Source organism: Denticeps clupeoides, chromosome 19 (genome assembly GCF_900700375.1).
Source record: "Denticeps clupeoides chromosome 19, fDenClu1.1, whole genome shotgun sequence".
Classification (NCBI taxonomy): Eukaryota; Metazoa; Chordata; class Actinopteri; order Clupeiformes; family Denticipitidae; genus Denticeps; species Denticeps clupeoides.
In genome coordinates this window covers 13,408,994-13,859,011 of record NC_041725.1, presented here as the reverse complement: position 1 = coordinate 13,859,011, position 450,018 = coordinate 13,408,994, and the positions used below count along the sequence as shown (strand labels likewise).

The 450,018-nt window shown below is 44.5% G+C and overlaps 11 protein-coding genes across 53 annotated transcripts; 3 read left to right on the top strand and 8 right to left on the bottom strand.

The window, feature by feature from the left end:
- The first annotated feature begins 3,173 nt into the window (after positions 1–3,173).
- LOC114769588 (neurobeachin) lies at positions 3,174–209,274 on the top strand. 22 transcript variants are annotated; one of them, XM_028962751.1, is made up of 59 exons: positions 3,174–3,811; positions 56,061–56,292; positions 59,906–60,006; positions 60,759–60,854; positions 61,391–61,512; positions 64,164–64,290; positions 67,858–67,977; positions 68,947–69,093; positions 73,615–73,812; positions 74,028–74,161; positions 75,389–75,497; positions 77,023–77,175; positions 78,896–79,064; positions 86,145–86,224; positions 86,558–86,620; positions 86,936–87,033; positions 87,484–87,576; positions 88,865–88,973; positions 89,064–89,145; positions 89,718–89,841; positions 90,616–90,808; positions 91,086–92,105; positions 96,237–96,454; positions 96,682–96,835; positions 97,233–97,241; positions 98,206–98,404; positions 99,816–99,940; positions 100,447–100,554; positions 100,804–100,972; positions 102,988–103,435; positions 108,021–108,175; positions 109,251–109,374; positions 110,689–110,769; positions 111,815–111,948; positions 116,322–116,383; positions 120,983–121,047; positions 122,475–122,583; positions 125,164–125,330; positions 136,951–137,075; positions 144,347–144,493; positions 148,904–149,040; positions 170,039–170,156; positions 170,248–170,350; positions 171,342–171,457; positions 173,698–173,810; positions 183,492–183,632; positions 184,972–185,091; positions 188,048–188,200; positions 192,219–192,386; positions 198,064–198,153; positions 200,281–200,458; positions 201,165–201,236; positions 201,342–201,497; positions 202,204–202,374; positions 204,841–204,942; positions 205,472–205,668; positions 205,897–206,048; positions 206,834–206,917; positions 208,511–209,274. In XM_028962751.1, the coding sequence occupies exons 1-59, from the start codon at positions 3,545–3,547 to the stop codon at positions 208,554–208,556; spliced, it is 8,853 nt and encodes a 2,950-aa protein (XP_028818584.1). In that variant the 5' UTR covers positions 3,174–3,544; the 3' UTR covers positions 208,557–209,274. The 22 variants fall into 22 exon arrangements, with proteins under 22 accessions (XP_028818584.1, XP_028818585.1, XP_028818582.1 ...); XM_028962752.1 differs by having other exon boundaries at positions 3,175–3,811; positions 98,224–98,404; positions 200,266–200,458; XM_028962749.1 differs by having other exon boundaries at positions 3,175–3,811; positions 111,815–111,942; positions 200,266–200,458.
- Positions 149,649–152,026, bottom strand: mab21l1 (mab-21-like 1). The gene has a single exon (XM_028962772.1). It carries the CDS (start codon positions 151,772–151,774, stop codon positions 150,695–150,697), a length of 1,080 nt encoding a protein of 359 aa, XP_028818605.1. The 5' UTR covers positions 151,775–152,026; the 3' UTR covers positions 149,649–150,694.
- Positions 209,275–209,423: 149 nt separating the features above from the next.
- dclk1b (doublecortin-like kinase 1b) lies at positions 209,424–247,963 on the bottom strand. 4 transcript variants are annotated; one of them, XM_028961701.1, is made up of 17 exons: positions 247,822–247,963; positions 247,244–247,625; positions 246,537–246,883; positions 233,419–233,518; positions 229,585–229,701; positions 219,898–219,992; positions 217,710–217,797; positions 217,452–217,621; positions 217,255–217,374; positions 216,991–217,137; positions 215,918–216,051; positions 215,683–215,760; positions 215,378–215,474; positions 214,917–214,997; positions 214,657–214,770; positions 212,792–212,865; positions 211,739–211,936 (listed from the first exon to the last, which is right to left on the bottom strand). In XM_028961701.1, exons 2-17 carry the CDS (start codon positions 247,599–247,601, stop codon positions 211,879–211,881), a joined length of 2,178 nt encoding a protein of 725 aa, XP_028817534.1. In that variant the 5' UTR covers positions 247,602–247,625; positions 247,822–247,963; the 3' UTR covers positions 211,739–211,878. The 4 variants fall into 4 exon arrangements, with proteins under 4 accessions (XP_028817533.1, XP_028817535.1, XP_028817536.1 ...); XM_028961700.1 differs by lacking the exon at positions 212,792–212,865 and having other exon boundaries at positions 209,424–211,936; XM_028961702.1 differs by lacking the exons at positions 212,792–212,865; positions 246,537–246,883; positions 247,244–247,625; positions 247,822–247,963 and adding an exon at positions 245,001–245,033 and having other exon boundaries at positions 209,424–211,936.
- A 2,287-nt stretch (positions 247,964–250,250) lies between these two features.
- spartb (spartin b) lies at positions 250,251–260,225 on the bottom strand. Of its 5 annotated transcripts, XM_028962692.1 has the most exons (9): positions 260,068–260,225; positions 258,561–259,384; positions 256,246–256,443; positions 255,951–255,992; positions 253,346–253,493; positions 252,823–253,017; positions 252,546–252,704; positions 252,280–252,370; positions 250,251–251,610 (listed from the first exon to the last, which is right to left on the bottom strand). In XM_028962692.1, exons 2-9 carry the CDS (start codon positions 259,380–259,382, stop codon positions 251,406–251,408), a joined length of 1,860 nt encoding a protein of 619 aa, XP_028818525.1. In that variant the 5' UTR covers positions 259,383–259,384; positions 260,068–260,225; the 3' UTR covers positions 250,251–251,405. The 5 variants fall into 5 exon arrangements, with proteins under 5 accessions (XP_028818525.1, XP_028818524.1, XP_028818526.1 ...); XM_028962691.1 differs by lacking the exon at positions 255,951–255,992 and having other exon boundaries at positions 256,177–256,443; XM_028962693.1 differs by lacking the exon at positions 255,951–255,992.
- Positions 260,226–283,004: 22,779 nt separating this feature from the next.
- On the bottom strand, positions 283,005–293,884 carry postnb (periostin, osteoblast specific factor b). Its single transcript, XM_028962607.1, has 21 exons — positions 293,714–293,884; positions 293,299–293,397; positions 290,248–290,312; positions 289,917–290,074; positions 289,642–289,806; positions 289,417–289,563; positions 289,112–289,253; positions 288,221–288,433; positions 287,656–287,790; positions 287,144–287,292; positions 286,850–286,986; positions 286,436–286,566; positions 286,225–286,355; positions 285,415–285,517; positions 285,253–285,320; positions 284,959–285,004; positions 284,802–284,828; positions 284,122–284,430; positions 283,830–283,847; positions 283,660–283,701; positions 283,005–283,542 (listed from the first exon to the last, which is right to left on the bottom strand). Exons 1-21 carry the CDS (start codon positions 293,830–293,832, stop codon positions 283,487–283,489), a joined length of 2,460 nt encoding a protein of 819 aa, XP_028818440.1. The 5' UTR covers positions 293,833–293,884; the 3' UTR covers positions 283,005–283,486.
- Positions 293,885–296,869: 2,985 nt separating this feature from the next.
- trpc4b (transient receptor potential cation channel, subfamily C, member 4b) lies at positions 296,870–310,859 on the bottom strand. 4 transcript variants are annotated; one of them, XM_028962115.1, is made up of 12 exons: positions 310,717–310,859; positions 310,337–310,408; positions 309,711–310,248; positions 306,006–306,524; positions 301,531–301,867; positions 300,719–300,858; positions 300,033–300,346; positions 299,571–299,766; positions 299,218–299,409; positions 298,872–298,913; positions 298,705–298,794; positions 296,870–298,393 (listed from the first exon to the last, which is right to left on the bottom strand). In XM_028962115.1, exons 3-12 carry the CDS (start codon positions 310,086–310,088, stop codon positions 297,737–297,739), a joined length of 2,865 nt encoding a protein of 954 aa, XP_028817948.1. In that variant the 5' UTR covers positions 310,089–310,248; positions 310,337–310,408; positions 310,717–310,859; the 3' UTR covers positions 296,870–297,736. The 4 variants fall into 4 exon arrangements, with proteins under 4 accessions (XP_028817948.1, XP_028817949.1, XP_028817951.1 ...); XM_028962116.1 differs by having other exon boundaries at positions 309,711–310,107; XM_028962118.1 differs by lacking the exon at positions 310,717–310,859 and having other exon boundaries at positions 309,711–310,110; positions 310,337–310,355.
- Positions 310,860–333,779: 22,920 nt separating this feature from the next.
- Positions 333,780–397,650, top strand: frem2b (FRAS1 related extracellular matrix 2b). Its single transcript, XM_028962828.1, has 24 exons — positions 333,780–338,787; positions 339,646–339,735; positions 362,940–363,086; positions 365,488–365,718; positions 370,463–370,588; positions 371,204–371,455; positions 384,588–384,737; positions 385,616–385,825; positions 385,978–386,175; positions 386,297–386,461; positions 386,649–386,831; positions 387,083–387,213; positions 387,597–387,752; positions 388,112–388,415; positions 389,363–389,494; positions 389,692–390,023; positions 393,383–393,575; positions 393,869–393,973; positions 394,296–394,423; positions 394,501–394,635; positions 394,736–394,862; positions 394,972–395,159; positions 395,256–395,402; positions 395,982–397,650. The coding sequence occupies exons 1-24, from the start codon at positions 333,780–333,782 to the stop codon at positions 396,498–396,500; spliced, it is 9,357 nt and encodes a 3,118-aa protein (XP_028818661.1). The 3' UTR covers positions 396,501–397,650.
- A 641-nt stretch (positions 397,651–398,291) lies between these two features.
- Positions 398,292–410,843, top strand: c4 (complement component 4). The gene is made up of 41 exons (XM_028962114.1): positions 398,292–398,535; positions 398,690–398,879; positions 398,973–399,144; positions 399,226–399,296; positions 399,376–399,461; positions 399,540–399,622; positions 399,742–399,829; positions 399,910–400,015; positions 400,135–400,261; positions 400,335–400,450; positions 400,567–400,746; positions 400,834–401,016; positions 401,183–401,377; positions 401,465–401,611; positions 402,403–402,532; positions 402,637–402,702; positions 402,808–403,008; positions 403,085–403,205; positions 404,601–404,671; positions 404,752–404,891; positions 405,055–405,258; positions 405,338–405,389; positions 405,461–405,541; positions 405,705–405,908; positions 405,987–406,062; positions 406,242–406,398; positions 406,531–406,635; positions 406,717–406,900; positions 407,045–407,247; positions 407,314–407,469; positions 407,561–407,620; positions 407,718–407,811; positions 408,193–408,379; positions 408,488–408,575; positions 408,655–408,729; positions 408,805–408,907; positions 409,244–409,333; positions 409,575–409,667; positions 409,762–409,845; positions 409,919–410,063; positions 410,150–410,843. Exons 1-41 carry the CDS (start codon positions 398,480–398,482, stop codon positions 410,289–410,291), a joined length of 5,112 nt encoding a protein of 1,703 aa, XP_028817947.1. The 5' UTR covers positions 398,292–398,479; the 3' UTR covers positions 410,292–410,843.
- LOC114769259 (tripartite motif-containing protein 3-like) lies at positions 410,368–431,193 on the bottom strand. Of its 2 annotated transcripts, none has more exons than XM_028962120.1 (13): positions 431,028–431,193; positions 418,790–418,972; positions 417,576–417,816; positions 417,175–417,326; positions 416,818–416,998; positions 415,004–415,739; positions 414,522–414,625; positions 414,205–414,372; positions 413,928–414,096; positions 413,656–413,715; positions 413,157–413,227; positions 412,841–412,981; positions 410,368–412,729 (listed from the first exon to the last, which is right to left on the bottom strand). In XM_028962120.1, exons 2-13 carry the CDS (start codon positions 418,933–418,935, stop codon positions 412,577–412,579), a joined length of 2,322 nt encoding a protein of 773 aa, XP_028817953.1. In that variant the 5' UTR covers positions 418,936–418,972; positions 431,028–431,193; the 3' UTR covers positions 410,368–412,576. The 2 variants fall into 2 exon arrangements, with proteins under 2 accessions (XP_028817953.1, XP_028817954.1); XM_028962121.1 differs by lacking the exon at positions 431,028–431,193 and adding an exon at positions 421,541–421,919.
- Positions 431,194–431,960: 767 nt separating this feature from the next.
- Positions 431,961–438,928, bottom strand: fhdc4 (FH2 domain containing 4). 3 transcript variants are annotated; one of them, XM_028962356.1, is made up of 13 exons: positions 438,603–438,928; positions 437,876–438,336; positions 436,629–436,690; positions 436,436–436,482; positions 436,001–436,098; positions 435,564–435,649; positions 435,253–435,353; positions 435,029–435,099; positions 434,842–434,949; positions 434,677–434,747; positions 434,443–434,560; positions 434,193–434,357; positions 431,961–434,017 (listed from the first exon to the last, which is right to left on the bottom strand). In XM_028962356.1, exons 2-13 carry the CDS (start codon positions 438,215–438,217, stop codon positions 432,857–432,859), a joined length of 2,430 nt encoding a protein of 809 aa, XP_028818189.1. In that variant the 5' UTR covers positions 438,218–438,336; positions 438,603–438,928; the 3' UTR covers positions 431,961–432,856. The 3 variants fall into 3 exon arrangements, with proteins under 3 accessions (XP_028818189.1, XP_028818188.1, XP_028818191.1); XM_028962355.1 differs by having other exon boundaries at positions 437,876–438,231; XM_028962358.1 differs by lacking the exon at positions 436,436–436,482 and having other exon boundaries at positions 435,996–436,098; positions 437,876–438,231.
- Positions 438,929–439,285: 357 nt separating this feature from the next.
- Positions 439,286–446,917, bottom strand: arfip2a (ADP-ribosylation factor interacting protein 2a). Of its 9 annotated transcripts, XM_028962958.1 has the most exons (11): positions 446,690–446,917; positions 445,326–445,433; positions 445,135–445,167; positions 443,948–444,056; positions 443,395–443,457; positions 442,865–442,945; positions 442,518–442,630; positions 442,088–442,309; positions 441,553–441,710; positions 441,228–441,402; positions 439,286–441,120 (listed from the first exon to the last, which is right to left on the bottom strand). In XM_028962958.1, exons 2-11 carry the CDS (start codon positions 445,422–445,424, stop codon positions 440,965–440,967), a joined length of 1,209 nt encoding a protein of 402 aa, XP_028818791.1. In that variant the 5' UTR covers positions 445,425–445,433; positions 446,690–446,917; the 3' UTR covers positions 439,286–440,964. The 9 variants fall into 9 exon arrangements, with proteins under 9 accessions (XP_028818791.1, XP_028818794.1, XP_028818792.1 ...); XM_028962961.1 differs by lacking the exon at positions 443,395–443,457; XM_028962959.1 differs by lacking the exon at positions 445,135–445,167.
- Between the last annotated feature and the right edge of the window lie 3,101 nt (positions 446,918–450,018).

The following is a 450,018-nucleotide window of genomic DNA, read 5'->3' as shown; positions in this document are numbered from 1 at the left end:
AGTACATAATGACACTCTACACCAAAATACAAAGGGTCAGAGGGCCTATGTTTCTATTGAATTCCCACACCGCCCCTCTGCTACGTTCCCTCCACCGGCTCCCAGTAGCTGCACGCATCAGATTCAAAATACTGATGCTGGCCTACAAAGCCAAACATGGAGTAGCACCATCCTACCTCACAGCCCTTATTACACCTCGCACTGCACCTCGTATACTCCGAGCCTCCAGTACTGCTCCATCTCTGAAGGTAAAAGGAAGACACTCATCTAGACTCTTCTCTGTCTTGGCCCCTCGGTGGTGGAATGAACTTCCCCTCGAGGTCAGAACAGCTCAGTCACTGAGCACTTTCAAACGACAGCTGAAGACCTTCCTCTTTAGAGAATATTTAGATTAAATTGTAACCTTCTTATTGTCTGACTTCTGTACAGAAACTACAACATAGTGAACCAGAATCGATCACTTCATCGATGGTAACTTGGAAGCACGTTGTAAGTCGCTCTGGATAGGGGCGTCTGCCATATTCCGTAAATGTAAATGTAAATTAATTTTGTGCCATTGATGGCATGCGGTGTGTTTTCCTTTTCCGACTGGACTTCAGGAATTCTGTGAAGCAACCAGTAAAATTGAAATGCTTTGAAATTCCACATTTATGTTGTCCTAGTGGCCCTGCCCCCCCCCCCCAAATAAAACCACATCTCAGTTACACAGCTAATACAGCCATTCCACCGTGCTGCAGCGTATCTGCAATCTTTTCACGGCACTATGTGCCATTTATTTATTTGTTTATTTATTAATTCATTTGTTTATAATTGCTGCTGTCCTCCAAGCCACAAATCAGATTTTCCTCCAGGATAATGAAGTTTCACGTCAATTAAGTAGACAGATGATGACCGCGAGGTCTGGGCCAGAATTACCATCCCTCAGATGCATTGCACCACCGCACACAGACACACACACACACACACACACACAAACTCACACTCCGGGCCAATGCCTAATGGACGTTATCAGAGAAATCGGAGCGATTGGTATGAATTAAATATGACTGCGTGGCATGCAGTGTGTCGTGTGTCAGACCGAATGCGCTTCCGCGCCTCGCCTCTGTCTGCGGTGTGTGTTTGAAGAGTGATGCGAGTAATAATTTATCAGTCGGCGTGCTGGCATCTTCCATATAAAGGAGCGTGCGACTGGCGAAAAAGGTGGAGTTCGAGTCCGGGTAGGGGCCCACAGCGATGACAGGACCAACAGGGCTCATAATCAGTCAAGTAATACGTTCATATCTGAGCTAAAAGTGTGAGGGGCGGGTCCAAAAGTCTGAGACTATACCGCATATAAACAGTGGAACTTGTCATACTTCTTGTTTTTTATCATTCTCTACTGTACAAACTTCTAGTGGTTATTAGATGCACAGGTCAATTTAAAGCACACTTTCACTAGTAATAGCGGTGTGTTAACCTCATTTACACCCATTACGTTGTTGAGCAAAGAATTTTGTTTCCGGCCGCGCAGAGTATTGTTTAGCTCAGTAGCCGGTTATTTAGGTCTATTTTAAGATAATGAATGTTCTTGTTCAACCCCGCACATCAAATAACCTGGACGGTGGTTAAACAGCGGTCCCACAAATAACCAACCCATTTCAGAGGATTAAAAAAAGAAAAGACCTGCTTCTCCATGCCCGAAATATCTGTCACTCAGCAAATGTCCCGGCTTTTAAAGGTTATGGTAGATATTTGACCGACTGTGACACATCTACACCTAGGTGATGTGTGTTCTTTAACAACGTGTCAAAAGCATGGCATTACAGAGAAGCTATGATTGTGTTGAAGCGGTTCTTTTATCTAATACCTCTGCGGCTTGTGGCTGAAGTGCAGGGTTGGAATGGCTTTGGGAATCCTGGCGTCACAGGCCACAGGAGAGTCACACAAGTTTTTTTATCAGTGCTGCTTGAACAGACAATTAAGTTGCGAATGCAATCTATGTCCGTGTGTGTGTGTGTGCGTTCATCATCAGAAGGCATGAAATTATTGTTGTAATTAAAGAGGGATTCGTTTTTCCCCTCCCATACCAATTACGAGCAATAATAAAAACACATCAAGATATAATTTTAAGCTGAACATGTGATCAGTCTGATGAGCAATGTTGGTCAAATGTGAGTGCCGCAAGAAAATGATGGTAAAACAAGGCCATCATCTTTATCAAATAAAGGAATAGAAAAGCCTGAAATGAGGGAAGCACAATGGAAAGTATATTGGTGGCAGGTGCTCCAACTGTCCATGTGACTGCAGTCATAAATAGCCAATTAACAGCCTTTCACAACCGAGCAAACAGAACTCAGTTTTTCTACTGCCATGTTGAGAAATGATATTCAGGAGAACAATTTGAGGCCAGCTTTCCCTTTAATACGATGTGATCTCCCCAATGTCACTCGGTGGAGCACAACAGGCATGCGACACCGGGGATCAGTGCGGTGGGGCTTGCAGTGGAATGGTGCTAAAGTGTAAATCCTAAAGAGGAGCGCACTGTGGAATTGAGCGGTACACGGTGTCACAACACGTCCGACCACAATTCTGCGAGATTTGTTGCGGTTCAACACATCTCGGATTGTTGACAGCCCATCTTTTTTTTACACATTACACATTAACCAACTACATGCCATTTGTTGCCACATGTACTCAGCACAGTCTTCAAGTTAAAAGAAATTCATACACGAGTGCGTCTCCACTCATGCTATATCATGCAAGATAGCGTTAAACAGCTATTCAGTTGCAACTTTCACAAGCCTTGTAACGTTTCATTGTAACTGGAATGCTTTAAGTTATATGCATACTCTCTGGCTCCGCCCACCGGACTGGGCAGGTTCATTTCTGACGTCACAGTGCCAGTTTATTGGACTATTGAAAAGTTTTCTTTCACCATTTCGCTGCATCATCATCATAATAACAATACTGAGGGACAGTTTCTTCCTTCACACGAGGAACGGGGAAGAAATTAAAAGAGTATTATATTACGATATTATCACGAGATAAAAGCTTTATTTATAACTCAGTCGTACCGTGGACCCTTACACACACACGTACGCAGGGAAGTGTGTGTGTGTGTGTGTGTGTGTGTGTGTGTGTGTGTGTGTGTGTGGATGGGCCGGTTCGTGAGGTCCACCTGTCCCCCGCCGCCGCGCAGGCGTGGCGCTGAGCGCCGCTGCAGGTAGGGGGCGGCAACATGGCGGCGAGCTGGATGCTGCTGCTGCTGCTGCTGGCGCGGGGCGGCTCTGCTGAGATCACCGCCGCTAGCACGGCCGCTCGGCGAGCGTTCTGACCGGACGGGCGCCCCTCTGCTCCGCACAACCCGTGGATCTAAGCCGGAGGGAAGGAGGAACCCCTGCGCGTCCCCGTCGCCTCTTCTTCTTCTTCTTCTTCTTCTTTCTTCTCCCATCTTGTCGCGCGAGGCTGTTCCAGAAATTTCCCTGGTTTTTTTTTTTTCTCCCCCCCGCCGTCCTTGATGCTCCTGCACACCGACTAGGAGCAGGTGCGACCGCGGCCGCCGGAGATGTCGAGCGTGAAGCCGGTGCCCGTGCCGGGCTCTACGACGCTCGTGGACCGGGACGTGGCCCCGGCTCCCGGGCACAAGGGAGCTCCGGGCTCCTCCGCCGGCGAGATGATGGTGTCGGGCTCGGGCTCCATGGTGCTGCCGGCCGGGGTGATCAACCCGGCGGTGCCGATCCGGAATATCAAGATGAAATTCGCCGTGCTGATCGGGCTGATCCAGGTCGGCGAGGTCAGCAACCGGGACATCGTGGAGACGGTGCTGAACCTGGTGAGCAGCGTGCGGCCGCGGCCGCAGCATCCGGCGCAGATGTGCAGCATCGCGGACGGTCCGGCGCGCCGCGTCCCCCGATATTTAGGGACGCGGTCTCCATATTTACGTCCATATTTCTATGTGTGTGTATATATATATATATATATAGTGGTTTTTCACGTTTTTGCGGCGGTAATGTTGACGTGATGCTTTCACCGCCCCCCCTCCTGACATCATTGTTAGCGGGGATATCGAGGCCCGACGCCGCTACCGCAGCGGCTAACGACGTGACGCCGTCGGCCTTTCATTAACACGGGGTGGGGGGATCGCGGCGTTATATCTCCGTGCGCCCGGGTCGGACGGACGGATCGCGCTGCGCGGGCGACGTGGATGCCCGTTCGCGGTGGCGCCTGCCCCGCCACCGTCGCCATTGTTTGTTATTATGAATATTAAAGTCCGCTGCGCCGTTCTTCTGGATTCTTCTGCTAATAGACGTTTCCCTACAAAGCATTTATATACAAAACATAACACATATTCTCATATAGCTCATTTATATATATATATATATATATATATATATATATATAATGCTCTCATCTATCTATCTATCTATCTATCTATCTATCTATCTATCTATCTATCTATCTATCTATCTATCGCAAGATCAGAGAATTAAATTGATCTCAGGGGGGATGGGAGCAAACAGTTAAAATGTATTTTAAAATTTATATATATATATGTATGTATGTATATGTATATATACACACACACACACACACACGCATGCATACACACACAAACACACAGTGTATATAAAAGTATAGATGCACAGAAATGGTGTTGCTGTCACGTGCAGGGACGGGCCGCGTTGTATGTACGCGTGTGTGACACGGTACTGGCGCGCTGTGGTTCACCTTCTCTCGGTGACACCCAGGTACGTGTCTCCAGATGCTTGGCTGGGCTTCGTATGCGCCCACAACCCCCCCCCAAAAAAACAAAAAAAACTGGGGATGGTGAATCGTGGACTTTTAAGCAGTCGTATGCTGCTGTGGCAATGCGAGCGTGTGTGTGGGGGGGGTCAAGCGTCGCAGCATCGGGCCGTGGAGTGGCGGGCACGTCTGCCTCATTGTTGGGAGTAGAGATAAGCGCTGCACGGCCAGATGGCGTACACACTGTGTGTGTTTCTGGGAGTTTTTTTTTTTTTTACAGGGGTGGGGTGAGAGAGGATGATACTGCAAAAAAAAAAAAAAAAAAAAATGTCCTGACAGGCACAACACACACCGCTGGTCCGTGTTTTAGCCTATAGCGCAGCACTCAGGAAAGGTCACTCTGGGTTATTTATCACCGGAGACGTATTCAGTACAAGGACCTGCATCCATGGCGTTCTTTCTTTTTTTCTCCTTCACCGTTGCCCCTCCTGGATTTCGCACGTTTGCCGCGGCCTAAAAGTATATATTTTATAAAAGAAAAAAATTTATGGTCTATTTAAAAAAAAAAAAAAAAAAAAAAAACGAAGGCTGCAGCCTTGTCTGAACGTACGCCGGCGGGGAGAATTGAGTTCGGCGTACTGTCGTCTTTTTCATCGTGACGCGTGAAGAATTAACAGGGGGTTAAACATTGATGCAAGACGCTCCTAATTTGTAACCTCTTACATTCTGTACGGATTACCTGTTAGCAGCGCTACGGCGTGAATGTGTAACTAAACCGACGCGGCGGCCACGTCGGGCCCGATCCTGCCAGCTCGTCGGTGACCCTTCAGCGCCGGGGGGTCGGCGGCCCTTTTTTTTTTTTTTTTTTTTTTTTTTGCAGCGTCATTGTTCCTTCAGCGGAGGCTCATTAATGCTGACTCCATCGCAGCGGGACGCGGAGCGGGAACGCGCCGGCCCCGGCGCATGTTCAGGCAGGAAGTGGCCCGACTCCCGGAGACGCTTTCCACCCCTCAGCATCGCTGGGGCTATTTCCATGGCAACGGTGCAGTGGGACCGAAACGTAGGCTCACGCCGGAGCCTTCTCGAGGCTGAAGGAGGCCGAGGCTCAGAGGTTCTCCACGTGGCCCGCCGTGGACTCGCGCGTTAATTACGTTTCTGCGATTCATTATTAATGCGGAAAATGGCTGGCCGCTGCGTAACCGTTTTTGTTATATACGTTACGTCGTGTCTCGGTTCTGGGCCCGATGGTCCGTCCTCGGCCAAGTCTCCGCCGCAGCTTTGATGTCTTCAGAAGCGGGCGGCTGATAAATCGATGAGGACGATGCATCTCGGATGTAAAATGAAATGGATCTCGCGCGGTTCTAATTCGGCCTCGCCGATTCATTCTAATGTGCAGGACCGCACGGGGGGAGGGACTGGAACCCGGGCGGCGTAATCGCGCCGTTTTCCGCTGCTGTGGGTGGCGTGAGTGGCCGGAGGCTTAGAGAGCTGGGCGGAAAACCGGACCGCTTCAGTGGCCTTTCAGGGTTCCTTTTAGAACCCCAACGGGGAGGGGCGGCGCCTTATTTTTTAAAAAATACTTTAATGGCCCTAAAGTAGGGTGGTAGTAGCCTAGCGGGTAAGACACTCGCCTATGAACCAGAAGACCCAGGTTCAAATCCCACGTACTACCATTGTGTCCCTGAGCAAGACACTTAACCCTAAATTGCTCCAGGGGGACTGTCCCTGTAACTACTGATTGTAAGTCGCTCTGGATAAGGGTGTCTGATAAATGCTGTAAATGTTAATGTAAGTCGGACATGTTATTGTGTATTGTACTAAACTTGTCTCATGGGGTCTTTTAGCTGAAGCTACAAAATCAATTTCGGCATCCTAGTTAAGCAATGGGGCGGATCTTGGAAATTAGGGCTGGGCGATATGCCCTGAAACAGAATGTCACCGCATTCTCGTTTTTTTTTTTTTTTTCTTTTGAATTTTGGATCAAATGACCGGCATTAGGAAAAATCGAATCCAACCTCCAACATTTTTACATTCGCAAAGCTTTTCCAAATTAAAGTTGCATCCTATAATCTACTCTATTACTGCCAAATTAGAGCCCGACATTGGGAGTTGAGGGACTGTACCGAGGTGACCATAAACCAGGATCACAGCCTGGTTTTTTTAATCACCGTATTTGAGAGATGAAGGACGCCTGGAGCTCATTAATGCCAGTGGTTTCGGGAGCCGACGGGTTACGAATGTTTGAAAGCCATCGTTAACAATTTCCGCTCAAAATAAATGCACCTTGAATTCCATAAAAAAAAAAAAGTCTGTACAGACGCTCTGAACTTGCCGGTGGCACCGAGCAGGGATAACGTGGCTGCTGTGCTGAATCCGGAGCCGCTTGCTCCTGCGGATAGGTGATCAGGACCGGAGAAGATACTTTTAGCGCTGTAGCCTCGAGGATTCAGATATAACAGGTGTATGGAGTTGCACTGCCCGCTCTGCGTCTTCACGGGCCAAGTTGAGGGAATATGTCACCCCCTCTTCGTAATCCGAAGGTGAGAGGAGTGGAAGGAACATTTTTGCATTGCTAATTGGACCGTAAGATTGCAAGAATGCAGAGAAGCGCATTAGAAACAGGAGCGGATAGCTGAGCACCTGATTGCGGAACAATGGAAATGCCTTCAGGAATTATGGTGCCTGTACCGGAAAAAAAAAAAGCTGGAATTTCCCTTTTGTTTCTGTGGTGACAAATGCTAAAAAACCAAACCAAAAAAAAACCCAGACAGGAACAGGCGGAGATTTGAGGGCGATAAAACGATAAAAGCGCACGAGGCCGGACGGGCTACTCAGATGCCTTTGATCAATGTTCTCCTCTCACGCCGAAGCCACTGGAGTCTGAAACATCTCTCTATCTCAGAGGGGGAATATTGCCAGTCTAAGGAAGGAGGAGGTCTGACCTGCACTATTGTTGCCGTTCTTATTAGGCCTATAGCGCGCCTTCAACACCCTCACGTGGTTCTCAGTGCGAGTTCAGAAGCCAGCCTGAGGCTCATGGAAATGTCGAGTACATATTATTTTCATCATCTCGCTGGGCCATGTTTAAGGCCACGTTGGATGGTATTTCGATTTGTGATGCCGATGTACCTGGGGGTCTCCGTGTTCTTCTTGGAGTGGGTTTCCACTGGTATCCTCTGGCATCATGCAAATTCGTGACCTTCCAGAATGCAGATTCTGAGAAAGTATTGTGAATGATTTTTTTCTTCCAGCGATCAGTGGAAGGCAACAAACAGTCTGAATAAATTCAATTTTCAGTTTACATGTGCATGTACACTGAACGTATGGTATTCAGCAAATTGGTTATTTTATTTCGAATGAAATGATTGGTGGCTTTAGTAGACTGTGAAACTGTGAAAATGACCACCTGATTTGTAAGGCAGGCTTGGTTCTGAGGTTTCTGAGACTTGAAAACTATGAATGAACACGTGTGGAGTTATGTACTTAACAAAAACGGTGAAATAACTGAAAACATGTTTTATATTCTAGTTTCTTTGCTCTGATTACTGCTTTACACACTCTTGGCATTCTCTCGATGAGCTTCAGGAGGTCGTCACCTGAAATGCTTTTCCAACAGTTTTGAAGGAGTTCCCAGAGGTGTTTAGCACTTGTTGGCCCCTTTGCCGTCACTCTGTGGTCCAGCTCAACCCAAACCATCTGGATTGGGTTCAGGTCCGGTGACTGTGGAGACCAGGTCTCCACTTTTTGTTAAGTTCAGAACTCCACATGTGTTCATTCAAAGTTTTGATGCCTTCAGTGAGAATCTACCAACGTAAATGGTCATGAAAATAAAGAAAACACAAGAAAACTGTTTGGCCTGTACTGTACATTTAAATGATATTTTCATATATTCCCAAGGATTTTCATGGTGGGCTAGACAATGCAGGTCAGTTATCTGAGCACAGAACATTCTAGCTTGGTCACCAGTGAAACCAGTATCCTAAAAGCAGCTCATCATCTGTTCACCAGTGCTTGGTGTCCATAGCTACACAAGGATGAAACAACAATTAGATAAACATGACATTTGTATTGTAAATAGCTTTACAGATCCATCACAATACAACACGCTGTCAAGTGTGATTGATTATTGAAAGTGTTGTTTTTGTAACTAATTGTATTCTCACAGGACCACACAGTGTTGTTATGGGACCCAAAAATTCAGGCTGTACAGCATGGAGGTCACCAAAGAATATTGTACAATCAGGATATTTTCTGTGAACGTATTGGTCCAACCCCATCAGAGGCCACAGTACAGCCCTTGAACGAACAATGCCAGCAATTCTAGCAGCATTTTTATGCCTGAAAAAATATGAAAAAGAGTAATGTATCAAGTTCAATGAATTAGAAGTGGTGCATGTATCAAGTAAATGCGCGCTCTGATTTACAGTATTTACCAGACGCCGTTATCCAGAGCGACTTACAACCAGTAGTTACAGGGACAGTCCCCCCCTGGAGCAACTTAGGGTTAAGTGTCTTGCTCAGGGACACAATGGTAGTAAGTGGGATTTGAACCTGGGTCTTCTGGTTCATAGGCCCGCTAGGGAGTGGAACTTGAAGGTGCTCTGGAAGTTCTTACGTGGAGGGGGAAATCTGAGATGTTCCTCAGCCACCACCACAGAGCTGCACCATGCTACCGGCACTTACTGGCGCTAATAAAGGGGGGGTGGGCGTCGTTAATCTTTCCCGGCTAACAAGTCGGCAACGAGGGCTATAATTTAGATAAGGTGACGGGATAACAGACACGCTTTCCCTTTAAGGTGGATTTAATTCTATCAGGAAATAATTGTCTGGTGAGGTTAGTTTGTTTGAAGGCGGCGTGATGCTGTAATACAATCACAGGCTTTTTTTTGGTTGTTTTGATTGATTCAGCTCGTGACATTTTTTAATCTCCGCCCTGAGCGTGTATTCGATTTCCAAAGTCATGATCGTTGCAAATGCATTTGGGCGATCGCCGCCATTTATCCCTCTGGAACAATTTAGGATTGGCGTAGGATCCCATCACGCGAATGAGGGGTCGTTCCGCTCCCTCTTCTGCTCGTACGTTCTCATTACATTTGATTGTTTAAGGAACGGTCGACTTTTTTCTTCTTCCCCCCAACGAGTCGCGAAGCTCTCGGCTGCGCGAGCTGCGTTTTGCCATATTAATCTCCGAAGTGTGGAGATAAGACCACATTGTGACCTTATTAATCGTTCGGACCGAGGCGCAACACGTGTGAGCGCTCAATCGAGGCCCGCTCATTCCGGATGCGGCGTGCCGGCTCCTCTCCCGCCAGTAAAGGCTGCTCGGTGTCGTCCGGCGTTATAAACGTGTCACATGCGGCAGTTTTTGATGCTGCGCTCGCGCCTAAAGGTTAATCAATTTTTGACCACGATGCGTGCCACGAGACGAACGAAGTGCGGATTCCTGCAGCTTACGGCAGGAAACGACGTATTACGTTTTATATTCGTCCCCTTCATCCAGGATTTGCCGTAACAGAGTTGTGATTTTTCCCAAAGTAGTTTTCTTTTTCTTTATGCCACAACTGCGGTGTTTTGGTTTCCTCTCCATTTTAAAAAAAAAAGAACTTAACTATAAAGGATGTTGTCACGCTCAGGGCGGGGCAACCATGTCTTTGACAAATTGGTGGATGAATCTGGGGGCAGTCGAGGCGCAATGTCCATACTTTTTATTTTGATTTTGACAAATTTTGTATGATGAATGTTGTGTTGTTTAATTTAATCCAGCTGGATTTTTATTTGAGTAACTTTTTGAAAAAAAACAGCACAGACGCGGAATGAAAAATGGCAGATGCGACCGTGTTAAAACCAGGAAAGACTATAGAACCCCGGTATTGCACATAGACCCTTTTAACGTAAATGTTTCCTGAAGGTAGATCAGTATACGTTTTCTGTAGCGGAAGGAATCAGTATCGTTGTTTATTTAATATACCAACGCGCACACATCTGAGTGGATATGAATACTGGATACTTAGGGCCATGTGACATTTCAGTTTTTCTTTGTTAATAAATCTGCAAAAATGTCATCAATTCTGTGTTTTAATGTCAAGATGGGGTGCTGTGTGTACAATAACGAGGAAAAAAAATTACTTAAATGATTTAAGCAAATGGTGGCAATATAATAGTGAAACGTTTTAGGGGGTCTGAATGCTTTTGTACTTTTGTAAATTTTTGGATGACTTCTTTTTACTTGTACTGGACTATTAGGATTGTGGAGTAACGTTACTCGTAAACCAACATTTTATTTTGCTTTTTGGGCCTTGTGGGAAATTTGGGGGTTAAGAAAACATTTGGAATTTAATTTTATTACCCAGCCTGCCTCTGCTAGTCGTCACTGCTCATGCACCGCTGTGTTTTAATGCCTCATGCGGCGCATGTCGAGTGTGTGGTTCAGGCGGGGGTCAGTGTGTAGTGCAGGACGTTAGGCAGCATGCCGGAGCTTTGATCTTCCTGTGATAGGGTGTGTTTGCCTTGGCTTGTCTGCCTGATGAACTGTCTGTGGCAGAAGTCCTGTGTCCCTGTCCTCATTAGTCCTTTATAAACCCCCCACCGCTCTCACTGCAGTACCTCTGGTGAGACGGGGTCACGTGCCTGGGACAAACTAAATATAATGTACTAGAGGTATATTCTGCACGGTTCTGCGCTCAAGGCGTAGATTCTTACAACAGTCGAGTAAAGAATGTTGTTACTGCTTCTCTCTTGTTATGGACAAATTATTAATACCCAGGGCTCTAGGACTAACTTTTTGCACGTGTTGCAATGGCGAGCACTGATTTTTGATGTCATCACATTGAACAATGCAGTTTTACAACTGCATTGTTAACATAACATCCTCGTTAACATAATGTTCTTTATTTGAAGTTTAATTCTACAAGAACGGAAACTAGATTAAAAGTGGAAATGTTTTAAGGGCTCGAACCTGATCTGTTTGCTGCTGCCTGTTGCCGAACGGCAGTGGGGAGAGGGGACACTGGGCCAGTACATTTATCTCTGCATTTGCTGTGTTTTATAGATGCATTATGAGTTTAATTTCTATTATTTTACTCAGGATTGTGCGGTAAACGAGTGGTCAAGCGATGCATTTGGAGTAGCACGATTTGATGTTTAGGCGGTGAAACAGAGTTTAGCCGATTACATTCTGGTTGCAGTGGAAAGGTGTCTAACGTGTTTAAATTGCATTTAAATATTAATAAAAGCATGTAGCCACCACAGTAATTTTGGATTCGGGCTTTTAAATAGCTGTACTTGTGGGGCTCGGGGAAACTTTCAAGGCCTGGTAAAAGCTCTATTCCGGGAGCTACAGGAACTCTGTGTATCTGACAGGTCCAGGCTACTCACCTCTCTTTCTGTCCGACTGCAGCACGCGCACTTTCAAACTGGACCACAGCCAATCAGAGACCAGCCCCGCCATTCACGATCTCTGATTGGTTTAGAATTCGAAATGTTCCTAATATGTCTCTGTTGCTTGAACCACAGGGAGATTACGAGACTTTTCCACCCCGAATGGCTGGTCGCAGCGGGGCGACCTCAGATTCTTCCACTTTGGGAGACCCCAACCCCCATATTTTAGATAATGTAGTGATCGCTGGACGCACTTGTTTTGTCTGCTGAGACGGTTTCTCTGCCTTTGTTACACTGGACGTGAAACGATTGTTAAAGCCACGCGACACGGTTTCTGCAGTCACTGGGTGGGGGGGCGGGGCTCCGCTCTGTAGACTCACTGCAGTTCTTGATTCAGATTACCGATATTGACCACAGCTCTAACGTTTCAGAGGTTTCCATGAAGAGCAATCTTCTCCCCTCAATAGCACCCCGCTGGAAGTCTTTCTCTGCAGACGCGTTGTCTTGCTTTTTTCTCTCTCGCCGTTTTGTACGTTTTCGCCCTTGCATTCTGCAGAGTAGACGAACGAGCGGGCAGACGGCTTCGCTTTGATCCCCCTTCTACATTTTCAGTTCGTTTCAGCCCCCTTTTCATGGGCCATGCGGCTAAATGGCACTGAAACGGGTGAACGTGGCAGGACAGCAGCTCTCTGACAATCGGGCAGTTGGAGCGTGCCAGTGTCACGGGCGTCTGGCAGAAGCCGCAGCGGGAGATTGGGGGGGCCAACGTGCCTTTCTTCTCTCCATATCTCAGCTGAAGTCTGAGGATTTGGGGGGCTGATGAAAAGCTGACATATTTGGAACAAGCTGGGATGTTCTCGGCCCTTTGTTTACGCCGCGTTGCAGTAGTTGAATGGCTCTAAGGGGGAAATTGCCGCGTATCAGGCACTTGCAACGTTTATTTACCCGTGAGGAAGAGCTGAATGGCGATCGGTGACAATGGCTTGGGGGGGAGATGTGCTCTTCCTGCTTTTCTGCACCGCGGGAGGCATTTCAGATTCACCCTTGCCCTTCTTTAAGCAGCGCCTGCCACCAGAGGCCTGCTTTGAAAGTGACATTGTGCCACACTCTGCGGGAGAATGAAATGTTTACTGATTTAGCACTTGTTGTACTTTAAAGACCTTTCAGAGTTGGCCGTTTTTGCATTACAATGAAGTCAGCCTGCTTTTTGTAAAGTGGGGTTTTTGCCTTAAGTCCTGGATTCAGTGGGACTCGTGCCTTGGGCCCTGTCCCAGTGGCCTTACTTATCGGTTCATTCTTGTCCATCATTGCAGTTCCAGGGCCAGTTTGGAATCTGTGCCTCATCAACAGGAAGAAAGGGGTGGTAGTAGCCTAGTGGGCAACACACTCGCCTATGAACCAGAAGACCCGGGTTCAAACCCCACTTACTACCATTGTGCCCCTGAGCAAGACACTTAACCCTACGTTGCTCCAGGGGGGGACTGTCCCTGTAACTACTCATTGTAAATCGCTCTGGATAAGGGCGTCTGATAAATGCTGTAAATGTAAATGTAAAGAAAACCTCCAGAGGAACCAGCACTGGATTACAATGACGTACATCCAGAAAATGATGATGGCATATGAAGGTTATTGCAGTCCACTTGTGTATAATGAAGTAGCAGCCAGGTAGTGTGTTAGGTAGGGGTCAGCAGAAGGCCAAGTAGGACAGTCCATGGAGGTCGGCCATGTCAGGTGATCGCTACGAACCAGGAAACTCCCCAGGCACGATATAGTGCCGTGGATGGTGAAAAGAGAAGAGTGAGTTAGTGATGAGATTGCAACAAATGACAGTAACTGAACAGAGAACTGGACATTTCACTAGCTACTGCAGCGTTACTAATGGTGAGGGTAGTGTTGTTAAAGGCTAGACTGTATAAGTAGGTTTTTAGCCTGGATTTAAATACTGATACTGTGTCTGAATCCCTCGTTCCTCAGTACATTCCTCAGAAGATTTGGGGCTCTGTAAGCAAATGCCCTGTTTCCAGCAGTAAGCCTTCTCCCACAGAACGAAGCGAGTGTGGTGGGTTAATGAAGGACTAGTCCTTTAGTAAGATAAATGGGAGCAAGACCATACAAAGCTTTAAAGGTGATAAGCAGATTCTTGAAGTCAGTGGCAGGGAAAACTGGATCGCCTAATTTGGTATGGTAATTGAAAAATATGTGCCGATTCTAGTATTTAATGATATGACACTCTAGTCCTATAAATAGCAGAAGTAGAACCAGCTTTTTGCTTGTGGAAGAGGGGTAAGTGGTATAGTAATTGTGTATTTAAAAGGTTGCAAGCCCACCAAACGCTTTTAAAAACTATATAAGAACTCCCATTGGCCTTTTATGAAGAACTACCTGCATGTATTGTCTTAGGGAATTTTCACCTGAAGCCTACCTTGCAGGAAGTGTCATGTTCAGAGGTCCACCGCTTATTCTCCAACTGTAATTTTTGGACAGACCTTATTCACCAAAGATCAAAAAGCACAGAACAAAAATTTCTCCAGACGGAGGTTGCCATGTTTTTTTCAGTGTCCCAGTGGTCTGAAAGAGCAGCTTTCATCTTTGCTGAGATTAGCTTTGTGTCTCCTCTTTTGAACCGTATGATCAAGTCAACCATGACTGCTGATGCCTAATGATTGACACTGGCGTTGTCTCCTGTCTGTTTAACGGAGTGGATTTGGAGTTTATCTTGACCTTTTCGGATATTGCTGCATTAAGTATCTGGATTATCAATAATATCTAGTTGGAATGGACTTGTCTCAACACATCATGGTCGGTTTATTAGATGTGTACAGTTACGGGCGTGGTGAATGGTCATCAGTGGTCGGCCTCTGATCTAGGGACCATGTGCAAGCACAAAAAAAAAAATTGTGTGTTTTTCACTCCACATTTGTTGTCACTTGGTTGAAATATTTCATGGTCCCGAGCAAAATGAGCTTCTGAGTTTATGTGGTATTTTGGGCGCAAACACATAAACGCAATCTAATTTTGAACACGCAGTGTTCTAATTTACTCCAAACTTCACCAAAGCAACATAATCGCTATAAGGACCACAAAGACAGAAGGCAGGCAATGCAGCCGACAATACTAAAACGTGTAACATTACCGGTGTGTATGCAAAAAAGCGAAAACCATCGCTATTGTGATATACGGTGACGCAACAAAAGGTGTACTCTGCTCTTAACTCGTCACCCTTGATGAGCAGTGGGCAGCCATGAAGGCCGCCCGGGGAGCAGTGTGTGGGGACGGTGCCTTGGCGGTTCGGGATCGAAACCTTCCAATTACGAGACCGCCTCCTTACCCGCTAGGCCACCTCTGCCCCGCATTCAGAAGAGCGAACATGGGTGAGGTAGCGACAATAAAGCAATGAATTGAAAAGTATTGTTAAGTATTATTAAACTCGTAATGCCACTTGCTGCCTGACAACTGAAAGCGCCTTTTCAAGGTTCCCACAGTCTCAGGAACGTCCATTCTGCAGGTCCGGCATCTTCAATCACTTTTACCCAGCGTTTGGTGCAAAGGATGAGTAAATACCAGGTCAAAGCTATAATTAATTCTGAATCGAGGTCACAACTCCCTCTTTTTTTCACCTGACTACTCCGCGAAATCTTTTTTTTTTTTTTTGTCGTAGTTTGACATTTTCAGGCGTTGATCCCAGTCAGAAGCGGGAAGAAGGAATTTTGTGCGAAACGTCAACCTCAGTTGTGGCGCTCGTCACGCGCTGAGCAGCACAGCGTTCGATGTCTGGGAAAATTGAACTGTTATTACCATAAAAAAAACGCAAAAGTGGCATCTCGTTTCTGTGCCTTTTTTCATCGTTCCGTATCGAGAGCGCGTCCTTTGTCTCCGCTGCGTTTTTGGGTTTTTAATCTTCCTCCGCAGCTAATATTCTCCCTCTATTCTCGCGAAGCCTGGAAAAGCTCACAGAAGATAAAAGTTGTCTGTTGTCTGTTTTTCCGTGCACTATATCCCTGCCTCGCTTCCTTCTGCTCCCCCTCCCCATCCCTCTCTTCCCCCATCCCCCCTCATGCATGTTAGCTGATGGGGCGTTATTCGGCGGATGCCTGCATTAGCATCGGCGCTCTCCTGCACCAACAGCTCAGCAGGTGATGCAGACCGCATTTGGATGCATGGTAGATAGTGAAGGACACACACATAGACGTATTCTTTCGCACTCGCCCCGTTTCTGCAGCTCTGTTAGACAGAAAGCAGTGTCAGTAATGGAATGTTCTTCGTATCATGGAGGTGCCGAGGCCCCGCCCATCATGTTCGTGCCACACCTTAGCAACATTCTGCCAGTTCGTTTTCTCTCGGCATGCTGGGAAATTAAACTGGCACGACAGACCATGACTCAGTTTTTTTTTTTTTTTTTTACAGTCTCAAGGCATTCAGCCAAACTGCTTAATATTGCGTTCAGAAACGCAGTTCATTTATTCTCGAGCTCTGCCCGGAGGTTCTGTTTTTTTATTTTTTTAAGTGTTTTGACCCCTTAAAAGCTCCTCTTAATTTGGCTCTGCACCTCGCCGTTGTCTGCGGTCGTGAGCAGCCGCGGGGTTGCTGTCAAGAAACCAAATTCCGTGAGTCCAGGCCGTTTGATACGGAAACCCGTGCAGCTCGGCTCCATTCTAAGAAGACATTTCCACTGTAACTAAAATGGGTCGATGCGTGTGGACACAGAATTCAATTCCCGCTGTTCGGAATGTGAGCTCATTCGCCCAGACCCCTTAATCCATAGCCCGGGCGAGGCCTCTGACCACCGGATACGCCGTCTGCTTGTTTGCGGCAGAAGAAATATGAGCCGGGGCAGATGTAAACACCGATAGCCCGATTGATTCCCGCCGTCCGCCGTACCCACTTCCCTCCACCGCCTCGACCGGCAGCCACATCAGACCCCTCGTTGCAGCCGGAGATTTCCATGACAACGGTAATCATGACTTCCGTTGCCATGGGCTAGATTAAATGCCCATGCCTGTACATTTTATCAGCCGTGCACTTTAGACGTACTTATGACTCACGCTCAGATTTGAATGGGCTGCTCAGCACGTATCTTTGTTAGTCACAGTCATGTTCCTGTCGCTCGTTTAACTGGAAATATGAGCATTTGGGATCATGGTGTTAAAGGATTTCGCATGGCTGGGAGTAGGTTCATCACAGTTAAGGACACTGGTTGGCGATGAAGAACCTTGGGGTGACAAATGGTGGCTGAGGGTCTTATCATCTTCATACTGGGCCAGTGGTGGCCTAGTGGGTTAGGAAACTGACCCGTGTTCGGAAGGTTCCAAGGTGCCACTGAACATAGCACCATCCCCACACTGCTCCCCGGGCGCCTGTCATGGCTGCCCACTGCTCACCAAGGGTGATGGTTAAAAGCGGAGGACACGTTTCCTTGTGCGCACAATGTCTCACAATGACAATCACTTCACTTTCATACTGATTAAGCCTTCAGTGGTGCTCATATCCTGTAGATGGGGCATCACCACTCCCATCAGGATAGAAAGGGTCCATTATACGATGAAGGTGATCACATTGCATTGATTTGAAGTGACCCTTGAATCGAAACGGACAAGAGGACCCAAACCACGTCAGCAATATGTCCAACAAATGAGTTTCTCAGCACCTTTATTGTGCATTTTAGTCCTGTGCTGCTGCAGGACTGTTGCAGTGGTACCATGCACCGTGCTTTGATGCTCCGGGGTAATTCAAACAGAAATATTCATCCCTTTCTCCCTGCTCAACTCTCTTTTTCGATCCCATTCTGTTTCCCTCCCCCAGTCTCTTTCAATAACCCCCCTCCCTCGCTCTCATTCCCTCTTTCTCCACCTCCCCCAGCACCTCCCCCTTCTCCTTTCTCTCTTTTTAAACTCCCGTCTCAACCCTTTTGTTTTCGCTCCCCTCATCACGGCTCCCCACGCCGACGTGCCCACAGCAATCATCTTGCCGCTCGTGTCTCGGGGTCCGACAGCAGCGAGCAGCCGGCGAGTTGGGAAGCGCCTCTGCATCCGTAATGTTCCGCTCGGCTCTAATCGCTGGCCACATTTGCCCCATAATCATTCTTCCCGTCAATTTCATAACCGCTGACGTCATTGAACTGGGCTCTGGGTCTTTAGTCTGGATTTGTCAAGTGTCAACATGAGCAAAATAGGAAATGTATTTACATTTTGTTGACGTATATACATTATTCTGATTTGCTATCGGGTCCAAAAAAAAATCTGAAAATTACTTCATATTTTATCGAAGTTGCATAATTGTAACAAAACTACCCCAAAAGTGTTGATCGTGGGCACAAGGAATGCAATATTCTCCCTCATTTAGACCTATGTAGACCTTGGATGGCGTGGTAGGAGATGGCTGTATCACCTGAAGGAAATTCTATTGCAGTGATTTGACCTACATTAATTTAAAGGTGGTAGTAGCCTAGTGGGTAAGACACTCGTCTATGAACCAGAAGACCCGAGTTCGAATCCCACTTACTACCATTGTGTCCCTGAGCAAGACACTTAACCCTAAATTGCTCCAGGACTGTCCCTGTAACTACCATTGTGTCCCTGTAAGTCGCTCTGGATAAGGGCGTCTGATAAATGCTGTAAATGTAAATGTAAATTTAGATCTGCAGATCCACAGAAATGTAGAATTATGACTATGGAATAAAATGCAAAAAAACCCCAAAAACTGATGTCTGACAGTACAGCCTGTGTAAATGGGAATAGGTTATGGCGAGGTTATTGAGCTAAATCTCCAGCAGCTACGTGAAAGCACCTCAGAGGGCCGGCAGTGTGGAAGAGGATAAGCCTGGCGGCGCGCTGCAGTGTTATATAAGCCGAGGCTCCGGAGGGCCGCTTCGGTTCAGATCTCCCCCGGAACGGCGGCGATTTCCTGTGAATGCGCGGACCTGCTTGGTGTGATGGTATTCCAAGTATGAAGGATTGACCGCTTTCTCTCTCTTTAAGCTTGTTTTTTTTTTTTTTTTTTTTTCTTGGGCCCCCCGAGGGAGGTTCCGGGGGGCGTAATCTAAAAACCGCGCAGAGGCGAGATGAGCCCTGCGCTTGTGTACCCCTTTGTATCTGGCGCATGCCGCTGACGCAACGCTCCCTGTGAGAACGATGCCATTGTCCCCTCTGTCCTGGAATGGACCCTCCCCTCCGTTCCCCTCGGAGAAGAGCCACGCGCCTGGAGGAGGGCCAGATATCCCATATCGCCGCATGAGGGTGATTCATCCAGAGGCCCTTTCGCACTCAGACTTCTTTATCCTAATGAATTAAAGCCGGGGCGGGCGCTTCGATCCGCGCGGGCGTCCATTAGGCCGGTGGCGGAATTACGTAGCGGGCATTTATTACAAGGTTGTTGTTTTCCTGGAAGGCATTATGGGATTGGATTCACAGTATTCCATCCAGTTGGTTACCTGCACTGCAGCTGCGATTTAATACTAATTTCGTTTTTATCGCGTTCGTGGGATTAACACGGCCGAAGGGAGTCGCCAGTCACGTTCTGTAAACCGTCCTCGCCGACTGGACGGGAAATGAGCCCTGGAGGCCTTGGGCTGATCTGAGCAGAATCGGCGCGAAGGTTTTGCCCCCCTTTAAGGCTCGCCTTTGTTAAAGGTTAATGTAATCCATCCCTCAGATGGTTATGTTTATTGCGGCAATACAGCGAGAATTCTGCAGCTCGGAAGAGCTGGCGAGATCGCAACCTAACGCAAACAAATTGACAGGAATGACGCGAGAGCCACAGCGTTGGGCGCTCCGGCGAGGTCACGGGACGAGTGACGATGACACGGCTATTCGTGGATCGTTATGCCAATAATTTCATCATTAATGCGCCAAAAATGTGCTCACCCATGCGTCTGATCGAGTTGAGGGGGGAAAACGGAACGGTTACAGTTGGGCGACTACAGCAGTAAATATGCACCGGGCCATCGACTGATCGCGGTGACAAACAAACGGTAATGCGCGAGTTCGAAAATACGCTTTTTATTTCGTTTCCCCGGTTTATTAATCACGCAAGGCCGCCCTGCCGCCGTATTTTCGACGGTGTATTTATGCGAGATTAATGGGCACGGCCACGCATTCTATTTACATAAGTTTAATTAAAGGAACGTCAAGCAGGCGGCCAGGCAATGGAGGAGATGCTGGGCCTTTTATTGGCCCATTGTTTCGACATTTCAAGCCTGGCTGCAGTCGCTGCTGAGGCCTCCATTACCGAGCAGGAAGATAACGTTTCGTTATTTAGAGGAACACACGGACGGGTGACTGATTAAAGGCAAAGAAATGCGCAAAATACATACATATTTCTGTAAATCAGCCATGGCAGCCTGGTTATAGCTTCTGCAGTTATGCCTGGGACGGAGACAAGAGATGGTGTTTGGTGTTCTGACAGATCAAATTATGTTATGATACCATCATAACATGTTGCTTAAGATTAAATTACCATGCTGTGTTTAATATTCTGCATAAATGGACTATATGTAGAAAATCACCTTTAACGACAACTTGATTAAATGCAAAGCAGAATTTCATAAATTCACAAACAGTACAAAGGTATAATAAAAAAACGTCAGTACCTTATTTTGATACATCAATACTGGATGCCAAGGTATTGATTTTCTTTGGGATCAATAAAGTATCTGTCCGTTTGTCAATCTTTTTATGTATCAATCGATGTGCACAATATATTTTTTCATTGATTTATTGACCAACCACTTATGGACACAATGTCCAAGATCAATATATCCATGGATGTTCAGATCACTTTCATCACAATATGGCCGCCATAAATGTTTCAGTGCATCTACACGGAGGCTGAAAGATGTCTCCCGAATTGTTCCGGCTTCGTGTCCTTTAGCGGTTTTCTTTTTCGTCCCCTTCACGCTCACACTCCCTGCCAGTGGCTGTTTGGGTGCGCTCCGGAAGCAACATCTGGCTGGACGTGGCCCCTGGCAGGCAGGAGGATGTGGGGGGGATTACTTTTGTGGCGTCTGGTCGGTGCCAGAGCGGAGGGGATTGTGCCGGCATTAGCCGGCCTCGGGTACGCGGGCGAGGGACAGCCCGACAACACGTTCCCCAGGTCTTAATGAGAGCGTCATGATGTAAGGCTGACAGAAGGCGGTGTAATCGGCCAAGATTTCCAACCTCCATGACAGGCATGGTACAAGGCTTCAGCTCACGTCGTGCCAAAAATCCGCCCAAAACGGTGAAAGAACCGGATTTAGTGGAGACGGATTTTGTTTTTTTTTTCTGGGCTCGTGTTCCCGCTGTGGGAAGGGGGGGGTTGTTTGCCTGTCGGCAATTACAGCTCTCTCTGATGAACCCCCGCAGGCCAGCGCCGCCGATACGACCGGATTTATAGCCGGGGAAAAACGGTGACACACCTCGCTTTAAAACATCTGTGGTCAAAGCCCCGGCGGGACTCTCTCTGCCCCCCTGAGTGCTCTCCGGGGAGGGGCTTGTATAAATCTTATCCAACGCGGCCCTCGGGATCGGATATGGATCGAGATTCAGCCCTCGCGGCGGGGGAGGCTTCCGCCGGGTTCCGTCACCCTTCAGTACGTTTCTGCCGCGGGGTCTGTCTGAAGCGCCTGGTTCTGCCGCGCGTCCGCTGCCGGTGACCTTGGTTCTTAATGACACCGCCAGCCGGTCCGCGCTCGCATCTTCACCCGTACATATCTGGCGCGTTCGGTTTCCTCCACGCACGCCCTGCCTGGGATTGCGAGTGGGCATTTTTTGAAAAAAGCAGATGACCCATAATGCTTTGCGTTAGTCGCTGTTTTCTCCAATATCGACTGATTTCGCTCAGTTTCGTGTCAGGTCATTTTCATGAATAATTTAGGGCCGTCAATCGGAATTTTTTATTTTTTTTGCAGTGTGCATTTAAATCATTTCATGCGGTCATGACTGAAGAATAGTGTTTGCGTCATCTGAATCGATCATTTCCATTTTCATTCAGGGATTGTCTCTGGCTGGGAACGATCTCGCATCCATGACACTGGTCAGATCCCACATAGGAAGTAAACGGAATGCGTTAAATATTTTTTTAAATGAACTTTTACAGCCAATGTCGCGAAAATGTTGTTTTTGGGGGCATATTGCCCCCCTTTGTCCCAGGATCTTGGCATGGAATCTCATTGCCGTTGAGTGGGAACGTGCCGCATTGGAAGGAGATCACGCCCCTCCTCTGAATGTCTCTCATGCAGTTGTTTTCAATGCGGGGTCGATCTCGGGTGATGGCATCGAAACTGGGAACGTTCAGCGTCACAGATTATGGGAAAGCACACCCGCTCTCCGTGGCCGCTCCGAGGCGTCGCCGTTATCCCTCACCGCCGTGGGATGCTGCGTTCGGGGCGTAAAACCAAAGAAAGCTGCAGGCTGATCTATTTTCACTTTTCGTTCTTTGTTCCCGGTGACTAATGTACCTGGCACACACTGCCATCGGAGATGCGCTACCTGCGCCACCTTCGCCGCGGCCCTTCTGCCAGATTAGCCCGGGCGCTGAAGTCTGTTAGCTGCACATTCCCGCAGATCAGATCGAGCCGAGCTGGTAATTCATCAAACCGCAGCGTTCAGCGCTGCAGTAACACGATTACCTTAATCATAAATGTCCTGGTCTGAGCTCGCTTACTCTAATTCTCTTAAAATGCATGTACCTGAATAGGCCGTCTTAGATGTGATTCTTCATGAAATGCTTTTTCAAATGACTGGATTTAACTGGAATCAATTTGAACTGGATTTAACTGAATAATTACGTACGACAGCATAACCATATACTGTAAATTGCCAATTTCATCAAACTTTACGTTTAACTTGTGCGTTATACTCTGTCTGTTGCTTTGAATAAAAGCATCTGCTAAATGAGCATCATGTAATGTACAGTAATGCACTTTCCATTTTGTACGCTTTTTTTCCAAAAATAATAATAACATCCTTTCTTTTACAGCCAATAATATATCAAGAAAGCCAATAATATATGAAGAAAAATCATTTTTGTATCCAAAAGCTTTAATTATGTCTCATGCCTTCCCTGACTGAACTGAGACGGGAGTCTAGACTTTTTTTTTTTTTTTTTTTGATGTCTTCAAAGAGAAACGCAGACTGTTTTTTTTTTTTGCTGTTGTTCCGTCTCCCGCTGTGCCGAATGGTTTGATTTCATTTGGAGGTGTATCTGCGTGGCAAGTGTGTGTTTTCTGACCGTTGAAAAAGGCGTGCCGTTCACCAAACAGGCCCGGACGGTGATCTCGAACACGCCGATGTTAGACTTTTTCTGCCGGGCCAGAAACAGAATTCTGAATTGAGTGTCATTCCACCAGCATATCGTTGTGTGTGTGTGTGTGTGTGTGTGTGTGTGTGTGTGTGAGTGTTTGGGTATGGCTTTCTGCTGTACCCCCCCCTCGAAAGCCGCTCTCCTGGCCCGACCCTGTGCGGTTATCACACTCAGCAGTGGTCGGGCAGCGGCTGATGTGCTCAGAAATCCTTTGTTTGTCTTCCCCTTTGTCTGTGTCTTTGTGCTGCCGTGAAAAGCTCCGGCGTCTCTGGGCACCGGCGCATGCGGAGTTGTGAAAAGCGGCTCCAGCCGCGGCAGCCAACAGCAAGGCGGCGCGCCGCAAAGGGCCTTAAACGGCCAGCCTGGACCCTGCCAAAGGGTGCGCTGAGGAGCCGAGAAGGGCTTCTGTTCCTCAGAGGGTCTTACGAACTGAACAGGCACCAGAGTAGCGCTGGGCAGTGAAACGTCTCTGTAGGACAGTCCGTCCTCGTCCTCTTTCCGTGGGCCATCGTGGCACCATATCACAAAATAACACATTGCACTGTGTTATTCCCGACCTAAGGTGTCAAGTCATAACACTCAGATACCTGGTGATTTTGGGATTTGTCCTCTCAAACTGCCTCGGAAGCAAATCTGCAGAAGCAGAGCAGCACGTTTCCACAACGTTGCCCAGGTGTTGCCCTCTACATCCTGTAGCGTGCACCTTACACGAAATATGAGTTGTACCAAATTCGCGAAGGTGCCAAACATTCATATCCTAAAATGGCTTTCTGCCCAAAGCATGCTCGGTGTAACTGGGTGAGGGAAGATCTAAGGGTGAGTGTGACCACGAAGTCCTTCAGCAGACGCTCACATCGCATCAAGGTCTTGTAAGTGCTGTGGGCTGGAGCCCAGATGTAGACCAGTAGGACTCTCCTGGTGGAAATGCTCGTAGGCTGTGAAGAACTGAAACACTCTTTATGTTGGTGTCCGGATAATCATATTAAAATCCAATTTTGATTTATGTTAATGGTGTCTGGCATAGTTAAGATGTAAAGCTATTTCTACTACTCCAGAAATACCCTAAAAAAGTAAATATTCATTATAATGATCCATGTGTATTAAACTAACATGGTAGTACAATTATTATTCTCAATAGAGAATAAATAACAATAGTTGTAGAGCATATTATAGGTTTGGATAAAAGCATCTGCTAAAGGAACTTAATGATCATTTATCACTTTATCAATGTTTGTTGTAATTACCAAGCCATACAATTGCTACTTCCAATGAAGATTCTGATGTCTGCTTAGAACATCGATGCGGTCTTCATTTCTTCCGCTGGGCTCCTGTGGTACCTCGGTGGCAGTTGTGTGCCGGCGCACGTTTGAGATTGAGTGAGACCTGCTGTGTGGCGCCTGCCCTGACCCTGTCACTCTCAAAACAGAAGGGAGGGACAGGGAGGGCAGGGAAATTGGCAGCGGGGGAAGCAGTCACTTTATTTCAGAAGGGAAGAAAAAGCAAGGGAGGTAAAAAAAAAACAAAAAAAAAAACAGTCTGATAGTGTTTGGAATTAAGGTTTTCACCGCCTCCCCCCACCCATCAGCCTTACTCCTATGATTCTGGACCATTGAACACAGTCGAACAGACGGTCTAAATGCATAATCTAAATGAAAAGTCCTTCATCCCATCGACGCGACAGCCAGGATTTGATGTCACATGTTGTTTCGTATTGTTTCAAATGTTGTACAGATGCTGAGGATTTGCAGGTTTGCCGAGGGCCACTTGATACACATCATTTTATACCTGTGAATTCATCAGGAGACATTTTATATTGCTACTAATGGAGATCTGGGGTTCAAAGGATCAAGTCATGATGTAGGACAAAGGGCTAGAAACTGTGTAACAGGATAAAGCCTGTTGAAACTGTTTACAATGGGATTGTAAAAACCCGCCACACCAAATATCAACCAAACATTGTGCTAATCCGGCCAGGGACTTCCAGCCACTTAACGTTCAACCCCTGCGTTGGAACGAAGGGTTGTAAGTGTTTAATTCGTGGATGTACAGTACAGGCCAAATGTTTGGACACACCTTCTCATTCAACGTGTTTTCTTTATTTTCATGACCATTTACGTTGGTAGATTTTCACTGAAGGCATCAAAACTATGAATGAACACATGTGGAGTTATGTACTTAACAAAATAAGGTGAAATAAGTGAAAACATGTTTTATATTCTAGTTTCTTTGCTCTGATTACTTGGCATTCTCTCGATGAGCTTCAAGAGGTCGTCACCTGAAATGGTTTTCCAACAGCATCGATCAGATTATTATGAAGCATAAACCTCTGTGAGATGTGTAAAACATGCAAGGTCAGATATCATACGTGAGGCGGCAAGTTCACGTCGTCGTGAAAAGCTCATGCTGAGACATTGGCTAGTTAGAGTTAGCACCACCACTGTTAACAGAATTTTATTTGTGCATTGAGCAAAAAACAAAAAAATGGGTTTTATCTGAAGTAAATGTACTTGTAACAGTAAAAAAATATATTTAACAAGCAGCTTTCAGTGTGGGTGTGTGAGAAGAAGGAACTAAGCTCTTGTAAGAGCAGGTTTTGCTTTTGTTAGAGCACTTCAGCTCTTGTTAGAGGGAGTTAGCTTGCTTTAGAACAACCTGTAATGTTTTTTAAAAAGTGGATTAGCTTGTGTTAGAGTAGGTTTTGATTTTTGTTCGAGTAGATTAGCTTGTGTTAGAATATGCTTGTTTTAATAGCTCAGATACCAATACCAATAGCTGGTGTACCTGTCTGATGGTTGTATTTAATAAATGAAACTCCAGATGAATAAAATATCATTAGCAATGATAATTAGCAACAAACCTTTTCTTGCATGCATTAATTTACCATAAACAAGACGCAAACTATTTGGTTGTATTATGTATGGTTGGTAATTCATGCAAGAAAATACAATACATTTTAGCTGTGATGTAATTAATCTACAGGGTGGGCCATTTATATGGATACACCTTAATAAAATGGGAATGGTTGGTGACATTGAACAGATTTTATAAGTGGTCAGAAACTTGTAAATAACTCATGAAAGAATAAAGTTACATTAAAACCAATTGTTTTTCTTGTGAAATTACCAATAAATTTGATGTGTCACATGACCCTCTTCCTATTGAAAAAACAAAAGTTGGATCCAAGATGGCCACTTCAAAATGGCCACTATGGTCACCACCCATCTTATACTATGGCCCCCTCACATATACTAATGTTGTCACGTCCATGCGGGCATGACGCGGCGGGTGAACGGAGAGGAGGACGAGGAGTGACGAGGAATGACGAGGAATGAAGGACGCTTTCACCTGCCGCGTCATGCCCGCATGGACGTGACAGAAAGACCTGACCGCGAACAGAAACGAACAGGGCAGCTTTATACAATTAAACACAGGTGAAAACGATTAGGGAACATTACACAGGACAACAATTAAACTCCGGTCCGGATCCTGATCCTGACCCGGACCGGAGTAACCCCCATTTCGGACCGGATCCTGACAAATGTGCCACAAACAGGACATTAATATCACCAACCATTCCCATTTTTTAAAGGTGTATCAATATAAATGGCCCACCCTGTACACACCCACCACTTGTTCCATGATAATTAATTAGATTCAAAAATAAGGTCTATACAACTATCAGGATTTACTAAACTTTATAATGTAAGAGTTACTATAATACTTAGTTTTAAATCTGTAAGTATACTAATATAATTTTGTTGGTTATCGAATATTATTGATTATGCATGCTGTAAACCCGATCCTTTAGTATTGGTGTTTGTGTGAGTGTGTGACTGGAAACTGTGTATAAGGATAGGTCTGATGAGACAAGCAGCACACATTGCCTGCAACACAACAGCACATTAAAAAAAGGCTGCCAGAGAGTGAGGAATCCTCTGATGTGAAAGGGGAACATCTTGAGTGGCAGCCTCTTCAGGCTCGTGCTACTGGACCAATCAGCTGCACAAAGCTTTACTGACTGTGTGTGTGTGACTAGTGATCTTGAGCACACTGCCGCCCCATTCAGTAAATCAGCCCATCTGGCTGTAACATCTTGCTGTGTTGAAAGTGTTGAAAATGGCCACACTCTATCATTTGCCCATTGCATTTGCCCATTTCTCTTCTTACAATTCTGCCCATAATTATGTTATGTCCTTGTTAATGATAGCTGGAAATTTATAACCCTTATAACATAAAACTTGTTTTTAGAAAACCACAAAATGAATGTCATCTTCAGTGTAATCTCCTGACCTCATGTACTTCTGTCACTGAAGGCACCCCAAGTTGTCAAAGGCGCTCTCTCTGAGCCAATGACAGTGATTGAGAAAGGCAGGACAGCGAAGGACACTGGCAGAACGTGTGCTCCTTTGTTAGCTCTGTCAGATTTCTGGGCTGTTCCGTCCCCATCTGTCATCCTTCTGTATGCCAGCCTGTGGTTCACACTTAGCCCAGCTCATTTGGTTTTGGGGTGCCCGAGACGTGGCCTTGTCCACATGTGGTATGGAGTTGTGGAATGACTTGTTCATAATGAGGCTTGTTGCAGAAGTCTTGCAGAAAATAATATTATTAAAAAAATAGTAATTATACACAACCAGTCAAAAATTTGGATGCATCTACTCTTTGGAGCGATGGATGCCATTTTGTAGATTCCAGTGCAAGAAACAAATTTACAATTTTTTTGTTGCAGGAGAAAGTGAAGTATGTTTGAATCTCTTTTTAGAGATTCTTTTAACCTTCATGACTGCCAATTCACTTAGTGTGTATGTTTTGGCGGGAGGAAACCGGATAGCCCACACCAACACGGGGAGAGCAAACCCCGGTCCAAGCCGGTATTTGAGATCACAACCTTGGAGGTTTGAGGCCATGTCACTAACCGCTGTTTTTATATAAATAATAAGTAAAGGGTTGGCAGTTTCAGTGTTAGTGATATCAATACATACACATTTTATTTTTTCTTTGTCTGCATTTTTATTAGGGAATTATGGACCACATGCAGATTGAATTGATAGAGCAGGTTGCAGTGGGTGCCTGCTGCTATATTGCATTACGATCTACATCCCAGGGCACTTATCACAGGTCGTGTCCATGGTTACACGACAGTCATCTGGGAGAGAGCCCGTTTGCGTGGCAGTCTCATGCAGTTAGTGAGATTAAGACTGACAGGCCGTGTTGATGCAAATAATTACAGTGCAGACCAAGAGACTAATGGAGCTGTCAGTCATGTGGTAGTTTTGGCAGAGTATGATGTACAGTAGATATATATTGTTTGTGTGTGTATACAATAGGACTTTCACTCTGTAATGTTTGTGTGATGGTAGCAGGTACTGACAAGATGTGGCGAAAGCAAAGTTCTGGTCCTTGGACCGTATTATGCAGAAATGTCATGGGTGGGCTGGACATGGCGATGAAGGAGGACGCATTCGCACGATCTCACACGACAGGGGTTTAATACAAACTTCACAAGACAAGGGAACATGAACACGCACAATGACCCGATGGTGAACAGACACGAACAGGATAGTTTTATACAACTATATAAATATACACCAGGTGAACACGAGCAGGGAACATTACACGAGACGAACATGAAACTCTGGTCCGAACTCCAGATCCGGAGTAACCCCTGCCCTATGGGCTGTTTTATTTTTTCCTAAATTCCTTTTTTTCTCATTTTATTTCTTCTGAATTCCATGTTTTCCATTATAAACATATTTATTCACCTAAAAACTATGTGATTTTGGAATTGGGAGAAAATAACCTGTAATATGACAAATAATATTTAATCACTGTTCAACAAAGTTGTTGGGCATTTACTCTTTGCTTTTGTAAACCATTTACATGTAAATAATATGTGCATTTCATGCAAAGAACTATTTCACACTATTACACATTCTTCCCTCTGTAAAATGAAAGTGCTTCACGTTTGAACTGCATAATGAACAGGAACCATAATAATAAATTTACGCTTTTGAACAGCTGACCGTGCGTTTACATTGCGTTGGTGTGCGCGAACGTCCCGCATCAATAAGAAATGTGCGTGGTGGGCTGTTGCGGCCAGAAACACCAATTATACACAATTCCGGGGTTTATAGCGGACTTTGTTTTATTTGTTGGATTCCGTGATTCCGTCCACATTTTCCACATCACAGAAATCAAGTGTGTGGCTCCAAGTTCTCTGCTACCTATATGAGCTTGCTTCAGAAATGAGTTGATGGAACAATGCTCTGCTGAAATAGCTGTTTGTAGCTTAGTGTTTATTTAAAGGTGCAACAAGGACATGTAATAATGCTTGCAATGACTGAAAGACAAGCCTCTGCACAATACCTTGCTGCGACGATATACCAGGGATTTCTGTGAGGCTATGGGGGTTGCGAAACCTCAGAGTGACCCGATTAGCGTTTCACGAGTTATGTAATGACTTATGGTGACAAGGGAGCCAGTTGCAAATGAAATGAGTTGCCTTTTTGGAAATATTACAGTTTAACAGGCTCTGGTGCAGATCACATCTTCTTCTGTGGTCCCAGAACAGTAGACATCATAGGACCAGGAGGTGCACGTGCGGACATGTCTGAGCAGGGAGAAGAAGCAGGAGGACAAGGAGCAGCAGGACAGAGGCGTTTAGTGAAGTGCAGCACAGCTCACGGTGACACAACAAAATGTGTCCTCTGCTTTTAACCCATCACCCTTGGTGAGCAGTGGGCAGCTATGACAGCCGCCCGGGGACCAGTGTATGGGGACGGTGCTTTGCTCAGTGGCACCTCAGTGGCACCTTGGCAGTTCAGGCTTCGACTGTAGAATGGACAGTTGGCAACATCAATGGAGGATAGGTTCATGGACGAGGCTAAAGAATGACTGTGGGGCAAGCAGTGTGTTGGCAACATTGAGGTTTCGAACGCGACACAGGCAAGAGCAATCCAAGAGAATGGTCAAAGATGAAGGCAGTCGTTTTGGGAAAAGGTCAATCAGGAATAAGGCTAGCAGCAAAGAAAGGGTAAACAACGAGTGCACAGTGATCAAGATGGCGCCCCCCTACCCCTGTGAAAACAAGAAACATTATAGAGGTCACATGCTCCTTACTGTTAATGTTCTGTTCAAAACCGAAAGGAAAATACAAGCGGAGCTCAGTCCCAGCGAGGCACATAACTAAAGCAGATCACACAAACGCGTGCTGAAAGCTCCGCCACATAACACAGTTTGCCTTAAAGGTGCATTTCACATCTGTTACAAACCATAGTAAGATGACAACTGTCTATCAAAAATGCTTTTGCACAGACCTGCCATCACACTGAAGATAAACACAAGAAAATAAACTGCGCATTGTTCTCTTCACACACAATCATGTGCCGAAAATGAACCGTTGCACCCTTAGCCATGACTTCCTCAGTATACCGTACTCATTTTCTAAATTGTTCATGTTAAAGGAAGTCCAGCTACAGAGACGGTGAGGCCATTTTTGGCCATTGTGTCATAGTTTAGACCTTGCCCCTCTCTAGTAAAACCCCTTTCCCAACAGCTTCTCCGGCCGACTCGCATGTTGCCAATTGGGGGCAGGCCTAGGGGAGACTGGTTTGAGTTCATATCACGCCCGTGAGGGAGCGATGACCCTGGCTGCCGAATGTGAATTATTCATCTCTCGTTCATCCATCCCCCTTTGTGAACATGACTGCAGGTTGATGACTGAGTGGGGCGATATGGGCTGGATCTTCCTTTTCTTTTCCTGATGGCCTTGCTAAATTGCACTCCTTTTTCATTTAGATGGGCCCTCTTCCACAAAGCAATGGCCGATTTTTGGGATTCAGGTCGTCTTCGCGGATGATTGTGTCTTCGAAGCTACCCAGTTTTGTCTGCACTCAGGAGAATAGGCAGAAATCATTAGCCTCCTGTCCTCCGTGCAATGATGGCTATTAAAACTCTGCCCTGATAAGGCTCCGATCCGGGAATATGAAAAGGATATTGGACCATTTACCCGGTGCTACCCTAGTCCACCGATTCAGGCTTTTCCTGACAGGCTTTTAGAGAGCTATTTTCCTATGTAGATGTAATATTAACAACTTTCACATTTCACAAGTCTTTCTATTTTAGTTCTGCTATCACAATTGCATGCTACACAATTTTTATATCTGTTATTACACGTATACAACCACAAGCCATCTGTCACTCAAAACCCATAAACACATAAGCATATAGGGGATGACGCCAAAGAAAAATGGAGGAGAGCAGCGTCTGTCACAGGAAATGGTGCTGAGGCGGTACGAAGGCGAGGACCAAGGTCATGCCAAAACAACCAGTCAGAGAGACGTGTGTGTCTGTGTGTGCGAGATGGGGCCAGATCGAGAGAGAACGAGACAATTTGTGCCTCGCTCTGGGAGAAAGACGGACCGCGTGTCTGAGCCCAGCCCTTTGTCTTTGGGTAATGAGCGCGAAGTGTGCGTGGTGACAGGCCAGCAGGTGGGGCATGTGTACTGGGACAGAGGCGGGAGCGGGGGATGGGCCGAAGCTGTCCTGAGGGGTCCTGCGGGCCAGAAGGCCGGCAGGGAGGACAGCCTGTCTGCTGGCAGCACGGCGCAAGATGCTTAACACTGGCTTAATTGGGAGAGGAGGTCTGGAGGAAGAGGAGGTTTAGAGGGCAGCTTGTCTTAACATGAAGGCTGCCGTGATGTGGTGGGAATTGTCTTTTTTTTGTCTTTGTGGGATGAATGAAGATGCTATCTATATTTAGGAAGCCCCTGCTTCGTCAGCTGTCCCTTTATTATACTCCGTGCCATAAATACCACGTTAAAGCAGCAGCAGCAGGCTGAAATGTTTGCTTTTATGTCTTACGTCTACTTTAAATAGTGCATAAGAATTGGATTAATTGAGACGTACTCAGTGTTCGGAGCATAAATTGCGCATCTGCCAAACATGACCGGAGGGAAACAGAAGGAAAAAGAGAGTCCAGTAAATTAATATTTTGTGTGAGCATGCCCTAGTGAGTCAAGGAGTGAAAAATATTAAAGCATGGAAGCCCTGACCTCCTAAAAGGCCTGCATGCACAGTGTTTTAGTTAGGAAATTCCACAGGTTATTGCCCCAGAGCAATTCACTAATTCACTAAAACAGTGAAATAGGAAATTGGTGATGTGTTTCAGTTTTTCTTGTCTGCATCATGCTCACGCTGTGACTACGAAACTGCTACTGGAGGAAAATGTCACCCTCGTCCGTCTGACAAAACCAGCTTTCTGCTTCCTAAACGAAACGCTCCTGGCAGCTCCCATTCCGCTGGCGTTCCCCGAGCCGGCAGGGCCCCACTGACACTGCCGGGAGGATCAGAGGATCTGCTCTGCTCTGGCATTGCGTGGTTGGCCAACACAAAGTAGAACAATTCTCCAGTAGAAATCGGTGCTTGTTTTTCAAGGGCAGAATCGGGAAGCATGATTCCACTCGTGCTGCTGGCACAGACGTGTAATTGGAGTTCATGGCAGCAGGGACGTTTCCACTGTTGTGGTGGGATTGAGCTTTGTTGTAATAGCCTGCCCTTTGACATAGGCCTTACGTTGCTAGCTGCTACGGAAATGTCCGTCTTTCTGGGAAATATTGACTCGTTGGGCCAGAGTTGAGAAAGCATTTATTCTTGTACGAGGAGACATTTTTTTTTTATACAGTAGATATTAGAAGGCAGTACTACAACAGGGACTTTCTTCAAGGTGTTAGTGTTTGTCAGCAAGCTCAGTTGTGTCTTCGAGTTCAGACAGACCCAGATACAGTTCATGTGACTCTCATATATGAAATATGGTTAAATATGATTACATGCTGGTTAAAGTGATATAGTTGGATACAGTGGAATGAAACGAGTAAAGGACAACAATAAATGAATAACCAGTTAAAAAGAAAGAGTTAATAATGGGTGACATAAAATGGAATTCCCTAACACAGGCCAAGATGGCTGCCGAGAGGTGAGACTTGCCTCTAGGGACATAAAACACACACCCTGGCACTCTGTTTACCCCACTTTGATCTGATTTAGAGACCGGAGAGATGACAGACTAATTAACATGGCGTGGTCTGGTGACCTGTTTATGTGAACCCCTAAAACATGTCCGATGAGGACACTTAGATTAAAAATACCAGTGTAACATGAACAAAGCAGAGGGGAAGAGTGTGGGGAAGGTGCATTACATTCAGCTCTCTGTATGTCTGTCGTCTTATTATTTCATGCATCTAGAATCACCGGGGCCAGCTAGTTGGCCGGCTGCAGATATTCATAAGAAGCTCATTTGGCTCCTCCTCCTCACAGCGACCCTCACAATTACCTCGCGTCTTGCTTTAGTTGTTTTTTCGTCCAGCCAGTCTCCTCTGATTGGCTCTGGCGCGAATTTGAGCCCGCACCATTTCCTGGCCATTGAATGCGTTAAAGGGCTGCACCCCGAGCAGCGCTGGCAGCATGTGTGGCCTCTGCTGCTGATCATATCATGCGCTGGGTTGAATAAATAAGCACCGAGCCCTGCTTTCTTCTTTCCGAAAGGGGAGGCGCTTTGCTCGGTTCGCCAATCGAGGTCCGTTTCCTTACCCACTAGGCCATTACTGCCCCATTATTAGACTATTAGAATTAGACTAGGGTTCACCTAAGTCTTGCTCTTTTTACGTTAAGAGTGTAATATGAGTGTAATATGGGGCTGTATTAGCCTAGTGGGAAACAAGAAGACACTTTAGTTCTCATACGATAACCTCTGGCCATTATATCCCTGTTTAGAATAGTTTGGCTGTGTTAAATCAACGTGTTACTAATGCATTCTATATAAGTTATATATGCAATAATAGAGTCCATGCACTATTGTAAACAATACCAAATATCTGTGATTAGACAGAATCATATAATATCTGTGGCAATCTGTATAGGATACAATCTGTATAGGATACATATCATAGCTGCCACTGCCCAACACAATCTTTGCGTGTTAGTCAGTTCTGCTCTTGATTAATGAGTTTTAATGGCTGAAATATTATCCAAATTTAAGTTTAATTTAGACTCCCTGCAGAATGCTGGATTTTAGAACATTATACATTTACCCATAACATATTATTATGTAAAGGCCAGCTATGAATGTATGGGAGTTATAATATTCATGCATAAATCAATATATACATTGTCAGTATAACTGTACGCACGTGTGTACAGTTTATGTACAAATACTAATTCAGATTTAATTTAATATTTAAAAGATGACCTTTTTTCCGGAGCTGTGAAGTGCATATTTAGCAGGTATTTACATAGCATTGTTCAGGTAGTCAGACCTCAGCATGAATATAATAGTTTTCTTCTGTAAATGAATGTAATGTAGTTTGAGGTCAGGCCACCCACCGGGAGCTGGTGAGTGCTGGACGCCGTTGTGGTGTCGAATTCTCACATGTTCTCAGAGGGCCACTCTTCATTAAGGCGGGATTTCCTTTTCAGCAGCGCTGGATTCTGCTCTGACGCCTCCTCCTCTTTCACCTTTTCAGATTTGTCCATCTCCATTTAGTTTTATCGATTGGGCAATCTGTGTGTTAGTTATGATCCAGCGCCGGGAGTTATTAAAAGCCTCTTCTCTCCTTCTACAGGCAACAAACGACGACGTTGGCCAACACAGTGATGAGGAATTGGCGGGTGCAGGAGCGCTGCTTATAATAGGTCAATACTACACATGAGGGCCGTGACATAAAAACCCAATATGGTGTTTCCTCATGGGAGCTGGCCTCCGCACTAATGGGCTGGCTGTGGATGGATTATCGTTACAGGCGGAGTTGGGAGAATTCATTTTTCGCTTGTAATGTGCTCTAAATCTGAATAAGGTGCTGATGCTGTTGTCATGAAAGGCTCTTCAGAAGTCAGTGTCTTTCGCTCTGTTATGCTCTGTATTGGCGGCTGCAGTATATTACTACTCAAGTATAGGAAGTGGGGACGACCCGTCTGTCTGATCTCCTTTACGTACCCAGCAGCCCTGACCTGGATAAGAAAAGGGGCATCTGGACAAATGGGAAGTATGGATTCTGGTTGATTGTGTAAGGGTCAGGTGTCAGGTTGTTTCAGCGTAGGTGTGTTAGTGAACCCCCGAACACACACACAGATATGAATGAGATCTAAGCTTTTGAGAGCCTCCACTTGGGTATAATGACTTCTGACAGCACGTCTTTGGAGTTTATTGTAGCAGAATGTAGTAGAGTGTGTATCCGTTTGTGTGCGTCGGTTTAAGGAGAATGAATGCAGTGCAGAGTGTGTGTTTGTCTACGTTGAAGTGTTTTTTTTCTGTCGGTTTGCTTGTGTCATTTGTGTATTCTTGTCAGTATGAATGTGTAGAATGAGTGGAACAGCGTGTTTGTGTAGGTGTGTGAGTGTATTTTTAGAAGCACTCACTCGCGTGTGCGTGTTACAGCACATGGTGTTTAATGTGTGGGGTTTTTTTGTGGTAATTTATCACGCGTGTGTATTTCTTGTCGGTTCTGTGTATGCTGGGCAGCGTGGAACACGTCCACACCGAAGCGTGTTGCTTAATTTGTGCTTGTATGGATGTGTGTGTTAACAGGCACGACATGCCACGCTACTCTCTCCACTCCGATGGCCGTGTGACCCGCATACTAATCCATATTCATACCTGAGGAACAGAGCGTCCCAGCAGCTCTGCCACACACACACACACACACACACACACACACTGACACACACAGAATGATTTTACTGGTCTGCAGAGGACAGATACTCTCCTCGCTTTGCTGTCTCTCCCCCCCCACCCTCCTCTCTGGTTCCCCCCGTGTCTCCTCCTCTCTGATGTTCCTTCTGCATTGCAGTGCTGTGCGTTCTCTGCCTGTTTTTTTCTCCACCACTCTGCCTACAGCTGTGCGGAGCCCTGGGACCCCCACCCCAAATCACCCTCCCCTTCCCTGCCCGGTGGGAGAGAGAGGGATGATAAGGGCTAGCCGGGCCGATAACGCCGATAACAACCATCATGCGTGGGCCACCACTGCGCTAATCTACTGATTTACGAGACGCAACCCCCGAACGTTCCGCACGCGCAACACATACTCCCAGCTCCACCTCAGTCCTGAGCGGGGTGTTTACTCTCCTGGTGTGAAATTGGAGCTGAATGTCAAGGTTAATGAGGTTAATACCTGACGACAACTGTTCTTACGTTACTGAGGTGTTCAATTAGCCTCCGAGAAATTGGTTGAGGGGCCGCCCTGTGCCCGTACGCGTGCCTGTACACCATGAACGTGGTCAAACGTCGAATTTTGTGCAATGTTTACCTTTGCTCATTGTGACGCATTGACGCGCGCCCAGTAGACAAACCATTGAAACGGGCGCTCAAACCGATATAGAGAAGTGGTTGATTATAGCAGCGATTATAAGCAATTTGTGTAGCAATTTAATTCAACCGTCTGATCTCGAACCACAAGGAAAGACACGAATGCGTCAGAAGAGTTTTGCGGATGTGCGAGGGGGAGGAGTCGTCTGGCGAACCGCGATAGTCAAGTACATGCTGTATATTAAACAATAACGTTAGGATTTATGCTCGATGGTCACAATGGAACATACGTTGTATGCATAAGTTGTATTTACGTGTTGCTGAAGACCGAAAGTGCATTGAGGTTAGGTTTAGTTCCCTGTTTAGGTCACTTACTGTCAGATGCAGATGCCGGAATCAGACATTCATGAAGAGAGGGGCAAATGAAACAGAAAAAACAAAGCACAGACAGTGACCATTAGTGTCCATTAGCTTGGTGGCAGGGCTGACATTTCTGATTTTTACTCAGTTTAATTCATTACTGAAGAAAAGGTGACTATTGTAATTAATATGTGTTGCCCATGTATTCACAGATGCAGTGTAGAAATAAATCAAATAACTTTATTTAATGAAATGTTTTATTCTGTGTATATATGCCCTTGCCCTATTCCAATTACAGTAGGTCCTCAAAAAGTGTGCGTTTGTGAGTGTGCAAATGCAATCTAGTGCAGAAAGCTTCTCAAGGTGATGGGGTTGACTACTGTATTTATTTTTCGTCTGTATTTTTCACATGTCCCATGGAAATTCACTTATTAATGTCCAAATGAAATTGATTTCTTCTACTCTTTATGTCTCAGCATGATTCTGACTGATGTGGTCAAAAGGCATCACATTCTGCTGCTTATATTTCTCTGTTTCTCTCTCTCTCACACACACACACACACACACACACAGAAAAACCAGTTGGTTCAGCCATGGCAGCTTCTCTGAACCTATATGCCAGTGTCTGGATCTCTGCTCTCACATCACTCAAACTGGCCACTGTCCTGCACCATGTCCTGCACCATGGCCTTCATCTCCTGTGCATCACGCAAGCCCTTAGGCCCTTTACCCTGATCTCACTTCCCAAGGCCAGTGTGGGAGGGAGAGTGGGAGACAGCACGTGGGTGAAGAGATGAAGAGTCAAAGTGACGAATAGTCTAATGGGAGATTTTAGATTAGAAAAATAGGAACAGTTTTATGTAAATGGACATTTTGCCTGAGTTGAACGACTCGGTTACCGATAGTTGTCCCATTGTTGTCCAATGGTGCCTTGCTCTGTGCTCATTGTGTTCAGCGGTACGACCCCGAGCAGCAACTACAGCAGCATCTCTGTTATTAATCTTCTGTAATGACAGAGTACGAGTTAGCATATGCAACACTGCTGCCAGATTTACAGAAATGAAGTGCCGAAAGTCCCCAGTTTTACTGGTTGGTTAAAACCTGTATCTAGCACTAACAGTAAAGCTCCCTGTCGCCTTTGTAATGTGCAAATGAAATGCTGGGCTGTTCAGTGCAGGGACTCCACACAGGTAGAGGCACTGGTCTGCCCAGAGGTGGTTTTTACAATGTTCTGTAGGTAAAAGTTGCATTATACACTATAATATGTTTATGTCTGTGATGATACGTGTTACTGAAACGTCAATGTCAGAATGGAAATTGGGTGTTTACGATCATTTTAAGTTGCTGGTACGATACCTCAACATTTAGGATCTGGCAACACTGCTGCAGATCAATGGTGTCTGTAACAGGGCACAGGCTTTGCTGTAAGTCTGGTGAGTGTGAAAACGATGCTTGTCACATGATATGATTTCAACATCTTCCAGATTCTGCCACCAACGGCAAAAAAACCATGTTTTTCTTCACATTTTCAAACTGAACAAGGTAATTTAAGCTTACATTACAATCGAACGATGTTGACCTGCCCCGGGTGCTTCTGTGAGGGAATAATGGCAGGATATCTCTAATCCTCCATCCATGAAGCCCCTATCACGTCCACCACACCATCCTGAAAAGCCTGACCCGAGGATCTCCTAGGCCCTCTATTCATGTAACGACCCCCCCGTCCCGTCAGAAAGCAATCTGAACACGGCCATCTGTCACGTGAAACAGAGCGGGGGTGACCCCCGCACCTGCTCCCTGGCCCCCATTTACATCCACCTTGCTCACACGCCAGAGCCAATCACAGACCACCGCCTTCGCTCCCAATGAAGGACAAATGCAGCCTGCGCTGAACCCCTCAGGGCCAGCTTCCATAGCAACGCCATGGCCATGCCACTTGTTTGTCATACACGCTGTCCACATGATGTCCACAATCCGCCCCGTCTTTTATCTGCACTCATAAGCACCAGTGGTCGGACTTGCGGCCAATAACCTCTTTTCTGTCTGTTTGTGAGAACACTAAATGAGATAAGGTGAGGGTTGAGACAGTTATTCACTTTTTTAATATTACACAACTCCACATTTGTTCTGAACAAAGCCATTTTATGGATTGAATAAATGCATCCAGTTATTGCACAGAAATGTCTATAGTAGGTAGAGTAATCCAGACAGGCTTGCATATATGGCATTGGTGGCCACTGGTAGCACCGTCCCCACACACTGCTCCCCGGGTGCCTGTCATGGCTGCCCACTGCTCACCAAGGGTCATGGTTAAAAGCAGAGGTCACCTTTCGTTGTGTCACCGTGTGCTGTGCTGTTTATATGTCCCACCTACACTGTCCAGAATTGACATTCTCGTGTTCAGATATTCATTCCTTGTTTTGATGCAGAACGTGATGCAAAAGTTAGCTATTTCAGCATCTTGTTCTTACTTGTACATCCATAGTAAACCCTATTATGTTGTCACACCCTCCCCTCCCTGTCCTTGCATCTTTCCTCGGAATCTGAGCAGGGCATGATGGGAAGGCAAACCAGCGCGCTGCAGGGCTGGCAGCCTCCCCTTGCTGCGCCGGCCCCGGCGAATTCTGGCAACCTTATTGCGCCTCGGAGCCTCACACAAACAGGCGCTCTCAGGGAGCGCTTGGCCCCGCTTTGTAGCAGCCCATGCCGGGAAAGGTGGGCTTAATTGGAGGCCTCAAACAAAAGTGAAGTGCTCTCCCCCTCCTCCCGAAAAGTGACCTTTCCGAGCGTGCGGGTCGTGCCACTTTGATCGTCATTTATCAGAAGCAGCAGGTCTGTCTTTGTGGAGCTGGAGGGCTTTAAAGACGCACCCCTGAAAGAGATGAAAGGTGCAGGTCTGTGAGCAGCCAGCGGCTATCCGGCTCGACGTCGGGCAGGAAGATGTGTGCGTGAGTGTGTTTCTGTGTGTCGTCTTTGTTCTGTAATGACCAATGTCTCCCCCGTATTAACCGAATCGCGCTCGTGCCACTATGTAAGCAGCCTTCGGCTGTTTTTCCCATAAATATTTGTGAACGCCCGAGTCACAGGACCATGATACTGTGCGTGTGTGTGAAACGCTGCAGTGACTAAGGCATGAATTATTGTGAAGTCTAGTAATTTATAGATGTTTCTTGCCACTGCATCATTTCTGCGTGTGTGTGTGAGAGAGAGAGAGAGAGAGAGAGAGAGAGAGAATGCAGTATCGACTCTGTGTGTGTTTACTGATCTCACACTGCATGCACACTGCATTTTTATGCACGCTGGTGTTCGTGTAAGTGTAGTGTCGCTTGTGTTATATTTAAGGTTTTTGTGTAAGTTAATAGTTTAAACTGTCTGCTTGTGAGTATGTTTAGTGTTCTTTTAGTCCAGTTGTTTATTGAATAAGCTCCATTTGTCCGAATGTTGGCTGTATGTAGCTTTTCTGTTGGTTGTGTGTGTGTGTGTGTGTGTGTGTGTTTTCACATTCTCCTTTACTTGCACATTGAATTTTACTTAATATAAAAAAAGTACTTCAGTTTAGTTTAGTCTTAACGTAATGTTTAGAAAGCACCCTGTTTTATCAGACCACTACACTATAGTCAACGTGTGTTGCCGTTCGGAACCAGAGGACAACGATCCAACAGGCTCCTCTCAATCTGCAGCACTGTCTGCCATCACTGCATGGAATAACAAACTGCATTGGGCAGTGGTGGCCTAGCAGTTAAGGAAGCGGCCCCGTATTCAGAACTTTGCCGGTTCGGATCCCGATCCGCCAAGGTGCCACTGAGGTGCCACCGAGCAAAGCACCGTCCCCACACACTGCTCCCCGGGCGCCTGTCATGGCTGCCCACTGCTCACCAAGGGTGATGGATAAGAGCAGAGGACACATTTCGTTGTGTCACCGTGTGCTGTGCCGCAGTGTTTCACAATCACTTCACTTTCAGTTCACTTTCACTAATAGCTGCCATATAACTGACTAGCAGAACCTCGCCAACTACAGCGCGTGTTTCCCCACACACCTGCAATGGTGGATTATCTGTGAATCAGACCTGCCACAGATGAACGTTACCTGAACGTTACCTGAACGTTACGTCCACTGCAGAGGCAGGTGGCAGAGAAAACCAACGATGTTATTGCGATGTAGGTTTAGGGGTAGGTTTAGGGGCAGGGCCATGCTGGCGGCCAAGCAGTCGTTATGAAGGTGCTTAGAAAATCATGTAATTAACAATTTTAATACGTTTTTTAATCTGTGACCGTGGTGACCAGAGAGACGAGTCTGTACGCCACGCGAGCGTGCGTTCTTTTGGCTTTCCGGTGAGCTCACGTGAAAGCGGTGGTGAATGGAAATGAGCTGTCCGTGGTGCTGAAGCCCACACCGCCTCTCAGCCAACAACCCCCCCCCAGCACAGGGACGCTCTCTCTCTCCAATTTACACCGTCTCCCCGACTCGCTCGTCGCCACCTGCCAGCTATGCAGCCGCCCGCCCCGTCTTGTTTTTTTTTTTTATTCCTTCATCCGTTCTTTATCTGCTTTTTGCTCGTGCCGAACCTCAGATGCCGGATCTGTTGGACTGCTTTCCGCGGCGCTGCTGTCATATTCTCCTGCACAACTGTGCGTGTCAGCACTTCCAGCAGCGGGCATCGCGCCCGACCTGACAGTAATGGAGAGAGAGAGAGAGAGAGAGAGAGAGAGAAAAGGTGTTCTGTGGGCTCGTGAATGAGAACGGATGCGCTTGGCCATCGACTTGACTGGAACGCAACCTTCAGCGTAGAACCGTTCTCCTCTGTGAACGCCGCCAGTGTCCGATTGTTCCTCTTTAATCGTATCGTCATTCGGACGTCGGGCCGCCGCGCCGCGCCTCTCCACACGTTTGATCTTCGGCTCAGCGGTCAACTCTGCGTGCGCTTTGAGTCTGGTGGGCCACCAAGCCGTCATTAGACCACGGCAGGCCGGAGCCACCCTCATTAGTAGCCGTCACCACGTGCTGCAGGTGCATCTTGAAAGCAGCCTCTTCCTCCTCGAGCTGCCTCTGGCTCCGTGCGTCTTCGCCGCCCCTCTCCGCCGTGGCCGAATTGCTATTCCGAGCAGGCGGGCTTGCTGCAAAAAGTCGACCTGTTCCGTTCCCCTCGAACGGAGCAGAGGCAGCGCTGCATCCTCCACCAAAAGAGGGGTCGGCCGATTCGATCGAATTTTCCGTCTGATACGGAGTAATTGCGTCATGGGAATCAGCCTTCCGGCGCGTTCCGGGAGCGTGGTGGGCGGAGCCGTTAAAGCAGACACGCGCGGAGCGGTACGCGATGATGGAAGGGCGAATGCGCGAAGACTGCCTCGTCTCGCAATGCGGACACAGACCACCGAAGAACCGGTGGGGTCAGAGGTCACGGTCGAGGCTGCCGCTGTCCTCCCCGCTGGAGCGGCTTGTGGCCGAGAGTGAAGACCGCTGAGCACGCGGACGCCGGGCCATCCCGGGCGGGGCAGACGCTGCGTCTGCAGCTTCCGCCGTGTGCTGACTCGCCCCACGCTGCACAGACGACAGCGGGACCGTGGCTTCCTGAACAGACTGTGGCTTTCTACATGGCTTATTAGGGCGGGGCAGAGACCGCCCACAACACAGCTACTCATTAATCCCCCCCCCCCCAAACAATCTGCACCCTCAGCAATTCAGCACAGAAACATTCATAATAATCACAACTATAACAGCAACGCCCACCGGGGTCCAACAGCCATACATGGAAGTGTATTAATATTCCGCTGCACCTGTTCATTCCCAAACTTGTACTGATCTGTGTGAACGCACGAGTGTTGGCGTCGTTGGCGTGCCACGCTGACCCGGCCGCTGTGATGGGAGGGCCGGCATTCGTGGCCGAACACGTTTCGCGGCAGTTTTCCTTTTAAAAGCGCTCACACGGTTAATGCTGGCCGTCGGGCGTCAGGCGAAAGCTGCGATTGGCCTGAGATTTGAGCCCTGAAAACACCGAGACCAACGCAAGCACACAAACATGAGGAGACGTGTTCCGATGTTCACGTGATCTTCCAGGGGTGGTAGTAGCCTAGTGGGTAACACACTCGCCTATGAACCAGAAGACCCAGGTTCAAATCCCACTTACTTCCATTGTGTCCCTGAGCAAGACACTTAACCCTAAGTTGCTCCAGGGGGGGACTGTCCCTGTAACTACTGATTGTAAGTCGCTCTGGATAAGGGCGTCTGGTAAATGCTGTAAATGTAAATGTTCCAGATGTTCTTCTGTTTACGTGAGGTATCCGGTCACAATGTCACTTTTTTAAAGATGCAGTTTGAATGTCCCTTGATGTCTCAAATTAGAAATAATTGATGCCAGTATTTTCAATTGAATATTGCAATGGATTGCATTGATATTTGGTAATGTGAAGAGAGCAGGCTGGACTTGTAAGTGAAGCGGCAGGTTGGTTCTGTCCAGAACCGTGACACAAGCTTTTTGCATTTTGCATTTGTGCCTAATGGTGAAAATCAATATATAAATGTATGAATATAATATATAATATTATAATATTCAAAACAATATATAAATATAAAGGTGCAGTATTCGTTGCTCCTCTGTCTGTCTTTGTCGTTCTTTTTGATGAGGTGAGATATGCTGTAACAGAGAACAGTGATGTTGTCGCTTTTTTCTCATATTCTGATTCTCTCTCTCTCACTTTTTCCTGTAATGCGAGCTTTGCAGTGACAGAAGAACAGTAATATTGCCGCGGTAAAGGTGCTGTTAAAATCTCCCTCTTGCTCTTTCTTTGACTTGACCTTTACTGCTGTGACATTTTGACAATTTTGGAGCAGCCTGCAGGAGGGGGAAAGTGGCCCTCGAGTTCAAATCGCCCGTGCCACCTTAATTCTGCCTCTCCGGAGAGGATGTGACACGGTAGCTCTGCAGCCGAGATGGAAATAGAGACAGAATTTTTATATATTTATTTTCTGATATGGACTGCGTTCATAGCCGGCGGAGATTACAGTCTGATTGGACCATATGGCTCTGTCTGCGGCTGCCCACTGCGGCTGACCCGAGCTTCCCTCCCGAGTGCCCGATCCAGCGCCAACGCGTTCAGAAACAATTCGCATGGGCCTCGGATAAACTCTATTCTGTAACATCCTCCCCAGTTTCGTGGAACAGAAGCTCACGTCTTTCTTGGACTGTAATGCTCGGCATAAACTGCAATTTTTCCAGTCATTTGGCAAGCCACTCCCAGCGTGTCAAAACTGATGCTTTGCCATGGCTGATCCCGGAGCGTCTGGTACCGACCGGGAGTGAGAATGTGTTGGGTAAACACCCAACTCAGATCCTATGACTGAATTGCATGCGACGAAAATGCATGTGACCGATGAACACGCCAGAAGCTGAGGAAGAACCCTCATCAGTAGCGAAACGTGCTGCTTTGGCCATTTCTGCAATATTTTTTGCGTGGAAAAAAATCCAAAAAATGCTGCGGCGTGTATGGCTACTCTTTAGAGTTCGTCTGATTTATCACCATAAATATCTTCCTGTTGTTCCGGTCATGGTAAGTGGGCGAAGCCACATGAGAAAGGCATACATGTGTTGCCGAGCCTCCGTGTGCCACTGTGCCTTGTACGTCGGTTCTGTGTGAGGACAAACCTCACGACGGGGGACAAATTTCAATCAGGTTTGATATTCTCACGACCGGCCGATTGCCGGTTGTGGCATCGGTGCTTCTACATCATGTACGCTATATAACGCTGTACACGAGGACCTTCCACTTGTGTTGTGGCATTTTAGGTCTGCCGTACAGGTGCTGTTAGGGTCCCCATTTATTATTCAGAAGACTTTGAAGGTATAAAATCCTTTTTTTTCCCCCCTGTTGCGTTCCCTCTCTTTTATTCATTCTGAAGTAATGGAGTGCCACGCTGCCCCCGATGGCTCCCCGGAGGGACCTGAAGGCCGGTGTTTCTCCGCTGGCTGTCCGCTCTGGTAAATAGGACATCAGTTCTATTTATTTTTCACCCAGTTTAGTGGCCACTGAAGACTCGCCTCCGAAGCCACTACAGCCGGAGCCGCGATGCCCGTCGCCATGGCGACAGCAAGTCTCCGGCACCCGGCTGCTGGCGGGAGGGAGGTGCGGGGAGGGGCTGTGGTTTCAGTGAGGAGACTCACATGTGACAGGGATTCTACACAGCCTATAGTGATAAATGCAGATTTGATTTAGCAGCCAACCATATGCCACAAATTAATTTTTCTCTCCTAATAAACCAGAAATGCTCTCGTTACCCAGAAATGTGCTGGATAATAAATAGAGACATCCTTCACAATGCCCAGTACGACCTTCATGAAGGTTAGACATACAATCAATAAAGTAAATGATGACATATTTCAGCTTATTCCATGGGTATTGCAAAGTTCCACACCCTTTCAGAATATTTATATCTGAAAATAAAACCCACAAATAATAATTTGTTGGCTTACTCTGTATTCTCTATTTACAACACAATGGTATCGTTTAACAGCTCTGAAAATTAATGGGGAAAAAAAACAGACTTGATATTTTGATCACATTCCGAATTGGTAATACTTTGTGGAATTGCCTTTGTCTTCAATTACAGCATTGGGCTGTAACATGGAGTAATATTTTCCCACTTGACATATTGATATATTGCAATCTTCAAGTCATTGTCAATGGGGTTCATTACAGAGACATTCTGTAATCCCGGGATAAGGAGGCCTGGGCGATGGATCACTTTATTTTACACAAACGCAAATAGGCAAACACAAAAAGTACTCTACAAACAAGCAACTATGGCAGGGCAGCGTCATGTTACATTTCATGTACATTGACAGGCAAGGGTTCAAAGAGCGGACACCCCCCGATGGCGATCAGGGATGCTGGGTGAAGGGGGTGTGGCATGTGTTAATTCAATGATCAGGGCGTGTAGCTGCAGGGTCAATGCAGGGCGTCCTCCAGCCAATCAGAGTACTGTGATTCAACTAATAACAGTCTTAATAACTGATCATGGGAGGTCTTTAGTCGGTTGGCTGACTTCATAAATGCTGCTCTTGTCTTTGGGAGTTAAAAGAGGCTTATATTTGAGACTGTACATATAGGTTAGCTGCGACTCACGTTCTCCGAGGCCATGAAACATCGCCATCACCTACACACACCAAATGCTCATGAACATTTATGGGGAGTCACACACTCTGTGTTACTTCACTGTTTCACTCGCTTCGCCAGCAGAAGAGTGAAAAATATTTTTCCGTGTCCCCCTTCAGCTCCTCCGAGTGCCCTGGATACGCCGCCTCTGCTCAAGAGCCTCTCCACATGTGGCTCTGTGAGCAGGAATGGCTTATTAACCTCTGATGAGCTTTTAAGTAGTGCCAGGCGCGGCTGGATCCGTTGTGACATCATGTTGTCACCTTGCCAGCGCCGGACACACCGCTCGCCGCCACGCCATTCTCTCAAGGTAGCGATGGCTGGCTCATAACTAATGTGCCATTGTCTGGCTGTAGACGAGGAAGGCTGTTTAATACATCCAATTTCCTGTGAATGGAGATGGTGCTGCTTTGCACTTCTCCTCTCGGTCTTGGAGCTGTCCGTGAAGGATGATGGAAGGATATGCAATGCACTCAAGGACGGGCTTCACCTTGAGTGATATTTAGCGAGGAAATTGGGGGTGTGTACTGCAAGGATTTCACGATATGATATGTGTCGTGATACACAGGTCACGATACGATTATATCTTGATATATTGTGATACTGTACATATTGTGATATTCTATAGCTCACTGAAAATTTGAAAACAGAGCTGAAATGCAAGATGCTGTGATCAGTCTGTCATATTTTACGCGTTCGCTCTGCCCGAAATGACAAGCAGTAATTCAAAGTACCCAGCTCTAATGTGTAAACAAAAATATTAATATTTGGTGTCCCTGTATCGATACCACCACGTAAAAATATTTTCTAACACCCCTAGAGGAGAGTGGCTATTGCGTCCTAATGAGGGTTTCAATCTGGTTCAATCTGGGCACAACATGGGTCTGCTGTTTTTGGATAAATCCATGTGTTTATCATGGAAATGCATTTTCATTTTTCATTTTTCATTATTCAGTAGGATTGTGGACACACTGAGATTTCTTTGTTTTAAAAGTTCATTTTGTTCCTGAAGATTGTGATCAGAATGCAATTTTTTATTCTAGTGATCATAACCTGATGTTTACTGTTATTAATAAGAATAACCTGATCCCATCTGATCATATGCATTTGAGGAAGCAAGTCTGCTTTAATCTGAATACATCCCCCTTGTAAACAAATGGATTTATGAGAATGAAGTAGACTTTGCATGTAAACTGGTCAATGGTAATCTTTAATAGGAATGAGTCCAGTGGGATTAGATCAAAATCTCCCCATAACCACTGCCACTGTGTTTGTTCTTGGCCTTGGCTTCACGTTTCTGTTGCTGTTTGCTCTTGTTCTCACTGCCCCAGGCCATGCAGATAAAGGCTCATCTGATCCCTTTTACAGGGCTGAGCAATCTGACCCACTCGGCATTGGAAAGGATTGTGAGTCGAGGTTTATAACCACAGGAAGTGTTTACAATGTCCTATTGTCCTTTTCTCCATGAATCAGTTGTATTTTCATCAGTATTTCAGAATGTTGTGAATGAAAATGGAAGTCACTGCCATGCTATGCAAATGTGTTATACCTGCAAATCATTAAACCTTTCACTGGATAATAAAAAAAATTCTGTAATTATCACCTGTCATAGAATAGAGGGCTATGACTGCCCAAATTAAATAGGTTAATACATAAGTAATTAAATAACTAAATGTGTCATGATTTATTTAAAATAGGAAATTAAAACATCATTCATTAATTCAATACAAGATGAATTTTGAAAATGGAAATTAAATTCATTTGCGATACGATTAATTCATTAAATGTCATACTGTGTGACACATTCAGCGCATCATGAATTACTTCTATCTGTCAATCTGCTGTTGTTTTTGAATGTGCTCTATAAATAAACTGACTTGATTGAAGTGAGTGGGCGGGGCTAACCCTGATCTTAGACAGTTGATTGGTTTGGTCTGAAGCTGTGTCCTTTCCAACATGGCGCTGACATTCATTGGTGATTTTCCAGTATAGCTGGTAAGAGTCGTTGTAGGATTAGTAGACTACATTAAAGAAGGGGATGCTGTAGCGCCCGTGAATGGCGGCACCATGTTAGAAAGAACACAGGCTACTACTTACTTAGTCATTCATGATGTGCTTAATGTGGCCAAATAAAAACATTTAGGAATATTTCAATATGGCACATTTCATTAAGTAATCAAGTTTTACCAGTTTTGTCAAGTCATTTTTACACGGATACTGATTTTTCTGTAATTTACTGTGACCAGTGTGGTATGTAGCTATTATTCTGCTATTTTAGTTGCAATGTTAGTCTCATTTTGTCCTTGCACTCTTGCTCTTTTTATGTCTGGGTTCTTAAGATTGGAAAATGATCCAAAGCCCCCTATAATGGCGGAATTCCAAACAGGCTGTAAAACCGCTGATAAGATGAAAGGGACGTGGACGCAGGGACGGATTTTTTATTCAGCTGCGCTGGACAAAGCTGATTGGTTTGACATTGCCACTGTGGGCTGATGAAAGCCATTGTCCTGCAGTGTTGTTGAAACTCCATGATAGCCACCTGCCACTTGGAGACTTATTTCAAATGTGTTGAAATGTCCATATCTCCGTACAGGTAAATTCAGCGTTTTAAGAGGACAAAAAAATGCCTTGTTGGGTTGTGGTGTTACGTGAGTTGTGTTTTTGGTGATGTAGGAACACTGACATTTTTATTCAGATGTTGACATGTAGAGGTTTTTCTCTGTGTGTGTGTTCCATATAAAAGTTCGGCAAACGTTCTATTGCTTTGGAATACGAGCGTGTATTTCCGAACGTGGCACAGTGTGGAATTACCATTTCACCCTGGCAAGCGCATGCAAATTTGATAGGTGACAGGAGCCAGTCTCTCCCACCGAGGGCTCCTCCGCAGTCAAGGAATGGGTGACTCCAGCCCCTTCTCTATATATTGTTTGACGCCCATCGCCGAACACCGCGTTTGATAGCGGCGAACGTTCCCTCCCGCCCAGTGCTTTTCTGGGAATGACATGCCCGTTGTGCTCTCCTGCACTGTGTGTTCCCTGGGAGATAGGGAGCTTGAGTAATTTCTGTTTGCCTCACTCAGGCCCGGAATTGACTGGTGTGGTCGGTGATTTATCCCAGGCCTCCCCGCAGAATGCCAATACCGTTCGCACGGGGTCCATCTGTATCTCGCCGCGGCAGCCTTGGGACTCGCCGCGGTGGGTGTATTTGTATGCCACAGCCTGACTTCAGTAACAGGCGGTGAAAGCCGAGGTGCATGTGGCCATGTTTACTAAGGAAGGCGACGCAAATGGAAGTTATGCATTTGGGCCTTGAGGAAAGTGGGCTGTGACCCATGTGCAAATTCAAGGAGGCGTAATTGAAATGGCGAACGCTGCTTTCTCGTCCTTCTGAATTTACTTAGCGTGCTTGCATCCCAGTGTTGGGTCTGTTAATATGAAAAATTCGGCATCCTACATGGCCTGCGTCAATATGTCATAAGAATGAAAATGATGTGTGTTGTACGCCATGGGTGTCTGTCAGCAGAACCAACTCAGCAATTAAGACATTTTCTAAAAATAATTTCGGTCCCTCCAGTGCAGTGAAGGGTGTTTTTCCTATTTTCCGATTTGCTTTCATATCACTTTATACTTTGGTTGCAGGTTCTGGTTGCCTGGTGGCTGGTGGTCATCAACATGATTACCAAGTCATTTTTCCAAGTCTATTAGTATAATTTTTTTAAAATCCAAATCATAACATAAAGATAAAAAGTGCACTTTTACAGTGGTTGGCCAATATAATCCAAATCTCTCATCTTGGCCAAATTTAAATCGCATTCCGTTCATACCACACAATACCTGGTGGTAGTAGCCTAGTAAGTAACACACTTACCTATGAACCAGAAGAAAAATCACAGGTTTAAACCCCACTTACTACCATTGTGTCCCTGAGCAGGACACCTAGTCCTGAGTGTGTCCAGGGGGGACTGTCCCTGTAACTACTGATTATAAATGGCTCTGGATAAGGGATTTTGATAAATGCCATGTATGCAAATGCTTATGTTGAAATGTTTGAAATGTTGAAACCTTTAATCTGAGCAGAAAGACATTGAGAGGAACGGAAGGAGAGGAATTTCCACCAGACAGCAGTGATGTTTAAACAGTTTTTTTATAGTTTCTATAAATGAAGTGATTCATGATTGACTTATTATCATGCTCAACAGAGGGATATTGTATTGTTTTGTGTTCAAGTATTCAATTCAAGTATTCAAGAGTTGAAATTGTTTATTGTCATATGTACAGTACAAATTAGCTGCCCACACAATGCCAAATAAAATAAAAATAATAAGTAGAAAAACATGTGCAAAAGAGCTTAATGTCCAAGAATGGCAGTATGGGGTAGGTGATGATGTCCATTGGTCATTGTTTAAAGTTCAAATCAGTTGAATAACCTTCCTGTTCTTAAGCACATTGGTGACACTAATCGTATGCCTGGTGGACATCACAGCAGAGAACTGAAGTGTCAGAAGAAGGCCTCCCAACATCACAAACCATCTGCAAACCTCACCTGTTCTGTTGTTCTCCCCCAATTTGTCACCTGTTTGCATGTCAATAAATGTGACCCGGGTGTTGTAGGCAAAGGAGCACTTGGCTGGACACTTGAATGAATCGTTCTTTTATCTCTGTTCAGCGTTTATTAGCACAAGTCAAAGGTCCTTAATTAACATGGGTTTTGGCAGCGTTCAGGTGATCATAATGAATTGCTGTGCTTTTTGACTTAATTAGCCCCCGTTTTTGGGAGCGTTACCAGTTGTGTGTACACTAGCCTCGCGCCCGAGTGAATGAGCTTCAATAAGCGTCTGCCGCCAATTCTGAAGCAAAATTATGCAGCATTTTACACAAAAAAAGCCCTCCAATCAATTAGGGCCTTTTATGCTTCTCCTGAAAGTGGTGTTACTTAAGTAGAAACCCATCAGACACGACACTAAATTATAAATGGGAGGGCTTGTTGTCTAATTAGCGCTTTTTTCCATACCCCACCAACACATTGTTTTGGGAGTAGGGAGTAGCGTGGGACTGGGACGTGATTTGAGATGGTGTGGATCTCAGGCCGCGGTCAAAAAGTGAGGAGGGGCTGAGTGAGACCGTGAGCCCTGTGTCAATCTTACGGATTTAAAGAATTAAACAGATTTAAAGAAAGGGCTGCTTGCTAGGTATTGCTATCGTAGGAGGCTGGTAGTTGGTAGTTCCTCCTCTGTCACCCCCAAAGGTGAAGTTGATGCTGCTGCAGCTATTCTTCACAATAAAGCCAGAATGCAGATATACTATCAGCACTTTTATTTAAGAATTCTGATTGGTTGTTTCTTTCTTTCTTGATGATTTAAAATTTATGTTATGATGAAAAACCATGAAAAATGTAAGTCACACACCAAAATATATGTATACATGTGTAAGTGAGAAATTTTGAAAGAATGTTGTTGTATAGAGTTGCACATTTAAAACACAAGTTACATGTAAGTTATGTTTTACACTAGTCAAAATCAAGAAGTATGTGATTGTATTTTGGTGAGATTTTTCTGAGTACTTATTTGCAGAAGAAAAAAAATCTTCATGTGCGCTCACACATAGTTAATTACATGGTTATTATACATTTGTTACATGGTGTTGGAGCTGGCCTTAACTATAACCATGTTGAGTGTTTATCTTCAAGACTTTTAAGACTTTTTATGGGTTTATAAGTGAGAGGTTGTGTCTGGGTGAGTGGCTCTCCAGCTCCGTGGTAGAACCAGAATTGTTAGATGGCGTCTCTCTCCACTATCGACCTGATTGTGCGGCGGCGGTGTGCGAGAATTTCTGGAGATGAATCCCGCCATAGCGGGAATCCCTCGCACAGCTCTCATTTCGGCGCGTCTGGATTTCTCCCCAGGCAATATTTGCGTGCTCCCTGTATCTCACCTCCCCCCAGCGTCTCTTGTTCCTCGCGCTCCAGCGTGATTTTCTTCCGTTATATAAAACACACTCAGTCATTCGCGCGGCGCGGCCGCAGGTGGATCGCGCTGCCGTCTGAGAGCGCTGGTCTCATTTAGGTGCTTAAGTTGGCATCCATAATACGAGTGGAAAGTGATTAACTCTGCCGCAGTGATGGCCGCGGGCCTGCGGAACGTCTCGCTCCGTGATGAGAGTAATCTGCTGTCTCAGGTCTTCATTTTACCTTTCTGGAGCACAATAGGTGCAAATTACTGGAGACGGCAATTAAAGCTCCTCTGCGGAGATTGGGTGGCGAAGGTCTGCTCGTGTGAAAGGAGTGATTAATGAGGCGGCGTGGAAGAATGGCCGCGCCGAAGCGTTCTGACCAAACCCAGTTCTCACCATTCCGCCCTCCTGCTCCTTTCCCGCCACCTCGCCGTTGTTCTCCAGCAACCAGCCAATCAAAAGTTGTGCTCCTGCAATGCTTCGCAAAAAGGCAGGCTTTTCGGCCTTTGGCCTCGGGCGGAACTTTAAAGGACTGAATGTGCCATGTGGGAAGTTGCGGACTTGCTGTTTCGTTTTAATGGCTTTCACGCCGAAGAGCAGCGCGTGATTGAAATAATAAGCCTCCCGTTTACACCTCGTTCTTTTATGTGAATTTCGAGTGTGTTCACCCCACCACGCAAACACACACTCCTGATGTGCGCGTGGGGGTGAATATTTATACACACCGTGAGGCCTGTTCTGCCGGAGGATCGTACCATCTCCCCTCCAATCTGATTCCGGTTCCGGCTCCTGACGCCCGCTGGCTGGATTACATGTTAAAGTAGCGTGATTGATACAGAAAGCTCATGCGGGTTATCAGACGTAGACCCCGTCTGTACTGTACCGAACGCTGACTACTGTGTGGAGTGTGATGTTTCTAATCCCCTGCATGCAGCGCACATTCTCGCTGCATTAAGTAGAAGCAGTGATAGGCCGTCCTTGCAGGGAAGGGAAAATTAATTGAAAAAGCTATATTTCTCTGTTGTTATTATCTCCAGAGCCCAGAGGAAGTGATTCAATATTGTTTCCTTCTGCAACTTGGACACAGTGATTAAAAGCATAAGCGCGTCCGCATTCTTTTTCTAATAAGCCAGAAAGGCACTTTATATTTTGCCTTTTTGGCTTGGATGCAAGGCATGCAGGGCTGTGAGAGTTTACTGCTGGAGTTCCACATCTCCACGTCTTATGATTTATTAACAATTTGAATAGCGGAAAAATAAACCAGGATAAATAGCTTGGAAATGGGCATCGGTTTCATTTTTAATTTTTTTTTATGTGTAATTAATATTTTAGGTGGGCAAATAAACACAAATTCAGTATTTCTGCATGTGCTGGACCATCAGTTTTCTAAAGCCATTTAGGCATCAGCCTGTCCCATCAGCCATTACCATTTACCCAATCTCCAGAGTCTTTGAAACATTTTTTAAAAACATATTTTTTTAAAATGATCACCCTGCAAATAAACAGTAACCAAAAATCGACCACTGAAGTGCACTCGGCTAACAGTGTGAGCATACCGCAGAACCCCCCCACACACATTGGGACCAATTTAGGTCCTGACATTATACCTGCCCTGCAGCTAGGTCCCCCTTTTTTTCAGGATGACCCTGGAGGCGTCCATCACATTTTATCATATTTTAGCACTCATGAGCTTGTGATAAATAATGGCATTAAGGAGCAGTTCTGAATGATCTGAACACTTAACGGTGGATGAAATGTATAACATATTAACCTCAAGCAGGGTGGTGTTGTGGTTTAGTGTTGACGAGTGTATTAGAAGGTGTAATGTTTACTATGGTCCTGTCAGAATGATTGTACTGCATTTTAATCATCTTATTAATTATGTAAGATGATGAAACACTAGTGCTCTGCAAGTGAACCGCAAGCCAATCTATCACATGCAGTTTCTTTAGACATTTACATTTACATTTATAGCATTTATCAGACGCCCTTATCCAGAGCGTCTACAATCAGTAGTGGAGCAACTTAGGGTTAAGTGTCTTGCTTAGGGGTAGTAGGTGGGATTTGAACCTGGGTTTCTGGTTCATAGGCGAGTGTGTTACCCACTAGGCTACTACCACCCATAGACCATAGAGTAGATGGTCTGTGGGTTATGGTCTGCGGTGCATAACAGTGTGGTAACTACATGACACATTTAGTCACAGTTTATGTTAACTGGGGTATAACCTATGGCATTTGTCATTTAAATGTATGGCATTTATAAACATGACTAACACGTGTTTCAGTGTTAACAATTCACATTATTATGTGTATCTAATATTTATATTTGTATGGAATAATCAAACAATTTAAAGTAGTAGTTTGTACTTGAAATGAGAAGCATAATAATAATTAGCATTGTTACACATTATAATAATTTCACCTTAGTTCATATTAAGCCTAATTTGCATTTGTTGTGGCAGTCCAGATATTTCCAGATATTTGCGTGTTGTTGAATGTCTTCTCAACTGATCATGGATGTTAGATGTGGTGTAGCGAAGAGCACATGAGATCTGCCATTCTGCATTCAAAATACGGCATTTCGTATTCTAGATGTGAGCCTTGCTGTAGGAAGCGTACATTACAGCGAATACAGGGCAGCAGGGGATATATATATATATTCTGTTTGCACAACGGTAAACTCAGAGCTGTGTTTGGGGGGGAATTGGAAGAATAGCTCCTCGTAGACTTCTGTTCTGCCAAGGGTCAAAAGTGGACCCTAAACAACTTTTCCCGGCCGTCTGATTGAATTCTGCGCCCTTGTAAAAGTGCCTCTAAGGCCAAGCTTTTCACATTTATAAGTGAGGTTACCTCAGGGGTAACCTCGCAGCCCAGGCCCCCGTCTTCCACCCCGCCGCCGCCGCCGCCGCACCTGATTAGATGCACCGCGTCCAGCCCGTCACAATCATTCATTCCGCCGCGTAGCGCCATTGTTTGTTTGACAAACACACGTGCGGCGGCCTGATTGTGCGTGCGCGGGGGCCGGAGGCGAGTTATGCCTGGCTGATGGCGTGCGGAGGCCGGTTGAGCTGCGGAGCCTGGCGCAGCCGCCTCGGTAATAGTGCGGCCTATCAGCATGCTGCTCAGAGGCATGATGGGAATCCATAAGCCAAGTTATTTATGTCGCCTTCATGCTTCACGGGCCCTCAGACCTCCCCGTTCATCGCCTGGATGACAGGCTGCTTCCTGTCGCTTATCTCCCTCTCTTTCTATCTGTGGAACACACAGTCACAGACACATACACTCCAGTCGTGTCATCCCACCCCCCCTCATCTCTTTGTAACGTTTGGTTCGAAGACACGGTTTCACCCCCCCAATGCAAATCGGTCGAGATGACTGGGCGGTCGTCATGGCGCCTGTCGGTCGCTACCGCGCCAGCATCGAGCGTCGCGGCCGCTGAACTCGCCGCTGAATGACCCGACCTCACCTGTCCGACCCTCGGCTGCATACGCCGCTGGCAATTTATTCCATCGCTTAGCGCAACGACGGACGACTTTTGGACTGGCGCGGCTCCGCCGGGCTGTCAGCCCGTTGTCAGTCAGGGGAGCGTTACCGTGAGGCACCTGGGCCCTGTTTTCTGCATGCCTGCCTCGGCCCTCCGAGAGAAGGGCGCTTCGGGTGTGCTCTCCTCGAGCAGCAGGCATCGCTGGAGGTGGTCAATTTCATGCTTGTTGGCCCTCAAGAATAAAATCATTGATTGTTGTTTACTGGCTTCTTAATCATCGTTGTTGTGTGTGACGGGAAAGGCCAATTGGTTGGGAGCTTTTCCTGCTCCTTTTTCTTTCAACTCCGAGCTTCCCACCTAATGTGAAATGTTTAGACTTGATTTTTTTTGCAAATTTTTGTGCGTTGTGGGTGGAACGGGGATCTCATTCCCTCTTTTCCTCTCTCCTCAGTTGGTGGGTGGAGAGTTTGACCTGGAGATGAACTTCATCATCCAGGACGCGGAGAGCATCGGCTGCATGGTGGAGCTGCTGGAACACTGTCAGGTCACCTGCCAGGCCGAGATCTGGAGCATGTTCACTGCCATCCTGCGCAAGAGCGTCCGCAACCTGCAGACCAGTACCGAGGTGGGACTCATCCAGCAGGTGCTGCTGAAGATGAGCTCCGTGGACGACATGATTGCGGGTACGTCTTCATCAATCCGTCAGTCTGTCTTCACTCCCCAGGTTCTGGCATCAGTGGAGTGATAAAACGGCCGGGGCAACCGAATATGTCCAGAAATGCACTTAATAAATGCTGTCAGTTGGATATGAATAATTTATGCTTTTGTGTTTTTTGGTCATGTGATATGGCAGCAGGGGTAGTGGTGTCCTAGCGGATATGGAAGCGCTCTCATAACTGAAGGGTTGTGTGTTCAAATCCCAAACCACTAATGTTCAAAATGCTCTCAACTAACTGATTAAACTTTTTTTCTTAGGTGCACCAGCACAAACGATAGGTTCACAAATGTTTTGATCGAATCGCATTTAACATCGCAGCTTTACGGGTTCACTCTTTACTTTCTTTTCAAATCACTGTCAATATAGGCAATATTGACTTGTAAATTATTATCTAACAACCTGGTTAACATAAAGTTCTCTATTTGAAGCAAAATTCTACAAGAAAGGTAACTTACTAAAAATGTTTTGGTGCTTAAAGTGCTTCACTGAGCTGAAATTAAAAGAAGATAAATTAAATAAAAAGAAAATCTAATTTGAAAGTGCAAATGTTTTAAGGGGTTGAACCTGATTATCATTTGTGCCTGTTGCATTTAATGTGTTTTATAGATGCATTATGCATTATGCAGCATTTAATTTGTATCACTTTACTCGGGCTTGCGCAGTAAATGAGCGGTCAGTTGATGCATTTTGATTATCATGAAAGTGGATGCTGTGGTTAATAGCCAATGCTGATTACTTTCTGGTTGCACTTGAAATGAAAGCAATGAAAGTCTGAGAAGTCGGAAAAAACATTTATGAAGAATGACGTCAAAAAATGTATAAAAGACTTGAGCCAGCATCCACCACCACAATAGTATTAGGTTTGGACTTTTAAATAGCTGTAATTGTCGGGCTCAGTGTGGGGCAGTGGTGGCCTAGCGGTTAAGGAAGCGGCCCCGTAATCAGAAGGTTGCCGGTTCGAATCCTGACCCGCCAAGGTGCCACTGAGGTGCCACTGTGCAAAGCACCGTCCCCACACACCGCTCCCCGGGTGCCTGTCATGGCTGCCCACTGCTCACTAAGGGTGATGGGTTAAATGCAGAGGACACATTTCACTGTGTTCACCGTGTGCTGTGCTGCTGTGTAGCACAATGACAATCACTTCTCTTTGTCAGTGTAACTTTTAAGGCCTGTATCTGACGGGTCCAGGCTACTCACCTCTCTCTCGGTGCAGCACGCGAACTTTCAAACGTCGAGTAATATCTGGACCATGGCCAATCAGAGACCAGCCCCGCCCTTCACGATCTCTGATTGGTTTAGAATTCAATATGTTCCTGATATGTCTCTGTTCCTTGAACCACCGGGAGTTTATAAGACTTTTTTCCCCCGAACGGCTGATCGCACAGGTTCACACAGAGACGCGTAAAAGAGAAAATATATCAGAAAATGCTCGTTCTGGGACTTGGTCTTTCATTGTGGTTTCCGTGTGGATGCAAGGCCAGATTGGACAGAAATTTTACCGTTTCAGAGAAAGACGTGTGGATGGGGCCTTCGAGTGATGGGTTAAATACAGAGGGCACATTTCATTGTGCCGACGTGTACTGTGCTGCAGTGTATCACAATGACAAAAACAATCACTTTAACTTTCAATGGCCGCAGTCATGTGGAGCGTGATGGGACCAGATTGTTTTTCTTTCCTAAGCAATGAATTTTGCACAAGAACTTTTACAAGCACTATTAAAATTTCCTGAACCAAAAAAATGTTTTTCGTGGAGCAGGGCAGGTCAGATTGGTCTGATTAACCTCTTCTCAAGAGGCGGTCAGCCCATAACGTCACCGCTGGACCAGGCCCAGCACCATTTTGAATGAATTCCTATGCAGAAAAATATGGGTTGTTTTTCTTATTTGCGTTGATAAAGATACATTAATTCCAAAAGGGCTTAGGGAGGGTTTAAGCGGAGCGGCACACAACAAATGCAGGGATTTCTCGTGAACTTTCACCAGGTTTTGCAGACCCCACGCTGCGCAGCAATTAAGCGCACATTTTTTGCCAGATTAATGCTGCCTCGAGAACATCCCTTCACCCCCCACCATGTGTTCAGCCACTTCAGTTGATCTCGCTGCAGAGGCGGATTTGACCACAGGTCTCTCCTGCGGCCGCGGGGCCTGAGAAATGTAATCCAAGGTTTTATGGTCACATGGTATTAAAGAGGATATGTTGCTTTTTCTGGCTTATTCGCGCTTCCACTGCACTGCAGAGGTCAAAGATTACATTCTGCAGTCCCCTGAGAACAGCAGGTATGGGTGAAGAACACCAGAAGGGTCCTGTGTCCCAACTTCAGGAATGGAACGCATGTGGATTAAGTTGATATCTTTGCTGTGGTGAAATCCATCGGCTTAGGGAAGAGGAGATTGAGGAAGAAATCTCATTAGTTACAGTCTGTTTCGTAATGAGATTGAATGGCAGCTTAGAGGAATATTAAATTTTTTTGCTTTAAGAATGATGTTCAAGAACGATATTTTAGTTTGGCATTCATCTCAAATTAACCCACCCAACCCCCCATTTTTTTAATTTGTAGGCACTTTGTTGCATCAGCATTTCTTTAGATTGTAGTTTGTCTGACATATGCCACGCTACGCAAGGCTCCGATCACATATATCACCCTCATCGCTGGTGATGAAGCATTAAATGAAGACATTACCCGGTGCTGATAGACTGCTGGAGCCTTACTTAATGCTCCTCAGTTTATCACTGCCAGTGAACAGCCCCGAAGTTACGATGGGTATTGCTGGAGTAGCAACTACTGAAAAAGCATCCCTGTGCACGTTAATATTTGCAGACTTGGTGCTTATGGGGATATCGTACATTGGTGCAGTTTAGCATGAAGACATTTAATGGCCGTGCGTAATTGTTATTGTATTAATCTGTTTTTAATCTAGATCTTCCTTCTTGCACAAATCTCGCCTTTGAATATTTAAAGACCTGGTCTCCCATCTTTGTCTTTTTCTTTCATTTTAGTGAACATGTTTAATGAAACCAGGCAAAGTGGATGTAATATATGACATTTTATAGACATGTATTGTAAACCTTTGACTTTGTAATGGTAGCCATCCTGTAATCATGGTCAGTTTAACAAATTAATCCAAACTCTAAATAAAATGTCATATTTTATAATGAGGAACATTAACCCGATATGGAGTTTAATATGTGTTAATCAATTGAAATTTGAAAGCATTTTTGTATGCACTGGTATCATTGCACTGGTATCATTAGCATTTGCTACTAAGGTCAATAGAGAAATGATGTTGAATTCTGTCCCACTGGTTTTAGAGAGTCTTGTTGGAAGCTGTGAGAACAATTAACATAACACAGCTGCATTAATTACTGATAAAACATGTTCAGCTAATTACTGATTAATGGTGAACACATGACAAGCGCTGAAATGTTCCCCTGCAAATTTGATGTTAAAAGTGTACCAACAAGCATATTTATGAACATTTACAGAGGATGATGCAGGTCATCGAAAGTATCGGGTCAGTCGTGTCTTCTTTACGTTAGCGGTTCTTCTTTTTATGATGTTCTGTCTCTGTTTCCTCAGACCTGCTAGTGGACATGCTGGGGGTCCTGGCCAGCTACAGCATCACCGTCAAAGAACTGAAGCTTCTCTTCAGCATGCTGAGGGGAGATGGAGGCCTGTGGGTGAGTGACAGGACTCGGGTCACAGGAGAACAGCTCAGGGCAGGGCTGGGATAAAAATTCCTTTCAGATATTTGAATATTTACACACACACACACACACACACACACACAGACATATATAGGAACATTGGAACGTGAAAAAAATTGTACCAAATACAACAATCATCTGACCATTATGCTGCTCAAACTTGTTCAAGTGTATGTAATATTTTATGTGGATATGTTGGAAACATGTGGATATGTTGGTAATTATTGGCTCAGTTTGTTGAGATTATTAGAGGGGCAGGGGTGGACTAGCTGGTAAGGAAGGTTGCCTGTTCGTATCCCGATCCGCCAAGGTGCCACTGAGGTGGCACTGAGCAAAGCACCGTCCCCACACACTGCTCCCTGAGCACCTGTCATGGCTGCCCACTGCTCACCAAGGGTGATGGTTAAAAGCAGAGGACACATTTCGTTGTGTCACCGCATTCTGTGCTGCAGTGTATCACAATCACTTCACGATCATTACGTGTTTTTTTGATATCGGTTTTTGTCTGTATTGCTTTGTTGCTGTGCCACAGTGTCACAGTCTCTGCCTGAGTTGAGCTCAGACTGATGCTCTCAGACTCAGTATTGACTGTTTGCTGTGGACCAGACTGTAATTGACGGGCCACTGACTCGTGGTGGTTTCCCTGTGGTGGAAAGAGTTAGACACTTTTAGGTCTCTTTTAAAGAAAGTCCCTGACCTCTCATCCTCTCTTCCTCCCTCTGTAGCCAAAACATGCGATCAAGCTCCTGTCGGTTCTCAACCAGATGCCGCAAAGGCACGGGCCGGATACCTTCTTCAATTTCCCGGGACGCAGTGCTGCAGTAAGTCTCAACCCGCTCTGACTCAACAGGAAGTGTAACCAACTGAAGATTTAATTGTCTTTTTCTGTTCGACTTATTCATTTTTTGTTTTCAATACCCTGGGTTCAGAAAACCTGGTTGTTTTTACTTCGGTCCAACTCACATTGGAGATAAATGTGGGGATCAGTGCTTTTGATCATGGTAACAGGAAATGGCGGTTAATGAATGGAATATTCTGCAGAGCGTCCCGTTGTTGGCAGCAATTAGTTGCTTTGTTCCCTTTAAAGTCAGTCACTTTAAAAGGCTCATTGATTATTAGAAATCCCTGTTGCAGCTGAAAACAATAAAACCGGCCCAATTCAGACTGGTTAAGTATTTGGTGCATCAGCAAATGTGGGTTCGATTACAGAGTTATGTCACTTTTTTGGTTGGAAAATGACGTAACGTAATTGTTCAAGAGGCAGTGTACTGTTATTTGCGGTGTACTTTCAGCATTTAAATCATTTGTATGTGCTTTAGTCTGAGGTGTTCCTAACACATCGACCGTTTGTTCCCAGGCAATTGCTTTACCACCTATTGCTAAGTGGCCTTATCAGAATGGCTTCAGCCTGAACACTTGGTTCCGGATGGACCCCCTGAATAATATCAACGTTGACAAAGACAAGCCCTATCTGTACTGGTAAGTACGTTTCATTGAATTAGTGGATTTTCTGGCTAACGATGCTGACGGGCCGAAATCTGAGGAAATCAGGTCGTGTGGATTATCATGGAGGGTTTTGTCTTGCCGCTGCTTAAAGTTCCCCGCTAAACTTGCTAAACACATTTATGTTTGGTCCCGGGTGATTATGCCGAAGAGAGGGAACCGGGTCAGGTTTTTGTTCCTGATTAAACCAGATCCAGTGTGAACCGCGGTCGCCGGTTCAGGGCGGAATCAGAGGAGGAGAGCGCGGAGGGGGGGGCGCACCGTGGAAACGAGTATTCATTTGGTTTTTTAATGTCTGCTGAACAGAAGGAGCGTCTTGTGTAGAGACGTTGTGGGTAATTAGCACAGAGATCAATAGCCCGGAAGCCCGCTGTTTATCGTCTGCTATCAGAACCATCGGGGTGCGCGGCCTACAGGGAAGAGGCGGAGGAGCCGGGGGAGGGCGCGTGGAAGGAAAAAAGAAGCAGAACAAAGAGAAGTGGTGAGGGAAAGAAAACATGGAAGATGAAGAGGGGGGTAAGGAGAAGATGAAAGGGATGGGGATGCGCGACAAGTGCGTCTGTTTTTCCTGTCGCTCCTGTCTCACCCGCATTCCCGGACTCCAGTGGTTGTTACTGGAGTGGAGGAACGTAATGGTCTACAAACTCAGCTGTGGACCGCTGGTGAATCCCTGGTGATCTTGATTTGCATCCCGTTTCATCTGAATTGAGAACATGGTACAAATTGGGGACATTTACAACAAGCAAATAGAATACATTTAAACGGAATGTCAGGCTCCTGTCTAGGGCAGGATGGGACACTGCTGCATTCAAATGAAAAAAGGAAGAGAAGGTGAGCTCCAGCTCCCAAAGCGGCCACAGACATAACGGTCAGCAGGACACGCAATGGTCAATCATGCACCAAGAAACAATATTTTAAACATTATGAATGTGACAGATGAATTAGAAATGACTCATTCCTCTATCAGCGGACATCACTGTCTCTGTTAAATCTGTTTACAGACCAATTCAATTCAATTCAAACATTTATAGGAAACATTTTAGGAAAAGGAAACTGAGGCCCCTTTTATTCTGGCTGCCCACTGCAGGAACTTGCAGGCTTCCTGCAAACACAGAACAGAAACACACCAAAAAACCAGGACGTAACAATCGTTGACATATTAAAGAGTCTGGGGTAATTATTGCATTACGCTTATTCTGGATAGTGGTGTCAGATAAGAAGGCCAGTTTTCTTTATCATTATGGGATCCACCAGATCCGGACGATTGGTATTCTGGCTCCATTGGCCTGCTGGCAACTCCTTGGTAAAACAGGACGCGGAAGTGTGTTGATGTCCTTTGCTAATCCTGTTTATGCCTTTGGCTGCTGGTGGACGGCAGCCCAGCGCCATTATGCGAAAAGCAGCATCGCTTCTCTGCGCCACTCATGCTAATGCAGGAATCTAATCAACAGCAGGCAGCCTCTCTCCCTCCGTTGCCGCCCCGTGAACTGACTCAGGATCAGCCCTTCCTGCTCGGGCTCAGCATGTACCCCCGGATGTCCACAGATCCCAGATCAGCCTTAATCGCCTTGCCTTATCAGCTTAGCCAGTCTACGGATCGCTGGTCTCAGCGGAGTCTTGGAGGAGGAAGGGGAAGGACGGCCCGTCGCATGGAGGTCATTACTGCTGGCCACTGCCGACTCTGAGACCCTGCGGGCGGGCGAGGTGACTGCTGAATGGCGGGATGGCTCTGCTCAGCTGGCGGGGGGTTTCAGATGAAGGGCATCCCGTCAGCAGGGTAGGCAGATAGAGGGAGAGAGTGTGGAGGGAGCCAACTCAGCCAAATCATTCATCAGCCAATCTGAAGAGAGTGAGATGGCAAAACTCGCATGTTTTGTCACCGGTGTTCCCCAATGCCAAACATTCATCAGCAGATCTTCCCCCTGGAAAAGGAAGTTGATTTACTGACGTGTTTTCGGGTGGCAATTACGAGCGTATTCTCTTTTAAAAAAACGGAACAGGAGTGGATAATGTCATCCACATTGGCATCCGTCATGGTGGTCTGCCAACAGTTATGGCTCCAGGCCCTTACCCCATAATTTATCAATTTATTTATATATAGATTTTCCTTTCATCACACAAAACTTTGGAGCATTTCCCCAATCGACCTTGACTTTGTAGTTAGCTGTTTAATTATCCTATTTTCTGTTGGCAGTGGCAGCAAAAAATTACAATGACAATTCATATTAATTCCAATTCCAATTCAAGATTGATTCAGAAATTTCAACATTTTATTCAGGTCTTTCAGTTACAAACGAAACCGCTTTTTTTTCTGTAATTGGTGAAGTACTTTATTACATAGTAATGTGATTTTGACTTGTGCTGTCTATTAACCCTAACACTCTGGTTACGTTGTCACATGACATGGTCTAAAATACACTTACAGTATAGTCATTTGGGACAACGAAGAGAATTTGGAACCAAATCATGTTGTTTTTGAAATCCTCATGATTTTATTAGTTAATAAATGGTTTATTTTCCCTGGTGTCTTTGGTTTCAGACTGGCCGTATCAGAGAAAATTGGGATAAAAATCTAAGTGTTACAGTTCTACTGTTCATATGCGATTTTAATCTCTGTGTCCTTGCAGCTTTCGCACAAGCAAAGGAGTTGGGTATTCGGCACACTTTGTTGGCAATTGTCTGATTGTGACCTCACTGAAGTCAAAAGGCAAGGGATTCCAGCACTGTGTGAAATACGACTTCCAGCCTCGCAAGGTGAGTGCTGTTTTCACCCAATTTTCACTTCTGACCCATGTCTTTAATGCAATCCCCTCTCATACAAATCCTCCTGCTACTAATGAGCTTGAGCCTATGTTCGTACCAGGGGGTCTGAATGAGTAATTAGTGAATTGAAATAAATGACAATAAATGACATTATTAATGGTTTATATTATACTACAGAAGGATTTGCAGCATGACTCAGTCTTTTTAAAAATGTGTCATTTTTAGTTAATCTTTCACATTCTTTTAATGTTAATGTTTAAAATATTATGTGTGCGTTTTTCATATTTCATAACAATAGAAAGCACTTTCAGGAAATTACTGGAAGCTTAAAGCCTGCTATTTTTTTCTCTGCCTTACTAGGAGTTTTTCCTTGCACGAAATATGAGACATCAGCTGTGGCTGACCGACATCTGTCCAAACCTAATCTATTGCCCCCAAGGGATATTTCATATTTTAGTGTAACAGGCACAAATGCTAATAACAGATGCCTGTAACTGCTGATGTGGGCCGGGTTGATTGAAGCAGTTAAAAAGCTCTTAGCTGTAATCCCTGCCTCTGCACTGCTGACAGGGTCTGCAACCTCTCCTCAGCCCGCCCGTTTCCTCACATAGCCAGCGCACACTAATTCCGCTGTTTCCATGATCATATGCACCGGTAGCCTATTCCTGGAATTAATAAAAAAAGAGGGCAGAAAAATAAAATAAAAAACAGCCCATTTCTAGGTAAATATCTGTTCTTTTTGCTCAGTGCACTTGCAGAGTCATTAACAAACCGTGATTTTTTTTTTACTGTACTATATAGAAAGTCAGTGACCCTCAGCAGTAGAATGGCTACTGTAGTGAATAGCAAATGTAGCGTACATACTTTGCCCATTGAATCTGAGTGAAATGAAATGTCATTTATTGACATTAATATATGTTGGATGATGGATACTCTGCCTCTTGCCTTCTACTCCATGCGACAAATGCAGACGAAAGTGACATGAGAAGCAAATATTACATTTATGGTATTTATCAGAAGCCCTTATCCAGTGCCACTTACAATCAGTAGTGACAGGGACAAGTCCCCCCTGGAGACACTCAGGGTTAAGAGTCTTGCTCAGGGACACGTAGTGTAGTAAGTGGGATTTGAAGCTGTGACTTTATGGGCATGTTACCCACTACCTACTTACCTACTACCAAATACGAACTTTAACATGTAGAGGGACATAAAATATGTTTGACATCACTTTACTCTACATTTCATGAATACCAGAGTATTTATTTTAAGTTTCTTCAGATTAGCTTTTTTTTTTTAGGAATCGAATATGAATTCTGAACTGATTAAACATAAACATAGCCATTGGAGTAGTGGCTAATCTGTGGATGGATAATTTGTCCTGGATAATCAGACTGAGTGACATAAATCTAAATGAATGGAAGCAAGACCTTTGGTATGCTGTGCAGTGGCATTTTTTACTGTATGCTGTGACAGTTTGACTGCCTGGTTCCTTTTTCTCTTGCTTCCTCGAGCAGACGTTAGGAAAAGCAAAGGGCTGATGCAGAGAGGGAGGGAAGACAAATCACAGTTTGCTTTAGTACTCCTTTGTCTTTGTTTTTTGCACTGTGGTGTCCTGGTTGGTAAAGTGGCAATTAAAGTGACGCTGCGAACACACTTCTGAACAAACAACAGTTTCGAACGATAAAAAATGTGTGTTCGTGGATTGTGTACAGCAGAGCCTGGTCTCGTTCTAAGATTGGATGCTGCTTGCTTTCTTACATTTGTCTGTGTAACAACTATTTCTTTACCGCATGCATGCTGAACAGAATTTCAGTATCAGTCACTGGATAAGGATGTGGCAACAGCAAAGAACAGCAAAATGTATGCCATTTAAATGTATGTCATTGGTATGTGGAGAGAAAAATGCTTGGATCCGTAATTAAGAGTTAGGGAACTGAAAACTTTATACATCGGTACAGAAATTATGACGATAACCAGGTGACTTAAGCATTTACACAGATTTCTAAATGATTTGATCCATAAAAACGACCCTGTCAATCATTTAATGTGGGGGGAATGCTGTTCAACTCTTAAAGCTTAAAGCAATAATGGGCTTTCCTGGTTTAATTGCGTTGATTAAATGAGATTTTTTAAAAGGTTATGGCCCCTTTAAATTCATCTGCATTCATCAGATTTTATTTCCTGTGCACATGTAAATGAAGTGTTTAATTCCTTTTGATCTGCAGTGGTTCAACACGGCAGATTTCCTGCTTCAAGGACTTAACCGATCCTTGTCTGAGTAGGTGAATTGGTTAACATTTCTTTTTTTTTTTCACCAGCTGCAGTCGCGTGAAGTTATAATCCAGACAGGTCATTGTCTACAGCATACAAAGCATTTCTTTTTTTCAGTTTTTGTCCGAGTATTTTGCTTTTTCTTTTTCCATCGCATCTGCAATACAAAAGTCCTTCAGACTGGAGTCTCCTCCTCCTTGTGTCGCGTAGACATTTTATATCATTCTTCAAGGCATCTTCAATCAACAGGCTGTTTTTTTTTTATTCACTTGAGGCATGTTTTACTCTTAATGTTTATGTGCTAAAAATGTATATATTGAGCCTTCTTGCTTCATAGGGGAACCTGTTGCTGTGGGAAGGTGATGTTAAAAACGTCTTTGAAAATTGAGATCGTTCATCCTTCCGTTAACATGGATTATGTTTCTTCCTTACAGCTTTACATTTAATTACAGGTCAGACTCTGGATCAGCTCATTTATGAATACATTTTCCACATCCTGGACATTGGAGTGAACCACAGGATCATTTGATATCTGCACGCTGTGACCGGTTTATGCATTTTTCAGGAGCAGCTCTGAGAGGAAATGAGCACAAGCAATCCCGCTTCTTTCATTTTTTGATTCTTCATATGCATTTTGCAGGATGGAGCTTAAGGCAGATTTGAGATGCTTGTACTGCACCATAGCTTGTGTTTGAAGACATTTCAGCAGTTTCTGCCCGCAGTCTGTCTGGGCATTTCTTCCTCTGCCGTAGTTCCCTCTGCAGAGAACAGCCCGTCACCAAAGCTACAAAATTACAATAGAATATCACAGAAATATCACAGCTCTTGATGCCATAATGACTTGCAAACACACGCATCCAGTTAGCTAAGTCTGGTAGAATGGCAGAAAACAACAGCATATTTAATTTTATTTCTACCACTGTACAGACACACAAGAACATACACGCTGTGTCACATTTCCAGAGCAGAATGCCTTAGTCCTTCTGCCCATGCTCTGATCTATAATTAATATCCCAATGCAAATTTTTGCACATTAGGTTCTGAGCCCTGTGGCTTTGCTTAGTTTTGGAAATTTGTACTTCTTAAAGAAAGGGAAACGGATGCCAGAATGTGTCCTCCTCTCTTTTAATAAGTCTGATTTTTTATAGAACTTTAAGTGGGACGGTGAGCTTTTGCCCTCAAATAACCCAGGTGCTAGGAACCATCCTGAACCTTGACCCCTGAAAATGGCAGGAAGGATGCTGGTGGCCCCGGGGTAATTTTTTATGTTTTTTTTTTTTTCTGCAGTGGTACATGATCAGCATTGTACACATCTACAACCGCTGGAGGAACAGCGAGATCCGCTGCTACGTCAACGGTCAGCTTGTCTCCTATGGCGACATGGCATGGCACGTCAACACCAACGATGTAAGGCACCCTGCCTCGTTTTCTTCTGCTTTTTCTTTCTCCCACCCCCTTCCTCCCACACCGGGTCTGGCTTCTTTGCATTGTTTGTTTGGGATGTGCGTTTGCCCCCAGGCGCCACTCAAAGCGTGGTGTTTGATCCTAATGTGCGGTGTGAAATTCTGAAACGAAAGATACGTAAATCCCCAGCAGAGCTGCAGAAATGTCAGAAATGTGTGGTTAACATTTTGGCAGAGCATTCGTACTGATCTTCACACTGAATATCCATTTGTCACCGAGGTACCGGGTACAGAGAAAGAGGACAGGAATAGAAAGATTGAATATAAAAAAAACCCCAGAAAGGATCCGTTGGCAAACAGAAGAGAAAATGTCTGGCTTGAGGCGAGGCTTGGAGTAAACACGAAGTAAAACAGAAGAGTTTTGATGGTGAGCTAATTATTCTGCTGAGCATAAATTCACACTTACCTCAGTGCTATTCCTCACCAAATCTCGCTGAAGGGCATTTAGATCTCCACTGCGGCTCCAGAGTGGGCGGCGTCCAATCATTTGTACGATAATGAATAGGAACCAGTTGGACCACCCCCCCTTCACCGAGTTCACCTTACAGTAAGAAGGGATCTGAACAGCCCCCCCGCCTTGGTGTAAAGCCTGCTGTCGTTGTGATGCTTTGTAATTATCGAGATAATTCACATGCACCTATAATTGCTTTGCAACTCCAGCTCTCATGCAATGTTCATGCAAAAAAAAAAAAAAAAACGTGTCCAGCCTTAGGGCCAGATTTGCTAATAGCTCCAGCTTGTACTTTTATTTGGTCTCTTCCTTTTTTCAACCAAATCGATACCTTATTTTCCTAAGCAGTTGCTGTCTTATTTGTTGGACAATAGCTGACAGGCTTTAGAGACCATTAGACATCTGATTATTATAGGAAGTGCTACAGAAGTTGAGAAACCATTACATGAATCCCCGTTGCAGAGCTACGACAAATGTTTCCTGGGATCATCTGAGACGGCGGATGCTAACAGAGTGTTCTGCGGGCAGCTTGGGGCCATCTACGTGTTCAGCGAGGCGCTCAATCCCGCTCAGATATTTGCAATTCATCAGCTGGGACCCGGTTATAAGGTACGTACGGCTGTATCAGCCTTTGAAATCAATGCATCCTCGCGGCTGGCTCTGCAGTCTGAGAGGTGCGCAGACATTGGGCCTTCGAGTGTATACTTTAATTAACACATACGCCATACAAGATCATACCTCTTGGTGTTATTTCATTTTTTTCTTGATGGACCTGTAGACAAACTATTTCTGTGATGTGAAAATCACCTCATCGCTCACTGTTGATAAAATACGTACAGATGGGAACGAATTTGAGTTATGAAAGAAGAAATGCACCTACCACCTCTCATAAGAAATGCATTTTAATGCATCATATATTACTGCTCATTAATGTGTGTGTGCTGTAAGGTTGCCAATTCGTTTTCTATAAATCACTGCAGCCTGTGTCTTCCCTTAAAAACCAGGCAGTCAAGGGCTGCTTAAAATATCTAGAATATTGATAATATCTAATTAGGTGAGAGCTTACTTGGCAAAACACACGCTTGTGGCAAAGAATGTTTGATATTAATTATCATAAATTGCTTATCTTACTTTTGAAGGTAACAGCCTTGAAGCATGGCATCGGGAGACGTATTACTGCATGCAAATAATGTGTGTAAATAACAAATATATTGATAATAAATGATCAAAAACCCTTAAATAATCCAACATTATTGAATGGGTTGGTATTTGAGATTTCTTTGTTTTTTTGTTTTTTTTCTGGTCTTCAGTTAACAATAAGGGGGCAGCTACTCCTTCATTAGGTGGCATTATTCTTAATTTAGTCTTGTTTTGTACCTTTATTGCATTCAGCCTTGCCGAGGACAGACAGAGAGTGCTTTAAGGACTCGATGGCTTGGTTAATTCCTGGTCTTTTATCTGGGGTCTTGACAAATGGACTCAGTTGCACCTGTCGGAGGTGACATGGGTTGGGTATTTAATGGATTTTGTGTGGAAGGAACTGGAACCTAGGCTGTGCCAGAGATGGGCTGGCGTTCTATATGCGCGGATGACTCAGAAATCCCTGGAGAAATTCCTTTGGCGGTTTCTTTCTAATCGGTGCCGACTTGCCGTTTCCCTTATTAATTGTGGTTCCAGACCCTCCATTACTGTGTTCACACACACAAACACACACACACACATACAACGTGACCAGGTTTTAATGAAGTTGAAGGCTATTACGCACTGTGACAGGGTTATGAATAGGGTCTTCTCGGGCCAAGAGCCTGCCATGGGAGTGAGGCATTCTGGGTAGAATGACAGACAGTCCGTCTGTCAATGTCTGTCAACGTCTGTCATCGCTAGGTTAGTTGAACAGAATCCCACAGGTGCACCAGCACCTACCTGTCCTCACACCAACACTCTCACACACACAACGCACACTCACTAGCATTCTGTGGCTTTTTCACTCCTCTCTCAAACACTCATTCATTCACTGACTCACACACACACACACACACACACACATCTGGTAAGTTCACAGCTGTTCCAACCTCAACACATCCAAGCAGTGAGACAGTAGCAGGACCCATCTGCCACCAATTTTCATTAAAATAAGCTCCACTCATTCATCCCCCATGTCCTCCCTCTCAAGCTCCTGCATATCCCAACGGTGACTTTTAACAATTTAAAGCTATACTGCTAATCTAACGTCCGCCTGTGTTTGCTGTCTAGACACGCTGATGGCCCTGTCATCACGAGATGTGACAACAAGTGATTAAACCCACCGGGCCTCTGGGCTCAGAACTGCTGCGCTGGCTTGGCCTAGGTGCTGAGCGCTCCCTTTTGTCTCAGTGCTGGACCGAGTGGCTCCGGACACAGTGACGGTGGCGCTCCAGTGACGGGATGTGTGCGGACAAGGCCTGTAGGGGATATCCTGCCTGTTGGCCCGAACGGGCGCTGCAATTTGCGTGATTGCGTTTGCGTGGGTGTGATTGGCGTGACTCACAGGCACCAGGTGGTGATGTAAGAGGCTGGCTGCTTATTGCATGGAGAGAGAGCGGCAGGGTTTTGCAGCATTTTTTATTTTATAAAGCTGACACCATTGTTAATAATTTCACCTTTTTTTCCTAATAATTCTTCCCAGAACTCATGAAGATGCTGCTGTGAAAGTCATGAAACGCAGTAGAAAATTGCATATCAGCTTCCAGCATGAAGCTGTGGACTCTTAGCAAGGCTTTGTCGGTCCAGCTCCCTGCAACCGTGTGTTCTTCAGAGGGATTGTGCTGGGCTCTCGGGGGTCCCTGCACTCGTTCGCTGCCTGTCACCAAAGACAAATGTTGTGTCGCCGTGGGGGTCGTGCTACAGTAAAAGGCTAAATCTGATAAGCAGCGTTGCGTCACCATCAGGACTCTGTCATGGCGTGGTGAACCTGGGGGAGGGGGGCTAGGCTTGACAACCACCACAGCAGAAAATGCTGCTTCCTACACTTTTAGTAAAAAAAAAAAAAAAAAAAAAGGGCAAAATTGTGTTTTTGCAATAACGCTCTTGTTTATTATGTTTTTATTGCAGTTTGCTCTGAACAGTTTCTGTTCCCGTCCTTCTTCTCCTGTTTATACCCTGTTAGAAGGAAATTGGAATATGCAACATTTTCATTTAGGATCTAATACAACACTATAGGTAATTGAAATAAAAAAAAAAATGCTAAAATAAACAACGGTGGTGTAATTTTTCAGTTTATAAAATCACACTGTATTGTAATAGAATGTCCATACAATGAAAGATGTTACATTTTAAGAGTCATTGGGCTGAATACTCACTGGCTCAGTAGCCATCGCTCCTTATTCAGGACTCACACAGTATTTGCTCTCACATTCACCCCTACAGACAATTTAGAAGCGAGTGTTCAGCTAGTGTGCATGCCTTCGGCTGGTGGGAGGAAACCGGAAAACCTGGACAAAACCTGCACCGATACGGGGAGAGCATGCAAACGTCACCCATGGCTAATTACATTTACGACAATTACTTGTAGTATGCTCTCCCAGTATACTTCACAATTTGTAGTAATGCATTTGAATATGGCTTGTCCAAATCCATTTAGAATGCATTGCATAATTGGCACAGCTAATTGTCCCACTGAAACAGCAGAATTATATTCTGGAACAATATAATAGTGTTAATAATGGCTTAATCTCTTAGTGTAATGTGTTTTTTTTTTCCAGAAGTGCTGCATGTTCGACTGTTTGATAGAAAACATTCTATTTTCGGCTTTCCTTTTTTCTTTCGCCACGCCGTTTCGAGCTCCACGCCCATGTAAATTGTGTCTCTCAAGGCCTCTCCGCGCTGCTGTTCATTTGAAATGTTTCGCAGGGCTCTGCAGCAGGAGCCCCGACTGCATCTGCAGCCTTTTGAATGGGCTGATGTCACCGGCGCTACGCACCGTGGGCGACTGGAGTGGTTTCTGCAGCAGGTAGCACTTAAGCTGTCGATCCGGCAGCCGCGTGCGCTGCTGCGCCAGTCCGAAAGATGCGCCAGCGTTTTCTAAAGTGTTTCTCTTGGTCGATTACATTATCTGACAGGTTTGTTCAGGGCAACAGTTGTGTAGTTCATGAACAGGGTTAATCTGTGTTATTTGTAATTGCCTGTGCGAAGAGAATTGTTTTAGACCATGCTATCGACCAAGAACGCGAAACAGACGTTACACAGGCAAATAGCCGACATAACAGCCACACTCGTCAGGCATTTTTACTCCATCTCCAGGTGATCTCATATGCGAGAGCCAGAAAAGTCTTGTGAGGCGCTAAAACAGAAAAAAAAAAAAAACACACCAAGGAGGGCCAAACCAAAGACCTAGACCCCCTGAGTCTCTTCTTTCTTGCTAAACACACTCTCATCCTTTGTCTGATATTTCCGCTGGCCTCTCTGGGCTCATTTGCAAAGTAAAACCCCGACCTGTGTCATTATATTCCCACTGGGTTGAAGTGAGTGTAGTCAGGGAATACAGCGTGTATTGTGTTGTCCACAAGGCTGTAGGCTATTCCGTTTTCAAGCTTTTATGAAGCCCACAGCTGTCTTGAAAACAAGTCTTTGACCTGTGGAACATGATAATAAAATTAGCCGATGTATCCGATATAGCATAGGTGTGATGATGAAAAAAAACGTATATGCGTTTGTCATTAAACCCAGTCTGATGGTTTTCGTACAGAGCGGATGCCACAGTTGGAAAAATATGAACCTCTTTTTAGCCCGATAAAGTGTTTGGCTTCAATGCAGGGGAACAACACCACAAATTAGTATTTAAAAAGCTAATTGCCACCATCTCCCCCTCTCCTGACGGGAGTCATCATTACGTGTGCGTGAGTGTCTGCAAAGCCTCGTTGCACTTCACACATTTTGTTCAAATGTTGAACTTCCTCCAGCTGACTGTGTGTGAATTTGGCTACGGCAGAGCACATGTGACTCTTGATGTGTTGCTGCTTTAGGAGGCCGTGTTTTCTTAGCTCGGGATGAAGAACATTCTGACAAAGAAAGAAAGAAAGAACGGATTGAGAGGTGTCAGTGATGTTTCATTCTGTAAATGCATTGCTCTCTCTCTCTCCCTACCGTCTGCAGAGCACCTTTAAGTTTAAGTCGGAGAGCGACATCCACCTCGCCGAGCACCACAAGCAGGTGTTGTACGACGGAAAGCTCGCCAGCAGCATTTCCTTCACGTACAACGCCAAGGCCACCGACGCCCAGCTGTGCCTGGAGTCCTCGCCCCGGGAGAATGCCTCCATCTTTGTGCACTCCCCCCACGCCCTCATGCTGCAGGTGGGGGTCGCATGTGATCTGTCACCAGCTGCCTCAGTAAAGTGGCACGTAGCTGAATATCACCTGCAGATTATTTCCATGTAGAACTTATGGAAGCTCTGCAGGGTTGACTGCTGCTGTGTTACAGTATGGCTCATTTAATAGCACAGCAGTGTAATTTTGTGTATTAGGGGTGTATTTGTTTGCTAATGGTCTATTTTTGCTCCACCCCGTAGGATGTGAAGGCGATTGTGACCCACTCCATCCACAGTGCCATACACTCCATTGGGGGCATCCAGGTCCTCTTCCCCCTCTTTGCCCAGCTGGACTACCACCAACACAACGACAGCCAGGTGGAGACCACAGTCTGGTGAGTGAGGTCATCTCTACCAGCCAGATGCAGCTCAGGGCGAGTCTGGCTGACCCAGTGGCGCCGGGCCCTTGCTGGGGTCTGGAGGTTGCAGCTCTCTCGTCCCAGCTTCTTGCTGGAGCTCTGGCCACTTGGCACATACAGAGTCCCCTGTAAAGGGCTTTCTCCCTCTGCCATAAATAAAGGCCACTTTCTTTGTGGGGTGGTTTGCAACCCCACATTACAGTGAAATAACATGAAAAATTTGTGTATTAGTCAATCAATCAAGTCTCATTAATTTGGTTAATAGTTTTGATTTATTTTTTTTTGTCCTCTACGGTGTGTTATCCCCCTTCGTGTTTGACATAGATTTTTTCGGTGCACAGATGCCTGTAGTAGATGACTGTCATGCTGTGCTAAATAAATGGAAATCTTTTAATGGGAAAAATGCTGTGGTGCTTTAATGGTTCGTTTGGGCTTTGATCAGATCAAATGCAAACGTGGCAGGCTTGTTCAAATTCAAACATCAATTTAACTTTAATATATTGAATTTTCACTTTAGAGGTGAAAATGCTTTGCTTAGATTGCTAATATAGTCCCCCAAAATAATCCCCAGACTCATTTAGTACAGCTCAGTTTTTGTTAGGGGCAGTGGTGGCCTAGCAGTTAAAGAAGCGGCCCTGTAATCAGAAGGTTGCCGGTTCTAATCCCGAGCCGCCAAGGTGCCACTGAGGTGCCACTGAGCAAAGCAGTGTACCCACACACTGCTCCCTGGGCGCCTGTCATGGCTTCCCATATTATGTTGTGTGCACCGTGTTCTGTGCTGCAGTTTATCACAATGACAATCACTTTACTTTCACTGTCCTAAATGAGTTTTGGGGGGGCACATTTGTGGTAAGCTTCATGTTGTTACATATTTTGTGTGACTCAAAGGTTATTCACAAGGCATCATAATTCAAATAGTTAATTCATACTGCAGTGAAACAATCAGGTCAGTCAATCATTCAATCAGTCAATCAGCATGATCTATAATTTTGAGTGGTTGTAATACGATGCACCAAAATACAGCAATATCACAGTCAAACATCTAAAAAATAATCTTCAATACTAATGAATGTTCCATTACATAATATAACTCACTACAAGGCTACAGTTGCCTGGAAGCAAAACAGCAACAAACTGTGTGCTGTGAATTTGTATTCTCAGTCCATCGTTTTAGTCTGGTTTCTTATTTGTGTGAATATGCAGTGCGACACTTCTGGCTTTCCTGGTGGAGCTTCTGAAGAGTTCTGTGGCCATGCAGGAGCAGATGCTTGGAGGGAAGGGCTTCCTGGTCATTGGTTATCTGCTGGAGAAGGTAGGTCCCAGTCGACCGCCTCCTTCCCGCCTCACAGATGGTTCCATGTTAGCATGAAGGGAGGGGCGCCACTCTGATCACTCTGATGATGAATGAAGACCAGTGTGAACCGCCACTGTCAGTCAAAGCCTTATTTCTCCTAGTCGTGGGCATGACAGCTCACTGTTCAGTGCAAACCACTGCCCTGATGAGCATAAAAAAAACACCCAGATCATCCCCATCCCTTTTGCTGGAAGCCCTTGTCTCTTTTTATCTCTCCCTCCATCACTCTCCCATCACCCCACTCTCTTGCTCTTCCTTGCCTCCTGCTTTCTTACAGCCCTCTGGCCTTTATCCAGCAGCTCAGAGACTTTTTTTCCTGTTTTGACTTTGAGAAACAACCCCACTTTGTCACTCAGCGTCTGCCAGGGCCGTGCCGGAGTGCTTTTTTGGAGACTGCACCTGAAAAAGCATGCTGGCACATTCGTGGCACAGCCCCCGCTGCCAGGCTGGGCTTTAACGCATATCCCGCCATCTGTTTTGGGCGTACGCACTCCGCACCTCCCCCTTGCCGTACACCTGGGTGCACCACAGGTGCCAGACAGGAACGATGGCATATTACTGCAAAGTTTGAAACTCCTCACTCCGCCTGCAAAGTCAAATGCAGCCCAGTGGGCAGCAGGCCATGTGATGACCACTAGTAGCAGTGTTATTACACTTGGCACAGATCTTTGCTCGCATCGCTTTGATCACTGTTGAGTTTTGCCGGGCTAATGGAAAGTTTTTTTAAAATAATATATGCATTAACCCCATAATAATTCTAGGGCTTTTTGGTGGGACCAGAGACCCATTCCATACATTTAATGTGAATTTGCCAAATAATAAATCTCGAATCTGAATGTTGAACAGGGTGGCTGGGAAGTAGCCTAGTGGGTAACACACTTGCCTATGAACCAGAAGACCCAGGTTCAAATTCCACTTACTACCATTGTGTCCCGAGCTAGACACTTAACCCTGAGGGTCTCCAGGAGGGGACTGTGCCTGAAACAACTGATTTGAAGTTGCTCTGGATAAGGGCGTCTGATAAATGCCATAAATGTTAATGTAAATGTAAATTTAAATGAACAGTAAAGAGGAGCTGTCTGTGGTGCTGATGGCTTATGTCAATATTCATTCATACAGTGCATAGATTTCACCTTAATCACATATACATGTTATTCTGCTCGATTTCCAGATTTTGATTCAGCAAGAGTTCCACCATTCATCCTTTTGCATTTTATAATCACTCGTATTCATACGCTCCTTCCTGAATTCCCAAATTCCCAAATTTAGGTTCCTTCCACGAAATATCAGTTCATCCTGCTGCAATATTCCAAAGAGCAGAATAATAAACCACTTTTGTGCCTTTTTGCTTAATCTTCCCATTTACTTCCATTTATTTAATACCTTAAATTTCAACCACATCACATAAGATGCTGCTTTGAATGAACTTGAATGAATGAAAAACAAGTATGAGTATTTTTAACAAACTCTCTCTGTGTGTCAGTCATCACGGGTCCATATCACCAGGGCTGTACTAGAACAGTTCCTGTCCTTCGCCAAGTACCTGGATGGCCTTGCCCATGGAGCGCCGCTGCTCAAACAGCTGTGTGACCACATCCTTTTTAATGCAGCCATATGGATCCACACTCCAGCCAAGGTAAAACACACACACACACCAATGAAACACTGACCTGCACACGCCTTCAAACACAACACACTTTTTTAACTCCTCTCTGCTTGCATCTCTAAGATGTTAAGAAAAAAACATTTGCTCTCTTGCCTCTGTGCTTTTTCTAAGCCGGTTAAGATTTCAGGGTTCTGACGTTAATGGATATTTCTCTTTTTTCTGTATTAAAGCTTTTATTGAACTTCAAGGATTTATTACTCTCACACACGCACACACACTGAGCACATGAAGAGAGGGGATGTTTTTTGAAATGCATAAAAAAGTGAAATTTGGTTCCTTTCCGATAATGACCCATGAAGAAGCGCGTGAGGCGGAAGAGTCTGGCCTGTGTGGAAAATACGTTTGCTGCAGAGACTGTGCTAGTGGGCCACCTCATGAATAAATAAGAGTGGGGGCTGCAGATGGAAATAAATACAGAGACGTGTAGAGAAGAGAAGGAGATACGTGTGTATGTGTGTCTCCAGAGGGCCCTCATCCTCAGAAGTAGAGCAGATAGAGGGAGCAGGAGAGAGAGAAAGAGAGAGCGCAAGATACAGACTGAGGGAAGGATGGAGCAAGAAAGAGAGACAGAGCAGCAGTAATGAAATGGGTTAGAGCGCCGTGTTTTTTTTTTTAAATAGAACATCCATTCCCTCCCTCCTGCGCCCTGGGACTGAAGCCCGAACCGCTGCCTCCCTTGAGGCTGCGGACCTGGCCCCTTCCCTCGCCTTCAGGCATCGGCAGATGGAGACCACCAGCTCTGTTTGCTGAGCCGGGCTGTAATTGGACCAGGCGTCTCACCCTGTCCCCGCCTGGGCCAGCTCCACTGAGACTCTATCAGCGTCATTATCTCCACACCGGCGCTCTACCCCACAGCACATATCAGTTAGTCCGATTCTACAATGACCTTTTTTTTGTGGCCAGAATGTGAATGTATGTTTGCTGGGATCCATGTGATCAGGGGAACAGGCTTAATTACAACAGGGCATACTAACCGAGCATGCGGCTGGGTGTGTGATGCGTAGTGTAATGCAGGGTCAGTGGGTTTGTGTCTTCTGCTAGCCAGCGTGACTGTGCTACTGCGGGGAACGTGGACGCTACCGGAGAATCTAAAATCGGTGCTGTAATTACGTTCAGATTAAAGGAGCCTAAATCAGTGTTTATTAAACAGAGCCCTGCTGGGACACGGCTGCACCTTAGCAGGTGTACCGGCTCCAGCATTTTTATGTCCAGTAATTGGTTTTATCAAAAGTGAAGCCATTTTCCCCAATCACTCTGACAGGTGCCACATACGTTAATATAAAGTTCACATCCGCCATCAGTATGACCCTCTGGACACCCTGCTGATAAAACTAATGAAAATTATAAATGAACACCGGGAAGCTGGCTAATTAACCAAAGCAAAACCCTTATAGATGTAAAATAATTAAATATTTAATAATCAAAGGATGTCAATTAATCAATCATTAAGAGATATGAGGTGAACAGGGCTATTAAATCATATAATATTTTTTAATTAATTTGGGTTCCTTTGATTGGCATTTTGTGTTCAGTTTTCAGCATGAAAATTAATCTGAAATCTGAATGTTAGTGTATGTTAATGTGAATCTGCAACAAAAATCAATGGATCCAAAAGGATGACCTCCAGCCATGTTTGAGAATTACATACACACTTTTAACAGCATTATTTCTTTGTTGGGACTCCCCCCAGGTGCAGCTGTCCCTGTACACTTACCTGTCGGCTGAATTCATTGGCACGGCAACCATCTACAGCACCATACGGCGTGTAGGCACTGTTCTGCAGCTCATGCACACGCTGAAGTACTACTACTGGGCCATCAACCCCGCCCACAGCAGCGGAATCACCCCTAAAGGCCTTGGTGAGTTCATGCACACACACACTCACACACACAGACACAATAATACACACTGTTTCATAAAGAGTATTCATACATATATGGTTCTTTATTTAAACAATAGATGTTTCTTAGCTTTATTATGATGTGAAAACACAAAAACACACATACACAAGCATACACAGTATGTGCTTAAACGTCTGTAACCTCATACTAAAACAGGAGTGTTAGTGGATCACGTGGCGTTTTAATGAAACCTTTCTCCCTACCGCTGGCCTCACCCACCTCAGACTTGCATCAGTGAGGGCAGAGAGTGTGTGTTCTCTTGTCACACATCTGTCTGCTTGTGAGTTTATGTATGAGTGTATGCATGTATGTAAAATACATGTGTGTGTGTGTCTGTATATGTGTGTTAGAGAGAGAGTTTGCTGAAGGTCTGCTGAAGGTCTGTTTTGTGCATCAGACTCTGAGTGCCCTTGAACGCTCATTTCCTCTCGGCTACACCTTGTCTCATTTCCGCTGCTGAAAGCCTGAGGAGCTTGGCGTTCTGTGCAGCTTTCTCCACCGGCCCTCGGTGGGAGGGACCATGCCTCACTCATGTGTCTCCCTGCGTTAATGTTTAATGATTGGTGGGCTTTCTCATTGTTACAGTGCTCTTAATTTAGCGAACAGCTTTGTGTTAATGCATTTCATTTGCATAATCTGAACAGACACAGTAATAACAGTATAATTATGGAGTAATTACATATATGTTGCACCATGTTTCCCCTTGCAGCAATGCATTTATCACGATCCCTAGCTAACGAATGCAGTATTCAGATTATTATGCTAAATCCGGCCAAACTCTGTCTGTATAAAACATTTGCAAGTGGGTGGCCAAATTAATTGTGTCTCTAATGAATTGGTCCCCTAACGACTCATCTTTCGCTGTGTGTATACCACTAATGATTTCCCATAAACCGAGTCAAACAGAGGGGTGGAACACAGTTAGCGCTGATCGCTCGTAACCTCTGACCAGCCAAGCTTTGCAGCCTCTGTCGTTTTCTGCTGTTTATATTTTAACCTTGCCAGAGCAACATAATATCACAGTAAAGCACCTTAGCTCTGCTTAATGATGAGGAAGGGCGAGGCTGCAGCTACACCAATTATGTTTGGTTGAGGTCTACTGCCTGCATGCAGCCTGGCAGCCATGAATTTTTACATTTTGACATTTCTTCGTCTTGCAGATTTTGTCCTCCTCAGCACCTAATACACAGTAATTAGAGGTGCAGCACACATGTAGTGGTTAATTTAAACCAGAACAAATATGCTGAACAGAACAGAATAGGGAGGGTTTTGTGTGAGGATTGTCCAGGTATATACAAACAAAATAATTATTTCAAATATGCACTGCACTGTTGTTATGATTTTAATCTGATTGATTTTGTAGCCCCGTTCTTCCATTTTTTTTAAAAGCCATTGACAGAGTGTCTGTATCACATACTGCTTATCTGATTCTGGATCCATATACAGTACAGGCCAAGTTTGGACACGCCTTCTCATTCAATGTGTTTTCTTTATTTTCATGACCATTTAGATTCTCACTGAAGGCATCAAAACTATGAATGAGCACATGTGGAGTTATCGCTCGGCCTGTACTGGCCTGTACTGTATGACATGCAATATTATGGGTTTATGTTAAGTATTTTCATTGTTGTTAGTTGGGGCACATAGTCTCAAGGTATTCATAAAAAAAATCTAGTAAATAAGTAAAAGGAACTTAATCAACAAGCTGCAGTTGCCTAATAACCTATTAGTAAGTGCATACTAAAAGCCTCATATAATTTAATTGTATTATAATTTGCCCCAAAATCCATTAAATGAAATACAATTATAAGTGTAAGGTTGTTGTAGTTTTTAATCTGATGCGCCTGTGCATTTGTCAGGTATTGCAAGGATAAATCTTACCAAATAGACAATGCCGAGGCCCGTCGGGCTCAACTCTTGATGTTGCTGGTTATAGTTTTTATGACCACTAGACCACCGCCCTCAGAGGCTCACCTGTAATCCATTTTCATTCCTGTCTTTAGGCCAAGATACAGGCCTGCGCATGAATTAGTAACAGATGAAATCTTGTTCTGGTGTGTGCTTGTGAAGCCCAGCTAGTCCGAGTTATATTTAGCCTGGCGCTCCACTTCTGCCGCCCTCCCCACATCGATTTTCCACGAGATACCGAGTGCTCAGTGGATCTTATTTCAGGTTTTTTTATTCAGTCTAAATAATTCATGGAGTTTAGGAAAATGTAAAAAATGTTAACTTTAGATTTTTGGTTTTAAAACGAGATTGACTAAACTCAAGTGAAATTCATATATTACTACTAATAATAGTAATAATAATCAGTTGATGTTACTTTTGATAAATGTTGTCATCAGGCATAATATTGTCAAGTAGGCAAACATTCTTGAACTCACTGCTCACTAAGAGAGGTGACCCTGACAACAGCCTTCCTCCCTAATGTGTTATTTTTCTGCCCTGTGGGCTGCTAGCCTCTGGGTTGACTTTCCACTGTTGTAATGGTTTTCATCTGATTGATGCTGTAGCGTCGTTCTTCAGAAGCCACTGACACAGACTGTGAAAAACTAAAATCCATCCACAGACTGGCTGTATCACATACTGCTTATCTGATTCCGGATTCTGGATCCATATATGACCCGTAATATTATGGATTTATGATCTATTATTTGGGTTGGTTTTTACTGCGATACACAGTATTAGCCTAGTGGGTAACACACTTGCTTATAAACCAGAATATCACAAAGGTATCACAGGTTCAAACCCTACTTAATTGTGTCCCTAAAAAAAACACTTAACCATGAGTGTCTCCATTGGACTGTCCCTGTAACTACTGATTGTACAGTAAGTAGACCTGGATAAGGGTGTCTGCTAAATTCCATAATTGGAAATTACACCAACACATTGATATGCACACAAGGTATTAAACATTGGGAGGAGCTCCAGTTGTGGATGCCGCATACTGGCGAATACTTTTAGTGTCCTAATTCCAAGACACATACACACTGCATCTGTAATGTGTTAATGGTGTGCAACATGTAATCTGACAGAAAAAGGACAAAAATAAGTCTCGGTTGTTAGGGAATGAGGCGCAGAAGAGGGAAGTCATTATGACGGTCCCGCAGAACCTCTCCCATGGGCGGCACGCCAGCGTACCCCACTGACGCAGCTATCGCAACCAAGGGTGCTGCTCTTTCTCACTTCTACTCTGCTTATTTGGCTCTGTGCGCATCTTGGTTTGGCTGCAACATTCTGTCAAGTCTCTGGGTTGGTTAGGGAATGAGGCGCAAAAGAGGGAAGTCATTATGACAAAAACGGCACAAGGGCCAAAAAGAACAGAAAAGGTGAGAACACAACCCCGTAGGCGGAACAGAAACGAACACACGTGTTACGTCCTGTCCACATCAATGCTGCAGCGTCCTCTCGCTGCTACCTCTTCCTTTTACGGGGGTCTAATCGCGGATGCCTACTCAGCGGCAGCGAGCCTGCTGATTGGTGCAGGCTTGGGGGAATCTTGCAAATCACATTGCAAAGACTTAACTTAAAAGTCCCTTTTGAAGGCTGCTTTACAGATATGTATATTTTTTCCAATGAAATGCTGCATTTCACTGACTTTCATTTAATGATTTGGTCTACACAACCTGGCCTAAAAAACGCTATTGTGCATTTGCTTTTAAAATGTGTTACATACCAAACAGGCCCTTGTGCCAATTTGTAGATGTCCCTCCCAACTATTCAAGCTCATCACATTGGGCAGTGGTGGGCTAATTACGGACCAGTAATCATTTACATTTACATTTACAGCATTTATCAGACGCCCTTATCCAGAGTGACTTACAATCAGTAGTTACAGGGACAGTCCCCCCCGGAGACACTCAGGGTTAAGTGTCTTGCTCAGGGACACAATGGTAGTAAGTGGGATTTGAACCTGGGTCTTCTGGTTCATAGGCGAGTGTTACCCGCTAGGCTACTACCGCCCTTCAGAAGGTTGACGGTTGGAATCCTGAGCCGCCAACTGAGCCGCCAGCTGCCACTGAGCAAAGCACCGTCCCCACACACTGCTCCCTGGGCGCCTGTCATGGCTGACCACCGCTCACTAAGGGTGATAGTTAAATGCAGAGGACACAATTTGTTGTGTAACCGTGTGCTGTGCTTGCTGTGCTTCACAATGACAATCACTTTGATAACCGTTCTCCATAAGAGACATATTGAATTTTGATTGGTTTAGTGGCATGTTGTTGAAAATTACCTTGTGATTTGTATGTGGCGATAGCAAGCAGAAATAGCTTGAACAAATTGAGGAAAAAATATGTCTGCATTTGTGATTTTTTTCCATCTTAAAGAAACACATTCACATTTAAGTTAATCCACCCACATGGCAGCTTAGTGGCATTTTATTTTATTTATTTATTTTTGCTTCTGGAACATTTTTGTGTGTGTTGGGAATAGATCAGTTTGCCAGATCAGTAATTCTGCATTGAGGCTCTCCCACATTGATTTAGCCTTAATTTGTCATACTGTGCATTCTCCCTTTTGTAAGGAATGACTAAACAAAGAGATAGACAATGAACAAGGAGCAGGAAAGATAATGAAGTGTTCAATTTAAAGAACAAAGAAGGAGGACGAAGGCAGTGGGGAGGCTTCAGGTGGCCACTTTGTCTTGGGAAGTGCCTGAGCTTGTTCACAGGGTGACAGCAAATGGAGAGCACTCCCAAATTAAAGCCATGTATCACTTTCTCCGGGTGCATCACTGCAGGCTCACAGGCACAATCACACACACTCACACACACACACACACACACACACACATATGCAGTTCTACACCTTCTCCTTCATTGTATCTATTTACCAGGTCATATTAGACCACTTGCACACACACACACACACACACACACACACAGGTAAATGAGAGCTAAATGTAGCCTCACTTATTACGTGTACTGCATCATTGTGAAAAACTGTAAGATAAATGATGAAGGTCAGCGTGTAGAAGAACACAGAGGACAAAAGAAAGACAGGAATTGGTGCTCTTGTTTTTAGAAAATACATAAATGAGAATTAAAGGAAATTAGCACAGAATTGCCCTGGACAGCGTTGAGACAGGTCTCTCCCTGTAACCTGATGCTCTGGTAAGCTGGGCTCCAAGACGAACTCTAATCACCTTCTTAGTCTTGTCATGTCACCACAAATATTTAAACAGAAAATTGTCATTTTACAGTATTAGAGAAAAAATAATTTTAGGATATATTATATTTATTACTAATTACTCAGTTTGGAACTCAGCAGCATAGTGTTTGCTCCAATGTTTTTGGAAGTATTTTTTGTTATGTATTTTGCACATTTCACTTTGAAAATTATTTGTAAAATACAGTCAATACTGTGTTGGTTAATGTAAAAAAATTAAACCCTTTTTGGTTTAAAATATGCTTTTAAAGTTACATTTTTTGCTTTTTGGTGCTACAGGGTCACCTTGCCTTTCTCCAGCTGTTAACAGTCCTGCCAGTCTTCACAGGAGGGTGCAAATCCACTCTTGACATGAATAATGGAACCCAATTCTTTGACAAATCCGACCGAGTCAAACTCTGTACACAGACGCAGTGTAGATTGTGCCTTGTGTTAAACCAGCGAGTCCTGAATGCTGAAATTGCCTTGTGCTGCGATCATATCATATCCATAACTCTGGCTGCTATTTTTTTTCTTTTCCAATTTTACACAAAGAACAGATCAATTTTGATAAGAGACCTGGCAAATATTGGTGTGTTTGTACAGAAGAGCTCCTGCCCTTTGGTTATTTAGACTGATAAAGGGTGGGCTGTGACAATTAACTTTTTTTTTTTACCTTCAAGCATTTTTTACCTTCAAGCATCCATGGTATGACCTTGCAGATAATTTTAAAAGTCTCTTCTGTGCTGTGAACTGTAATGTGAGACAACATTAGTTTGTAAGTAATTAAATAAATAAATATATGAGGCACACCGATGATGGTAAGGATAGGCAGATCTCAGATCAGTCCAATTGGGATATGCTGTACTTACAAGCAGCCGGCTTTTGTTTGCTGTGCTGCTCTATTTTGGGTGACCCACTTACAGCACCTGTAGTGACTCTAGGAAGCATGGAGAACATGTGGAACTGGTTCAGACAATGTGTTACAGCACCAGCTGAGAGTAAAATAAATGTGTGGTGGGTGTGTGAATAGTAGGTGGGATCGGTCCAGACTTCAGATCTGAACAGAATCATTCCACTGCTGGGCGCCCATAGTACCTTTACCAAACTGGAAGAGCGCTTTAATATGCTGTTTGCTTCTTAAGACCCCCCTCGTGGCACCATTAATGAACCCATTCCTCTCAATTTCTCATGCACTGTTAGCTGGAGAAAGAGAGAACACAACATACAGCACAAAAACAAAGTTAATGCTTTTAGACAGGCTTGAAATGAGCGAACCCCGAAGGCCAAACTTTTCTGTCATGGTGCATGGCTGTGTGAAAGGTCTCCTCATCTTACCCACATCATCTCGGCATCACGCTTGTGTGGTTTTATATATGATGGAGGCATGGCAGAGAGGATTTTTGATGGAGAACTTTTTGATGGATGTCCTGTATGACTTGGCCCTGGTTCACTGGGCACCCCAGGCGGATTCCTGGCGATCTCGGCTGGGCTTTCGATGAGCACCTTGGCAGTGTGGCTGACCTGCTGGCCTGGGCTTGTGGGTGACATACTGATCAGACGAGACTCCTGCTGGCTCTTGATAGCTGGCTAATGGAGTTTCTCAACCACACCGGGCTTATCGGTCCTCCAGGGTCAGCTACTCAGCAGGGCTGTATGATTCTGGACGGAATTCTGTCACAATTTTTCGGGATCGAGATTTTGCCGCTTTATTCTGTGTACTCCCCTGGCACGCCTGTGGTCCTGGCTCAAGCTGGTTTATTGTGGTCCGTGTGGCTCCATGTGGTTTAATGTGTTGGACACCTTACTGCAGACTAATGACCTAAGACTAATGCCTACCCTCAGAGAAGTTAAAGGCCTTCAGTCTAACACGCTTCTTTGTGTTTGCAGATGGTCCTCGGCCGACTCAGAAAGAGATCATCTCTTTACGGGCTTTCATGCTACTTTTCCTGAAGCAGCTCATCCTCAAGGTGCGTCTTCTGTTGCTAACCCAGGATGAGAACATGTCATTTATCTCTCTAAATGACCACACTCAACTCATTAGGTCCTGAGTTTTCAGCCTCATCATCGCAAAAAACTCATGCAGCAGCTCTCATGGCTGCTTTAGTGCTGCCTGAGTTACTGGCTATATCTCAGCAAGGAATCATGCAAAGTCAAACAAATGATTAAAACAGGACTGGCTTTTGGTGCTTGCTGATTGTTGTCATCACCTGACTGGTTTTACTGCCTTACAAGGAGCGGAGTTGTTAATGATGTGTTCCTGTATGGCCGTGCCGATCGAGTGGTATCTTTCTCTCCCTCAGGACCGCGGTGTGAAGGAGGACGAGCTGCAGAGCATCTTGAACTACCTGCTCACGATGAACGAGGTGAACCAACCTCACGTGGTCCACTTTATTGAGATTAGAAGGCTGAATGCGCATGTGTTCGTGTGTCAGTGTGTGAATGATGCTTGGCAGGCCGTTGCCAGCATTGCCAAATGTGAGATATCACATCTTTTAATCTCCCGTGAAGACCCTTGAGTCTATCGATTGTGCGTTCGTGTTGACCTGTTCGGTAATGGAGTCTGTGCTTGTGTGCGAGCCTGCTTGGTTAGTCCCTCTGCATGCGTTTGTGTGTGTGTGTGTGTGTGTGTGTGTGTGTGTGTGTGTGTGTGTCTGACCTTTTATTCCCCCTCTACACAGGATGAGAACATCCATGACGTTTTGCAGCTTCTTGTGGCCCTCATGTCTGAGCACCCCGCTTCCATGATCCCTGCCTTCGACCAGAGGAACGGGATACGGTGAGCCCCGAGGGACCAGATAATAATGGCTGGACAGGATTTACAGCAGATATCACACGCACCATTGTTCTGCGAGGTGTACTTATAAAATAATCCAATAATTAACAAATAAAACTTGCATCTACAATTTCCTATTGGCTGACTGCGATCAAACATCTAGCACGATGTGTCCCTGGTGATCTATAAAATATAAATGGACCTCGCCAAGTTATTCTCCTGGTGAAATGGGAGAGGCTAGCGAGCAGCTGCAGCCCCTTTGATGAGGAAACTTATTTCATGGTAGCCCGAGTTTACAATGAAGTAGGAAATCCTATTCATTTCATCAGGCCCCATTCCCAGCTCCATTTTATGGTGCGGTCACAGTACGACATTCACATCCTGGTGGGAAATATACTGGGAAGTATATTGTCGGCCTCTAATGATCTTCCCTCCTTTTCATCTTTCTCGCAGGGTCATTTACAAACTCCTGGCCTCGAAGAGCGAAGGCATACGAGTGCAAGCGCTCAAGGTTCTGGGGTACTTTCTGAAACATCTGGGTCACAAGTGAGTGACTGCCTGCTGGCAGCAATCTGTCTTCTATTTGATATAAATAAAAAGAATGTCTAGATGATAACATTTTGATTAGAAGTTAATTGCTCTGTGTATTCGGTGTATTCTGACTGTGCAGTATTATATCGAGAATATAGCTCATGAAATGCGCACACACTGCTGTCAGCATGGTGCTGCTTCACATTCAAATTGCTATTGAATGTTATTGCTGGTGTGCAGGTAGCGACCTACAGAAGATGCTTAATATAGTCAGTTTGAGCTTTGCAGGCCTTTGTGAATGTAACAGCGTAGCATAATAAGTTTATAATAAAAAAAGGCATGGGGTGGGGCATGAGATGCAGGGAGTGAGCAAAAGATGCCTCATGGCATCACTGGGATTTTGGGCTCATCATGCATTGCACCATTACTAAGGGCTCTCTCTGCTGGGGAGGATGGTAGATCACACAAATGCAAGACTCCCTTCTCTTGGGAAGCCTGAGCTCACTTGAAAAAGGCATTTTTTTTTACATTAAAGGCTTATCGGACTATGACATTAAAGCCTCCTCTGACAGCAAGTGCAGCCATATGGTGTGTATCTGAAAGGGTTCTTCCATAGAGTGCAATGACGTATGCTTCACACGAAGACACACCATAAGACTTTCTGAAGTCTAATCACATTCCTTCTCAGCCCCCCCAACTTTTAAAATTGTTCTGTTACATGTAATATTGCTTGTATTGGTAAAGGCCATTCTAATGAGAATTATCCCAAAATAAATCATTAATCATGATCATTTAACCATGATAACCATGGATCGTAAATGTGTTTAATGCTCATAGGCCATCATTTTACCAGCTTGCAAACGTATCCCGAAGCCATCTGGCCCGACTCCGTATTCAAGGTTGAGTTTGTAACTGCACTTTTCCCACAGTGTCCAATTTAGCAGCCTTGGCGAACTCTGGCAGGAGATGTCCCAGCATGTCTTGAGGCACGTTGGAGCGCAGCGAGGTTCATCTGGGGGCTTGTTGTGACAGGCAGACAGCATGCCGTGTATAGGGGGAGAGTTTGTCACAGGGAGAGTCCCCCGCTTGAGTTTTATAACCGCACCCCCCTACCCCACTGTGTGTTCCATATATGATGGGCTTGTTAGCATGTTTATGGCCGACATGGTGATGCCATGTGACAAAGGCCGCTGCTTCCTGACATGCTGTCACGTCCTCATGACAGTTGAAGCTCTAACGGCAGATCTGTGTGTGTGTGTGTGTGTGTGTGTGTGTGTGTGTGTGTGTGCGTACGGTTTTTCAGGAGGAAGGTTGAGATCATGCACACCCACAGTCTCTTCACGCTGCTGGGTGAGAGGCTGATGTTGCACACAAACACTGTGACTGTGACCACCTACAACACACTGTATGAGGTACGCACAGCGAGGCAGTTCCTCTCTTGCTTTTTTATATGTTTGCTGAATTTTCATCTGACTGACCTTGTAATTTTGTTGCTCTGTTAGATTTTGACAGAGCAGGTGTGCACGCAGGTTGTACACAAACCGCACCCTGACCCGGACTCTACGGTGAAGATTCAGAACCCAAGTACGTCATATCTTGAGATCTTAGTGAGCTAGAAGGGTTGGTTGGGTCTGTCCGGGGAAAAACTCCATCTTATACATTATTAGATTTTCATACCTCCTTTTTTGTCTCCAAGACATGACATTTGAGAGCTTGTCACCTTGCAGTGTAGCTTGCGCCTACCCTGTCCGTACCTGACAAATGTGGGATAAAAGACCCTATTGCTGTAAAGACTTGTACCAGATTTCATCTTTGAGATCATTGGTGTAAATGCTATTATGCCTTGTCATAATGCTTAATTACTTGAGTGTGATTTTAATGAAACAAATTCACCTTATAATTTCTCTACTGGACTAAATATATTTTGAAAGAAAGCTAGATATTTAAAGTTAAAAGTAGTTTTTTACACATGTTATTGAGCAAGATTGAAAAGACGTATTTTAATACATTTTTGCTGTATTTTTTCTCAGTATAAGCTTGGTCAGCTTATTAAATAATAAGACAAGTGTCTTGTATGTTATGCTTTTTTATGACACCTGCTATTTCAGTAGGCATTTGAATGGCATTTTTTTGTGAATCTCTCTCCGTTCTCTTAGTGATCCTTAAGGTGGTGGCCACTCTGTTGAAGAACTCCACCCCCAGCGCCGAGCTGATGGAGGTGCGGCGTCTCTTCCTGTCCGACATGATCAAGCTCTTTAGCAACAGCCGCGAGAACAGACGGTGAGGCCTACTTCCTCTCCCTGCATCTCGTTGTCACCTCGGGAGACGATTATCGCTATGATTAATGTGTCAAGGAAGAGATGAACATGGAAAAGAGAGGAATAAAGGAACCATTGTTCCCCCTCGTTGTTGACTGTTTAATGGAGTCACGTCAATACTAAATCATACTTTAATTCATGGCATGTTCCATAAGAGCAGCTGTTTCAGTGACACACGCTAACTTATGCAAATGTGCGCACGCGCACAGAACAACCAATCAGATTGTCAAATACACACACAAATACACAGACAAAAAAAGGTGCCTGGCTCATTTGCAGCCCTTTGACAGGCATGCTGGGAAGGCTTCAGGCCGTGGTTGGTGGGCTCTTAGTCATCAGCTCTGTCATGTGTCCATCAATCACACAGAGCCATGATGACTTAAGTACCTGCTATTACGACTCTTCATCATGGCTATAATTGGGGCATAGTGGGTAGGCAGGACTAGCCGTCTTTTCTTCTAATGCTAATCTCTACCTCCGTTGGTAGAAGTGTAATATTACAATACAGCACTATGAAAGACTATGCAATATATGTGCATCACACATATATAAATGTGGCCATTGTTGGCAATATTAGGTTAAATGAACTGTAACAACAAATAAAGGGTACATATAAAAATATGAATTGGTTGACTATTTAGTGGTTGTGAAACTAAATCTGTGAAACGAGATCTTTTTAACGGGCAATGCCCTCTTATTTTGTTTTTATTCATCTGGAATTTGTTCATTTTGCCAGGTGTCTGCTCCAGTGCTCCGTCTGGCAGGACTGGATGTTCTCGCTGGGCTACATCAACCCCAAGAACTCAGAGGAGCAGAAGATCACGGAGATGGTGTACAATATCTTCCGTATCCTCCTGTACCACGCCATCAAGTACGAGTGGGGTGGCTGGCGTGTGTGGGTGGACACACTTTCCATCGCACATTCTAAGGTAAAAGGCCACAGGCAGCAACAGAGAAACAGCACCCTCTTCTGCTCAGGACGGGTATTACACTTGAAGCGTTTTTTTCTGATGGCATCATGACCTGTGGTCTTCAGCAGCATGAGTAAGATGTCTTTAGGAGAGTTGATGCTGTAGTACTGATGTTAAGGATTGGCTTGGATGAACCTGGGATGAAAACCGCAGCTGAGATTGATTTACAAAAATGCAGGATGACAGTACAATCTGTTTTAGTAGCAGTGAATAAGACATAACCTTTGTGTCACAGGTGACATATGAGGCACATAAAGAGTACCTGGCCAAGATGTATGAGGAGTACCAGCGGCAGGAGGAGGAGAACATTAAAAAGGGCAGGAAAGGTCTGGTCAGCACCATCTCAGGTCTCTCGGCTCAGCCCTCCTCCATCAAGGGAGCGCTGGAACTGGACGACAACTCACAGACGCAGACGCCAGAGAGCGAGGCTGACTATCCAGAGAGTGCTGAGACCTCACGCAACCCCCTGGCTGAGGGCAAGGGCCACGAGGCGGGCGAGGAGGAAGAGGAGGCTGCCCGGGCTGGAGCCGAGGTGAGGGTGGAGGTCCACGACCTCTTGGTAGATATCAAGGCTGAGAAAGTAGAGGCTACCGAGGTGAAGCTGGAAGACATGGACCTTTCCCCAGAGAGCACTCCCGCAGCCTCAGAAAATGGTGCCCTCGTTGGAGTGGACACGCTGCTGGACAACGTCTACTCTGCTGCCGTTGAGAAGCTGGGCGAGGTTGGTGGCGTGCTGGTTCCTGAGGTGGGCACCAGTGCTAGGCAGGATGATGAGGAAGAGGATAAGAACACCGGCCCTCTCATCACTCTTGCCGACGAAAAAGACAGTTTGCCTAGCACCACCAGCAGCTTTTTATTCGGCAAAGTTGGCTCTGGTGCCAAACTGCTGCCCGATCTCACCTCGCCTACTCCGGCCTCCGCCAGTGAGCCACTTGTGCTGCCAAACCTGCAGGTTCACACTGGTGCCAGTGACGACCTGGGCCTTCTGGCACACATGACGAGTGGCTCGGACCTGGGCTCCACCCGTGGCATTCTGGAGGACGATGAGTTTAAGCTGCCGCCCGCTCTGAGTGAAGTGACTTCCGAAGCTGAAAATGCTGCGAAGAGCGCAGAGGGCGCTGAGGTGATGGGAGACGTGACGTCCGCTGCTGCCAAGGCTGCCGGAGACGTTGCCAGTACCGCCTCGGACACAGAGAGATCTGATGACGGCAAGGACAAAGAGATCAAAAAAATCCAGACAACAGCTACTACACAGGTATGACGCACCTTTACTCTTCAATATTTTGCAATACTTTAAATAAAAGCAAAAATGTACATTCCTTGTCATTTCTTTTTAATGTTCCTTTTAAACAAGGAAAAAGTTGCAGATAGAAACCTTTTCCACATATTGGACAATGACAAACCTACATTACTCCATTGTTTTGAAAGGTTATTCTGGGTAAATGTCTTATACTGAATTTATATTTGCATTCACTGACTACCATTTACTGAATAAAGGTATGGTATGAAATTCATTAAAGAGTTCACTCACTATTGCCTCTTCAGCTTTAAAGTGGTATTACATGGTGAGCAGGCTGAGCTGCTGCTAGAATGGCATGTTTCTGACACCATAAGTGTGCAGAATCTCTTTACCACATCCTGCTGGTGAATCTAGTTCATCTGTGAATGCTTTGCACATTGCATCTTTAAATCTACCACAATATTATTCAATAGTCATGTAAATTGATGTATTTCCCATGCTCAGAGACATGAAGTTAAACATGAACATAAAAGGGAATGCCTCGATGGTCTTTTGGTCTTGACTGAGCTTTTGAAACCAGCTGAAGGTGCTGACCTGCACTTTGACAGTGACCTTAATGTTTTGCCAACCCAAGCGGAGCAGATTGCAGCGAAACCAAGTCCGGAAAGATCAAACCAGCGCGAGTGTTTCAAAACGGGCAGCCATGTTCTCTACTCTTTGAGCACCCAGTAGGCCTTTGCTGCTCTCCCCTAGGCCAGTTATAGCAGCACCAGCCATTCGGGCGGGTCTCTACCGTATTTGGGTGCAGGGGGGGTTGGGAGAACAGAGGGCCGAGAGAAAAAAGCCAAATGGAGGGTTGTGTTATGTTTTTGTTCTGTGCCGTTAATTGGGGATTTTCTGGTTCACTCTCCCCATGTGCTGCTTTGTGTGAGGGGGTCTCTCAAGCTGTTTCTTTTGCTCTGAGAGGGCTGCTAATGGGGAGTGAGTGGGAAGCTGAAATCCCTATATTTGTCCCTAGCCATTGCATAATTTGCTCCTGTTCGATTCAGGTCCTTGGTATTGTAACCTAATTTCTGGCCCCACACACGTCAGGCCTGTGTGCTGCTTCCTGAATGTTTAATATAAAGTGGCAACTTGTATAAATTAGGGCTGCGCGGTATAAGTGGCAGAAACGGTATGCGATATAAATTTGGCCAACGGGAGAGATTTTGATCATACCAGAAATATCGTCTCCTTGCGAAAATGAAAACCTTCGTGGAACCACGACTATTTATCCTTAAATCTAGAGTTTAAAGGTTTTAAACTATCTGCATATCCACAAAATAAAAAAAAACAGGACTTCGGACTGTCAGTAATCTTACGGTCACTGCGCACTGCGTGACTACGTGTCACGTGTCAATCCATCCACAGCAGGTGCAGAAGTGATAGCAATTGAGTACTGACAGCCGGCATGGAAATGACCAGGAGCGGGTGTAGCCAGTTTGGTGGCCTGTGCATTTTAAAAGTCACAAATATAACATCTTGGAAACCTGGCGGTACCGCAATATAAAATATGAACGAGCATAGTGTTATTTAAATATTTATTTTCTGACAATATTTTTACCTGGTATTTCACTGTCCTTATGAGTGTGAAAGTCCACTTCTAGTAGAATTTCCCAGATATGGTATCTGTACTTATCAAATTATATACCGCAATATGTACCGCCTTCCGTCTATGGTTAAATTTATAACGCAATATGAATTTTATGCCATAGTCCCACAGCCCTAGTGTAAATGAAACCAAATACAGTCCCTGACAAAAGTCTTGCCGCTTGTGTACAAATTGACCTCAAGTGCCTCGTATACTCCGAGCCTCCCGTACTGCTCGCCTGGTCCCTCCATCTCTGAAGGTAAAAGGAAGACACTCATCTAGACTCTTTTCTGTCTTGGCCCCTCGGTGGTGGAATGAACTTCCCCTCGAGGTCAGAACAGCTCAGTCACTGAGCACCTTCAAACGACACCTCAAGACCTTCCTCTTTAAAGAATATTTAGATTAACGTGTAACTTTCTTATTCTCGAAACTGTGTACAGAATCTACAACAGAGTGAATAAAAAGATTGTATTCATAGTTGGGGGTCATAATGAACCAGAACTGATCACTTCATCGATGGTAGCTTGAAAGCACGTTGTAAGTCGCTCTGGATAAGGGCGTCTGCCAAATGCAGTAAATGTAAGTGCTGCTGAAAAATATTCTAATATTCAAAAAGTTTTCTAATATTGAAAGCTTGGTAAAGCCCATTGAGTCAATTTTTGCAAAGACATAAGTGTTGTCGCCTTCTCATATGAGCTTCACCTGTGACTAATAATGGATGAGTTAGGTCTCGGGTGTGTATAAAAAGAACCCTCACATAAACTGCAGCTAGACCTCTGCAAACATGCCTAAGATTCACCCTGAGAATAAAGTGTTCGTTATCAAGAGGCTGAAGACCAGATCCACTGCAGACACCTTCAATGTGTCTCAGCGTCCAGTACAGAGGATAAAAAAAAAAAGATTTGAAGATACTGGAGACGTTTTTGACAAGCCCAGGTCAGGCAGACCCCGCAAGACAACTGCTCGAGAGGACCGTTTGTTTTCTTGAAAGTACAAGGCCAGCCCATTTTCCACTGCAGCAGAGCTCCACGAGACGTGGTCATTTACATTTACAGCATTTATCAGACGCCCTTATCCAGAGCGACTTGCAATCAGTAGTTACAGGGACAGTCCCCCTGGAGACACTCAGGGTTAAGTGTCTTGCTCAGGGACACAATGGTTGTAAGTGGAATTTGAACCTGGCTCTTCTGGTTTATAGGCGAGTGTGTTACCCACTAGGCTACTACCACCCTACTGGTCACCTGAAGTCCCTGTGTCAACCAAAACAGTTTGTCAGATTCTGTCTCAAAATGGCCTCCATGGTCGAATCAGTGCCCAGAAGCCGGCACTAAACAAAAGACGATTGAAAAAACGGGTGGCATTTGCCAAGGCCCACAGCCTGCTAAAAGGATGGATGCTGGAAAAGTGGCAAAAGGTGGATTTTTCAGATGAATCTTCTGTTGAATTACACCACAGTTGCCGCAAAATTTGCAGTTCTCCACATCAAAGTTCCTCAAGGCGAAGAAGATCAAGATGCTCCAGGATTGGCCAGCCCAGTCACCAGACATGAACATCATTGAGCATGTGTGGGGTCGGATGAAAGAGGAAGCATGGAAGACGAAACCAAAGAATATTGATGAACTCTGGGAGGCATGCAAGACTGCTTTCTTTGCTATTCCTGATGACTTCATCAATAAATTGTATAAATCCTTGCCAAACCGCATGGATGCAGTCCCTCAAGCTCATGGAAGTCATACAAAATATTACATTTGGATCTCACAGCACCACTACTTCATTTGCTGACATATTTTTGTATTTGCTGTAAATTTGTTCAATTTCTGTATAGGCGACAAAACTTATGTCTTTCTGTCTTGATTTTCAGTGAAACTAATTCATTTCAATGCATTAAACATCATTAGCGTTTCATATGAGCTATTTTTAACACCAATTGATGAATTAAAAGTCAGGTGTTTCTTCAAAATAGATAAGTGACAAGACTTTTGTCAGGGACTGTAGACTAAATCAAAGATATTGCAATTGGTCTAGAACAAATACTTTGTAATACTTTATCTATGCTCCTTAAAAACAATTAATCAAGTCTTATAAATATAAAACATAAAAATAATACATCTGCTACATAAATTGTTACACCTCTGATACCATGTCATTTTGCTTTTGTGCATTATGTCATAATATACACATATATTGGGGCAGTAGTGGCCTAGCAGTTAAGGAAGTGGCCCCAGAATCAGAAGGTTGCTGGTTCAAATCCTGAACCGCCAAGGTGCCACTGAGGTGCCACTGAGCAAAGCACCGTCCCCAAACACTGCTCCCCGGACGCCTGTCATGGCTGCCCACTGCTCACCAAGGGTGATGGTTAAAAGCAGAGGACACCTTTCGTTGTGTCACCGTGTGCTGTGCTGTGTATCACAATGACAAACACTTCACTTTCACTTAACTTTCATTTCATTATAGATACATAACATATATGATATATCATGAGACATTTTTATATTTTGGATGTCTTTCTTTCTCAGACCATGCATGGCCGTTGTGCCTCTCAGCTGGAGAGAGACCTGCGTGTGGATCTCGGCTTTCGAGGGATGCCCATGACAGAAGAGCAGAGGAGACAGTTCAGCCCTGGACCGCGCACCACCATGTTTCGTATCCCAGAGTTCAAATGGTCACCCATGCACCAGCGCCTGCTGACTGACCTGCTGTTTGCCTTGGAGACAGACGTCCATGTCTGGAGAAGGTACCGCTGGCCTAGTCCCAGACGTTCTTATTAAATCTTCAATGCAACAGAGAATCCAATGAAGGAAAAGATGTTTCTTTTATTCAAGTTTAGATTTAACAAAGGATAGAAAATGGGTTTTTTTTTGGCCTCACAAAGGAAGGTTCAGAGTCTGTGACCTTTGTTGTCATTTGCTGTCTAATGTTGTAATGCAGTAAGTATAGATCCTGTTTTTATTTCCCCTAAAGCCACTCAACCAAATCGGTCATGGACTTTGTGAACAGCAACGAGAACATCATCTTTGTTCACAATACCATTCATCTCATCTCTCAAATGGTGGACAACATCATCATCGCGTGTGGAGGGATCCTACCTCTGCTGTCTGCTGCCACCTCCCCTTCTGTGAGTATGACAGCAGCAGCAGTGCCATCTTGTGGTGAGCCTTTGGCACTGCAGCATAATTTGGATTCTGCAGCAGGGCTGGGCAATTGAGGTCATGCAGTGTCCTGCAGGTATTCATGTCTCCACCCATCTTCAGTTACTGGGCGATTACAAGTTACCCACGTTTCCACGTGCTGAGAGTTTGTAAATCCTAGCTTACAAAAAACAAAACATAAAATACATGACCTGCCTTTAAGTCATAATGTTCTTTTGGATTTTTGCATATTATTATTATAATTGTTTTTTTTATTTATTTTATTTAAGTGCATTCATTTAATCAATCTTACTAAATACTAAATCTTCACTTTGGTTTTTTTCTGTGGTGTCTATTTCTGTTTCGTGTGTGTTGCTTGGCCAGAGTACCAAGGTCAGTATCTATGTTCTCTGTGCGTGTCCTATAGCAAACAGCTCAGCCACAAGCATTCAGCGGTTCATTTTTTCCACATCACTGTAGCCATTTGTCATCTCGCATTTTCCCCAGTTAAGACGATCTAAAGCTCAGTCAGCCTTTAGCGAACCGGTGAGACTGTCTTGAGTGCTCCGTGGCCAATGAGTTCATCTGCCTGTATATATATTTTTACTCTCCTTTTCTGCTGACAAGAAGCAGACGAAGGCTAGTGCCCAGAGAGTGGTAAAGACCAGTGTGGTTGGCCGCGTGTCTGAGCGAGTGGGCACAGTGGGTGAGGTGGGTATTGTGTGTGCCCCCACTGCCAGTATACCCTCTATCCATGGCCTGTCCATCAAAATTGTGCTTTATGCACGTGGAGATGAAGGACAAACCGATCCGTAGACTGCAGTCTCACGCGGTGAGAAGTGCAAGTTCGTTAGGTCGTGAAATCGTGCGAAAATTTGGAGCTGGCTCGGATAGAGGCACAAAGCCTGGTGGCTTTACACAAAGCCACCATCCCACTTAGATCACGTTCCCCTGCGTAATGTTCCACACTCTGCTACGCGCACTACACTGGATGTGTGTTGGTCCCTCACACCCTGTGAAAGTCTTTTCTGCCTTCAAATGAAGAGCAGGTCACACACACGGTCCTTCATTTGAGGTCAGTGCGAACGCTCCGGCAGATGGCCGCTCGCTCTTCCACTGCACCATTGTCATTGTTAGACCTGCTGTCTCGCGGGTGTCATCCTGCATGACTGACATGGAACCCATATGGTACGAATGCTTCCTGTTTGTCACTATTTCAGTATATCATATACAATAAGTATGATATATTGCAAATACGTGTCTTGATCATCTGTGTCAATGACGTCGGTGCTTCGACTGCTTTTGGAGGCCAGCTGAGGTTCAACCATATCTGTGCTGTGCTGTGTGTCACCGTCAGTCTGCCGTTCTGTCCCAGACGGAGCTGGAGAGCATGGAAGCCACTCAGGGCATGTCCCCGGAGACGGCCGTCACCTTCCTGACTCGCCTCATGTCCATGGTGGATGTGCTGGTGTTCGCCAGCTCCCTCAACTTCAGTGAGATCGAGGCTGAGAAGAACATGTCATCGGGTGGCCTCATGCGACAGTGCCTCCGGCTAGGTGAGTGTGTGTCCAGGATGGGTGCTTGTATATCTGGTTATTTGCTTTCAGTGGCTGGTTACTCACAAATTCCCACTTTGGCTGTGAATTGGAGGATATAAAACTGTTTTGTTGGTTTCCAGATGGTAGACCATTATTGATCCTCTATTGATACCCTCGCACCCTGTATCTACAGCATTAATTTGTTACTCTTAAAAAACATAATCTTGTAGGGTGCTGTCCTGCATGTGTCTGGTGATAAGTGACCTAGTTATAATAAAGCAACCACGAATTAGTGTGTGTTATCATGTTTAAATGCATATACATGTGAACTGTTGGATTAAGGACCTTTTGTGAGACCTTTTTTGATTCTTTTTGGGTTTTACATTGTTTACAGTCAACATCACATGTTCCACTTTGTGTTATTTATCACACTACACAGTTCTAAAGAGCCTCTTATGTCTGTGCGTCGTCATTCAACGAAAGCTGTCCCCACAGAACACATGAACTTTTGCGTGTCATGTTTATTTGTATTCTGACACTAGACCTTCACACCATAAATTTAAAGCTGGTTTAAATATTCCCACAGCAAAGTAACTCACACAGTGGCACAGCATCTGTGAAGGTATAGTTGTTAGCACTTTCATCGCCACAGACCGAGTTCCATACACGGTCAGGGAAAGGTTTCCCATTTATGGGGCAGTGGTGACCTAGCAGTTAAGGATCTGCCAAGGTGCCACTCAGGTGCCACTGAGCAATGCACCGTCCCCACACACTGCTCCCCGGGCGCCTGTCATGGCTGCCCGCTGCTCACCAAGGCTGATGGTTAAAAGTAGAGGACACAATTCGTTGTGTCACCGTGTCCTGTGCTGCAGTGTTTCACAATGACAATCGCCTCACTTTCACTTTCAGCAGTGTTTGGAAAAAATGCAGTTTAACGGTGTGTGTGGGCAAGGACAGTAGCTCAGTTAGAGATTCTGTGCCCTTAGCCATCATAAAACTCAGCATCCGTGGACACGACCTGCAGACAGAGTCCAGCTGCTCACCACAGCAGGGGCTGCCTTCATGTCAAAACACACAGCGGAGACTTTCTAATCGATGTGCACAAACATTTCAATGCGGAATCTTGTGTGTGCTACATCAGCCAAAATCTATCTTTTATTCTGTCTCTTTTATTGAGTCAAGACGCATATAATGAAAACATCAGCTTGTGGAGACTTTGTGGTGGCAGTTGAGATTTGAAATGTCATATCATATGACATTGCATTCAGTAATAAAGAGCTTTATCACTTTAATTAATACATTTACTTCTTCTCTCTTAGATAATGTGTCATAAATACACATAAATACACACATACTGTGATTGCTTTTATCATATTTTTACCCCCTTAGATTCTACAGAAATGATCAATTTTTCTCTTTCCTTCTTCAGTGTGCTGTGTGGCTGTGAGGAACTGCTTGGAGTGCAGACAGAGGCAGAGAGAGCGAAGTACCAAGACCGCCCTCCCCAGCAGCAAGACCCAGGAGAGCCTGCAGAGCGGAGTCGCTGCCAGCAAGGTACCACGGCAACCGCACTGCCCCGCCCCACCCGCTCCGTCCTGCTGCTCACTGCAGCCTCCCCGGGCGCTGACATCACACAGGCTACTCACTTTCCAAAGCCATTTACCATCATGCCAGCCTCACCACCTCACAGCGTAAATGTATATTTGAGAGGCTTGTTGTCGTTTTGCCTTGAATTATGGATGCTTTGATAAATTATAGATGAAACCTTTTTTTCAGTACGCCTGTTTTCTGATGCATAGAGTATAGAGTAAACTATGTTAATCTCCATTATAAACTGCACTATGTGCCCTAAATCACGCTACAGTGTTTTAGATCTTGTTACAGTGCGGCTTTTCCACCCATTTCATTTCACATCTGTGTTTCTACAAAGCCAAGCAGCTTTCACATTAAATTAAGTTAATTTTTGCATGAAAAACAGCTCTCATATGTAGTACACATTGCACTGAACTGAGGGAGGGTTTGAAAGTTGTCTGTACTGTTGTACTATTTTTCTGCTTTAGACTACCATAGAGAATATCCCCAGTAACCTTTCTCCCATCAAGGACCCAGACCGCCTCCTCCAGGACGTGGACATCAATCGTCTCCGTGCCGTAGTCTTCCGTGATGTGGTAAGGCCTTGCGTGCCTGCATGTTCTTGTCTGATGTAAGACAAAGCAAGTGCAGGGAGATTATGAGGTAACTTTTGAGTCTGGTGTGCTGTGGGTGCCTGCAGACACACAAATCCCTCTTGTGAAAAGCAAACATTAGAAAAGCTCAGATCGTTTTTCTTTCCCTTTCTGTATGTTTTAAAAACGGGAGTGATGGAATTTTCTGTGTGTGTGTGTGTGTGTGTGTGTGTGCGTGCATCTCTCCTGCAGGATGACAGTAAGCAGGCTCAGTTCCTGGCCCTCGCTGTGGTTTACTTTATCTCTGTCCTCATGGTGTCAAAATACCGGGACATCTTGGAGCCTCAACGGGAGACTGCCAGAGCAACCAGCCAATCAGGCAGGAGCATACGGCAGGAGATCAACTCACCGACCAGTACAGGTGTCTCCTCAAGATGTTTCTTTTTTAATACAGTAGAGATCAGTATTTTTTAAAATACTATAATTACATTATAAATTAAATGATTCAGGGGATCCCTAGTGAAGTGTAATAATAACAGCGTAACTATGTAATGAGGACATTTAACTGGTTCTAGTATTGCTGGGCAGATCATATTTAATCAGCATGATGGGAATAAATGCATGCAGCTGCATCCAGTGTAATAACGTGTTCAAATAAATAAGCCAATTCAAATTCAAATTTTATTTGTCACATACATAGTTATGATATGCAGTGAAATGCTGTAGCGACTGCTACAGACCACAGTATTGCAAATATTGCAAGTATAATAAAATAACGAATTAAAGAATGAATTAAGAATTAATTAAAGCAGTAAATAAATGATGTGATCCCTAAATATAAATAAGAAGTAACACAAAAATCTTACTTGATTAGTCATTTTTCTCCTTCAAACCGCGACGCGCACATGTGCCGTTAGCATTGGCATTAGGCTGGAGTAGCAGGAATGTCCTTGTGCTGCGCTGGAGGTCTGCTGTCAGCAGGAACGACGTTCATTGCCAGGAGAACTCCTCTGCACTGCTCTCCCATCATTAATTCATGGACTCCACTAATTGCCCTGCACCGGATTAAATGGAGAGACAGGGGCCAATCAGAGTTCATAAAGTCAGCCAGAAAGAGCTCTTTTCAATTATTTAAAAAGCAATATTGCAACCTTGAGGTATCAATCTTTAATCATTTCAAGAGTGTAACTTAAGGAGTGTAGGAGGACGACGGTGGACAAAGCCGGGGTGACCTGGAGGATGATGGACCTGCAGGACTGTGAGAGGCAGACAGAGATAGAGGAGTGATGCACGGCTCGGGCGATGCAGGGGCGAGTGGAACGTCGTTTTCGCCGTTTCCAGACCCATCTGTCACTGCCTATTAGGAAGGCAATTCACCAGAAGAGAATGGGATCATAGAGAGAGCAGTGAGAACCGGCAGTGATATAGAGAGAGAGACGGAGCCCTCATATATTTTGGGGGAAGAGGGTGGGATTTTTTTTTTTCACTCCCCTTACCGTAACCCGACAGCATGTGGCAGACAATTGTCTGGGCCCCGAGCCGGAACCCAGACGTCTTCTGCAGCTAAATCAGGCCCTGCTGACCTCGTTAGGTCTGCATGATGAATATTAATGTGGCCAGGGCTCGGCATCTGGAAAACAACTGGGTCAGAGAGAGAGAGAGAGAGAGAGAGAGAGAGAGAGAGAGAAAGATGGAGGCAGAGACGGAGAAGGGGGAGAGGTCAGCCCAGCAGCTGGAGCTCACTGGCTAACTGGCTAATGGCGCTCACCCCACCATCTCGCAAAATATCTGCCTCAGGTTCAGTCCCAGTCTGCTGGGGCTATATATGCTCTTCATTTGTCCAGCACTTACCATCATTCCTACATATTTTATATTTTCTGAACAGACAATATGACTTCTCTCCGTCGCAGTTTTCTTGTCAAATTCCAGTTGCACGTCCATAATTTATAGGCCTGCATCAATATTTTAATTCCCATAGTCTCCTACCAAAAAAAAACTCTTTGTGTTCCCCTAAACCTTATTTGTTCTTTGGTTCTTTGGAAGATTTCATGCTGAAGTACTGAGCTTACAGTGAATAATTGGGTCTCTTTCTTTTCTGCCTTGCTGGAATGTGTGAATGCGTTTTCCCATGATTCCAGAACAGCTTTAGACTAGCATTTAATGTAAACAGGACAGCATGTAGGAAATCGCTTTATCACAACCATAAATCATATCCTCTGTGTACGAAAAAGAACCTAGCAGTGGGATATTTTATTGTGCATTCAATCGAACATTTATGGATAAAGCTTTATTTTGCATAAAGTTTGCATAGGGTATTTGCAAACACTGACTGGGGAATTGAAAAGGTATGAATTATTTAGAAATGTATTCATACTGTGCATATTGAGGCACCTGTGATCCTGTGCTCATGTTTCTATTTATTTTGTGTTTGTGCAGAAAACCCGGTGGTGTTTCCAGACAGTAAGGAGACTCCCACCCCGGTGGAAGAGCTCCACCTGGAGGCTTCGCTCCCACACACCGATTCGGGCATCGGTGAGGAGCAGGTCTCAAATGTCCTGAACGGTGCTGAACTCGAGGGATCCGGCACGGGACCCCCACCCGATGCCATGAGCGAGCTGCTCTGCACCCTTTCCTCAGAGGTCAAGAGGTCACAAGAGAGTCTTGCAGAGTCGCCTAGTACTGTGGAGGTCCTGAAGCCCGCATCTTCCATTTCCAGCATCAGCCAGTCCAACAAAGGCATCAATGTGAAGGAGATCCTGAAGAGCCTGGTAGCTGCCCCAGTGGAGGGTGCAGAGGCTGGGCCTGAGCCGCCGCCCTACCCCGACCCTGCGGTCAAGAGGGAGGCTCATGCCATGCTGCCCATGCAGTTCCACTCCTTTGACAGGTATTGGGGATTTAGAGCAAGTAAAAAATTGGCTTATCTTTTTTTTTGCTTATTTTTTGATGCTGAAATACAAGATGACAGTGTGTCTATGACCACACTCCACAAGGCGTCCATCTGGTCAGCCCCACCTACTGTGCTTTATGCACAAAATATTTAAACCACAACACATTCTAATCTCATTCAATGCTGATATATCGAGCTAATTATTTATTAGTGTATCACAAGTGTTTAAATTTCACTCTTCAGGAATTTTTATTTTTATTTTCAATTAGTGTCATCTTGCCATGTCTCAGACAAAATTGAAGTACAACGATACACATTTGTATAATAAAAATTGCATACTAATCTTCCGCTTAATATCACTGTATGCAGAGTAAAAAGAGAGCCTTGGCTCTCTACCTGTGGATTATTTTTTAAATTCTTAGCTGCTGTAAATGCAGTGCAGTACAGTTAATATTCTTACTTACTGTGTTGACAGTATTGACAGTCGATGAAATTATATTCATATTAGGAATAAACTCACCTTTTGTACAAACTAGCTAAATATGCCAATGCCAAATGACTTTCATAATGGCAGTAAATATTTCCATGTGGTACTTTAACGTGTGAAAAATTTGGGAACCACTGCAATACAGACTTAGGAAGACATTCAGTGTACGTTTTTCATTTGGATTTTTGTGTGTGTGGCATTTCATGAATGAACTAGGCTTCTACTTTGTCAGCCACAGTGGGTTGCCCTCAGCAGTCCACCTCACTGCCTTGTGGGATTTCACTAATGATTTTCTGGTAGTCAGCAAACCATAACTCACCCCGGACTAATCCTGCGCCTCCTGCCGCCAAAAAATTCCTGTGTTTGAAAAGCACTCCAGCTCCAGGCCGGTCCTGTTTTGGATTATTTACATCTCGAGAGCAGATAGGACCTTGCTGTAATCAGTCTTCAGAGGATAAACAGCAGACTGACCCCAACAGGAGTCTTCCAGCGTTATTATACAGTACATATTAGTTATTTAAGGAGAAAAACAAAACCAGCCTACATGGACCTTAGCTGTAATTTAGATAATATAATGATGTGTGAGCTGTAAAATGTTGAGTCTTTAAATATGAATTGATATTTGGATCCCTCACTTTCCTTTTTCCTTTTCCAATCAAAGACTGTTTGAAGAAAGGCTTGTTAATCAAAAGCCAGGCTAAAGCCCTGCCATGCTCTGATTGGCAGCCGGCCTCGCACAAATAGAGAAGGGAACAATGGCCACTCGGTCTGGCTGTGACCTAGCGGGGTCCAGAGAGAAGCGCCCTTCCCGCTCCTCACAGATGAGCCGGGGGACAGAGTCGGGGGTCTCCTGGGCGTTGATGACAGATTAAACAGACGCGGCCCCCACGCCACGCGGCGCCCCCCGCCTGTCACCCTCACCCCTCACAGGCCTAATGGGAGCTGGCAGGCCCAAAATGAGTCGCCCTGCCCTTCAGAATTATTTTTGAAATGCTTTCACACAAACCGTCCGAGGCCCTCGCCTGCAACTTTGTTCTGCTGCTTTTAATGTCATCCGCAGGGGCCGCAAATTGCTGTGTCTAATTGTTTGCCACCTGCCAGCGAAATGAGCTGCCAGGCTCAGATGGGGCCCTTCGATTGTCTGTCAGACGCGCGATAGATTGAGGGTGACAACATCAAAAAGAACGGGGAGAAAAAAAAAAAAGAAATCCATCAAACACGCGAATGAGCCGACTCCCCCAGCTCCGCCTCTCGTTCCCTTTATTCCCCTCCCTCGCTCTCCAACTTTGCAAGAAGCAAATTTTCTCTATCGAATATTCAGCGTTTCATAGAGGAGCTAGAGATACTGCGAAATTCCCACTCTGCCTCATGCTCGCACTTGTGTCGGGGTGATTTTGGAGAAATCGTGTATTGACAGAGCTACTTTGTTGCAGTCCTAATTGAGTTAATGTCACATAATTTCATTTCTTTACTCTGTATCTTATCATAGCGTATCATCGCATTTGTGCTGAAATTGACTCTCTGAAAACATTCCAGAAAGGAGCGTACACACACTGGAGAGGCAGCCCTTCTGTAGTGCGCGAGCTCATCAATATTAATTTCCTGATTAATCCTGGCTTTATTCAAGGCAGCTCAATTAAGAAAAATCCTATTAATAAAGTATGCACTGGATAATCTATACATCATTCATGAACACTCCGCCGTTTAATTATTCATCGTGGAACGTTCATTTTTTTATCAGCTGCCTTTACATCTCTGCGTCGTTGTCTGGAGGCTCGATGAGGAGAGTGGCGGGTTGGTGGAGAGGCACCTTTCACCAGGGGGGGCCAGGCAGGCCAGAAGGTCGGAATTTGCCGGTGTGTTTCTGAGTCGGCGCAGACTTGCCTCTTCTCCAACTTCTCCGACGCAGAAGTAGAGAATGGCTCCTGGCGTAAGATGAATGGGCGAGAGGGTAATGTTTTCGCCGCGGCGCCTGGATCATTATCCTCCGGTGCCTGAGGGGATTTGAGGCTCACGACAGAGGACTTAACGTGTAGCGGGCCGGCCTGACCTGCACTTCATCACCCAGACGAGCACCTCCGCCGGCATCCCCGACCCGGCCTGCCGTCTGCACAAGGCGCGATAAGAGCGAGTCCTGCCCTCCGTTCAGTGTTGGGGAAGAGCCTGAAGCTGGCTGCCAGTGCCGAATCGGCCTGAACCAGCTGCCCCAAAGCTGGGAAAATTGGGACCGCTCACTCGTGACCCGCCGCCCCTCTTAAGCCCTTGTGTTCTCTTCCCTGTTTTTTTTTTAATGTGGAATTCCGCTGCCAGTCACAGCCATGTGATACGGAGCACAGCAACTATAAATAATTTGGGAAGACCGGAGGTTTTATTTTCGGGCCCGTCCTCGTAATGAGTTAATGTGCGCGGTGGCCATATTTAGAACTGCCGCTTCGAATTAGCGCGGCCTGCGCCGAGGCCGAGCTCCGCAGCCAGAACGGGGTACCTTATTTCCTGAGAAGCCCGGTGGAAATTGTCAGGTCACATGAGCGTCCCGGCGGCTGCTTTTCATGGTGCACACACGCAGTGTCGTTTCCAATATTGTTCAAGTTAGAAGGGAGGGGGATGGAAAGAGGACGAGAGAAGGTCGAAAGGAAAGAGAAGAAAAATTCAAAGACGGGAAGAACGTTTTTCACGGAGGGAGGAAGGAATGGCAGAAGAATCCGATTTGAGGTTCATGAGCTACATCGCTTGTAGGTACATGCGATGCGTCTCAGGTGTGTACGCGGCCGCTGTCAGGCCACGGGCCGCTGCGGAATGTTGCCTCCGTTCCTGCGGATGTTTGACAGTCCCCTCGGAGCGGAACGCTGAGCAGGAAGGAGTTGCCGCAGCCGCTGCCCCGACTGCGCGACGAGACGCTCGATAATCCCCGTGTTTATTTGCCCTGGCTTCACTTTCGGCCTTCAGTCACCGCGGCAGGATGTTTACTTTTCCGCAAGACCCGCTCGGCTTCACGTGGCCTTGCCTGGCCACTGTCACTCACCAAAAGGGCCTGTGGAAGACGTAACCAACCCACCCAAACACACATATATAAACACCACCATTCCGCCTCATTACAGGTGATTATGCCGCCGGTTGCCACTTCCGCTTATACACCGAGCGAGTGGCCAGTTTTACTCACATTAACCAGGACAGGATCCTTCTTTTGATGTCAGAGGTCTGAATCAACCGTAATCAGTGGAGCCGAAACCCAAGACGCCCGGCGTCACGATGTATAATACATTCAGCCGTATTGCAGCAGGTTAAGTCGGAAACCTGATGTCATCGATGCACTTGGCTTGTGCACTTTGAAGACACAGACCAGAACATTCTACAGGCAATGGAGCTGTGAGTCAAGCAGAGTTCTCATGGCTTCTAGGGACACTGGACAAACTCAGACCTGAGTGGCGGTAAAACTGGAGTTGCCATGACTGGATTCAATATTTAGCTAGTGGCCTAGGGTGGCCACCGGACTTCTTAAGACTTCATTGTCGCAAACGTAGCGGCCTGTTAGCAGTTCTCCGATGTCTGTTAACTCATGTCTGTCATTCTTAGTTTTATTAAACTAAGGGGCAGTGGTGACCTAGCGGTTAAGGAAGCGGCCCCGTAATCAGAAGGTTGCCGGTTCGAATCCCGATCCGCCAAGGTGCCACTGAGGTGCCACTGAGCAAAAGCACCGTCCCCACACACTGCTCCCCGGGCGCCTGTCATGGCTGCCCACTGCTCACTCAGGGTGATGGGTTAAATGCAGAGGACAAATTTCACTGTGTGCACCGTGTGCTGTGCTGCTGTGTATCACATGTGACAATCACTTCACTTTGTTTTGTTGTTGTTAAAACATTGCTGATTGTGGGCAGTAAAGTTTTCTTTTTTTTTTCCACTCACGTAGTCGCGAAACGTGTTAATTATCACTCTCAGAATCCTTTTTGCCGCCGTTGCTTGGTAACCTAAGTATCGTCATATTTGTAGAATATTTGTTCTGTGTTAGGAGCCACCGCTACCATGGAAGTCTATTTCTCTCTTTTCTCTGTAAAACACACCATTAAACCCAGTTTGACGCTGCGTCTCCCTGCTCAGGAGTGTGGTGGTGCCGGTGAAGAAGCCGCCGCCTGGCAGTTTGGCGGTGAACACGGTGGGCAGTTCCAGCTCGGGCGGTGCCCTGGCCACAGGAAGCACTCCCAACATCTTCACTGCCTCCTCGGCCACCCCAAAGAGCATGATCAACACCACAGGTAGGCCTGGCCTCACCGCTTGACCCCTTGATTTAAGCGAACTGTGCGGTATGGAGTTGATTAAATGCAAGCCTAGTCCTTTTTGGTTATTATTGTCACAATACGCTCTCTGTGGTTAATGCTGGCTAACTCACTTACTCTGGATAATTACATTCTCCTTCGAGGCCCTTCCTGGAATACATGACATGAATTATGATGAGAGGTGGCGCTGTGTGGCACTCCGGATCTGCCACTAGGTGGCTCTGTTCACTTCTCAATCCGGATGAATCCACGCGCCTGTGAGAGCGCACCGCGTTCCTTTCCAACATTTTTTTTTTCCATCGGAAAGGAATTTTAATTGAGATAATGACAGCCACCAGATTACTGTTAGTGCAGATGCGTCTGATGTAGTTATTAATTGTGCTGTAAATAGTGCAAAAGGCAAGGAGGTGAGACGGGGTTTTTTTTCTCTGGTGTTTGCCCTTAACTGGTCTCTGAGGCCCTGTAGAGTTCGACGATCACCCGAGGGCCACCGTGGGCAAGAGCTCTGAAAGGGGCCACTTAATACTGAGGCCATTTAGAACTCAAACACCTATTCCAGCGTGTGGCCGTTAAAAATACCAAACACCCGGCAGCAGGAATGTGAGACATGTGTCGGAGAATGAGCACGAGCCTTCAGCTCCCAGGGCTCATGAGCACGATGTGACCGGGTGAACTTATTTTCACCGTACAACGCACGGAATTTACAGTGCAACATGAAAACGTAACTAACTAATATTACAAATATTATTCTCATCAATAAATTAACAAAAAACAGAAGCATATGCAATATATGTATGATAAGATGATGAGTCATGAAAATGACAGTAATTAAGAATGTTGGAAAAATACATCAAAATACAACAAGATGTTAAATAAATTCATATAGAGCAAATAATATATTTTGTAATATATATTGTTCACACAAAGTCATTTGATCCTATTATTTATATTTTATTATATTCGGTGTCAAAAATATGAATCCTGTTTTTTCTATACAGAATCATATTTTTGTATCCTCGTGTAATTTTACCTGTTGTGTCTCTTCCTCTGTTAGGCGCTACAGACTCGGCTTCCTCCTCCTCCTCATCCTCCAGCTTTGTGAATGGAGCCACCAGTAAGAGCCTGCCGGCTGTGCAGACAATAGGGCCAATGCCTGAAGACACTATGGAGAACATGAGGTAGGTTCCACCATAGTATAAACATGCTTTCAGGGAGCAAATATTATCTGCATGTATATGTTAATGAAATGAAATTACAGAATTATTGTACAATAACACAGAGCGCTAAATAGTATTCTATGGTGCTTTCTCTCTATCTTTCTGCATAATAATATTTTTTTATTAATGAATTCAATATTTGCATAATTAATTGTACTCCTAATCTGAACATTCCACAACAGCTTCTTAAAAGCAACTATGACTATGACCGTTTGCCATGATAAATTATATCTTTTACATATAACTTATTTTGCTTATTAAATTATAAGTAATAATCCTGACAACAATAATAATCATTTAATCAGGGAGAACAGAGCGGAGGTTTTCACTCCAGAGCTGAGTAATTCAGAACTGTACACATGCGGCACCAGCAGAGGGTGCGTTGAACCCGAAGCGCAGCACCGACGGGCTTTAGTCTTCTATTGTTCCCATTTGCCTGCAAAAAAACGGGGTGAAAAAAAGAAAAAGAGCAGGTTTGATCCGGAAGTTGTTGTTAGACAGGACTCAGGCTGCAGGGATGTGCATTTTGACAGATATATTGCGTTCGTTCTGCAGCACACGCCTCCCTCTGTTTATGTAACACACCAGCTTTCCTGCCGGGGCGGTGCTGTGTGTTTACCGGCCTGTTTTGAGGCGCCGTGATGGAGTGTGTGTGTTTGCGGTGAGGGACAGCGGGGGCCCCGGCTGTCAGCTCTGCTGCGGGGCTGCTAATGCGGAGGAATCACAGTGTGCGTAGCTGTTAGGCCGTGTGTGGAGGCGGCGGTGACCTTGGGCCCCTTTCCTCACCTCCGGTAATGCTTAGTGACAGCCTACGTCACGGCCTCTCTCCCTCCCTCTTTCGCTCCCCGTCGCTTTCTCCTTCCCTTTCTCCCTTCCTCTCCCTTCTCCCGCCCGCTCAAGGAATCGCAAATCAGTTGCCATGGCAGCGGTAACCGACATCACTTACCGCCACCCCGAAGTCAATGATGAAACTGTCGGGCTGCGGCGCTGTGATGCCTAACCTGCATGTTGAGAGAGGAAGAAGGAGAGAGAGGGCTGTCTCCCCGTGAAGTTTTATAGCTGATAACAGCCCGGCTCTTGTCTCTCTTGCGCTTGATAAGCGCCGCGGTGCTTTATAGCTCGGAGGAAGCTGGGAAACGGGAGCCGGATCATGCCGAGGACACCGGAGACCTCAGATTAGCGGGCACAACACTCTTATGTGTGTATGTGTGTTTGAGTATGGGGTGTGGTGTGCATATGTGCATATCATGTGTGTGTGTGTGTGTTTTGTTGCAGCAGCTTGTGTGAGATGGACGTGTTGCCAGCAGAGTTCAGGTCCTTTAGCTCACTGGCAGGAAGCGCTGTGGAGTGCAAGAGGCAAGAACCTCCCCTCTCTTTCTCTGTCTCACTCTCTCTGTCTGAGCCTGTCTGACCCTGGCCTTGTGTTGTGGATGGGGGCAGTAGGCACTGCACTGTAGGCAGTAGTGCTTTTTTGGGGAGAGCTTCTTTCCTTTCTGCTTCCAGTCCCTTTGCTAGTCTTTTCTTTATATACATATATACATATATTTTATGCATATGAGAGTAAATAAACTAGTAATGTAAGCTTGCCTGAATTCCCACTTGTTATAAAGAGCTAGTTACACATTTTCACATTGATAATACATGTGATGCATATTCATTACTCACATTGTTGTAAAAGCGTAGGCTATATGTGTGTGTGTGTGTGTGTTTGTGTGTGTGTGTATCAGTTGAGTAGTTGCTTTGTGCAGTAGAGGGTAGATCTGTCTGCCTCAACGCTCGTCTCTCTTGTTGGAGATAAAAGCCTCGGCTCCAAACACAAACCCAGTGCCCTACCCACACACCATCGCACACACACACACTCCCCCGCTCAGCAGGAGCTATAGAATTAAACTGTTAAACCACATTCATGCTTTATAAGGTAATTAGAGCTCTGAATGTGCTCTGGAATGGGGCTTCTAAATAACATCCATCAGGGGGTGATCATTTGATGCAGTTTTACTGCGGTTATTACCTAAAGCAGGATACACAATGAGCCTGTAAAACTCAAAATAAATAAATTAAAACCAAAAAATGTAGGCTTGCATAATTATAATATACATTTTAATGTGGATATTTTTTCAAAATAATGGCAAAATATGTTTGTCTTCATTCACTGGGTGCATGCAGAGCTCATAACAAATTAAAATTGATTTGATTTAACCTTTCCCAACTAACCTTTTTTCCATCTCATGCATTAATATTTGTCTCTTGCATTAGCCCAGGCAAATAATACTCTACAATAGAACTAAATAAAATATATTTTTTAAACAAAACAATTAGCATTGCATGACAATAGACTAAATAAACAAGAAAAAAAATCATGAAAATAAAATAATGCTCTTCTCTTTGCTTCTTCCCTCAGCATTACCACTAAACTGGAGCGAGCTCTAGAGAAGGTGGCACCACTGCTAAGGGAGATCTTTGTGGACTTCGCCCCATTCCTCTCCCGCACGCTTCTCGGGAGCCACGGCCAGGAGCTGCTCATAGAAGGTACAGGTGCTGTATAGCGCTTTCCCTTTCTCTTCCCTCCACCCTCATCCCTCCTTCTGTGCGGAGTCCTTCGTCCACCCGCCCCCTCGTGTGTGTAACCCTGTCACTGGTGCGAGCAGAGCAGGTATGGCTGAGAGACTAGTTCTTTTCTTTACTTTTAATTGTGCGTTATTTATTTTGCACACAGTTTTGTGACTTTTTGTGACATTTTGTGGGTTTTCTCAATGAATAAGAAGAACAAAAAAATTATTAGCAAAATTTGAAGATAGAATTTTTTTTTAAGAAGTAGAGACAAAATACTCTTAGTTTTAGACACACAATTTAGAATGTACAGACATTTTTACTAAATATTTTTTATTTGTGCACTTGCTGGCATAGTTTTAGTATTTTGTCATTTGTGTACCTTATAAAGGCACTCAATGTCTATGTTCACATTTGTATGTAAATGTAAATGTAAATGTCATCAGTATGTGTGTGAGCGTGTATGTTTGTGTATAAGTAGCTGCAGACATGCCAGGCCGATGCCAGTTCGCCCCACACCAGCTCAATGCCAGTCTGTTCGGATAACACATTCATGTGTTTGATACCGGTGCCAGCTCCCTCCATTACATCACACACACACACACACACACACACACTTGCAAACAGAGCCGGCCGAGTGGCCAGGCTGACTGTCGGTTGACTGAAGAGACCTGTGGCGCTCTGGTGGGAACACACTGCCATTCTGTGTGCAGGCAGAGCCAGTGTTCTGCAAGTAACCCGTCCAGCAGCATCCCTCCTGTTAGGGCTTTACTACCAGCACTCCTGCACATGGCATTTTAATGGCTGCTCCCTGGTGAAGTGTCAGTTTCATTGGCTAATTAGTAAGACTAAAGTAGATGTGACACAGCTGATGTGATGGTTAAAAGCAGTGAAACTGGTGTAGTGACTTCCATATAATCCGTTAAGCTTGTTTTTTTTATACATTTCAAATGAAAATTTGGTTTAGTTTGTAGGGGACCGTAAAACAACGTTTATGTCTACAAGCATGCAAATGTTATTTTCGGACACAAGACGGGGGATTTGGCAGAAGTCATGTGAGCCTCAGCCTGGGCACATCTTACGCAGTAAACTTTTTTTCAGAAAATAATAGGAGAAGGAGCGAGGAACCCCCTGAAGTTTTTATGGGAATACCATATCATGGTGAAAGAAAAGCATCTGACCCCTCTTCTGTAGAGACACAAAACTAACATCCACTTATTATCACCATTGAGCTCTCTATTCCCAGCCATCTTTACTGCACCCGCTGGACCACTACTGACCACTACAGGCCGTGGGACAGTTCACTTTACTACCCATAGTTGATTAGCAATGGTGTTAAAATATTTTATGTGATTTTGAATTAAATCACTGTTCTAAATGGGTGGTAGTAGCCTAGTGGGTAACACACCCGCCTATGAACCAGGAGACCCAGGTTCAAATCCCGCTTGCTACCATTGTATCCCTGAACAAGACACTTAACCCTGAGTTCCTCCAGGGGGGACTGTCCCTGTAACTACTGATTGTAAGTCGCTCTGGATAAGGGCATCTGATAAATGCTGTAAATGTAAATGTAAATGCATAGATGCTCAGACTGGCCACAAAGGGGTGAAATTGTTTTCGTGATATACAGTAAGCACAACACAATAAAATGTGTCCTCAGCTTTCAACCCATCACCTTAGTGAGCAGTGGGCAGCCATGAAAGGTGCCCGGGGAGCAGCATGTGGGGACAGTACCTTGATCAAGGGAACCTCAGTGGCACCTTTATTGTTCAGGATTTGAACCCACAACCCTTCGGCCACAAGTCCGCTTCCTTACCCGCTAGGCCACCACTGCCCCTGTTTAACTTCGTAAATCCATCTAACCATGGCAGCAGATTTTTTTATGCAACTATCCAGTTTAAACAGTTTATTTTGGTCAGGGCCACAGGGCTCTTCAGACACAAGGCAGGACCCCGAGACGGAGTCCCAGTCCAGTATAGGGTAAATGCACACACACTTCACAGCGAATTTAGGGTCACACATTCCTTACTTAGTGGAACCATTTTAAAAAATGGTACTAAACAATTTACTTTTTGTTGGTGAAACATAACAATACTAAAATGAATAGTGGCCCCGTACTGCAGCCGCAGGCTGTTAATGTGATGGAATAATGTCTCCAGATTAAGTCAGAGCGCCTGAGCTGTGAGAGGAAGGGGCCATCGCTGTTTTTCCTCTCCCTGCTTTCCGATCGGCCCCCGCTCCGGGCCGTCAGCTGAAATACTGTGCCCCGGTGCAAAAGCGCTCCATTTACCAGTAATTACCAGTCATCCATCACCCCTCGGATTACCGGGGTCGAGCCCAGTCTGGCCTCCGCCGGCCTCTACCACCTCCCCCAAGTATGTGGTCACCACTGTAATTATACCGCAATGCACCCTGGGTCCCGCACTTGGAGTTGATGTTCCACCCCCCGTCCCCTACCCGGCAAACACTGTGCCCGTTGTCACACGAACCAACCCCCGCCCAGCCAGGCAGCTCAGCAGTGCCACAAACCGGCGCCGCGCCATCCCACAATGCCTCATTCACGCCCCCCAGTGCCACGCACAGGAAGCTGTTTAAATCAAGTGCTCACGGTTTGCATAGCAGCACAAGCCTGAGGTCATATGGACGCATGACTCCTGCACGTCAGGCACCAGTCACTTAGGGCATTCCCAACGAACGGAGAGGTCAGGGGTCGTGCTCTGTACAAGAGGGATCACATCCTCTCCCAGCATTTACAACAGCCATGCATAATAACTCAGTTACTCATGAATGAGGGCTTTTTGCAGCGGGGGGGGCATGAAGATGGACACAGGGCCGCGGCGGACTTCTTATGGCTGCCTGCGACTGCGTCCCCGCGCTTTGGTACTGAGAGGTTTCTGGAACACAGGATGTTTTTACTCACGCCGCTCTCTGGTATGCTGAACTGTGTCTGCACCCGGTCTTTAAGTTCATGCGCTGGCATGGCATAAAGGCAGCAGTGTGAGGGCGGAGGAGCCGGGGTGTAGATCATGCTACGCGTTGCCTGCGATTCATCTGCCTCACTCGGCGGCCCCCGACGTTAAGTCCCAGCAGCGCTTAAAATGAATGAGCTCGACAAAATGGCTTCATTAACAATACATTCATTTTGACCCTGGTGCATTGAAGTTGGAGCAGGCCAAACATAACACCAGTGCATATTTTATGGGGATTAAAACTCTTTTTTTTAAAATATTTTGGCTCATTTTGGACAGTATTCTTCAGATATTTTTACATATCTGGATATTCCCCTATACTAATTAGTGGATAATTAGATGGCAAAATGAACTCATTACTAAATAATTTGCAAAACGCTAAATGGACACACAAAAAAGTACCCCACTATGGTATAACTTCAGTCAAATATGATAAATTACAAATTCCACTTTGTCTAAAGTACGTCTATTTTTGCTGTAGGCCAGGGAGCTTTGCTGTCGCTCTGGCTCTCTTGTATGCAGTATGTAACTAAATACGACAAGTGTTCATAATTATTACTTTTATTTACCACTCCCTGTTTTTAAAAACTCACATAGAATATTCAGTTTCTGTGTGGACCCATGGCCATACCTCAAAAATGCAGTGTACCGAATCCAGCAGTGAGAGCAGGAGAGGGCTTTTTATTTTCTGAGGAGCGTGCGGTCTGGATCAGAGGCGTATTGATTACAGTCAGGCCGGCCAGCATTGACCTTCATCCACTCCAGATGCATTAACACAGCCTCAGAGGAAGGCGTTAGCTCTCCGACTCTGGACACACACACCGGAAAGTAACATGAAGTCAAATTACACAGTGAAAAAGCTTTAAAAAATTCAATATCTCCATTTTAGTGCTTTCTAAAGCCCCCTTCAGATTAAGGCTCTGATTTGTGCTGTAGATCTGTGACCTGATGATAGAGTCTGTAGTGTTTATGCGCCGATATTTTTAGGGATTGCGGACACTGTTCTCAAACTGGCATGGGGCTGGTTGGCCACTGTATTTATATAGATACAACAAGAAAGAAACACAATCTTTAACTGTCAATCCTCCCATTTTTCGTATAAAATCATCAATTCTGGGTGACGGAGGTAATTACACATCAACAAAAGGGGGAGGTAGTTTCTCTACTTCATGAAACATATAACTTTGAAGCGGTCCTTTCATATTTTTATGTGTTTATTTGAATCCTGAGTACACCTTTAACCACACTCTAGCAAACACATCTCATACTTGGCCCCAGTTTGAAAACAGTTCTCTGAGTGTTAAAAGATTTGGCAAAGTGAGTGCATTTTATGTGATCTTGTGTGTGTCTCCTTTTCTGACTGCTCTCTGGTCTGTTCTGCCCCTGCAGGTCTGGTGTGCATGAAGTCCAGCACCTCGGTGGTAGAGCTGGTCATGCTGCTCTGTTCTCAGGTAACCGATTCCCCTGCCGTTCTCTTCCTCCGCTTCCCTCCCCTCCACCCATCTCTGCCTCTGAACAAGTCTGGGTGCAACTAGCCGCTCAGCTAACAGCAGAGTGTTACAGTTACTGCATTACACAGCGGATTGGCAGCGCCGGTCATCGGCCACGCCTGTAGCTGCGCAACGCTTCGTTTGCCGCGCCTCTGTGGATGTCGGCCGTGCCGTGCACTGCAGTACGTCTGATATGCATTACAGCGATCCCACATTTCTGTCTGGTACCCTTGGAATTTTATTTGACAGTAGTGGTCGTAATTAGCATGAGACCGGAACACAGTAGGATAGGGTTAGTTCCACTTTGAAAACAGAATCTGATTTTCTCAACATTGCACAGTGTCCAGTGAGCGGGAATGCAACACAGTGAGCAAGCTTTAAATCTGTTCACTGTGAAATGTGAGGAGGTCTTTGGAAGGCTGCATATTCCGAATATTTAATAACAGTGCAACAATGCCAATGACCGTTCCGCTGCAAGACTGATATAAATTTTGATTTGTGCTGCAGTTTGTCCTGAAACATGATAAATGGCAACTCGCCCTTTCCCTGTATTCACTGTGACCAGTGACCTCAGACATTGTGTCACATGACCCTGAACGCGCTGTGGCATTCGAGCCTTCAGAGGGAATAATTTTCTATTAAGATGAATAAAAACTGGATCAACACAGTCAACAGTAACAGTAAAAAGCAGAGCTTTGTTTTTATTCATTTTTTTGTAGATTTATTTATGTATTTATTTATTTATTTTCTTCGTCTATTTCCGAGCATGTTCTTTTTCTGACAAGTTAGGCCTTATTTTAGTTTTGTAAACTCAAAATCTATAGAAATCGAACGAGAATTGCTGGTGTCTTCCTCTTGTAAGTCACTTTCGATAGAAGCGTCTGCTAAGTAAAGTAAAGTAAAGTAAAGTAAAGTAAGCTTCGTGGATTTCAAATATTACAAATAGAAAAGGACATTATGTTTTTAAATACAGGGGGACTATTAACAAGCATAGGGAAAACATTATCACTAATTATATCAAACTAAGCAGTTTTACCATAATTATATGCCCTTTACGAAAAAAATAAGCCAGAAGACTTTTTACCCAGCCATTCCCATGGTACTGCTCTCCTTCCAAAAAGCATAGTTGCAACTCACACTGAGAAACTTCACCCGCCATCCCAGACTGCCCTGACAGATTACAGCCCCGCTGACCTTCTCAATCTCGTGTTAATCCCCCCTTTCAAAGCAGGTTGGGGTCTCTGTGTTGTAGTTACAACAGGAGATATTTAACATACCTTCTGTCAGGCCATCACTCTGCTGTCGGGATCACCATGAGGAAGCCATTAGGGCAGCGCCTTTCTCTTTCGCTCTCTTCCTTTCTCTCTCTCTCTCTCTCTAAAATCAGTAGGGGGGAATGGCACCTCCAGAATCTGCCCCATGTCTCATTCGAGGCTCGCTCTGAGCTCACACGGCACCATTTGTAAGCGTAGGAGTTGACATTAAGTAGCGTATTCCTGCAGACTCACCCGTGGCCTCCTCCTCAGCAGTGAATCATGCTGCCTCGGCTCCCAGTCTTTTGAAGTCCCAGGCCCAGAACCTTTACCCCTGTCGTTGGGGGGCTTTCCTCCATTCTTTCTTCTATCCTGGGCCGTAGCAGTCCGGTGCCTGTCTTCCCGTCTTCTCTCGATTTATTGCAAAGAGGAGTCAGTCAGCAGGCTGTTAGGAGTCTGCATTCCCCCACCCCCACGATGATGGCCCCATCACCCAGATAGCATTACCAAAGCTCCTGCCATTAGAGGCGGTTGGGGCTGAAACCTGGCCTGATATATCGATCGTCCAGAGAGCCTGTGGAGCCAAAGCCCACGCCCTCCCCCTCAGCACATCATCACAGCTATGAAGGTCTCAAGTCAGGGCCATGAAGGGCCAGAAGGGAGTGGCTCAGCAATGGCGGTGCCAGTGCCAGCCCGGTATAAGTGCTGGTAGAGAAAATGTGACCTTATGCATGTGGCTTAGTTCAATTTCTGGCACCGAGCTTGAACCACAGCATGATTCTACTCTATAAAACACTCGTATATAAAAAGGAAAAAACAGCCACACTGTTTTGTGTACTGGATGCATTTTGGTTTTCTCTCTTCCATACTTCTTCTAGCCTCTATTAATTTAGGAAAATTATATTTCCATTCTTTTATGTTGGTTAAACTTCTTTCTGCTGATAGTTAATAAACTGTTTTTATTGTAGTAACGGTTGATATTAAGTTGGAATTGTTTGCACACTCTCAGTCTGCAAGGTTTCCGGCGCCTGTAGCTGTATGCTGATAGTAACTGTTAAATAGAGAGGTCAGACAGGTCTGTTTCATGTAACAGCTTAAACACCCTGCATGGATACAGAGCGGAGTCGTGGAGATTTGAGCATGGAAGCCATCCAGATGGGGGCTGTAAATGCAGTTCAGATGAAAGCCAAAACGCTCTCCCTCACCTACATGCACATTTGCACATGCCTGCACTGACAGGTCGGATTGAGACACTGTATTTTTATATAAAAAATTGTGTGTGCATCAGAGGTAGAGTGGGTCAGGTTAAAAACTGATGAAATTCTTGTTTTTCAATTTATGACAATAAATGGTAATAGTGATGTGACTTCTTTCCAAGATCGGCTGGACGATTGCATATATACATTCTGATTTCCTAAGCTTTCCAGTTTTAAATAGCCATTTTATTATGTAAGATTAAATAAAGCAGTAAAGACAGTTTCTTAAATAATCACTGGAAGAATCACTGTTATAAATATTTAGATATTATAAATATTTAGATGAAATAGACATATAGAATGAGTATTGTACTGTATGTAGTATGTTTAGGTAGTTAGGTAGAACTGCGGTAAAGTTTCTGCATTCTACACTTGAATTTTCTTCAGTACAGAGCAGCACCTCCTTCAAACGTGTTAAAATCGCACATTAACGGCCTGATATTATTGAGTGTGTCGACTTTTCGGCATCCCGACCGCTTATCTGAGCTTCTGAGCAAACTCCCACAGAACGTCCAAGACACTGGGCTGTAAGTATGTTCCAAATTTACATGAGGCGTCATGTTACCGGCCTTCCTGAGGTGGTTGACAGCGCTAATTCACTTCACATGGGCAAAGCAATCATACGGAGCTAAAATGGCCTGACTGCACCCCCCTCTCCTCTGGAACAGGAAAAAAAGCCTTAAAGCACCCCAGAATTTCAGCCTTAAAAGCCAAAGCTTCTGTCGGAGAGAATAAATTGTGTGAGCGCTTGTGAACTTCCTCTCTTCCCAGAGGCTGATGTCATTTTCATGGCAGGAATAGGGCTGGCCTTTATTTCCGTATTTGTTTTTGTCACGTGAGCAGCGGGGAGCATTGCAGCCCCCTCGGAGGGATGGAGCGGTCGCAAAGAGGGTTGAGAATCATCTGGGAACATTTGGAGGCCAGATGCTCCTGCGCTTGTGAGACGCGGTCTGCTCACCTTGTGGTGCCGCGTTGTGCGTTGCTTCCCAGCACGATCAACGCAATCACATCCATAATCACCCCTTCGGTCTCATTACCGTTTCAAGTTGAGGTCCATGCGGGCTGATTTTCCCCCCGAAAAGAGAAAGTCTGTGATGTGTTCCCAAACATCAGAGTTCTCTGGTTACCTTCAGAGCTCGATGAAGATGTATGAAGGCACATTAGCTCAGGATGTCTGCTGCAGGATCTCCTGGGCAACACAGGCAACAACAACACGTTTTTATTTCTGACAAAGCATAAATCCAGTGGCTCTGCTAAGCCAACAACCTTTTTTGGAGCACGTGGCCCTTGCGGTTGGTTTCCCTCAAGAGTCGAAAAACGGTTTCTTATGAAAAAAAAAAAAAAAAACGCCTCTACTCCGCCTCCCCTGAACTCCGGCCTCCCGTTTCCCTCGTGCTGTCGCGGCACCGAGAGGGAGCAGCAGAGTGCAGGTTCCCACAGTGCGATCCCGGCCTCTCCGAGCGGCTTTTTAATCATTTCCAGAGCACCAGTGTGTGAGTGAGAGTGAGGGTGCGCCCCATATCACGGTGCCCCAGGCCTCGTCAGCCCTTCAGTCCTGACCTCGCTCGGACCCGCGACCCAGCTCTGCATCAGTCTCAGTCCCAGTCATCTGTCACTGTAGCGCGGGAGGAAGAGGCCGAGCTGGGAGAGGATACGGTTTCATACGCCGATTACCTCCTCGCTGTGTTTACAGATGCCTCCTTTAAAGGAAGAAGGGACGGTCGCACGCAGCTCCTCGTAGCGGCCATATTCCATTACTCTCCTTCTCTTCCTCTCCCCCTCCTCCCGACCTCTGAGCTGTCATGCTCATTCTGATCAGATGCGACTGAACTTCGGCCTCTAGCTCGTGGCGTAGAGGCAGCGGCATTTTACCCTCAGATGCTCTTTGTTTTTTAAGCAGGAAAGCTCTGCTTTGCTATTTTCTGCCAATCAAAATGTTACTTGGATTTTTATTGGAGGTCTTTCTAGCTTGTCCTTCTGCCGAATAATGGAACTGAATAGAAATAAGAAACAAGAAACTGTTGTTGTAAATTGTGTTGTCTTTGTTCCAGGAATGGCAGAACTCCATTCAGAAGAATGCTGGTTTGGCCTTCATCGAGCTGATCAACGAGGGCAGGTGATGTATATTTTATGGCCTTTTTGTTTCTCCTTTCTGTGCTGATCTAGTGTCTAATCACACTGAAATGATGTCCTGCTTGTGATCAGAGGCTCAGGCCATCCCACACAGCACCTGGATTAGGGATAAGCCCCTTGCCCCTTTGGTGGGCTTTTTGGAGGGGGCGGGGTGCTAAATAAGGACCCAAAGTTCGCATATCTCTCTTGGTCTCCGTTTGGGTGTGGCAAACTCATGACGGCTCAGCCTTCTTTCCCATCTGCTGACCCATCTGTCTAGACACATCTCTCTCCCTGACACACACATACACACACACACACACACACACACACACACACACAGGCCTTCCCTCCCTCCCTCCCTCTCTTTCTGCTGCTGCTCTGGGGCAAGTAGAGTCCGCATCAGCAGAATCCCAGGCCGCTGTCCAGGGTGCTGGGAGATCCAGCATCTGCCCCCAGCCCAGCATCCTACTACCTATAAAAACGCAATGCCCGAGAGGAAGAAGATGCCCTACCAAATAAGTCACAACACACCAACATAGACCCAATCTCGCTACCCCGGTGTGTTACGTGCTGTTCAATCCCCAGGCGTGCTGTTGTGCTGTCTGTCATGGCGCCGGTGCAGAGGGCTATAAAGTGTATCCATCATCAGCTCCCCTGCTAATGAACTGGATTTGGTCTGCCAGTCATGTGTGGAAGGGCAGAGGCTGCCCCACTTTGCAGCAATAATGTGCTCCTGTAAGTGGATGGGGAGAGAGGAGCGATATTTAATTTCATCCCCGGAACACAATTCAGGGCCTGTCAGCATCTAAAGAGTGGTAAGCATGTGATGAATGCGGCGCCGCATTAAACCCTCACCCAGGGACACGCTGGAATCATTGGCTGCATTGCGCTCTGAGGCCCAAACGGAAGAAGCAAGTTTAATTAAAACAAAGCGGGCTTAACGACGTGTGTAATGGCATGTAATCTGCACACCCACACGCAATGGAAGGGTCCGCAGGCTTCCCTCATACTTTCTGTCTGCCTGTCTGTCTCCTCCCTGTCTCCTTTTCTGTCCGGATAAGTAGATGTGAATCTTGGTTAACAGAAAAGGGATTCTTTCTCAGATTAGCCATGCGTTTCCTGTGGACAGGCTCCAGCGGGCTAACGATGCCGGTTCACCCGTTTTATTCACGCGGAGCCTTGCAGCCAGTGCTCATCATGAATTTTAATGAAGGAGAAAAAAACGCAAAACGGGTGGATGGTTTTCACTGGATCAAGTGATTAAGTCTACGTTTTTTAATTGATCAAGTCTCTGAAAGTAAAATCCGAATCATTGTGAACTAATTTGCATCAATTGTTTTGTGTCATTCCCAAAGTGTCATTCCCAAAGTGACATGTGGGTAGGTGTGCGATGCTAATACATACCGTTCATGTAACCTGTATTTCCAGACTGTTGTGCCACGCTATGAAGGACCACATTGTGCGCGTTGCCAACGAGGCGGAGTTCATCCTGAACCGCCAGCGGGCTGAAGACGTCCACAAGCATGCGGAGTTCGAGGTGTGTAGTAGTAGTAGGGAGACACCAGTCATACACACTACATTTCTGTTCTTTGTTCCCATACTTCGGCTCCCATTAAGTGGTTTAGAATATTTTTGAATCTTTTGAGAAGCCACCAGAAGCTCCATTGAGAACATCTTGAAGAGTTCATGCAAAAAGATTGGTTCGTAAGAACTGGTCATCAGCATTTATTGCTTTCAATTGTTTGGTTCCCTTGCAATATCCCTCCAACTCTGGGAAACATTGTTATATATTAGATGTGTTGCCTTATTTTTGTTGCTATATTTCCCTGCAATCTAAAAAAACTCCTATTTAAGGTCCTACATCCAGACTCTAAAACAGGTCTTGATTTTCAGTGAACGATATAGGACATAGAACAGAAATACATAAATAAAACAAACAGACAAGAAAAGACTAGAATCTAATATAGAGCTGAAGAAATTGAGCCATTTGGCACAACATACCATATTCAACGTATCATAATTTTTAAAAAATTGTCCCTGACTCTTACTACCTGAATCCTTTTTTTTTATCATTTTATATATAAATGTGTAAATAAATATATTTAGCACAAGGAAACAATGATCAGACAAATGTGAAGAGGTTTATTGAAGCAAGGAAATAAAGACAGACTGGTCTTAATGGTTTTGTATCCCATCTCAGCAGCATGTGCGGCTTTTTTTTTTTTTTTTTTTGCTCCCAGGGCGACTGTGATCAGTGCGTGAAGGGAGTGCAGGAGTGCAGAGTGTGAATCCCGCCCTTGAAAGCGCTGCCGGGGAATTAGCTGTAATCCCGCTTCTCCTGAGGCCCAGCAGGGATTAGAGACCCAACGCAGAGAGCCAACCGGGCCCAGATTTAATGTGTTCTTGAGCTGATATACTGCTAATAATTTTTTGTCACTCTTATTGGCTTTAAGTCCCCCCCCCCCCCAAACTAATGAGTTAACCTCCTGAGATGCTATTTACCCGCCATCTTAAACCATTACCCCTTTCAGGCGAGTGGCTGAGCAAGAAGCGCTCTCATTAGACGGAATTAGAGGTCAGACTCTTTAAACCTTTTTGTTATGCCGTAGCGTAATTACATTGGGTGTGTAATGGGGACCGTAATGGTTTTGTAAAGGGAACACCGCCTTGCGGGAGAGCTGTTCGGCGTCCGACGGGATCCGGAGCTTCTGCCTTCAGTCACTAAGCGTCGTGTTTAGGGAGGAACAATCATTTACGAGTAGAGAAGGCTGCGTGATGGCAGGGCATCTGTCCTCAGAGGCAGGTAGAGAGTAGTCACACACACACACACACACACACACACACACACACATACACGCCGTTAGTAGCTCATATGTTGCAGGAGTGATGAGTTTCTTATCTTCGGGCGGCAGCCTCTGCACCGCCGCCGCGTGATGTACTGTTCTTGAGGATCCTTGACCCGCCCGATAAACCACAGGAGACGGCTCAGATAGGCGATGTCACCCGCGCGGGGGGACTCTACCTGGCGCTCATCCATCTGTCTGCCGGGGCCCAGACAGCCTACACTTGTCACGCCGCTCAGCCCCCCGTTTTTATTAGCGCACCGGCCAAGATTGAAGATCCGGGGGCCAGATAAGACATTTTTACTATTAAGTGTCAGAGCCGAAGCTCATATTTGCCCCCCCCCAACTTCTTCAGAAGTGATAAATAACGTTTGATATTTGTCAGTGTATGTGTGTCACATGGTAACGCAAGATGACACGCTGAGATTGAGTTATCCGGCCGGTTGAGGAATACGCCGCGCTACCGCATCTGACAGAATTCAAATATAAGGCAGGAAATTCAATTAGAGGCTAGCTTCTGTTAGCAAATTAGATTTTGAATATTAGCAGGAGATCTCCCTCGGGGTGGCACAGTAACGAAATCTTATTATTGCACGCGAGATAAAGTCTGGTGCCGCCCCCCCGCATTACCTTTTCAGTCTGCGGCACACTACACACTGCATCTCTCCTTTCATTTTCTCCCCCTTTTAAAGGCAGCCGTTCCTTCAAGACATCTTTTCTGCACTGAAGTAGTGTACATTACAGATAAAACGCTTCATTTCTCCAAGTAACTGTAATATCTGTACGGTGCGTGTAAGTATCAGTTAAACGAGGGTGGTTGAGATGCAGCTTTAAACATCCTGCAGCCGTTTTTCCCTCTTTATCTCGTTTTCTTTCCTCTGATATGATAATAGTACACGTTCATGTCTAATAGCATGTATCTCCACTCGGCCTGTGTAGAGTTTGAAACTATGAGCCGGCATTCTGTCCAACAGTCCAACAGTGAGAGTGACCCCTCCGCACATAAACAGTTGTGGTCAGCAGTGGCACTTTGGTCCGAATGCATGGGGTAATTGTTGAATTTACATATTTTGTGTAATAATGTAAGCTGAAGTCATGCACCGTAGGGTTTGGCCTGGAGATTTGTGGGTTTCGTGGATAAACAGACTTAGCTGTCAATGGCTAATTCAGGTTAGTGGTAAGTGAGCGTGAAACCAGAGTATTTGACCAATAAGATAAAGGTGCATCATTTTAATCTCTTTTTTTTTTACCCTGTTCTCTTCCCCGAACCACAGTCAAACTGTGCCCAGTATGCAGCAGACAGGAAGGAGGAGGAGAAGATGTGCGACCACCTGATCAGCGCGGCGAAGCACCGCGACCACGTCACAGCCAATCAGCTCAAGCAGAAGATCCTCAACATCCTCACCAACAAGCATGGGGCCTGGGGCGCGGTGGCACAGAGGTGAGGAGGCGTGGGAGTCCACACTTGGGCATCGTTGCTCTTATAGATGAGTTCCACCTTGGATGTGTTAAGGGGAGACATTTTTTTGAAGTTGCCGGAGTCCGTAATTACTATTCAGGCCTGGCATTATTGGCACAATGATGATAAATAAGTACAGTAAATGAAAGTGAAGTGATTTTCACTTACAGCACTCGGTGCACTCAGCAAAATGTGTCCTCTGCATTTAACCCATCACCCATAACATTTACATTTATATTTACAGCATTTATCAGACGCCCTTATCCAGAGAGACTTACAATCAGTAGTCCCTCCTGGAGCAAACCTTGATTAAGGGCACCTCAGTGGAACCTTAGCAGATCAGGTTTTGAACCTGCAACCTTACGATTATGGGTCCGCTTCCTTTTTTTAAAAAAAAAAAACATGCAAAAGTGAAGTGATTGTCACATGTGATACACAGCAGCACAGCACACAGTGAAATTTGTCCTCTGCATTTAACCCATCACCCTTAGTGAGCAGTGTGCAGCCATGACAGGCGCCCGGGGAGCAGTGTGTGGGGACGGTTCTTTGCTCAGTGACACCTCAGTGGCACCTTGGCAGATCGGGATTCGAACCGGCAACCTTCTGATTACGGGGCCGCTTCCTTAACCGCTGGGCCACCACTGCCCCAGTCCATCTCTTACCCGCCAGGCCATCTCTGCCAGTGTAGGACAGCAATTTACCATGAGGGACAATGCTGTGCTGAAATTACATTTAAAGGATGGAAGTTTACAATGTGCCAGAAAAACATATTTTTCCTTAAATCCTTTAAAACATGCATAAGACTGCAGAATCTAAACATAGTCTAAACGTAGAAGGCTGATTAATCAGGACATACTGGTGTAGCAGATAAGGCCCATCAGAATCAGTTAGGAAGAGGAATAGCACCATTAACGGTGCTAATAACAAGACCGTTTTAAACCGCAAAAAATATCCACAGAATAAATCAAGAAGGACAGAGGGGTTGCGTATGGAGGGATAAATGTGAGCGTCGGTGTGGGCGCAGGGGACTACTGATGCAACCAGAAGTCAGCGATGGCCTTGACTGCTGTTTGGAAATGTTTTCAAACCACCACAAGAGCAGCTTCTGGTTATAAATCAGGCTGCCATGCCATCTTAACAGAGCTGTCAGTTCGGGGAGTCTGAGAGAGTGCAGGAGCCTTCGGTGAGGTCCGTACCAAAGCCTCCGTCTCCGTCCCCCCCCACATCTTCCTCCCCTTCCTGCTGAACCGCGACGATTTGCCTTAGCATTTCCTTAACCTGCCGCAAACTCGGCTCCTATTTCTAAATGGATTTTTTTTAAAATGTGTTGCATGAGCAACCTGTTTAGCCTACACAGTCCACCAATAGCCGAAAAATGACAAAAGTTCTGCTTTTACTTAGTCTGATGTGACCTGTTTATTTTCGTCCTGGGCTACGTATTAGATCTGCAGCAGGAATTAGCATGTAAATTGCCACGTAGTTCAGTGCTATCGTTTTTCCTGCAGTTCCTTCTGATCTAAGATTTTCCAGTTATCATGTTCAGTTGTTCACCTAATTATCTGGAACATTTGGAAAATTTGTCCAAATGTGGATTTTAAAAAGTGTGGCGTGAGTCGTGCTGGATAACATTGCCTGGGTAAAAAACAGATCTGTGTCTGGGTTCTCTACGTCTAGCCTAGTTCATTTTAGAACCGTTTCAACAACCCTGTGTGAAGCTGTGATTGAGCCTTTTTAATTTCCAAAATTCATAATGATTAGAAATTATAATATATTTTTCTTTCTGTTTCATAATACTGCAGATTAATTCACATTGTCAACATTAAGCCTTTTTTTCTTCAGTAAATCGCTCTCTTCCATGTCTTAGTGAGCACGAAATAAAAATTTGTATGTTCTTTTCATAATCACAAGTTCCATTCCTTTTTGTTTTGTTCCTTACCTCCTTAACTACCTTTGGGGCAGTGGTGGCCTAGAGGTTGCCGGTTCGAATCCCGGTCTGCCAAAGTGCCACTGAGGTGCCACTGAGCAAAGCACCGTCCCCACACACTGCTCCCCGGGTGCCTGTCATGGCTGCCCACTGCTCACCAAGGGTGATGGTTCAAAGCGTTGTGTTGCCGTGTGCTGTGCCGTGTGCTGTATCACGATGACAATCACTTCAATTTCACTTCACTTCACTTTCATATGTGCAGGATAATATATGTTGAGAGGCAGATATGTATCATATATGATGCGCCTGCTTCTGCAACCGTTATCCATTCCGACTCCCTCAGGCCTTCAAGCTTCCACCTGAGTTTAAAAGACGTTTTCATCAGACCTTCAGAATGTCTCTCTCTTTTTCACACGCACACACACACACACACACACACACACACACACTACCACATCTACAAATATCAACAGCATAAAGCTGTTTCACAGCTACTTCCAAAATATATATATAATATTGGATTGAGCCTGGGCTAACACATTTACTTATTCAAATATTTATAGAAACCACCTTAACATTAGCATAACATTAGCATTGAAACAAAAGGTTATTGCGCCGGGGCGCATTGTAAATGATACCGCAAAACTTCCAGCAAATTCAAATTTAATGGTAACCTGCTGGAGAAGAAAAATGATGCAATATGCTCATGAGCTCCAGGCAGCGTGGCGGCGGCGGAACGGCTTAGTCTTATTCAATGCTACATTAACTTTTCCATTTATGCTGCCTGTGGAGAATATAAAGCCCTCAAGCGCCCCACGGAACCCGTCTATATTTTTTGGCATTTCTGCGTGTGCATGTGTGATTAGTGTATCTGTGTGTGAACGTGCACATGTGTCTATTTGTGAGGGTTTGTCGGAGCGTGAATACACACAAATTGCTTTCCTTTGTTGTAGCCCCGGGACAATAGATATTGATAAGTTGTGTAGTAAAAAAAATAACATACACCCACGCACACCCCTTGCAACAATGCACTTGTAGCTAATAAAAGCCTGCCCCCTCACGTTTCATATTTCAAATAAGATTTTAAAATGCTAGCGCGACCTTGCCGTTGATGGATGGCGCCGCTTTCCATGCGGGACCTGCGAACAGGCCGGAATCGGGAGTGGAGCGTGTTGTAAATGCCGGGTGAGCCGCCACATCTGCAGGTTATTAGCCGGGCCTTTGCCCCCCGCTTCCCGCCGAGCCTCGGCGAGAATTATGGCGAGGGGGATTGTGTTTCACTCGATGTCCCGCCACAACTTCTGAAAAACAATCGCAGCCCGCTGCCGCTCGAGCCGCGAGAGAGGATATCCAAATCTGGCCGCAGATGAGCGGATGCTGACAGGATTATACTTTCTCTCATTTATTTATTTTTTTTCCCGCCCTTCCCGATGATGAATGTCCCAGTTATCGAGTTGGCGTCCAAAAATCAATACGTCTCAAATTGAAACAGTATAGGGTTGTATTGATCTGGGCCTTTAAATCAAAACGTGAGGCCTTTGATACGTCTCCCTCAGACAGCTCTCAGCCCGGTAATGACACACTATCAATTTTAGCTTCATACTGATAAATCAAGTTGAAAATTGGATGTCAGATTTTTTTTTAATGCCCGGGGAGTGATTTTCCGCTGCCCTCTCATCCCCTTTCCTGTTGACCCCCGACCCTTCCTTTTGGATTATAAAGTTCAGCCTCGTCAGAGAGCGAAAGAGGTGTCAGGCCCAGGCAGGAGAATTGATTTGAGGATAATGCGTGGCACAGGGAATGGCAAAAACACTCCTGCAGCGTAAACGCTGGAGCTTTATTATCCAGACATCAGAAGGCACTTTTATGTCAACCGATGAAGAGCAGGTTATACGAAGAAACAATTAAATCATCCTGTTTGTTTTCACGTGCCATCATTTTATGCAAATGTGCTCTCTTTCATGTGTTTCATATGTAAATATTTATGAGCATGTTCTTATTAATCCAGTCCCTGCCTCTAAATACGTTTAGACTGGAGCAAAATGTTTCAGCGCTGGCGTTGAATAATGAAAGGCCGTGATCAGGCACACTCCTTGCTAACTAAAGGTCTATTTAAATGTAGATTTCTTCCAATATTGAATCACCAACAGAAAGGGCCTTATTGGGGCTTTGGGCCAGCGCAGACTAACAGGACAATTACATTCCTGCATAGATTCTGCCGGGGTGTTGTGATTAATTGTCTTTCAGTTCATGCCACACCTCAGTTGGAATCAGGATCAGTGGTGATTCCCCGAACAAGATCATATTACATGAAGGAAGCGGAAAGCCACGACCTGCAAAAAACGGTCACTGATTCACTGAAAAGGCTTTAGATTTTAAAGGCAAGGATGTTCAACCAAAGTAATAAGAAGCAGAAATTTAGAAAATGGTTCATAAATTATTATAAAAAAAAACATTGTCTAGGACTTGGCTTAATCCATGAATGGTAAACCTACCTGATAGGTTAAACCTCGGCGTCACTTAAAGGTACATACTGAGTGGTAATTATATTTAGCCCAGCAGTTATAGGGTTAAACTGTGTTTTTAACCTGTCCTATATGAGAATAATAATAATGATGTCTCTTTATATGGTTCTGAATTATTATTCTGGCCTTGCATGTTTTTATTCTACTGGAGAAATGGGTAGTGGTGTGGTTACCCCACCCGTGACCCTGACGGCATCTGTGTTTTTGGCTGGTCAGGCTGTTGTGCTGAGGGTCCTGTTGGGGTGTTTGTCCTCTGCCTGTTCAGATCATTGCTCTTGTGGGGCTCAGCCAGCGTAGCATGCAGAGCAGGTCTTGACCTGACACGTGTCCTTTTGCCGCTCTCTGTCTGCAGCAGAGACAGTGAGCTTCCGGCCTCCACAGACAACTTGAGGGGGCCATCGATTGTCAACATTTCTTCCATATAATTACTTTACTATAATTACCAGCAAGGAGGGGAAAAATTGGGCAAGAGACGGCAGTGACGTATTGATCTTCGTGGGGGAAGCACTGGAACGGCCATTTCCCTTGGCTAACGGTTAGCTTCGTCTCTGGCCGGTGATGAATTGTAACGGTGGGCTGCTGGGTAATAACCCACCGGTGTGATGAAGCCCTCAGTCACATGCGGCCTGGCTTAAGCAGGCCTCGCCACTCCTGGATGAAGGGGTTATCAATTCTAATGCAGGCTCATTGGGGGAACGTCTCCTTGAGCTGGCGCCTCGGCCCACTAGAGCTTAAAAATTTTGACCTCGCTGGAGTGTGTTTCTTACAGGGAGGGTGTGTGAAGAACCTTTACCTTCCTTCAGACCGAACAAAGGGTTGCTAAAACATAACTCCATTATACTAGATTGCTATTGAGCTGCTGTTCATGTGAATGCTTATTCCCTTGGTTTTTATCGAAGGCAGCTCGCACAATTAATACGTTTAGAACTTGAAATTCGTTACTTCTTTTTGTGCCCTCATTGTGTATGAGTCTGTAATCAGGCGGGTAACGTAGTTTGGCTAATTTCATCAGCATTGAACAGTTGCCAAGATACGTCCTTCCTTATTTCATGAAATGCAGTTATTCAGAACAAATTTTTTGCAGTTCGAGTAACCCAACCCAATATAATGTCTTTTAATATTTAATATTTGTGTTTGTTTTAGTGGAGCAAACAGTTGTGGAAAAACATGAACACACCAGTATCAGTCAAACAAAACTCACTCCCACTGTCTGTATTTTGGTGGTGAGTGCTGCAGACTCACAGTTTCCTGTACAGCTTCCCTAGATTCTCGTGCAACCAATAGTGTTTCATGAAGACACACCAACACAAATAAATTCACAATCCTTTGTTGTGAGGGTTTGATCCACTCCCTCGCTCCTGACTCTCATTTGTTCTTGACCTACTCAAGGCTCTTCCCTGGGGGCGTTCTTAACCTTGCAGCCTGCACTAATTATCTTTGGAAAGAGGCCCTTCACACAATCATCGGTTTCAGGGAGGAAGCAGAAATGGAGCTGGGTATCCCTGCCCTGTATCCCCCCGGTCCTGCTGAAAGATGGGGAGTCCTGCTGGGGACTGGAAAGCAGCGACGGATGACCCTCGGCGTGACCCCGTCCTTTTGTCAGCCATCCTCGCTGGTCCTCTTTGCTCACTCTGGGCTGCCATGTTCAGCCACAAAGCTCGTCTTTGTACCCCTGCCTCTCCTCCCTCCAAATGGTGTGGGATTTAGGAAGTCACCAGGTCAGACGAGGGCCCAGTTGTGACTCAACCCTTTAGTCAGCCCAAGGTCAATATGGAATTAAGGTTATTTTACCATATAAATGTCATTCATAGCACTGATCACTAAATTTTCCATTTTAACTTATTTAGAACAATAAAGCACCATTCAATTTTCTACCCATAATGTCAGTACACTACTTTTCAGTACTCCTTCATTTGGTGTGTTGGACACACTATCTGTGATGTTCAGTTCAGTTCAGAAGGTCATATCCTATGATTTATGCTTTTTTATGCCTGAATCATCTGGAGGCATATGTTTTACCATAGTATAAAGGTGATCAGTCACTTTCACTTTGTACTGATTTGCGGTGACCCTTCCCATTAAGAGGACAAATGGACCCAAACCCGAATGGACCCCACCCCCCAAAATTCTCTTTTCAACTGTTTAATGGTATCTTGTCATTTGTCACCTGTCTGTGTGCTAAGTGTAAAGGATTTAGGAGCTAAATGGCTTGGATTAGAATACATTTATACAGTTGATATGACACACTGTGCATAGTCAGTAATAACCCCATAGGTTTTAACTGGTTTCCATGTTCTATTTGATCTGTTGGTGAATTACTGACCGCCAACACTTCCTCTGGTCCTTTTTAAGACGTTTCTCTACTTTGTTTGACAGTTGACTTGTTTGTCATTAAAATGTCTACCTGGCTTCCAGAATGTGAGACAATCCTTAAACCTCATCAAGACTACTTGAGGCTACTCAATAGATCTGCTTCAGTTAAATGTCCATATTGGCAGCGTGATGGAGAGAGAAGGGGCATTTGTTCTCAGATTGAGTCAGTTTAAGAGGCCCAGCGTGTGTTTAGTGTCAAGGGCGCACGGAACATGTGGCAGGGCTCTACACGACATAACAGAGACTGTGTGGAGCTGACGCAAAGCAGCACGCTGCCCCATTAAATATAGCGGCCCCCCGATTACTGGCATTTATTATAATTACACCCGAGTTTTTGTCTGAAATGGAAGCGTTTACGGCAAATATAAGGCCATCCTATTGAATTGCGTCTCCCTTTTCCGATGTGTGCCGCCCTTCCCTTCAATAGCACTTTCTTTGTGGATAAAAAGCAAATACCAGACAACATCAATGTCGGCCCGAAAAATGCCAGATGACCTCAGAGGACTGACTTCCCCAAGGTTCCCGGCTCCTCATTAACTCCCGCATGTGAAGTAGAGATGTTTTTCATGATTTATTGCAATTAACGAGGTGGACGTGTGAAGCGCTGCTGCTGTTCTTGGCTGCGCCTCAACCCGGGCTGCCAAGCTCAGCATCTCTGGACCTCTGCTCTGTTATTGCATATAAATCACCAGACGGACAGTCTGAGCGACACAAACCTCACTCGCTAATGTCCGCAGCCCCGTGGATGTGTGGGAATAGATTTGGGCTTCTAATGCCCCGTGGCCATATGGGCCCTAAGGGCATAATGGTTAAGGCCTGGCAACTCAGCCTGGCCAGCATAATGCCAATACATCAGTTCAGAGCCATTCTGGAGGTAGCCCACTTTCTCCCAGCAAGGCCGTATTTTCGTAAGAAATTGTTGTGAATCCGTTTATTCCCCCACTTCGCCGATTTATTTTGAATCATGCCTGCCAGGCTTTTTACGGCCTTTTACCAACAAAGCACATTCTCTGCTGAGGGGAGGCGTTAAATCTTACCAGCTCTCACACTAGAAAGACGTTGCAGGAGGGGAAACCCCCCCCCCTTTTCACACTTTTATCGAGGTGCACTTAAAGAATCTAAAAGCAACCGTAAATAACGGCTGGTGTGTCTCCTAGCTGATAGTTTTGGTTATCAGTGTTGGAAAATTAGCTTTTAAAATGCAGTTTGAAGTCCATTTGGGTGATTGATGGCCGATGTGACTAATAAATTTGTGCCGCTTTCGAGGAGGCCGCGCCCTCCGCCATCCTTTACGCCTGTCACTGAGGCTCTCACTCGCTGGGGAAAAATGAGTCCCCGGCTAATTCTGCCTTCGGTGATTGCCGTAGAGATGAATACACTGTCAGCGGCCCAGGGGCCCGGAGATCTGATGCGGTGAGATCCGAAATGGCGTGTTTGCATGGATACACTTAACTTTCTCAGAATAATTATTCTCTTGTCTGATCTTACGGCTGTAGGACAAGCAGAGGACTCTCATTTTTGATAAATCAACCAAGAAATGGTCTGAATAATTGTTTTTACACCTTGAGTAGCAACCCCAGAGTTGCAAAATGACAAAAACCTTTCCTGTTTTACAGCTAACATTATGCTAGCAAGAAAATGCATATTTGTTTGACAGTTAAATAAATGTATGCGAAGAGTAACATCTCATCTGGTAGACACTGTATTTTTACATTACTGTGAATGAATGAAAGTAAACAGGCTAATTACATCAGCTTAATTTTCTACAAAGAAAGCTTGAAGCACAGCCTTGTCTTGCTTAATTATTTCTTGCATTCGTTACTGAATGCACCCATTAGGTTTTTTTCATTCGTGTTCCTGCAGCTCCAGCTAACTGTATGCCAGCCCCATTTTGAAAGCAAAAAAGGATTAGAAGTGACCCTGGTGAACACGCCTATTGAACCGATATGTGTTCATTGGCCTGATAAAATCCACCCCTAATTGACATAAGAGTTGTTTTGTTGTGTCTGTCAATTTAAGCAGGAGCCCAGGTACCTGTCATCTATTTAAAACCCCACCAAATATTTTATGTCTGCCTTCAGCATATTTATTTAGATGCCAAATCTGATTGGGCACACTGTATTTGACACTTGGCCAAATACAGAATATAAAAAATGCCCAGATAGTATAAAGGATGGTGTTTAAGTACTTGTCATCACTCTGAACTGGTACCCCTGCCATAAAAGACCACCGGCCTGGTATGGACCAAACGTATTTGAATGTCACCACTTCCCACAGAGTGCGTATACAGTCAAAACACATGCAGATCCGAGGATGAAAGACGTGAAAGATTAGTCAAAACACCCAGTTCCTCCTTTTAAGAACCCTCTTCATTTTGTGTTTTTGAATCGCTCTTTCGTGGTATTGAAATGAAGAGATCCGGTCAAATGGAATCCAGTGCATCTGTGTGAAGGAACCCTTCAAAATCCGCCCCCTCTGGCTACCACAGGCTGCTTGCTGCCAGCTTTGGAGGTTATAATCTTGAACGGTAATCTCCTCCGTTTGCAGTCAGTCGGATTTACATTTTTTTCACGGTGTAATCTCGCATTTACAATATCATTTACGTGGGTTTCGCTTTTCAGCACCCCTGACGTCTTTCTCTTTCGGCTGCGCTTTGGGGGAAGGAGATTGACAGGGGACAAGCTCCAGGCTCTCCACGTTGCTTTTCATAATGCGGCACATGATGAACTTTTGCCATTCACATCATGTATGCATGGACACACACGCACACATACACACACACACCCTTGATTGATGCTAAACTGCGGCTGAGCTCTCGTCGCTGTCAGAGCTAAATCTCCAGAGCCTCTTGATTTCTGACATTTGTGGATATTGTATTTGTGCAAGGGAGGCGGCAGGTTTTGTGATGTGATCCCTTTGTAACACTTTAATCTGTTTGGACGGCCGTGGTACAATATCAGAAAACAGCGAGGCCATACAATCAAATCCATAGCCGGGAGGTAAAGACCCCATTCGGCTTGCTGTGGCACATCTGTGTGCAGAATCTAGATATTTTTATAGCAGGTTCCTGATTTTGTCAAGAGAGCCAGCTGGCTGATAGGGCATTTTTTCTGCCTCTTCTGTCAAATGAGGTATGAATAGTTTAACAGGCGCAGTTGTAGGTGGGGAAAAGCTTGATTTTTTAACACTTAATCCAGAAATGTAAATTGAAGAAAGGGCAGAGCTGTAGCTGGCTTTGAGCCAATATTAGATTTCTTAGAATTGATCATGTGCCTTTTTAAAAGTCTTATACAGTCTACATATTCGGTGTGAATTGTGGTCTTTTTTTTATTCTTTCAGATAATACAGTGGTTTACAATGGCAGTATAATTAGCAGATTTTCTTGTCACTGATATCTGGCTAGTCCTTTCAGACACACACACACACACACACACACACACATACATATACATATATTTGATTTTAATATATCAATTATAAATATTTAATTCCTTAAAATTAATATCTGTTTTATTTACTATAAGAGTCTGCAGGGACTTTTATGTTTATGATCAGATTATCCCCCTTCACTCCACATCTGATCCTCTTTTCCATAATTTTCCATGGTTTAAAATATGCATTTTAGCACATTTTTGGTCTTAGTAATTATTCATGATTAATTAACTGCAACATCAAGTTTTGTCCCAGTAAAAACATAAAGTTAAACTTCAAAATCAAACTATCATCTCTGTATAGTGATAATTTCATGAAGAAATTGTTATTTTCTTCTCAACTGTTCTCTGTGCCAGTTATCCAGATTATGCCCTCTTCTTTGGCATGTCTGTAAAACGGGTTTTGAAGTAAATTAGTTGCAGTGTTGCTGTGTGTCCTCACTCTTTCAAGGAGACAAAGGCTTTGAAACACGTCCAGCGGCAGGCAAGCTCAAAAGGAGCTGCACTTAGTAACCTGATGCTGAGTCCACACTCTTAATGGTTTGCATTAGCTGCGAGCAATAAAATTATCCCATGTCCTCGCTAATGTTGGAATAATCATTTACAAAGATGGTTACCACATGCTGGAGACATTTTTCCCCTCTTTTCTTTTCCCGCCCCATTTTTTTACAACCCTAATTCACTGTTATTAATAATGAATAAAAATGCAATTTTCTTTGGGTTCCTTCAGGGGACTCAGGAATCATTTCAATGAATATTTCATCACATTATTTTAATCATTGCTCCACACAGAGAATGTGTGTGTGTATGTGTGTTGGGGGGTTTATAGGTCTGGGCTATAACCATGGCAGAACTCCCCTTCCCTCAATCATTAAACCCCATGCTGCCTGCATTGAGGGTCCTACATTTGATTTACAAACCTTGTTAAAAAACACAGTTAAAAACGATGGCAAGCCAGTCCATTTATGCTTGTAATTTGATCCTGGATTTGTTAATGGGAGGCGGGGTAATTTATGTGTGCGGGTACTGGAGCTGGAGAACGTGACCGAAGGACCCTTTAATACACGGGGGCTGACTAAAACCCTGCTCTCAAACAGGCTTTATTTTCATCATCTCAAGCGTTTTTAATTTCACTGGTCAAAAAACTGATCAGTTGGATAAAAGAGACTGTTCCTGACTCCTGGTTCTGGTACAAAAGTTTGACTATTTTATCATGCCGTAATTCTTTTCATTTTGTAATATGCTGTCCACCCAGTTTGGTCGGAAACAACACAGTGGCGGCATGCTAGATGTGGTCTTGTGGTAGATCAGATGAACACTAACCTTCAATCAAACCCTTTCTCCCACAGCCAACTTCACGACTTCTGGCGTCTGGACTACTGGGAGGACGACCTGCGCCGGAGGCGGAGATTTGTACGCAACGCCTTTGGCTCCACCCACTCAGATGCCACATGCAAAGCATTGGAGGACTACGGTCAGCCCCTGTCCACCACCTTGTTTCAGCTTTAACATCTCTACACTAAACACTAACCATCACTCTGCTGCACAACGACATCATGCCCTCCAGTATTGCACAGAAATATGCTCTTTTGCTCCAATTATTATGGGTTGTAGAGAGAAATTTTGTAACTTTAATAGGTGTAGTATTTATGAGCTTTGTCGATTGAACATGGCACGTCTGCTTTTTACGAGTCCCCCCCGACAAAATGGATTTGAGAGCAAATTGGCAATTTTCATTTTAGCCTTTTTTTCTGAAACTATCTCTTATTGAACCGTTTGATCTCAGTGGTGTTGCCCCACCGCACGCTGTCGATCCTCGCTCCCACGTCACGCTGCACTGCCTTTTAAAGGACACGGCTCGATACTATAAAACACTGACAGCTCCTTCCCTCGGGCTGTAGTTGGACAGGAGAAGCATGTGCAGTAAATGAGCAGGAGCACGTCTACCGATCGCCACTCTCCTAAGAGCGGCCTCCTGTGTGTGAGTTTACCACACAAATAGTTTCTTTTCCAGAATTACCTTCACTGCTCCACTGAGTGGGGATCAATAAGGTGCTGGGGTAGTTACTCCAAAAAGTAATCAATTACACATTACGTCCTCCTGAAAGTGTGCTAATTCTTACTAAAGAGTTGCTTAAAATATAGAATCCATAAAAGAAAAAAAATCTACAGTATTAAGTCACTACCATCAGTTGAGGCTTTTGTCTTTGGAATATTGTAGAAGTTTCCGAAAGTAGAGTTCTTTCACTACTATTGTGTAAGGATTCGTTACTTCACTAATAAACGACCCAGTTATTTGCATGATATAAAAATCTTTGTGATTCAAGACATAACCAGTACATATTTGAGACGAAAAATGGAAGAAGTCTGGCCTCTGGCTTTTTTTGCTTTGTCAGATGGCCGTGCTCTGGGTCATGTCAGTGCCAGCACAGCACATGAACAGCGTGACACACACACACACACAAAGAACGTATATCCACCATCTGGTCACTAAGCTGCAGGTGGCCCCTGTTCTCGTCGCAAGACCAGTAATTGCCGTGGAAGACAGTGTATTTTTTTTCACTTGGTTTAAACGCCATCTCTGAACTCCATATGCCGAGCTGAGAGTGCTATATTCTACATTAAAAAAGTTCCTCTGCGTCTGCACTGGATTTTCTGTACTGGGCCTCAGAGGGTCCGTCGCCGCTGGTGATTGAGGACGTGCTGGAGACGCTTTGCCTTTCTGTGCTTCTAATGAGAGGAATAATGCATAAGTTTGTCGTTTGAAAGGGACGGGGTTCAGTCAAGAGCTCTCCCAGTGAGGGACAGACGAGGGACATCTCTCTTTCAGTCTCAAACAGACACACTTCTCATCCTGAAGAGTGTGCAACAAACCTCACTGTTGAATTTTATGGAAATTTTATTTTTCTTTCCTCTCTGTCGTGACACTAATGGCTGTTTGAAGCCCTAAACTCCAGACAACAGCCATTTTTTCAGTCATCTAAAGAGGACGGAGTTCAGTGGGCCGGGAGGCTGCAGATTTATTAGTCACAAGAACTCGGAGAAGTAGAAAGTTGCCTGGATGGTAAATAACGATGAGATGGCAGATTGGGAGTCATTAGCTGGGCCTGGATCAGTCTCCTCCTGATGAGGAACACTGTCGAGATGCAGAATTTTACTTGTTGTCAGTTGCACGTTTGACGAGTCGGTGCGCTCATTAAAGCAAACAACAGTGCAGACGCAGTGTGAGGGGAGAAGGAGTGAACGTGCTCCTATTTCTTTTTCAGCTTGTTGGTATCACTTCCGGTTTCTGTGCAGAGATGACCACTAATTTGATTGAGAGTGAAAATGCCATATTATATTTTATTTACTCAAAAATAAATACAATTTTTCGGCACATATTATGTGCAGTAAAACTGTCACGACTCGGGGTTGATTAGGGAATGAGGCGCAGATGAAGGAAGTCACTGTGATAACAAGGGATTTATTAATTACACAAAAACAGCACGTGGGCAAAAAAGAACAGAAAAGGGGGGAGCACAAACAAACCCGTAGGCGTGTGACACTTGCCAGAACAGAAACCGACACACAGGTTACGTCCAGTCCACATCAATGCAGCAGCGTCTGTCCGCTGCCATCTTGTTCCTTATAACAAGGCCCTAATCATGAACACCTAATCCATGAATAGAGGCCTGCTGTCAGGCTGATTGGAGCCTTATATGCTCTTTATATTTACCTTATGACGATCTTATTAACTCATAAAAATTGAATTATAACATTTGAAAAGTTGAAAAGATTATATGCATTGAATATCGCTGTGCATCGTTATTGAATTGAAACGTGAAACAAGTGAAGAGTTACACTGCTAAGCATTAGCCTCTGCTATATCCAAGCTGTGATGGAATAATATCTAACTCTGTTTCTCAGCTAATAATAGGAGGTGGAGTCTATTATCCATTAGTACTGCATTGATTCTATAAACGACATAATAATGTACAATTGACAGCATCAGCGTCATCAACTCAGTATGCCTCTTGTTTCGATTTTTATGATAATTAAAGGGAATAAAACCAGTTGTCGAAGCCGAAGATGGTATTGATTGGAGTTAAAGTGTATTCTGGGCTCCAAATCCATCCAGGCAGCCTCAGAACTTTTAAATCACTGTTCTTCTTCACGTTCGTGGGGGGAGTGTAACCACAAAACTGTTTCCCTCTTCTACTAGCCACACTGGCATCCTAATGGATGCTGTGTGTGTGTGTGTGTGTGTGTGTGTGTGTGTGTGTGTATAATAACCTCTACTCCTAGTCAGAGGTGCCACACACAGTATATTGTTAGCTGATTGGAATTGGGCAAGCATGAAATGGAAGTCACGTTAATATTGATCCAAGTCTTTAACGGCCTGTTTTACCTCCGGGTGTCCTTGCCACTTCATCTCAGGTGAGAGCTTCCTTGTCTGACCTGCTGCCCTCTCGTGCCACGCCTGGACAGAGGCCCTTTATAGCTCATTATTTGAGGAGGGAGAGGGAGGGCAGGCCGGAAAGATGGCATTGGACAAGCAGCTTTGTTTAACACGCCATGGTTGTAGCTGCAGCTGCAGAAAATTGTGCATCCTGTAGCATTGTCCTCACTCAGCATTTCACTTTATTAATATCACTTTAATATTAATATTTCACTTTATTTCTTCTGCACACAACTTGACAGGCTTTGTTTACCCCCCCAGTAAAACCTAGAATAAGTTTTCCCTAAAGTTCATGCAGCATATTCACTAATGTCACATTTACTAGTTCACCAGTCAGAATTCTGCAAATGTAGTTTGGTTGTAGATTGTGGTCAAAAATGCCTGTGGTCAACGTCCGATGACGTTGTCATCGGGGTTTCAGAAACAGTGACGTCTTAGTCTGTTAGTATAAAAAACAACACCGCACATTCGTTACGTAAGCAACCAAGCTCACATTTTACATCTTATTCGTTTCCTGGAACAGTACATGAGAAATGTTAGACACGCCTCCTGATTCCTTTTTCAGCGGTCCCGGCTGCTATCGCGTTGCCCTGTGTACTGTCAGTGAAGAAGGCTGGTCCCACCGAGGGACTCGGCGAGGGGGGGGAGGGTTCAGGGAAATGGCTGCGCGAAACCTTCTCCGAGAAAGAACGGGGGGCGGGGGGAACGATACTGCAACTTCTAATTGCCCCGTATGGGCTTAACCTTCACAGAAAAATCGCTGCGCGCAGACATTACCATACCAAGTTGGAGGAAGGGGGTGGGGGGGGGCGGTCCCTCCAAGAGGGTAGCTGTCTGATGTGCCTGACAGAGCGGCGAGCTCTTGTCCGCTGGGAAACCCACGGCTCTGGTGCCTGTGAGGGGGAGCGAATGTAGTGGGGGTGGTAAAGAGTGCTCGGCCATTTCGGGCCGCACTACAGCCGACTCCACACATACACACACCCCGTTACTTAAGCCATGCATCTGTCTTCGATTTTCCTTGGCGAGGGAGCGTCTGCACAGCGGTGATGCACAGGCTGCAAAATGGTTGCCGGTATCCGGCTCAAATGAGATTGAAGCCCGGAGACGCTGTGGAGGGGTCATGTGACATCATTGCAGGCTGCACGCATCTGACTTCACGACTGCCTGTAAACCTGCAGGCTACAGCCAGTTTTAATGTTTCATGTGCGTTTCATTGATCCACTCAGTCACCCACCCGCTCCAAAACACACACCGCATTGCATCGTGGGCCAGTAAAACATCACGGCATAGTTCCTTTTGTTTCATTTTCAGCGAGTGAGTAGCGGGGGCTTTTCACTACTTATGGGAGTAAGAAAAAACACATGCTCCCTGACTGCAGCACAGCCATAAAAGTGCAAGGCCCATGGCACAGAAATACCCCAGGAGACCACTGACATAAAAACCAGGAGCAAGCCATGGGGATATCAGGGCTTGAGTAGAAGTTTGATCTTACCTGTTTCATAGTGCAACACAATGCATGTATAAAGAAAAAAAATTTTCATCTGTATTCAGTCTGAATACATCTAGTTTAAAAAGAAGAGAAGACATTTTGATTATGTCTGCAGATATATAAATGAAATCTGCTTTGCCAATACGAATGCATATTTTACATGATTAATATTCATGATTATACTTCATTCGTGGTGATGTGAACTGTCTCATTTATTGTATTTTGGCTAAAACGTTTAGTCCCATATGAGCCTTGTCTTGTTACGTTCCTCGACTGCTATCTCCCCGTTTCATTAGTCATGAAAGGGGTGTCACCAGTTGCAAGGGTGCCTTTCTACTGTCGATGAATATTAATTAAAATGATATATGTCTATAAAAAATTAAGTCAGGAAGTTATGAACGTACCAGACACAGTCAACTTAACCATCAACATGACTTAAAACATGGTTCATAAAAAGAAATGCGTGGAAAATAAAAAAGTTTGGGATGGATAGAGGTGGTGCTTTTGACTGTTAAGTCCATACGGTTGAAAACTAGACGTTATTTGGACAAGTTGATTTGTTGGGTGTTCCATCACACCAAAACACAAAGTGCGCACATACGCAGAGGCTTTTTTTATTTATTTTTTCGTTCTGTTCTGCAGGTGGAGAACGTCTGCTGGTGGATTGCAGTTTCCGTTTTGGCTATTTTGATGTCGACCGAGCCCTTGATTAGCTGTGTTCGTCCCCAGAAAATCGGCGAGAACCCCCGGTGTTGACAGAACTCATATTACAGGCCCGCGTTCCCTAATTCACTCTCATTTACAACAAGCCAGCAGCGGGCATCGGCCCATTTATTCCTATTAGGCAGAGGTACAGTAAGCAGATGCTTCTGGTCGGGTCATGCAGACTTTGGAGACAACCTTTTACCTTATTTTATTTTATTTTATTTAAAACTTAGTGTTTAGATTTTTTTTTTTTGATCTCCTCCGATTGCATTGAAAGGTTTAAGGTCTTCCTAATGAGGCCACTGCTTCACCTTAATGCTGAAAAATGGAGGGCTATTTCGCACGAATTGCTTTGATTTGAAATCGTCTTGGAGTCGAGGGGCCTATCCATCATGCCGCAACGACCGCCTTTGTCAGCACATTTCTGTGTCCATATCGTCTGATCATTTATAGCTTGCTTGTGTTCTCATGTTTTATTTTCCCTCCCGCCCACCGTCTATCTATCCCTCTCCCTCGTAATGGTGACACTATTGATTTGTAGGCAGGCGTCCCTCTGCCTGACGGCTCGTTTTTATCCTTATTGATGTCGGCCATTTTTGTGCTGGAAATCAGCGGGGTTTATTTTGTCTGCATGCGATGGCGAACCACGCGATCGTAGCCTAGCCTCGTTTAGGGCTTCCACAGCCTAATGATCGCACGCACAATTGCGAGTTTCTAGTCTGCTTTGATGTCGGCCGCCTCGTCTGCTTCGCAGCCCTTGTTCCAGAAGATCGTGGTCCACTGATGAAAGGGTCCGGAGATATGAGGCATAGCCTTTTTTCCCCTGGATGTTGATGGCACCCAGACCTGCAAACCTGTATCTTCCACGGGGAAGCACATGCAGTGCGGAAAGTAGACGACCGTAAAAGGAATTAAAAAAAAAAAAAAAAAAAACAGAGCCTCCCATTCCAAGCGTTCCCTTCATCTGGGATTTCTGTGGCTTTTATTTTCCTTTCGGGCGCCTGTGTGTAAATTTGACCTTAAGGAGGAAATATGCATGCATGCGCTGATGTGTAGCAGCAGTTGCGGGTAATTAGAGCTGACAAACGCTTTTCCCAGCTTCCTCCTCGTTGGGCATGGCGCTGGATCCGCCCTTTTTGAGTCACTCTTCATTTGGCCACGGCGCAGGCAAATGATAAGCTCTGGCGATGGATGCATTCGCCTAATTGTACTGTCTGTTCAATCTCATTCTCGTCCTCGGACGGAAAATGGCCCTGACTTTTGAGATGAGCACCCGCTCTCCGCCATTTGTTGTGGGCCCTTTGGAAGGAAGCGGAATGACGAGGGGTTTCTTGATAAATGCAAACGACGCTCTGTACTCGTCCGCTTTTATGGCGCGCGACTCAAGCGGCTACGGAATGAAAGTCCGTCGCCGTGACGGTGTGTTGAGGGCTCGTGTCAAAATACATAAATACGAGACGTCCTGCCGTCGCGCTGCGTGTAACTGAAAAGACTCTCAGATTAACATTTAAAGCCCTTCTGCCACAAAGCTTTTGTAAGCCTGTCATGATCGCGTGATTTACATACATCTGACATCTAAGGTCAATTCATAAAAATATCACTGGCTGCTGAAAAAGAAAAAAGGATTTTCTGTGGATTCCGGGAATAAGCAGCAATTCACAAGAACAATGTGGGGAGACAATGCAGACCAAACGTATGAAGAGCTTTATTGCAAAGCAATTTCATGAACGAGCTTGACGCATTTGTTCACATTGAACGACCCTACATTCACCAGCATATCCTACCAAAAGAAATGAAAGTGATTGTTTTTTGTCATTGGGACACACAGCACAGCACAGGGTGCACATAACGAAATGTTTCCTCACCCGTTAGGCCACCACTGCCCCAATGGGTTTATTTCAGTGGACGTTCACTGTTGCAGCAGCTCCTAGGATTGGGAAGTGTTGTTAATAATTCAAACTAGGAGTCGTGACTGTAATTTTGTCAATTGAACAAACTAATTCCACACTGCCTTGCACCCCTGATGCAATTCCTCAGATGTTCATTAAAGCGCGTTCTCTCGGCGCGTACTTTGACACCTGCCTGATCCCTGTTACCGTGTCCAACCGCGCAGGCACTGAGGAGGACGAGGTGGTGAAGTCGAAGCGGAGCTTCCGCAGCCAGGCCGTGGTCAGCCAGAACCCCGAGACGGAGCTGATGCTGGAGGGGGATGACGACGCCGTCAGCCTGCTGCAGGAGAAGGAGATTGACAACCTGGCAGGTGAGAGGGGGAGGGAGAGAGACAAGGAGCGAACGCCTCGGCCGCGACACTTTCATAAAAAAACCTAATACAGTCAGCAGAGTGTTTGCTATGTGCAGCATTTAGACACGTTTCGTGTGGTAAAATAGCCAAACAGTCCAAATTCTTTATGCATTGAACTTAAACTGTGTTGATATTGTACAGATGGGTTACAGATGAAAAGGAAAAGCCAACGTAAAGTTTCTGAGCGCCAAGATCGGCTTCAGTGCTTCCTGTCACAGACTCTCCAGTGTCTGGTTCTCACTTAGTTGGACTGACACAATTCTTCCAAAAGACATTTGATGATGCCGGAGACACCGTTGAAGACGCCGGTCAAAAAAAATGTCCAGCGGGAGCTGAGAGTTGGGTCGACGTCTGGTGATTGAAGGCCACATTACATGATTTATATCATGTTCATGCTCATCAACGCGCTCATGTCCCGCAGCGCCGCAGCCCTGCTGTAATAACGCTCACGGCGTGGCTGCCACTGGGCTTTTCTTGTCTGTCTGACAGTCTGATCATGTCCTGCTCAGTCACCTGACATACTGCACAAACGCGTCACATCTAAAAGCAGATGTCACCCTTCTGTAATAATGGCTCCTCTTGTGCCATCTTGAGTCAGAACCTAGATGTTTTCTTTTCATTTGTCACCCGTGCATGTGCTCATATAATCATGCAATGTGTGTTTAGGATTATTGCAGGCCGTTGCGGGCGACGTCAGCCCAGAGTTGGTAATATGTGTGTATTCGCTGCTGAAGTAGGTCTATTTTGGCAGCGTGGCTCATTTGCATGGGTCTGGACTGTGTTGCAACCTTCAGACCACTGCTGATGTTTATTTGCCTGCCTTCCGCTCGGTGTTCATTGTCTGTTTTGCATGTTTTATTTTAGCACATTTTCGTCCTCGAGTGTTTATCTCCAGAGGCAAGTGTATGTATAACTCAGGAGAGATCAATCTCCATGAAAACAAAAAAAAAAATCATCTCTGACATTATCAACACTGTCACTAACATAAAAATCGGATTGCTCTTCTACCAAATTCCTGCTGTTTCCACTAATATATATATAGAGAAAAAGGACATGAAACTGGGCCAGATTCTGATGCTGATTTTCTCCTCGTGGTGTAAATTAACAAAGGAATCATGCAATTTTTTCCCTCTCTCCAGTGCCTCATCGAGTGGGTAAATATAGCACCTAGAAGCTCACTGGCTTAAAATGTCTGAAGCAGAGATACGATAAATCACCATTATCTTAGATATTAATGCCTCATTCTCTGTTGGCTTTCGAGGTGCGTTAACTGGGCTTTGTCTCGCAGGGATGATCATCTTTCTTTGGCTCAGCTGCTCCCCCAGCACCCAGTTTTGTTGCTCTGAAAACCATGTTGTATGGGATGCTCACACGAACATAAATAATGTCCTCAAAAGTATGTAACGTTCTTCACTGACAGGGAAACACTACTGTACCAAAATGCATCAAGATCATTTGTTTATGAAGCCTATGGTTCATTTTCAAAAGAGTGGACTAGTTTTTGCATTGATTGTTTGAGGACAAAATGCACACACACACATACACACGTGTGTGTGTATATATATAGAGATTTTATTATTATTATTATTATTATTATTAATTTATTTATTTTAAATATATGATTCTGATTCTGGGAATTCATGACACACTAAATACTTTTTTTAATACATCAAATACCGGAAAATATGTTAGACTAATAAATAGAGATAATTTAGTTTAATATCTTATTTATTTAGAACAGTAAGGCTGGTCATATGGTGGCTGTCCTGCTCTAATTCCTCCTGCCTCTTCGTTCCAAACCAGGATCATGTGCATGTGTATCGTATAACTAGCAGGTAGCTTTATATGAAATTGCCCCAGTCACTGAGGACGGAGTTAGCCAGAGTTCAGCACTCCTGCCAGTGCAGATGATGGTACGATCCGCTGAATGGATCCGCTGCCTTGCCAATTGCACATAGCCTGGAACACACATACACTCTCTCTATCGCTCTCTCTCACCCCCCCCCCCCCCCCCCTCTCTCTCTCTCTCTCTCTCTCGCTCTCTCTCTCTCTCTATATATATATATATATATACACACACACACACACACATACACACACACACACACACACAGGGTTGATCAGAGTTGATTTTGAAATACAGTCAGGGATCCCTGGCAAGAAGTTTTAAATTCCTGGAATGTTCACCCGTGCTTCAATGGGAAAGGATTTTGAGGCAGGAGTGGTATTTTGCTGCTGTTCCGTCTTTGTTACTGTGAGAAACCTGCTATTGTTTCTTATTTCTTTCCCTCGCTGGGAGAAATTCCATTTTCCTCCCTGGACGGCCTCCAGTAAACAAAATAAACGATAAACTTAAGTGGCTTCCCTTGGGGATTAAACATGCATGAGAGCCTCGCAATTTCATGTCCTGCAGTGTACAGTGCTTAGAAAGAATTATCTATATTTTATATGCCAGTACTTTTTTTTCTTCTTAAATTGTAGTAATTCTTATAATGGAACTTTAATCGTGTTATCTGTAGCAGAGTTTCATCTTTCCAGCCCGCCGTGCTCAGTGTGGCTGCAGTGTTGTGCACAGCCCAGCTAATGCTAATCTTAGTGAGGGAACTGTGCCGAGATCCCTGTCAGCAACAGGCCTGTGGGGAGGGGAAGAATCAGCTGCCAGCAAGGGAGGCGTCGGCCACGCAGCCCCGAGGAACTGCGGATACAAACGCGTTGATTCGCTCGGCCACGCTTACACATGCCGAGGGCTCCTCCTCTGTCACCGACGGCGCGCAGCGACTCACTCGGCTCAAAGAGACGAGCGGAGGGCGGCGAGGAGGGGGTTAACGTCCGGTACTCAGCACCTTCGCCACTTCTGCTGTGGTGTGCTCAGCATACGCTGAGCATACACCATGCAAACAAATCTATCCTGTTCAGGAGCGGGGAATAATAATGATTTTAAAGCAATTTTCAAATTTTGCTTTTAATAGCAAAAATAATTATAAGAGTAATAATACTTATTGTTGTTGTCTTACTTATTTTATTATCATTAGTAGTAGGTCAGATGTGCTGCTTTGTTCATTGCAAACCACTTTAGTATTACTAGTATTTATATAGTATTATTATTATTTAGTATTTTATTGAACTGGATGATTGAACTGTAAAATATTGCATGACGATATATGTTACATATTCTCATTTAAAGAGACTGTAAAATGCGCAGTAGTTTCTGGCAGCGCGTCTTTTTTTAGTTTTAAACGTTGTTGTTTCTGGATTTTTGCGCTGATCTCTTGCACGTAAACGTGCCGCGGACCAGCGCTCTTTAAATTGCTGTCGTCGGCGCAGAGGCCACGCCTCCCGGCCGTTTAGCGTCTGACGTCACTGCGTCGTGGAGCAGAGGATTAACCTGAACACCTGTTTCAGTTTAGGACGCGACCTACAAAGTGCGTGTAGGGCCTAGTTCAGGCGAAAAATAAAAATATATATATATATTTACACAATATACAGCAGTAATCATAATAATAATTTCTTCGTTTTAGTATGTTAATTTTTAGATTAAGAAACAGAATGCATGCGTCTATTAAATGTATACATTACATTTAATAAAAAAAGGTCCCGTGGTTCATAGGATTACTTTATTATTATTATTTTGTATTACCCCATGTGTAAATATTTTATAGCTACACCCCAATTATGATAGGATCCCATAAGGGATTATAAACTAATCCGCTCCGTCAGTGCGGTGCGTTTAGGTAGATTAACGCTGTATTGTTGAGCTTTTGTTATGGTAGTTCGTACCCCACCCCCTGCAACACGATAGATGGATAGATATATAGATAGATAGATAGATAGATAGATAGATAGATAGATAGATAGATAGATAGATAGACACCCCCTCTCTACGTCCTGTGCCATGTCCTGCGGGTGGGGATGAAGCCCCCTCTACTGTTCCAGCATCTGATGGCCGCTTGTAATCTCCGCGCCGGGACCCGGCCGTAATTGGCCGAGGAGGAGCCCGGATTAGGACCGATGGGCCGCGCTTCGGGAGGAGGGGGATCGACAAATCTCGCGATATAATCCGGAGGCGCGGCGACAGTTTACTTAACAGCAACGCGCGTTTTTAAGTGATTAGTGAATATCCCATGTTATGTTTTGCAGTTATATGGGCCTATATATTTTACAGTTAAAAACGATGGAATGTAACGTGATATAAACAAAAACACGTCCTAAATATTTCCCACTCTGGACCATAAAGGGCTAACATTGTAATTACAATATATTTTTAACCTCTAATCAGCCCAATGAACATTAACGACGCCCACGAAATGTGAGATGCGGCCCCGGAGCTGCTGCTGTGTGTAAAACTCGGCGCTGCGCTGTGTGTTCCAGGCCCCGTGGTCCTCAGCACCCCGGCGCAGCTCGTGGCCCCGGTGATCGTGGCCCGCGGGACGCTGTCCATCACCACCACCGAGATTTACTTCGAAGTGGACGAGGACGACCCTGCCTTCAAGCGGATCGACCCCAAGGTAAGTCACGCGTTTATGCGGTGACGGGCGTGGCATTCACGCGCTTTTTCCTGCTGCGTCTGGGGCAGGTGACGTCACCCGTGGTCACACGTGATCACGGCGTAAAAAATATAATCCGAAAAGAAGTGGACACACTCACACACACAGCTGTTCTATACACTATACTCATATTAATACTGGAACATTGTCCTTCAGTATATATCTATATAATAATAATGAATAAACCCGACGACATATACGACTGGACGTGCATTATAATAATTTATGTTTAATGATTAATGCACACCTATATATGCATGTGTTATTATTACAGAACACATATGTAGAATATATTTTCTCCCTTTCTTTAAGTCTCACGTGGTATGGATAGTGTGAGGGGGTGCAGCGTGTAATTTTATACCCTGTTATAAACTCCCCTGCACGTGTAAAAACGTCGCGTAAAAAGGCAGTGCACTCGTTTTTTTACTGGCCTTTAGAATCAGATCTTGTGTGTGTGTTATAGATGCAGGTTTTTGCAGTCAGGTGTATTGGTGTGTGTGTGTGTGTGTGTGTGTGTGTGTGTGTGTGTGTGTGTGTGTTGAATATCGGCCGGTATATGACACTTATAATTGTGACACAGGTGACTTCGTTTTATTAACTTTTTTTTTAAATAATTCCAAGAGACAGAATAGAAATAGAAAAAAAACTCAAATCACAAAGACGTTTATATTCCAGTGTATTTCAAGTGCATTTTCTCAGGTATATTTATAGATTTATTTTCTTTCATCAGCGTTTATCGTGTAAGCAAAGTTTCTTTTAGAAAAAGATCGAATATAGTTTAAATAATAATTCAAGTATGCTTATGGAATGCTTGTTTTTTTTTTTTAAATGACAAATAGTACCATCACATGTAAACTTCAAAATCTCGAAACTTTCCATTGACAGAAAGAAAAAACTATATTCGATGCAAGTCTAAATTGTTCAATTCTGCTACTATGAAAAACAAACAAACAACAACAACAACAACAACAAAAAGAGCAAATGATGAGGCGCGTAATTAAACACGGGTAGAATTGAATTTCTATTTTTTTTACATGTTCACACAACAACATTCACAATTTCAGACCACTGGAATCACAATTTGTCGATGTAGGTATTTACAGTATAAAAATGTACAGTTATTATTATTTTTTTTTAAATCATCATCATCATTATTATTTTACCCAGGCTCGGGGATGTTATTGGAATGAGATAAGAGGGAAAATGACGTGATAATTGTTTTAATTGACACGGATAGCAGAAAAAAAAAATAATAACACTGACAGGTAACCGTCGCTTCTGAATTATTTTATATATATAGATCTTTTTTTTTTTTTCAAATCAATTTTCTACCCAAACAGTAACACCACGAGATAAGAGTATGAGGAACGCTAATAAAAAAGGATTTTTTTTTGCACACGATGAATCGCCTGATAAAATGTTGTCGTCGATGTTTAATTATCGTATATTGTTATTGTCCTTATTAAATAAAAAAAAAAAAGAAGATGAAAGCCGTGGACAGTAGTGGCCGGACTCCTCCAGGCCTGCGGGATTATCGTGGGAGTGGGGGGTCTAAACGTGGAATATATATATATATATATATATATGTTTTTTTTTTTGGCTTTGCTTTATTACCTCAGAGTTTCTCCAAGCTTTTAGGGTTGGTGAGAATCTCTCTCGCCAGTCGCCACGTCTGTTTGGCCGCGTTCTCCAGGGCGGAGTGGGGCTTCCCCTGGAAAAGGTCTAAGTTGGGCAGGAAGTAGTGCGGGCACCGCCGGCACTGCAGGCAGGAGATGAGCTGCAGTAAGATCCCGTTCAGCCGGTCGCCCAGGCAGTTCTCGTCCCAGTCCGACTCCCGCGGGTGCTTCTCGCACTCGTACGACACCAGGGTCTTCATGTGGTAGTTGTTGAGCGGCTGGCCGGGCAGCTCCAGGTGCCGGTCGCGCAGCGTCTTCAGCACCGACAGGCACTTCTTCCTGCAGCCGCCGAGGAGCAGCCGGTTCTCGGCCTCGGCGAACTGCAGCACCCAGGCGTCGCTCTCCGCGGAGCTCTGCTTGCCGTTCAGCGAGTAGCACTCCTTGGACAGGAGGTTGAAGCCCTCGGCCTTCACCTCGGCCACGCGGTTGGGCCCCGGCCACGGGATGTGGGGCAGCGGCCAGTGCGCCGCGCTGCGCGGCCAGATGCCCGTGCACTTGAAGGCGGGCGTGATCTGCACCACGTAGCGGTCGCGGATGCGCAGCTTCACCTCGCTGGTGTCCGCCACCATCTTGACCACGTCGCGGTAGCTGCACTTATCCACGGCCTGCGCCACCAGCGTCTGGAAACGCGAGCGGATCTTGCGGGCCGACAGGTAGCCCGAGGCGGTGATGAACTCCACCCACAGCGACATGCTGCGCTTGCGGCCGTCGCTGAGCTTCAGCACCGCGCAGCCGGGCAGCGAGCCGTCGTCCACGAAGTTGAAGACGCCCATCTGGTTGAGGTAGAGCACCACCTCGAACTCGGTGGGCGAGACCACCTCGAGCCCCTCGAAGCGGTTCTCCATCTCGTTGAGGGAGCTGATGAAGCGCGGCTCCTGCACCTCCACCTCCTTCAGCACGTCCGACACCACCTTGCACACCTCGCGGATGGTCTTGGAGATGGCCGCCTTGCGCGACTGGCACTTCTCGTTGTAGTACTTGTTGAGGTGGTAGACCAGCTTGGCCTGCGCGGCGATCATGTTGGGGCAGAGATCCGGGTTGTAGACCGGAGTCTCGCAGTAACCCGAGGGATCCAACGCGGCTGTTTGTACGGGAGCCAATTTTAGAGAAGAAGGTGGACGATTCAGAAGAAAAAAAAAGGAGAACCGTGACGCGTGGGGTGGGGGGTCCGCAGCGCGCGCGATCAGACCATCGGGCTTTAATATCGGGAATATTTCCGAAGTCAGAGAAAGGAACGAAGAAGCAAAAGTTGGAAAAAAAAAAAAAAAAAAAAAAAAGCCCCAAGTGCTCCTCCTCGCCGGTTACATTCCCTAATCAGCGCTCCCGGTTACGTCGTGCGTGCGTGCGTGCGAGCGTGCGTGCGTGCGTGCGCCGCGTGTGCGTGTTTCAGATGAACCCCGCCGCCGCCGCCGCCGCCGGTCTGGTGTGGCGTGGTGTGGCGGTGTGTGTGTGTTGGAGACCCGGACTACACTCCCGTGAAATTATAAAGGGAGGGACCCACGCGGAGACGCCCAATCGGCGCGCGCCGCGTCACGGACGGACGACAAGTTCATCCCCAGCTTTTATATACGAGGAAGCGTGAAGGTGGGAAAAAACACCTCCACATGGGAAGGAGAGGAGAAAACGGCCTGCCGTGGGATCTATTTCTGCTTTATTCTTTTTGGCGGCGCCATTCCGGAACATCATTATTAGTAGTATTATTACGTATGCAAATGTAATTGATTTAAATCGTGGCGTTATATATATATATTTTTTTTTACAAAATGTAATATTTTACTTTATTTAAAAATAATTCGGCAGTGCAACATTTATATATGGGATTAGTGTAACGTTTTATTATTGTTATAATTATTACGGGATCGTTAATATTAAATATTAAGATCGGCCCTGTGGGCTTTTTTTTTTTTTTTTTGCTTTGTTTGTTTACAGGAGATCGCGCCTTTTTATTATTGTGTTGTTGTCGTTTTCTCTTGTTCGACCGATGATCGTTTTTATCGTCCTTTTTATCCCGGTCTTCTCCCGTCCAGCGCGTCTCCGGTCTCACGTCGATATTTAGATTTTTAAAATTCGAATCGGGCGCGACGCGTGGACGGATAAGATCCGCGTTGAGGTTGACAGGTCAGACGTGGAGAGCGGTATAATAATGATGCATTATAAAAAATAAAAAAAAAGAGAGAGAGCGAGAGAGATAGACAGATAGATAGATAGATAGATAGATAGACAGATAGATAGATATAGAAAGACAGTTTTACACCCAGGCAGGCGGCGGGGAAAAAGGCCTTGATCCAGTTGAATAATTACCGCAGTTTTAATTAATACACTGAAGAGCTTGAAATAGAAATAGAAAGCGCGAAATTTCCTTTACTATAACGAATCCTTTTTTCCGGAACTTACTCTAGTTGTTTTATTTCTATATATAACAACTCGAGTGTATATATGTATAGAGTATAGATATATATGTGTGTGTGTGTGTGTGTGTGTGTGTGTGTGTGTATATATATATATAATTTTCTGGAATGTGCTGTAAAATCTTTTGTAGATATAATGTGATTTTTAAAAATCTATTCACTTTTAAATAAATAAACATAACTTACATCTGCTAAAAAATGATTTTTAATGCTATTCTGTCTATTTTATGAAGTAACCTCTCTTACATTTTTGAGCATGCAGTGTTGCAATTTAAGAATGTCACAGAAGTGACAGGGACATTATCATTTTAAGCCAGGTTTACATGTAAATACAGCGATTTTATAGGCTAATCATATGAACAATGAAAATATAACCTAAGGAACGTGGTTTTGGGGGAACGTGGACAGAATGTCTAACTTTTGCCAGCCATTTTTCCCTTCGTAATTAAACGTACTGTGATGATACTGATTCCTCCAGGGTCCCAACATCTAAGCCGAGTCACGGGTTCCTCTGAGCGTAATTCTGGTTCGGTGTTCATCAGCGGCCGATACTTTCAGGGAAGGGAAGCAAGAAGCATATCACGGGATAATCATGAAAGCGGCACAGTGTGTGTGTGTGTGTGCGCGTACGAAAACCTCGTAGTATGAAAGCGGAAGGCATGCTGGAACGGTTTGATTCGGTGCGGGGCAGACAAAACCCTGCATTCCTCCATCTCCCTCTCTCTCCCTCTCCTTTCTCTCTCTACGTCTGTCTCGCTCTTCCCCTGTATGTGTCTGACTGTCTCCGTATCTTTCTGTCCCGCTCGCTTTTCTTCTCATATCTCTCCTGGCACAGCAGGCACCTCTCGCCGTCTTTATTGGAAGCAGACTGGCTCGGCCCGCGTTCGGTGGGCGAGGGATACGCCGGGGCGCGTATGGATCATCGCATGCTGCTTACAGGACCGTGATTCCGGCCTGGGCGAAGGAACCTCATACCTCGTATACCATACATACCCATAACGGAATGCAGGCGATCGTTCCCGCATGGTCATTTTTATAGAACGATACTTAAAAGCTCTATCATTTCCGGAGCGGCTAGTTAGTCATTAATAACACATCTATTCTGAACTCTCAGAGATGGTTTCTTGTTCACGCAAATCGGTGCCTCAGAGCTCATCCCGCTCCTGCGTGAACATGTGACCCGGGAAACGCCGCTTCCTCCTTGAAGGCCCCTTTGTCTTCGGAAGTTTCCGCCTCTGCCGCTAACGATCCTTTCATTTTTTTTTTTTTTTTTCCCGCTCTCTTGTTTTGGAAGACTGATTCTCCTGTCAAAATGGCCTGGCGTGCTGTTAATAGTCCGTGTCACACAGCCGAAATTGGCACATGACACCATAGTTTGTCACAAGCAGGGGAAGCCCTGAGCAGCTCTGATGAAATGGACGCCGTAGACCATTCAGTGGTGCACGGTGGAAATGTATTTTATAATCAATCAAGTCGCCAGCATAAGAAATATATATATTTTTTTCTTCTGATAGCTCTGATATTTTAGTTGGGTTTGATCTGACGATTCCTCCAATACACATATAGGCTTTTGCTATTTATTTATTTTAAAAGAATCTTTGTTTCAGAGACGTCTGAACCGTGTTTCATTATTTTATCCAGATTCCTCTTAATTTTTCGACCCGGATCTGATTTTTGTGTGGCTGTATTAGGCCACAGCCTGCCGATTTGCCTCCTCAGGGTGTCTTACAGAGTGTCAACATCACATGACCAGCCGCCGTCCAATGACATTGTTGAGGAACAGTTAGATCAGAGGTGAACTATTTGATACAGGAGATAGAACAAAAGTCTCTCAATATGGTCCTTAATGGACTTTAAACCATAAAAAAAATGCATTTTGGCAACAAACATGAAGAAATATTGAAGGTTGGTATACAGCAGTGGTAAAATCAGTACAGTAACATGCTCAAAATTGTGCAGTAGATTCTGGCACCAATGTGTTGTTCTAATGAACTCGTGCCGGTATTTCACAGTATAACATAATCTGCATTATTGCATTATTGCTAGATTTCTTGAGTTATTACTCATTTTTTTCTAAACTGTATTTGTCATAAACGTAAACCCATAGAAAACAGTGCTTAAAAATATGTTTTGTAATCTGTGCACTTTTGAATCAGAATATCAGGGTAGAATGATGCGATTATGTTTTATCAAGAGGCTTTACTTCCAGCACAGTCCAGTAATTGAATAGTACAATAATAGTTTTTTTTTTTTTTTTTATAATCCTGTTATTATTCATTGAAAAAAAAAAAAAAAAAAAAAAAAAAGTCCCCTCAGTTGTACTGGCGTTATCAAATGGAGAACGGAGGACTCTTAATGAGCACAGCTTATCGGAATGAACGCACGAAGTGGCGCGCTCACATTTAAACCAGATTAACGGGGCTGCCATGTATTGCTACAGCGATTAGCGTTAGCCTCGCTGCTCAGAAAAGAAGTAAATACATAAAAAATCGACGTCCTTGGGGTCAGGACTTCTTCCGAAATCCCGCAGAATGGATTAAAAACAGGCGCCCTCGTTTTAACTGCGAATTTTTGTTTTTCTAGGCAATAAGGCCGCTCTGTAGGATACCGAGTTAATATTCTCGACCTCCTGCCTGTCAGCCCGCCCGTCTGCCCCCCCCATCCCGCTTTTTAGGGCTGGCATCCCTCCATTTGTTTTATCCTCCATGCTGTATTAGCGCCCTCCCTCCCATGAGCGCCCGGGACTGCGGACAAAACAGCCCGGGGCACTCGGAGACCTTGTACAGCTCAGCGGCGCGGGCAAAAGCCATATGTGGCTAAACCCGGAGCGTAAAAAAGAGAAAAGAACCTTTACTGCCGCGTAAAAGGGGGGAGTGGGAGAAAGCAAAAATTCATTAGCCAGGCCTCCTGCGTTTTCTTCATTTGCATGGATTAAAACGACGCTAATATCATCGAAACTGGTTTTGATGCAATGACGACGGTGGAAATGCCTCTTTAAAGGCCACGGTTAAACACCGTAATAGCCTGCCTACGACAGCCGGTTGCAGGAGCCCCGGTTACCTGTTTATTGTTTCCGTTCCCCGTGGCTTTTACTGTCAGACGAACGAATTACATCACCCCGTTCAGCTTTGCTTCATCTTCCCTCGCTTGTTTTGCGGGTTTTTTTTTTTTTTTTTTTTTTTGCCTGCTTTCGGCTCGTTCTCGCAGTTTACCGCCTCCCCGGCCTCCTGCAAAGGGGAAGCGTGAGAGCACCAGACACGCAGTGATTAATCTTCATGTGCGAGAGACGTCTCCCCGTCTAAAGGTTGAGCCTGTAATCATGCGCCCACTGACCCAACAGTACACAACCTGAGGGAGACTTAACATCCGCACAGGTGTCGAGGAAGAGGAGAGGCCATTATAAATTTCAAATTAATCCAGGAGTGGGTAGCCGAGACCCCGCAAACAAAAGAAATCTCCAGGTTGTGTTGGGGTGTAGGGGGGGGGGCTTGCCGTAACGAAATGCTATTGGTGAGATCTGTGATGAAATTAGGCCATGTAACCCAAATAAGGGATGAAGGCTTCATAATTGCTAGTCTTCCAGATCTGAGGTGCAGGGTGCCAACTGTCAGAGGAAAGCTAATGATGACAAATGTCTCTCTATGCAGATTGCGGCGGGAGCGAGCGAGCGTGAGAGAGAGAGAGAGAGGGATGCGCAGTAAAAGAGCGAGGTAGGGAGGGAGGAAATCTCGCGGTCACATAACATCAAGGCTCTAGGTGAACAAAATACTGTCAAGCTTAAACGTGGATGTAAAAAAAAATAATAAATATGTGCATTTATTATATTTAATGGACCCCGATCATCATGCAACCCTTTTTTTTACTGCTGCTACAAACTTCTTCGCTGTTTATAAATTCTGACGTACGTCACATTGCATGTGCGTTACATTGGAGCAGATAGTGCCTTAAAATTAAAGTATATACAGTGTAATTGAAAGCATCTATGGACAGCTGGGGGACGGTAGGATTGGGCCAAATATGAATCACATGTTGAACCATTGTACCGTGCATTGTATTCTAAAGGCTTATTTCCAGTCATAACTAGCACTTATTCGAACGCACAATTTTATGGAGAAGTAACATTTATGGCCCGGTGCCTTTTTTTGTTTTTTATTGAGTGGCTGAATCGGTGGGCGCATGTGTATGGCAACACCAGCTCGGAGGGTGTCTCCGCACAGCCGTGGCTGCCATTGTGGGAGAAAAAGCCCATAAATCTGATTTCACTTACTGTGACACAGGACCTCTGCACTAATAAAAAGAGCAAAAAGCCCGTGTGTGTTTGCAGGGCCAGATTTCCCCAATTTGTTGCATGAATGGGTCCTTGAAAAGGCTCCCGCACACAAAAGGAGCCCCTCGTTTTTTTTTTTTTTATTATTTGCCCCCTTCCATCTGTGTCATCTGGTGGTCTGTTGCCAAGCGCAGGGGGTGGGAGAGGTGGGCGGTATCCGGGGTACTCCCCCGGCGGCGGCGGCAGTTGTTTTATGGACTGGCGGGAGTTCATAAGCCCGCCGTGGCCATTGTTTGGCGTGGCCCCGGCCGACACGTGTGAATTGACTCCGGCGTATTGACAGATAATTTCCATTAATGAAGCGGACGAGCCCCCCCATTTATTCTCATCACTTCGTCGTCATGACAACTCGGCGTGGCAAATACCACGCCGTCGGGCGCGTTTATTAACGCGAAAATCAAAGTTCTGTCCGGCGCGGGTTCTGCCGTCCATTTGGCCCGGCGCCGCCTTTGTTTGACCAGCTGGGCGAGGGGGGGTGGAGCCGGCCGCTCGGTGTCTGTTCCGAGCGCTCGGTGCCGATGCCAGCTCCAACATGGAGGGCACATTCACGCTCCGATAAACTCCCGACCCTCACGGCCGCCCCCATCACCCCACCCCCTCCGTCCAGGCCCAACCGTTATATAGTCTTGTCAGAGGGGAGCGCGTCGGAAAGCGTCGTGGTGTTGAGGCAGAGCGCGAGCCGGGAGGAGAAGCGAAGGCGGGGTTATTTAGTCTTGAGTGATTAGTCACGGTTGCGACTCGGACCTCCTGCGCGTCTGGTCGTTACGCACCGGCTCAACAATGGGAGCCGAGCGGCGCGCTGACCCTCTCGACGGGACATATGGGCCGGGCCACCGCCGGCTTATTTTACACTCATTAACGTCCAGATAGACCAGCCGCAGTCAGATGGACCTCCACCTCCGCAGCTCGGGCTCGTCGTGGGTGCATGCGAGAGAAAGAGAGCGAATCAGAGCTTGCGTGTGTACGGGTGCGGAAGAGGGAAATTGAGTTAGTGTGTTTATGTGAAAGGGAGAGAGACTGGGTTTGTGTGTGTGTGTGTGTGTGTGAGCGGTGATGTGAATAATCGCCTGGCTGTAATGACGGTGTCGTGACAGCATCTCCTCAGCATAGCCTCTAAATCACCGTCCATCACCGTGTCTGCGGTGTGTCACGCAGCACAGTTACCTGCACTTCCTGGCCCTGCGCGTGTGTGTGTGTGTGTGTGTGTGTGTGTGTGTGTGTAGGGTGCTTTCTGGACCTTTGTCATCCTGTCACTCAGGCAAGAACTTTATAAATATTCTGTCTAGATTGCGTGTACTTTTTCGTCTCAGCCGGTCTTAGGGATGAGACCAGAGAACCGCTCTCGCCTCAGCCAATCAGAGCTCGGTTACGGTCGGCGCCCCTTATTCTAACGCTCGTAAACGAGTCGGTTAATGAATGTTCGGGCTTCGCTCTGCCGGCGCGGTCACGTGCGGCGCTCATTAGAGCCGGCGAGCCGGGCGGAGCGGATGAAAATGCGTCGGATGAGGCTGGGCACATTAAAAAGTGATGATGGCGGAGGGTGGAGGGCTCCTGCCCTCGGGCTCGGCGGCTGCTGCTGGAACTGCCCCCGGGCTAAACGCCTGCCAGGGCGGGGCCTCGGCAGCATTTCCAAAAGTGGCAGAAGCTCATCGCGCACCCACTAAAATCATTTCATAGGTCTTTTTAAATTTTTTTTTTTTTTGGGGTGGCGGCATTAGGCGTTTTACGGGTAACGCGGTGGGTCAAACGGAGGGGAGCAACGGGCTGATTGACAGCCGGAGCCGGAGCTGCCAGTCGCCGAGCCGGGGAGGCGCTGTGACGCCTGCCGCACCGATCACCGCGTCCCCTTGATCACGTTTCGCCGGCGCCTCGCTCCCTCTCATCTACGCCTCGGCTCTGCCAGGAGAAGAGGGGGCGCAGAAAAGCCGCTTTCCCTCTCATTTTGGGGCCTAATTTGCACATTTAAGGCATTTTTGTTTGCTTATTTTGCAAGTCTCTTTTTTGTCTGAAGAACCCCGTCTCTGGAACTCTCTCCTCTCGCTCCTGCCTTTCTTCCTCCGTCTGCCTTTAGGCGATGAACTAATTTGGGGCTCCGTAATTGCGGCTTGTCGTACACCTGTCTGCTATTAATACTCCCCTGTCCTTCATTCGCTCCCTCTTAATTAGATATGTGTGTAATTATTGCTATTATGGTGTTTTCCGTAATTAACGTGATTAATGGCGGTGTGGAGGGGCTGTTTATTTTGCCCTTTTTTTGGGGGGGGGTGATGGTTCACCGGGAGCCGGAGTCGAACCCGCGTTTGGCGGCCTGCCGGCTAAGTGAACCCAGGACTCGGACCCTGATGTTGGATTCGGCCGAGTTACAGTCTATGACAGTGTGACTCCGCGGCTGAGTCGTTGGACCTCAGGGCAGCTTTGTGTGACTTTTTGGGAGGCCAGGGGACACCCTCAAATCAAAAAACAAAAAGCACTTTGGGAAACCGAAATTCTTTCCCGAAATTCTCTCCCTCTCTTTCCCTTGGATCTCAAGGTACCCTTTTTTAAGGCCACAAGCTGCATATTCATATGTTTAATAGACAAATAAATGCCTTAAAGGATAATGTACCCCTAAGGGTAGAATAGACTACTTTCTTTTCTCAGAGCTGCACAATACACACCAGGCCCCAGTCGTAGCCCTGTGAAATTCGGACGTAGTAGGGAAGACGGGACATGAATTCGGTCCCTTTTTTTTTTTTTGCTCCAACTCTAAAGTTGTTCGAGTTTTTCTCTCTCTTTTTGCATTTGATCAGGACACAATGAGAGTGGAGATGTGCGCTGAATATTTTTTCTCCCCCTTCTCCTCTGTGCTGCTGGCAATCCAATTAAGACTTTAATAAGGGTCATATTAAAGGGGCTTCACGCTGGAGCTTCTGGCCAGCAGTGGAAAGCTATTGTGCCGGGCAGTGTGTGTTTCTGTGTGTTTGGGGGGGGGGGTTGACACAAAGCTGCCGTTCACCATGTGTTGGGGGCTGGTGGCCGGGGGAGTTGATGGGAGGGGAGGGTCTGCGCTCCACAGACGACCTGGCCCTTTGTGTGTAGATGTGGCTGTGGGCTGGTTGGTTGGGGGTAGTGGGTGTCTCTCTCTCTCTCTCTCTCCTCACCTGTGCCATCAGCGTTAATGAACAGAAGCCCCCATGAGAGCTTGTTATTTTCCTCCGCCCCTCTTCTCCCTGGACTCTCTTACATTCTTAATTGCGCCTCCATTAACCACGTTACCATTACCAGCCTTTATTTCCACCTCGTAAACCTGAGTAATGCGGCGAATTTTTACGAGTTTGTGCGGCCCAGGAACAAGTAGCATCAGCGTTCCTCATCTTTAACACCCATTAGCAGAAAATGAGCTGTGGTTCCGATTTACGACGAGCACGGGAACCACAGAGAGACGTTTAGAGTGTAGAGTTCATCTGCGTTAAAGTGACACATGAGATCTCTAATCTGCTGAGTTTTCTGTGTGTGTGTGTGTGTGTGTGTGTGTGTGTATTGTGTTGGGAAAGGCCTCGGCCCCGGCACATTTAAGGGCCGTTCTCAAGCGGAGAACCGCAGAGTGGCTGACAGGCGTTTAACTCCACACGACCTGCTTCTCAAGTGGCAGCGCTCAAGTGCTCTTCAATCCTGTTAGGAGCAACAATTCCCATTCACGCGCTCCCAGGCCCGGCTTTGAACCGTGAGCTGGAGCCGCTGAACCACGGCTACCATTCATGCCGGCACGGAAAGGAGCCCCGATGGACGTTCCGCAGACCCCCAACTTGACGCACAAAAAGCCAAACAAGCTTAACACTGGAATATGAATAGTAATATTCTCTAGGAACAATAAACTCAGAGCGGCGTCCGGATTGAAATTTTATTGAATAAATCCCGGCCGCTGATCTGGAATCGGCGAGATCCCGGCGCTGGTGTCTGGGGGGAAGGATTATACTTGTTGAGTGTTAGTTTTTCCAGAGGAAGAGTGTGTGTTTTACTTTGTTATTCATCGCAGTCATCATGTCTCCTCAAGCATGCAGACAATAACTCGTCCGTTCCCCCCTCATCTCCACTCCAAATTGATTGTGCGCCCCGGCGCATTCAGAGGCTTTCAGAGGGAAATCGGCAGAAGAAAGGGCTGAGCCGGGCGCCTAATAGGTGCTTTAGTAATTTCAGAGTTTTCATAGCTTAATCCGTTCTGAAAAGCCTGTGAGAAGAAAGACTGCAAATGGCCCTCAGCATTAATTTGATGTGACTCCTGTACAATAAGGCCAGCAGATCCCAGAAACAAATTTTTTACGACCCAGCCGCGCTTACCAACCCAAATGTTTTCACGGAATCTGGCCCACTGTGCCCTGCCCTGAGGCTGGTTTATGGGAACGGGTTTTATTCCGGGCCTCGTTTCCCATCCAAACTTCTTCACATTGTCACTGGCAACAGAGAAAACACCCGATCACAATGCAGACTGATGATCACAGCGGAGAAGCATGTCAAATCAGTGTAATATTACTTCATTAGTTAATCATTTGAGATGCTGGTAATGTGGACCTGTGGGGTATCTGACCCTGGATGGCGCTGAGACTTACCCACTTTAAACTTTAATGTGTGGAGTTAAAGGGTGGGGTTACACAATTCTTTAAGTTCTAAAGCATAGTAATATATAAAATATTATTTAATAAATAAACAATGAATCCTGCACAATTGGGTTAGGGTCATTTGCACACCTTCACCCTACCAGTCACTCATATTTTATGTTAAAGACGTAAAAGTGTAATATTTGGTTATGTTTGCAATATTTGCATATTGGTTCATTGTACACTTGCATCATTTGCAATACTGTGGTCTGCAAAAAGCATTTCACTGCATATCATACCGTGTATGTATGTGACAAATAAAAATTGAATTTGAATTTTAGGGTTACTATGCTTAAGAATTTGAAGAATTGTGTAACCCCACCCTTTAACTTCACCCTTTAAGTCTAAGCGCGATTATTGTTGCTTAACATAATACTACATGTTTGAATATGGCGACAGTGCTTCATTAATCAGGGTAGCGTTTCAGTGCGCTAGTCGAGGGATTTTTTTTTCCACAAAGATCTTGAGTGCTGTTCAGATATCAGCATTGGGGACGGACACCACGTACGAGGCATAAATCACTGTCCGCTCCTCGCACGGCTGGCCCGCTCCGCCGCGCTCTGATTTCAGCCATTTCCCCTCCATCCCCGAGCCGGGCAAGGCAGGATGGAGCGAGGTGCGGAAGAGAGGAATTCCTGTTATCAGAGAATCCCCCACGGACGCGTCTCGTGGAGACGGCGTGCCGTAGTCCTGAGCAAGGCCTGGCTCTGATATACACATTCCCTGATCGGCAGAGACAAAAAAAAAAAAAGGGGGGGGGGGCGGGGCAGGGAGCAACCTCTATTTTCATTGTCGGTGCAGACAGCCAGCGACGTGGCTCGGACAGCAGCCCTGGAGAAATCATCTTGCATTAATATGCTGTAATCCAGTGTAATTAGTCAAATTACGCCACGCCAAGCGGCTTGTCACTGGCTGTCAGCGCTGGCAGGCCTGCAAGATGGCCCGCGGTCCCACTGGACAGCAGACAGACCCCGAAGGCGGCTTGGAAGGGAAAAAGAAAGAAGAAAGAAACTCTCATCTCTACGCCCCCTTTTCCCTCGAACCCTCCCCATGCCTGAATCTCCAACTAAAGCCAAGTCACTTCCTGTCTGCACTCATACCTTTTACTTTCATTTGCTCCTCTTTGGTCTTAAATCCGCGGCTTGGTTTGGTGTGATAGGAAGTTCTGGGGGGGGTTGCGTGAAATAAATAAAGTCAAAATAATTACATCGGGACGGCTCTTCCCTCCCACCTTAACGGCTTCGGCGCTGGAGTGAGACGTCGGCATGGCGGCAGCGCCGGGCGCTTCCGCGTGGCGCCGGATTAGCCGGGGTAAAAAGATTTAAACTATATAATTACAAGGGGATCAAGTGCAAATTATCTCCTGCGCTCAACACCAGATTATCATCCTCCTTCCTCACGTCCCCGCGCTTAGACCCCCACAAAAGGCCCTCATTACCATAAATTTACACGCGCGCGCGTCCTGACGCGCCGATAAGAAGCTGATCTACCTTATTTTATATCTTCTTCCACCCTCCTCCCCTCGCGGTGGCTTATTACGCACTCGGCGGTGACAGATTAGTCCGGGTAATTCCACTCGCTGTCGACCAAATTTCTTCAAAATGATGCGGGAGATGCCGGAAGCCTCCCGGAAGGTGTCTCCTGCGATGATCCTCACAGAGCGTCCAGCGCTCTGCGTTTTCCGCGCGATATATTGTGAATGGCAGCGTGGGTTGTACACGGAGAGACAAATCTGTAACATATTATTAAGCAATTGGGGGCGTGAGTAGCTGGGACGGGGGTGGGGTGGGGCCAGAGGGGCTGAAAAGGTGGCGGCGGCGGCGGCGGCTCCGTTAAAACACAGGTAGAGAGGCAAGATTAATTGAGGATGGACCCGGCGCTCATTGCTCATCATGCCTCTGCCTCTCTTCGCTCTCTCTGTCACGCTGTCTCTCCCTCCTCTGTCCACGTTCGCGGCTCCCCCGCCCTCCTGCAGGGATGAATTGTGGGATATAAGGAGATCAACTCGACAGTCTCTCCTGTGGCATCCGGAGGAGGCTGTGGTCGCCGGGCCTGGGCCGATTTCGGCTGCTGCGGGGACGATGAGTCCCTGAAAGGAAGGGCTCCAGGAGCAGAGGTCCGTCTCACAAGCTTTTCAGCTCCCACTTCCTCATTTATTCGGGATTATGTGTGTGACGTGTCCTGAGCGGAGAGTGAAAACGTTAGCAGATAAGGCACTGGCAATTTGTTGAGCGGAACAAATAAAATTGATCCACCCGTCCATCCATCAGTTCCTTAAAGCCATTTATCCTCTTTAGGGATGCAAGGAAGCTGGAGAGTGTCCCTACAACCCCTGGACCCTATAGATAAATCACCGTACAAATATTCACATTACGGCCGTCCAACGATTTTTAAAATGTTCACTAATTAATGACTGCGATTAATCCCACACGGGAAGTAAACAGCACGCTGCTGCATTCATTCGTCTCTAAGATACTCATGGTTTGTGGTCTTTTTATTACAATTACAATTTTTATTAGAATTAAGACAAATGTAAGCAACTGGTTTTGACGTGTGATGTGTGCTGTATTATATGTTGGGGGCCAAAAAAAAAATAGGGTCGTCTTACCTTCTTTTTTACGAAAAAGAAAAAAGTTGCAGGCACTGCCCCCCACCATGCTAATGCGCGCGAAATGCGGCCTGGCGACGTAAACGTTATTGACAAACTCGGCCGGACATTCGAGGCAGTGATCCAGCGGGCGTGCATAATGCATATTCATCCGGTTATGGCGGCCGCCGCAGTGGGCGTGTGACATCCCTGCCACGCTCTGCCTACCAGCCCAAATGTATAGTGACACTGATTATGCAAATCTCCGTCCCCCTTCCGCGCTCCGGCTTTCTTTCCCTCCCCCAGCACCTGCATTAGCCAGGCTGCCACTTCCATGAGGAACGGAGGGGAACGGCGGGAACGTGTTACGGTCCCCTACCTCACCAGCCGGCTCGCGCGGCGCCACGCGCGTGCAGATCAGATGCAGCGCGCCCTTTTGATGTTGCATCACTCAGGATGTTAATCACGGTGAACTTGTCAGAAGTGTTTGCATGGTCTGACATGCAGCTCTTTCGGCTTTAAGGCTCCGCTCTTCTGTTCCGGAGATCACCATGCTTCGCACTGATTAATAATTTATTCATTTATTTAAAAAATTGCGTGCAATATACTAGACAGGCCAGAAGAACCTATGTAGTATAGGAAGAAGTGCTCGCCCTAATTTTTGTTGAAGAAAACATGCAGTTTTATTGCAAGAAATGCTTATAAATGACTTATTTACACCATTGTTTGTTGGCGAGGACACATCAAGTGTCTCTTTTGTGGAAAAGTGAAGTGATGCACACAGTGAAATTTGTCCTCTGCATTTAACCCATCACCCTTGGTGAGCAGTGGGCAGCCATGACAGGCTTCTGATTACGGGGCCGCTTCCTTAGCCGCTAGGCCACCCCTGGCCCTGTACAAGTGACACTCTTTCTGCCTGTTTGGAAAGGTGCTGTGATGGTTATTAATTAAATTCCTGAAAATTGAACAAAATATGCAATTAAACTTACACTTCAAAGCCATTCAGTTACATCTGTATTGGTTTTTGTGTTTTCGTGTAATATGTCATTTTGAGAGATTAACATCTGAATTCGTCCAACTTTTTGCCCCGGTTCTCTTCAACTGGCCTTGAAAGTGGGAGCGGAGCACGTTTCTTGTACCCCGTCCGCCTGCGAACCGCACAGGGAGAAGACAGGAGCGGGGAGGGGTGCGAACGCGGCCGCGTTCGTGACAGGGCCGGGCGCTCGGGGCGGGGCGCGCCAGTCGAACCTTGTCATCCGCCGCCGCAGGGCCGCTCCGGAGCTGCGCCGTAAACACTCCGCCGACGCCCCACCTGTTCACACATCACCCCTGTCAGCGGGAGGAGAGGTCTGCCCCCTGTCTCCTGCCGACCTTACACACCCATCAACACGGGCGCGCGATTAGCGCCAGCGCCTCGGCGCGGCCTTCTCCGGGCCCCGCCCAGCCGCCGTCGCGGGAGCGAATTAGAAGACGTCGCCGCTCCTCTGTCATCCTCTCAACCCGCCGGTCTCTCCGGCTCCCCCGACGCGGGGCTTTTTTTCGGCAGAAGCCTATTAGACAAATCTGAAGGGAGCGCGCCGCCGAGCTCCTATGATAGCAGGTTGTCACTGCATTCGGCTTTCACATATAAATACATCACTCACGCGGGCCGCGGGTCCCGGCGGAGCCGCTCCATTGCCCCATCCGAGCAGCGATTCGACATGGGGGGGGGCGGGGCTGCGGTTTAAATACACGTGCGCCTCTCGGATGCGTCAAACCCCAGAATTCTCATCCCCATCGCGGCACCATGCGTCCCATTAGCGGAGAGCCTCGCCCCCTTTTTCGTCCCGCCCGTCGCAGTGCGACCCCGCACACCGCGCCGAAGGGGTCGCGTTTGGAGAGAGTCGGCCCGGGCGAATGCAAAAAAGGAGGGGGCTTTTTATTTTAAAAATGAAGTTACCAGGATGAAAGGAAGACAATGGCGCCCGGACGTTTAAGCGTAGGCTCCGGTCCTGTCCTCGCCGCCCTCCCCTCCCCGGGCCGCGTGACAGACCGCGAGCGGCCCCGCTCTCCGGGCGCCGGGTCCCTTCCTGGTGGCGTGATTAGATTGGGGCCGAAGCCTCCAGCTGGCAGGGCTGTCTGGGACTGGAGGCGGCCCGTCCCCAACGCCCGTCACCGCCTGACACCCCTGACAGGCAGGGGACAGCTTCAGCAGACAGGTTCATTAAATGGCATTTTTACAGCTGGGCCTCCGATGTGAGGGAGAGAGAGAGAGAGAGAGAGAGAGTGGGAGAGGGAAAGAAAGGAGCCTACGGGGTCTACAGGGGCCCGTGCTTGTTGGTTTTTAAACCCCGAGCTTTTTGTTGTTCTGACAAATTTTTTTTTGATGTGGGTTGTTTGAAAACCGGCTTTTTGTCCCCCCTCTTCCTGCCTGGCCCTGTCTCTTTTGTTGCGGGGCGAGCCCTTCGGCCTGCACTTTGTCTCAGGCTGCCAGATCTGAGCAGACGCGGCTGAAGGGGACGACAGAGAGGAACAGTTGAGACTCTGAACAAACACAGATTTGCTGTCTGTGCCCGGCGCACATTACAGCCATGCGGCCAAACATTTGACCCCCCCTCTGTGGACCTGCCCCGTTCCATGTCGCTGTTCTGTAATCTGCATGGTTAGAGGTGAGCCGTTACGTATGCCGCGCGGAACCCAAGCTTGCAGCAATTCCAGAAGAGATGGAAATGAGGAGCCACACTCTGAAGAAAGCCTTTTGATCAGCACTGCACTCAGCAGCCCTCTGCTTCATGTAAAGGTTATTAGCCAGCCGCGCTCCGCCTGCTCTGTATTACAGGCCACGAACCCGACTGCATTCATAACCCATTTTAATGCTTTTTGCTAAAAGATGCAATTACATAGCTTCCATGAAATTGGCTTGTTGTTTTGTTCATTGTTCATTACATTCTTTGCTCAAATATAGGTACTTGTCCTAAAAAAAAGTATTGAGTCATCTTCTTTAGTCAAGTTAATGTGAAAAAGTTTGGGCTCTTAAACATACGGAAAGGACCATTACTGGGCAATGCTACGTGGACATGCGATTTTAATACCATGGTAATATCTGGTCAAGTGATGCACAAAGAAGAACAAACTTTCATTATACATAAACACATCATCCTGAAACAGGTACCGGTTTCCTCGTTATTTTACGTCTGATGTCTGGTTCTTCGCCTTGTGCAAAGGTGGATGCGCACTGAATAGCGCAATAATAGACATTTTTAACAATAAAATTGTGTTATACGTTTGTCAAAAGAAGTATTAAAGTAAAGATGGAGATTTCTTTGCTATCTCTTGCGGTTGACGGTAGGATTCCAGCAGTTGTGTGGAACTGCTTATTACAGGCGCCTTCAGCAGAGGAGCGGTTTGGCGCGCCCATTAGCTGCTTGTCTTGTCCGCGTCTGAGTAATGGAAGGTAATGAGGGCAGCGCGCGGCGCTCTGCTCCGAACTCGACGTCAGGAGGCTGCCGGTGCGCCGGCGCGAGGGGCGTGGCCACGGCTGCCGCGGGCTTGTTTGCTGTTAGCGCGCCGCGTTGTCATTCCTCTGGCCTCTGCTCCAGAGCCAGGCAGCCTTGGCCTTCATCTTCCAGCTGCACTCATCACCACTGCCCTCCAGCAGAGAGAGAGAGAGAGAGAGAGAGAGAGAGCGCGGGGTGGGAGGAGGGGTGAGAGGAGAGAGGAGAGAGGTGGATACGTCTCCCGGAGCACTGGGCCTCCTCCTCCTCTCCTCCTCCTCTTGGCTTCCTCTCTTCTCCTACCCTTCTTGTCTCTCTGCGCCTGAGGGTCTCTCCTCCTCTCCAGTCTCTATGACAACTGTTTGAGATGAAGGGGGGGCTGCAGAGGTTTTAGGGTAGAGAGGGGCGGGGCAATATAGTGGGGGGGGGTGATGCCACCATGCGTCAGGTGTAGAGAGACGGCACAGAGACGGGCGTAATCCAGTTTTAATTGAGCTCAAGAGACTGTGTGACGGTGGAGGTCGTGGTCAGGTGGGAGGGGCAGCGTGAGGGAGGTATTCCAGGGAGAAATTAGCGGCAGTCCCGGCCAGTCGCAACGCGAGTATTAGCACTGGGCCTGATGCCTCAGATGAGCCTCGCTCACATTTACTATGAATTGCGAACAGCCAGCTGCACTCACTGTACCCATATATACAACCATTCATAACAGAGATGCTTTATGAAGCCTACGAAAGATGGCCTAACAGACACGCCGTCTTTCGTACTTGGAATTCTAAATAAACCGAATTCTTCTGTCCATTCAGTTGAGAACGTGAACGTAAAGCCTTCTTCAGTAAATATCAAAAATTAAAAAAGAAAATAGCATATGTGAGAATTATCAATCATTGGCCCATCCCATTTTAAAATTTGATCATAAAATCGTCATTTTATGATCATGTTCTCTTTCCGGTTTGATCTACTTACATAACTATTCATGCTAGAATTTGCATTGCATAGCACCTGTGTGAAAATAGTGCCCTGTCACTTCATTATTTTTCGGAAACCCTCAAAGAAAATACTCCGGAGTCATGGGAGAATGTGTAACCACCAGCCAGGTATCAAAACAGAAAGGTTGCTGGTTCAAATCCTGAACCGCCGAGGTGCCACTGAGGTCCCCTTGATCCCCAAACACCTTTCATGGGTGCCCACTGCTCACTAAGGGTGTTGGGTTTAATGAAGAGTGTTTGCTGTGTGTAAAAGCCCTTAAACTGTATTAACGGCAGAGCCATTACACATGTACACTCAACATCTAAACAGTTGCACATATAAAGACAAAAAATCTCTCTGAGCAGCAGTCTTCACAACCGGAGAGCAGTCGAGACAAAGGAAGAGGGTGCTGAGAGATGGAGCAATGGAGGCAGCGTGGGCATCATTCTTACCTGTCGGACAGCATCTCTTGATCTCCCTCTCTGGCCCCGTTGTCTCTGGAGGGGTTGAGCTCTCTAATGACCCCTCCAAACCCTCTCCCCCACGGTTGGTATTGATTACTCACGCCTGTCTGACCACCGTTGGCACGGGGCCGCAACACCGCGTGCAATGTTATGGACCGCTGGGTGAAAAAAGGGAAGTGTCAAAAGTGCAGAGGAAAGGTGTGGAGAGCTGGTCATCTTCCACCTTAGGAGAGATCTCACCTTCCAGATGATTCGGAAGCCGTCAACCTTCGCTGTCAGACATGACTTCAGGCTAATGAATCCGCTTCTCCCCAACCTTTCGCGCTTTGGTTGAAATGTCCTGTAGTGTCTCGGCTGTCCTGTAACAGCTTATATAATGTCATATTTCTGTCTTTTCCCCCTCTGTTTTCTTCTCATGGTGCAGGTGTTGGCATATTCAGAGGGACTCCATGGGAAGTGGATGTTCAGTGAGATCCGGGCAGTCTTCTCCCGGCGTTACCTGCTGCAGAACACGGCTCTGGAGGTCTTCATGGCTAACAGAAGTAAGGCATTACACAATATTTTATTTCACTTTTGTTATTTTTGAAGCACTGCTTGGTGTCTCACTGTGTTTTGTGGTTTTATTTCATTCAGCGTCGGTCATGTTCAACTTCCCGGACCAGGCCACCGTGAAGAAGGTGGTCTACAGTTTACCCCGTGTTGGTGTTGGCACCAGCTATGGCCTGCCACAAGCCAGGTAGAGTAAAATAACGGAGAATGTTTTCATAGGCGCTGTATGTCGGAGCCACTAGTTTGCCAATCGAAAATAAAAAAAATCTCTACAGATACAGATGACATTTTATTTAATCTATTTACTTCTATAAATCCTGACATTAGTGCCCACTCCCCACACTATGTCTTAAGTAAAGCAATTAAAACAGTACAGCACATACAGTAGATCTACAGAAATCTTTGCTTATGGTCTGTTTTTAGAACATGTACCCAACTCTTCTGTCTTTCTCAGCAAAAGGCTTACAGTATAAATATATATTATGTGTGTGCATCTGTCCTCCTGCGCTCATGCGAGTCAGTTAGCCTGCAGCAACGGCACCATAAATCACGGCGCTGTGGCTGCTGCAGTGAGTGGACAGTGACCCTGTCTGAACTGACCCAATTCTGTTCTGGAGGGCTCTACAAAAGCCTGCCTCAGCTTTTATACCGGCCCCTGCGAGGGACAGAAAGAATGGAAGTGCACGTACTTCCTCTGCTGCTATCGGCCCGGCCTACAAAACGCGGTGCAGAGCTGCGAATCCCACGGCGTCAACGGACTCCCTGTCCTCTAGCAGCCTTGACAGAGTGTAGAGTGTGACGTCTGGTTCAGTCAGAGTGGGCTTTGGCCTCGTTTCCAGGCACTTATTGACAGCACATGTGTTGAACCCACTTCAAGACATGGGAATGCAGCACTTTGGTCATCAATAAAGAATCCCGCTCTGTCCCCAGACTATAATCCCGCCAGTACAATCCACAGGACCGAAGCCTTGCCCGACACCTCACATGTGTTATGGTGTTAGCCCCTTTTATGTTCTTTAGCCAAATGCAATACACACACTAGTGCCAGCGGAACCGTATTGGAGTTGTCTACAAGTGTTCTTTCCAGAACCAAGACAAAGATTTACACCCCAGCACTGTTCCACAGCTGCTAATGAGATGCTCTGGTTATGGTGTCACTATTTCCTGGTGTATCGCAGGCGGATCTCGTTGGCCACCCCGCGGCAGCTCTTTAAGTCGTCCAACATGACCCAGCGCTGGCAGCGGCGGGAGATCTCCAACTTCGAGTACCTGATGTTCCTAAACACCATCGCTGGTCAGTACAACAATCATTATAATTATCAAGCACTAATATAAACACACACACACACTCACATATATAATCAGAATCAAATCACAATTAAAAACTTTATTAAGGAAATTGCTTTATACATACACACACACACACTTATCAGACACCCTTATCCAAAGCGCCTTTCAATCAGTGGTTACAGAGACACTCAGGGTTATGTGACTTATACTAAGTAGTAAGTGGGGTTTGAACCCGTGACTTGGTGGCCTTCTGGTTCATAGGCCAGTGTCTTACCCACTAGGCTACTAGCACCCTATGAATATGATATGATTAAGATAAAAGAAGAAACGTACTTCTAGAATTAGGTTCACTTCATTAGCTGAACCCACTTTTATATTCTTACATTTTGACGGGAGGTACAGAAAAAACTGGAGCAGCACTGAAGAGCAAGAGACAGAGACATATGGCATCCCCAACACACACACACACACACACACACACTCTCTGCATTAGATATATGCTAAAAGCTGACTTCTGAAATCAATGCAGGCACTTTTATTTTCCCGGTTTGGAGTTTTCTGTCAGTTGCAGCAGCACTACAGGATTACTCGCCGCGCCTTTTGTACATTTTTGATATCAGGAGGCAGGTGTTCTTTACACTCTTTAAGTTCGGCTGCTTTGAACCGCGAGAAACTCCTCGCCGTGCTCAGATGTTGCTCTCCTGCACGCGCAAGCCGTGAATCGCAGCCTTTCCAAGATAATTAGTCTTTGCATGTGTGAGCTTCTGTGTGTGTGTGTGTGTGTGTGTGTGTGTGTGCGAGTTTCGGTTGTAGTTGTGAACTGTGACTAGTAGCGCTGGGTGAGAGCGCCTTGTGCGACACTTCCCTCAGAGAGGTGTCATCATTCCACCGCTGCGTATTCATGCATATTTATATTTAGCCTCCGTCGCCATGGCGAGAGCCCCGATATATATTATTGTCAGCTAATTGGATGCGAGGTGGCCTAGAGAACATGCCGGAAATTCATTAAATAAAAAAAGAATGGGGGAAAAAGAAAACTCGCCTAATGACCCCAGCTGACAGGGGTGTTGGCATGGCAGACAGGCGCCGTGGAGGAAGAGGAGGTGGAGGAGGGAGGCAGAGAACGGGAGAGCGAGGAAGGGTGTTAATGCTGAGCCCGGTGCACTCCTAATTAAACACTATTTCACTGATATTAACATCTCCACCCGCCAGCCTGGCCCCATCCACGCTGCTGTCAGACCTGTCCGCTTTTTCCTCCTCTCTCTCTCTCTCTCTCTCTCCCTGACCTTCTTTCAGTCCACTCTCTGTTTTCCAACCACTGTAATTAAGCTCTGCATCTTACCCGGGACCCACCAGCAGGCCTGAGTGACTTTTTGAGGATTGTAATTGGCGTCTCTGCTTTCCAGTAGAACGTTTCAAGTTTTTGTGTCGTTTTGCCACGTTGGTAGCATTTTTCTGACTGAGTAAAGTCCAAACGCTAACCTGGGTCTTAATGTTGTGGCTGATTGGCTGATTCCTATTTCTCTGCATATTTGGGGTATGAAATGGCCCCTTATGGTCTCGGGTAAGTGGTAGGAATCACAGCCACTCAAAGTGGACTCATGTCACTGTCAAAAAAGACGTCACTCACACAGTTTTTATGACAAAGTCTGGCATCGTGAAAAATCCACATCTGGCTCTCAGCACAGCAAACGTACGAAATGTTTTATGAAAATTCACCAGAGGTTGGCATGGTTACCAGCAGGAGCCATCCAATCAGGGAGTGGCCTGTGGCGTGAGGAGGCGCTGGAGGTGCAGGGTGTCGTCAGCATCACCTCTGACTGGATTTATCTCCCCGTAATTATACTGGCAAACGTCGCAGAAACAGGCCATTAGGGGTTTCCATGGGATCGGGATCCACCTTCACCGGGCTCTCTAACATTATGTGGACCTTTAGGAGGCGCTTATAGCCCCCCCCCCACACACAGCGAGGGTCTGGGCTGCAGTCAGTTACGGTATAGAACCGGCTGCAGAGACAGGAAGCTGTAATGAGAATGGAGCTCACTTCGGCGCTGAACTTGGACAGATAGTGAAACGCTACATGCTGGTTCACCACAGTAACCCAGCAACACCCACCTCCTGTCCTGAGCCTTTTCATCATCTTTGCTCTCTCTCCCTCTCCTCCGGCTGCTCGTCTAACCAAGAAAAAAAGAAAGTTATTTCTCTCTCTCTCTCTCTCTCTCTCTCTCTGGTTGTCTGTCTCAGGGAGGACATACAATGACCTGAACCAGTACCCGGTCTTCCCCTGGGTCCTCACCAACTATGAGTCTGAAGAGCTGGACCTCACACTTCCTGGAAACTTCAGGGATCTGTCAAAGGTGCGGGATACATCTCTGTGTGTGTGAGAGAGCATCTGCCCATAGGTGTGTGTATTTGTATACGTATACGTGTGCTTGTATCTGTGCACGTCTTGAATGTCAGGAGTGAGGAGGGGGCTGCCATTGTCACAGGAAGTCTCCTTATTAAGCATCAGTCTGGCGAGGAGCAGCGGGGATGTCGGAAATAACGCAGACATGACGTGCCAGACGTGAGCTGTGTAGAGGAGCGCGTGCGAAGGGGCGCTCCCAACACGGCAAGCGTTGTCACGCCATTCACAAGTGGGTCTGCTGTGTGCGTGACACAGAGACCCTCTCTATTAAAAGCCATCAAAACACACACCTTCTTGACAAAATGCACACGTGAGCGTGTGTGCAGCGCGGAGATGAAGCTGTCCCTTTCTCTTCCTCTACTTCTCCAGTCATCTGGAGTCACGCTTGAAAAAACGGTTCAAACATTTACATTTACAGCATTTATCAGACGCCCTTATACAGAACGACTTACAATCAGTAGTTACAGGGACAGTCCCCCCCTGGAGACACTCAGGGTTAAGTGTCTTGCTCGGGGACACAATGGTAGTAAGTGGGATTTGAACCTGGGTCTTCTAATTCGTAAGCGAGTGTGTTACCCACCAGGCCACTACCACCCTAAACAAAGCATTACTCAGAATTAAAGTTTCATTTGTTTATTGTATGGATGTTTGTTAATGATAAGAGTTAAGAAGACCCGGGTTCGAATCCCACTTACTACCATTGTGTCCCTGAGCAAGACACTTAACCCTGAGTTGCTCCAGGGAGACTGTCCCTGTAAATACTGATTGTAAGTCGCTCTGGATAAGGGCGTCTGATGAATGCTGTAAATGTAAATGTAAGAGTTAATCATTTTAATAACAAGTTTGCATGATGCAAAAAGGGTGATAATTGCCACAAGAATAACGGTGTGCTGATAATACAATGGTGGAATAATACAACGCACCAGGGAGCATTAGTGATTCGATACTTGAAATGAGTGCTCTGGCCACCTTTCCACGTGTCTGATTTGGGAGTGGACATGTCCCTGAGATGAGCGCAGAATGAAAATGGAGGAGGAGAGGAACTTCTACACTCGTTCACATAACACAACCTGACATTCTTCTCGCATTATAGCATGGCAAAAAATGCATTAACAATAACAGCTCAATCATTTAGTGATTTTTAGTAAGTTACACAGTTCACTAGCAGTAATCACTAAACCCCATCTGAACCCTGTTCCAGTACCAGTAAGTTATTCGTGTCCTCTGCATGTGGGCCCTAAAATGGCCCATAACTCCTCCGGCTGTCTGCCTGAGTGATGCTCCGATAGGAATTCTCCCTGTGTTTAACTAATCCCCTAAACAGGCCACGTGAACTCCGGGCAGAATGAGCCGGGCCATAAATCCAGAGAGGTCCAGCTGTTACTAGGTGTGTTTCGAGACGAACGCGGGCCTCACACAGACACGCATTTCCATTTTTCCACTTCATTCTGTCGCTCGTTTCCCACGTCCAGTGTTAATCAGGGGCAGTGGGCGAGCCTCACCGTCTCCACAATAATCCACGATCCCCCCTGCTGCTAACAGACTCGCAGACCTGAAGTCGGCTATATTGCTGTCTGGATGCTATCCTTCCCTCTTTCATCTTTTCCCCATCTCTTTATCTCACTCCTCCTTTGTCCTTCTCTCTCTCTCTCTCTCTCTCTCTCTCTCTGCTTCTCTCTGCTATCAAAGAGCCGACCCCGGTCGCTGCTCGGCTCCCAGAGATCCCCGAAAGGCCGCTTGCCAGCAACGCTTTTCGTCCGTTTGCACTCACTCGGAGTAAGCGCGTTGCTTTTCATCTTTCCGTCTGTCAGCACGGAGGGACTTAACATCACTGAGCGCTGAGCAGTCAGGGGCAGCGGGTTTTCGCTCTGCGCCATGATCTCTTACTTTTTTTTTCCCCCCTCCCAAGATAATGGTTGCAGCAGTTAAAAACAGATTTTGGGGGGTTTCTGACTGATGGGAAACTGGGCATTTTGTCTCTGGGAAAAAAAAGTTTCACTGTTGGTGAAAGAATTAATGGCGAAAGTTCAGAAAACTAAATAAAAACAACCCTAAAAACAAGCCTTTTAACAAATGAAATGAAACTATATACAAGTAATTTTCTGCCCTTATTAATGATTAGCTAGCTGGTTCATCAGGGCGTTCATTTAAGGTTAACTAATTAACGCGAAGTGTTAATTAGAAGCAGCTGTAACCGGTACTATATGAATTAACGTGTATTAACCCTGTTAGACACATGGTTAACATTCAGAAGTACTAAAAGTGTGATGAAGTGTCATCCTGAAATTACGACATTAAATTGATCTTCAAACATAAAATTTAAGATATCTTGCATATATCTGCATATATCACGGATTCATTCGACAAGCATATCTGAGTGAAATCTGTAATTACGACTTCATTTTTGCCAGCTAAATATGGCCGTAATGTTTTTCTGGATTTTGCTCCCCGCGTCTGCGGCCAGCAGTTGCCCGGCCGCCGGAGAGCACCAGGTGGGCTGAGGTGCGGGGGGGGGTTGTGGGATGGATTGGCCCCTGGGCCCTCGGCAGACAGTTATGTATTGTAATGTATTCCTGTGACATGCTCTCCTTTGCTGTTTACAGTACGGAACTGCCTTCATTAGCATGTACCCCCGCCCTCTCCTGACAATTGTCCTTGGGACCCCAGGGCTCCCTCCCAAGTTCATAGCAGAGAGGGCGAGAGAGAGAGAGAGATAGTAGAGCATGACACACACACACACACACACACACTCACACACACAGCGTCTGTGCTGTGCCAGAGCAGCCCTTTGTTCAATAATGCATTGATGCTACAGTAGGTGGAGAGTCTCGGGGGAATTGATGTGTGCAGTGTGCAGTGTGGAGTGTGTGGGTGGGTTTTTTTGAGCGTTCACTGTTTTCTCGTGTCAGTTGTGTGCACGCGCGCGAGTGTATACTGCTACTTTAATATCTGACTGTGTTGTATGGCCGCTGTATTTTTTTGAGTTTCTCTTTTCTGTGCTCACAAGGCATTAATAATACTATTTCACAATAGACGCTGACAGTTTAGGTTTTTTTTTTTCCCGGTGTGTCTTTTGGACTTCAGTGTTGAGTAATAAATGTTGCTGTTGGCAGTGATGGGAGAATCATGCAGTGTGAGTCCAACACACACACACACACACACACACACCTTCCCCATGATGCGCATGCCAGGACTGGACCCAATAAGCACAGAGCAGAGATCATGTGACTGCCAAGCAGGACGATTCTGCCAATCAGATCGGGCCCGAAGCTGACTGGCTGCGTTTCCAATTTGAATGTAGGAATGTACTGATCACACCGCCTAATGCCCCTCTCACACACTCAGACACACCTGCAATTATTACACCGATGGGATGTTCAGTCGGGTGTGAGAGCTGCAACGCCTTGCCTCAGGCCAGGACCAGCAGATTCCTACATGGCAGCTGTGTTCTTATGGTTGGCCATTTATTTATTACAAACTAATGATTACTTCACGCTGACTGGCAGGTGACTGATGGGAATAGGAAGCTTTGTGGCTGTTAATTGGCACGTGTAAACGTCCACCCGGCTCCGTGAGCGCTCCGCTCTCCGTCTTGGTGCGGTTTCACATGTTATTTCACATCATTTGTGCATTACTGACAGGAAATTATATGATGTGTCTTCTTTGCGGCGTCTCTCAGGGCAAAACGAGCCCAAAACACCGAACTGACAGCAAACGTAATTACCTGAGCTGAGAAGACCTCGCCTAATGCAAATGCCTTGCGGAAATGAAACGAGTGCATTGTCAACTTATCAAACACTATTATTACTTTTTAACCCATTGACATTCTGATAGGTTCATTATAAAAATGATTTTCTTTCACTCTAAAACTTTAATAGAACTTAAATAGAAATAAGAAAATTTATGTACAACCTTCAAGCAGTCAACAACAGGAACAGGGTCACATCTATCAGTCCCAGATAGATGCTTTTTGTTAAAATACTTGAAAAGTAAATTTGGCCATCATTGGCCAAATTCATGTAGAAAAATTGACTTAGAATACAAGCCAAGTCACAAATCACAAATGACAGCTGAGCTGTTTGACTCACAGACATTATCAAGCCTGGAAAATGGCCAGTGTGCACATTTCATTGTCCTGCCTTAGGGCCCCCAGTGGCCAACGCCTACAAATTTTGGCATGTACGATTGTCATACATACATACATAACAGGGGTGCGTATCGGCAATATGATATTGATCACGGGTCACGATACGATTATATCATGATATATTGTGATACTGTACATATTGCAATATTTTTTTTGTTGCAGTTTCACTCAGCCTGAAATGCCAGGCAGTTAATCAAAGTACCCAGCTGTACAGTGCCATCTACAGGAGTGGAGGTTGTAGTCACATGCTGATTCTAGAAAAGCTAAAGAAAACAGAACACAGCACAGTGGACTAAATTTTTAAACAAAAATATCAATATAGGATGTCCCTGTATCGACACAATATCACCACATAAAAGATTGCAATATATTGCTGTATTGATATTTACTAACACCCATAATACATACACATACATTTACAGCATTTATCAGATGCCCTTGTTCAGAGTGACAATCAGCAGTTACAGGGACAGTCCCCCTGGAGCAACTTAAGGGTTAAGTGTCTTGCTCAGAGACAAAATGGTAGTAAGTGGCAATTTGAACCTGGGTCAAGGCTTCTACCACCCTACACATACAAAATTTGGTACGGATCTGAGCTATTATTTGCTATTTTTGCCTGTTTAATGACACCCATGCCATTTCCCAAATTTTTTTTGGACAGCTCTGAGTCATTTAACAGCAGTTTCATGCTGATTGCTCAATAATTCATGGACTAGTTTGAAAAAGTACTGTTTTTGATGTACGCACATTGTCCACAAACTTAGTTAGGAAGATTTGGCACATAGTGATGGATTAAACAAAGCAAACATCTGGTAATTTTATGACTTACAAACACAAAAAAAAAAAATAGTTACTCTCTTGTGCTTCAAATATTTCCTCTCTTGCACTTCAAATGACATCAAATTTGCGCACATGGGCCGGAAAGCCACGGACTAGTTAGCAAAAGTTGGTTTTGCACATTATGCAAATTAGCAATTCCACACACGCGCAGTTACTCGCATTTTTAGTACCTGACTAGTGGGTTGGATACCGACTGTGTAGTTTGCTAAGATCTGACCCTCGCGGTTTTTGCTCCCCAACATGTTTTAGGGCAGAAAAATAATAATACAAATCCGACTAAACGCAATAGGGTTCCTGCAGCTTTTCTGCTTGGAATGTACTGTATGCCAATGCTACTATTACTAATATTACATTTCATTCTGCTGATGCTCTTGTCCAGAATGCCTTTGAGTTACTAGATACACAGACAGACCTCCATATTTGTTCATATTTCTTAATGGTAACAGTTGGTTGACTGGAAATGATGAATAGTAACTAGAAACAGTGCATGAAGTCTAAGGGTAGTAGCCTAGTGGGCAACACACTCGCCTATGAACCAGAAGACCCAGGTTCAAACCCCACTTACTACCGTTGTGTCCCTGAGCAAGACACTTAACCCTGAGCGTCTCCAGGGGGGACTGTCCCTGTAACTACTGATTGTAAGTCACTCTGGATAAGGGCGTCTGATAAATGCTGTAAATGTAAAATGTAAACCTGAAATCCTGTAGCCTTGTTACTCTGACAGGCTTGGACACAGAAATGCAAATTCAAATTCAAATGTAATGTACTGTGTTTTTTTTTTTAAATAGAATGTATGAATATTATGTGAATATGTAACTTAACTTTTCAACTGATCTATTGTAAATTATCATATCTTATTATATATAGCTAAAGCCTATTAATGTAGAAAGGGCTCTATATGGTTCTAAATGGTTACCAACTGGAGAAGGGACGTGGAACATGGCAACGTGAATTTAAAACATTGTTTGTCTGCTGAACCCAAACAGAAATTCTCCATCACTTCTTCCATTGTGGCCGCCTCATGCTGCCCGCCTGTCATAACAATTACAGTTTCACGCCGTCGTGCACCAACAGACCCCACACACGAAAACACGCCGGCTCTCTTCAATAATGGATAGTTTTGTTTTTCTCCTCTTTTCCGCTCCTCTCCTGCGCTCACCGGGGGTTGTTGAGGAGCACATCTGCGCTGTTTTGACTCGGAGGATCTTGATTGCATTAGACCGTAGCTGCGCGCTCGGCTCCTTCTGACGAGGCCGGAGGAAAACAAGTGCAACTTTCCCTGACAGTGTGGCGCGGCGCGGCGTCATTTCCTCTGAAATGTGAAGAGCGGCATGTGCGTCTCGGGGGAGGGGGGGGGGTGCAGCCCAGATAGGGCCCGGCAAAAACAAAAATAAACGTCCCTTCCCCTCGACTTGCATCCGCCGGCCTTTGAAAAGCAGGAGACTGTGGGGAGCTGGACGCTAATTAATTTTGATGCACAGTTTGTCTTGTGCAGCAAGTGACACTTATTTGATACAAACGCGCGGTTTGATCACGGCGTGTTTTCCTCGCGCGGGGGATCAGGTGTTAGCAGTTTGTATGAACTTCATCTAAATCGGTTCAAAAAGTACTTTTTTAAAATTCCTCACGTTCAGGCAAGCAGCCAGTTTCCGGCTATCGCCGCAGGAGGAATTGGGGACGACTTGCAGAGAAGGTGACAGCTGGTCAGGGCCCCTCATCCCGTTCTCGCAGGTACAGGGAACGCGAACGAGTCTCTCCACCCTCTTCAGGCAAATGGCTTTTTAATTGTCCGATAATGAGAGTATTTGGCCCAGCGCGTTCCCTCCTCTGCCATTCTTCTAAGTGCTCGTGGTAGTCATGGTATTAATGGTGACAAGGGGGGAATGTCACCCTTCTGACACCCGGCGACGTCTGCTGCAGAACGTGAGCTTTGCGTATGGGCCTGGTTCCGTGCTGCAGGAGACGGCAGAGAACAGGCCCGATGGATGCTCTCCAACCTCAACGTTTTATTGTGTATTGTGCGTTGTCTGCTTCTTTTGAGATAAGTGCTCGGGCCGTGTTACTTCAGAGCGGGAGAACATGGGGTGACGGTGTTATGTTTATTTGCCGGGTCATGAATATTCATCGTCTCCTTTGCAGACAGTGCGGCGGCCCATCGCTGTCCAAACCGAATCTTTCTTGCAGCATGCACATATGATGCTGTGATGTGATGCACGTGAACCAGAGCGGGATGCAGTATTCATGCTTTTCAGTTGTGTCTGAGTTGCCAGGTATTTTCCCTCCTCATATTCCGACATAAGATAGAAAAACCTCTGTTGCTTCTGTTTTCTGGCTTTTCTATCCAGGCCGGTTTAAATTTGTTTCCTACAGTACAGACAGGATCTTATTCATGAATTAATTACAGTTATTTTGTCTTCAGACTTTGCTACATGTGATGTGCGCATGTGTCTTGTTTGTGTCATGTATGTAATTTTGCAAATCCGCACACTTCCACTGACTGTTTGGCTAGAGCTGCATTTTCTCAAAGTTCACTCAGTGTCAATATATAAAGTGCAAATATGAAATTAGGGATTTTGTTATCTTTGTACAGATGTTTAGTCATTAGATAAGTGTGTGCACCGGCATTTCTGCTTGTCATCACAAGGAGAAAATATGTTTCATTATCCAGTCACGACCCTCTCGTCTCAGAGATGACGTTCATTCCTGCCTCGCTGAGCAGCGGTTTTACGGGGAAGGTGAAGGTAAACCAGCCTGAAGGTGTAATTAAATGTTGATTGAGGTTGCAGAACACATTTGCATTTATACTTTCTCAATTATTTTATTATTTCAGTATGTATGTATTAGTTCAGTAGGGTATGTGTTTTGCTCATGACTAGTATTTAATAAGAAAGATCATATCAATTATATGTTGTTTTAATTTACAAATTTTATGAATGGGATTTTCCAATACTGACCAAAAGTGTTGTGTTATAAAGCAGTATCTGAAATGTTGATTCAGCTTGGTGACCCGTAGAACGAGATTCTGGTGGAAAACGTGCAGTAAGCGATGTCGTCAAGGCCGCACTGTTCGCCTCGGTGCCAAGCACAACACTTTCCAGGCACAAACACAACAGCTGAGCGACTAGACTGCCTTCCAGTCGCGACGTTTTTACAGCGTGTAAGACTTCCTGTGGCCCATCACCCAATCAGGACCAGCCCCGGACTTCACATACTGACTATTATCACCCCGTAAATCTGCGTAGATCTCAATAAACTTCTCTTTCATTCAGCTCAGCTGCGCTAACGGCGCTGTAGGCAGCCATTAAAAGGCAAAGGGAGACGGACGGGGGCTTTTATTTTCCTCCACTGCCCATGCGCTGGGTCACCATCACCCCATGTTCTTAGCAGTATTCATTTTAGCCAATGAGGTTTCAGAAAAGCTGAGTAGCACCGCGTTGTATTGACGGGCCAAATTAAATTAATTTATCATCCATTTTTCTTGCTTGGTGGATCGGGTGGAAACACTGTGTTTTGGGGTATAGATTTTTACATACGTCTTCAGCTGCAAATCCATTCAGTCCCTTCCCTCCCCTGTGCACCCCCATCGTACCTCTGGGCTCTAGGCTCAGTGGCGAGTATTGATCACATCATCATTCAGCTTTGGCTCTCCCCTTCATCCGAACCACAGACTCAATAGCAGCAGGTGTATTAATATTGACGGCCGGCACGCCTCCCGGGCTCGGCTATCGGACGCAATGATTGAAAAGGCAGACAAAGCAATTTATCCACTCCTAAACCTGTTTATAATGAACTAAATACATTGCTCCGCCACCACAGGGCAGGACACTGCGTGTGTCTGTGTGCTCCGTGTTTAATTGGCTGATGGAACACAGGCTTTTTGTCTCTTTCAAAAAAAATGAATACATGAATGTTACCATACTAGTTGTATACTGTTTTATACAGTTTATTGTTGATAATAGTAGCCAAAATTGATGATAATTATTGTGTCATGATGAAGTATTGATGCAAAATCCTGGATAAAATGCAGAAGGCAAAGCTGACGAATGAGTCAGAAGACTTTGGTAACGGAACGCTGTGGCCTGTGACATTTTAAAGTCTTTTGCTGCTTTGACATTTAAATGAATATCCGTTTGAAGGTTAGCTGCTTGAAGGTCATTTTTGTCAATAGCGTGTGGGTGTGTGAATTCTGCTTCCGTGTGTTTATACCACCTCTACAGAGCGAACTGCTCTAAGTGCGAAAGTTTAATTGCACGTTGCACTAAAGCAGAGGCGATTGTGCACATAAATGTGTATGTAAATGGGGATGGTAATACAGCTACCCATGCAAACAGCAGTCATAATAACACCATACAGAACGATCACCTCCAAAGACACAGGGACATGACAAAGGCCTTTTTTAATGGAGGCCTAAAAAGCCTCACCATAAAAGATTCATAACGATTACTCTCTCTACAGCTCACTAACACTACAACAAAAATCTAACGAATTTATTCTGCGTCTTCTCCGCTAATGTTCCAGAGTGTGGTGACGGATGCGTCCTGGATTAGCCGTGTACTTGTGTTAAAGTGCTGCATGCACACCTGGCTCTGCGCAATTAGGCAGCTTTTTCCAGTGGGAATTCACGTCCGTTTCCTGTCTGTGCAGCCAATCGGAGCGCTGAACCCGAAACGGGCGGTGTTCTACGCCGAGCGCTACGAAGCGTGGGAGGATGAGCAGATGCCGCCATGCCACTACAACACACACTACTCCACCGCTGCCTCCACCCTGTTCTGGCTCGTCAGGATAGTGAGTATCGCTCCTGGTCTACAACTGAACCACCTGTCCCAGGGGGCACAAAATGCTGCACATTTCCTCCACTGGGAGATATGATGTATCATTTGATGCCCTGGTTGTCGGATGTATTGTGTTTTTTACAATAATAGCATTTAGTTTGCTTGTATATGTGCCAAATGTGCCGCTGTACTAATAAGTATTTCAATTATTACAACGATAAACTATATGCGTAAGCTATAAGCAAACTATAAGATATTTCTATAACTATATATAACTATAAGACTTTCATTTGCAATAAAGGATCACACAACAACACTGATTTATTTCAAAGCATGTTGATTTGAAATCATTTTGTGACAGAGTACAGATTTGTGTTTGGGGCAAATCAAAGCTTCTGCTCAAATTAAAGAAACAGGCCAACTCACCGGCCTTAGACACCTTTCATAAGGCACCCTGGGTAACGATTTACAGACGCCCGCTCTGACAGGTTTACGTGCCCGAGATGGCCCAGAGAGAGCAGAGCTACCGAGCAGAGACGCCCTCACGCAGCACTGTAACATCTCACTCTGCTGAGGCTGTAACCGTAAATGCATTGCTCGGATTTTTCCATTTTTTTTTTCTTATGCATTCGGATTCCGATGCACATAGAAGGCTTTGTGCGTCTTTATATGCAAACAACGTTTGCTGTACTTTTCACCCGCCAGGTTAGGGCTGCGACACAGTTCAGTAGATTGCTGACACGAGGCACACGAAATCGCTCTGAGATTTATTTCCTTCGTGCTAAAAAGTGCAACAAAGAGCTTGGTATTTTCATGCCTCCATCTCTACTTCCAATTAGCGCGGCAGGTTGATGAGCAGGAAAGCGGCCCTGACAGATTCGGCGAGTGCAACTGCGGCGCTCAGGCGGAGCGTCTGTCCTAGCGGGCTGATGGCCTACTGTAACTCCATGTGATGGAGTCCCATTTCCCTGCGCTGCCATCCCAAACTGATAACCCTGCGCGTAAGCCAATTAGATCGGCTGCTGCTCACAGCGCAAAGAAAACGGGGAGCCAGCTAATTAATTCAGCCTGGGGCGTCGGTACAGTAAATGAGGAGAAAACTTGCACCGCCACTCCATAATCTGACACATGAGTCCCTGACACCCAAATGATTGTGCGAATCGGAAATTTCTGGGCACTCGTCCAACAGAGCTCTCAATCACACCGTGTGAATTGTTTGCCATGAGGGTTCTTAATGATATATTATAATTATATAATATATTGCAATTATCTAGTCTTTTTTGTGCTTGTTTAATAAGTGAATTGATGTGTGTGTGTGTGCGTGTGTGTGTGTGCGTTTTTTCCCTCTGCAGGAGCCTTTCACCACTTTCTTCCTCAATGCCAACAACAACAAGTTTGACCACCCTGACCGCACCTTCTCTGCCATTGCACGCTCTTGGAGGAACTGCCAGCGCGACACGTCTGACGTCAAGGTGCGAGAGTTACAGGAAATATCTGGCCTGGCCTAATTTAAATGCAAATTCTGTTAAACACTTCAGCTTTTACAGGTCTGTCTGTCTGTGTGTATATGTGTGTGTGTGTGTGTGTGTGTGTGTGCTCACTGTTTTTATAACTTAAGGGCTTATTATAATCAGAAAACAGATATGCTTTCGGCAGGGTTAGTAGGTTATTTTTAGGTGTAGAAAATTGTGTAGTATAGGGGTTGTAACACGTTTGTAAATCTTATGTTACACAGTTATTACACTTCATCTTCAAATAATGCATTTTATATGTATGTTTTAGGATTTAATGAGTAGAGTAGGTGTTTAGGCAAAGAGTCGTTACACTTGTATATTTATACAAAGAATACAAAAAAGCATTGACCAAATTTAGGTCACTTTTTGTCTTTACAAAAATGTTCCCATAAATGTAAATTTGACAAACATGCTGCTCAATTTTCATGTAAAAACAAAAAATTTTACAAGGTGAATAAAGCCCCAGACTGGGACGAGGGGCGAGCTTTTCTTCTCCACGGAGCTAACGAGACAAAAAAAAAAGTCTGCAGAAGAACCCCGCTGCTTCCTCCACATTTTGCCCCTTCCACAGGACACAGCAGGAACACGCGCTGACCTCAAAGTGTCATATTTTTCTAGCACACCCCGCATCAGGCTCGCTTTGCCCCAGGCAATTAATAAAGCATTAATGACAAAAGCTATTTAAAATTTGCTCTTTTATATACAGACAGGCCTTTTACTCATCGCTGGGGCTGAGCGAACATGGTCTGCCACATACGTGCCGATGCGGAGAGCCCGGGCAGCCACATACTCATACGCCACCCTGTTAACAAATACGGCCTGCATAAAGCACTCCTGTGTCTGTCCACATTTGTTTTTACAGCGGCGCAGCTAGTCTAGATGTGTTTGAAGAGGGAAGAGACATTGCCTTACAAAGTCTATGTGTCTTTTTTTCTCCATAATGTATAAGTAACAGGACTCGGCTGGCCATTTTGCATTATTTTTTTTTGCTTTGCCACTGATGACATGTTAGTGCAAGTGCAGTTGACTTCCTGTTTGAATACCTGATTTTTTCCAGAGCAAAGGTTCAGTTTCATGGATCACCAGACGTAAAAAGGTCAAAATTACACCCTAAACGTAAAGCGGTGTTTATTAGACGCATGCAGGCACACTCCTGTGCATTGACTAAAACACACACACAAACACACACACACACATGCACACACACACACTCAGCAAGAGCTTGGGGAATGAGACTGGTTGTCTGAAAGGTGCTCCCCAGGGTTTGGTGCTCTGTTGTGCGAGCTGCCCTGGCCTGGTGCGTGGGGTCGTCAGGACCCTGATTAAAAGGTGGCTTGTTTTACCAGCGGCCCCTCCCCTGACCTCCACCCCCCTTCATTAACCCTGAGCAGGCTTGGCTGTAACGAGTACAAGGTGGGGGGAGGAAGCCGCGCTAATGGGCGGAGCATGGGAGGCTCTGAATTAGTTAATCTACCATGGGGCACAGCATCAGCTTTCAGTAGCAAAAAGCTGAGACAAGCACCCTGTATCCATGATGTCTGTACTGCAAATGCAAATTACACTAAATCTTGATGGTGAATAAGTGGTGGCGGTGCAATGTGATGCAGGTCAGAGCGATCCAGAGAGAAGCCCTCATCATCCAGCCAGTTGGGCAGAACATGGATAGAAATGGGTAGAAATACGAGCAGCAGACATCAGGGTTGTTCTCACCGTTTTACACACCCTGTGGGCAGAGTAAAAAACGGATTTATGAAAACATGGCAGATAAAGAAGAAGAGAGGAATGAAAGCAAAACAGAACAGGAGTCCTGAGTCCTTCGACCTGTCAGACACATGCAGGCAGAATAACACGCTAAGCGCTTTGAAATGGTTTTAATTTTTTTTTCCTCAAAGGGGAAGTCGAGAGAAAAGGCTTTGAGGTCACATTCCCCATGTGCACATGCTTGGATGTGCAGAGGCATCTGTCCCAGGGTATTCTGGGTAATGCAGAGTAGCAGACAAGAGCGAGACAGGAATGCACATGGACCCGGCTGATTGGGCACAACCAGTGTCCACAAGGGTCACATGGTTGACTTTAGGGTGTTCAGCAAAAGTCTTTGCAGTGTGTGTGTGTGTGCATGTGTGTGTTTCCTGTGTTGTGGTAATCACAGCCCTTCACTAAATGTACTTTTTAAAATTATTTATTTATATAATAATTTATTATTAAAAGACATTTTAATGGGTTATTTAACTGTGATGTGAAATGCTCAGCATACTTAACTAATATAGCCTAGAACAATATAGCAGAGGTAACAAATTTCATAGAAAATATTTAGCCTCAAACCAAAAACATTTGCTCAGCAAATTTGTCATTTGAAATTAAATTATAATTTAAAAACAAATATTATTTCTTTTGGATAATTGTGGTGCAACTGCAAAATACAGGAAGGAAAAGGGAAATATTTTTCTTTCCATTATTTCAGTGTTTTAAAGTGAAGGGTCTCTCAGAGAAGAGCCTTTCACTCAGGGCCAGTGGGCATTGACCCTCTTCCACAGCTCCACCAGGGCTTGGATTGCATATGGTGTACCTCACACCCCACGGGACCATAACCTAACCTGACCAAACACAACGAACACACCCCGGCACTTCAGTCAAAAATAACTGAAACTCCCCACGGCTCTGAAGGAGGCTGTTTATTTAGTTTTGATTCCCGTCTCCCTGGGTCACCCTGGATTCCTGAATGTGCTTAACCCTTTTTTAACACTTGCATCCTGCTCACTCAAGCCTCTTTCATTTGCCTCTTGTTACATAGCCGGTGTTTTGTTAAAACCAAAAAGGGAAAAAATCCGCCGTGCTGATCGATGCGCGGAGTCGGGGGAATGATGCGTCTCTCTCTCTCTCTCTCTCTCTCTCTCTCTTTCTCTCGCTCTGGCAGGAGCTGATTCCAGAGTTCTACTACCTCCCAGAGATGTTCGTCAACAGCAACAGCTATAGTCTGGGAGTGCGCGACGACCGGGCTTCAGTTTGTGATGTGGAACTGCCTCTATGGGCCAAGAAGCCTGAGGACTTCGTGCGGATAAACAGGATGGTGAGGACACTGCAGTTGAAGTTAAAGTCACTCCGTCTGGGAATGGTTAAAACGTCTTTTGGTTGAATAGCTACACCCTTTTGTCCAAGATAATCCATATTCTGGTCTGTGGCTATTTGCCTAAGATAAGGAAACGAATAGAAAATATTAGAACCTGAGCCGGAACCCGACAGAATCCAGCCGGCGCCTGACCCGAGCCTGGCCCAACCTGTCCCGACCCGACAAGAAATGTTTTTTAAAAACCCGGCTTTCTCTGCACGCACTACTAGGGAAAGAAAATGTGCGGTGAAATGAGACGGTTTAAACCATGAGGCAAGCCTACGTTTCATTTTCGCGTCTCTCTCGCATTAATCACCGGACGACGGTTGGCAGATATTTGCAAATCAAATGAACATTTAATTTAAAAAATGTACATTTAATAAAACACGTTTACCAGTCACCAAAACACATTTTCAAGCTGCGAATCATACGGAAAGGATAGGTACCATTGGCCGAAATTGTCACAAAATACCACACAAGCTCGACCCAACCTGAACCTGACTAAAAAATTATAAAAATTGGCAAGAATTATAATGATGTTGCATTTAATTTCAAAAACAGAAACATAAGCACAGAACTGAATGCATAATTTCCATAATAAAACGTTATACCTTTTGTCTCATCATATTTCAGTGTAGTTCAAATGTCTTTATCAAAATATAAACTTAAAATATTCTCAGTAAAACATCTATCATTACCAGCCTGGGCTTAGAAATAAAATAAATGCACATTTAGGCACATTTCTTGTTCAGCCGCGTGGCCTGGTTTTTCCCCTTTGCGGCCTCCCTGGACCCATCCTGTGCCGGGCCCTGTCAGGCCAGCGCCTGCCTGACTTATTCATGAAGGCTGTAATAAAGAGGTCCGCTCGATACTAACGCAGTCTGCCGCTGACCCGAGTGATGCCACTAAAGCAGCGGGCCCGGCAGTGTCCCCTCTAATGTTACCTTAATTCCGCCCTCATCAATCATGATTTAGTCTGGAGAGGACACTTGCGAGCTTTGAGTGTGTGTGTGTTTGTGTACATTGAAGTAAGCCCTGCAGTCTCGGAACCTTGCCCGACAGGGCTTCACATGCTCTTGCATGTGATTATTCTCCATATTTATTTTCAATGTTTATTTTTATATCAGCACTACATTTTTAAAAGGTCAAATAAAATAGAAACCAGCTCCAATTAGTGGAAGCTGAGGATTGGGCTAACGTATTGAGTGTTAATGATTTCTGCAATTTACTTTTTAGTAGATGCCCTTATCTGGAGCGACTCCCTAATTACAGAGTAAGCCCCCCTGGGGCGGGGTTAAGTGTCATGCTCCAGGACACAGTGGCAGTAATTGGGATTTGAACCTGTGACTGGTTCAAATTTGTTACCTACCAAGTATTTCCTTATCTGCAAACACACACACACACACATTCATTGTGAAATGTAGTACTTGGAGATAACACACAGAAACTTGCACAGTTATGCTGTGATATTATAGTGTGTTTTAATGCCATGTGGCAGTGTTGCATAGGAGAGGTAGTGGAAGCACACTTGACCTTTTCATTTGGCATGAAGGAGCCAACTGGGGAAGTGTCTCATGGGGGTGACCTTTCCCTGGTCAGCACTTACTCTCCCAAGGTCTACAAGCAGAAGATATAGCCAAGAGTCGTCTAAACCTCCAAAATCGGCCATAACAAAATCAACACACATGAAAGAGACATCATACTAATGGCTTCATAAAAACAAGCAAATGGCCAACACAGATAATATGATTTTAAAAACCACATCATATAATCATCATATAAGTAAGCACAGCCATTTTTATTCATACATTATTCAGTCAGTAGACAGTGTAGATTGAAACAGTGCTATGCTGGTTGTTTCTTACTGTTTTCTGGGGTGAACTTCAAAATCACAGACAAGAGTGTGGAGGACTGTGTTCTTTCCCTTCTTTTCATTCTGTTCTTTCATCCTTTGGCTCTGTCTGTATCATTTAATTCCCTCTTTTCCCCTGGTCCTAGTCTACCTCCCACCTCTGAAACCCCCACCCACTCCCTCCCCCCCCCCTTTCAATCTCCCTTTCTCTCTCTTCATTTCTCTCTCCCCCTCTCTCTCAGTGTTCCCATTGCATGTGTCACTTTCGATTGCGGTGACATGCCCTGTGGCGAGGCTGGCCCTGCTGTACTACAGGCCGCTTTGTTGCTAATAGCTGTTATTTTTGATGTGAGAGCGAGTGTGTAAATTCCAGCAGCAGGGCCCTGAGCTGCTAACACACAGGGGAATGTGTGTGTTTGTGTGAGAGAAGGAGACAGACAGACAAGTGTTTTTGTCTGTGTGCGTGCGTGTGTGCGCGTATGTTTTATGATGTAAAAAAATATTCACTCATGGGCATATTATTGAGGTTTCGTATATTTTTAAGGCAGAGTTTTTGTGCATGTGAGAGAGTGAATGTGTGCTTCTTTGTTATATTCATGAGACTTTTTGGAGTGTTTGTGTGCAAGAAACACAAAGGCGAGTGTGTGATCACTTAGGGGTGTTTGTGTTTGTGTAGAATGATGGTGTGTGTTACTCTTACATTTTGTCTTCTTTATATGAACGTGTGTGGGTCACATGGGAAGAGCCTGGCCAAGGCCTCTCCTTTCATCGGTATTCTATAATTATCTCAATCTGATTATCTAAGTAAATTAAAATTTTATTTGTCACGTACACAGTCATACACGGTATGATATGCAGTGAAATGCTTTTGCGACTGCTATTGACCTCAATACTACAAATATTGCAAGTATTCAAGTGAAACCAATATTGAAATATTGCAAACATAACCAAATATTACAAATTTATGTTTTTAAATATAAAATATGTGTAACAGGTAGGGTGAAGGTGTGCAAATAGGTAAAGTGAAGTTGTGAAACAGCACTGATGCATTGGCCGGTATTCATTGGTATTCTATAATTATCTCAATCTGATTATCTAAGTAAACCCCTGCACCCCACAATAAATGCATTCTGCTTGCAGCTACAGTATATCAGGCCTGTCCCACCACATGCATCTGAAGAATTACCTCCCTGGTGCTAATTTGCAGTTCTCAAGATCTCTTTGCAAAAAATAGCTCACCATTACTCTTAATAGATGATGGAGGAGCACCCTGAGGAATCATAAATATTTTTCTGTTTTCAGTGCAGATGGTAGCCATTAGGGATTTATAGACCACCAGAGATACCATTACTGTTTACCTTTTATCAAAGCACATTTACAAACCGAATGCTGCAAATGTAACAATACGACTTGATTAGTCCTGATAATGGTACCTGGCCTTTGATTATTGGCAGATACCAATAAGTACCAATTCAATCACAGTATCAAGTGTGCAATTAAAGATTTAGCATGAAAAATATCAGATCCATGTTGTTTAAACATACTATAGTTTTTGCACACAAAAGGGAGTATAATAGTCAATTGATATGCATTTGAAATCTGCAACAAAATGTCTTAACCACAATCCTCATGATCTTCAATTATGTTTTGCCATGATTTTTTGTTTGCATTTGCATATTCTGTAGTATTACTTTTTTTCAAAATTCAGAAGGAAATCCTGCCATTAAATTTTAATATTCAGCAAGATCACAAGGTATAATCTGGTATAAACCTGCTTTTCGAAACTTAATCTTTTGAATATATATTTATATTGATAGATATTGTATTTATTGAATATGTATAGAATTGTATTACAAATATTGCATGTGGTGAAACAAGGATATTAGATACAGTCACTTTTACAAAATTTTCACTCCACTTTGCTTTGGAGAAATATAATATTTGTTGGCCAGTTCTTAGCCAATATGCAATAAATGTCATTTCAAGTTAAAACTAAGTAATATGCAGTTTAGATTTAGATATCTTGTCTGTGCTGAACTTAATAAATGTTGTGCCGTGGTTTCCTTTTTGTTTAACATGTTGCCTTTTTGTGGCTTTCACCTCTAATTGACCACTTCTCTCTGACAGGCCCTGGAAAGCGAGTTTGTGTCATGTCAGCTGCATCAGTGGATTGACCTTATTTTCGGCTACAAGCAGCGAGGGCCCGAGGCAGTGCGCGCCCTCAACGTCTTTCACTACCTGACCTACGAGGGCTCCGTCAACCTGGACAGCATCACCGACCCTGTGCTGCGAGAGGTACGTCACCATGGCGACCATATTCAACCCCCTCTTCACCCCTCTCCTCTGCTCTTCTCCCCACACCGTACATTGCAGCAGACATATTTTACATAGGGGTGTTTCAGTGAGACATGATGGGAAAAATTCCTCATGTGTCCCTCACTCATTCGTGCTGAAGGGGCCTCGGGGCAGGAGAAGGCTTAGCTGCTGACTCACAGCTTGGAAATTGAGATCTCGTCTCTGATTGGCCGCTTGTGGTTTTGGAGGTGAGGGGAGGCGTCATCCCTGCACATATCTGGCCCTCATTTCCATCCAGAAGACCATATTAAAAAAAAGATTGGCGTGGATTCCAGCAACGGTTCACTGAAGTGCCCACATTGGCCAACACTGAGAAAGGGCCAAAACTGACAGATGATTATTATTAGCAAAGTAAAAATGCAATTTCACAACTAATGCGGTTGTTAGATTTACCCTGTTAATCTGTCAGACCTAGCATTTGAAACATTTTTTTCATTATTGATAACCAGAAGCAGCTGAAGGTGGCATAAGTGAAAGGAACGGTGCTGTAGCTCGGAAAAAGCCAGCTCTGGAGCAGCTGGCCTGCTCTCTCTCTCGCTGTCTCTCTCTCCCTCTCTCTCTCCCTCCCTCTCTCTCCCACCCCTTGTGATATCCACCATCTGCTGTCTGAAAAACAAGTCATTTATATACTGTCACTTCCAGGGGAGACTTTATTTATCAAGTGACCAATATGCAAATCGCTCAAGAGCTGGGGGTCTAATTATCAAACAATATGGAGGAGGCTTTGGTTTTCATCATTTCCTGCTACTTTTCTAGACAATGGCCATTATCGTCTCTTTCACGTACTCTGGCCTGTCTACCGCTCCAGATGTAGTGCAGGCTGACAGTAGCATTTGTTAGCTTCAGAGGACAGGATAGCACGTTTTTTTTTTTTTTTTTTGTACAACTGTCACCTGCCTGGCACAGAAGTCATCTTGCTGTTGGAGACAAAAAAAATCCCAACAACAAAGTAATCAGTTCCGTCTTCTCATCTTCATATCTATGTACGTGTACATTCCCTGCTGTCTCTCTGCAGCAGGGAGGTCACATGTAAGGTCAAGCATAAAACACACACCTTGCTACTTCCTTCATACAGACTTACTGACAAGAAAAGAAAGGAAAAGAGAAGAATACAGATCTGTCTCTCATGAACGAGCAGACGAGGGTACTGATTCAGCCCTGAGCTTCACACCAGATGAACAAACGAGGCCGGAGAAGAATAAAGGGCAGCCGCCTCGCTCCCAGAGCTGCGGCCAAGTGTTGAGGATGGGCCTGAAGCTATTGATTCATTCTGTGCTGACAGGTGAAGGCGCGACGCCCCGCATCAAACCGCTCCGGTTACGCCATTAAAATGTCGAGAAATTAGAGGTCGTGATAGGATCTGATTTCTCCCACTCCGTACCGAATTAAACGAGCCCGCGGCCCGTGACAGGCCGCCTCGGCTCCGGTTGAGGGCACTGTGACAGCTTTAGCGAGCCCCACGCTGGCACGACGGTCGCCTCGTCGCTGATGTTTATCGTGACAGCGGCCGCGTGCGGGAGTGGCGGCATGAACATGACAGCAGCCCCTTGATACAGACCCCGCTGCGTTGGCCACACAAGCGAAACAGACAAATGATGCATCAGGGAGACTTTGTTCGAAGGCCACTTTTGCCACATACCGTAACCTCGTCTTGCCGTTCCCCTGACAGACAAGACTGTTGTTGCGGCACTAAATTTACGTACAGAATGCTTAATGCTTTTCCTTTGTGCAGACACATTCTTAGTATGTGTTGTAGTATTTGGTTAAATTAACATGTTAGTCACGGTCAATTTATACATAGTTAATACATTAAATCAATTAAAAGCAGTTTACACAGTTGTGTTCCGTTTTTTTGATTTGGGGTCTAACTTATAATGGATGAAAATTCATTCTAGCCAGAGACAATGCTTACACAAAGATTTTTAGGGTCGATTCAGATGCTGCAACGTTTAAGTTCGTATTTAAATAATTTTCAAATGGATGCTCTTTGTCTGCGGATTGTCTGTTTTTTTCCAGTATAGAAATGCGGACATTTTTTTAAAAATTAGAGGTTGCCCAACTAGACTCGTGAGAAATAAACTAATTTGCTTTCCATTTGATTTTTATTTAATTTACTGTCTGCAGGGTTTTTTTTATTATTATTATTTAATATATATATAAAAAAAAAAAATAAGACCAGGTCATCTCCCCACCACTCCCTCACTGAGACTCTTTCCCACACTTGTCTCTGTATTTTATAGCTTTTATATTCATCATAGCAGGTTTCATCCTAAGAACTTGCTCTGAAAATTGACTAGGACAGAAAACAACCAGAGTCAAAATAGTGCAGCAATCGGCTTTAATGGGGATCAAGCAATCGTGGTCACATGGGTGCAGCGCACTCTTCTCGACCCAGCGGGGATTGTAAATACAGTATTAATTAGCATATGTACAATTCCCCAAAATATTTCCAACCAATCGATTCATCCAATACCACTCTTGTTAAGTTGCCCACCAATATTTACAAGGTGTGTGAAAATTGCCACACCAGCCATTACTATTCATGAATACATTTGTGAACTTAAAACCAAAAGAATAGTTAGCAGATTCATCAACTCTATGAATCTGTGAACACCTCCTGACATCAGAATTTGCTTTTAATTGGTAATACTTGTAAATTGTCTTGAGGTGGTTGGTTATTAATGGATGTAAAAAGAACAAACAACCCCATTATTTTTATTGCACTGTTCATCCTGATTTGTCTTGGACATATATTGTCCACTTGACACGTAGCAGCAACAGCAGTCATAACAAGGTGTTTTGGGGGTAAAACGTGTAAATGCATATATGGAGTAACAAATACATAGGTAATTATTGATATAAAGGTTATAAAAGAATTGTGGTTATTAATGTTCCAACAAATATATTATTAGTATAAAGCTTACAAACAACATTAGTAATAAGTAAAAGGAAAAATGAAACAATAATAGCAAAGCATCTATTGATCCTATTTTTTTAAACAGAACTAGTGACTGAATTCCAAAATATCAGAAGTAGGCTTTATGTTTAAGCATTTTTTTTTATCTCTAGGCTTGTATGAGTACAGCTTTTGAAGAGATCCTGTCCTTTTCGATTCTAATCGAGTGTAATAAGCACAGAGGCCTGTGTATGGAGCTCTCCGGGCTTCCTGAAATCAGATATGACTCGGAGAGGTGTTAACACAGTCATCAGTCATTTTCTTTATGCGTGTTTGAGGTTTGTTGCGAGGAATCTGCGCTGCTTCATTCCTGATCTTTTCCCACAGGACTGATTGACGTGCGATGCACTCGACTTTATTAATAGATCTGTTGTGGACTGACAGCTTTCTGCCATATGGCTCGTTTTTTGCCAAGCTCTTTTTTTCTTTCCTCCCTCCTACTGCCAGACATGCAGAGGTGGCGCTCACACCTCTCTTCGCTGGAACTAGCGTGTGTCGGAGCGAGACCTCGCCCAACAATTTCACACACGTGCACATAACAACTGCTGACTCACTGCTTATCCTTTTGTGCTATTTCAGAATAAGCAGGTGGAGCGGCCAGGTGCAGTATGGGTACGTCCCACGCCTGACAGGTGACAACGGATTAGCAAAAGAAGTAAATCAAACAGGGCTGTCAATCGATTACATTTTTTTAAATGGTTATTATCGTGATTAATCCTTAAGACCCAAAACTGGTGTGATCCGTATGACCTGCTGTTGTGTGCATTGAAACCTTTTTTTTTTCATCCTGCTGTTTTCCTGTCTCTGGCTAGGATGAATTTTCCCTCTCCGTGAAAAGGTCAGACCCGCACAGGAAGTAAAAAAAAAAAAAAACGTATTTTAATGTTTTAGAAAGTAATAGAGAGATAAAAATAAAGGTTGTAATCAGACTGCTACTTGTGGAAGTTCCCGCCATTCTCACCTCAGAGTCCCTCAGCCGGACTCGGCCACCGGTAGGCGCTCTGATTGACAGGCAATACCTGGTGATGGGGCTTTTGTGCTCATCCGAGCGCAGCAGCTGTTGCTTCGGGGGGAACTCGGCATCTGGCTTATGCAATAAGGTCCCTCTTATCAGCCAAGAAAGCCGGCTTTTAAGTGGCTTAAACTAATTAACTGTCTGTTAAGTGTCTGAGATCCGTATTCAAGACTAGCAAGGCGCTGAAGCGGGGGCGGCGGCTGACGTGTTGTGACAGCCGCGAGGAAGTATAACCTGGAGATAACCTTGATCTGCCGATGAGCTACTCAGCTTTGAGGTGAACAGCTAGGGCGCTTTCCTCTTCGCCCTGCTCCGGCGTTCGCCATCCTCCGCTCCTTTTATCCCCGCTTTCTGGAGAGCCTGCACTGGGGGGGACGGAGTGATGCTTTCCACATGGCTCAGCGACTCTTTCTGATCTCTGTATCAGATTACTTTATTTGAGCAGACATGCTGACCCCTGGCCCCTGCCTAACCTAAAATAGCTATAATGCGAGCGGGTTATTGCTTGACGGATGGCGCACTGCAGCGCCACTGACTGATGCTTAATGGTTGCCAAATGTGATGGGTGCCTGACGTGGAGCCTGTTCCGAGACCCCAAGTGCCAGGCTGAGAGCTGGTGGCCACATGCCTGAATAATGGCCAACATATTGGACAAAAAAGCTCTGTTCATTGGTAATGTTTCCAGTTCTTTTTTGCAGCCATGCAAAAAGTAGAACTTTTAGGTGTTCATACTAATTTTCATACCGATTTTTTTGTAGTAGCAACAGTGACTGAATGATGTGTGTGGCGTCGGGCAGGTGGCAGTGACGGACATGTACAAGCTCCCCTCTGAGGCTGAAGCAGCTCCAGTCACATCCATCAATGCACCCCCACCCCCACCCCTCTCGCTCTCTTTCCTTCATGTGTCGCCCTATTAATTCTCATTGTCTGCTTCCTGCTTTCTTTCCCCCTACGACTGTCCCCTCGCTCCTCAATCAGACACTTCCAGACCCATATTTCTTTAGAGACCCCTGCTACACTTTCCTCTTTAATACCTCCTTCGTCGAGGTATCTCTGAACTGCTAACGGTGTGTGTGTGTGTGTGTGTGTGTGTACATGCGTGCATTCTGCACATTTGTGTGTGGGTGAGTGACAGAGGGCATTCCTGCCTGTGTACATGACAAGGTGTGTGTGTGTATGTGAGAGATGTGTGATCAATGCATGGATGAGTACACAAATGTACTTTTGCATGTGTGTGTGTGTGTGTGTGAGAGGGAGATAAATTAGAGGTCTGTGCTGTGCTCTGCTGGGCTGCTGCAGTCCCAGCAGAGTGTCAGTCTGGGTTAGCGTCGGGCCGCGCACTGCTCAGCGCAGGGAGATGGGAATGGTTAAGTGGAGCATGCTAACAGGAGGGGGGGGGGGTCATGTCTCTTCCATACTAACACTTGGATGACTCTGCAGGCTTGGTTGAGGGTTGGGAAATGGGGGTACCACCCTAACGCCGCTCCAAAACTCCCAACCCCTGCACCTCTCACCCCCTGTCCCGCCCCCTCAGAGGCATGGTTGGGTTGCTTGCATTTTCAAGTGGTGCATTGACCCATCAGCTTGACACACATAGAATGTGACAGCGGCCTCTCTCTCTCTCTCTCTCTCTCGTTCCCCTGCAGGCCATGGAGGTGCAGATCCAGGGCTTTGGACAGACGCCATCCCAGTTGCTTATTGAGCCACATCCTCCTCGCAGCTCCGCCATGCACCTGGTGAGACCACAAAGCACACTGGGAGTTATTTATTTTTTCCGTAGTACTTTTCCGCTGTTCTGAGGTGTTGCATGTATTTTATGAACACTGTATGGTAATAGGACATTAAACCTAGGCAAGACATATATTTTTTAGCTATTTAAGTGCAGACCTTGTGCCAGACCCAGTACTAGCTGGAATACTGCAGGTTTATGTATGTGCACCAAATGTAGAATTATATTGTATGAATATTCCATTGAAAAGTACTAATGAGAAGTGGTCAGGAACGGGGAAAAGAATGTGGCCCTCATTTGCGACCCTCTGTAGCAGGAAGTGAAGTGTTTCACCAGGTCGAGGGCCACTTTCTGTTTCTCATTTCCCAGCACCTGATGCTTTAAGGGTCTTTCTGAGTCTCAATTCGCCATAAGTAAAAAATACACTCACGTACACACCCCCAGCCCTCGCCATTATAAAGTCCACGTCTAAAGGCAACATACATCACAGCCCATAAGGTAACCCAAACCGCGATGTTAATGTGACATGCAGATGTTGTGTCAGAAGACGTTATTTCAGGTAGTCCGTGCACAGAGCTCCACCAAACACCTCGTACGAAAACAGATGGGCCTCCACCAGCACTGTGAGGGCAGCGCTCTGCTGAACCCGGACACCCGGGTTCCTGCCAAAGCCCAATTAAAGCCCCGTACAGCCTAACGTCAGCGTACACAGGCAGTCTTCTTATATTTTCTCCCCTTTTCCGCTCTTTTTTTTTTGTGTTCTTTCCTCCCCATTTTATCTGACCTCTCTCTTTACCTGCCGTTTCCCAGCGCGACGCTTTGTTGTAAGTCAATACCCAGAGAGACCTTTTAACTCAGCTCTCTCTTCAGCAGCAGATGGGAGTGTGTTTGTGGTTGAGGAATCGGCGATGTGGGAAAGTCGTTTGTGCTGCTCAGGCCAGAGCTCCGAGTTAAACCCCGCTGCCCTGCAATGCAGCTGTTGGAAAATGTTCATTCACTGTAGCAAACACAACTGACCACTTCGCAAAAGTCTGACATGTGACATGAATGCATTATATAACTGCATATAATATCGGGGGAAGTGGTTTGCTTTAAAAGCATAAAGACTAAATGGCTCTCTGAAATTGACAATGACACTGATTTTGGATGAATGTTGTCATACTTTTCGCTCCTGTAACCCATTAAGACATTTGAATTTTTTGGCAAATACATCATTACAGACCAGTTTGTCTTTTTCTGTGACCCCCCAAACTTGGAGAACAGCAGGTTTGCCTCGCAATTTTACCCATTACATTTAATGATTTAGTCAAGGCCTACCGCATGCTGATAGCATTAATATGTCACATTATTTATTGCCATCATGACAAACAATTTACACTAAACACAAAATTTAGACAATGAAGAAATAGATCCATTAAATATTATTTTTTTAGTATACCAGTGTTTTATAGAGAGAAAGAAACATCTACAGTGACAGAACCTGATTCTCTTACCTCCTCAAAATTATTTTAAATTCACAAAAAAATGAGTTCTCAATAAAAATCTTTGTAATTGATACATTCTCTCACCTCCTAAAAAATATTTTTAAATTCACAAAAATGTTCAGAATAATAATAATAATAATTAAGTTCATGTATTAATAGTTTGGTGACCTGTGGTCTCTATTATCGCTATGAGCCGTAACTCTTGGGTTTAACGCCTTTATATGCGTCTATGTGAAGGAATTGATCTGAGGTGTGAAATGAGTTTCCTGCTCTGCTTTGGTTCAGATGTTTTGAAGGTCTGTGTGATGATCAGCACTCGCTGGCCCCCACTTCTCCTTGTCCTTCTGTGACCAGTTCCTTCCCTGTCTGACTTCAGAACATTCCATGCGTCCTCAGTCTGGTTGGATGTAGAGGAGCCTCAGACTGACGGCCACCCTGTGTCCTCCTCCTCAATTTTGACACCTTGTTTTTTCCTCCAGTTGCCACACTAATGGCCTCTCTCCATTCTGTTCCTCTCTCCTCCCCTCTATCCCCGTTCTCCTCGAACGCCCCGCCCTTTTCTCCTCTTGTCTTTTCCTCTGCCTCCTCCTCCTCTTCTTCCTCCTTCTGGTCTTCTTCTCTCTTCTGCTCAACAGTGTTTCCTTCCACAGAGTCCACTCATGTTCAAGGACCAGATGCAGCAGGATGTCATCATGGTGCTCAAGTTCCCCTCCAACTCCCCAGTGACCCACGTAGCAGCCAACACCCTGCCCCACCTGACCATACCTGCCGTTGTCACCGTCACCTGCAGCCGCCTGTTTGCTGTGAACCGCTGGCACAATACTGTGGGTGAGTGGAGAGGCAGCCGGCCTCACACACACACACACACACACACACATGCACACACACGTCACACCTTCATTAAAGTAAATGGAATGGCAGAAGCCACACTTGGCACCACCCACTGAGCTGTGTCCAATAAAACGATGTTTGTAGCAGGGCCTGAGACTCACAGGTACCGTAATATCGACTCCAGCTCTCACGCACGTGTGAACAGCATTACCCACGATCCCCCCCTGACCAGGAAATGGACTCGCCTCAGGGTCAAAGGCCTTCGGGGAGGGACACGGGACATGGAACACCTCTGCATCTGTCACCACCACCCCGCACCAAAAGACGTGCCCACTGCTACCACCCGTCCAGCCGGGCGTTGCCATGCTAACGAACGCGGCTGCGAGCGCCGGGCGCTTCCTGTGCTTCGCCTTCCTGGCGTTAATGGTGGTAACAAGGCGGCTGTACTTTCCCAGCATGTTGTTCTGCTTGCGCGATACCCCGCCCCCCCCCAGGCTGCAGCCGCCCTCTGGAGTGTAATAGCTCTGGTCTCCCTGACACTCGGCCTAAAACAGAAATCAATTTGGTCGCATGGAAATGTTTTCTTGGAGGACTTCCAAATGCTCCCCGTGGCCACGGCAGAGGTCAATGGCACAGATTTTGCCACGGCAGTGTGCATGTGGGAGTGCGCAGTAAAAATTGATGTGTGTGTGTCTGTCCTCAGGTCTACGAGGAGCTCCTGGATACTCGCTTGAACAAGCCCATCACCTTCCAATCGAAATGGACTCTCTGATTGGTGAGAACCAGCAGTGCTTACTGTCACAGTCTCATGGTCCGATATCCAATTTTATTTTGGAAGTTTAAACGATGCTGTCATATTTATGTCCATTTTTTTTTGCAGCAAACAATTCAGGGACGAACAAAAGACAGATCACCGACCTGGTGGACCAGAGCATACAGATCAACACCCATTGCTTCGTGGTTACGGCAGATAATCGCTACATCCTGGTCTGTGGGTTCTGGGACAAAAGTTTCCGCGTCTACTCCTCTGAGACCGGTACGGCACATCCAGCATTTAATCCTTAATACTAACTCATTAAGTCCCTGTGAACTTCCTGGTGCAGTCATGTGACCGTGTGTCAATTAATTACGGTACATCATTTTTAAAAGTTCAGTGTGCTTGCGTATTACGAACAAAGGCAAGATTTCAACTTTTTAGCAACTGTATTACATTAACAACATCCCCTATATTACAATTAACCTGATTTTTATCACATTTCTTGACTAAACTGATGTAGTTATACCTCCAACAATTTTTTCTACTTCCTTTCTACTTTGCTTTTCATTAGAAATGGGTTATAGAGGGGCTGCTGGGAAACAGTCACTGGCACTCGAGTGAGCCTGTTGTTTTGATGGTGTGTTAACGACCGTCTACTGGAGGAGGTCATTTAAATTGGGGCGGTACATGAAGAAAAAGCCTTTTTTCATATTTACACTTTTAATTGCCATTTTAATGGTGCTTTTTATACTTTAATTGTACGTTTTAGAAAAGGAATGCAGGGCCTAATTTTGTGTTGAATTTTGTTTTATTATCAATATACTTTGATAATGGACTAATTAATACCACCCTTTCATGTGCCATGCTCACTCTTGCTTTCTGAATTGCCTCCTCCAAGGGGGGGTTAAGTGTGCCCATTGAAGCACACTCATTGTGATTATGGGCTATAAAAACGGAGAAATAAATGAAACCGCTCCTTTCCCAGGAAAGCTAACTCAGATCGTGTTTGGACACTGGGACGTGGTCACGTGTCTGGCGCGCTCTGAGTCCTACATCGGGGGAGACTGTTACATTGTGTCTGGATCAAGGGACGCCACTCTGTTGCTTTGGTACTGGAGTGGACGCCACCATATCATCGGAGACAACCCCAACAACAGTGAGTCAGCACTTATTATTCCACCCAAAACCATGTAAATAAGCACATATATACATATAATGGTGCTCTCTCTCTCTCTCTCTCTCTCTCTCTCTCTCTCTCTGTGTGTGTATGTGTGTGTGTGTGTGAGAGAGAGACAGAGAGAGTGTGTAGATAAGTCGTTTTTAAGTGTCAGGAGTACTGGTTTAGGAGTGTTTTATAATTAACTTCAGAGCAGCTCAGACAGTTAATTAAGAATTTCGGCTTGGTTGCCTCCAATTAGCAGCGCACAAGATCCGCTTGTGTTGCTGCGGCAGGAAAACACAATTCCCAGTATATTCACGGCGAGAGTGCCTACCAAGCAACTTCGTCAGACAAAGGATGAGAGGATATGTCAGAGCACACAGCCAGAGGCTATTCTAATGCCGCTGTGGTTATTATATCATATGCATACAATTTTATAAAGCCATTTAAATGCCCATGCATTTATTACAGTATTGTTGTATTAAATTGTAGCTAGCAATTAAAACAAAATTCAAAATATTTGCGTGACTTGGCTTCAGTTAAAACGCAATTGCAGTTATAGATTAAAGCACAGCATAACACTGGAGTTCTACAGGAGCACTTTGCAAAGAACAAGCAGTTGCAAATGTGAAAGGGCTCCCGACAGTGCACTCTGCTGGCCATTCTCGGAATTGCACTCTACTGGTTTCTGGCCCTGTTGGCCTTTGTTGTTTTCAGTGTCAGTAGTGAGCAGTGAACATCATCTGCGCTCGCTTACTTCCCGCTTCTGGGTTCAGCTGGCCAATCGGTGCTGTCTCACCACACATTTCACCCGGTGTGGTAAAAGTCCGCAACAGGATGCCATATGTGAGAATGAGTCGGCGTGTGTGGCTCAGCCAGCCTATATAACACATGAAATTACATTTCCACCCATAAGGTAATTGCATTGTCCCTCGTCTGAAAGGGCCGGGCACGCGGCTCATTTCATGCGTGTTATACCTCCAACAATGGCAGGCGTCAGAGCGAGAGGTGCCTGTCTGATCTCAAAGACCCTCTTTTGGAAGTCGTTCCCCTTGGCGCCCGGTGCAAAAATTGATTTTGCGGGTGTCCTGAATGAAAAAAACGGGCCAGCTCTGAGCTTTAAAAGGCTGATAATTAAAATCACTTCCACTATAGTCGGGGGCTCTGACTCCCAGGTTCTCAGTTGGGGGGTAAATTTGCTCAGCATAATTGCAATCCTGCAATCCCACTGGCCCCTGGGGGCCTCGCCGGGGTCTTGAATAGCTTGACGCGTACCTGATTGTGTTTCTTTGTACGAGAGGTGCAAGTAGGTGAAGGGGAGAGACTGCGGTTCCTCTCCCCTGAGGGGCCTGGCTGACACATGTCCCCTCACCGCTCGGCCTGCGCGAGCTCCAAGGCCGACTGCTGTGCCAGACGGGCACCGGCTGATCAGAGCCTGGCCAGGACTATTCAATCTGGTCCAGGTTCTGCAATGCCCATCAGCGCTGAAGCCAGACAGACGGAGGAGAAAACACAGACATTTACCCTGGTGGATGTTTTTTTTTGGTTGCTCATCTCCCATGGTAGTGACCTGTAAAACAGCAGCGCCTGATTGGTGGAACGGGTGGAGGCGACTGAAATAATGTCCTCCAGAGACCCTGTGCTAATGATGATGCTGCCCCTCATTGCTCTAATTGAGTTAACGGCAGTAAAGTGCCAGAGTATGTGTGTGATTTTGTTATTCCCATTTCATTTCATGAAAATTGGATTCACATGAAAACATTCTCCTGACATGCTACGTGTATTACACATTTAAAGTGAAACTTTATCATTTTAAACTTTATATTACATGAATAGAAAAATAAAATCATCCCTGCTGGTCTCTAATGTGGTTTTCTCCAGCGATGATGCTGCCTATGATGGAGTACTGTTGTGGGCCAGAGCGCCCCTCAGCTGTTGTGGTCGTCTCCAGGTGCATTTGGAAATAGCTCACTAACCTTTCCCCTTTCCATCATCAATCATGTGACAGGGGAGGAAAAGCCGGCTGCCCGCGGGCCACCACTGGGACCCGACGCATTTCCATGACAATTAAAAGGGCCGTCGCTGCAAGCAGCTGCGTGTCAGGGTCCGTGTGGCGGCGCTCCTGTGGCCGGTTTATTTAACACACGGCGCTCCGGACGCCACCGCTGTTGAAGTGACACACTAAATGAATCATGAAACTGGAGATAATTGCAGAGATAATTTGAGGGTTAAAAAGTCCCATGCAAGAATAACTGAGACTTTTGCAACTGATTTTATTCAACTGAATAAAGAGTAAAATACAGCACAGGCCAAAAGTTTGGACACAACTCCACATGTGTTCATTCTTAGTTTTGATGCCTTCAGTGAGAATCTACCAACGTAAATGGTTATAAAAATAACGAAAAAACATAAAATGAGATATGTATATATTTTGTCAACACTTTTCTTTGTTTTGTTCTGCAGGTGACTACCCGGCCCCACGGGCCGTCCTGACTGGCCACGACCATGAGGTGGTGTGTGTGTCAGTGTGTGCAGAGCTGGGCCTGGTCATCAGTGGAGCCAGAGGTCAGTCTATCAGAAACGCTGACTGCTCTAGATTATACTACTACTAGTAGTAATGATAATTACCATTAGCTTCTATTGAAGTTATTTGTAGTACAATGTCAAAAGATGATGCCGCCCTATATATACAATTTGGAATGTTAGAAAATATTGATACAGCAATATATCATGATATTTTATGTTGTGAAATTGTATCGATACAGGGACATCAAATATTGATATTTGTGTATACAAACTTAGTCCAAAATTCAGTTCTGTTGTTTTGTCTGAATTATTAATGTAATGTGATCCACACAGATCTTTACATATTTAGCGAACTGTAGAATATTGCAATATGTAAAGTATCACAACATATCATGATAAAATCGTATCGTGACCCATGTCACCTTGCCAATACACACCCCTATTTACAATATTTCTAGTTTGTAGGTTTGTTGTATGTAGATGCATGTGGAATATGATTTGTAATGCTCCACATCTGTTGCATATTTGCTGATGTGATTATCACGGCCGTTGACTTGTGTGTTGGCAGAGGGGCCATGTCTGGTCCACACCATCACCGGGGACCTCCTGCGGGCCCTGGAGGGCCCCGAGAACTGTGTGCAGCCCCGCCTCATCTCCGTGTCCAGTGAGGGCCACTGCATCATCTACTATGAGAGGGGCCGATTCTGCAACTTCAGCATCAACGGCAAACTGCTGGCCCAGATGGACATCAGCGACTCCACACGGGTCAGTCTGATCACGAATCCTCCATAATATTCCAAATGTCGTCATATATGATGAACCACAGGTTACTTTTTCAATAAAACCTTCTGGCCATCTGGCCATAATGATATCATTATACTTTTATACCAGTTGCTTGGTCGGTTTTATTTTGTGTCGCTTGTTCTGTATTTTCTTCTTCTTCATCATCATCATAAAGAAGGACTGATCCTGTACGTGTGCGTTCTCTTCCAGGCCATTCTCCTCAGCAGCGACGGACAGAACCTGGTGACAGGAGGGGACAATGGTGTGGTGGAGGTGTGGCAGGCCTGCGACTTCAAACAGCTCTACATCTACCCGGGCTGTGACGCCGGCATTCGAGCCATGGACCTGTCACATGACCAGAGGTGAGATGGCCGGAGCATGCTGCAGCTTTAAGGGGTGGGCAGAAGGAGGGGGGTGTTGCATTATTAGCGCAGCGATATGAGCGGGTCTGGGTTGGAGATGAAAGCCCTGGTTCATTTCGTGCTTGTCAGCACACATTTGAGGGGAACGGTGCTCTTCTCCCGCTTTGTTTTCCTCAAATGGAATCCAGTTGCCATGGAGACCCAGAGAGGCTGTGAAGGCCTACATACGGATACAGAAACTTCAAAAGGAAGTCTTTAAACCTGAGTTTTCGTCTTTATTTCAGCAACTGTAGATGAGGGGGGTGTTTATTAAGAGCTGTTCTGATGTACATTTACCTAATAAAAGAAGTTTGGCTGAGAAGTTCCTCTCAGCCAAGGTCAGAACTAATTGTGGTGTAATGCATGTGTGTTGGCAGGCACATTTGTAAGGGTGGGGCTCCGAACATTAGTCTTGTTAAATAAATCACTAGAAAGGCAGACTGTGAAGTTGGAATTTAAAGCTGGGCCACTGGGAATGGCAAAGTGCTGCTAGCGCACCCAGATTCATTAAGGCCCTTCGGGATGTTTCCCCGTTGGCCGACACTGTAAATTGTGCCTCGGGGCGCAACCAGCTCAATTTCGTGTCACATTTATGAGTGACCCCGAGTGTAGCATCATTTTGTAGCAGAGGGGTCAGTAATAGGCTGCTTTCTCACCAAATGGCTAATTTTGGCTTAGACCGACACACACACTTGACTTGTTTTGGTCTTGACGGTCTTGGTCTTTGCTCTTCATGTCATCAACAGGACACTCATCACTGGCATGGCGTCTGGTAGCATTGTGGCGTTCAACATCGACTTCAATCGGTGGCACTATGAGCACCAGAACAGGTACTAAGAGCACTGACAGGACTCCACCCGGGGGGGGGGACGTGTCCACTGGGAGAGGGCACGCATTCAGTGGCGGCGGCGGCCGTATATGTGGACAAAGGGGGCACAACCACAGAACTCAGTCTAAGCAAGATGTAGTCACGAGAAAAGAAAAATCACAATAAAATCAAACGGAGCGAGACGGCGGGACGTGGAGGAGCGCGGAGAGACTTTTGCAAACTGTGCCGTTTTTATTTTCCGTTGTATTTTTTCGCGGGGGTGGGCCGGGGCTTCTCTGTACGAAACGCATCCAGACATACAGCAGAGTTGCGCGAGTGACTTTCTGAATATCTTCTTTCTACCCTACGCCCAAAAGCCAACGAAGCGCTCTGTCATTAAACATTAGAAGAACCGAAACCTTGAATGGAGAACGTGGAAAGACCAGAAGTAACGAAAGAAAAACAAAACAAAAAAAAAATGGATAGTTCATCATGATTATACGTAAGTTCCATTTCAAGAAGATATGAGATATTTAATGTAATTCCATCATCCTATCTATGTTCCAGACCATGGAAATTATACTGTAAACAGCTAAATAATCTAACAGTGCAGATTTGTATGCAAGATGCACAAGTTAATGTCACTGGAACCTCTCTCTCTTTTTCCCGTTTCTTTCTTTTTTAAAAAACAAAAAATTATGATTATGAATTATTTTGTGTAGATCATATTATTGGAACTGAGATAATGACCTTGTTTCAGCCCAAAAAAAACTGCTCTGAATTGCTACAACTGTTAGATTAGAATGCACATATCTGTGATAATCTGCCATTCCTCATTGGCCACCCTTTTGATTCCCGATTCAATAAATAGTTTGCGTCTGTTGGGTCTTTTATGTGGTAAACTGGTTCGTCCATCTGACATCCGACGTCGACCGAAGACTAAAACACCCCATTTGTTTATTGTAATGAGTATGTAGATGTTTCTAGGCCACTTCCACTGCTGGGCCACTCGGTGTCCTGTCATTTGTGAAAAGCCGTCATTCCTCACCACGATGTGTCACAAATATAATCAGCAGGAGCCTTTCCTTTAATTTTCTATTAGGCCGTCTTGTATGTGTAATTTTATTCATGACTTGAGACTTGCAAATACGAGTACTGTATACACCGGAAAGCTAAAGCAGAAACGATGTATGAACAAGTAGCTGGATGCTGTCTTATATGTAAATTACGTTCTGCATCCTGAAACAGGGGTTCCCAAATTCAGTCCTGCCAACCTGCCCACCAGGAAACAACGCTGCAGAACTTGTAGTTTTTATTACATCGTAAAGAGGTGTTTCGTTGATAAAAAGAAGAAAAAAAGCATCTCCAGGACCGAACCTTGGCATCCCTGGCTTACGAACAAATTTGTAAAAAAAAATTTTGAGGTACACATTGTTTTGCTGAAGCTTAAAGGCATAAGATGGGAATTGTGAGATGTTTTGTGAGAGGGGAACAAAGTGAAAGGTGGGGTTTTTTTTGTCCGGTACCTGTTCGTACAGCGCGAGGCGATGGGCGGAACTCCCGCTGTGCATCATACAAGCTCGTTAACTTTTTTTTTTTTTTTTCTCCACATCAGCATCACAAGCCAGTGCGACTTCAGTTTCCGAACCACCGGAAAATAAGCAATATGAGTTAGAGACCTTTGTGGACACGGAACACGTCTGGGCTATGGGCATTTTACCATGTAAACAGTTTAGATACACACAATCAAAATGTCAGACAGGTTGTAGTTATCCAAAAATGATTTTGAACTATTTTTGGACGGAAATGCTATTGTATCCATGTTTTATTAAGGTTACACAGAACATTGCCAACATAGGTTTGAGTTGCAGTTGAAAAAAAAAAATCATTTAAAACATATGATATGCAAATGTTAGATAATTTTTTTGGTTGCCTTTTTTATTTTCCATTTGTGTTTGTACAAAGACTCTACACTTTTAGCTTTGCATGCAAGAAGCTGCTGCAGCAACGGGGTGGTACGGTGTTCTTTATTTGAACATTTACTTTCTCTGGTTTGCATTTTATTTGAAATATTGGGCAACTTGCTTGATAAGAGAGAGATTTGCTAAATGAAACCATATTTATGTTGAGACTTTTTTTATTGTTATTATTTACATATTATTTTAGTGGAAATATTGATTTTGTTATTTTCTAAAATAAACGTGTTTACCTGCTGTTTTATTGATTTGTCGCACATTTAAGCATCATTATTTACACACAAATGTGTTTGTTTCAAGCTGTTAAACATTAACTTAATGCCAATATATCTAAATTGAAAATTGTAAAATAAGTTAAAATGATTTCCTTCTGTTGTGTTTATAATAAAATATTCAAAAATAATTGCTGACTGATCATTTATTTCTATGTCTTTTTTGCACTTATTTATTTACATATATATATTGCCTGCAAAGTGCGACATTTTTATTGCAGTGAAGGCAAAGCCGTAAAATTTAAGTATATTACTTTGAGGGTGAAATCATGCACAGAAACAGTTGGAAGAAATTTATTGGCGTGTCGGACGTCTGTTTAATGAATGTTACAGTTTGATTCTTTTTCCCATGTGACTGAAACACGAAAGTAAAGAAATAAGTTAATGCTTGAATTAAAAAATAAAACTGAATGAATTAGACATGTACTACACTCAAATGGAAAAATGGAAAGTGAAATTGTTAAATGTTAAAATTGTTGTATAAAATGACTTTTATTTTTAATAATAACAAAATGATCTTCATAGACAATCCCACAGAGTAGAGTAATACTTGTTGTTATGAGAGGGAAGAAGCAACACATGCCATATAGCGCATGAACTACAGTACATGCTGCCTTGTGCTTGAATAAGAAACTCCAGTTTGAAGCCAGGGCCTCGAATTTGCCTCGGGCTCATGACACCATCAACGTCTCTTTACACACGTCGCCAGCCTTTCCCAGTTGTGCTGTGTTTGTTCGTAACAGATGCTTTGTGGGCTACAGAAGAGAACTAACAGAAACAGCAGGACAACCGAGTAGGACAAGCTGGTTCTCCGTTTCAGCAGCGGAAGGAACGAGCGGTGAACATGGGTCCCGGCCCATTCGTCCTCTCTCAGCACCGTCCCAGTACAAGCTGCCGTGACGGCTGTTTCTCCATACGGTACGCCAATGCAAAAGGTCAAGGTTCACACAGGAATACATGAATAAAGCCATAGAGAAGGAGTTGTATAAAGTCGTTCAATTGAAGACAAACATAAAACACTTTTGTTTTGTTGTTGGCAGATAATCACATATGCCAGATAGTAGCAGTGGTGATAAATACAATATTGCAGAAGAACTGGTAGGAAAGGCTCATAGCAAATAATTAGCACATTCAGTAGACAGTAGTTATAAAAAGAGCTTCCGGTAGTGATGTGGTGTTCTGTCCTCCATCACACGCAACGAAGAAGGCAAAATGCTGACAGGACATGAACTGGCAACCTATTCCATGCACCATGTAGAGTTCAGTGGTGTCGTTTGGCATCGACCCACCCTGGCCTGCATGTGGCACTTGCCAGTTCTCAGTAGAGAACAGGACATTACAGCAATGGGAACAACAATGGGGGCCTGCATTTGTGCTCTGTCAGTGTCAGGTACATACAATTTCAGCAAAATATGAACAAAAATGGATCAACATAGATGTGTGACTTTCCGGAACAGGTCAAGTACCTCTTCTAAAAATAGTCTCGCTTCAAAGGAATCATTCAGTAATCAACAATCAATCATAATCTGTTACAGTCATATGATATTAAGGTTTTTTTTTCCAGGTGAAGTGTGACATTACACTTCTGTAAGTCCATCAAAACATCTAACAGAAGCTGATTAAACTCACAGATATCAGAACCCTTTTTTTTTTTTTCTTTTCCTTTTTCTATTTAATCCAACATCACATACGCATATTGCCACATCTGCAGTGAAAAAAAAGAAAAGGTAAATAGCAGCAGTTCTATGTAGCTTTCAGACCACACTGGAAATAGTTTACTGTGTTCTACACATCGTCACCAAAATCCACAGAAGCTTAACCTCAAATCCTGTTCTACAACCACATGGGCGCTAGAGAACCAAAGAGTAAAAGTAATACAGTACTTCTCAGGTGTCATAGGTGTTGCTATTGGCCACACACAAACAAAAATCATGTTTCTTGTTTTTCGGTTAATGCAAATAAAATAAATATCTTAAATAAATAGAGAACCTGAATTATTACAAATGTAGAATGTTTATACAAAAAAAGTACCTAAAAGGCCCATTTCTGGACCTGTGAGGTTTTGATACTTAAATGGAAGATGCTGATTCATAGGTGCAAATCCTGCCTGAAAGCTGTCAGCTAAGACATCTGAGCCAAATCCCTCCCTAGTTCTACTGACTGGTGCAAATCTGCTGAAGGTTCTCGCGTCTGCCACTAGAGGGCAACATCGTCCAAAGAATCACGACTGGAACATCATTTCAGTCTCAGAAAATAAGGCTTGTTTTTTTTTTTTTTTTTTTGTCTCGATAGAATGTGTGTGTGTGTGTGTGTGTGTGTGTGTGTGTGTGTGTGTGTGTGTGTGTGTGTGTGTGCATGTGAGTGTGTGTGCATGTTTTCTAACCACCGTGTGGCAGACATAATATAAAGACTAAGCGATTCTTTAAGCAATTATGGGCTTCTGCATGTCAGATTTAAGTGCTTGTCTTTCATCATTTTTGTTTTGCAATTCTGGTCTTCTTTCCCTTCGATCCAGTGGGATGGGTGTGGGGGTGTGGCTGATGGGGGGTATTAGAAGGGGGAGTTTGGGGAGCGGACCGTCTCGGCGGAGCTGGGAGAGTAGTCCTCGGACTCGGAGGTGAATTCGGCGGGTGAGAGGTTGGGGCCGGAACGGGCGAGTCGGGCTGGGGAGAGACTGCGGCTGTTGCTGCTGCTGCTGCTTTGGGGGAGTCGCTGGGGGGATGCGATCATGGGCCTCACATCCTGGTGGCGTCTTCGTCTGAGAACCTGCCTCTCCTTATCAAGAGCGGTGGTCTGCAAGACAAAAACATGCATCGGTGGTCACCATGGGAAAGATGGGACTTTCTATTTGCCTGTATCTCTCAAACTCCAGGCATGGAGGTTTCACCTCAATTCTCAAATCATATTCATCTTCTAATGAGTCCACTGTGTAGAATGTGTGGTCTCCAGGTGAGACCCTCCAGGACTGGGGCACAATTTGCAGTTGAACCTTTATGTAACTAATCAAAGCAGCCCTGTCTGAATCCAAGATGGAGGGCATGCAGTTATGGTTTTAAAAATTTGCATTGCACTGTTTTGGTGCTTTGTGCATCATCAAAGCATCATGAACCACAGTGTTCAGCCCGATACAACAAACAACACAACTGTGAAAGGAACACAGACTCCCCAGCAAGCAGTGAGTAATAGAACACAACTGAGCACAACACTGACCCTCTGGAGCGCAAACACACACACACACACACATAGAATGCATACATTCCTACCACATGTAACACATACCCTGTGTTTTATGCAGAGGGGGTATGCATTGCATTGGAGCAAATCACAGTACATCTGTGCTCAGAAAATCAAAAAAATGCAAGGGCCACGAGACAGGTCCAGGTCCCTCGGAGACGGGGAGGGGGTGAGTGAGATGGAGGAAGCCGGCAGAGACACAGAGTGATGGAATGGGTGTCGCCACAGCGAGCGCTGCTACAAAATAAAGTGCAGACCGCATAGCATGAACTGTGTGTGTGAAGGGGGGTTTAGGTGGAGGGGTAGGGGGTCTGGAGTGATGACTTGTCCCTCGTGGTGGTGGGGTAGGGATGGTGACTGCCAGCACGTTGCCATGGAAACACTGCAGGGGTTTGCGGCTACACCGTGGCATACCTTATCCAATACATCCCTGGGTGCTGGTAGTAGTCCAGAGACCCTGACCGCTTGATGGTAAACCCGTCGTCTGGCTGAACAGAGAGAAACGGGGGTGCAACACACTCAGTGGGTCACCTTCACACGCTCACACACACTCACACTCTTTTCTCGTGTATTCAATTCATCAGAATTAGCAACAGATTAGCAGTGACGCTGCAGTATTTTATTACGCCGGGTGGGAATCGTTGCAATAAAATAAAAAAAAAAGAATAAAACAGCTCCTCCATTAACAAAACCTCTTTAAGCTGTGTTCAAAAGTCATGATATTTGACCAAGAACTGAAGTAACGAGGGGTGGGGTCAGTTTTAGCTTTGTGCTAAGCTAACCAAGTACACGAAAAATGGCAAAAAAATATTTTAAACAAGAACTAGCAATTTTCCTCTCTGCACGCTTGATTTCAGTATGATGAGTATTATCAGGTTTATGTTATGAATAAATAAATGAAGGAAAAATGTAAATGTAGGTGCAGCATCAGGCTAATCAAGGTATCCGACATGTTTCAGTTATGATGGAGAATGCTAGAATTATTTGTCCTTAAATTAGCCAAATCTCCACTACGAACAACATAAGCTAAATGTAATGTAATGCAAACTTAAATAAGCCAAAATGTAGAAATTTGTATGCAGATTTTCTATACAATCCAGTGGAAGCAAAACCAGTCTAAGCTAAAAGTAATTTTGTTAACGTAACAAAAGAACTCTACGTAAATCAAAATTTGATTTGCTTTGAAATCATTGATCCCTGGAACCCTGGAACACTGCTTCAAGCCATTGATGTTTGAGGATAATTGTTTGTGCAAACCACTTAAAATCCCACAAAAGGCTGATTTGATGTTGGGACTTTTCTTGGCAACATTAATTCCTTCCTTTTTATTGATGGATTGTTCCATAACAGATAGATGTTCTGATCCGATCTTTAGATGTCAGACCGATGACCTCATATTTGTCGGTATAAACTCGGTGACTGGATGATGGAGGCTACCAAGGCACTGCTCTCTTTTTTAATGCTCAGCATTAATGCCCAGACTGCCCCAGACCACAAGTTCTGCTTTTATAGAGGTCATCATAATTCCTGTTGCCATACTGATTAATTTGTGTCTTTCTCAGGGACACAATGGTAGTAGGTGGGGTTTGAAACCTGGATCTTCTGGTTCATAGGCAAGTGTGTTACCCACTAGGCATTTGGTGGCGCTCTAATCTCCCCACCACCACTGCATCATTTCTGCATGTTGGCATATTTCTCGCTAAATAAATAATGACGGTGAAATCTGTCATGAGTAATTTTAATTACTGATGCTGCAGATGAGACAATGTTTGGTTGACTGACGTGCCTGTATTTCCTTTTGTAAAGGAAGTGAAAATACATGCAAGGCATTTACTGGTTAAGCGTCCCTGACAACGGTACTGACAGTCACTATGGAAGGGCTGAAGAGCCAGAGAGAGAGGAGGCAGAGAGAGAGGAAGACCTTGGCGGCGGGAGCATGGCCTTTTATATGAGGGGAGGTTGTAATGGCGGACGAGGCTGCTGGATGTGACTGAGGCGGATTGAGGAAGAGAGAAAATGGACTTGTGGCGGTTTAATCGATGGCCCAAGAACAGCTTTACATAGTAATCTTCTTTTTAATTTTGAACAAATACAAATGTGCTTTTTTTTTAGTGCAGTCTTAGTAAATAAGTCATAACAACAGGTTTGGCCTATATTATGGCAATCTGCATGATACTTCAGACCCCGGGCGCTTGCTATCTGCACGGTACTTCAGACCCCTGATTATAAGTAATTAGCCAGGCTAGAGGAGCATGGAGCATGTGGAACGTTATCCTTACTGTTATAACGGACACTCCGGCCGTAGTGCAGTCCATCTTTGGGCCGGTGTGGAAGTGCTTCTTGATCTTCCCGGCTACCGACAACTGGTGCTCATTTTCTGACATGCCGTCATCCTGAAAAAACACAAGAAAAGCCAAGAGGTCATCTAGAGGTCGCCCGCACCGTTCCCACAGTAGTCGTTCCACCTTGACTGGAACAACTTAAGAAGGTTGTGCAGCATTTCTATAAGTATATGTAAGTATCAGGAAATTGCACTCACATTGACCCACGGATGGTCAAGGACCTGCAGAGCCGTGAACCTCTGGTCCACCTCAACCTGCAGCATACAGCTGATCAGCTCCTATGAAGAGAATAAGTGGTCTTACAAATAAACACATTTTGACACTTAATATTCACATAAACATTGCTGCTGAATACAAATACATAAACTAACAAGCACACACATCAATACACCTCAGAAAAAATACATGGTCTATGTGTTCACACATACAGTGTTTTTATTTATCTACGTTTACATATTCAGATATACATTTATATTTTTTAATACACCCACCCATACTTATATTTTCAGATTGTTTGTATAATATACTTTTTATACCGTACTTTTGGTAGAGCTTTAAATAATTTTTGCTGCTTTTATCTTCTAATATTCACTTTTTGCCATGACAATAGAAAATTCCCACTTATGGGACTAATAAAGGATCATCTTATCTTAAGCACCTTAGCTGTGTCTGACACATTATCCCAGTATGGCAGAGGAAACTCCAGCTGTCCCATCAGAATCTGGTCGAAGAGGGCTTCCTGGTCATCTGTGCTCCTGGGGACAGGATGTTCATTGTGAAGACATTAGCAGGCTTGAACTGATGCATAATAATGCAAGTGTTGTGTAACACGTTGTTGCACTACTCAGCCACAAGAGGGTGAGTAAGATTACAGATGGTGGTTCTGTGCCGCCTACAACTCGGTATCATTTAAAAAATCGTATTTAGTTTAAAATAAATGTAAAAGAAAAGACACCTGCGTACCCACGGAATGGAGGGAATCCACACAGAAGAATGTAGGTAATAACTCCCGCTGCCCAGATGTCTACCTTTAGGCCGTACCTGAGGACAAGTGAAACATCACTGAAAAAGCACCCCGACACTGGGCCAAATGTTCCTCTCGTTCCTCCATCATCGAGTGCCAAGAACATATTCATTCAACTGCGTACGAGTTACATAAGTGCCCAAGAGAGACAAAGCATCAGGAGCTCTGACTCACCCAGTCTCCGCAATGATCTCCGGTGCTACATATGTAGGGGTCCCACACACAGTGTAAAGTGGTCCGTCCACGACCGTAGCCAGGCCAAAATCACCCAGCTTGAGGGACTTGCTACCGTCCTGATGCTCATAGACCTATTAGACAAAGAAACACACACACACACACAAGACGAACATTGATATTCATCTGGTATCAGATACAAGTGCGGTGTGTTCTATGATTAAATAATAATGAAATATTGAATAACAGATGACACACACACGCCGGGGCTCTAGTGAGGGGAAGGCTGGGCTACGTATGCACCAAATGTTGGAGGTTACTGACGTAGGCAACAGCAACCAGCGGAAGCAAGGCTAAAAGATTTATCCTTTTACATCAGACCCCACTGGTCTGTGTGTGCAAAGTCAATAATGAAAATAGTAATTATGAAGCAATTAGCACAGGCTTCAGGGTCGAGTGATTAAGCCGCGATGAAACACCACACTTTGAAAACACTTTAATTCTGTACTTTTACCCTTTCAGAATTTCTTTACTTCAAATATTGCGGTTGCTATTTGTTTCAATAATATGGATTTATTATTATTGCTGTTGTTGTTAATAATAACAATAATATAATCATAATATTTTACATATTTTATTTTACATAAAGCAGAGAGGCCATGCAGTAATTGCATCAGGTATTACCAATACTACAAAAACTACTACTAATCCTAACATTGTGGGGGTTTTTTGTGCAATAGTTTTGTGGTTAAGATTGGAAAATATTCCCCACTTCTAACCCCCCCCCCCCCACGAAAGCACACCCCACTTCTAGAGCGAAGAGGGAGCCACCGTCTTTATATAGAAACCCCCCTCGCTCCATAACGCGGCTGCGGTATGTTTTATTTGCGGCACTTGAGCTGATCTGTGTTGCCCTGTGAGGTGGCTGATGCCAGAAGTTTCTCTCATCTCAACTCCCACTCAGGCTTTTGTTATAAAATACTTTCTCCTCCACACAGAGCAGCCTGGACGCAGCGGCCTCTCAGCCACGTGGCCGCTGCGCGTGCGTGTGCCGACGGAGGAGGAACACCCACCAGCAGGTTCTCAGGCTTGATGTCCCGGTGGACGATGTTGAGGCTGTGCAGGTATTTGATGGCACTGGCCAGGTTGTACAGCATGCCACTGGCATCCCGCTCTGTGTACTTGTTGGAAGAGGTGATGGCGTCGAAAAGGTCTCCACCCTGAAGAAGTACAAGGGCAGTACAACATGCACATGAGCTTCTCTACATTAACTAGTCCCTCACAATTTAACGGTGTACTGGTGTATAAAATGAATATTGAAATGCTGCAGTCGTTACCTTCACCAGTTCCATGACGAGGTAGAGTTCACTGTACGTGTCCATCTCTTCAATCAGAAGAACGATGTTCGGATGCTTCACTCTTCTGAGAATGGACACCTCGTTCTGGATCATGTGCTCCTGAAAGGACAAGGAAAGAAATGTCAAACTCGGAGCGAATCACTGCGGCCTCATCTTTTCCTGTCCGAAGTTCTCACCTTCCCTCTGCATTTGCTCTTGTTGATAATCTTCAGAGCGTACTCTCTGCCGGTGGACCTCTCCACACACTCCCGCACCACGGCGAAGTTCCCATCACCTATCGTCCGGCCCACCTTGTACCGCTCCGCTATGGCGGCGGGAACCTGGGGGCTCTCGTCCACCAGCTCGGCTACGAGAAGAGTCAAAGTTGTCTCTTACTGCCCGAACGCACGTTGTCTATTCACATGGAGGGAGCTGAATCATTCCTACTGAAATACCTTCACTTCCTGCCCCATCGCCTTCGTCCATAGAGCTGCACACCTTGGTGGAGGCCAGAGACAGCGATGAGCTGCTGTGCTGAGATCCCTACCGAAGAGGCCGAGAGAGAATCGGAAATGGCCGGATTATTCACTGGAGACGACGGCTCTGACCTTTCCACAACATCCACCAAAGGCAAATTAAATTCTCAGCGACACGGCTGTGATTGCAAAGGCGCACGGGTGGCGCGGCAGATAAAAATGTCACAAATATAAATATATAATAAAGCTCGAGAGAAATAAACAAAGAAAAACAAGAAATGCTTAGTTTCCTAAAAGTGAATCAGTCCTCCGCCGGCCACGGTCAATTTCCTGTGCCAGGAACTGTGCCACCGGGTGCGCTTTGTGTTCTTAATATCATGCGCGGCTTCATTCATCACTCAGGGGCAATAAAACAGCAGTTTCCATGGCAACGCTTTTAAAGCAGAGGTACTAATATCGCCGTGTGGCACGCAGAGACCGGGCTGGGTCAGACTCACTCCGGCTTCCTGCTCCGACACGGCTACCTTATATGGGCATGCCCTGATACATCCTGTTCCCAAATCTCCGCTTCCGAATCCTCGCCACCCATCGCCGCTCAGGTGCTGATGTACCTCAAATAACACCGACTACAGTGTCACTATGGCAACACGTTCAGGTCCATTCACTGTTCTAGTCCTTTCGTCGCCTGGTGCCATCGGTTGTAATCGGCTGCTGATCAGTTTCTCCACGTTGTGGGATTGGACGAATTTAGTCAATTTACCGCAAATGTCAAGTTCAAGTTCATTACATAATACAATCACAGCAGCTAGAGGCGGCAAATAGCAGAGGCCGGTGAAGTGAACAGGGCTTACATCATGGCAGTTTCCTTTCATTTCAGAGGGAGACTGCACAGCACCGACTATTTTGGTTTAAAAGCGTTAAGAAATTCCAACCCAGAAGCCTTACTATCCAAAAGCAAAACTGTCTACCATCCACATGCCCTTAATATGGAATAAGACATAACATTTTCTCTTAGATCTTTCAAAAGCCATTGATTGCCACTTCATTATGAAGCTGGGATGAGATTCGGGACTCTGGCTTTGAGGATGTTCGAGGACAAACTCCACGAGAAGCAGCTCTGCTTATGTAAATCTGCCGCTTAGTCTCCGCACAGTAACCGGATTTGCGTTCTGGGCGAGGAGCAGTGGAACCGTGGAAGGGTAAAATATGAATGTGGGTCTCCAGGACAAAAGCCTCAAAATCTCGGCACCACTGCACAGGACCAACCTGGCATGTGAACGTCTAAGATTGTATAGAAAGTAAAATCAACACTAAGCATTGAATTCATCGTTCTGCGAAACGTGTGCATTCAGATTAGGTCAAATTCAGATGGGTAATATTACAATATGTTGATTCAAATTCAATAAATTGTTAAAGAATTCTGAGTGCATTGCACACAACTCATTCAATTCATGTGCCATTTGGCAGCATTATATAAAAATAGCTAGGCTAACAATGCTAAAGCGAGATAAAAAATGTCATATGACTGGCGCTGCACGCGAGCGACTTATGGTGTAATTTATGAATTATTAGATATCTGCTCGGGTCAGCAGCCCCTACTGTGATGGTGACCTAATTACCAGACTGACCCGATGTAACAGCGGCCTGCCGAGCTGCATCATGTGTAGCTACATCAACAGAGCATTCCAGATGAGACCTGTGTGTGTGTGTGTGTGTGTGTGTGCGCGCTAGGATAAACAGCCTGCTCCTTGTCTGACAGCAGCAGACGTGGGGCCGCACAGAGAGGCGGTGCAGTCCAACACTGGAGAATGATATCTTGTTGCTAGGTTACTTTCTGGTGGAACGGAAAAATCATTTTGAGTGTGTGCGTGCGTGTGTGTGTGTGTGTGTGTGAGGGAGGGAGTGTGAAGACATGCTAAATCTTGCATATGAGCCCGGTGATATAACGCACCAGAGGAATACGGTTGCTTTTCAGAGCAGCGCCTTGAGAGGGCAGTTCTGCGTCAGATTTCGCACCACATGTGCTTCACCCAGCAGGGTTTTCAGGTTAAAAATATCTCCCCCCCCGTCTATCAAAACCCATCGCTGGGTGGATGTAACAAAGTCCGCTGCACATTACATGAAATGCAGTTACCACACGCTACTATAGTAAAAGTGCTTTTCTTACCCGGCGTCTCCTGAGGCTGGCTGGACTGGTCGGGGAGGGACTGGGAGACTTTCCTGACCGCGGGGTGGACAGCTGGCTGCCCGCCGTCCCATTAGCTGTAACATGTACACAGTGGAATAAGGTTTTATTACTCATAACACAAATGTAAGAACATACGATACAAGGGCTATGAATAATTGTACATGACACAGATAACGTGTGTCAAAGAGAATTAACCTGAACGAAGAGTCAAAAGCATGACGTCTACGAATACACACAGATATTTGAAATCAACCAAAAATTCCAAACCAGCCACAGCCCCCTTTACCTGGTATCTTAAAACCTCATTCATGCTCAGCTCTCAAAGATGAAAACTGAAGCGGAGCAACGCATTAAAACTGCACCGGATTCATGAATACCCTATTTCCCCATCTCTCTCTCTCTCGCCATCGCTCTCACCGTGTAGGCTCTGCAGCACGCTGGAACACAGTACCACTGCCCCCGAACTCATGTTGCCTCTGCTCTGCTCGATAACCATGAATGAGCTGCCTGGGAGAGGTGGGCGGTAAGTAGTAAGCGCCTCCCGCGCCCCCATTGGCCGGCCGGCCTTCCTGCGTATGAGTGACGTGGGGCCGTGGCACATGGGGGAGGGGTGCCTGCCATGCTAACGCTACATCAAAGATGCCGATTAAGCGCTAAGACGGCCGTATGGGGATTACGGGGACGAGTCATCGTTACTACCGGACAAAAGCCTGGGAGTAATGCAGCTTCGATGGGCCGGACGTGGACAATACATTCATGTAAACACCAGGGGATTATGTAGTCTGCCAAATGTCTTAAATGCAAATTATGTGGATCACCAAAAAGTCCACACATGTGAGGAGGGGCTGGTCAGCTTATTCTCCCAACAACATATGAATTCATATGAAATCTTTATGAATTTATTTGCTAAAACCACTAGTTTGGTGACCCTTTCAGCACGGCCACACTCTGTACTTCCAAAAGCTGGAGAGGAACCGCGAGAGGCTAAATAATGCATCACATCAGCCTCTATTTGCATTTATTTTGGTCTCGGAGCCCAAGTGCATCACTGTTCTCTTCTTCCATTTTCGAGCCCGACACTCAGACACTCTTGCCACATTTTGCCCTTTTCAGAAGCGATCAGTGTTGTTACCGCGGCCTGAGATGAATCAGGGAGGCAGGGTGTGGCAAACTCTACTCTGTGGAAATATTTGTTACCCCAATTTGTTACCCCATTTGGTCCATAACCAAAAAAAATCTACCTCTCTTACCAAAAGATGACCATCAAACAAGTTTTCAGTTTCTATCATCAATGCATTCAGAATGTAAGATGCACTACTGGGTGGCCAAATTCTGTCCTTAATTTTAATCCTTAATGTCTGGACACACTTGAGAGTTTGAACTCATCAGTAAAGGTCTAATAATACAATAATCAGAATTTAGCAGGACCTGTGAGGGACATGTTCTAACAGCCCATTGAATCAGCAGAGGACACATTTTGTTGTGTCACCATGTTCTGTGCTGCAGTGTATCACAATAACTTTCACTTCACTAGAAACATACTGTTAACTAGCACTTCTGTCTGTGTGTACTTATTATGTCAGTTGTACGCAATACATTTGTTTGTATGCAAATATACATATTGCCTTGATTCAAACGGGTATTCTCTCCTGGCATTTCAGCTTGAGCCTCTGTGACGCCATTCCAGGAACCAAGAGAAAAAAGAGACAATTGATGAGTTGCAAAAAAAAAAAAATAATAATCCAGCAATGAGGCATGTCTAATGAGTCTGGGTGCACTGATAAAAGCGCTGTTATCATATTCCGAGTGAGGTTCTTCCCAACAAAAGAAGAGGATGTCTGCTGAGCTACTGGGTGTTGGGGACCTTTGTGGTGCACATGAGCTCTGATCTGCAGTCCTCCTGCACTGCTGCGTGGGGATAACTGAATCATGTCCCCTCCTGTCTTTTCACATGTGTGTCCTAACAGATCAGTGATTATTCTAGTCTGTTAAATTCTCACCTATTCTGTGACATTTGGGATCTGCAACGTTGTGTAAGAGGACATTCTATTCAAGGCCCAAATCACATCTGGCAAAGTCACACTCGAGCAGGTAAAAAACATCAAGTTCTTTCTAGCTCAGCTCAACAAATATCTACTGGTCTTCAGGTCCCTTTGAAAGAAATCACCTTCTCAACAAAAGATGACATTTAGCGACCCAATACTGGATACTACATTTTCTTACAAATACTAATTCTAATCCTGTTATAACCCTTATATTTTAAGACTAGGATCAGATCTAGGGTGCTAGTTGCCTAGTGTGTAACACACTCCCCTCTGGACCAGAAGACCACAGGTTCCCAGGTTCAAACCCCACTTACTACCATTGTGTCCCTGAGCAAGACATTTAACCTGAGTGTCTCCAGGGGGGACTGTCCCTGAAACTACTGATTGTAAGATAAGGGCATCTGATTCAGGTGCCTGTCTATATTTTTAAGCCTTTGTCTTTGGCCTACGTACAAATATGAATGTATTTAGCATGTACCGATCTTAAGAATTCTGACACGTGTCTGTTCACTTATGTATTCCAACTACTTCATCTCTGTAATAGTCATCGTTCTTTTTTTTTTAATACCTTCATTATTCCATACCTTTGGCATTTATCTAGGAAGAGGTGTGGAATACAGGCATGCATTAAGTCCTGATTTCCCATATGGATGGGGATCCCAGAATCTCCAGGGGGAGTACAAACATTTTCACTTCTCATTGTGTGATTTGAAAGCACTGAGTTCCTCATTTAAGGGTCTGTCACGGGTGGGCTGGACATGGCGGTGAAGGAGGACGCATTCGCACGATTTCACAGGACAGGGGTTTAATACAGACTTCACAAGACAGGGGAACATGAACACGCACAATGACCCGACGGCGAACAGACACGAACAGGATAGTTTTATACAATTATATAAATAGACGCCAGGTGAACACGATCAGGGAACATTACACGGGACGAACATGAAACTCCGGTCCGGACTCCGGATCCGGAGTAACCCCTGCCGGTCCGGATCATGACAGAGTCCTATTTCCATAGCACCACTACTGGAACATGAAACTTGCCGGACCCCCCTGTTCCAATGGGAACCACTCCTGTCAAAATATTGGAATTGTTAGCATTTGTGGAGCCAACATTCTACATGCATTTTGTTTCCGGTCTTCGTTTTCTGCCTCCCTCCATCTCTGTAAGGTTTATATATGGGACCTGCTGCCGATGGGATGACGTCCTCTGTGAACTCCCGTCTATGTGTGTAGACAGGTCACCACCGTAGACGGAGTGTGTGTGTAATGACTAGACATGGGTCCGTCCAGCAGTGCCCTGTGAGGCAAGAGCTTGTGCTGGAGGTGCATCAAAGCGGCGCTGTGGGGGGGTTACAGTTTAATGAGGAGTCGCGGGGTAACAGGAGCCCTCATTTGCTTCCAAGGTGAGTTCACTCTTACATAAATTGTTAATCACGCACCAATATAACGGGATTATAGCGGACCGCCGCAAAAACTGGAAAGCAAGATTTATAGAGATATATATTACAGATTTTAATTGGATTTTGCTAAAAAAAATGGAATACATGGCTGGTGAAATGAATTCCAATTTAGGGGATTATGTTTATGTAAGCGTGCAAATGTGAATAAACAAGTTACTACCATTTTTAAAACACTTTTGATAAGAAATTTGACCTCATTTCTGTTAGTACAAGGTGTGCTCTATGCCGAGTTCGCGTGGGTCCCTCTCACGATCAGGTCAGATGGATTGGTCACACCAAATTGGCCCTGGTGTGCATCTGTTTGGCCAGACTCCAGCTTCCCCACTGACCTGGATCTGTGTGTTTAGAGCATGGGTGGGTGAATATGATCAAATGGGCTGATGCTTTCTTGTGCATTTTTATTTTTATTTTTTTGCTTTTCGGGGGCTCAAGCTTCTCAGGGTGAATGGGGAACGGCGCAAAATCCCACGGTGACAGGCGCACTGGCGATGGGGCTGAAGAATCATATCGCCAGTGGGATCTCACATCTTCTCCACACTGATGTAATTGACCATGACACATTTTCCTCTGTGTAATTACACCTTGCTTTTGATCAGACCACACTCTAAGTAGGCGTGTTTAAGACGTTACCCGGCGCTGACAGCAACTTCAGACAAAAATGCAGTCTTACTTTTTCTCTCTTTCATTTTATTTTTTATTTATCGCTGCCTGGCCTACTTTCTCGCTTAAGCAAACCTTGTGCTGCTTGAATACTGTTGCAGGGATTTGCTATCTAGGACGCAACCTCACTACTCACTACTACTCACAGTTCAAGCAGCACTCACGCAGTGGAAAACAACAAAAATTCTCCTATTTTCATAAATTATTTCGTTTCGATGGTGTCAAGAAAAAAGTTTAGCTGTTGTTTGTGTTTTAGTTTGGAAATCACATATTCAGGGGAAATAAATCAAATTCAGTATCATGCTACTAACATGCTAATATCCCTAAAAAAATTGACGACTTGACTGGTACAAAAAATGTGAACACGTTACACCAGGTCTGGCTTTACTACACTGGTTGCCAGTACCAGAGTATCTAGGAACGTATTTCATCACCTGTTTCCCTGGAGTATAACTATGACGTGACGCCATCTCTCTAATCCATTCTTCAACATGGGAAAGACAAAGGAACGCACCATTCAAGAAAGGCAGATGTGTGTCGACCTTCACAAGTCAGGCGATGGCTACAAGAAAATAGTCACTCGCCTGCAGCCGCCCATTATCTACTGTCCAAGGAACCATTAAGAAGTTTAAAACAACTGGAACTGCTAACCAAGCCTGGACGAGGACACAAGTTTATTTTGCCTCCGCGCACATTGAGGAGGAGGGTAAGAGAAATGAAAAGATCTGTCAAGATGCTACCAAGGTCACTGTTGCAACAAATGGTAGCATCTCGGGGTCACAGTGTCTCCCAAACAACCATCCGGTGCCATCTACATGCCAACAAGCTGTTTGGGAGGCATGCACAGAAAAAAACTTTTCTCACTCACAATCATAAATGCAAATGTCTGGAGTTCAACTGGGACAGTGTGACCAAGTTAGAGCTTTTTGGCAACAAACACTGTAAGTGGGTCTGGCGGAGCACAAAAGATGAGTATGCAGAAAAGCACCTCATGCCCACTGTGAAGTATGGGGGGGGGATCGGCGATGCTGTGGGCCTGTTTCTCTTCCAGAGGCCCTGGGAACCTTGTTAAGGGTGCATGGCATCATGAATGCTTGGAAATACCAGGACATTTTAAAGCAAAATCTGGTGGCCTCTGTCCGAAATCTGAAAATGGGTCGTCATTGGGTCCTTCAGCAAGATAATGACTTGTACAAAGTATTATCACCCGGGGTGCTAATAATTGTTGCAAACAAGAATTGTTTAAATAATTATTTCTCAACGTGGGATTTTTTTCCCCTCTGAATAAATGCGTTTCCTCTTTTTTTATATCAGTTAGAACAAAACTGATAAACAGGGTGGTAGTAGCCTAAGGGTAACACACTCGCCTATGAACCAGAAGACCCGAGTTCAAGTCCCTCTTACTACCATTGTGTCCCTGAGCAAGACACTTAACCCTAAGTTGCTCCAGGGGGGACTGTCCCTGTAACTACTGATTGTAAGTCGCTCTGGATAAGGGCGTCTGATAAATGCTGTAAATGTAAATGTAAAACTGAAACAGGGGTGGCAATAATTACGGAGGGCAGGTTAGCAGCTTTGTTCATTTTAATGTTTTGGATTTGATTTCACCACAACAAACAAACAGCTAAAAAATCATTGCAAAAAGTGTATTTTTTTCTGAAACGTTGCTGTGCAAACAGACCTGGATCCCAAGAAAAGGTTACAAAATCCTGAAGGGACCGATCATTCCATTGTCATACGTCTGAAGCATTTCATAAAAAAAAAAACATTTTAATAGGAATAAAATACCGAGCGGCACAGAGAAGGCCGGTCTGTGGGCCGTGTGTGCGCAGACTCCGACTGCACTAATACGGACCCCCGACGCGCAGGCCGACGATGTGTCACTCATCCGCCCACGCCCTGCCGCTGACCGCTGCATTTCAATAGCTCCATTACCTAAAGGGGAGCACGCTCGTCTGGCCTGGATTCTGGACCTTCTGGGCTCCGCTGAGGACTGGTGATCGGTGAACTCGACCAGGGCTACTCATCCTGCCACACGGGTTTCTTATTAGACAAGAAGCGGTGCACGTCTGATGCACACAAGCAGTCAGAACGCAACACAACGCGAGGCTCGGTCTCCATAATAAAACAGAGGGCTTTGGTTTAGGTGAGTTCTCTTTGGTTCTACAAGGAAAAGAAGGATCCAATTAGCACTGATTTGTTTGTCCAGTTTTTTGACGGCATTGTCTCTGCTCCCGGAGGCCAGCCGGCAGGAAGTGCGAGCCTTACATGTGCATGGGGCCCATTGGCTGTTCCGCACTCGCTGTGTTTCCACAGCAACCGTAATGTAGCCCTCGCTCTCGAACTCACTTTCCCTGTCTCCGCCTGAGCCATTTCTCCAGAAACAATTTCAGTGAATCACCGGAGACAGACGGACGCGTGGACGGATTCTCGCTTCCTGCTCCTCTCCGGCCATTTCATGGAATGAGCGTGATGTTGTTCTCCTGCACCACTTCAGAAAGCTTCCTCATAACAAGCAGGCGAGGTGGTAAACAGGTAGTGAGAGGCAGTTCATAATGCAGCAGCGGGTGACACACACACACACACACACACACACACACAGCTGTCGCGCCGGTCTGGAACAGCCTGTACCCAGTAATTGTTCTGGTTTCTGTCATTTATTTTCTGTGTGGCTCATGAGGGGGTGGCAAATATCCCACCACCCTGTGACACCAGAAGACAGCAGTGACATTTCAGAGCCGCTTCAAGACGGACAAGCCTCAGAGCTCAGATCTTCCGAATTCAAGAATGAAACAGCAGTGCAGCTGATATTAAACATCCATCAAATATCATCTATAGAATCGGCACTAATCTGATTATGAGTGCCTGGTACATACAATAATCTGTGAAATAGTATAATGCACTGTTTTCACACAAATCCATCTGAGAATATGTTTAGATTTTTTTATTACGTCTCTTCTCTCTTATACTTTTCTTTTCACTTTGTTTTTTTAGAATTATGGTCATCACACATTCACACCACAATTTCTAAGCCAATCAAAATGCCAGGTTGGAACTAGCTGTTGTATAAAAGGGCGGGAACACATTGTGTTTTTAAGCCGTGTAACACTGATTCAGAAGTGTCTCGGTACCCTTCCCTGAGTGTGACTACAGAGCATAAGCCCTCGGTGCCGAGTGAAAATCACCCCTAAACACAGCCATATTTTTTAGTGTGGCGCATGAAATTGGGTTGTGATTTTACTGCCCACTGTTTGAGTCACAGACAATCTTGAGTGCACAGAGCATCAGGGCTGGGATGTTCCAGGGGGGAATGTTCCTGGTTTTGGTCTGGCCTGACTCACGAGCTGATGAACCCACCATACCTCCCCCGAACCAGACAGCCGGCGAATGTCTCGTCAGTGTCGTGCTGTCTCGCACAGATTTCAGCCTTATGGAGGGTAATAGAATTAACACTGACTGACTTGCAGGGATTCGAAGCAATACAACAAGAATAAGGCAGCCATTTGAGTTGTTATACAGTTGTAATAACTCGGTTGAAATGCATGTGTGGTGAGTGAACCAGTGATGGCAATGCTATCTAGCTTTTATAGAAAGGATTTTTCCTTTACCCAGTCTTCAACTGCACAGTTTAGCGATAAGATGAACTTTATGAAAACATGGATGCCATACCCCTGGTCTAGTACCCCTGCTGCTGGCTGCGGAACTTTCTTGGGGGGTGGGGCACAACGAATAGGACCTGTGAAAATGCCGTAGCACTTGTGTTCGGTTTCTTAGCTTTAGATTGCATTTCCCAGATTGCTGTAGGGTTAACTGTGACCTTATGGAAACCAGTCACATTGCTGTTTGTAAATGGGTGGGTTGCATGTTTGTGACTGGACCAGTGAGAACTGGGTGAAGTGTTTTGCCTGTGAAACTGGACAGGAAAAAGTTTGATGTTGGGATAAGAGAGAAGAAGAGTGGAAAAGGTGCTGGTTCACATTGAAGAGAGAAAAGAGGAGATTCCAGCAGCTCCATTCCCGGGAAAAGACACGTGAGTAAGCAGTGGCATTTCAGATCATATGTGAAGGTTATCATCTCCGGATGAGCAGCGGGACACAGAGTGAATACATCAACAACAACAACAACATTTATTTCTTATATAGCCCAAAATCACATACAGTATGTCTCAATGGGCTTTGACAGGCCCTACAGTTGACACCCTCCACACTTGACCCTTCTGCACACAAGGAAAAACTCCACACAAAAAAAACTCTAGGAGAGAGAAAAAAAGAAAGGAAGAAACATTGGGAAGGATTGATACAGAGAGGGACCCCCTTCCAGGGTAGAGTGAGCCTGCAAATGGTGTCAGTGCAGGGTTGGGGATGATATAATAATAAGTCCTACAGTTTTAGGGTTGGAGGAGTCCAGGATGTAGTCAGTGTCATGGTCTAGATTACGTGTCCATAATGATGCTACTGGTCCATTTGAAGATCCCTATAGCTGTAGTTGTAACGGTGGTGGTGGTTGTGGTGACCCTCTGGTTTGTTTCATGGTATGTCCTTGTTAAGCAGTTGTACATGAATAGGGCGAGGCCAGACGAGCAACGCGGGACAACCTTTTTGGATTTGGAACTCTTTCGGATTTTGCGTCGGAACAGACCGTATGTTCCGTACAACTTTTTCAACTCTGTTTGTAACTCTTCCTGTTTTCAGAGTGCACCAACGAACGAGCCCCGTTTCTGTGTTTCGGCGCTCTTTTTATTATTTGCTTTCTTGCCACAGGTTGCATGGGGCAGTTGTGGTTTAGCCACTGGCTGCGCCCTTTTTCTGGGTGTATACTTCATTTGTGTTTTATGACTGTTTAATTTTGTTCTCCTTCCACATGAACCAGTGCTATGAACCAGACCACCACAGGTTTAAACCCCACTTACTACCATTTTGTCCCTGATTGTAAGGCGCTTTGGATAAGGGCATCTGGTAAATGTGAATGTAATTTTTGGGGGGATGTTTTAATGAACTTGTTCAGTTATTCTGGGGAATACGTTCACACATGCACCGTTCAACTCTGTATATTCATGCTGACAGGGAGACAGGAGAAAACCACCACTCCATCACCCGCCGCTGGACCCAGAATCCTGTTTGGTCATACAAAGCTGAGTGTGACCATTTAGGAGGCTGAAAAGGGGGTGACAGTTGTCTCAGCTAAACCATCAACAGCGACTAAAACAGATCTCAGTATGATGTATGAAGCCCCCCATTATTCACATGGGACAAAATGTTCACAGAGAGACACTGTTACTGGCACAGAACCATGTTTCCTGCACTTTAAGGGATAAAATACTGTGTGAATGAAGAACAGATCACATTTTGATGGTACATAATGTGTGAAAGGACCCCGCCAAAGACACGAGACCAGGACTGAACCAATCACTTTGCATTTTGTGCTCCTCCCAGCATTTCCCCAGAGCTTCAGCAATCAGCGAGGCATTGCATACACAAGCATACTTTGACCCTTACCTGAGCTGGTTGAGACAGGAGACTTGCTCCTTCTTGAGGGACCGCCACCCCTGGGAGAAGAGCGTCCCTGAAGAGAAGAGATCCGGCCGTAAGAGGTGGACTTCACCACCCTGCACTCTGTGTGGGAGACATAGAGCAACACAACACGGAAATGTTTGAAACTCTCAACTGGACCCCCCGAGGACATCATTAACAACCCAAACGGTCATTTAAACTCACATTAAAGATTCTTCCAGTTGTCTTAATGTGTGTCAGCATGTTGCCTTCTGAAAGCAGTGCCCCTGCAGGGCCAATCTGAAGACCCCTTGTGTTGTCAGACTTTATTTGGCTCATTATTTTGCAATTTTCCCAAAATAAAAAATACATTACAATATACTGCTGGGCCCACAGTTCCTCCTCCAGGGGCGAACTGAGGGGCATTTAGCTGCTTAAGAGCAAAACCTTCATCAGGGGCCATACTGGGACCGGTTCCACCACGACTTTTAATCACAGTGGCGCTTATGCGCAGAACCCGCTGTCAAAGTGACGCAGCGAAGTGAAGCAGACTCGCCAGACTACTCTGATGCATTTGAAAAAGGTGGGGATCAGAGGTGGGCCAGATCGCCACCGTGATTGGCTGGATGCAGGCGCGAACCCACGGCTCTGCTCCGAGACAGGCTCCTTTTGAGGGAGCAGGATTTAATTAGCCCTAATGAGGGAATTCAGGGCCGCAGAACCAAGTGCTTGCATAATAAGGAGCCAGGCACCCGCTACACTGCATTTCAGAGCTGCAGAGAGGTCCTCACCTCAGATGAGTAATGGATTCAGTGGAGCGCAAATTAAAGGCAGATGAATCCACCGGTGAATCAGAGCCCAGCCTCATAACAAACACACATTTTATTTTGTCCAGACCCAGGCTGAAGGCTAATATTTGAATTTTCTCTATGAGTGTGCATATTTCTGCCAAAGCTTATATCATTTTCCAATAACCACATTATATTACAGTAGGAGTGGATTGAAATATTGACTCATGTCTCAAACAGGAAGGTTCTGTACATCATTACATATATGAATCTATATAGACACACATACGGCATGCAGCACCGTATCTCTTAAGTCAATTTTTTTTAAAAGACATGCACAAAATCCACAAGTGTCATAAAAGCCACACATGCAATAAAGAACTTTTTTGAGCCTCGATTCTACTCAACTCTGCATCGTAAGATGCCTATAATAAAAGCTTCTGTAGTGCTGTATGTGTAAAAAAGCGATCATTAAATAATTCAGATGTTGCCAGGGGGCGTGTGCAAAGATGGCATCCATTTGTTCAGCCTGAAGAATATAGAACCATTGTACATTTGAAAACCAAGAACGTTCTGCTGTTTATTTAGGCATTGAACTTAGTTTCACACACAAAAAACATCTCTGTACTAATGAGAGTGTGAGATAAAGGAATTTCAGTCTACAGTGAACACAGGGCGCAGATGACTGCAGTGAAGCGCTGGCTTTGTCTGTTCCGTTTGTCTTGATACCCCCCGATAATCCAGTCCCAAAACCTGGCGACGCGCTTCATCTCGCCGTCTTTGCGCCCTGTTCCTACGACTGACAGCCTGTCACTTTTTTTATCAGAACTCCCCTCGTTCCCCTGCTTGGCAGCTCTGATACCGTCCCCTCTCCCCGCTGCTACACTGCCGACCAGCTGAACGTTAAGAACCCGGCCTGAAGCGCATTCTGTCGCCGCATCAGAAATCTGCTCATGGCTTGCGTGTGGATTTTTGGTTTTTTTTTGCATGAATCAATCGCTTTCATGATTTTCCATGACCCAGTGTTCCACACTCGCCATTACACAGGCAGAGGGAGCAAAACATATACACTGCGCCGACTTTCAGAAACAGCTAGATCAAAGAACGAAGAATATAAAGAGAGGCTCTGAAATGAGTCAGTAGCACCCTGTTTCACCGTGAAGGAGACGCAGGCGTTCTCTCAGAATAATGTCGCGACCCCCTGGACCCAGCTTTCCATTCAATATCCACTTTTCTGCTCTTTTTCTCAGAGACACTTATATTTGCCCAGCTCAGCCTGGGTGCCTTTCCTGCCCTGTGCCGGCTGATGGTTGAGTGTAGAAAAACCGCATATTTCTCTTTTATTTCTCTCTTATAAAAGACGTCTGGGGCATGTTCACTGTCACATCAAGCATGTGTCCAGGTTTCTGCGCAAACAAACAGATACTGACGAGACGTTTCTAGAATGTTTAATTAGTTCTGAAACTCAGAAAACCAACTTAGTGTCTTTTTGTGAACAAATTAAGAAATGGGAAGTGCTAATTGATGCTTTACAACTGTAATGCACCTTCCTGTCAATACATCACATTTGCAAAAAAATATAAGTAGGGCTGCCAGACACTGCCAGGATTCAGCCAACAATCAACTCATCAAATTATTGGACGAAACACACAAAACTTCTGAAACTACCTGATAAGTGTTTAATTGCCAAGACTATTTAAGTGAAAGTGAAAGTGAAGTGATTGTCACACGTGATACACAGCAGCACAGCACACAGTGCACACAGTGAAATTTGTCCTCTGCATTTAACCCATCACCCTGAGTTAGCAGTGGGCAGCCATGACAGGCGCCCGGGGAGCAGTGTGTGGGGACGGTGCTTTGCTCAGTGGCACCTCAGTGGTACCTTGGCAGATCGGGATTCGAACCAGCAACCTTCTGATTACGGGGCCGCTTCCTTAACCACTAGGCCACCACTGCCCCCCCACTGCCTTTATTATTTAAATAATAATTGGACTCCTTAATACCTTAATAATCCTTAATAATCTGGCAACAGTGAATGCCAGGTCATGTCTCCTCGCTTCCACATACGATTTATTTTCTAACCTCATAATACCATCAGTGGACATCAAAAACATGATCTCCATTATTGTCATCTCAGAACCATGTCTACTATCAAATCAAACATGCAAATAAATGCAACTGTTTTATTCAAGACTTCAAGAATTTCTTAAATCAGTCCTTTCGCTTATTTCCTTTGCAGCCTTATCAACCAATCTGCACCAAAATTAACCAGAATGTACAGTACATTTGCGAATTAATAACCTTGCCTCTTCTATGACTAATTTGTCACACTTTAGTCATACATGGCCAAGTGACCTTTATAGCAGAGTGTGTGTAGAGTTCATTATGACAAAACATTCTGACCTCAGCAGAATGTGTGAGTTACACAGTAACACCCAAAGAAACTGTAGCCAAAAATGTAATTATGCTGGAAAACGTGAAAAGGTCAGTAGTAGAATCTGTGTGCGGAGTGTGAGGTTTGGAAAACCCCCCTGTGTACAGGTACAGTAGGGTGGGAGGTGGGTTTTTGTGATGTGACTGAGCCATTTAATGCCATTTTACTTCAGCTCAAGCTGAAGTAAAAAAAAACATTAGTGGGTGCGTGTGATGTCAGTGTGTGTGTCACACAGAAACCTTCACTGCATCATTCGTATAACTTCCCTTCTTCTACATTATGTTTCCTTTCAGAGAATTATGCAGATACAATATGCTAACAGAAAATAACAGAAATTATTGATTCAGAACAATATTAATTTTCTGTTCTGAGCAATGCTTACAAAACATTGTGGTTCTGTTTATCTGTGTTTAAGTGTCATCTAATGTTCAAGGTCAAGAGTAAAAATTAAGTAACAGTAGATGCAACATTTGCAAGTACTGAGTATTTGAGTATTTTAATTATTCCTGAAAAAGAGAGGTTTGGGGCAATATGCCATTATTATATTAATTATTATAGCTATATTTTGCGTTTTTAGAGGGAAAATTTGTGTTTGTTAAAGTATCACACAACTCTTACCACTTTCATCCAGTAGGAAGTCATCCTGGTAACGGAACTTCTCTGGGCCGCATGCAATGAAGATGTCGTCATCACCAAAGAAATCCTGAAGGCACGTCACCTGCAACATAAAAAAAAAAACTCAAATGAAGATCACATGCACAAATAGAATATGTTGCTTAAAGGTTACTTGTCTGGGCAGTAGGTGTGAATAAGCAGCATAAATAATAAAAAAAAGAACACAACAGAAAGCCCCCAGACTTTTACATTTATCAGATGCCATTATATAGAGTGACTTACAAACTGTAGTTCAGGGACAGTCAGTCAAAAAATCACCATAATGTCTGAAATACCCTCCAGGGGCTTAAGGACAGACCCAGAAAGCCACCCGCATCTGCTGGGCAGTATTTAAACTTCACTTCTTTAAGGAAATCCTGAGCTGATCTCTCTGAGCATCTGGCACCGAAAGTAGAGTTTATCTCTCCTTCCGGGCTGCTGTTCACCCTGGAATAACATCATTAATGTGAGGTTTAGGGTTGGTTTTCCAGGAGAAACAGCAACACAGGGCTATCAGCTTGTGCGAATTGTGTGTATTTGTGCATTTTCTGCCATCCCTGTGCACATGATTAAGCTACGTGGATGCTCCCAGGATCAATAAAGTCTGCCTGGAGAGTGAATCTGCAGGACACTTACAGTGTTTGTCTGGATGCCTCAGAGGTCCGAGATTCCTACAGTGCGTAGGATCAATTGGACAGAAGAAGCAGCCAAAGTCTGAGGAGGGATTTACTGAGACTTCAGCTGAGGAGCAAAGAAAACTGACTCTGCAACGCCTGCCATTGGGGGCCAGACAAAATATCGATTGGTTTGAAATTCACAACATGTTCTTGTTTCTCTTTAACTGTATTAATGCTTGAAATTTTCCACACCTTTTTTCACTGCTTAAATAAATCCAACTGGAGAAACTTTTGTAAAAGACTTTTTACAATCCTGCTGAACCTTTTTAAATTACAGGATACTAAAGCGTATTACAGGAAACACATACTAAATGCTGTTTAAAACTAGCACTTCAGTTGCATTTTTATGAACATTCCGAAAGTTAAGAGCAGAAAAAGGACAACAAATTGCAGTTAAATCTACTGTGTCCAATCAGTGGAAATGAGGCTCATTTTCCTGGTTCACCGCGTCTCTCCTGAAGACAGAAATGTTGGTCATTAGGACCTGCAGCTCCGGGCCCAGCCTACCAGCAACGCTTGACATCTGCCAGAGCATCGTTCCACAAGAGGAGTGTTAGAGAAAAGTATTAAAGTTTCATATCACTGCATTGCTCCTCGGGTGGCGAGTATCTGATCTGATTTTCTGGGACGTTTATTGAACGAATCTACTGCAGTCCCATCCTCAGTCTCATTCAGTACACGCACAAGCCACAAACACGAAATTCATCTCTTACACTGCAAAAAAATACATAAAATAAAATCAGAGAAATTAAAATGACAAAAATGAAATGACAACAAAAAAACTAAACATGAAAAATAGTACAACAATACAGTTATAAGGTCAAATTAAATCCTATGATTAAAAAATACATTTTTTTTGAGTAAAAAATCAGGGAATCTGATTCTTTTTCAATGAGTAAGCAGCATGACAAGGGAAGGAAGAGTTGAATCCACAAGAAGCGTTTATCTCCTAAAAACATCTTAAATATGAATGCCTGCATGAATGAAAGCTCCGCGCTGGAACTCCGTGACCCAGTTAAGAGGACTGCGGCTGGAGATTTTCTGACTTGCGCTTCAATTGCAAAGGTTCCTTTGAAGTAGTGAGATGCCTTGCAAGCTTAAAATAGGGGGGGAATACGTTTTAAAGCCCTGTCTGTTTCTCATTCCAATCAGCTCCCTGCGCAGCACTGCGCCGCTACGAATAGGTGCTGGGGTGACGGCGGTGGGCAGGAAATGTTCATAATCATCCACCGGCGTGAGTGACACACTGCATGTTTAAAAATCACAATATTGTTGCAGTGTGAACATTCAATTTTACTCTAATGGGAGTAGTGTGTTAATCCAAATTCTAGTTCTAATACAAAACCAATTTGCAGAATGTGCACCACGGCTAAGAAATACATGACACTTGGATTAAACATATGATCCATCTGGTAAACTGCCAACCTTTACTATATTATGTTGTGTATTGCAGCTATTGTATACATATAAAGTCATTTAAACAGATACTGCTACTATGATGCATGACCCTATATTAGGCTGGAGTGCACATAGCCAACAACCAATTTAAAAGGCAACAAAAACTGGTCCATATCAGAAGAAGTAAAGTCTTGTCATGTTTAATAGTGGTAAAAGTGGCTCTTCTCCGGCCTGGCTCTGCCTGAAAAAGACAGTGCGGATGAGGGCGAGCGAGCAAGGCTGGACATGAAAGGGAGAGTAGGGGTCTGCTGACTGTCGCCCAGCCCCAGTCCCCCACCCCCGGTCCCCCACCCAGCTGAGGCCGCTGCCGTTTCTTGTGGTTCAGCTCTAAATGGGCCCAGTTACGCAACGCCTCTCCGAAACAATACAACAGCACTGCATTGTGAAGCAGCACTTTCCTGACATGCAACACATTTATTTATCAAAAAAAAATAATGTGTCGCACTCTGGGATTACTGCTGAAGATTAAAAGTGGTTTTATTCTAATGATTGGGATTCACAGAAAATGGAATTAGGCAGTTTTCCTGTAAAAAAATCAATCTCCTCAGCATGCTGCATGTTCTTACGTGAGTACAAAAAGGCATTTCTTCCTCTATCTGAGCTCTTATTCCCCCACTGGGGAAGAAATAAATACTCTGTAAAGCTGGTGTCAGAACAGTCGTCATAAACTCCAGCCACACTGCCACCTACTGGCCTGTTTTATAACCAGAATGCATTTAAGAAAAACCTGGAATATATTTATTTATATTGAATTTATTACAATTGTCACGGCGCACCCCGTGCACCCACCCACGTTACTGGCGATCTTGAAGACGATCAGTCTGGCCTTGGGGTCAACGACCCTCGACCATTAACCAATATATGTGTTCTTTCTCTCTCTCTCTTTCTATGTCACCAACATATAAGACGCTGACCACGCCCTCTTCACAGACATTCATTGTACAAGAATAAACAACCTGGTCTGTTGGGCGTGGTTTTCCTTCTATAGCCTCCTGCATGACACCAGTTACACTCGTGGTTTCGAATTCTCGACAGTACAATATTAACATTTACATTTAAGGCATTTATCAGACGCCCTTATCCAGAGTGACTTACAAGCAGTAGTTACAGGGACAGTCTCCCTGGAGCAACTTAGGGTTAAGTGTCTTGCTCAGGGACACAATGGCAGTAAGTGGGATTTGAACCCGGGTCTTCTGGTTCATAGGCGAGTGTGTTACCCACTAGGCTACTACCAGCTATAGGCTCTGACCAGTACAGTACCAGAGTATTGCAGAACAATTGTCTATCATATGATCTTTGCCCCTGAAGAATAAATAAAATTTTGATTTGTTTGCATTCAGTGCCCCAGCTATAATTGGCATCATATTTTGATACAGGATACCCGTGTGTCATAAATCACCAAACCAGGAAAGGAAGAATCATTTTTTTTAAACCTGAAGTAATGGCTGAGCTGTGTATAGCATTATCCTGCTGGTTGCTTCCTATCGTTCGTTTTCTTCCGTTCCTCTCTTCTACAGGAGCAGCACAAGGAATGTGGTGGACTTGACTTGATTTGTGAGCAGTAAACTGTGAAAAATTCAATCTTTGCCATCTAGTGGTCATGCAAATGAAATAAATAGAACTTTAGTCCCAGTTGTTCTCATTAATCTGTCATGAGTTTCCCACACACCACTAGATGGAAGTGTTGCATCAACAAAACGTTCATTTTAAAGCACTGTCTCGCAGCCACACCCCTCTCCTGGCATGCAGAAGAGCACCATCATCCTATAGATTGGATGAAGTCCGCACATCATAAACTACTGAAGATGCCTTGTGAACATATGCATTTGTGTAGGACGCCCCTAACTCCGAGTGGAGCTCCAGCAGCTCCGTTCCCTATTCTCAAGGCTGCGCTCATCAGCCGCCACAGCTTCAAAATGCTTTTCATCTCGCTCCAGCTCTGCAGCAGAGCCGCCCTGTCCAGGGGCGCCCAGCCTCAAAGGAGCAGGAGTGATGTCCATGACTCTGTCCTTGAGATTTGAAAAAAAACAAACTGGCACAGTCCACAGAACCATTATCACTACGATGACATGAAATCCACCACAGCGTTCAGTCCTGTCACTTCATTCGCATTTCTGGCATTTACAAGATGTCCTTGTCCAGAGCGACTTATCAGTAGTTACAGGGACAGTGTCCCTGGAGACACTCATGGTTAAGTGTCTTGCTCTGGGACACCTGTGACTTTGTGCTCATGTGGTTCATAGGTGAGTGTGTTACCCACTAGGCTACTAGGGTTAGGGTTCGGGTGAACGTCCAACGTGCAGCATCAGCTGAAGATAAAGGTGCTGTGGCGCACGCACACAGCAGTATGTTGTACACACATTCCTCCGCTTCATATTTGATGAGACGATTTGTTCACAGGACGAATCTCAGCATTAGAAGGGTAATGGGCAGATGAATAATGCATCCCACAATCCTCTGAGGTACGCAGAGGAAGTGCGGTCACACCTGGGTGCGCTCAGACAGGCCATCAAGACTGTCTCGGGTTATTCCTATATCTGTTATAATTTCATTTTTATACACATCATATCTATAATAGACAATGATTTATTCTATAGATAAATAGAAGAACATTTCAACATCTTATTGTTTTCAAGCCTTGACTGAATAAGATTAGATACAAACAATAAATACACAATACTTTATATATCCTGACAGTAAGTATTTGAAGGTAGACGGTTGGGCAATATTCATAGAATATTATAGTATGATTATGAAAAGATTAATCATCAATATCATCACTTTAAATTAGCAGTTTAATTATCAGTTACTATGCAGTTTTAACACAAATTCCATCAAGGTTTGAGTCTGTCACTGTCATTTATATAATTTATACCTGTCACATGATCAATAACTATTTGGTCGTTATCCTCACCACCATAAAATCTCAGTCGTTCCTCTCTGATTCCGCTGTGTCTGAATATTTAGAATACGGCATTAAATATTCATTCAGAGAAAAATCTGGGCGATTTTGCAGCTCTTGTGTGCTGGTGTTTCCCCCCTTCTGGGGAGCAGATGCTCCTGCCTGCTGGGAAAACGTGTGCAGATTCGGCGCATCAGCGATGCGAACGACTGTCACTCGCAGCCCAGGCAGAGCAGACAGCAGCAGCGTGACAGCGGGAGATGCGTGGGAGCTTGACTGGTGAGCGGCACGTCGACTGAAGTACACAGTTCGCACGAGACGCACTCACTTTGGGCACTATGTCACCGAAAACCGCTGCCGGAAATGTCAAAAAAGCAGAGCTAAAACACACAGCTTCCAATTTTTATGTCTTTGTGGGTACCTAGGGTACAAAACATGTATTAATAAATCAATATATAGTTAAATAAACTATAAACCTGCCTCCAAAATATCTTTATTATACTTCTAAGCTTTTACCGCATCGATAAAACAACATTTATTTTACACCATTAATGAAAATGATTGAAACATAGCTTTGAGGGCTTATTTTAATTAATGAATTAATTAAAACCTCTATAGTAAAAAAAAAAAAAAAAAAAAACTATAAACTGTCATGTCTTCACATCTTGTCACTTGCAAAAGAAACTGCTCTGTCTTTGTTGTGCCTGCTGTCATCAACGTGTGACCTGAGACCAGGGGCTGAGCTACATGAATCATATAGTCCGCTGCAAGGACAAATACAGAAAGATGAGGGTGGAGGCAGGTCACACTGGATCCTATCGTTTATTGATCTCTGGCAGGTTATTCAGGAATGAGCAGCCAATAAGCAGAGGGGAGCGGAGCCAGGATGCGCCCGGCCTGGTCTGCTTATCGATTTCCCCCTTGCTGCTGCCTCAGTCATGTCCCCGCTGTCCCCGCTATCCCTGCACCCCCTGCCGACTCACCAGGGACCCGCGGAGACTCTCTTTTTTTAACTGAGAACTGTACTGAGCAAGTTGAAGAAATGCCAAGCACGCAGCCTATGAAGCGCCGGGTCAGAGTGAAGGAGCTGTCCGTGGTTCTGAATCTCCACCCGTCTGCCGTTCCTGTTTAGAGCGACAGATTGTGCGCTTTGTTGTGTTAATGCTCATCGATGTTCAGAATAAAAACGGCCCTGACTCAGATATCTGGAGGCATCTAGAGAGGTCTCCGGAATGTTGTGGGACTACCTAACTTTCTTAAGCAAGGGGAAATGGCGGGCAGTGGTGGCCTAGCGGTTAAGGAAGCGGCCCCGTAATCAGAAGGTTTCAAATCCCGACCCGCCAAGGTGCCACTGAGGTGCCACTGAGCAAAGCACCATCCCACACACTGCGCCTGTCATGGCTGCCCACTGCTCACTCAGGGTGATGGGTTAAATGCAGAGGACAAATTTCACTGTGTGCACCGTGTGCTGTGCTGCTGTGTATCACATGTGACAATCACTTCACTTTCTTTTCTTTAAAATGAAGAGTTCACAGTGTTCATTGTAACTACATAAAGTGTTATTCACAGAGTTTGGAAAATTAAATAACAATCTAGTCCTGCCAGCCTTAACAATGCATAATAGAATGAATAGGAGCACTGCAACAAATCACAGAACAGGGTTTACGTTACATAATGGAAATGCTGCACAGTCAGCAAGCGAAACACACCGCTCACCTCCCGTCTGCACTTTCTATAGATTTCTAGTTCTTTTTTAAAATAGATTTCTATTTCTTATGTGCTTGTGATTTAAACCTGAAGGCAGATGCATCACACCCCACTGGACACTGGGCCGTGGTGAACTCTCATTACGAAATGGGCCTTATTGGTGGGCAGGGCGTCTTATGTAACTGCTGAAGTTCCAGCACACATGAGTAATGAAACCCTCGGCGCTCAGATGCAAGTCAGCACAACCGCCCCCGATCAGAGGCTCACACGTGTTAAGAGCCCTCGCTGCAGACTAGCATCTCGTGCAGCTTCTCTTCAAGACCCCACCCGAGCAGCCCATAATTCTCTCTATGCCAAATTCTGTCTGTTACGTAACAGGCTAATCCAGAGCTATCAGAAATGAGCAACTCAGGATTAGAGGCCGCCATCTCCGATGATGGACTTTGGATGGTTGGACGGTTCCTCTTGTCACGTTCTGGGTTTCAGTTATAAGTATGTCTCAGTTCGGGGACTGGATCCTTCGGGGGCTGCATTCAATCTTCAAAAGCAGCCCCACCGGGGACACAGCACTTACCTGGGGACGGAGCTCATGTTTAAGCACATTGACCTTTGCTACTGTTGATTACGCTGTTTCCTTGTCCTCTGCATTTACATGTCCAGCATCAATCAGTTCAACCCAACCCCTGGCTTCTTGTATTTCTTCACATCCAGATATGATCATGGCCTTAAATACCAGCTCTTGGTAATGGATTGATTAAATCTTGGCCTTGAGATGGTCTGAGAATGTTTTGCGCAGTTGAAGGTGACTGGGGTGCAAGTGTCTGTGGAAAGTGTCTGAATGTGTTGTCTGGGCATCAGGTTCAGATGAGAGCCATGGGAATCCATCCGAGCGGTATGAGGAGTGAAACCGATCCAGGCAATCACCTTTAAGCCAGCACCTCCTGCCCTGCTCCGGCATGTCATTTCCCTTATAGGATGAGTTTAGATGAGTTGTGCGCATAGCAGAGGAGTCATATTTGGAGTGGAAGAGAAGTGGGGGGGGGGGGGGGGGGGGGGGGGGGGGGGGGGGTAAACGTCATGAAAAAAAAACACTTTCTCTCTGTTTTTGGCCCTCAGTCTGTCTCCCGCTTCTCCTGTGCCACCCTCTAACCATCTGGCTTCTCTTGCAAGTGTACCGTTAATGACAAACTTGGCTCTGATCAGCTTCACGTCCAGAAGCCCATGCATACACATGCACACTCCCAGTCAGGATAATGGGCACTTTGAAATGCCAGCACTTTGCGCTTCACGTCTAAAGGCGTGTTTGGGGAAACAACAATTACTCCTTCTCAACACACGCCGAGCACTTAAGCGGGAAATGGCTGGAAGTCTTCCTCAATCCAGACCAGCGGCTTTGAAAACATTAGTGAACATCACATTAAACCCCTCAGTGAAAAAAGAAAGTTCAATTGTCAAGCAGAATGGTAAGCAGGCACAATAAATAAAGCTTTGAATTCAGTCTAAGGGTGGGTGATGGTGCAGCGTTAACATCAGAAAAGAAACTAAGCAGTCGAGCTTCGTCAGTTCACCATAATCACTCTCACTTGTGTTCTCATAAGCTGTTTGCATTTGCATTCGTACCATCCGACCTTGGCGCGAAGGTGGGTTTGAACTGCTGGATCTCACTCTCCAGTTCACCTGCTGCTCAGAGAGCCTCCGTAGGTAAAGCGGAGAGGCTCGGGGATGTGCAACGTGACTCGGTGACATTTATTATCAATGCCACCAGAAAAATCGTGCCGCGCGTCCTCAGCTGAACACAGATCTATGTGAAGCGCCCCCACGCTGACTGAATTCACAGGACCTTTGCCACGGCCCATTCAATCACGGAGAATCGGACACGATGTGCCACGGGCAAAAAGGCTTCTCCATTCAGACTCAGCCTCAAGCGACTGTATTTAATGGCATCCCACGCGCAGAGTGCCGCCGCCGACACGTTCACAATGCCTCATGGGAAGGTGTCTTATTACCCTCTCTGCCTTTCTCTCAGACCCAGACTGCTTACGGAGGCATATATGAAATGAACGAACATCTGCCAGTCCTGTAGCCCCCCCAGGACCTGTTGGAGGGTGTTGATGCCAGTTTGTGAACTTTCGGTGGACGTTCAGCTCTGCCGTGTGGCTGGTGGAATCCAATAACTGGTCATTTGGCTGCGGAGGAGAAGTGTGACTGTGACTCAGCAGCTTGGAGAGGATCAGCAGGAGGTGACTGACCTCAGCTGTCACACCAGAGCCTGGCAGCCTAAGCGCTTCAACAGCGCTTAGATACTTCAACTTCGACTTTTTGAGATGAAGTGGAATGAAATTAAAGTGAAATACAAATTTTGTGATGATAACTCATCACACAATTGTGATATACTGATGGAATTGGGACACACCTTGAAATATCATTCCCTCTCAATACTGTATTTATGGGAACAAATGTTAGGAACTGCTGGATGATTTAATCATATCAGATAAAAATGTTTAGATTTTAAGATATAAAGCATTGACTAACAGGACATCAAATTTGAATTTTACTAAAATAAACAGATACAAACCACAAGGTGCTGCTTGCTAGTTATCTGTGTTCAGCCATTTTAATTTCTGCCACCCAAAAGACAAACTGTAATGTGGAAAGTAGGTGGAGTGAAAGTGATGACTGACAGCTCTCACTCTGACAGCTTCCCCACTCTGGAATCCTATCAATACGGCAAACACAGACAACCGTGGATGCTTCCAAGACCAGCATTCAGATTCATTCATTATCAGTGTTTTAATCCAAGCATTCTGATTGGTGCGTTAGTGAACCTGACTATATTTTGCACTTCTGAAAAATCCCCGTATCACTGATTATTACATCTCTCTGTTGCTCAGCAACAGGTAGATTTGCCGTACCTGATTTATTGAGATTTAATGTCCATCCCACCGGTTATGCTTGTTTTCTAGAAGACAAATTCTGGTGATTCAGGTCATATCTCACAACTCAATGTGTTACTTGCCCTTTCCCAGTGTAATTAGTTGTTTGTTAATGTGTGCAAATCCTGACCATGTATTGTAGTTATTGACTGTTCTGTGTGTGAGCGGCAACAACTTTTCACGGCATTGAGCATGGACACCAGCCATTAGTGCAGAGCTGTGGGCCTTCTGTCAGCTCTGAGTGAGGAATGGGGGGCATATTGAACAACAGTGCCATGTTGGCATTTAATTACCAGGCAAGTGATGCCAAGCAACATCTACCCACCCGGTCAGCCAGACAACACCCCTCACTTAGCTGCAGAGTCAATAGGTCCAGTCGTGCAGGAAACAATAATATTGGCAGGACTGTCAATAGATTTTGCATGCTGTCAACGTGAGTTAATAAGTTCTGGCATCTCCATGGAGTGATGCATGAATCTACATCTGCGCTAGAGAGGTCTCGGGACTCCACAGCGGCTCAGAAAATCCACTCTCAGTTGGTGTTGTGATGGTGAAGTCTGGGCAAAAATCAGCTGTAATATCATAGAATTTGCACAGTCATCAATTGTATTTTATTTGCAGCCATAACTTCATGAAAGGTAAAGTAAATATCTTGATATGCTGGCACCTTACAGTGTTTAATGCTACCGTGCACTTGGCCCACCAGGTGGCACAAATTCACAGCATTCACAGTGTTAACATTCGATAACCTGGCTGACTGATGATGGTTATTGCATCTGATTAAGTACATCTCTTCATGGAAACAGTATTCCCTGATGGCAGTGCCCTCTTTCAGCCGGATGCACCCTGCTACACTACAAAAATGGTTTGAGGAACACAACAAACGGCCTCCAGATTCTTTAGATCTCAATCTAATCGAGCATCTGTGGGATGTGCTGAGAAAAGAAGTCCAGAGAGGGACCTACTCAGACAGCAAGCTAACACCATGAAAATACTTCCTTATATACTGGTCTATTTACACCATCATTGTTCCATCACTCTTCATGTGCATGCCCCTAAACATGACAGTAATATCATCATGCGTAGTGCATGTGTAGCTAAAAGGAAGTACATATCTGCCTGAATGGGCCACATGGACCAAATATTAAAGCAAAGTTTTCACCACAAACATTAATTTATTCATTCAGAATGAACCAGACTATGAACCAGATGCCCACAAAGTCCCAGGTTCAAACCCCACTTACTACCACTGTGTTGCAGAGCAAGACGCTTAACCCTGAGTGTCTCCAGGGGGACTGTCCATGTCTCTACTGATTGCAAGATGCTCTGGATAAGGGCATCTGCTGAATGGTATAAATGTAGATGTAAATGTAAGTGTAGAGACAGGGATTCTTGGCTCTCGATCTGACTGAAAATCGATCTACACGATGAGCCATCAGCAGCCTCCCGTTCAAACTGTTTCCCTCTCTTTCAACACCAGGCCCTCCAAGCCACCCACAGGTCTACCTTACTCCAGCCGAGGCATGCGTGACATCAGAACTGCACCTTTCTGCCGCAGAGGCCGTTCCTTAGCAACCAGCTCTGGCAACCACATCTCCACAGAAAGCACCCAAGGATAAAAAAAGAAAATGAAATCTCAATTTCTTTGAAAGTGGCACCCACACAGGAGTGGGGAGACAGTCTAAAAATAGATCCAATGAAAGAACATAACACGTCACAGGAGGCAGTTTTCGCTTTTTGCCTTATCATTTGGTTCCGAATGCAGAAATGATGATGCTGATTTGACAAATTAACCAAAGTAGTTTAGTCATTTTATTTGTCAATGTAGCTCAGCTATATGAATGAAGTTCAAAATCAAAGCCCTGTTACCTTACTCAGGATTGTCATCTGACAAAGAGATGAAAGCCACACCCCAGTAATCCAGTGAACGGAGACAACATCAGACCCTGTCCAACCACCTCCTGTCCTGCTTTGTAGGTTACGAAAGTGTGACAATGCTGTAGGGATCTGAGCACGATTCCCTGTAGCCCACATTTACTCTTTTCTAACAGGAACCTTCCCACATAGATAATTTCCACAGCCCACGCCCCACTCAGACGCAAGCCCTGAACTGCGCAGCCGACGGGACGGAGCTATTCTGGAATATAGCTCTAATCACACCACGGCAGATGCATGTTTGAAGAAGATTTAGCTCCATCTGTCCACATGAAACCAAAATAACTCGGAATTTTTCGAGCGAGGGGCAATGGGAGATTGGACAGAAGCATCCCAGCGTGACAATCTTTTCCTCCATCTACACACGTTTCCCATTTATTGCCCACTGCAGTGTGTGTACATATATGTTGAAACACCTGCAAAAATGATAAACCAAAAAAATAGATTTTGTGAACAGATGGTGACTCTGAACTGTTCCTAGAGAACTTCAGATTGATATGTTCTGCTTGGACTCCCGCATCTGTGGATCTATATATGGACACAGAATTCGCCCTGAAACGAGTGAAGGAAAAATGGGCCGGGAGAAGAGGAGTGGAGGTAAGGACACACGCTTTCGCTTGGACCTGCCAGGATCTTTGTGAAGGGAACAGCCTGACCCGATTGGGCTGCTGACGTAAATGCTGTCTCACCCTTGAGAAAAGCAGGGCACCCTGTGTCTAAAATCGGTTTGGCTCACGGTAGCAGTACTGGAGGACTAAGCACAAAAGCTCAGTGCGAACAGAAATATATCCTTAATATTTCAAATTCAACTAGAGTCCAAGTTCCGTTCTGGTTATGTGTATGGCTCTTCACCGAGCCTTTAACCCTGGAGATCATGAGGTTCCCCCAGTTGTGGAAGAACATTATTTTTCATTTCTTTGTTATTTAATTCTTTATTTACAATGACAGCATATTGTAAATATGTACGTAAACACGGCATTGGTGGTTCCCACAGCATCTCCCAAGTACCTTCTTCAAGCTTGAGGACAAATAGTCAAACAGTTGTAATTGAGGTGGAAAGAATTATTCCAAAACAACACCATTTGGAATAAATCCATGGATTTTGTGTCTGGAGTGTGATGCAGTTCCTTGACAACAAGGCTGTGCTGAGATTCAACTGGCCAATCACAGTTTTCCTTGTCCCTCTAGCCTCGGTACACTCAAATATGCATTTTTTCCCCTTTTGTATATATCAAAATTATGACTTTTCCTAAAAAGCTAAATATAGAAATATGGTACACAGTGGAACATATAGGAAAACAAATCAAATGTTCTCGTGCAGGTTTCCAAATACCCAGCTCATACTGTGATGATGATCAACGACTAAAACGCCTTCACTGCTGAGAGGCAGGCCTTATTACCCAGGTTACCCAGGTTATAGCTACAGCTTGCTAAGAGAAGGCAGAAATGAGAAGCGGAGCGAACCCCTACCAGTTTCCCGTCCACGGTGTAGAGCCTCTTCACCACCCCCGTGTCCAGCTTGATGGCCTCCGTGATGTCAGTGAGCACCTGCTCGAAGGAGTGCGCTGTCTTCTTGTTCAGCAGGACTCGCACGGCCTTGCGGGGCTTGACGCCGCTGCGGATGATGGTCACCAGCTTGGGCCGGATGAAGTCCTTGTTCTCCTTGGTTTCCGGGGAGTCGGCCTTGGCGCTGGCCAGCGACGTGGGGGCTTTGGCGGACGCAGTCGTCCGCATGTTGACTGACCAGTTCGGGTTGACATTCTTGGTATAGTCCAGCTTCTTGAAGGGCTCTACTGAGCCGCACACGTAGCTCTCCCCTGCGGAATCGGGAGATACAGCAATTTCATATAAACTGTAAACAGGTAGGTGTGAGCAGCACTGAAATAAACGTAGTGTGACTGGTAGTAGGACGAGATCCAGAAGTTGTAGATAAAGATCTGGGATGTGGGTATGTGGATTCTTATAGATTAATTGCTTTCAATGACGCCAAATGATCAGAAAGTAATGGACGTAGTAAATAAAATGCTCTTTAAATACCGATCATTGTATTTCTGAATGAATCCTATATAATATTATAATAGTGCTACCTTCACATTGTTCAGTTCCGCCCTGGTGATGAAATATTCATAGCTCATAACTCTGCCTGGTCGTGACCGGACCCCCCTCCTTTGTCTCACCCTCCTCCAGCTGATCCAGGCTGCTGATCTTGCCCCCGTCCACGGAGAAGACGGTGCGCACCCCCTGGGGCAGGTTGACGTTGTCGGTCAGAGAGCGGGTCAGGTCGGCCAGCAGGGCTTCGAAGGAGCGGAACCGGTCCTGGGATATGGCGTACACCAGCCCCCTGAAGTAGCGGTCCCCGTTGCGGTAGAAGCGCACCTTCTTGGCCCGCTTCTCGGAGCTGAGCGCCTGCAGGGTGCGGGTCCGGTACAGGCTGCAGTGCGCGCTGTGCGTCGGGCTGGCGAGGCCGTTCGCCCGGGAGCCGCCGCGGTTGTACCGCTGCGCTTTGTCCCGCTCGTCGAAGTGTTCCAGCTCCATGTCGGCGACGCAGCTGAAGGGAAACTGGGGACGACAGAAGATAACAGTTCATTAGAATGTTTTAAAAGTGGAAAGACATTTGCGTAAAAAGATGTTCCAGACCTTAATATAACATCAGCCGCTTCCGACGAACAATATTATCATTATTATCGTCATAATATTATCAATATTGTCATTATTATAAGGTTGCACACACACTGTCATGCGCTGTAAATCTTACCTCGATCCGCTACTGGCTCCTCACGCTCAGCACGCAGCAGCCAGTGTGTGTGTGTGTGTGTGTGTGTGTGTGTGTGTGTGGAGGTGTCGGGCTGGTGTGGGCAGCAGTGAATCGTGAGTCTTTTGTTGCCCGGTTGTTCGGAGAGTCGTGTCTGGCGTAAAAGACGTGGTCTGGTCGGAGGCGGGGCTGCAGCTGTAGCTGCCCCTCCCCCTCCCCCTTTAGGCCCCGCCCTCTCCGTGATTTGCATCGGCCCCTTCCTCATTGAGACGCAGTCATTCAATTCACACCCCCTCCGGAGAGACGCGAAGCTGACGCGGCTACTTATGGGATTTTATATAGAGGCTCACATACATTACAACACAATCATCAGTGTGCGACAATATAAGACCAAATTTCATGTAGATCACCAGATGTTCACATCACATCAAGATTATCTTCAGGAATATTAGACACAAGTACTGCTTACTATTTATTATAGTAGTTATATTACATTAGTTATATGTTACATTTGTATGTATATACAATGTATGTATATGTAGGTATAGGCATAGGTAACTATATATATATATGTATAAGTATAGGAATAGCTAACTACAGTACAGGCCAAAGGTTTGGACACACCTTCTCATTCAGTGTGTTTTCTTTCTTTTCATGACCATTTACATTGGTAGATTCTCACTGAAGGCATCAAAACTATGAATGAACACATGTGGAGTTATGTACTTAACAAAAAGTGGAGACCTGGCCTCCACAGTCACCAGATCTGAATTTAAAACGTTTTCAGTTATTTTACCTTTTTTTGTTAAGTACATAACTCCACGTGTTCATTCATAGTTTTGATGCCTTCAGTGAGAATCTACCAATGTAAATGGTCATGAAAAGAAAGAAAACACACTGAATGAGAAGGTGTGTCCAAACCTTTGGCCTGTACTGTATATATAAGTAGCTATAGGTAACCATATATAGGTATAGGTAAGTATAGGTAACTATAACTAAGTACCGACCCAACACTTTTTGCCTGAGTGTGGTTATGTCGGTCACCCAAAACTTTCATCATGTTTTTATAGCCAAATTTTAGGAGCGCATTGCGATGACCAGCAGCTTGACGCCCTACTTCCATAATTTTGGATGATTTAAAGCCGCTTCCATCACGCCCTTAAAGTAGCACAAGCACTGTTGCCAGATTATACACTCAATAAGCTGAAACTTATTTTTTGTATTTAGAACAGTAAAAGGTGCATCGAAAAAGGCTGAATTAGAGGGGTTGGCCATGCTGGAGCCATAGATGTGTGTGAACGGGCCCTTCAGGTCTTTGTTGTCCTGACCAGTGAATGGGCCCTGCACCTGAGTCAGGAATTTTCCTGCCATGGAAGGATGTTTTCATCCAAACCGTCAATGGGGTTTTGTCTTTCTTTCTTCTTCACAACCCGTGTGAAGTCGGAGGTAAAAATCTCCAGAGAGCAGGAGAGCGATCTTCTGCTACAGTAATGCACATTAAAAATGTATGCACGGATGTTAAACGTTAAAAGCAGTTCCGTAGAGCAGGGAGTGCTGGTCACTGATGACTTCTATGATTTATCACACCAGATTTTAAAATGATGTTTTTTGTGTGTGGGTGCTAAATACTCGACCAGCTTTACTCGACCAGGAATTTTGAGGCTTGTGGGCCATTATGTGAAGAATTTTCAGAGGTTTGTATGCCAATTTCTTGTCCATGGATCGAGTCTAGTCCTAGACTGAAAGCGTTATGATTGGAGAAAATTCTAGAAGCACTTGACCGTGTCCCAAATTGCGACACAGACCTCGGCGTCCACTAGATGGCACCATTCTTGTGGAAATGTAGCCCGATACTGCTACTGTCTGACAGCAAATACTGCAGGCTGAAAGCAAGTAGTACTGCAGGGAACATTCTGGCAGAGCAGGGCTGAGGAAAGCCACCACGTGTTCATAAAACCTGGTCCTGTAGACCACGCATTTAATTCAAACATCTCGGCTGCCAGTCCCCCACCGTGCATCATTAGATTGTTAAGTGAAAGAGACTGTTTTTGTCATTGGGATCTACAGCAAGCACAGCTCACGTTGCACACAAGAAATGTGTCCTCTGCATTTAACCTGCCGTGGACGGCACCTTGGCGGTTTAGGATTTGAAGCCGCAAATGTTATCGTTACGAGTCCACTTCCTTGCCCGCTAGGTCACCACTGCCCTTAGTAGTGAGGGGGGTGTAATTATATAACAAATGCCAGTCATCTGTTTAAAACATATTTTTAAAATTTATTTTAACAAGCAACTCAGTTCACATTAAAGATATCATGTCTTCTGGTACCTTTCACACAATCCTTCTATTCCGGAGCATTAGGAAAAGAAGGAAAAGGCTTTTTTAGGGTTAGCAGAGTGTGTGTGTGTGTGTGTGTATATACACACACAACTGTTATTATATATATTAACATTTTAATCCTTCATATGAAAAGTGAGGTGAACACATTTGCATTCACACAGGTTTCCACAGCAGCTTCAGTTAGAACAGTCAGTAAAAGTCCTTTTTATGCTGATTATAAATTCAAAACACATTTTTTCTTCACTGTTGCCTGGGTTCTGAACAGTGTCACATGAAATACTCAAAACAGTGTTTGTACTCATAATTAAATAAAGCAATAACTCCAGACAGGCTGGGGGCTTCCCAGTTACAGGCAATCAGAGTACAAATAAAATCTGATGTATAATCATATTTGTAGTAATAAATTATTCTTCCACCACAGAACAAATGCATAGAAGTTGCTTAAAATCAGGCTAACTATATATTAAAAACAATAACAGTTCAAATCTTAGTACCAGAAAGAAAAGCTCACAGGGTCACCTGATTTGAGCAGTAGTAGAAAATAGAGAAACATTTTTATACTTTAAACCGTTATATGTTTGAAAGCCATAAACACTTACTGTCTGGTCCGTGTTAGTACTTCATATATAATATATAACTTGTGTATATAAATAAGCCTTCCAACACTTTACATTACTTTTTGGACAAAAGGCGTCTGTGTACCAGTTTCTAATTTATGTAATAGAATAGTAGTGTTTTCAATTTTAACCATGCAATACTAATTATGGCTTGCTTTGTGTGTTGATTGAATTACTCTGTGACTGGCTATGTATCTTCTTCGTATTAAAGAATCCGTATGAATCAAAAACATCAAATTCTTTTCAACAGCTGTTCCAAAACTGATTTTGTAGTACCAAGAAACAATGGTAATTATGGAAGAACCTATACATTATACAATTTAAATGCAAGCCTGCCAGCCAATCCAGATTAAGAATTCACACTCAGTATTGTGAACCAGTGTATACACACATAAACATAAAATGACTTAAAGTGCACAAATATTCCTTAAAATTATACAAAGAGTCTATAAAAGTATTACAAGCTACTATTTTAAATAGGAAATTAAGGCTATTACAAATATATATATATATTCTTTTAAATATAGAATTGTCTATAAATATAAGAATCAGTATTTCAGTATACTTTTTTTTATTATAAGTATATTTTTGTTAGTATATATTAAGGCTCTCAGTGAAGGTCATCTTCTGGTTACTTCTGATCTTTGGAGTCTGGTTTGGTTGATTCGGGTCCCTCCTGTATCTTGTAGTCCTCCAGTAAGGCAGCAGCCGTCTGCTTGCCAGTCCGTTTCACCATGGCCTTGATGCCCAGGTTGTCGATGTTAAAGGCAGTGATGCCCACATTAAGGGCAGAGTTGACCGCGTGGTCTGTGGCCTGGCCGGCCTCCGTGCCATACCTTCATCACAGATAACCCAGATTAGGCCAAGAGATGGCAGAAGAAGGGAGAGGGGGGATAAAATGGCGGGATGAAAGCAGTGGGCAGAGGGGAGAGAGATGTGGAGTTCATGCAAAGCAGTGAAATTTACAAAAGTCAAACATGAGGAAATAAACAATTAAAAAAAAAAAAAAAAAAAAAAAGACCAACATATTTCCCCCAAAAAACTAAATAAAACCTCCTCTGTAGGCAAGCACTCATGCTGAGATTTTAACACCATCCTGATACCAGGGGAATGAAAAGACCTTCGTAATTATACGAACTGTGAACAGTTACAGAGAGTGTGTGTGTGCAGACAACAGCTGGGCTGGGTTATCATAAAGCAAGCTGGTGGCTCATTACAGCACCCCAAATTAGAACACACACACACTGCTCAAGATTAAGCCATGCTTAAGGCAATTAATAAGCTGTTTCTGCATTTATTCGGACTGGCGGGAACAAATGAAGCTACTTGTCATTTGGAGGATTTAAGGCACTGTTTAGACCCCTATATCTGTAAATAAATAGGAAAAAAAGACATGGTGAGTGCCCTAGATGATTTGGTCTGCAGTGTAAAAAGCTGGCCGTGCAAAACATCCGCAAACACTCAGACCGGAAACTCTCCGAGTGAATAAATGCATAAATACGTACTTGTGCTTGACCGTTGTAACCGTCTCAGTTGCAACACTCTTGGCAATGTTCTTAGCTGCCACCTCCAAACCGGTCCACATGGTAGCAAACCCTGTACACAATGCACACAACTCAGAAATGACACAAACAAAACAAACTAGACAACCCCGAGCCTATGATAAACAGCAAGAAAGGAATCCATAGTGATAATAATTAACCTCGGTCGACCCCTCAGAGCATACAGAGGTATTGACGGCTCAGCCTGCCTTACTGTCCTTCTACTGTACCTTGGACCCCACTGGCTGCTACGACTAAAGCCCCGTCAATGTTGGAGCGTCCATCCCTGTCTTTCTTCAGCGACTCCGGGATCAGTTTGCTCCCGTGCTTCTTCACGTGTGGGGCCAGCTCCCGTCCAACACAGCCGGCGACTGTGCACAGTCCGTCCACTGGGGAAAGGCAGCGTCACAGCGGGGTCAACAACCAATGAAGGGCAGGACGTACACAAGCCCTAAACTAAATGTCGGAAAGGGTCAGTGCAAAAAGGGAAGGGAAAAGGGAGCCGACCTAGAAACTGGCTGACTTTCACAGCTCCACCGGTGGCCTGCTTGGCGACGTGGAGGCTCTTGGTGACAGTGGGGCTGACTTGGGACGGCTTGTCCTCAGGGGTGATGTGCTCTCGCAGTTTGGAGGCTCCTTTGTGGATGGCTTTGCCTGTGTACTCCGCCCCCTTCACTAAACCCCAACTCAACCATGACGCACCTGCAAAAGGACAGCAAATGGGTCTGGATCTTGGTGTTCATACGTGTTCAAACGTACTTCATGTAAAATGAATACGTTTTCCAGACGTAGACAAAAGAGAAATGGCTGTTCTGAATGAACAAGCACACAGTGGATATTTCATCAGAGAGGTTTCCCTAATTGGCAAAGTGGACTGACTTTTGAACACAATGCCCTTCGATACAGAATTAGCACATTTTTAGAAACACACACACAGAGTATAAAACTATTCACTCCGGATTATACTGTTCCACATGACCTCAGTGAGGTGGGGGCTGAATCCAGGTCCTCTCGAAGCCGATGGCCTCACCTGTGAGGATGCCGTGGGCCACCTTCTCACTCCAGTCTGGCAGGGTTTTCTGCTCCCCTTCCTCTGCTGCTGCTGATTCTGCTGCTTCGGGGGGTACAATGGGCACCTTCTGACCCAAGTTAATAGTGTCTTCTCCATCGTCGGGGGCCTAGAGGACAGTCAGAGGGATCTACTTATCACAGGAGAATTTACAGAGCACAACAGTAGTCTACTCACTGGCCACTTTGTTAGAAAACATGCACTTTAGGTTAAATTTCTGAGTATGGGTAGAGCCATAGCCATAAACTTTATGTTCAAAAAGGTCTAGGTCTTCATCTATGGCTGGTACATGGTCATTTGCTTAATTGCACAATCTCTACAATTAAGTCAGTAATTTTAAATAATAAAGTGGCCAAGGAGTGTGCTCACATTGATAAGCTGGCTAAAATTTTGCTAACAGCAGAGGCTCTAGACTAAAGATGTCTGGATTTGATCTTTTTTGCCCGTCATTCTCTCTGCCCATTGCTCACTTTCGCATCTTCAGTGCCCTGCCACAAATCACACGGAGATCGGTCACAAGGACAGACACAAAGATCGGCTGTGCTCGAAACAATAGAGCCGCCTGTCGTTGTGTCAGATGTCGAGAGGAACGGAGGGCGGGCCGAGCGGAGTTCAGAATGTGAAGCATAACTAGCTGGAACCTGAATTGCACGACTACTTGCATCTTGTTTTTCCGGTCACTGTGACAGGTAGCGTGGAAGCAGCATTCTAATAAGCCAAGGGCGTGGGTGTGCGCTAATTCCACTCTCCTCCTGACCCAAATCCCCCGGCTGCTGAGGTATGGAGGGCGCGGAGTTCGACGGAGCGCCGCCTCTACGGCGGTGGCGTCCAGCTCAGCTACATGAGGGGATCTGCTGGGATAAGCTGTGCTCTCTGCACAGGCTGGGAATTCCGTAACGAGCATCAGAAGGAACCAAATGAGTGTTGTGGGAAGGTCAGACAAGTGACCGCTATGCTCTTTCCTTCACAATTAGAATTAATTAAGGCCTCGTCCACACAAAAACAGCTAAATTTCTATATGATCTGGCCTTGCGTCTACACGGACAAGCCATTTCAGGGGACCCAGAACAGTTTTTTTTTTTTTTTTTTTTTTATCTGTTCCAGAAAGAGTTTCTCTTTTCCGCATTTCCATATCGATGGCAAAGCGGCTTTGACACATTGACATATCACGTAACTCATTGGGAGACCACTTTTCAGACCAGGTTTGCACTTTCTCTCAAAAACAGCAAGTTGCACTCAGCACACCGCAAAATGTAGGAGTGGTTTTCTAAATTCCCAGTAAAGCGATGCAGTTTCACAGTAATGTCGTGTTGTAGATCTCTGGACACCCAGAGACTGATTTCCTCCATTCCCGCTTCAGTGGGCTAGACCGAGCACTATCCTGCTTTGTTGTTTTGACTCTACTGGTCGCATAAAAATGCATCATGGCACACTGAGCGGTCAGAGTTAACTAGATTTCAATGGCCGCCAATTGGTGCGCTGCGCTGAGCTCTCGCATCATGCAAGCCATAGAAAATAGTGTGGTTTCAGAGCAAAGCGCAGTGCATGCCGTGTTCAGTCTGAATGCGGCTTCGGCCTAAACTCTAACCTGACCTATAACCACGAACGTGTCAAACATACAACAATGGCAGACAGATTTTTTTTTTTTTTCGCTGCAGCATCTGCAGAACCTCATAAAACAACTACAAGAAATCCTCTCTATGATGAACATGTGAACGTGGCTGGAGAACAATGACGCGAGAACTAGACGCGAAAAGAGGAGAGCACTTTGGGTGAGACTGAGGAGTTACATTTACATTTACAGCATTTATCAGTAACTACAATCAGTAGTTACAGGGACAGTCCCCCCTGGAGCAACTTAGGGTTAAGTGTCTTGCTCAGGGACACAATGGTAGTAAGTGGGATTCGAACCCGGGTCTTCTGGTTCATAGGCGAGTGTGTTACCCACTAGGCTACTACCACCCTGACATCATGTTACAGCGCCACTTACACGTGTTGAGGGGGTTTAAAAGAGCGTTTTTCTCCATTTGGATGACAACATTTCGCCGCTCCCATTTTAGAGAAAGGTGTTTTTGTGTGGACAAGCCTAACTGGAAATTTCGTGCCTTCCGGAGCTTACTTTCCCAGGCTTCGGCAAGCCGATGAGAAACCATTGACGGCCTGCATGAACATGATTGTTCCGCATGCTCTGCCAAAACTGCAGGACCATGCACTGTGACGAACTTTGGGCTGTGCTGCTTGCGAAGCAGAAAACCAAGCAGGAGTCCATCAAGATAACAGAATACAATGTGGCTCTGCATACGGGTTTATTACACGTTTATTTAGGACTTTTTTTTTTTTTCAATGCATGCTGTAACGCCTGCTATTACTGTTATCAGAAGGAAACTAATCAATAAAAACAGGGTAATGGGATCTGTGAAGCGATGCTGCTTATCGCAAGCATAACTTCATTGCTACATGGTGTAAGACGTATCCCTCGTGACTTTGTGATTGGGTGAAGAGACACTTGTGACCTTTATACCCACAGACACACTTGGCACCCGGTGCTGTTAAGATGATTCAGTACCTGCTTAAAGACATCAGTCAGTGTCTCAAACACACCTGAAATCTGCAAAAACACAGCGGCACATGCTGTTAGAACCAGAGAGGCAGGGGCGGGTGCCGCCTGGCAGAAAAATTATGGACTCTCTCATGCACCCCCCCGATTCTGTTAGCGGCAGCGGAACATGCGGGTTGGCCGCCGCTCCCCGGAGAGTGTGTGGCTGAGAGGAAGTGTGTGTGCGCGGTCACACCTGCTCTGTTGCTGCTGCCGAACCCCCTGGATGCACCGATGAGCAGTTGGGACCACAGGGGTCGCTCACCTGCACTCTAAGGTCAGTCATCTGAGAGAGGAGGTCCCGAAAGAGCTCACGCTCCGTCAGGGGCAGCTCCGACGACAGGACGACCCCGACGTAGGAACCCGGCACTGGGGCCATCAGGTCCGGAAACATGAACACCCCCGTGTTGCAGAGCAGGACGGGAGAGTGGGAAGACATTAGAGGGTACAGCCAATCACATACCTGCCACAAAACAACAAGACAATCATGAATGAAAACATAAAAGGTGCTTACAGCGGAAACAGGGCAAATACAACGCCATGATGCAAAAACACAAAAATATATATATTTTTATTTACTCAGAATATCATAGTACAAATACTGATCTCATGTTTATTCCCCCTTTCCCGATATGCAAAAAAAAAAAAAACTTCCTGGTCAATATGAAGTTGAAATAATCCAACACAGGAATAATAAGCATTTTATTAAATACACAAAGAAAACTAATGTTTTTTATATATATGTATTTTTTTATATATATATTGGCTGATAGATTTGAGACAATCACTTTAAGAGTTAATTTTTGGGCATTTATCAGTTCCCCTTATCCAGACTTAGTCAGTAGTTACAGGGACAGTCCCCCCGGAGACACTCGGGGTTAAGTGTATTGCACAGGGTCACAATCGTAGTAAGTGGGATTTGAACCTGTAACTCTGTGGTTACTATTACCGCTAGCATTATTACTCCTAGTAGTTAAGTTTGGTAATAATACAAAATTCTGCAAGACATTATCTAATTATAGGTTATAATAACTTCAGACAATTCTTTACAGAACAAACAGTCCATAAGGATTTCTGGATGAGAGGAAAGGAGGGAATAAAAAAATCAATGCTAATCCATTTCCTCCTGACCGTCGTTGGAAAGGTTGATGCCCTCCGACCGTTAAAGGCCTGCCATCATGTCAATCGGATGCTAAATCCCTCTTTAACGAGTCAACATAAGCCGAGCACTGGCAGACCAGGCCGGACCTGGACACTTTTACTACAGAGGCCTCAGCCCATTACGAACTAATCACTCATAGAGAAGGAAAAGACGAGACGTGGACCACAGGGTGGCATCTGGAAAATCTTCCTGGAGACTGCTGACACAGAGGGAAATAAAGGGGCATAAATAGCCAAAAAGATTAGCATCCAGGACTAAATAAGAAAGAACAACTAGATGGAACTGCCTGATCGGGAAACAACACAGATTATATAAAATTCACTCTGGAGTTCACCAACGGTTTCAATTCCAGACTACGTTCAATAGAAGGCCAACTAAGGGTCACATTTCAGTAAAATTGATAAAATAATGTGCTGGTTAAGAATTTCAGACATCCGTACTAATTACGAAAGAAAAAAGTATATTCTTCACAAGAATAAGATGTCAAAATATTGCAAAGTAGCACCAGAAGTGCTGGTCAAGTATGTGATACCATCGTTTATCCGCTTTAATTTAAATGCCCTTGAATGTGCATGTTGTCTAGCACGCTTGTCAATGTCGGCCAGTTCTACTCAGAACCACAGCACCATTTCCGGGGAAAAACTCCGGGAACATCTGGAAAACGTTTATTACCGTTTATATAAAAACAACAAGACTATTATCAAGTAGCTACAGTGTATTTGTGACGAGGTTCTGAGTTTTATCTCCAACTCCTCACTGTTCAAAGTGTATCACCGTGGTGAAAAAAAAAAAAAAACGCACGACTAGATGCTATTTACAACGACCCCATGGAGAGGGCGATTTACAACTGGCCACTTCTGCGCACTCACCAAAGAGCCGCATGACAGGTTTTTTTTTTTTTTTTTGCCAGTGGGACTTTCCAAGCCATGACATCACCCACAAAGACGCTAATGAATTAGAGCAGGGATCAAATGATCCCTGGCACCGCGGACGAGGCCAGGCCTCATTAAAGTCCAAACTGCTTCTATCCTCAGGACAAGGCTGAGGAGCTGCTGGGAAAAGCGGTTATGAAAGTGGGCTACAGGCCAGTGGGCCTGGTCTGCATGAACAGACCAAATTCCAACAGTGTTCTTACTCAGTCGACTCAGTCGCTCAGTCGCCTTGGACAGCGGCATGATGGTCGTACAGGAAATAAATTTAGCAAATGCAAATATCTAAAGAGTCCTACAGACCAGAAACCACATTGAATCTCCAGGACAACGGGAGACGTGTCATAGTAGACAGAGTTTAACGGAAGTAAAAGTTGAGGTGTACAAAGGGCTGGAGCTCATTTTACGAGAAACGTCTAGACTGCAAGTTTGGAAATGACAGGTGACAATCCGTGGAGGACTGTGAGCCTCTCGGCTACAGAAACTTACTTGCAGAAAGGCAGGGGGGCGGTTGGGCATGCTCTCCGAGCATTCGTTGGTGAACCGGACGATCCTCAGGTAGCCCGGGTACGACGGCGCGCTGACCTGCCCATCAGGGGTGACGAAGAATATCTGAACTCCCCGGGGGAGGAAGAAGAGCTCCTCGCCATCCTCACCCAGGCTCTGGGGGGGCGGCGTCGAGGCGGAGGTGTGGCTGTAGAACTCGTCGCCGACCAGCGACAGCTCCCCGGAGTCCGTCCCGTAGGAGATGGTGAGGTGTCCGTCAGCGGCCTGGGGGGAGTAGGCAGGGGGCATGTCACCCTGGGCAGTATGCCGTGGCGGCAGCGCGGGGGAAGTGGATACAGGGAGGGGTGGCCCTCCTCCGCCCGACGCCCCTCGTGGGGGTGCTGGCCTCTCCGGCTTTTCTTTGGTGGGCATTATGGGGTAAAGTTTCTGGGAAGGAGCTGCGGTGCCACCCTCGCTTACAGGGACCCCGTTGGAATCAGAGGCACCGGCGGTGGCATCTTGGGCCGACGCGGTCTCAAGAATAGCGAGGCGGGTGGTGATGTTGTTGAGGGTCTCCTGCATCTTTTGCTGCATCTGTCGGGCCGAGTCCCAGGCGCTGCCCTCGCATTCGACTCCGCGCGTCGGCACGCTGATGGCCCGGAGGAGGTGCTGCCGGCCCTGCCTGTACAGCTCCAGAGCCGAGGACTGGTTGCCCGCCTCGTCCTCAGACAGGCCCCGGTTGATGCACTCAAACGCCCTCTCATAGCCGTCCTTAATGACCTGGAGGCGGGCTTTGTCAAAAGCTTCTTGCTTTGCTTGTTCCATGTCTACACAGGACATTGGAGACAAAAATGAAACACAGTAATATTAATAACAATGAACAATTAATGAGCTCATAATAATTATTCAAATCTGCATAACAGTGAAAGAAGTACAGGTGTGCGTGTGAGTGATTATATACATATATTATACACACATACAGTACAGGTCAAAAGTTTGGACACACCTTCTCATTCAATGTGTTTTCTTTATTTTCATGACCATTTACGTTGGTAGATTCTCACTGAAGGCATCAAAACTATGAATGAACACATGTGGAGTTACGTACTTAATAAAAAGTGGAGACCTGGCCTCCACAGTCACCGGACCTGAACCCAATCCAGATGGTTTGGGGTGAGCTGGACCGCAGAGTGAAGGCAAAGGGGCCAACAAGTGCGTGTGAATATATATATACATATATACATGAAACGGGCTAAAGAAATCGGAAAATAATTGAATACTTGAATGTATTCGGACTTAGCCATACATGCCATAACAGCTTCGGCAGATACTAAACTCATTTGACGTTCATTTCCAGGACAACCGTGGAAAACCGGCGAGAACGCAAGAAAACCGGGCGACCTGTAGAACGTGTAGGTCGGTCCACGCTGACGAAAACGTTTTCGAGAGTAGCGCGCGGGCTCAGTTTGTCCAACAACTTTCACTTTGCGAGGTCGGGTGGAACACTCACCCGCGTCACCGAAGAGGAAGACTCTCGCCGGGGCCGAAGGGCGGGCGGACTGTCGCCGTCGTCCGAGCAGCTGGTTTAAAGCATCGAGGATCGATGGTCAAATCGGCTCGAGTGACGCCACGCCACACGCACTTGTTTTGAAAGTGACCAGCCGACGGTTGACGTCACGCCACCCGACGCGGCGAATCGCGCGCCGATTGGTCGAACGGCCGCCCGGGGGAGGTTCCAGCCAATCAGAAACGAAGACAGAAAACCCCACGACTGCGCAACGCGGGTACGCTTATCAAAATAAAAGCCCAGAGGTCTCACGCAGCCGCTAACAGTAAATTCCTCTAAACATTCCAGCAGTGATATTTTCTTCCTCGTCACTGTAAAATAAAAAATAGCATCTAAAGAACACAGACACTCTTTGAATACTGTCTTTAACTGTCGTGCTGTGGTTAAGCCAGCCATTGGCGAGAAGCGAGACGACGACTGTCCCACTGTCCTGATTAATAATAAGCGACTGCTGCATAATATGTGTCTGTTGTCCGGGGCAAAAATCACTTATTACAAAATGAAGGAACTGTATATTAAAAAGTTAATAACGTGCTCCCTCTCCTGGTAGAGCCGATATTTGCAGTTAAAATTCTTTAACATTTACATTTACATTTACAGCATTTACCAGACGCCCTTATCCAGAGCGACTTACAATCAGTAGTTACAGGGACAGTCTCCCTGGAGCAACTTAGGGTTAAGTGTCTTGCTCAGGGACACAATGGTAGTAAGCGGGATTTGAACCTGGGTCTTCTGGTTCATAGGCGAGTGTGTTACCCATTAGGCTACTACCACCTTTAAAATGTTTTATTTTTAAGTTCAAAGGTGTAGTGTAGAAAAAAGTATGGTGTTTTGTCATTTAAATGCACAGTCCTTCAGTAGACGAGATGAGTCAATAAATCGTCTACTCATATACTGGCAGTATGTGAATTTGGCACTTTATTCTCCCATGTGTGGTCATGCAAGTGCAAAATAAATGTCACCTCTTGGCAAACTCACAAATATTAGTCTAAGTCAATGTCAACTTTATTGTGATCTCACCATATACAAGTACACAGGGAGACGAGATTGCAAAGCTTCGGGGATTCACAGGGTGCAAAAAAGACAAAGTGCAAATAGAAATAACACACAAGACATGACAATTGTGCACCGACCCATAATATAGAGCAGGTCGAGAGAACCTAGACAAGCCAGGCGGACTACTAGCAGCAACATGTTAATATATCATGGATATATTTAGTATATATGGTGTATGGTATGGTGTATGGATATATTTAGTATATATGGTGTATATGGTATATGATATGCTATGATAATAATGATAGAAGTTGTAGTAGTGATACAACATGATATGATAATAATCATAACAACACAGCAGCATAGTGTGAGGTGGTGAGAGATTGAAGTCCAGGGCGCAATACTTCAATGAAAAGTGCAGAGTGCAGTACTGGACTAGGGTGATCCAGTCTTTTGAACATTCTTCTTAATATTGCACTTTTTCAAAAGCCAGATGTGATAAGTTAATATCACATCTCAGGCTCTTATGTAAAACGTTTGAAGCCAATCGAGTTTTAAATCAAAGTCTGACATCTTGATGTGCAACGATATTGGGTCTAAATCTTCCTGTCAAACAAAAAATTTTAATTTAAGGCAATTCATATCGTACAACACTTGTCTGCTGAGGTCACGTGGCTCAGTGCATTTTTCAGCCAACGTTCTGTCCAGTAAACATACATTTTTCATATTAAATTATCATGAATGGACAGAACAGTGAATTGATCAAGGTGGGCTGCATTAAAGTTTTATTTTTTAACTGTGCTATTTGAGTGTCAGTGTAGGAAAATGTCCTTCTCTTTTAACCCTCAACACTGTAAATCCTGAACAAGGTATGTTCAGAACTTTAATGGCAAAAAAAAAACACGAAAGGACCGGACCTAAAATACAGTGGCTAGGCAGAGAGGGATCCAGAGCTGGAAGTCCTGGTGGATGGAATGAGTGAACGGTGTGGTTATTGATCATAAGGCGACATGCAGTAAATGACCATGACAGTAATGCTCTCCGGAAATGCGCTTCCATATACAACTGATGCAACGAATCGCACGCTGATTGGCTGAACGGCCACGCAGAGGAGGTTCGAGCCAATCAAAAAACCTGTGACACATCTGTATAAAACTACATGTGGATTCAATTCCAAACCATTTTTCCCCCTGTTTTTCGGCTTATGTTTGTTTACCCTGTCTGCGTGCTGCAGTGCGTGTAAAATATTAATATCATTTAGCATCCTTTACATGAAAGATATTCCCAAAGCAATAAATCCGCGTACCATTCTCTTGGGGATACGACATAAAGTTCATGAATCTTGGAACGTGTTCACGGTAATATTTTTGGAAACCTTTCCCAGACAACGTAAATCTGTGACCACCTCATTTAGAACCGAGGATGCTTTTTTTCCAACGGGGCCAGTTGTGCGTAAACTGAGAAGCCAAATAATGGAGACAGAAACAATTACAAGAGTAGGTGTGTGTTGTGTGTGTGTTGGGGGTTGTTTAGCAGACCCTCTGCGGTCAGTTCATATACATCCTCTGGCCACTGGCCCAGTGCGTAGAGTGTGTGGTCCCATGGCAAAAAAAAATCTTGTCAGCTGATTAATTGATTCATCAGGCGCCCTGGGACTCATTGTCTCATAATCCCCATATAACCGTGTACAGACACGGATGGGCACCAACCTGCACGTATAAACACTTTAAAACATTCAATAAGGTGTCGTGTGTGGGACCAATAAAGCAATCAATCCCCCCCTGCAGTATTTGGTTTGTACAATTTTTTTGTACATGTTTCAGAATACTTTTGTACATACAACTGTGATCTCCACAGCGCTATGAGAAAAACATACGGAGACAGCATGTAACGTTGCTTTTTGTAGAGTCAGCGGTGAGTGGGGTCATGTAGGGGGCGTGACCTTAGCTGTCACATCATCGGTCAGAACATGAACAGTGTGCTCAGGTTTGGGCTGTATTTCCAGAGGTGTTTGTGGGTGGTCATGCCTCCGAAATGCAAACCATATGATTACACGCTCCATATCACAGGGATGGAGTAGGGAGCTCATGACTTATGTTCAACACCTTATACTTTAGCAGATTAGTGGGATGTACAACACATGGACACATACATTAACATGGCTCTGGTGGGGATTATGGAACTATAACTTAAAGATAGCAAATCAATAAAGGATATTTAAAATACAGAATTACCTAAAACTTTATGCTAGACCAGTTCCATCTACTAAACATTTTAAACTGTTTTATTATAAAATTGAACAACTGTGTTAAATTTCAAGGCAAAACTTCAGTCAGTTTAAGGCAACACACTGATCAGAAGAAAACTCAGGCCACGATGCATATATGTATTGGTTCTCCATGGGACGTGAACACAGCAAAACCGCCAGACAGACGTGGTCCCCATTACAGAGTGCTGAAGTCATTCTGCTTCTCAGCAGCTGTTTCAAATTCATCCGCTTTGGCTCCGTCTGACAGATCCATGCTGTAAACTTTAATCAGGAGGAGCTGATCAGCCATGTGGCCTTCACTGAACATCAGCTTGCTGTGTGTGTGTGTGTGTGTGTGTGTTCACTACAGTCAGAACTGGATTTCAGGTCAGATAACCAAAAACCTCTTTATATTACATGAAACCCAAACCAATCATTTATAACTGAATATAATTATTTTTCAATTTCCTCAGATTGACAAGTGAATACTGGTTTGAAAATGTGCTTCCAGTTTCTTGCTATTATTATTATCACTACACACAGTATTATTGGTTTATTGAACACAGTATGCTATTTGTCCATGTAAGTGGCAGGAAAGAGAAGGAAGGAGCATGTATTTATTTAATGCAGAGAACACTGGGAATACTCTCTGCTGCTCGAGTCAGGACCCTGTGCTCTGGGATCTCGTTTTTTTCAGACATTAGAGACATAGAGACATTGTAGCTCGCTGCATCTTGCCTTGAGAGGTTTTCTTTGTGGCTGTGATGGATGATTTTGGGAAGTCTGGCCATTTTTATCAGGATCCAAGAAACTGTCAACTCCTTAAGTGTTGTGGCGACAGAGACAGAGTGTTTGGGAACAGAACCTGTTTTATGTCATTAAAGCTGATGAGGTCATCATAACTGCAGCTTAGTTTTAATCTACAGTCAAAAATTATGAAACTGAATCAAATTCTGAAAGTAATAAAATAAAAAAATTGTGTTTATTTGGGCTTATGTAGCTTTGGTTTATGTCAATTAACAAAAAAATGCTCTTAATAATTTTAAACATTAAATAATTTTATGACTGTTGTATATACAGTGTTGTGTTAATTCCTTCTTGTAGTTATCCTCTTAACTACGTGGCAAGAAATATGAAAGAAGAAAGAAATTTAAAAAAACGTTAAACTGTGTGTTCTTGTGATTTAGGATCCATCCGGCTGCAGAGAAAAAAAATCGGTTTCTCCGTGTCACCCTAGGAACCTAAATGCCTGGGAAGCTGTCGCAGACATGAAGCTCCAGCTTTTCTCCCGTAGAGGGAGACAACAGGCTGTAGAGCTGTTCTCTCTCTCTCTCTCTCTCTCTCTCTCTCTCTCTGTGTGTGTTTGGGTTTTCAGGATTGAATGATCGTCACTTCTATTGATTGCCCAGCAAGTGGCGTGCAGTTCTTTTGTGAGGACAGTGTCCTGCCTTTTTTTTTTCTTCACGTCCAGCCATTTCCTGTGAGTGCAGCTGGACGGTCCAGTTATTTGTCCTTTGCAGAGAGAATTCTCATCAGCAGATGTCTCTGGTAAATAGCTTTCAACATCTTCATTAATACTAAAAAGATCCTTCTTTTGTTTTAATGAATAAACAAAAAAATAAAAAATTTCAAAGACTGTCAAATACTAAAAAAATTGCATCTGGTTCTTTCTTTAAAATACATCAGTAAATACAAACCACAAGTACTTAAAGACAATATTTAAAGTTCACATACATTTTTTTAAAGATTAACTTACAGTTGGTCCAATAATTTACAGAGCAGTTACTGAGACTCCCATCATAAATGTGCAATAAGTGTTTTTTTTTTCATGGTGTGTGCATAGTGCTCAGACCTTAATTCTCCAAATTAATATTTAGTTTGGATTCGTAATATAAACAGTAGCCCATAAGCTTTTCAAATAGGACATTCACCTGCCAATTCTTAAGGAAATTTTCAATTACATGGCACATTATTCATTTGTCTGTCATAGCAGTAATTACACTTTTTGTAATCTGAAAATATTAGCAGTGGGTCAGCAATGGAGCTAGTGCTTTGTTTGACGTGCTACTGCCCACTCCCTTTATGTATGTACGTATGTATTCATTTATTTGTACGACAGGACAGATGTGAAAATTGGATTATTTCGAAACCTGAGGCCACTTCCTGAGATTTACTTCTGTCTCGGGTTCTAAAAGAGACCTGGCATTGCTCTCGACCCCACAACTATTGGATGAAGTGAGCTTTTGGTTTGCCTTACAGGTTGTGACATGTTCTTTTTTTCTTGTGATATTTGATCTTGGGGGAAGGGAAGGCTTGATCTATAGCGGACCGAACCCTACTGACAAAGCACAAAAATGTAAAGGATGAACTTGTATGTATGGAGGGATCTGCGAAGACATGTGGCAAGAACACTCACCTTGTCTTTTCGTCAAATACGCTATGTGTTCCTCACCCAGGTTTTATGAGATGGCTAAAAACGGAACTTCCATTTTTAAAGTTTCCGTTGATGACATGGCCACGAAGCCATTATTAAGAGCTGGATCAAATGTAGACTTTCACATTGCTGAAATGTGACTCAGGAATCATGTCTGGAACCTGTGGTGCTCCCTGAACACCTCTGGCTGCATATGTTCTACTTTTCACTGGTAGCAACAATGTACCTATTGTATATGAATACACTGCAAATGTGCATAAATTATAAAAGCAGTCACAAATGCATTCTTTGAATACTTTGCTATGTTGTCTTGTTTTAGTGCAAATCATTGATTGAGTGACTTCTGACTGGGTGAGCATAAGAATGATTCATTTTTCATGGTAGAGCATCAGTATGATTTCATGAAACTCTTCCATACGGTTACAAAATAAGGATTTCCTTTCCCTTGAGTACTGCTCTGCCAGCTAGAAAAGGTTCCACTGTTAGTCATATTTCTTCAAAAAAAAAATCTCAAATGGTAAAATGTTACGGTTGGAGGATTTTGCAACGGGAGCCAGGTTTTCATGCTGTAATGTTACAGTTCAGCTTGGTATGAGCTGTAGAACATTTCTGACGTAGACTTAATTTCCTTAAAATAAGGCTCATGGTCTGTAAGGAACTTTTTTAGCTTTTGATTTGCTTTTACCATTTGGACTCTGTAGCAATTAATCCTGGTGGTACAGAGCTCAGGGCGAGTTCATCTGGGCTGCATGTCAGTGGAATTCGGAGCACATTGGGAGAACTTGGACTTTATAGCTCTAAAGGCTGGGTACTTAATGTAACCAGTGTCTAAAAGCCTAGCAAATCATCCTACTAAGTTTACTTATTACATAACATGGTTATGAAAAAAGCATTACAAAAATGTTCAACTACTCAATTATACTCAATTATACATATTTAAATATAGTTTCATTGATAAGTTTTGAGTGATATATCTTGCTTTAAAAAAAAAAAAAAAACTTGAAAAATCTGAGGTAAGTAAATGACCAGTCCACATTTTTACAGTAAAATCCACAGAAAATATAATTATATGCCAGGGCCAGTTATTGTCATATATTGTCCCATATATTGCTGCCGCCAACATAGTACTTGGATACTGGCCACCATGTGTAAAAATCTGCAAAAAGGTTTTATTTCAACCAACCATGACAATTTTGCACGTTTTTTTGATCGTCATCTAAGGGACAGTGGTGGCTTGTAACCAAAGGGTTGCGGGTTCAAATCCCGATCCGCCAAAGGTGCCACTGTGTGCTGTGCTCTCTGTGTATCACAATGACAAATAACAAAGCATGAACTGAGCGGGAAGAGAAATCAGAACATCATGTTCACAACTTCACTTGTAGAGTATGTAGACTTTCTCCGGTCAGGGTGATGTGGGAAGCATCTTCTCCAAGTTCACAGTCTGCTTGAGTTCGAGATGTGACAGACCATGCCATAACATCATGACATAACTTCTCTCTTTTTTTGGTGTGAAACAACCTGTGTTTAAAGACAAAGCTTCTTCTCACAATGACCCAGATTCTTGTAATTAAACCATGGAAGAAAATGTGGAATAACAAAGTTGCACAATGTCACTATGTTTTTGCATTTTTCCACACCACAGACTCCTCCCGGAGGAATAGACCTCAGCATTCGCAGTACAAAAGCCAAAATGTGTGATTTGTGTGGCGGCTGCCACTTTTTACTGCAAACGGCAGTACACATGGCAGAGGCCCTGAAGTCCTGCTCCTCACAGTATTTCTTGGTGAGTATGTTCAAAGATGTCCAAACCTCAGTCCTGTCTATGTGTTTTTTTTACCATTATTTTCCGCAAATTCATGTAAAAGGGGTGCAGCAGTGAATTTTGGCTTTAATTGCCCGAAAGACTTTAGATACATAGACATACATATAAAAGAACCTCACATGTTCCAACACAGCCACTCTCCAAATATCAGTTCCTGTTTCACCCCACTTTGTTCTGACTTGGCCTGGATGAAAGGCAATTTGACTGTTGCTGGAGAATTGGCGTAATTAGTTCCTTTGGGTTGCGCTGAACTTGGTGAGGAGGCAGAAGAACAGATGGCACGGCAGCAGCAAACTGGACACCCTTCACCTGCACATGACTTAAATTCGTAAATGATGTATGTGTTATGGTGTATAACCTGATAATGAACTACGCTTCATGGTGAATATTGTGTAACATTGTATTCATTTGTACTCACAAATGAAACATTTTACGGCTATATGTATGCCTTAAATATTGCGTCATGGTTTAACTTGGATCAGTTCAGTGCTCTGCTGAGCCTCTGGAAGCTCGCTGTCTCAATAAATCCCCTCTAAACCTCAGACAGTGACAACAGAAAATGTGGAAAAGTGCCGAAGACCACAAAACAACCACTGGGAATCTTTCATAGCGGCCTACTTAATGATCTTCAACAGACTGCATGCTTTTTTTTAACTGCACCAAAACACAACTTTATTCAGGTTACAAATCGTACTTTACAAAATGGGGGACATGAACATCATGAATGAAAGTCTCATTTCTATTCAAGGAACATGCACCACTACTTTATAATCCTGTTTCTACAATGATCTTGGGGACACTGGAGCCTATGCCAGCACATAGACAAGGTCACACCAGGTCAGCTGAGGGTCATCAATTATATCCATCTTCAAGTTTCCTGGCTGTGTGGCAGCAGCATTTGCAGCCGACAACCACCAATTAGAATGAAATGAAATAAGATAATTCCATCCAAATAAAATCAAATAATATACTAAACATGGGTCTATTGGGCCATAAAATAAACGAGGAATGTTCAAGCTGGCTAGTGCATTGAGTGAACATTTGCATATTTCCAGAGCTCTCTTCCAAAACCGGCCGCTTTTTAGGGGTAAATGACTTTATGACATATGGCTCCATTTCCCCTACCTGTGTAACTCCACAGTAATAAGTCAGGGGCAAATGCTAATCAGATACAGAGAATCCTGTGGCTTAGTGTAATCACACATAAGGACTAATTAGGACCTGAGGCTCTACTTTTTCTTTTACAAGATGTTTGTGTGGGCCTGTGGCAAAAAAAAAAAAAAAACGTTCAGCGTTTTAAGATCAGCCCTTTAGAAATAACGGATGTGCAGCAAGACACCAGGTCTCTGCAGATGTTTATGTTGAAACTTTTATGTTATCTTTTGTTGCATCATCGCCTTTATGTTTTCTTTGGATGTGCATTTCTGTGCTTGCAGCGACTTGCTCTTTTCCATGGGTAACAGGAGATTCTCCACAGATGCTGCACTTCAAGTGCTTTGGCCATGTCTCTAAATTCACTCAGCAACACACAGTGAAGAAGGAGGTACATTCATAAGTGATGAGTATGCAAAAGTAACAAAATAAATCCAACGTAAATTCCAACGTTTCTCAAACATCCCTTCTTGAGTTTGTTTCCTGCACGTAGATTACTGTGAGAAAGCAATGGTGCACCATGCTAAGACATACAAGCATCAGTTATTAAAATGAACCCACTGCCAACACAGGAGATGGTTCCAACTTGAGTCAATCAATACCGAGGCACAACTTTCAGTAATTAAAAATAAAAATATCTATTTTAAATTTGTCCACCACAAACATGGCATTCTTCTGTCCAGTCCGTTTGTTCGGCAGACCTCCAATATGACCAAGTGGAGTTCATGGGAGTTAAAACTGCATGTTTTGAATTCAGAATTTGTATATAAAGTATTCTCCGCCATGCGTGTCAGAAGGAGGGCTTGAAGGGAGGTCCACTTACTGCAACACTGTGGTCCTTCTTCAAAAATGTTGCAAAAAAAATGTTTAAACCACAGTCAAACTACTTGAACTTACATGTTTTTGTGCGAGAGTGCGTTAGTTCTTTACGTTCTTTCCTAACATGTTCCAGCAGATTTCAAAGAGAAGAACAAATGAAGAAGAAAAGCAAATCCATTCCAAGCAGACAATATTCATATAGAGCTTTAATTGATGCAGAATGCCAGCATGTTTAGTGTGTCTTCAGGCTACAGGCAAGTTGTTTTAGTCAGTCTATCCTGAGAATCTTTCTTCACTCCTGTTCACACCTACAGAGTACATACGAAGCATTCAGTGTACATAACACGTTTGACACTGCTGCAGTGCAACATGTATTAAAGGTCAGTGAGGGTGTCTGGCTGATCAAACTTTCGAAAGGGGACCGGCGAAAGCCCCTCCCTTTGGTGCAAATGACACAGAGGCGGCAGCCTTGCAGTAAGTCGGAACATGCCAGAACATAGTAACACATTCCACAGAGTTCTTCAGCCATTTCTCTGTCCAAAGTTCCTATTTATGTGTGAGGGGTCTATACGGCCGTTGTTTCTGAGAATGTGGATTCATAATTTTATCTTCTTGGTCAATCAATGTTTAACATGTTTTCCACAATAGTACTCTTTAATTCCTTTATTAATGTTAAGAAAACAGTATTTGTCAAAAAACATTATGATACATATACTAACGAAAACATCAGCCATAATCCAATTTCTGGAAAAATATTGTTAAATCTTTTTCTTTTAAGTCACCGTATTTAAGTCAAAGAATGACATTTTACAGAAAATTACAGGGGTTTTATATGTTTTCCCTTGTGTCTTAAATCTAGCTTTCCCTATACTATATTTGGGTAAATAATCTTGCTGTTAGCGGACCTACTCTAATGCAATAATTTATTTAAGGTTTACGAGGTGTTTCACTGACCAGGACTGAAAGCAGAACTGCACTGCAGGACCTGCAGAAACAGCTTTTCTCTGCAAGAAGCTGAAAAAAATTGAAAACAAATGTGGGACTGTGGGGTTTTTCAATATCATTCCATCAGTGAATATGAGCCACATGCAAAAAAAAAACCCCACCTATGCGTTTATCCAGCCTTCTACAGAAATCAATCTTCATTGCTGCATGTGACATGGATTGGACAAAAAGGCTAGGCGACCTGGAACACAAACCCCCCACCCAGATGCTTCTCGGATGGGCTCAGGACCTTGTTTCCTTCCATGGAATCCTGGCCTGAGGATATACTGGAATCCCCATCTACGTGGCTCTCAGCTCCCATTACCGTGCTGCCAAAGGGGAGGGGACTTGGAACCAACTGGGTACGCTGGAGTGGTGTGCGCAATGCTCGGCTTTTTGAAGGATGCTTGGTGGAATGGGGCCTGAAGAGGTGAAATCCCATGATGAAAACAGGCTTTGTGCTTGATCACTGCTCTGATGAAAAGCCGTATCATTTTTGATCCAGTTAAAGCATGCATTTGTCAATACTTGAACTCACCAGAGGTGCACTTGGATAGACAAATTGCTTTTTTAACAACACGTTGGTAATTGATCAGAATGGGACTCATACTTTAAATGTTATTCTGTTTCAGTGTTATAAATGATGTCTACAGTGGATTAAGGGGCTTGCTGATGTCAAGCCACATAATTAGGGCTGTCTGCGTGCATCTTGATTTAAGTTGAAGCTGAACTCAGGAACATTCCAGAGTAAACATTGCTCCCTGTGGGAGTTTTATGACATGACACAAAAACACGGCTAACTTTTCAATGCCGGCCATCTGTGATGAAGCCCCATTGACTCGTAACTCGTGTCAACGACCTTCTTTTGTAAGAGCTGAACCGAAAGGACTGTTATCACATTCTACTCCTAAACAGATGAGAGCAATCCTTTTAAACTGGCCACACAGAAGAAAAACTCTGAAAAACACAGCTCTGCAGCCCGGCATAGCATGTTCAAAATAAGACGTCTTCACTTGGTCCATTGACCCAGAATGTTTCAGTCACTGACCACAGCGATCATGATGTCTTGTGGAGTTACTCCATACAAGCTTATGCACAGTGAACCCTTGAAAGACCAGCAACCCCACATACCAAGACATAAGACATGTGTCAATCTAATCAAAAGAGTACTGAAAGCTTGCGCAAAATGCATCTGTTGCCAGATACAAAACATATTTAAAGTTTTCCATTCCTTGCTTCATTTTCAGATTTTCTATGAGTGAGGGAATGCCAGCTTGTTTCTCTGATAGTTTCAGTAAAAAAGATGACTAGCCTGCACTGTCCAAAAAACCAGAAAGACATTGCAAGTCTGCTTTTTTTATACTGTATCTGATAGACTTTGTGCCTTTCTGTGAAATCCAGAGAAAGCATCTGGATACACTTGGTGGATTGGCCATAAAGCATTTTTTCTCTATTCAGAGGAATAGCTGAACTGGGTCAAATCTAATGTCATAATGTATGAAGTGAGACATCACTGGTGCTTTTTCATAACAACTTAGCTAGCTAGTTAGGTTAACCATCAATTCCTGTATTTTTTACTTTTTGTAAATTAATATCTAAAAACTGAAAAATTGTTTCAGTAAAGCGTCATTTTTCAAACAATTGAAATGAGCCTACATATGAACTTTTGACTGTGTCCTGAGAAACCAGACACCATCCATTGCCCCTAATTTCTCAACCAATCATAATGAAGTACCACTCTTCTGGAAACAGCACATCTAGAACAGGAATTCAAGAATGCAAGACTAAAGACAACTGGATGAATGCCATTGATTTATCATGGAGCAGACCGTATAGTCAGTTATTGTCATTTATGCACAGTTTTACTGAATATATTGACAGGCCTTTCACCGCTTAAAACATCAGGGATTGACACCAGCTCATCTTTATTAATCATTAACTACATGTAATAAACGGAACAACATAGAAGTAACATACAGAGTGGTTGTCTGAACGTTTGGAAGTTCAAAGAGTAAATTAAAGGGTAGAGCAGAAACATCTCCATAAAAACAGCGCAAGACCTGAAATGTCCTTCCAACCAGAAACTTCTTTTGCACACTTGATTAAACTGGGGAAATTCCACCATAATAATTTCATCCAAAAAAATCGTATAAAAAATATGTAAATCACTATCATTAAAAACATAAGACTCAATTCATGAATGGTTCATTGAAGTTTTCTGGTATGCTGACCTTAAATAAAGAATTTAATCTTCATCCAAAACGCACAAAATTAAAGTACCTGTTACATGATTTAATTAAAAAAGGTAGAGTTCTTGTGCTTTTTAGATTGGCATCAATTGTATAGGATTGCATCAGCGTAAGGGTTTGTATCTGAAATGTGTCCTTAAGTCAGACTCTGTGCCCTGAGGGGGCTGTTTTATGCGGGCCATAAAAATAGCTAATACAACAAAAACATCGGCCTGGATTATACTGTCTTACTGACACTACAGTTAAATATTTGAAGCTTGTTACCTGATCCAGTTTCTTTCCACACTGCTACAAAGAGTAATCAGACTTTCTGAAACATAATGCTGTGCATTGTCAAGGTATATATTGATCAGGTTTGCATTTGACTTATTATGCCAAAAACTATGCCAAAATATAAGGTTTCTCCTGTTATATGCAGATCATTATCTAGTTCCTACATGACCTTCAAGTAAAAAGGCAATAATTACAAAAAGTAATTAATCCTCGAGCCTGAATTAATGAGCTGCATGTCTTGATATCCAATCTGACAGTATAATGACAGTGGAGGTTTCAGAAATGCCAAGGAGAATTGGATTTGCCACAGTGCAAATACCATACCATACCATGTTGATACACAACAGTTAATGGAGATCAAGGTAATAGCTACATTATGTGTGCAATTCATGTTCTGAATTTCCATTGGAGAACAATTCCTAACATAAACAGTTCACATGAATTTCCTGTTTTTTATTTAATATATTTAATAAGAGAGATAGAACAAGAGAGATTAAATAAGAGAGATATCACATGACTAAGAAGAAGATTGAGGTTTGAGGACCAAATATGGCTCTGGGCTGTGTGCCCAGACACAAAGGTTGTCCGCTGGGACTGTTTGGATTTCCTTGAAAGAACACCTGACTGCTGCCACTTTGGTGGTCTCCACACACTGGCTGTTTCCTTTTCTTACCAAAAAGAGCGACCGTGGAGCGACCAGTACACAGTGTATTGAAATAACATTTCATCCAAGTAACCCATGTTTTAAAATTAAATGTGTTATTAAATAATTACACATTTAAGTAGACCCGTCCAACCTAATTAGACAGCGTATTGATGGTAAATGGCAATTTTGTGCGAATGCAGACAGGAAACTGCATTTGTTCACCAGTTTGTTGGTTGCTGTATAGTGCTGTTTTAAGAACTCGGAGTCATTGGGGGAGGAAGCTTTTCCAGCTTCTGGCTTCGGAACCGTCTGCCAGACAGCTTTTTATTCCATTTTGTCCATGTTACTCAACAGATTCATGAAGTAAATTTGCCCACATTAGACAGACTCAAATGCGGGATAAATAGACGTGTCTCTATCAAATTACAACATAACTGGCATTAAGGTAATCCCCAAAAATCTCCACAGAACCTATTATAGCCTTGTCACACAATTCATTCAAAACCAAAAAGACATCAGTCACCGGTGCTGGAGGATTCTACTAGCTTTCCTGTGCAGACTGAAAATGCTCAGTCTTCCAGAGAGTAGATGGGAATTGCAGGAATGTAATGAGTTGGGCATGTGCTGAGGAACAAACATGGAAACACAATATCCAGATGGACACATAATCTCCTCTGACAGGAGTTTAGGCTGGTACTGCTGAACACAGAGAATTGTGGGATGAAGAGGAAGAATTGATGAAAATGGTACGATACCTGTCAGCTCGGGGTTGCAGTTCCAAAGCAAAGTGTGGATTATTATTGTTATTAACATTAGTTGGTCTTCATGAATAATCCATGCACATTTATTATTTATCTGTTTCTAGGACATTCTTTCCCATCATTTAAATATTAAATTTGGTGGGTATTAACCACTGCTACAATCCCACCGAATGGGTTCATCAAGTCGAACATTTGCACCTAGCCACAGAATATTTAAGATAAACCTGACCGGCGGTGCGCTCAGCAGCTTTGGTGACCCACATTACTGGGATTACTTTCAGCACAGGAACCGCCAAATAACTGATAGTGTAGACATAAGTCTGGAGATATCTCTTTATGTTATGAAGGAAATACAAACTCTCTCTCTCCCTCCCATCATCTCTCTCCCAGAGAGACTGTGCTCTACCACCACGAGCCAGCAAAAATTTGTGGTGAAAATAATGGGGTAAAAATACTGACTTTAAAAGTTCTTTTAGCTCTCTCAAAAACGGGAAAAAACAGAAAGGTCCAGTTCAAAATGCCTCTGCAGTCATGGCAGGGTGTCCAGCAGCGCAGTGGGAGATCGCCGAGCACACTGACGTCTGACTGTGCCTGGCTGATCTAAGAAAAGATCTGAGAGACTGTAGCTGTACTTCCTGTTTTTTTGGATTTACAGTCTGCAATTACTTATTTATTCATTTATTTCTTTAAGAAACATCCATAACTATGACTACCGCTGTGGTCATGTTCTTTTTTCAGAAAATATCCAGAAGACAACACTGACAATCCATCACTATATTTTATGGCGTTGTTTTCAGACAGGCGGCAACCTGATTGTAAAGATACCTGGGGACATGAATAATGTTTTTGCTGAACTATCATATTCAGTTCATCGTTCTCTCGGCTATAAACGATCTTTCACACTCTAATGTATTAAATGAAAGGCACTGGCACCTATCAACACAGGGTAAAAATGCCAAGGTGAAGTTATGGGGATGGGCATGCTAGGGGGGAGAGTCTGCATCCTGTGTTCTGTTTTATGTCTGTGGCATAAAATGAGCAGCCAAGAATATGTCATGAGCTTGAGTTTATGCAAATCTTTACAGTGAACGTGTTTTTTTTACGCTGAAACACTTTACAGTGACGATGTGAGAGTGAACAAAGGGTCAAAAACGGTGACTGGGGCCGTTTTCCTGCAGCGCTGCATGAGGAACTGAGAATGAAAACAGATTTGTTCCACGGTCCTTCAGAGAGACGGCAACGGTTTTAAAGAGCCTGGCGGATTTGGGGATGGGGACGGGGGAGAGGAGGGGAACATGTGCTAGTCGTGTTCCATGCGAAGGCCAGCACACAGCCAGGAACTCGAGTCAAGGTGGGAGACAACGTGACCTCAGCTGTGTGTGTTGTTCTTGTCAGAGTGTCAAATGAGTCGGGGCTGCAGATGGACGCGGCAGACGAAGGGGTGTCCCAGCACTCCGGCGAACTCATTTCTCACATATAGGAAGCATAAAACTTTTTTCTTTTCTGCTGCGGCTCTTAATAAACATTTGGATTTTGTTAGACCCTGGCACCACAACTTTCACCAAGGGCCACCACAGATGGCTGCTGGAACTGAACACGCTGGAGGAAGTGTTTGCCGTGCGGGTTTCCAAAAAGTGAATAATGACTATTTTTAGGGCAGCATATAGGATTGTTTATTGCCCCTGAAATATATCCACAGACCCCAGACCATTCCTCACTAGTCGGCTGTACACAGCTTTTTCCTGGACACGGCATCGAAATCCCATTTTCGGGATTTGAGTGTTCAATGGAAAGAGATGACTAATTTTTCCCTTGAACTGAGCGGAAAGTCACTATCAAAACAGTAATTCAAATGAAACGCACAATTTCAAAGCACAGATATAACTACAGAATAACAAGAACTACAGCATTCAGCAATAATCAAAACAGTAGTACTTGTAGTGGAAGTGATTATAATGATAGTAGTAATAACACAATGGTTTTCTTATACTCTCAATATTCTATTATTTTTATTTATTCATAAAATATGGAATTCATGTTTTTTTTTTATTTGTTGCATTTAACAGAGCAACTTGTGACTTACAATCAGTAGTTATGGGGACAGTCCCCCTGTTTAAGTGTCTTGCTCAGACACAATGGTGTTAAGTGGGGATTGAACCTGTGACTTTGTGGTTATCGGATTTATAAGTGAATGTCTAACCAACTAGGCTACTGATCATTCATTTGTCTGTAATACTGGCCCTACTATTGCATTCAAATGGTTTCACCAAACAGAAGAAATATTGCTGAAACCGTCCACTACCCACAAGGATAATTTACGTTAAACAGAATGTATAATAGTACACATAATAATCGTAATCGTAATATTTGGTGATTTCTTGGACAGTGCAACAAATAAAAGTATCTCATGAGTCAAGTTGCTTTTGCTATTATTTCCTTTTTAAATAATGGATTCTCAATTATTTCCATTGGTCACCACTAAATAACAAAAATCACATCCCAGCGAGAGTTGTTGGTTTATGAGTAAATAGAACTAATTATGTGCTTTCTTTATGAAAAGAAAAGTAACAATAACCTAGGAATTAAAAAAAGGCACATTTATAAGATTTTGTATGAGATCCAGGGCCATCGCAGTCGGGTAAGGCAGTCGGGCCTGGTCTCTAAGCTGAACGGGGCTTCAAAGAGCAGCTGATTATGTGCTGAATCCATGGCAGTGTCAAACACATACAGTACAGGCCAAAAGTTTGGACACACCTTCTCATTCTATGTGTTTCTTTATTTTCATTAACATTTACATTAGTAGATTCTCACTGAAGGCATCTAAACTATGAATGAACACATGTGGAGTTATGTACTTCATCACAAAAAAACAAAGAAAACACATTGAATGAACTTTTGGCATATACTGTAATTATTTTTTTCTTTCTCTCTAAGGACTGCATACATTTCCAAAAAGTCTGCATAGACTTTTCAGTATGATTAGTTTTGTGTGGTTGAAGTAAAGTTCTGTTGAAGTAAGTTCTGTTGTTGTGACACACAGTGCATGGTGTACAGATAAGCGATGCTCACAATTAAATGTGCATTAAGTGAGCAGTTCGCAACCATGAAAGGTGCCCCCAAACTGAGACTCCAAAGTTGAATCCCCTTCATGTCTGGATTTTAGTCACTGCTCTAAAAGAAAAAAGTTTGATTGATATTTAATGATTATATAACATTTGGGAAGCCACTGGTCTTGAAAAATAATCTTTGAGGACATGGCAGCGTCCAATAAATGAAACACAACTTTATAGGCCTTTTGGTATTTTCAGTGCTTCACAGCTTGATTGATGTCACCAAACAAACTCTCTAAAGTTAACTTCTAATTTCTGTCTGTGGCGATTAACCCAGCAAGAGGTCAAGGCAACAATCTGAAATGAGAGTCTGCTGACAAGTGTAGCAAATTTGTGTAGTTTCTGTGTAAAAACACTAACCATGCACCACTTCCAAATCCTCTTTCCAGACAGCCACAGAACTCCGCAGGCTGAAGCATCTCCAGCGAACGCAAATCATTCACAGTCATTTGGAAGGGTCAAGGGTCATGCAACCCCTTCTAAATGAGAGCCTGTGCAGATGTGCATTAGGCTTTAGCAAGCATTCGGTGGCTAGTTTTTATTTGATCGAGCAAATGACTAACCTATAAATCTCTGCATGTGGCGTAAGTGTGGCAAAAAGTGGTCGCATCTGAAGAGATAATATTACTTCTCCACTTCTGCTGTGCTGTTTTTCCATCATCTTATTTTTTCTTCTTGCCTTCTCTCTGGATGCAGTTCTTGGCAATGGACCCTGAAAGATGAATTGTTCCCGTTTTCTTGAATGGGCTCCCATGTGAAAGCCTCACATTTTCCAGATTCCATGTTAGGTGATATATTTGGAATGGCACCTCAGCCAGTGTCATTGCAGTTTTTCCCTCTGACACTATGACAAATTACTAAGGTGACCTGAGACCACCACTCAGGCTTTTTGTCTAATTACATTTGTTTTAATGAGGCTTTGTATCTGTGTGTTTTCCCTTATTTTTCAATATCTAGTATTGTCTAGAATCCTCTACAGGAGCTGTATTATTTATTTATTATTTTGTTTTTTGATCAATTCTGCAGATATTTCATATATGCATGCAGAGATTCATTTCTACTCCTTTTCAAGTTTGTGGGCCACTGCTCACCTTAACAGTGAAAGCTGCTCTCAATAAATGTTTAATTACCCACCCATCAGTCTTCTGACTATTTTCAGTGTAGGACAGACAGTGATGGATGATTGTGATAAAAATTATTCTTTTTTTCAAGGGTTAATGTCTCTTATCAGAGCAGCAGACACACAGAACTTCAGCACTGCACCCAGACCTCACACACATCATCTGTGGAAAAGGCATTTAGCGATAAACGGCTTGAAAACAAACAACTGTCGCTTTCAAGACAGTGTTTACAGGACTCTGAGCACAATGTGGGACGATCAGCTATTTTAGAAAGATTTAAACACATATTTATCACATTCATCCCAAATTTTCCCACACCACTCCGCTGCGACGTTCCTTCCACTGGCTTCCTGTATCTGCCTGCAATTAATGTAAAATACTGATGCTTGCCAACAAAGCCAAGGAAGGGTCAACACCCTCCTACCCTCTTACTGCTCGATCTCTCCTGGGTGGTGGAATGAACTTCCACTCGATGGCCGAACATTAAAGATCTTTAAAGGCAGTAAAGTTGGGTTCTGAGTTGTTAAGCAAATACTATCTACAGATTGGGTCCCAGTGCACCAAATAAGGGATTTCAATGGTGTATATTTTAAGGCACTTATGTTTGTCACTCTGGATAAGAGATTCTGCCAAATGTTGTAAACGTAAATTTGTTCAGCACATAACTGCCTACATTTACAGCATTTATCAGACTCTCTTATCCAGAGCGACTTACAATCAGTAGTTACAGGGACAGTCCTCCCCTGGAGCAATTTAGGGTTAAGTGTCTCGCTCAGGGACACAATGGAAGTAAGTTGGATTTGAACCTGGGTTCTCTGGTTCATAGGCAAGTGTGTTAACCACTAAGCTACTACCACCACATGCCTACATAATATTCTAGTGAAAGATCGCTTATTGGTACATGCTGTACCAAAATGACTGGTGAAATGGCCATTTGTGACTGGTTAAATGGCCATTCTAGGTTTTAAGGTAAACCACAAACCACTTTGAATTTTTCATCAAGAAAATGTTCAGTGTGCAAGTACATATTAAGCTTGTCACCAATCATTGAGGGCAAAAGGCTTCCAGGTCTGTATGCAGCTCTAGTTTGGATAAGGCAAATCATGTAAGAGTATTTGTCCATATTCCCAGGAATGCACTGTTGAAATTCATTATTTATACATTATTGTATTTACAGCCATCAGCCATTTCACTTTGAGATGAAAAGGGTCTCAGAACTAGAGTTGTACAGTTTTAGGTACCCGCTATGGTGCCACTCATCAGGGTGCTAAACGTTTCCTTTCTGAAGATTTCTGCCATCTCCGTCAGTCAAATACCAATCTCCATGGAGGAGAAATCGTGGGACGTGGGATTGTGGGTAAATGGTAACCCACAGCTGGTACACAACAGTGTAATTCAAACACCTTCTCAAGAACGTAATGATGATGTTTTCTCAGCGCTGTCTGCATTTTCAAAATTACAAAACCGTACCACTGAAAAAAATTGAACTTCAAAAAAATTTTAACTTTTGCGTCACTCTTGACTGAGCGGTCTGCAATCCTAATGTTCTTTTGCAGACAGAAAGGAGCTATTTGAGTGGACCGAATTTAAATAAATGTACAGTGTAATGCTAGCAGCTTAGTGGTTACTCACCTATAAAACCAGACCACCATGAAGTTACAGGTTCAAGCCACTTAACCCCCAGTGTCTCCAGGGGGACCATCCCTGTAACTACTGACTGTAAGACATTCTGGATAAGTGCGGCCGCTAAAATGCCATAAATGTAAATGTACATACAGCTTTGGAAAACTTCTTTGGCAACTATTCCCAATACCAGCTCAACTTTAACGATATGATGAGCTGCTGGACAAGCAATTGTTGAGATGTTTTATGACCAATTTTACCAAACAACTTTTTATGATAATTTCAATTTGATTAAAATGTGATCAGTTAACTATTGAAGAACCTAAAATGAAAATGCTGAAAAACATAGTTTGCTCTGGTAATCAATATCTTATATGATTAATTATGGCTGCTGTGGCAAAGATCCCAACGCTGTGGTATCACAAAATATTTTGCGTAAATCCAACAAATTGTGTTTAAAAAACACAGCATTTATTATATTGCATTACATTTCATTAAATGTGAAGCCCATCTACATGGATGTGGCTTTTAGACTTGTATCTGTTTTCCATTCGCTTTTTTCCACTGCAGATTTCCTGCCTCAGCAGAATACTGTACCGTTCTGCGTGGAGAACTACATCTCTTTGGATAAATATACACCCGGAAAAAGTTTCTGTAAATCCATACTCAATAGCATGTATAGTAAGATCCCCCTTATTATGTATTTTAGGAACATTACTCGTGCTTGTTTTGCTAACTCTGTACATTGCATGTTTTTTTTTTATTATTTTTGTACAATTGCAACTTAAAATCTCCAGAACTGCAACTTTCAGTCAGTGCCACAGCAAAAGGCGTATAGAACATACATGCTTCAGCAGGTTCCAGCATGCCAATTTTTCTTCCACACAATCTATACACTACAAGTCAAATGTTTGGATGCACCTACTCATTTATGGGTTTTGCATTTTTTACATTATAGACACAAAACTATGAAATAACATACTTGAGGTTATGAAATAAACAAGCAAATAAACAAAAGCAAGCAAGAAACATTTGAGTCTCTCGAGAGCAGGGAGATTTGCTGAGATGGCAGCATTTCACAATCAGACAAAAGGGATGGGTTTCTAACAGACTTGAAGGTTTATGCTGAACAATTTCTTATCATTCACTCATATTAATGAGCATCTCATGAAGCGGTGATGACGATAATGAACAAAGCAGCCATGAAGGTAAAAAGATGAGACTCTTTCTCCTGATACAAAAATACTAAATATGTTTCTTGAATTGGATTGTTCAAAATTGCTCCATCTTGGTCTCCATTACTGCCAGAGAGTAGGTGAAATCCAAACTTTTGACTGGTATGTCATACATGAATTAAAGTAAAAAGTGAATGTCTCGCACAGTACTGGTAAGTACAGATGTAACCATCGTGTGGATTCTAATTTTAAACATGTTAGTCATAACTATGAGCCATGAAGTAAAACATCTCAGCACAGGGCTGTAAATCTCCCGCCACCACCCACATTTCTGAAGTCTGTATCACTACAAAAAAAACGTCAACTTGACTTCAACTCCCTTGCAGACCAGAAAATGCTCCCCATAGGAGAGGGGGGTCAGCTGTTAATGGTTGAAATTTTTAGGGGGCAGACACAGAGTGCAATTTGCCGTCAGGGAAGGCTGGATTAGACGTTCAGTGTAAAGCTCTAAAGCTTTACCTTGTGCTACCTTAGAGCCTGGGGCCCAAACCATGATGCTCCTTTAAAGATGTTTCCTTTGCAAATGGTGCTGCTGAGAAATGCTACAGGTCGCTGGGTATGGGGGGTTTAGATAAGGGTATAGCTGGATAAATTTGAACCATAAAAGTACTGTTCATGCCGTGATTTATGTTGCATTGTAAAACTGGAGCGCACACAAATCACTGCCCCCTAACTTCATGACTAACTGAAAACATGGCTGCAGGGTTTAGGGGTGCAAAAAGAAACAAATTACCTCACTTCTCAAAAGAAGCCAGCAACTTTTTTTATTTTCTTATTGGCTCTGCATACGAAGGGAACTTACTGGGATGCATTAACTGATGCTGTTGTAACAGTGCAATGCATGTTTTATTAAAACCTCAAGTAAAGTCATCTATTGCGTTCATAAGTACTTTTATCATACAATTTATGACACTTTTATTGAGAGTGATATTCATTTCCATATGACAGATCCAGGACCCCTGGAGCAAAGCAGGCTTAGACTAAGTTTGCTGCTGAAGGGTGCAATGGCAGTAGCTGGATATGTAGGGTGGGGTTGACACTAGACTACTGACACGTCTCCTAATCTTTCTTGTTAAAGTCAAATAATATGGGGTAAATATCACAGATACATTTTCCAGTCCCCTAGCGAAGCATGTTTCCCTTGTAAAATAATTTCCTTAAACCTTCATGTGTTCTATTTTATGACTTATCTTAAAAGAAGTAAGGGCGAAATCCACCAGATGTTTCTCCAGAACCAAAGTCCTCGGAATTTAGAAAACACAGAATAGATTTCATAAAGCTATTGAATCCCTAAAAAGAAGAGTTGTGACACCAACACTTATCCAGAACAGATTTTTATTGAACACAGGTAAACACTGGTCAAGTTTTGAAAAAAAAAAAATCAAGAAAAAAAAAAAACTGGACTACACACGATATCCAATCTGATGAACCCTACGTAATGTGCTCAGTATACATTTGCTAAAAAGAAAGACACTTAATGTTTTTATAAGAAAGAAAGTTACATGAAAGTGATAGTGTTTAGAAAGTGTTTGCATTTTTTGAACAAACGAGCACCACTAAATCTTTTTCCATGCAGAGGTAAAATTTTTTAAAAAAGAGGCTCCTTTTATTCTGTAGGATGAGTTATCCTGTACTGCCATTCCATGATCACAAAACATGGCAAAATGTTTACAATATATACACAATAAGAGCATGACCTGATGACCACTTTTGAACCAAAATGTGTATGAATTAACATTAGCATTACGTTCCAGTAACGTACTTGGGAGGTCGCTTGTTTCAGTTAAACAAAGATAATCCTTGGCTGTAGGTGCAGTGGTTCTCTGCAAAAAGCTGCAGCTTTCTGGTCCTCAAGCATAAAGGTTTCTTTCTCAAGCTTACGCTGGCATTCATTCACTCTTGTTGTTGGTGGCTTTGGTCTGCCTGGTTCTCCTTCTGGTCCCAGCTGCACACAGAACCAAGACGTCATAAGTCAAGTTCCCAAATTTCCTTACTCAAAGCACGAACAAACAAGACAGTGTCTTATTTTATGTAATTCAATTCAGGGATCTTATTTTTCTACCTGGCACTGGCCTTCTGCCTGGTACACGTCTCAGAGCCTCTTCTGTGAAAGACACAGAAAAACAATCACATGGAAGGTGTGGAGTGAATGAAGCCATAGTAAATGTAAAAGGAATAAGACAAAGAAATTATCATTAGTACATATTTTATTTGCTTAGTACATCTACGTACCATCTAGATCCTCAGAACCTGGGAAAAACACACAAGAAAAGGTTACATTAACATATCCACCATCAGAACTCAGTCATGTATCAGAGATTCTAATTTAGAAATTGGAAACCCAACACTCAGTTCACTTGGTGAATCAATAAAGAAAACATTTCAAATACAATCAGATTGTGGTATTTAGTGGTTATGAAGGTTAATATATAGCATTTAATTTCTGTATAATACTATAACCCTCACCCTTACCCTCAACCAAAAAAGTCTTTTATCAGCATTAATTGCCATTTGTCAGACATACCTGAGATCACTCTGGTCACCTTAGTAAAGGATGGGTCCCCTTCAATCACCCTAGTGACCTTTCTAATTGCGGGGTCTCCTTCAATGACTCTCGTGACCTTTGTGAATGTGGGATCTCCCTCAATGACCCTTGTGACCTTTGTTAATGTGGGATCTCCCTCGATGACTCTCGTGACCTTTGTGAAAGTGGGATCTCCCTCGATGACTCTCGTGACCTTTGTTAAAGTGGGATCTCCTTCAATGACTCTTGTGACCTTCGTTAATGAGGGATCTCCCTCAATGACTCTAGTCACCGTGGTAACTTTGGGTTCTAAAGAAAAACATAAGTGAGTTTAAAACATAAATAAGTTGCTACAAAAATGTACAGAACACCATTCTGATGAAAAAAACTATGAATATATAGCAGAAACACATAACACTGCTGAAAGTTAACCAGTTTAACAATAATCTGCGTCCCCAAAAGTACCAGCAAACACATAATGAAATAATTTTTTTTTATTTGGATTTTAGTTCAAGAGGTAAGTATGTAAGTAAGTATGAAAATGTAAAAAAGCATTAAAGATCATAAAAATGTTACTGTAAAAATGGGCTCATTTCTGCTGCCTAGTTACTCATCTGCTGAGCCCTGCATGCATAATAAATGTTCGTGTACATATAAATTTGCATGGCAGGAGAAAATACCTGTGACAACACGTGTAATGATCTTCTCTGGCAGGGATGAAAATAAAAGACAAAAAGTCATTTCAGTTCTTCATGAGGTGTTCAAAAAGGAAAAAAAAACATGAATTTGCCTGCAACTATGTGACCATTGAGTAATGAGTTTGGATTGTCTACTTACTCATGAAGGTTAGCGGAATCTCCTGATATCTGTATCCAGACACGTACTGTAAGAAGGCAACAGGGTGCTTGTCAGCAGCCAATTTGGCATTCAAGTCAGAACTGCACGTGATGAAGGGTTTGCACTCATGCCTTGCACCACCTTACTGAAATGATCCTCGATTAAATGGAACATTATCACTGTAAGAATTTCAAGTTGGAAATGACTGTGGATAATGAGGAGGCAGATTAAGGGGTTTGCCTTCTACTTTGTCTCTTTATGTAATAGCGTTGCATGTACAGGCTCATCTCGTACCTTGATCTCGATGTACCTGATGAACCTCTTCAGCAGTGTCAGCAGTTCCTGGCTTCCAATTGGCACGTCTTCAGAGCAAGAGCACAACACAAGCTGTGAGGGAACCCTAATGCCAGAGACAAGCACTGTATTGGTTTGCTAGAGCAAGAGCCTAGTCCCTACCTCCTGGGTACAGGAGACTTTTCACAAAGTGGACGACTCCGTTGGTGGCCATGGTGTCAGCTTTGGGCACTTGCACAGTATTCACCTGCATGCTGTTGTTTGCCTGGATGAAAGGAGCAGCACAAATTATATTGCAATACATTGGCTCATTTTCCATTACATGTACATATAAAAGATGAATGTACAGTAGACTGTGACAATACAGCGCCAGTTGGACCTACAGCATTGGCCTTATAAGGCTCAGAAGGACGGTGATATTGTGCCATTTTGTGTGTGTGTGTGTGTGTGTGTGTGTGTCTATATATATATATATACACACATTCAGTGGCAATGTAGTTAGATGGATTTTAGTTAGATGGCAGGAAATGTGCAGTGAATCTGTTACAGTAGTCTTATCTCCAATATTTAGTTTTGGCTTGCTTCTCTTATCTTGTACGACCAAAACAACTCTTTTTGTGCTGGTTTATGCCCCAAAACTGCCAGCAGCCTATGGATTAGCTGTAACCATATCATGTCATGTTTCCTCTCACTGTCACAGATCCAAATATTTTCCCTAGACATGCCATAAAGAGGCCTTTTAAATGGGCTAAATATGGTCCAGACTAATCTTTACATACTCGACTAATTCAGAGTTCATGTGTGGCATTACACCTCTCTGGTCTGGAATGAATCAGACACGGAGGGAAAAGTCATCATGTATACACTTACTGTAATTTTTAATCATCCCTGAAAATCTCCACCAAGACTCAAACATGTCCAGAGTTGCATTAAAGAGGTCCATCTGTTACAAAACGCTTCCTGGGTACTTACAAACATAACCTTGAGGTTACTGCCTTGCAGTGACTTTAGAAGATTGGTAACTCCAGTCTCCAGACCTCCACCAATGAACACGCCATTGCTGAAGTGGTAGAGCAGGATTGTGCGGAGAGCATTCAGGTCACCTGACCACCAGAGAAGAGTGTTACATTCGAACAAATGTTGATGAATGCTGATGAATGCAGGAACTGAGCCTGGGACCTACTTGTCAGAAGTTTGAGGTCACGTTCGCTCATGCCAGCGAAGGCTTCATCGGTGGGGGCGAACAGGGTGAATTCACCCTCCTGCTTAAGCAGGTCAGTCAAGCCAGCAGCCTCCATCAGGGACAAAAACGTCCTGCCATCAGGCACAATTAAAAGTTTCTATCATTTGGGAACAACTCCTGGGTTGCAGAAGCCTAGTGGGCAACTCACTACCCCACTTTCTACCTCTGTGTCCCCTAGCAAGACACTTAAACCTGGGTGTCTCCTGGGGGACATTCCCTGTAATTCGCTCAAAAAGGACAGCAGCATTTTTGAAAAGTGAATCAGTTCTCTAACTGACAGTTTGCATGTTGCAGAACTTACTTAAGTTTAACTACATAATGCAGATAAGGTAGCGACTTATGGTTCATACTCACTTGAATCCTCCATGGGCAAAAAGGACCTCATAAAGGTTTGATTCTGCCGGCTTGATGAGGGTTCTCATGAGATGGAGCGCGCCGTTGCTTCCTTCCTTGCTACCCCGCACCATGCAGGCATTCTCGATGCAGACGGCCTGCCAGCACACAGTGCAGTTATGCGTCACATGCGGGGCTTTAGCGGGTTTGCACATGGATTAAAACAGAGACTTTGAGGTACAGTAGGATCTTTGTAAACAAACATGGCTTAGCCGTGCATCTCTGACTGCAGGTCAAATAGAAGATGACACTCACGGTGCGGTAGATGAACACTCTGAGGAATGTCCCACCAAGGGTCTCCAGCCGCTGCCCATTGTACAGCTGACTCAGCACAATCTTGTTCTTTAGAATGTGGTTCTCCAGAACAATCTTGAGAAGCCTCTGATCCATGCCCATGACCTCATCTGTCCATTAAAACAATTGCATTAAAATGCACAGTCATTAAGGCACCTTTATCTCATTTTGGAGAAAAATGATAATTTCTTTGTTTGCTGTCAGAAATGCAACTTTGCAATTTTTTGGTAGCCCCAGGGGTCTCTCTTCAAAGATATTCCATGGCTTTATGTCTGAGAAGATGAATGTGCTGTAATGCCATCAATCAAAGGTGTGTTACAATTACATGCTGAGGTTCATGCAAGAGTCTTTGGGAATTCTCTGCCAGCCTCAGGCAATGAGGAATGACGGATCCATCCAATTATGGTTGCCGCTTTTGTGTTGAAGGGGGTTTTGCTAAGGCCTTTAATCGGCCTGAGGGACACTTGACATACCAGTGAAAACTCCGTTCAGAGGGGCCAGCAGTGTGTACTCAGCCTTCGGCCTCATAGCTGCAGCCAGACCCAGTTCAGCCACCATGTCACTGAAAGTTGACTGGGAGCTGCCCACTAGTTCCATCACCTGCTTAGCTTAAAGAATTAAAAAGTATTAGTATACAACAAAATTATTATACTAATTATACTTATTATACTAATCAAAGAATATTCTAGACTCTAATGGTTCCATGTAGTTATTGAATGATAGACAAGATATCTGTGGTGCTAAAAAGTCAGGCACAGTAATATATTACATTTTCCTCACAGGGCGAGGCTAGTGTAGTAAAGTGTCATTATACAAGGCCACATCTTGCTATATCTACATAACTTAATAAAATAAGTAATGACAGAACTGCACTCCAATATATTAGTGTTATAACAATTAAAGTTATGTAAATGTAGAATACAGGCAAATGATTTATTTTACTAGTACATACTAAAATGATAAATACATTATAATCACAAATTAGCTGTCTTAACATTAACATTATCTAGTTTATAATGAAATAAGTGTCATATTTACCAGAGTCAGGCATGAGGATCTGGTCTATGAGATGGATGACACCATTGGTAGTGACGATGTCTTTCTTCAGAACCATCTTGATACCATTCACGGTCAGGCTGTCACCGTCACAGCCAATCTCAATGTTATGACCCTCCAGAGTCTCGTAGGAAGCACCAGACATGATGGCCTCAGAGCACTGAACGGAGTTGAGGAGGTGGTAGTTGACCAGGGCTGGAGACCAAGACAAAAAGGTAAATAAATCTTTTCTTTCAATCATTTTAGAATAAAGACATAGCTCAATGTGTACAATTGAGAGGTAATATAAATGCTGGAAAGTGTCAAGTATGTAGGGCAAGTATGTAGGGCAGTGGTGGCCTAGCGGTTAAAGAAGCGGCCCGTAATCAGGAGGTTGCCGGTTCGAATCCCGATCTGCCAAGGAGCCACTGAGCAAAGCACCGTCCCCTGTCATGGCTGCCAAGGGTGATGGGTTAAAAGCAGAGGAGACATTTCGTTGTGTGCACCGTGTGCTGTGTATCACAATCACTTCACTTTCTATTTCTACTTTCATGATAAGTCATCTGATGAACTAGCTGCTAGACTTGGCCACTTGTAAGACTTTATGGCAATGTGGCTGAACCTGAAAACCCCGTGGATCCCACGGGTTCTTGCAGGGTGAGTCTTGTGGCAGCTCTGCACCATTTAACTTTTAATGAAGTGATCTGATCTCGTCATAAAAGCAGACATGGGCCTCGTAAAATGGCAAACAGAGCATTCCTTCAAATTCTCACTGGTTGGATAATAATGCAGCTGCTTCCTGCTAACGTCACCGTGTGGAGCGATATTAGTGCTGGCATTTCTTCAGTCAAACTGTAGAAACCCTCATTTGTGGGATACAGTTTTGTGACTTACCTTTAAGGACAACCTCATCACTCATGAGTCTTTCTAAGACGTCACTGTCCATCTTATCAAAGGCATCATTGGTGGGTGCAAACAAGGTGTAGTGTCCAGGCTGACCCAGTTTATCCAGAAGCCCTGAGGTAGATACTGCCGACTGCACAATTAGATGACAAAGAACAGGTCTGAAGTTGATAAATCGAAACTGAGAAGGTAGGCAGGATAGACAAGAAACTTGGCATATGAATAGCACATGGCATTTAAAAAATCATAATTAGACATGCAAACTTTATAGATCAATAGTTCAAGACTTGGCTTACATAGAGTGAGCTGAGGTCATCTTCCGTCTCTATCACACTCTGGATGGTGTTTCCAACAGCAGTGATGACACGGTCAATGACGTGAACCACACCATTGGTGGCAATCTGGTTGCCGTGGATGATTCTCGCACAGTTCACGGTGACGATCTGTCAGTGCAGAATAAGACTGTTAGAATTTAGAAAAATTAAGCCTTTCTGAACATGGATGGCTGTCACAACACATACCCCATTAGAATAGTGGTTGATGAATAGGCCGAGGTCATTGTACATGGAGGTGATGGTCAGACCGTCCTTCAGATCTTTGGTCAACAGACGTTTGTTGGCCATGTGGTAATGAAGGGCATTATACAGCTCAATGTTAACGTTGCTAACCAGAGAAGACCTGATTTCCTGTCAAAACAAGACAAAAACATTCCTTCTGTAGTGCCGTAGTTCCCAATAATGCTACTCTACTACTAGCAAATATAATACTACTAATAATAACAAAATACGGCATTTACTGCATTCAGAAGATCCCAGGCTTCGTTGCTGGGAGCAAAGAATGTGAAGGAACCAACTCCTTCGATCTCTTCCTTTAACTTGGACAGCTTTGAATACTCCTTAGTGGTGACGGCCTTGACCAGTCCAAGCGTCTCGTACACGTTATCAATGGGTGCAACTGCGAAACAGACAGTTTTTAACACCTCGGATTATTTACCGTGTCAGCTGTCTCCACTGGCATGACAGGTCAGTTGGAAATATTGACACACATGATGCATCATCATCTGCTGATATGTTTGCATTGCAGTAATAGTTTCCTACAGGTTCCTACATGACTTGTGCGCAACACACCTGCAGGACACCCGTTCATTCCATCAAGCGCTATGTATCCAGGGCAGCATTCGTACAGCACAGTTCTGCAAAAAAAGAAGAACGAAAAACCTCTCCCTCAGTGCCAAACCGAGATGAGTTAAGTAGATGAGAAGTTGGAGCGGCTTGATAATCGCATTTGTATCAATTAAAATTGTGGATGAATCATATTCGCCAATAAAGCTCTCAGATGATATCATATTAGGTTTCTGTCTCTTGGGACTGCTAGTGGCTGAGAGATTATGGCACAAGCCTGAAACCCCGTAATACGATAATCACGGCCACGCGCAGAATCAGCAACATGGACCCGGTCCATGTGTCTCTGCTTCTCTGGTTTGGTGGCCGAAGCGATCATATGGTTTCTATCAACTGTTGATTACATAAACATTGGACATGCTCTGAACGTTTCAGCCAAACCCGTCCATCTGGCTTCATCTCTGCCGCAACACCATGAAAGCCACAAAACTCCCCCCTCTGAAAAGTGCGGTTTTGGTTTGACTTTTCAAAATGTCATTTATTTACTTGGCCATGGAAACAAAAGATTATAGTGACATGTTTCATCAGTAGTAAACTTTGGCGAAGAGTTTGAATAATTTCAGTAGGAAACTGCTGAGTGATGGGATGAGACAGGAGATTTTTACATCAGCACAAAATGATCTACATGACAGAGTGGCAATATTTCATTTTACAAGCTAAAGACTATATAAAATAATGAGACATTATAAAGAACAACAAATAAGGGGCTATGTTTACAATAATAATTAATTCAATAAGCGAATACCTGTAGTTGTGTGGCAGTTTACAATGCAGTGTAAATGGAAATTTATTTTACATTATAGTGACATGAAAATCATTATGAGTCCCATGGTGGTCTGACTGTAGGGCAGTCTCATGACCAGGACACTGGGGCAGCATCGAACCATGCAGATTAATGTCGATTTCTTCACGGGCCTTCATCCAACTTCCCATAATAAAGCTGCAGCACATCGACTTTCACAAGCGTCAGGGTGTAAAAGCCACCACATGGGCAACAAGCTGTTAAATGTGTTTAATGGTCTGGTTTCTTTTTACTACTCTCAAAACTTCCACGTGGTTGCCATGGTGACAAACCAAATGCCTCAACAATCTAAATAAAGCAAAATAAATTCGGCCGACAGAGCAGAGCTTTGGAGACCCGAACTTAATTTGCCCGGGTGAGGAGTTTCCCCTCTAAACATGGTAGTGAGCGATGCGAGGCACCGCAGCTACCAGGGCTCTGAGTCATGCGTCTGGACAGAGACTTCAGAGGAAGGCCTGGTGGGAGGAGGTGGGGGTGTGTGGGATTCTGGGGGTCAGTGGGATGGCGGTCGAATCCTGGGAAGCCTTTGCGCAAACAAACGCTTCCATATGGCACGCTGCACGGTAGTTGGGCTCACTCGCAAAACGCTGAGTCCCAGACAAGCCGCTGGTGGGTGGAAAGATGGATGGGAGGAGAAAGGGAGAGAGAGAGAGAGAGAGAGAGAGAGAGAGCAGGGCGCTGAATCTGTAGAAATTTGAGAGTTTCATCCTTTTTCCCTCCATTTTCCCACTGGGATCATAGTCGGGATAATGGAACCGGAGCCTGTCGTCTGAGAACGGGGGGCATGGGGGTCAAGGCCAATCACCATTACAGTCAAAATGCGAGGCTTTGAACCGAATCAGAAAGGGGAGGGCAGAATGAATCTGCAGGAGGTTCGGAGGCTTTGGGGCAGGTGGGGGTGTCGTAGAGTTGGCCAGGATGAAGTCACGGGGGTCCAGCAGAGCTCCAGACATCTTGTCCAGATGTAAAGAAGGCTGTCTCGCTCTCCCACACAGGGAAAAAGAAACTGCCTCTCTCCCCCCAGAGGGGCTGAAAAAAAGTTGCCAGATCAGCAAGTCTACAAGGTGTAAGGCACGGTTCAAACTGTCCAGAAAAAGTGGCTGCCTCCCTCTGAGGGACCCCACATCCATCTGAAGCTTCACACTATCAGAAGAAAAAAAAGTCTCCAGACTTCTCTCTTCTTTGATATATTTTCCAAAAATTCCTTTCATGCACGATTTAAAGGCACAAGCGGAAAGGCTTTTTAGTTCTCCTGGCTTGTCCTGCTGACAAATCCGTCATCTCATTAGCATGAGGGTTTCTTCACATGCATTACAACCCTCATCATTTCTAAAAGCCCACCCCTGCCTTAGAAAAGAACGAAAAAACTAAACGAGATTACAGACGCACCGCCAGGCAGGATTCGGCTTCCAGGAGTGAAACTGCAACTGCAGCAGAAAATGTTCAGCTCCTGAACAGCGTGGGGCTGTGGGTGAACGTGGACCAGACTTGGCCCGAACGTCCCGACGGGTGATTTGCGGTCTTCCTACTGGCTCCGGTGCTTCTCGCTGGCCTTTTTTTTTTGACCATGGAAAATGGAAGCGCAGCCATGGGGTTACAGATGCCGGTTTCGCCGATTCACCAGCACGGACGACTGATCTGCTTTTAACCTTTCCACAAAAGACTTAAGCTTAAACTTGCCTGCTTAAACTTGCATTGTGTGCTCAAAGCTTCCTCTTAAGCGTTACTCAGACATCATCCCTCTCTCCACACCCACCCACGACCTGTTAAAACACATCTCACACCTGGGAAACTCATTTGTTGGGAAGGGGGGGTCTGGATATATATATATCATGGATATATTTTTTTATCATTTGCACCTGTTATTGAGGCATAAGTGTCTGAATTACAACAGGAGCTAATTTATTTTTCAATCTCAAAGCCCCGCACAGTGATAAATCCCTCACCTGCCATCCCCAACTCCCCAAAAAAAAACAGAGCGAGCGGCAATAACTCTTCTGATGGAACCAGCATCTGCTTAAGGTAGAGGTTTCCATTTTTTTTCACGCCCCGAGGCGCTTTTCACAGCTGGATCTGTTGGGGTGCCGACCTCAGTCCCCGTTGACCTCCGCACTTAGGCTGCTACAGGTCGTCCCAGTTATCTGATGGCAATTGACAGGCGTGGCCCGAGGAAATCGTAAAGAGGTCCCACTTACGCTTTCTTTCCACAGATGGTCCCTTGGTACCAGTTGCGGCAAGTGCTGAAGTACTTCTTCTGTGTCCCCATGACTTGTTGGAGGGCGCAGACATTGGGTCTGGGGCAGCACATGACAAACACAGACAACACTGGAAGTTATCAGGCGTTTTGTTTTACTTCATTCTGATCATGCAAAAATGGTCTGTTTATTGCTGTTATCGTCTCAAATACATTTTCATATTCTGTTTACGAGCCCATCTCCCACTTTCTGGATACGTGATCTGATCTGTATTAATTTATTTAATTCCTTTTAAACATCTGTTGTCAAACTGCAGCATACGTGAAATAAAAAAAAATTGCATGGGACAAGTAGAAGGTTTTCAGTTAAAATACAATATTAATATTAAAATAGAAAATACTGTAATGAGCCTTACCCCTTCTTCTTCGCCCTAATGCGACTGTGCGAGACAATTTTATCATAAGCAGAAGAGTCTGCCTGATCAAAGGCCGACAGCACAAAAAGTGCAAAAGCAGCTAGGAACAGGAGCTTCATCCCGTTTTTTCCCCCACTGGCCGGACCCAAGGAGAGAAAAATGGGCTCTGCAGCGGTGAGAGGGAGTTTATATACCACAAGGCTCTCCAAAGAAGGAGATTGGCACAGTGTCAGTCATATGGCTGGGACAGCCTCCCCCAAACCCCGAACTCAACACACACACACACACACACACACACACACATCGGAGCTGTGTGTGGGTGTAGGTCGGCACCAGTGCTTTTACACCCTCGGTGCTTTAACACAGGTACGACGGTGTAAATCGTAACAACTAATGGGAACGCGCCATTAATTTAGTCATAAATGCAAACAAGTGAGTCACTGAATAGAAAACACGCTCAGAGGAAAAATATTTCTGAAATAAGTTTTCCCCCCATGTGGTTTGCATCAGGCTGCATCATTTGCATGAAAGAGAAGAGGCATGAAGCGGGCTTCTGAGAAAACCGGTCGGGTCTCAGTAAAGACCCAAGCGAAGTCGGTTGTGTTTGAGAGGCGAGCGCTCAGAGGATGGATCGTAAATCTTTTATATAATGGCGAGCCTGTATTCCAGACTGTCAAATACAAATCAGATGGGGGCTCATAAGGCAAGAGCGCACACCGCTCATCTGAGATCATATGAGTTTCATGCACGCAATCACACACACTTCTCACATGCTCACTCAGGTGCAGCGTGCTCACACACACACACAACACACAACACACACAACCAGAGGACCAGAGCATTTGATCTTCAATCCAGTGCTCCATCTGGTGGTGGGTAAGAGCCAGACACAGGGTCACACGGCTGGGGTGGGGGATGCTGGGTACGTGCCATACACAATTTAGCAAATTCACACAAATGGCACAACTGATCTTGTGTCATTTACAACAGTTTACTTTGAATTTTAATAACTTATTTCATAAATAGCGTTTTTCATTAACCTCATAAATTTAACATACTGAATTAGCCATACTGCTGTGCAAAGGAATATTTTGGGCAAAATTCACCCTTTCATACCAACCCAATTTATGGAATAACTAGTGTTTTATTTGTTCAAAAGGCATTCTTTGACATTTTTTGCATTTAATCTGTTGCTTTGTACTAGTACATAAATGTCACTTCTGATGAGCCCTGTGCTGCTTAGATCCAGATTGTGCATTATGAAACAATGATGACGGGTGGGTGCACAATTGCATGTGGTGCATCGGAAAATACTTTATGAACCCTGTCCTGCAACATCATAATATGCCGTTTTCAAGACCACTGGCCTATAATAATTTTACCACTCCTCTGCTGCGGTGCATGGAACGGTGTATGATGAATTGCATGCGGTACACATTCCTGGGCAGACATGTTGACCCGTGCCCTTGAAAGGATGGCTATACAGCTAGTTTATTGCTGGAAAATAACACCTATACAACAACATACGCAACGTGTTCAAACCTGGTCCCATGCTGCAAGTATGATATCTATGCAATTTCATGTTAGGAGGTATTACAGTTTCAGTTTTTTTGTGAGAGATGGAGAGATTTGAAACTTAAGCTGTTATCTAATATAAAATAAGATAAGATAAGATAAAGCTTTATTAATCTCAAGGGGTACTATTTTGTCCTAAAAAGCATGCTCAAAGCAACAAGAGAAAATAAGAACAGAAAATAAGTAATAGAAAAAGTGACTTTGTGTTGTGCCATAGAGAGAGAGGTAGCCAACATTCAATTACACACTAGCATGAAAAACCAGACATTAATACTGATCCTGAGAAGATCACCTAGAGAATGGGGATGAGTTGGACACGTCCCGTGGCACTCACTTCCGCATTTACATATCGCATGGTGGTTAAAATATATACTGTGTGGTTAAACACCCATAGCCTCAGCAGGGAGCCTTATATACTGTACACACATATGCACGGTGTTTCTTTTTCTCCTTTCTCGCTTGCCAGTACACTTATAAAACATTTGGACAGGGACGCTGGGATATGTCTCCAGTGGTGGTGTGTTATGTGTTTGGGACGGAGTTTCGGTAGTAAATACCAGAGCCGTATGAACTTTTAATACGCTCAAGCTGCAGTGGGCTCCAAGAGGCCAAGAGACGCCTCTTGCAAAGCCCAACGTTATCACCATGTTTCATGATTCATCTTTGCATTGTCAGATGCGAGAGCGAGAAGATAAGAAACCCACTGGTTGCTCTTCGTTTCTTTTTTGCCTGTGTTTATTTCCCAAAAGCAAAAAGTCTCAGTAGCTATTTAAGTGTAACCCCAAAACAACATATTAAAGCCAGTTTCACATTACCAGTGAAAGTAGCGTGTCCCAACTTTAGGCCTTCTTCACATTTTAGAACACAGTTTAGAAACTTTACTGTAATTAGGACTATTTCGTTGAAGAGCGGGAAAGACTCAATTCTTCACCAAAGGTGAAAATGGCACTGAAATCCAACCAGTTAGCCTAATGTGCACAGTTGAGTCACAAAACGCAATTCTAAACCGTTTATTTGTGGGTGTTCCACTTCAAATGTAATCGGATCACAATTAGCAGCCACATTAGCCGAACATCATGCTAGGAGAGCATGCAGGAGCAGCATTGTATATTCTTCTTGCATGTGTTGCATTGGCTTTTTGCGAAGCAGGCGACTTAAGATTGTTTCCCTCCCAACGTTACAATACCTGCTCCTTCACTGAATATTTACCTTGAGCCCAAATGCCTGAAGCGCACTTCAAATGTGGCTTTGATAGGTAATAAAGTGGAACTCGCCGGCTTCTCTTTTAAGCTTAATTGAAGCCAGCATGTGGCCTACACAGCAAGTTGCGGATGAAATACGGTAATTAGGAAGAGAGAACTTTCCACTTTGCGTCGCCATGGAAACAGGGAGAAAATGATTGGTTTTTAGCGAGGGGCCTGGGTCATGTGTCTCTTTCAGCGCAGAGGTGAGGAAACGTGGGCTTTCAGAGAGCATCTGGGTCTCACTCAGATGCAAAAAGCAATGGCTGCCGTCGCGACCCATCGCTGAAAACACAATGCGCGGTGAAACAAAGTCGCGAAGGCATTTATTTCTCACATATTTATGTTTATTAATTCAGTCCGCATCCCTACTCCCTACTCTTGGAACACAAATGTTAAGGAACAGTACTATAGTAAAGTCATGTCTGTTTCTGATAGCATAACACACTTTTTAAACACAAATATGAGTGTATAAAGCCGTATAGTGAGGGTGGCCCTCACAAGCAGTCATGTGACTTCCTGCAGACAGCTTGTAGTCTTCGGTGAAACATTCTGCTATTAAATAAATAAATTATCGAGAGCCAAAATCAACCGTCTGTCCGGCGTGAAACTGAGATCGCTTGGAAATGTGGTTGCATAGAAGACACTTTCCGTCTCATCCTTTGATGTCCCACCTACATTTGGAAAACAAGAATTTGTACAGCAGATTAGCTGCAAAAGTCTTTAGAGAGCCATGATCAGGCTTTGGTTTAGTAAGACCAAAGCCTTTGAATATCTCATGTCCCTGTGAAAGAAGGACAATTGTAGCACTGGTTGTGTTCTGACAGGTGACTGTGCAAAAGAACAAGAACACTGATGGACAGCAGAGTGCAGGGCCTGTGGAGGGTACAGCTATTGCTCGTATTGCTTCATCATTCCCATCACCTCATAGCAGAAGCTGGAGATGTCCTGCTTCAGCTCCTGGGTGATACAAGAGTCCAGAGAGAAGCTGTTTATTGTCCTGGAGGAACATGGTTCTTTGGTCATACAAAAACCCTTAGCCACCCTGATTCCACCACAGGTTTTTTCTTTCCCTGAGACATGAAGAAAACGTCCAGTGGAAACATCTCACAATGATGAGGTCTATCCGATCCTTGTCCTTCCACTGCAGCAGTAGGAATGATCTCCTCTCTCCTCAGTTCTCTTTGTCTCCTCAGTGAGATATGTTTCACCGATCTGAATCTTCTGTCTCCAGGAGCAGCTGCTCTTTCACATTATCCTGGGTCTCCTCTTCCTCCAGCATCTCCTCTACTGAGTCCATCAGTAGATCCCCCTCCCCTATTTCCTGTTCAGCGTGTTGCTGTATCGCCTCCTCTTCCACCACATCCTGCTCCTTCTCCTCCACACTCGCCCCTTCATCTGCCTTCTCTACATCTGTCTCATTAACCTCTTCTGAGACGGAGTAGATCTTGCTTTGGCTGGGGCCCAGGCTGCACTTCCTGCCACTTTTCTGGAACAGGCTGAAGTCTGTTAAATCTTTCGGAAATTCCTTCCTGGTGGCTCGGTCTTTGGTGGAAATGGGAAAGGAAACTGGGGATGAAGACGGAGCATCTGGAGATGGGCTCACCGAGCCATTGGCCAGGCTGCTCACCGGCTCCCTGTTGCTGTCCAGAACGTGGTGATGGTGGTGCTGCAGCAAAGTAGACACGTCATGTAGACTAAGTGCAGTTCCTGAGTTGACAGGGACAGGCAGCAGGTGGTCTGGGTGGTTGAGGTTGGAAGCTGAACTGGAGGAAGAAAGTTTGGGTCCTGGCACACAAGACTTGTTGCCCTTCATCATTCCCATCACCTCATATCGGAAGCTGGAGATGTCCTGCTTCAGCTCCTGGGTGATAGAAGAGTCCGAAATAAGAAACATATATTGTACATCTACCACGGGTGGTAAGTCCCAGGTTCAAACCCCACTTACTAACATTGTGTCCCTGAACAAGACATGTCTCCAGGGAGACTGTCCCTGTAGCTACTGATTGTAAGTCACTTTGGATAAGGGTGTCAGATAAACTGCTATACATTTTTTTTTATTTTGATTGATTGATTGTCCCATTTTGATAATATTTTCAGAATTTTTTCAGAGGATTTTTACATTTTAGAATGGATTTTCAGGTACTTGAAAACATTTACATGATACTCAGTCACCTTAAAATTCTCTTCTGTGAGACCCTCTTCAGTCTTGGCATCTCTGATTCTTGCTGCTACGTATCGTTTCACCAAGTTCCTCAGGACCTCCTATAACAAGTAGAAACTACGTCACACAATGTGCTACAATGAATGCCGTGATGTTCATACTCGCCTGGATTCATTACCTGATACTGGTGATTGATTCGTACATTTTCTGCTGCCCGTCTCTATTGAAGGGAACAAAGTATAAAAAGGTCTTTAGATGCTCTTTGTAGCCACTTGCATCTATTTTGCTTTGTGCCATGTGTTGTCAGTGCATGCAGATCTTAAAAAAAAAAAAGATCCTGGAAATTTTATGACACCCATGCAATTTACAGAACTGCAGAGGAGAACATTGCATTTCCTGGATGCTAATGACCTGGAACAAATCCAATTCTCATCATCTCATACTACCAATTCCAGTAAAGTCATCATTCTGAGATGATTCAGGCGTGTACACAATCACAAACACACACACAAACGAAGCCTCACCCCTAACACTCCAAACGTCTCTGTTCGTTTTTCCTTCTTCTTGAAAATGTTCCTCTTTATCCACTGAATGAGGTACCATATGGATTTGGGGCTGGGGATGATGTTGAAGGGAGTGGGCAAGGTTCCTCCCTCTTCAAAATAACTCATCCACAGCTTGGTTCTCGCAAACTTCCACTCGATGTCTGCATGATCCTTTAAGATAAAGAAAAGCAAAAGGAATCTTTGTCAATAATGTTGAGAGTGTCGAGAATGTTAGAACTCTGCTGCTACGAATTGCTAAGAACTTGGAAGTTAATTGACAGGCAACATTTAAAATGTGAATATGGTGAAACACACATGCACATGACACTCACGGCAATGTGCTGGTAGGAGTTGTTCATCATGGCAATCAGCATGTTGAGGAGCACGACCAATGAGATTATGTTGTAGGTACCAAACATGGTCGCACCAACAAACTCAGTAAACTTGTGGTCAGCCTTGACGTTGGTCACATACAGATTGATCAAGCCAAATATGGACCAAAACAGAGACTGTAGTGTCTCAAATAACCTAAAAGAAATCATCAGTTTTGAGATCACTTCTGAACTTATGTCAGATCCCTTGTCATTGTTACATTTATAACAATTATTGCATTATTGTTACATTACAGAGAACAGTTTTTAGAATAAATATCTAATAAATGTAATAGTTATTGGATATTCGAACATAATTGTATTGTGTGTAAAGAAATGAAATGCAACTTATATTTATAATATATTTTTATTTATATAATCCAGGAGGATGGGATAAGGGGGTTCTGGAGGACTTAGACTTACGTTGAAAAAGCATTGTTCTGACGTTCACAGCGGATGCCCATGCACCCGTTCCCCTCACGGCTTTCATAGTAGAAGTAGAGCTGGTTGAGGCCGTTGGCGAAGGCCAGAAGCACCAGACAGTAGATGAAGAGGAACTTGAGAATGTCGAGGAGCATGCGGCCCAGCGAGATCTGCAGTGGACCCAGGTGAGAGTTGGCTGTGAACAGCGAGATGAGGCGGAGGGAGCTGAAGATGTTGGCAATGGCGAACACCGCCTCGGCCACCAGCGTCGGGTGCCACATCTCCCATTGCTCCCTGGGTTTAGAGCCACTGTACTGGGGATTAGAAGAAAATTAATGAATAAATAGAGGGTTTACTGGTGGTCATTATTTATAGTAATTCCGGAAAACATTTTAATGGGGTTTAATAAAATATAATAGTCCAAAATGAATAATTTAATTCTACCTTATAATAATAATTATCAATACAAACAATTGTAATTGTATATTTAATAGGGTGCAATTGTGATTTACATTTACGGCCATGTCTAGAGCGACTTACAACATGCTTTCAGGTTAAAATCAGTTGAGAAATAGCACATAATTAAATCCAACCTGTTTGAATGTAACACACAGAAATAATGGAATTTATAATTAACATTAGCATGTAGGAATAATTTCGCATATGGGAACCCTTTCAAATTGTACCTTAAACAAAGCAACAATCTTGAGAGATATGGTTGCCAGGTATAATGAGTTCATGACAAAGTCCATAAGATTCCACCAGTCGTGGATATAATCCTGGAACCCACCGTCCCACATCTGCTTGATCTCTGTCCATATGAAACCTGCAATAATATAAAAATCAAATCACTTTTCCTTGATTAAAGGCAGCGTTTATAAAAAAAAAATGGGTTAAGTGTTAGTGAAACATAATTTTTGAATAATTTCTGTTTATCCGAGTCGCTTAAGCACCACTTGAGTGAGGTGAGAGGGTGTTGCTGACTCTAATAGCTGGAAACAGCCTCGGTCATAAATAGCAGCTTAGATTTCATGCTTCAGCTCATTATTTGTCAACCATGAATGCCTCTTCAACAGGATTCTTCGGAATGGTGCTCCACCAGTCACAGGAAATGCATCAGCTCTACATTCTCTTTTCAAATTCAGGTAGCTCTTCCTCATTCAGCTCTGCATAAAACAAGCTAAAATAGACCCATCTTCATTGAAGCCCTTCTTAATTGCATAATAAATTGATTTGACCTACAGTATCTAACAAAAGTGAGCACACCCCTCACATTTTTCCATTTTATGGGGTGTACTTACTTTTGTTGCCAGTGGTTCTGACATTAATGGCTGTGTGGTGTGCTTAGTTATTTTGATGGGTTGTACACAGCTGTACACTGACCACTTTATATTGTAAGTATCATATCTTCAGTGTTGACCAATGGAAAGAATTGTACTCACATTTGTTATATATTGAATGTTTCTTTAATATTTTAATAATTAAAGACTGCATGTACCTATTACCCAGGGTAGGATCATCCACTCGACGGCAGTGGGCATAGGGCCCTGGCGGTGGGAGTCATTGGAGACTATGTGCTGGGAGGCGAGGAGGAGGAGGAAGAGGAAGGTCAGATAGGAGGCAGTGTGGCAGATGAACTTGATGAAGGGCTTGCGGATGAAGAGGCCGTATCGGCTCTTAGGGGCCACCAGGTAGCACATAGAAAACACAGGAAACATGAAGCCGATGAAGACACAGGTGATGAACTTCCCCGCCCAGTGGCGCCGTCGCCAGCCAGGGAACTCGTCATACCACCGCGACGCCAAGAGCTGCTGGCAATTAGGCTGGGCCACAAACTGAGGAGAACAGAGGAGATGGGCAGGGATTCAGGGTGAGAAAGGAAGAGACATGGATTAAGTTAGGAAGATAGAGAACTTTAGCAATACCTCAAAAAACTATGACTAATACAGAATAATATTGCAGTACACCAAATGTCCATGATTGAAAGGACTAATTGTAATTTTTGACCGTGTACATGGACATTTTCTACAAAACATTATGGATTATGACTTGTCATTGCAACATGTCCATGTGTTTGTATTTGAACTTATTTTCCTGCAAATGGGGACGGTAGCAAAAAAAAATAAAATGGAGTAAAATAAAGAATGGCTTGTTACACTGTCGTCAAACATAACTCTCGAATTTACCCGAATTTACTCGAATTTCAAGACCCACTCACTAATTTTTTGGCCACTATTTTTAAACTGCTGCACTAGGTACAGCACTACGCCAGAAACTTGTTTGCTGGTGTAGCATCAAATGGTATAGGATTTACTTAAATAAAGAAACAAGGAAGAAACACAATCCTTAATGATGGAAGTACATGTGACATAAGTGTCCAGAATGCGGGAGCAGAAATCAGGCTTTTCCCATTCTAAACTTTGCTGCCGAAAAAAGCAATTTTCCGGGTGAAAGAAGTATTTATGAAACCCCAACCTTTCGATTGCAAGTCTGCTTCCTTACTAACTACGCCACCGGTGCCCCACTTTCCTACTATACTATCCTATTAATGAGACCATTTTTATATAATGTCATAGGGAAAAAATTTAATTCAACATTCAATCGTAAACCATTACACCGCAGAAAGCTTCTTAATTTGTACCTAAGGAAATGCTCTCCCGAAAGTACCCGATTGTTTGACTGCAGTCGACAGCAAACTGACCCAGATATAAAAAGAACCGCGCTGGAACGGCCTCCCCGTCCAGCCGCCCTGCGTTTCTCCTGCCACCCACCATCGAGTCCCAGCAAGGCGAAGGCACGACGCGCCTCTGCTGCACAATAATGTCAAATGAGTTCGGGAGACAGACTGGCAACAGTTAGCACCTAATGCTGCTAACTTCCCACTCACTCCCCACCCTGGGGAGCGCTGAAAACCACCGCCAATTCAATCTCTGTCTGTGTTCTCCTCTAGAAATGGTGATCCAGCTGCTAATGTCACCAATAAATAACCAAAATGGAGGAAGGCCCATTTGCCCTAAACATATGCGCTACATGAGGAGCAATAAGTTGGGAGGAGGGCGGAAAAAAATGGGACAAAGCTGAACTACTCTTGATAAACAAATTTTCCCTTCTCTCGGGGGAGGGGGGGTGTCTGCACTCTGCAATCTGATGGGCATGTGAGGGCTGCAACGGAAATCAATATGCCTCTAACCTAATTATGGCCAAATGTACCCTCATTACCACCGTGGCGCTCTCGTCGAGCGCCGAGGTCCGTTCTGAGATGACTTCAAGTGTTCCTCATCCCCAGACAATCTGTTTTTTTTCCCCTGATGAGCACCGGGCGCCGGGGTCAGGGCTCCCAGCTTTCGGAAGCGTGGCACTAATCAGGAAAATGAAGGTGATTAACACGTTAATGGCGGCATCAGGGAGAAAAGAGCCGGTCCCTGCACTCTTTAAATCGCCATGGCGGGAGCTGGTGTGTCACCCTGTGCAATTGAGGGTGACACATTGCTGCAGCCCAGCTGATGACCTCAGCCAACGCTTCTCAGGTTACGTCCAAAACATGGTGAACTCATTGGAAAAAACATGACTGTTCCATGAACTTCTGCGATCTCTCGAATACAACAACACTCAGAGAGTCCAGCCCGGTTCTTACCAAGCTCAGCTCCCTTCAGCACCTTCTAGAAGCTTTATCAGCTGGTCCAGCATCTGCTGTGCCTCATAATCTCCTACCAACATGCCACAAACCTTGACAATAGTCTCAGCACTGAATAAGATCTGGTCACTTATAGACTATATAGAGATGTGAGAACCACATTGGTGAATATCAAATGAAAGCTTTTGCTCAGCTCAATATAATGTCAAAATAATAGAATGATATAAAATTAATAAATTCCTAATATTATAGTTATAGTTTTTTTTTTTTTTTTTAATATGTATTTTTCTGTCAAGTTGGTATAATACCCCATGGTTCTCACCCCTCAATATGTGGCTGTGTGGTTGGATGTAGTGCAGGTATTTCCAATATAGCTTCCACCCCCAGACCTCCTCCACAGCACCATCGCCTCTTTAATTGGGGTCACGATCCTCCCGGCTCATCATCATTAATAGCGAGGCTGAAAAGGGACGGTGCAGGGTGACACCGGTGCCGTGACGCCTTCGGCGCCGTGTGTGAAATAATTGGACGATGCACGAGACCAGGTTCTATTTGTGCGCAGATCACAACACCCACTTGTGTCTGTCTACAGTGTTCAGGTATGATTGCAAGAGATTCATGCATGAGAAAATTAATCATGAATCTTACACATCACAGGTAGGATTTCTGTTCTGAAAGGCTATTCAGCTGAAATAAAAATGAAGCCTTTCAAAAAACATATTTAGATGCAGTGAAGGTACAGTTTCAGAAGGGGGCAACAACAGTCTGTATTTATTAAAAATAAACTATTACCTGTCAGGGACAGGGCCTAAAGGCAGTTTTGCATGTATCAAATGCATGTTATGCGTTTTGCTGCCACAAAAGGGTTTAAATCTACCCAAGAACATAGAAGCTGCAAAGACAAACCAACTTGTGTGTTAATTAATGATTGCCTCGAATGGCAAAAAAAAGAGAAAATAACAATTTAGCCACTTCCTTCTCGTTCCTGCTACCCATCACTATTCATTTGTGTTACTCGCCACATTTCCCCAACTACCACCTACACTAAGTGGGGTGTGACGGCGCTGAATGTCGATGGCAGGAAATTATCCTCCGACTACCAGAGCTGTTACTGTAACACGAGCGGTAAAATCTGCCATGTAATACGCTGACAGCCTCCCACACCGCTACATGATTTATTTGACCGGCACATTGCACCACCTCTCCGCAACTTTGGACAAATTAGTTCTGGCTCGGTCGGGATTCTCAACACATGGCTTCCCACCAAGAGCTCGTCATGGCTGGTCTTGGTGTCCATGTGCTGTTATAAACCCAAAGGAACTAGTGTAGAAAACCGAACAGAAGGAGAAAAAGAAGGTAACCACCAACCCAATTCCCATTCAACAAAACCACATCTGAAGATCTTGCCTCAAAGTTTAATTTAGATTTCTCATTTATTAGAAGTGGTAACAGTGGCATAGGCGTAATTTGCAATTATGCTGCATTAATATCAGGTTTTGGATTCTGGGTTATTTTTTTTAAGGTACTTAAACATTCATCATTTCATGGGTTTCCTACATGCCTGATTGTGTTTCACATAAAAATTGTATTGTAAAAAACGACATATTTTATACCACTGTTCTAGAAAGTGCGCTTCGTAAGTGGTAAACGGTGGCCGCTTTGCCGTTCTGTACATTCGACCCATCACCCCCAACCACTCCCAGACCCCCCCCACCCCGGTTTGCGCACGCCAAACCTTCGCTAGCACCTCCCAGGAAAGCCACCCCCCAATATAAAACCCAAATTTACGCCCTTGAACAGTGATCAAAAACAAGTTGAACATTTTCACCAAATGCATGGACGGCAGACGAAACCTCCTGCTAGGTTTATCACCATTTGCAGAGGTAGAGAATTTGTCCTTGTGCAGATAAAAACTGTCAGACTGGGTCTGATGTTAGTGGTCAACTCTGAACTTCCAAATATGGCGCAGATGAAGGCATCAGCCATCAGTAAACTGTATACCTCAGTCACCACGTGATCGTATGGCAGCGAGGCCAACGACCGCCAGGACTTGTGACTGACGGAGAGCGTCTTCGTCCATCAGCTAATTTTGTTCTCTCCCTGTCTCCTCACTCAAGAGAGCACCTGGTCGAGCTCCAGCGCCAAGTTGCCATTGGAGGAGAGACACCACACAGCACACCCCTTCACAGCCTGGAAGCCACCACCCTCACACACCTATTTCTTCACTTGGTGACCTGAATTAAAACGTACAAAAGTGTTGTTTCTCCTATTGCGTCCCCGCATGACAATACTTCACAGACATCGGCGGCCATCTTCCTCACCATGATTGCACACCTCACCTCTTTCTGACGGTACTTGATGGCGAGTTTGAGGCGGGCCAGGTCGTTGGCGCTCTGGTCCTGCAGCAGGTTGATGTTGTCGCGGAAGTTGAGGATGAGCTCCAGCTCGCGGGAGCTCCTCGTCTGGTCCAGCAGGTCCTTGGCGAACTGCTTGCACTGGTGCGACAGCTCCTCGTACTCCGACTTGAACTCGTTCTCCACCTTGCTGAGCTCCTGCAGCTCCCAGCTGAGCTGGAAGGCGGTGAGGAAGGGGTCCTCGCTGGACAGGGCGACGAGCGACGGCGACGCCAGCGCCCTGTATATGTTGAGGCGGGAGCGCGAGTTGCGCAGACTGTCCACGTCCGAGCTGGACACGCACTCCACGCAGTTGCAGCGAACCTCGTGGGGCTGCGGCACAGACACGCCCTTCTGCACCAGCAGCTTGATGATCTCGTAGTTGTTGGTGTGAGCGGCCAGGATGATGGGGGTGATGTCAGGGGTGAAGTCAGAAAACTGCTTGTCCAGCAGCAGCGGAGGGACCTGCAGATGAAGCGAGACACGAAGCAGACGCGTTGCGGCTCCTTGGCGAGGTGCACCGGGTTTTATAGAAATCAAAGCTACGGGCGGGCACTCAAAAATGTGCCATAACACAAGGATCCATACTGTTTATTCTGAGCGGAGTCCAGGGGCCTGACGTGAAGCACAAAGAGTTCTTCCTTAGTAGTCAGGCTAACACACACACACACACTACCTCTTTAAAGTTTAGAAAGTAATATCTATTATTGCACTGTTCCATTTTGCATGAATTTTTACTTCATTATTGATTTCACTGGTTTTTAGCGCTGTCTGTCTTCTTGCATTGCCTGCGTTCTACGTTTGTTCTTCTCGTAGCCCAGTTTGTGTTTGTCACACAAGTGCACTTTATAGCTGTAATGACAATAAAGCTCACATGGATTTGAACTAAAACTAGTCATTTTGCCAAAACTCTGTTGAGGGTGACCAGGTTTTTTTAGACCCATACTAATGGAGGTTAGCAGACATATGAATGATTGTCATGATTTTACTTCTTGAATAAATGTGTCACCAACTGCAGACTGTTTTTGGCAATGTGACTGCCAAGATTTCTCTACTGCCCTGAAATGCCGCTCCACTATGGCAAAAACGTATGTTGTTGGCTGCCCTTCGAACCTCTCAAATATACCCTCTACTTAATGAGTGCCCTTAGGCTGAATAAAATGTGACATGGTGTCTTATAGAGTACCCTAAATGATGCACACTGACATTCAATGCCTGGACATTACGATGTACCCAAGCCCTTCCAAAGACTCAAATGTCATGGAGTGTCCTTTATGGGTGTCCCTACTGGGAATCTTGGGGGGAAAAAAAATACAAGCATTATGTAAGTAAAGGTAAATTTGGATGCAGTAATTATGTAGAATAGCATTTTTATGACCTGGAAATCTGGTTTGTTCTGCAGTATTTTGTAATGTTGTTGAAAACATAGCATTTATTGATATACATGATAATGTGGCTTTCGAAGTTAAATCTTTGAAGCATGCCTCAGAATTCTATCAGAAACGTTGTATTGACAATTTTTTAAGTAGGAGTCCGATTGTGGCTAAATGGTCTGAAGTCCTGATTTAAATTAAACATACTGCTAGAACAGAGTGAGAAAAACAAGAATTTGGTCTCAGCCAACCAGGATTGTGATTCCCCAAAAAACTGCACAGCCTACAATCATTTTGGAAAACTGCACCCAGTTCGCTGGTGGGTCAGTAATGGGACTGGTTGAGATTTTTACTTTCTGTCCCTGATATGTCCCAGCCTGTGAAGGCATCACTGCATACGTCCTGCTTCCAGTTTAAACATCTGAAGAGTGCCGTTTAACAAACTCCACCCTAAACTCGCTGCCGACCCGATAAGCATTCAGTCAAGTGACAGGAAGCTGGACGATAGACACACACCGAACAGTGTAAGCACTGGTAAATGGAGCAAAGTAGAGTCAAGTAAATATTTGAGTTCCTCTGTCCAGACAATATTTATTTTGGACTTGCACTAGTACTTCAAATTAGAACATGAATGTGACATTTAATAGCCTGTAAAAGGCCCCTGGTTCTCCTGAAATGAAATGTCTCTGGCTGTGCTTTTCTTAAATGTGGAAAAACTGCAGAAACTTGAATTTTAGTAAAGCTTTAGGAACTAACTAATTCCAGAAAGAACAAAGAGCAGAACGAGTTGGTGTTGCGTGAAGCTGGCCAGTCTGGAGCAAAGACACATGAAACGGACCAATCCTCTGCAGGGACACTGAACAGCATAATTATAATCCTTTGTAACTGAGGGGGGAACAGAGAGGGAGAAGGAAGCGGGGATGAAAGAGATCGTCCAAGACAAAGAGAGAGAACGAGGAAGAACACACAAAGACTTCATTTGGCATTGTGTTCTGATGGTGCCAACACAACGCAAATTTCTGAAAAAAAAAAACAAAAAACAAAGAAGCTAAATGTAGCATTGAGGACCACTGAACCACTGGACCATTGAGGACCACTGAAACTGAGAGATAAACGGTGACAGAACGAGACACACCGAGAGGGAACGAGCCGGTGATCGGAGGGTGGAAGCTGAATAATTGCCATCAGCTCATCTCTCTAAGAGGCCCTCGTGCAATCAGCCGATCTTACAGTTCAACACGCACCACGGCGGGTATAAAAAAGGACACGTTGGAAGACACCGGACTGCCAATTAACCACGAAAACACGCATGCAGGTTCCTACGGTGGGCGACGGCTGGAGGTAACAGTGGGCCAGCATTCGGTGTTACGCGGCCACCGAGGAGGCGTCCTGCGCTTTAGCGCTCACTCAGAAATAATTAGCTCGCTCCTGTACAGACGCCCCGTACGGCGACGAGCTCGATCAGTGGGAGGCGTTAATTGGAGACGGCCGCTGTCGCGCTGCCGCGAGCTCCGCCGGTCCACGAACAGGCAGGTCTGCGGGGGAGATGCCGACGCGGGTGAGTCAGGTGGAGGGCCTGAACACGCCAGTCGGTTGTGGGCATGCGGCCCGCCAGCAGGACCTCTAGGGCACGAGGGTTTGGCAATTTTCCCATGTTGGCCGATACAGATTTTTACCAACAAGTTCGGCCAATCGGTCTGGTTCACACACGGAACACGCAGGACAAGCTGTTCTCCGTTTAGAAGATATATTTCGCATATTCGACCGGAATTCTATCATGATCACTAATCACGATTGCATAATCGGTCAGCTCTAATTGGAGCAATTATAAGAAAAAGGGCTCAATACGGCAACCGATGCTACCAAGTATTGTACTCAGTATTGAAAAAGAACATGTGGACATCGCCAATTTGATACTTTTTGGTATTTAGTTTGGAAAGACAGCAGAAATTACGGCACGTGACACCACGTGACCCGCGGGTTCCGCCGCGATAACAACCCAGAGACGCGTTCTGCTTCTCCGGGACAGCTGTTCTCGGAATTCACCACGCACCATTACCCCAAACAGGACTCACGAATCATTTGTAAACTTCAGAGGCGCACGGGACCATTTCAAGCCGCTTTGGATGAGAAAACGGAAATCCCAGCAGAGCCGTGTTTATGGGAAGGCGGTAAACATGAAGGGGAGGCGGCCTTTGCTCGTTTTAATATTAAATGAAATTGATTGGTCGTTTGGCCTGATTAACATGTACCTGTGGGTCACACTGGGCAGGCCTACCTGCTTCTCACCCCTTGGCTTCTTGTGGTTGAGCAGCAGCTCCACGGCGCCGACCACCTCCTTGCGGATGGCGTGGAGCAAGGCGTCCCCTACGTAGACGTTGTAGCTGAGCAGCAGCTCGATGATCTCCAGGTTCTCGTTCTCGATGGCGATGAGCAGGGCCGTGCGGCCCAGCGGGTCGACGCAGTTGATGTTGATCTTGAAGTAGATCTCGGCCTCCTCCAGGGCCTGCTTGACGCTGGCGTAGTCCCCCTTCTCCACGGCGTTCAGGTACAGCTTCTCCTGGGCCGAGAGCTCGGACTCCGCGCGCACGATGCGCAGCGGGATGCGGTCCCGGTAGGACGAGTTGTCCGCGCGTCGGTAGTAGAGCTGAGACATGGTTTGCTAGGCCATCTCACTGCTGGACACGAGACAAGTGTCAGCGCGCCGGGTGGCACAGCTGCGGCTTCTGAAGACTGGCAAGCAGGACGAGGCAATAAGTTCCACCCGCTGATGGACTTGTAATGAAATTACGGCCACAGCATCCCCCGGGGTGAGACTAAATTACGAAGGCGTGGTTTAAATGGCATTAATAATGTAGGGCAGAGGGCATCATTAAATGCTGAAAAAAAAAAACGTCCATTTACTGTCAAAGCGGAATCTTCCGGATGTTGATGTCCACTGACTGGAAAGCCGATGCTTTCTTATCCGTTTGGTTGCTGATTGATAAGAGAAAAAAAAGACACCTTTACTTCAAATCATGGAACACATATTATAATAAGAATAATAACTGAAAAACAAAACGGGAAATAGGAAGTAGGAAAGGGGAAAAAAAACCTACAGAATGGCATAAGAAGTGAAAATTTTACCACAAAATAAGATTTTAACAACATACAACGCCAAAAAAACATGAAAATGCGCATAAATCGGCGCGAGGTCGTCTGCATAGTTCACGAGGACGTGAAACGCTGCTTCGCGGTAACGGCGTGTGGTAAAGTTGTGGTGAGGGGGTTAAAGACAGACTCACCGTGCTCCAGCCCAGTAGGTGCGCGACCGGAGGACCCGCCACTTCCCCCGCCGGCCCCGGACCGTTGTCGCGCGGCTGCGTGACCGTTTGCGTGCTGGGCGCCCGGCGGTCGCGCGGAAGCGCCGCGCGCGCGCTCGCTCGCTCGCTCGCGTCGGTCCGCGCGCGCTGTTGCGTCTGCTGCGGGTGCGCGCGGGCGCGGGCGCGCGCCGCTCCGACTCGGTGGGGGAGCCGCGGCGACGCGGGGGACGGAGGGGACAACATACATTTTACATACATACTGAATGAAGGTTTATAATGTTGGTCCTTTTGGAGGACGTCTGAAGAGGTGCAGACCTTTGGGACGAGGAGTTATGAAGGAAACCAGAGAAAAAACCCTGAAATTACAATAATACGTAATAGAACATATATGAACATGTTACACATATTCTAATTAAAATTAGGGTGGTAGTAGCCTAGTGGGTAACACACTCACCTATGAACCAGAAGACCACAAAGATCACAGGTTACATTTACATTTATTTTAAATCTATTGATTTATCAGACACCCTTATCCAGAGCAACTTACAATCAGTAGTTACAGGGGCAGTTCCCCTGGAGACACTTACTACCATTGTGTCCCTGAGCAAGACAGAGTCTCCAGGGGGGCTGTCCCAGAGAATAATGACTGTAAGTTGCTCTGCAAATGGCATTAATGTAAATGTAAAATTTAACACGTGAAGATTGTCATTGAGAAACACTGCAGCACAGCACATGGAGACACAATGAGATGTGTCCTCTGCATTTAACCCATCACCCTTGGTGAGCAGTGGGCAGCCATGACAGGCTGTGCTCTGTGCTTTGCTCAGTGGCACCTCAGTGGCACCTTGGCCGATCGGGATTTGAACCGGGAACCTTCTGATTACAGGGCTGCTTCCTTAACCGCTAGGCCACCGCTGCCACAGAAATTAGATTAATACGAGGTGAATCTGTCCAATGATCATAACTCTCTAGGGCCAAATATTTTTGGTTAAAGTGTTTGCCTTTCTGTAAAACCCAATGATTAATACAGGAATTACCTCTAAAAAGCACATGGAAGACCACCTACGGGTGCTGATGTTAAAGGGGCATCTCCATGACGTTATTACGCCTCTTCCTCTGCCGCTCACATCAGCAATGCTGTGAAGAAAATGGTCTGGCTGGCTTCATGTGCTTGACCTTCCAAAGTGATGCATCTGCCGTGGTCCAGGCGCGCCATGGCCTTGAGCTAATTGGGTGGCTGTGAGTGGAGTGAAGAAGGGCAAAGTTCTCAAATGGCGCAGAGGACGGGGGTCTCAGCTTGTTGAGGTTAAGGTTACGGTGAGCAGGGTGACTAGAGTGACGTCATCATCGTTATATATGATCATCCTTCAAATCATTCTTTGTCCATCACTGCGGCGTTTCGGTCCAATCTTCAGTTCCCAAGAACAGAGAAGGCCGCTAGGCCTTAAATCAGCGCAGTTACTTCATCAGGAACCAAGGGTCAGAAGTGTCCGCTCGCCGGGGGGTGTGTTCGTGCTTTCTTTCCATGAAGAAATGAAACCCCCAGTGCGCCCCTAATCGCATTCTCCAGCACCGCAAAAAAAAAAGAAAAGAAAACCCACGGCGCCCCGTGAGTCATATGCAGATCCCTTGTCCAAGCATGTGTTTGCCAATGAATGCGTAATGCGGACTCTCAAAAATAATAAATCAGACATGACTCAGTGTGCCAGTGAGCGCCGGCCGCAGTCTAAAATTAAAACCGGAGCATGCATTCTCCTGCACCCCGCCAGACACGGATGCCAGACTGGCTTTCGGCGTTCTCCGCTGGTGTTGTTCGTATTGCTCGTTCGTCGGTAAACCGCGCTCGCCCTCCGCACCAGCGGCAGAAAGGCGCCCGATCGATAGCGCCAGTTCACGAGGCGTGGAAAGATGTGCCCTGCGTGCGAGCTGTGCATTAGATAGGCCCTTAAAAGACCATTACTCTGGCTGGAGCCGCGTCGAGCGGCGTGATTTGCGTCCGCGGCGGGTGCCCTCGTCCTCCGCAGATGCCTCGCACAGCAGCCGCTGTATCGATCGGAGGGATGCGCAATGCTCCCGGCGTCTGTGCATGCCAACTGGATGCTCCGCCCGCAAAGGGAAAAAATGCTCATTTCAAAAGCGTAAAAAAAAAAAAAATAGCTCGTCCGGATGTGTAGGTAATGGGCCATTAAATGTTTCCAACTTTTTCTTGCGGCATTTGTTAACCATGCCTAATGAAGCCTCTGGGCCACGCGGCCTTTCTGTTCTTGCTCATCCTGTAGAGGCAAATCCGGCCAAGTTATACCGAGTGTTGTGCAGAACCACAAAAAATTAAAATAAAGGCATGAAAGGTGTAATCGCATTTAAAACGGGCCTGCCAAGTTGAATAGAGAAATTCAAGGGTGGTAGTAGCGTAGTGGGTAACACACTCGCCTATGAACCAGAAGACCCGGGTTCGAATCCCACTTACTACCATTGTGTCCCTGAGCAAGACACTGAACCCTAAGTTGCTCCAGGGGGACTGTCCCTGTCGCTCTGGATAAGGGCGTCTGATAAATGCTGTAAATGTAAATGTAGAAATGTTAAAGGTCCAGGGCGACAGCATGTTCTTCCTGCATTTGGCACTAATTCGATGCCGTTTAGGCTGTTGCTGCTGTTTGGGGCACCAGGATCTGGCCGAGGTCCTCCACCAACATGCTTAGATCGTGTGATCCAAAGCACACGATGGTGTGCCGAGAGAAATGAAAAGCACACGCTAGAGACAGAAAGAGCAGAGGAGAGAGCGAGGCCCCCCCCCCCCCCCCAAACAAAGTAATATGGTATTTACATTCCAAAGCACAGGCTAGACGACTTGGGAGTCTGTGTATTTGAAAGGTAATTCACATGTGATTCACTCAAGCTCTCAACACGGGGGCTTGGCTGGGCTAATTTAGCACCGCGCTACATGAGAGACTCATCGAACCTACCATAATGGATTAAGAACGGACCCGTTCGGGTAAACGGGGAGTGAAATATCAGAGACAGCCCCCAAAAACTGCCTCTCAAGATCCATAAATCCATGGATAAAAGCTTGTAGACGTTAGTTCTGCGCGCTTCACACAGGCAGGGGGATCATTGTGTGACGTCGGCCCACTGACCGCAAAACACATTTATCATTGGTTTTCATTCTTGCCAGAGGGTGTGATAAGGTATTGATGTCAAAATCGCTCTGAAGTGCACGTTCTTATGAAGAAGTTAATTCAGTGATGTTGGGGGTTAACATGGGTCAGTGTGTGGTGGAAAAAAGCACGTTTGCCAGGCCATTTAATGAAAGCTGCCACATCATTTCGTCTATTTTTACCGTTCGCAGATACACCGAATGTACTCTACAAATTCAGCAGACAGTTATCATCTTATAATAAATAAAGGGAAGAGTCTGAATCTGAGATGTGCAGTTAGTTTGGTGCCACATCGTGGGTTTACGGCACAGTTCATCCTCTCCCTTTCCACGGTGTTGCACTGCACAGTACTTGGACCCTTGTTCCACATTCTAAATATTGAGATAACGAAAGAGTATATAGAATAAAAAAAAAACATGGTTTCCAGCAACTGCTGATGGAACTGCGAAAGTTAGTCAGCTGGTGGACCGGACATTTTAGTATGATGACAGTCAGCATTAGTGCATCGTGTCATTAGCGTATTGGGCTGTGTGGGGGCCGAAGTGAAGGCAGGGTTTCTGCAGGTTTAAGGTAGCCAGATTTAAGTGTTTTTAAGGTTTCTTCTTATCAGACACTGCGATGGTCAGATGCTCTTTTAAAATCAATCGCATTTTATCTTAAGTAATATAGTATTATTTTATATATTCATTTTATTATTTATAAATGTATATATATTAAACTCATATTACCTGCCACAAGCCACTAGGATGTGACTGAGATGTTTTGGTTTGTACTATTTCGGAAGTGCACAGCGTGCAGTGACTGGTTTGATTGCAGATTGATTGCTTGTTACATATGATTTATTGGGTCTGCAGTATTTTAAGTGATTATTAATCACTTTTAATTAAGGCCTTAATGTTTGAAATAGAATTTAAGACTTTTTTAGGGAATTTAAGGTGTGACGCCTTGGTGGCCTTGGGCTGAGAAGTCACATGTACATGTGACTTCTAAGTGCTGGGGCCTAATCACCCATCAAATGTCAGTCTCTCCCACAATGCTTTGCCTTGCATTGATTGGTGTTCCTTTTTTTTTTTTGCATGTGCAGCCATCATGCCACTTTTTCTTTTTCACTTATTTTCAAATGTCAAGCTCCTGTGCCTCATACATCCACACACTTGGCATGGCTTGACAACAGCATGTCAAAATTTTAAGCCATTTTAAGATCTCTTCAAAGATGTTTAATCTGATTCAAGTCTGCACTTTGATTGGGCCACTCAAGGACATTCACAGAGTTGTCCTGAAGCCAGCCGTCACCCCAGTCTGAGTTTAAGAGCACTCTGGAGAAGGTTTTCATCCAGGATATCTTGGTACATTGCTGCAGTCATCTTTCCCTCTATCCTGACCTGCCTCCCAGTTCCTGTAGCTGAAAAACATCCCTACAGCATGATGCTGCCACCACCATGCTTCAGTGTAGAGATGTAATTTGCCTGGTGATTAGTAGGTCCTGGTTTCCTCCAAACGCAATGCCTGGCATTCAAGAGCAAACACCAAAGAGTTAAATCTTTGTCTCGTCAGACCAGAAAATTTTGTTTCTCAGAGATTGTCTGAGAGATCTTCAGACTCCAGAGGGGCTGCCATGTGCCTCTGGCTACTCTACCAATACATGCCATACATGAACTCTCAACTGTAGGACCTTATATAGACAGCCTTTCCAAATTATGTCCAATTTTCCACAGATGGACTCCAATTAAGATGCAGAAACATCTCAAGGATGATCTGGGGAAACAGGATGCAACTGAGCTCAATTTTTAGCTTCATGGAAAAGGTTGTGAAAACTTATGTACATGTACATTTTTTATTTGTAATATATTTGCCAAAACCTCAAGTGAACGTTTTTTTCACATTGTCATTATAGGGTGTTGTGTGTAGAATTCTGAGGCTGTAACATAACAGAATGTGGAAAAAGTGATGCGCTTGGAATAATTTCCAAATGCACTGTTAAGTATAAGTATATTCTTTCTGCCACAAAGTGCTAATAGTTATATGTGGCATGTGGGTGCAGTACTGCACACTGCCTGTGGGAGTGTTTTCTCTACATCTCGCTTTCTCTCTCTGACTTGCTTTGTGTGAAAACAGCACCTTCAGCCTGACACCTGAGCAGCAGCAGCAGCTTCTGGGGAATTTTACTTCTTCTTTTTTGCAACATGATTTAGAGCGTTGGGTTTTGTTATTTTAGTTTATTTCAGTTTGGGTTGGAGATTGCTAGTGGTCTAGTTTTCGAGTACATTTTTCTTCTAATAGGTAGGGGATTTAGCTGAGTGAGAAGGTCCATGGTGTGGCTTGCCCACTAGCTTCCCATATTTTGTTCTTAGTTCATTAGTTCATTAGTTCATTAGTTGAGAAAAAAGTAAATGTTAAACCAGAGGTCTTAAGGTCCTTTTCATGTTTCATGGATCCTTTGTTTGATAAGTTCGTAACACTTAGTATTTCTAGATTTGAAAGTGAAAGTGAAGTGAATGCCATTGTGAATCACAGCACAGCACACGGTGACACAACGAAATGTGTCCTCTGCTTTTTGGTGAGCAGTGGGCAGCCATGACAGGTGCCCGGGGAGCAGTTTGTGGGGAGGTGCACTCAGTGGCACCTCAGTGGCACCTTTGAACCGGCAGCCTTCTGATTTCCTTAACCGCTAGGCCACCACCACCAAGTACAGAATAAGGTCAAGTCATTGACTCATGCATACATTTAATTTACACTGATAAAATATTTTTCACCACACACATTTGGTTTGATGAATTAACCCTGTTATTAACTTACATGTCTTATATAAACATGGAGTTTCAATGTTTAGAATAAATTAAACCCTGTTTCAACAAACTTATACCTAATACACTAGTACTACGTATATAATGAGAATGCCTGCAGTGTACTCTAAAAACTGAAATGTGAAATGACTCAAATATATACCTAGTGCACTAGTGGTATGTAGAGTAGTGTCTTCAAAGTATACTTTGGTAAAAATAAATGTAGTCTGAAGTACTTTAAAATTAATTGATTTTCTAATGGACTACAAATACATGGTCCATAGTATACTTTTTATATTTATACAGGGAGTGCAGAATTATTAGGCAAATGAGTATTTTGTCCACATCATCTTCTTCATGCATGTTGTCTTACTCCAAGCTGTATAGGCTCGAAAGCCTACTACTAATTAAGCATATAAGGTGATGTGCATCTCTGTAATGAGAAGGAGTGTGGTCTAATGACATCAACACCCTTTATCAGGTGTGCATAATTATTAGGAAACTTCCTTTCCTTTGGCAAAATGGGTCAAAAGAAGGACTTGACAGGCTCAGAAAAGTCAAAAATAGTGAGATATCTTGCAGAGGGATGCAGCACTCTTAAAATTGCAAAGCTTCTGAAGCGTGATCATCGAACAATCAAGCGTTTCATTCATAATAGTCAACAGGGTCGCAAGAAGCGTGTGGAAAAACCAAGGCACAAAATAACTGCCCATGAACTGAGAAAAGTCAAGCGTGCAGCTGCCAAGATGCCACTTGCCACCAGTTTGGCCATATTTCAGAGCTGCAACATCACTGGAGTGCCCAAAAGCACAAGATGAGCAATACTCAGAGACATGGCCAAGTTAAGAAAGGCTGAAAGATGACCACCACTGAACAAGACACACAAGCTGAAACGTCAAGACTGGGCCAAGAAATATCTCAAGACTGATTTTTCTAAGGTTTTACTGACTGATGAAATGAGAGTGAGTCTTGATGGGCCAGATGGATGGGCCCGTGGCTGGATTGGTAAAGGGCAGAGAGCTCCAGTCCGACTCAGACGCCAGCAAGGTGGAGGTGGAGTACTGGTTTGGGATGGTATCATTAAAGATGAGCTTGTGGGGCCTTTTCGGGTTGAGGATGGACTCAAGCTCAACTCCCAGTCCTACTGCCAGTTTCTGGAAGACACCTTCTTCAAGCAGTGGTACAGGAAGAAGGAAGAAGTCTGCATCCTTCAAGAAAAACATGATTTTCATGCAGGACAATGCTCCATCACTCACGTCCAAGTACTCCACAGCGTGGCTGGCAAGAAAGGGTATAAAAGATGAAAAACTAATGACATGGCCTCCTTGTTCACCTGATCTGAACCCCATTGATAACCTGTGGTCCATCATCAAATGTGAGATTTACAAGGAGGGAAAACAGTACACCTCTCTGAACAGTGTCTGGGAGGCTGTGGTTGCTGCTGCACGCAATGCTGATGGTGAACAGATCAAAAACACTGACAGAATCCATGGATGGCAGGCTTTTGAGTGTCCTTGCAAAGAAAGGTGGCTATATTGGTCGCTGATTTGTTTTGGTTTTGTTTTTGAATGTCAGAAATGTATATTTGTGAATGTGGAGATGTTATATTGGTTTCACTGGTAAAAATAAATAATTGAAATGGGTATATATTTGTTTTTTGTTAAGTTGCCTAATAATTATGCACAGTAATAGTCACCTACACACAGAGACATCCCCCTAAAATAGCTAAAAATAAAAACAAACTAAAAAGTACTTCCAAAAACATTCAGCTTTGATATTAATGAGTTTTTTGGGTTCATTGAGAACATGGTTGTTGTTCAATAATAAAATTATTTCTCAAAAATACAACTTTCCTAATAATTCTGCACTCCCTGTACATACACTGAAGCATACTTAATAAAATGAAGTATACTACTTTTTGCTAAGGAATACCAGAAATAAATTCATTCCAATTTACCCATTATCTGAACTGTCAAAGCCTCAGTGTGGTGCTCCTGAGCTTTGTGTGTTGGTGTGTGTATATTTGTCTTTTATTTCTTGCAGTAAGTTCCAACTTCTTTTCTGAACCGTGCTGGCAGTCTTTGGCCATCATTAGGCTCTCCAGTGACCTTAAAACCCCTTCCGGTGCCCTTCTAGTTCTTGATGATTGCAACTGACTTTTATAAAGGTCAGGCTTCATTCACTATTTCTCTCAGGAATTAAATGGAAAACTACTTTAGCCTGTCCACGGCGATTTCTGTCAGAGCTCTCTTGTTGGTGACAGCTAAACCAAAGGGTTGCGGGTTCAAATCCCAAACCACCAACGTGTCACTGAGGTGCCGTCCCCGCACATTGCTCTCCAGGGCCTTTTATGGCTGCCCACTGCTCACTAAGGTTAATGGGTAAAATTCAGAGGACATATTTTGTTGTGTGCACCATGTGCTGTGCTGTGTATCACAATGGCAAAATCAATCACTCTATAGGAATGTTGTGTGTGTGTGTGCCCTATGTCCCCGATTAGTAATAAGTGGTTATGGAAAGTGAATGAGTGTTTTATAAACTGGCCAGCGCAACTGTCATTGCATTGCTATAAAGATCACCTTATCTGTTTGAAACTAAAAAATAAATTAACTCTGATAAAAGCATGTGTAAATGATAAAAGCACATATATTAGCCTTTTTCTGTGTTCATAAGCCCTTCCTTTGAAAATGACAGGGCCATGTGGCAATCAGACTGAGCCGTTGCCATGCCGATGTGCAAGTCATGGATTAATTGGAGCTGCTCAAAGCGTGCGATTTGCATATTCATTCATAGAAAGAATTAGTTGCTTTATCATCCCAGATGGAACTGGATTCAGCCCAGGGATACAGGAAGATTATGCTCTCCTGGCCTCACATTTATGATGGCAAAGATTCCTTATAGAAATATTTTAAGTAAACTTAGGCAGGGTTTAATTTTATAGCAAGTATGCCAAACGTTCCTATAGGGCAAGTAGATTTTTGACGTCTCTGTTAACAGAGAAATATTGAAACCATGCCACAAGGGACTCCCAGAGTGCCTTGTATTTACAGATTTTCTGTACTAACTACACTTCCGGGAAGAGTTAGATAACCTGCTCCCAGTAGACGCACGCTGACTTTTGTGAGCTTTTGTTGGGAGCTTCTTAAGGACCTTTTCCGCATGGCACACTGATGACAAAAAAGGCCATTTAAAAAAAGAAAACAAGAAAATAGTTTTCAGCTTTCTGAAGCTTGAATCAGACAGAGGAGGATGGCTGGAGTCTTTTAAAGTTAAAGTGAAGTGATTGTCACATGTGATACACAGCAGCGCAGCACACGGTGCAATTTGTCCTCTGCATTTAACCCATCACCCTGAGTGAGCAGTGGGCAGCCATGACAGGCGCCCGGGGAGCAGTGTGTGGGGACGGTGCTTTGCTCAGTGGCACCTCAGTGGCACCTTGGCGGATCGGGATACGAACCGGCAACCTTCTGATTACGGGGCCGCTTCCTTAACCACTAGGCCACCACTGCCCCAAAATTTTGTTCGGTTTTAAGTAGCAGGGTTACTGTAGCAAGACGAAGTGATACTGAAGAAAACATCTGCAGCTCACAGACACGGAGTGGGAGGCTTTCCCAACCGGGGCAGCCCGCTAACATTTTACACCATTTATTAGACTTACAATCCATAGTTACAGGGAGACACTCGGGGTTAAGTGTCTTGCTCAGGGACACAATGGTAGTAAGTGGGGTTTGAACCTGTTTATCTTCTGGTTCAGAGGAAAGTGTGTTACCCACTAGGATACTCATCCCATTAGAACTCTTTATCTATGTGCTTTCTGCTGTGGTGACCGTCCTACACTTGGGGCAAGAAGGTTACAGATAGCTGCTCCCACTGAGGGTGGATATAAAGTGGTAAGAAAGATAGGAGTTCTTCTTGGGGCAGTGGTGGCCTAGCGGTTAAGGAAGCGGCCCCGTAATCAGATCGGTTCGAATCCCGATCTGTCAAGGTGCCACTGAGGTGGCACTGAGCAAAGCACCGTCCCCACACACTGCTCCCCGGGCGCCTGTCATGGCTGTCCACTGCTTACCAAGTGTGATGGGTTAAATGCAGACGACAAATTTCACTGTGTGCACCGTGTGCTGTGCTGCTGTGTATCACATGTGGCAATCACTTCACTTTAACTTCTAAGGACCACAATGTGGTCACGTGTTCCCTTGTCACGTGTCTGCTGGGTTGCATCAGGTGAGCCGTGGCCTCCTTTCACCGAAATTGAACTAAACAGGCGGGACTTAAGGCCCTGTCCACATGCGAATGCTTTTCTCTAAAATGGGTTGTTGGTTTCTAAAAAAACCTTCATCCACAAGGGAGCTTTCTCTGAAATTTTTTTTTATCCACATGGAGATGCAGAGGACGGCCCAAATGCTGTTTTAACCCCCCTCCACACCTTAACTCCCCGGTCTCAGCCAAAGTGCTCTCCTTGTTTGGCGTCTAGCTCTCCGCCTTGGTGAGTTAAACATGTTGTTGTTCTCCAGCCTTGTCTTTTCATCAGAAATGTGCACCATAGAGAGGATTTCCTGTAGTTTCTACGAACGTGTTATTCTGCCAATCTTGTATGTATAGTGAAGTGAAGTGCACACATCAAAATGTGTCTTCTGTATTTAACCATCACCATTGGTGGGCAGTGGGCAGCCATGACAGGAGCCTGGGAGGGCAGTGTGTGGGGACGATGCTTTGCTCAGTGGCACCTTGGCAGGTTGGGCTACTACCATTACTACAGGGCTACTACAGTCCACAGGGATATGCGGGAAAACGTGGAACCTGTTTGAGTGGGCTGCGAATCCAATGATCACAACGTCATAGTTACGAATCCCATTTTGCAACCATCGTATGAACAAATTCCAGTGCCCTGTACCCTATCAGTAAAATACATGCATGATTCAGAATCCAGGCACTTTAGTTTGTATTCTTAATGCTTACTGTGTGCTCTGTTTGTTGGTGTTGAGCAACTGTGGAGCTCAGTGTGGTTCCTTGTTGGGAAAAAGACAGCTTGTAAACAGCTTGAGATGCCACTGCAGGCTATAAACCATCCCTAAATGCCGAGGGATTGCAAAACAAAGCCTGATGATTTGTGAAGATGCAGAGATAGATCTTCCAGGCTAATGAAGCACAGAGCCTGGGTGTTATAATAACTGCAGATATTTCAAGTCTAACTTATTAGTGTTCAATCTACTTTAACAAAATTGCAAAAAGTGTGTTCTGATGTCCTCAGATCAAAACACCTCGTAACACCAGTTTCTTGCAGACATTGCGTTTGCTCACTATACAGTGGTGAAAAATAGATGTAGGAACTGAAGTGTGGCGGTTGCCATGGCGGAAGACGTTTCCAGCGCTCGCTGTGTTTTGAGATGCACTGCAGTGACTGTGACATTTCTGAAATAACCCACAGATTTTCCCTCATGCCTCCTACAACACATGTTAGGAAAAGAGAATATAAAAAAGCTCAACTGAGAGATTTTGCCAAAACTAATGAATAAACATGAACATGGGAGAGCTGAGAAAAAGAAAAACTGCAAGTTAATGTGGCAAAGTCAGCTTGATGAGGAAATTATGGCCATAGTCTCCCCAACTTTGGTTCTCTGGTTGTGGACTGCGTCCAGTTTGCCGGTAGCAAACCAGCTACCAGCGAAAGCTCCGCCTGTGCTGGATCTTTGGCAATAGTAAGGCAAGTGGAGCCAGTGGAATCTGACCCAACTCTGACTGTGTTTATGCCTACAGGTTCACAAATCTGTCGAAACCATCCCGTCTTAATCCGATAGATAGATAGATAGATTTCTTTATTTATAGATATTAATTTATTCATATTTATTGGTATTTCAGCACAGACGCTGGTTGTGTTACACTCATCTTTAAGAATATACTGAAATGACGTGCCATGAGAGCAGCCGACGAAAACTGGAATGCAAACACAGCCTCCAGTTCTGCGCGCTTCTGCGGAATCCCCACCCTGAAGCTTTCACTATCTGTGACAGTGGGCTTATTATGCATTCACCTCATCATATCAAAAATATGAACAAGGCGGCGAGGGGGGTGGGGCTGGAGGGAATGCGGAGCAGGATCTGTACTGCACCCTGGGAGAGGGCTTACATAAGTCGCTCTCATCAATATTTATAGAGTTCTGCGAGTCAATGAGGAAAGTTGTCTCCTATAAACCCAGAGGTAGGTCCATCATATTAGTCCATTGTTTTAATTTGTAGCTGCAGTCGATAGGATGGAAAACAGAATCTTCTCTTTCAACTGGTAGATTTGTTGACAACATATATATATATATATATATATATATATATATATATATATATATATATGGACATTACCCTCTACTAAATTGATCAAAAGTCAAACTATAGATATTTAATACATGTACAAGTTCTAATTAAAAAAAAAAAAAACTTTACTGTGACTCTGTCTAATGAGGGATTTGTTGATAGCTGCTTCTCAGCATGACGTGAAACACACACAAATATATAGCTGGCTAATGAGCATTTGCCCGCTGTGCTCAAGGAAAAAAAAATTGCTTTGTATTTGTGGACTTGTGGACTGTTGAGTTCCTTAAGCAATGAAGACATAACGGCTGGTACTAATGCACCGCTCTCCGTCCACACCCCTATAATTAGACAGGCAAAAGCGTTTAGCTGCTTCTCGCTGTCCGCACTGCGTGTGCTTTCACCGCTTTCGATACGGAGAACTGTACTTTATCAGTGAAAAGGAACTTGTAATTGCCGCTCAGCCTTTAAACACTTGTTATTTTGAACATGAGCCTCGGCAGTCGAGAAGCCATTTCAAGCACAACTATTATTTATCCCCCCCCCCGAAGGCCAGAGCACATTTATAATGCTTCTGGTTTCCTGATAAATTATAAATGCATTTATGTAGTACAGACACTTTTTTTTCTTTCTGGCATGCAAATACGTACGAATACTGTGCAAAGCGGCACTTAAGACAGCAGGATGTGGCAGCATTCAGGCTGAGTGCAATCAGTCAGGGAAGTGCCGATCCCTAATGTGACTCCTTCTTGAAATCTGCTCGTCTGCCCGGCTGCCATTATGGAGACTCGAAAGCCAGAAAAGCCCAATGACTGTGCGCTGTCCAGGCCAACCTGCCCAGTAAGAGCATGAAGATGGATGCACCATGAGTGCAGACGAAGCTGCTCCCACATGTGGTCTCTGCATTAATTACAGAGCAAGCACCGAGAACACAGTGTTCCATGCACAGCCATTAGTATCGTTCCGTAATTACATGGATTGTTTCATCTCAGATCTATTTTCCTGCCCATTTGTTTTGTGTTGAGCCTATATTCCATCCTGACTTGGTTCTAGAAATTCAGTGTTGTTCCAGTGCCACAAGTTGATTGGAGATCTCGGATATACATTTAAAAGCAAATGTTTCTGCCCTGGCATTGACATTAGCTGAACGAAACACTTTTTTTCTTGAGCATTTCGAGATTATATCAGACTTCTGGGAAAGGGAACAGATCTTGATGTGAAAGATCCATTTACTTTTTTCAGGATAGCACTGCACATATGTAATGAGTTGCACTGCAAATAGAGGAAATCTTAACAAGACAGAAAATTTTGCCTTTTTTTTTTAACATAAAAAGATCAAGCAAAATGATCTGCTAGTATGGTGTGAACATCTTCACTTGTTCTTGTTTCGAAAACACATTATTTTTATACTCTTATCAATTGTCCTTAAATATAAATAGTTATATTTATTATAATGACAGATCTTTTATCTCTTTTGAAGATTTTTTTGCTTGTTAACATGTCTTTTTTTTTTCAGTGAATGCACCCATCAAGATGTGGCATGTGTGGTGCATTGCTATTTATAACAATAGGGTCTGTCTTCAACTGGGTGAAAATTTATGTGATGAAAACAAATTTGTGATTGAAATTGTTGATTTTACACGTTATTTCATTTGAATGAATTTATTGTAGTTGCTCATTCTTTTAAACTTTAGTAAACTTTGCATTGTTTTTTTCCATTCTGTTTGTGACACAGAGAAGCACCAAGGCTGAATTTGTGGCCCTCTGCTTGTGTCTGTGGACCCAGATCAACCCGTCATCTGCATTGGCTGTCTTACCACCGCCATGATTTGTCGCGCCAGCGTTCGCAGTGGCTGTCATTCCTCTTATCTTTCAGCATTACTGTTGTAAGTCATGCTATGTCACCTCTCTGTTGTGTAACTATGTGCAATGTCACAGGCAATCTTTTTATTATTTTGTCTATTTCAAACCCTGCCTTGCCTGAGCTTCATTTGTATGAAGCAAATCCAGGATTCATCTAGGTCTTCTCTGCTGTTTGCCTACTGCTTGCCAGGTTCAGATAAAAGGTTATAACTGTCCAATGCTCTCCTTGTTGTTTTCAAATGAACAGTGTCATACCATGTGCTTAATGCAAAAAAAGTTATTTCTTGATAATATTAGATGCTGAGATATTGGTGTATATGGCACCTGCTCAACCTGCCTGGAGCTTGTTTTCAAAATATGATAAAACAAAAATGTGCAGTAGTCTAAAATACACTATATTCTTATTATCTGTGTAATGTGTTGTTTGGAACCCAGAGTATGATTTTTTTTTTATCTTGCTTTGTACCCCTAAATTCTAGATTACACAAGCAGGATCAAATAAATAGAAGTAATTAAAACCATTTCTCATTTCTCAGTTATTTGAATATAAAACATAGAAACAACAGAAAAAACAACAAGTATTATTGTTATTGTTATTATTAATATCAATAATAATAATATATGCCCCCTTGTGGCATTTAACCTGAAGTGCAGCCGCAACTGTACTTGTTTATGAACATATACATTTTTTCTATGGCATGATATGCATACGAACATATATACAGTAATAATAAAAACGGGGCAGTGGTGGCCTAGCAGTTAAGGAAACATACCCGTAATCAGAAGGTTGCCGGTTCGAATCCCGACCTGCCAAGGTGCTACTGAGCAAAGCACCGTCCCCACACACTGCTCCCCGGGCACCTGTCATGGCTGCCCACTGCTCAGGGTATTGGTTAAAAGCAGAGGACACATTTCATTGTATCACTGTGTGCTGTGCTGCAGTGTATCACAATGACAATACACTTCACTTTCACTTAAATGTCTTTAATATATAATATAATGTTAAGCCTTTTGAGGTTATTGATTGCACCCTCCCCAGACCGTTATCACACACTGCTGTCCGGGCACCTTTCATGGCTGCTGTCTGTTCATCAAGAGTGATGGTTAAAAGCAAAGGACACATTTCGTTGCGTCACCATGTGCTGTGCTGCAGTGTTCCACAGTGACAATCTCTTCATTTTGTTCCAAAATAAAAATTATCCAAAATGATTGTAAATACTGGAGGACCAGACAGGATTTAGGGGCACCGAACACTTTGCCAATCCTGCTGACTCCACAATCCCAACTAATTACAAAGTAAGTATTTACTTTGACTCTAGTGCCACACACCATACAGGTTAAAATGAATATATGCTTATACTGGAAGTTTTCTTGCGCAAAGTGAGTGGGAAAAAAAAAAGAAGAAGAAACAGTCGCCCTCCCCGGTGGTAACGTCTTGCTCAGCACCTGGCTTGTGGCGGCCATGAAGCTCCTGAATTAAACATGACTGCAGCTGTCTACGTTCCCACTACAATCCCACGATGCTGATACGGCTTCAACATTTAAACAGTAGAAGGGCACGTTCAGAAGATTCCCAAAGTTTTTTTTGTTTTTGTTTTTCATCTGTCGAGGGCCACCGTCAAGGGTAATTATGAGCCAAATGACATTTCTAATGCTGCCGCGCTTCCAGTGCCTTCAAAGTCGTAAAATCAGACGAATCTCGAGTGCTGGCAGCGATCGTTAGAAAGTGTTTCAGCCTCGCCATGAAGTGTTATTAATCATTTACAGTGTTCATTTACCGCACGCCCTCACCGGGCCTCCCTCCGGCACGTTCCCATCTTTTATTAGGGTTTTGATGATCGGCGGATCGGGTAAAAAGCCGGTTTTTACTCAAAGCAAAATAATTGCCGAACACGAACGTGGGGTTTGCTTGTGTGCTAGTGGCCTTCGCCGCCAGGCCGCAGGATGGGCGTAAAATGGCCGGCCAGCGGGGGGCTCCGGTGATGAAGAGGACGATGTGTCCGCACCGTGATGAAGATGAACACCCTGCGGACACCCTGTGCCGGAAACCAGCTGTCAGGTGGTGCGGCCGAAGGAAAAAAATGGCGCGCGCGGTGCGGCGCGCGCCTCGGAATAGCAACCCAATCCATAACAGGCACGCCGGCACCCAATACCTGTTACAACAATCTATTTATTGCGCTAATGAGACGCAGCGAAACTTGGGGACATTTTTTTTTTTTTTTTTTTTTGGAGGTTATAATAACCTTCTCATTCCTGAAGTTAAGTCTGGCGGAATTAAGGAAGGCTGAGTTTCGGGTGACTTTGCTGAGATTAATGTAACAGGCAATTAACCGGAGGAAAATGCTTTCACTGTAGCCAAAACATCAGGAGAGATGTGGCCCACTGCGGCCACTGCTGGAGTCGCTGTCGCCGGCGTCCTCCTGACGTTCCGTTTGCAAATTAGCGGCCACTTGAGCGTGAAAATGTTTCTAATCCGTTTCACTGTGACATTCCGTGGAAATGGCAATAAATAAGATTTGCCGTAGCTATTTGCAGGGCAGCAAATCCTAAACTGCTAAAATGATGAATCTAAGATAAACAGAGTTTTTTTTTTTTTGGGGCGCTGACACCCACCTCCTGCTCCAGGAGGATCTGTGAGGAGTAGCTTTGGCTCCTGTTCTGTGCAACGCATGACCCAGAAGTGTCAATTTGTGAAAGATGACAGGAGCAGGCGAAGCTTGGCGAGATGCTTGTTCACAGGCCATGTTTACGTTTTTTTGGTATAATAAATCTCTTATGGCGCAGATGTGCAGACCTCACACCTGCAAACATCAGTGTGGCTCCAACACAGGTGAGGTGATGGAACGGAAATGTAAATCCGTGTATAAATATAACGGGGTCGCCGCTCTGTAGGTGAAGCTTGCGTGCTCCGGCCCTCGGAGGTGCACTAATTAGTCGCGGCACACAGGTTAAGTGCTTCAGGTTTAAAACCCATCGACTCAGGAGGTTCCAGCAGGGCCTCGGTCCCACGCTGACAGGAGCCGGATTTGAGGAATTGACCTTGTGGCCCCCTCGGTGACAACCGCATAACTGGGGACCTTAACTAAGACCTTCAGCAGTGGCCTCTGTCCTGCCATGTACTCTTATACTGGAACCAGCTCCTCTCCTGGTCCTGGAAACGCTGGATGTTAAAGGGCCCTACATTATTCAGCAGCAATTAGGAACAAATTGCTAACATGATTAATATCGGAGGATGCCTGGTATGGTGTTAGTCCATCACACTGACCCTGACCATTATGAAGGTTCACCCATCCCTGACACTGCACGGTAAAAAAAAGAAAAAGATGGGGCAAAAATAAAGGCTGCTTTAAAAAATGCTTTTATGAGCTTAAAAAGAGCTTTTACATTTTTACAGGATGGGGTCAATTTATTGGCTTCGATGGCCACATATCCAACTATTCCAAATTTATTCATCCAACCTGGCTTAAAACTCACTTACAGCTTGGCCTGTCACAGCTATTTTAATGAAAATTGTAGGTGTAAATGCAAAAATATTTTTATTCTGTTCTGGTTTTAGGGTCAGCTGTTACAATTGAACATGTTTGCATTTAACATCAAACTGAAAATGAAACTTAAAGGCACTGCTTCATGTGAGTCCTGAGTCTTGAATCACTTTTGTTCAAATCAGCACATAATATTGTGACCAAAATTCAGAAGAAGAGCCAGAGTCCAGACCTAAATCCAATAGAAAATATGAAGTTTGATCTCACAGAGACATGTCGTGGCAATCTGTCAGATTTGGAACGCTTTTGCAAGGATGAGTGGGCAAATATTGGCAAGTCAAGACGTGCCACGCTGACAGACTCCCATCAAAGAAGACGAAATGCTGTGATAAAATCAAAAGGTGCTTCAGAAAAATATACACACTAAACCTGCAAATTGTACTTGTAAAGTGATTGTCTTTGTGAGACACTGCAGCACAGCACACGGTGACAAAACAAAACGTGTCCTCTGCATTTAACCATCACCATGAAAGGCGCCCGGGGAGCAGTGCGTGGGGACGGTGCTTTGAACAGGTCAAGTTGAAATGTACAGCTTACGGGTCACATTAAAGGTGGGAAACATTTTGAAATTATTTACTGAGGTCTCATTTTTTATTTTTAATCACCTGGCTTTTGACAGGAGTGTGTAAATTTTTTATGCTGGACCTTGGCCTTTTTTGTTGAGCTGCTGTCCATCCATCAGTTCAACTGTTTTGACACCACGTAGCCGATGGCTTTCAACTCCGGCCTTATGTATCCCGTGCGATCAAAGTGCCAGTCCAGTTGGTAAAGTCATTAGCTAAAATAATGAGATCATGGCGTCTGCAACTCTCATTGTCTCATTGCGAGGAAACCGGAATAAAAATAGACATGATAAGCCGAGCAGTTGTGTCGGAGCGGGATGACAGGACGACAGCTGTGACTCTGCTCCCAAAGGCCATTCTGCATGAAATTCTAGTTCATTTGAAAGAGGAGTGACAACATTCCTTTACACTGCACACAGATTATACGATTATTAATGCACTATAGAATTAAAATGTATAAGAACACCCAACACTTTATATACAATATTCATAATATATAATAGACAGTAATAAAAATGCAATGACCTAATAACAAAGTGCATAGATTCCTGAATTGTTATTAGATTAAATTTTATAAAATTGGACTGACCAAGTCATGTTCTCCAAACTGAATCACCTGACAGAAGGTATATTAGTATTTATAAATATCATTCTTATTGTTTTAAGAATTTTGACATGGAATATCATATCAACAATCACCTTTAACCAAGATGACATTAATGCTTAGTATAACTTTTGTTTTTATTGTCCCCATTTGATTTATACTTTTATGTATTTATGTATTGGCAAAGGATTAGAAGTGATGATAAAAGGTATGTGAGTGAGTATTCCCTGTACACCAATTATATTTACTATGATATCATTATGTCTGTTTGTATATTTCTTTTCTTTTTTATTATTTTGATTAACTGTGGCAACCTACAACAATGCTGTTTTAAGTTCTAAATAAAAAACGGATTCAGAATTCTTTACTCCTTCTGGTATCACAATAGACTGAAAAGAGGAATAAGCTCCACCAAGATGTGTATTATGCTCTGTGTCAGCCCATAATAAGATATCTGTAACTCACAGTATCTGGCTTTAACCATATCCTTTAAACCCTAAAGATTGACCTGTTGACCTCTGGCACTTACCTAATTGCCTAAACTTTGAAGGGCTGTCCGTTTGAGGTCAGAGGTCAGAACCCCTTGGGTAAACGTACTTGATCCGCAGAAGGCAGAGATTGTGTGCTGGTGAAAGGGCAAGGAAGGACGCATTTCCTGACGGAAGCAGCGTGGTGTGGAACAAACCTCGCATGTGGTCCAGTGGAATGCATTGAATGTCGCCAGAGCAGGGCCCTCCACGCAATCGCGGGCTTTTAAATGTGTGTTGTACGCCATGGCTTACATCCCGCTGCCTTTCAGATAGCTGTGGATCTCCAAAGCGATAATTGCCACTGTTTGTTGAGCAAAAGAAAAAAAAAGAACTGCAGACTACAGGGCTGGCAATAACCTCTTGTGGAGCAGGCAATGAAATAACATCTGTCTCTTTTCTTTTTCGGGAACGTTTTAATGGATAACTGCGCTCGGGAAATGATAAAGGAAGCGCGGGCAAAAGTAGCACTCTCTGGAGGTTTTTGGGGACACGTCACCGGCCTGCTCCTGTGGCGGAACGCGAGCGCAGGTAGAACTCGTAAAACAGCACAGGGCGCCTTCAAGCCCTGGAAATAAGCACGCGGCGGTACGTAATCATTAGTGGAAAGCACCGATGGGATGTGCGGTTAGAAAGACCTTGAGAAGCAGGTGGGGACGACGGAAAAGGACAACACGCATCCGATTTTACCTCTGATCCTGGGAAATGTAATTGTGCTTCAGACCACAGGGACCCTTCAATTTCATGTTAACACGGATGGAAATTACAGCCTTTTGCTAAAACGTAAGGCTTGCATGCTCAGACGCAAAATAAAAATCTTCTTCAACTTTTTCACGTTGTTTCTTGCCGTTGTTCTGTGTAGCTTCAGCATTCAGAATACGTGGCAACTGGATAAAACCGTTCTGGGATTTTAAGGATTGGACATTAAAAAGTACCATTTTACATTTATCAGACGCCCTTATCCAGAGCGACTTACAATCAGTAGTTACAGGGACAGTCTCCCTGGAGCAACTTAGTGTCTTGCTCAGGGACATGATGGTAGTAAGTGGGATTCGAACCCGGGTCTTCTGGTTCATAGGCGAGTGTGTTACCCACTAGGCTACTACCACCCTACCATATATGGTAACTTATTTGTAGCGCCTTCATTGAACTTTGTTACTGGGTGAATCTGAGTTGTCATGAAATGACCTTTCTGCAGCGTGCCTGTGCAGTGAGGGAATGATCTGCAACTCGAGTTTCAGCAATTCGGACCCTTGACTGTCAGACGGCAGTATAAAGCAGCAGGGTTTTTTTTATTTTTTGCCTTTGTTTCCCTCATCGGTCAGGTTAAATAGCCACGGTTCTGGTGCTACGTTTCGCAGTCAGGCCGTGGATGAGACAGGACAATGCAGGTACATCCTTTAGTAAATTTCATGTACTTTATCACAACAATGTAGAGGGTTTACTTTCAATAAGGCACCGCACTCGTACCGAAACGTCCCCAAGAGCTTTACTGTAAGCTGCTCGGACTGCCGGAGAGACAGGGAGATGAACAAAGCATAAATCTGCATGCCGTGCTGTATAAATGGGTCCTAAATCAGATCTCGGCCGCGCCGCCGCTCCAGCGCCTCTAATTCACTTCGCCGTGGTCTGGGAGTCAACAAAGCAGAACATCCAATTGCAGTGATGGCAGATTCACTCGTTTTCACGCTCACGTGTCAGTCCCTGGCTCTAAGCATTCACACACAGCGGAGCTGCATTTCATGTATACAGAACATGCATATGGTAATACAGTATCAAACTATTCACAAATACCGTAGTAATACAGATTACTCGTGGTTAGCAGCTGACATTTGCACTGGCATCATTTTTGCAGCCCGTGCCTGAAGAACAATTTAAAAGTCACTCAGTCTTTCTGATATTGAGTTTGAAGTGATTCCCTGCATGCTCTAAGTTAATGAGCTGTTTCAAATCGCTTTATTGCACCAAGGGTGCAAAAAAAAAAAGAGAGATGTAAAAAAAGATATGAAAAAGCTGATTACATTTCAACCTTGAATTGCAACTGAAATGCACAGAAATAGAGCTATAAAGAGAAGGAGCTCTTAATTAATCTTCAAATCAGCAGCCTTCCATTTCAAACGCCTGTGCTGTGATGTGACTGTAAACGACCCCCTCTGATTAGCTGTAGTAATCACGAACTTGTGTTAATTTTGGATGCACGACTCGTAAAATGTGCCCTTCTGGAGAATTATTCCACTGTGGCATGAGCACATTTCATGCACTTCTGTTTTATAAACTAATTGCAGTGCAAGATGTGTAGAGAAAATGTGTGATTTAACCAATATATATACAAAAAGTTCCTTCTTGGCTTTAAACTGCATTATCAGATTCTTTTCCGGTTCACAATGCATTGTACATTTCAGCAGCTGTGATCTGTATGCAAATGCCAAGCTTGTTGTTTTCTACAAACCTGTACATCAGTCAATAAGAGACATTGTACGACTGAAATAAAACATGCACAACACATTTGGCCTGAATAACTGGCATGCCAGGGAGTGCAGATTTATGGTGTGATCACTGCTGACGGACGTGCTATGAAAAGAACTGATCTACAGAAAGGCTTGCACCACATATCTCACTGAATGCCTTCCATTATTTAAATACTAAAGGTAATCTAAAGGCTAAAGATAGCACATGGGGATTTTATTTTTTTTATTTACTTTTTTATGTAATCTGGACTGCTGTCCCTGAGAAGTTGAAATGTCTCCTCTCATGTCCCCTCATTGCACATGATCACTATTTCCGTACTGATCCGGTAGTCAAATTAAAATTTTATTTGTCACATACATAGTCATACACGGTATGACATGCAGTGAAATGCTTTTTGCAACTACTACAGACCACAGTATTGCAAATGTTGCAAGTATACAATGAACCAATATGCAAATACAAATATTGCAAGCATAACCAAATATTACACTTTTATGTCTTCAACATAAAATATGTGTAACTGGTAGGGTGAAGGTGTGCAAATGAGTTAAAGACAATGTTTAAAGAAAAGAGAAAAAAAGTGATTTTGTGCAAAGTGATTTTGTGCAAAAGAGTCCGGAGTGTAGTAACATTGAAGCACACTGCCTGTTTACTGCCACAAGGGGGAGCTGCAGTGCACAAAAAAAGCACTTGACACCAACACGTCTTCTGTTAAAGTAAAACTACACGAATGAAAAGCAAGAACAATAGTCTTCAAAATTAAGATCGCTCTCTGTCTCACTCTCACTGGCGGTCTAACTTCAAACCTGTAAGTTCTTCCTCTTTACATAAAACTCAAGCAGCATTCGCTGAATGTTTTTATACATTTTATACCTGCACTCCTAAGGTGTAAACGAAACAATAAAAATGACTAAATTCCAAGGGCAAATCTCTTGGTTAGACGCCCGTGCGTATGTATGTGTGCATTATTTTTAACCTCAGACACGCGTCGTTCCTCCGCGGACGCCGTCCAATCACGGAGCGGGGTGGGCGTGGCGTCCCCCACGCCGCGAGTCCACATGTATGAAGTTGAACCCAGTGCCGCGGGTCGGGGAGGATGGTGCACGTCCGCGCACGCAGGCGCGAGTCGTTTCCGAGCCCGTCCTAACTTTTGCCGCTACAGTTTTTTTTATTATCATTATAATAATATAATAATATATCTTTTTTATTAGCATTATTTCCCCCGCTCTCCTGCGCACCGATGTCTCGCCGCGTCCCCGCCCGGGTCTCCGTGCTGATCCGCGCACTCCTGGGCGCCCTGGCTCTGGCAGGCGGGTCGCGGGCGCAGGTCTTCGACACCGTGGGCTCGTCGCACGGCTTGAGGACGGAGCTGTCGGAGGACGCGATCCTGGTGGCCAACAACGGAATACGCGCGCCCTTCGGCCGCTCCGCGTTCGTCGATCCCGTCAACGACCTGGTCGTCCAGGTCCAGCCGGGGGACAGGTGCAGCGTGACCGTGCTGGAGGGCGACCCGCTGTCGCAGAAGCCGGGCCAGCTCAGCCCCAAAAAGTTTCCGTGCGAGTTCGGCCCCAACGACGTCAAGTACTCGCACTTCGGGTCGAGGAGCCCGTCCAGGGACAGGGTGAGGCTGCAGCTCCGCTACGACACCCAGACCGACACCGTCATCATCCCCTTCATGATGGAGGTGGAGGTGGTGTTCACGCAGCTGGAGGTGCTGACCAGGAACATGCCTCTCACGGTGGAGAAGCTGCTTGGCACCAGCAACCCGGTGGACAAAAAGATCCTGGAGTTCACCTTCGACAGGGCCGTGCACGAGTGCAAAGTGTCCACCGTGCCGGGGAGCGGTGGGCCGCCCAGGTACGGGAAAGTCACCGACGACGGGAAGCTGGGCAAAGCGGTGGACTGCGACGAGTTTCTCGGACTCAACGTTCGCTACCGGCACACGTTCCAGCGCCGCTCGCCCAACCGGGATTACATTCCCATGTTCGTGGAGCTGCAGGACAAGGAGGGGAACGTGCTGAAGCAGGAGTTCTTCCAGATCATGGTGCGCATCAAAGAGGGGGAGGAGAACACGGCCCCCAAGCCCAGCTTTGTGGCGATGATGATGATTGAGGTGGACCAGTTCGTGATGACGGCCATCACTCCCGATATGCTGGCCGCGGAGGACGCCGAGTCGAACCCGGCCGACTTAATATTTAATGTCACGTCCCCTTTGTCCTTCGAGGAGGGCTACATAGTGAGCACGGACGACAGGAACTTGCCCATCACATCCTTCTACCAGAGGGACCTGAGGGACCTGAAAATAGCTTATAAGCCCCCGTCTGTGGACTCCGACGCCGAGCGGATTTTCCAAATCGAGTTGGAGGTGGTGGACACGGAGGGGGCCGTGTCCGACCCGTTCGCGTTCATGATCGTGGTGAAGCCGATGAACACGCTGGCCCCCGTGGTGACCCGCAACACCGGCCAGCTGCTTTACGAGGGCCAGTCGCGGCCGCTGTCCAGCTCGCACAATTTACAAGTCAGCGACGAGGACAATTTAGACCGCGTCACCATCGCGGTGATTGACGGGCTGAAGCACGGCGAGCTCACAGTTCTCGGCTCCGGGAGGACATTCTTCACGCCGGCGGACCTGGACGGTGGCGCCGTGATTTACCAACACGACGGGAGCGACACGTACAGCGACAACATCGTTTTCAGGATGACCGACGGCAGGCACGAGGTGGAGTTCCTGTTCCCCATCACCGTGGTGCCGACGGACGACGAGCCGCCCATCATAAACGCCAACACCGGCCTGGTGCTGTTCAAAAACCAGATGCTGCAGATTTCACCTTTGACCCTCAGCGCCGCCGACATCGACTCCGAAGACTCCACCATCAAGTTCCTCATGGAGCCGCCTTTCTCCGCCGTTGGGGAGGTGCTCCTGAGGCAGTCTGAGGCCCCCGAGGACCCGTCCACGTGGAGGTTCAACGCCCGGGACGAGATGTATGAGAAAGCCGTGACCGAGTGGCACCAGCAGGACATCACGGACGGAAAGCTGTACTACAGGCACGTCGGTCCCCACAACACCGACACCGTGACCGATCAGTTCGCGTTCCGCGTGCAGGACGACAACGACCCGCCCAACCAGTCCGGGGAGAGCTCCTTCATCGTAAAAATTCTGCCCATCGACGACGTCCCGCCCGAGCTGTACCCCGGCACCACCCTGCAGATGACCGTGCACGAGTACCAACTCACGCACTTCCGCAGGAAGTTCCTGCGCTACACCGACCTGGACTCGGAAGACCGAGATCTGAAGTACACCGTCACCCAGCCGCCCACCGACACGGACGAAAACCACCCCGTCGCGTTCGGGTCCATAGTCCTGACCGAGAGCCCCCACGTGCGGGTCCCGGAGTTCACCCAGGCCCAGGTCAACCACCACAAGGTGGCCTACCAGCCCCCCGACCTGGAGCTGGGAATAACGGCCCACGTGGTGCAGTTCTCCTACACCGTCGAGGACACGGCCGGGAACAGCGCCGCGGGGACCTTCACCATATTCCTGCAGCCGGTCGACAACAAACCCCCGCAGATAACCAACACCGGCTTCGCCGTGTCCGAGCGCGGCGCGCACGTCATCGCGCCCGCCGAACTGGACACCGCGGACGCCGACACTGACCGGACGCAGATACTGTTTACTGTCCTCCAGCCGCCTCGGCACGGCAAAATCCGCTCGGCGTTCGCTGACATGGCCAAAGGCGACGCGTTCAACTTGCACGACATTGCGAGCGGCAGAATTTCGTACTCGCACGACGGAGCGGAGACAGCGAGCGACTCGTTTCAGCTGGACGTTAGTGATGGTGTCCATGTTGTCACAATAACTGTCAAAATCGCGGTGAAGCCCGTTGATGACGAAACGCCGACTATCAGCCTCCCGTCAGGCACAATCGGCTCCTACATCGACGTCTTAGAAAACGGTGCCACCGAGATCACATCGAATGTCATTCAAGGGAGAGATGAAGACACAGATGACCTCAGATTGACCTTCATTGTAGAGGACCCGCCCGTTTTCGGCGAAATCCTGGTGAACGGCGCCCCATCGGGAAGATTCAGCCAGGCCGACATCATTAACGGCCACGTGGTGTACGCCCACACCGCCGGAGAAATAGGCCTCACCACCAAGGAGGACTTCTTCAACCTGACCCTCACAGACATGTCTGACGAGTGGACGGTAGGGGGCAATAAGGTCACGGGGGTCAGGGTTCAGGTCACCATTCTGCCACTGGACAGTCAGGCCCCTGAAGTCTTTGTTGGACAACAGTTCAGCGTAGTAGAGGGTGAAAAGAATGCTATTGAGATTTTGCACATCAGCGCAGACGACTCTGACACCCCCAACGATGACCTCCTCTGCACTATTATAGTGCAGCCCTCATCGGGCTACCTGGAAAACATCTCTCCGGCTCCAGGATCGGAAAAATCGAGGTCGGGCACGGCCATCAGTGCCTTCACGATTAAGGACATCAGACACAACCACATTTATTATGTCCAGAGCATCCACAGAGGTGTGGAACCAGTGGAGGACAGATTCACTTTCAGATGCTCAGATGGCATCAACTTCTCAGAGAGACATTTCTTCCCGATCACGATCCTCCCGTCCAACGACGAGAAGCCGGAGGTCTACACGAGAGAGTTTGTGGTTGTGGAAGGCATGAATTTAGTCATTGACACCCCAATATTGAACGGTGCTGATGCTGACATTCCCAGCGATGAACTGACATTCATAATTACCAGCCTCCCGAGGCATGGATACATACTTAACCAGCTGACCACGGGCACGGTTCCAGTCACCAATTTCACCCTGGATCAGATCAAGGAAGCTTCAAGCATCATCTACGAACATGACGATTCAGAAACCGTAGGTGACAGTTTCAACGTCATCCTTACTGACGGTAAATTCACAGTGGAGAAAACGGTAATTATCATGGTCATCCCAGTAGACGACGAGACTCCAAGGATGGCAATTAATGACGGCCTTGAGATAGAGATTGGCGATTTCAAAGTCATCAGCAACAAAATTTTGAAAGCCACCGATCTGGACTCTGAAGACAGTAAATTAACGTACATTGTCCGCTACGGTCCTAATCAGGGATTTTTACAAAGGAGAACACCCCTGGGCTACTTCCAGAACATCACCATCGGAATGAATTTCACACAAAATGAAGTCGACCAGGAGCTCATTGTTTACACTCACAGTGGACAAGAGGGCGTACGTGATCTGATTAAATTTGATGTCACGGATGGCTTTAATCCGTTGATTGACAGGTACTTTTATGTGACGGTGGGCAGCATCGACATGGTCTTCCCTGACGTCGTCAGCAAAGGTGTCTCTCTTAAAGAAGGCGGAAGGGTCACCTTGACTACGGACCTGCTCAGCACCAGTGATCTGAACAGTCCGGATGAACACTTGGTGTTCACCGTCACCCGGACGCCCGTCAGGGGCCACCTGGAGTGCACGGACACCCCAGGCATGCCCATCGGCTCCTTCACGCAACTTCAGCTGGCGGGAAACAAGATATACTACATCCACACCGCCCACGACGAGGTCAAAATGGACAGCTTCGAGTTCGAAGTCACCGATGGCTACAACCCCGTGTTCCGCACATTCCGCATTTCCATTGCGGACGTGGACAACAAAAAGCCAGTGGTGACGGTGCACGGCCTCGTGGTGAGTGAGGGTGAAAACAAGCTTATAACCCCATTCGAGTTGACCGTGGAGGATCAGGACACAATAGATCGGCTGCTGAAGTTCACCATCACCCAGATCCCGGTCCACGGCCGACTCGTCTTCAACAACAGCCACCCAGTCACCTCCTTCACCAAGCAGGACCTCAACGAGAACATGATCAGCTACAAGCACGACGGCACCGAGTCACCACAAGACAGCTTCTCTTTCACAGTCACAGATGGAACCCACACCGACTTCTACGTCTTCCCCGACACCGTGTTCGAAACACGTAAGCCCCAGACCATGAAAATAACCGTACTCTCGGTCGACAATGGGATTCCGCACGTGGTGGTCAATAAGGGGGGCGCGACCCTGAGGACAATATCGACCGGCCAACTGGGCTTTCTAATCACCGGCAAGGTTCTGAGGGCCGAAGACAGAGACAGCCCACACGTAGCAGTTACGTTCAAGGTCACCGTGGGCCCACTGCATGGCTACCTCATCAGCCTGGCCAAGGGCAACGCGACTGTCACCACCTTCACGCAGGGTAAGGTAGACACTTTCAGTACTTGGAGAAACGGACATTTGGGTGGCACTATTCGCTGGTCTCTGATAGGCCGACATTCACTCCTCAGGTAGATCATGGAGGATTTAGCAACGTTGTCCAGGGGGAACAGTGGGCCGGCCCGGTTAGGGACACCAGCACAAACTAAAAGCGACACGGGAGTAAAAAAAAAAACGCAAATCGCTCACAGTCCCGCGTTCGCCCGTTAAATATTTCAAGGGCATCGAGCCGGAGCGGCGCTAAGCAGAGAGTAAATAAAGCATCTCCCTTGTGGGCGTTTGAAAATTGTGGGTTTACATTTTTATGAGCTGGCCCCCTTTGAAGGGAAGCGTTTTGACATCAAATATTGACGACGGGCTCGGCTGTAAGGCGAAGAGCCGACCGGCCTTCCCCGCAGCCCGCGCAGCTGCGTTGCCCGTAGAAACCTGCTGTTCTCCCTTCACCCTGTCATTGGGGCGGGGGGGAACAATCGCAAATTAGCCAGTGCGAAGGCGTCCTCCGTGGATCGTCCTTTGAGGTGTCCGGGCACGTATAATTTAGCCGAGCCGGCAGCAGACAACATAAACGCCAGTTTCAGTTTAGCGGTACTCGTATTTAAAAAGTAGCCTAGTGGGTAACACACTCGCCTATGAACCAGAAAACCCAGGTTTAAACCCCACTTCCTGCCATTGTGTCCCTGAGCAAGACACTTAACCCTAAGTTGCTCCAGGGGGGGGACTGTCCCTGTAACTACTGATTGTAAGTCGCTCTGGATAAGGGCGCCTGGTAAATACTGTAAATGTAAATGTAAAAAGTGGACCACACCTGTTGACGTGACCCGCTCGCATTTCCCCCCTGCAGCCGACATTGATGACATGAGCATCTGCTACGTCTTGAGGGACACAGCCAACGCTACCGGTGACATCTTCCATTTCTCTGTCGAAGATAACGGTAAGGTCAACTCTGAATGGCCCCATGCTTGTGTCCCTTTATAAAATGAATTCTTTTAATCGGTGCGACACTCGTGAAACTTGAACGGCGTTCCTCAGCCGAGCCTTGTAATGAGTCCTCCGGTTTGGTTTCTGTGTCTTCTGCACGTAATGCGCATGTTTGTTTTGTGGGGTTTTTTTTATTCCTCCGTCCCAGAAGTCTCATTAGTTAACACAATATATCTTCTCATGGAAGCGCAGTGAGAAAGCACGGATTTGGAGACTTATTAGTCGAAACCCTCAGAAACAGGCGAGGCTCGTGCTGCAAAGGGGCTTTTGATTGGCAGGCGCGGCCTGGCAGATGAGACGAAACTGCAGCCCGGTCAAAGTCTGCCCTTCAGTCCTTATTTGTCGCTCGTTCATCCCCTCAGCCTGTCTGCTTCTGTTCTGCTTCCATCCACAACTGTTCCGTAACACGGGCGTCCTTCTCAGCTGATCTATCTTCCGAAGTCTGGTAGAGCGTTCTTTCGCTCGGCAAAAAAAAAAAAAAAAAAAAAAAGGGAGAGGTTCACCTTTTTTTAGGTATGTGAGTGGCGTTCCGCCACGGATTCTGACTCATGGTACTGGTTTTTAATAGACGGTGCGGCAGACAGCAGCGCCGCGCTCCCGGCCTTTTGTGGCGGTGGAAGACGACAAAGCGCGGTTCCCCTTTTCCCAGGAGGGGCCGTGGCAAACTTCAGGGCCCAGGCTATAGCCATGTGGTCGGTAAAAGAACGACCCCACACCTCAGTCAGTCACCGGGATTTGTCCCAAAGGTGTTCAGGTGGCTTGCTTTCCGGCGAGGGACCTTTAGGTCACATATTTTACTGTTTTTTTTAAATACCCACTCTCATGTGCTCTATACTACACTTTGGACTTCTCCACCTGTACGACCGTACGACCTTTTCTCTTATCTCTTAAACCGTCGCCAACCCTGCACTGACACCACTTGCAGGCCCACTCTACCCTGGAAGGGGGTCCCTCTCTGGATCACTCCTTCCCAACGTTTCTTCCGTCCTTTTTTCTCTCTCCTAGAGTTTTTTGTGTGCGCAGAAGGGTCAAGTGTGGGTGGCGTCAACTGTAGGGCCTATCAAAGCCCATGGAGACACCCTGTATGTGATTTTGGGCTCTATAAGAAATAAATGTTGTTGTCGTAGGTCTGGAAGACGGATGTTACATCGCAGGATAAAGATGAAGTGATCATCAAAAAAAATGATCAGAACATTCATATTGATTTACTCCGATTTTACTCCATGTTTCGAAGATTCAGGTTTCTGAAATAAGGGGAATTTGTTCTGCAGTTCCGCATCATCCCCGGTCCATCCCTCTCCGGCGGAGACAGATCCACTTCTCCTTTATTTACCTTTAGACTGAGACTTTTAGCAGATGCTTTTATCCAAAGTGACTTTTGCCACTGAGGACGAATACATGAGTACAGAGGACGCTTCAGCTGTAGATGAATCCAGAATCCAGAGAATGATTTGACTCGCTGGGTCTCTGTGTTCACATTTCCCCAGTGAGCCCACTGGCTAGTGAAGTACGTGAGAAGCGTAATAAGGCCCCGCAGTCACAGAAGAATCGCCTCCATTTCTTCCAAGGCGGGGCAGATGTGTCGATGTATATAATGCTTAGGTTGTGAACCGCATGTAGATTAAGTGAGTGTGGCTGCGTTACACACCTCGCTGCCAATGTACGCTCACACACACACACACACACACACAGCAGATATACTGTACTTCAACGTTCCCTGCTGGCATTTCCCTTGCACTCTGCGTGTTTCCGTAAGTATCTGGCAGTGCCGGCGGGGGGGCTGGCACAGCTGTGCCCTGTCATGTTCTGCCGGTGAAGGCACCTTTCTCCTCCTCAACGGGGAAGCTCACCCGGCCCGGGGGGGGCGTGTTTCCCTGGGCTGCAGATGGGCTGGATGAAACGGAAGCTGGGAATAATACTGGGAATTTTTTTGCCTTGTTTGAGTTTTTTTTTATTCTTTTTTCTGTGTGTGCTTTGCATATATAGTGTGTGTGTGTGTGTGTGTGTGTTCGGCTAATGTGATTTGTGTGTGTGCATTTGTCTTTACCCCATTCAGCTTTTGTGGTGCGTTTATTAATACCGTCTGTGCTTATTTTGTGGTTTGGCTTGTGTCACCGCGTGTGTGTTTGTGCTTTGTGTTTGGCATCCTGTGTGTGTGTAAGTGTCTCGTACGTGTTTATTTTTGCCTTGTGTGAGGTACGAGTGTTTAATGTGTGTGTGTATGTGTGTGGCCTGTTAAGGGTTGAATGCAGGCGACCTGTCCCCTCTAAGCCCACTCGAGAGAAGGACGCCACTCCAGCCCAGCGCCGGGTAGAGAGGCAGAGATCCTCTAATTACCTCTGGAATGGCTCATTTTTTAACGAACCCAGAGCTTTCAGATGCTAATTGTGCTTCACTGTGCATTTCTGCACCAGTTCTTATCTGCTCTGGCATCTGGCCACCAAGCTTGTTCATTTTGACAGGATAGGGGTCTTGCAGGGTTCTGAACTAATGAATGACACATAAATATGGTCCGGTGCAAAGGTGGAGGGGAGGTCGGGAGCGGAATGCAGGGACGGCCTTAACAACATTCCATGTGATCCTGGCCGTCAGCGTCCTATACGTTAAACTCAGGATTTAGATTTAGAGTCTTGACATTTAATAACTTCTGTGCTCCTTTATCCGGAACTGGAAAAAAGGAATGAGAAATTCAATCCATGAGTTATGAACCTTATTAATTGATAAAAAGAAATCTCATTGGAATCTTTATCCACTCAAACTCAGGGCCCATTGTTTCTGCGCCGAAAGCTGTTTGAATAACTTTTCACCCTTGCAGCTCTGGTAGGATGCCAAAGGCATGTTTTATGGGTAATTAATCAATGGCACATTGGGAAAGGAGTTAAAAATGTGTATGTGTGGTGGGGCTACACGGGGGTGGACGTCTGAGACGCAGATAAATGCCTAATGAAGGTTATAAGAAGATATTGATGTGCAGTGATCCCCAGCTTGTGACAAGTGGTGTGAAGAGTAACACAGACATCAGCAGGCCACAAATGGCACTATATATATATATATATATATATATATACACACACACACACACACACACACACACACTATATATATAGTTATTATATTATTTTTTTTGAAGTGAAAATGTAAGAGTGCACCCTGTGGTGAGATGGGAACTCAGCGCCCAGTGGGACACGTCCAGCTTCTCAATGAAAAGGCAGCCATCTGTCCTTCATAAGTGTGAAGCCAGTGCCAGGAGGTGTGAGCCCCCCCGCCCCCCACAACTCTCTCTATCTCGCTCTGTAATTTCCTTCTCTTTCTCTGTTCTTCCTTTTTTCCCTGATTGGTGAGAGTGGCCCTGGTAGTGATGTTGTATAATAACAGTGTGTGTGCCTGCAGATGGGACATTGCACATTTCCTGGAGAGCGCTAGATCCTTTAGATCCTGGCTAAAAAAAAGAAAAGAAACTGTTTTTTTGTTTTTTTTTATCAAGGAGACAATTCCATTATTTATGCCTTTGCTCCTTGGTCTCTAATCGGACAAGATACCTCAAGTGCAGGATGGTTCCTGGGGCTAAACATTCCCTTCTCTTTACGTACTATCACCATTCTGTTGATGTCCAAGTGCATTTTTGGCCCAAGTTATTCTATTTTTTTTTTCTTCCAGGGTAAATGCCCCCACAATAGCGCAGTGGACCCAGTACCATAATGTCTGAGAGCGGAGCACAGGCCCTATTATCCGGTCAGCTGATGTATTGCTGATGCAGGGGATGTTGAGTGCTGTGTTTGAGTTTCCTTGACTTTGCTCCGTTTTCAGGTTTTGTGGTGTTGATTTTGTTGCTTTTAGTCATAAAGGGAGGATTAAATCTCAATCACACTCAACCTGAATTTCCTTTCAGTCTCTCATCTCCACCATCCACCCCCCCCATGCAAGTGTTTTCTGTTGTAGCGGAATAATGGAATCACAGCAGGGACTAGAGAATGGCATTACGGAAGAGATCAGGGCGGTAAAAGGCGATGACAGAGGTCGTAATCTGCAGGCGGGACGCCGCTTTCGCTGTCAGAGCTGACAGCGCGTTGAATGGAGATTATTGAGCCAAGGACTGGGGGTTATGGGTCCTCTGTTTTCTTTTCCACTGGAATCCTCTCACCTGCCCCATCGGTGTGTGTGAGTCGTCCATTACTGAAAAATGCAGGGAAAGTGTGACACAGTTTTAATTTGCTCGGCGGAGGATTGGAGGTTTCCCAACGCCCAGGGTCTTCAGGGAAACTTTACTGAGCACACACAGGCCCGCACACACACACACACACACACACACACACACACAAGCTCTGGCATTGGCTGTTGTTTGCCTTGAGTTTCTAATCTACTCTGTCACTCAGTATCAGACGCGCTCGCTCTGACAGGTCCTGCAGTCCGGCCTTTTGTTTTTCATTCTTCGTCTCCTGGCGGCTCCGGTGCCGCGCGGACAGAAGTGAAGATTCTTTCTTTGGTCCCAATCCTGACTTCCTCTTCTTCTTCTCAGCCCTGCAGGGGTTTCGACTTGTTGAAGTTCACAGGCGCACATTCCATGAACTGTCACATATAGCTACGGAATTAAATAATAAGATGCCTACAGTGGTGTCTTATTATTTAAAGTGTAATAAAATGGTAGAAGTCTAGACACTTGTTTACGAACCAAACAACCATAAAGTCACAGTTTCAAACCCAACTTACTACTATTGTGTCCCTGAGCAAGACACTTACTTTCAGACAGTGTCTCCGGGGGGGGGACTGTCCCTGTAACTACTGGTTGTAAGTCGCTCTGGATAAGGGCATCTGATAAAATGTCAGTGTAAGTGGTTCTAAAGAACTACTTAGTTCAAAATACATGTATGCTCTTTCATACTTCCCTGAGTCAAACCATCCTCAACCAAACATATTGTAATTGGCAATGCCAATAAAATACCAATAAAATGCCAATGCCAATAGGGGCAGTGGTGGCCTAGCGGTTAAGGAAGCGGCCCCCGTAATCAGAAGGTTGCCGGTTCAAATCCCAATCCGCCAAGGTGCCACTGAGGTGCCACTGAACAAAGCACCGTCCCCACACACTGCTCCCCGGGCGCCTGTCATGGCTGCCCACTGCTCACTCAGGGTGATGGGTTAAATGCAGAGGACAAATTTCACCGTGTGCTGTGCTGCTGTGTATCACATGTGACAATCACTTCACTTTATAAAACAAATCTGACAGTGCTGTCTCTCTGGTGTATATCTTTTCACCTTATAACAGTCATTATTAAATAAAGTCATGATTGATTTGCATATTTGTAGAATCACCTTCTAACAAAAAACTGAAGTACAAAGGTTTTTATTTAAAGTCAACAGTATTTGTATGACACCTCCAGTCAGAATGAGTGCAATTGGCTGGTTTTGATTCACCAAAAAACAAATGGGAATTCCGAGTGGAGTGTGCTCAGAATTCCATCATTAGTGTGATGGCAGCTGGGGTTCAAACCTACCCCATCGCTGCCCTGTTATTCATGCAGCGCAGTCCAATAGGAATTCAGGTCACTGGGACACAAGGCAGACTGGTTCTTGTTGCTCAATCCCAAATTGCTGCTAATTACTCCGGACCAACGTCTGTATAAAGGATATTTTAAACTCCTCCATTGAGAGGTTTTTTTTTTTTAGCTGTAAGAGATACTATTGTCTAAGTACACGGTAATTACTCACCTTAATTAACTTGTTTAATGAGAAGGAATAACAAAAAATTTTGTTGCTCAAAACATATGTGTGAAAAACGTGATGGAAGCATTTGATCCGCCTTCATCTTTAGTCTCCAATGACTGTCCCTGACATCGCTTCACGCTATTCCCAGTGCTTCTGTTATAAAAACATTATTTGTGCGTATGAGAGTTTTCTGGATGAGGAGCAAAACTCTGTGTTTACAGAAACATGGAGCAAGGAACAAGCTCAGAACTCCACATATCAAGAATATTCAAATTTTTATCAGTCACCCCTATGAATAATATGTGTAAAGTAGAGCCGAACGTTTTTGACCCCACGTTTCCGATCCTCTGTGTGTGTGCACACATGTGAATGATGTGGTGAGATTTTGCGTCGAACCGGGAAGAAAAAAAAAACACCCGGCACTCATTCTGGCTTGAGCACTGTTGCCACATCCTAAATGTTGAAATATTGTACCAGCATCTTAAAATTCTCATTTTTGAGAAAAATTTACTTATACATTCAATTTCCATTCTGACATTGCTCAGGAAATCGGCTTCAATAACACATCATCATAGACTGTGCATATTATAGTGTATAATGCAACTTTTACCTGCAGAGAATTTGTAAAAACCACCTCTGAAGAGTTTGATGGCGATGTGTCGTATGCTTACTCTTTGCATCTTCCGTAACTGCATCTCGGCCGTGCAAATCTGCGCTTAATCCACTCATCAATGTCCAACTCAAATGCACAAGGGGCCAAAACTTATGGGATCGCATTCGGCAAGGCAACTGAAGCACTGCATTATAGGATCTGGAGTTTGTCTGTTATCAGCGCTGCATATCACCGTAACAATAGATCTATATTAAATGATCTTTGTGAGTTTGCGAGTTTCACACCCATTGATTGGATGTAAATTCACATGAGATGACTGGGCATAAACAAGCCAAGAATGTCTGCACAGCCAGATGAAAACAGAGATGCGCACCTTGTCATGCTAATGAGATCAAATGAGCCATAAAATGAAGTGGTAAAATGATCCTACACTATGGGGTTTTTGGAATTATTGACCGTACATCATAAAGAGGGTAAAATGATCGTAGGTCTGGGCTGGAATAAGAGCTTTTTATTGTCTAAGATGGTAGGCGGAGTCAACGTTACAACACGCCCACTTTTTGCTCACCGACCAACAAGGACGTTGCTGCTCTTATACTCCGGCACCGCGCCCAATGTATGGATTAGAGTAGCTTTAATGTTGGTTCAGAGCAAATGAAGGGGTACTGACCTGCCTCTCTTACAAGTAAGCAGGAAAATCACAGACAAAAGCGTATAAGACCCGCGCCACACACCCCTAGTTATGCCAATCGCCCAGGAATGCGAAAGAAAACAGAACAGGGCGCTGAAACGAAAGGTGACGACCGCATGAATGAAGTCTGGGAAGAGAGCGATTATTTACAGACACCAAACGTGTTTTCCCTGACTTCCGGCACGGCAGCGGGCCTAAGAACAAGCACGCACATGCAGGCGGGTGGCCAGGGCCGCTGCGGAGAGCTGCTCCTGCGATTCACATCCCCCGTTATTACTGTAATGAACACCCTGGGCCCGGGCCGAGGGCGCGACGCGCCATTACTCCTCTTCGCCCGCGCGAGAGAGAGAGTTGCCTTGAGAAAGTCCGGGGGTCTCTCGTCCAAGTTAAACACAGGCTCGGTGGCCGCCGCGGCAGCATTAGTGCGAAACATCTGGGGTCTGATTAAAGGCTCTGAGCGCAGGCAGCAGCTGGTCCGCGCGCCGAATTTCGCCGTTCCGGTGCCACATCTGTGCGGCGGAAGAATCCATTAGCATGCAGTTTTTTTTTTTTTACGATCACTACAATGTGTCTTTGTCCATCGAGCTCGTTTAAACTTTTTTATGTATTTATTTTTCAAAGATTCGTTTGCTGTGGTGTTTTTTCCACGTGACCGAGACTGCAGGCCGCTGAAAGTTTACGGTTAAAAAAAAAAAGGATGCGGGAGTTACAGTAATAAATCACCCGCCTCCCCGGCGGGTTGGAAAGAGCTTAGACAAAGCAAACTCGGCCATGCGTCTTGTGTCTAGCGTGTCAGCGTGGCCCAGAGGATGTTGACTCATGGCAGGAGAGAGACGGGACTGGGCACCTCCTGCGGTGTGGACAGCATTATTCATCAGCAGAGCTGCAGAGGCGAATGTCAGGTGGCTGCTGCAGAGTCTGTGGAACAGTCAGGGGGGTGAAGGGATGGTTCAGAAATATGACTTTCAGCCCCCTGCTGACTCGAAAAATTTCGTACTGCATGGTATCACAAAAGTTCTGAATTTCTTATTAACATGTGCTGAATTGATAAATTATATGAATTATAATGTATTCTTTTAGTAGTTAGTAACCATTTTAAACTATGGTGGTGGCCTAGCAGTTAAGGAAGCGGCCCCGTAAACAGAAGGTTGCCGGTTCGAATCCCAATCCTCCAAGGTGCCACTGAGGTGCCACTTAGCAAAGCACCGTCACCACACACTGATCCCTGGGCGCCTGTCATGGTGCCCACTGCTCACTTAGGGTGATGGGTTAAATGCAGAGGGCAAATTTCACTGTGTGCACCATGTGCTGTGCTGCTGTGTATCACACACAAGTGACACTTCACTTTACACTTTTAATATTAATCAGGTTTATTGGCCAAGGGTAAAAACACAGAAAGAATTTGGTTCAAGCTGTTGGAACATATATGATTTTATAAATGTAAATGTAATATTTAAACAAAGAAGGAAAGTAAGAACATAAATTGTCCGATAACAAAAAAACAAATGCTGTATAATATTTTGGTCCTATAGATTTACAAGATTCTACATGGTTGTATTTTTCGATTTCTCTCCATATAAAAGCTTATCTGCATCTGATTGTGAGTGATTTTTGTACCCGAGCTTGCTTTTTTGTTGTCCCAAGATCTGCCTAAAAGCTGCAGCCAAGTGTTCTACAAATTGAGAGATGGAGGCAATAACACCTCCTCACTCAGGTGGCTTTGTGCCTCCTTGATTTACCATTTTCTCATAAGTCCCTGGCTGAGAGCGCTCTGCTGCCGAGGCAAAGCCATCCATCAGTAGCAGCCGGGCCGCCGGTAACCCTATCACACCGACGCCCAGCCCCTGCGCACCAGCCGTGCCGCAGAGCAGGACATTCCCCAGACGGGAGAAATCCCACGCCCGGACTTGTCTGCCGGATGGTGAGGTGTGCCGCCGTCCGTTCCTTCAGGATAGAGTTCTCAGGCTTACTCCCGTAACCGCCTTCCGCGCCCGGGGATACGAGCCCTGATCAATATTCCGACCAGACCCGACCAATCCTCGTTTCATTTTGATTGAAGTAACGGCGCTGTCTCTCAGTAAATAATGCCTGATAATTCCATTTGGTTGCCGAGAGGCCGCTGAGAGCCGCAGCCACGGTGCCCCCTCCCACGGGGCAGCTCTGGCGCGACGGGGAGACTGACAGAGAGAGCGTCAAAGGCTAAAACCAATACCATCCGGTAATCGAATCGGCCTAACCTGCTGACTGCTGGACTGCAGATCTTCAGGCTTCACAGAAGCTGTGTGAGCTCTGATTGGCTCCAGTGAAGTGAATGCAAGATATTATCGGGGGTGCAAATTACTTTCTTTTTCTGAGCGTACGCAGGTTCTGTGCTTCCACACACCGCAGTTTACATAATGATGCCTATATTTTGCACTTATTTATTTATAGCCATTGTACTCATTGTGACCTATTGTCATTTTTCAAACCTTTTCAAACACAAAAGAAGGCACAATGTATTAATATTTTTCTTTGAAGGCAGCACAGTTCATTGTATAACATTCTTAAAATCACATGTTCTTGGAAAAGTCTAAAAGGTAAACCATGTGGTTTGAAATACTCCCAGAAAGGTTTGTGAACATCTTATGGCTTAGAAGTCCTAAGGACAGATAACGAGAACATGTTTAAGCAAATTAGACTAAAATATTATATTTCATGATTTATTCATTGAGGGTAATGATGGAATGTTGCATATTAGTGCATGGCAGAGCAAGTTTGGATGCCTAAAGAGTGTTATTACATCAAAACCACTTTTATTCCGACACATAGAGCTGAAATCCAATACATTGCACAATAAACCTAACAACAGATCTCAGTCTCAGTGAACGGTGATGGTAAATACAGATTATACCAATTACATAAATGCAGCTGTTGAAATTCGATATGTTATCCTGTGATATAAGACAACAAATCTTACTGTATTGCTTTAATACGTTTGGTCATGGTTGCAGATTTGGGTGTCTGAGAAACGAATTCTACCCCGTGAGGCCGATCGATCGGCAGCATGTGCGGCGATTTGCTCGGCTGTGAATTTGAAAGGGAGGTGCGGCACGACAAGAGGAGCCAGGGAGCAGATGAAAGGCTGTAGGTGTGTCACGGTCCCGTCAGAGCTGGGAGAGGGAGGTGAAACCCTCCTCCAGCCCGGAGCCGTGTAATCTGCGTCCTGATGTGCTGGCCGCCCTCCGTTTTCTGCCCGCTGGCAGGATCTTTTCCGCCACTGGGCCCAGCCGCCCGGGGAAGCGGACGGATTTCATTTGATTGAGACATCAGGCGATCGGTGCCTTATTGCGGAGGATAGCGTTGCAGCTCAGTAGCGCAGTACAAGGTATAAAAAGCCACATTCAGATGTTTGGCCCGGTACCTTTTCTAAACAGTCGGTTCTCGTGGGATTATGTGAGAACAGGCGCCCTCTTTCTTCTAAAGGAAGTGAAAAATAGAACTCAACTTCGGATGTCACTCAACGAAGCTTTTTTTTTTTTTTTTCACCCCCCATTTCCGTTAACACCCGTAATACGCCACAGGACGAACATGAATGTGCACTTAACCCAACGTTTTGCACATCCCAGCCACATTCCCCACAGGCTTTTTTAATGAGGGGACTGGATGTGGAGAAATGCTAACAAACCACGGACAAAATGACTCGGCAGAGTGCGGCTCGGCGAACGATGTCAGACGAAGAGCTGAAAACCGCGTGCAGTTCTGCAGTCGGCATTTCAGCCCTCATCTCGGCAATCAGGAGCGAGTACCTTTATTTAGATGAAGTGTCATTATGCTATTCTGAGTCTACATGAATGTTCGTCTGGCAGCCTCTCATTATTATGATGGGAGCCTCGTTCTAGATGCCAGACGAGGCAACGAAACACCGGGAGGGGAAAAAAAGCCCCCAAAAAAACGATGTTTTACAAGGAGCTGAAAGGAGCGTTGCGAGTAATGAAAGAGTTCCCGGCTCCTGAAAAGACTGCTGTGCAGTGTTCAGAGCTGCAGAATCATTTCCTAACTCTTCCATATTTACTCACTGCTTATGATTCCTGGTAAATGACCAGAGGCTGGATGATGGGATATTATTCTGATCACATATGCTTTAATATAATGTGTGACTCAACACAAACTGTGCACATTTAATAGGTTCTCAGTAATGCAGTTTATTTATCTTTTTTTGTGTTGCAATACTTTATATATCAGCATTTGTATGCATGAAGCCATTTGTACACATGCATAAAAATGCAGAAATGAATTCAATTCCTCCAATACAGTTGTATGCCTGCAATATTCTCTTGCATGGTTGTAGGTTCTATTACAAGTTAGGATACTATGACATGTCATGCCTTCACTGTGTCCTGTGACGCCTATAAACAATTGGGAACACAAGTTAAATTTGGCAACGTCGGGCCTTTGCCTGAACCCGCAAGCCACTCAAGGGCCACGGCGAACCCTGGCCACCCGGGTAGCTAGACTGAGGCCGGTGGGACGGGGCAGGGTGGGGGGCTGGGCGCAGGAGATTAATGTCTAAGGGTCCTCGGGGGTTGAACTGGGAGCAGCCGGAGCTCGTCGGGTGTAAATAATGGCCGGAGGATAAAGGGCTGTGCTCTCGTCGCTGTGTTAACAGAGTAAACAGGGCCAGAGTGCACGAGGCAGTCCATAAAGAACCTTTTAAATCCTCAGTGAGTGCAGGGTGAGTGGCGGAAGGGGTTTGGGGGTCTTGATGGACGGGTGGCTTGTCTAGGTGCTTGCTGTCACATTCGGAGATTCCTGGGGGATATTTATCGCTGTGCTTAGAAGTTTTGGCACCCGACCAAACATTGTGATGTGCACTCGCAGTCGGAGCGTTCCCGGTTATCCTAATCTGAATGATTGTCGGCTCATTATCCCCGCTGACGGCGACACAGCGTGGCGTAAACTCCAATTGGACATACTCGGCGGCGCTGACATGCGCTCAATCCGTCACAACTCAACAAAATGCCGCTTTCTCCGTCACAAAGTTTCAAAAGCGTGGGATTTAAATTGCCCAATCGCTGCGACATGCAGTTTCATTCCAAACGGAGGGAACACGCCTGGTTTCTGATGCTTTGACAGATGCTTCTGCCTTTCATACACACCAGAAATCTAGGCCAGGGTGTTTTCCTTTTCATCTGAAACTCTCCCCCAGACACTTTTTGTCCGCAAAGACTTTCGAGGACGATGAAAGAAAGGTGATTAAGAAAATCTTTTTGCTCCCATTAGTGTCAGCCAGAGGTGGTCGATAATAATAATGCTTTAGCTGCGATGGTTTGCAGCATTGCTTCACAATAAGAAAGCAGTGTTCATTCAGGTGCCCAAAACCACTCCCCAGGCCAAGTGGTGACCCTGAATTGAACCTGGTGTGTTCAGTAGGTCAGTCCTCTGTCCCGGGATAAGATCAAGCTTTCCCAGGATAAAATCTTAAAATGATTATTGGGGGATAGTAGACCAGCAATCTGTTAAAATCTGGCAGAATCTTTAATTTACCTGCAAACTGATGAATGATAACTCATGATCTCTATTCATTTCATGCTAGTCAGCAAAATTAATTAGCAGATTTGTTCGCATAATATTACTTTCTCTATGCGAATCGTTGCTACACCTATTGGCCCTTTACTATACTATGAAGAAGATGACATGCAAACTCACTGTGCTATAACCTCACTTCTTGGAAAACACTGAATATTTTCTGTAAAAGTTGCTTGTATTTTGTGCAAATGTGTGGTAACGTGCCCAATCGTATACGAGACAATATAAAACATTTACAAGAATGCACTAAACATTTATTAGGCCTCCCAGTATGGAAGGAAGACTTCAGGGATCCTGTTCAAGCACAGCTCACCAAGTGAGCCCCCCGGACTCTGCCCACACATATGAGCTAACACGGACCCGGCTTCCCCGCACGGCCCTTCTGCTTACGGGGTGCCATTATTCCGCCTGACAAGTGAGCAAATGCTGTGCATTCATGGGTCCAGACGGACAAAAAAACTGCATGCCCCCCTTTATTCTTGCGACCATTCTCCCTGGCATCATTACACCATGTTGTTCTTGCTCGATCGGTATCTGCTCGCTGCTGCTCCAACCCCTTTGGAAGAGCGGCCTTGGGCCACTCAAGAGACCTCGAAGCTTAAAGACATCAGTCCGCTACCCTGGACCCAAAATGACTTCGATTTTCTGCGGCCTCGGTAACTGTGGTAAAGCTTATCTTTTGTTTTCGGGCGTGACGAATGTGTTGGACACGACCGCGGGGATGCCATTAGTTTTACAGTATTAGCAGGTCGGCCGAGGCCATTACTGTTGTGACAGGCTATGTTGATAGCCTGGTCTTTGCAAAAGCACAAAAATTGATTGCATCTCACTGAAGCCGGCCAATTTCCTCTGCCTAATGTGTTAAAGTGGGAAAGCCACATTGCGTTTTCTTTGACCTACCTTCATTGGCCAAATCTCTTACAAATTGTTTGCTGGTTTTCCTTGCTAGTTTTGGGCGGTTCAGCGGGGATTAGTTAGTGTTACTGCGGCAGTGTGGCAGCCTCAGTGGTCATGCATAATTGGCTGGTAATGAGCGAGAGACTTTCAATATTTAATCTGCACTGACCTTTAAGCGCGAGCTGTGCAGAAAATGGCCCCGCAGCTTCTGAAACGGGGACTTTGTTGTTGTTGTTGTTCAATGCCGTGGAGAATTCGGGCTTTTTCAGTCCCTGGAAAAAGCGCACAGCGGACTGTTAATTAAGACGCCCAGTGGGAAGAGTTTCCAAATGAATGGCGCTCAAGGGCAGGTAAGAAAAGCTGGGTTTGGCCTTGCCTGCCATTATAGAAAAAAATATATATATAAATATATATATAGACACTTTGAGCCGACCCTCTATTAGTAGCTACCCACAGGCTACTAGAGGGCTCTTGCATTTGACTAAAGTCTTCACATCTTCAGTTTACTTTTTACTGTTTACTTTTTTTACCCTGGTGACGTATGTACGGGCCAATAAGCGTGCAGCATGAATTCAAAGCTTGAGTCCGACCCGGATTCATTGCATTGAAAGGGCGGGTCCCTCTCTCTATACACAGGTTTGCAGCGTACACGCGGGACCTTATTGAATTTTAATGGTAACAAAATATAAAGTGTTCGGCAAACCCGGGCCTTTGTCCCCGACGTCAAGCGCGCTTGATTTGTTTGTTAATCTTATTCAGAAAGAGGCTGACGTTCTCCTGGGAATCTCCTCCTCTTGCGACTCCCACGGAATGTTCTGCCTTCTTTATTCTGTTTCTTTACATTTCAAATACTAACCCCCTTTCCTGTTAAACTCTCGCCATTTTGGCTTGGAGGACGTGCCAGGCTGCGTGACGTTTGCCCCGAGTCTGTAGCAGCAAAAATTGCAAAAAGAAAGTGAAGAGAAGAAGAAAGAAAACATTGTCGAATAGCTTGTGCCCATCCAAGTCTGAACGCTAATCTTGAGATATAATGATGCCGTCTCGGCCAAGGAGGAGGACTGACCTTGGTGCTTCGGAGCGACGAGCAGCGCTCTGACCGCCGGTGGGGGAGGGGGTTTTGCACGTGACCTCGTGGATCTTCTGAAGGGTGGAGAGCGGCGAACACCAAAGGTGTTCCTGCAAAGCCTGCATGAGCTAATATCCTCTCGCCAAGCTAACAGGATTAGCATTGAAAGTCCAGGGTTTTCGGTGGGCATCCTGGGACAGTAGAACTTACAAAAATGTCTAGTGAAGTATAGGTGAGGTTTTATTTTTCCAGAACCTATAACTTGTTTTAATTTGCTGAACACGAGGGTACCTTTGGAAATGAACACCTGAAAATGTGCTGTTCTGAAAATAGATAATGTAACGTACCTGTTGCTTTATTGTTGCTGTACTTTACATTAAGTACAGCAAACATTATTAGCAATAAAGACCGTCTGTTAGCCATTGTTAGCAATATAGACTAAAAACAATGCATCACATTGTAATTTGTATTAAAATGTGAGACTGTTCGGATGTAGAACACACCACCCAAAACCAAATGGCGTACAAACATTACATGGTGAGGTCACTGTTAGAAACACAGGACATTAGCATTTAGGCCTGAGGCATTTCTGTATGGTCCACCTACTGGCTTGGCATGCTGGCATGTTGGCTGCATTGTTGAGATGTGAAACTTTTTGAGAACACACAGGAAAAAGCGAATCGATGATTCCATTGTCAGTAAGATGGGGCATTAAAAACCTCTGAGGAAAAATAGTATTGTCAGATGGTTGTATCATTTAATTAAAAAAAAAAAAAAAAAAAGTCATTCAAAAGCTTTGTAAGCCTTGAAACGTTTAGGGGGAAGAATCTAAAAGCAAGGTCTTCCTCGGTGAGGGAGCCAATTACGAATAAATAGATAAATATATAAATAAATCTTTCATTTGGAGGCATTTTGAACTGTCATTCACTCTGTGAACCTGGTGGGATTGTCTACAGGCTTGTCTAGCAGGTCGGTGTATGTTTGGTGACACACTTGTCTCTACTTTCAATTGCACAGTGCACAGTGTGTGTGTGTTTTTTTGTGTTTGGGATTTTAGCATGTTGGTGCCTTACGGTGTCACCTGTCATCGCTTGCGGGGGGAACTGGAGTGCAGACTCCCAGGACATGAATGACCTTTGACCTCGAATGCACCGTATTTCCCCCCATGGTCTCCCAGAGAAAGGAGCTGGCTCTGAAATTGGAGCTCTGGGAATTCCAGACCGCCTCTCCCCACAAGTGTGGGGCTCCGGCTTTTGTGACCCAGGAAGAGAGTGGCACAGTGGTTTCCACAACAACCTTCTGGGCCAGTTTGGAATCAGAGTGCAAGAGAAGGAGGGGAGGGAACATCGGGGGGTTGACCAGCTTATGTGTTCAAAGAACTTTTGTCTCTGTAAGTGTGCTTTGAGGCAATAGAGGTGGTTGAACATCTTTAATGTCTGTGCTACATATATAAACATTGGTTTGTTCAAGGAAGTTGATTAATAGTAAAAAACATAAACAAAATCATGGAAATAAATTACATATACATAATTTTATAAGGCCAACCTATATATCCAGTGCTATGGTGATAATGGGTTATAGTTCGTGAAAACCAGAAGTATACTATTACTTAAACTTCTTCTGAAAAGAATCTATAATTATTCTTAGATAAAGGTCCCCTGCTTTTATATTGGTATTAGTGGTCCCCTAAAACTGTAAATGAAGTCTCTTTCTGAAATTCAGCCTTGGTGCAGAATTACAGCCATTACTTTAAGCCAATCCCACAATGAGATTTCTCCTGGATGCACCCATTCAGTGTGTGTAGCTTTAAATGCAAATAAGGAGGAGTGAGGGGAGAAAAGGAGGAGAGCGGCCTATATAGTTGTGAGCGGGCATTCACGGAAATCACGTCATTAACACCATTCACCAACCACAATGTTTGTCACAGACAGGACGTCGAGGACATAAGGGAATAAATTCCAGATTCCACTCTCTGAACGGTGAAGCAGAATGGCCAAAGCACTCTTTACACCTATTGCCATTTCTAGAAAAAGTAGAGAGAAAAAAAAGGCTTTTATTCAAATGCCTAGCCACTGGAGGACCATAGACAGGCTAGGGAACTTGTAATAATGTTACATAATCTCTCAAAGAGAAATTTTCAGTTCGACCAGAGTTAGTAATTACAAATTTTATAATGACAATAAAGGCAAAAATGTATTATGCCACATAAGAGAGTTTTAGCCCTGGCACTGTCCCTTAGAAATATGAGGGTAGGTTGTCTATAACAGAGAAAATACATATAATTTAGAGGTGAGATTGCGTTGGTTTGGACATGTCCAGAGTAGAGACGCTGAGTATGTTGGGAGAAGGAAGCTGAGGACGGAGCTGTTAGGAAAGAGGAAAAGATGTAAGAGGTTTATGGATGTGGTGAGAGAGAAAATGCAGAGGACAGAAGGAAATGGAGACTGTTGATCTAGTGTGGTGACCCCCAATGGGTGCAGCCAAAAGTAAAAGAAGAAGAACACAGTAAAATACTAGCAGTTGTGGTTACCAGAAATGAAATGTAAAAATATATAACATTTTGTAATCTAAGGTTATGTTTCAAATTGGGACTTGTTTTATTAAACATGATCTTGATTAATGTAATATTAACTTGATTGTCCAATATGAGTTTGGATCTTCTTCCTTAAGCTATCCCTGGTAATGGAGATAGATTAGCTCAAGATTGGATCAATTACTCCACTGGTCTGGATTTATATTTTCTGACCCTGGGATCCCCAATTCTACTAGTACAACAAGGCAAATCAGGCATTTTGATACTTAAATAGATTTGGCCTTAGCCAATCACAATGTGAGACGGTAACTGACATTGGTATAATGAGTCATTCGGATAGAAAAAAAAAAAAAAAACGATGCGAATGCCAGACCGATGCCCGTGGAAAAGGCTGGGCAGAGGCCAGAGGTTAAAGCCTGTGAAATTGCAGGCGCTCTAAATCTTTCGGTCCCAGTCCCGCTCGTTGCTTTTTGCCATTGATAGTGGTCTGGGCCAGCGGCCGTATATCTCAGCCGGGCACAGGGCCCCGAAAGGCACTTATTCTGTCTTCACTGCCAGCTTAGAGTGAACGATGGGGCTGACGTGACTCCATTGTTCCTGCACCATGTGGCTTTGTTCTTAAAGGTTCTTGTCGTATAAATTCAACCGAGACCTTAACATAACATTAAAAAGGCCTGTGAATCTTGGCAGCGAATGCCCCACCTTATGACCAACAATATGGCGGTAAAACACTGACCCGTTGCGGACCCTCCCAGGAAGCGCCGCTCACCTTCACGCTTCACCCCGTCACACATGGCCGGGGGCCCTGGGCTCATCCGCCCACATCCCCTAGTCAGCTCGCCTCAGCCCCTGGCCAGACAGGACATCGCTGGCTCGCTGACTTTACCAAATAAGGACACTGTGCTGCTGCTGGCCGGTGAGACAAGGGCACAGCGCTGGCACCGCCCGGGCTCTCTGGATTCATGGGTGCCCCCCCATCATTCGCGCTGGGTCTCTGCTCGGAACGTCAACTGGAGACGAGAGAAACGAGGAAAGAAAAGAAATAAAGATCTAAGGAAGTGGGCATGTGTCGGCAGAACGATAACTGTGTCTCTGTGCCATCTCTGGCACAGATGGTGTCGGCGGTGGGCTCAAACGGGCCTTGTTCTTCTGTCTTCCTTTTTCTTTTCCGTGCAACAAGCCGCTGTTCTTTTGTCAGGTGTTGCTTCCGAACAGCTGAGCGCTTTAAAAATTTGCTGCTGTAACTTGTGCACAAGCTTTTTTTCCCTTCTTGTGTGTGTAGTTTTGCTAGTTTTGACATTCCTGCGTGTCACAGTGTTTAAAAAAACGAAAATTACTAAATTCCGGCAAAAAACGGACCACAAAATGTTTGATGGCACCGCCCCGGCACACTGAGCGGGATATTTTCACTGTGGTATGTAAGACAACTATTCAACCATTATATAAAATGCAGGGGATCGCGGACGGAAGGGAGGACACCGGACCTTCCAGTCAGTGTCGCCAGACCAGGTGCTTGTTTGATTTTGATATTTTGGGAATAACTGGGTGTTGATGAACGCAATGCATCAAATCTGTTACAGAGCATTGAAAAGGGTTCTCTGAGACGCATCCACAGCATTTTCAAATTGCCCTGGTGTGGCTGACAACGCAACCCCTAGCTAGTGAATTAGTTTACATTTAAAAATATGAATTAAAGTCAGTTGTTGCAGGACACAACGGGGTTTGAACCCGCGACCTTCTGGCGAGTGTGTCACCCACCATGCTAGTACCACAATGTTTACATTTTCGGAACTACCGATACGGCGTGTTTGGAGCTGCAGCGGTTTGCTTTCTTGCAGCCCTTCAGCTGCTGCCGGGCTATTTCTGGGTGACGGCCCACTCTCTACCCAGCAGTGACACCGACGTGTGTTAAAGTCCCATCCTACAGACACAGCAGCGGCATCCCGCCGCCGTGTCATATCTGCTGTGTGTTGGTCAGCGGTAACGATAGTCAGCAACTGACAGTGATGCCTGCTTCAGCCTGCACACCTACGGTACACAACCACACGCCGAGGGCTGTCCAGGCACCTCGGAACATAGGACATGGCGTGGCTGGTTGTTTTCCAGGACGGTAACCTTGCCGTGTACCATTGCTGTGGGGCTCGGTGTTCGCGTTGTTGATCAGTGTGCCGGTCCGCCCATTCACTCAACATCTGTAGTTTCCTCCCCTTCATTTTTGGACACATGGAACACGTGACCATTGGTTGACCGACTGGTAGGAGGAGGTCATGGTGAGACGTTTACACGATACACGGGTCCGTGAGGAAATTTCCTTTTATGGCTAGACCATAACGGGGAGGGTGGAACCTGATCACTGGGCATCACGTTAACCTGCTCTTTATCGCTAGGCTGCTAGATTTTTGCTAGCTGGCCCTTATCTACCTATGTATGTAAACAGATTGGTCTGTTCGTGCATATTTGTGTCTTCAATTTGTCTTTTACATTTGCATTTGAATATTCCATAGTTTCTCATTTGTTTTAGATTCTATTTGTGCTGGTACACAGCAATTACACACATACCTCCACTGACACACACTATATCACAGACCTCCACAATGGCTCCGGAGGGTAGACTATCAATCCCTGCACCGCTGCATATTGTGTGTTGCGAATCAGACGCTGGGTTCTTCTATTTCCCTTGGGCTCAATAAAATATATGTATCTGTGTTCTGTAACAGTGCTCATTCATACCTTTCACCCTCTGATTATCCATATAAATATGAATTGCACCAAAGTAGAGCAGCATGAGGGTTTACATTGATGAAACTCGTCTGACTGATGGTGGAATGTATTTCAGATGCCCAGGCCTTCCTCATCAACCCCTGAACTCCTGTTAAAGATTAACTCTTTGAAGTGGACTTATTTCCCTTATCATGTCTTTAAAAAAAAAAAAAAAAAAAAGATACTGCGGCAGTAGGGTAGACGTTCGGTTTCCTCCTGTCCAACTTTGGGCATAGCGAACATCTGAACAGAAACTTCATGACCCCTGAACCCTTCTCTAACTAGGTGAAAAAGAGCAGTGGATTCTGAATAAATCAGTCTCAGGGCGTTAGGACCACCTTGTGGTGGTCTACCTTACCTTACCTTACTTTACCTTACCTTAGGATGCAATAATAACAAAATGTAGAAGAAAAAGAATACAATTCGCTAAGACTGCTATATCTATAAAATAGATTTAGTTTAGCAACATGGTAAATAGCTAATAACATAATAACAACACATTCTCTCATAGTTATCTTAGGGCTGCAGCCAGGAATGTGAAGTGGGACAAGGTGCATTTCCATGGTAAATGCAGCCCTAATCTCTGGATTCATAGATGCGCGTGTTTGCACGCATGAATATGAGTTGTCTTGAATTTTATTTAATCTTTGTTGTCTTCGCTGTTTTTGCTGTCAATGCTCTTGCCTTCATTTAAGCCCATGTGAGCCGAAGAAGAACAGCGGTGTTTCCTCACACACACACTAACATGCGGGCATCAAAGATCTCAATGTTTAACCCCGGCATGTTTGTCTTTGGTACAGTATAAATGATATGTTTAGCACCGTGTATTGTTCACAAAGAGCCGCTTGAGCCCGGCGGAATGGGTACCGTACCTATAAATGGTGCAGGAATGTCCCGGGCGCTTGATTAAAGAGCGCACGCCCGCTTTTGAAACGTGGTCGAGGTCGGACTGGTTTAATGTCAGCGTTGTTATTACAATGGCTTCTGAAAGATTCGTTCTGTTACCGGAGCCAACCCCCCACCCCCCCCCCCCCCCACCCCAGTAAATGCAATAGTGGGGTGGCCTCTTTGTTGAACTGGAGTAGAAGCGGGCCTGTGGGAACGCGGCTGTGTGTGACGGGATTAGCCGTCTGCCCGGGGTCGGTAGCCACAGCCTTCACGTCCCAGCGATCATACACACCGTGTGTGTGTGCGCGCGCGTGTGTGTGTGTACGTGTACCTATGCCACATGCTCTTCATCTCCCACACACACACTGCTGCCATTTGATCTCACACACACACACACACATACACACACACATATATATATGAGAAGAGAACTTTTCTGTTCTGGCTTGTTCCACTCAGCTACCGAGAACAAATGGCAGCAGTGTGTGTGTGTGTGTGTGTGTTATTGGAAATATATATATATATAAATATATTTTTTAGCTTCCGTTCCCCTGGGATCTATATATCTCAGCATTATTAAGGAGGAGATTTAGCTCAAATGATCACGTCGGCTGTCGGGCTGAAACACAATCTTTTGGGGCGCAGGCGAATGGGACATTTTCATACGGCCTCCATCGAGTAAAGCCCCGTACGAGAGGCTGCTTCTCTCTCTCTCTATCTCTCTCTCTCTCTCTCTGGGGTCGTATGTAAAGTAGGTTGGCGTTAGGCTGCCGCCGCGGTTGGAGATGACATCGGCGATAGCCGCGCTGCGTTTACAGCGCCACTCCTGTCGAGTCTCGCGATCCGCGCGTTTAGGGGGACCAGTCTGCTGTATTCTCTTTCATCGAGGAAAAATCATGTTGACAATGCCCACGACGGCACAGAGCGTCAGGCTTTGAAGACGAGCCAAAGAGCCGGAACTTCACCTGAGATTTGCATCATCCGCCATCTTCAGTTTCTCGCCTTGGCCCGAAAGAAGGGAACAATTGTGTCACTCAGCACTCTTTCTTTTTTTATGATAATTATTGACCCGGTTTTCCTTGTTCTGAAATCAGGAGATGATGTGGTGGGGTGTCGCGTTGCTCGTAATCGCCGTCATCTCCCTCCCCTGCACCACCGTTTTTTGTCACATGACCCCTTGCTACATAGTCTGGCCTTGTTCTGACACTCATCCTGCCTTTGTTGGAGGCCCGGGTGAGGGAGCAGAAGAAGAACAGGCATGCTGGTGCCGTCAGTCACAGTCTGAACCAGGTGCGACGGGTGCCACACACACGTTCGCACCCACCCAGACACAAGCAAACAACCGCGCGCAGCATGGCATGCCGGACGCTCAGCGGTGAGCGTGTACGGAGTTCCTGAAAGGGTAAATGGACGTGACAGGTTTACTGAGCGTGGCAACTGGGGCAGTGGGCCCTCTGAAGCCAGGCCAAGCGCTAAGAGACGTCACCCTCCGAGACCCCTGAACAATGGGCCAGGACCTGCCCCGTTGGTCTTTTTCCACCTTCCGACTCATGTTACAAATGCACAGATATGCATCCGTACACACACACACACACACACACAGATGTGAACTGTAGGATGTCTTCTTGTTCCACCCAGCCCTGAGTGTGGTCCCATCTGGCCATTCCTGAAGACCTGGCTTTTGGCACCCAGGCCACCTGCTTTCTTTGCCTTGAGGCCACTACTAGCCATAAAATGTGCGCGTGCATGTTTGTCATAGGGGTAGGGGTGCCAGGAACCTTGTCGACCCAGGAAGTAATAAAAGAATATGTGCTTTATTAACCCTGTAATTAGTAGATTGGTAATAACAGCATCACAGAGTGGGTGTGTGTGTGTGTGTCTGCTTGTTGTGTGCATACTTTGAGGGGGTGTGAGAGTGGGAGTAAGCTCCTTTGTATCTGTGCGTGTGTGTGTGTGTGTGTGTGTGTGTGTGTGTGTGTGTGTGTGTTTGATGTCTGTGTGTGGCTCTGTCTGTGGTCAGATCGTAACTGGCAGTGATGCCGGCAGGAATACCAAGTCTGGGCTTTGAATCCAACTTCAAACGGGATTCAGGATGAGCAAAATGCTCTAATATAGATAGGAGACTTTCCAGCGTTTTTAAAAACCAACCCTTTTATCTTTCATTATGTTACCAAAATGGCACTTTATTATTTATTTTGTTTTCCTTCTAAATTAATAGTGTGTTTACTATGCTTCATTATTTATGATGTATATATACATTCTTGATTTTTTTAGGGTTTGTAAAGATCTATCACATCTTCTCCTGACCTTCTGACTTCGTGACGTCTCATGGGGTACTCGTCCATACACAGCCCTAGTGTTCAATTTTGAACACTTTAATAGCTGGCTGGCGAGATGAAGCTTGACATGAACGGGTGAAGTGAACTCAGTATTGTTTTTCGCAGGAGGCAATAAGCTGCAGAACCAGCAGTTCCGTCTGAACTGGGCCTGGATTTCTCTGGAGAGGGAATACTACGTGGTGGACGAGGAGGCCAAGTTTCTCGAAGTAGTGCTGAGGCGGAGAGGGTATCTGGGAGAGACATCCTTTATCAGTGAGTAAAGTTCTGACCCTGAAGCTGCACAGCAAAAAAAACAAAAACAAACAAACCCTAAAATAATAAGTTAGAAATTTCAATGTTCATTCAGGTTAAGTTCATTCAAAGTTCACTCAAAGTTCTCAAATTTCATCATAGTTACGTATTTAATACATTCAAATTGTGAGCCAAATCTGAATATTCTTAGATTAAATTTTTAGGTTTAATTTTTGGAATTTGAGTTTTAAAAAGCACACTTTTAAACATAAAATATATGTCCTTACATCCCTTATAAATACATACATTTTGTCTATGTGTTAAGGCAATTTAACACCATTTAATGTGGTAGTTGGCACGTCAAAGTATTATTCCTACATCCAAATCATGGATTTTAGTATTTTGTGTTTAGCAATTTGTGTTTAAGGTTTTTCACACTCAACTTAATGCAATTTTTGACATTTTAAAATTTTTATTTTTTTTTTCAAAGTCAAATTGAAGCCACAGTGAACCCTCCACCAGTCCTGACTAGTACAGGTGTAGCGCAGTGCCTTACAGAGTATCTTACAAGGCTCTTCTCTTTTTAAGAATTTGACTTCAACTTGACTAAATTAAAGGGATGGTGGAGAAACTTCTCCGTCTTCATCTTCATCTTTCCTCTGGCTAAAGGGGTTGAATGAAAGCACGCTAAGACTTGCATAGACATTAAATGATATAGACGCCCTCACAAATCTGCTAACTGTGGAAAACTGTATTAAGAGTTTCAGGTCAAGCTTCACGCAAGGCACAATTAAGAGAGAGGGCATATTTTAATTGTCCCCCCGTGTCCTCTGGGGCTCAAAGGCAAGTTTTAATGAGGCCGGTCTCCTTGGGGACCCTCGGTTTCTGAAGACAGGACCCTGCACTTAGTCTTCAATCCTGCACTGAAGTCAAACGAAACCTATTTGTGTCAAACAAGGAGGGTGATTTACTTTGCCTAATGGAGCCCAGCCGAGCAGATCACCAGATCAGCAGCGCCGGTTCCTTAAAGCGGCCGCCCGGCACGGAACGGCACGTTAATGAAGTCAAAACAACCCGCCGAAATTAAGTACGCCGGACAGAGAAATTGCAGGAGGCCGTTCCCATGGGAATGTTTACTTCCATCCTCCTGGTACCGTGACCTCTGGTAGTATTAGATGTTTTTACCGCATCAGAAAGTGATACGTCTCTGGGTTTCTCAGGAGGAACAATGGGGCCTTAGATCACATGAACCGCTGCTCCTCTGGGAAGTTGAGATCTTCCTTTGGCAAGGGGACATCAGAAGGAGAAAGCAACGGCACTTGAAGTCCAGTTTCAAGTGGTTGGCGCGAGCCAGCTCACCATCAGATTGCAGATGAAGAACGGGAAGATCTGAAGCTAGGTTCTGACCTGCAGGGACCCATCGCGCTCCTTCCTCTCTGGCCATGCCAATGGAACGAGCCATGTGGGGGGAAATTAATGAAAAAGAGAAGCATACTTCATAGCCAAACTAGTTTGCTCCTTGTAAGAGCCTCAAACTCTCCACCAGAAGCGTGGCGATCAGACGATCGCAGTGCAGGTCCACCCGTGGAGAAAGAGATGGATAATAAAGTCAGCGCTGGAGCCTCCTACACCACACTTTCTTTGAAGGAAGAGAATTCGTTTTTATTTTTCATGCTCTACACTGGTCCTCCATATCAAAGATCTGATTGCTTTTTCATTTTGCTTCAAAGACACAAACCCCCTTTTTACTCAAAATCTTCTCAAACCTTTTTCACCATCTGTACCCCCTGAAGTTACTTTTATTATTCCCCCTTCCCCCCCCCAACCATGCCAGGCATAAGCAAGCACAGACACTCACTACTGTACTGGTACTAGATTTGGTTGTGTAGATCCTGAATTAAAGATGACAGACCATTTTTTCAGAATTGGGTTAGCACTAAAATCATACTAAAGTGCAGTTTTCACATTCGGACTAACATGCCCAGATAATCGATAGTCAAGCTAATCCTGGACTAGGCACTCTGCCCGTGCTCCATAATTCTGTTAATTTCGTATTTCGATATGGAAGTAACAGAAGAATCATATAGCAGCAGTCTCTGCCTTCGAATAACTCAAGGTACAGCACGCATTTTCTTTTGCAAGACATGTATCACATACTAAATGCGTACTAACAAACTTAATGTGCAGAGCTGTGACAATGCCAAATTGAGACATATGAGGACCATTACTAACAAGCTGAAATCACCATTGGATTCAGACATGAATCATAAATGTTAATGGTAAAACCATGATGTCCCCAAGCAAGACAGTCCCAGTGGACTGTCCCTGTAAATAAAGATCATTCGTCACTCTGGAACCAGTGAGTTAGATAAAGCCATGTGTCTTCACTGTACCCCCTCCTCAGACTTTCTTTTGTACACAGGCATTGGTACCAAAGATGGCACAGCGGAGAAAGACAAAGACTTCCGTGGAAAGGCCCAGCGCCAGGTCCAGTTCAACCCGGGTCAGACCACGGCCACATGGAAGGTGCGCATCCTGAGTGACCAGGAGTTCGAGCAGTCCGAGACTTTCCAGATCATTCTCTCAGAGCCAGTCATGGCAGCTCTGGAGTTTCCAGAGGTGGCTACTGTCGAAATCAACGACCCGGGTGATGGTAAGCATCATCATCATCATGTTATAATTTTTAAAAAGTAATATTTGAAATACCACTGTACTATGTGGTATTGTCTTGTAGTTATATAAAAAGTACTGAAAATATTTGAATAAAATCATAGGATAAGAAAACATGACTCAGACTTAATAATACTGTCCTTTAAATAATATACTAATAGACATTTTGGGCAGTATAATATTTGATTAAGTAAACTATTTAGTAAACTAATTAGTAGTAATTGGTGACAATGCTAATATACTAAAATTATTAAACTGCAATTTGGTTTATTTAAGATATGTAAAAAAAAAAAAATGAATTATTTAAAAGAGCAGGCAAACAAAAACAGAACGTTCAACATTAGCTTGTTAGTTGATTTTTGCACCCGTTCTGTTAGAATGTCAGAAAATGGGCAGCATAATGACGTTTGTCTATGTCTGGGTGATGTTTGGAATGAGAGATTGTCTTTTTTTAACAATGGCCTAAAACTAAACCCTGACAGCTGCCATGGAAGAATGCGTCGGTCTGTCGTGAGTTGGAAGTGTCCAGTGTGTAACAAAATGGATCTCCTCCAGCCTTGGCTCGCTGCTGATCCTCTTGGAGGAGCTCATTAGTGGGACAGGCAGACTGACTGTCTCTATGTGCTGTGTACGCTCAGCTCCTGCATTCTAGCTAAGCGCACTGGACAGCATCTTAATGACGGTGTGGAACCTCATCAGGCACAGAGGCTCAGGGCTGCAGTTCAGATGTCCAATATCTCAGATCCTTCAACAAGCGTTGGACGCAAAGAGAGTAGTGGTCTCTCTGTCTGCTGTCTTTTTGTGGCCTTCACATCAGGCCTATATCTACCTGCTGACCCACTGTGTCACACAATGAGATTAAAGAAACGGAATCTAAAAATATTTACACCTTTTTTTTTACTGGGATTTGCCCCATTGCTCCAAATGTAGACCTGTAGAATGTGGCCACAGAAGCAGTACAACGAGCAGAGAAGAACAATTGGTTACTCATGCAGCCCCTTCCCCCCTTTTCTGATGGAGGGGATGAGTTGCAGCCAATGGAAATCTGATCCAGTGTGGACAGATTGGCTGAGAACGTTGTGGCCGTCGTCCCAAAAGGGTAATTGGTGTACAAGCCACATTGTACCAATTAATCTTTCCGTTTTACAACAAGCGCCCTGCCTTGGGACAGGACAGCAGTGTGGCTTACAGTTGCATAATGGGACCTAAGTCCTCCAGAAAAGGTAACTGTGCTATGTGAGGAAGTTCTCGTTCTGTTCCAGTTTTTTGGAGTTTTAACCAGGTTACCCTGAGCCTTGCACTGCATGGTAAGATGTGATGAAAGACACTGAAACCAATGGGAAAGCTGTGCAAGAGCATTGCAGACCTATAATTTGTGGAATCATGTGTTACCAAGTAGGCGAGAAGAAAAACCTACACACACACTGCCGTCTTTGAAGCTGCAGGCAGGATCGTATACCTGCTGACAGCCCGGACCACTAATGATCCCATAGCATGCATTCTGTTCATGTCTGCAGTATATGCATAAGTGAACACAGGTGCTTAGCTTGACACAACCGTTCTCCATGTGTAGAAGAGTCACCTGGTTCATGACCTCTACACTTACACACTTAACCATCTCCGGTACTTACGTATTTGCATTATCACTTATGTTTTTGGATCGTGACAGTGACAGATCCACTATAAGGCCAATCTGTTCATTTAAAGTTCTGCCACGTCCTACACAGATATGAATGTATTACCGAGAAGCTCGGTCCTCGGTCAGTGTGAAACATTCTATGCAAATTTGCTCTTTATCATTTGGAGGAAGAAAGAAGGTCCTTAATTGACACCCCTGTTTGTGAGCCGCTAAGTTTCTCCAAAAGCGGATGATGAAGAGCAGATGCTGCAAGATAAAAACAGCCTATCTGTCTGCAACCTTGGACATGCCCACACCAAGTGTGGACTAGTGAGGACCCAGAGAGACAAGCAGCCTCACTGTAAATGGACAGCAGATGAGTCAGCTTCAGCATGGAGACAATGCCGTCTACAGGCAAACCACCACACTGGCAGGGAGCAGAGAGCCGAGGTTGACCTCTGACCTCAAGTGCATGCGCCCTGACATGCTAGTACGGCTAGATGAGAAGTAGCGAGGAAAGAGAGATGACACGACAGAATTTGCTGGGTGGACTTTCAAAGCACCGAGTTGCAGATGACTGAACGCAGGGAATGGATTGATCTGAAGAGGGCGAGATGATTACCTTTAGAGATCGGCAGCAGCGAAGAGTACACGCCACTCGGGCATTTAGACTGACTGAAAATGTTTCGAAGGCTGAATGCTTCAGATGATTCCAAACGCTCCCTTGAGTTTCACCCAAGTCCGTGAACGATCAGCGAAGCGCTCTCTCTGGCAGCACTGCCTTCACACAATGTAGGAGGCGTTATTCATTCCAAATTCATTATAAAGCCGAAACAGCCACTGCAAATCTGGAGATAATTTTTTTGGCTGCGGTTAACATATTCCTTCCACTAGATTTATCAGTTCATTATAAATTGTGTCGCGCACTGCGGTGGATTTACTTTGATGGAGCTGGTGAAGAGCATGTGGGAAAGCACTGTGTCAGACATCGATGTTGTCACTGCTGGTGTCTTTCAGTTTTATTTACTTTCACCTCAACGAAACTCCCACCTGTCTTAGCAGGGGGACGACAGGTAGGATGCTGGAGTTGTTGTGCAGCCCCGGGCCATGAGAAGTATCCTTCAGGACAGATGCTGAGAGGCAGACGACGCGTGTGGAATCTTAACAAAGCTGGCCAGGTTGTGCCAGGGTGGTCATGTCAATAGGCTGCCTGTTTTGAACTTTTGAATTAAAAAATGAGCACATATGTACAGAAATGGACAAAGGCAATATAGAATATGCTGAGAAGATAACAAATTAGTGACCCACCCACAGAGGAGTCGCTGCCGGAAACTGCAGCGTTTTGCCAAAAACGTGTTTCTTAAGAAGCTGTTGCATAAGTTGAGAAACTCTCGGGGAGGCCTGAGGCGGAATTACAGACTACTCTCCCTGAGGGAGGGAGCCGGAGGCTGTCCTCGTGCCGTGTTCGGGGGGCCTGCGCCGTGGGCATTTATTAAATCCTCCCGGTGTTCCGGAGTTATCAAAAAAAAAAAAGTTCCGGGAAGTGAAGTTCCCCTCTGAGAGTCTCGGTGGAGGTGACTCAGCGAGGACCGACGGGTTAATGCCGGAGCAAAGATCTTGGGTGTATACAGCAGAAAAATAGGGCAGCAATCAGCAAAGCATAATGTATGCAAGAAACAGGACAGAAATTACAAAAAAATAAACAACAACAACACTGATGCTTTAGGACATTTTGTAACCGTGTGACAAAGTTCCCTGTGGGCAATGAATAAGTGACATCTTGCAGGAAGAACAGTGAGCTGAAATATTACTGAGTACTTAATGCACTTGTTTCTGTTGTGTGTACAGAATTTTTTATCCCATCATACACTTTGGTGAATTTTTAGCTTGTATGAACCTTGGGCATCTTCCATCAATTTTCCAAATGCTGCACAGAGGACGCTGGGACCTGTCAGCACTGAACTTCAGAGGATTTTTATCGAAAACAGATGCAGGCAGCACAAACAAACCACAAAAAGCCTGAACAAGAGAAACAAATGTAAAGTAGCTGGAAAAAGTACAACAACACGGGTACACTGGTGTGCAAAATAATTCAAATGACTCAAATGCACAGGACTGTTATCTTGAAGCTGTTCTCTGAGCAACTAAATTATTGTTATTGTAATTGCATTGTAATATTAATGTTTTTTCTTTCACTTTTCCTGTTACATTCACAGTGATAACCACATTATAGTACTAAGTATGCCTTACCTACTTGGAAAATTATGGAAAATTAGGTTATTACGTGACGTGAACATGTTTAGAAGCCAAATTGGACATAATGTGATATCGAAGGGAAACCTGTGCTTTTTAATTTTAGTCACAGCCCTGCACTGTAATTGCTGTTGAAGGATCCTAGGGGAGTCCGCTGAGCTCTGTGCAAAAAAAAAAGGCATAAAATTGCTGCGGTCAACCTGACACCTTGGTTATTTGTCAGGAAAGCAGTAGCTCGGTGCTCCTGAGGGGTCATGGGTACGTTTAACCAGTCATGCCCTGCTCTGCTTTCTCACACTGCTGTCACGCTAACCTGGGACAAGGCGGGGGGGATTTAACATGCTGAGGCCTGCCCCCAAATTACCCACATGCCTGATTTATTTAGGTGGACATTTCTCTTGTTTTACTGTTTGATGCGCATCAGAGCAGGCACTGGGACAGGCTTAGAGTGGGTTTTTAGGATGTATTAATCCATTTGTCTTCTGCAGGTTTTCGAAACCTCATACCCACCTAGAAGGTTGTGGGATTGTGATCTCCAGAAGTGCAGTGCCCCAAAAGAAATGATTTAGCAAGTAGCTCAGTTCCTCAGCCAGATGGTTGGACACCTTTGTGAAATCAGATTTTTTTTTTACTCTGAGAACTCTTGAGACTGAAAGACATCCTGATTGGCTTTTTAGGTCTCATTTAATTGACTATGGTGTGAGTCTGGTTTGTGCTTTATGCCTCGGCATTGTTAATTGTTAACGAAACCTAATTTTCTGCCTCAGGTTGTCACTTTTTTGTGTTCTTTTGTTTTTGATCTGACTCTGGAACAATGTTTGAAGTTTTTTTTTTTCTTCTGACCTTTGACCTGCAGAGTGCACAGTTTTTATCCCGTCAGCTACCTACACTGTTGAGGAGGACATTGGCGAGCTGCTCATTCCTGTGCGTCGCCATGGCGATGTTAGTCAGGAGCTCATGGTCATCTGCTTTACGCAGCAAGGTATGAAAGTTTATTTTCAGAACCGATTCTGTCTTTTTCTTTTTACAGTCTGTATACTTCCCATATACAGTATTTCTTTTAATTGCATGTTCTTCATCTTTTCTTCATTTATGGACAGAGGTTGGTAATAACTAGGGCTGCCCCAAACGATCATTTTAAACAATTAATCTGTTATTTTTACAATTAATCTAATAATTCATTTTCTTAATCTGTTTGATTTGATCCTCAATTATTTCCATATTAATTGACTAATATAGTGATTTATTCATTCTAATTTACAAATCAGAATTCAAAAATCTAAATTACAAAATAAAAAAAGGCAAGAGTGAAATAGGTGCTAAATAATGGCAGAGGTAACATTAATAAAAATGTTAAATATATTTTCTAATTTTATAATTTTTTTTACATTTCTATCCACCTAAGTCAGGGGTTTATCACTCAAAGGGTTTATCACAATTTTTTAGTAATGCTACTCATACTTGAGTAAAATTTTTGACTCCTGTTTATGGAGTTGAAGTCATGAGGCAGAAAGCAGAATGGGCTCAACAAGATTGCAACTGTTTTCAGTATTTAGAATGTTTCATGTTCAGAGATTTGTGTTTGTGATCTGTGTAGCCACAGCTACTGGCACCATTCCCACCAGAGTGTTGTCCTACTCCGACTTCATCTCCCGACCAGAGGAGCATTCCAGCGTCCTGCGCTTCGACAAGGGTGAGACTGAGAAGCCGTGCCGTGTGGTTATCATCGATGACTCGCTGTACGAGGCAGAGGAGTCCTTCAACATCACCCTCAGCATGCCAATGGGTGGCCAGCTGGGCCAGGAGTACCCGTCTGCCCGGGTGACCATTCTACCCGACATGGACGACAGTAAGAATTCTTGACCTTGACCTTGTGTCCTTATCACAGATATGCATGTGTGAATAAACAGAGTGAATTTATTAGATTACATTTTCTGAGACTTTGCTGAAGCATTAATATCATTTTGTCATAAAACAAATGGTTGAGCTGCCAATTTCACATCAGCCAAAGTCAGTTTCCCTGGAAATCTGTGTGGGAAGCAGCACCTTGAATACCCATGTGTGGATTCTAACCACCAAAAAAGGATGAATAATTAATTCATTAATTTAATTAAGTATGAAAACATTTGCAAACAAATTTCTTTTGGCTCAGAACACATATATTCCAGATGGAATGGCCAGGGTTGTTTTTTTTTTTACGTTTCGTTGTGTGCTCAACCACCATTCATAAGCCCTCAGGGGATGCGCTTGTGTAAACGTGGGGAGGGGGAGTGTGGGAGTGAAAGACACCGTGAGTGTTTCAAACACTTCAGGAGGTTTCAATAATGCATTTGGTCCAGAAATACATTTAGTCTCTAGCTGCCAATTTACTCAGTTGAAGAGTTGGGTGTTAAAGTCTCAGTGTGTGTGGGCAGGTCTGGAGGAAAAGTTGTTTCTCTTATTGGGGACCAAATGTCCTCACCAATAGTGGAAGACTTGAATATACATACCATCTAACAACTATATAGTCTAACAACTATATATATATAGAGAGGTATTTGGTGTATGTATGTGTGTGTGTGTGTGTGTGTGTGTGTGTATACCAATATATGTGCATTTAGTTACATTGTGGGGGTGGTAGTGGCCTAGTGGGTAACACACTCGCCTATGAACCAGAAGACCCGGGTTCAAATCCCACTTACTACCATTGTGTCGCTGAGCAAGACACTTAACCCTAAGTTGCTCCAGGGGGGGACTGTCCCTGTAACTACTGATTGTAAGTCGCTCTGGATAAGGGCATCTGATAAATACTGTAAATCTAAATGTAAATGTAAATCATGTATCTATATATATTGAAATTTAGGTGATTCCATAATAGCATAATTTACATTTACATTTACAGCATTTGGCAGACGCCCTTATCCAGAGCGACTTACAACGTGCTTAAGTTACCATCGATGAAGAGATCAATTCTGGTTCACTATGACAACAACAACAGAGAGACAACACTATAACAACAAGTTCGACAACAAGAAAATTACAATTTAATCTAAATATTCTGTAATGAGGAAGGTCTTGAGCTGTCGTTTGAAGGTGCTCAGTGACTGAGCTGTTCTGACCTTGAGGGGAAGTTCATTCCACCACCGAGGGGCCAAGACGGAGAAGAGTCTAGATGAATGTCTTCCTTTTACCTTCAGAGATGGAGCAGTACTGGAGGCTCGGAGTATACGAGGTGCAGTGCGAGGTGTAATAAGGGCTGTGCGGTAGGATGGTGCTACTCCATGTTTGGATTTGTAGGCCAGCATCAGTATTTAATAATAATAATAATAAAGTGAAGTGATTGTCACATGTGATACACAGCAGCACAGCACACAGTGCACACAGTGAAATTTGTCCTCTGCATTTAACCCATCACCCTGAGTGAGCAGTGGGCAGCCATGACCGGCGCCCGGGGAGCAGTGTGTGGGGACGGTGCTTTGCTCAGTGGCACCTCAGTGGCACCTTGGCGGATCGGGATTCGAACCAGCAACCTTCTGATTACGGGGCCGCTTCCTTAACCGCTAGGCCACCACTGCCCCAACCTGATGCGTGCAGCTACTGGGAGCCAGTGGAGGGAGCGTAGCAGAGGGGTGGTGTGGGAGAATTTGGGAAGGTTGAAGATCAGTCGTGCTGCTGCATTTTGTATGAGTTGAAGAGGTTGGATGGTACATAGTGGTAGACCAGCTAGAAGGGAGTTACAGTAATCCAGTCGTGAGATTAATAAGGACTGAACCAGTATCTGGGTGGCCTGTGTTGACAGATAAGGGCGGATTCGTCTGATATTGTAGAGAAGGAATCTACATGAGCATGAAAGATTGCTGATGTGAGTTGAGAAAGAGAGTTGGTTGTCTATTGTTACTCCAAGGTTGCGGGCTGATGTAGAAGGAGAGAGCTGTGAGTTGTCCAGGTAAATATAAAGATCCTGATGTGGTGAAGAATCTGCTGGAATGAATATTAGTTCAGTTTTGGTGGGATTGAGTTGGAGGTGATGGGCTGCCATCCAAGATGAGATGTCGGCTAGACATGCAGAGATTTTGGAAGCAGCATGTAGATCAGAGGGAGGAAAGGAGAAGAGGAGTTGTGTGTCGTCAGCATGGCAGTTGTAGGATAGTAAATTAATTATTTAATATTTGAAACAAAAACATACTAAAGACTTTTGGATTTGGTTACTGGGGTGAAGTTTGGGTTCAGGGTTAGGTGTAAGTTTCCGTTTTGGGTTTTAGTCTTGTTACATAGGGGTAATTACACATTTTTACACATGGCTCTCACAAAGCTTTCTGTGTATGTGCGACCGTGTGGTGTGTGGGCCAGTGTGTGTGTGTGTGTGTGTGTGTGTGTGTGTGTCCTGCCTCTGGGGCTAGCCCATATCGCGCACCCCAGCTTTTTTTAAGAGCGGATCCTGAAGCATATCCCCCCCCCCCCCCCCCCCCCCCCCCCCCCCCCCCCATGCCTCTTTGTTCAACAGCACCTGCAGGGCATGCCTCCCTATCTCCCCCTGCATCTCACACACACACACACACACACACACACGTCCAGGGTACACTGGAGTTGAAAGAGCGTCCATAATCACAGAATCATATTTTTAAGAGCTGTAAGAAGAGGCGATGCAATCTGAGTTTCTCTTTCCTGAACCTGTTGTGGGATTAATTGAGCGTTGACAGAGTCACCTTTCCAGGGCATCCGCTGTTTTGCCTGCTGATAATTTGAGTGCTTGAAGCAGACCTTCATTTACAGCCGGTTCAGTGCTTCCTCGACATCAAGGGAGTGAAATGGAATGTCTGCTCTTCTCCTAAAAAGGTGAAACTGCACATGGTTTAAAAAGTCATCTTTCTGTAGCGCTACGCGCCCTGAAGCAGGGTGCAGGAGATGAGAGCTATCCTAGACTTCCTGAGCTCTGGAAAAGGCAAAGAACTTATTCCACTATTTTTTTTTGGTTTGTGTATTATTTGTTAAACTAAGAGAACAGGTTGTAAGGACTTCCACACAAACTCAGGAGATTAGATTAGATACCCTCACTTCTTCCAGTACGCTGCTGAAAAGGGTCTTTGTGAAGAAGGGACCCCAGGACCTGTCAGGATGCTGAAAACAGCTGTTGAACTGTTCAGTTAAGTAGTCAACTTTTTTCTTTTTTTTTTTAATGGGCCGGGCTGACGTGTTCACCGAAGCCTGCTGACCCCATAACCCTGCCGAGAATCTCATAAATATCAAAAGGGCATGTTTCAGCAGGGGCCATTTAAAAGGCAATCCAGCTCTGCTGGTTTCCCCATTACACGTTGAATTTGCAGCCTATAAACTGTGCACTTTGCAGTTAGTTTAATTCCCTCTTCCCATTGGCCATTAGTGTGTCCGTACTTAACCTGTTGCCCCGTGTTTTAAGACAGACGTTTCCCAGAATGTAAAATCACTCTGTGAAAATAGTTTTGCATTTGTGTCAATGTTGGGCTAATAAATTAGTTTTTCTACAAGGAGTGCAGAATTATTAGGCAAGTTGAGGAATAATTTTATCATTGAACAACAACCATGTTCTCAATGAACCCAAAAAACTCATTAATATCAAAGCTGAATGTTTTTGGAAGTAGTTTTTAGTTTGTTTTTATTTTTAGCTATTTTAGGGGGATATCTGTGTGTGCAGGTGACTATTACTGTGCATAATTATTAGGCAACTTAACAAAAAACAAATATATACCCATTTCAATTATTTTTTTTACCAGTGAAACCAATATAACATCTCCACGTTCACAAATATAAATTTCTGCCATTCAAAAACAAAACAAAAACAAATCAGCGACCGATATAGCCACCTTTCTTTGCAAGGACACACAAAAGCCTGCCATCCATGGATTCTGTCAGTGTTTTGATCTGTTCACCATCAACATTGCGTGCAGCAGCAACCACAGCCTCCCAGACACTGTTCAGAGAGGTGTACTGTTTTCCCTCCTTGTAAATCTCACATTTGATGATGGACCACAGGTTCTCAATGGGGTTCAGATCAGGTGAACAAGGAGGCCATGTCATTAGTTTTTCTTCTTTTATACCCTTTCTTGCCAGCCACACTGTGGAGTACTTGGACGTGTGTGATGGAGCATTGTCCTGCATGAAAATCATGTTTTTCTTGAAGGATGCAGACTTCCTGTACCACTGCTTGAAGAAGGTGTCTTCCAGAAACTGGCAGTAGGATTGGGAGTTGAGCTTGACTCCATCCTCAACCCGAAAAGGCCCCACAAGCTCATCTTTGATGATACCAGCCCAAACCAGTACTCCACCTCCACCTTGTTGGCGTCTGAGTCAGAGTGGAGCTCTCTGCCCTTTACCAATCCAGCCACGGGCCCATCAAGACTCACTCTCATTTCATCGGTCCATAAAACCTTAGAAAAATCAGTCTTGAGATATTTCTTGGCCCAGTCTTGACGTTTCAGCTTGTGTGTCTTGTTCAGTGGTGGTCGTCTTTCAGCCTTTCTTACCTTGGCCATGTCTCTGAGTATTGCACACCTTGTGCTTTTGGGCACTCCTGTGATGTTGCAGCTCTGAAATATGGCCAAACTGGTGGCAAGTGGCATCTTGGCAGCAGCACGCTTGACTTTTCTCAGTTTATGGGCCGTTATTTTGCGCCTTGGTTTTTCCACATGCTTCTTGCGACCCTGTTGACTATTTTGAATGAAACACTTGATTGTTCGATGATCACGCTTCAGAAGCTTTGCAATTTTAAGAGTGCTGCATCCCTCTGCAAGATATCTCACTATTTTTGACTTTTCTGAGCCTGTCAAGTCCTTCTTTTGACCCATTTTGCCAAAGGAAAGGAAGTTGCCTAATAATTATGCACACCTGATATAGGGTGTTGATGTCATTAGACCACACCCCTTCTCATTACAGAGATGCACATCACCTAATATGCTTAATTGGTAGTAGGCTTTCGAGCCTATGCAGCTTGGAGTAAGACAACATGCATGAAGAGGATGATGTGGACAAAATACTCATTTGCCTAATAATTCTGCACTCCCTGTATTTAGAATATCACAAAACTTTAATATTTTCAATATTTCTTGAAACCAGATATTGACAGTATATGATATCTAAATAGCTACTATGTAATGTAATGTAGTAAAACATGCTATCAGTGTTTTTTGGAGTGTAGGCTTAAGTGTTTGTGCATACTTTGGACCAATATTTTGCTGTTTTTACTCATGTAAAGAAATAAATAGGATTTTATAAATATATTATAAATAATATAAAGATATTGATGAGAAAAAATAATTCAATAATCAGTAATATATTTTAACTACCCAAGACAAATTGGAGGGTTAAATAACATGTTACCTTTCCTTGAAATTAATGTTAAACCAATCAGAAAGCCTCAGAGAACTTATTAACCTAAGATAAATCATGACACGACTCTGCTCAGATGGGATAGAGGTTGGACGGTGGAGGTCAGGGAATACACAGACTCCTCACGTATGCTCACAGCCACCATTAGAAACTTGAAGGTGCAGAAACAAAGCTGCAAAGCCGAGCGGTTAAAGCCTAAAGCCTTCAAATTGAAGCTATGAATTTTTAATTCACCATTAGACTTTTCTGCTAATCAGTCTGTGTTTCTCTGCATATATGACAGTTAGAAACATATTGAGCATTATATGTAGGAGTACGTATCCATTTATCTGATGTCAGATTTTCCTGTACATGCAGTAGTAATGAATAATGGACACTCATCTCACCTCTAACACGCACCATATTGTGAAACGTCAGCACATCCCAACATGGCGGTGTTGAATGGTGAACTCAGATGGGTGTTTTTCCTGGTGTGAAATGGGGAACAGTGCTCCTTTGTATGCATTTCTATTGTTATCTTGTTTTGCCATCCGGATTCTGTCTTGTGCAAAGAATCTGAGACTGTACAATCGAGAAGAAAAATCAAGCTGAGAGGAAAAAACATGTCTTGAGGCTACTGTCTGACGCTTTTCACAACTGTAACTTGAACATCTCCCTCATAAAAAAAAAAGAAAATAAACATTATATATATTGTGTGATGTCAGTATTATGGAGTGCCGGTGCCGACGTCCCCAGAGTATCTGTGTCAAATCTCTTCTTCCTGACCTCAGATTTCAATAACAGTGTGTACAGAGACCGAGTCGATCTCTAGTTCTACGAAATCTGGTGTGACAGGGTCTCTGTCCTACAAACGCCACCAAGCAAATGGCCCTGGCTCATCTCTGGTTCTTATATCCGTCTTGCACTGTGTGTGGATTCATGTTAAGAGCGTGTAAGTGTATATTATAGTATGTCAGTGTCTATATTGTTATTTATCCATATTTATTGGTGTGTGTGTGTGTGTGTGTGTGTGTGTGTGTGTGGATAAAAATAGTAAAAATTCACACTTAAATGTTTAAGCTGTAAACGCCAAAGCAAGCGACTATACACTTTTGGCTTTAAGTTTTGATTAAATTTCAGTGCTGTATACAGTACACTATATAAAAGCAATTATCTGTGTATGTATATAGGATGATATGTACACTGCATAAGCATGGCTGAGTATAAGTTTGTGTGCACCTGTCACTGCCAGTGAAAAGAGGGTCCCGCTGGCGCCTGCCTGGGTTGGGCAGTCATTACAGAAGCCGTACCTCTGTCTAATGTGCCCTGTCACCCAATCACTTCCCATACCGGCCCCAGGAGACGCCGCCCTTCCCCGAAAAACCCAACGTCTGCAAGCCCATCAGAGCTCCCAGAAATCCCAGGCAAGGCTGAGTCACGCCGCTCTTTCTGCTACAGAATCCTGTTTGGCTTCATATCAAGGAAACGTCTCAGCCTGCATTATCCCAGATCTGCAGGGGAAGATATGGAGGTCACGCCCAGTCCAGACAGGGCCTCTCATCATGTCACTCATCCCCCTCTGTCCCCTCACACACTCGCAGAGAGACGGCTGGAACCCGTTGTTCCTGTTGCACTGAGAACCGGCCTGATCCAAGTGTTTAGTCTGTCAGTGCAGACTGGGACAGCCTGCCTGTCCGTCCAGACCTAATTGCTGTTTAATATCAGATCAAATTGCCTGCGCTGTGCCTGCCTCCGGAGAAAGGTCGGAACTGGCCTGTAAAACATGAGAAGGCTTGTTCAGCAGGATTGGACACACGGATTTGCAGTGTCTTGTTATCCGTGTTTAAATCCGGGCCAGGTCTTGAAAGTGATGATTACGGTTTGGTTGAAGACCAGGATGTGTGTGTGTGTGTGTGTGTGTGTGTGTACAGGTTTTGTGTTCAGTCTGTCATTATCATGAGAGTCTGGGCATCCTGGCCCAGGGTAACAGATGTTCTCTCAAGAAACCTGCATCTTCACCTGGAACTTGACTCACTGGCTGTCCATCTTCTGTCATACAGGCACCCATCCATCCACGCAACAAACCGCCCACATTCATAAAAAAGAACTGCCCAACAGCTGCCTTTTTTGGGGAAAAAACTAATTTTCTGGATAGAGGTTGCCATCATGACTACAAATTCTGGTGCTGTATCCTGCACTGTAGACACTTCAACAGACAATATTAGCCACCAAAGTACCAGTGGAATGTCCTACATATCCCATTAGGTCAGTTCCGGAATGTATATAAATAATTCGCTATAATACGGTTGTGAGTGAACATCTCTGTGCTGTGCTGAACAAAAGAAGTTATTGTTACCAGCTAAGGCAAGAGAAAACCAGCTAACTTCATTTCAATTGACATTGACAAACATGACTGCTAAAATTTCAGGCATTAGTTTTTTCCTCCTGTGTGATTTTATGACATGCCATTTTACCTACAAAGTTTTTTTTTTTTTCATATACAGCACTCCAACTCCAAACGTTTGAACACACCTAATCATTCAATGTGGTAGTGGTAGTAGGGTGGTAGTAGCCAAGTGGGTAACACATTCGCCTATGAACCAGAAGACCCAGGTTCAAATCTCACTTACTACCATTGTGTCCCTAAGCAAGACACTTAACCCTAAGTTGCTCCAGGGGGGACTGTCCCTGTAACTACTGGTTGTAAGTCGCTCTGGATAAGGGCGTCTGATAAATGCTGTAAATGTAAATGAGAAGGTGTGTCCAAACTTTTGGCCTGTACTGTATGTGACATGGATTAAACAACATAACAAATGATAAAGATGATTTCAGTTTTTCTAGGATCAAAACAATGCCTGATATTACAGAATAATAAAGAAATAAAAGTGGTTTACTAAATGCAAATATTAAAATATTATTTATTTCAAATAAGCTGTGAATGTTTATGCTACTGTGTTGTTCATAGACTTTTTTATACGCTGTTTGAGACGCACATTACCCTGGTTTTAATTAACCTCATTATTTAATTTTAAACGTGGAAAGGAAAGTCATTCAGGGTGCACCGTAGGCGTAATTATAATTAACATTATTAACTATTCTTCTTTATGGTTCTGACCAGGTGTGAGTTAAATGAGAGTCTATGCTCTGTTCAGTGTTTGAAGTGTAACTGCCAAGCAGCTGCTGCACTTTCCTTTACCAGAAGAAAAGAAAGAAAGTTATTGGATGTTATTTTGTTTTGCAGCAGTGGAGTATTTTTTTATTGAATGTACAATGTATAGTGAAAGTGAAGTTATTGTCATTTTGATACAAAAGCACATCACACGGTGACACAATGAAATGTGTCCTCTACTTTTAACCATCACCCTTGGTGAGCAGTGGGCAGCCATGACAGGCGCCCGGGGAGCAGTGTGTGGGGACGGTGCTTTGCTCAGTGGCACCCATACAAAGCAGAATGCCCATACGTAGCAGAATGCACCAAACAGATAATTTCACTTTAATCCGTGAGCCTGAAGAACAAATGAAATTTGTCAACTTAAACATTCAAACTTTCTTAGAAGAAAGCAAAAATTTAACTCACTCAGGTTCCTAGACAACACAAACAAAATAAAAATGAAATCTTCTCATTCTGTCTCCCTCCTCCAAAATTAATATTGCACTTTGAAGATTATTGGTATTACATGAGAGCTTGAAGGATTTGTCAGGTCTGTCTTTTTTCCAAACTCACACAGATTTTTTTATTTTATTTTTTTTAAGAAAAAATATCTTTTCAGACGGCTGTTTCATGTTTTCTCTTTTTCAACCGGCGACTGAAGTGTCCTGTGATTTAAAAGACGCTCTCTCTCTCTCTCTCTCTCTCTCTCTCTCTCTCTCTCTCTGTGAAGCCTCCCCTGTGTGATTCTGCATGCTCTGGGTGCCTTGTTAGCGTGATTGTTAGGCTATTGAATTTTCTCTGCTCTGGTGACGAGCGGGGCGACAACCCGAGCTTGGCTAAATTGCGCCGTTACGGGGGAGTCATTTCGGTGCTGTGGGAATGCCAGCGAAAGTTCAAGCGTGATCAAGCAGTCGGTGCAGCCCCTCCGGGACGAGCTGCCTCTCGCCTTGATTCATGTTGCCATTTAAAATAATGAAATGCTTTTTGGTGTTATCTTCTGTGAAAGGTGCTAAGCTCTTGGCTTGTAATTCAAAGCTGCATGATGTCACTATTGACAAGCGCTTACTCTTGTTGTACATCTTGGCTGCAGTGGCTACATTTTGGGCTTCAGGACGGGTCAATAATTGATGTAGAATCTACAGTGGAAAAGTTTCCATTTTTATTTAAATAAGCAAAGAGCACATCCCATGGTCACTGCATTTCAGAAGGGACTTATTAAGCAAATAAAAGAACCAAAGGGATTGCTGAAATGAAGAATAGTCCAATGCATCATTAAAAGGGTGGTAGTAGCCTAGCGGGTAACACACTCGCCTATGAACCAGAAGACCCAGGTTCAAATCCCGCTTACTTCCATTGTGTCCCTGAGCAAGACACTTAACCCTTGTCACTTGTCCCTGTAAGTCACTCTGGATAAGGGCGTCTGATAAATGCTGTAAATGTAAATGTAAAACCCTAAAGGATATTGGAGAGACATCGCAGAATGGTCAGAAACCAACGTTGAGAAATGTTTCATGTTAAAAATTCGGTGAGGTCATATGGTAAAAAATGGACAGATTAACTCACTATTGTGTGCAAAAAGAACTTTGGCACTGGTACTATACAGTCACTGATGCCGAATGCAAAAAAAAAAAAAGCACAATAAGATTGGTCTGATGAGTCCAGGTTTACCCCTTTTTTTGGAGTGTTGGACACGTCAGGACGAACGTTCATGTAGGTAGGGTTTGTAGCCTACTCGACTTAGCTTCCTACAGGGGTGGTTAGGAGGACATTTGATGAAAAGCCACCACGTTGCTGAGCTCTTTCACGTCAGGGAGATGCGTCAGGAGGTTTTACGCTGGATTCGAGGTAGAATGCATGCATTGCAGACTTTTCCTGTATTTTTCAGTATGCGCTACACTCTACATCTGGTTTCACCCAGTGATGTTCTGCCCTGACACGGTTAAATAAGTATAGAAAGTGGACTGATGTCACACTGACCCGCAGAAAAGCTCTTGGCCTCTTACAGCCGTGCTCAGGTAGCACTTCATCCATAGTCAAAGCATTACCCTGCTCTTGCAGTCAAGAGCAGCAATTTTGTCTCTTGTCTGCTTTGACAGGCTAAAGCAAAAACCAAATTCGGCAGGCGCTAAGAGCGCAGGCGAAGGTCTGAGGAGAAGTCTTTTCACGTGGCACTGGAGCACTGGACAAACAGAAGCGTTTCAAGGAACGCCGTCAGTGGCAGGATTCTGTCTTTTCACATCAGTGCTTATCCACATTGGAAAATATTCATATGTCAAGAGTCATCACATCATACTCGTGAAACTGTTTAGCCTGATAACTTCTGACTTATTCAGAAGTTCCTCTGTTCTTCAAAGGGCCTTAAAATGAGCTCTTAAGGTAGCTAAGTGCACTGGGAACCAGTTTTCGAAGCCAGTGGTTTACCTTTCAGTTAATGGGCTGTGGCGCTTTGATGGCTGCTGTTTGTCTGCCGTACAAATGAACCTTATCTCGTAACCAGAACACACACATACACACACACCTGGATGCTTTTTAGGCAGCTCCCATTGAAAGTCGTCTGTGGGCAGCTGAACGCCTGCGGTGTGTGTGAAGGGTCTGTGAAAACAGATGCTTGCAGCGTAGGAATGCAGGCACTCCACAATCATCTGAGGAGCAAATGCAGATAAAGAAGACGGTGAGAGGGAGGGGGGGGGGGGCTGATTTTCAATTCATTATTCACTTTCTAACATCATTTTTTGCCAGAGGGACTAATTCCATGTGCGCCCCGAGGCTATGTCTGACGCCCGTTCAAGTTTCACTTGAAATGGGGTGGAGGGAGAAGGAAAATGGGTGCCAGTGTGTGTGAGAGAAAGACGTGGTGTAACAAATCATGGCAGAGGACCATTTGAATTTCAATGATGGATGTGCAAACATTAGGCCGGGGATTTGTAGCGCCGAGCTGAAAATAACCTGCCAAGGCCACACAACTCAATCGCTTAATGTAGACTGGGATGTACAAAGAACCTTCTTCTCCAGCGCTGAGGTCAGGAAGCCTGGCGAAATAATACCCTCGCTCCAGAAGACGGACAAGGAGCCGGCAGACGTGTTTATTATTTTTTTAAGGCTCAGCGGGACTTCCTCCGGGGGAGGTAAGGTATCTGCAGACAGGCAGGGCCTGCTCCAGCGAGCGAGAGAGAGAGAGAGGCAGATGCATTAGCCGTGACAGCATGTCCGTGGGTTAAAAAAGCAATGAAATAAATAAACAGGTTGAGTCAAAGTGCTGGGTTAAGTCCTCCCCGCCTGAACGCTGGTGTGCTCGGAGTGGGAGTGAAAGTGCTGCTGCGGCCGTGGTGGAATTCCAGCTCAGGAAAGTGCTAATTGGAGTCAGACAGGTTCGGACTGGCACATCGATCCTCACATCCTCCAGACCTGCTGTCTGACACACAAACACACTTACACTCACACTCCATACCTGAGCTGAACCAACACAAGGAATTACAAAGTTCAGAAGTTCTGAAACGGGGGCAGGGGTGGCCTAGCGCTTAAGGAAGTGCCCCCGTAATCAAAAGGTTGCCGGTTCGAATCCCGATCCATCAAGGTGCCTCTGAGTAAAGCACCGTCCCCACACACTGCTCCCCGGGTGCCCACTGCTCACTAAGGTGATGGGTTAAAATCACAGGACACATTTCATAATGTACACCGTGATGACAATCACTTCACTTTCTTTCAAGTAGAAATAACCACAACTTTCTAAAAGTCACATAAAGAGATTTACTTTAGTTTCATAATGCTCTATGCATAATTCATAACGCTCATTAACCAGGACCCTGCATTTTTTATTTTTTTTTATTCTGCATCAACAGCTGCAAATATAGTGGGGCAAAAAAGTATTTAGTCAGCCACCAATTGTGCAAGTTCTACCCCTTAAAAACATGAGAGAGGCCTGTAAATTTCATCATAGGTATACCTCAACTATGAAAAATGAGAATAGAAAATCCAGAAAATCACATCCTCTGATTTTTAAAGAATTGTGTCTGCAGCAGAGCAGGTGAAAGGCACACAGATGACAGCCGATGAATAACTTAGTCCCTTTGGCAGCGATATGTCTGGAATTGTACAGAATAAGCTGCATCTTTTCACCTCACTGCTTATCCACATTGGAAAATATTCATATGTCAAGAGTATGTCAGGCTCAAAATACTAATTTTCCACCATAATTTGCAAATAAATTATTTAAAAATCAGAGGATGTGATTTTCTGGATTTATTTTCTAATTTTGTCTCTCTCTGGCTGACTAAATACTTTTTTGCCCCACTGTAGTACATTGGACAATATCACAATATTCACCTACATCACTTTGGCAAGACACTGAACACCATATTTCTTATGTTGAACAGTCATTTGGCAAATGCATTTATCTCTAAACCAAAGCTATTTGGTCCCAGGTCGACAAAATAATGGCTACTAAAATATGGAGTCCTGCGGTGAGAGGGATTTTAAAGTAGTTTTTTTCCCCTTTACATTCTACCCACAGTTCCCGTTTTCTACTTCGGCGAGATGGAGTACCGAGTGGACGAGAGCGATGGGTACGTGGAGGTGAAGGTCTGGAGAACTGGATCCGACCTTTCCAAGATGGGCACGGTCACCGTACGATCCCGTAAAACTGACCCGACATCAGCTGAATGTAGGTGTCGCTCGATAAACAGTCCATTTTCCCTCGGGTCTTCGGAACACAAGTCATGTTTAACTTTTAAATGCTACATAAATCAAGGCCTGCTTTGTTTCAACAAGAGCATGTGTATGAGCCGCGCCAATATTCGAAGAACAAAGGGCCTTCAGGCGTTTCCGAAGCCACAGCGAGGAAGTAAAGGCCGTCCTCACCTGGCTCTGGCACGGCCCGCGGAATGTAAACATTACCCCATCCGCTGTGCTCGCGCCTGTCTGAGCCGGGCGATAGTGCCCCTGGAGCCTCAGGGATCCTGGGGCGCCGGGTGAGGACAAGAGTCAGATAAACGAACACACACACAGACTTTCATTTCCACTACAAACATTGTCCAATCGGCAGAGGACGGGTGTGATGGTGGTGCAGGACACGCGTCTGCAGCAGAGCAGGTGAAAGGCACACAGAAGACAGCCGATGAATAACTTAGTCCCTTTGGCAGCGATATGTCTGGAGCTGTACAGAATAAGCTGCATCTTGACTCCCACGTCTACTCTTGGTGAAGTGTGGGGTTTTAGACTCGTGCTGAAGGGGGTGTTGTGAGGTAGATAACAAGTAATCAGACACCCGCAGTTATTGTAGCGGAGACAAAGAACAGAAACTTCAGGATGATATTTAATGAGATGTTATCTCATTAGAATGCCTCTGAGCAAATTACAATGTGCGTTGTTAAATAACTGTGGTATAATAAACTCTCATAGCAATAACTGCAACAATTACTATAGCTAAGCAACTCAATTCTTTCTGTAGTGGGGATTTTAATTTGAAATGTTTAAATGTCTTTAAATGTTTTCAATCACGGTAAGTATATATTTTTTATGGTTGTCTTCTTTGCTCCTCAGCTGGTGTGGACTACGTGGGCATCAGCCGGAACCTGGATTTTGCCCCAGGGGTCATGGTGCAGACCGTGCGCGTCACCATCCTGGACGACCTGGGCCAGCCCGTTCTGGAGGGTCTCGAGAGGTTCGAGCTGGTTCTCCGCATGCCCATGAACGGCATCCTGGGAGAGCCGGGCAGAAGCACCATCATTATTAATGACACTGTTTCTGACTGTGAGTTGACTGTAGACTACCAGTAAATATTTCTGTATTTATGAAGTTCAGGGATTTTTTTTCTTCATCAAATCCATTGCTTCACAAAATAAAAAAATTGCATTTATGTTGTTTTAATACCAACATAACATAACCAATTCTTTCATAATTAGTGCCAAAAGTACATTTCCTGAAACCCACGTATGTGGCCAACGAGAATGACGGTCAGATCTCGGTGATGGTGCATCGCAGTGGCGACGTCAGCTACCGCTCCACAGTTCGCTGCTACACCCGGCAGGGTTCAGCGCAGGTTATGATGGACTTCCACGAGCGCCCCAACACCGATGACTCCATCGTCACCTTCCTGGCAGGTTGGACACTCATCACCTAAACCACACATTTATAGCCCAGCTTATAGCTGTCGGCACACAGGGTTCACACGAGAACCGAGCTGATGTAGTGTGACCTTTGACCTGCCCCTGCTGTTTTCAGGGGAGGTGGAAAAGCCGTGTATTCTGGTGCTGGTGGACGACTCTGAGCATGAGGAGGTGGAGGAGCTCAGGCTGGTGCTGGGGACACCCAGGAGCGAGTCTCCTTTTGGGGCGTCTGTTGGGGCACAAAACGAAACCCTGGTGAAAATCAAAGATGAAGCAGATAGTAAGACTTTCCGTATCAGTTTCAGCTTTTTGATAATTGCCTTTTTCAATTGTGTTACCCGTTCGGCCAAACTGATCTTGGTAAATTTCTAAATACATAATTAAATCAGGCTGAACGTTTGATCAAGCCGCCTTGTTAAAAGCAGTTCACGATTAAAAGTGATTGAGAGCTTTTTTTTTTTTTTCAGAGGCCATTATCAGGTTCGGGGAGACTAAGTTCAGTGTGAGCGAGCCCAGGGAGGCGGGCAAGGTGACCTTGGTGAAGATCCCAGTGCTCCGGCTGGGAGACACGTCAAAGGTGTCGGTTGTCCGCGTGCACACCAAGGACGGCTCAGCAACATCAGGGGAGGACTACCACCCTGTCTCTGAAGGTGAGTGGTCCTGTCTTTTTAGGGCTCTGCAGATTATGAGTTTAAATTTGAAATAGCTTTTTGCAGGTCGGAGCCAGGTTTAATTAGTGAAGTGGGATCATCACACACATTTTTGTTAATTTATCTCAATTAGCATTTATATTATTATTTTTGCAGAAGATGAAAAGTTGTTTTAACATGATGTTGAAGTGTGAAGAGCGGCCAGGGCGTAATTAACACACTGCATTCGTTAACTTTGCGCGCTCCTGCAGAAATTGAGTTTGAAGCAGGCGACGCCCTGCACGTCGTGGAAGTGGAGATTCTGTATGACGGCGTGCGGGAGATGAGAGAGGCCTTCACCGTGCACCTGAGACCTGATGAAAACATGGTGGCCGAAACTCAGGTAGCCATGAGTGAACGTGCAGAACCTCTCACACACACACACACACACACACACACACACACACACGGGTATTCAGGTCATTGCTTTAAACCCTAAGATGAAGGTAATTGAACATCCTCCATGATCCCTGACTGAGATGGTGGCCCGTTGATATTCCAGAAGTGAAGTTTGCATGGTTTTAATAGCACAGTGATAAAGCATGCATGAGTGTTGAATCTCTGAGCAAATTCAGCCAATTCAATTTTAATTTCTGAAAAATGGAAATATGGACTATTTATCCAAGCTGCAAATTTCAATAATGTCTCAGGATCAGACTTTCATTTTCTATGTAATAATTTTGCACTGGGGTTAGGTTGACCATGTGATTTGTCCCTCTGCTACAGATGAGCAAAGCCATAATTTACATAGAGGAGCCTAACAGCATGGCTGACGTCACCTTCCCCTCGGTGCCCATGGTGGTGTCCCTCCTACAGTATGACAGTGTCACCAAGTCCAGACACTCTCTCCCTGCAGCTGGATACCCTGTTGTCTGTGTCACGGTATGGTCACATGTTGCTGATTTATGATGAGCATCAGAGCTTAGTGTTCTTGTTCTCTTGTCCGTTGGATTCCTTGTGTAGAGGATGTCATTTATGTGGTTTGTGCACAGTTTTGCATTCTAATGAGACATGCGAATAGTGTCATTAATTACTTAACTGTGACCCTCTTCAAAAGGTTAAATTCATGACTATTCTGTAATTGCAATTTTTGCTTTTTAAAGGAAAAAAGGCCTCCTAAAAGTCATAGTCAATGTTTCAGTCCACTTATTATGACGATATTGTAATTAGTTTGTTAAAAATTGAATTAATTTGTATATATTTATTATATTATATCTATTTCATCTTACTATCCCATCCAGGCCTGTAATCCTAAGTACCCAGACTTTGACAAGACAGGCTCCATCTGTGTCAGCGAGCACATCAATGACACGCTAACGCGCTACCGCTGGCTCGTCAGTGCCCCCACCGGGCAGGATGGAGTGACTAGCCCAATGAGGGAGGTGGACTTCAACACCTTCTTCACCACTGCCAAGCTAATCACGCTGGACTCCATCTATTTTCAAGCCGGCTCTCGCGTGCAGTGCGCAGCTCGTGCCGTCAACTCGAACGGTGATGAGGGTTTGGAGCTCAGCAGCGCTGTGGTGTCTATCAGCATGGAGGAGGGTGAGGGATCACAGAATGATGCATCATTATTTCTGTGTTTGTTGCCTTGTGTGTGTGTGTGTGTGTGTGTGTGTGTGTGTGTGTGTGCAAATTTTTCATCATAATGACTTTCCTACGCCTGCAAATTGTGCAAGTTTACAAATTTGTTGTTGCCGTTAGTATGTCAGTGAGTGAGCAATACATAAATTAATTCTTAATCCGCATACAAATTTCATTTGTTCAGACAGATCTTTTGTATTGAAATACACACCATACAATTATTCATTTCAGGTAGAGTTTTAGTTTCCATATAGTAACCAATTCTGTCACTTATGTTCATTTATATCATGAATAAATGTACCTAGGCAGTCAGCACCATAAACAGCTGCTCTTCATTGTTCAATAACTATGTTACATTTACATTTACAGCATTTATCAGACGCCCTTATCCAGAGCGACTTACAATCAGTAGTTACAGGGACAGTCTCCCTGCAGCAACTTAGGGTTAAGTGTCTTGCTCAGGGACACAATGGTAGTAAGTGGGTCTTCTGGTTCATAGGCGAGTTACCCACTAGGCTACTACCACCCTATGTCTTATTAATGCAGTAACTACACAACATGGAATAAAAACATGGATCCATTGTCAGGTTCATTCCAGTAGAATCATTTGTGCAATTTGCAATGATTCCATAAATGCGTATTACTGTGTAATAGCACATACCAGGCACCCCATTATATAAAACCCTTATATATTTATATTTTACAGTATCATACAGTCCCAGGTAAACAAAAAAGCACTTTAATTTCACTTTAAAAAAAGCTTCTCTGGCTGAAGAGAGAACAATAACGATAAGAGCATTATCTTTCATTTATCACCTAATTTTTGCCTTGTGCTGATTGCACGTTTATAGGATAAAAGTCTTTTTGTGGATAAAGGAACATGATCTCATTCTGTGGCCTGCCACCAGGGTTGTGCCAGCCACGTGTGGTTGGCACTGTTGGCGCGGAGCCCTTCTCTGCTAAGATGCGCTACACGGGAGCAGAGGACCCGGACCACCCCAATCTCATCAAACTGACGGTCACCATGCCCCACATGGACGGTGCGTGATCTCAGTTTCGCCATTTTTGGCGAAGCTCTTTGCAGTGTGAGCTGTCTTCATAAGAAGAAGGTTCATTTATATTGAATGAGCATCATCCTCAAGTGGCTTCAAAATTCGGGTTTTGGCTGGCATCCGTTTCATCTGTTGTTGTTCACAAAAATTTTTGTTCGTGCTATTTATTTCTCTTTCTATCACAGGCATGCTTCCTGTGGTGTCCACACGCCCACTGTCCAACTTTGAGCTGACCCTGAGCCCCGACGGCACCCGGGTGGGCAACCACCGCTGCTCCAACCTGCTGGATCATGACGAGGTCACCACCCGCTACGGTTTCCTCACCGATGCCTTGAAGAGCCCAGAGGTGATCGGAGAGACCCTGCCCTATCAGTTCAGCACCCACCTCCGCGGAGCCAGCACCCTGCGCTTCTACAAGAACCTCAACCTGGAGGCCTGCCTGTGGGAGTTCGTCAGCTACTACGATGTGTCGGAGCTGCTCAACAACTGTGGGGGCAACATCGGCACTGATGGACAGGTGAGGGAAATGTAGGGTTGCCAACTTTCTCAAACCCAACTGTGGGACACTTTCTAGCAGGAGCTGACCCACCTACCCGGCACCACAGGACATACACTTTTTATTTAGATTTTCAAAACATTTCGTTTTTGTATGCTTTATGATTATTGCTGATACCAACCTGAATTTTACTTGGTATCGGCTCAAAAAGGAAATCAGTGATATAGAACTATATATCACTAGTGGAAACTTGTCCTGTACAGATTCCGCTGCAGTGTAAAAGTTCAGCAGCAGTTCATCAAGGCAACTGAAGCACTGCATTGTGGGATCTGTAGTTTTTGTGTTCATAGCACTTCATATAAATATCTACAGTACAGGCCACACCTTCTCATTCAATGTGTTTTCTTTATTTTCTTGACCATTTACATTGGTAGATTCTCACTGAAGGCATCAAAACTATGAATGAACACATGTGGAGTTCTGAACTTAACAAAAAGTGGAGACCTGGCCTCCACAGTCACCGGACCTGAACCCAGTCGAGATGGTTTGGGGTGAGCTGGACCGCAGAGTGAAGGCAAAGGGGCCAACAAGTGCTAAACACCTCTGGGAACTCCTTCAAGACTGTTGGAAAAGCATTTCAGGTGACGACCTCTTGAAGCTCATCGAGAGAATGCCAAGAGTGTGCAAAGCAGTAATCAGAGCAAAGGGCGTCTATTTTGAAGAAACTAGAATATAAAACATGTTTTCAGTTATTTCACCTTTTTTTGTTAAGTACATAACTCCACATGGTTTTGATGCCTTCAGGGAGAATCTACCAATGTAAATGGTCATGGAAATAAAGAAAACACATTGAATGAGACGGTGTGTCCAAACCTTTGGCCTGTACTGTATATAAAGTGATCTCGCAGGATGTGGCCCACGCATCATTGCTTTGACACCACTGAAACACTTTATAATTCATAGCAATGTTTGCATGAGTTTTGTCATGCTCACAGTAGTGAGCATATTATTGGCCAATGAGGCTGTAATTAGAATACAGGAGTGGAGCTGCCCCGGAAGGAACACATGAAAAAAATCACCCATATATCAGAATGTCCCAGACAATTCGGAACAGTTGGCAACACTAGGAAATACCACCTATTGTTTTTGACTGGTTGACGTTGACGTTGGAGCTAGGTGCTGATTGGTTGCTCAGCCAGTCTCAACGGTTACAACAACAAGAGGCTGGCTACACGCGACATGAAAAAGTCCAAAAAAGAGTTGGAGTAGCATAAGAGTTGCCTAGGATCTGACAAGCCCTTCACCCACTGGCCATTAAATGTCACTGTGGCACTTCAGGGAAATAAAGCCATCACTAGTGTGCTATGCCATGTGGGTTCGGTGCAATGTGACCTTTAGAGGGAAACGTCTCTCACCAGTTACACCTGACGTCTGACGTTCTGTGGAAACCAACAAACAGAATAATAATTATTTTCAGATTATTCTGCTGTATGTTTCGTATCTCGCCGTGTTCTCTTATTTACAGCTATTTTAAAAACCAAGGCTCCAGGCTTTTGGGGGTGATTCATAGCAACCAGATACTATTATTATCCACGCTGTAGAACAAACTAGGGCCTTTTGTGCCGCTCATCAAATATACCGCCACGGACAACCACAGCCACTGGATGGACGGCCGGACTTCTCCAAGGAGGTCTCCCATTTATCCCAAACCTTAAAAAAAAAACGGTCAGAGTCATGAGGACTGTTTTATGGTCGGTTTCCTTTTTGTCTGTGTTTTTATGGTGGCTGTTTCACAAATGGAGGTGCCATCCCCTGTAACCCAGTCCTTGGCCCTGCCTGGCCATGTCACCCATTTGCATTCGCCATGGAAACGTGGTGTGATTGGGCTTCTGTTCCAGTTAATTAAAAGTGAGCAGAGTCGAGTAAAGGGCTGGTGGGGCCGTGCTGTGTCAGCGCGTAACGCAGGCCCGATCTGCCCTCGACACTGATCTGGCCCGCTCGAGTCTCTCCCGCATGGATGGCCCGTCTGAGACAGTGCTGCGTTTAATTAAAACTTCCTGGCAAATCCCTGCGGACCCCAATGCACGCCATTGGGAATTTACACAAGGTTTTTATTTGCGCCTGGTTGGCAAAGTTGCCATCTTGGCCACATTCAGTAAATGAGGATAATTGGAGATATTTTCTTTTAGCTTGTAGCATGGGGCCATAATCGTTAGTGACCACCAATATGTCTGTAGTGATGCAACGTTCACATGCAAATCTTTGCCATGATGCCATGAATACTGGGATCCTATAACTACACTGACACCTAGTGGTTACAAATGAACATGGCAAATTTTTAAAACGTACTGCCACAGAGGAAATCCAATTGATTGTGATAATATACTGATGTAATTCAGTTATCAAATATGACACTAAACGGAATGCAGTATTTTAATAATATTTCACGAAAATCGAACAATAGATGTATTGAGTGAGTATAACTGGAGGTCTGTGACTAAACCATAATGCAAGTTTAAAAAAAAAACAGCTACTGCTTGGCTCCCCTTTGTAGACTAATCCTGGGCTGCTCCGTCTTTATTTAAATTTGTATAAGCGGCGACAGAAGGAGCTGTGCTGGATTTAGCTGTCGGAGCGCTAGACTTTGAGCAGTTTAATGTTTGTGTAGTGCCTGTGTAAGTAGCGTCAGAGTGTCTGCTGCTGCTGGGTGCAGTGGGGCTTCAGGCCTGCCCCTGCATGACTGTGCAGGAGCTGCGGATTCCTCAGTCAGAGGTCACCAAGGAGCACCTGACTCCGCTGAGAAATCCCTCTGAAATCCGGTCTGAAGTCGCTGCCTCTTGCTGCGGGGCACACAACATTCCCCCCAGCGCAGAAAAATAAGTAGAAGCTGCAACAGATCGCGTCCGCAGACGGTTCCAGCCAGCAGCTATGGGGAATGTTGTGAATTTTTGTTGTGAATCAAAAATGTATTCAATCTGAATTTAATAAAATAGTTTAAATCCATTTTATTTCCAAAGCAAATTCCTTTCAGATCACAGAGCTCCCTACATGTTATGTTATCTTGGATAATATAGTACAGTATATTATTAAAAGGTCTGCTTGGCCACAAAATCATACAAAAATACACAGTGTTTTTGTATATTGAGCAATGACATAATTCACAATAAATGGATCAGAATGCAAATGATGAAATAAACACTTGACTTCTGTCAGTCATGCTTAGATAAAAATGTGTTTTCTTAAACACATGGAGTTTTGTGTGTGTTTTTTTATTAATCTTCAGTTTCATCTTTTCAACCTGATGTAGGTTCTTTGCATAGGTTCTAAGCCATAAATGTGGTTGAGTCCGTTGTAACCTTTCCTGCTCTTTACACCCACAGGTCCTAAACCTGGTCCAGTCCTATGTGACTCTGCGGGTTCCGCTGCACGTGTCCTATGTGTTCCACTCGCCAGTGGGTGCCGGTGGCTGGCAGCACTTTGACCTGCAGTCCGAGCTGCGTCTGACATTTGTGTACGACACTGCCATCTTGTGGAACGATGGCATTGGAAGCCCCCCGGAGGCCGAGCTGCAGGGTGAGCGTGGAGGGCGGAGCTGTGATTAGATGAAGGGAATGAAAGTGAATGAAAAAGTCTCAGCAACAGACAGTCCTGCATAAGCGCTTAATCAAGCCCTTTCACCCGAGTACCACAGGCCTCCTTTATATCCGAATTGAGATGTTATTCCCATGAATAAAAGCTGTAATTTCTGCCTTCACCTGCAATTCACATTTGCATAAGTGAAGTAAACAGCCCTTCCACTGGCAGGAGATTATTGCACCACAGTCAGATCAGGAGTGGAATGAAAATGTTGGGTTTTTGTCTTCCAGGTGCTCTCTATCCCACCAGCATGCGGATCAACGAACAGGGCCAACTAGTGGTCAACTTCCGAACTGAAGCACGCTTCAGGGGGCTCTTCGTCATCTCACACTCTGGTATGCGAAACCTGAGATGCTACTTCACAGAAGATCTGATCGTGAAAAAGAATCTGAGGGTTTTTCTGAGAAGGCATGAATCTCTGAGTTAGACCTGATTCATTGGATTATGCGATGGTGCTGACCAAACCCAATTGTGGTGTTGTAATTGAGAGGATAAGAATGATAAATTCTATACCCACAAAGGCATGGATCACATTCATCATTCACAAAATGTGCAAAAATAGACCTGAAGAAATGATTTACACACACACACACACACAACCAGAGCATTTGTTTTTGCTCACAAACATGCTCATTATTCATTCCGGATTTCATTCAGCTTCGGTGTTGAACTCCATGGTCATGTGTACGGAACATGCCGGTTTGATCTTTAACCTGAGTTTGGTGAGGAGTGAGCCTACCTACAACCAGCCCATGCAGCAGTGGACCTTCACCTCTGACTTTGCTGTAAGAAACCCCCACAATCCTTTGCTCACTGCTGTGAACCTGACAGCAGAAATCACCAACCTCTCACTTGTCTCCAGATTCGGGATTATTCTGGCACATACACAGTGAAGCTGGTGCCATGTACGGCCCCGCCCAATCTGGAGTACACCATCCCTCCCATGTGCAACCCCAGAGAGCCTGTGACCTTTGACCTGGACATCCGCTTCCAGCAGGTTAGACTATTGTAACATTCCCCTTTTTTTTATATATATTCTTTCTGGCCCTCAGGCCATTTGGTTTAAATCTACTCCTGCTGACTCATGTGTGGAACAGGTGAGTGATCCTGTGGCGGCAGAATTTAGTCTGAACACGCAAATGCTGCTGCTGGCCAAGAGGACTCTGTGGCTGTCTGACGGATCCATGGGCTTTGGCGAGGGGAGTGACACGGCCTTCTCAGAAGGTACAGCACGAACCAGCACAATGCTGAAAGGATGCAGATTTGTATATATATGCAGAGTGGTTCATGTGCAATGACTGAGGCTGCATGAGTTATGACTTTTTTCATGCAGGTGATGTCGTTTACGGGCGTGTGATGGTGGACCCTGTGCAGAATCTTGGTGACTCCTTTGTCTGCAACATTGAGAAGGTGTTCCTGTGCACTGGGGCAGATGGCTATGTGCCGAAATATAACCCCAACAACTTTGAGTTTGGTTGCTTGGCTGATGCGCCAACCTTGCTGTACAGGTTCAAGATAATTGTAAGTATACAGGCAAGAGCTGAACTTGGTTGGAAATGGTTGAAATGGTTGGAAACAAAACCAATGGAACTGAATGGGACCAAACTGAATTTACAGGATAAAGCTCAGCCGGAAACTCAGGCCACAGCCTTTGGGAGCGTGGCCTTTAATGCTCTTCTGGCTGTGGATGACCCTCAAGCACTCCCCCTGGTCAGGCAGCCAGGTTCAGATGGATTCAGGCTGGACTCCACAGCACTGTTCCAGGTTTGAACAATTGGTTACAATGTAACAAAAAAATATATAATATTATATATATATATCAATTCATTGTGCATTATATACCCTGATAAGTGTCTGTATAAATAAGTTTAAAACACAAAAAAATTAAACTGTGTTAAAAAGGCTACAAACTATCCAAATATTTAATAAAATGTTTTGTAAAATATAAGAAATATCATCTTATAGTGACTTTATAGATTTACAGTAATATTGTAGAGACTCGTGTGTTCATGTGGCTGTATAAATAGAAAGTTTTGTGTTTAATACTGAGTAAACTGTGTAAAAATGCTACATACTCCTCAAATATTTAATAAAATATTTAATAAAATATAAGAAATATAATCTTATAAAGACTTTAGAAATAGTAATGTGTCTGTATAAATAGTTTACTGTTTAATACTGAGTAAACACTATACTATATTTTTTACTATGCACATGTAAAAAAAATTATGTATAAAAAAACAAGCAATACCATCTTAAACTGTGCATTATAGACTGTAAGTATAGCATTGAATGAATTGGTAGATGCATGAATGCTAACAAGTTAATGGATTTCCGCTGTAGGTGTCTGCAGGGAGGGAGTGGTACATCCACACCATCTACACCGTACGCTCCAGGGACAACGCCAACCACGGCATCGGCAAGAGGAGCCTGGAGCTCCACTCACTGGTCTCGAGCGACACCTCCGCTTCCGCGGCCAAACGGCGCAGGAGGTCGTCCAGCGATGTCCCCAACATCGCGGAGGAGATCGGCGCAGAGAAGAGCCGCGGGACGAACATTCTGCACATCGCGCTGGACCGGAGCAGCAGCAAGCACCGGCGGACGGGGGGAGATTGGGCGGAGGTGCTGGACGAAGGGCTCCTACCCAGGGAGCTGAACCTACGGGACACTGGAGACGACAATCTGCCCATGATCGTCGGAGCGCTCCTGGGCCTGCTGCTCACCATCCTCATCGTCATCATCGTGGTGCTGCTCCTCCGATCCAGGCAGGAGAAGAAGAGCCTGGAGTCCCCCAAAGCATCCAACAGCACCGAGCCCATGGTCACCCCGGCTCTGAGCTGCGGTGACAGCTCTGAGGTTTAACATTAACCCCATCCAGAATCATACACAGCACAGACCTCTGTCTTTTTTACACGTTTGGTTTTTTTTGCAAGTGCCTTTTTTTACACGTTGGAACCTGACGAGAGACAACAAATGAGCGGGCTGATCTCGGCCTTCTGAGCTACACTGAAAACTTGAAACACTGAAGCACTTCTACTGTCACCGTTTCTAAGACAGTTTTGCTCAAGTGTCATAAACCTCATTTTTATCTCTGTTTTACCATCCAAATGTGTTTTTTTTTTTTTTTTCTCATTTTTTATTGTTTTTTCAAACAAAGGTGCTAGAAGACTTCTGTCTGTTTGGATAGGGATGTCGCGATAAGAGTTCAGAGGAACAAAAAAATCTGAAGCTTGACAAGTGCATCACATACTGTATTTTTTTATTATGCTTTAATCTGACATGTGATCCACCAGTATTTCATGGGTATTTTTGTTATCATTTCCTGATAAGGACATTTTTTATACTGTTCTAGTGCATCATGTTGTCAATTACGTTCTTAGCCGAAATGATAATCAACGCAAGTGAACACTGCTTTTTTTTTTAATGCTTTGCATGCTTTTTAATCCTCACATGCCTGTAATTGTATTGTACTGCGTTGACCTGATTTGAATGAAATGTTGGACTTTTGTTTTCCTGTTGCATATAGTAGTGAAGCAGCACACACTTTACACACTTCTTGTGATTTTGTCGGGTTAACTACTCACTATTGCTCTGCTGTGATCGCTGTTGTGAATGTGGCTCAGTAATAAATCACATTCCGTAATCTAATCAGTAATACTGCGATGGCTCAGCGAATCAGGGCCGGGTCATACCTCATGGATGTTTTTTTAACTGAATTATGATTTGCACAAAACCAGTGAACGTATAACTCGCTGTGGATTTCAGCATACAAATTGGTGTAAACGGTACAGACTGGTCACTGACCCTAAAACCACACCTCGCCCAGTACAAACAGCGGGTAAATCATTTCCGCGCCGCCAATAACCAATTTTAACTCATCTCAGCGGCATGTCTGCAGAACTGGCCACCTGCTCCTCATGTCCAGAGGGACACAGAGGTTCAGGCTGAATTGGAGAAGGCCTCGGGGTGGAATAGTGGGAATGGTGTTTCGATCACAACTACTCCCTAAAAAAAAAAAAAAAAAACAGTTGCATTACAGGTATTTTTCAAGCCTATTTATTTATTTTATTTTTAGTTAATTTACATGTAAAAAATAAAAAAATTACAAATAAATAACAACTGTATTGAATTTCTTTCTTTCTGTCCATTTCATGAACACACCTATACGTATGCCCTGACTGAATCAGCATCAGTATTAAACTCAAAAATGGCTTTAGATTAGACAGAATTTAAATGCTATGCAACATTCTAATTAATATTATTATTATATTGCTTTTCACTTTGCTGAGACAAATCTGGAAACGTATTTGATCATTGTGCAAAATCCATTTTGATGCCTCATTGAGTGTATACACTTTTATCTATGTACATACAGCAGAAAACTATGGTTCGGGTGATTTCGAGTCATGTACTGTAAGTATTTGTTACACACACCACAAAAGGTCAAGTTGAAATGAAAATAAAGTTGATTTTTTACATAAATTGTATTCTTTGTTTGATTTTGCCCAATACATTTTAATCTGTTTTAGAATTCATTCAGATTTCTTTTCTTTTTTTCTGCCTCACAACAGTCCTGAGTTCTGGGAAATCACATGACTTCTTGTCCAGCCATCTTCAATGCCAAGTCCATTAATTTATATATTTCTGTATATTTGTGACTTGTACTTGTTGGTTGGAAGGACTTCTGCATTCTTGTGAAGAATCGGTGTGGTCATTTTTGAACGGCAATAACATTCTAAAAAACTTTTTGCTGTCACTTTAATGTTGCGCAATAGCTGGTCAACAGATTCAGAGGGTCTTTTTTTCAGAGTGTCCGAGCAGATCAGAGCTCAGACGGCAAAATGAGGATCGCCGTGCTGGTTCTGATGCTCACTGCAGCAGCTGCAGGCGTCCCGACGTAAGTACACGACCACGTCAACTGCGGCATTTTAAAGCATATTTGCATGTGTGCTTGACTGTCTGTTCCTTAAAGAATACCAGCCGTTAGAGCCACAAAGTCCCTGTTAAAAACATATGTGTGTGTGCGTTTATGTGTGTGATGTTCACGCCAGATGTTTCATCACTGCTCCAAACATTGTCCACACTGACGTGGAGGAGACAGTAACCATTCGGCTTCATGGAGCGACAGAACCTGTCCACATGAAGCTGTACTTCAAATTTCGTGGGGACCAACCTATATCTTCAGTTAAGACTGTGACCCTCAACGCCCAGAATAACTACAACACGCTGGTTAAACTGAAGGTGGGAATATAGTCTACACTGCATGCAGAGTGCATGCGGCTCACAACTTTCTGCAGGAGAGTTCATGCTGTTTGCTGGGATGCATCTGTGCAGGTGGAAAGAAGTCTAACTGAAGGTCTTCGCACCATTGAAGACATCTATTTATTTGCAGAAAACAAAGATCTTTTTGAAAAGGGAATCAAAAGGGAGCACATTATATTAATTTCAAGAAGAGGCTACATTTTCATCCAGTCAGACAAACCTATTTACAACCCTCGAGAGACCGGTGGGTTCATGCTGGTGTCTAAGCAAATGTAATTACCCTGGATCATGAGAGTTGAGCTAAATTCTGCTTTCTTTTAACCAGTAAAATTCAGGATCTTCACTCTAGACAACTACATGCTTCCTGTCAACCAGATCATCAACGTTCGAGTCTTTGTAAGTAAGACGGGTGCCTGCACAGGCCTTAACATGAAAACCCACGTTTCTGCTAATGGAACCTTTATCTTTCGTACAGAACTCTAAAGGCCTGGTGGTGTACGGCCACAATTTCATGTCCAGTCAGATTCTTGAGCGCACCATCACCCTTCCAGACGTAGAACCGTAAGCGTTGATCTGGATCTCTGATTGGAAGATGATTTTCATTACGCTGCAAAATATTTTACTTATTTATTCTTTCAGGCCAGGACACTGGAAAATTACAGCTTGTTTTGTAGATACACTTAAATTTAATACTACAGTGGAGTTTGAAGTTAAAGAATATGGTGAGCAATTAAACCACACAATATATTTTATTTTTCTACTTTTTCTTCTGCTTTTATTTGCCTAAAAATGGATGAAAACATTTATACAGTTAATAGATTTGTCTGTTTTTATTTGTCAGTCCTTCCATCTTTTGAGGTGAAAATAGAAGCTGCCCAGCCGTACTACATCCTGAGCGACAGCTCTTTCCAGTTCAGCATCTCTGCCAGGTTTGTGTCTGCATGTATTGTAGTTCTGACCTTCCAGCAAGACCTTCCAGGGTCTAAGAGCTCGTGTTTTCTGATTACAGGTACACCTACGGAAAAGGCATCAATGGCATTGCCTTTGTGCGATTTGGGGTTACTGACGCACGTGGATATAGAACGTACCTCCCTGGTCTTGAGAAGCAGGCATCAGTGAGTGAAATCATTTCATTTAAGCCACTGACTGATGCTCGGATCTGTTCGTATGTCCATCGGAAATATCGCTTAAATCAACAGGATGAATTAAATCCACAATGTAATTCATTATTCAGATTGCAGGCGGAGTGGCAAACATCCAGTTACTCACAACCGACCTTCAGCAGACAGCAGAAAACCGCACCATTACAGACCTGGAGGGAAGTTTTCTTTACATTGCTGCCACAGTTCTGGAGAAAGCAAGTGAGCGAATTCATTTAATACCGTAGCGTACAGGGTTTGCTGCTCTCTGACCACGCTCCGATTTCCCATGTAGGTGGAGACCTGGAGGAGATGGAGAGCAGCTCTGTGAAGATTGTGACATCGCCCTACATGATTGATCTGTCAAAGACAAAGCAACATTTCACTCCAGGAGGCATGTTTGCTGTACTGGTAGGTTATGGGATTATTTCACATTACACAGCAGATGTGCTAAAACTACAGAAAGTTAACAGTTTGACGGTGATAAGCCATGAAGCATGACACACAAACATCTCGTTTCATCTCAGGCCACCACCACCCATCCCGACGGCTCCCGGGTTGGAGGCCTAAACATGAGAGCTGAGATCACAGTGGAGCTAAACGGTGCCGAGCCGGAAAGCTCGACTCTGAACATCGTGAGCAGCACAGAGGGTCGGGCCGTGTTTACCTTGCAAGTTCCCCTGCAGGCTAAATCCCTGGATGTCAAGGTGACGATGCAGAAGCGTGGCAGAAACGTTCTGTTTTCCTGCTACAGCGTCCGCAGCACCATGACTGCAGCTCCTCGCTGCCTGTAGGTGTTTGTTGTAGGGGAGGAGGAGAAAGCGCACATGACTGTCAGCGCCGTGGCGGCCACGAAATCGAGGCATCTGAGCGTGGAGGTGGAGCACAGAGTTCTCGGACCAGATGAAAGCATGACTGTGACCTTCAGAGACATAATCCCCCCAGGCACCACAAGACCTTCTCACATCTATTACATGGTACTTTGCACATATATAACATGGCACTCATGCTTCTGTTGATATTAGTAATCAGTAATCTTGGCAGGTCATTGGTATGAATTATATTATTAATAATGTATTATTAATAAGTTCACAGCAATGCTATCATAATCTTTAGTTTCTTCATGTATGGCTTTTCTTGCAGGTTCTGAATAAGGGCAGGGTTGTACAAATGGGGGACATCCGGACATCAGACCCCACTACTCTCAGCCTGCCCTTCAGTGCTGACATGGTGCCCTCATTCCGCCTGCTTGGCTACTACTTCACCGGGGACGGGCTAGACGCCGAAATCGTGGCAGACTCTGTATGGGTGGACGTGAAGGATGTCTGCAAAGGCCTGGTAGCCCCTGGTTCTGAACACATTTTCATCAGGTTGTTCAGGTTGACCACAGCGGCAGTGATCTTCCGATCTGAATCTGTTTTCCAGGTCAAGATCCAGCCCTTCGATGTGCACAAGCCGGCAGATGTAGTGAATGTTAATGTCCAAGCCGAGCGAGACAGTAAAGTGGCACTGGTGGCTGTGGACACCGCAGTATACACCCTGAACAAGAAGAACAAGCTCACTGCACAGACGGTTCATTCATATGAGGCTTCATTCTCATGATTTTTAAATAAAGTATACAGTACAGGCCAAAGTTTGGACACACCTTCTCATTCAATGTATTTTCTTTATTTTCATGACCATTTACGTTGGTAGATTCTCACTGAAGGCATCAAAACTATGAATGAACACATGTGGAGTTATGTACTTAACAAAAAAAATAACTGAAACTGAAATAACTGAAAACCATGTTTTATATTCTAGTTTCTTCAAAATGGCCACCTTTTGCTCTGATTACTGCTTTGCACACTCTTGGCATTCTCTCGATGAGCTTCAAGAGGTCGTCACCTGAAATGATTTTCCAACAGTCTTGAAGGAGTTCCCAGAGGTGTTTAGCACTTGTTGGCCCCTTTGCCTTCTCTCTGCGGTCCAGCTCACCCCAAACCATCTCGACTGGGTTCAGGTCCGGTGACTGTGGAGACCAGGTCTCCACTTTTTGTTAAGTACATAACTCCACATGTGTTCATTCATAGTTTTGATGCCTTCAGTGAGAATCTACCAACGTAAATGGTCATGAAAATAAAGAACACACATTGAATGAGAAGGTGTGTCCGAACTTTTGGCCTGTACTGTACATATTCTTTTTTTTTCTGATGGCAAGTGTTCATTATGAATGTGCCAGGCACTCTCTGAGACTCTCAGATATAATCAAAACCAAGATATTATATTAAATATTACAAATACTACAGTTTTAAGCCTTTACTGTGCTTAAATTGATGATGTTGATAAATTTTTTATCATTTGACATATTTGGTCTAATGCAGATGTTTGACTACATGAATTCCTATGACTTGGGCTGTTCCATTGGGGGAGGAAAGGACCACAAGTCAGTTTTCTTCGATGCAGGGCTAATGTTCATGTGCAACTGTCGTGTGGAAACAAAAGTGAGAAAAGGTGTGTCGTAATAATCTGAAAATTGTCGCTTTGTTTCACATTGTGACATGGTGTAATTTATATTGCATACTTGTGCTAAATGCATTTATGTTTGCACATTACAGGCTACTCTTGCAGCAATCCAAATCCACGTCTAAAACGATCATATTCTTCCCACTTCTCAACTATTGGTATGTCTTGTCATAATATTTAATAAGACAGATTCAATATTACATATTCAATGGATTTGTAATGTGAACCGGGCAAAGAACAACAGAGAACAACTTCTTCTTCAGTCAACCGTCACAGCACAGAGTACCGGAGATGTTGCTCAGATGGAGTGCAGCTCAACCGGATGGGCCTCAGCTGCGAGCAGAGATACGCAAAAACGGCGGACAAGCCTGAGAAGTGTCGGAATGTGTTTTTGCAGTGCTGCAAAGAGGCCACCGATTTGAGGAGGAAGTTAATAAAATCTAGGAAGTACAGCATTGCTAGAAGTAAGGTCCCTCTTCATTACTGTTCACCTGTAACAGTGCAGGCTTGAAACAGCGTGCATTTCCTTCCCATTTCCAGGTCAGGGTGTTAATAAAGAGGTGGAGGAAGCCATCAATGAGGCCGCCATCCACCTCCGCAGCTACTTCCCTCAGTCATGGATGTGGATGATCAAGAGCACTGACCACACCGGTCATCTCAGGTACACCTGTCACAAGCATCCATGAATGAATCCAGTCAATAAATCACCGCACAGAAGGCGGAGCCAGCAATTCACACGACTCCTTCATACAGGTCAGCCTAAAAACAATCAAAACAGACAGCAGAAGAATACAGATTAAAGAGCAACAGTACGGCTCGAGATCCACAGGGACGTAACAACAATTCACATACCCAACATTGTCCTGAGGAAATATTAATAGTAAAAAACAAAATTAAGACATTTTAATGGGCCGCAAGAGCAGAAAAGCAGGGAAAAAGGTCCAAAAATAAGTGTTGACCTGTCAAGGGTGTCTCCCGGAGGCGGGGATCCAAGTTTTGGATCCAAGTTTCGCTTCTAGGATTCTGTGAGGGTCTTTATAAAATGCGATCAATGCAAATTTAGCATTAAATAAATTCCCATGGCAATTGAGCATTAAAAGCTTTGCCACGCTAACTCGGAACACTTCACAGAATTAAGTACTATCAATTGATACATAGCTTGCTGGTATGATCCGAATTACGTAAAAAGTAAAATCAAAGTAAAATCAAGGGAAAGGCATAATTTTGTATGTTTTTGTGCACAATCGCATGCAGGTTGTGCATGTGTTATTTAAGTATTTGGTTTTGTCAGGAATTGGCCCATGAATGTATTTTATGTTGAAAACATACACAATCATCAGCAATGTATTTGACTTGCATGGCCGTGTTATCCACTAAAGTTAGTCTGTTGACCAGTTAGTTTCAGAATGTAAAGCCTGGCAAAACTCTCCAGCCCAACATGTTCTGACCTTCAGTCATGTTTAAGCTACTGCCCACTGGTTAATGCAAAATTGTTACAGTTTATAAAAAAGACTGCCTTCTTTTCTTAACATTAACATGAACATTATTACTAATTCCAGTGCCATGTCTGAAACTTTTGACTGCCCCCTAGTGGATGTGGCCAGAGCTTCACATTGAGTTTCTAAAGCGCATTATACAGAATGTTATTGCAGTTTTAGAGAATGGGTAAGGTTCAGCGCTATGATTTCTTTAACTTTTCTTTCACATTTGATGTTTTAACACACTTTCATACATTTTAATTTACTTGTGCTCCTTTATTTCTGATGCATACATCTCGATGGTAACTTGAAAGCACGTTGTAAGTCGTTCTGGATAAGGGCGTCTGCCAAATGGCTTAAATGTAAATGTAAATGTCTCATATTTTAAGAGCTAATATAAGATACATAATTTATATATATATATATATATATATATATATATATATATATATATATATATATATATATTATATTATCTCTGATGTATCTTATATATTATCATTTTAGATATATATATATTTTAGATATATATAGATATTCACATGAAAAGTTTTTGTTGCCAAATAATTTATTTCCAGACAAAATGTAGTTGTTCCTGACTCCATAACAACCTGGGAGGTCCAAGCAGTTGGGGTCTCTCCAACGAAAGGTGAGACACTCTCTCTCTCTATCCCTCTCTCTGTATTTTCTCATGTTGCCCTAAAAACATTAACACTGTTGAGCTCCCAGGGTTCTGTGTGGCGGAGCCACAGCAGCTGAACATTTTACAGGACTTCTTTGTGGCTGTAAAGCTGCCGTACTCAGTGAAAAGGAATGAACAGCTTGAGATCAAAGTGGTTGTTCACAACTACAAGAATGAGAATTTGGAGGTAAACATTGTCAACTCAATTAATAAATCAATTCCTATATACTTGGGTATATTTTTTGTTGTTATTGTTAATTTGTTTAAATTTTGGTTTATTTGGTAAAATCTACATCTCAGTCTGACTGTGCACATATTATTATGCCTATCTATGATTTGCATGTTTGCAGGTTAGTGTGGTGATGGACAAGTCAGAAGGCCTATGCAGTGCAGGGGAGGATCGGGTCACACAGAAGGTTACAGTTCCAGCCCAGTCGGCCGAAGCAGTGTACTTCACTGTAGTGCCCCTGATCATTGGTACCATTCCCATCAACATCTTTGCCTATGCATCGCAAAACATCGCTGATCGCATAAAGAAAGAGCTCAGAGTGGAGGTCTGGCATGAAGACACTACAACATTAATGCTCTCATGCTTTAATTTCCTAATTGTCATGTCGTCTTCTGTATTGTCAGGGAGAGGGGGAAGTGACCTCAATTCACAAGGAATATAACATCAATTTAAAGGGTACAGTTTTTTTTCCTGGATCTTAGTTGCTTGGGTTTGGTGGAAACGGTAACATTTCCTTTTTTAAACAGTGGACAATTGGACATTAGGCATCCCAACCCTCCCAGACATGGTGCCTGGAGAGCGTCCAGATACATACTTAAGCATTCGAGGTCAGTTGAGACCATTCTGATAAGAATACTCATTGTTAAACATATGTTGGGGTCTTCAGGTCAAAATGTTCAAGTCCTATAGTCCTATACAATCAAATCAAATTTGCTTTGAATGAGCTTAGTACTTGCATGATGATGCTGTATTAATACTACAATGCGATAGGTGGTGTGATGGGCGAGTCTGTGGTCAACTGCCTGAATCTGGAGGGCATAAATAACCTCATCCAGCTGCCCACGGGCTGTGCCGAGCAGACCATGGTGACGATGTCTCCCGCCATACATGCCATGAGGTTCCTGGACGCTACTAACCTGTGGATTGAGCTGAAGGCCGAACTCAGGGATGAGGCCAAAGAAATGATCCAGAATGGTCTCTCGAATTTCCTATTAGATCTATTGTAAAGTGTAATGAGATACTGGACATATATGTTCTTTGTTGTAACTGCAGGTTACAACAGGATCCTCACATTTAAGAAGCAAGATGGCTCTTATGGAGCTTTCCTTAAGACGCCCAGCAGTGTCTGGTAACTCCAAACATTTTTTATAATGTTTTACTTTATTACTCTTCCTACTAAACCTGGGCTCATAAAATGGTGAGAGCTGTAAAGGTCAAGTTTTCCCCTCATCATTCATCAGTGAATCTCTTACTGTGGAACCTTGTCTTGTGCTGAGTTAGGTATTAAAATGCATTATGGGTTCACAGGCTTACCGCATTTATCGCCAAAGAGCTGACCTCATCCAGGAGGATTATAAAGGTGGAAGAGTCTTACATAAAAGAATCCATCTCCTTCCTCGTGTCCAAGCAACTGCCCAGTGGGTCCTTTGAGGACCCCAATCCTCTATATGACAGAGAGATGAAAGTAAGGCCCTTAAAGGAACTTATATTTCAACAAATAGCAAATTTTCCCATCAGAAGGACCAAACTCTGTATTCTACAAGAATACTCTGTGAATGAATCTTGATTTTTTTTCTCACCTATCATGATACTTTAGGGTGGAATTGGAAAATCTGATGGGGATGTGCCACTGACAGCTTTCATACTGGTGACAATGAAACATTCCTTGCCATTGTACGGACTGGGGGATACCACCATGCTGGTAATGCAACGTCAGACTTAACTGTCTAGGGGAGTCATGTGCCAGATTCATCTTGCTTTATTGATCTTAATTCTGTAACAGATGCAAGCTATTGAAAAGGCCAGAAGCTACTTGGAGCAGAAGCTTGATTCGCTGGAGAAGCCCTATGATTTGGCAATCACGGCCTACGCCCTCTCACTGACTGGACCCAAGAGTACAGTGGCCCTTCGGGCGCAGAAAAAACTCAGGGAGTTGGCCATATGTGACAACAGTAAGAATTTTGACAGTAAGTATTTTTAAACCAACACCAGGGGGCACCATATGCAAACTTGAACCATGTAAATCAGTGGTTGCAACCCAAACGGGGGTCTAATTATATTATTGTATATTATGTACTAATGTTCAGATTCATTAATATTTTCATTTGTAGCTACAGAAACAGACCCTTGTCACTGGGAGAAAAGGGGTCAGACAGAACGTGACCCTAAGCTTCAGGCGGATTCTCTCTCTGTGGAGACCACGGCTTATGCCCTGCTCCAGACTCTGTCCGAGGGGGACATGAAGACCGGCAAGCGCATTGTCATGTGGTTGACAAAGCAGCGCAAATTTGGGGGCGGTTTCCAGTCCACCCAGGTATTCCAGTGATCACAATATTCCTTTTCCTTAAAGGTTTGCATCATTTGCCTAACTATGTCACAGGACACGGTGGTGGCCCTTGAAGCTCTGACCGAATACAGCATAAAAAACAGCATGATGGACGATCTGGACTTGACAGTGGAACTGTGTTTTACAAATGGCCAAAAGAAAGAGGTCACAATCACCAAACACAACGCACTCACCCAAGACGCCATTAAGGTACAAATCATTAATAAAGTTCATTAATAAAGTCCATTAGTATTATTGATTTGTATAACAGAATAAAAAAGTATGTACTAATGTCACACAGATTACAGAAACAAGAAGCATCGCAGTCAACCTTCGTGGAACTGGGGAGGGGACTTTATCGGTAGGTGACTGACACTTCCGAGCAGAACGTCCTGGTTATTTTTTGGTTTTGTATTATTTTATAGGTGACATAACAAAATAATCATTGTCTTCAACAGCTCGTGCAAAATTACAGGAGCCTGAAGAAGCCTGACCTATACTGCAACTACTTTTCCTTAAAGGTCACATTAGAGGGTGAACTGGCATACCTCGGTGAGCCAGTGGCAAGAATTTCTCTTGCATTTCTACACAATAATTGAAAGTCACACAGGACATTCTTGAACACAATACACATAAAATGAAATTATAGGGAAGGGTGGTAGTAGCCTAGTGGGTAAGACACTCGCCTTTAAACCAGAAGGCCACAAAGTCACAGGTTCAAACCCCTCTTACTAGCATTGTGTCCCTGAGCAAGATACTTGACCCTGATTGTCTAAAGGGGGGACTGTCCTTGATTATAAGTGGCTCAGGATAAGAGTGTCTGATAAATGCGGAAATTTGCACCTTTCCTGCTATAAAGTGAATCCATGGCTGTACTCTGAGGGTTTTAACAATGACCAGCTCTCTGAAGAAATCGGTTGTGATGGGTTGCAGAAAATGCGGACACCGATGAAAGCTTCGACGATTACTACAACTATGAGGACGGGGAAGGGGATGGGGACGTGCATAAAGACGAGGCGATGACCCCAGTGGAGTGGTTCGATTTGCGCAGCCGCAGGAAGCGACAGGCGCCAGAGGAGCAGGCCAGAGAGGATTTACTGGTCTACACTGTGTGTCTGGGGTGAGCCCATTCCTCTCTCAGAATGCCTCTCAGCCAATCACAGTGCAAGATTTAAATCTTTACTGATTTTGTTGAGAGTGCATTTGTATGCGTGCATTTCTTCTACAGAATGAAGAATGGCACGTCCAAGGGAATGGTCATAGTAGACATCACACTCTTGAGCGGACTGGAGCCGAATATTCAAGACCTGGAAGTGGTAGGCTGATTTCTCACACATCGACCGGCGTTGGAAATATCCTTAGAACACGTTACACAACTTTGTTGTTCACTTCTAGAATGTGAAGGGCACCGAAAAGTACATTGACCACTACGATGTTGGACTGAATAAAGTCTACCTCTACTTCCGCGAGGTGAGATGTTAGCTGAACGTTTTTCACGATACACTAAAACGTCTCGTGGCCTGACGTGTGACTTGATTGTCACAGATCTCGAGCGAAGAGCAGTGTCTTCAGTTCAGAGCTAAGCAGATTGTCCCGATCGGACTTGTGCAGCCAGCAGCTGCTGTTATCTATGACTACTACAATCCAGGTAGGCCTGTTCACCCAGTGGTGGCCTAGCAGGTAAGGAAGCAGACTGGCAACCGAAGGGTAGCGGGTTCGAATCCCGTACTGCCAAGGTGCCACTGAGGTCCCCTTCAGCAAGGTACCGTACTGCTCCCCGGGCGCCTTTCACGGCTGCCCACTGCTTACCAAGGCGGTGGGTTAAAAGCAGAGGACACATTTTGTGCCGTGCTTGCCGTGTGTCGCAAACACTTTTTACTTTCACCTTGAAGCCTGCACCTGTTACTCGGACAATCGTCTTCATGAGCGCTTGCAGCCAGATCCATTTTGTAGCTGTAACGTCCTGCTTCGCTTGACCTTTCAGAAAGGAGGTGTGGCATGTTCTACAGCGCGCCTCAGAAGAGCAGGATGCTCACCAAACTCTGCCAGGGTGACGTGTGTTCTTGTGCTGAGGGTGGGTACCTGTCACTCGCAGTGCATTATTCATCAATGTTGCTGGAGACAGTTGATGTCCCGACCATTGTATCATCAATGATATCTCAGTTGTAGATTTGCTTTGCTTTTTGATTGGGATTATTCCTGGATTATTCCAGGCACCTTACTTTCATTCCATTTTACATATTCCCAAAGGAGCAGCTTTTTGTGCGTGTCTGTGCATGTCTGTAATGTTAAAATAGTATTTTGATATTTTTCAGGTTTATGTCCTAAAATAAGGGTCACGTTTAGTTTAAATATGAAAGAAAACACTCGCAGTGACTTTGCATGTTTCTACCCAGTTGTTGATTTTGGTGAGTTATTTTATGTTCCTCTCAAATAATTGCTTGGAAGAACTATTCAAGAACACCCTAAAATGGAAAATGTGATCTCTGATGTCATCAACAGTCTACGTTATCACGGTTCTCAGTGAGAGCGAGGACGGGGTTTTCAAATTTTACACAACGCGGATGAACAAAGTTTTGCTGGCAGGTGAGTCTGAGGGTTGAGTTTTTGAAAAGGCTGCATGTCGGGCTTCATAATCATAATCTCCTTCATAATGAAGGTAAAGAGGAAGGCATTACGCACGGTGCCACGCGGGAGATGATCGTGCGGAAATCGTGCAGCGACCTGGACCTGAAGCCGAACGGGGAGTATCTGTTCATGGGGAAAAACGAGGCCGTCCTGACCACGCCTGATGCCAACAGGAAGTGTGTTTCGAATCCTCTCTGTCTGCACATTTAAAATATATGTATATATAAACCCGCCACACCCACACGTGAATTCTCCTCCTCAGTTTCAGATACATCCTGAACAACAACGTGTGGCTGGAGCTGATACCAGAGGAGAGACGGTGCAGGGCGACTAAAAGCCGCGCGGCGTGCGAAATGCTCCAAAACTTCCTCGGGCAGTTCGAGCTCAACAAGTGTACCTTCTGAGCCCAACACGAGGAGCAGTGTAGTCGGTTATTGCTTTTTTTTTCTAATTTTTTGGGAAAAAAACACATACGCGGCCTTTAACCATGTGCTTTTATTACCAGTGCATATTCATGGGTGGGGGGGTCATCAGCATGGTCATGTGGCAGGGTAACACATTCGGGTTCTGAGGGAGGATTGGCAAAACATAAATTGGCGGATTTTTTCATTCAATGGCTGGAGTTTTGTACATTGGTGGATTAAAATAACAGGCACAGAATTAAACATGAATAAACGAATAAAAGATTCCGCTCAGCTAATACAACCATAGCGGTGAAATGACTGTAAACACTGGGGCGACATGACAAGCCAAAACTCATAGACAGAAGGCATACATAAAATCTGTTGTACTATTCAGTATTGTTACACCCCATAATACTCACTGTGCTGTAATACATGTTATGTTTGCATATGAAAATGAGTTACATGTGGAGCTTGGAATTTTGGCTAGTTTAGGCTAGTCTCCACATATTTTAACACCGGACAAATGAAACAATAAAACATTTCAAACATTCACTTTCCAATGGTGTGAATATTTCAATACCAAAAATCTATGTTTTTGCTTGGCACTCAAATTCAAAAAAGGTACTTTATTTGTCAGAAAAGTAGGCGTGGTTAGAAAAGAATGAAATGGTCTTTAAATTTGCTATGCAGATTTTCTGTTGGTACATTGAGATGCTCTTTTCACAAGAAAATGGCTGAAATGGATGGATGTGTAACAGGAGGTTATTTTAGAAGACAGCCATTCGTTATCTTGTCATAATGACAAGGAAAACAACACAAATAACTCATTGGTTAGGTTTTGATGATGTCTTTAATAATGATGAAATCATTAGATGCATGGCCTTTTAGGGCTTCCATGCAAAATGTCTACATTTTGTTCATTTTGCTTGAACCAGACTTTCACGTCTTGCTGTGACATTTGGCAACTTCATACCTTTTTTTCAGAAGAAATACAATTACCGTTTCTGGAGTTGATCGCTACACAACTGTACATTAATTATGTGCTGTACAACAAGAAGCCATTAAATTAATTACTCTGTCCTGTAAGCCAGTTTCTTGGTAAAATGAGTCATGTCCGTGGTTCTACCTTTCGAGAACTGCACAATTTGTCTTTATAAAATGAAATAAATTAAACATTTTTAAAAACTGTTTTTTGTAACAGATTTTTCGTTATAGAGCTAAAAAAAAAAAATTGTGCTGTGCTTGTCTGCAATAAATACAACAGGCGCTTCTCACCAGACAAAGTGCAGCTGGACGAAAAAGCTGGGGATGACAAGCTGGAAAAGCTGAGATTAATGGGAGAAAAGCTGTGGATATCTATTCAATTTACACAATATACAAATGCACACACCTATGAAACAAGTCAATGCACAGATGGCGTACTGTGGTGAGAGAAGGTCTCCACATTGTTCTCATGCGAAATATCGTCTGCTATTCTTAGACACCCATTAGTGGTCAAGCCGACGTCATTTATAACACTGCGCACTATATGGACCTTTGCACATCCTTGCACAATTTTTAACAACTCAACTGCCCACAGGCAAATCTGATTTTCGCCGAAAATGATGAGCTGTCAGCCCAGCAGTTATCTATAAATATGCCTGCACACAGCAGCCATTTTGTTTTTTTGTTAAAAATTATGGTAAGAATGGTGTTGTGATACCTAAATCAATAGTTTTCCGATGTTAATGCTGGTTTCATTAACACTGAAACATCAAATGATGAATTCCAGGTTATTTCTGTGCTTCTCAACGTACGAGACATGCTACCGTGGGATTCCTAAATCCGCTAGGAGTTATGGGAGAACATGATATCTTCCATTCTAAGGTAACTCTCAATTTACAATGCACTATTAGAGCTATAGTACAAAGCTGATCGATGGAATGCAAAGCAATTGTTTCTCTCACGGCAGCAAAATTCTTGGTTTGTGGACGGATCAGGGTTTTTTCTACGTTGCATGCACTCAAGCCGTCAGGAAATAGGTCAAAGACTCAAGCGCCACTGACCAGTGTAAGACACACTGACTTCCTACCACAGCTTTTATATGTTAAAACCCCATGTAAGACTGTACTTGAACATTGTTAGTGTTTCCTCTAGTTGCAAATCACTGCAATAACAGACATTATGAACGGAACCATAAATATGTGCAAATTAAAATGGCAGATACAGGAAGGCCCTGTATAGTACATTACTGTGTCCTTGTTCAGTGCTCATTGTGGCTGGCCTCTGCAAAGACTTCGCTAAAGCTACTGCAGGTAGCGGTAGACCTTGAAGCAGTGGTTTCCAGAGTCGGCGACCGCTACATGTCCATCTGACGTAAGGGCCAATCCCTGGGGTCCATACAAGGGGTCCGCAGATGTGTTAATGTAGGACAGGAATGAGCCTGAGCTGTCAAACACCTGCACAAAAGGGGTAAAGATACTAAACTTCAGCCAACTATTTAAAATATCTCCAAAAATCGAGACCATCAAAGACAAAGACTACTTTAGCCTATAAATATAGCAGCCAACCTGTATTCGGCTGTTTCCCCAGTCGGCAACAATGATGTTACCATTGGCGTCCACAGCGACGCCAGTGGGGGCGTTGAACTGTCCGTTCCCCTCTCCATGAGAGCCGAACTTAAACAGGAACTCACCGTCAGCGCTGTACACCTACAGGAAATGAGTGGATGAGTCATCCAATGTCAGGAAAAGGACCTTTCTTCCTCCGAACCCGCACAACAGGATACAGCCCACAGGGTTCCGCCGGGCAAAGCGAGCAGTGAATGAACGTTCCACAGGAAGGCAGGCAGTTTAACAAAAACCCTTCAGGAACATGAAAACGCACCTTGACGGAATGGTTGTGAAAATCTGTCACAATGATTTCATTCTTGTTGTTTACTGCGACAAAGTGTGGACCTGTTGGTTAAAAAAAAAAAGATGTTGGGAGGAGAAAGGAAGGGAAGAGGAAGACCAATTTCTCTTACATGCACAACATACACAACTATATACATATTAAACACATATTTACATTGAAATTATCTTTATTTAGAGTTTGAATTGCAAAAACTATTTCCAATAAAACTAGTATAAAAAGAAATAATTGTGTAAGAAATTAAATGACAAACTATAGGGTGGTAGTAGCCTACTGGGTAACACACTCGCCCATGAACCAGAAGACCCAGGTTCAAATCCCGCTTACTACCATTGTGTCCCTGAGCAAGACACTTAACCCTAAGTTACTCCAGGTGGACTGTCCCTGTAACTACTGATTGTATGTCGCTCTGCAGCATCTGATAAATGCTGTAAATGTATTTAAATGTAAGAAAGAAAGAAAATATACTTACTGAACACCGGACCAGATTTACTAAGCTTTTGCTCCAGTGCATTGTTAAGTCCACTTTTCTCTAAAAAAGAAAAAAGAAATATCAAACATCAGACATACACACCACCAAACTCCACACAAAGAGCAGTCAGGCTGAACTCAAACCATCATCCTTATTTTTACAAGATGTTCAGAAATGTTCAGCATCCTGGCTCCATAGAAGCACAAACTTCTATCAATACACTCTTCAGACATATTTATTATAGTGTGGTCGTTGGTCCACAGGACAGGTACCTGCGAACTGCCGGTCTGATGTTCCTTTTGCACCAAATTTGGTGACCAGCTTGCCGTTGGATTGGAAAATGAACACGCAACAGGCCTTGTTGTCCACGGTGATGATGTGTCCGTTCTTGTCTACAGCCACTCCTTTAGGTCCCATCAGTCGGCCGGCACCTATTTTGTTCTACAAAGTCCCATGAAAAAAAGTCATTTTAAATGTTTTATCAAAAGGGCACGTGACAAGAATGGTAGTGAAAGACGTCTTGGTGTGACTGGCCTCACTGACCCCTACCTTGAATTTCCCGTCAGAGGAGAAAATGCTGACCCAGCGATTGTCATAATCAGCCACAATAATGTCACCGTTCATGTCCACCGTGACTCCGGTGGGTCGCTGCAGCTGTCCAGGGGAACGACCCCTGACCCCAAACCTCAGCTTAAACTGTCCATCATTGGAGAACACCTGAAAGTCACGGATGATGTAAATGAGGACGAAACGGCCAGTTTAATTTGTTTACCCCCCATGACACATGTAATTGCAACATTAATACAACACTACTGACTGCAGTGTGGATAGTGCTGATTCCAGGAGTGTAAAAGGTACATCCTGACCTGTATGCACTGGTTATTGCTGTCAGCCACCACAATTCGGCCATTGCTGGAGGTAGAAATCCCTTGCAAGTTGGTGAACTCTCCCTTCTCACGACCCCGGGTCCCTGACAAAAAAACATTAATAAACATAATCTGATCAGAAAACTGTCTGTTAGTGCTCTTGGTTATAAACAGGGAGCAATCTGCTAATCTTCTGACACCGGCCTATTCCAGGATTAGGTTACAACACGCAGTGAAATGCATCCTGAACCGCTCTGCTTTTGGCTGTGCATGGTAAAAGATATTCAATTTGTAAAATAAATAAAACAGAATAAAAGGAGAATAAGGCTAGTAAGCAATTACAAATGAAGCATGCTAAAATTTAAGCAAATATTTATATTCAAGGAAAACATAGATTTGTTACTGTAGTAACTAAGATAAAGTCAGCTAGAGTCTGATAAATGAAAAGCAAGAATATGATAGCTACAATTGAATGTACTCACCCACTCGGTAGATTAGCTCATCCTCTATGGGATTTTCCTTCTTTTTGGTGGTGCTGTACATGCTGGACGGCCTCCGCACCGCCTTCTGCCTAACATGGCCTCCACCTCCACCGCTTGGTGACTTCACCCGTCGCTTGACATCATCAGGTGACTGAGGCACATCCGAGGCCTTGACAGCACGCAGCCGGAATGGGCTTCCTCGGATGGGCTGGGTGTAGAGGAGGAGCTGGAAGGAGAACTCCCCCTCGGACCGCATGGTGTACCCCACCTCATATGTGCCATTCTTGTTGTCCACCACCTCCACTTCTGTGTGGGTGGAGCCATCAGTAGCCAGGATGCAGCCTTGGAGGTGGGCGTTGCCTGTACGCACAAGCTCACCCGCCTTGTCCTTGGTTGTCACGGTGACAGTACTATGTTGGCCCACCAGAGCATGGCGGAGACCCTCGCCCGCTGCCACGCTGGTGTGCCCAACGGCATTGGTGGTGAGGAGAACCCCCATGTTCTGGATGGAGCGCCGTAACCCCTCAGTCTCCACCTGGCAGTCCAAATGGCCGTTCTCATGCGGGCGTTCAGGGAAGTCGTGGCGCGCCAGGGCACCCACCCGCTCGCCCATCTGCTTCTGCACCAGCAGAACCTCAGTGGGGCTCCCATGGGAAAGGGCCTGCTCAGTAAAACTGCAGCTGCTGAGGATGTTCTCCTTCCCTTGCAGCAGAGTGGACAACTGGGCCTGCAGCACCTGAGAGACAGATTTATTAAAAATGTGGTGAAAAAATACGTCACTGTGGGGTCAACATTTCAACAAACGACTAACATTTACAAAATTCATCCACAAATAAAGTTGCTGATAACCGCTCACAGGTCAGATTTTAGTTAACATGTTCTAAGTACATGTCAACCAGTCACTAATTAGGGTGGTAGTAGCCTAGTGGGTAACACACTCATCTATGAACCAGAAGACCCAGGTTCAAATCCCACTTACTACCATTGTGTCCCTGAGCAAGACACTTAACCTTAAGTTGCTCCAGGGGGGGACTGTCCCTGTAACTACTGATTGTAAGTCTCTCTGGATAAGGGCGTCTGATAAATGCTGTAAATGTAATTGCACCCACAGAAATAATTACTACCCACAGTCCCCTTGCAGCAACATAATGCTACATTGAAAAAAAGTGAACACTGGCTAAACTTAAAAAAAAAAGAAGCAATCTGTCACACCTAATATTTTAGCATTGTCTTAATGTAAATAAACCAATCAAACCTGCTGTAACCTGTGTAGCTACAGTTGCTGTTTGTTTAATGTGTTTTTTTTTTTCTCATTACAGTAGTTAAAAAAATCGTTTTTTACTTTACTATAATGCTACTGACAGCAGGTTTGTTTGGATTATTCACATTACTACAATATCCATGCTAAAATATTAGGTGTGACAGACTGATGAGGTTTTTTTTATGTTTAGCCAGTGTTCACTTTTTTCAGTGTATGTGGCTTTTCTTAGGGTGACAGTAAGCAGGATTTGGACTGGTGCCTTGATGGGTAATGCAGCTGACAAACAGATTTGCAGTAGAGTTATGATTATAGGCAAACATGGATACATTGCTGTAATTAATTTAAACTGACCACTACTATATTCTGCATTGCACGGGTTATTGCACTTTCTCAGCTCAGCAAAATGTGAAATGCCCCAGGCTTCACTGCTTAATCCAGAAATACACTTGTACCCAGGCTGATATTGCATTTGGTCAGGAAAACTGGCTGCAGCATTTCCGAAGCAGACTGCAGCACATCTGCACAAGGCGAGAGAAGCATCCCACCCACCAACCTTCTGCTTGGCAGTGCAGATGTTCTCCAGGTCTGTGATGAGGGTGTTCTTGCGCTGGTTCAGTGCTCGCTCCAGGTCCTCGAACGTGCTGCTGATCTCGGTCACCGCCTCGTTCTTCCTGTCTGTCAGCTGCTTGGAGATCTCGTTCACCTGGTCGATGGCTGCTGTCAGCTGGGGAAGCCTGTACATTAACAATAAAATCAGCAGAGAGAAAGTTAGTGAGAAAGTTAGGGTTAATATCAGGGTTAAAATGGTGGTTTCAAATTAAGAGTAATAACATTTAACAGTCATTACTGTATAAGACATTTTGAGAAACATTGAAATTTCAGATGCCTGAGGTGACCCATGCAACCATACCTGTTGCGAATAGCATCCAGTTGGTTCTTCAGGGCGGACTTGTGCTGCTCCAGGACGTCACGGAGAGGGACGGTTACGTGCTCCCTGTGCTCCCCCTCGGTGCACTCCAGGCACATTGCTGTCTCGCATGACTCGCAGTAAAACTCCATCACCTGCAGGTGGAGCATGAGAGTCAACGTGAGCCACACGCCTTAATGCCAGGCAGTGATCACTGGAAAAGAATGAATGTGGATATCTGGCTGTTTTTAAATATATCACTGTAAATATATAACCTTATAATGCCTGTGCAGTATACTACCTTCCTAGATCTTATTGTATTTAATCATTGTTGTTTGCATATTTAACTGCACAGAGGACACTGTAAGCCACCAAGGAGCCACACAGAAGGACAGGGTAGGTACCTTCCCCTCATGGTTGGGGCAGGAGAGGGGCTGACAGGCCGCAGCAGCACTGACGGACTCCAGGACACTGCAGGCCTCTGGACGGGCACAGTCTGGGTCGCGCTGTAGCACCTCCATCAGGTTGGTGATGAAGAAGTTGTTCTGCAGGGCAGCCACGCCTTTCTCGGGCAGGATGGAGGTCTGCCGGCACACGGGGCATGACAGCGTCAGCGACTGAGGTGGGATGTAGTTCTGCAAGCATCTGCAGAGAGAAAAGGAGCAGATCACAGGATTATTGGAGGAATATTTCCTCCGTTTTACCAAACACCTACAGTGACCAAGCCTGGTTATTTGGACCAAAATTGGTCCAAATAACCTGGCATGGTCTGCTATATAATTTACTTGGATGTGTCTGATTATGTCCATTGTTAGTCATAAGACTTCTTGGTAAGCTGCACCGATCCTTGACCTGTGGGTGGTACTTACAGTTTGTTATCGATGATGAAGCCTCAACTCTTTTTTTTGGCTTCATTCAAATTTTAATTTACATATAAGTATTGACAGTATAGTAATTAAATACGAGCAAGACTCATTAAGGCTCATCTGCATTCCATTAATGAAATAATCATTTTAACAATAAATGTGACAGCACGGCGTCTCATCCGAAAAAAAAAACAGCTACTGAACATTATGAGTCTGGGACCCAGTTGCTGGGCCAGTAGGAAACTTTATGGCTTTAATAAAAGCATTGTGGTTAATGGACAGACAAAAAGGAGGGGGGAAGCATTCCAATCATGTGACACCATTGAGAGCGGTCGGGAATGCTGGAATTGCTGCTGACTGCCAACTGCCATCCCTGTGGGCCTGGCTGGGCGTTTTTTAGCATTGTGTCACGTTCAACACGCTCCCAGACGCAGAGGCAAGAGACGAATTCACCCCTGACCTGCCATCCCTGTTCCGCAAAGGCTTATTTTGGGTCAGGGTTGTTATCCTTAAAAGCTTCGCTGCCACATAAACTGCGGTGGTTGGACAGCCGTTGAGGAATAATGCAGCGTGACATATTTTTAAGTTAAAACCAAGTTAAACCACTGTCTGAAAGCCCCCGATAAAAAAAAACTAAACATCTGATGCGACTGCAGTGCGAATAAATAATTGATGCGGATACTGATATAAAAAAAAGTTAGTGCAGAAGCACTGAAAAATACATGAAAAGGAGAAATGATCCGGCGACGCACCTCTCACAGAACGTGTGCAGGCAGGGCAGAACTTTGGGGTTGTGGTAGTGGTCGAGGCAGATGCTGCAGACCAGAAACTGCTTGTCTATCTGCCGGACTACCGGGCTGGTGCTGCCGGTCTCGCGCTTCGCCATGGTGAGAGACATTCATGAGAGGAGGAGGGGTGCACAGACACGGCTCAGCCTGCAGAGAAAGACATATTTGTTCAGTGTGTGTGTGTCTGTGTGTGTGTGTGTGTGTGTGTGTGTGTGCAATAACTGAACAAAATTATAAATGCAACACTTTTGTTTTTTGCTCCCATTTTTCATGAGCTGAACTCATGTGCAAAAGACCCATTAGTCTCAAACATTCTTCACAACTCCGTCTAAATGTGTGTTAGTGAGCACTTCTGCTTTGCAGAGATAATCCATCCCACCTCACAGGTGTGGCATATCAAGGTGCTGCTTAGACAGCACGAATATTGCACAGGCGTGCCTTAGACCGCCACCAGCGAATATGAAGGCATTCATATTAAAACAGTCCAGGAACAAAAGGAGACAAAATATTAATACGATGGATAAGAAAATGTATTACTATAAAATATTCTGCGTAAAGACAACAAAAAACACATATATTTAAAATTTGCCGGTAAGATGCAAAAATGTAATATGAAGCAGCCATCAAAATTCATGCTCTACGTCACCTCTCCTTTGTAACATATGTCATCATTAACAAGATTTATTACTACAGCACTTTAGCTTTATTACTTTTCTTGTAACAAAGGATGGTTCTAGAGTCATTATTTGAGCGTCTCACTGAACTGAAGAGGGAGGTGAAGTGCAGGGCTCAGTATCACTGGGTCAAGAGGAGATTTATTGTTTGCCATGATTACATTCATCTCCCCATCTGTACATCTGTTGGACGGGGCGCAGATAAAGAGTGGATTAGGACCACGTTTTGGCAACCTTCTGTTCTCTCGTTCCTTTCCTGTCAGTTGATGCAGAGCGACTGCTCCTTTGCTTCCAGTGTTTTCTATGGTAACTGTACAAGCTTTCTGGTCTTGGTGGCTTTGTCTCTGAAGCTATGTTCATTTCTGCAGGGGAGAGGTAAAGATTGATGCCTGAGGCATATCTGTGTGACACCAGCCCTGTGCCAGCAGAAAGGTGGGGGTGTGTGTCTTATATTAGATGGAAGTCAGAGGGGAAAAAATAACGGAAATCTGCCTCCCATTACTCACTACTGTGCCCGTGCACAGGGCACCTCCGACTCCTTTCCGCTAGACCCCGACCTTTGTCTGTGGATCACTATGATAATCATTAAATGCATTTACATTTCATATTATCATTAATGCTGACTGAGGGGTGCATATGCAAGTGGGCCGCTGTCGGCAAAGATATTAAGTCATGTATGGCGGCAGGACCTTAAGCTATCTACAAATCATGAATTACAAGTGAACAGACAAGGGTGTGGACTCACATGTGTGTGTGTCCAGAGCCAATTGAAGTCCATGCAGATTTTGCGATATAATAATATATATTATAATACCGTTATTATACTTGCATAGTGCGTAATGATAATAGCAATACAATCAGATGTGCATTAAATATAATAAAACACATGCAAGTTACTTATTACACATGCATATTTCTGAAATATTATAGTAACACTGGCCACTCATACAGGAAGGCCCAGCATTCCCGTGCAATCTTATATCACTGACAGCTTCTGTCTGTGGACACCAACACCTGTTTCTTTTAAACAAAGCACTACCTTGCACTACCCCAGCAGCACCTGCTCTCAAGTATGCATAAGCCACTCATTCACTGTCTTAGGCCACACCCATATGCTGGCGTAGACTCCACAGGGAATTGTTTGGAGCGGCAAATCAATTCTCCAAACGGCTGATGCTTCACGTGCACCGTGCATCATCTGCTTTCAAAGAGCACAAACCTTAATAAGGTAATCCAACCTGGTACAACGATTAAAAACAGCTAAAATGTAAAATCAAATTGATTCTGCTTATGAAGACAGATATTTAATGACCTCTCCAAGACATCATTAGCCTTCCAGCTAGAAGTCATCATTAGCGAATTTCCTGAAATGCAGCCAGGAGGAAGGTAAGAGACCCAGGCAACAGCATCTGGGCGATTGCACGCCACGAACCATGAGAACAAGAGTCTCATTATGAGCTCTAGCTCACTTCTTAATGATGTGATCATTGTGCAATGGTATAATGCTGTAATGCTGCAAACAATGCATTTCCCAGATAAATGCACCAACCCAGTTCAGTACTTGTAATTGTACCTGGGGCTAAATTCCATGCACGTGTTAGCACACTGGGCCAATCAACATAATTCTAATTCTAAATGTAAGAAACATATGTCTTCAGTTGAAAATACAAACGCTTTCATTATTCTGTAATCACAATATTTGAAATAATCTCTCTTAATAAATTGGATTATCCTGTTCATTGTTGCACAGTCCAAAGTCTGCCAAAATAACACAGCAATGAATATAAGAGAATTACGACGCAGTTGTGTGGTAGCGGTTTCGCTCTTAAGGAGCTCACGTCAGGCTACTAATGGTTCTGCACAATGCGTGCATTGAACGCACAGGTCGAGGACAAGCGGCTTTGATGCAAAGTGACTGGGTTGAAACAATAAATGGCACAGGGCGCTGATCGCTGTGAGTAATCTCTGGCAATATGACCTGGACAAGCGCAATCCCGCCAGGCCGCGGAAACGGAGACGTGGAAAGGAAGTGCCGACTCACCCTCCATAGCAGCTCAGCCACGGCCACCTCCCCTATTTTCTCCTGGGTGTTGTTTTATACCCGGGGGTGGGGGGCTTATCCTTCGGCAGCAGATCCACAGTTGGTTCGGCCGACCGGTGCTATGCCCCCCTGCGCCTCAAGTTACAAACCATTTCCCTACCAGACCTCCCTTCCTCCAGCAGCAGGCGAATTATCGCTCTCCGAAAGCCAACGTGGCTTTAGCGTGCCCTTGGCTGGAATAACCAGCCCTCTGTTCTGGCCCTGCAGAGTTTCAGGCTGGAGGAGGAAAAAGAGGGAAGTCTTAAAATGGCAACTCCCAAAAAAATTCCTCCCTGTTCCTTCCCTCTGGCTTCCAGCTGGCTCGAGAGTAGACGCGGGGAGAGCGGGGAGAGGGTCGGAGCTCGCTGGGAGCACCACCTGTCCGCCGAGGCTCGTGGAAGACGGAGAGAAAGAGGGAGAGCGAGAGGGAGAGAGAGAGAGAGAGAGAGAGAGACGGAGACAGGGAGGCAGGGCAGGGCGTTTTTTCAGTCCCTTGCGGGCTGAGAAAAAAAAAAAACGTTCTGCATTAAAGACAGCTGCTCGTACGCTGCATTCACAGCAGCTCCGACAATGACTTTCTTTCCTAGATCTTGCGTTTTGGCACAGAGCTGTCTTTCATTCTTTCTCTCTCTCTCTCTCTCTCACACACACACACACAGCAGCAGCACTGTTTACCAAGGTGCACAGGATATGCTCCAGCTATGCTCCATGTTCAACTCACTCACAGCGCTCGCGAGGCCTAGAGGCTTTCTCAGGCCGCCTCATTGTTATTTCCTCAGCAGCCCCTCCCTGCAACCATGTAACCAAGAAACACGACAAATCCCTTTCACTTGGCCCCTCCCCTATGCAGCCTCCTGCACCTCTCCTTTCCTGCGCCTTTCATTGTCCCCCCCCCGCCCCGTGCACCAAATCCCCCTCCGAGCCTTCGCTGAATGGAGCAGCTGAGATCTGACATCACAAACCCGGGACGGATAAGCCCACGCCTGCAGCCTCCACCTCTACAAGCCTGCCCGTCTGTTTAAAGAGAGATGGAAAAGCAAGATATGCAAATCACAGACTTACAGACCGATTAGTCATAAAAAGGCCCAGACTGGTCACGTAATGCCGGTACTGTTGCCAGTAGATGTAGCCCAGGCGACACAAACGAAATGGCATCCATTCTGGAGGATTTTAAACACCGTATATCATTGGCATTGGCACAGCACAGCAGAAGGGCTTTCTTTCTTTCAACAGACACATATGCATGAAAAGAACCAAAAGAATGTGCAGCTGTCCACAGAGCTGCAAACTCACGTAGAAATGCACAGGAAAATATGTGCTCTTTTGGAATGGAGGGCATATTTCTGAAAAAGTCACATACACTCCTACACTACATTTTGGAACTTCTCACTGTCACGGTACCGGCGTAGGACCAGAACGTGAGCACGTGTTGGGAAAAACGAGAAACCCTGATGCGACTGGACGCAAGGAGGCAGGTAAGTTTTCCTCCGGTTTACATTTACATTTACAGCATTTATCAGACGCCCTTATCCAGAGTGACTTACAATCAGTAGTTACGGGGACAGTCTAACCCAATCTAGGGTTAGGTGTCTTGCTCAGGGACACAATGGTAGTAAGTGGGATTCGAACCCGGACCTTCTGGTTCATAGACGAGTGTGTTACCCAGTAGGCTACTACCACCCACGCCTCCTCCGGCGTGTGCCGGTATCCTCCGGCACAAGCCGCAACACCGCACAGATGTTGACGTTCGCGTTCTAGGTTGGATTGGGGGAGGGACAGGATGAGAGGGAAGAGTTGAGAGGTGAGGAGATGAACAGGATAAATCTTACGAGTTGAGTTGACGAATGCCAATTAATGACTGAGCAGCTGGCAGTGGCCATCTTGCCAATTTGTGGGAGTCACGTTACCTCATCTCCGTGTTGCTCCCAGCCACATGGATGGAATCATGTGACAGTCAACAGTTTCCATGCCTCAGGGCCACATTTTACTAGGCAGGTACTGAAAACGAAAAAGTGTACATCGTTTTGACAAAAGTTTGGAGCAGTGATGTATTGGGAATTTATTAGCAAGCTCATTTAAAAAAAAAAAAAGTTTTATCAATCCTGTTGGCAGAATGCCAGCCTAGCTATTGAACTGGTCAGAATATGCTGAGATATTTCAATAGTATTTTAATGTCGTAATATCTATACATAACACACTCAATGCATATGTATGCGTATTTAACCACAATCCATTTTTTTATTATCGCAAGAAGTCGCAATTCTCGACGGGAAGTTTATCTTACGGCCCTAAAAAATGTCAGCTATTGAAAGCCGACATTCAAAACCAAAATGTAATTTTGACAACTGTGTTTTTCACACATTAAAAGTTTGAACATTATTAATTTGAGTAGGTGGTAATATCGCCTTGTTTTTTTAACCGGAACAGTTTGTGGTGATTTATGGTCAGTGCTACCAAGCTAAATGCACCATGAATAAAAGCATTCTGAAGCTTTTCAATTCTTAATATCTGACTGAATAAAAGTTTCACTCCCTGGTGGCCATTGCAATTATTTCAGTTTCTAATTATTTGTACAGTAAAGTAAAAACATTAATTTAAAGAATAATGTACCAAAGCCAAATAAATATGCTTTGTGGTAAATGTCAGTTTAGGTTGTTCTCAAAACTTTCAGTACCACCAGTGTGCTAACAGACAACGGTCTGGAAATCCATGTGTTATAAAACAGGGATTTTCACACTGGACTAATTAGCTCAATGGCCTCCTGTGGTCAGTAGCTGTGTGAAATGTCTGTATCAGGTAGTCTGCCTGGCACAGAAACACACACACACACAGCCTTCGATAACCTATGAAGAAAGCGACTACATGCAGTTTTATCCCTGCTTTGCTCATGAGGGGGTCTGGCATCAGCCCATAATGGGCCAGTATGAGGTGAATATAATGCATTATGATTCATACATCATTTCTGAAGTACTTTCTTATTAAAAGACAAAAATAACCTGAATAAAAACTACAATTGATAATGAAATTAAATTGACAGTCACATTATGTCAAAGCTGAACAGAAAGGATCAATTTTACAACTACATTTACATTTACATTTACGGCATTTGGCAGACGCCCTTATCCAGAGCGACTTACAACGTGCTTTCAAGTTACCATCGATGAAGAGATCAATTCCGGTTCACTAGGACCCCAACTATGAATACATCTATTTAGTTCACTCTGTTGTAGATTCTGTACACAAAGTTCGACAACAAGAAAATTACAATTTAATCTAAGTATTCTTTAAAGAGGAAGGTCTTGAGCTGTCGTTTGAAGGTGCTCAGTGACTGAGCTGTTCTGACCTCGAGGGGAAGTTCATTCCACCACCGAGGGGCCAAGATGGAGAAAAGTCTGGATGAATGTTTTCCTTTTACCTTCAGAGATGGAGGGACCAGGCGAGCAGTACTGGAGGCTCGGAGTAAACGAGGTGCAGTGCGAGGTGTAATAAGGGCTGTGAGGTAGGATGGTGCTGCTCCATGTTTGGCTTTGTAGGCCAGCATCAGTATTTTGAACCTGATGCGTGCAGCTACTGGGAGCCAGTGAAGGGAACGTAGCAGAGGGGTGGTATGGGAGAATTTGGGGATTTGAACTCATTTCCCCTAATACTTCTGGGCCATGAATTTGCACCCTCCAGTTCATGCCTGTACTGTTGCAACTGCTCTACGATTTTAAACAGATTCTCCATCCACCCTACCATAGATCCCAACAAATCAATACAATGCTGTGTTATTGACGGGATGATGCTCAGAACAAATTTTTGCCACGTTTACATTTAAAAATCATTATGTGTGTTTTTTGCACTTTGCAATAGTGCCAACAGCTACTGTTGGCAACAAGAAAAACCTTTAATTAGTTTCACTACAGCCTGAAACATTTGCACACTACAAGCTATTTTAACCAGTGAGGATTGTATACTTGAATTCTCTGAAGGCTGAAAAAAAGCAATCTAAAAAACCTGCTCAAAGCTCTAAAGTAATTAAACACTCTGCTCAGGGTAACTGGGGTGCGTCGGTGGTTGTTATTGTTTAATTCCCAATTTCCTTCCTATGATTTCATTACTGATGCAGCTCAGAACGGTGCTTATTCTTTTGGAGGAACCCCACCGTCAGTGTGCATGTCGCACATGAACTGGAAAAGTCCAAGGTTGCATTTTCGGCCTGTCGTTGGTAATGGATGCCGTCTTCTATTCCTGAGAGAACGTCATGCCAAAACCCTCCATTGTGTGTTTAAAAGGCGTTGAGTGAGCAAAGCTGCGATAGATCCATCTCAAACTCCAGCCCAGATATCGATTGTGGTTTAATTCCTTTCTGCACGGCGTCCTTGAAGGGGGAATCTGTGGGGAGGTTTGCCTGAAAGGACTGTGTCACAGCAAAAATTGTTTTTTGGGAGTGCGGCGCTGTATGCGGCAATCAGATTTGGAGAGTTGTCAACGCCTCAGGAAGGAAGTAAAGGAGTTTGGGAGGTAAACGGCTCAATATCCCCGAATCCACCCGATATTTTATTTCAGAATTGCACTGTGGTAGTTTGCCATATCACCAAAGCCTTTGTGCTGTGGATCTGGGACATGTTTGCTGCCAAGTTATTCATGAAAAGAGAGGGCAAGAGCAGGTAATGGCCAGTAAAAAGGGCCGAGTCAGTCTATCAGTCTTTAAAAGGAAGTATCAAACAGTATGAACTGAAAATGTATGTGATTCAGCAGGGTCAAAAAAAGAAGCACTGCAAATCGCACCAGCAGAGGCCTGGAGACTCAAGACTCAGGTCAAGGTTAAAATGAAATACTGTAGAGGAAGTGGGCTAAGGCCAGACAGCTCGGAGAACAAAAACCCTCTCTGCTGCAATAAAAAGGAGCTGGAGATCTGACTTGGCTCATGCACTGTGGCCCTTCTGGGACTGTTGCTTTTGGACGTAGTGTAATTTACAGCAAAAGTTGTTAGATGAAAGATGCTTTCTAACCCTGCAGAAAGCCGGGTACGTGGCTTAAGCTCTACATACAGTCAGGGGACAAATTATTTGAACCCCTTCTGGAGTTTGCCCAGTAACAAAGAAATGATCAGTCTATAATTTTAACGGCAGGTTTACTTTAACAGTGAGAGACAACAAAAAATCCCAAATAATGCATTTTAAAATGAATTTGCATGAATGAAATAAATATGTGCATAAGAGATGTTTTCACCTGGAATTTAGCAGCATTTATTTTTTGTCACTGATGTTGTCCGCCTCTAAGCGGTTTCCAGCGGCCTCTATTCTCATGTAGTTTTGACCTCCAGGCTCAGCTGTTTCATAAGTTTTGTTTCATAACTTAAATCGTCTCAGATTTTTTTTTTCATTCATAATGATATTTTTCAAAATAAATAATTGATTTTTTTTTTTATTTTTAGTAACATATTTGTAGTAAATATTTAGACTTATGGCATTTATTCAGACTTTTGAATATGCAAAGTAAAAATAGCTGACACTTATCCATTGTGTCTGTACATATATTATATATATATTACCAGTCAAAAGCAAACACCTACTCTGTGGCAGCGACGAAGACTAAGATAGAGGCCAGCTTGAAGAATCGTATTTAGTTAATTATTTTTAGCTGGAGAAAGTGAAGTGTGTTTGATGAATTTATAAGTTGCCTCCTTTTACCTTCATGGCTGCTTTGTCCACTATTGTCTTCATAAAAGCCGCTACATGAGGTGCTTATTGGCAGTTTACATAACCACTGGCAGTTTACATAACCAAAAATTCACCTCCAGATTATCCTGTAGACCACATGAAACGGTTTCTGACTTGGGGGAACAGTGAATCCAAGTATGGGCCGAGATTATTAACTTTCTCTACATCCTCAGTCTGCAGCCAAGAAACGAAATAGTGAAAGACTCAGCACTTTGCAGTACCATTAGAGGAGTGTTAACTGACAACGCGCTTCGTACCTTTTGATTAATGTGCTTACCGTTTGATGATAAATCCAGGCCATTACTTTCTGATGCTCTTCTGTATGCAGGAAACTCTATTATATAAGGAATTGATTAAAAGAGTGACATTCCTTTTAAATGAACAGTTTGAAGGCATCCTCCTGATGTAATATATAATACTGTTGCCCTTTTAGAAATCAATAAGTAGCACGAATAATGCATATTTTTACCTCACTTAGGAGTAATTGAAGTGTTAAACGATCTGGAAAAAAGCCTGTCCCAAAACAAAGGAATAGTATGTTGCCCTCTGGTCACCCAGATGTCCCGGCCAACAGGAAGTCTTGGCCTCGGGTCAGCCTGTCCCACAGCAAACCAAATGGACACTGTTGGCTTCCTGTTGGTTTTTATTTGTCTGATTTTATAATAAAAACTGAATTATCTGTTTTTTGCTTCAGTAATTTGCAACACATATGTGTTGCAAATAATAATATAGCACATAATATTTGTCTTATCGAGGCAGATTGAATTGACAAAATGATAGCAATGCAAGTTAAGAATGTTTAAGAGGTATTTTAAGTCTTAAGCTGACTTCAATTTTCTTTCTAGGCTAAATTAAGAAAAAACACCAGAATCTTTGAAGGTTTGAGACGGTAGCCTAGAGGGTAACACATCAAACCTACTACCATTGTGTCCCTGAGCAAGACACTTAACGCTGAGTTTCTCCAGGGGGACCGTCCCTGTAACTACTGATTGTAAGTTGCTCCGGATAAGAGCATCTGATAAATGCTGTAGATGTAATGTATAAAAATGATGTACACTATACACGACTGAACTCTGTACAGCTGGCACTGTAATGCTGAGCAACTTTATAGGTTCACAAATTGTAGCTTAAGAGTCCCTGGAGCACAATAGGGTTAAGCATCTTTCCCAGGGGCACAATGGTAGGGCTGGCATTTATATGGTTTCAGCATAAGACTCTGTGGATTAGTTGGTTTTTCATTTCCAACAAGTTGCAAAAGCAGTGGTCAGTGCATAGCTGGATATTTCCTTGCCTGCACCCTGTCCACATGTCTGTAGTCTGAAAAAATGTGCTGCATATTGCAGGTTTCACAAAGGTCAGTAGATGTTGTACTCTCGTGTGCCACCCCACATGCCTGTCAGCTCTGACAGCTACATCTTCTCACACACACATACACTGCACAGCCATGGCGCATGTTTATTGATGGATGGTTCTGAAGCATTATGGCTATGAATGAATGTATTTTGCCTGCGCATGCCGACCAAAATGTTCAGTTTAAAAAGCTAAAAATGTGTTTTCAAGATGTTCCTGGAAGCATGTATACCAGCAGATCAATAAAGACTGCTTTCACCTAAATGCTTTTTTATTTTAGAGTCCAAATATGTAAGTGTTTTGAACTTGATGGAAGGAAAAATGATCTTTCACAGCATCTGCCCGACTGTCATTTTAAAGTCTAACCACTGTTTCCACTTTGGATGATATGTCAGATTTATTTGTCAGATTTGTGATGCCAGAAGAAGAACCAATCCAAGCTTTTAAAGAAATTCACATGAAAATCACGGTCATACCACCTAAAGATCTCCTCTGATCTCAGAAGCTACGCAAGATTGGCTCCAGGAATACCAGGCACTGTAAGCATTTACTGTAGGGCTGTGGCTGGCATAGTCGTTAAGGAAACAGACCTGTAATCAAAATGTTGTCGGTTCAAATCCCGAGGTGCCACTGAGCAAAGTACCGTCCCCACACACTGCTGCCTGGACGCCTGTCATGGCTGCCCACTGCTCACTAAAGGTGAATGCAGAGGACGCTTTTTTGTTTGCTGTGTATCACAATCACTTCACTTTTGTCACTTTTTTCACATGACTGGATTATGTAGAGTGGTGTAAGCATGGGTATGGGGTGGGGTATTCCCAGTTCAGTTTCTAATAAGGATTAGAGGATGATCCTATCATCAGTGAACATTCAGGGTGAGATACCCCTTCAAACGCAAACTGCCTAGTCTTTGCAGAGATCAGACTAGGTCACCACACTCACAGATGATCAAAGGGTTCTGAGATCACATTCACTCTTTAAAATGACAAGAGACATATCTCCCTGTGATAGAATACAGTAAATATTTCATCTCATGATGACATCAGTGTTCAACCATTCCACTTTAAAGGTAGTTACTACCGGCATTGGGGTTAAATATACAGAAATGACATACTGCGTTATTACATTCAGGATATATAGAAACATACAACACTGCACAGCCTACATGGATGGTTTCAAGACAACACTAGGTCAACATCTTTTTCTGACTACTACCTTCTTTGTTTCAGCTCATGGAATTGGTGGTCTTTTGGGCTGTCTGCATCAATGGTAGAGGCTTGGGGGGGTGCAATTGCCCACTTTCTTTTTAAAACTGAAATAGATTAGGTCCATCAAAGCTGTCTTTGCTGCATCAAAGTGGTCTTCAATCAGCTAGCCTGGCTCACAGCACCCAAGAAGAAATGTAATCTGTCTATATCCTTTGTGGTCCTTGGAGGGTGGTAGCCTAGTGGGTAACACACTCGCCTATGAACCAGAAGACCCAGGTTCAAATCCCACTTACTACCATTGTGTCCCTGAGAGCAAGACACTTAACCCTAAATTTCTCCAGGGGGGACTGTCCCCTGTAACTACTGACAGTAATTCGCTTTGGATAAGGGCATCTGATAAATGCTGTAAATGTAAATGTATGGTGTACTGTAGTGTTTACCACTGACACTGGAAGCACAAGTTCAGGTGAAGATGGCTGTTTGTTAACACAGACCCAGTAACTTCCAGCCCTGCAGACATTCCTCAAGGGTCGCTACACAGTCCCTAGTGCAAATGTGATCCAGGGTGGCAAAGTCACCTAAAATAGCTACCGGGTCAGACATACAGAAATCAGGATTCAGTACGTTTTCTGCATCTGACAATGACAAAATGTTCATTTAAACAAGACCATAAGCCATTTTTTAATAGTGAGGATGTAATAACACCAGTCAGCTGAAATAAGAGGTACCATAAAATGAATAAGAATTCTGGATTCTTCAGCTAGAAAACAGACCTATGCAGTGCACCATGCTGGTTCGCCAAACAGGTTCCCCAGTCCTCTAGAATAAGACGCCATGTCTTCATCAGCCCAGCCCGAGCACTGCAGCATGGAGGTGCCCATTTGATTTCACAATGGGCTGTATGAGGTATTAGCCCGGCTCAGAGGACAGCTGACTGTTTATCCTGAAGACAATGCTCAAGAACTGAGACAAAACAAAGGGACATATCAACGCCACCCATACTGCGTCCTTTTGCGCTGTTCCCTGCCTGAAGCGACAATAATCGAATGCGATAATCGCAGACCCCCGTGACACAGATAAAGCAATGAATTATTCATCCTCACTAATATCACACTGTACATAATGCACATGCAGCAGACTGGAGGAATCAGGCCACAACGAGAACCAGATTTAAAGGGAACTCACATGAGACTGGAGAGCTGCTATGGAGAAGAGTCAGGAACGCCTGCTCCACTGGCAGCGGCCCATTATAATGAAATCCAGACAGGAGATGTCAGAAAAGGGAGAAGGAGAGGGGTCTTCTGCTAAAGGAGGAGTGAGAAAGGGTCTGTGCTGCAAGCAAGTGGACAGAGACAGAGGGTGGGAGATTAGGGGTGGAAACTGCAGCCCCAGCTGCTTTGCTATTGGCTCAGAGATCTGTGGGAGGAGCCATGGCTGCCAATGGCTTGGGGAGCATGCAAATTGGCTCACACTGAAGCGTCCGCCCATGATGACGAGCCATGCAGACAGAAGATTGTCTGCTGCAGTGGGATCGAGCACACACACACACACACACACAGACAGACGTACACACCCCGCTGTCCATAAAAGGTCACAGGATGCTTGCCGTTACCATTGCTGTCTATGGAAATGTGTTGAAATCTCACTGCAACATGGAAATGCAAGAAACAAATGAAACAGCCCTATCAGCAGCTATTAATAGTTGTGCTACTAATGAGTTAAATGCTTCCACATAAACGCTCCCTTTGTTTTAAAGACTGCTGGACTCACGTACTGGAAGGCCTATTATTATGCAAAGTCTGTTAACACTCACAGGAAGAAAAAACAGTATATCATAAAAAAAGGCATAAATGGAAAGGACATATGAAAAATATATATTTCTCCTCAGTGGAGGGACGAGGAGTCTAACACTGTTGCTGGCAGGGATGAATACAAAAGCCCTCTATTCACTGGGCTGGTCCAGATCATAGTATAAATCCAGCAACACCCACAGAAGCAGAGGGAGGAAGAGGCCTTCCTTAGCAACAAAGAATTTATGGTCCGTACGTCTTTGTCCAAAATATGTGCTATGTTCAACTCATTAAAGCACAAAGACACGGTCGGTCATGTAAAGGGGTTTCGGTAGAACAGTCCTGCAATAAAACGCGAGGAGCGGGGTTACAGCACCGTGCGACGGGATAATGAGGCTGCTCTGTTGCGGGGGTCAGGCATTGTGTGCAGATGGGGCGGGCCGATGGGTGCGGGGGGGGTAGGCAAGGCAAAGTCAGTCATTTCAGAATCTCATTATGAGAGAGGGGGTTGCCATGGAGACTGCATCCAGCGTAGCTGCAGCCAGATGGTAGAAATCTCCCGTCAGTCTCCCATAGCAGCTTGTACAGTAACTGAGGGGGACAATCTTTATGTAACGATGAAAATTTACATTTCCAAGTTTATTACCACTAAAAAAAATCCTTAACGGCCATTTTAACCATGACATTAATTTACATATCGGCGAGAATGTTACCAGAATTCATAATTAATTCAGTGTATGAATCATATGTACATTAAATGTGCATTAAAATGACTCAAAAGCACTGTACTTCTATGCCAAAATTAATATTCCAATCTGGGTAATACTAAAACAATATTTACATGGAATAACTGCTGCCAGGAATATTATGGTTTGGAGTTTAAATCACAAAAAATCCTTGCTGCATACTGCCACCTAATGTGTACATTAAGACATGGCAAGACAAAACACACACATTAGCAGCGTTTTTTGAAGTTATTTTACATTCTAAACATTTCGTGAAGAACAAATGTTGTTTTAAACTTTGCCCATCTACAACACATACAGAAAGGGTCTGTCTCAACAACTAGTGACTCTGTCTCAACAACTAGTGACCAACAATGTCTCCATGTCTCCATTAATCCCAGTATTAACTGCTTATATTAATATCTGAGTCATAACTACATAGAAGTCATCACAGATTTTTTTTTTCTTGGTAAATCTGAGGCATTTATGGATTAACATTTTACTGGCATTCAGTGGCCGGCTTACTTGTAGTCCTTTTCACTGTCAAACGTCTAAAGAATGACAGAATGATACTTTTAGCACCGCTCTGCTGATCGCTTTCATGGCTTCCTGGTCTTTGATTATCCTTTACAGACTCAGCTGCCTCAGTTTCTTTACATGTGGTTTGTCTTTCTGTTGTTTCAAGACAGTTCTTGGGAAGGTCTGGCAATTCTAAGGTTCTACTGGAGACACTAACCATGTGGGGTTTACTGGAGTTCTCTATTTGTCCTGAAGTGGCCTGTGTTGGAGTAAGCAGACCGACGTCCAGAGACGCCATCTTTCCTATGTTTCCCAGCCCTGGATTAACAGTTATAGTCTCAAGAGAAGGAATCCACACATCTTCATCATTAGCTTCCTCCTTGCTGGCTTTTGGGGGAATGGTGAGGGTGTGTCGGCGGCTGAGGCTGCTGGAACTGGTTCTGAGGAATCGGTGTTGGAGGCTGGTTTTGGGCCCTTCCTCCCCATGTGACTGACTCAGCAGCCTCTCCTTGTCCTCGTGAAAGGTACGTTGCCTTGGTGACACGACAACACCACTGGGTGACCACTGCAGGTCCAGTGGGTGGTCAGCAGAAGAGACACTACTTCGACTGTTCTGGTAGCGCAGAACCTTGCGTGACACCTCCCGTAGTTTTTGAGCCTGTTCCTGACAGTTCTCATCATCTGCCAGTGCGCAGCTGCCCTTCCTGGAAGTCTGAGTGTAGTTCTTATGTTCTGGTAGTTTTGAAGAGTTTGGGGAAGCGTTATCCAGGCCAATATTCACTTCAATGTTCTCTTTGTTTAGAGACCGTTGTGAGGCTCTGGTCTGCTCCTTCTGTGAGTTCCAACCATTTATCTGAATTTCTGACATCTTGGGACTCCTCCTTCCTTCCTCTCCAGAGGTCTTCTCTGCAGGGATCTTGTCAGTGATCTCTGCCTGGCTGCCACCAGGGGGAGAAGGAGTTGCGGGTCTTCTGCGCGAGTTGTGGCGGCTGAGGAAATTTTGCAGAACAGACTCTAAAGCTACTCCCTCCATGTCCTTATCCCTTAAAGAGCATGTGGCAGTAGAACGGCGTTTAATGGACTGCTGTAACCTCTCCCTCTGTCTCCTCCTGACTTCCGCCAGTTCACGCTCCTGATTTTCCTGTGGGAAAAAACAATAATATAGTTAGATCTAATTATAGAAAAAAAAGAAAGTTCTACTGTTTGTGGGATACAAAAGAGACAAAAATGCAGTACAACTGCAAGGTTAATTGATGTGCCGTCATGTCCGAAGGGGCAAATTAGAAAAAAATAATAAAAATACAAATGAGACTTACCTGTACAGCCCGTAAAAATTTTCCACAAAATGAGTGGAATATAATGCAACACTCTTCCAGTCTGAACTGCTTGGGGTCCTCACAGAAGTACTCAGCCACAGACTGAGTCACAGAGTCCAGATTCTGAAAGGAGGTCTCAGCTTCAGCCAGACAAGACTCTGCATTCTGGATAAAGAAGCAAGTGCGGCATAAGAATAAGTCATGGAGCAAATCCTCAGCGAAGTATGCTGTGAAGAACTGCAGTGTTAACCTTCAGGAACACCTCCATCTGTTCCAGAAGATCCTGCTGTTTTTCTGCTTCTACCTTTCCCTGTTGAATCATTTTAACTTTCTTTTGAAACTCTGACTCAATTTCCTGTTTGTTCAGTCTGAAAAAAAAAAAGATTTTAAATTCATCAACAAATAAATTACACTGTAATAGATACATTATATGGTTTGTAGACTATTAGAAATAATATGTATTAATTATTAATTTACATTATACCTGGATGCATCACCAATATGTTTAAGCTGCTCAGGAAATTGAAGCAATTCCATGTCAATGTTCTGAGATTGCTATGACAGGAAATGACACAGTTATTTAATGTACTATTACCCCAGAGCAATTTATTGCATGAAATCAATATTGTATTTTTTATTTTTACGTTACCATGACAACATAATGCATCAGGTTCATGCCTGGCTTGTTCGCTTTGGTGTCTGCTAACTTCAAGAGAGACGTCATTCGAAAGCCAACAGCACTCCCAGCATAGCTACCCTACGAACATTTAGTATAAAAGCCTGAACACTCTATATTGGAACAAATGCAAAAAATATAGTTCAATCACTTCACTCACAGCGTTCATGTAGTTGCCAGTCTGAAGAACCAGTCGTATTACGGAGTGGAGATCAACACATTCCATCAGCTCTTTCAATGACAACGCAATACATAATGTACATTTTTGTAGTAACTAAAGTAAAACATTTGGCCAAATTCATATTTAGAAAAAAAATCACCACTTTGTGCATATGTGAGCAAAAGTGGATGTGTGTAATATCTGCGCTTGGTTCTTGCCTTTACCTTTTCCAGCTTGAGTCAGGGTGGTGATGGAGTGATTAAGCTCATCCATGAAGGGGGGGAATTCCTCTTTCAGTACCAAACTTCTGAGACGCTCTTCATAGCTGGGAATGGGAGAAAAAGGTGAATATACTGAACACATTACTGCACAATATGTCTTTATGTATATAGGACACTAATGCGACACTAAATAATGACTGAAAGTAGATTACCCAACTGCTCTTTATTCTTAAATATTAATCAAATTAATAAAATATGCAAAGCATATACCCTGTAAAAAAAAATTATATGGCCGTATATAGGACAACACCCACCATGGAACTTTCACAAGACGTGCCATAAACTGGTCAGCCTCAGAGAGTGAAGAAAAGTCTCCATTAAAAGCAAGCAGCTGCTTTACCTGTCCAATATACACATATTGCAACAGACACTCAATGAATGTTTCATGGAATTGACATGGTATTTACACTGTCATTATCCATTATCCAGGTTCGATGAGTACCAAAACTAAATAGATAAATACATCAATACCAAAAATAAATAAAATGTTATGAATTACTTAAAATGGCAAAGAATAAATAACATTTATTATGAATTTATTATTAGAAAGGTATTTACTTACATTGATGGGTAAGACTGGATGTTAAATGATTTAATTACTGATGTATTCATGTTTTTAATTTTGGCACTCATAGCTCTTCATATGCAACAGCACATGACATCATTTTGGGAAAGATATAACATACCTCACCCTCCTCGGGTAATAGCTTGCACAACTCCTTGAGTTTCCCCACTCCAAATCCTTCCTTATTTCCTTGGATGATGTCCTCCACCAAGTCGGGCACTCTCCTACGAAAAAAAAACATGCCCCTCCCTCAGAAGATGCAAGATGCTGGGCAGCATTGGCAAATCATGACACACCACACCGGAAATCATTAATCCGCTGACACCCAAATGGGAGGATTATGGATTGGAGCTGTATCTGTGCAACACACCCGAGCACGGAAAATATCTAAACTTGTCCCGGCATGCCAGAGACAACTTACTCAACTGGCGTCTCAAGTTCAAACTGCAGAAGCTCCCCAATACACTTTCATGGTAAATAAAAGTCTCCTGACCGACAGAGTCAAGTGCGATATTGTGATGCGAGGCTAGAAAATCGTATTTGTGCTTTTTTTGTACGTACTTTTTGTAATATGCAACTCTAGAGATTTCATCGGGTTTCGAAAGAGCCTGTACAGACACAGACAGTTCAGCATCACTGACTCTGAGGAAGTTAAATTACATTGCACTACTTCACATTTGTCTTTCAATACTTTTGTTTCATTGAGCAGCATGTTCGCTAGAACGATCTGTATAGTCATAGTAGACCCACTCACCGCTTAAACTGCTTCAGAAAAATCCCAATGTTCATATTCTTCTTAGAATTCAAAATGGTCACCTGATGAGAACCATACCAGAATGAGTAATATTCATTACTGATTAAGATATGTTAGTAGATTACAAGATGCATGCATTATATGGCAATTTCACATCAGATACTGGCCTTTCTAAAATGTTAAGTTATTTACCCTTAAAACTTAATAGACATAGGGGTTCAAGACAAAACTGAAAAAGAGTAATTCTATCCTAAACAACAATGAAAATAATCAGTCACTTTACTTTACTTTACTTGGCAGGCGCTTTCATCCAAAGCGACTTACAAGGAGAATCATCTCAATAACGCTGGTGAAAGCAATGCTTTGCAGAACCTGACGGACAACGGATCATGTATGACCTTCAAATGCACAAAAACTGGCATCTACATTTACATGGCATTTTACAAATCTCCTCGTGCCACATTACACGCTCGAATGAGGAAGTGCCGCGACAATGTCCGTCGACTGTGCACAAATAACTTGGCACAGTATAGGGAAGCTACACCTCCCTTCGCAAACAGGACAAGAGAACAGGCCAAATGAGTCGCTTAGCTCGTACATCAAACAGCCTTTTGGTGCACGTAGTCTCCAGTTGGTACAGATGTTTTCAGTTGTTTTACTCGTATCCGTTTACTGGACGTCAGGGTCATTATCACAATAATTTACAACAATAAAATGTATTTCTTAATTCGCCCCAAAATCTCAGCGGGCCCTACTGCTGCCACACTTTGGCCCTTTCGGCACACAAGGAAACACTGAAAAAAAAAAAAACGAATGGAGAAAGAAATAGGAGAAGCTTTGGGGCAAAGTGGACACGGGTAACACGGGTCATATTGTAAACTTCAAGGGTCTTCTCGGTAACCTGATGAACATCTCCACCTCGCATCCACCTCAACAAGCCAACCATTTACATTACATTTACATTTACATTATTTATCAGAGGCCCTTATCCAGAGCGACTTACAATCAGTAGTTACAGGGACAGTCTCCCTGGAGCAACTTAAGGTTAAGTGTCTTGCTCAGGGACAGTAGGGATAGTAAGTGGGATTTGAACCTGGGTCTCCTGGTTCACAGGCGAGTGTCTTACCCACTAGACTACTACCACCCCGACCAAGCTTGTTAAGCATATTTTTCAACCAGTCAAGGACTGTAAAATCACCAAATTGTGCGGAACGCTCAACGGGGTGACAGTGAACGGCCAGGCTTACCACTTCAGATGCTTGGGGACTGGCGGGCTTGCCGTGGACGCTCCTGCGCGCCGAGGCTTTTCCCTGAGCTCGGTTCTGGTCCTTGTGGCTGAACAGCTCCTCCATGCCCTTGGTGTCCAGCTCGTAGTCTTTGCGCGCCTTCTCCGACGTCCAGATGTTGCGCTTTCCCAGCACGTTTTGCTGGGGTATGGCCTCCCAGTTGAAGTTGCGCATCTTGGAGGCCCGATTTCCACCCCGGGTGATTTGCCCGAAGCCGGGCAGGAGAGGAGGAGCGGGGGGCTGAGGCGGTGGTGGCGGTGGTGGCGGTGGTGGCGGAGGTGGCGGCGGTGGTGAAGGGGACATTGCCTCTGGTCAATCTAGATGAAATGGGGCTTTTATTACAAATCCATTGAGGTCGGGTCCGGACCAAAGCGTTAAAACCGAAGCATGAGGTTCTCAGAGCAGACAAAACAGAGGTTCAGCTGGAAGGTGTAAAAAGAGGCACAGCATTGCAATGCAAGCAGCTATTTTTCTTTTTCCTTATCTTGAACAAGTCTATTTTTTAAGAAAAAAATGGCAAACGTCGTGAACTATTACGCAACGCACGGAGTACTGAGCGTGCATACTTTTCCCCTGTAAAATGGGATTTAATGCACACGTTTTACATTACAGAAGTACATACATCCTAAAATAATAAATAAGGAGGAAGATTTTTTTTTTTAAAAAAGAAGAAAAAAAAAAGCCGTACCTGTTAAGAGGTGTGTTTTTAGGGGAGGGGGCGCCGCTCTGAGCGCCGAAAAAACACTGAAACGTCCTGGAACGTCCTGAGCCGCGCCGACGCCTCCTCTTCCTCCTCTTCCTCCTCCTCCTCCTCTTCCCCTCTCTTCCTCCTCCTCCTCCCTCCCTCACCGCGGCAAAGTCTAATCGATTGGCCGAGCAGGGGACTCGGTTGCCCCATCGGGCCGTGCGCCGTGGCAGCGTCGATAATATATTCAACAATGCGGCATCTGAATGTCCAAAAAAAATAAAAAAAATAAAACGAGCGCACATGGACTTCTTAAGTCGCTCGAAGACGGACGAGAACCAAGTCCACTTGGCTTCATTTTTTTTGGGCCGCCATGACCTGGATGACTAAGAACCTTCAACATCTGAACGTGTTATTGTTCCACTGAACTTAGAAAATTCTTCATGTATGAGGATTATGAAGACTAGACGACTTGCCAGAACCCCGGAATGATGTGTTACAATCGAAGTTAACCCCTTAAAAACAGCATGTATGTTGTGCTGAAGCAGATCTATGAAGCTCCTCTGAAGTTGGATCTTGTTTGCCCGCCGTACACTCGTGATAATCTGCTGTTGGCCTTCAAGATCCCCGGTTTCCTGATTGTGCAATAATTGGGGAGATAGCGAAAGAAAACCGTCACGACACTGTAAAATACGACAGGTTTTTAATTCCATTTGAGCAGCGAGTGCCTGCTTGTCAAGTTAGGTGGGATTCGGGCCGTGGGACAACGACAGAGTACACACACGAGGGGGATACTGGCCTCACTGTACATTTACATATCATAGACACCAGCCTAAAAAAATAGATTGTATGCAAACGATTACGCTTAAGAAACCTTTCGTCTTCCAACAACATGAATCAAACAGTCAAATGAATGGTCATGGTGCGGTACATTTACATCGAAGTGAATAAAGCCCAGCAAACAGTGTCGACCATTAGTCTCTGCGTAAACAGCAGCGTATTTGCTTCTCCACAAGCAGGCGGCAATCGTACGCATACCTGCTGACAGAAAACCCCAGAACGAACCCGAAAGCCAGTACTGATGGTATCCAATCGATGCAAACGCTGAGGCGTTTAACAGGACAGTGGGACAGTGCTAGATCCATATATCAGTGACATATATCCATTTTGTCAAGTCTTTGAAACACAACCCTTGAACCGCTGGACCATGTAGGTAAGAGAAATACATTCCGCCCATGAAAAGAGGAAGTGCTTCGCAGCTTGTCCACATTAAAAGGACCCTACTTTTGCACAACAACGTGAACCAAGTTAGTAAGACAAAAAAAAAAAAATGGCATGAGCTTAGGTGCATTGCCGACCTGCGTGTAAAATGTACTTAATCAGCCATGGTGGTGAGCAGGTTACAAAAGTCACCAGATAAGATGTGCAAATCGATACGAGTTGAAAGGCCCATAACGGGGCGGCCAAGATTAGACCAGCAAAGACAACAGCCTGGATTTAATTCATGGACCAGTCAGTGTGGCTGAAGTTCACAACACAGCCTCCTGTGGCGTTACTTTCTGAGCCGTGTGAAAGGGAATGGCCTGAAGTGTCCCCAAGGTGCAAAAAGACACATTTAGGACCTTGATATCAATTAAAACTATATATATGTTTTTTTATATATTAAGTACTCTTGGCCTTACTGGTGTTTTACCTTTAAGATTTGAGATTAAGAAATGAGATTAAAGTCTCAGTGACAAAAATAACTACGATGTTCCAAAAGAATAAATAAATGATACGTTAAGATAGTTTAATTTACTCCCAAATACTAAATAGGTCATCTCTGGCTATAATCTTTACTCTCATTTTAACAAACAATCTGATACACAGTCAACGCTGCTGAATGCCATACTGTCTTCAAAACATAAAACACAGTACATCATCTTTTTAACATCTACATGCAATAAAGTCACTCATTCTTTTTTGACTTTCCCAACACTTTCTATCTTGGGCTTGCTAAAAAAAAAAAGACCTACATTTTCCACAATCATACAAAAGTGATATATCTTGATATGATTCAGGAGCTCTTCGAGTGCCACCGCACTGGGTGCAGATCGTCTTGCAGTGCAGGCAGGTAACACAGCCAAAATGAAAAGGCTTATAAAACACTGAAAGAACGAAAATGAAGAGAAGGTGAGAAGATCAGTCTCAGATTATGGGTGGGACTCCTCCATGTTGCGCAATCAATACTCAGTTAACTCAGTTTCTATATACAACACATGTAGCCTTCTCTTCATCTCCCGCATTTTCCATCCATTGCTCTGCCAATCCAGCTCTCTGTTTGGGTCTAGCTGCAAGACAGAGGTTGGGGATTGGGGGGTGGGGATCATTGCTCCTCCAACCAGGACGGCTTGTCGGAGCCGGGGGGCTTGAGCTTTACGTGGAACTGTCTGAGCGTCTGTTCCAGCTGCTGCTGGTTGCCAGCGAAGTAAGCTGAGATGGCGTTATGGAAGAGCAGAAGCTGCTTGTGCATCACCTTGACCTGAGGAAGGAGAGTTTGGAGGACAGGAGAGCACTCAGAATGGTTCTTAAACGATTATGTGCTAAGCCTGTATAAGAGAAAATCATCAGATCTGTTGATGAAAGTACCTTATTCTCCTCCAAGAACTTGAGCTTGATGGAGACGTCACTGCGAAGTCGCTCATATTTTTCCCGCTGAACCTGGTACTGCTGCTGAGCAAACTCAATCCGCACCATAGTGTTCGCATCACGAGGACCAGCACTCAGCTCCTCCAGATCTGCCCGGTACGCATCAAATTCAAGTCTGCACACACACACACACACACACACACACACACACACACACACACACACACACACACACACACACAAACAATTCATTACAGTGATGAACAGCTCTTTACTACCAGTACAATAAAATTGGCCTTCATTTTAAAAGCGCTTATCTGCCTACCTCGCATTTTCATACATCTTTATGGTCATCAGTGTGTCCTCCATGGTCTTGTGCACCAGTGTGTTGATGCTGGACACAAAAAAGTTGATGGCACCAAGGAGAGTCTCTCCATTTTTGCACAGCAGCTTCTGCGTCTCCGCATTGTATCCAAACTCATCCTGCGAAAAAAAAAAAAACCCAACACATTTCGGTTCGGCTGGATTTTACAACACACGCGCATTATCTATGTAAAGGATATGATTTACATATCTTCCACATTGTAGCACTTGCAGCGTGCAACACGGCCTTCACAGAAGTGTCAGCTTCTCTAAAGAGTCTGCTGACCCTATTAACCATTAACAGCAGAGCAGAACCAATGACTAACAAATACAGAATAATTAGGGAGAACTTCGGGTAGACTTCAAGGTCTGATTTTCTCAAACTAATTCTATTAATAAAGACTTTTCTTCGGTTGAATGTTAAGTGTTTTCTGCCTTCGCAAGAAAAATGATTGAATATGGGTAACACTGTATGGGCAGATGAGTGGTGGACATACCTGCAGCTCAGGGGATTTCTGGCTGAGGTCTGCGAAGGTGTCGCCCAGGGCCTGCTGGGTCTGCACCATGTTGTAGAAGTGGTTGGTAAGGTCGCGTGCCAGTCTCAGGATGTTCTCGTATTTGCTCTTGGTTTCTCGCAGCACATCGACCTGTGCCTCCAGCTCGAGGTCCACCGTGCGCGAGCCACGGCCAAAACGCTCAGAGAACATCTGCTTGGTGCACTGGTGAAAACAGGTAAAAGGAGATACAATCTCCTTATTTTTTTCATTTACATTGACATTTATGGCATTTATCTGACTCCTTTATCCAGAGCAACTTACAGTGTCTTGCTCAGGAACACAATGGTAGTAAGTGGGATTTGAACCTGTGACTTTGTGGTCTTGTGGTTCATAGGTGAGTGTTACACAACAATTTCACATCTTCACACACCTTATATGTGTTGATACTCCATTTCTTCATGGTGTCAAACTTCTCCACTGCAATGCCACGAGTTGCCTCCTCAGTCATTGAAGGGTTGCTGTTGCTATGGTGCATGCTGGGACCTGAGAAAAAACAGAAATCCAAGTTTTGGTGTGCGCATTTCAGGTGTCCATGAGGATGGTGCTTGTCCCAAAAACTAATATTCTTCAGTTTCATTGCATTGATTCTTTTATGGATTTCTTATTGTCTTATATCTTTGGAGCCATACCTTAACTCCCATGGGCAATTAGATATTTGGGATGCTGTGGGATGGAAGGGACAGGATGAGAGATGGGGTGTCTGAACCCCAATGATACCTGGGCGCTGCTCTGCCTGACTGGCTATCCGGGTGGTGGCCGACTGGCTGGGTGGGATACCCCTGCATTTGGAGCGCAGGTCTGAAATGAGCATGTGCAGGGTGGTGAGGGAGAGGCATGGGATGAATGAATGAAGGTGGTTTAGGGTGCAGTTGGGGAAATGATAAAACAGGAAACGTTCAGGCGAGTGTGCAGACCAAACAGATATATGGCAAATAAATAGAGGCATCAGCCAAAGAGAGAGAAGAGGGGAATACAATACAATGAAGAGTGACGATATAATCAAAGCTAATAAAACTCAAGAAAATGATTATACATGTCAGTTATTAAAAGTGTATTCTCTCAATTCTTCCAGGTGAATGATGTCCATGCTGAACTCGGGTCATGCTGTTTGGATTAAATGTATTTAACCATGCACACGGGGTACATCTTCTGCTCTACATTCAAAGAAAAAGAGCATTTCAGCTGGACAGGTAATAAAAAAATTACATAAACGGAAGAAAGAGGCAGCCTTGGAGGGGTTCAACCACCTGAGTTGGGGGCTGCTGCTTGTCTTCTGCACAGATAGTCAGGGTTGAAGAGGATGGTAGGCCCTGATGAGGCGGTTTTCAAAATTCAAATGAAAGTGTCATATAACGAAAAGGTACAATATATAACGATGAACGTATACGGCACGTATTAGTAGCAACTTCCAATCAGTGCAGGGCTGCCACTTACAACATAAAACATAAAAGAAAAACACAACAGCTCATTCCATATGTCCTGAACACTTAAATAAAATTAAAGTGTCATGTAACAAAATGGTACAGTATGTAACAATGAAGTTACAGACAGTGGTCAAGATAATACCACTACATATGGTAGCGGCAAATTATAAAAATGGCAGTGATCAGTATCACACTGATGTGGGACCCCATTACCCTGGGTAGAAGAATTTCAGACACCAGTCAACGAGCAGCTGGAGTTATTTCCCTAATGGGGTGAGATCAGTATAACAGATGGACCTGCGATAGAGTAGACTGCCGCTGGCATAGCAGGAATGTCACTGATTCAACCGAGCCACACTGAGCACTGTGAACATACCTTTAATGGAGCTGGTGGGAATTATGCCCTCAGCAGTGCCTCCATAGCCACCAGAGACGATGCTGGTCTCGTTCAGGTTAGGCCCAGACACCATCACCTGCTGCAGGTCCTGAACGAAAGACACCAGGCTGGTCAGGTCTGCCCAATAAACTGCAATTACTGGTAGAACTATGATACAACACTGACTAAGGCTAAGGACAACTGTCCCATCTACAAAACCAAATTGAGTATCTGTTTGGGGTACAGATGAAAACATAACCACCTGAAATATAAAAAAAACATACTATATTGCTGTACAAGTCACTTTATACGTGGAATGTAGAATTTATTATATTATATTTATTATATATATTGTACACAACTCACAAATAATAATAGTAAATAATAACTAGTAATATCAAGTACGTAATAATTAATATTAGTAATAATGACTTAATAACTTTATTTTGAATTTTAGTATTCCAAATGTCATGCAAATGTCATGTTTTGGATAACTAAATTATGCTGGTTTAATGAAACAAACGACAATAAAATGTTACCATGAAAAAGAGATTTTGGCCTTCGAACATTCAGATTATTAATCATATAAATCACCACAAATAAACATCAAATGCATCTGAAACATAGACATAACCATGGATCTTGTTTTTTCCTCTTAAATTAATGATTAACATTTCTTTGCAGTAACCATGCAAAACAAACACTGTTGCAAATAAAACTAAAAGACGACTAGTACAGTAAAGTAAAAAAAAAAGTGGGATGGTACATAAACTGTGATTCTGATGTAAAAGCAAATGAAACAGAACTCTTCTATTCCCATCTATTTCAGGCGTTGCATGGTGATCAGCATCAAATTAAGGGATGCAATACATGGCATTCTACCGATAGACAATTTTTTTTAAGAAGTTCTTTGAAAAAAACTGGTAAAATATTATGTAAATACATATATGCTGGCAGATGATTGCAGTTTTAAATATTTATTCTAAAGATTAGTTTATATAAGAATATGTATGTTATTATGAACATCATCCTGAGGTCTAGATTGTTCAAATCAGATGAATTCATTTTAATTCATTCAACCTCTAACCTTGACAAGGTTAATAAAGCACCAAAACACACACGCTGTGAGGTAACCATGGGAACAGTGACCCTGATCCCGCACTGAACTCTCTCTTATCCTGGCCTACCTTCTCATCTAAGTTCCAATGAATCTTTGTAGCCTGTGCAAAAAATGAGACACAAAGACACATTGACAAACCAACCAAAAATGAGAAGGATCACAAATTAGAAGCCAACACATATTCTGCACACAACAGTAGTTGATACATAACGGAGAGGCGCAGACAAGACACAGAAAGACCTTAAGAAAAACACAGACCTGCTCAAGGCCATCGTCCTCTGCCAAGGTCCGAGAGTCTCCGTTACTGTTAATGGGAATCTCCATAGTGGCCGCTTTACTCATAATGCTGTCGGTCATGACGAGTTCCTGAAAGTCAGAGCACGATGAATCTTTTTCTAAATGTTATATATATATATATTCTTTTTTTTTTTTAATCACACAACTGAAGGATAAACCTGACACCATAAGGGCTTTTAGCATGTTTTAGTCTATGTAACAATATATTTATTTATTTCTCTTTCTTCTCTCTTTTATTTCAAATTATGCAGGCACTTTGTAATCTGGACAATGTATAGTGCTGTATAAATACAATTTATCATTAGTAATATTATTATTGGTAGTAGCCTAGTGGGTAACACACTCGCCTATGAACCAGAAGACCCAGGTTCGAATCCCACTTACTACCATTGTGTCCCTGAGCAAGACACTTAACCCTAAATTGCTCCAGGGAGACTGTCCCTGTAACTACTGATTGTAAGTCGCTCTGGATAAAGGCGTCTGATAAATGCTGTAAATGTAAATGTAAATTATTATGCACTCCTACCAACAAACCAGGCATGGGAGAATAGTCCCGGCAGATGAACCTGTCCCTGTACACAAAGTGTGTCTGGGTCTAATATGTCAGGCGCGGTCCATTATAATGTTATAACATTATTGTTATCCAACTGATACTTTCGGCATTGTTGTGCTAATGCTTAATGAGTTTAACAGCTGGGGTAAAAGCCACCTAACACCAGTCAAAATGACGCGAGGAATGTCGCTGGACCGGCCGGAAATGACCCAGCGCAGGGACACGTCACACCCCCATCTGCGCTGCAGGACGTGAGGCTGCCCGCTCCCTCCCGACCACGGGTCGCCAGGTTCGCCGCGTTCACGCAAAATCTGAGTTTTTAATAAAGACAACGGGAGTTGACGAATGGCGTTCGAAAGCGCCCGCGATTATCTTTCGTGTTAAAGCGAAGCCATTTCAATGAAGATGATTCAACTACGGCACAAAAATGAGTCAGGCAACGGAGAGAACAGGATGCGTTCAACGACCTGGCAACACACTCCCTCTACGTCCTCTTCTCCCTGTCTAACGCTACCTGGAGCTGCTGACTGGAGAGGATAAATGCCATTCCGTCTCGTCAGATCGGTGATGCTCCCTGATTCCAAATGCACCAATTTTGCTAATGTATAACATTCTCAGTATGCAAAACTGTCGCTAAACACCGACATTAATAAGCACTGTCATGAAAAGAAAAACCTAAAATGACCAGTCTTGTTAGCAGTGCCTTCGGTCAGGGTATTGGCAAGAGCAGCAATGCTGATACAGACAGAAGGGAATAGGGATGCTGCTCTACCTGTGTCCAGTGTCCGGATCCGGTCACAGCACCACTGTCAATATCGCACCGCGGCAGACACCCACGTGTCCAAAAAGATACTCAGTATGTGACACCTAATGTATTTTAATCAAATGTCTGTTGAGCGTTGCATGACCATCGACTGTATCCACAATCTCCTGGTCCCAATGCAAATCTCTCCTCCACTCTGCCTCGGCAAGCGGAACTGACGACACAGCAATCGGTTCTCGTCCCGGTTCGCGAACGATCGGAACCGATTCTTTCTCAGCGAACGAGTCATTTCCTCCAGTTGCGTGTTCCTCGTTCTCAAACAATATGCATGGAAGTTTAAGATACTAATTTCGGATGGACACGATAGTGAATTATTAACCATTTACCGCAAAGGGAACACGTTTAATTGTCATATTTATTGTAATCTTATTTTTGTCCATGTCCTTTATTTTTTATTTGTTTCTTTCTTCCTTATACTTTATTATACTAATGGATACTAAGCTCGATGCGTTTCTCAAATTTGTAATATGACATTCAATTGCTCTTCAACTCTGCCCGTTTCCTCCAGTGGATGGAGCTGTTTCCTTAAAATACATGGATGGGGTTTTGAAATTTTCTTTAATACATATTATGGTGGTGTGTATTCTGCAGAACATACTTTATCTTTATCTGAACTGCACGTGGTTGTGAATATTGATAGAATTGGTATTTTTTACCAGTAAAGTGACAGTAATGGCAACTTATTTGAACTGCACCATTACCACTGTTGCCATGTCACGTTGTCTAATCATCCAACTAAAAGTCATAACGCCAATCCCTACTCTCAAAATTCACATGTTCAGCTTTGCGTATACCAGGGTTTCAACTTTGCAGTAATTAAGCATCCAGTGGAGGCTCCAAGAAAACTACTGCAGATGATAGTCCTGGCAAACTCAGTTTGGTCCTGACCCATCTTAGCCATCTAATCATCCACATTACCATAAATTGGCTGCAGAAAGCTCTCATCACGCCGCAGAACAGGCTGTGTCTGCTGAGTGTTCAGGCACACCATGTCTGCTCTGTGCCGTGTTATTATCCATGCAGCTCCTGCTTTTTGGTTGGGGCCTGGGACGCTTCCATTCTGTCCACAATGCTTTGAAGAACGCAATCTTTCCCAGTGGAATGCATTGCTGTTGCTGCTGTCTGCGCAGTTTTTCCCGGGTTAAATCTATCAGATAACTCACCACTTTCTGTAGTTCATCACAACACATGTAAACAGTGGCAAATGCATCCATTACGTGCTGACCATTAGTTAAAAATGAAATGATTTAGTGAATAATACTTATCAATAATACTCTATAGTGCTGATTACTGCTGAAATACATCACAGACAGTCTCTAATATATTAAATAGACGTTCAAATCTTCCAGCAAGTTTTTTTTTAGGTGTGCTTTTGTTGTGACGCTTTTGGTGATTCATGGAGAGATAAAGGTTACCTGCATGGTCACCACAGCGCTCTGCAGTAACACGCCATCAGTCTGTTTTTTTATTGCTGCACATTATTTATTTTGCTATGTCTACACACTTCAATATTCTCGACATTTCAGAAACAATGTAATATTCTGAATGTTTTCCATGGTGCACTATTCTACTCTAACTTTTTTAAAACCTGTTTGTAAGCTGCTTTTATATATTGTGATTTTATATTAGTTTTATATTAGTCTTAGTTTTGTTCTACAACGCATCTGCACTGATCTGAATCTGAGTTGGACGAACATTTTATTTCAGGCACGATGTGGATGCCGCCAGGTTGTGTAGAACTTTTGTGAAGAAAAATAAGTATACGTGACAAGGATGATGCATTTCATGGCTTGGCCACCCACTGTCGTCTGACCTAAACGTTAGGTTTGGAACCAGACATGGAAAAGGAGAAAACAAGTGTTTAACATACGTGTGGAACAAAGACCATGAAGTGGGTTTGGAGCATGTCAGAGCTGTCATCAAGGCACAGCATGGCTAGTTGAAAAATCTATTGTGAGAAAAAGTTAATTTTTTTGCTATTTCATATTCCAAATATTTATTTAAAATGTGTGGAAATGTATGTGATTCATAACCATGTCCATGTCCCAATCTGAGTGATGGAAGGATGGTGTGGCATTACTGCGTTATGGTTTTATGCGCCTCTGTGATTGAACTCTGGTGAATATGTAGTGGTGCATGCAGTGTTGTGGCCTCACCAAAACACTGGAACTGGAATAGGCTTGTTTCAATGAAACTCCAAACAGGCAGAAATCCGTAGTCACTTTTCTTTTTTTAAAACTTATATATATAGATAGCCAAGAATGGAGGCTATGATGTACACGTACTTGTTTCAATGGGATAATGAGTGGGTGTTTGATGTGCAGAAAAGGGAGCCTAAAGCACTATAATTATATCTGGGTTTTTTTTCCCTTAGGTCCTGTGATCACAGGGATCTGGGAAACCCGTGTTCGCCAAGCTGCTTGTTAATTGCACAGTCCTAAACATCACATTTTTTAATTGGCTCAATAAAACGTGACTTTACATTTCTTTATATGTACTATGTGTTGTATTAGGATAACAGCATAGTGAGTTTTTCTGCTACATCCATTTGACTCTTGATTACTTATTAAAAATTTAATCGATCTATTGTTAGTCTATTACGGACAAAAATTAGTCACTGATGGAACATGACTTACCCTGTTGCAACAAATTGAGTAAAGCAATAGGGGTATGTGGCCATGTCTAAATAGATGGGTGTGAAGTCTGGTCTTGTCTGTGCGTAATCCTCCAACTCCAACCTTTGAAGGCTCATGAAGTCATCAGCTGGTAAAAGCAGAGGCGGACACCGCACATCATGGTACCATCCTTTTTCCGAATCATCAGACAATTGGTGTGGGCCAAGAAAGTTAGCTCCACATTCATGATTCTTACTCGCATTCTGACATTAAGAGAGTGAATCAGCTCAGGTCTTACGACCAAGGATGAGGCCTAAAACACAAAGTAAATTTTTTTTTACAACTGAAGCAATTCACATAATTTATTTCTTGATGGATGAGACCTTTCATGCTCAGTGGTTGTCCATTTTAAGGGATAATGCCTGTCTTTACTATTTATTTGCCATGTTCTCTGGAAAGGACACAGACGTCCAGGCTGGCACCAAGCAATATTCTTTGTCTTTACATGAAAGACTTTCAGTTATTTTGAGCAAGGCCACATTTCTGGTATGCATAAGAATAGGTTGTTCGCCTGTGTTTACAGGACACAGTCTGCAGAGTGAATTATGCATTTTCCCAGCTTGGCCTTTTCCCTGTGCCAGCCAAGCCCAAATGAAACACTAT

What these genes read in the sequence shown, in the direction of transcription:
- LOC114769588 (XM_028962748.1), top strand. Translation starts at nt 3,545, where the DNA reads ATGTCGAGCGTGAAGCCGGTGCCCGTGCCGGGCTCTACGACGCTCGTG. An exon ending in TGGAGACGGTGCTGAACCTG is followed by an intron (nt 3,812 to 56,060) that starts GTGAGCAGCGTG and finishes CTCTCTCCTCAG; the next exon opens with TTGGTGGGTGGAGAGTTTGA. An exon ending in TGGGGCGCGGTGGCACAGAG is followed by an intron (nt 125,331 to 136,950) that starts GTGAGGAGGCGT and finishes TTTCTCCCACAG; the next exon opens with CCAACTTCACGACTTCTGGC.
- mab21l1 (XM_028962772.1), bottom strand. Translation starts at nt 151,774, where the DNA reads ATGATCGCCGCGCAGGCCAAGCTGGTCTACCACCTCAACAAGTACTAC.
- dclk1b (XM_028961700.1), bottom strand. Translation starts at nt 247,601, where the DNA reads ATGGAGCTGGAACACTTCGACGAGCGGGACAAAGCGCAGCGGTACAAC. An exon ending in TCAAGCCTGAGAACCTGCTG is followed by an intron (nt 216,052 to 216,990) that starts GTGGGTGTTCCT and finishes TTTGTCTAATAG; the next exon opens with GTCTATGAGCATCAGGACGG. An exon ending in GAGATCATTGCGGAGACTGG is followed by an intron (nt 215,761 to 215,917) that starts GTGAGTCAGAGC and finishes ACTTGTCCTCAG; the next exon opens with GTACGGCCTAAAGGTAGACA.
- spartb (XM_028962691.1), bottom strand. Translation starts at nt 259,382, where the DNA reads ATGGAACAAGCAAAGCAAGAAGCTTTTGACAAAGCCCGCCTCCAGGTC. An exon ending in GGCCCACGGCATCCTCACAG is followed by an intron (nt 253,018 to 253,345) that starts GTGAGGCCATCG and finishes GTCCTTTTGCAG; the next exon opens with GTGCGTCATGGTTGAGTTGG. An exon ending in GTTACAACGGTCAAGCACAA is followed by an intron (nt 251,611 to 252,279) that starts GTACGTATTTAT and finishes TCTGTGATGAAG; the next exon opens with GTATGGCACGGAGGCCGGCC.
- postnb (XM_028962607.1), bottom strand. Translation starts at nt 293,832, where the DNA reads ATGAAGCTCCTGTTCCTAGCTGCTTTTGCACTTTTTGTGCTGTCGGCC. An exon ending in GTAACCTCAAGGTTATGTTT is followed by an intron (nt 285,518 to 286,224) that starts GTAAGTACCCAG and finishes CCTTTCATCCAG; the next exon opens with GCAAACAACAGCATGCAGGT. An exon ending in CATTACACGTGTTGTCACAG is followed by an intron (nt 284,431 to 284,801) that starts GTATTTTCTCCT and finishes GTTTTTCTTTAG; the next exon opens with AACCCAAAGTTACCACGGTG.
- trpc4b (XM_028962115.1), bottom strand. Translation starts at nt 310,088, where the DNA reads ATGTCTCAGCTCTACTACCGACGCGCGGACAACTCGTCCTACCGGGAC. An exon ending in AGCCAAGGGGTGAGAAGCAG is followed by an intron (nt 306,525 to 309,710) that starts GTAGGCCTGCCC and finishes CTTCATCTGCAG; the next exon opens with GTCCCTCCGCTGCTGCTGGA. An exon ending in GATCCTACCCTGGGTAATAG is followed by an intron (nt 300,859 to 301,530) that starts GTACATGCAGTC and finishes ATATTATTGCAG; the next exon opens with GTTTCATATGGACAGAGATC.
- frem2b (XM_028962828.1), top strand. Translation starts at nt 333,780, where the DNA reads ATGTCTCGCCGCGTCCCCGCCCGGGTCTCCGTGCTGATCCGCGCACTC. An exon ending in AATCAAAGATGAAGCAGATA is followed by an intron (nt 386,462 to 386,648) that starts GTAAGACTTTCC and finishes TTTTTTTTTCAG; the next exon opens with AGGCCATTATCAGGTTCGGG. An exon ending in TGACACGGCCTTCTCAGAAG is followed by an intron (nt 394,863 to 394,971) that starts GTACAGCACGAA and finishes TTTTTCATGCAG; the next exon opens with GTGATGTCGTTTACGGGCGT.
- c4 (XM_028962114.1), top strand. Translation starts at nt 398,480, where the DNA reads ATGAGGATCGCCGTGCTGGTTCTGATGCTCACTGCAGCAGCTGCAGGC. An exon ending in AGGATGTCTGCAAAGGCCTG is followed by an intron (nt 401,378 to 401,464) that starts GTAGCCCCTGGT and finishes TCTGTTTTCCAG; the next exon opens with GTCAAGATCCAGCCCTTCGA. An exon ending in ATATAACATCAATTTAAAGG is followed by an intron (nt 405,390 to 405,460) that starts GTACAGTTTTTT and finishes TTTTTTAAACAG; the next exon opens with TGGACAATTGGACATTAGGC.
- LOC114769259 (XM_028962120.1), bottom strand. Translation starts at nt 418,935, where the DNA reads ATGTCTCTCACCATGGCGAAGCGCGAGACCGGCAGCACCAGCCCGGTA. An exon ending in TCTGCACTGCCAAGCAGAAG is followed by an intron (nt 415,740 to 416,817) that starts GTTGGTGGGTGG and finishes TCTGTCTCTCAG; the next exon opens with GTGCTGCAGGCCCAGTTGTC. An exon ending in TTCACAACCATTCCGTCAAG is followed by an intron (nt 412,982 to 413,156) that starts GTGCGTTTTCAT and finishes CATTTCCTGTAG; the next exon opens with GTGTACAGCGCTGACGGTGA.
- fhdc4 (XM_028962356.1), bottom strand. Translation starts at nt 438,217, where the DNA reads ATGTCCCCTTCACCACCGCCGCCACCTCCGCCACCACCGCCACCACCG. An exon ending in GTCCCCAAGCATCTGAAGTG is followed by an intron (nt 436,691 to 437,875) that starts GTAAGCCTGGCC and finishes GGTTCTCATCAG; the next exon opens with GTGACCATTTTGAATTCTAA. An exon ending in AGATGGAGGTGTTCCTGAAG is followed by an intron (nt 434,358 to 434,442) that starts GTTAACACTGCA and finishes TTCTTTATCCAG; the next exon opens with AATGCAGAGTCTTGTCTGGC.
- arfip2a (XM_028962957.1), bottom strand. Translation starts at nt 444,203, where the DNA reads ATGTTTTCATCTGTACCCCAAACAGATACTCAATTTGGTTTTGTAGAT. An exon ending in TCCCACCAGCTCCATTAAAG is followed by an intron (nt 443,458 to 443,947) that starts GTATGTTCACAG and finishes CCGCCTCATCAG; the next exon opens with GGCCTACCATCCTCTTCAAC. An exon ending in GGAGTATCAACACATATAAG is followed by an intron (nt 442,310 to 442,517) that starts GTGTGTGAAGAT and finishes TGTTTTCACCAG; the next exon opens with TGCACCAAGCAGATGTTCTC.